Source organism: Dendropsophus ebraccatus, chromosome 13 (genome assembly GCF_027789765.1).
Source record: "Dendropsophus ebraccatus isolate aDenEbr1 chromosome 13, aDenEbr1.pat, whole genome shotgun sequence".
Taxonomy (NCBI): Eukaryota; Metazoa; Chordata; class Amphibia; order Anura; family Hylidae; genus Dendropsophus; species Dendropsophus ebraccatus.
This window is the reverse complement of record NC_091466.1, coordinates 48364518-48902017: the sequence shown is the minus strand read 5'-3', so window position 1 is coordinate 48902017 and position 537500 is coordinate 48364518. Positions and strand designations below refer to the sequence as shown.

The window sequence follows — 537500 nt, the reverse complement described above, 5'->3', positions numbered from 1 at the left end:
CTATTAATGAACTTCTTTGTCCCTTTTATCCTTTTGTGAACAGATAAACGAAATGGCAATACTGTACATTACTGGCTCCTGCTGGATCGGATAGTTCAGCAAATCGTGATCCAAAACGACAAAGGACAAGATCCTGACATCTCTCCTCTGGAAAACTTCAATGTCAAAAATGTTGTTAGAATGTAAGCATGATCAGCATAGCACATCTTTAAAGTCAACTTCATTAGTGAGAAATTACAACGTTTAAAAAGAATATTTCTTATGGAAGGACAAGCTAATAGATATGGCCCAGAATGTATTGGTTGAGTTTATATGCCACATTTGGGATCATTGTTCATACTGTACAGTACACCAACTTAGGCTCCGTTCACATTGCTGTCATGACCTCCATTAGAGCCCATTCACACTACAGAATTTACGCAGAATTTCAAGCGGAGTCCATGCCAAGGACGCTGCTTTAGATTCCGCCAGTCCCATTGATTGAATAGAATGCCTCTTGTGCACTCCACTGTCTGCCCAAAGATATGACATGTCTAGCCTTCCTTTGGTCAGTAGACAGCTTTCTTATGGTATACTTAAAGGGGTATTCCCATAGCTAGAATATGGCATCACTTTATGATCGTTGGGGGTCTGACTTCTTGGACCCCGGAAGCTGCTTTGTTTGCAGCACAGCAGTGCCTGGACTCACAGTGCTACACTGGTTTCCTGCACGGTTGGGTGTTTTTTAGTGCCGTTGAACATGCTGTGCTGCACTGCTGTGGCTCCTCTTTCTCAGCATTGGTGACAGTCCCGGAGATTGGAAATATTCCATTGCTTTATAAGATAGACACATGAGATTGACACATGAGGATGTTTGAAGGGGTTATGCAGGCATATTAATACATGGCACGGAAACTGGAGAGAAAGGAACGGCTGCACATCCCATCTATGGCTGATAGTAATGCCGCTTGGCCTATATTAAAAATCAACACCAGAGTGTCTGTATATGATTTGATCAAGCCATAATAGCCCCGTGTACCAACGTGCAGGTCCTCTGGTCCACACGGGTCCCTACGCTAACTCCACACCGCGTCGGTCAGTAAAACATGGCAGCTTTCTTGCAGATACAGCACCTCAGTTTGGGTATGGGTTTGCTACTCATTACAAAGCTGCTCCATTCACTTCAGTCGAACTAACACACATAACCTGAGGACAGGGCTGGTGCTGTTTTTGCAAAGAAGTAGCTGTGCTTTTTCTTAGTCTGAATATCCCCTTTAAAGGGAGTCGTGATATAATTTAGCTTTTGTGGATTTTTTTTTTACCTTAAGATAATGACAATACGACCATGAAGGTAGACCTTCAATATGTCTATGCAGTTTTGGATTTCTTATTTTCCTGGAAAATTCAGAAGGTTAGAATTTGGCTATGGCTATAGATTGAGGGATGGACAGATGTTTCATCTACTGTTACCCCTATCTTGGCCTTTAGCACAATTTGGGTCACTATGACTTGTTTGGTTACATTGATGTCTTGATATCCACACAGGCTGGTGAATGAGAATGAAGTGAAACAATGGAAGGAACAGGCCGAGAAGATGAGAAAAGGTAAAGGCTCTGTTATGTCTGCTGAATACACAATGACATTACAAATAACAAAATAACACAATGACATCACACATAAAAAAGGTATCTAAGTTGACAAGAGTGTGCATGCTCAAAGTTTAAGTTTTTTTTAATGGTTAAAGGGAATTTGTCACTTTAATAAGCCTAGAGTATCTCCCTGATGTCCTAAGGCGGTTTTTACACCAAACAAGCCCCAGGGAGCACTACGTAGTTCTTTAGAATCGTACTGCGTCACATGATCCGTTATAGAGCTACTAATTGGCATAATGTGATGCAGCTTTTATTGCCATAGAACCAGGAAGTGGATCTCTTCTTCCCAGTTTGATGTTTTTAAGGGGCTTTTACACAAGAAGATTATTGTGTAAAATAAGTTAAACTGTTTGAATTTAAACTTGACAATGAGCAAAAAATTAATGGAAATTTGTTTAGATTTATTCATCACATCTTTTGAGCTGACTTCAAAACTTTTAATTGTTCTTAAGTCTTTTAGTGTAAACACTTATAGTCCAAAGGATATAGATACGGACGCAATTGTGATTACTTACAGTGTATAGATTTGAACGCAGTTACGATTGTTCACAGTATATATACGGACGCATATACAATTACATTAATGACTTTTCATAGCAATTCATCTTCTTGTGCCATAGGCAGTCAGTCAGTAGTCACATGCTGCAATATGGCATCACTACTTGGAGAGACTGTCAAGGGAGAATTGTAGCTTTTTATCATAATATTTATTTGTAAAGTGCCAACAGATTCTGCAGCGCAGCTTTTTCACTAGATAAGGAAATTGAAGAGAGTATTGTCAGACAAACCCTTTTAGAAGTTCTGTGCATTTGACTTTATGTTAGGTCAGTTTCACAAAGCCGCTATGTGACCACATTTAATTACAGCTGCAAAACCCAGGCCGCTGTAGTGAAACCATTTTTTACCATTGAATAAGCCTCCTAATTGGTGTCACTCTTGTCCTCAGCTTGGATGTGATTTTTCAGCTCGGTTCCATTGAAGTGACTGGAGTTGAATTGTAAAACCAAAAACAACCTGAGGACAGGTGTGATGCTGTTTTCGCTCAAAAGAAGCTGTGCTTTTTCTTATCCTGGATAACCTTTTTTTAAATTCACCCAGTTATTCCTTTTAAAACACAACCAACCTTTCATGCCAAACAATCTTTTAAGGAGAAAGCAGCAGATCCCGTGACTTGTATCACTTTATACCATTCCAGAGCACCATGAGCTGCAGCAAAAACTAGAGAAGAAAGAGCGAGAATGTGACGCCAAGACTCAGGAGAAAGAGGAGATGATGGAGACGCTGAACAAAATGAAGGAGAAGCTGGAGAAGGAGTCTAGTGAGTGCAAGCAAGTGAAACAGCAAGTGGTGGAACTCGCAGCACAAATCCAGGAGCTGAACAGCGTAAGGAACCCCTACACTTACATCCCTATCAAGTGTATAGAATCTGTAATCTGAATATGGGCTTAAATAAAAGGGGTTTCACAATGATACAATGCTAATTATTTTATTTTTTTTACCCTCCCACAGCGAGCAGTCTGTGCCTCCATTCCGGGAGGACCGCCTCCTCCACCAGGAGCCCCAGGTGGTCCAGTACCTTTGCCTCCTGGAAATATGATGCCTCCGCCGCCACCACCACCACCTCCATTTGGTGGAATGGCTCCTCCACCACCGCCACCCCCACCCCCAGGAGGTCCACCTGCACCACCAGGTCCTCCACGTTTAGGATTTATGTCTGCAGCTCCCGGTCCTCTTGGCTCAGCCCTGAAAAAGAAAAATATCCCTCAGCCAACCAATCCACTTAAATCCTTCAACTGGAATAAACTTTCAGAGGTAAGTGGCTACTTACTGTACATTACTAAAGTATCAATGGGCCTGTACCAGTTGCTTTTAGAGATCACAGTATATGTTCCTATTGAGAAAAGAACAAACAACCATGTATGATGTGAGTGGCTGGGTGCAGATCTTCAAGGAAACCTGATGCCACTGTTCCCATCAAATGAAAGAGAGACAGAACTCCAGTGGACTTCACTTACTCACCCATGTCAGACACGCAACGTTTCAGCTCCTCTATGGAGCACTTTCATTTGACGTCCGTTAAAGTGCTGCCTCTCCTTCTTGTTCGTTTTTCCGTATTTAGGAAAATAATCGTCTCTTCTATATGTAAAGAGATCCTCACCAAGGATCTCACATTTCATTTCCTTTGGCCAGATGACCCCTAACGTATGCTGCCACTTGTATCTATGCTGGTGCATTTAGTCTTCAGGCAAACTGCTAAAATTACCTGTAAATATAGGCCTATAACGCATCATGGGGACCAGTTTATGAGAAAAAAAAAAAGTTGGTGGTCCCTTGCAAACTTGTATATGGTTGGTGGTCCCTTGTATGTATGTATGTATGTATGTATATATACTTATGCACAACTGTACTTTTTCTTTTCTAGAACAAACTGGAAGGTACTGTCTGGGTTGATATTGATGACACCAAGGTGTTCAAAATATTAGATTTGAAAGACATTGAGCGGACCTTCTCTGCATACCAAAGACCACAGGTAGGCGCTATTACCAGTTTACCGTCTCTGAACATTACTCATTTTAGTACACAAACTTCAACTAGAAGTGCTTTGAGTGACTCCCTGTCATTTCAATTGTTACTGTCATTTAATTTTGAGACATTGGTTGGGGTCTGGGTGTTCAGACATCAATTAAATGCTAGAATGAGCCAGAAGAAGTGATTGGCTGAGCGCTTCTCTCTTCATCCTTCTGCAGGGGAGGGACTCTATAGTAAGTCTATGGAGCCCATCTCCTGCTGCAAGGCGGGGATTGCAGCGTTTGGCAGTGAGCTTCTTTCAGTATGTCCTGTGGAGGTCTGAACCCAAACACTGACCAATCAAGACTGTTGTTACATGTCATATACACCTGTCATGTATTATACCTATAAGATTTTAGCACAGAAAATCTTGCTACCTCTAAACTTTGGGGGGTTCTTGATACTAGTACTATATAAGGTTAGAGACTACATTAAAATAAATGTATTCTTCTACTATCACTTATTGTGCTGAAGATTGTAAATGTATTTACTGCATTAATAGTAAGTTATGGGTGTTATAATATCGGAGGGATAGCTGTAGCCTGCTATTCAATTAATACAGTATATCTTGGTATAATATATACACATTGCAGGGTCATGCCTGCTGCCATATTACTGCTGCTACCAGGCTCATAGTTGGATGAGCAGTAATATGGCATCCATGCTGTATGTCTCTGTAGGATTTCTGACAAATGTGACCCCGCTGGATGCTGTACTGTGGATTTATTCTTCCTTAGACATATTGCTTCTAAGGAAGAATATCTCTGTAATACAGTGTCATCCGGAGACAACCATGGCCCATACTATGGAGCTCTGCCTTTGCATGAGACCCCTTAGGGTTACACTATTAGTACATTGCACCAATTAATCCTCACTGTTTACATGGTGTTCTCTGTCCATCAATAATTCTAATGGTAACTGATGCAGCAGAGTTAGCTTTGCCACGCTCCCACCATGCATGATGTTTAGAAGTGACTGTCTCTGTAGCTTGTAGATTATCTCTTTGCTTTCACAATATATTGACTTCACCAAGTCTGTATTTGTACCCAATGGCTCTTTTGCTGCAAGCATCTACTTAAAGATTATTACGTGTTGCTGATCTGCTTTGGCCACTTTCTATCTCCTATCTCTTAATTTGCTGCCACCGCTGAATTGCACGCAATGATTGCCTTTCTTCCCAATGCTTGGCTTCTGATTTGGCCACAGGATTTCTCCATGAACAACGGCATCAAGCAGGTGAGTCCGCTGCTGCTACCACACCTGGCATGTTATACTACTGACTGCAAGAACGTGGCAGTGGTTGGAAATGAATGAGCGGTGTACTAGGTGGCTGGTTGGCCATACGCATCATTTATTAGGGTCTTCTTACTCTCCACCCAACACAAATGTAGGGGGAGAAAAGGATCGGGTAGCTAGGATTCAAGACTGTCAATCGGAAGGGAGGTGAGCTGCTGCCAGGGGTGTCTAGTAGCGGCTACTACCCCATGCATTCAGATCATGTGCATGCTTAGACAAGTGTGTATAGGGGTATTGGGAGGGATAAGTGTTCAGCCAACAGCTATGTAATGTATATAGCCAGCCTTTACTCTGTATGTGTATGGCCAGCCTTCCTCCGTACCTTCACTGATATGGGTGGTTGTATGTCTGTATTGTCTGCAATGGTTTAAATTAAAATGCACACCCTCATCTGATGATCCACGTCATAGTTCTAGATCAAGACCATGGTGTCCACCAGTTGTCCACTGTCTTATATAATCAGGCAGATTTCAACAACCATCCCCTCATACATTTTAATTTGTTTTCCATTATGGTTCCAGTGAACCATTAGCATCAGATAGCCCCCTTGTTTTGTTCATCAGCCATGGCTCTCATTCAATGCCTGCCTGGAATTTCTTATCTTGTACGTGCAACCAGACATGATGACAGAAATAAGTGGCAGGTCAATGGCAATGTGCAGACATCTTTCTTTTATGTTCTTTATACACAATCCAACATAAATATTGGAGAGAAGAGGCAATTGCAGCAGTCTCGGGGTTTCCTTATGTGCTAAGCGACTTTACTTTGTGCACACAGGCGCTCTCGAGACGAGAGACATTTAGTGTTCTGGTACCGTACACTTTTATTTCTTTTGGTGTAAGCATTTGTATTTTTAACCAAGCTAATAATGTACTTTTAACTTGCACTTTAACCTCCGAGTTTTTTTTTTTATCTTTGTGTGACTCACTCAGTTGTCTGACATAGGGGTGGGCATGGCTTCAGTCAGGTCTGCAACTTATTATTTTGGATGATAATTTATTTCCATAATTCCAACTTATTTTTACATATCAGGGGCTTAACCTAGACAACTTAGAGCCCCAAAGCAGTCAGGCTGAACCCCCTCCCCCCTCCTTGTTGACTGATATAAACCACAGCATAACTACTTTTATTTGATCAAACAGCAGGTGATGGATAGTAGTGTATATAGCAGATTTACTGCTGAGAACACACACAGTCCAGCTAGACAGCACAATACTACGGACTTTGTTTTGCTACAGTGGTTCCCTCGGCTTTAGAGCCCACAGCAGATGATATGGCTAGAATAATGGTCATTTTGGAGAATTAAACCTTAAGTTAGTAGCAAACAGATATGGGCTAAAATATCTGCAAACTATGGAACAAAGGCAAGAGAATGAAGCAGTGGAGAGTCTCCTGTTTATATAACTACTTAGGCCTCATGTACACGACCATGTATATTATGCAAAATTGAAGTATAGGAACCAAAAGTAATTGAAGTATAGGTCAGTTCACATCACCATGAAGTTGATGGAGCCTGGCTCCTATACCTCTGTTGTGTGCACGGTCCATGACTGCATGTGGATGACACTCCTTGGGCCAACAATTCAGTGGTTTTGTAGTCAGCAAAACTACTACGATCATATGCAGGAGGCCTAATAGAGCTGTGCGGACATGCATGGGTGACCCCCCCCCCTACTTCGTTTTGTGGTTGGACACAGATTTGTAAATTACTTCTATTTAAAAATCTCAAGCCAATGCTTCCAATACTTATTAGCTGCTGTATGCCCCCAGGAAGTGGTGTATTCTTTCCAGTGTAAGATAGTGCTGTCTGCTGCCACCTCTGTCCATGTCTGGAACTGTCCATAGCAGGAGCAGATCTCCATAGAAATTCTCTCCTGCTCTGGCCAGTTCCTGGTATGAACACAGGTGGCAGCAAAGAGCACAGTGTAAGACTGGAAGGAATCCACCACTTCCTGCAGGACACACAGCAGCGATAAGTACTGGATAGCTTGAGAATTTTAATTAGAAAGTTTTAGTAAGATTTTGAAACTACTTTTGACCCCCAGTTGATTAAAAAGAAATATCTGTAGTACACCTTTTAGGCTAGGTTCACACTATGTATCTGTGCGGCTGTATTGCGGGCGGTAAATAATCGGCCGGATTTTTCCGGTTCATGCGTACGCTGGAAAGTATAGGATATACGGCTGCACAGTGCACACTATGTATGAGCCTACGGCCCGATCGTAAACGGACCCGTAAAAAATGAACAAGACCATTGTTTGTGGCTGTAACTGTGCAAATTCACGGCCGTGGATTGACAGGCGGTCCGTACGGAGTACTTAAAAAATAGCCGGCAATAATGCCGAATGCTGATGTATCTAATAGTTAATATATTAAATTAATAAAACACATTTTCTTTGTAATAAAGTCCCTTTCGTTGTTCAATAATTTAATTCTAACGAATCCATCATTGTGCAATTAAATATACTGTTAAAATAAATATATATATAAATAAATGTATATTTATATATATATATATTTTTTTATTTTTTGACAGTATATTTAATTGCACAATGATGGATTTGTTAGAATTAAATTATTGAACAACGAAACTGATTTTATTACAACGAAAATGTGTTTTATTAATTAAATATTAATTAGTACAGGAAGCTCCATGAAGCCGTTAATTCATATTCCCGGTAATAGAGCATTCTGTACTAATCATCACTTTACTTTTATGAAAACATCAAATGTTTCTTCTAATTATGTTATCACAATAGCATTATTAGAAGAAACATTTAGAATTATATGTGCGCTCAGCTGATTGGCTGATTGGCTGAGCGCACATATAAAGAGCCGGTCCGCAGTACAGTGACTTCATTGTGCTGCGGACCAGCGAAGAGGACACATCGGGGTGAGTATAGAGCTCTCCCCACCCCCTCCCCAGCACTGCACCCCTCCCAGCAAGGAAGGGGGGGTCACTTAACCCCTTCCTTGCTGGTATGGGTGCAGTCTGACATCAGTCTGGCCCCCAAGGGGTTAAGGGGGATGCAATGCCACCAGGGGTACTGGGAAGAGCCGGGTGCCAGTGGTCCCGGAGCGTCTCTTCCCACCCTGGTGTTACCAGGCTGCTGTCGTTTGGTTTTTAACCCGGCTGGTTATAAAAAATAGGGGGGACCCTATGCGGTTTTTTTAAATTATTTATTTAAAAAAAAACGCATAGGGTCCCCCCTATTTTTATAACCAGCCGGGTTAAAAACCAAGCGACAGCAGCCTGGTAACACCAGGGTAGGAAGAGCCATTGGTTTAGGCCCTCCCCAGCCTAAATCTTACCAGCCTGCTGCTGCCCAGTCCGCGAGCGCCAATTTTGAAGCTCCAGGACCACTGGCACCCGGCTCTTCCCAGTACCCCTGGTGGCATTGGGTACTGGGGTAATAATGGGGGGTTAGTGTTAGCCATTTTATACCGGCTAACACTAGGCCCCGACTTAGTAATGGATTCCGTCTATTAGACGGCTTCCACTACTAAGTCTATAAAGTAAAGAAATAAAGACAACACACAAGTGAAAAAAAAATTTTATTCAAATAAAAACACCCCCACACCCCTCATTGACCATTTTATTAAAAAAAAAACCACCAAAAAACCGCTGGTTATCGTCGTAGTCCATGGAATCCGACGTAATCCACAGGATACCGATATCTGAAAAACAAAAAGGGAGAAACACACAAAAAACACACAAACAGGAAAACAACACCCATCATTGTGAGTGGTGTTGTGCTCCTTACAGTATGCGGCATCTTTACAGATCGCTGCTTACAGTCTGGCCCCCAAGGGGTTAAGGGAGGATGTATTGCATCCCCCTTAACCCCTTGGGGGCCAGACTGATGTCAGACTGCACCCGTCCCAGCAAGTAAGGGGTTAAGTGACCCCCCTTCCTTACTGGGATGGGTGCAGTGCTGCAGAGCTTTATACTAACCCCGATGTTGCCTCTTCGCTGGTCCGCAGCACAATGAAGTGACTGTACTGCGGACCGGCTCTTTATATGTCCGATCAGCCGAGCGCACATATAATTCAAAATGTTTCTTCTAATAATGCTATTGTGATAACATAATTAGAAGAAACATTTGATGTTTTCATTAAAGTAAAGTGATGATTAGTACAGAATGCTCTATTGCCGGCAATATGAATTATTAATGGCTTAATGGAGCTTCCTGTACTAATTAATATTTAATTAATAAAACACATTTTCGTTGTAATAAAATCAGTTTTGTTGTTCAATTATTTAATTTAAACGAACCCATCATTGTGCAATTAAATATACTGTCAAAAAATAAATATATATATAAATATACATTTATTTATATATATATATATTTATTTTAACAGTATATTTAATTGCAAAATGATGGATTTGTTTAAATTTAATTATTGAACAACGAAAGGGACTTAATAAAACACATTTTCGTTGTAATAAACTAAATATATTAACCATGAGAGACATCGGCATTAGTGCAGAGGATCGCAAACCCCGGTAATAGCAATTCATGTAAACTGTTTCCCTGCTTTCCCAGATGCATCCAGAGGTGTTTGCATCACTTTCTAAAGATTTTATTTGTTATTTTTAGTTTAACCAGATTTCCAAGTAAATGACCGTATGTTTTCAGCCGCATGTCTATTTTTTTCCCTCGGCCGTAGTTTCAGCCGCACATTTCCAGCCGCATAAAAAATACAGCCGCACACATACATAGTGTGAACATAGCCTTAAGCTTTTGTCCTGGTGAGTTACATAGTGTTTGAAGGGTGCAAAAGTAATTATACTTGACTGCCATTCCAGTTAAACAGAGGGCACTTGGGACCCCTAATTTTGTGATCAATGGGGGTCCCAGCAGACAGACCCGATTAATAAAAAAAAATGTTTATACATATTTATTAGAGATGAGCGAACCTCGAGCATGCTCGAGTCGATCCGAACCCGAACTTTTGGCATTTGATTAGCGGTGGCTGCTGAAGTTGGATAAAGCCCTAAGGCTATCTGGAAAACATGGATATAGTCATTGGTTGTATCCATGTTTTCCAGACAACCTTAGAGCTTTATCCAACTTTAGCAGCCACCGCTAATCAAATACCGATTGTTCGGGTTCGGATGGACTCGAACCTGAACCCGGTTCGCTCATCTCTAATATTTATATTTTGGGTTAGTGGAGGGGGCATTGGGTCACATAAAATGTGTCCAGTATTTTTGTTTACTACTTACCAATTCTTTTTCCTTTTAGAAAAAGCGTTCTTCTTAAAGGGGTTGATATATAGCCAGCCTGACCATGGTGGTTCATCCTAGCATCGTATTGCCTCTGTCTATCCTGAAATATTAGGCCCATCTATTAAGAAGTTTTTTGAGCAGTCCTCATTCAAACATTAATTTTATAGCACTGGCTAAACTGGAAGAAATCCAACACATTTGTCATTTACATCCACACATTGCAGTTTAGAAAGCTTCCTGATTATCTGACCATTCCTTATGAATTCACCATTTGCTATCCATCACTCTGTTGCAGTTGTAAGCTTTTCCACCATAACATTGGTGTGTATGTATAATTTTGGCTTTGTTGTTTTTTTTATGTATTATATCCTAGTAAATGATCACCATTAACACAATTTATGTTTGTGAAATATTTAGAAAGAGCCGGAAACCAATGAGGGTACGCTTGGTTCAAAGAAGGTTAAAGAGCTTTCCGTGATCGATGGAAGGAGGGCCCAGAACTGTAATATTCTTCTCTCCAGGTACGTGTGCTGTATAGCTAAAAGATATAGAGAACCTGGAAGCCTCATGTATCATTTGTACCCGTACTGAGACCAATATTCAGACAGCGATAACAATGTCCTCAGACGTTCCTGCAGACACACGTTCCAAAAATTTGGCTCTCCTTCAGTTGACCCCTTCAGAATATTAGTTTCTTCATTTGGCAAAGCACCTGTACAATAATTCAGATTTGCCCCAGTGAAACAGATAATCATCATAGGAAGACTATTAATAAGATGAAAATGGAGTTTCTGTATGTAAAAAGCTGTATGAAATTTTTGGAAATCTTCCAAGAAAAATGTTACACATGGATCACTAGCACTGCAATGATTTTTTTTTTTTTTTTTCTGAGCTACGTAGCATTAAAAAACATTCCGGAAATGACTCCTAGAAGCTTGTGGCACTGCATGTTATAATACAGGTAAAAAGCAGCCACAGTTTTGAATACAGCAATGACAAGCGGTGATCAGTAGTGTTGGTGTGGCAGCTGTGGGGGATTGGGGTAAGGAGTGTCACTACTTTTTTTTTTTTTTCTTTTTTTTTTTGCTACCCTCGCCATATTAAAAAAATGTAGAATTTTATATGTGCCCCAGTCATTGGCTATAACAACATTGTGGTAAGGCTCCTTCTGCATCCTGTTGCTGGTCTGCTGTTGGAGAGACCCCAGGCCAGACCCCATTTCTAAACTCTGCCCTCCACAGTCTTTATCTGAAGATGGAAGTCATATCTCTGTTGTCTGCAAAGATTTCTAGAAGACTGTTTGTGGTGGGAGCATACAGACTGAGAAACACTGTAGACTCGTTTCTTTTATTTATTATTTCATGGTGGATTTAATGTTCCTTTTTGGTATTTTAATCAGTTTGCTGGTCTCGTTAATATTATATGTTTTTTCTTATGGGCACAATGCATCCAGTAATGACAACTTGTCATAGTCCATAGAAATGCAAAATGTCTGCCTGGTAATCTTGACTATAACACAGACTATTGGCCAAGCAGATATATGGCAGCAGCTTACTCCCCCTCTTCCCACTGACAACAGATAATTCTGGCAGTAGCTTATCTTTTATGAGGAAATAAGCATTGGGCCTGGCGAAATTCAACATGCACAATCTTTTTCTCTGTTGTCAGGGGAGAGCTAGACCATCCACGTATGTATAAGGATGGTCAGCCAGTTTTACCAAAATTGTCAGGTTCGGCCAACATTTACCTAAGGCTTATAGTTAGCTTTCCAGGATGTGTTGTAGATACATAATGGCCATCACTTTGCAAAGACCTTTCAATTAGCTGAAATTTCAAGACTTGAGAAAGTGTCTATCGATACAAATGGATGAGCCACCCCATATGACCATTCCAGAAGACTAGATTGTCAAATGCACTTCTCTATAATAATACAAAGTTCATACACACAACTTCTTATCTCCGTCTAGGAGTAGATTACAATGAGTCGGGAGACATACTTCTTTAGCTATGTATGCTATTTGGTGTGCAATAAGAGAAAATTTTCAGTGATAACATATTGAAACTCGACGCCACGCTGCACAGAGGACATGCGTATGGTCTTTGGCATCTCATTGTGTTTGCCTAACCAAACAGTATAATTATACAGCCGAAAAGTGGAGCGTGTTATCGAGAAATACTCTGTTGACAAGACACTTTTTATTGTTGCCAACAATAGTCTTATCTGGAACTTGCACAGATTAAAATTGCTCTTAGATACTGTGTTCACATAGATATTCCCAGAAATTCAGGAGGTCCATTACAACATGCAGAAACTGTGCTGGATGGTCCTGATAAATAGTCCAGACTTAATCAATCTAGGGACATGTGTCCTACTTTCACAACAGATTCTTAGTCATAGGTTACGGTATATTAGATGGCACCTTTTGCCTTTTGAGGGGGTTTTTTTCTTGGTTTTAAAGCATAAAGTGACCAAAAGATCTTCTGGATTGGGTGTTGGGAGAATATAAGACCTTTTCCACTGGGCAGCTCCCACGCATCTTCAGATTCAGCATGAAAAGATTTTGTCCATGCGGGGTGGTACTGTTGTGTATGATGCTGAGCGAGTTCATACACAAGCCCTATTCTAAGTCATAGGAGTCGTGTACACAACTCGCTGGGTGTCAGACAGTTGCCTTGGCAATGCAACAGCTCAGCATCTAATGCAACAGGCAGGATCTAAATGTTTAGCTACTTAAGGCTGCCATTTTCTATATGCGTCATTACCTACATACATAGTATTTTGGAAAAAGTCGCAAATCTGCATTTTCTTCCCAGCCACAAAACTGGCACAGAACGCTATATAAGTTCTAGAGATGAGTGAATTTACAGTAAAAACGAAGAGAAGCGTTTCATTATCTCTGAAATCTGCTCATCAGCCGGCTGCCTTTTTAACTGCCGCTCCTCCCCGTGTGCTTGGAAAAGCTGGATCCAGTCCTGGGAAACTGGGAGAAGCGCTTTGTTTCGTTATTACTGTTAATTTGCTTATCTCTAATAAGCCCCCTCTAATGTTCTGTTGCATGGTTAACCTATTTTCTGTTATCACCTATGTAATGCCGGATATATCCAAGCCCAGTCTAAGGCTCAGAAGAGAAGTGGGCATTTTAAGGGATTATAGGGCCGTCAGAGATCTGAAGTGCTGGTATATTGCACAAACTATCTGACATAAATCAAGAACGAGTCTTCTTCTCAGGATAGGCTTGTCATGTTCCATCTTTTAGGCTGTGCATTTTAGCTATATGCTGGGAGGAGTATATACTTGCCACACTGTGCTTGGATGTACGCTACTGTAAGGGCATAGAGAGCAATATGTTGCTGCTAGGCTTCAGTTACAATATATAATTTTTTTATTTTTTTTTTATTAGGTCTTCTGCATAGAGTAGGAGTCAAATAAGCCTTACTATACAGTTTAATGGAGACCAAAGAGTCACACTTTTTGCTTCTGTTGGATAGATCCAGTCTATGGTCACTAATATTGTGGTCGTACCCTTACTCCTCATTTCAGTGCGTGTCTCCCAATCTCACTATGTTGGAAAGGGTAAATCCACCCTATCTCAGATATACTGCCGAACCAAAGCTAAAAATAATCGCCTGGCTTTTATTCCGTGCAGCTCTCCTTATCTAGCTACTTTGTTTATTAAGGAAATAGTGTATAACTTTCTTCCTGGTCACTTGATGTACTGTGGACTGAGAAGAAGTTATAAGAGGAAAAGACTGTGACGCTGCCCGGCTGTCAGCTCTGATGTACGACATGGAAAACCTTTTTCTTTCCTATTTCTACACCACACCCATGAAAAATAAAGCCGGCACAGTGGAGCAAATCTATTGTCATGAAAGCTTTATTGCTCCCAGCGCATCTAACGTGGTTCTGCTTGACGGACATCATCCTGATGGCTCAATGTCAGAAAAGCTGGAATGTAGATGTAATCACGGACACCGAGTACATTCAGTCTTCACGTTGACTTACTTCCCAGGCTCCTTAAAGTGTAGGATCACCTTGCATGAACCTATAATAATATATTGCTTAACTAGCAATTTCCTCACATAGGCTATTGAAATTGTTTCCCTCTACGTTTGGACTCTCTTCTGAACAGCGTGCATGAAGAAGTCCAGTTGCTTAGGCTTCATTCTTGGGGCCTGGTGTTAAAGGGGTTATCCAGCGCTACAAAAACATGGCCACTTTTCCCCCTACTGTTGTCTCCAGTTCAGGTGTGGTTTGCAATTAAGCTCCATATACTTCAATGGAATTGAGTTTGAAACCTCACCCAATCTGGAGACAAGAGAGGGGGAAAAGTGGCCATGTTTTTGTAGCGCTGGATAACCCCTTTAAAGGGGTTATCCAGGGCTACAAAAACATGGCCACTTTTCCCCCTCTTATGTCTCCAGTTTGGGTGGGGTTTTGAAGTAAATGGAGCTTAATTGCAAATGCACCTGAACTGGAGACAAGAGTAGGGGGAAAAGTGGCCATGTTTTTGTAGCACTAGATAACCCCTTTAAGTTTTAGCATTGAGCCAGCACTAATTGCTAGGCAATTTTATATGTCTGCAGAATTGTGAATACAGCTCTGGAATATAATCCGTCTAACCACTGTGTTCAAGACAACCCCAGCTTCTGTTCTCCAGATCGCAGGGGGTCCTCACTGTGGTCTGATACTTATCCCTTACTCTGCTTATGTAGTTTGATAAGGCATGTGATCACCTAGTATACTACTTATTTGGTTTAGTTTCTACCACCCTATATAATAATGAATGCAGATAAAGCTGTCTTCGTTGTATGTTGCGATGGAGATGAGCTGTAAACTACTTTGAAGCAGTCTGGCTTAACACCCTCTTGCCCTGATTTCTGAGACTGCTTGGAATGATGTCACGGCTGCAAGATCCAGACATCAAGTGACCTCTTATCCTCTGGCTTAGCTTAGCCAAACATAACAATACTAAACACAAGATGGCCGCCATGCTGTCATTTTTGTGAGGTGGCTCATCTGTTGTAAATCGAATAAGAGATTTTTGAGTAGGTGTTTTTTTTTTTTTCAAAAGGACAATAGTATGGAATGTAACACTGTTGGCTTAAACACTCTGCTCTGCTGGCTTTACTAAATACAGCCAGACAAATCCATGCAGTAGAGTCTGCACATGCATGCTTTTTTTTTTTTTTCTTCCACAATGGCTGAAAAGGGCTTTTATACGTGAATGATAGCTTTGTATGTGATCATAGCCTAAAATAGTCTTTGCGCATTAATATCACTGTTACGTCTTGGCCACGTCCCGCACAGAAAGCATATACATTCGGGAAATACATCAAATGTAGTCACAATCCTATACCATCCATCCCATTACGTTTACATCGGTACCTCAGCAACACATTGGGGTCGTACATCCGCTTCCCTCATTCATATTTTTGCTGAAGTAAGACCAAAGGACACCCAGAAACGTAGTGTCGGACCAATTTCTGGTTCAGTGAAGTGACAAAGACTTTGATGGCGAATAGTGATTGTCACCTTTCCCAGAAGCTGGCCCGGTGGATTGCATTAGGTTCTCCTTTAACCACTGGTCGTCAGACATACCTACATGCTACAGCGGTCACTACAGGAGGAATGTAGTAGTACACACAAGCCATTTGAATGAATGGCTAACCATAGGCAGGCCGGATCCATCAGGTGAGCACCATTTTTTATAAGTGTCTCTACATGCTTATTCATAAGGTGGTTTCTAAGTGAAGGATGCGATCCCTACCCCCCATACATGGCATAAGAAAGGGGGTTGCCCTTATGAGATAAGTTTTATATTAAATATCAACTGACTCTTAACAACCAGGAGTGGCAAGCTTTTTTTAAAAGAAACACAATGGAGCGTTCAGGACAATGTGAGTCCATCAGCTTTTAGCACCCCCCCTCCTAAGTACACAGACCTTGACGTCCTGAACCTTGAGCTAGCGCTGGTGGAGGAAATTAAACACCTAAGGGATTATTTTATAATCCTCAATTGTTTTTAGTGATTAGGCGATGACCCCTTTGATCTGATGTCTCGCTCTGCCTTCCCCAAAGTCCACAAACACCCCTAAGCTACTAACATTTGCCAAGAACAAAATATTTCTTCATATCTAGTCCCTGCCTATACACAAACCTCTTTGTCCTGGTGTATACTGTGTATAGAGTAGTCTGTATTCTGTAAAAATCTGCCAGTCAGTATGTATTGGTCTATGCCTTGTCTTGGTTGCCTTTTCGCTTATGGCCGTGTTTACATATTTGTGATCACAAATGTTGGTGAAGCAATAAGGGCTTGGGAACTCAAAAAAAGTGGGAACTCCCTCTTTGCTTTTGGGGGTGAGTTCTTATAGAAGTTTGTGTTGAAGGAGATTCTAAGTCACATTCTAACACGCATCTGTGACTATCAGGCTATGTCACCACGACATCTAAAGATTCCAAAGAACGGCCGTTGTTGCTAAACAACGTCCAGAAAAGTTATTTTTGGTCTTTAGTACCTTGTGGGAACATAGCCTCATATAGTTGTTTATTACTAGTGTCAGCTATCTGTTATGGTCAGCTTTTAGCCATATTAAACTTTAAAGCGTAACTGTCATTTCAGGTTCATTTTTCTGAAAACATTAAATATCAACAGTACAAGCAATTTTAAGAAACTCTGTAATAGGTTTTATGTACTAAGAGTTTCCTTCTGGACTGAAAAAAGCAATCTCCCAGCCTCCCCCCTCACATCAGAAGAAGCAGGATTTCTGTCTCCATTATGTGGCTATGGAGAGGGGAGGGGCTGTTAGGAGTGACTGAGCACGGAGCAGTCCTGCACAGCACAACATCCTGCAATCTTCTCTCAGTAAGTTCATAGATAAGCACTGACCTTTCTGACCCCTGAATTTAGCGTTTTAGGTGCCCAGAGAGTCTACAAACAGCTGACCTTCATGTCACCTCTTCATGCTCCCTCATCTCCCTCGGCCCCTCCCCCCTTCATAGGCTTACAATGGAGAGAGCAGAGCCCGTCTTCACTGGCTTCTCTGTAATGAAGACGTGTTTGCCTGATAATGCCCAGATAAGAAGTCAGGGGGGGAGGCTGGGAGATTGCTTCTTGAGTACAGAAGGAGGCTTTTTTGGCTGATGAAACCTATTACAGAGTTTCTTAAAATCGCTTCTACTACTGATTTCTGCAATAAAAAAAAAACATGACAGTTACGCTTTAACCTCTTAAGGACATAGGACGTACCGGTACGTCCTATGTCCTCATTAGCACTTCAAAGCGGGGCCGCGATCCCGGGTGCCGCGTGTAGCCCGGGACCGCCGCTATTAGCGGGCACGGTCCGATCGCCGTGCCCGCTAATTAGCTAATCGGAGGCAGCTGTCAAAGTTGACAGCTGCCTCCGATTACCGGAGGCAACGTTTCCCTGGTGTCTAGTGGGGGAGATCGCTCCTCCGGGACCTTGTCCCGGAGGAGCGATCTCCGTTACTGATGCCGGCCGGGGACGCGTCCAAGATGGCGCCGTCCTCGGCTCGGCACTCGTTTGTTTCCGGCTGCAGCAGCCGAAAGCAAACGAGTGCCGATCTCATGGATCTCTGCAGCATATCTATGCTGCAGAGATCTCAATGAGAGATCCAAGTGTATATACTAGAAGTCCCCCAGGGGGGCTTCTAGTATATGTGTAAAAAAAAAAAAAAACGTGTTGTTAATAGTAAAAATCCCCCTCCCCTAATAAAAGTCTGAATCACCCCCCTTTCCCCAGGTTTTAAATAAAAGTAAACAAATAAATAAATAAATAAACATGTTTGGTATCGCCGCGTGCGTAATCGCCCGAACTATTAATTAATCACATTCCTGATCTCGTACGGTAAACGGCGTCAGCGCAAAAAAAATCCCAAAGTGCAAAATTGCGCATTTTTGGTCGCATCAAATCCAGAAAAAATGTAATAAAAAGCGATCAAAAAGTCGTATATGCGCAATCAAGGTACCGATAGAAAGATCACATCATGGCGCAAAAAATGACACCTCGCACAGCCCCATAGACCAAAGGATAAAAGCGCTATAAGCCTGGGAATGGAGCGATTTTAAGGAATGTATATTGGTTAACAACGGTTTGAATTTTTTACAGGCCATCAGATACAATATAAGTTATACATGTTACATATCGTTTTAATCGTAACGACTTGAGGAACATGCATAACAAGTCAGTTTTACCCCAGGGCGAATGGCGTAAAAACACATTTCCCCCAAATAAAAAAAATGCGTTTTTTTTTTCAATTTCACCACACTTTGAATTTTTTTCTGGTTTCGCAGTGTACTTTATGCAAAAATTCAGCCTGTAATTGCAAAGTACAATTAGTGACGCAAGAAATAAGGGGTCATGTGGGTTTCTAGGTGGAAAAATGCAAGTGCTATGACCTTTTAAACACAAGGAGGAAAAACCGAAAACGTAAAAACGAAAATGGGCCATGTCCTTAAAGGGTTAAAGGGAACCTTTCACTATCTGAGCTGTAGGTAGTATAGTATAAAGTAAAATTTGCTAAGAAGATTGATACAGTGTTATGATTTGTAGGAAAAATATTAGAAAAATGGCCGCCATGGTAGGAACCACTGAGTGATGAGGATAAGCCATCTGTTTTATAAGGCTAGATAAAGTATAACTACACTTTGCAAATATTCTTGCGTGTCCATGGTTACAGACTACACATAAATCCAGTGTAGTCTGATCCTGCAGTCATAGTTCCTATCTGTTCTACTTCTTGCTCTTGTATATAGATAGGCCAAGAAATCGGAAAATGGTTTAGATTCACTAAAATTGTTCAGTTCTTCCACAGTGAGAACTTAAATGAACAGTGTAAATGTGGCATATTTATCAGTGTACCAGGCTGATTGATGATGATTCAGGTATACTTGGAGATTGTCTTGTCTAATGGTGCGTTTACACAGAGAGATTTATCTGACAGATCTTTGAAGCCAAAGCCAGGAACAGACTATAAACCGAGAACAGGTCATAAAGGAATGACTGAGATTCCCTGTCTTTTGAAGTCCATTCCTGACTTTGGCTTCCAAAATTGGTAAATTGATAAATCTGCCTGTGTAAACGCACCATAAATTGGCTTCAAACCAGAATAGACCACCAAAATCTTGGCACATTTAGGTCATATGCTTGTTTTCATGCGCCACACCCCCATTACTGAGGTCATACTGCATCGCTGGTTGTATATAGAACGTGAATTATTTCATGACTGACCAGTTTTATACAGAAGAAGGTTTAGAATTTCTTTAAGGTGTTTCTGTGATCACAATGTTGGGGGCAATTTTAGAAGAAAAAAAACAAACATTGATTTCCCAGTCTTTTTCAGCGTTTTAGCAGTCAGAAATTCTATGTTAATCTTGGAGATTAGGACCAGAAAAACATATCTGGAACATGTGGTAACTTGCTCCACAAAGTGCTCTAAATTCTTCATGTGACAGTATCTCTGCCATGTCGAGGTTCAGTATGGACTTGCAGAAATTCAGAGTTGTCTGTAGACATTGATGATTTACGGTGTGATATTTCATACATATGCTCTATACAATGCATTGTATAGGGGGGTTGTTTAGGTGAAAACAGACAGTTTATCACCTAAAATTATTGGAATTGTTTCTGAAATTAAAGGGGTTATCCAGTGCTACAAAAACTTGGCAACTTTTCCCCCTACTGTTGTCTCCAGTTCAGGTGCGGTTTGCAATTAAGCTCCATTTACTTCAATGGAACTGTGTTTCAAAACCCCACCGAACCTGGAGACAACAGTAGGGGGAAAGTGGCCATGTTTTTGTAGCGCTGGATAACCCCTTTAATGCCTTTTGAGGCAGCATGTGACATCATTGGCAAAGGCCTGCACCCCATCTATACTGTTACTGTTGTGGCTTAACTGGTAAAAAACTACAATTCCCAGCATGCCCTAGCTTGCATTGTTTAATATGTTCTCTATTGTTTGCATTCTTCTAGGCTAAAGTTGTCCAATGAAGAAATCAAACGTGCAATTTTGACAATGGATGAGCAGGAGGATCTACCAAAAGACATGCTGGAACAGGTGAGGGCGATACCCTATCTGACTTGTCACCATTGACCTTTCTTTCAGCAGCATTAAAGTCAACCTCCAGCCACATCTCCCATTAACTAACAGAATTGAATTTTGGAAATTGAAGAGTGACAGATGAGGCGTGGATAATTGTACAATGCAGAGAATGTGCACTGCAAGCAATGACTGCACTGATGTTACTTTTAATTTTACTATGAGTATATAAATACATATACCACTCACATATTCAGTATTGCCATATATACATAAGCATCATCATTCCATTAGTCTCATATTTATCTATAGAATTCTTTATAGTCCCCATACTGCTGCTTTATTATACTAGCAGCCAGGCTTCCCCAAAGAAAGCAACAGCAGCAGTGACATCTACAGGACAGTGTGTGTAATTGCATACCATTAAAACGTATCCTAAACATATCTTCACACAGCAGATTTTATTTTATTTTATTTTTTAACATGCTGATATTCATGGATTTCTCGACACTTTCAACCGCATTTTATTAATTGCGTTCACGAAATCCATTTAGTTCAATTTAACGGGTGTCCTGACATATGTTACTATTGCATATTTCAAATGTGTGCTCAAAAAGATATGCACTAGAGATGAGTGAACCTGGAGCATGCTCAAGTCCATCCGAACCCGAACATTCGGCATTTGATTAGCGGTGGCTGCTGAAGTTGGATAAAGCTCTAAGGTTATGTGGAAAACATGAATATAGTCATTGGCTGTATCCATGTTTTCCAGACAACCTTAGAGCTTTATCCAAGTTCTGCAGCCACCGCTAATCAAATACCGAACGTTCGGGTTCGGATGGACTTGAACCCGAACCCGGTTTGCTCATCTCTAATATGCACCATCGCCTTAAAAAAAGAATCTTCCTGCATTGCATGTGTGTTTCAGCACTTAAGACTACTTGTTGAGTTATAGGGCGCTGTAATTCAATGTCCATTGTATTAGCCCCTATCATTGTATACCCTTTGAAAAAAAAAGGTGCATATATAGTCAGACACATTTTTTTTTTTCTTCTAGAGCTCTAGCTCTTCTAGCTCTGTATATATGGCCCAAAACTAGCCATTCTATTGTGTCATACATAGCCATTCACAGCCTATATCCTTGATACAGTGCTCTCTCCATAGTAATATGGATGTATCCATAGAGACTGCTCCTATGAACAAGCATGCATGAAAGCAAAACCCCCCCAACACTATCTCTTCACATCCCTACTCCCATATAGCAGTGTTCCCCAACCTGTGGCCCTCCAGCATCATAGTCTTCAGTCACAGCATATGGCGACGCTTAGTGGCGGATGTTATTACAGTGCATATAAGCAAGTTTACAGACTGTTATTTCAGGGGTTGTTCTGGTATGTCAACCTGTAGATCCCCTTTAACTTCAGTGACCTTTCTTAAATCTAACAAAATAAATGCAAAATCTACCAATAAAAAAGTTAAAGACTGGCTACAAAACAAACAACTTACTCCAACTTCCCAGACCCATAACGTATTATTAAGTATTACCATTTAAAAGGGAAGAATTCTGGGAAAATTTCCAGGGAAATACAGTTTGTGGAGTAATTTGTCTCCAAAGTCTCAGTGAGAGAGTTCACACTCGCTCCGCGTATATGAGTAAATAGGACTTTGTACATACGTTCCATTAATAAAGCATTATAGATGAGGTCCCAGGGCGAAGTAAATTTAAGGTGATAAAGTTCATACATCTCATATCCAATAGAACCGAAATCAGATCATCAATATGATGCTCCTTATTATAAAAACAGGGTTTTCTGAGGCCAAGGGCGTTCCTTATTAGAGAATTTCATTGCTTCTGACATGTCTGTTGTAGTAAATTATGGTATTTCCCCTGATACAATAATTCTTTAGCATCCTGTCTTAAGCTTGCCATACACATCATAAAGAAATCATATGTGTGGCCTCCACACTCTTCCCAGACAGCAAAGTATTGGGCATATTGGTTTTCAATTGCTTGATCCCTTTGTTCTTGGAGAGATAAGGTGCCGTCAGAGTCAAACAGTAACTTAAAAGGGAATCTGTCAGCACCTAGGCCCTACCAGGATCCTCAATGTTTCTACCTCCTTGCTTCGCTCGTTTCCTGAGATATAGGAGTATTACTATTTGGCCGACATTTTCCTAAATTGTCATTTGGGCAGAAACCTTTTTGGAAAAATAGGGTGTAGATGCAAGGCTCGGTGGTTGTTGCAATGAGGTTCAAAGTAACATCCACCTGAATATGATTCACACTTCCTCAGCCTCCTAATCACATGCCTGGGCCAAGAATGCCTGTATCTTATGGTGGGGGCATAGCAAATCTACAAGATAGATAGAAGCCAGATTTTCTGCACTGAGCACAGGCCTATTTAAAAGAGCAGTCTGGCGAAAATTTTTATTACAGTATTGTATTGCCCCCCAAAAGTTATACGAATCACCAATATACACTTATTACAGGAAATACTTATAAATTGCTTTTTTACTGCCCTTACTACTGCACCAAGGCTTCACTTCCTGGATAAAATGGTGATGTCACAACCCGACTCCCAGAGCTGTGCGGGCTGTGGCTGCTGGAGAGGATGATGGCAGGGGGATGCTCAGTGTGCCTCCAGTGCCCTGTGTCCCTCAGTGTCCTCCTGCCATCATCCTCTCCAGCAGCCACAGCCCGCACAGCTCTGGGAGTCGGGTCGTGACATCACCATTTTATCCAGGAAGTGAAGCCTTGGTGCAGTAGTAAGTGCTGGGAAAAAGGCACTTTATAAGCATTTACCGTAATAAGTCTATATTGGGGATTTGTATAACTTTTGGGGGCATTACAATACTTTTCCGGACTTCTCCTTCAACCCAAGAATGGCTTATTATAGAAATCTAATCCTGTGTTGTTCATTTATGGGAAATACTAATATAAATTGTACATGTCAGGACTCAGGAGTGGTACAGGGAACCTATATCTATTTTTTTTTTTTTTAATCTATTCCAGCTCCTGAAGTTTGTTCCTGAGAAGAGCGACATTGACCTGCTGGAGGAGCACAAACACGAGTTGGATCGGATGGCCAAACCAGACAGGTTCCTCTTCGAGATGAGCAGGTACCTTTCCTATTGTATTATAGACTGTGATTTGCAGGTTGCACGTTGCCCATACAATGAACACCTCTTCCTGCATGTAAATGAAAACTGGAAATCCACCATTCTCATCCATGCTAACTCCTATACAAAACTGGGGTTATATTTTGCAGAATCTAAAGGATTTGTAAGATCATAGCAGATGTACTTTATAGGTGACGACATCACAATAGGCGGTAGAGGAGCCAGGGGTTAGAGGAATTACAGGAATGTTGCCCCGAAAATTAATCTTGCGTCATTCTGCTTTGAAGCCTTCTGACTACATGGGGTTACATTTTCTCGCCATTTTTTGCCCCAATTCCTTTGTAGTAGTCTCACAACGTATACTTCCCATGGTGCCTGAACCCCTTAAAATAATGGAGTGCTGACAGGGCTCTTTTATATGGAATTTTACTATTCTCCTTATCAGTCAGAGTGTGACTACACACTCTGACACAGTCCTATCAGTGCTGACAGCACCGGAGTGTGAACAAGACCCAATGACAAAGGGAAGGGTAACACTCAGATGCCAGTTACTATTTTCTTAACCAGATATGTCAGTATCCTATTAACTACCCAGACTTTTCAGGGACTCTCATTAGCTCCCTATCTACGTAATGTTAGAAAAAGCCAGATTTTGAAGTGGGATGATTTAAGGTCTTTGCCATTAGAATATCCCATTGTTTCAAAAGACAGGTTAACCCTTTAGTGTAGTGACAATGTGATGTTAGTGTACCCACTGCTATTATTGAGCCTGTGAGAGTCCCCTCTAACTCTCCACATTTCAGGGCTGAGTTTTTTGCCAGTAGTACACACAATTACTTCATCCCTTTGTTACTTAACCACAACACTCAGTCCTTAGTGCTTTGCCATGACATTGTGTGTTTTGTGTGTTTTGTCCTGGTCTCTGCTTGTTGGCAGGGGATTTCTGTCCTTAGTAACAGAGGATAGCAGACTGCAAAGAAGGGAGACACCTAGTGACCAAAACTTTGGGGCTGTTTTTTTGTGTTTAAGTGGGAACTATCAGCAGTTTAGACTGCTCTTACTTGCTGATATCATCTTATTGCGCAGGAGATGCTGGGGATGAAGGAATATCTCTTACCTTCATCCTCTGTGCCGTTCCTAGACACTTAGATTACTCCATGGTTCGGTAGGACCATTAGGAGCACTGCTCTGCCCCCATAGCGCCGATCTGGCCCAAACCCAGTCGGCCCGCTTCATTGATTATCATTAGAATCATTAGATTTGTCTAACCTGTTTCCCTTTTAAGGGTAGCTTCACACGTACCGACTCGCAGCGTTAATAACGCTGCGAGTCGGCTAGGTCCTGGCAGATCACTTTCACTACATACACACAGCGGTCTGAACGACCGCTGTGTGTATGTAATTCTGCTGGCCGCTTAACCCCTTCTGTTCCCGCCCGGCTCCCGCAGCCACTGATTGGCCGGGCAAGAGAGCAGTACGCCGGGACCCCGTGCAGCGAGGACGGGTAATGTATACGGAGCCGGGCGGCAACAGAAGGGGTTAAGCGGCCGGCAGAATTACATACACGCAGCGGTCGTTCAGACATTCAGTATGTAGTGAAAGTGATCTGCCAGGACCTAGCCGACTGAATCTGTACGTGTGAAGCTACCCTTAGGAGTCATTTATGGCAAGTTAGGTCATTTGCAAATGTGTTTGGAATCCCATTGGCTATTCAGTATATAGAAGTTGTAAGAAAGAACAGTGACTATTTAAAGTAAACTCTCCAGGCGTGTCCGTCACACCAAAATTGCAGCTATTGTACAGTTTAATACAGTGTGTTCTAGAATAAAATGACTTCACTGGTTGACTGACTGGTCAGCAATGTCACCATCTCCTAGAAAACTGATAGGATTTATAATCCGGCCAAAATGATGTCACCAGAACACACAGATCTTTTCTCAGGAGTTTCTTCCCTCTATGTGGGCATCTTGGCTACTATGAGTTTTGTTTTTTTAGCAAAAAGCACATACACAAGTCTAAAAAGAAATGTAAAGTAATAAAATGTGCGCCAGATGGATGGAATTAAAGGAAAGCTCCACTCCGCTTACTGCCCTCCCCGGTGACTTGCACAGAGGAGATACATATTTATTCTTTGCTTTTCTCAGAACGCTGTTGGGAAAGTGTAAACCTTGTCTTTTCACAGCTGCAAAACATTTTCTTTCCATATAATATAACGTTTTGGAAGCGGCTCATGTTTGTTATATCGTGTCTCATCACTGGAGAATACTGAACTTTCATGATACGTTTTCACAAATCGCAGCTCCCTGGTTTACAAGTGCCAGATTTGTATCGAAGAGAGCGTATAGTCAGCAATGTGTAGTGTTGTCTGCAACTCCATGTTTTATATCGGATAGTAATGTTTACTATTGTTATTAATCTGAAAACTTATAGTCATTTATGGGTTTGGGTTTGGGTTTGTTTGAGTAATTGGAATAGTATACTGTATTACCTCCTTCCTACTCAAATTTTTTTGAAGATCTATCAGAAATAACACCAAATCCATCCATTGGTTGTGTCTATTAATACAGCTCAGCTCATTTGCTGTACATGGATCTGAGCTGTAGTACCATGCACAGCCAGTAGACAGGTGTGGTGCTCTTTCTTAAAGGAAGCAGCCATGCTTTTTTTAATCATGGACAATCCCTTGAAGCCCTGCCCAAACTGTTCCCTCTCTGTATAGCCCCACACACTTTGCAGTCTTTTCCCAGGACAGATGGATTTCCCCTGTGTCGGCCTGTGTGACATTATGTACAGCGGCCACGTGGCTGCATCCTTCAGTGGCTCTAGCTTTGTATGGAGTAATGTGGTCATTAAACGCATCATCACGCTTAACATGCAACTGTATCCTGGTCCAATTTTCTCCCTTAAAATTGAATATTAAAAAAAAGCAGCCGGTTGAAATTTTGAGACCTATTGGCTAACATGGCTGGAATACATATGGCAGCTCATTTTGTTGTAAATCATAGGTTGGGGGAATATTTCAGCCGCAGCTGGTGCTGTCACGTCTTCCGGCACTGTCTGACTTGCCAGATTCTCATGCAGCAAGGGCTTATAATTCGCACAATAATTACAGGGTGCTGGGGTTTGGTTCATGAATGTTACATGTTATTTACAGTGGCTCCTATGGACATGACAGCCAGCACTTTCACTGATTCCTGGTACTAAGATAGATGTAAGGTTTCTACAACTACAACTGTTCTTTACGGAGAAGCTCCGATCCAACAGGCAAAGTCAGGTTATTTACTAGTATGCAAGATAGGAATCTGTCATGTTAAGCATACAGTCCCAATCTGCAGATATCCTATATTATAGAACAGGAGGAGCTGAGCAGATTGATGCATAATTGGGTGGAAGAACATTCAGTACAATTTCAGTTAAACTGTCACTGTCGTTTTTTTTTTGTTTTTTTTTGCAGAAATCAATAGTACAGGCAATTAAGAAACTTTGTAATTACAAAGTTTCTTAAAATCACCTGTTCTATTGATTTCTGCAAAAAAAAATTGAACGACTGTGACACTTTAAATCTGTATATATTTAGTCCAGTGCTTAGTGATTGACAGTATATCTGTATAGTAAAGACTGCCAATCATTGAGAGACCACCTACTGGACTCCTTACTTGTCATAAGCAAGGGTTTCAATCAAAAAATTATGCTGAATCCTTTCCCAAAAAATTATTTATCAATCTGCCCTGCTCTCCACGATACTGGTAGATTAGATTGCATTTTACTTGTGACAGTCTGTATATAGCTGAGAAAATTCAGATCTGTTCTAATCTATCATAAAGGCATCCTATAACTATGAAACAGCGGACAGGAACTGATGAGAAGATTTCCAGCTAACCTCAATTTATGGTTTCTTATACATTGTCATTTATTAGCTTTATAATCTATTCTAATCCCTGGATTGTCCATTCCTCTAGGATTAACCATTACCAGCAGCGGCTGCAGTCTCTGTACTTCAAAAAGAAGTTTGCGGAAAGGGTTGCGGAGGTCAAACCAAAGGTGGAAGGTAGGTTTACTTCCCTTAAAGGGGACCAATCACCTGACTAAGTCTCTTTAGAATATGGGTCTCCAAGCTGCCGCCCTCCAGAGGTGGCAAAACCACAGTTCCCATCATGCACAGACAGAAAAAGCTTTGGATTTGGCTGTCCAGGCATGATGGGAAATGTAGTATTGCAACAGCTGGAGGGCTGCAGTTTGGAGACACATGCCTTAGATTATGGAATGTTTAATAGATAGATTTGATAGCATAGAAGAATTCATGATCTTAAAGTGATACTGTAACCCCTTTATTTTCACTTCATTTCATCAGTTATCAATGTCAACGGGGAGAGTCTTCATGGCAGTTGGGCCCCAACGCCTGGCTGGGGAGAGGGCACAACTGCTATGCAGCCCCGCCTATGTGACACTGTTCACAGATGAAATAAAGCGATTTTAGAGCAGACAAGTGTTATACAGGTGTATATTAAATGTGCAGCATCTAAGTTTGTGGATGGTGCAGAGTAATGGGGGAAGGTTACCCAAGGCTGGGTTTACATCTGTGGTGTTATTTCCATTATTCTGTTATTAGAGCAGAATAACAGAGCGAGTCCTTGCTCGCCATTTTGGACAGAACCTGGCTGTAGGGTGTTTCCTATATCCCATCACACGGATATTTCATTACTTTATGAGCAGTGGGTATCTGACCTCTGGGCCCCCCATTTATTGTGAAAATGAGTGCTACACCTGTCGTGTGCCCCCTTTTGTGTTTTCTTTGCACAGATGATCAGCGGGAGTTTCAGAGGTTGCACTTCCACAAATCATAAGTGGCCATGATATCCTAGTGATATGCACTATACACAATATTAACCGGGAACTGCTCTGGGGTTTTATGGGATTTTTAATGGATGACCTAACCTAAGGGTCCATTTACACAGAAAGATTATTTGACAGATTATCTGCCAAAGATTTGAAGCCAAAGCCAGGAACAGACTATAAACAGAATACGGTTCAGGGAAGAAAAAGAGCGCTGCACCTCACACCTATGGCTGACACTAGTGCCTCTCGGCTGCATAAAAAACATCAGAATTTTGTGACTGAATTGATGAAGCCACACTGCCCCATGTACCGCGTGCAGGTATCTGATACACATGGGTGCCTACACTGTGTCGGTCAGTGGCCACCACCCCCGCAGGCGTGCATGAGCAGGGAAGGGGGCCCATGTGTATCAGATACCTGCACGCAGTACATGGGGCAGTGTGGCTTGATCAATTCAGTCACAAAATTCTGATGATTTTTATGCAGCCGAGAGGCACTAGTGTCAGCCATAGGTGTGAGGTGCAGCGCTCTTTTTCTTCCCTGAACCAGACTATAAACAGAGATCAGGTCATAAAGGAAAGCCTGAGATTTCTCCTCTTTTCAAATCCAGTCCTGGCTTTGTCTTCAGATTTTTGGCAGATAATCTGTCAAATAATCTCTTTGTCTATCCTTAGGGTCCATTTACATACACAATCATTGTATTAGTGCGGGGATATGACCTCTGGGACCCCCATCGAACAGCAAATGCTAGGGGTCATGGCTCAGTCTTTGTCACCCATGTGGGTATGGCACTATGCCCGGATAAACATGCTCCTCTCTTCTATTGATCATTTGAGGTCCTAGAAGGTGAATTCCCATTGAGAATTCATTGTTGACCTACAGAACAAATTCCAAGACAGTTCTTTGAGGTACAATATTAGTCACACATGATCATGATGATCTAAGTTTGGATCTTGTTAGACTTGCATGACAGACTCCTCTGTGTATTCTAGTTGTGTAAACCATACAACATGTGACGGTAAATCCCTTAATCTGTTGTCCTGTGACTTGTACCTGTACAGCCATCCGTGCAGCCTCCAAGCAGGTTTTGCAGAGTAAAAGCTTGAAGCAACTCCTGGAAGTTGTCCTGGCTTTCGGAAATTACATGAACAAAGGACAGAGGGGGAATGCCTATGGGTTTAAGATCTCCAGTTTGAATAAGATTGCTGATACCAAATCCAGCATTGACAAGTAAGTGGTTTATTAATAATGCAAAACTTTCCTTCTGTCTTAAGGCCCCTATACACATCATATGTTAGTGGAACTGGCCAACCATCAGATGTGTATGGGGTCTCCCAAATCTGCCCTGACAGATGAGTGGACTACTCATTAATAGTGATGAGCAAACTGGCCATAGGCTGCATCCATGTTCTTCAGGCAGCCCTAGGCCTGCATCCAACTTCTCCAGTCTCTGAGCATTCAGGTTTGGACTAACTCGAATGTTCAGCAAGTTTGCTCATCACTACTCATTGACCCACACTACTGCCACCTACTGCATACATGGGTTACTGCTTGCGCAGCAGAAAAGTTCGCTTTGTGACCACTTAAGCTGAGGCATTCTAGAATAAACCTTTTATTAGGTTCCTACAGGAGGTTTATGCATTTTCCTTTAGCTGACCTCTCACAGGGGGTGTTGTATATACAATCCAGCGTGAGATTTCCACTAATTTCCCTCAAGAGCTGCGGTTTGTTTTATGCCTGCAAAAAATGGTTCCCATGGGGAGAGTATGATGTAATGTTAGGAAGAGGGATGGTTCTGATGACATTCAGCTGTGCAAATCCTGAAGTGAAAATGATGCATTTATTGGATGGATTCCCATGTCCTGTGAGCGGTGTTTGCATCTGAAGCAGAACTGGACTCCCATCACTGTTCATGTGCATCAGTGTTTGCTGCCGAAGGCTAAATGGGAAATACTCTGTGCGTCTGGTTATCACCCACGTAACGGAGATGTCATTGTCTATCCTAAATGTCAGAACCCCCTCCTCTTTTACCCCTTATGCCTTATAGGGTGCAGGAGAGGGTTTGTATGGATCAGAGGATCTTTTTATGTCCACCATGCTTTCAAGACCTCTGCCTATACAGGCAGAAAGTGACTGATCACACTTTGGATCTTGAGATATAGATATATTTTATTTATTTATTTTTTTACTATACTGCTGTATTCTATTACAGGAATATTACCCTTTTGCACTATCTAATAACTGTGGTCGAGAAGAAGTATCCTAAGATCATCAGTCTCCATGAGGAGCTGCAGAGTATCCCCGAGGCTGCTAAAGTGAAGTAAGTGATAATGTGATGAATGGGCTGAATATATCCAGGGCAGAAAAACGACACATATGCTGAGCAGATTGTGGATAGATCAGATTGTCACACTTCAGCTATGAGGAAACAGAAGTCATGGAAGAAGCTACGATCCTGTGGCAGCTGACATAACCAGGCTGTTTAGTTCCTGAATATCACTGACAGCTAAGTATTTTACAGAGGGTCTATTGGCAATTCCACCCACGGCTTTTTTTGCCTGTCATGACCACATTTTGATTTCCTGTAGCCACAAATAGGGGGAGCTTACGGATGACTAGTTTCAGGTATGTTCACATCACGCATCGGATTTGCTGCAGATTTCAGCTATTTATATTAACTTTGTAATATTTGTCAAAACTAACTAATAAATTGGCCTTCTACTTATATAAAAAAAGGAGCAAGTATGTGTGTGTGTGTGTGTGTATATATATATATATATATATATATATATATATGTGTGTATAAATTATATATAATATATATATATATATATATATATATATATATATATAATGTGTGTGTGTGTGTGTGTGTATAAATTATATATAATATATAAAGCTGATTTATTAGATTTAGGTAATTTTATTGTATTGATCAAATGCACTGCACAATTTGACAAATCTAAGTCCCTGCGGTAAATCATTAAAGAGGTTGTCCTGGAAAAAATTTATTTTCCCCTATCCACAAGATTGGCGAAAGGTACAGGTTAAACCTCCGCGACTTCTCCCCTATCTCCTTATCAGGCCCCGCCGACTCTGTTATGAATAGAGCTGTGGATCAGCGCATGACCCGCGGCCCTATTCCTTTATATGGAGCAACAGAAAGAGCTCTTTACTCGGCTCTTTTTTCTGCGGCTCCATAGGAATGAATAGGGCCGTGGGTCACGTGCCGGACCCACAGCTCCATTCTAACAGAGCTGGCGGGGCCAGATACGGAGATGGGCCTGGTACAGAGGTTGGACTCCCGCAACCTCCTACTTTTCCCCTATCTTGTGGATAGAGGAAAAGTCATTTTATCTCGAGCAACCTCTTTAATGCCAGGCATGGCTTCTCCTGGCTGCTCCTAAGAGACATTGGACCTTTGGCAATCAGTTGATGGTTATGCTAGCCCTTTACAAAGGAAAGGACTTTATAAGACAACTGCTTCCATTTTATCCATCCACTAACTAGCACATCTGCCTTTCTGTGCTTCACCTACTGCAGCATCCATGCTGTTCAGAAACCTAGGAAAGCAAATTATAGTCTTTCATCTCTCTCTCTCTATATATATTATATATATAATATATATATATATATATATATATATATATATATATATATATATATATACACATATACACAGTCCCTCAAAAAATAGAAAATATGTTATGTTAACTAGAAGTAGGAGTCTAAGTATGCCCCCCCTTACAAGTACAAGTCTTACAAGTATTTAAAAATTCCAGGAATGTTCAAAAAAAGGAGTAAAAAAGGGATCTCTGTAATGTCATTGTGAATAGAACCTAATACATCTAATACATGCACATCCTCCATCTCCCTCCAGCTACATAACTTACATTTTTCTTGTTTTCTTTAGTATGACTGAACTGGACAAAGAAATCATCACATTGAGGAATGGCCTGAAAGCTGTGGAAAGTGTAAGTAGCTCCATATGAAAGTCCTCAGTGCATGCAGAGAATGCATGCATGTTCTTTTTGCAGTTCTGAATGGAAAACAAACATTCTTGAAATTGAGCCATGAACCGAAATTTATTAGTTTTGCACAGTTAGGTTAGACTGACACCAGTGGTAGTGGGAGGTGGGAGGTGGGGGGGGGGGGCAGAGACACACACCATAAGGCTGGATCCAGATGAGTGTAATATAGGTACAGTACATTCTTGTGCCTTTATTATAATTAAAAGTCCCGCCCGGCCATATGATCTATGATGTCTGTTCAGATAATTGGGCCAGGACTTCCATCCATAACATGAATCCAGTCTTTGTAAACTGTGTTGCATGTGCCCTGTTACACTGGTCCCCTCACACTATGTATACAGTGTGGTATTTGGGGGTGGATTCTGATGGAAAATACTTTTTGCAGGCATTTGTATGGGCCAGGATTCTGCATGGACATGTTTGTGCAGCAGTTCAGATTTCTAAGTTACCCATTCATATGAATGGGACAGTCACAGGAATCTGCTTCCTGTAAATTTATCCTTAAAGGGAACCAATCAGCCCAAACAGACTGATATGGTTCCCTGAACTGCTGTATACAGCTCCTGCAGCAGCCACGGCACGTACCGGCCACGGCTGCAGCAAGAGCTGTATACCCAAAAAAAGGACATTAATCCCCCAAGCGCGTGACAGGCAGCGGTAGGGAAGTAGTCATCTGGGCGGCTCCTCGCCCATATCTAGTCTCCGCGTTCTGCCTGTCAGTGCGCTCGGAGAGAATGAATGACAGGCAGAGAGATCCTTTACTGGCCACTCTGCCTGTCAATCATCCCTCCGAGCACGCTGACAGGCAGAGAGCGGTGACTAGATACAGGCGGGAAGCCGCCCAGATGCATGTACCGGCCGCAGCTACTGCAGGAGCTGTATACAGCAGTTCAGGGAACCATATCAGCCCGATTGGGCTGATTTGTTCCCTTTAAATTAAAGATGTCAAAACATATTGCAAAAAAAAACAAAAAAACCCTGTTAATATGCGGTACGACAAAGCATTATATTGTAGTTTGTCTAGTTTTAGGTTAGATTCCCTACTGAAAGTATACAGCTAATTTGCCACACTGAATATGACCTGTGTAATATGTTACTGGCTTATGGTATATACATGTCCGTCTGCGACATCTGTGTATGCCATAGGCAGCAAACTTCTTGTGTATCCTACCTTGGTGAGTTTCTTTGATTCATTGCCCTTTTTGTCCCCATTTAGGAGCTGGAATATCAGAAGTCTCAGCCCTCAGTACCAGGCGATAAGTTTGTGTCAGTTGTCAGCCAGTTCATTACAGTGGCGGGCTTCAGCTTCTCTGATGTAGAAGACCTTCTTTCTGAATCCAAGGAGCTGGTGAGTATACAGCGCAAAACCCAGACTGCCAGCAGCATTTTCATTGTGCGCTACAGAAGTTTTTAATTGTCCCTAAACTAAACAAACCTCACCCCAGAGCTGTACGGCCTCTGCATGACTGAGCAGTCATTACACTAAAATGCTTCTTTTGATTTCAATGGGAAAGCCCCCATGTCTCTGGTCATATAATACATATCTGTACTGTGCTGGCATTTTCCCCGTCATCTGATCGCTGTCACTTTTACACAGCCAATTCTAGCGATGTCCTAGATTTAAGGGCCTTTTACACAGGCCAATCAGCCAGGAGCATCTCATTACCATTAGCTGCTCTAACCGAGCATGACCACTTCACGATGTACCCAGCTTACTGCTGTATTCTCTGTGTATGCTGGCACCACAGACTGGCTATTGTTTGACGCCCACCGTTCTGATATTAATGACCCATCTTGTCATTATTTTGTCCAGATAACCACTTTAAAGCAATAATTTGTTTTCAGTAGTGTCAGCCTATTAGGGTATGTTCACACTGAGCAAATTCGTCGGAATTCTGCGTCTCTCCTCCTGCCTCAGTGTCAAGTGGTATCTCTATGGGAGGGCTTGCGCACCTCCACTCAAAGAATTGACGTGTCGATTCTTAGAGCGAAGGAAGCGGAGACACATGAACCCTCCCAAAGAGGAACTGTTTGACACTGAGGCAGGCTGGATTCCACAACGGTAAGTTCTGCCCGATTTGCTCAGTGTGAACATACCCTGACCAAAGCAAGCTTTCTCACTACTGGGATCCATAGTAATCAGTGGTAATCTGTTGAGGGCTCCAGCAACAAGTGTGCGGTTTCACTACAGCACCACCACAGAAGGATTAAAGCATTACATGTAGCCTGTTAGTCAGTGGGCTACCTGTGCGTTTTTGGTCGGGTCAGATCCTCCACACAGGATTGGGACCCATCGGCCCTCCAGCTGTTTCATCCCATCATGCCTTTGGCTTTATCTGTACATACATGATGGGAATTGCAGTCTTGCAACAGCTGGAGGGCCGCAGGTTCCCCATCCCTGCACTAAAAGGAATCCCCTCTATAAACCATAAAATATTAAAGAAAATATTACATTAATATAGCCTGATAACTCTTTATATTTGCGAGACATTTGTTACTCATTACCTACGATACCCACAGCAGATATAAATATTATTTTCCCCATACATCTGTGTTCCATACATTTTGCACCTCTCATTCACCAACATGTAATTAACTATTTAATTACAGAGGGGAGGAATGGCTGTGGCGCTGTGTTTTCTTGAGGAATACTTTGTCTCTTCTAAATGATATGTTATTTTTGTGTAAAGTAAGAAAAACACAAATATGGCCTCCAGACACACATTTGGTTTTAATAAAAGGCCATGTGGCCATAAAAGCATCAGCGCCACTTCAAAGTGCTGGTGAGGGCGAGCTCCCTGACTCCTGCGGTGCGGCCCCTGTTTTATGTAGGAGAAGCGTGCCTCCTGCCTTCACTGTCACTTGTTAGATAAAAGACTCCTTCCCGTAGATGTGCTGTGTGCATGGCCCGTGGCAGCCATGACCAGTGATGCAGATATGTCCCAGAGCCCTGACACCCGCTGCCATCTTCACATTATCACTTCCTTTCTTACAATTTTTTCTAGTTTACCAAATCCGCCAAACATTTTGGAGAGGAAAGCAAGATCCAGCCTGATGAATTCTTCGGGATCTTCGATCAGTTCCTCCAGGCGTTCTCAGAAGCCAAACAGGAAAACGAGAACATGAGGAAGAGGAAGGAAGAGGAGGAGCGTCGAGCACGTATAGAGGCACAGGTTAGGAAATGTCACTTGTCCTTTGCTCAGTGGTTACGTGAATGAAATAAAGAGAATGCTGTATCATATGTTATACCTAACACCACCCAGAACTGTAGACTCATCATTGGAAATTATTGCCGATCAAGTGCTTGCCTCCCAGTGGTCATGCGATCACCGGGACTACTGCCAAAACTGGCTGCCAGGTCATTTATACAGCTTCTTACTTTTACTATTCTGTCGCTAATCGTATCTACTTTCCATAAAGGTCTATGGGAGAGATTTATCAAACATGGTGTAAAGTGAAACTGGCTCAGTTGCCCCTAGCAACCAATCAGATTCCACATTTCATTTTCCAAAGACACTTTGGAAAATGAAAGGTGGAATCTGATTGGTTGCATGGAGCAACTGAGCCAGTTTCACTTAACACCATGTTTGATAAATCTCCCCCATGACTATATGACAGTGGTGTCAGACCTACGGCTCTCCAGCTGTTGCAAAACTAAAATTCCTATTAATCCTGGACAGCTAAAGCTCTAGCTGTCTGTGCATGATGGGAGTTGTAGTTTAACAGCTTAAGGGATGTATGTTTGGGGACACCGACCTCCATGAGTGCATATAACCTAAGCTTGCTAATGGGTTTTGTGTAGATATTACTGTATTATGTCATCATGTACTAACATTTAATGGCCATTTGCAATGAATAACATTATTATGTAACTGGCTGCTTTTTGTACTTCAGTTGTATAAATAGGTGTACACCTAGGTAACTCCCTTCTGTAAATGGGCTGACGCTATCCTCAACTGTGCCATCTTGGCTATGTAAATCAGGACTATCCAGAGAACACCGTAACCAGGTTTATGTGGCTGCGAGAGTCCTTTCATTGACTCTTAAGGCCCTATTACACAAAACTATTATTTAACCGTTACGGCCAATAATTGTCTTGTGTAATAGAAGACAACGATCAGCTGACATGAATGATGTCTGCTGATCCCTGTCTTTCAACACTTTGAAAGACAAACGCCCAAGATAGCAGCTATATGCTGTCGTCGCCCTGTGGAATAGGAGTGGCAGCAGACCGCCACTATCCTATATGGGCTGCCCGGATAATCTAGCAATCACCTGGGCAGCTCTCCGCCCCCCCCCCCCCCCGTACTTACTGTTTGCTGCCGCTACGTGTAGTAGCGCGAGCAGGGAACGAGGAGCAAACAAATGCTGACAGCACTCGTTTGCTCCTCTCCATCACCTCGTGTAATAGGGGCTTTAGAGTGGAGATGAGCAAAACTACATTAAGGTCCATGAAACCCTGAGTGCTTGGCATTAGACTCCCGATGGATGCAGCACTATAGTTGCCTGGAAAATATGGATACAGCCATAGACCCGAACTTACTGTAGTTTCGCTCATCTCTACTCTTCAGGCAAAAAACTATATAGGCTGACAAAATGTAGACCTGATGCTGACATGGTATTGTTTTTCTAGTGGCTAAACTAAAATAGAGGGGCTATATGGTCAGTTCTAGAGATGGGCGAAGCGCTTTGTTACTATCTGCATTCTGCTGATCAGGCTGCAGGCTGAAGTCTGCTTCGCTCTGTGCCGCTCCTCCCCAGGTGCTGGGAAAAGATGGATCCAGTCCTGGGAAACTGGAAGACGTTTCCCAGGACTGGATCCATCTTTTCCCAGCACCTGGGGAGGAGCCGCATGGAGTGGAGCAGACTGCAAAGCCTGCAGCCTGATAGATTCTGTAGATTCCCTCATCTCTAGTCAGTTCATATAAACAACATTTTAAAAAGCCTTTGACATGTCAAAAGTTTTATTTGGTCAGGTCTGGGGGCTGAGACTACTACTGATTACTAAAATGAGTGGGCAGAAGCGCTAGCAAAGCACTTTCCCGCCGGTCTATTTCCACACTGCAGAACACGGTCTCCATAGATTTGCTATCCTGCATCATCCTGCAGCAAGAAGAGAGACTGGGACAGAGACGTCCAGTCATCATGGTTGATTATGAATATCCACCAAAGGGACTTTCCCAGGACTAGCCTATCCAGTTTGATCAGTGACCTGTGGCTAATGTAGATGTGTATGAAGTCTCTCTCCTGCCACAGATATCCAAACCCCAGCAGATCACAGGGCAGCGAGTAGAAGGCAGAGGATCAATGTCTTCCAGAGAAGTAACAGACTTGATATTAAAGCAATTTCTCAGTCTCCTCTTCAGTGTGAGTCAGTCCAAGTGTTTTATTACCATTGAGTGATCGAGATCCTGCGAAGTAAGCGCCACGTACATCTACTCAATCATCGCCTGGATCTGAAGAGGCTCTTTACTCACTACAGCTGCCACAATGGACTGATTTAGCTTTGGTGAAAGCCGTGCCGTGCATTCACCTATTATAACAAATCATATAATATACAGCCCTTACAGGCAGCAGTAAAATCTTTCATTGCTTTTCTGCAGCCAGGCATCTGGTAATAGTAGCCGGCACTGAAGATGAAGGCTTTAGTCTAGAGAAGGATAAAGCTTACCCCCATAAAACAGCTAGAGTGTCTAACTACAACTCATTAGATTCTGGTGGTGATAGTGACTTCTCGTGCCAGGTACTCAGTGACCTCATTCCTGGTTAAAGGTTGTATGTATGCCCATAATCCAATACATAAAAGCCGGTGCTTCTCAATTCCAGTCCTCATGGCCACCAACAGGTCAGGTTTTATGGATTTCCTTAGTTTATCACAGGTGATATAATTATTCTTGTTGCATCAGGTATTCTGCCAGTGTTCTTTGTATGGGATATCCCCAATACATGACCTGTTGGTGGGCCATGAGGACAGGAATTGAGATGCACTGGTACAAGGAACTGGGCATGTTTTGTTTCTATGGGAGATAAGCTGCTGTCCATAATGTTTGGTTTATTGATGGTGTATATACTGATTTTGTTGCATACTCTGGTGTAGTAATTGTGTTTTTCCCAGTCACCCTACTGCTATATAAATGTATATGTCATTACTATGATTGTATGCAATAGATCCTTCTCTCACTAAAGTTATACACGCCCTTTCCATTAAAAGGTGTTGTCTCACCACATATATAGTGGAATTGTGGAAAGTACACAGCCGATTACAGTACATATGGTTGGGATTTTCAAGTTGTCCAGGGGCTTCAGCTCCTGGTCTGGCATCATTCGGTCCCCACTCATCACTGCTTCTTCCTGCTTTTGAGACTAGACATCTCAATCAGGACTGCCTGTTAAGCCAGTCACTGCCTGCAGTGGTGTCCCATCTCAGTGGTTGGCTGAGCGAGCAGGAAGAAGAGGTGAGAAGTGACGGACTGGATGTCACACAGGGGACTGGGGAAGGTCAGTATGACTTTTTTCTTTAAATCCTTTTTATATAAAGCTGGGCTTGTGCAATGTAGTGTATCCTAACTTTGAGACAACTTTTGATATGTCAGAGACCAGCTGTGATCAGGGAGTTTTGGCTGCTGAAAAGAGACAGAAGCCCTAGCCCTGAGCTTTGTGTCCTGAGCTTTTCCAGGAAATCAATGTGGACAGGGTACAGGCTTATAGACATGTTAAAAGTTGTCTCAAAGTTTATGTACACTTTAATGTCCCCAGACAACCCCTTTAAATTGTAGCAGTCCTATGATCAGAACCTGAAACAATATTAACAGCAGAGCCTGTTATTTTTTCAGCTTAAGGAACAGAGAGAACGGGAGCGCAAAGCCAAGAAGGCAAAGGAAAATGGAGAAGAGGAGGGAGAGTTTGATGACTTGGTCTCAGCTCTGAGATCAGGAGAAGTTTTCGATAAGGACATTTCCAAACTCAAGAGGAACCGTAAGCGCATTACCAGCCAGACGACAGACAGCAGCCGAGAGAGACCCGTGACCAAGCTGAATTACTAAATCCCTCCTGTGACCCCACCAGAGAACATTACTGGAGTATACCCATACTGTCAGTGACACTGCCTAGACATTGGAGGGAGAACCGCATCTGTACATATGTACGTAATGTAAAGTTATATGTGTGCATATGTATTGGCGTACAGCATTTGTACACATGCACGCATACATGTATATAGTTTGTAGTTTGGAAGATTCCATGCACATGTTGAATATGTGATTTATTGCAGTATTATGTATATCTGTGTACAGAGCACATGTATACATACCCACTGTGTATAAATAGTCATTTTGTTTTATTCTTAATCATTTTTTTTTGTTCTGTTAAGTGCAAAAGCACAACCCAAATTCTGCCAGATTAAGTGCATTCCTAAACTATAGGTTTATATCTACCGAGGACCTGTCTCAATAGCTCTAAGAATGCTTCAGATTTGTTGTCCTCCTATGTGTTTAATATAACGGACCTGACAGGTCGTCTTCATTATCGGGACTGTATTGCAATTGCACAGACTGCCTGTACACATCGGGAATGGCCGTTTTTGAGTCTTATCTGTTGACCGCCAACATCATTGATGTGTCGAATGACAACACTGTGACTATTGAGACTTCATTCTCAGTGATGATTGGTTGAGGTCCAGTAATGGCGGATCCCCCTAGTGTACAGGCGGCAACTGAAAATTTAAATTCAAGTAATAATAAAAGAAAAACTGCAAATCAAATGTATTTATTGTATAGCGGGGCGTACGTGACAACGCACAGGGTTCAGATATCAAAGCACAGCAAAGCTCTTTAGAATTTATCATATGCTGGATTATTTTAACCGGGGACTTTGCTGGTCTGTGGCAAAAGGTGCAATTACTATTTACACTAGATGTAAGTTTTGAGGTTTAGGGAACTGGCGCTGCCACGTAAGTCACAATCACCTGGTATTGTTATCTAGATACAAGTATATATGTATACACTTTATGTTAGGGTAAACAGCTTCATTACTAATGGACCAATATACAGATTACAGAGTGGTTACATGGAGCCTAGCACTGTCTACAAGGAACTAGTCTCCCTACTACTAAGTCTTGGTTGCTTTTAGGGGTTGTAAAATTGGGGGTACGATAAGGTCAGTGTTCATCAAACACATACTGTAAAGTAGTTTCCAATCTGTTCCTCTCTAATGGTTGCAAAACTACAACCTCCAGCATGCCTCACATGCTGGGACTTGTAGTTTTGCAATAGCTAGACAGTCACAGGTTAAAGATCAATGCTGTGAAGGGTAAAAACTGTCAATTTAATAAACAAAACTGATATGTCTGACACATGTCAGAAGTATTTATTAGTCAGACCCTGACCGATTGCTAGAACAATGCCATTTTAGCTTGCACTTCTCCCGGCTTGTAGCCATCAGTCTGGTGCTGAACACACAGACCCAAAGCAATCAAAACTTTTGACATATCAACATGTCAAGTTTCTTCTTAGCCAGGGGTGTCCAGGGGTGCCTGGACAGCTAAATGCAAAGCTTTGGTTATCCAGGCATGGTAGGAATTGTGCTTTTGTAACAACTGGTTTGACACCAGTGCATTAAGCAGTAATAACACCCCCCCCCCCCCCCCCCCCCCCCCAAAAAAAAAAAAAAAAAGTGGTGCTTTTTTTTTTTTTTTTGAGTTCCCCTTTAAAATTTAGCTTGAACCATCTCTTTACATAATGTGGGATCATACACAGTAGTTCATATTTAACATAGAAAACCATGAGCTTTCTTGTACCCCAGATGTTGGTTCAACAGGAAATTACAATCGAACCAGATCCATGATCGTCTCTGAACATAATCCTCATTCCTGGTTTAGTATTTGATGGCGGGTTTCTTCATAATTACAGACCTGACTGTACCGCACAGCGCTCAGGAACCACCGACCCCACCATGCAGCTGCACTATTACAATCACTTTGCAATATCTTACGACTGTTTTATACTTTATTTATTTTATGAAAATACACCGGTTATGGGATTCTCGCAGTGAACATAGTTGTTTTTTTCCCCTCCTTTTCTTTGCTTATACTGTAGGAATACTCTATATTAAATCTTTATTTTACCTGTGAATACATGATAAGTCAATGTGCGTCCCTGGACGTCATCTTGTGTTTTTATTTAATCTAAATAGGTCAGATTCTGCACCAATTTATCTACTCTGATACACCGTTCCAAATCCCCTGCTTAGATGTAGATAACTGGCTACCTGTATCCACCACTAGAGGAAGTGTAGTAACTTGCAGGCAGCACTCCATATAACAGATTGTGAAAAGCTCCCTCTAGTGGCGGCCCCAGGTAGTTGGATTGTTCTCTGTCTGTTCAGAGGATTTGGGGCTCTTTATTGGGAAACTTTGCAGAATATTGCACCTAACAGTTACATGATAAAAAGGGGGATTTACTTTTAAAGTAGAATTGCATCATCTTGCATGTCAGTTCCTACCAGCACCACTATGTACTGCAATGTATATTATGATTACTGGGTTGATATTCTTGATCACTATAAAAACGCTACCTAAGCTATCGGGGTCATGTTATAGAGCAGAAGGAACTGAGTGTTATAATAAATCTTTTCCCATAAAGGTATCTATCAATTTGTTGATTGAAATCTCTGATGTTTCCATGTTAAAGAGTGCATGACTCTGGACTCCTTAATACAGAATCAGGGAATTTAATCAACAAGTTTTCACACAAAGATAAATATCAATCTGCTCAGTTCTTTCTGCTCTAAGTCATGATGGTGATAGATTAGATAGAATTGTCTTTGTGACAGGTTCCCTTTAAACTAATGTTTTTTAAAGGGGTTGTCCAGGATTAATGGGAAAAAATGCTACTTTCATCCAAAAACAGCACCACGCATGTCCTCAGGTTGTATTTGGTATTACAACCCAGCTCCATTAACCTCTGTCACCTACAATACCACGCACAAACTGAAAACACAAGTAGCGCTGTTTCTGGGGGGGGGGGGGGGAGCAGCTATGATTTTTCTATTACTGCATAACCCTAAAGCAAGTTTCACTCGTAACGGATCCGCAGAGGACTTCATGATGCGGATGCGATCCCTTGACTGTGAGAAAACGATATACTCGCAGCGGGATTGACATCCCCCTTAAACCTCCGCCGGTCGGAGCATACATTACCTGCTCCGCACTCTGGCTTGCTGCAGGGGTTCCCGCCTGCTCAGCCAATCAGTGTGCTGATTGGCTGAGGGGGATGTCCAGACGCAGGGAGCCCCAGAAGCAAAACAGAGCGTTCAGCAAGTAATGTATGCTCCGGCCGGCGGGGATTTAAGGGGGCTGTCACTTACATGTGAGTATGTCGTCCTCTCATTGAAAATCACAGGCAAGGGATCAGCAGCAGATTTCACTTATTTAGTTTGTTTGAACTTTTTTTTGGGGGGGGGGGGGGCACATCCTATGTTATGTTATTAAGCTGTGTGGTGGGAGGAAAAAAAATTTAAGTTGAGATGCTTGCACAGTTAGTACACTGCACACTAGTATAAGCTTTCCTTTTAGATACACAGATCACACTAGTACTTTCCTAGTCAGATAAGCATTACAAACTACGTTAAAGCACATTGACATTTTTATTAAGGGGAACGTGTCATCACTTAAATGCTGCCTGAGCCGTGAGTCACTGCTGTGGTTGCCATTGGCGTCTTCCAGCCCTGCCAGCCTTGATCTCTCCCTATACTCAAAACTGGGAAAATCTGTCCCATTAAAGTGCCAGGGACCACCCTGATGACTGATGCTGGATTGAAGTCATGATAAGTTCCCTTCAAATTCACCCTTTAAAGTGACTGTACCACCAGGCCCAGGCTGAAGCACTGGAGACAAGCCGACCCATCCTTAGTGGGAAGAAACCCCAGCCCCTCCATGACGTGACTCTATTACAATCAATGGAACCCTATCATAGAGGGGCTAGGGTTTCCTCCCACTAAGGGTGGATCGGCCCGCCTCCAGTGCTTCAGCCTGGGCCTGGTGGTACAGTCACTTTAAGTAACGCCTACATTTAGTTAATCTAAATCAGGGTAGAAAATATTAGAAATACATGGTAGTGGTGAACTAGCAAGAAGAATTAGTTATTAAACCAAAGCTATGATATTCTGCCTGGATGATGGCGGTGGCCATGCTAGAGGAATTATAGTTCATAGTTTGGTTTGTAAATAATGTTATTTTCTAGGACTGTGTATGACTGGGAGCGATTTGTTATTTTTCATAGGAGCACCTTCAGTTTTTCTTTTCTTTCAGTCTTCTAATAATCACTTTTAGTTTTTTTTTTATCCTTATAACTGACTCCAGTGCACAGAGCTGTATTTTGCTTTACAGAAACTGAAGCTTAAACCTCCAGAAGGTGAAGCAAAGCTTAGTGATCTGAGGTGAGCGAATCTACAGTAAATCCGAATCCAACGGATCGGCTGTCTATTACTTTAGTCTGGCCAAATTAGTGTCACTTTCAAAATGGAGGACTGCACCCATCTCTCCCAGGCAACCAGAAACATTTAACTAATAATTTTGACGGCCCAAAGTAACTGGTGGCTGATCCATTGAATTCAGATTTGTTCACATCTGATTGTGAACTTGTCCCCCGTACCAGTGGACGGAGCCTTATTACAAAAGTTGTGATTCAGTTGTCCAAAATTGAAAAATTTTATGGCAATTCCCAAATGTCATTGTTATGTTGCTATATAAGCGGAAGTGATCTGATACCCACCAGTGCAGGTTACACCAGATATCCCATCCCACTCACAAAAGGGGTTAATTTGCTTTATAACATTGCAAAAAGCATGACAAGGTAAAGATCAAGGTGTTGCATAAAGGGCAAACTGGGATTGGATCCACAAGGTCCAAGGTTGTTTCCTTAAAGATTCACTTCAGGTTTTGCAGTGTGAACAAGGCCCTGAAGTAGCGCCACTTTTGGTTCTTTCGTGTTAGGGTGGACCTTTTACTATAATCTTTATTTAGCCCACAAATTTTGAGTCCCTTTTACCCTGCTGGTATGTGCCGTATACCCTACTTCCACTGTGCTACGCCATTTCCGTTGTTTAGGTTGTGGACTATGCACTTTACATAGAGCCATGCAGTCAGGACCTGGTGCTTAACCTCTCCCTCTGGGCATCACATGGCCTTACAAAGCCTCATGGGCATTATAGCCTTCTGCGCTGAGCAGGATTCCACAGACTTTTTTTTTTGTGATCTAAACTTGGTGATGTAACGTCCAGGACTGATCCGAGAGAATCAGACCTGATTGTACCAAAACCTAAATTATTAGGTCAAACATTCCCATCTCTTCCTCCATCCTGTTCTTTTCTTAAGTGCCTCTTTATGTTTTTCTACTGCTTTAGAGGTTTTTTTTTTGTTATTTCTTATTTTACTATTTTATACTCGGCCTCATATTAAAAGCCAAATATGTTTCTTTGTCACTCGCGTCTACCCGCTTGGTGCCATTGGGGTTTTTGCTGTATACGGTCACGTCTCAGCCCTGTGTCACCGTCTTGAGTTACGTTTTCATGGTGCCAATGACCAGTGCTGATGTCATAAGTGGCGTTCTGTATGGAGTGCATTTTTTTTTAAAAGACTTTTTTTAAAATCTGTCTCCAAAAAGACCTGAACATTTGTAAATGTGTCCATCTGTTAAAGAAAAACTTTGAAATAGTGAAGTGTAGTTAGTAGGAATGAGAATGTTTAGTAGTAGAATCAAGCGGAAAAATAAACTGTTTTTATGATGTACATTTAACTATGGAAATATGCAATAAAAAAAAACAGTACTTACACCATGTTCTCAGTGTGGATTATTAAAGGAACAGTCATGGAGTGAGCTTCCAGCCACAGATGTTATTTGCATCGGATACCCTCTTATAAATTTATGGAAATCACAAATTACTAATATGCTACTATATCCATTAAACTGCTCTCCAAGCGTCCATGCATGTGCTGTATGCCAAGTAATGTATACACCCTGACCACCATACAGTATGTATCATTGGGGGGTGCTCCCACACGGGTTGGGATATGCTGTGGAAAATCCAGTGTATTACAGTCTGAGCGTTGTGAATGAGATCTATTCACATCCAGTCACACTTAGCGGGTCTGATGCTGTGCAAGGCTATGTTCACACAACGTATGTGTTGTTACAAATTGCAACAAGAGCCGGAGCGTATACGCATAGTATATGCTCTGGTCGGCCGCAGAAAAAACTGACGTCAGTTTTCTTGAATAGCGACCACAGAGAACCTGTCAGTTCACACAATGGAGCGTGCGGCTTCGGCCGCACACTCAATTGTTTGCAGCGGTGAATTTGGATGCGGGCACAAATTCAGCAGAAGTGATGATCATCTGGCTGGTACTGCAGTAACATCGGCCGTTCTGTGATCCGGCCGGGTCGCTACTACTATTATGCTAAAATGTTAACCTAAGCACATTGCCTCCTCAAAAGAAAAATAAATTATAATCTATGACCGTAAAGGCGGTGGGTGCAGCTCACTATAATCTCCGGGGCCGAGGTCACAACTAGGCAGTGACTACCTGATCACTAAATATCAAACAGAGAATAAAAGAAAGAAGCCTAGACCTCAAAGCTAGTGTAGGTATGCAGATGGGTAAAAATTGGTATGTGAAATGAAAATGGATAAGTGAAAATCCACAAAATGACAAGAACAGAATAAAAGCAATTCAGGCAATGGCAACCCTAAGTAACAAACAAAAAAAAAAGGAGAGAGAGAGAGGAGCCTGGATGTCCAGGCAATATACCTAATGTCTACTTGATATTCCAAATAAAAAGCAATTTAATATTGGTAATAAAAGTAAAAATAGTGAAAATCTCAAAGCCTGAATCAATGCGTCAGTGTAAAAACCGAGATATAAATATAATTACTAACAAACACACATATTAGAAAGAACAAAAAAACAAAAAACAATAATACATAGTTTAAAATGTAAAATGTGACATGTAACCATAGGGCCCTTATGGTGTTATGTCTCTTTACCACGGCTGTGACTAGCATAACACCATAAGGGCCCTATGGTTACATGTCACATTTTACATTTTAAACTATGTATTATTGTTTTTTGTTTTTTTGTTCTTTCTAATATGTGTGTTTGTTAGTAATTATATTTATATCTCGGTTTTTACACTGACGCATTGATTCATGCTTTGAGATTTTCACTATTTTTACTTTTATTACCAATATTAAATTGCTTTTTATTTGGAATATCAAGTAGACATTAGGTATATTGCCTGGACATCCAGGCTCCTCTCTCTCTCTCCTTTTTTTTTTTGTTTGTTACTTAGGGTTGCCATTGCCTGAACTGCTTTTATTCTGTTCTTGTCATTTTGTGGATTTTCACTTATCCATTTTCATTTCACATACCAATTTTTACCCATCTGCATACCTACACTAGCTTTGAGGTCTAGGCTTCTTTCTTTTATTCTCTATAATCTATGAGTGTCCATTGTTTTCAGCAAGTGCCCTGCAGTCGTGTAGTGTTCTGCTATGAGAACAGAGGGAGTAAGGGTACTATTACACGGCCGATTATCGCTCCGTGTAATAAATACAACGATCAGCCGATGACAACAATCATCAGCTGATCGTTGATATAGGTTAGAACCTAAATTTGTCGGGTGCCGACCGCGCACCGCTATTACATGTAGCGATGCGACTGACGATATACATTACCTATCCACCCTCCAGGGCTGCTCCTGCGGTCCGCTTCTCCTGCGCGCACTAGCTTAAGAGCGGCCTGTCCCACCCTGTGATTGGCTGAGCGGCCTGTCAGCTGACAGGCCGCTCTTAAGCTAGTGCGCGCGGGACCCAGGGAGAAGCGGACCGCAGGAGCAGCCGTGGAGCGTGGATAGGTAATGTATATAGTTTAAGCAAGGGCTGCAAGGACATCGGTATCGATCTAGCAGATTGGCGCTCGTTTACTGGTAATATCGGCCCCCATCGGCCTGTGTAATACCACCATAAGGATTTGTGGAAGGTTACAAAGGCAAGACTACACTTTTTTTCCTTCTCTCTCCAAAAAAACCATGTACAGTTCCACTAACTGACTATGTACGATATTGCAGCTCAGTCCATTTAGATCAGGGACGTGGGTCCTCTGACCCTCCAGCTGTTGCACAACTACAATTCCCATCATGCTTGGACAGCCAAAGCTTTAAATGCACTGCACCCCATGGAAAAGAATGGTACATATTGCAGCCATATTCCTTAGAGAAGGACAGACACGGGACAGAGTTAGACGTGATGCTGCATAAGACTTTTATTAGCTCTGCTTACAAAATAATATACATCCACTTCTCACAAACAGTTAAAAAGGTCAATAAAAGTTGTTGTTTTTTCCCTTAAATACTGTACAAGAAAAATACTGGCATTTCAGTAACATAAAACTGCCTCCCTCAATGTTTCAATGAAGCCCAGTAGTGAATTTTAAGGCGTCTCTGATCATCATTAGTGGCAGTTGTTAATAGGACAATCCAATCTGTAAGGTTATTTGTGCTTTAACATCGCCCCCAATGCTTAGAGGGTTTACTGACCAATGACCGAGAACTCGAGGCAAATTCTTCAAGTGCAGATGAGGGAACTACAGACAGAAGGATAAAGAAAACTGCAATGAGGATGAAATGTATGAGAGAAAATACATTGTGCAGTTCCAGAAACGGGGGATGTATCATTGCAAGTGTTTTCCTCTATTCCTCTTGTTTATCTATACAACCTCATGCAACTTTATTCTTCTATATCAACCATTCACTGGCATCATCAGGAAGCGTTTCCTTCCTATATGCGTGGCACAAAGCATGGCAGGCACGTGTCATATGAAATGATAGAAACAACCTGATCCTATGTACACACTAATGTTAAAGTTGTATTGTGGCGCTGTATAAAGAACATTTAGAACATAGATTTTAGGCCACTGTTTTAAAGGTGTCTTTTGTTAACTATACAGAGTTCTACAACTTTCTTTTGTACTTTGCTGTCAATTAATGAGAACGCTGAGGCCGCAGGTCTGTACATAACTTGTGCTACTCTCAGCGGAGAAAGAGATACAACTGTATACAGTCTGGACAATGCTCTATAAGTAGCAGCCTCCTCTGTAGTTTGCTACAGTGTATCAGTCTGGAGTCCAGGATGTTTAAAGAAGTCCATCTAAAAATTTTATTTAAGTATTGTATTCCCCCCAAATTTTATACATATCACCAATATACACTTATTACGGGAAATGCTTATAAAGAGCTTTTTTTCCCTGTACTTACTACTGCATCAAGGCTTCACTTCCTGGATAACATGGTAATGTCACTTCCTGGATAACATGGTGATGTCACGACCCGACCCCCAGAGCTGTGCGGGCTGTGGCTGCTGGAGAGGATGATGGCAGAGGGACACTGAGGGAAACAGGGCACTGGAGGGACACTGAGCATCCCCCTGCCATCATCCTCTCCAGCAGCCACAGCCCGCACAGCTCTGGGAGTCGGGTCGTGACATCACCATTTTATCCAGAAAATGAAGCCTTGATGCAGTAGTAAGTGCAGGGAAAAAAGCACTTTATAAGCATTTCCCGTAATAAGTATATATTGGGGATTTGTATAACTTTTGGGGGGGCAGTACAATACTTTAATAAAAATTTTGCCGGACTTCTCCTTTAACTAGAACAGATACAGAAAGTAGGACTGACTCCCATGTCCAGGTACACTGCTGCCTCTGCATCTAAACACATTTACTGACAGCAAGCCAAAATTTAGAACTAGAAACATACACAACGATACGTTCATCTTTTTAAAGGATTATTATATTGATTCTTGTTTCGGAAATATACTGAAAATAATGAAAAAATTGATTGTTGGGGGATTTTTCCAGAATCGCCTATGGCCATCAATGATTGGGGCTGTCCCCTCAAATCTGTGACAATCAGCAGAATGATGGGGGATCACTGCGCTTTCTTTATTATGTTTATACAGGCATAGCTCCTCAAGTGGCTGTGACTGGTACTGCACCTCAGTTTTCCTTCAAAGGAAATGCACAAGCTGCAGTACCAGGCACAGCCACACTTATGTATGGCGCTGTGCCTGTATAAACAATGAAGAGGGCCGCAATCTTCACAGAGGTTTATCCAAAACTATGCAATACAAAACCTCTTTCAGTAAACAGCTTTGGTACAGTTCTCCTTAAACAATACATCAAACCATAAGTAATGGAGGAATGGCTTCCTGGGCCCAGGTACATGAAACAGACAAGAAACAAACATAATCTACCTATGTCGTAGCAGCTGTATAACCTCCAGTCCATACATCATGGACAGTGCTATAACACAATGGGGATCCATCCTCTCAGTAATAAACATGTCACAGTGTTAACAATATGGCTGTATTATCTTCTATTCTCTATAACACAGGGGTTTGTTCCCATAGCTGGCCATAGACATTAAACAGTTAAGCAGGTTTCTAATATACGTCCCCTGGATCCAAACAAGAATGTCTCCATTCATTAACAGCAAGCAGAGTGAAAATGAAATGGAAAATGAATGGAAACATTCTTGTTCTGGGTCACAAGTTTTTATAAATCGTACAAGCACCACTGGGAAAAAAATATGCAAAGTAGCTCACCTTCAAAGGGAAGAGAGCTGGTTCTCTGATGCCACCTACTGGGGAAAGCTTGTAATGGCAACACAACAGGTTCTCATCCTTTGGATGTTAAAGGGGTATTCCACTCAAACATAACTTTTCATATGTTGCTACCTATGGTGAGACTAACAATCCCTTCCATTCTTTTTATCTATTCAGTCTCCTTCCCCCAGTTCTGAGCTGCTTTTTGCTAAAAAAAAAAAAAAACTGTGTGAGCTGTTCTCAGTCTCCTCCCCCCTCCCTTCTGAGACAGATTATGTAAACAAGTCCCTGGCAGGCTTTATCTGCAACATTATAGCTTCTTTGTAATGCTGGGAGGCTTATTCTGAGGTCAAGTTGTTGTGATTAACCCTCCCAGCATTACAAAGAAGCTACAATGTTGCAGATAACGCCTGCCAGAACTTGTTTACATAATCTGTCTCAGAGGGGATGGGGGAGAGACAGAGAGAAACCAAATATATAACAACAAGTATGGAAGGAAATAGAAACACAGAATTCATAGTCTCACCATGGGCAGCAACATATCCTAAATATAAAATTATTTGAGTGGAAAACCCCTCAATTGGGAATTGAAACACCAAGCATTACATTTTTTCTATACAGTACTCTGAAGTATACTCTATACTATAACCTGAAGTTTCCTGTATATACGGGCAGTAGTACTTCAGTCACTCTTCTTGCTTCCAGGGGTAAGGCTTTTACATGGGGTACTATCTGTCAGGATGTGAATCGGACATCCCAGCGTTCATACATCTGACTGCCGATCCAATGTCCATGGCCAGCTACAGAACAAGGGAAATTACTCCTACATTTCCCTTTGGCACTTGGCAGAAGCGATACCACCAGAGACCATAATGTACGAGCCGTGACCCAAGTCTGGTTGTCAATACCTCAATTGGAGACCATGATCATTTATTAAAGGGGGTTATCCTCAATTAGAAAGACGGTCGCTTTCTTCCAAAAACAGTTCCACACCAGTCCTCAGGTCACGTGCAATATTGCAAATTGAAGTGAGCTCCATTCACTTCAATAGAACTGAACTGCAATACCACACACAAACTGAGGACCAGAGTGGCGCTGATTATGGAAGGAAACTGTTATATTTCAGTAAAGCAACAGCCCAGGAGAATGGAGAATGGGCGATATAAGGAACATGACATAAGGAATCTCTTTTTGAATGTCATGTTCTGCCCCTACAGCTTCTGCAATAGGCAAACAGTGTATTGGTATAGCCTAGTGTGTTCCTTTAAGAGAAGGACAAACTGTATCCCTAATCTGTGGCTCTCCAGCTGATGCAAACCAACAACTCTCAGGGCCACAAGATGGGGACCCTTAAAATCTAGATACCCCAAACAGTAATACCAAAACTACCATCACTGTATCCATAGGACACAGGCTTTATATCATTACACTACTCTGCTGGAGCACTTACTGACGAAGGTTTGTAGCCTGGTGCCCTTAAAGGGATATGTACTGGTAGTTACGGCAGGGTACACATATGAAAAGTCGGTGGTTGTACCCAGTACAAAGCATTCTGCTATAAATTTGGCACGTTTTGTAAACCCTTCATGCCTGAGAGTCCAATGTCAGACATCTCTCTGAAGAAAAAGTATTCCATTACTCTCTGGGGAGAACATGGAGAACTGTGGTGATGATCTAGTGATGATGGGGGTTGTAGTTATGCAGCCACAGGTTGGGAAGCATTAGATGCAGGGACACTGCAGGGCAAGGTTTCCAATTTTGCTGAGAGTTCCTACTCTGCGGGACAGAGTGCCTCAGAACAGGAACAGACAAGTCAGATTTTTTTAAGGCCACTTCAGGTCTCTCCCCTCCCCCCCCCCCCTCACCATACAACTTTCTAGTGTGGAATGAAGATTGCTTTCTGTCATCCATATTCTGAAAACTGGATCCCTATAGCACAACCATGACCTCCCATACACTATAATGGCCTCCCATACCCTATAATGGCCTCCCATGCGCTGCGGTTAGGAACCCCTATTCTTGATCCGCAGTTTGCTCCCTACTACAAGGCATTTTTGGCACTTTCCATCAATATGGCAAAAATTCTTAAGCTGGAAACCCCCTTTAATAAATATAAATTAGTCACACTTGGATAATGGCTCGTGCATGACTCCTATGTAATATCTCTTTCCTGATCATAGTCACTAATTCTTAAAGGGAACCGATCATTTTCATGCTGTCTGAACCAGGAGTAATCAGGGTGGTCCCTTGTGTCTTCTCTCCACCCCACCAGCCATGATAGATCTCTGTTTGGCTACAGGGAGGGATCTAAGAAACAAAGCCGGCGCAGGTGGTGGGGGGCCAGGGGGTTTGGGGGGATAGGGGAGATAAATCTTGGTTCAGGCAGCATGAAAGCGATGGCAGAGGTTCCCTTTAAGTCACAAAGAAACTCTGTATAAAAGAATTAACCCCTGCCGCCAACCTCCAGTCACTAGTCCTGGTTCTGTAGACTCTGGTGAGCGGCATTTTGCTCCAATACTGATCTCCCAGCTGGCAGATACGAGTCCATCACCCACCCAGGCGGCGGTGACAACCAACCATTACATCACAGGCTGGTGTCCACAGTCTCAGATTTTATGCCGGCAGGTTCCGACATGGTGTCTGGTTGTCCGTCCCGACAGAACAGCACGGTTGGGTTCTTACAGGCCCACATAGCCAGATCCCCACCATTGGCCGGACTGGAGGAGGAAACCCTACTGCCCTGTCCATGCCGGTTACCGTATCGATCCCGGATAGGGTCAGCCCGCCCCCTGACCTCTCTGTTCTGACCCTGCGTGCACAGATAGGCCGCAATGTTCCTAGTCCTGTAGCCCTCCTCCCGATTCCGGCCCAGCAGCATGGAGATATTGGGGTTGCGGATAGCATAGATCAGCGGGTTGATGGCCCCATTGGCCCACGCCATCCATATGGCCACAGTATCCATGAGCGGAGTGAAGGGGTAGTCCCCGGCGGCGGCCACCAGCCCCATGATGCAATAGGGTCCCCAGCAGCAGATGATGAAGACTATCATGATGAGCACAGTGGTGGCCGTTCTCATCTCGCTGTAGAAGCGCAGCAGGTGGGCGTAGGTGGTCACCGGCCGGACCCGGATCTCCGATAGCCTCACCGCTTTACAGATGTTGTAGTGGCAGAAACACATGAGGCCGAAGGGCAGGAGGTAACAGAGGACGATGAGGGAGATGCTGTAGGCCGCCCCCAGCCGGGAGCCGGCCGAGTGGAACACATACATGCAGTGGTAGTAGCCCCTCTTGTGGACCACCCATTGCTCCTTGGCCAACAGGTACCAAGGGAAGGAGAAGCCCAGGGCCGTCAGCCAGGCGGCCACCAGCAGCTGCACGGCCCGGGTGCGGCCGATCTTCTCCTGCGGCTGCCGCACGATGGCGTAGTAGCGGTCCAGGGAGATGAGGGTCATGGTCAGGGTGGACACGATCCCGAAGCACGAGTTGAAGAAGCCGTTAGCGAAGCAGAAGCGGTCGCCGAAGAGCCAGGCGCCTCCGCGGGAGAAGAGCAGCACGAAGGAGAAGGGCAGGCAGAGCAGGGCGGTCAGGAAGTCGGACAGGGACAGCGACAGGATGAAGGCGTTGGTGACGGTGCGGAGCTGCCGGTGCTTGCTGATCACCAGGATGACGGCGCAGTTACCGAGGCACGACAGCAGGAAGATGGCGAGCAGCAGCAGCGCCTGGCAAGCCACGGCCACCCCGTGCAGCAGCGGGCTCCCCCCGGACACGGCCTCCTCCGGGCTGCTGCGGTTAGTGGCGGGAGCCGCGGTACCGGAGCCGTCTCTTCCTCCGGCGGTTGTTGCGGCTGATGTCCCGCTCCCCGGAGCCGTCAGGTTGCCCAGCAGAGCCAGGGGTAGTAGCAGCTCCATGGGTCGCGGCGGCGGGGCCGGCTGGAGGCATCCCTCCTCCGGGTGAGGCCGCTGCTCCCGGGGATGCTGGCAGCCGGAGTTCTCGACCGGGTCCGCGTTCTGTAGCGCTGGTGACGTCACGCGGGTTACCAGGGAAACAGAATCTCTGCTTTGGTTCTTTTACGCACAGAGGATGGATGGAGGGGAGTTAACCCTGCAGCTGCCGGCACCAGTGCCACGAACCCCCCCCCCCCCCCCATCTAATCCACTGGCCTCAGTATATTAGAGCTGCCAACATCTGCTGGGCGACCTGGGGACCAGCACAATTGGCATCACACAACCAGGCAGAGGCAGCTGGGACTTGTAGTTCCTCAAGTAGCAGGGTGGTTTGTGCACCCAAGCTTTAGGGAGATGTGTGATCCCCAGGGCACAACTGCATAGAGTGACAGCTGATGATCTGGGAGAGTCCCTGATGTTATGGTGGGGTAACTGGGGACTGGAGAACACAACCAGGGAGCAGGGCAGGTCAGTGGGTATCTCTACTGGTAGTATTGCGTCACCCGCATACACAGGGGAACAGATCGTACACTTTCTAGTTCCAGCTTAAAGGGGTTATCCAGCGCTACAAAAACATTGCCACTTTCCCCTCCTCTATTGTCCACAGGTCAGGTGTGGTTTGCAATTAAGCTCCATTTACATCAATGGAAATCCAATCTGGAGATGAGTGGGGGAAAAGTGGCCATTTTTGTAGCGCTGGATAACCCCTTTAAATATATAACAGGTGGTGTGGTTGGTTCAAAATAACAGCTGTTTGATAACAATGGCCGTAAATAATTGTTATATAATGGCCATTATTTTGCATAAGAATACATTGTGGGAAGATAGCCTGATGGTGACCCTGGACATCCTAACGGGCATAGAAGATCCATGTCTCAGACTAGGGTTAGGCTCTGTATTTCCCTTCCGGACCTGGACTTCTGTATGCCCCTGGGTAGGCCTTGACAACTCTCATTGTGACTCTTGCTCTAAAAAAACACAGGTTTTATACATTTTTTGGAAGAAACTTCACCCATTTACCAGGTTACTAAGTAAAAATAAGTGTGTAGTGGAAGTTATATTAACTTAGCCCTGTCCCCATGCAGTAGCAGGATGAAGTATACAGTGTGGAACACAATCAAAATATGAGCCAGTAAACTGCATGTCAAGTCAAAAAGCTATCAAAGAGCTTTTCTGGGCAAAATGGACTGATGAGCTATACACAGGATACATCATCAGTGATCGACAGGGTGCCCATGAGCTCTTCAGCATCTACACTACACTGTGAACAGGCTGGACCTGGTTACTGAAGCTCCCGTTCACTTGAATGGGAGCTGAGCTGCAATTACAGGTCGCCACCGCTATACAGTGAACAAAATGCTTCCGGACCCATTCACTGTGTAGTGTCTGTTTTGCCCACAAAACTCTTTTTATCTTGAACTATTACAGATGGGTCTTTCCTAAAACAACAATAAATAAGTGTACCAGTACACTACACAAAAATATTTTTCACCCCAAAAATCCTGAAAGAAGAAATAAAACGGGACTGGTTAAAGTGACTGTACCAGCAGGCCCGGACTGAAGCACTGGAGGCGGGCCGACCCACCCCCAATGGGAGAAAAACCCCACCCCTCTATGATACAGCTCCATTGATTCTAATGCTACAGAAATATGGCAGCACATGTGAAGACAAAATTACATGATTGCATCAGATAGAGTATCACTGGATAAATGTGACCCCCCCCCATTACCATTTGTTGTAGGTGCCTAACCAGAATCAAATCACCTCTTTGCTAAGTAAGGGCCAATTCACACAGAGCAAAAGCTGCAGAATTTCTGCCTGCCTCAGTCTTACACAGTGGGAGAGATTTATCAAACATTGTGTAAAGTGAAACTGACTCAGTTGCCCCTAGCAACCAATCAGATTCCAATTTTCATTTTCCAAACAGTTTGTGAGGAATGAAAGGTGGAATCTGATTGGTTGCTAGGGGCAACTGAGACAGTTTTATTTTACACCAGTTGGATAAATCTCCCCCAGTGTGTTTATGGGAGGAATAGCACGCTAGCCCTCCCATAGAGAGACTGTGTGAGACTGAGGCAGGTGGAATTCCATCGCTTCTGATCCGTGTGAACTGGTCCTAAAGAGAGAAACCACACACTGATGAATAATATTTATTGTGCATGGTTACAACTCCTAGAGCCCTGCATGGTGCTATTTTTTGCCTATAACTTCTGTTGTTCTTTGGAAAACTAAAGAAGAAAATAGAGAGACAGCAAGTTAGCGTAACCTGCAACTGAGCCCCATCAGATATTTGAACCGGCAAAGACCTGGGCAGTCGTAGCCAAGCACTCCCTTGCCTTGGCTACCTTACAAAAAAAAACCACAACGACTTCGGGTTCATGTATGCAGAGCGCTCCAATCACTGCAGGGTGATGTAATACCTAGGGACAGTGTACAGATGTGATGATGTATACATGCCTATCATGTTTTAAAGTGACTGTACCACCAGGCGCAGACTGACTCACCCTTAGTGGGAGGAAACCCTAGCCCCTCTATGATAGGGTTCCATTGATTCTAATGGAACCCTATCATAGAGGGGCTGGAGTTTCTTCCTACTAAGGGTGGGTCGGCCCGCCTCCAGTGCTTCTGCCTCGGCCTGGTGGTACAGTCACTTTAAGCAATTGCCTAGATTTACTAAAACTGTCACATTTTTAGCCATTTCAAACGCTGGTGTCATACGTTTTTTGCCCCCATAGCGCTAGAATTCTGGTACATTTGTAACAGCAGGGCATTGTTTCAGAGCTATGCAGTTCTCAATATATTTAGATGGTGAGGGGGAAGACATATGCCTAGAGGCTTGTGCCCCTGACACTTTTTTTTTTGGGAAGCAAGGAACACTACTGGTGTTAGGGCTGATATTTCAGGGCAGAATTTTGCCTTAACTTGTGGTGTCTCTGACAAAGAAACGTGCACTTGTCAAGTCTGGAAAATTATACAGCTTAAAGTGACTGTACCACCAGGCCCAGGCTGAAGCACTGGATGAGGGCCGACCCACTCCCAGTGGGAAGAAACTCCAGCCCCTCCATGACGTGACTATTAGAATCAATGGAACCCTATCATAGAGGGGCTGGGGTTTCCTCCCAGTAAGGGTGGGTCGGCCCGCCTCCAGTGCTTCAGCCTGGGCCTGGTGATACAGTCACTTTATGACTTGTGAACGTCTCTATATATGAGGCACAGCTATGGAAAATGCTAATTTTTTTGCTATAATAATCACACAGCTGTATGTACATTTAGAAAACGTTCAGCTGGTTTCACCACCAATAAAACAAAAACAGCAACAGTATGGCATAACACACACACAAAATATCTGTTACATCTCAGAAATAAAAAAAGTTATAGGAACAAACTTCTATATTGTAACCTGCACTTTATACAAGACATATAAAATTTTAATTTACCCATAGCAATACGTTTTCTAGGTAAGCAAATGTAGCAGCAAGATTGCCCCAGAAATTCCCTCCTCGTGTACTGCAGCCATTATGCAGCCACACAGGTGTCTGGAGCATGGACAGTATATAAAGCAGCACTAAAGGTAAAGGAATATAAATGTAAGCACTTACCTAAAACAAGAAGCGAGGTGCTTGGGAGAATATCACTCAGTCCTTGAGATACTGAGGTCTGCTCCATTTTGTTACACAGGTATGTTGGGACTGAGCTGAGTAATGATAGCAGGTGCTGCCAGCCCCCCACCCGCTCAGACCCACCCGTCTGCTCTCAGGAGTAGGAAGTGCAGGAGCTGATCACATTCAATTAAAGGCAAACTACTTTTCACTCAAGGCAGTTTGTTTTGTGGGTTGTTTTTTTTTTTAAATAAAAATGCACCACATTAGGGTATTTTATGTGTGTGGTCTATTGCTGCAGAGTAAGTAATATATAAATGTCTGAAGTGAAATTTATTAATAGGCCTATGGAGCCTGAGGCTTGTTGCTGCATACTACTTTTTAAAGAATTTTTCGCAAAACTTTGTGCAAATTAAAAAATAATTTCTTGCCTGTATCTAAATAACTCACAGCACATTTGTTTTACACCAGGAAATACCCCACAGCTTGTATGAAGTCGGTCTAGGTTCACACTTTGTTTTTTGCTGGCAGTTTAATTTGTACGTTTAAAGCTATGTTCAGACACCGTATTTTAACGGCAAATAGTTATTTCATATCACTTATTATACAAATTTTGGCGGTGTGTGAATATAGCCTAAAGAAAAGCGACAGATGCTGGTGTATGCCACACTGCACAATCCGTTTTCCACTAACATTATAAAAAAAAAAAAAATAACAGATTGAAACAGAATTTTTTTTTTTACTTACATGGAAATGTGGTTGACCATGTTTTTGTGTTAAAAATTAAATTTAAATGTACTGAGGCTGAAACAGTAAAACAGATTGGAAAATGCAAAGTGAACTTAGCCAAGGGACAATTATTGCAAAAAATATGGAAAAGTTGCACATAGTAAGCCAGCTTTACATGATGCCTACAAGCCGTTGTCAGCGTGTTGCAACTTTTTCCCAAAAATTGGTCTATATGGTTCATGAATTTCATCCTCTATGCCAACATTCTAGCTGAATAGGGGTATGTGCACACTATGGAATCTGCACGGATAACTCCCAGAGGATTCCGTGCATGCTACCTCTTTCTACCAAACAGTCGATATCAGTCAATGTGAAGTGTCGGCTCGCCTGCTGTTGTGAAACTACAAGTCCCATTAAGCCCAGACAGCCAAAGCCATGTGATTAGATGTCCAGGCACCATGGGAAATGTAGTTTTGCAACAACTGGAATTCTGGGTCTTTATAGTCCTATATTGTATGTATTAACATGCAATATGACCCCTCCATAATAACCCCTTTAAGGTGATCCTAAAGAGACACTATTATATATATGCCCACATAACATTACAATTTATAAGTATGTGTTCAAAAATAAAGCAGGAGAGGTAGGCTAGGTTATATTTATTATATTTATACACAATAAAAAATGAATTTTATTAAAAGAACTGGAATACAGAGGTTTATTCGGCTGGAAAAAGGATCCAGGGGTTATGCCATAAATGTTCATGATGACAATATCTCTTTCAGAAGTGCAAGTGCAGAATTTTTGTAAAAAGAAAATAATTGAAATGAGATTAGTAGTAATAAAATATACAATATAGATGAATTCAGAGACAACTGATTACAGGAAATGTTAGCAGCACAGACATGCTATTAAAAATTGCTGGTATTCTACATAAAATGCTGTTTACTAAACTTACCATGCAGGTATGTTATTTTACAGGGCATCTACCAAGGTAAAGTCCAGGGGGGGCACATGCCCACTTCTTAGCAGACTTTACTCTTGTAGCGCTCAGTCTAGGTACAGATGACAATTTGCCTATCAAAGTAATAGTGTGGTTTGTTATTTCAACATAAATCCGTCCTTCAGAGGGTCATCGCTCTCCAGAGTAAAGCTTGCTGTGCCGCTGTAGTGAGCCTGACCAGACACCTCCACTATAACCGCTTTGTGGTCACCACACACAGTCTCCTGGAGAAGACAAAGGATATGTTACGGTTATGTTGCCTGTCAGGTGAAGGGGACACAGACATTAAAAGAACACGCTATTTTTTTAGGGAATTTCAGCTTAAGGGTACGTTCACACTTACCGGATCCGCAGCAGATTTCATTTAAATAACTGAACACAGCATCAAATCTGCACCATCAAATCTGCTGCAGATCCTGTAGGTGTGAACGCACCCTAAAAGTAGGGGGATCTGGTGCGAAGGGCTGAAGTGCAGAAGCCAAAAACACATACATGTAAGGCCTAGTCTAAGCCTTTCTGTGCTGCAGCATGCCTCTATCATTTGCATTCCTGCAGCACAAAAAGGGTTAAAGCACAAGGATTACCATTTGTGTCTCCTTCTCCGATGACCTCCAGTCTGGAGTTCCGCACATTTTCTTTTAGGAAAGCTTTACACGTATCATATCGCAGCAGATTTGACTAAATGAATGGACAAAGCATTAAATCCGCACTGTCAAATCGGATCCGCGGCAGATTTGATGCTGTGTTCATTCATTTAGTCAAACCTGCTACAGATCCGCTGCTATACGGTATGTGTGAAGCTACCCTGACTTGCGGGCAGCTGGAGAACAGAGGTCATCAGTGCTTAAGCAGATAAGAGTAATGTTCTGCTGTTAACCCTTTCTATGCTGCAGTATGAGTAATTAAGCATGGTACTCACTGCAGCACAGAAAGGGTTAACGAGGCATCACAATTGTTTCATCTGCTCCTGCACTGACTACTTCCATTTTCAGGCTGTGTGCAAGTTAAAATAAAAAAAAAAATAAAAAAATGTGCGGGACTACAGAGTGGAGGTCAAGATAGTAGGAGTTGAAGACACAAATGTAATGCCTGTGCTTTAACCCTTTCTGTGCTGCCGCATTTAAGGGTTACAGAGCTTAATTACTTATGCTGCAGCACAGAAAGCGCAGGAGAAAAAGTACAGCCAAAGGTGCCTATCTCCTTAGGTCTTTAACTGTAAGAGTTTCTGAGGAGCCCCATAGTTACATACAGTCCACTAGCAGAGTGGGGAGAGCCATTGACTCCCATCCTGCTAGTCACTCTTGTGGCTGCAGGCAGCGTTCTGCCTCTGGTGTCAAGAGGCCGCTGTCTTTCTTTTTTACAATGGGGGAGAAAGGATTACCTACAGGGGAGATAGAAAAAAAAAATAGGTACATTTTTTGGGGGGGACCTTGTCCCAATATGGATTGAACCTTTCAACAGTTTCCATCTTTTATAATCTGTATATAGTTCATCGGTGATAGTATGTTCAAATGTTCTGGGTACAAAAGAACAGTAGGGCACTCAATACTTCTTTTTATTAACCATCTCTAAAACTTGGTGGAGCACCCACTAAACCACATTTCTATTAAATAACTTATAATGAAGCAAGACAAAGGCTGGGTTCACACTACGTTTTTTTTCAAAAAACGGATGCTTGTGTGCATCCGTTTTTCCATTGACTTCCATTGTTTGTGTACGCTAAAAAAATGGATCTGTTTGATTAGGTTTTTTTTATAATGGAAGTCAATGGAAAAACGGATGCACACAGTTGCATCGGTTTTTTTCAACAGTTTTTTTTTGCAAAAAACGGATTGCAAAAACGTAGTGTGAACCCAGCCAAAGATCATGGGGAGACGAGAATCAGCATTTCTAATAGTCTCAATTCTGGGTGAGGTCCAAAAAAAGCTTCAACAGTCTCAGCTGAGAATTAAGGATGGCTGCCACAATATAGTAGACATAGATATGTTCTAGACACATAGCCTGGCTTGATATACAGACTTTTCTTAAAATACCTTAACCGGTTTGCCCGTAAACAAGGAACCTGTGGCCCCACTCTTGAAGGTCCTAGTCTGCTCCAGCTGTATTAAGCCTTTGTGGTACTGTAGAGCGATACGAGCTGTGACTCCAGAACCAGTTGGACTGCGATCAACCTGATAATAATGGAAACATTATCAGTATTATTTCTTTTCAAGGGATTTTCGGGGACAATTTTTAATAATTGAGTCTGGGTGCTGCTTCAGTCGCCTGCTACTACTGTTCCTATCTAGTTCCTGATGCTCCTCCCTTCTTTCTGCGACGTCCCAGGTATGTTAGTGCTATAGCCAGTGATTGGCTGAACAGGCAGATTGTAAACAAACAGAACATGACAGGAAGATTATTTTTCCAGGTCCAGGATCGGCTCCACACACTGTATGTGTGCATCAATCTGCATCAATGGTGCCGGCATGGGATTTCAGCATCCTAAAGGAGTTGTCCAGGCTTAGAAAAACACGGCCACTTTCTTCCGGAAACAGCAGGACTCTTGTCTCCAGCTTGAGTGTAATTTTGCAGCTCAGTTCAATTGAAGTAAATGAAGCTGAACTACAATACCACAACCAACCTGGGAACAGGTGGGGTGCTGTGTTTGCAAGAAAGTAACCATGCTTTTTTCTAACCATGTCTAACCCTTTAAGGAGTTCTCTAGAAGAATGTGAAAAATTTCACAAACATTTACACATATATTTATACATATATTAAAACCAAGAAGAAAAAAAAAACACTGGTTGAAAGAACACCATACCTAAAGCACAATGTTTTTGAAAAAAAATGCTACTAGTCTGAGCTGAGGTTAATAGAATTCAGCATATAGACAGGACATATATACTTATGACTATGGGAGAGTGTTGAGAGCATGCTCTGTGACCTGTGCAGTGAGTGGGAGCCTCCCTAGTAGAGGGAAACTGTGTTGGAGTGTCAGGTGGGGGACTAAAGGACTGGGACCTGTGTTACATACTGTCATCCATATGTACTTGTCTATCTATATGTGATTCTTATCAGCGTACTGTAGCAACTGGCACTGGCACTTTATTATGCACGTTATGCTGGATGAATTATAATATATATTTTATAATATTATGTATATGGATGCACTGGCACTTTAAACAACTTGTCCCAGCAACTTGGTCTCCCACCTCCCCAGGTCTTGTTTTTTTCTGTGATTTATTTAATAAACATTCATTTTGTTAACATATGTTTGATTTTATTCAATTGGGGTTCCCCATATGAGTTTTCGGTGTAGTAAAGAACCATACTAGTCACAGGCAGCTCGCTGCCCAGATAACTAGTTGTCCCCCTCTCCCGTCCTTGTGAGCTGGAATTAAAGGGGTAATGCAGTGTTTTAAAAAATTTTCACTAAATAACACAAATTACAAAGTTATACAACTTTGTAATGTATGTTATGTATGTGAATGGCCCCCTTCCCCGTGTCCCCCCCCACCCAAGCTAGACCCGGAAGTGTGATGCACTATACTCACCTGATTCGTGTCGACCCCCGTCCGCCATCTTGGGACACTCCACTCCAGCCGCCCCCCCCCCCCCCATGCCGCGTCAACAGCTGATCAGGCCGGACTCCCGAAGATAACATTGTCCCAAGATGGAGGACGGGGGTCGACACGAATCAGGTGAGTATAGTGCATCACACTTCCGGGTCTGGTGTGGGTGGGGGGAACACGGGGAAGGGGGCCATTCACTAACATAACATACATTACAAAGTTGTATAACTTTGTAATGTGTGTTATTTAGTAAATAATTTTGAAACGCCGCACTACCCCTTTAACCCCTTAGTGCTGCAGCTAGTTTGGGCCTTAATGACCAGGCTAATTTTTCAAAATCTGACCTGTCTCACTTTATGCTCTTATAGCTCAGTGATGCTTTAACATATGCTAGCGATTCTGAGATTGTTTTTTCGTCACATATGGCACTTTATGTTAGTGGCAAAATTTGGTCACTACTTTGTGTGTTTTTTGTGAAAAACATCAAAATATCATGAAAAATTAAAAAAATTTGCATTTTATGAACGTCGTAGCACATAAATTAGTTACTAAGTCACATTACCAATATGTCTTCTTTATTCTGGCATAATTTGGTAAACATATTTTACTTTTTTAGGGTGTTATGGGGCTTAGAAATTTATCAGCAAATTATCACATTTTCGTGAAAGTTTCCAAAACTGATTTTTTTTAGGGACCAGTTCTTTTTTTAAATGGATTTAGAAGTCTGGTATCCTGAAAACCCCCATAAGTGACCCCATTTTGGAAACTAAACACCTTAAAGAATTAATCTAGGGGTATAATGAGCATTTTAACCCTACAGGGGCTGGAGGAAAGTATTCACAATTAGGCAGTAAAAAAATGGAAAATTAAAATTTTCCAATAATATATACGTTTAGATTGAAGTTTCTCATTTTCAAAAGGAACATGAGAGAAAAAGCACCCCAAAATTTGTAATGCAGGTTCTCTTGAGTACAACGGTACCCCATATGTGGGCGTAAAACAACTGTATGGGCACACAGCAGGGCTCAGAAGGAAGGGAGCGCCAATTAGCTTTTCCAATGCAAATTTTGCTGAAGAAGTTTCTGAGCGCCAGGTGCGTTTGCAGCGCCCCTGTAGTGTCAGCAGAGAGAAAACCCCCCATAAGTCACCCCATTTTGGAAAGTGCACCCCTCAAAGAATTCATCTTGGGGTGTGGTGACCATTTTTACCCCACAGGTATTAGAGGAAAGTATTCAAAATTGGCCAGTAAAAATGAAAAATTCGAATTTTTCCAATAATATGTTGGTTTAGTTTAAAATTTCTCAATTTGACAAGGAACAGGAGAGAAAACGTACCCAAAAATCTGTAACGCAGGTTCACCTGAGTACAACGGTACCCCATATGTGGGCATAAACCACTGTATGGGCACACAGCAGGGCTCAGAAGGGAAGGAGCGCCAATTTACTGGAGCAAAACCGCAGCTAGTAATGGTTATTAGAATAGCGCAGTTACTAAAATAAAATAAAAAAAATGAGATTACAGGTAATGTGGGGTGGTTACGGACAGCCTGGGGTGGTTACGGGCAACGTGGGCTGGTCACGGGCAACCTGCTGTGCTTACAGACAATCTGGGGTGGTTACGGGCAACCTGCAGTGCTTACAGACAATCTGGGGTGGTTACGGGCAACCTGCTGTGCTTACAGACAATCTGGGGTGGTTACGGGCAACCTGCTGTGCTTACAGACAATCTGGGGTGGATACGGGCAACGTGGGCTGGTCACGGGCAACCTGCAGTGCTTACGGACAATCTGGGGTGGTTACGGGAAACGTGGGGTGGTTACGGGCAACCTGCAGTGCTTACAGACAATCTGGGGTGGTTACGGGCAACGTGGGGTGGTTACGGATAAACTGAAGTTCTTATAGGCAATCTGGGGTGGATACCTGTAATCTGGCATGGGCACCGCAATCTGGAGGGGGTCATTGGCAATTTGGGGTGGTCAGAGGCGCTGTGGCGTGGTCAGAGGCAACGTGCGGTGGTTACGTGCAATCTGGGGGGGGGTTACATGTAATCTGGCGTGATTACGGGGAACCTGGGGGGGTTATGTGCAACCTGGAAGGGTTACAGACAATCTGGGATTGTTACTGATAAACTGAAGTGCTTATAGGTAATCTGGGGTGAGTACATGTAATTTGGGGTTGTTACGGGCAATCTGGAGGGGGTCACTGGCAATTTGGGGTGGTTACGGGCAATCTGGGGGGGGGGGTAGGGGTAATTTGGGAGTAAACTGCAATTATTACTATAATAAAAAGTGTGTGTTTTATTTTTTTGTATGTTTGTCACTTTTTGTACTTTATACATTCATTTTCACTGTATTACTATGATTACTGTGATATTTTCTATCACAGTAATCATAGTTCAGTGACAGAGACCAAATTGGTCTCTGTCACTTTAAATTTTCAGAGTTGGCTGGTTGTGGAGCGCATGCGCACTTCATAACCAGCCGGGACGCCGAAGAGGAAGGAGCTCCAGGATCAGGTAACGTATAAGGGGAAGGGGGGGTGACATCACTTTTTATCCCCTGTCACCAATCATTCATGGTGACAGGGGATAACAAGTTCCGGGAGCACATGGTACAAGCGATCAGCGGTATATAGTATATACCGCTGATCGCTTGTTCCGGGACCCCACAGGGGGGGTCCCCGATGACTGCCCCATGCTCTCCGCTACCTCCGGTGGCGGAGAGCATGGGGCTTTCATTCATTTTAACTTTTCCATCGCTGTGAACAGACATTAGTCGGTTCACAGCGATGGCGGCGGCCATCTTGGAAATGATGGCCGCCGGGGGAGGGGGGTTAGTGATCGCCCTACTAGTGGGGGCTGATCTGAGGTCTGGGGGACACTTATTTTATCTCCCCCCGCCGTAGATTCACGGCGGGGGGAGATGAAAGGCGGCGGCACCGGTAATCCCCTTTACCAACTGCCACCGCTATAACGTGAATATCGGCGATCGTCGGTTGGGGGGGGGGGGGGGGCGGGACGGACCCCACACACTGCCCCAATCCCTCAGCTACCTCCGCAACCTTATTCTCTGCCATCGCTGTAAAAAGCTGATGGCAGCAGAATAAGGACCCTTAGTGACCGCCGTAAAAAGCCGTATCGGCGGTCACTAAGGGGTTAAACTCCTTTTTCCCCCCATGTAAAGCTACTGTGTCTGGTAGCCTCGGGGAGCTGCACAGTAGATATATACTGTGCAGCTGGGAACCATGTCAGCACAATCATAGCGATAAGTTCCCTTTAATAACTGATACTACCTGGGAATCTGCAAACACACAGATATTGGCTGTGGCTTCTTCGCTATACGCGTCCTTTCCATCCGTTATTATAGTGCCATATAGGAAAGCCAGGTCCTCGCTGTCCGGATGGCTGATTTTAACCTATAAAACAGTTCATGACTCCGGGTTATTGACAATGGCGGCAGAGAGGAGACTTTGTATTACTGTTATTAGTCGGAAGGGGTAATATTAGTCTTATAAGTCCAGGACACAGAGCAGCCTGGTGCAGTGGACAGGACACAGCAGTAGGGGGAGGTAGTGTACGCTACCTGTGCCTTTACAGCCTCTGATACAGCCGCTGCGGCATCTACAAGTTCTCTCGTCCTTGAAGAGCAAACGTCCAGTCCAAACCGGTCTGCACTAACAAAGGCGTAGAAAGCGCCTCCGTATGCAATATCCACTACTACCTTGCCATAGCCGGGCACGTCAACTGTGACATCTGGATATATAAAACACCAGGAGAGCACATTTACAATAGATGTGGACACGTTCCAGATGGTGCACATCAACAGTTACCAAGTGTTTATAGTGAGAGTAACACAGCTATTCACCAGTGTGGGGTTTGGTGCAGCTACTACAAAGGAGCTATATAGCACTCTGCATGTCATACCTGGACACGGACTATAAGATACAAACAGGTACTATATGGAGCACACTATGGTACTACACAGGACTAATACAGTACATATTACATGTACACAGAGTGATGGTAGGCGCTATAAGATGCAAACAGGTACTATATGGAGCACACTATGGTACTATATAGCATTGATACTGTACAGCTGTAGTGAAGTACAGTAGACGTTATTACCTGAGCACAGGGTGCAGTATAGGATACAGTCAGATATTATGTGGTGCAGTCTCAGGTACAGTACTAGACAGGTATAATATGTTAGGGTATGTGCACACTACAGAATTCATGTGGACAACTTTTAGAGGATTCTGTCGACCCTTGCCCATATCTCCCCACACCTGTGCACTCACGCTTGAAGTTCCACCAGTCCCATAGGCTCCATTCTATGGGCAGGCAGATTCCACCGTCCGCCCAAAGAACTGTCAGGTCAATTCTTTGGGCAGACAGCGGAATCTGCCTGCGCATAGAATGGAGCCTATGGGACGGGCAGAGATGAAGCGGGAGCTCGGGAGTGGGGGCGGCAATCGACAGAATCCGCTGGAAGTTATTCACGTGAATTCTGTAGTGTGCACATACCCGTACAGTGGGTGTCATTACCTCTCCACTGGGTGCAGTCAGGTTGTATATGGTGCACCCTCAGATACTATACAGTGTAGTACAATAGGTGCCATTACCTGTGCAGTCAGGTAGTATATGGTGCACCCTCAGTGTAGTATAGCAGGTGCCATTACCTGTGCACTGGGTGCAGTCAGGTAGTATATGGTGCACCCTCAGAAACTATACAGTGTAGTACAATAGATGCCATTACCTATGCAGTCAGGTAGTATATGGTGCACCCTCAGATACTATACAGTGTAGTACAATAGATGCCATTACCTGTGCAGTCAGGTAGTATATGGTGCACCCTCAGTGTAGTATAGCAGGTGCCATTACCTGTGCACTGGGTGCAGTCAGGTAGTATATGGTGCACCCTCAGAAACTATACAGTGTAGTACAATAGATGCCATTACCTATGCAGTCAGGTAGTATATGGTGCACCCTCAGATACTATACAGGATAATACAATCGGTTATATTACCTGTGCACACGGTAAAACCAGGTAGTATAAGGTGCACCCTCAGGTACTATATCAGTGTAGTACAGTAGGTCCCATTACCTGTGCACTGGGTGCAGTCAGGTAGTGTAAGGTGCACCCTCAGATACTATATCAGTGTAGTACAGTAGGTGCCATTACCTATGCACTGGGTGCAGTCAGGTAGTGTAAGGTGCACCCTCAGATACTATATCAGTGTAGTACAGTAGGTGCCATTACCTATGCACTGGGTGCAGTCAGGTAGTGTAAGGTGCACCCTCAGATACTATATCAGTGTAGTACAGTAGGTCCCATTACCTGTGCACAGGGTGCAGTCAGGTAGTGTAAGGTGCACCCTCAGATACTATATCAGTGTAGTACAGTAGGTCCCATTACCTGTGCACAGGGTGCAGTCAGGTAGTGTAAGGTGCACCCTCAGATACTATATCAGTGTAGTACAGTAGGTGCCATTACCTATGCACTGGGTGCAGTCAGGTAGTGTAAGGTGCACCCTCAGATACTATATCAGTGTAGTACAGTAGGTCCCATTACCTGTGCACAGGGTGCAGTCAGGTAGTGTAAGGTGCACCCTCAGATACTATATCAGTGTAGTACAGTAGGTCCCATTACCTGTGCACAGGGTGCAGTCAGGTAGTGTAAGGTGCACCCTCAGATACTATATCAGTGTAGTACAGTAGGTGCCATTACCTATGCACAGGGTGCAGTCAAGTAGTATATGGTGCATCCTCAGATACTATACAGGGTAATACAATAGGTTATATTACCTGTACACACGGTAAAACCAGGTAGTATAAGGTGCACCCTAAGGTACTATAGCAATGTAGTACAGCAGGTTACAATACCTGTGCACAGGGTGCAGGCAGGTAGTATATGCCCCCCCCCCCAGGTACTATACTGGTACAGTAGTAGTCCTCACCTGTGCACAGGGTGCAGTCAGGTAGTATATGGTCCCCCCCTCAGGTACTATAGGTGCAGTACAGTAGTAGTTCTTACCTGTGCACAGGGTGCAGGCAAGTAGTATATGGTGCAGTACAGTAGTAGTCCTTACCTGTGCACAGGGTGCAGGCAGGTAGTCTATGGACCCCTCCCCCATCAGGTACTATACTGGTACAGTAGTAGTCCTTACCTGTGCACAGGGTGAAGGCAGGCAGTATATGCCTCCCCCTCAGGTACTATAGGTACAGTACAGTAGTAGTCCTTACCTGTGCACAGGGTTCAGGCAGGTACTATAGGTGCAGTACAGTTGTAGTCCTTACCTGTGCACAGGGTGTGGGCAGGTACTATAGGTGCAGTACAGTAGTAGTCCTTACCTGTGCACAGGGTTCAGGCAGGTACTATAGGTGCAGTACAGTAGCAGTCCTTACCTGTGCTCAGGGTGCAGGCAGGTACTATAGGTGCAGTTCAGTAGTAGTCCTTACCTGTGCTCAGGGTGAAGACAGGTACTATAGGTGCAGTACAGTAGTAGTCCTTACCTGTGCTCAGGGTGAAGGCAGGTACTATAGGTGCAGTACAGTAGTAGTCTTTACCTGTGCTCAGGGTGAAGGCAGGTACTATAGGTGCAGTACAGTAGTAGTCCTTACCTGTGCTCAGGGTGAAGGCAGGTACTATAGGTGCAGTACAGTAGTAATCCTTACCTGTGCTCAGGGTGAAGGCAGGTACTATAGGTGCAGTACAGTAGTAGTCCTTACCTGTGCTCAGGGTGAAGGCAGGGACGCTGTGGAATCGCACGTTGCCGCTGCGGCCGCCGCTGTAGGACACATAGGCGCGGACCAGTCCGCAGGGGCAGTGTATAGTGACCGGGGTCTCCGGCCCCTGCGGATCCACCAGCCCATAATCCAGAGCGAAGCGCCCCAGGGCGATGACCCCGTGGCCGCACATGGTGCTGTACCCGGCGTTGTGCATGAAGAGCACCCCGAGCTGCGCCTCCGCCTCCTCGCTGGGCACCAGCAGCGCCCCGTACATGTCCCGGTGCCCGCGGGGTTCCAGCATCACTGCCCGGCGCACCCAGTCCATGTTCTCCCGCACCCAGCGCCTCTTTTCCAGCAGCGTGTTCCCGCTCGGTACCGGGGCCCCGCTCAGCACGATCCGCAGGGGCTCCCCGCCTGTGTGCATATCCACCACGGACAGCACCGGGCCGTCATTGGGGGGTAAGCGAAACTTCAGAGCAGACATGACTAAAGCGCAGCCTCAACTGTGGGCAACACTACACGTCTGCCAACCAGGCGGCCATGTTTGTTGTGGGAAAACCGCTTAACAAAATACCTCGCCAGATACAACCTCCTTACTTCCCGTCATAAAAGCCCTTTATAAGGTAACTCGCGAATTCCGCTTTTTCTATGACAGCGGTTGTGTACAAACATTGCCCACAGTAAAGATGGCGGCCGCGTCTTCTTGCTTCTCAAGATCCCTCGAGCGACGTAAGGAGTGACGTCACGACATCCGCAGAGCCAGACCCGGAAGTGTTGGTTATGTCTGCAGGCTGGAGATCCCTGACCCTGGATCCTGATGGGTAAGTCATTAATATTCCGCTTCTTATAAGGAATACGTCCGTCTGCCTGCACACGGACCCTTAGAGGGCACGGTCAGCCATAGCAGGGTAATGGTCATTGGATCCCTACTCATAGCCATCCCATATCAATCTGCCTGTAATCAGATTATAATCCCTCTCCAATCATATTCACTCCCCGTGTATAACACCCAGAGATGAGAGGTTGCCCATGGCAACCAATAAGATTTGACCTTTTATTAATAACACGCACAGTAAGCTGCAATCTGGTTGCTATGGGCAACTGCTCTGCCCCTTGTATACACTGGCCCTTCACGTCTTAAAGGGGTTTTAGACAAAAAAAAGAAATCCATTCTGAAGACGCTCTAAAAGGGAAAATAAATCAGATTGTAATGTATTTTCCCATTACAACCCTGCACTGGCCCCCATACTGACTGATCACTCCGATGTTTAGATCTTGGAATAATAATGTGCCGTCTGGGATGACATCACATCATGTGATCACTGCGCCCAGTTGTTCCCTTTAATCGTTAAATGTTGTCTTAAGGATAGCACCAGTGATAGGGCATGTGGGCACCTTACTTAGGACCCCCTCTAGGAGGAAAAGCAGTGACCTGCTAGCTGAAATCAGCCATTGCCAGAACTACACATTGTCACCATGGCTCTAAGCTTAAAGGGTTTGTCTTGCCTGTGATATTTTTCAGGACTTTTAATTGATCTCCACAATAACAGTAAATGGAGACAGAACAGATGGTCCTGTACACTGTATAGTCACTGCTGGGTTACTCCAATTCATTTTAATTAGAGCTGAGCTGCAATAACCCAACATGACCACTACACATTGTATGGCGCTGCTCCCTCCCAGATCTACTGGTTATGGGCAGGGGCATGGCACTGGCAAACTGCTGAGATAGTGCCTAGTGTCAAACCCTCATATTCATATATTGATAGCCAATGCTAAAGATGGGTTGCCAATAAAATATTTCCGGAAAACCCCTTTCAAGAGAGGACCTGTAGCCACCCCCCCCCCCAAAGGTCAACATAATGCACCCACAGGCTGTGTTCACACAATGTAAGTTTAGTATTAATTACGGCCGTTGTTGCCAATTACATTGTGCTGCAAGTAGAGGGAATCCTGCCTGAAGCGTATACGCTCCGGCGGTGATTCCATTCGGCTGTACAAAAAACTGACATGTCCGTTTTCTGCGGCCGCTATTCATTGAATAGCGGCCACAGAAAACCTGTCAGCTCACACAATGGAGCGTGCGGCTGCATCTGAATTCAGCAGAAATGAAGATCATCCAGATCAATGATGATCTTCAGTAACACCGGCCGTTCTGTGACCAGGCTGGGTCACAGAACGGCTGGCGTTATACGTAGTGTGAACCTGGCCACAGACTGTATTACAGCCCCCATCATTCCTTCTCTATATGTTTTTTCCAAATTAAAACTTACCAGTTCCTTCTGGGGGCGACATGTTTTTTATTAAAGTGTAAGTCCAGTCCCTAAAGACCCCAATGTCCCTACCCCTAGTGCTACGTCTTGAGGACCTGCACCCATAATAAATAAATGAAGAAGCTTTGCAAATTTGTTCTTGATTTATCCTTGTACTTCTGTTTAGTGTATACAGCTCCAATGCATTTATGTGTCTCCATGGTAACAAAGTACAAAACAGCCTGTTCCCTACTTTAATGCATGGTCAGCAGGTAAGGAAGAAGAGACAACTAGCAGCAAGGACGTAGAGTTTATTTATAGTCCGTAACCATGGAGACACATAGCTCTGCACAGAATCTGTGAACACAACATTGTCTTTATTGGGAAAGATGTGCAGATCCAACACTAGATTCTCAGCAAATTGATATTATTAATATTTCTGATTTTCAGCTGTGGATACAGGAAAAACCTGCATTGGCCTTTACTGTGGAAAACCTGTTATTTTCTCAAATGGGTCAAATGAAACCCTTGGAGAATGTGGGGTGAGTTCTATCTCCTTTACATACTTATGGTACCATTGATGTTATCTGGACATGGATCAGTGCAATAGAAGCATTTAGGAGGTATAAGAGTAAGGCGGAACTGGCGGAATTCCGCCGCAGACGTGTCCATTCTTCAGCGCGGAGAGAGGAGGCGCGCGAGCCTCCCATAGACTGTCATTATGACAGGGAGGTTGGCGGGAGTCTGCCAGTTTTGCTCTGTGTGAATGGAGCCTACGGGCCCTATTCCATGGGACGATTATCGTTCGCATAATCGTTAACGATAAACGATTCAAACGACCAAAATAGTTCACCCATTTACATGGAAAGATAATCGTTTATGATCGTTCTTGCTGTCATCTTGTCGTCGCTATTGCGTTCGTCACTACTGCGAACGACATCTTATTCAATGCGAACGAGCAACGATAAAAATAGGTCCAGGTCTTATTAAACGATCAACGATTTCTCACTCGGTCGTTAGTCGTTAACTGCTAATCAAACAAATGATTATCGCTTAGATTAGAACGATTTAACGATAATTTGAACGATAATCGTCCCATGGAGTAGGGCCCTAAAGCTAGGTTCACACTGCATTTTTGCAATCCATTTTTTTTGCAATAAACGGATGGAAAACAGATGCAGTTGGGTGCATCTGTTTTGATCCGTTTTCCATTGACTTCCATTATAAAAAACGGATCAAAGCGCATCTGCTTTTTATAACATACACAAAAATAAGGTCAAGTACATTTTTGTGTACGTTAAAAAGATGAACGCGTTTTGATCCATTTTTTTAATAAAGGAAGTCAATGGAAAAACGGATCTAAATGGATGCACACAATTGCATCCGTTTTTCCATCCGTTTTCTGCAAAAACACAGTGTGATCCCAGCCTAAGCTGCCTATGCTAGATAATGGCTTTCCAGCCTTAGACTATTTTGGGTATGCCACATTAGGGCCCTTTCTATTAGACAAAGTTTAGAGTTGCCCTCTGGTTGATGTATTATGTGAATGTCCTCTTGACCTTACTAAATGCTGTGTAATACTTATCTTTTTCTATAAATAATAACATATGATCGGCCGACATCTCACCTAAGCTAGGGTTGTCTAAAACACAGTCCTTGGCAATCCTTAACAGGTGCAAATCAGATTTTTAGTGTCAAAGAGGCGTTCCCTTCTCATGTGATGTCACGGTTGCTCCCTACATCACTGACAGGGCACCCTGCCAGCGGTGGCCCATGTGGTTATTCCGTGCATGCACTGTCAGCATGGGTTGCCGCACAGACACATGTGTTCCAATCCATATTAATGGCACATGCATGAAACGCATGGATCACCGCTGACAAGCCCTGTGCTTCAGCAATATAGGGAGCAGTTGTAGCAGCACAGGGTCACAGGGTATGATGGGCACCAGGACACTTAGACCTATCAGGCACTGCACTTCTCTGGACATCAATAAGTTATGTACAGTACTTACAGTAACCTTCCAAATGGCATGCTATGACTGTGATGGTACTTATAAGACCTGTGTCTTATGTCTTTCAGGCATGTCCTCGAGGTCAGCGGGCCGATCCTTTCAGCATTTGCCGCCAGTGTACAGGGTCTCCTCTGCTTTATGACTGGCTGTATTTAGGATTTATGGGCATGCTTCCACTCATACTACACTGGTTCTTTATTGAGTGGTATTCTGGTAAAAAGAGGTAAGAGCTGTTACCTTACTTTTATACTCTGCATATTGAATGCTGTTCTTTAAAGCAGGCATGGGGAACCTTCGGCCCTCCAGCGGTTGCAAAACTACAATTCCCATCATGCCTGGACAGCCAGGCTTGATGGGAATTGTAGTTTTGCAACAGCTGGAGGGCCAAAGGTTCCCCATCTCTGCTTTAAAGGAAAGGATACCTCTCATTTTAAAGTGATACTGTCCCCTGTGATTGCTTGGGTGATGGTCACAGCGGCTGCAGCACAGTGCAGATTTATCTTTATTAGGGAGGACTGGGGCTTCTTTTTGCAGAAAAGGAGGTTTTAATCCTTGATGCCACTAGGACGTAAGTGTCAAGGGGGAGGGGCTTCTCTGCCCCTGAGTCCTTTCTCCCTGCTTATGTCCAGCGTTTGTTTTACTTGGATCTGGTCGCCACCCCACTTATGGAAGGGGGTGCATTACAGCGCCGGAGCGAGGTGGGGAGAGGAGACTCGGAGGCAGAGAAGCCTGGCCTCGGTGACACTGTCATCCCAGTGGCACCAAAAAGAAGCCCCAGACCTTCCTATGTGCAGCAGCTGCTGTCGTGAACGTCACCTCTGCAATCATGGGTGACGGTATCTCTTTAACAAACTTGTAACATGTCATGGATGATCTCTGCACCCCTACCAATCAAAACTAAACATACTCTGTAATATATTCATTGAGTCCCTTAACCCTTTCCTGCTGTAGGCAAAAGTCCTGCAGTATATGTGTTTGTGTATATATATCTATATCTGTTCTAACACTTCCTCTCCTCAGTTCCAGTGCACTTTTCCAGCACATCACGGCCTTGTTAGAATGCACTGCAGCCGCCCTGATAACATTACTCGTCAATGAACCCATTGGATATCTACATATTCGCTCCTGTGGAGTGGAAAAGCTGTCAGATTGGTATACAATGCTGTATAACCCCAGCCCAGACTATGTCAACACTGTGCACTGTACGCAAGAAGCTGTCTATCCTTTGTGAGTATCTCTTCTCTGTGTAATATACATAGTCTGATATAGTGGTAATTTCAGGTTTGACACTTTTTTCTTAACTATGACAATTGTTTTCCCACCAATATTTTATACACTTGACTTTAACCCTTAGAGGACCGGGCCAATTTCAATTTTTGCGTTTTCGTTTTTTCCTCCTTGTGCTTAAAAGGCCATAGCACTTGCATTTTTCCACCTAGAGACCCACATGAGCCCTTATTTTTTGCGTCACTAATTGTACTTTGCAATGACAGGCTGAATTTTTTTCATAGAGTACACTGCGAAACCAGGAAAAAATTCAAAGTGTGGTGAAATTGAAAAAAAAAAAACGCATTTCTTTTATGTTTTTCTTTTGGTTTTACGCCGCTTGCCCTGGGGTAAAACTGACTTGTTATATATGTTCCTCAAGTCATTATGATTACAATGATATGTAACATGTATAACTTTTATTGTATCTGATGGCCTGTAAAAAATTCAAACCATTGTTAACAATATATGTTTCTTAAAATCGCTCCATTCCCAGGCTTATAGCGCTTTTATCCTTTGGTCTATGAGGCTGTGTTAGGTGTTATTTTTGCGCCATGATGTGTTCTTTCTATCGGTACCTTGATTGTGCATATACAACTTTTTGATCGCTTTTTATTACAATTTTTCTGGATTTGATGCGACCAAAAATGCACAATTTTGCAATTTTGCATTTTTTGGCGCTTACGCCATTTACCGTGCGAGATCAGGAATGTGATAAATTAATAGTTTAGGCGATTACGCGCGCGGCGATAGCAAACATGTTTATTTATTGGTATTTATAACATGGGAAAAGGGGGGTCATTCTGACTTTTAATAGGGGAGGGGGCTTTTTACTAATAACAACACTTTTTTTTTTTTTTTTCACTTTTACACTTATACTAGAAGCCCCCTGGGGGACTTCTAGTATAAGCACTCTGATCTCTCATTGAGATCTATCCTGTATACTAATATACAGCTGCAGCCGGAATCAATCGAGTGGTGAGCCAGGATCAGCTCCATTACAGCGCTGAGCCCAGCAGGAGTGGGATGTGTGGATCGCTACTCCGGGACAACGTCCCGGAGGAGCGATCCGCCCTACTATACACCAAATACAGAAATCAATAGTACAGGCGATTTTAAGAAACTTAATAATTGGGTTGATTAGGCAAATATGCCATTATCTGCATTCAAATAGACTTTCCCCAGGCCCCCCCTCTCTCTCCTCCCTCCTCTCTCTCATTCAATGCTCATTATCAGGAAATCTCGACTCTTTTACATCAGTCGAGCCCTGTGTAACCTGAGGGGAGGGGGGAGGAGCGAGGAGCGAGAACAGAGAACAAAGGATTACACAGTGGGACCTGTGTGAAAGCCGGTATTCAGAGGTCAGAGAGGTCAGTGCTGACTGTCAGAGGAGATAGCCAGGTGATGTAGCTGTAAATTAACTCTTTGTTGTCCTGTTTTGGTGCCTCATCTCCTTCAACCCATGAAGACAGGGGGGAGGGGTTCAAACTGCTTTTTCATGATAAAAATGCATTTTCGCCTAATAAACCCAATTACAAAGATTCTTAAAAATCACCTGTACTAAAAAATTTAAACAACAGTGACAGTTTAAGGCTGTTTTGACACTTAGGTATCCAACATGAGCCAATCCTGGTGCCTGAGCTTTGGTTATGTTGCATCTATTATGTATGTCAATGCTTACATGATGTTCTCCACATTCAGGCTCTTGGTTCAAATGATGACGACTGCACCAGGGATGTTAAAGGCCGCCTTCTACATTATATAGCATGTCGTGATTTTCTTGTCACACACTACAGCACCATATTATTTGTCTAATGGATGTATTGCTATCGTCCCCAGGCACACAATCGTCTTCATTTACTATGCATTCTGCTTGGTGTTGATGATGCTTCTCAGACCACTTTTAATAAAGAAGATTGCCTGTGGGTTAGGAAAGTCAGACCGGTTTAAAAGCATCTATGCAGCCCTGTATTTTTTCCCAATCCTGACCGTCATACAGGCTGTAGGAGGTGGATTACTGTGTAAGTGAAAGTTCAATTTGAATAGTCCCTCTGGGACCCCAAACTGTATACTTTGTATGGGTAAAAATTCTGTGTGTGTGTTGATATAAGCATAAAATGGACACCAATGAAACTATAACTGTGTCATACTTCTGGTCATGCCATCTGCAGGTGTCAGGTCATAGACCAGGAGGAATAAGGCAGATAGATATATTGTTCTGGGGGTTATATCTTCTCTCTTTAGAACTTACATAAGAACTTTATGTTATTATACTTCTGGGTTAAGGAGTCCAGTGGGTGGTCCAAAACAGTGATTGACAGACTTGACCTGTCAGTCAGTGGAATCACCCACTGCACTTATGAGTCCAGAATTAGCCAGGATTTTAATCAGTAAAATGTAAGTTGTGCTAACTCTTTCCCCATAAAACAATACATCAGTGAGCTCAGCTCCTGGGTTTCTATAACATGACGCCCCAGATAGGATAGGATCTTCAGTGTAACAGGTTCCCCTGACAGTGCTCCAACCCTGATTATAATACACACCACTATAAGACCAGCAAATGTCTGGGCTAAAGGTCCCCAGGTTGTGTATATGGGCCTCTTCTGAGACTTTACCAACAGATGATGTCAGAAATATAGGGGTCAGGCAGTGATTTTTCCCACTGTTCTTGGAGATCTATGCTGCTACCAGAGCAGTCTGGCCCCTCCCAATAGAGAACATCAGAATATAGTAATGAAAAACAGCACCAGCACAGCAGGGATTACTTTCTAATGAGACACCCTCTTTGCTGGCAGGCAAAGGGTACATACTTGCGGATAGATGGAGTAGGTGGAATTCTATGTGGGGTGCTCAGCTAACAATACATAGTCTTCAACTTCATAACATCTTTAAGTAGAAAAACAGCGGCACTCACCACGTTTGTAGCAATTCTGAAGTTCCTTTATTATTAAAAAATGAAACATCATAACAGCAGGTGAGACGCCAGTGAAAACCAATGTGTGTTGCTGGTAACACACATTGGTTTTCACTGGCGTCTCACCTGCTGTTATGATGTTTCATTTTTAATAATAAAGGAACTTTGGAATTGCTACAAACGTGGTGAGTGCCGCTATTTTTCTACGTAAAAAAGTTATGAAGAGAACATGAATGTTCATGTGTATGGGGAGAACTGGGAAGAAATCCTGGCTAATGTCCACCTTAAGCTAAGCAGTAGGAAGCCGGGAGTCAAATCCTGATATTTATGGCTGGTTCTGAGGATAATCCATCAAAATTGTAGTCCTGGAAAACAGGACTGAAAAATACAAGGTACCTTCTTTTAAAGATGATCTAGGTTTCTTTGTCTCTTGATGCATATTGATCAGATTATATCAAAAAGCAACATTATTACCTGTGACATATGTACTGTCCTTTTCTATCAAGAGGCACATTGTATAATAGCGTCTGTACTGTCAATAATATGAGTGCATTGGATTGCTTCTTGCGGCAGAGAACAGTACAATGCGTTCTTTGTGTGTACGGCCAGATTATGAGTCACAGTTTTAGCTGGCATTGTTCTTGTAGTCTCGCCTCAGACACCTCATGTTTCTTACGTATAAAGAGGGATTCTCTACCATTAATGTGACGTGTTCTTTCTTTTCACTTTTTAAGATTATGCCTTTCCGTACATCATTCTGGTGTTATCGCTAATAACACTGGCTGTGTATATGTCTGCATCAGAGATAGAGGTAAGGAAAGAGTCTCATGTGTCATGTTGTATCGGGCGATGATTACTGTCCACTGCAGATAATAGCAGACATGTGGTGTTATTTTTTGTTGTTGTTCTTGTTTCTAGTTCTCAAGGGTTCATTTTTTGGACAAGAAATTGTATTCAATCAAGTACAGGGCTGTCTGACTTTAGTTGAGATTATTCTATACTTCTGCAAAGTCATTGTGACCATCACTGAGAATACAGCCATATTCTTTATTCACTTCTAGTCCGATATTTATATCTAGGTGAATAAAGTGTATGTAATGACAAAGAACAACTTGATAATCTGTAATCTGTATTGAGATCATTTTGATTCTAGTTTATATTTAGAGGTCATTTTAAAAGAAATATGACTAATATAGGTTCTCTAAAATCCCTTTAATTTGGCATGAATGGGACCTTATAATTCCCCGATTAGACAGTCTGGATCACAAAAGACAAAATCTATTCTTATAACTTTGAATCTAGGTATTTTGTAGTTTTTATACTTATAGCTTTCAGTTTTTATTGCATGTAAAAAATTATTTTGCTTATAATGATTTATTTTTAAAATCATTTTGCTTCTGTATTATATAGACAATAATACATTTATGTAATTTTTCATCCATTTTTTGTCCTCTTTCTTCAGTGTCAGTTTTGGTCCCAATTTTCCCTGTTTGCGCAGTCTCTAGCTGCTTTTACTCCGTTTTTATTTAAGCTAAAATCATATAATTTTATTGGATCATATGCTAATGGCCCATGTTAATCAATCTGGGTGTAACAAAAACTTGTGTAATTTGCTCATAGCAACTAATCATGGCTCTTCTTTTATTTTACCATTGATCGCTATATTTTACACAGATTTATAAATCTGCACCTTGCTGATTTATACCTACCTTGCTGGCACCTACATCCCACTGAGTTCCTGCCAGCTCTGCCGGTTTTTGATGTGCAAATCGCGCCGCTCTATGCACTGGAGTGTACTGCTATCGCCTTCTCTTTGTGACATGGCCAGACTTGATTCTGATGGAGCAGCACCATAAAGTTGAGGGGATATTGGTACACTTGGGGCTCCTGGCCTGCCTCCAGTGTACAGAGCGGCACAATATGCATATCAAAAACTGGTGCAGACTGATCTAGGTGGTACATTCGCTTTAGGAGGACGTTACCAATCCTGATCTGTCTGTTTTAGCAAATACATGCAATGCCCATAAAAACAATTCTAGAACATCTATTATAGCTCTGTGATTTGCTGCCCCTCTGTTATTCTTTCAAAAAAATCTAAGGCTTAATAACCAACTGGTCCTGGTGTCACCAATGGTGTGTCCCTACACTGTCTGACAATGCCATCAATTGGCAACACCCTGTAGACCCAGGACAATCCACACAATCTGCAGAAGTTGACCTACCATGTGGATTGCAGATGATGTTAGTGGAGAGAAGGGTCATCCATGATGAGTTTTCATTGGCATCATCTTACATCTACTCTGTCAATTTCTGAAGATTGTGTGTGGACTTTTTCTTTTACTGTTTGTAGTTAATATTTTTTAAATTGTATCTACTTTGCTGCTGCTGTGAATTTTTCACATGGAAAAATGTATTTCTTTTCATCGTAGACTTTCAAGGATCTCCTGGTAAGGAAGAAACGGCTGGTTGTTCTCTTCAGTCACTGGCTAGTCCATGCCTACGGGATTATTTCCATTTCAAGAATGGATAAACTAGAACGGGACTTGCCGCTCCTTGCCCTGGTTCCGGGGCCTACACTCTTTTACTTGCTTACTGCCAAATTTACAGACCCATCAAGGATACGTCTGGAAGAAGGTAGTGGACATTAACTTGGGCAGAAAACCCAGCTGCATAAACTGACACAGAAAGCCATGAGATGACTGACATATATCAGCATTCCTGGATATGTGCAAAGGCACCAAAGGCAATACAATGGAGACAGCCATTATGTCTGAATATGACCTATGACTTCCCAAGGAGCCAATGACAATGAATTTTACCTGTTGCCTTTATAGGATAGCGAGTTTAGTTTGTCAGTAAGCGTTTACCAGATGTGTAGGTATTTTATGCATTGAAGGGTGACCCTTTTATTGATTTGACTGGCTGCTTTTGACACATGCAAGTAAGCAGAAAACAGTTAAAGCCTTTTCCTTCACTGTGGAGCTTTATTCCTATAGATTAAAAAACTTTCACCTCTCAGATGATATTGCACCCCAATATTACAATCCTAAGGCACCTAAAGTATTGCTAGAGAACAAGGTACTGCTTTGTAGAGCATGCTGGGACTTCACAGTAAGCTAGAAGACTACAGGATTCACGTTTAGTAAAATTTAGAAATTTAATAAAATTCTGCAGAGCTCTGACATAGAAGAGCGAAGCAATGAAAATAACCTCATAATACACAGCCTTCTTCAGGAGTGTGGGCAGAGGCTGTTTCCTCTGTGTCTTCTGAACCTTTGTAAATTGATGCTATTTATTTTTGAGTTCTGTTTGTTTTGTGATTATATATGAAGGTAAGTAAATGGGATTTTATTTGTGTTTCTTTTATACATTAATTTCTGTAATATACAGTTTTGTTTGATGTGCCCGTAACAAATAAAACCTGCTTCAAAGAATCAGTGTGCTTCTTCACATTATTTGGAAAGAATTGTCTTTTTTCCTGAAAACATAAGAAAAAATATTTTTTATGTAAAGCGGTAAAATGGATTTAAAGGGAATGTGTCGCCTACATTTTCTTTTACTGAGTAGAGTCGAGATGAATGTGAAACATCATTGAGCATGCTCTGTGACCTTTAAGGAGGTCATTCCACAGGGAGCTGCTATTGTCTCCTCTGTCTACTGGTGTCACATGACGCTGCAATGCTGTACTGATCACTTTACAGCAGCCTCCTCTTATCACCACAGACACAACAGGAAGCTTAGCTTTGCTTAGTTTTAGCCTCAGTGGTGAGAATAAAAACTGCAAGATCTCAGGATTATTTTATAATATAGACAGAAAAATAAAAAAATACAAAAAATCACCAAAAATTCTTAAAAAAATATGTTTAACATCAAAACATTATTTAACCAAAAAGTCACTTTCTGATGACACATTCCCTTTAATACGACACACTTAAAATCACAGGAAGTCTATTTACCTATTAGTTTAAAAGTGTTAAAATGTAACTAAATGATATAAAGAGATTTCCAAGAGTATAATAAAATGAACTGGAAAAAGGAAATGTCTACAAAAAAGTAATATATAAAACATTACACAGCTGGTAAACCCCCGCTGGTCTACCACCGATGGCGTAGTGGTCCCTACTAGGCTTTATTTTCCTGGAGCGCTGCCATGCTATCATCGATGTGACCGCTCCACCCAATCATTTCAGAATACTATAGTTATAATTATAGTTACCTGCTTTGCTCTCTAAAAGAGAAGAAAGTCCAATATATTTCTCTTGTAGTACATTATTCAGGTATCCAATCTTCTCCTCTCTCTTGCTAATCTTTCTTAAAAGCTCCACAATGGAATCTAGGATCTCTTGGTCTCTCTCCGAAAAATCCTGTAGGGAAAGTATTATAATTGAATCTTCATCTGTATATGTGCTGTATATAACTGCAGAACAGAAAGTAGGTTTAAGAACCAGTTCACACGGAGTAAAAGCGGAATCCTTGTATTGATGTGCAGGTCTGACTCCTGGGACTCCCATTATTGCTAGAAGTCAATAACTGAGCTTATATAAATGTCCTATAAACTTCCTCTTTTATAGGCAATGTAAGCATGTTTGGAATATTTATTCAGTAATGTACTATTAGTTTAATTTCGTGTGTTGTGTAACGGAATGTTAAATACTTACACTACAAACAAAGTTGTCTTGGTCCCAACCTTCATGCAGATGCTCTGAAAAAATAAATTCATACAGGCTTAGGTATGATACATTGATTAAACACATTAATTAAACACGAATGTCCTCAAATTCTGAGTTTCTTTGTTACACAGGAGGTTTCCTGATTTCTAAACAAATGACGAAGAACTTTAGTGTAAAAAAATTAATTAAAGTAAAAAAAATAAAATCACCTTGCAGGGGTGTGTATTGGTATACTCCTCATGGTTCAGCCCATACTAAATTTGTTTTGGCTAAAGGATTATATGCCTGCTATGTAAATGTATTCTCCTGGACTTACCAATGAGAGATGCCTGCTCCTTTTCTAGGTGATTTGCAGCTGCTAGATGCTGTTGTGATTCGCTTATGATGGCACTGATATCTTCTTTATATTGTGCATTTTGCTGTAAAGGGATCATTACAATTACTGACAGAATGCAGCAATGCAAAAATACCAATTCACACGTTCAGTTAAGTTATCCAAGATTGTGAATCCGCAATCACAAATTAACATATTAAATAATTCTCGTATACAGGGCTGTATTAACAGCTGCTGCTGCCCTAGGCACTAAACCTGAAGACGCCCCATCTACACGCACCTATTGGCGATACCAGACCTGACCAATACCACCATACCCCCCACCCCCCTGGAAAAGACACCAGATTTACTGGCAAGTCTGAACGGGAGGAGGGAAAGTAAAAAAAATAAAAACAAAAAAATTTGTTTTTGCTGCCCCCCTGCAAGGTGCTGCCCTAGGCACCAGACCACGGGTCCCTAGTGGTAAATACGGCCCTGCTCATATATCTATACGCTTATGACTGATCACTCCGGACATAGCCCAGAGGGCTATGTCCGGCAACACTGGGGCTGCTGGGCAAACGGATCACTCCCCCTCAGGAACCTGGATGTGGTGTGTGGGCTTATGCACTTTGATCAAAATGTGACTAACTCCTGATGTTAATACAGAGTGATCAGTCATAAGTGTATGGATGTGCACAATATTTATATATACATACAAATTAACTTATTGCCCATTGATTTCTATTGGGCTATTCACACATTTAGTGCTTTCCCTGATCCCCAATCCAGGCCATGAAAAAATAAGACATGGCCTAGTGCGAACTGAAATGGATTAGCCAATAGAAGTAATAATAGTTTTTATATTAAAGCAAGATAAGAATTATTATAATCTGCGAGAAAATAGAAGATAGATAAGAGGTTACCACACACTTATGTAAGTGAGTGTCAGTAGTGGGAGATCCTGGAACTCTCTTTTTATTCATTACTCACCAATTTCAGCCTGCAGTTCTCCATGACGACAAGCTCCAGCCTTCTGTTTGTTTCATAAATTTCTTTGTCGATCAGCTTTAAAGTTGCAAGATCGCTCTGAAGCTTTTCGAAAGCTGATTTTCTAATCGCTTTTAAAGAAGCCTTCTTGGCATCCTGATGAAGTAATTATGAATATAACCTATCAGCTCTCCTCATATACCATAAAACAATCCTGACTTTTCTTGGACCTTAGGGGGAGATTTATCATTGTGCACTTTGATGTGCGCCAGGAAAAAGGGGCAAATTTATGCACAAACCATGCGGTTTTTGCAAAAATCTGCATCTTTTCCCCCAACATAAGCCCCACTTGCCTGATGGACAGGGCTTTATCATGATTTATGCCTGCAAACAGACGTAAATCATGGCAGAAATCTATACATGCAGATTCCTGCATGTGCGTCTTCGTAAATCTGGCAGGGTGCACGGGGTGGGGCTTTGTGTAAGCCGAGCATACTTTTTGTAATTCCTTATGGAAATGTATGTCAGCACTTAAAGGGAACCTGTCACCCCCCCCCCCCATGCCGGGGTGACAGGCTCCCGACCCACCGCTACAGCCCCCTATACTCACCTGATCCGGTCGGGTCACGGGGATATCAGCCGCTGCAGCCCGGCGGGCGCGCTGAGAGATGAGTCCAACGCTCATAGAGAATGACTCTCCGCGCTGGGCTGCAGCGGCTGAGATCTCCGTGACCGACCGGATCCAGAAGCGGGACCCAGCAGAATCAGGTGAGTATAGGGGGCTGTAGCGGGGGGTCGGGAGCCTGTCACCCCGGCATGGGTGGGGGTGACAGGTTCCCTTTAAAAGAATTTTGGTGAAAACCAGAGAGAACAGTACGGGTAAGTATATGGGGGTGCAAATATTCTGTCACTGACCTAAATAGAAATCCATGGTGAATTTAAGTCACAATCAGCTTGGTATATTGTGCACTGGATTCACTGCAGATTCCACCCTTACTACACTAAAAGTGCTAAATTTCATATTAGAAAATTATAACAGTTCCACAGAAGAAGCATAAAGCAGATATCTATGTTTTGTATAATCATATCCACTTGCTTTGTACGGAAATTCACTGTGAATTTTACCCACACAAATCTGCCACGTGTGAATGCACATTCTAAGAATACTCCTGGCAAAACTGATATACTGTTTTACCAAATGCAGCCCGACATTACCTTTATCTTAGAACTGGCTTCAATATCCTTTGCAATTCTGTTAATAGATCCCTCCATAGATTTTTGCTTGCTTTTCATGGCTGTATTATAAAGGAAGGTGTTTTCTATTTATTGCTGAATATGAATAGATGGCTGAATATTTACAGATACGTTTGTTTTTCTAACAGCTCACATATCTCCTTACCACTAGCTTTCTTTTTAATGTCTTCATAGTTAATGTGCTCCTTGTTGTACGTGTCCTCGGCTGCATTCATGATGGGAATGTTCATGGCCAGTTTATCTTGCTCAATTTCTAGACTTGAAATTAAATTCTTCATCTTTTCCTATAACAACAGAACACTTTATTTAAAGCCTATAAATGGACCAGCTTCTGAATGGAGTTTTTTAGGAGTGTGTGTATGTTAAAATTATAGAAACATTCACCAACCAGTTACCAAACTGATGCAAAACTACTACACTGAGCTACAAGTCGCCTGCAGCTCTCAGACAATGCTGAAAGTTGTAGTTTTGCAGGTAATAGGAGCTACAAGTTGGAGATGACTGTACTATAGTTAATTACTCCTTACAATTTAAGTGTCACTGTCATTATAACGTTCAACATGTAAATCAACAGTAAATGTGATATGAAGCAAGTTTGGAACTGGCTGGATCTGAAGGAGGATTTCAGTAAGTTCACTGCATGTAAGCTAAACATCACACATTAACTAGATGGCCTTGCAGGATGAGTAAGGCTGCATTCCCACGTTCCGTGATCCTGACGGATCACGGACGTGGAATGCATGTACCGGAGTTCCCCCGCGCCCGGACAGAATCTGTAATTAGATGCTGGAAGCGGGGGAAACTGTATTCAACTGTATTCAGCACAAGACTAGAAAGCTGCCTTCAGGAGACTGGACCTACTAACACAAAGTATAGCTTTGTGTTACGGCATGATAACTAAAAATAAAAAAATGAATGTAAATTGCAAACTTGCTCGATTTTGAAAGTTATACCGACAGTGACACTGTAAGCTAGAATCTGATCTGCTGCTATTATATTGTTAGTTTTATCCATTTCATCGTACCTCCAGATTTTTTATTTCATCCCTAAGACTTTGTACTTGACTAGAATATTCTCTTCTTGCTTTTGCATGGTCGTCATTTATGCTGCCAATCTTCTTGTCCCATTTCTCAATTTCTCCCTGAAGACGGCTGCCCTAGGAAAAAAAAACATCTATGAATCTTTTTGCTTGACGTCTGTAACTATTTGACTTATATATATGTTGAACCTTCTATATGTAAATCCAACATGTTATACAAGTTATAAAACAATATGAAGATTTTTAAATCTATTAGAATTATCAGGGATTAGCTGATTATGAAAAGTCAGACAAGGATATCAGAATTAAAGTTAAATATGTAATATAAATGCTGTAGTAGTGTACAAAAATTGCCACAAAATCTCCTTTACGGCTATGTTTACATTGGTGTCAGAGGTCCCATTCAGAAAGTTCAAGCAACTAGTAAAAGCAATGTACATTAGGGCTTCGTACCCTAAATCAGGAGATATTACTCTTATTTTATACTGTTATGCCAGCGCTGATATAAAAGCGTTAGAATTTTTAATGCAAATAAGGATAATAAAGCTCATGGGGTGTTCTGCTGGGCTGCAAAAGACCAGCAAAGTTCTGCCCCTATGGCCACAGGTAAATGCCCACTCTGTTTAAATTGATGGGCCAAACATTGTTGAGTGACAGACTGAAATAAGAGTTAAGAACAACAAAAGAAAAAGCAAACCGGCATTTAACTATCTGTATAGTGACTCCAACAAAGCCCAGTAAACTGCGGGAATATTATGGGGTGCTCGTCCAAGAAGATGCAGTAGACGCAGTCAAGTAAATCCAATAAGAACGAAAAGCGGCACTCACTGTTAAAAGTCTTCTTTATTCTTTCAAAAACTTAAAATCCTGCAGGGTATGTAGCAGTCGGTGTGGAAACCAGTCAATCAGAATGGTCAGACTGAGGAACAGCTGTCACATCATTCAGTGATTGATTGGCGTCTACGCCGACTGCTACATACCCTGCAGAATTTTAAGTTTTTGAAAGAATAAAGAAGACTTAACGGTGAGTGCCTCCTTCCGTTCTTTTCTTATTGAAATAAGAGTTATAATAGAAAGAGTTATATCCCTATTGTACACTGCATTTACTTAAGTGATACTGTTACCCCCTTTCTGTATAAGGACTTCTCTACACAGCTGTAGGGCAGAGGCGAGGCCTACTGCGGCGATGTGGGTGGGGCGAAGTGACGCAGCGCCCATGAAGCCTCGCCTAAGTGGCACAATCCACCAACGATAAAAAGCATTTTTTACTGGACCAAGCACAAAGAAATCTGTTATAAAGTAAGGTATGAAAACTGCAGAATTTAGGCTTTATAGCTGTGTAGAGTCCTCATACAGAAAGGGGGGACAGTATCATTTTAAGTTAACCAAAAGCTGGTGGCAGCCTGCTTTAAAATAAACAAGGTTTCATTCTGCAAGAACCACAGGCTGAATAAAACAGGGACATGCTTCCTCATTACAATAACTTATAATTCATACTGGAAAGCTGCAGTGTTTCTGAGGAAAATTATAACTCATGTCACCATGTTGGCCTTAGTTAGTGGTTCTCTGCCTATTTGTGTATAGGTAAAGATCTATCAATGAAGGTTGACCTGGCACAAAGTAGTTGTCAGGCCCCACTTTCAGCTGATGTTACAGCTATGGCTGTTTTGAAATGTTGCACCATCTCAAAGTAAGGCTATGTTTACACAACGTATATTTTCGTAAAACAACGTCCGTTGTACAACGGCTGTGATTATTACGGAAATATATGTTACATAGCCGTCTATGGGATCCGGCCGGAGCGTATACACATACTATACGCTCCGGCAGGGATCCCCCGCGGCGCCACAATGAACTGACATGTTTGCTCCATAATGTGCTGTGGGGAGTTGTGATGCGGGCACGCACAGATGCGCCCACATCAGAACTCTGCGACCCGAAAGATCATCCGGCTGTGGTGATCTTTTCAGAGACCGGCCGTTCCGTGACCCGGGCGGGTCACGGAACAGCCGATCTCTTACGCTATGTGAACATAGCCTAAATCAGTAAGGGAGTATGTCCCTGTTTCATGCTGCAAATGGTTCGAGCAGAATGAAACTGTTGACAGGTTCCCTTTAAGCTGATGTATAAAGCCTTCATTTTGAAGCAGTTCATTGCTGTACATGATGATGGACTATAACTCATAGAAATCCCTGTTTAAGCATATGTAAGCTATTCTGAACATAGGTACAATTACAAATGGGAATTCAATCAGACTATATGACTACACAGCATTTGCCTTACCTCGTTTGTTAGAAAAGCTTTCTTATCTAGTCCATTTTGAATTCTTTTCTTCATTTCACTTATAAACCCTTCCTCTGACAGTTTCCAGAGCTCCATCTCCTTTGTCATGTCATCTTTTTTAATCTGGATACTCATTCTGCGTTAAATAAAGTCCAGAATGAGGCAAATGATTAACATACTGTAAACACCCCTAAATACTGACAATATCCCTAAACTAATTGATATGAATCTGCAAACCTTTTTTGACGTTCTGTTGCCAGATTCTCCTTAAATTCATCCACGTGAGTGGCAAGCTGCTCTGCGGTAATTCTGTAGATACAGAGTGAAGTGTGATGCAGTATATGTTACAATAATGGTTATTTATATATGTATGTCAGTGGCATGTCCCCACATATATCTCCATCAGATGCCTATGGTATATAGGATACAGAGGCACATAGTACAGGTCCTGGAATACTTTATTTATGCCTTCTTATGGAATAAAGCAGTAGACAGCTGGAAACAAAGGTATACCAAAGTATAAAAGTCCAACAGCATTGAGTAAATGGGGAAGTATGGATATGTCTTATGTATTGCAGTCTAATGCAGATGTAATGTGAACATTAATGTACCTCATACTTTCCAAAAGGTTTTCAGTGTCTTGTTCCATTTCTTTCAGCTCCATCTTTAACTTTCCTAAAAGTTCCTGTTTTTCGTCAAGAACAGATCTTGATTTTTCCAGTCTAAAAAACATATAACATATAGATCAATACAGTGTCTTACCTGTAGGTTGTAGTATCATTTGCACACTCTATATGAATTTATTCTTATCTGTGGAGATTTCCCTTTATTTATTAGGGAACCCTTAATAAGTTCTGATACATGAGATTATATATTAGTGGATCCCTTCAAAACGGATGTCTATAGGGGCTTTCAGAGCGTAAACAGATAACCAGCACGCTGCAGATTAATCTATGCATTTATTTTGTCCCCCCAGTGGTGTGTGGCAGCTGGTTATTCTCGCACCCATTCAGTCTTTGGCCTACTTTTTTTTGATCTGTGAAATACTTTCAATATTTAATCAGTGATTTACATAATCCACCTAGTTCCTATGCAAGTTACACTATTAACCCAACAATTTACATTGCCATTTCATAGTACTGAAACGTAATTTGCACATGGACACATTAAGGATCCATGTGATACAGTGTCCATAGCCTGTGATGGGCCCATACTGTGTGGTCTCTATTGTAAATATGATGCAAATACAATCTTACTCCTTAGCCATGTCTTTTTTTATGGCATGCTGTCTGTCTTCCTCCTCGTTGGCTGTCTGGTATCTCTGCTTCAAATCTTTATGCTTCTTTGTCAGAGACTCATGTAAAATTTCAGCACTGATCATTTGCTCATCTATCTAGAAGCAATGAGAGTGGTGATCATAAAACAAACCACCAAATTTTTTATAATAAAAAAAAACACAATACTGCGGTATGCTGTACATGAAAAGTAAATTGTTGTACTTTATATGTCTCTGATGGAGACTATACACAAGTCTGATGGTTACTAATATATCTGCTAACCTTGAGCACAAAATGGTCAGGGGAAGGGGGTGCCTTGCAATTCAAACACTTGTCAGAACAGGAACATGTATTGTTCATAAGAAAATAATTAAAATTATGGAAACTTTTATGCATTGCCTCACATGTGTACGGAGAAAGAAGAATTCTTGGTATTTAAATGTCTTAAACTAACATCTAAATAAACTGATGCAATTTTTTTTTTCCTTTTCAGAGTCAAGGGAAAGTAAGGTTGTTGTACTGCTATTTAATAAGCATCAATAAGATAAAAGCTTCCTATAAGAACATGCTAGAATATTCTGTCTATAAGTAAAAATGTCACTGCAACTCTGCTTTTGCCTTGTGAAATATTAATCAGTGACATTTTATAATGCTACTTTCTTTATCTATTTTTATCTTAAAGCTAGGCCCAAACTGGACTACAGCCAAGGCTTAAGAAATCACTAGGTACCCTCTAAGAGGTTTGTGCAATGAAAGGTCAGTATTTTGCTGCCTCATCTTGCTAAAAGTCCATTGATACTTGTACATGTAAGGGATGTAAGGTATTTTTAATAAAATCCTTTTTTTTTTTAAACAATTTTTTAGAACAAATTATCCCCCAGTACAACAAAAACCCGAGAGGGCATACCCTCTCCACCCATTCCCACCCATACCCTCTCCACCCAAACGTATCCGTTTTTAATTGGTTACTTTAACGGATAGAAAAATGTATTCAACCCTATTTTTGTGTACGTTAAAAAAAACGCATCCGTTTCGATCAGTTTTTTTTAAAATATTGGAAGTCAATGGAAAAACAGATCCAAACGGATGGCACACAATGCACCTGTTTTTTTCCATAAAACGTATATGTTAAACGGATAGGAAAAATGTAGTGTGAACCCAGCCTAAGTATCAAAACTATCCGCATTTTGAGGATGTTATAGTTGAAAGCGACTCCTCCATCCCCATGCCCCATGGGGGTGGAGGAGTCCCATGCCCTTAAACCCAAGAAAGAATCTTGTTGATTATGAAAGTCATGAGCAATTGTGAACTCCTTTCTAGTCTTCTTGGTTTTCTTTTCCTTTCCGTTAATTTGCTAATAAGTTGATATGTATGTAGTGACCTGTAAGACCAGAGTTGCTATGAACAACTTTCCACTATTGGTCCTTTATGAAAGTGCTCTCTGATATGATATTGATTTTATTATTGAGCGGAATGCCCGCTCATACTGTTTGTACATTTTTTTTGTGCACTTCTTTATTCTTAAATAAAAGCGTTGAGGCCCCCTTCACACGTCCGGAAAATCTGTCCGGATTTCCTATCAGGAAATCCGGACGGATTTCCGGACGCATAGAGTTTCATTAGACACGGACACCCTTCCGGATTTTTCCGGGAGGGTGTCCGTTCCAGAAAATAGATGTACATCAAGAAAGTGCCCGGGATTCCGGATTGGCTGAGAGCCCGCAGGCACCCCCGCAGCCACTGGCACCTCTCTTCCCTGCACCAGACCTCAGCACAGGTCTGGACGCCACCCGATCCTCCTCACCCGCACCCACGCCGCCCGACCAGGTGATTTCCCCTGCTGAATACATGATGGGAGTTGTACTCCTGCAGCCTGTGGCTATCCAGGTTGCAGAAGTACAACCCCTATCGTGCCCTGCTGAAGTCATGATGGGAGTTGTACTCCTGCAGCCTGTGGCTATCCAGGTTGCAGAAGTACAACCCCTATCGTGCCCTGCTGAAGTCATGATGGGAGTTGTACTCCTGCAGCCTGTGGCTATCCAGGTTGCAGAAGTACAACCCCTATCGTGCCCTGCTGAAGTCATGATGGGAGTTGTACTCCTGCAGCCTGTGGCTATCCAGGTTGCAGAAGTACAACCCCTATCGTGCCCTGCTGAAGTCATGATGGGAGTTGTATTCCTGCAGCCTGTGGCCATTCAGGTTGCTGAAGTAAAACCACCATCATGCCCTATTGACAGGTCATGAAGGGAGTTGTACTTCTGCAGCCTGTGGCCATCCAGGCTGCAGAAGTACAACTCCCATCATGCCCCTGCTGACAGGTCATGATGGGAGTTGTACTTCTGCAACCTGGATGGCCACAGGCTGCAGAAGTACAACTCCCTTCATGACCTGTCAGCCGGGCATGATGTGAGTTGTACTTCTGCAAGCTGTGACCATTCAGTTTGCAGAAATACTGTACATCTCCCATCATGTCCTATTTTTTCTTCTGATCAGGAAATCCTGAAGGTTTTTCCTGATGGTTTCCTGATGGTAAAAACGGATTACTGTCAGGAAATCCTGATACTTTCCTGATGGCTTTTGAGGTCTCCTGATCAGGATCTCCTGACAGTAAAAACTGACACGGACGTGTGAATGGGGCCTGAGAAAGAAAGTTATGAGCAATTGCCCAGTTTGCCCTCTATAACATTGACCCTGTGTCATAAAACTATAAATGGTATTATATTTGAAGATTTTGGGGAAGAAGAACTGTGTTTTACACGCCAATCATAATGTAAAATGTCTGGTTTCCGCATGCCTCTAAATCAGGCAGTGATGCAACCTGTAAGTCAGGCCTCTAAAATCTACACCAGCGTTGACCTGGCAAAGATTTCAGCTGCAGTTTATGCTACCTGGTGTGGTGTCAGAAAGGTATGTAGATTTATAATTTCGAAATCTCAGGTCTTCCAGTATGTATCAGCTACTGTATGTCCTGCAGGAAGTGATTATTATTTCCAATGTGACACAGTGACAGAAACTGTCTGTCCAGTGCAGGAGAGGTTTTCTATGGGGGATCTGCTACTGCTCTAGACAGTCCCTGTCACAGGCAGAGGTGTCAGACTGGAAAGAATACACCACTTCTTGCAGGACATACAGCACCTAATAAGTATTGGAAGGCTCAGGATTTTTAAATAGAAGTAAATTACAAATGTATATAACTTACTGACACCAGTTAATTTGAAATAATTTTTTTTTGCTGAAGTACCACTTTCAGGTGCCTTCACACCTAGCAACTCGCAGCGTAAATTACGCTGCGAGTCGTCTAGGTCCTGGCAGATCACTTTCACTACATACACGCATCGGTCTGAACGACCGCTGCGTGTATGTAATTCTGCCGGCCGCTTAACCCTTTCAGCTGCCACCCGGCTCCCGCTCCGCTGTATACATTACCTCTCTTCGCTGCACGGGGTCCCGGCGTACTGCTCTCCCGCCCAGCCAATCAGTGTGTTGCCCAGCCGCAGCCACTGATTGGGCGGGCGGGAGAGCAGTACGCCAGGACCCCGTGCAGCGAGGAGAGGTATGTATACAGAGCGGGAGCGGAGCGGGAGGCGGGCGGAAGCTGATGGGGTTAAGGGGCCAGCAGAGATACATACACGCAACAGTCGTTCAGACCGCTGCGTGTATGTAGTGAAAGTGATCTGCCAGGACCTAGACGACTAGGTGTGAAGGCACCCTTAAACAGAGTAAAAAAAATGGAGGCTTACTCAAAAATTTGGCCACTTTTCACAGTCTGTGTCCACAATAATAAAATTCCCCCCATTGTGATGATATTAATGATTATGATGATATTACTACAACAAAATAACTGCAATAATAATAATAATAATACTTTTAACATTTTTTTACCTTTGATATTTCATCCTTCAAAGAGTTGCTTTGATTGTAAAAATTCTCTTTCTCATTTCCCATATGTAGCTCTAGAATGTCTCTAATAAAGAGAAAAAGAGCAGTGTCAAATTTTAGCTTTTTAAAAATGTCCTCCTTAAAGCGGTTGTCCAGGGATCAGAAGACAACCAAAGCCTTTTGCTCCCCCGAGGTGAAATGCAATATCGGAGACACTGGAGCTATTTGACATTGCTTGTAGGTGTAATTTTGTCCGTCCATGATGATTGCAATTTAGCCCCATCCCCCCATGTCTCAGAAGGAATTGCTTCCAAGACGTTGAATCTCAGGAAGTGAGCGCCAGAGAGCACAAGGCTTCAGCCGTATTTTACTCTTCGGACAACCCCTTTAAGAAAGGCAAGTCGAGAGGTTTATGTCCCAAATTCTTTTACATTTGTTAATCTATGATTTTTTTAATACCTAGAAGAATGTTACATACAAAAAAAAGTATTATGGCATTCTAAATTATGAAATGGGCAAATAGTCACCTGAATATACTCTTTATTTTATACTTCGTGCTGCTATATTGTCAGTAATGTTCCCAATAGACAAAAAGACTGAGGATTCCATGAGTATTTACACTATACAGTACATTAGTATTAGTACAAACTCATGTCACTTCTCTCAGTATTATGGTGTCGTACTCAAGTACAATCATTTCCCATCATTTCTGACACACAACTCACATTTTGTTTGAGGTATCCATTGCCTGTTTTTTTTGTATATCCCGTTTATTTGTCAGTCTGCCATGTGAAGCTTGCAAAAGTAAAATTCTGCCCGTTACAGAAGATATGTTCTGGGGGGAAAAAAGAAAAAAAAAACACACACAACTTGTTTTATATTTCCGGTAATTGATCACGTATAGGCTACAGTTACAGTCAGTGGCCAGCAGATTTACCCATGATTTAATGTATATGGCTGGGTTCACACTACGTATATTTCAGTCAGTATTGTGGTCCTCATATTGCAACCAAAACCAGGAGTGGATTAAAAACACAGAAAGGATCTGTTCACACAATGTTGAAATTGAGTGGATGGCCGCCATATAACAGTAAATAACTGCTATTATTTCAATATAACAGCCGTTGTTTTAAAATAACAGCAAATATTTGCCATTAAATGGCGGCCATCCACTCAATTTCAACATTGTGTGAACAGAGCCTTTCTGTGTTTTTAATCCACTCCTGGTTTTGGTTGCAATATGAGGACCACAATACTGACTGAAATATATTGTACGTAGTGTGAACTCAGCCATATATAGCTGTATAAAGCTAAAGACAGAAAGAGATCAGCTCTCATAACTACACAAAGCAGCCTGAAAGCCAATACAATTGCTTCACATTATATTTTCTATTCTACCATTATTTCCGGCCAGGGATCAGGGATTGCTGTTACACAAATCAAATTGATATGGACATTAAAATAAACCCACACTAAATGATATTGTTATGCTTGCACAACTATGTAGTTCTACTTTAGTGTCCCAATGTGGGCACCAAATGCTACATACCATGATTTTGTAGGAGCAACATGCTGGGTCCCATTGATATTTTACACTTAATATGTGGTACCAGCCCAACTTCGTATTTGCCATTGTAGTACATTGTATGTTATTATTATGTTTGTGTCATTATGTACTTTCCACATTTTACCTCTTTCTCCATGCTTATTTTCTCTTCCACGTCAAACAGCACTGACCTCCTCTGACCAAGATATACTTTCTTTTCTGCATTTCTGCCGTCTTGTGCATCGGTTTTTCTTTGAGTTTCTGCAATCTAGACAACCAACAATGGCCATATATAAGTATTCATTCTTTATCCATTTTATTTACTAGGGTTTATTTTTATAGTATTTTGGGCTATGTTCACACCTGTTCTACGGTATTCTGTCAGAATCCAACCAGTTTTGATTGCCAAAGCTGTGCTCCATGCATTACTATTATTAACATCAAAACAAAGAATTTTGAAAACCTCATTATAAGCCAGTTTAATGGTGCGTTTACACAGATTTATCTGACAGATCTTTGAAGCGAAAGCCAGAAACAGACTATAAACAGGGAACAGGTCATAAGGGCCTATTACACGGGTCGTTTAGAGGAGCAAACGAGCGCTCTCATCGCTCTTTTGCTCCTCGTTCCCCGCTCGCTGCTGCCGCTATTCAGCGCGGCTGCAGCAAGCGGGTGAGTGCGGGAGGGGGCAGCGGGGAGCTGCGGGGGGGGGGGGCTGCCCGGGTGATCGCTGATCGTCCGGGCAGCCCATAAGATATAGCAGCGTCTGCTGCCGACACTCCTATTCAACGGAGCGACGGCAGCAGATCGCTGCTATATCAGTCGCTTGTTTTTCAACATGTTGAAAAACAAGCGACTGCAACGATCAGCCAACATCAACGATGTCGGCTGATCGTTGCACTCTATTCCACGAGACGATTATAGTCCGTAGCGGCCAATATCGGCTGAATACGGACGATAATCGTTCCGTGGAATAGGGCCTATAGAGGAAAGACTGAGATCTATCCTCTTTTCAAATCCGTTCCTGGCTTTGGCTTCAAAACTCTGTCATATAAATCTCTCTGTGTAAATGCAGCATTACTCAATGTTCCCCACAATTCTTGTTATAACAAGTCGGAGTAGCTAGGCTGTATTTTATTCATATCTATAAATGCCTGGATGCATGGACAGACAGTAGATGTACAGTCTAATATCAGCTTCAATTGACAAGCTTTAAAAAGTGACAACAAATTCACATTTTATGACTGTGCACCTCAGCCATTAGTTTTTCTGTCTCCTCGATGAACTGCTGCCTTTCTACGGCCATATCCTCTGCTAGGTCTTCGGTTTTGTTCTGATATTCAATGATGGCTTCTTCGGCTTCTTTACGCTTGGTGTGAGTCTCATTTACAAGAATACTCTGATGAGCTTTGCCTGCCATCTGCTGGTTTAGTAGATCAACTGCTTCTTGATGTTTGTCCCATAAAACTTCCCCCTGTTGACTAACCCCAAAAAAATAGATTTTCCATCTCAGCATGTAACATCCTAATAATATTTGGTCAAATAAAGGGAACACAATATTGATGATTTAAGGGGGATCTGATCCTATTTCATCGGCATATAAAGAGGGAATTAAAGGGAGCCTATTACAATGAATATGCAGTCTGCAGACATGTTGGGGGGGGGGGGGGGGGGGGGGGGGGAGTCACCACTGTTGCCTCCATGAGAAGTACACGATGACATCTATTTAAAACTGAATGTTAAAGTAAACTTACATAGTCAGACAAAGGCCAGATTAACTCTAATGACTCAAATATAGCCAACTAGGTCAGGCCAGTAAAGTCAATTATACCTGTGCCCATCCAAGCACATATATATGTCTATCCCATATTGACAAATTGTGACGTATGTGTAATGGAGGGCTGAAATGTAATGTGAACAAGCCCTTATACTGTTTACGGGGAGTTGATCAGATAGAATAATGAAAATATCTGCTTATTCTGGGCCTAAGTGTGCTGTCCTGATGTTATCCCTATATGCAGACATATACAGCTCACTGGACTCAGAAGGCCATTATTCAATTACTAGTGATTCTGAGTATTTGCTTACATAAAAACAATGTCAATATAGTCTGTCTATCTATATTCTATCATAAATCTATATATTATTAACATATCTATCTATCTATCTATCAGCAATCTTTATGTCATTAAGATATCTATCCATCCATTATCCATCCATCCATTATCCATCCATTATCCATCCATTCATCCATCCATTCATCCACCCACTTAGCTCCTCCTGCTCTGTAACATGCTGCCTGGAGACCTCAGGGATCCCACTGAATCTGGACCAAACATAACTTGATAATATTAACTGCTGGGGAATAAAAAGGGGAAATGCTCTTTAAAGAGTCACTGTCGTTAAACTTTTTATTGCAGAAATCAATAGTCCAGGCAATTTTAAGAAACTTTGTAATTGGGTTTATTAGACAAATCTGCCATTATCTGCATGTAAAAAGCCTTTTCCCAGGTCCCCCCCTCCTCTCCATTCTGTCATCCACTCCTCAGAATCAGAAAATCTCGACTGTTTTTTCATCAGTCGGATCTGTCTGGTCTATGAAGAGGGGAGGGGGGAGGGGGAAGGAGCGAGATTAGCGGGCAGCTGAGAGCCGAGAACAAAGGATTGCTCAGCAGGGGAGCTATTCAGAGCCCTAATTAGAGGTCAGAGAGGTCAGTGCTGACTGTCAGAGGAGAGAGCCGATGATGTGAATGTAGATTAACTCTTTGTTGTGCTGTTTTGCTGCTTTTACTTTCTCTCTCCATAGGAAAATCATAAAGACAGGGGGGAGATCTTCAAACTGCTTTTATTATGATAAAAATTCATTTTTCGGCTAATAAACCCAATTACAAAGTTTCTTAAAATCACCAGGACTATTGATTTCTGCAATAAAAACAGTGACACTTTAAGCTTTACATATTGATATTTCTATATAAAATACCAGATAGTAATTACAAAGCATGTTGTCTTTCCCCAGGGGATCTCTTTCACTTCACATGGCTGTACTGTAAGGACACTTCACTCAATCCTTGACTAATGGCAGATGATTGTATTGACTATAATGCTTTATAAATTATTAAGTGTTGAGCAGTAAAATAGCTTCAAGCTAAATTATTATTGTGTAGATGTCTGCTGTGTATTTAGGTGCAACTTGTTCATAGCCAAGTCAGTAAAGGGGGTTGTATACTGGTCATAAATGTACTCATTTTATAGAACACTTGCATTATTGGAGGTTATATGCAAATAATGGTATTTATGGGCATGGTTTTGGCCACATGCATTTCTAGGTATGTGAGAACGCAGCCTAGAATATACAAAGAGTAAAAAGTAGATAAATGTACCTCATATAGTCATTCATCTCTTCCAGTGCTTTTTGTTTTCTTTCAGTGTTCTCCAGTTCCTCGCTGATCTGTTTCAGTTCATTTTCTAAGTGAAGTCTCTCAGACGCAATGGACTCACGAGCGCTTCTAACTGCATCTAGTAATAGTAAACCCATATTCCTGTCACTCATATGGCATTACACCTATAATAACTGGTGGCTGAACAATTGTTCAGCTGACTATGTCTCCATTCCAGTGGAATGCTGGGCACGGCTGAGCGTTTCTGCATTCTCTATGGGGACGGGTCAGACACAGCTGGACTGCTCTGGTTGTGGCTTATCTATCCGAGAACAAAGCGGTCAAGCAGTAACTTTCCATCATGGAATGGAATGGCGCTGGGGATCATGGCAGGTAGGTACAGGTTTCTTCAGCCCACCCACACCACAAATATTTAAATAAAAATCACCAGACAACCCTTTTAAGTCTGGAGTCATTTAAATTGTCACCCAAAAGAGGCATATGACTGAAAATATCTGTAAATATGTGTCATTAGTGCTGTTAGAAATGGGTATCAATGGATGGATTTAGGGTGAGGCCGGACAAGTAGTCGGCTGGCTAAATCATTCACCTATAGGCTGCTATATTTTGGATATGTGCAGCCTTCCACTCATGTGGCTTCACAGTAAAGAGACTCCATGATACTGGTTCCTGATGTATGTAAATCACTTATCAGGTTACGAGTGTTGGTAGCTACCTTCAATCTCTCTAGTGATGACTCTTGGCAGGTGCACAACTGTATATCTCAATTTGCTGTTTTCGATGGTCTCCACTTCCAGAAGCTCCAGAGTCTTCCTTCTTATGTCTTCCTATTTAGTGGAGAGAATAAAATTGCTCCCATATGACACATAGAATTTCTCATACATTTACATTTTATTATCTGATGTTGGGTAGGATACCACGAGCTAACCTTTATCTTCTATGATTGTCCTGTAATCTAGAACATTTGACAATCCTTTGAATCCGATCACATAAATTAATGAATATTCTACTACTGTACATTTGGAGTAATCAATAAATTTTAGCATTTGTTTTTACAGTATGTCAACACTACAGGATCATAGCAAGGAACAGGGGCCATCTCTTAATATTGACAGCCCCAAATAATGATCATTATCTGCGGCCATCAATATTAAGAGATGGGCGCCGTTCCCTGCTATGATCCCATAGTGGGGACATAGCCTATGACTATAACCTGTTTATATACTATATACCTGTCCATTCTTACCAGTTCCTTCACAGCATCTGCCACTGCCGTCAAGTGTTGTGAAATGTCTTCATCAAACCCCGGATCTTTGTCTTTTACCTGTTTCTCTAGATAAAACAAGTAGAATGATGGTGGACTTGCAATGTGAATATCACCACAAAGTGCAGTACAGTATAGCTGACACTCTGTCTGGGGGCACTCTATAGCTGACACTCTGTCTGGGGGCACTCTATAGCTGACACTCTGTACGGGGCACTCTATAGCTGACACTCTGTACGGGGCACTCTATAGCTGACACTCTGTACGGGGCACTCTATAGCTGACACTCTGTACGGGGCACTCTATTGCTGACACTCTGGTACAGGCCACTCCACAGCAGCCACTCTGTACATTGCACTCCACAGCTGCCACTCTGTATATTGCACTCTATAGCTGACACTCTGTATGGGGGCACTCTATAGCTGACACTCTGTATGGGGGCACTCCATAGCTGACACTCTGTACGGGGCACTCCATAGCTGACACTCTGTACATTGCACTCCACAGCTGCCACTCTGTACATTGCACTCTATAGCTGACACTCTGTATGGGGGCACTCTATAGCTGACACTCTGTATGGGGGCACTCTATAGCTGACACTCTGTATGGGGGCACTCTATAGCTGACACTCTGTACATTGCACTCTACAGCTGCCAGTCTGTATGTAGGCACTCTATAGCTGACACTCTGTATGGGGGCACTCCACAGCTGACACTCTGTATGGGGACACTCTATAGCTGACACTCTGTATGGGGGCACTCCACAGCTGACACTCTGTATGGGGGCACTCTATAGCTGACACTCTGTATGGGGGCACTCTATAGCTGACACTCTGTACATTGCACTCTACAGCTGCCAGTCTGTATGTAGGCACTCTATAGCTGACACTCTGTATGGGGGCACTCCACAGCTGACACTCTGTATGGGGACACTCTATAGCTGACACTCTGTATGGGGGCACTCCACAGCTGACACTCTGTATGGGGGCACTCTATAGCTTACACTCTGTATGGGGGCACTCTATAGCTGACACTCTGTATGGGGGCACTCTATAGCTGACACTCTGTATGGGGGCACTCTATAGCTGACACTCTGTATGGGGGCACTCTATAGCTGACACTCTGTATGGGGGCACTCTATAGCTGACACTCTGTATGGGGGCACTCTATAGCTGACACTCTGTATGGGGGCACTCTATAGCTGACACTCTGTATGGGGGCACTCTATAGCTGACACTCTGTATGGGGGCACTCTATAGCTGACACTCTGTATGGGGGCACTCTATAGCTGACACTCTGTATGGGGGCACTCTATAGCTGACACTGTATGGGGGCACTCTATAGCTGACACTCTGTATGGGGGCACTCTATAGCTGACACTCTGTATGGGGGCACTCTATAGCTGACACTCTGTATGGGGGCACTCTATAGCTGACACTCTGTATGGGGGCACTCTATAGCTGACACTCTGTATGGGGGCACTCTATAGCTGACACTCTGTATGGGGGCACTCTATAGCTGACACTGTATGGGGGCACTCTATAGCTGACACTCTGTATGGGGGCACTCTATAGCTGACACGCTGTATGGGGGCACTCTATAGCTGACAGGCTGTATGGGGGCACTCTATAGCTGACACTCTGTATGGGGGCACTCTATAGCTGACACTATGAAGAACTTTGTGGCTGGCACTGTGTATGGCGGCAGTCTATGGCTGTTATTGTGGCAGTCTATGGCTGTTATTGTGGCAGTCTATGGCTGTACTGTGGAGTTCTATGGCTGGGTCTGGTATTTCGGGCAGTCTCTCAGTACACAGCATTAGACATGACTATAGCAGGTGCCGGCAGTATACCTCCTCATGTACAGCCCTCCGCCCCCTTATAGAACCAGGGACCTGCACTCCGCGATCACCTCACCGGGTAAATCAGTGCGCGTCCCTCATCAGGCGGCGGCTGTCTCCCGGCACTTACCCACTTCCATGAAGTGCTCTAATACCGCGGACACCGCCTTGCAGTCCGGGACCGACATCATCCCGTCTCCTCTGGGCGTCCAAAAATCAGGGCCTACTAACTCGCAAGCATACAGGGTTACTATGGGGACCAGACGCTTCAACCAACACACACCCCTATCTTAAGGCAGTGGAACAATCTGGCAGCAATCAACTTATACGGAAGTAGAATGTACCATCGATTTTTAAGGGGGTGATGACTATTTTCCTTTACATTTACATTTGCCTTCACTTCTCCCCAGTGTATGGAGCAGGTACACTCAACATGTACATTGTAGTCTATGATGAGAATACTGGGACTTGTAGTACTTACGCATGTTATTGTGTAGATGCACAGTACTGGGATATGCTGGGACTTGTAGTACTTACGCATGTTATTGTGTATATGTACAGTACTGGGATATGCTGGGACTTGTAGTACTTACGCATGTTATTGTGTATATGTACAGTACTGGGATATGCTGGGACTTGTAGTACTTACACATGTTATTGTGTATATGTACAGTACTGGGATATGCTGGGACTTGTAGTACTTACACATGTTATTGTGTATATGTACAGTACTGGGATATGCTGGGACTTGTAGTACTTACACATGTCATTGTGTATATGTACAGTACTGGGATATGCTGGGACTTATAGTACACATGTCATTATGTATATGTACAGTACTGGGATATGCTGGGACTTGTAGTACACATGTTATTGTGTATATGTACAGTACTGGGATATGCTGGGACTTGTAGTACTTACACATGTCATTGTGTATATGTACAGTACTGGGATATGCTGGGACTTATAGTACACATGTCATTATGTATATGTACAGTACTGGGATATGCTGGGACTTGTAGTACACATGTTATTGTGTATATGTACAGTACTGGGATATGCTGGGACTTGTAGTACACATGTCATTGTGTATATGTACAGTACTGGGATATGCTGGGACTTGTAGTACACGTTATTATGTATATGTACAGTACTGGGATACGCTGGGACTCCTCTGTGCATAATTGTCAACTGTTATGCTGCGTTTACATGGCACGATAATTCGCCCGATCATACGATTAACAATTTCGAAGTAACGATTTTTTTTTTATAACTATCAGCGTTTAGACAGAACGATATCTCGTACTGAAAATTCGTCTTACGATCATCTTGCGATCGCTTAAGCCTATCTCGCACATAGGTAAAATCGGTGAACGACTGTTTACACGGAACGATCTGCGATTTTTTTTGCGAACGATTTAAGAACATGTTCAAAGATCAAAATGAACAATTTCTCGCTCGTCGTTCGATTGTTTGCTGCGATAACACGTACGATTATCGTTAGAAATCGATCGTTATCGTGCAAATTCGCAAGATAATCGTTCCGTGTAAACGCAGCATTAAATGGGTTATTCAGTGTTAAAAAAAACATGGCCACTTTCTTCCACCACTCTTGGCTCCAGTTCGAGTGCAGGTTTTGCAACTCCGTTCCATTGAAGTTACTAGAGCTTTGCAAACTACACCTGAATGGGAGGCAAGAGTGGTGCTGTCTCTGGAAGAAAGTGGCCATAATTTTCTAATGCTGGATAACCCCTTTAAGAATTTGCCAGGACTGTCCTAAATTTGGCAAGAATTTTTTTTGTTCCAGTAAACTTCGCCGTTGGTCAGGGAGGGGTGACATTATTTTTTTCTTACCTTTCAATTCAATATACCCCTCTTGGCCTGCTGCATAATAGGTGAAATTAATCAGCGCTACAGAAAGTCTACAGATTGGTGGGGATATCAATAGCCATACTTCTGCAACTAACTGATCTATGATTAGAATTAGGTTAGAGTGTACTTTACTATGAAAAAGCATTATGGGTGTTCCTTCTTATTAATCACTTTATATAACCAAACTATAATGTCTTATAAAGACTCCTGAACATGGCCGTATTATGGTTCTGTAAACGTTTACGTTTAGGACCTGAAAGGAAATGTGTCAGCAGAAAATGAGTTTTATATGAAATATATATTTTAACAATATTTGTTAATTTTTACTTATTTTAATTATATGCTGAATATTATAATACAATAGCGAATGCTCACAACTCTCTCTGTATACAATGAACCCCCAAAGCATACTCACACGTGTCCCATACACAGAATATCTTCTGGAGCAGTAGCGGATTATAATAGGTCCGTTTCGGGTGGTAGCCCGGGGCCCATGGCCACCCAAAGAAGGCTTATACTTTCAGCCATAGAGAATTGCCATGTTCATTAGCCCTCAGGTCACTTTTACACAAATAGAATAATATAAATAAGCCACAAAATATTTTTTCATTTTTAATATGTTGGTATCTTTATTGCTGGTAGAATTGCATCTTCCACCGTTATACTTGGCCAAATGAACTGTTCTGACTGGGGCGTCATATCTGCATGGTGATCCAGGTTCCAGATACTGCTTAACTATCCTCTGATCAGATCCACTCTCAGGGTCCCAGGAACTCCGCAGAAGTTTTCAGATGTCATCAGAACAACTCTCACATGTGCAATATGTATATCTCAGTCAGTAATAAAAATATTTGTTTTGCACTATTGTCTTTTTTTTGTCAGTATCCCCCAGTATTTTTCCTTTGTGAAAAAGAGGGACATTGAAGCAACAAAGAGGGGCAGGGGATTTGGGTCAAAGAAGGGACTGCGAGGTACGTACAATATGATATAGATACTTAAGATGATACAACTAGATAGATAGATAGGAGATAGATAGATAGATAGATAGATAGATAGATAGATAGATAGATAGATAGATAGATAGAAACAAAATATCACACAGCACGCAGGAAAAAGTTGAAGGGGGTGCCAGCTTTCTCACTGTGATCAATTTTTAGGCCTTTGGCATTTTTGAGTACTCTATGGGAGAGAAACGCCACAGTTTGCAGGAAAAAAAAACACCATATCCTCACCATGCTGTGTTTTGGAAAAAGTGCCACAGAGCCAAAAAAAAAAGCCAGAGAAAAAAACAACAAGTAGGTATGGCATTTCATGAAATCCCAGTGACTCAGAGCTAACATCAGGCCACAGCATTCTAGCCTAAAGAAAATGCCATGGTGTTTTTGCAAAACATTTTTATCCAGTGTAGTGTGAAAACAGCCTTAATGTTGTATCTGCATGGGTGAATAAAACACAAATTATTTGCATGTTAATTGGACTGCTGTGGTCATATTTGTTGGTAGATAGATAGATAGATAGATAGATGGATGGATGTAGGTTTTGTCCTCTGGCATCCCAGTGAAACATGACACATCAAAATCCATATACACAGTATGGGTATACACATAGCAAATGGAAAACACAAATTTTGGCAAGAATCAAATTTTATTCCCATTTGTAATTAAATATTTTGGTTAGGAAACCAGCACATAGATACAGTGAATATGTTATCTGCGCCATTAATTGCTGTCACCATCGAGAACGTCACTGGGTTCTTTCATCTGCTCGGACTGGTATGATGTGTTTTGGCAAAGTTTTACAAGCTCAACAAAAAGAGAACCTTATACATTTAGTGACATTTTATTTATGCATTCAGTGTCAAGTACATAATAAGTGCAAATATTCAGAGTCCATAAGTCCGCTAGGAACTACAGAGAATGGATTACAAATCGTAATAAACCGAACGAGCTGGACCTGTCTACCGTACATGTAAATCTGTTATCCCAATCCCTTACAACAGGAGTACTGCAAGTTGAATTCATACAAAAACGGAGAGAAGTACCGCACACTGATTTCACTTGTGCTGGAAAACACGAAACATTAGTCTACAGTTCTACGTATATATATATATTTATATAATTGAAATAACTCCAACCAGCGGGCCCAGAGACAATGAAGCAAGTCTGTTCTATTGCATCAATGCCCTAAGCATAAAGCCCTAGCCGCACGTCACATTAAGTTATAGAAGCGCTGCCCAGAATAGCAGAAAAACACTAAAAATAATAATAAATAAGAAATGAAAAGAAAATATATTTTACTTAGGCTTCCAACATCATGCACTTTTAAGCAACACAAAAAAGAAACACATCTAGTACACTTTTTGTATCTCTTCACTATACTTTAGTGCTTGACACGGCTGATTGCGAGTATTCTAATAGCATAGAAGCAGGGTTAGGGCTGCTCCTAGATTTTTTATTTTTTTTGGATGTTTCGATACACACAGAGTGTTGGAAAGAGAATGGTGCAATAAATCTGTAAGTAAAGTGTAGAACACAGCTGTTTCCACGTTAGACTCCACAATTTACCAAGAATTGACTGGACTAGATATACTATTTACTCCTTCTGCTTTGCACCAGGAATTTTAGCTTGAATTCTGCAAATAGAAAAATAGTAAAAAAATATTTTTTTTCATCTATTATATCATATCTAAGCTTTGTATGAATTCTATGAAATCTTACTAATGCTGCCCCTTGCATCCCTATACCCATTACCACTGCAATGTCATGATGTCTGCTTGGCAAGAGAAATCACATGACTCAAATAAAACATTTCTATTGCGGCTCCGGGATATCCTGCACAGCCGACGTTACAACCCAGTTGATGGTCTGCCCGCTCAGCCAGTCAGAGACTGGGGTTGGACATGGCTGCAGTCACTGATTGGCTGACCATGCAATCCATCAGCTGGGACGGGCATTTTACCCCGAGATGTGACATCAGAACCCAGGGGGGGGGGGCTAATGTATTGATTGTTTATTACGTTCTCCCCTGCCGGCTGTGAGATTTTTCCAATCGCTAGACTTCTTCTAAAACTTTATAGCACAGGAGTGACTGCTAATCTTGTTATCTCACTACCAAGAAGCTTCTATCTAGAGCATATTTAGGGGTTTACATGCATCTCCTTACTCATAATTTTCGGAACACAAATAAACAAATTTTATATCACATTTGGGTGAAAGGGATTTTTTTTTTAGCTAGCTGTGATATGCATTGCAAGGGTCAGGAAGCCAGCTAAAATCAGGAAAACCTAGTTAGTCTGCCATGCAGTTGATGCGGTACTATGATTACTCTATGAAGTCTTTAGTGAATCCCTTGGGGGGGGGGGGGGGGTAAACCACCTCCAGAACTCCCTATTCAGAGTATATGTATGCTTGTCCTCAAGTGGGTGGATTCATCGGGAGAGATGGCTGGCAGCAGATCCTCAAGACAAATGCTGCGTTTACACGGAACGATTATCGCTCGAATTTTCGCAATAACGATTGCATTTAAGCGATATTCGTTCCGTGTAAACACAGCAAGCGATGAGCGAAAAATCGTTCATTTTGATCTTTCAACATGTTCTCAAATCATCGTTCGTCAATCGCTAAAAATTCGCAGATCGCTTCGTGCAAACAGTCTTTCAAAGATTCACCCTATGTAAAAGATGGGCTTAAGCGATCTTAAAAACGATCGCAATAACGATTTTTCTTACGAATCTTCTAATGATTTTTCTCCATCTAAATGCTGATCGTTATAAAAACCAAATCGTTGCTTCAAAATCGTTAATCGTTTGATTGGGCGAATTATCGTTCCGTGTAAACCCAGCATAAGGGTCCATTTACACAGAAAGGTTATCTGACAGATTAACTGCCAAAGATTTGAAGCCAAAGCCAGGAATGGATTTAAAAAGAGGAAAAATCTCAGACTTCCCTTTATGACCAGATCTCTGTTTATAGTCTGTTCCTGGCTTTGGCTTCAAATCTTTGGCAGATAATCTGTCAGATAATCTTTCTGTGTAAATGGACCCTTACGCCTGGTGGAATCTGTCTGTAGTGCTCCGGGGGTTATGCTCTTCTTGTTTTGATCCTCTTGAGGAGATGGATCTAAAGTTTTTGTCTTGGAAGCTTACATTTCAATAAGCTATCACATCTGCTAAGAGGGTGGGAGAGATTCTAACAGCCTTTGAGCCCTACACCAAGCTCCTGTAGGACATAGTGCTTCTGAGATTCCTGCCTACCTGTACTCCTAAGTTCTCTACCTTTAGGAGTTTAAGCCAGTCCTCCCTCTTCAGGCAGTCTATGCTGAATTCTGTCTTGCAGGAAGACCCTCCTAATAGGACTACTTATTGCAAACTCCCAACTTCTGATGGTTAGGACGTAAGGGAAGAGTTAATTTATTTGTTAATCTCTTTTCATATTGGACCAGGATCTTCTTTAAAGGGGAGAAGTTTATTAGACTAAATAGCTTGATTATTATTTATTTATTTATTCATTCAATCATTCATTCATGCTGCTGCTGTTAGAGCTAAAGGAAAGCAGAATAGCAATATAAATCAGTGCTTAACCTTAATGGGCAAACTCATGGGGAAAAGAAAAAGAGAATATAGGAATCATTCCCTATCAACTTACTTTGCCACAATTGTGTTCATGTTTGTCCTCACCAGTCCCAGATACTGGTCAATTTGTGCCTAGGGGAGGGAAAATTCCAGTTATTACTTAGTTATAGATACAACTAGAAGCTATGAACTCAAAACAGTCCTTACCTGATACTTGTCATATACAGCTGGGAGAGAGAACATTGACACCACAGCTAAACAACAAAAAGAAGATATAAATTTATAATAAAGGAGCATGGAAATAATATTAACCTCTTAACTACAAGAATTATATAGCCCTAAGTGACTAGACATGTTTTGCAACAAAATTTCCCCTTAAAGTTTTGTTTGGTACTTGAACATTGTTCGGTATCTGAACAAATTCAGGAAAGAGAACTGAGGTGCTCAGACACCAAGGCTCTCAGGAGCGGAGATTCCCTTCATAATTATTATAAAAAAGGCATGTCCTTTCTCTCCTGGCAACTTGAGGATGTCAGTGTGCAGGAGCTCGTGTCACCCCCAATACACTGGTATCTGCCAAAGCATCCCCCAAGTGCACCCCCTAATACACTTTAAACTACCAGCAGTCCAGGAGGAGAAGAAGAGCAGCTCCGGAGCTCCTGCACTGTGACGTCCTCCATCTCTAGGCGGCCTATGTGTCTCCTATGCAGCTGAGCGCGCTGGCTGAGAGGGAGAATGTCACAGCGCACTCCAAGGCTGCTTTTCTTCTTCTCCTGGAGTGCTGGTAGTATAAAGTGTATTGGGGGGGTGCACTTGGGGCATGTGAATGCATTGGGGGTGACCTGAGCGCCTGAACAGTAGCATCCTCCCTCCCTAGATGGCCAGAGTGTCTCCTATGCAGCTGAGTGTGCTAGCCTAGAAATGACCATCGGGGAGACCCTCTCTGGCTTCCACTCACCAGTTTAGAGCGGGGATTCCCATCCTTATGACTGAAATCCACGCTCCTTTATAGTAAGAAGTGGTGCACTATCCACCGCTACTTACTGCTAGTCTTTACAATCTATGGGGTTAGCGCTCTACACCTGACCCATACAGTGTAAAAACAGATTAAACACATTTACATTGTTCCCTATGGGAACACACAGTTCGGTTCTGGATCAGCCTTCCAGAACCGATTAAGTTCAAGAATAAAGATATTACTGTATTTTGAGGCGCCGCCTTTGGGATCCACACCTCAATCTCAAGATCAAATATCCTTTCACCCCTATTCCACCTGGTAAAGCATTCGCTGGCCAATGCATCCAGGCACAGGATAAATGTGGTGATGGTGGTTATACATATGTTTGGCTCCATTCAAGTTTATGGAAAGTAAAGAAACATCCAAGCAATCAATACATATCTAAGGGTGGGATTATTCATTTAATAACTTCACTTTTATTAGGGTCTGACCATATCTGGTGGTTCTATGACGGACCTGTTTTAGTGCATTGAAATGGACTATTACTATTGACTGGTTTCTTGCATTTTTACTAAGTAGTAGGCTAGGTTTACACTAACGACAGTCGTCATTGCACAAATAACGTCTGTATCTTCTGTAGTAACTTGCACAATGACCGTTATTATGAAAGACGGACATTATTTTTACCTACTATGAACCCAGTCGTAAAATGTAGCATACTGCACTATCCTGTCTTCAACCTGTTTAAACAGAGGCTAAGCGAAGACAAATGATGTCATCTGCAATGTGAACGAGATCTAATGGAACTAAAAAGATGGTACTACTTAATGGTTTTCTATGGGAACAGACTATAATAGAAGAAACAAGTAAGAACAGTGCCTTATTTAATGTTTTCGCTATATGATACTATATGTTATTATTATGCATACATTTACTGACTTCAGAGACAGATGGTAGAAAACAAAATAGTATAAAGTGTTATTTTTCTTACCCATGATGAGGAGCGTAAGTCCATTGAACAGAGCTCCGACGTACGTCAGCAGCCACATAAGTACAGCAAACTGGGGGTGAAAAAGCAAGGATATTAGCAGAATGAATCCATGGTGCACAATGTGACCTCAGAACCTAAGACTACTAGGGTATGACACAAGGATTTGGGGATTTCCTGTTGCGTCCCCATTGCCTAGAGCAGTGTTTCTCAACCTTTTCAGGCCAAGTACCCCCATGCGACAAGATGCTCCAGCCGAGTACCCCCAACGATGCCATCCATTAATAACATTGCCCAGGGTAGATTTACATGTACGTTTCACAGCAAAATCCACTGCGATACTCTGTACTGTTATGGCCTATGGCTCTGCATTCTCACAGAGGATTTTCAATCTGCTGCGAGAATGTAGCCGCTGCCTATTTACCTAATTAGCTGCCGGCCCTTAACAGATCATACTTACCTCCCTGTACTCCCACCTGCTTCTCTGGCTCCCAGCTCACTGACAGCCCACTCATCCAATCAGTGGCTACGGTGGGACTGTGCACTGATTGGCTGAGCAGGCCGTCAGTAAACCGGGTGCCAGAGAAGCAGGTGGGATATATCCCACAGAGATGGATATGTCCCCCTGGAGCCAGATACCTCCCCCCATGTAGTCAAGAGGCCTTCTTCTATGTAGCCAGATATTTTCCCTATGTAGCCAGATACCCCTTATATGTAGCAAGATATCCCCCCATGTAGCCAGATACCTCCTCCCCATGTAGTCAGATACCTCCCCCATGTAGCCAAATACTTCCTCCCATGTAGTCAGATACCTCCCTATGTAGCCAGATACCTCTGCAATGTAGTCAGATACCTCCCCCATGTAGCCAGATACCTCCCCCATGTAGCCAGATACCTCCCCCATGTAGCCAGATACCTCTCCCCCATGTAGCCAGATACCTCTCCCCAATGTAGCCAGATACCTCTCCCCCATGTAGCCAGATATCTCTCCCCCATGTAGCCAGATATCTCCCCCCATGTAGTCAGATACCTCCCCATGTAGTCAGATATCTCCCCATGTAGTCAGACACCTCCCCCATGTAGCCAGATACCTCCCCCATGTAGTCAGATATCTCCCCATGTAGTCAGATACCTCCCCCTATGTAGTCAGATACCTCCCCTATGTAGCCAGATACCTACCCCCTTGCAGCCAGACATCTCCCCATGTAGTTAAGATACCTCCTTCTATAGCCAGATACCTCCCCATGTAGCCATATATCACTTTTCCTTTTCCTCTCCATCTGGCCCAGACCACCATGATGATTTCTTGCAGCTACAATTTACCTCTTGCCAGAGAACCTGCCAAACATCTTAGGCATCACAGTTTTCCTTTAACTTCCCTCCCTTTTTCCTACCTATAGGCTCCCATACAGTAATAATTCCGCTGTTTGGTGTAATGCGCTGTAAAGTGAGTAGGTGTGTGGGTTATCCCTGTATTTAGGATCCCTCATTAAAAATAATATCCCCTTCCATGACCCTCCATATAGTAATAATGCCTCCTGCCCTGCCCCCATAGTAATGCCCACCATTCTACACCCTCCCCCTCCTGCCCCAACAAACAAAAAAAATTCATACTCACGTTATCCGCCCATGGGGGGGAGGGGTCTTCCTCTCTTCTCCAGCCTCTGAGCCACAAGGAGATTAAGGGGAGAGTAAGGTCTGAGGGGGAAAAGAAGGAAAGAGGAGGATAGAGGAGGTGAAGGGGGAGTGGAAGAGAGAGAAGGTGAAGGGGGGAGAGGAAGAGAGAGGAGGTGAAATGGGAGAGGAAGAGAGAGGAGGCGAAGAAGGGAGAGGAAGAGAGAGGAGGTGAAGAAGGGAGAGGAAGAGAGAGGAGGTGAAGGGGAGAGAGGAAGAGAGACGAGGTGAATGGGGGAGAGGAAGACAGGGGAGAGAGGAGGTGATGGGGAAGAGGAAGACAGGGGAGAGAGGAGGTGATGGGGGAGAGGAAGACGGGGGAGAGAGGAGGTGATGGGGGAGAGGAAGACAGGGGAGAGAGGAGGTGAAGAAGGGAGAGGAAGAGAGAGGAGGTGAAGGGGGGAGAGGAAGACAGGGGAGAGAGGAGGACAGAGGAGGAGAGCGGTGATGGGGGTGAGAGAAGGTGATGGGTGATGAGGGGTGAGAGGAGGTGGTGGGGGTAGGGAGGAGGTGGAGGGGGTACAGAGGAGATGATGGGGGTACAGAGGAGATGATGGGGGTACAGAGGAGATGATGGGGGTAGGGAGGTGATGATGGGGGTAGAGAGGTGATGATGGGGGTACAGAGGTAATAATGGGGGTAGAGAGGAAGTGGAGGGGGGGCAGAGGTGATGATGGGGGTACAGAGGAGGTGGAGGGGGGCTAAGAGGTGATGATGGGGGTACAGAGGAGGTGGAGGGGGGAGAGAGGTGATGATGGGGGTACAGAGGTTAAGATGGGGTAGAGAGGTGATTATGGGGGTACAGAGGTGATGATGGGGGTAGAGAGGTGATGATGGGGGTAGAGAGGTGATGATGGGGGTAGAGAGGAGGTGGAGGGGGTAGAGAGGTGATGATGGGGTAGAGAGGTGATGATGGGGGTAGAGAGGAGGTGGAGGGGGAGAGAGGTGATTATGGGGGTACAGAGGTGATGATGGGGGTTCATAGGTGATGATGGGGGTAGAGAGGTGATGATGGGGGTAGAGAGAAGGTGGAGGGGGGAGAGAGGTGATGATGAGGGTAGAAAGGAGGTGGAGGGGGAGAGAGGTGATTATGGAGGGAAAAGAGGTGGAGGGGGGAGAGGTGATTATGGGGGTAGAGAGGTGATGATGGGGGTAGAGAGGAGGTGGAGGGGGGAGAGAGGTGATGATGGGGGTAGAGAGGAGGTGGAGGGGGGAGAGAGGTGATGATGGGGGTAGAGAGGTGATGATGGGGGTAGAGAGGAGGTGGAGGGGGGAGAGAGGTGATTATGGAGGGAAAAGAGGTGGAGGGGGGAGAGAGGTGATGATGGGGGTACAGAGGAGGTGGAGGGGGGAGAGAGGTGATGATGGGGTAGAGAGGAGGTGGAGGGGGGAGAGAGGTGATGATGTAGTGGTGCGCTGGGGGCTTCTGCTGCAGTGGATTGTGGACCGGGAGATGGGGCACCCCACTTCCACAGGCAGCAGCGTCAACCGTAGGACGAGGGGGGCCCCATCTTCCGGTCTACAAACCACTGATTGACCGGAGAGAAGCAGCGTCAGCCGTAGGGGAGACCGGGGAGAAGCGGCGGCAGGTGGACATGGGGGGCGCCCCATATCCTGGTCCACAATCTACTTCAGGAGCCGCGGGCGGGGTAGCACCACTACCCCCTCGCAACTCACTGTCTCTGTGGCCCTGCTGGTCCGGCCGCCTGCGGGGACATCAGCCTGCCACTGCCGCATCTCCTCTCCTCTCCGCCGGGTCACCTCAGGCAGCCTGTTCGGGATTCGTCCCCAGGCTGCCGCATATCCTCCTGGGGCCCCCGGCTGGACGCTGCAACCCGATCCGGGAGCCGCGGGGGAAGAGCGTGAGGCTGCCGGATCGGGTTGCAGCGTCCAGCCGGGGGCTCCAGCAGGATATGCGGCAGCCTGGGGACGAATCCCGAACAGGCTGCCTGAGGTGACCCGGTGAAGAGGAGATGCGGCGGCGGCGGCAGGCTGATGTCCCCGCAGGCGGCCGGACCAGCAGGGCCTCAGAGACAGTGAGTTGAGAGGCTGCTGGTTTGTATCCTCGGACTTCATCCTTCCCCCAGCAGCCTCACCATGTCCTGTACAGAAAGCTGGTAAGGCTGCTGGGGGAAGGATGTGAGAGCAGCGGCGGGGATAGGTGCCGGGACACTGCTGGGTGATAGCAGTGTCCCGGCACCCAAAATATTTTTTTCCCCCACCTCCCGGCGTACCCCCTCAGCCTGCGGCGCGTACCCCCTGGGGTACGCGTACCGCAGGTTGAGAAACACTGGCCTAGAGTGTTCCTTTCAGTATTACCCCTATTCTCTCTCTTCCAATGTCCTTGACTACAGGATGAATAATGCACCCGATACTGGATCCACACCCATCCACAAGGGTTAGCATAGTTTAGTAATGCTTAGAGTGATGTGTGTTACATGGTTACGTGGTTTCAGTCCAGCTATAAACATCATGCGGGAGATTTATCAAACATGGTGTAAAGTGAAACTGGCTCAGTTGCCCCTAGCAACCAATCAGATTCCTCCTTTCATTTTCCAAAGAGTCTGTGAGGAATTAAAAGTGGAATCTGATTGGTTGCTAGGGGCAACTGAGCCAGTTTCACTTTACACCATGTTTGATAAATCACCCCCCATATCTGTAAAGACGAGGATCAGATCATAAGCATTGCATATGAGTCTCCTGTTCTCCTAGAGTAACAAAAGACTGGAATGGGAGCAATTCTTTCTGTGGTCTGGTCCTAGGAAATATAATATGGAGCTCTTAATGCCATGTAGGTCTCTGAAGCTTATTCATATACAATAGAATTGAATAAGTTGCATAACAAGGCACAGCCGCTACCACATGTACAAAGCTGTGTCTGGTAAAAACTCAAGAGGGCGAAGCCCTTGTCAGCGCCACTTGGCACCTTTAGGCTATGTTCACACAACGTGAACACCCGGCCGTTCCATGACCCAGGCCGAGTCATGGAACGGCCGGTCTCAGCCCGGATCATCCCGACCGGTACTTAAGTACCAGCCGGGTGATCTTTCCGGCCGCGGAGCTCTGATGCATCAGAGCTTCCCATAGCCCACAGTGAAGCAAGCGGCCGGAGCCGCTTGCTTCACTGTGTGAACTGACAGGTCTTTCTGCAGCCGGAATTCAGTGACATGTCAGTTTTTTCCAGCGCCGCATGGGATCTCGGCCAGACGATGTGTGTACGCTCCGGCCGGGATCCTATTGAAAATAAGGCTATGTTCCACCCCTCAAAACTACGGCTGTAGTTCTGCAGCAAAAACTACGGCCGTAGTTTTACGTAGTGTGAACATAGCCTTAAAGTGGTTTCAAAGTTTTTTGTTTTGTTTTTTTTTTATTAAAATTCTGGAAAACCATGTTAAGGAGCCACCTCCTAATCTTTGATGTATAATTACCACTAGTGTTTCTCAGCTTACAATGCCCCATAGTACTTGATACAGAAAGAAACGAGGGAGCAGAAGTCATTTATATTTTATATTATTTTATAACACTTGGTCAGCTCCATCATCTAACCACAGAAGTCATTGTCAGGTCCTGGGTCATGCCATCAAGGTAATAATAATAAGTTACATTGCTGATACCTTCAATGAATCCACAAGGTCCTGTACTAGGAAGAGTCTCCTGAGCTCTCTGACTATGCTGTTTGTGTACACTTGAAGGCAGTCTGTGTACTTCTGGATCTGTTCTTGAGAGAGGGAGATCTCAATGTCCAAGTAGTTTCTGCAAAATACCAAAAAACATATTTTTTAACTTTAGGCAGAAGCCATAACTCTTGATATTACAAAGGGTTAAAAAGGGTTGGTGCATTATTTTGCATTCAGATGCATATTTACTGCTGACCGGCTTTCTGCTCCATGCTGTCGTCATAGTGGTGCACGCACATGCCAACCTGCCAGTTTGCGCATACACCGCTGATCACTCAGGCCGCGCTCCCCTGACATTAGCGAGCGAACATGCGCCATAGGAGTGGCACACGTGTGTTGAGCATCCCAACAGAGGGTAATAGCTTCAGTCCCTCAGCGTGCGTGCGTCACTCCTTCAGCCTGTGGCGCATGCACGATTGCCAATGCTAGGAGCATGCGGCACAAGAGATCAGCCGCACATGTACGAACTGTCAAGTCGCTGCACACGCATGACAGCATGGTGCAGTAGGCCGGCCAGCAGAAAATATGTATCAAAAAGAGGGAGTAGAAAGTAGTGGTAAGGCGGTGGTAAGTGCAAAAGTGTGGCACCAAGTCACTACTGTTTTTTTGGCTCTTGAATACAGTGCGATTGCATAGAATGTACTGCACAGATGCATTTACTACAAGTACCATGCTAACAAGGGGCAAGCCACCTACACTACACTGTCAGCACCTCAGGTGCGGTCCGGATGCTGACAGATTCCTTTTAAAGCCTTCAGTCTTTTTTTTAAGGGATAGGTATCCAGGCACGAGGTACAAATCATATATATAACAAATCTAAATTGCTCATGCTCAGGTATGTGTCTTACTTTCCTCCTCGACGCCAGTCCTGCAATGTTAGTAGGTGCAATCTTCAGTGGGGTCCACACAGCGTCATCCGGCCCGCCCGCTCCATCTATTATCAATAAAGGGGGCGGCCGGATGTACAGTGGGGGCTGGGCAGTTCTGGCTTCTCTTAATGCGGTTGACCTTACCATGAAGTACATGTATTAGGTTCTGCAGGTTGGTACGACACTACTTACTTGAATGGATGTCCTTCATCGGTTTTCTGTACAGCTTGTAAGACTGACTTGTAGATTCTGAAGCTGATTGTGGCTGAGAGGGCAGCAAGTGCTAGGTAGGCGATGACACTGACCACGCTGAATTGAGTCAATGAAAAAAGCATCAAAAGGACACTTCCAAAGACAATCGCTGTCTGCTTCACATCTCGCCAGTATAATAAGTCTATAGCTGTAGAAAAAAAAAAATCATAAAATCAGATTGCTGGTAGAAATTACTCAGATTACAATTTAGGAGACAAGAAGAAGTAAATTATTATTGATGCATCATGCTATAATAATAGTCAGACAACTCATACATAGACACGTTTCACATGTAGTTAGTCATCCACTTTCTGGATACGGTGTCTACATGATCTAGCTATTGAAACCCAGCCAGGTCTCTCACTCACTGCCTGAGACACAGGTTATTATTCACAGGTCTTCTGATCTTCTGATCTCTATAATCCACAGTTTCTGATCCACTTCCATCCAGCCTTGGCTAATACTGACCCTGCCTCAGGCCTCCTGGCTCCTTTTCTTCTGGACTTGTTTCTGCCTTCCTCATTGAAAACTTTGCCTGACTATTTAAAGGGGTTATCCAGCACTAAGACAGTACCACTCTTGTCTCCAGTTTTGGTTGGGCTTTGTAACTTAGTGGCCTATTCCACGGAGCGATAATCGGCCGATTCGGAGCAATAATCGGCCCGATTTGGCCGATTATTGCTCCGTGGAATAGAGAGAACGATCAGCCGGCTGATCATTCATTTAGGTTCAGACCTAAAATCTTCGCCCTGCTCGGCCCATGGAATAGGACCCTAAGTCCATTGAAGTGAATGGAGCTTAATTGCAAACCACACTGGAACAGGAGACAAGAGTCGTGTTGTCTCTGAAAGAAAGTGGCCATGTTTTTGTAGTGCTGGATAACCCCTTTAAGACTTGCTGTCATCATGACCATTGGACCCTACCCTACGCCTACATTTAGAAGCAGCTGAATATGTCATATTATAAATTACAGTACAGTATAGCAATCAGCATGTGAAATATAATGTATGGTAAGTGCATAAGAATGAAAAGGCAGCAGCAGTATGTAGATACAGGATGGAGCTACAGATCCCCATAATGCAGCAGCGTAGTACAACAGGCTAGAATAGAGAAGCATGGCTGCTGTCAGAGGTCTGTGTGGTCACATGACAGCAATGGGGAAGGGGTGTGTGTTCAGCAGGAAGTGAGAATCACAGAGCTGTGCAGGAGAAAACAAAGAAACTTTTCTATACAGCAGTGTGAATGGCGGAGTGTAAGTGCAGGTACTTTATAGCAGCTGCAGTGTGTATAGCTGAGTGTGAGTGCAGGCACATTATAGCAGAGTGTATAGCTGAGTGTAAGTGCAGGCACATTATAGCAGAAATGGAGAGGATGAGAAACACAGGGAATGACTGTGACTGCAGAGAGGATGAAGGGTTAAGCAGGGCATATGTGGGCACATAAATGAAGCACTCTCTGTCTGGGGGAGAGAGGGGTTACAGCTAAGAGATTACCTCCACAGTCCTGTCCCCTGATGCAAGCCCCAGCCTGAAGTGGATCTGCTATGATTTAGAAGGTGAGGGAGACTTCCTGGGTCAGTGCTGTAGACCCCGCTATGCAGACCATGCCCCTTCCCCACTCCCCGTCCCACCCAGTACAGGGAGCTCTTAAACCAAAGCAATGCTCTTAAACCAAGTTACAATTCTAAAAAACTGTGGTCTCTTCTTACAAAGCGCTCTCAATCCAAGTTATTCTTTAACCAAGGTACCACTGTATTTTAAAAAATGAAATCAATTTAAAGTAGAGGTGCCAAGCTTCTGACCCAAAGACATTATTGTAAAAGCTCAAGTGAATAAACTTCATTCAAGTTTCACTGCCACCACCAGTGCTGCATCAATTTTTTTATTTAAGAAATTATGAACCTCTACGCATTACACTAATTCATACCACTGCGTCTCATGATTCAAATTAATATGGTGCCCTATAAAAAGGCCAATTTGTTATACACAGTGAATACTATGGTTTCATATAGCCCAAATGAAATCACGGACAGTAACATCTAAATCCAAGCCTCTTCCCTGTCCTTCCATCTTCTACATTTTTTCCGTCCATTGTAATTTTCTCCCTCTACTGTAGATTTCAGAATCAGACTGTAAGATCCCTATTAGGCCCTCCATTAGGGAACACCGCTAGGATCATCTGCCCCTTAAAGTATGCAATTTGAGCCAATCACAAACCATTCACCTTTGAACCTTATTATTGAGGCTAACACCATTCATTGCACCCTTTCCTCATACAGTCCTGAAAGTACCCTACATGTTCACATTATATTTGCTCTAATAGGATTGCCCTAGTTAGCTTCACAGAACTACTGCCTGAATTCTAATGTGGACGTGTTCTATCTAGACCAGTGGTCTCCAAATTGTGCCTGTTAGGGCATGCTGGGAGTTGTAGTTTTGCAACCAGTCTACATAAGTAAATGCAACGAATTTTTTGCTACTATTTGCGTGATGACTGTTATGTATTATGCTACTGTGTTATCTACTGCTCCACTATTTATGTTTTATAAAATGTATTTTTTACCCAATCAGTTCTGTCATCTAGAGGAAACCTTGTATAGGAAGAAATATGCAGAATAAATGGTGTCATTTTTATGTTGCCCAGCCTTAAAGGGGTAGTGCGGCGCTCAGCAATTATTCACAGAATAACACACATTACAAAGTTATATAACTTTGTAATGTATGTTATGTCTGTGAATCGCCTCCCGAACATTGCATCGACAGAAGACGGGGGTCGACGCGCGGCAGGTATGTATATCGCACCACACTTTCGGGTACACGTGTGGGGGTGGTGGGACACGGGAAGGGGGCGATTCACAGACATAACATACATTACAAAGTTGCATAACTTTGTAATGTGTGTTATTCTGTGACTAATTGCTGAGCGCCGCACTACCCCTTTAAGAATTTCACCATTTAATTAAAGGGATTCTAATCGGCGGGTAAGCTGATCCTTGGCTGCTGTTAGATTGTAAAAGGGCAGGGGACAAAAAGACTGCAGGTACCTTTGTTATGTCAGTGCGCTGCAGCGTTATTGAGTAATCTTAAAGTGTAACTGTCATTTACAGTAAGTGTCATTTTTCATAAATCATTAAGTATCAACAGTACAGTCATGGCCAAAAGTTTTGAGAATAACACAAATCTTATATTTTCACATGATCTGCTGCCCTCTGTTTTTTATGTGTTTGTCAGATGTTTTTTATCACATACAGAAATATAATTGCAATCATATTATGAGTAACAAAAGCTTATATTGACAGTTAGAATGAGTTAATGCAGCAAGTCAATATTTGTAGTGTTGACCCTTCTTCTTCAGGACCTCTGCAATTCTCCCTGGCATGCTCTCAATCAACTTCTGGACCAAATCCTGACTGATAGCAGTCCATTCTTGCACAACCAATGCTTGCATTTTGTCAGAATTTGTTGGGTTTTGTTTGTCCACCCATCTCTTGATGATTGCCTGATAATGAACAGATAAGTCAGGGGGGAGGCTGTAAAACAGCTTTTCGAGTACAGAAAGAAAATAAACTTGCGGCACTCACCATCTTCATACAAATGCTTTTATTCCACAAAGGTGTGAGGTGTGGATAGAGCCTTAGCTCAAATTACAGCTATACTTTATCTGTTATTAATATGTAAATGAGGGCATTCAATGCACTGGGGGCATTACCTTACCCCTCAGTGCCCATCTGCCAATTCCTGCAGAACTAATTCCAGATTCCTGCCTACTAGTGAGTATTCAGCCCACACTTATTTATTAGTAGGTGTCCTTCCTGATATTTAACAGAGTTATCTAATTTAGAAGACATATACCCTTTGGAATAATTCTGACTTTATGAAATCTTAGTGTATAGTAGCTACATGATGCCTGCCATTGTGTCATTTTGTACCATCCCACCTCTACCAATAACAAGAATGGAGATCAATTTTGGGACCACCACTTATTCACTTTTTATGGGATTTCTGAATATAACCTAGTACACCGATCAGCTCTGTTCAAAGATCCTGTAGAGAATGAATGGAGCAGGGGCCACGCAAGTGCCTTACCGATCCACACGGGGGCAATTGTCCTCTGTTCTCATGATCTCATCACCAATTAGTAAGCCCTATCTTATTCATAGGGGATAACTTTAAATATTTAGATAACCCCTTTTGAATAATTTGTTCTCTTTAATCTCATAACAAGGACTCTATGGGCAAAGGGAGCACCTACAATAAGACGTCTCTTAACTTACTTAGCTTAGACATGGTCGGTAGTAATGTTAGAAGCCAAATTGATACACCTTCCATTAGGAAATAATTGACTTATAATTACATACACTAAAAGACCAGGGATCAATAAAGAAAGAGAGGCGTACGCTATATATGTTAATACCGGGCATTTGCATATCCTTTTTGCAATTTGCCGTATGCATTACTAGCAAAAAGAAACAGGGAAAAAGTGTCTGAGTAGATGATTTGGTCAATGCAAATCTGCATATTGCCAGTAAATGGCTTTTATTGAATCGGAAATGAAAAATTATTCCGGCACGTACAAGTCTTATGTTCCGTACACGTGACAGCTTTTTTTTTATGTTTAAAAGGCAATTTCCATTTTTCAAAGGCACGTCAGTATTCCTGCAGGGAGAAAAATGTATTTTTTCTATGTAGGCGTTGTGTTCCACAGACCATTTTCCTACTTACAGTAATAATCATGCGGAGATCATACACATTGTACTGTATTTACTGATTTTATACAGTGATCTGAAATTTATATTAACCAATATTATCATAGGATAAAATGAGATTAGCAAACGCTTTAGCTTTCCTAAGTATAAATATAACATGAATAAATTATCATATAAAAAATATAGTAATAATATAAAAGTATCAGTTATGAAAGAGCCGCTATCACAGAGATCTCTAACCTGTATCTCTCCATCTGTTACAAAACTACAACTCCCAGCATGCCCTGACAGCAACAAGCTGAGAGTGGAGAACCACAGATTGGGGATTATTGCCTCTTCTCTTGCAAGAAGGGGGGTTATAGGTCACAATTAAAGACAATCAAATCTATTCATTCCAAATTGTCCCAAGATGGTGCCCAATACTATTGTCCCAACAGAGTCGTACATTTCTTGCCTTGTCCATCTTGTTTTATACTGTACTTCCGCTGCTGGAAACCTGCTATAGTTCACCAAGGACAGGGAAGCCCCTACGTGCCTAAAAGAATCTAAAACTCATACTTAGAGGGAATCTGTCATTAGGTTTATACTGCCCTAAATGAGGGCAGTATATACTAGTGATATAAATTACTTACATCATTTTGTTCAGCCGTTCTTCTAATATGCAGGAGAATAGGATTCTTGCCACGCCCCTTACCCACCCTCCAGCTGCTGATTGACAGGTGACTGCCTATATAGAGCATGGATAGATAGATAGATATATGGCATGGATGGATAGATAACTGCCAATCAGCAGCTGCTGGGCAGAGATTTATGTTTCTCATGAATATCCAGGACTACTGAGCTCATGCACATAATGGAGAGGACTGCTTATTGTCCATGTTATTTAGGAGGATATATCCAAATAAGTTACACAGAACAGAGTAAGTGATACATCATTCTGTTTAGCTTCTCTCTTACTAGTTTATGCTAGCTATCCTGAGATAGTACAGCAGAAACCTACTGACAGAGGCTCTTTAAAGTTGTGTGAGTCATGTAAGACTGTAAGTCATGTAAGAGTTTTTGTGCAACAGGCGCCAGAATTCTGTATTAGTAAATCTAGGCCCTTGTGTCTTTTAAAGGAAAACAAGACAGGACAGCAAATATAGGATGACCTTTTCCCCTCTCATGGTAATGAAACACAGGAGGGAAAATGATGCCAGGTAAAAAATAAATCTAGAGAATTTGTGCAGGTCCCATCTTTTGTCTCCCCAACCCTAATCCTGAGAGCCGCTGGTTGGGGCAGTACCAATGACCCTCAATCAGCACTCATATATGAAATAGCAAGCTAATGTTATAGGTTATAGTGCAGACTGAGTTTCTATTTCTAGTCCTAAAATTGGGACATGTTTCTATTTATGCTTTTTTATGTTTAATGACCTCAGGAATACTCGTTATCCTCATAACGTGAATATTTTATCACGTTTCTAAGTTTGTCTTTATATTTTATCTTTATATTACTTTTAAAAAATATTCAATAAAAATTATTGAACAAAAATTATAGTGCAGATAACGTGGATAAGTAGTAAGTAGTCCCATACAGGCCATGGTATTTGAGAGCCCATAAATATCCTAGGACATATAGATACCAGCTCTATAAATGTAAATGAGTAATGCCCCTGCCCGAAAAAAAATGATATGATTACATTCAGGGCTATATCTACATCTTATACTGCCCTAAATATGTCCCATTAAGGTGTTTCTACAGGCATTGAATTTTCTCTTTTGGATTTTTCACAAATACAAACCCAAAAAAATGCATGCATTATATGCAGATTTTGTTGCAATTCACCATGGACCTCAATTCTAGGCACAGAAATTAGGGAAACCAATAAAAAATGCACAACTTAATGAGCATGCTGCAACTGCAAATCTGCCCCCTTCAACACTGCTGACCTGAGCACAGACCATTGGGTGACCAGTGGCAAATACAGCCCTGACTACAGTTATGTTCCTACAAGGTGAGTGTCTTTCCTTTATACCCCAAAACTGGGGATCATCAATTTCATCCACAAACTTGACTACTGTCCAAGTTAAAGAGGATGTACCATCAGGTACACTCTCTTTAAAATTACCCATGAATCGGACTGCACCGGCATGGGGAAGCGGTCCTTTCTTTGGACCGTGGCCCAGTTTCAGCATACGGCACCGCTCTATTCCTGGTTACCGGGCCCAGGGTGAAGCACTGGAGGCGGGCTATCCCACCCCCAGTGGGAGGAAACCCCCCGCCCCTTCATGACGCGGCTCCATTAGAATCAACGGAGCCGTGCCATGGAGGGGCGGGGGTTTCCTCCCACTGGCTATGGGCCGGTTCGCCTCCAGTCCGCGGCACCCTCATACTTATCAGCTGCTGTATGTCCTACAGGAAGTGGTGGATTACTTTCAGTCTGACATAGTGCTCTGGGCTCCCAACTTTGTACTTAACAGAGCAGTAGCAAATTGCCATAAAAACCTGTACTGCTCTGGACAGTTCCTGTCACAGACAAAGATGTCAGAAGAGAGCACTGTGTCAGACTGGAAGGAATACACCAGTTCCTGCAGGACAAACAGCAGCTGAAAAGTACTAGAAGATTTGAGATTTTTTACATAAAATAAATTTGTAAATCTGTATAAAATCAGTTCATTCAGAAACAGCTTTTTTTTTCACCGGAATACCCCTATAAATGTTTTCCATTTTTCAAAAAAGAATGATCTCTCATGAACAAGCAGCAAAGCTGGCCCCTGACTTTTGTCGTGATGCATTTGTAAACGATGATCTATATTTCTTGTAGTAAAAGGTAACCTCCAGGTAAGTATTTATATAATAGAAACAAATAAACTACAAGATTGTAAAGGGAGGGTGTGATTATAGCCGGGGAACCCTTTGTATTCACTTCTTGTTACCCACCCATGGCAGACAGGTGGCTGGCATCCTTTGTGTTAACCAGTTTGCCTTTGGCTAATAAAAAAGTTACTTCTTTTGCATGTACACACCCAGAGAATCAACATCTCCTGTTTCGTACAATATATTTAAAGTTTTCCCGGGAAAAATACATAAACGTAAAATAAGTCAAAATAAAAAAGCCTGCATACTTACCTTCCCCACTCCCCTCCTGCTGCTGCCACAGTCAAGCCTTTCAGTCCCTGCTGCAGTCATCTTCTTCCTCTTTCTGCATACATTTTATGCCCACCAATACCCCGGGAAGTTCTTGCCACAACAAAACAATGTTGGAAGGAGGAAAAAGATGACCGCAATGGAGACTGTAATGCCCCTATTCCACGAGTCGTTTGAAGGAGCAAACGAGCGCTATTAGCGCTCATTTGCTCCTTGTTCCCCGCTCGCTGCCGCCGCTATTCAACGCGGCGTCAGCGAGCGGGTGAGTGCAGGAGGGGCGGCGGGGAGCTGCTGGGGGGGGCTGCCCGGGGGATCGCTGATCGTCCGGGCAGCCCATAGGATACAGCAGCGTCTGCTGCCGATGCTCCTATTCAACGGAGCGACGGCAGCAGATCGCTGCTATATCAGTCGCTTGTTTTTCAACATGTTGAAAAACAAGCGACTGCAACGATCAGCCGACATGAACGATGTTGGCTGATCGTTGCACTCTATTCCACGGGACGAATATCGTTCGTAGCGGTCGATATCGGCCGAATACGAACGATATTGCTCCTCTAAACGACCCGTGGAATAGGGCCTTAAGGGTCCTATTCCACGGGCCGAGGAGGGCCCGATCAACGATGTAAACGAGCGGCGATCTGCTAGATCGCCGCTCGTTTACTGGGCCTATTCCACGGCCCGATGATCTTTGAGCGAGGGCTGCAGGGACATAGTTACCGATGTCCTTGCAGCCCTTGCAGCATCATACATTACCTGTCCAGGCTTCTTCTCCGCGCTGTCTTCATCCCCGGGTCCCGCGCGCTCTATCTTCAAAATGGCCAGTCAGCTGACAGGTCACACTCAGCCAATCACAGGCCGCGGCGGTCCCGGCCTGTGATTGGCTGAGCGCTCCGTCAGCTGACTGGCCTTTTTGAAGATAGAGCGTGCGGGACCCGGGGATGAAGACAGCGCGGAGAAGAAGCCTGGACAGGTAATGTATGCTGCTGCTGCTTGTCAGATCGTCGGTCTCCAGCCGCGCACCGATATTCAACCGTAGCGATGCGCGGTGGGGGAACGATGATTTTAGGTCTGGCCCTAAATGAACGATCAGCCGATGACACGATCATCGGCTGATCGTTCTCTCTATTTCACCGAACGATAATCGGCCGAATCGGGCCGATCTGGCCGATTATCGTTACTGTGGAATAGGGCCCTAAGACTTAGCAACAGCAAGGGATCAGTGTAGGTGAGTATGTTGTCTTTATTATGAGTACACAGAGAGGCATATAACCTAAGTTTATTTTTGCCCAGAAATCCCCTTTATTGATTATAATAAACTGTGCATGGATCAAACATGGTGTCGCATAGAGTCACTATCAATTCCTAAGAAGCTGTAATGAGGTGGACATGAGCATGCTTTACCATCCCCATGCAAAAAGCCTAAAGTTTATGGATGAATTCAAAAGAGGTAGATTTGTTACAGAAAATTCTGGAACTGTCCTTTTCTTGTATTCAGAGAAATAGAACAGTTTTCATTTGCATAAATTTCTTCAACAAATCTGTCACATGTGAACTCACCCTAAACAGTAGATGAAGGTTGGATTCTGTTGTCAGTGACAGGGGGATCCATGAGGAACTTTGCTGCTCTCAACATTTCCGAGACAACAGCAAAGTTCCATGGTGCAGAAGGAAACAAACATTTCCATGGTAATCTCTTGTCTACTCAAGCAGATGGCTTTCTTTTTAAAGACTCGGTGGTTTCCTAATGTTGCTAAGCTTATACTCATTAGTTCTCTAGCATGTATATTGGAAGGTCTTTGGGGAGATAATAATAGGCACAATCAACATGTGAGGTACATATATCAAGTTGGATATGCTCCCCCATCTTATAAACTTATGGCTAGTTGCTGAAGTATGTCTTCACTTTATGACCTCTAGGCCCCATTATCCAGAGAATAGTGTAGTGCTCTCCCCCATTTACTGTGTGTCCTTGCACTGTGGTGTCCTGGTCACAAGAGATGTAGAGTATTGCAGCCAGTTCTATTCACTTGATATGGACCACATTGTAAAAAAAAAAAGTCAATAAAGGAGACCAGCACTGTGTCCCTTTAATTCTCAGAAATAGTTGGATCACCACCAATCATAAAGGGATGGCATATCTTACCAATAAAAAGATGAGATCCCCTTAAAGGGGCTGTGGAAAGGAGCATACACGTTATACTTTTGTCATCAGTACTCGTGGAAGGTTTGGCCATCAGTATAAGGTGTATGGGGTTCTCCAAACCAAAATAGGGGTTGGGTGTGATGAAAAAAATGACTGGCGATCCCATTGTTCTGGGAGAGATAAGCCGGAGCCAGTATTTTCTGACTGCGGCATAACACCCCCCCCCCCTCCCCATAGAGAACACAGAACAGCACGGTTGTGTGGGGAAGCATGGGGGCCGGATGATAGAGATAACTGACAGCTGAACAATGTATTAAGGATGTTTAGCTTTTACATGGGCTAATTATCAGCAAAAAGTGTTGCTAGAAACGCTCCTTCGGATGATAATCAGTCAGTGTAAGGCTATGTTCAGACGACTTTATGTTTTTTTTTAGAAAAGAACAGACCCGGATTGGCAGCAAATCTAGGGGTGGGTTAAACCTTTTTTTTGTTTCCTTTTTTCAGTTCTAGTCTGAAGTAAATTCTTTAAAATGCCAGAAAATTCTGCAGCTAATGATAAGACTCTTATGCCCCTATTCCACGAGTCGTTTGAAGGACCAAACGAGCGCTATTAGCGCTCGTTTGCTCCTCGTTCCCCGCTCGCTGCCGCCGCTATTCAACGCGGCGTCAGCGAGCGGGTGAGTGCGGGAGGGGCGGCGGGGAGCTGCTGGGGGGGCTGCCCGGGGGATCGCTGATCGTCCGGGCAGCATATAGGATACAGCAGCGTCTGCTGCCGATGCTCCTATTCAACGGAGCGACGGCAGCAGATCGCTGCTATATCAGTCGCTTGTTTTTCAACATGTTGAAAAACAAGCGACTGCAACGATCAGCCGACATGAACGATGTCGGCTGATCGTTGCACTCTATTCCACGGGACGAATATCGTTCGTAGCGGTCGATATCAGCCAAATACGAACGATATTGCTCCTCTAAACGACCCGTGGAATAGGGCCTTTAAACTAGCATTAAAATATAGCTGTATGGAAGTGACCTTAGGAAAGTTACCCTGTACCAACAGATAGAAGAAGGGATAAGGTGGCCAGCACATAGCCAGACTGTACATATTGCTACAGTATAAGCAGGTGTGCTACATAGGGCAAACATTTGCAAGTTTGTATTAGATTTCCATTCCCCTAAATGTAGCCCACATTAGATTACTCAGCTTGCAGGCAGTAATGTCAGGTGGTGAGATTTTCAGGCGGTGACAGCACACGACCTTGCTTGTGTATCGGGGAAGTGATATCACATGGTATGACCTAGCTCATTTGTTGCAATGGCTATATAATCAGATCTCACCTTTAAGGGTGTGTTCACACATTCGAGTTTTTAATTGCAATTGTTGAATACAAAGCCAGGAATGGAAATCTTGTTTTTTTAGCTTTACACGTCCTCCAATTCTGATCTGTTCCTACCTTTGATTTTAATAATTGTAATAAGAAACCTGAAGGTGAAAACAGCAGACCTCCAATATAGGATTCTGGGAATAGTTACATGATAACAACACATAAATGGTTCATATCATCTGTTATAGTAAGTCTGGAGAACATGTGTGCAAGTGACTACTAGTGTCAGCCCTGCCCATCCTTGGCGGCGGTGCCCTAGTAACTGCATAGGGTTATCCCAAGACCAAAAGTTATCGCCTATTCACAGGTAGGTGAATATATGTAAGAAGTGGCATGAAGCATTGGCCATTGCCATGTCAGGTAAGATTACTCTGAATTGCCACCAACTATGGAAGGTTATGCTGCTATTGAACAGAGTTTGGTATAAAATTGAACTTTTTTTTTCTGTGACAGATAGGAGGAAATTCATCAAGCAAAAATATAAAGTCCCGTCCCCATGCCTTGCGTCGGATTTACTAAGAGGAGCATGCTTCTTGGTAGATTCGGGTACCGGGGGGCTGCCACACAGCAGTCACAGACATCTATACCAGCAGGCGCAAATCATGATAAATCAGGCGCAGGTGGAGGCCATGCCTTCCCCCCACCTTGTCTGCCTATCAGGTGAGCAGGGCAATTGTCCGGAGAAAAATAATTTTGCGCAAACCACCTGATTTGTGCAGAAATTTGCACCTTTTCCCTGACATACGTGCCACGCGCACCTTTAGTTGGTTCCCCCCAATATGTATAAATCTTATCTCTCCCCTGCCAATACCTTCACTAGTTACCTGATGCCCAGCAAATTTACTTTAGACTTTTAACAATGACCTAAAGGAGTTATCCAGCATTAGAAAAACATGACCACTTTCTTCCATAGACAAAACTAGAGGGGTCTCTATTAGGTCCCCATACACCTTAGACTATAATTGGCCGAACCAGCCACTTGTGATAGATTCGGTCATCAGTATAGCGTGTATGAGGCCGTCTAGAAGCACCACCAACATCATCTGGAAAAACATGGCTGACCCCTTTGTTCAGAAAGAAATAAGCCACAGCTAGAGTGCTCTTGCTGTGTCTTACTCTTCCCCTCCCCATAGAGAACACAGGTATGCTCGGCCATACCAAACTTTCCTGTGAAAGGGAAAGAAAAGATAACTGACGCGTCCGTGTCATCAGCTGCTTAGGCGCGATTGGCTGAGCACAGTTATGCTCAGCCAATCGCGGCTAAGCAGCCGATGACACGGCAGAGGGGGGCCGGCATCAGGGACGGCTGCAGCGATTCGGCCGGCCTCCCAAAGATTACGTTGTTGACAGAAGATCGGGGACGGGGGACGACGCGCTTCAGGTATGTATGGTACACTACACTTCCGGGTTCACCTGCCTGGGTGGGGGAACACGGGGAAGGGGGCGATTCGCATACATAACATACATTACAAAGTTGTATAACTTTGTAATGTGTGTTATTTTGTGAATAATTTCTTAGAGCCGCACTACCCCTTTAACCTGTTCCCTCCATACATCTCTGACCTGATCTCCTGATACCACCCCTCATGCAATTTCCTATCCTCACAGGACCCCTGTCTGAGTTTTCCCTTTGGGCACTTCCCACACAACTGTCTCCAAGATTTCTCCTGAGCTTGCCCCATAAAACTCACTACCCTGACACACCCGGCTCTCTTCCACCATCACAACTTGATGCAATTTGAAAACCCTCCTCTTTAGATTAGGCTACTACCTACAATAACACTGTACTGTGACCATGCCCCCCTTACCTACTGTCTCCTTCCGATACATGGTATTTTGTAAGCCCTTGTGGGCAGGGTCGTCCCCCCCTACGTGACAGTCTGTCATTTTATTTATGTCGTCTGTATTTGATTTTAATATTTGTATGTTATCCTCTTATCTTGTGTGAATAATAATAATAATAATAATAATAATAATAATAATAATATGCCTTTATGCTGGACGATTTTCCATCAATAATATACTGTATTGTAAGGACATTGGTAGAGGATGGCACAAAACCGAAAGCCAAGAACAGCTTATAATGTTATATTATTACCTATTATCCCTATAGGACAGCGGTAAGGAACCTTGGCTCTCCAGCTGTTGCAAAACTACAACTCCCATCATATCTGGACATCATAAAAAAAGATTGGGGGGGGAGGGGCACAGGACATATTCCACAAATATTATATACTAGCTTTTGGTGCATTTTATACTATATTTACTGTCTTTGACTTTTTACACACATTTAGCAGGCATTTGCTCTATTTTTCCAAGCTTGTCAATTTATGTTTTCTGGCCTTTGGTATGGTTTATAATAATTCTAGGTGACTTATTGTTAAATATCTGTGCAATAAGTGGAGTATAAATTACACAGCAATTTGAGCAAAATGTGCAAATTCATCCTACATCCTACAACAATATGATAAATTTTGTGCCAATTGAACTGGCATAAAGAAGAAACTCGAAAAAAAGGGGGGTAAACAAGTCACAACTGATAGATTGCCCTTGTTCTGATGTGCATGATCATAATTGTGAAAATAACTATACATCTACGAGACATTCACAATTATTCATATGGTAAAATGTTGTATATTATACTATAGAATTGCATTTAATCTGATTTCTTAGTGGCTGATCATTTATTACCGCCATTGATAAAGCTGTGTAAGAAGTCACATGGACTCTATCAAGGCCCCAATAGCGGGACTAGGTGTGGAGCTCTAGTACGTTCTAGAAAAGCTGGGGCTGAGCCTTAATAAAATCAGTAGATATGCAAATGGTATTGCTAAATATAATCACTATAGAGGGTTAGTATTAATATATTTAATAAATATATACACACACACACACACACACATACTACATTGTACTGCCCCTACACAGCTGTCAGGGCCTTCCAGGAAGCATTTTGCCTCGGGTTAGGCCTCTGCAGCAAGTAAAGGGTAAATCTGCTTTATCACTACAGGACGGGGATGGGAATGAGTTCGGTAACCATGGTTACCAATGACTTGTAACCTCCATTCCACGCAGAAAAACACTCTTTACAATGATTTATATAAAATATTTCCTATTAATTTGCATATATTTCCTTTTTCCAATACATACATACACATTGCATGAATTTTTCACTACCTATTTTACCAGTAAAATGTTATTCTTCTATTCACGTACACAGGGTTAATGCCCAATACTTGGTAGTGAATTAAACATTCAATGCCAGGCTGCCAGCAGAGCTGGGCACCGATTCTCCAGCACAACAAAGGAGGCAAGCAAGACGTGATAGTAAAAAAAAAAAAAAAAATATGGCTGAACGGCAGACAGAGACGGGGGAAGCTTCTAAAGCCACACCCAGGTCTAATATTTAGCATAATTTCTATTATATCCTCATAGAAAATATAACTAGAATCTAATATTACGTAGAATCTTATACATACAATATCATGGCAAGAAATTATTTGTCTCCGTATTGTCTTATAGGAACAGAATTACAATGTCACCCAATGTTATCCTCATATTTACCATCAGCCCATCTATAGTCAAGACTAAAACCGGTTTTCTTTGTGTAGCTGGCAGACACGGATATTACAATGGGCGTGTTCCCCCCTGGAAGGGAGTCCCTTTAATAAAAGCCCAGGCCATTGTTTCTACAAATAAATACGTTGGTAACATGAGACCCCATGCATGCATCCATACAATGAATGAATCAGGACAGACAGATACAGGACACATGATCTAAATCTATTCCGCCTCCATACAATAATAAAATGCACCGCATTCCTAAAACCATTGACATGATGCAAAATCTAAGCATGGATAAGGTAACGGGGGGGAAAAGGAAAGAGATGAAGGCGACAAAATGGATGTGTATGTGGCTCAGACATGAGGCTGTGCCTGTCATTGTTTGTGCCATGCACGACTGATGATTCTGTCATCATTACCCTGGCATTTCCAGTTGCTCCAAAAGCATTCCATCCTGGTGGAGTCGGCGCTGGCCTGCATTGCTGTGGGGCTCGGAGGGATCACTAGGGCGTTCTTCAGAGGCACAGTATTGTCGCTACAGCATTCCAAAGCATGAATAGGTGAGGGTATCAGAGTTGCTTACATGCACTAGCTACAGACTGATGCTCTAAGCAGAATGGAGAGAAGGGGGAGGGCAGACTGTAGACGCTGCAGTCTTCACTGCAGCAAATCAGCATGGTGATGTGATTGCCTTGGGGATGTATCATTAGAAAAGGGATGCACAGTTGCCTTTGAACTGAAAAGCATTTGCTTGGAAGCTTTACAGCATCAAAATCCTTCCTGGGCAGAGGTTTTACATCACGGATGGGACAATATATACATTCTATCCAGTTCTACAAATGATCCAGACATGTTGTGCAGCTGTAAGAGCCCAGCGTCTGATGTAACATCTCTTTGTTTGCCCCCATCTGTTATCTTATAGCACTGAATCTAAACATTCTAAAAAGTGAAACATTTCCACTACCATTAGATTTGCATTGTTAGGCTGGGTTCACACTACGTTTTTGCAATCCGTTTTGCAATTCCATTATAAAAAAAAAAAAGCGGATTAAAACGGATCTGTTTTTTTAAAATACACAAAAACATAGTCGACCCTATTTTTGTGTTCGTTAAAAAAAACAGATCCGTTTTGATCCTTTTTTTTTACAATGGAAGTCAATAGAAAAATGGATCAAAACGAATGCACACAAATGCACCAGTTTTTTTTCATCCTTTTTTTTTTTTTTTTGCAAAAAACGGATTGCAAAAACGTAGTGTGAACCCAGCCTTACTAAAAGGAATTAGGTCATTTTATCTCATGTTATCATTGAAGGAATATATTGTGTATTTTTTAATATTCATTTGATTACACACAATCATGTACATTTTAATGTATTGTCAATCAGATATGTCATAAAAATCTGTGGGGGTCCGGCAGCAAAGACCCCCTTGGGTTCTAAAAAGGAGATGATCTGGAGATCCTAAATCCAAATAGGAATAATGCAACATGCTGGTTCAGCTTCTGATCTGGAGACTGAGAGGAGCTCAGCACCAGACCCATGTCTGTACAGACCTGGTCTGTAGAAGCGCCCATGCACATGAAACAGCTGTTACCTGATCTGGTAGGTGTCTGGCGTCCACGCTAAGCCCGATGTATCCAGTACTTTTTAATGCACGTATAAAGATGGAATAAAGAAAGAAGATCACGCTATATGGTGAGTGCCCTCATCTTTTCTCTCTTCTTGGATGTTTGAAATCGATGTATACCTTCAGTAGTGAGCACCAACCAGTGATCTATCCTCCTACCCCTATTCACCCGTGGGATCCCATATCGTGAGCAGAGGCAGAGCAGTGCCGGTGACTGTTTCTTTTGAAGTTCCCTCTTTGCTGATGACACTCAGATCTGCCTCTCTGGTCTGGATGTCAACTCTCTGCTATCAAGGTTTTCAGAGTGTCTATCGGCCATATCTTTCTTCTTCTCCTCTCACTTTCTAAAACACAGCATGGACAAAACAGAACTCATCATCTTTCCCCCATCTCGCTCCACCCCTCTATCTAATCTCTCAATCCCAATCAATGGCTGCACTCTGTCCCCCATTCCCCAAGTCTGCCTTGGGGTCACCTTTGACTCTACCCTGTCTTTTAGGGTATGTTCACACTACGTAAAAGTACAACCGGTGTTGCCGATGGCAACAACGGCTGTACTTTTGGTGCTGTGGAACAATGCCTTACCTTCAATGGGATCCCGGCCGGAGCATGCACGCTCCCGCCGGGATCCCGTACAGGGCTGCAAATAACTGACATGTCAGTTTTTTGCGGCCACAATTCAATGAATTACGGCCGTAGGAAACCCTGTCAGTTCACACTATGGCTGCTCGCTCCATAGTGTGCAGGGGGAAGCTCTGATGCGGGCGTGCGCTGATGCGCCCGCATCAGAGCTCTGCAGCCGGACAGATCATCCGGGCAGAGACCAGCCATGATGATCCGGGCAGAGACCGGCCGTTCCGTGACCCGGCTGGGGTCACGGAACGGCCGAATGTTCAAGCTGTGTGAACATAGCCTTAAACCGCACAGACCCTAACCACCTGCTGACCCCTTAACCTGAAAACCATTTCCCGAATCTGCTCTCTGGACTTCCATCTAACACTGTTGCTCCCCTCCAGTCTATTCTTAACTCTGCTGCCTGACTAATCAACCTTCACCCTTACTCTGCCTCTACCATCTGCCAATCCTTTCACTGGCTCCCCATTGCCAACAAATTAATTTTAAATTGTTGACCATGACATACAAGGCCATCCACAACTGGATCACTCCCTATATCTCTAACCTAATATCCCACCAGCATTTGCACAACCTTCGATCCTCCAACAACCTCCGTTTGTATTCTCTACTTGTTCGTACCTCCCACAGCCGCCTCGAAGATTTTGCCTGAGCCTCCCCCATACTCTGGAACACTCTATCCTGACCATCATTAAGACCTTCAAAAGTAACCTGGAAACCCCCATTTTTACCCCCTCCCGCCGCTGCACTGTAAATTAACGTCGCTGCAGCCTATGTCTGATGCTGCAGTGATGTTAATTTATGATCCAGGATGACGCAGGTGCCTGTGTCATCCGCGGCGGGTCCCAGCTATCAGTGATAGCCGGGTACCCGCCGCAACTCTTAGCACCGAAGCTGCGCTCTGGTGCTGAGGGTTAACCCTAACCCTATAGATACTGCGGTCAGCACGACCACAGCATCTATAGGGCTCCAGACAGAGAATTCTCCCTCTACAGAAGGAGAATTATCTGTCTGCTGATCATCGGGGCTCTGCGAACTGATGGCAGAGCCCTGATGGTAGCCATGGAAACCGGAAGCCTCAGGCTTCCGGTTTCCTGGATTTGGAGGCCGAGGGGGGGAGGGAAGGCTGGGCGCGCGCCCATGAGCTCTGCCCCCTCTCTCCCCTGCCGCTGTTACAAGATAGTAACAGCGGCAGGGGACAGAGGAGAGGGGGCAGACATAGGCACATCAGCTTATGGGATCAATCATTATGATCCCATAAGCGGATGTCCTAAAACAACCTGAGCATTGATGCATCAATGACCCCAGGTCGACAAAGGGTTAAACTGGGCCACAATAATTCTGCATCACACTGTGACTGGCTGTCCTTTACCTTCTGTCTCCCTCCCCTCACCTTGTACATTGTAAGCCCTCATGGGCAGGGTCCTCTATCCCTATGTACCAGTCTGACATTTACCTTATTCGTGTAAATTGTTTCGATTTTGTAATGTTCTTGTTTGGCACCCCTTATTGCTCGTATAGCCCTTTGGAATTAAAAGCAAATTTACAAATAATAATATTAACAGCCACCTGTACCCAGCTCTGTTTGTGTATGTGGGAGCCACAGCTCTAGCAAACAGCTGACCCATGAGGGTGCCACCTCACCAATCTGATATTGATGACCTATCCTGTGGATTTTCCAGAAATTAAAAAATCCTGGCAAACGTCTGTAATACAACAGGGCCCTAGAGATACAGAGGACAAACCTATCCGCAGTTGACTTAAAATAAGATGTAGAATGATAACAACAAATATTTTCTACACAGATGGAGCGAGGTCCCTAAAAATTATTTCCTCTAGAGTACCTAAGGGATTCCAATCCAACCCACACTGACAGCCCATACAGCTCCTCTCCATTAAAATGAATGGAAGTTACAGACGCCTACCAATACAAGCAATACTTATTTTATGTAAAATCTGGGGAAAATAACCCCTTGGGATTATCACCGCAGAAAAATCTGCGACAAATCTGAGGCATGTGACTACACACTTAGAGCATTGCTTGGCTTAACCCTTTATAAGCACTTTGCAGATTCCCCTTTCTCATGAGACACTCTTTACAATTAATGTAGACACTTTTACATTCTGTTGGGAGTGGAAGCAAAGCATCCATGAAATCTGCTAATCATCCTCTAAAAACTATGAGGAACTGCAATGGGTATAGTGTTAAATATGAATGGACGCTGACCGCCAACAATGCTGTCATGCAGAGTCTGCTGTGCTGTAGCTTAATCTGTCCTGTCTGCTGTGCTGTGGCTGTGGCTTTGTTCTGTCTCTTCAGTTCAGCTCACCTGTCTTTGTCTGCCGGTCCTGTGATATTCTCCTCTCTGCTTTGTTGTTCTGTTTCTATAAGGACCTGAGGGCACCCAAGAGCTTATGATCAGCCAAGAGGGCGATAAAGGTGAAATTTAATCTGAGTATTGAAATAGCACCATGGACCAGAGGGCAGACAGTAATGCATGTGTCCAGTTATTTACTGTATGCCATAACCCATTGCTAATGCTTATCTGCTATTTATTTCCTTCAACTTAGATCTCTAATGGACCCGAGCAATGATCAGTGAATACAGCTTGGCCAATTGTCTAATGGGAATCTGAGTAGTCTGAAACCCGACTCGTTTTATCACAGGTTCAGTATACAGCTCTGCATCTCCCCCATGCTTTACACTGCAGCTTTGCTCCCTAAAATTTAGCGATATATAATTGCAAGCAAAAAAACTGGCCACACACATAATATAGCTATCTGCGGGGTTTGGGGGGGCCCTTTAGGGTCTGGTCCTGTGACAATGGGGTTGCAGGGCCATTCCGTGGCCCCCCTTCTCTGCTTGCGCACGTCTTGCGGGGATTGTGGTCGCTGACCGGCACAGTGATGTTTTTTTAGTTAGGGACTCATGTGTATCAGAAGACCTGCACGTGGTACATGAGGCAATATGGTTTGGCCAAATTATATACTAACTTCTGATGTTGGTTTTAAATGTAGCTGAATAAGCTTTCGTGTCAGTCATGGGTGCGATGTGCAGCCATTTCTGTCTTTTTGGCTTGTCCATATAATATAGCTATCTCTCCCGACTTCCCCATACACAGTACTGCTCGGCCAAGCACGTCTTTGTTGTAAATGTGGAGATGGGAGAACGTTTTTGGCAGCAGCTTTTTTATCACAGAACAAAAGGACCGAAAAGGTAAAATTTAAAGGGGTTATCCAGAGCTACAAAAACATGGCCACTTTTACCCTACTCTTGTCTCCAGTTCAGGTGTGGTTTGCAATTAAGCTCCATTTACTTCAATGGAACTGAGTTTCAAACCCGACCCAAACTGGAGACAAGAGAGGGGGAAAAGTGGCCATGTTTTTGTAGCAATGGATAACCCCTTTAACAAGCCCGATCCTTTATCATCTGTTGGGGATAGTCAGAAGGCCACCATACCTATTCCATGGTTTATGGCTCCTGCTGATATTAGAGAGTTTGGCTGCTGTATCTAATGTGTATGGCTAGCTAAATACAAGTGACAAAAAAGGATAATTTAGTTTTTTGTTATTTAGTGACTCAAATGAGGCTACGTAATGAGGCTACATAAGGGACATAATGGAGGTTTATAACTAGTATATAACTAGGATATGCCATCACTGTGTGAGGGTGACCATGAATGGGCCACAGTGCTGGCTGAGAGCTGCTGAGTTTTTTTCCCACATAGTGGCCCTCCTGGCCACCCAGCTTGATATACAGCCTATGATACAGCATAGGCCTAATACAGCCTATGAGACAGCATAGGCCTAATACAGCCTATAATACAGTATAGGCCTAATACAGCCTATAATACAGTATAGGCCTAATACAACCTATGATACAGCATGGGCCTAATACAGCCTATGATACAGCATGGGCTTAATACAGCCTATGATACAGTATAGGCCTAATACAGCCTATGATACAGCATAGGCCTAATACAGCCTATAGGCCTAATACAGCCTATGATACAGCATAGGCCTAATACAGCCTATGATACAGCATGGGCATAATACAGCCTGTGATACAGCATGGGCATAATACAGCCTATGATACAGCATGGGCATAATACAACCTATGATACAGCATAGGCCTAATACAACCTATGATACAGCATGGGCCTAATACAACCTATGATACAGCATGGGCCTAATACAGCCTATGATACAGCATGGGCCTAATACAGTCTATGATACAGTATAGGCCTAATACAGCCTATGATACAGCATGGGCCTAATACAACCTATGATACAGCATGGGCCTAATACAGCTTATGATATCACCCATAGAAAAGTGGTGCTGTTTAATGGAAAAAAAAAAAGACCCTTCTTTTTTTTAATCTCAAAACCCCCAATGTCTAATGCAGCGCTATCAAGCTGTCATTAATGTTACTAGTAACTGAGCATAACACTTGAGCCTTGAGGTAATCCGAGTGTTAGGATTGTACTAGGAATGCTTAATGTGACTAAATAGCAGAAATCGCCCTAAATCCATGTCACTCATACAATGACAGAATTGCTCCTTCTGGTAAAAACTCTTTTATATATTAAACGGTTTATATAAGATTAGAAAAACGTGGCTGCCTTCTACCATAAACAGCATCACACCCGTCCACGGCTTGTTTCTCGTATTACATATCAGCCTTCAGCTGTCGGGACACGATAGGAGTCGTAGTTCTGCAACAGAGCCAGAGAATGGGGCACACTGCTTTGTTATGCAGTTGTATGTACTTGGTAATAAGTGTAATATGTTTATCATTCAGTAACACAGAGCTAGATCCTGACATTGTCCTAGAATGCCTCATGTCTGACCTTATAGAAGAGATCAATCATAACTCCCTTCTGCATGAGGGAATTTACCAGTGCGGATGCCTTTACTAGAGAAAATGGCACACGAAAAGATGAGTCCATAGAGTGGCTGCTGGAATACATCCTGCTAGAAGAGTACAAACCAACCATGTAGAAGGCAATACATTGTTACAGCTTGAGGCTATGTTCACACAACGTAAGAGACAGGCCTCTAAAAGTCGGTCTCTAAAAGACAGAGACAGTCGGTCTCTAAAAAGATCATCCAGGCCGGTACTGCAGTACCGGCCAGATGATCTTTTGCGGAGCAGAGTTCTGATGCAGGCGCATCAGTGTGCGCCCGCATCAGAACCCTCTATTGCACACTATGGAGAGAGCAGCTGGAGCTGCTCGCTCCATAGTGTGCACTGACAGGGTTTTCTGCGGCCACTATTCACTGAATAGCGGCCGCAGAAAACTGACATGTCAGTTGTTTGCGGCGCAGCTAGGGATCCCAGCCGGAGCGTATACTATGTGTATAAGCATGGGCCGGGATCCCTTAGACGGCAAGGAAACGTATATTTTCTTAAAAATCACGGCCGTTGTACATGTTTTCCCAGACTCCCTAGGGCTGCATCCAACTTCTTCAGCCACTGGTATTCAAATGCCAAAGAATTTGAACCGAGCATGCTAGAGTTGCACTTATCTCTAATCAGTATATTGTAAGGTAGTCTGTAAGGCAGGTGGTACACATGGAAGGAACGATCCCAAAGTAGTAGAATAAAAGAATCCCGGCACTCACCAAATGAAGAAATGTTTATTTATTCAGTGTAAATACAAGCAAGTACATGGAGGACGTGTTTCGGCTAACAAAGCCTTCATCAGCTCCATCTCTAATCAGTATTCCTTTTTTTTTTACTGTATAGGAAGTCGCAGTTACACTTTCTTATATTGAGAGATACCATAAAAGACATGCAGTTTGTTTGTTTGTTTGTTTTTTTAATAGGAGAGTTAACAGATGATGCATGCCAGTGTATGCCTATATAGTCGCATACACTGGAGAATACACTGATAGGCTGTGTTCACACTACGTATAACACTGGCCGTTCTGTGACCCAGCTGGGTCACAGAAAGGCCGGTGTTAATGAAGATCATCCCGGCCGATACTGCAGTACTGATAATTTTTGGTGAATTTGGATGCGGGCGCATCCACGTGCGCCGCATCCCAATTCACCGCTTCACACAATGCAGCACACGGCTTGGGCCTGTGCAACCACAGAAAACTGACATGTCAGTTTTTTGTGTGGCTGGATGGAATCCCGGCCGGAGCGTATACTATGGGGGACATTTATGGGGGACAGCTCCAGCACTACGGAGATTTATGTAGAGGCGGACTGCCTGGAGCACATGTTGCGAATTGCAGACCTGCAATAATAGAAGACATGTGCATTGGACCATAACAAATAATGGGTTACAAACTACTCCATATCTGCAGATCCGCAAATACTGAGAACTTAGGGTACGTTTACACAGGAAGATTTATCTGACAGATTTTTGAAGCCAAAGCCAGGAACAGACTATAAACAGGGAACAGGTCATAAAGGAAAGCCTGAGATTTCTCCTCTTTTCAAATCCATTCCTGGCTTTGGCTTCAAATCTTTGGCAGATAATCTGTCAGATAATCTTTCTGTGTAAATGGACCCTTACACAGACGTGTGAATAAGGCCTTATTTTGTGTGGTGGGCACTTTGGTATTGGCAATTCTATTTATTTAAAGCGACTCTGTAACCACAATCTGACCCCCCAAACCAGGGGCGTAGCTAAAGGCTGATGGGCCCTGGTGCAAAATGTTAGCTTGGGGCCCCCCATCTCACCCGATCAGGCAAAGTCCTATCTAACGTTATATCCAATTACTCTAATGTGCCACCATGTTCTAATGCCCTGTCACTGCCTCCACCTCATGTACTGCACTACTGCCCCCTATAATTAATGGACTGTACTGTGTCATTGTCTAATCATTGTATTCCAATCTTTGACTCTCCAGCTGAAAAACTACAACTCTCATCATAAACTGCCAGTTGGATATGATGGGGGTTGTAGTGCTGCAACCTGAAGAGCCAAATGCTGCAAAACTCCCATAATAAACTATCAGCAGGGCACAATGAAGTTTGAACTTCTGCAACCTGGAGAAGTCACCTGATATCACCTGCAGTCCTTTGTAACACCACAGATAACACAGTGATATCTGAGTACAGATAATGTAGTAGTCACCCGCAGTCCTATGTAACACCACAGATAACAGTGATATCTCTGAGTACAAATAATGCAGTAGATGTCACCTGCAGTCCTATGTAACACCACAGATAACACAGTGATATCTCTGAGTACAGATAATGCAGTAGATGTCACCTGCAGTCCTATGTAACACCACAGATAACACAGTGATATCTCTGAGTACAGATAATGCAGATGTCACCTGCAGTCCTATGTAACAGCACAGATAACAGTGATATCTCTGAGTACAGATAATGTAGTAGTCACCTGCAGTCCTATGTAACAGCACAGATAACACAGTAATATCTCTGAGTACAGATAATGTAGTAGTCACCTGCAGTCCTATGTAACACCACAGACAACACAGTGATATCTCTGAGTACAGATAATGTAGTAGTCACCTGCAGTCCTATGTAACAGAACAGATAACACAGTGATATCTCTGAGTACAGATAATGTAGATATAGACCCCCTGTGTAGCCCCCCCCATAGTATAGACCCCCTGTGTAGCCCCCCCACAGTATAGACCCCCTGTGTAGATCCCCCACAGTACAGACCCCCTGTGTAGCCCTCTCATAGTATAGACCCCCTGTGTAGCCCCCCTCCCATAGTATAGACCCCTTGTGCAGCCCCCCTCATAGTATAGACCCCTTGTGCAGCCCCCCCAGTATAGACCCCTTGTGCAGCCCCCCCCAGTATAGACCCCTTTTGCAGCCCCCCCAGTATAGACCCCTTGTGCAGCCCCCCCAGTATAGACCCCTCGTGCAGCCCCCCCAGTATAGACCCCTTGTGCAGCCCCCCCCCAGTATAGACCCCTTGTGCAGCCCCCTCCAGTATAGACCCCTTGTGCAGCCCCACCCAGTATAGACCCCTTGTGCAGCCCCCCCCAGTATAGACCCCTTGTGCAGCCCCCCACATCGCAACATTTATGTAAAAAATGAAGAAAAAAAAAATGAAAAAAAAAATAAATAAACTCACCTCACCTGGATCCTTGATCTCCCTCAGGCCTGGCAGCTTCTCTTCAATTCAGTGAGCTTCCGGGATGCCGGCCCCGGCCGGAAGCTCACTGATGCAGGACCGCGGCGCCCGGATTTCTCCTCTCTACTGCATGGCGGCTGACATGTGACGTGATGACGTCACATGTCAGCTGCTGAGGAGGAGGAGAAGTCCAGGCCCCGCGGTCCTGCATCAGTGAGCTTCTGGCCGGGGCCGGCATCCCGGAAGCTCACTGAACTGAAAGAGGTCCGGCGGCCGCGGCTATTTAACTGCACGGGGGGGGACCGGGCCGGGAGGCATATCCCCTGCCGCGCCCCCCCCCCCGGATTGGGGGAGTACAGGAGGAAGTGGCAAGGGGGGCCGTGCGGGCCCCCCTAGCGTAGGGGCCCGGTCGCCATGGCGACCCCTGCGACCCCTATAGCTACGCCACTGCCCCAAACCACTTGTATCTTCGGATAGCTGCTTTTAATCCAAGATCTATCCTGGGGTCCGTTTGGCAGGTGATGCAGTTATTGTCCTAAAAAAACAACTTTGAAACTTGCAGCCCCATGCCCTACGGCCGGGGCTTAGAGTACCTGTGCCCTAAGTTTGCACCACCCCTCCGTCCCTCCTCCCCACCCTCTTCATCATTAGGAATGCCACTGGAACATTTTCTCCTGTCTGAACACTGCACAGGTGCATTAACGATCCAGCTCATGTGCCGTGCTGACACAGGTAATGAATAGGAGACAGTCTGCCTGGAGTATTCCTAATGATGAGGAGGGCGGGGAGGAGGGACAGAGAGGTTGTGCCAGCCTAATGCATACACAATCTAAGCCCCGGCCGTTGGGCACGGGATGCCAGTTTAAAAGTTGTTTTTAGGACAATAACTGCATCACCTGCAGAATGGACAGATCAAGGATTAAAAGCAGTTATGCGAAGGTACAAGCGGTTTGGGGGGGTCAGATTGTGGGTACAAAGTCACTTTAAGGGGCTTTGCCTACAAAACATACTCATCCCCTATCTGCAGGATCCTAGCCAAGGAGTATGGTCAGAATGTAGGGGCTGCAGCAATATTGATAAAGAGGCATTGGATATGAAAGGAGAAGTCCGGGGTTTTCTAAAACCTGGCATCCTGCAGGGGGATGGGGGAAATTAATCACAATTGGTTGAAACAAAAGTGTAAAAGCTTGGAAAGAGGGCACTCACCATTAAAACGAAAATCTTTATTCCATATTCTTTAAAACATCCATGCAGCAAGGAAAGAGCAAGAGAATATGGAATACAGATTTTTGTTTTAACGGTGAGTGCTCTTATTCCAAGCTTTTACACTTTTCGTTCATGCATCTATCCTGATTTCTGGAGATTGACCACTGCCAGATAAAAATATTTTTTAATCCCAGTTATTACTATGGCTCCAATGTTCATGTTCAGGTAGTGCCAACCACTGTGTTTTGTTTTTTTCCCTTTTTTTTCCTTTTTGCATTCATTCCATTCAACTCTGTGGACTGTGGGCTCACTTATCTTCATCTGACCCATAGAGTTGCAATGAACGTCAGTGTGCGTGTCCGACCACCAATTTGTATTGACATTACACCCAGGGTTAGGTTTAGCAGGAAGTGCTGCAGTGATAGGGGGTCTTAAAGGGACTGTACCACCAGGCCCAAGCTGAAGCACTGGAGGCCGGCCAACCCACCCTTAGTGGGAGGAAACCCTAGCCCCTCTATGATAGGGTCCCATTGATTCTAATGGAGTCACGTCAAGGAGAGGCTGGGGTTTCTTCCAACTGGGGGTGGGTCGTCCCGCCTCCAGTGCTTCAGCCTGGGCCTGGTGGTACAGTCACTTTAAAAAGCAGTGATATCAACATCTAGAATGACAGTGCCATTCATATAAAGAAAAAAAATAGTGGACATGAAACCTTAGGGCCCTATTGCACTGGCAGAATATCTGACAGATTTTTTGGAGCCAAAGCCAGGAATGGACTATAAACAGAGTACAGGTCATAAAAGAAATACTGAGAATTCTCCTCTTTTCAAATCCATTCATGCTTTGGCTTAAAAAAAATCAGATATTCTGCCAGTGCAATAGGGCCCTTAGGCTCCATGGAATGCCCCCCCCCCCACCCCCCCCCCCCCCAAAAAAAAAAATTCTTTCTAGAAACCACAGTTCCTGGGATGAGAACTAATGACCTAAGCATCCATAGTGAGTATATGATTATATGAGTATATCAGTTCTCCAACATCCCTGAAAGCAACATAATAACACAAAGTTAGTGAAATTGATATACCCCTTTACCTAGAGAACACATGGTTTTCTGTAAGCCACTTTGCTGTCTTTAGCCAGGACTATTAATATAAATTGCAGCCTATTTCGGAACAATGTATTGCACTATGAACGGTTATGTCAGACTTTCTGCAGGGTCAATTTCCAGTTTAACAAGTAGATTGGAAAAGCCTCTGAGTCAGACCCCTATGGGAAGGAATGACGGCACATTGCCAGTCAGATATAACCCGATGATACGATGTGTATGAGGACAGAGATGAGTCTGGGTGGTGACTGCTCAGTTACATCACCTCTTAATGTCTTCTGCAGCCAAACTGGCTGTTTTATGCAGTTTTTTCTAACATCTATAGAGGTTTATAAGAATTGCATAAATAGTATAGCATAGCATAACATACAAACTATGTTGTTTTTGTAACTCCTAAGTTATTGAAAGCTTAGCTTGCAGTCCTATGGTGTTTACACAGCTCCCCTCTATGGCAGCTCATTCAGCTTCCCAGCTATTCCTCTTCTCCTAACCTTTTCTGCAGTTGAGTCCTCTTCTTTTTGGAGGGGATTTTGGGTTGGATGATGAGCGAACCTCAAGCACGCTCAGGTTTGTCCCAACCCTAAAGTGACCTTTTTTTCAGCGTTAGTTGGACTTTAAGAAAGAAGGACCCAGGGTTGGTTAAGATTTATTAGGCTATTATTGCATTCTGTATAAATAGCAGACTGGACAGAAATGATACATATAATGGTTACTACCCGATAGAAGTGGAGTTCTAATTACTGGGATTTAAGCCCCAATGGATGAAACTGCTAAAACATATTCATGTCCTATCCTCCTCATTTAAGGGAAAAATGTATTATTGAGAAGGCAAAACTTCAAAAGGCTGAATGTCACATTGAATCTACTTGAGAGAGATGGCAATTTTTTTTTCCCGAAGACTCCAGACATAAAAGAAAGCCTGCAATTAAACTGATATAGTTAGACTATGTTTTCCAAAGAGGAGCTATGCCGTTTTGAAAGCTAGTGCTAGAAATGCCTATAGAAATTAAAGAGGCTGTGTAAGAGTATAACAAAAAAAAAAAAGATTCTGCATAAAATGGTACAAAATAAAAAACACTTCTTCATTTTAACATAAAAAGGGAGGGTGCATGTATAAGATTCTGATGTGTTTTGAACCTCTAGAGTTCATGCTCAATGATACATTTGTATATATATCTTCTGTGTGTGTATTTACATGGTGACTGTCATTTCAACAAACTTTGTAACAATTAATGATACAATCAAAAATGTGTTTTCTAAATGCTTCTTTCGTCTCTTAGGCCCCCTTCCCACTGAGCAAAACTAGCGGAACATGTTCATTCTTCAGCGCGGACAGAGCAGGAGCGTGCGCCTCCCATAGACTCCCATTATGAGCGGGAGGCTAACGGCATTCCACTAGTTTTGCTCAGTGGGAACAGGGCCTTATGAAGCTCCTGTTCTGATTTCCTCTCTCCTAAACTTATCATTTAGCCCATCTTGAGAGAGGAGACTTGCTATCACTGAAGGATCAGGTTACAGCTGCTCACAGAACTCTTTGGAGGAAAGAGGGGTCGGGAAGAAGGTGGAAAGTGGCTGGAGAGAGCCAGAAGAATATAGAGAGACTGCAGATAGACTACAGAAACATATAGCAAGCGCATACAGTTGTGCACAAAAGTTTACATACCCTGGCAGAATTTTTGGTTTCTTGTCCTATTTTTTTTCCAGAAAATATGAAGGATAATACAAAAACTTTTTTCCACTCATGGTTAGTGATTGGGTGGAGCCATTTATTGCCAAACACTGTGTTTTCTCTTTTTAAATCATTATGACAACCAAAAACATCTAAAGGTTACATACCCTGGTGATTTTGGCCTGATAACATGCACAGAAGCTGACACAAATGGGTTTCAATGGCTACTAAAGGTGACATCCTTTCCTGTGACCTGGTGCTTGTTATCTATGTGCATATAAAAGCTGAGTGAGTTTCTGGGATCAAGACAGACTCTTGCATCTTTCATCCAGCCACTGATGTTTCTGGATTGTGAGTCATGGAGAAAACAATAGAATTGTCAACAGATCTAGGGGAAAAGGTAGCTGAACTGTATAAAACAGGAAAGGGGTGCGAAAAGATATATAAGGAATTCATAATGCCAGTCAGCAGTAATAACATCAGCTGAAATAGAGGGCTCTCTGAGAACTAGCGGTGTGGCTGTTTCAGGATGCAAAATAAGGAGGTTCTTGAAGAAAAAGAGGCTGCATGGTTGAGTTACCAGAAGAAAGCCATTACTGTGCAAATGCCGCAAAGTATCTTGCCTACAATATGCCAAACAGCACAGAGACAAGTCTCAAAACTTGTGGGACAAGGTCATTTGGAGTGAAGAAACCAAAATCGAACTTTTTGGCCACAACCATAAATGTTACATTTAGAGAGGTGTCAAAAAGGCCTATGATGAAAGAAACACCATTCCTACTGTAAAGCATGTGGGTGGACTGCTGATCCTTTAGGGATTTGTGAGCTACAAAGGCACAGGAAACTTGGTCAAAGTTGAAGGAAAGATAAATGCAGCACATTATTAGCAAATACTGGAGGCAAATTTGCACTCAGCAGCCTGGAAGCTGCGCATGGGACGTACTTGGATGTTCCAACATGACAACGATCCAAAACACAAGGCCAAGTTGACCAGTCATTGGCTACAGCAGAACAAAGTGAAGGTTCTGGAGTGGCCATCTCAGTCTCCTGACCTCAACATCATTGAGCCACTCTGGGGAGATCTCAAGCACGCAGTTCATGCAAGACAGCCCAGGAACTTACAGGAACCGGAGGCTTTTTTGCCAAGAAGAATGGGCAATTTTGCATCTGAGAAAATAAAGAGCCTCAACCACAACTACCACAAAAGACTTCAAGCTGTCATTATTGTTAGAGGGGCAATACATCATATTAAGAACTGGGGTATGTAAACTTTTGATCAGGGTAATTTGAATGTTTTTGGTTGTCATTATGATTTAAATATAGAAAACGTAGTAGTTTGACAATTCATGGCTTCACCCAACCACTAACCATGAGTGAAAAAAAAAAGTTGTATGTAAACTTTTGAGCACAACTCTCTCTCACCCAGTGTTGGATTAATAGCATGCACTGCTCAGTACTTCTCTATAATGCCCTCTATGCTGCTGTAGAGATATAAATGGACAAGATTCTCTCTTCTTTGTGCAGTGCATGTAGTCATATCTGCTGATCAAAATTTATGGCATTTTTTTTTTTTTTTTTTTGTTTTAACAAAGATGTAGAGGTGTAATTACTGTATGAAAATATATGGGCCGGTACAGATTGTGTTAGAGCCTTATTAAGATATGTGGTAATTGTGAGCCGGGGATCAGGGTGGGGACCCCTTAAATGTTATGTTAGGTCTTAGAGGGGAGGTGGGAGGGATTAAATTTGTTAGAGGGGAGGAGGAGTGGGGTGGGAGTGACCTGGTCGGGCGGTGGGGGCGGGTTGGAGTACCATCTTGGTGTGTTGATTTGGGATATCCCCGAGGTGACTTTTTTATGTGGAGCTACTGTTGGTTATAATCTATATGGATATAGTTTATGGGAAATATTGGGGAGGATGCTGGAGGCGTCTGTTCATTATATATGGGCAGGGGCCGGAGGTATACCCTATGTCCCCATAGGAATGGAATATGAGATAAGGAAATCCTAATGTGAAATGGAATGTTTGTCTGCTAGTGGCGTCATAATGGGGAGTAATAGTGGGGTTTCTAGCCTCATCATATATGAGCTTGTGACCCATAGTGAAACCCAAGATTTAATTGGATGTATTATGATGGGGAGACTGTCCTCATGGGTAACTCCTTGGTGTGGGGCTGCACCAGACGGGCGTTTTGCTCCCTTTTGTTAATAGAGGATTCTTTAGTTAAAGCGTTATATTCTCTTTCTCTCTCTTTGTTGCGTTATGCCTCGGGGACTCTCAGACGCATGCCGGGGGGTGCTTTGGCTATGCCCACCTAGTTCCTTCCGAGTCGTGTCCCCCTGTTTCTCAACCCGACCCCATAGTGGTTACCTCCGTATGATAATAAATATTTCCCTCATAGGTGATAAAGGGTTTTTTTTTTTTTGTTTTGTTTTTTTTCTCTTTCCCTCCCCCCCCCCCCCTTTCCTCTTTGGTAGGTAAATTTGTGGTTGGTTGGTAGAGTCCTGAATCAAGATAGAGTGACGTTCTATTCTATGGGGGTTCCCCACCTTGGTCCCAGGCAGAAAAATTATAAATTGTAAGTAATGTAGAACAACTTTTCTCATTCTTTATGTTTGATCTATGAGAAGTTTGAGGCTACATCTTTAGAAATTGAGGGGATAGTCATCTTCTATATCTTTGTGTGGGTTTTATTTTGTTGAGGGGGGGTTGCTTTGTTTTCTTTATTGTTATATGTAGGTTTGTAACAAAAGTTTCGTAAATAAAGATTATAAAAGAAAAAAAATTTATGGCATATGTTTTCGATGTCCTATAATTGTTTGTTTTATGAATTTTTAAACTAGATCAGAGGGATATGGAGGTAAAGTATATCATATAGAGGCTTTTTATAATTCTGACCCTCAAAACAATGGAATGCATAAGGGAGATACAGAAGAAAGGATGCAGAAAAACTATGACGTATCAAAAGATACAATGAACAGAGATAGCAGAAGACTCCACAGAAGAATACTATTGTGCTCCTAGTAAATCATTAATACCTATTTCCTTGAAGCCCTAGCTTCTGAATTCCCAGCTCTTGTCCCACTATGAATTATTACAATGCACTAAGCATCTGCACTTCTGTATAGCGGTCCTGTGTCTTGTCTTATTGATCTAAGGCCTGCGTCACTCTGAGACTAGAGTCGCATTGCCTGCAAACAAAAGCAGACCCCTTCTACTATTATCTCTTGTATACTGGTTACATGCAGGTTCAAAGTTTCCATTCTAAATGATTCTGTACACATGTTTCTGTAAAATGACATTACCTCCATTTGAATGGAAACATGGCCAGAGTCTTCTGTACATCTGCTATGCTTCATTAACTAGAAATCTTATTAGTTCAGGATGCAAAGCAACGGTGTTCAGTATTGATCCACATCTCTCAGACCAAAGTGTTACTACCTCTGTTTCTGAGGGAACTCCCTTCTCTAAGCATCATAAGCCTGTCGGGTAGTAAATGAATGATTTCAGTATGTTGAGAGGTGGGCTTATGGCCACTTACCAACCCCAATAGCCATGGTGCATATTTTCTTTGCACTTACAGAGGTTTTATCATCAGAAAATGACATATTGTTTAAAATTTAATTTTTATGTTAAATGGGCACTGTCATTAACAATAAAATAACGTTATCTCTGCAGGGGAGGTGATATACTACAGCTTTGCAATTTACGTAATTTATTTTACTGCCTGTTTTTTATATAAAATGCAATGCTATAAATCCGGACACTAGGTATCTCACTTACTGGAAAACTGCAGTTCAGGCATCTTATAAACAAACGCAATAATGACCTTATTAACAACTTTTCTTAGTTTTATCCTTTTATTAACGACTTTTCATAGATTAAAATGTTTAAAGGAAAATTAAATGCTTCTTGTTCGCTAAACAAGCGCATAAGTGAATTATCTGAATGTGCAAAAGGACCCTAACTGCTCTACTGCCCACTACTGGCAGGACGTAACAGACAGGAGGGTAAGCATAGTAATAACAAAGAAGTGGGGCTTCTTGCTGCAGATTACCCTTTTCTGTCTAATTTTACCCCCCCCCCCTCTCAAAACAGTCACAACCTTCCTATACCCCACCACCTGTACCCCTCCTCCTTTAAAAGAGTATTGTTTTTAGGGGTTTTGGGCCCACCTACTGTGCTTATAGCACCTAAAAGGCCACCCGAGACCTGTTAAAATTTGTCTCCCAGCGCCATCTTTACTCTGGCCCGTTCCCAGCCTACTCTAGAGCAGGACTGAAACATCACACACACCAGGCCCCAGACATCCTACTCCCACTCTGTCCCCAAGAAACTCTCTCTCCAATGGTGCATGGGTCTGATATCGCCTGCAGATTGAGCAGTCACCCTAGGGAGTCCGGGAAAACATGAACATAGCCATAGACGGTATCCATGTTTTCGTTGCAGCCCTAGGGTTAATTACATTAAAAGAAAAAAATTAGAAAAAAAACGCATCCCCAAACAGTAGCTGTTTGACTGTGTCCAACAGTGTATGAACAAACAAAAAAACTGAATATATATTAAAATGATGCTAGATTTTTTTTTTATTCAGTATGTTGGATATACAGGTCAGGGTTATAATCTTATTGAAAAATAACAGTTTCAGTCCTGAAACAGAATGCTCAAAGCTGAATTCCCAAAATGGATTACAGAATTCAGCGGCGTCACTAGAATACAAAGACTGTTGGCTTCCCGTGGATTATCTGTAAGAAGCTCTCACAGCTGTATGCTGCTGCCTTGTGGCCAAGACTTGAATCTGTTCCCACTGTCTGGGATATTAAAATGCACTTCACACACATTATTAGTATATTCAGTATGCATACAATACAAAGAGCATTTTCTTAGCAAAAAACTGTGTATTGCAATTATACAGGACTGTATAAAGTACAATGTACAGGGTCCAATCATAATCACAGATGTTGTGTGTACATGTAGTAGCCTAATGGAGTGTCTGAGAATATGAATATATATATATAGCATTAGTGTTTGGCTGGGGGACACAACAAAGGAACAAGGAAGAGGCAGTGATGGATGGGGACCCGGAGAACTGGTAATTTGTCCATGATTTCTGAGGCTATGTTCACACTTGGTAAGACATCGGCCATTCCGTGACCCGGCCGGTCTCAGAAAAGATCATCCCGGCCCTTTAGCGCCGCAGAGTTCTGATGCAGGCGCATCAGAACTCCCCACTGCACACAATAGAGCGTGCGGCCGGAGCCTCACGCTCCATTGTGTGAACTGACAAGGTTTTCTGCAGCCGCTATTCAGTTTCTCACGGCGCCAATAGGGATTCCCTCAGCCTGCAGCACTACGTAAGTACCGCAGAAATCACGGCCGTTGTAACAATGGCCGTGATTTCTGAGGAACTTACGTAGTGTTAACATAGCCTGAGATGTGATTGTTTCTGCTGTATGTGCAAGGATTTCTGCAAGCCCCATTCAGATGAATGGGAAGAGATCTGCTGCAGGTAAATTCACCCATAGTGCTTTAGGGCAGCGTCCACAAGCCATAAAGAGGCTATAGACCTTTTTATGGCTCAAAACTGCTGACAGCCCTATACAGAGGTCAAGGAGGTAAAATGGAACAATATGTTCTGTTTTTGTATACAGAGAGCTCTGTGGGTCTAACATGAAAAGCCCACCTCCTGGACATTTGCTGTAGGGGCTCTTGGGACAGAGGAGGAGATGTACAGTGATCCCTCAACTTACAATGGCTTCAAGTTACAATATTTTCAACGTACAATGTTCCTTTCTGGATCATCCTAACTTGAGACCAGACTCAACATACAATGCTACAGTCAGGATCTGCGTAAAACATGTAAATAACTAGATGTTCGACCAATAAAAGTGGCCATTTTACTGGTAAAATTCCAGTATTACTGAAGGAACCTGTCACCCGGCATTCCGGCACAGAGCCCGCCAGACCCTCCGGATACTAACTCTTTCCTGCAAGTCCCGCTCCTGGACTCGGCCCCGGGACGGAGATCTCACCATTGGAAGCCGTGCACACGCTCTGCAGAGATGAGTCCCACGCCCATAGAGAATGACGGCTCCAGTCATTCTTTATGGGCATCTCTGGTAATTAGCATACAGAGCGCACTCGGCTTCGGGCGCCAATATTTCCTTCCGGGGACCAGGTCCAAAGTGGGACTTGCAGGGAAAGTATCCGGGACTCCATCGGGGGGTCGGGCGGGCTCTGCGCCAGAATGATGGGTAACAGGTTCCCTTTAAGGGACCACTGTGGTAAGATCTCAGGTCAGGGAAAAACAGCAGAGGGGAAATAGTGCTGCTCCTCATGTACACAAGACAACTTAACCTGAAAAGTTACTTGGAGGTGCTGATATACCTTACAGGTTAACTGCAGGCTTTACAGCTCAAAGGTTCTTTTTTACATACCTGAATTCAGTTTATTGACCGATGTACAGTGGTAATAAGAGGCCTATGGCCTGCTATGTAGGGTGCAGCTTGTGCTTAGTTGGCTACTGCATTATATATAAAATTAGAAAAACTTTCTGGCCAATAAAATGTTCACTATTACAGATAAATGTTTGACTGACGGGATGCCAACACCCTGATCCTGGGCAGTACTGAGCGGCAATGCATACACTGTGCATTGGCACTAACTTCACATTCCCAGGTTAGAAAGCACAATACTTGGCAGATTTTGAGCCCTTAAGAACTTTGCGTCCTGGTGGTTTGGTCCAGAAGAAGTTACGGAAGAAAAATATTTCAGCTCATGGCTAGCATGGATTGTATAGAGTGGCACATGGACAGTGAAAAATGCACCACATTCATTTCAATCCTTCTGTTTTTTAAATTTGGTTACTCTAACTTTAGTTGACTTTCCATAATTGTATTCCTTCCTAAATTGTTAGGATTATAAATGTCACCTTAGACTTGTGTGGTGTATGAAAGCCCCTGAAGGAGACTAAAGATATTTCCACAGTACCTTAAGGCACTATTACATGGAGCAATTATTGTTTAAAATTTCCCTATAATGATCAAAATTAATGATTATCTGCCTGTGCCTTGGAATCCTTTGAAAGTGCTGTCTTCTCCTTTGTTATGGATTTATGACCTTCCGAGGCCCGGTTTGGTGAGACATGCACCCACCTACAACACCCTGTAATAACACCGATCAAACAACGAAGGAAAAATCATTAATTGTTGTCTTTCAACATGGCAAAAAATTATTGTTGGTTGTTCGCCTATTGTTCATCTAATAAGTCATCCGCAAATAAAACATGCTGTGTGTCCTGAGGAACGATTAACGACCGCAATAGTTTATAACAGCAATCGGTGAATGTAATAACCTCACAATCATTCGCTACTAATTCGCTACTTATCACTAGCAATCGATTGTTATAGCGAATGTCTGAGGAGTGACTATGTCTACAACATCCTACCATCTCACTAAACTCCTTTCTAAACTCACTAAACATCACCCCTTGGCCACAAAGTGAAAAAGAAAGTCCAATATTAAATCATCAAACAATACTAATAAATGGCATATTGCAAAAGAAGGCAATGCTGGAAACAGTAAGCTTATTAGACACATCTCTATTGTATAAGAATACATAGTACATGGGGGGGAGTCTCTATATCAGTTGGGGTCCTATTGCATAGCTGACTACGGCCCAATCATTTTAGTAAACGAGCGCCGATCTGCTAGAACGGCGCTCGTTTACTGGACCTATTACACGGCCTGATAATTGGGCAGTAAGGGCTGCATGAACATCGTTAGCCCTTACCAAAACACCTGATACCCTACCTCTCCCCACTCCCGGTCTTCTCTCCTGTGCTCCGGAGCTTCCCGGTCCTGGCATCTGCAGCGTCTGAGCAGCCTGCCTTCTGCAGGAGAAGTAAGGAGGGACTATATTATCATCTGCCAGAGAGGGAAGGAGAATTCTGTCCTGAGCTTCCTGCCAGATGCACAATGAGAGATGCATGGAGGCTACAAACTCTGTTATTGAGTTTAAAACAGCTCTATAAGTCCTTTAAAGGGGTGATCTCATCTCATGTCTAATCAGGAGGACACCCTAAATAGATGCAGGTCCCACCTCTGGGGCCCAAATTAATCTCTGGAATGAATTCCCATGACCCCCATCTTGCCTGGGTATAGTGTCCAGAGGTAGCTAGGATGACGAGAAGAACCAAGCAAGCTGTTATGTGTGGTTTCCATAATTCCCATAGACCTGACAGCTGTTTCTGTAACTCCCAAGGGGAGATAATCAAAACTATGTAATTCTGAGAGACTGTAAACTAGACTAGACAGTTTAAGAATGCTCCAGATTTAACAGTGACTGTTAAAAATCTGGTCCCTCTTTAGACTCTCCAGTTTAGGTTTGCACCATCTGTTAATTGGCTTTAATTCCACAAAAGTACAAGTGGGGCATTTTATGGTGCATATAAGCCAAGTGCCCTTATAAACCAAAGTCACACCCACTCTCCGGTAAGTCAAGTGCCCTTAAAGGTACAGACATTTCTAAAAAGTGTTTTTGCTGCAACTTGCAGCAGATTTTTGGCACAGACAGTTTTGATTTTCTAGTGTATCTCGCTGTATAGGATATGGCATACCCATAGGATATCTAAGATGGGGTATTCCACAAAAAATTGGTCCACTCTTAGCTTCTCATATTGGTCATAGCAAGTAATTATATGTTCTTTGCCCTCTTAGCACTTTTTCAGCCGACTCACCCCCTCTGGAGGCAAAAAATGAGCTAAATGAGTCCATTCCGTCTGGCTTCTTCCTTCTGACACCCTCTGTTCTCCTTGTCTTCAATGGGCTGGGCTAGCAATTATAACCCTGCCTGCTGAAGAGAGGGAGGACACGTGACTCACTGACATCACCTTTAGTTGGCTGTGCCTCCAGTAAGCTGAGCTCCCTCTCCTTCCCCTTTTATTCCTCATGCATCTTATTCCCCGTGCGCCTCTTCCCCTGTGCACCTCCTCCCCCAAGGCCCCTCATTCTAGATCTGGCCCCTGTTAATCATATTCATCAGCCCAGTACAAGGCCGATGTGGGCTAACCTTATACACCAGTGCAGGCTCTGCAGTACATAGGGTGACAAGGCCGTTTACGTGATCCTATCTGCCTGTTGCTAGGCAGCCACCCAAACTGGATTAGGTGCTTCCTGGCGAGCCCTGTGCCTGCACAGTATTCATTAGGGAGTCTGCTGGACTCGTTAATGAATACTTCCAAAGAGAAAATCCATTTTTACCAGAGTTTCCCCTTAAGGGCTTGCTCCACTGTGCTGGAAGGATATAATGCAGAAGCTTATATACAAGGAGCTGTTCACCACAGACCCAGATAAATCTAAGATGGCATTCATTAACCACTGCCGTGCCAGCTCCCCTGTGTATGGATGTGTATCCTCCTTTCGCCCTTATGTGACACACTGCTGTATTATGCCATGATCTAATGTTCGGCTAGCACATACATATTTTGTTCAAAAACACTAAGACAAGAGAGAAGGATTATTTTTAGCATCCGAGATCCAGGGCAAAGCAAAATTATTGATTTAGAGCAGGAGGAGGCTGTCTCCATGGAAACAGAGGCATTTATCCGGCCGCAGGGAGAATTCCTACTAAGACGACTTTCTTATTAACACTTGCCGAGCTCTACTAAAGCAATAGGCCTGTCATTTTCTATATGGATATAGATAGCAGCGCCATAGGACACCATCAGACTGAAACAATCTCCAAGGTAAAGCTGCGGATCTGTATCTAAAAGGTTGTAACTAAAAGGTTCATAAAGACGGTTCTGATAACCAATAACCATTGCCGTGTCACATATGGAGGGCAAATCTACTTTCCATAACCCCTGGGCAGTGCAGTTGGCAATCACAGGTCATACCCCCCACCCCTAGGTCCTGATCACCAATCAATACATAACACAATCCTTATGGCTCTCTCCATACTACTCTTTATTTAGACAATGTACGCTTAGTGGGCTTGATTAAGGGAGTAGTTGAGGGAGGCAATGTGCATGTGCCCGGAGTGCTGCCTGCCAGGTTGGCGTCAGAAAGTCACCTGGCATTGATCAGGGTATTTAGATACAGGGTAAGGGTATGTTCACTCAAGAGGATCTGCTGGTGGTGTTAAATGGGTTATCCAGCGCTACAAAAACATGGCCACTTTTTTCCAGAGACAGCCCTACTCTTGTCTCCAGCTTGGACGGGTTTTGCTGCTCAGTTCTATTGAAGTGAATGGAGCCTAATTGCAAACCCCTGAACTGGAGACAAAAGTCGTGTTGTCTCTGAAAGAAAGTGGCCATGTTTTTGTAGCACTGGATAACCCCTTTAAATATATCAATTTCTATTCGCAGCAGATCCACAGCTCAAATGCACGAATGTTATGGCACACGTGAATGTACCCTAGCGTAATAAATCAAACCTTTGGCAGAAAGCCAAGCTATGACTTTGGGCTGACACCTTACCCCTGATCTGGGGTGCACTTGCTCACAGCCCTTCTGAAACCCAGCAACCCAGCTACTTGCCCTAGTTGCACATCTAAAGAATGCCCATCTACGTCCAGCTGACCCCAAGGTAGCTGTTTCCATCATAAGCTACCTTTATGGATTACCAAGTGCTATCAAAATGGCACCTGCTGCACCGACAAAGACCCCAACCCCTATGTTAACCCAATAATATACTTGCCTTGGTCCATAAACCACCAACAGTGAATGGGTGAAGAGACCACAAGCCACCACAAGTGAACGCTGGATAGTATGCATATAATGGGGGCGATTTATCAAGACTGGGGTACTCATACACAAGGCTTATATAAGGCCCCACCCCATGCACCCCACCGGATTTGCTAAGAGGCGCATGCCTGTTAGTAAATTTGCCAGGACCTGCACCTGAGACACTAGGTAGGTGCAGAAATCTACACCAGTTCTAGAGCAGGTGAAGATTTCTGACATTGTTTACGCAAGACATAAATCATGATTAATCAGCCATGGGAGTAGGCCACGGCTCCTCACTTCCTTGCCCCCTTATCAGGCGAGTGGGGTATACACTGTGGAAAAGGTGCTGATTTTTGGGAAAAAATTCTCTGCCTTTCCCATGGTGTACTCCACAATTTATAAATCTCCCCCAATGTGTTGTTTGGCTAATAGCACTTAAAGAGGGTGTACCATCATGGTGTACCACCACCCGTGTACGGCCCCGTTCTATCCACGGGTACCGGGCCAGGGCTGAAGCACAAGAGGCAGGCTGGCCCACCCTCAGTGGGAGGAATTCCCCGCCCCTCTATGATGCAGCTCCATTGATTCTAATGGAGCCGCGTCATAGAAGGGAGGAAATTCCCTCCCACCGCCTCCTGTGCTTCAGCCCCGGGCCGTTACCCGTGGATAGAACGGCGCCGTACACGGGAACCGGTCCGCGGTTCAAAAACCGGTCCGCGGCACTGGCTTTCCTGTGACGGAGCCATTCTATCCGTGGGTCATATTAAAGAGGATGTACCTGATGGTACATCCTCTTTAATAAAATATACAGTGGACTCATAGTAACAAGATTTCTGTAGTTGTTCACTATCATGCTTAATACCCTCATCTTCATCCTGTGGCTCCCCAGCTGTAGCAAAACCATGTCTGCATGCTGGGAGTTGTAGTCTTGCAACACTGGAAAGCCACAAGTTGCAGACCACTCATAGAGAGTATCTTTAGCCGTAACCTATTACAGTATATAAAATATTTCTTGCCTATAGCTTTATAATAGCCATTAGCACAAGAAACTATTTATATGTCTCATTGATAAAACTCGTATCAAACAACACAACAAACGTGATAAAGTGTGAGAGCTGATGTGACAAACAGCTGTCGGCCATGTTTAGTCTGGCGTACTGTATATGTGTCACTAACACGCAGGCTACATGACACCTCATAGATTATACTGGAGATCATAAACAGCTTTTATTTTATGATCATTCATTGCATGGATCAGTGGTGCCCACCAGTGTAGACATATGTGACACGTTACAGCATTCACTTTTACCACTGCTGTTCACAATATAGAACTGCTTATTGGTGCAATGGAAAATCACTCCAGTTTGTGCATTTTATACACAGGGCCAAATAAAAAGAAAAACCTTTAATGATACAGACAGTGTTTGTTTTTAACTCCTTGCTTTCTAATGGCCATCTTTTACTTTTCTTTCGACAGGGAAGCTTGTTTTTTGTGGGACCAATTGTACTTTCTAGTAGCACAATTTATCTTCCTTAATTTGAACCCAAAAAGTAAACAATCGAGTGAAATTAAGATAAATGAGCAATTTTGCAACTTTTTGTTACATGTACAATGATTCAAGATTTTCAATATTTTATTATTTGTAAATGGAAAAAACAATATAGGGCATTTTATATACCTCCCCCGGGACTTTACTATGCAATGGCTTGATTGCCTATACAGCACTAATAATGTATTACAGTGTACTTTTCTATAACTGATCTCACTTTACAACCCGAGCTTCTGATGTGCTAAGGGCTGTAACTCTTCCTCACTCCCCTCCTATCCCTATCCCTGCTTAAAGGGGAAAACATTTTCTTTCAAATCAACTGGTGCCAGAAAGTGTCAGAGATGTGTAATGTTCTTCTATTTAAAAATGTCCAGTCTTCCAGTACTTATCAGCTGCTGTTTATCCTACAGGAAGTGGTATATTCTTTCCTGTCTGAAGAGCAGGGGAGGTTTTCTATGGGGATTTGCTACTGCTCTAGACATTTCCTGTCACAGATAGAGGTGGCAGCAGAGAGCACTGTGTCAGACTAGAAATAATTATTTCCGCAGGACATACAGCAGCTAATTAGTACTGAAAAACTAGAGATTTTTAAACAGAAGTAAAATACAATTCTCTGGCACTTTCTGACACCAGTTGATTTGAAAGAAAAAAAATTTCACTGGAGTACCCCTTTAATTGTCAGCTGGATAATCAAGCAGGGTCAAGGATTAGAACAAGGAGGTGTTACATCTTGCTGGAGTTGCTTTGACTCTTTGTCGAAGCCCTGCCGGGGACTGACTGCAGAGCTCACCGCCGCCCCAGCCTCCTGCCAACTTCCCTGATGTCACCCGAGCTGCTGGGGGTGCAGGGCATGTGAGTGCATCACTGGCGCCAATGTCAGCGGCGGCGGCAGGGATGTGCACGTGATGGGGATAACCCTGGTACTACTCCCCCATCATCTGCTTATACTATTAGCAAATGATGGGAGTAGTGCAGTGTATATGTGGCGGCGGTGGCGGCAGCTGCAGGGGCTGTTTGGTGATTGGGATGGCTCTGGTACTACTCCTCCATCATCTGCTCATGCTATATAAAAGTCAATGGTACTCATTGGTTTATATATATATAGTACGCCCCCTGCTGGACATTCCATAGAAATTACAACTGATTTGTGACGTCACGGTTTTTTAGAGAATTTGAAGATTCCATGATCTACTAAATTAAGGGAAATAGTAGCACAATATGTGCATTTGCCATAATTAATGTACATTAGGAATTTGTCAAACTTTCCATAGGTACTAACATATTAAAAAATAAGTTTTGGCTGGAGTTGTCCTAAGGGGTTAAGGAATAAAAGCTGCACTATGAAGTATTATGGACACCTGCTTTTATTTTCCCCATTCTGATTTTTATACAAGTCTGAATCAGTAATATGAAACTTACATGCCAAGCTATGGAAAGAGAATAGCTTGTAGCACTATGCTATTGGAGTAAAACAGCCCATTCAGCTTACCAACCACCTTCAGCTTCTGAGAGCAGGCCAAACAGAGCTCGGGTCCCTGGTTCTTTAGAAATTATGTATAGGTGCTAGAGGTAAGACCCACATCTATCAGATATTTGTTGCATATGATGTGGATAGGCCAAGTATGTTGAGATGTGAATACCGCTTAATCACAGCACATCAGTAAGGTTTTCAAGCAAATATACTGGTATTCTTAAAGGGAAACTCTGGTGAAACATTGTTTCTTTCAAATCAGCTGGTGGCAGAAAGTTATTTAGATTTGTAATTTACTTTTATTTAAAAATTTCAAGTATTCCAGTATTTATCAGCTGCTGTATGCCCTAAAGGAAGTGGTGTTTTCTTTTCAGTATTACAAAGTGCTCTCTGCTGGAACCTCTGTCCATGACAGGAACTTATCTCCCATCTACATAACTATATCTTAACATTAGGTAATTAAGTTAAGAAACTTTAAATTATCTTTTTAGCTCTGGCTCCCTGCTAGGCCCACTGATGTGTCTGATGTGTTGACATCTGGTTGTCTAGGTTCCCGACCACTGTTATCAGCAGTGGCCTGGCCGAGCTGATGGCTCACTTCCTGGTGAAGCAAGCAAACTGTGCTTACACAAACTGTGCTACCTTCTCCGCAGTAATCCATTACATTGACAGCTCCCAGCTCAGAGTTGGGGCAGCTAAGCATAGAATAGTCCAGAGCAGGAAATGTTTTCTATGGGGATTTGCTGCTTCTCCGGACAGTTCCGGTCAGGGCCACAGGTGGCAGCAGAGAGCACTGTGTCAGACTGGAAAGAATACATTTCCGGCAGGACATACAGCAGCTGATAAGTATTGGAAGACTGGAGATTTTTAAATAGAAGTAAATTACAAATCTATATACTGTAACTTTCTGACAACAGTTGATTTAAAAGAAAAAAAAACGAAAGGAAGCATGGAAATGGGTAGATCTCCTACACAAGGAACTGAAGGTCCCCATACACTTTCAATTACAACAATGACCCTTCTTAAACTGTCACCCCTGCTACTTCACTATTAAATTTGTGCCTCCTTTAGACAGGGCAGTTTTCTAGATTATGCTGTGACGACCCCAGTCCCCTGATTGGTTCACTTCTGCTTCCTAACCCTAAGGGTCTTTTACCCTTAGTAAGTTTCCTCCTACAATCCTAAACCATACTAGTAAGTTAAAGGAATCATCCAGCAAAAATCTTTTTCTTTCAAATCAACTGGTTTCAGAAAGTTATATAGATTAGTAATTTACTTATTTTTTAAAATTTCCAGTCCAGTACTTATCAGCTGCTGTATGTTCTGCAGGAAGTGGTGTATTCTTTCCAGTCTGATTCAGTGTTCTCTGTTGCCACCTCTGTCCATGTCAGGAACTGTCCAAAGCAGCAGCAAATCCCCGTAGACAACCTTTCCTGTTCTCCGTGCTGGAAAGAATATACCACTTCCTGCAGGTCATACAGCAGCTGGTAAGTATGGGACAACTTGAGATTTTTAAAAAGAAATAAATTACAAGTCTATAAGATTTTCGCTGGATAACCCCTTTAATGTGGAATTTCGATTATAAGCTCCTTTGGGGAGTGAGGCCAATCTCTCTACAGCGCTGTAGTCAGGGCCGTATTAACAGCTGCTGCTGCCCTAGGCTAAACCTGAAGACGCCCCATCTTGGGAAGCGTGGGGGAAAGTGGTTTGGGCCACATGCATTTGTCTACATGTAGAAACATTGTCTGAATCACATTTTTCATGGTTTTTAACTGCTTACAACATAAACTAATTTCTGCATTGAATCAATGATTAGAGCAGTCTGCATATTGTGTGAAGGAATTCTCACCACAGCATTGGTAGATTGGGAGGTAATAGCTCCAGGAATCACATTTACCACTGCCACACCAGACCTGACCAATACCACGATACTGTGACTGGATAACACTGCCACACCAGACCTGACCAATACCGCCATACTGTGACTGGATAACACTGCCATACCAGACCTGACCAATACCGCCAAACTTCTCACCCACCCCTCAAAAATACACCAGATTTACTGGCAAGTCTGAATGGGAGGTGGGAGACAAAAAAAAATTAAAACAAAACTAAGGTTGTTTCCTTCCCCCTGCTCCCTGGTGCTGCCCCCTGCAAGGTGCTGCCCTAGGCAGGGTCGGCTCCAGGTTTTTGCAGGCCCCTCATCCACCCACTATGCACAATACCTTCAGACACCACTAGCATACACCCACATTAGTGACACACACGCTTACCGCTTACTGACACATTACTGACTGACTGACACACACATTACTGACTGACTGACATTACTGACTGACACACAGCACTTACAGCTCAGTCTTCTCCATCTTCCTCTCTGTTGGCTGCTCTGTAAGGTTGAGGATCTGCGGGTCATGTGATCAGTTCCTTTACCCTTTCTCTCTCCCTGTGCAGGCCCTGCTTCTTTCTTCTGTGTTTTCTGATGTTCAACACTCACCCTGCACTATAGTTAGGAGAGCTTTGGGCCCCTAGAGGTGCTGTGGGCCCCAGCACTTGCCCAGGTAAGCCTTGTTCTGACGCGGGCCCTGGCCCTAGGCACTGGACCACAGGTGCCTAGTGGTACATACGGCCCTGGCTGTAGTATATGTTAGCACTATATATATGTAAATAAAGGAATAATGATCAGCTTGATTGAGATTTTTGGTGCAGTATCATTCATTTTATATATTGTAAGGCACAGAAGTAAAGGATATCTGTCCAGCGTTTCTAGATTGTTTCTTTTAGAGCTATAGGAAGAAAGTGGGCAATATAGATATAGCTCAAGTTTCCATCTTTCCATCCTTCATATATACTGCATTAAAATAACGCACGCAACTGTAAAACATTTTGCAAACCGTGTTTACTCTGCAGGTTCAATTCAGTATTTGTAGATCATGATCTGTGTTTATTCCTCCATCACTCACTGTACAGTCAGATATAGTTAAATAAAATGACAGCTGCATTATCACTGTTTACCACTAGAGGGTGATAGTAATTTAGATTTATCACACCATACCACTACAAGCATTGCACTGAGTAAGAAAAGTAATACTGCATAATAGGCCTTACAAATTACCTTCTCAAAGATGGAATAAGCAAAAAGACTATTACAGTGGATATTTCCCCTGTGTCTCTTCATGCTGCCTATTATTAAAAATCCCCACATAGATGATGTGCAAGTTATAAAGAAACCTGCCTCTCTACACAGTGAATTCACAGTAACTGTGAAAAGTAATTAAAGGGGTTTTCTGGCAGCTTGCAAATCTTAACAAAAGGTTGGGCCACTATAATAACAGTACTCAAGCACCTTAATCACTCCGCTTTTTTCCACCAGAGGTGCTACGATGGTGTCCCAACATTTTGTAGGTGATGCTAAAGCCAATTACTGGTCCCAGCTTCAAATGCAGTATATAGATGGAGATGAGGTCAATGACTGGGTGAGGTCATATGCATAATGTATGGGATGCCAATGCGGAGACCCTGACCGACTAAAACTGTTGACATGTCACACAGACATGAATTCCTTTCTTATATTTAATTCAGCAGCTGCAATCTGGCATGAGCTTGCATTGCACATGTCACAATATAACCCTAGACATGTCTATGTCTATCTAGATTGCAGCAACCTTTAGGCCAGTGTTTCCCAAACTGTGGATCTCCAACGACTGCAAACAGTGGCATAGCCATAGCAGCCACTAGGTCTGCAGATGTGACTGGGACCATAAATCAGGGGGGCACAGAGGCCTCCCACAGTGAATGTACATTTGCTTTAAGTGTTACACATGAATAGAACGGCACCAGTGCAGGGAAGCTGATGCCACAACCCGGTTTCTGTGCACAGTGCCGGTCTATTACTGAGCACTAGCCTGGGCTGAAGCACTGGAGGCCGTCAAGCCTCCTCCAGTGGGAGGAAACCCCCGCCCAGTGTCGGACTGGGGTTCCTGGGGCCCACCACAGGAAATGATCCTTGGGGCCCACCAAAGAACAATCGGTAAAAAGTGACATACTGACCCGGCCCTATCCTGGATTCATCTGGATCTGCGACAACTCCCTTGTCCCCCACTAAGAGCAGGCTATAGAGATAGCACTCCAATGACTGACTGTGCATACTGGTAGTTTGTGCCCATATGATGCAGCTGCACCCCATATAATCATTTTATTACCCCCTTCATCCTCCTGCCGCCCATCATAATACTACTACCCCCTTTATCCTCCTACCGCCCATCATCACACTTCTACCTCCTTCATCCTCCTGCCCTCCATCATCCTATTACTACCCCTATATCCTCCTGCCCTCCATCATCATACTACTACCCCTTCATCCTCCTGCCCCTTCATCATCCTACTACTACCCCTTCATCCTCCTGCCCTCATCATCATACTACTACCCCTTCATCCTCCTGCCCTCCATCATCATACTACTACCCCTTCATCCTCCTGCCCTCCATCATCATACTACTACCCCTTCATCCTCCTGCCCCTCCATCATCATACTACTACCCCTTCATCCTCCTGCCCCTCCATCATCATACTACTACCTCCTTCATCCTCCTGTCCCTCCACCATCATACTACCCTTTCATCCTCCTGCCCTTAATCATCATACTACTACCTCCTTCATCCTCCTACCCTCTATCATTATACTACTACCCCCTTCATTCTCCTACCCTTTATCATCATATTACTACCCCTTCATCCTCCTGCCATACATCATCATACTACTACCTCCTTCATCCTCCTGCCCCTCCATTATCATACTACTACCTCCTTCATCCTCCTGCACCTCCAAGATCATACTACTACCCCTTGATCATAATACTACCACCCCCTTTATCATCATACTACTACCCCTTCCATCCTCCTGCCCCTCCCTCATACTACCCCTCCATCATCCTTCGATCCCATCATACTACTACCCCCTTCATCCTCCTGCCCCTCCATCATAATACTACCCCTCCATCCTCCTCCTACCCCATCATACTACTACCCCCTTAATCCTCCTGCCCTGCCATCATCATACTACTCCCCCTTCATCCTCCTGCCCCTCCATCATCATACTACTACCTCCTTCATCTTCCTGCACCTCCAAGATCATACTACTACCCCTTCATCATAATACTACCACCCCCTTTATCATCATACTACTACCCCCTTCATCCTCCTGCCCCTCCATCATAATACTACCCCTCCATCATCCTCCTACCCCATCATACTACCCCTCTCATCCTTTTGCCCCTCATCACCATACTACAGCCTCCTTCATCATTCTCCTGCCCCTTCATCTCTATTTAAAAAAAAAAAAAACAGCTATACTTACCTCACCTGTATGGTTCATTTAGTCTCCCAGCGATTCCTCTCCCTGTTCTGCATGAGAGAGATCAGTTACTCAGACAGGGGGCGGGGCTTCCTGCCTCGGGGGCCGGAGCTTCCTGGGTGATACCGGGGACATGGTTTTGCCCGGTCTTGAGTCCAGGTATCCTGCCAGGGCTGCTGGAGACCTGACAGCTGCTGCAACGTCAGATACTGGGGCCCAGTGAGGACAGGCAGCCTCACTCTATGGCTGTCTGGGGGCCCCAGCTGTGGACTGTCAGTGGGAGTGGGGGAGGGGCCCACCGGAGGATCAGTCTGACACTGCCCCCGCCCCTCTATGACGCGGCTCCATAAGAATCAATGTTTGGTGTTTGATAATACACCAGCGCCATGCATGGGAAACGGGAAGCGGTTCAAAAAATGACCACAGCACCGGCTTCCCTGCGCCGCTGCCGTTCTATTCATGTGCAACACTTAAAGCAAATGTACCTTTGCTTTAAGGTTGGCTTGCAATCCCTGACCTGATAAAACTCATCTCTAGTACTTAGCAGTATATAAATCTTGGTGCAGCATCACTGACAGGTGCAGAGGTGTCACACAGGTTACATGTCAGGGGAGTAAAGTTCTAAAACAAGAGGCTGCACTGACAGGAGCAGAGAAAGACTGTGTTACCCTCACCTTCCCATTTACCCAGACACTATGTGGCTACTACCTATGGCATGGTTCTCCAAACTGCGGCCCTCCAGCTGTTGCAATACTACATTTCCCATCATGTCTGGACAGCCAAATCCAAAGCTTTGGCTGTTCGGGCATGATGGGAATCGTGGTTTTGCAACAGCTGGAGGGCCGTAGTTTGGAGACCCACGACCTATGGTATCTGCCCGTGCTTTTCAAAAACAAGGGTTTAAAATAAATAATTTTTAATTCCTTTATATAAAGATTGGTCTTACTAATGAAAGCCAGGACCAGATTAGCATTACAGCTGTTGGACCCACAGCTCCAGGCCCTGCCCTTGGGTGGAGGGAATTTAGTATTTTAATATAAAAAAAAGAGTACAGGCTGCCGCAGGGGAAAGCACAGGTACATAAGTCTGCTGGGCCTATATGGTTTTATGGCACTGCAGGGGTTGCGTCACATATATATTTCGATATTTAGATACCATAGGGGAGATTTATCAAACATGGTGTAAAGTGAAACTGGCTCAGTCGCCCCTAGCAACCAGATTCCACCTTTCATTCCTCGCAGACTCTTTAGAAAATGAAAGGTGGAATCTGATTGGTTGCTAGGGGCAACTGAACCAACTTTACTTTACACCATGTTTGATAGATCTCCCCTAACTTAAAGATACTAAAAATAGGGTGGCTAAGGGCCCTATTACACCAGCAGATTATCTGACAGATTTTTTTAAGCCAAAGCCAGGAACAGACTATAAACAGAGAAAAGGTAATAAAGGAAACATTGAGATTTCTCCTTTTTTCAAATCCATTCCTGGCTTTCGCTTAAAAAAATCTGTCAGATAATCTGTTGGTGTAATAGGGCCCTAAGCTGGAGCCCCACTGGTTGGGGAGCAGTGCTTTAAACCAACACCCTTTCATTTTACTGATTACATACAAACTTTACAGGCTTTGAGTTGAAAGAGCCAAAACGGGAGTGCCCCTATATTTGGATGGGTATAGTTTATGCACATATAATAATGCCCTCGGCTGATTTATAGCGCTAAGAATGTTTGCCTGGGAATCCTTTCTTCAGTCTGGCTCTAGTTTTGTGTAAACACCCAAAGTCAGGATTGCTCTTCACTCCAGAGGACGTCTGTCTGGAATGGAACGTGTGGAGTGTCAGCCTAGATCCCAAACCAGGACAGTTTGTTGCAGTTGTATTATGGTATTCTAGTCCTTTGACACTATTTTCATTTTATCTATGATGCAAATACAAACGTTTGCTATTTTTACATGGCCTTGGCTATTTTACTACATATATTGGTGTGCAATTTATATTGTCTTTAGACAGGCCCGCTTCTGCCATGAGGCGGAATGAGCCTTCCGCCTCAGGCGGCAGATTTTGCGGTCCGGCAGGGGGCGGCATTATGTCCCCCCTGCTGTCATTTTTGTTAAGTATCACTTAACAAAAATGACAGCGGCCGCTCACCTGTCCCGTCGCCCGCGCTCTCCACATCCCGTCAGGTCCTGCGATGTCACCCTGCAGCTGTCACGGACCTCCAGGCTGTGATAAGTGCCCGGGGTCGTGGGGGACGCGCTGGGGTGATCGGGTCGCGTGGGCCATCACTCGGGGCGGCCGCCTGAGGTTTGCCTCAGGCGGGCGAAACCCCAGAATCGGCCCTGTCTTTAGATACCTATTTGGTCTCACAGTACTGATACTTATTGTATGTCTTGGAGGTGGTAGAACTGGTCCTGACCAGGGGACTGGGGGCAGCCATTCTATACATGTCTTTTCTTTTTCTTACTCAGTTATTCTTATATGTGACATGTAGGCTAGCACTCCTACACAAAAAGGGCATGTTCACACTGAGCAAATCAGGCGGAATTCCGCGGCAGAACTTTCCACCGCAAAATTCCGCCTGTCTCAGTGTGTCATTGACCCTCTATGGGAGAGCGCATGCTTTGTGCTGCCGCAGCTCTCTGCCCACAAAAGTAACATGTCACTTCTTTGAGCGGAGAGGGGAGGAAGTGGACGCACATGCGCCCTCCCATTCACTCACTGCAGGACACTGAGCACGGCAGGATTCTGCGGCGGTTTCGCCGTATTTGCTCAGTGTGAACATACCCTAAAATTGTGTTGCCTGCCTAGTTGTTTGTTATATACAACTTGAAAATGCAGTAACAATAATAATAATTAAAATAATAATAATATTAATAGTAAAGCTCCCTTTTTTTACAGCACTGTACATGTGATAAGCGACATACAGAATATAATATAAAATCAAGAAAAATAAACAACATGAATAAAGTAAATGACAAACTGATACATAGAGAAAGGGGACCCTGCCTGCGAGGGCTTACAATCTACAAGACACTGACAAACTAATTTATGTAGGTAAAGGGTGAACTGTTCTGTTGTTATTTATCTAATTTTTAAGAGTAGAATAATTATTTCCTGCCTATATTTCCTGTTTTAAGACTCTGTCAACTTTGGACAATCCCTTTACGTAAAAAGATATCCCACCCTAAGCTTATCCCGGGGTATCCTGTTCCTATGACCCTCAACAATCAGCCTGGGTAACCCGACATCAAGGGGGACATTTATCAAACTAATTGCGCCTGTTTTTAGTCTAATATATCTAGTTTGCTCTCAAAATAAATCTAATACGAATTTATAAAGCTTTTTTATGCTGCGTTTACACGGAACGATAATTCGCCTGATCGTACGATTAACAATTTCGAAGTAACGTTTTTTTTTTAATAGTGATCAGCGTTTAGACGGAACGATATATCGTATGGAAAAATTGTTTTGCGATCGCTTAAGCCTATCTCGCACATAAGTAAAATCGGTGAATGACTGTTTACACGGAATGATCTGCAAATTTTTTGCGAATGACGATTTAAGAACATGTTCAAAGATCAAAATGAACGATTTCTCGCTCGTCGTTCGATCGTTCGCTGCGTTTACACGTACGATTATCGTTCAAAGTCGATCGTTATCGTGCAAATTCGCACAATAATCGTTCCGCAGCATTGGACAAGACTTTCCAAATTAGATGCGACTTTTTGAATTAGATTTTTTGTTGTTAATTAGATCGAAAGTGCTCCAGAATTCTTTTTTAGCTAAATTAAATAACTGCGCAATCGCTAGGTCTGCTCCGAATCAGGTGAATTTATTAGACTAATTATTTTGAAGACACATTTACTATGCTATTAGACAATTTACATAAATTTGACTAAACACATTAGATTGGAAATTATGCCAAAACATCTTTGACAAAATCGTGTTTTTAGATTTGTTAGTAAATATCCCCCTGTGTTCTAATTTATTTTTTTTTTTTGGTCCATCCTTAAATTTTCGAAATTTCTGCCATAATGGTAACAATGTGTACGTACACCTTATGTATCCGATAACATTGCTATCCAGCTTGTATTTTAGAACCACAGAAGTGACTTCAGCGTTCTGTTAAATCACTGCCTGCTTTTTCCAGCTTGTGTTTACAATGAACCCACTCATTGCACCCTAATTTACAGATCATAATGCCAAGGCAGTCCCCTGCAGCCTACTCGAGAGCATGGTGAAATCTGTTCAGCGTCTCGCCTGCTTCCACATGATACCAAAACAATTTACATTTATGCAAGTGTAATTAGATGCTTGTGATTTTCCAAGCAGCTCACGCTGAGCCTAGGACAAACACAGCCAATTGCTTGAAATTACACAAATGTAAGAAAATCTATCTTGTCTAACAGTGTTGGTACTGTATGATTTGCCTATGTTAATGAGTCTGAACGCCATTCACTGTGAAAACACACTAATCGGTGGATGAGTCACAGTGGACTATAAAAGCCCCCGAATCCTAGCAAGGACGATGCTACACTTCCAGTATCCTCAGGTAGAGCAGCCAGATGTCTGATCTGAAGTAAGAAGAAGCAGCAGCCGCACAGGCTTAAGTGTACAGGGCCATCACACAGTGGTCAAAACAGTTTGCCGTTTCCAAATGTAAAGTAATACAGGGGACCGAAACTGCAGGACTAAAGGCCCTATTACACAAAGCGATTATTGACTGTATTTGGTCGATTATCGTCCATTAGGGTATGTTCTCACTGAGTAAATCAGGCGGAATTCCGTGGTGGAAAGTCACATGTCACTTCTTAGAGTGGAGAGCACCAGCAGCGGAGGAGCACGCGCTCTCCCATAGAGAAGCTATAGCTCACTAAGACAGGTGGAATTACGCCTTATTTACTCAGTAAACATACTCTTATGGCCAATAATCACTTAGTGTAATAAAAGGCAACGATCAGCCAACATTCACAATGACGGCTGATCATTGACTAGGATAGCAACAATCTGCTACCGTTGCACCGTGTAGGAGAGGTGGCAGCAGAACTCTGCTATCTCCTATGGCATACCCGGAGCCCCTCTTGCAGCTCCCCGCACTTACCCGCTCACTGACGGCATGTGTAATAGTGCCGCCAGTGAGAGGGGAACGAGGAGCAAACCAGTGCTGACCTAACTGGTCAGAGTTAGCTTGCTCCCACTGATCGGCCTGTCTAATAGGGCCTTAAGCATCCTATTTCACAGCCAGATGCTTCCTGTAACATGATGGCTATAGAGTAGATAGCATTGTCTTGGTGACAGGTTCCCTTTAAGACCAGATCTTCAGTGAGTGTCAGGACCTGGATTCCCTTGTAACTGGAGCTAATATGTCAGCCCTAGGGGAAATCAACAATAAAAAAATGTAAAATGCCACAAAAAAGTCTTTACCTTATGAATGCACAACAAAAAAAACAAGCAAAAAAGAGTCCCAAACTACAGCTTTTGGTCCTGCCCGCTATATATAGAATATCCCCCCTACTGTATATGCAAATGTCTGGTCATACAGTGGAGAAATGAGTCCAGTCTACAAGTGGTTAATCAGCGTAACTGGGGCATTTATTTATGTAATTAAATTGTAACAATAGTGATCCAATAATGATAGCTGGATGCAAAAGGCACTGCATTGTCTTATAATGTGTACTCAGACTCAGCTGTATGGCTTCTCATGCACATATCCATATTCACTGCTGCTGGCATAGACAGATCATTGAATCTGTGGGAACTTTGCAATGACCTTTGGTGGGGTTATAGTAAAGTGAACATTGCTGGTAGCAATACACAACCAATAGCTGTGGAGCGATTGTTTGCTGTCCGCTCTCCTTCTTGCTCTCTCCCAACAATCGACCTGGCCAATCTTTCATGTGTTCTCAATGGAGAGAGGAGTGCCACACCTGTCCACGGGTTGTATGTGGTATTATAATTTAGCTCTATTCACTTCAATGTAACTGAGCTGCAAAACTACACCCAAACTGAGGAAAAGGGTGGCGCTGTTTCTTGAGGAAAGTGGTCATAATTTTCTAAGCTTGGATAACCCCTTCAAACTAAAATTAAGTAATTCAGTTGCCAAACTATAATAAATTTCCCTTTTTTTAAGAAACAAAGATTGTTCTTTAAATTTGAAAAAAAAAAAAATAATAATTATAGGGGGTTCATTGCTAAGGAAGGACAAGAAGGGACCTGGCCCAGGTTTTGGATGGCATGAGTGGCACAAACCAGCTACTCTGCCCTAGCTAGTTTAGCGGGTGTTTTGGAGGTGACAGAGTTCCTTTGAAGGAGAAGTCGGGTGAAAATTTTTATTTAAGTGTTGTATTGCCCCCCAAAAGTTATACAAATTACCAATATACACTTATTACGGGAAATGCACATAAAGTGATTTTTTTCCCTGCACTTCCTGCACAAATCACCAATATACACTGAAAATGCTTATAAGGTGCTTTTCCCCCTACACTTACTACTGCATCAAGGCTTCACTTCCTGGGTAAAATGGTGATGTCACTTCCTGGATAAAATGGTGATGTCAAGACCCGACTCCCAGAGCTGTGCGGGCTGTGGCTGCTGGAGAGGATGATGGCAGGGGGATGCTCAGTGTCCCTCAGTGTCCCCCTGCCATCATCCTCTCCAGCAGCCACAGCCCGCACAGCTCTGGGAGCCGGGGCGTGACATCACCATTTTATCCAGGAAGTGAAGCCTTGATGCAGTAGTAAGTGCAGGGAAAAAGCACCTTATAAGCATTTTCAGTGTATATTGGTGATTTGTATAACTTTTAGGGGGCAATACAATACTTATTATAATTGTTACGAACCGGACAGCAGGACAAGACAAGTCAGTGAGCCCTAAGATCAGCCCCGCCCACTGTCCTCTACCTACTTGCCACAATCCGCCCTAAGATGGCGGCGAGCAACTGGGCGGCAGTCCCTGCACTGGCTAGGTGGGACACAAAGACAAGACAGACAGACAAAACACAATAAAGAATAGTCGACAGTCCGGGTCACAACAATCAGGCAGCACAGTACAAAATCACAATCCTATAATCAGAGTCAACAAACAAGCGATATGGTCAGGGGCAGGCAGCTAGCAAGGATAGTCAGAACACAAAGCAGTAGTCAGGAGATGCAAAGAAACAGAATCCACAAGCAGGCAGAGACTAAGTCAATAACCAGCAATGATATCCAAGACTGAGGTAGTTATATAGGAGGCCAGGATTCTGATCCAGAACATAATTGGACCATCCCCCTGATCTCCAAGCACAGACAGCTGAGAACAACACAGATCCACTGGCAGGATGACCTGTCAGTCACAGCAGAACCAAAACACAGATTAACCCTGACATGGCCAGACAGAATTCAGCAGGTGAAGTCGGGTGTGTCTCCCAACCCAGGTGAGCAATAAACCAGAGTTCACACACAGCAAAACAAAACACAGAAACAGGATACAAGAAAATCAGTGCCTTCTTGGCCGAACAGCATGAGCCGAGGGGCGCATAATGCTCTGCAGAGATACCATCCTGACAATAATATAATATAATAAAAATTTTCGACGGACTTCTCCTTTAAGTATTATTTGGTTTTGGGCGTGCTTACCTGGTTGGGTTGTGCAGAGGGCACAACACAGGAAAAAAACACAATCAGAGGATTCATATACAGGGCTAGGACAGTAGCCAAGCATAAATAGGACGTCAGTGCCAATGTCTAAAAAAAACACTTTTTCATACCATTAAGCCTCAAAACTAGTGTAACTGAATGGCTAAATCTCTCCCATAGGGCACTGCTGTTCCTCAACTTGCAGAGCCCTTCCATCATGAGATTAAAGCAACCCTTCCATAAATTCAATTAAACTAAATAGGACAACATTAATATACAATGAATGAATTAAACATAATGAATTGTAGCATCCCTGGCACAACAAGTGCACTAACCAAGAATAGCTTCATGTACTTGTATATTTTATATACTCGCTGGCATTTTTACTTGACAACTTTTGCCAAAGGTGTTTTCTCTTCCACGGCACATGAAATGCGATCTGGGTTTGAGCTGGTGAATGTGCGCTCTAGAATAATGATATGCGGCACGTCCAATTCTTTATTGCTTTATCTTCAAGCCATATTCCCACGTCTTTCATGATTTATAGCAGAGACATTAGACAGGCACAAGGACTGGGAACACAAGTGATTGGAGGTATATTACAATAGCAGATGTCACTCCTTAAAGTAAGGGGGTGGATGGTTCTATATTTGGGAGATGTAATTTGGGTGGACATGAAGGAGATTGAGGGCTAATGATTTTCAACCCAACAATGTTATCAATTTGGCACAAAAAAAAAATTAATTAACTTGGAAACTTCAGTGCCTTACTGCTGACTTATAGCCATCCCCTATACCACAGCACATTTTCTCTATTCTTCTAAATTCTATACATAATATTAAAGCTTTAAGTGTCGCACTTGAATAGAACGGTGCTGGTGCGGGGAAGTTGGTGCCGAGGTCCTTTTATTGAACCATGGCCCAGTTCCCGTGCACGTCGCTGGTCTATTACCGAGCACCACTGTAGGCGGACCGCACCCCCCAGTAGGAGGAAGCACCTGCCCCTCTGTAACGCGGCTCCATTAGAATCAGTGATATTGCATTTGGTACAAGCTCAATACCAGATAATTCTCCGAATTCAGCCAAGAACCAGGCAAGTCTAGAGATACTGTATAGGATTTGACAAATAATAAAAGCCTTCTATCTTTGTTTTAAAGCAAACATACTACTTTCCTACATAATTTTTTTCCAATGACCTTGTCGGCGCCAGCACATCGATACCGGTGGTACCGTTTATTTTTCAAATCGCCGTTCAGTTCCTGTAATCTGCAGCATGCCAATAGGGCCGCTCGGGGTCCAGGGGGCAAGAAGAGATGAAAAGTGGGTGAAGGTAAAAAAACCACAAGGCTCTATAACAGACAGCCCAATTCAATGTGCCATTGGGCCTCCTGTCTTCAGTGTCACATGCTGGATGTTAACATATCGGGCAATGTGGACAACAGTGGACATATCCAATAGGCCTCTGGTGGACACACTATGGTGAAAGGTAGGAATAGTCCCATAAATGGATATTTAGGCTGCTAAAGCTGTAAATACCAACAAGGGAAAACATACATTTGTGATTCTAATGAAGTACTAAATACTAGAGCAGCAAATGGTATGTCAAGCAAAGCAAGAAATCTCCGCTTTTATAGCCAGCGGAACCTGCACAGTTAGATATAAATATCTCCGGAGCTATTTATAAAACTTTCTTTTCAGAACTAAAGGAAATGTATGACACAGGAAAGCACGCATTGCAGCAAAACATATTAATGGCTGTGACACGGAACACAGCGGAACCATAATAATGTAGACTTTGGGTCAGCATAAAGTGAGGCCAGGAGATTTATTAGCCAATTAGCAATTCTCAAGCCAAATCCGGCTTACATGTATAGTGAGAGAACAGGAAATCAACACTTATTCCAAAAATTGGTAATTGCTCTTCTATAGCCATAGGCACACAGGTAGGAGGAAGTTCGGATAGTATTCTTTTAGAACTGAATACACATATTTTAAGTTTCTTGTTTGGTGCACTGGCAGCAGAATTGTACTGATCCAGTGTTAAAATGGAGTATTAGGGTAGAAATACATCGGATCTGCAGTGGACTTCACGCTGCAAATTCACTGCGAAATCCGCTGCGGATCCCTTACCTGTGATTTTCAATAAGAATACTTACTCACAGAGGCATTGACATGCCGCAGCGAGTATGTAAGTGGCAGACCCCTTTGCCGGCCGGAGCATACATTACCTGGACCGTGATTCAAAGGGCTCCTGGTATCTGGACGTCTGGCTCAGCGGCGGAGCAGCGTACTGATTGGCTGAGCGGGATATCCAGCGTGAAATCCGGTGCGGATCCGGTGCGTGCATTTCTACCCGTAGGGTGCGTTCACACATACAGGGTCCGCAGCAGATTTGATGGTGCAAATTTGATGCTGTGTTCAGTTATTTAGATCAAATCTGCTGCGGATCCACACCATCAAATCCACTGCTATACGGTATGTGTGAAGCTACCTTCAGGCTATGTTCACATGTACCGACTCGCAGCGGAAATCTTGCTGGGAGTTTTGCAGCGAGATCCGCTATGAGTCAAGGTCCTGGCAGGCCCCTGTCAATACATACTCGCAGCGGTCTGAAAGACTGCTGCAAGTATGTATTGCAGCCGCCTCCTTAACCCCTTCGGCTCCTGCGCTGTCTCTGTATACATTACCTCTCTCCTTGCTGCACGGGGTCCTGGCGTCCTGCTCTGCCGCCCAGCCAATCAGTGTGTTGCCCAGCCGCAGCCACTGATTGGCTGGGTGGGAGAGCAGGATGCCGGGACCCCGTGCAGCAAGGAGAGAGGTAATGTATACACAGACAGCGGGGGAGCCGAGAGGTAGCCTAAGTGGTTAAAGGGGCGGCTGCAAGACATACTCGCAGCGTTCTGACAGGGGCCTGCCAGGACCTTGACTCTTAGTGGATGTCGCTGCAAGTCGGTACGTGTGAACGTACCCTTAGGAGTATTATGACCAAAATCACCATCATGATTAATTGAACATGTCACCTCAACTACGATTACTGAACAATAATACCACGCCCCTTTATAAGCAAAACTCCCTTTTACAAGCCGCACCTATTTGAGCGTGTCAAACAGAAGTTTTGTTTCAGTAATGTTTTTCTTGATTAATAGTACTAAAACTGGGGCTCGTCTTCTAATAATAGACTCCATATATCCCTCAATTAGGGATGGTCTGAACCGAGTTCGGTTCAGGTTCGTACGAACCCGAACCCTCGGTAAGCATTCCTGCCGTCTGCCCGCTCCGTGCCACGGAGCGGGCAGACAGCGGGGATCCGATGCCGAGGGTTCGGGTTCGTACGAACCTGAACCGAACTCGGTTCGGACCATCCCTAATTGAGGGATATATGGAGTCTATTATTAGAAGACGCGCCCCAGTTTTAGTACAATTAATCAAGAAAAACATTACTGAAACAAAACTTCTTCTGTTTGACACGCCTCGGCGGGTTCGGACCATCCCTACCCTCAATAATAGGGCTAGGTGATATGGCCAAAAAAATAAAATCTCTATTTTCTGATAAATCTCTCCCTATCTGTACCTATCCCTATTCCTCCCTGCAGTCACCCGCCCCCCCCTTTTTGGCTAGGAATGCTGCCAATGCCTTTATATACTAGGGCAGTGCAATTTCTGCCACAGTGTACATGGAGCAGACTGCCACAGTATATACAGACTCTGTATATACTGTGACAGTGCAGTGTCTGTATATAATGTGGTAGTCTTCTCCATGTACACTGTGCCTGCCCTGGTGCTGTGTATAGACCTGGTCTACTCTTGTTTTAGTGGAACTACAGTGTATATAGGGCATGCACATAGTGTATATATATATACAAGGACCCAGGCAGCACATGGACACATTGATCTGGGAACCCACACACTCACCCACTTGACACAAATGCCCAGACTCAGCTCTTCCTTATGTCCGATGCCTGCGAAAGGGGAATCCTGTGTCTGGTGCCCGGCCCTTTTCTCCTCTTCCCACAGGACGTCCCCACCACCACAGCTGGCCAGCCCTACAGTGACGTACAGGTGTTGCCGAGCAGGCCAGCTGTGGTGTCCTCCGTGGCAGGTAAAGAGGCAGGAGCAGTGTCTATTTAAACTTTAACATTTACAGTATCAGCAGTTGGTGGCGGCAGACAATAGTGGATGATCGGCAATGGCCTGGAGAAAGGCCCCCAGAATTTGGGGAGAATGACAGCGGTGTGCCCCCATAGTGGGAAGAAGTAGGAGTGCTGGCAGGTAATTCAATGCAGTAGCACCTGTCAGATCAGCGGGTGGTTGGGGCTTCTGCAAGTTTCCAATTTACATTCATTGTTTTGTTTTTTTAGTTATCATGGAAAACACAGCACTTCTCTGTACTGCCCGGAATTCCTGTGTTTAGTCTGTTTTTTTTTTCAACCGGCAAAAGTCAGAAAATCTGCCTTCAGGAGACTGGACCTGGATTTCTGGTAAGTACAGCTTTGTTTTACAGCATCAACAACAACAACAAAATAATGAATGTATATTGCAAACTTGCTTTATATCATCTACTGTTGATTTAGATTCTGAAAGTTGTAATGACAGGTACACTGTAATGATTTAAATCTGAACACCTTCTATGTCAGTGCTACTATACCTTCTATGTTAGTGCTTCTCAACTTCTCAGACTGACCAAGGGGAAGCCTGAGCCTTACCATCTGTAGTGGAAGTCCATTTAAAAGCTGAAAATAATGCTAGGGCTACCTTTCATAAGTCTCCTAAGCTCTATACACAGATAAAGCAAGTACACAATAACTTAATCATGTTGCTAAAATGGAGATGGTTGCAAACAGCGAAAGGACTGTGCAGATCATAGTAACTTTGTGAAAACTGCCTCCCCAGCTGTGCCTCACCAACAACTGGGGGCGCCTGTTCTATGTAAGGCTGCCATTAAAAATGCAACACATCACACACAACACCTTTATACAGTTAAAAAAATAAATAAATTTGGTTTTCAGATGCAGAGATCAAGCAATAAAAAGTAGCTGCATTCATAAGTTCCAAACTAGGCTAAATCTTTAAAGGGTTAAAGCTCCTTTACCCCAATTGCAGTGTCTTAAGGTACTTTTATATGAGTCTGTTTACAGCAAGAATACGAGTGCTTATCAGCAAGATTGTCACCTGTTTTCAGTGCCCTTACACTACACAACTAATCAAGTGGCGGGGCCGCACAAACAAGCCCTGTATCATTCGTGTGGCCAATTAAAAACACTGCTATCTGCCTCACATCCTCCATTTACATAGGGGGATGTGCAGCCAGTAAACAGTTATTTATAGGACTGCTCGAAAGATGCGATCATCTGAAGAGAGGCATTTTCCTGCTCTTCGACTGATCACTGACACTTTTACATGGGCCGATTATCAGCCAAATGAGCGTTTCTAGCAATGCTCAATGCCGATAATCAGTCCGTGTAAAAGGGCCCTTGTGATGACTAACTTCTGTCTGGATACCATGAATTAACTTGTCTAATGGATTACATTGTCTTCACAATGCTACACATGTGTATAACCTGAAGTATTATGATGTTATGAAGTGTACATGTGTACATATGCATGAGATTTGGGTCACATGAACACTAATGGATCAAGCCACCTACACCCATTTATTTCTGTAGATACCGTTATGTCAGAAAACCTCTCCTGCTTTGGAAAGTTCCTATGGAGATTTGCTGCTGCTCTGGACAGTTCCTGACATGGACAGAGGTGGCAGCAGAGAGCACTGTGTCAGACTGGAGGGAATACAGCACTCCCTGCAAAACATACAGCAGCTGATAACTACTGTATGAAGTAAATTACAAATTTGTAAAAACTTTTCCATAAAACCTCTTAATATAGCAATTCAACTTAATGTATGGATTTAAAGCTGTGGAGAAACTACATTTCCCAGCATGCCCTGGCAGCCTGGGTCCACTGTCACATCCTATCCTACAGTATGTGTAATGAGGTATTCTCATTAGTCTAAAAGCTATATTCCCAAACATTAACTTATTAAAAGAACAATATGATAGATAGCTGCCTCCATTTCCTGCTGTTATTCTTTTCAAACAATTCTGTAGATGGATCAATAACTCTGCCTGGTTGTTGTAGATACGATCAAGTAATCACTTAAAGGAATTATGCCATGAATCATTTTCAGAGCAAGTTGTAAAGTAATTTACAGTTTTGTGGCATAAAAATACATTTTCCATTATCTTTTGCTTCCATGTTCGCTCCTTGCTTCTGCTAATCTGTGCTGCTGGGAACAGGTACAGGACAGAATCGGTCTCCTTTCCTCTGAGCAAGTTGAGCAACTGAGCATGTGTGTCCTCCATTAGGAGGACATGCAAATTGCTATAAATGTGAACCCCAGATGGCTAAGTAAAATTATAGCTTTTCAACTGGATCAGTTTTATTGAGTTTAAATACAAAATAATTTGGTGCTTTCTTAAAATATTTCTTTGTGGGATAATCCCTTTAAGTGCAGCTGTTTGTCCTTAGTTAACCTTTAGCAATGCATAGTATTATAATGTCCAACCATTAACATACAGGCTTCAATCACTTAAAGTGTACCTGTTGTTATAACTTTTGAAATCTAAACCAAAAGTAGATGTCATATAAAGCAAGTTTGCAATTTACATTCATTCATTTTTTTTTTGTTATCATGAAAAACACGGCACTTCCTGTTTTCTGACTTTGTTTTTTTTATCTCAAAAAGTCAGAAAACAGGAAGTCCTGTGTATCCCAGGCAATCTGAGCGCTCACAGAGAGAAGGTAGTCATGTGATTGATGGACACACTGAGCTGTGACTCTCTGTACTGGCCGGAATTCCTGGGTTTAGTCTGTTTTTTTCAACCAGCCAGAAAAGTCAGAAAATCTGCCTTCAGGAGACTGGACCTGGATTTCTGGTAAGTACAGCTTTGTTTTACAGCATGATAACAACAAAATAAATAATGAATGTATATGGCAAATGTGCTTTCTATCACATCTTCTGTTGATTTAGATTCTGAAACTTATAACGACAGTAACACTTTATGCCCGTTTTAGCTTGAAGGAAAATAAAAGCAAAATGCTGCTAACATTGGTTTAATCAGGCAATTTCCATGTAATGCAATACCTCTTAACCCTATTAAGAGGCAATGAAGACTTTAAATCGAACTCCCATTCCTACCTCAAAGAGGCTTGGTGTTAGAGGAGGTGATGTTTTTATAATTCTTGTCTAGTGGTCTATTCTGGACCATGCAGTATGGGCCTTATTACATCAACATATTATCTGACAGATTTTTACAGGAATGGATTTGAAAAGAGAAGAAATCTCAGTCTTTCCTTTATGATCTGTTCTCTGTTTATAGTCTGTTCCTGGCTTTGGCTCCAAAAAAATCTGTCAGATAATCTGTTGGTATAATAAGGCCCTAAGTCTAATATGTCATCCTGACAATGCAAGTTACAGCTCTTGCTGATACTGTGTGTCAGGGAACCATAGCTGAGGAACACTATAGGTCCCACAACAGTACTATATGACATATACCTGTTTACCTAAATACAAGCTTTACCTAAATACTAGAAAATCTACTGTAGAAAAATAACTGGGGTTACCTTTCTTCTTACTTAGCAATGTCACTGGACTTGTGGTCCCCGTGCTTGGTTTTGCAGAGACTCTACTTTGGTAAACTGTCGGTTCTGTCGCCTTTCTCTGATGCAGTCCCTCATCCTTTTTGATCATTAACAAATCTGATCTTCCTTCAGCGTAAGAGCTTTTCATATAGGCAGCTGATTCTGCCAGGTTCTCCATATTTAGTTTCCTTTCAGTGGAGCTATAAGATTCGAAGTCCGAGGCATCAAAACTTTCGGTTCTCGAACTGTTTTCTTCTTCGATAATGTCCATCATTGGTTTCATCATCGGAGAATCTTGGTCTCTCTTTGGACTCTCTTCAGAAGCCGAGGAACCATCACATGACTCGATAATAAGCTCACTGTCCAGTTCGGCTTCGCGTTCCTCCCGGAGTATGCTGTATTGTATGGATGGGGAGGCAGGTGATGGTGGTGGACCACCAATGTGACTGAATGTCATGTAAGCAGACTGCATGGCCTCTTCTCCTGCCAGCTGGTCTTCAGAAACAAGCTCTATTTCAGAGTCACCAGATTCAGTGCTCGAAGCTTCGTTATCGAGCGAGGACGGGACAGCTGGTAGCACAGGCATGCCTTTATAATCTGTTTTTTCTGAGTAAACACTGCGAGGTTTCTGCTCTTCAGCTGCTTCATAAGGAAAGCCTTTTGTTGTCTCTTTTGCTTTCATGGCGCTGATCAGTTCATCTTCAGATATTCGGAATTTACTCTGTTTCTCTGAGCCAGATGGTTCTGTATATCCATCTGGATGGAAATAATAACAGAAAAAAAACATGGTAAGGAGAACAATTCCTCTGAGACTTTTATTACAAAGCATGAAATACTTTAATTCCATTAGATGGTTATAAAACTATGCAAATGAGACTTCCTTCCTTTACGATCCAAAAATGATAACTACAATACATAGTCAAGACTCCAATGAGTGTCATAAAATGACCCATATGTATTCATGTTGGTGGCCATGTTAACAGTCTCTTTCATGGTCTAAATGCATCTGTATGCTCATTGTGTCAGCAAATAATGGTATGACAATCAGCCTCCTATCTAATGTGAAGGGATCCTCCTTACACTATCCAGTAGATGTTGTCGGCTAAGGGGGGATCAGACATATTTAATTTTAATTTTAATTTAATTTGTTCTTTCTGGAGATGATTATCATGCACTTTTCCCGACATACCATGTGCTAGAAAGGGTAGAGGTCTACACACAAACTAGGGGAGACTAGGGTAAGTATATATCTCAACACCTTTTGGACCACTCTATCCATCGTTTTTGGAAGGTACGCCCACAGGAAGACATATGAGATATGACAAAATGTCTACAGGATGGGTGAGATTGAACCTTATCTTTATGTTTCTGCATTTGATATGAGTCTTCTATTCTAATGTGGGAGACCTCCTTTGCCACTGTGTGAGGTTCTGTGGTTTGGTACGTGGCACGTGGCACAAAGATAGAGCAGAAAGAAGTGGAGGAGGGGAAGTCATTATGTTAGGGATAGTTTTAAATAGCCAGTCAACCAAAATACTTATTGCATGCAGAGATCTGTTATTAGGATAGGTGTTATCTATAGGCCTCCAGGGCAAACTGAGGACTATGATAACATGTTAATGGATAACATTTTCAAAATGTCAGTAAAGGGGGGCATTGTTGTTATGGATGACTTCAATATGCCAGATGTTGATTGGAATATCCCTTGTGCACTTACATGTAAAAGCAAGAAAATAATCCAGGCTCAGACTGGACCACAGGGGAGCAGGGGAATCCCTCGGTGGGCCCTACCCCTTGGTGGGCTCCTCAGCAGGAGATGGGCCTCCCTGTTTAGCAGCTCCAGGATGACATATAATCCCTTAGCACTGCTGCACACACCTGTCATCCAGTCCCTCACTGCCTCTATATAGTAACCTGGGCTTTAATCTTATTATATAGAGGCAGGGAGTGACCAGGATGACAGGCTCACTCGCACCGCTCTGACACTACAGTGCTGCTGAGTTTCAAAGAGTTTCCCTGCTTGATCCATCATGCTGGGCAGGGAAACAGTCCATTACAGGGCTTCCCTGTCCATACTGCCCTTAATTTAATGGGATGTGTGAATAAGCTCTTAAAATTATGGAAATACCTTGAAAAAAGAAGATAATGGATAACCTAACATTCATTAATTTGATGGATGGAAAGCAGCATTCATCATACTTCGGGCCGATCATGTCAGGTAATCTCATTGATTTCTTTGTCACAAAAGTGCTGGATAAATTTGGTGCCGTCGATATCACCTATCTGGACTTCAGCAAAGCCTTTTATACAGTTCCCCATAAACTGCTGGTAGAGAAATTACTGAGAATTGAATGTAATCCCTGGACAGTTCAGTGGATTTGTGGTTGCCAGAATGATAGATATCACAGGGTTGTTGGTAATGGTGTATCTTCTAAGCAGACTGGTTACAAGTGGTGGCTGCAAGGGTCTGTTCTGGGTCCTGTTCTTGTACACAATTGTGCAATAGGGTTGATATCCCTGGAGGTGTCAGTAATATGGAAAATCATGGAAAAATCAAACTGCAGTACAACATTTCCAAATGTAAAATAATACACTAAGGGAGTATCATTTTGGCAGTTCTGTATGAATATTATCCTTTGCTTGTTCTACTGAAAGGCTGCATTCACAACGAGCAAAAGTGGCGGACAGCCTCCCTGTCATAATGACAGTCTATGGGAGGCTTGCGCGCCTTCTCTGTCCATGCTGAAGAATGAACATGTTCATGCACTTGGAGTTAGGGGGCAATGAATAGGGATTTTCCATTGACTTATGAATTATGACCAAGGCATGGTTGTATGGTTGCTCTGGTAGGCCCCGTTCCCACTGAGCAAAACTAGCGGAATTCCGCGGCAGAATTGTCCGCCGCGGAATGCCGTTAGCCTCCCGCTCATAATGGGAGTCTATGGGAGGTGCGCGCTCCTGCTCTGTCCGCACTGAAGAATGAACATGTGGGAACGGGGCCTAAGACTATGTTCACACTACGTAAAACTACGGCCGTTGTTGCCGATGGCAACAACGGCCGTAGTTTTTGTGCAGCGGAACACAGCCTATTAAGCTATGGGATCCCGGCCGGAGCGTACACACATCGTATGCGCTCCGGCCGGGATCCTGCACGGGGCTACAAAAAACTGACATGTCAGTTTTCTGCGTCCGGAATTCAGTGAATTACGGCCACAGAAAGCCCTGTCAGTTCACACAGGCCGGAGCCGCTCACTTCACTGTGTGCTATGGTAAGCTCTGATGCGGGCGCGCGCTGATGCGCCCGCATTAGGGATCTGTGGCCGGAAAGATCACCAGGCCGGTACTTAAGTACCGGCCGAGATGATCCGGCCAGAGACCGGCCGTTCCGTGACCCGGCCGGGGTCACGGAACGGCCGGTCTCATACATTGTGTGAACATAGCCTAAGGCTAGATTCACACGTATCCGAAGCAGATTTCGCGCTACGAGTTTGCAGCGTAATCCGCTGTGGATACTTCTCTGGTCACATTGTCACCCCGCTGCGAGAATGTAAGTCCCGGCCAATCAGTGCATGGCACCGCCGCAGTCACTGATTGGCTGCGCAGGACCTCTAGTAGCCTCAGATGCGGCCGGATCGTGGAACAGGTAATTTGTATCATCTTGGTGGCAGGGGGCTAATGGGGCAGGGACTTACATACTCGCAGCAGGGTGACAGGAGAGGTATCTGCACCAGATTTTGCTGCGAACTTGCAGCGTGAAATCCGCTGCGAATACGTCCAGTGTGACTCTAGCTTAAGGGTGCGTTCACACTACAGAATCCGGGCGGAAAACCTGCCGTGGATTCCCCCGCTCGCATCTCCTCCCGTTACATAGACTTTGTTCTATGCACAGGCAGATTCTGCCGTTCGCCAAAAGAATTGACTTGACATGTCAATTCTTTGGGTGGACGACAAAATTCACCTGACCATAGAATGGAGTCTATGGCATAGGTGGAGATGCGAGTGGGGGAATCCACGTCGGGTTATCTGCCCGGATTCTGTAGTGTGAACGCACCCTTAGAGCTTAGATCATATCATTATATACAGTAATAGCACAGTATGCAGTAAGTTCCTTAATGCCCTTTAGTGTCAGTTGCAGGCTACAGAATGTTACCTTTCCAGTCTATGGGTATGCAGGCTGTCTCTCTATGTCGTTCCCCATTCACATTAATATAATAAAGTTAATAAGATCTGACAAGCTGATGAAGGGTTCCTTTAAAGGGAGACATGAAAACCATTATAATGCGCATGGTTCTATTCCTTGGAATTAACATTATTGGTTGGCTTTACAGCACATCAATGTATTTTTGCATATGTTATTATCAATTCTCTTTTATTTGGCAGCGGGTGTCCTATGCTATATGTGACAGCTTCATTAGCTGCTGGTGATTATATTGATCTATGTCCTCGCCTATATTAGTTTATCGTAATTGCATTACTGAACAATTGGATTGCTGTTATTATCATTTTACACACGTATGCTGTTGTCAGCATTGACAGAGGACTGCTGTGTTGACAGCATCATTGCTGCAATATGCAGTCGGTTCTTCCATAAATTATTCAATAAGAACCATTTACAAATTGCAAAATCTGCAGACCAAAAAAAAAAAAAAAAGAAGCTTATTTATATGCTGTAGTGTGTTTATTCCAGTCTATGATTTTATGGAAAGATCCAATTAACAATAATCTGCACCAAAGTTTTATTGGCTATTGCTCTCGAAAATGTTAACTGATTATAGACCATCCAAAAAATTGTAAGTTTCAGATTTTTTTCTACAATGTTTTTTTTTTATTTTTTATAAACCAACTTAAAGGACGCCCATACACCTTCAATAGCTGTTGGCAGCACATTCATTCAACCAACAATTCTCTCCCAACATCCCCTTACATACGTGGACCTTTATATATTTTTAAGGAGAGAGCGGGTAAAAACTGCTGCAAAGGTGCCTGTACATCTTCAATACCTGTTGGCCAAATGATCATTTGGATGACAATTGTCTGTCCCATCTTTCCCATACACATGAATGTTCAGCTCTGGTGAATGTATTTCCTATAGGGAGGAATAAACCACCACCGGATTGCTCTTGCGCCGGCTTATCTCTCTGAGAACAAAGTGGTTGGGAATGGAAATCCATCACACCTAACTCCTGTGTTTACCGACATCATCTGTTGGTGGAGAGTCTGGAGGCTACCATGCACCTTATATACCAGCGTTGAGTTCGTCTGACTTCATTATAAAATTTATGGGGGTCTTTACACAGCAGCTTATCTCTCTGAGAACAAAAGGGCCTGAGTTAAAATCCAGCATGCACAATCTATACCCCAACATCATATGTCAAAGGAGAGTGGAGAGGCCCCTATACACTTTAGACAGACTGCTGGTCTAAAGTAGTGTTATCAATAAAGTGGGTGGCTTTTTTTGTTTTTGTTTTGCATTATTCCTTAGGGGGGAAAAAACATACCCAGTACATCTGTGGAACTCACATTTTCAAAAATCCCAACCACTACAATGTACTGCAGTGTTTTCCAAGGACACACGAGAACAGCCGCTGCATAATATTTTTTTGTGTGGGCCATATCTTATAGCTCCTATAATAGTTAATTGAAGGGAACTTGGCTAGGTTTGATAATATTGATCTGTGTGCACTGTGAACATATTCCAGAAGTTTCTCTGCCGCACCTGTGCCTGCTTTACGTTATATTTTTGGAATTTTGTGGACACATCTATAGATATATAATAAATATATGATATTATACTGCGATGGGCGGCTTATAAATTGGATTTTAGGGAACTGAAATCAATGAATGGATTTATACTGCATGTAGCTAAAATAAGACAGATAAAGTTCCATAAAGCATTGAAAGTGTTGTATAATACAGCGAACAAAGTAAAAGTATTTAAGGTTATTGTCTTACCCGTTTCTATAGATGGTGGCGTAAGGGACTCTGGACTGTCATCCTCCGGCTCAGACACCATAACAGTTGGAACAATGTCAGAATTTGGCTTTAGAGCTATATCAGACAGTTCCTGACTGGTTTCCATGAAGTCATTATCAATAGAGGATTCAGTAAGAGTGATTTTTACTGGAGATGTTTTAGTATTCCTGGTTCCTGTGTCACTATACAATCCCATACTATGACCAGGATCCTCCATATAAGGTGCAAACGACAGATCTTCACCTACTTTGTCACTAAATTGGTCTTTTTGTAAAGTTTTTGTGGCATCCCCATGTATACGCTTGTCATCAGAAAAATCATATCCCATAGGGCTGGTCTTTTTTTCATCAATCTCTGGAGAATGCTTTGGGTTGCTGTCTGGAGACCTGCTGATGTCAATATACTTGTAAGCTTCTAATTTATCATCCTCCATGGGATCAGACAATGTTCTGATCACATCTTTGCTTTCGGCTGGTGTCATTTCGATTCCCGAATCTGAACTAAACAAACCTCGGGACTGAAATACAGGCATATCTTGAGGAGACTGGGAGCCAAAGCTGAGTTCCTCCTCGTCTAAGCTAGTGCCACCATCTCCTTTTTTAAGAATCCCGGTGAAGTAGTTGGAGTCTGACAGAGACGTGTAACGCTCATCTGATGTCAGAGATGTGTAAAATGCTCCTTCATCCTCCACAGGTAATTTCTTGTTGCTTCTATAATCTGAAACAATAAAATTAAAAGTGAAATAACAGAGTAAACATACTTTACAGGTAAATGTGTCATCAGAAAATGAATTGTTTTATATATTTATATATATATTATATATATTCAGTGGTACCTTGGTTTAAGAGTAACTTGGATTAAAAGAAAAGAAGTTTTAAAAGAAAAGCTCACAGTTTTTTTTTTAAATTGCGACTTTGTTTAAAGTGACTGTACCACCAGGCCCAGGCTGAAGCACTGGAGGCGGCCGACCCACCCTTAGTGGGAGGAAAACCTAGCCCCTCTATGATAGGGTTCCATTGATTCTAATGGAGTCACGTCACGGTGGGTCGGCCCACCTCCAGTGCTTCAGCCTGGGCCTGGTGGTACAGTCACTTTAAGAGCATTGCTTTGGTTTAAGAGCTCCCTGTACTGGGTGGGAGGAAGAGTGGGGGGGGGAGTATGGCCTGCATAGCAGGGTCTGCAGCACCAGGAAGTCTCCCTTACCTTCCAAATCATAGCAGATCCTATTCAGGCTGGGGCTGCATCAGGGGACAGGACTGTGGAGGTAATCTCTCCATAGCTGTAACCTCTCTCCCCAGACAGAGTGCTGCATTTATGTGCCCACATCTGCCCTGCTCACTCCTTCATGCTCCCTGCAGTCTCTGTCAGCCCTTGTGTTTCCCATAATCTCCTTTACTGCTATATTGTACCTGCACTTACACTCAGTTATACACACTGCTGTATAGAAAAGTTTCTGTCTCTGTCTTCCTGATAGCTCTGTGATTCTCACTTCCTGAACACACCCCTTCTCCACTGCTGTCATGTGACCACACAGACCTCTGACAGCAGCCCTGTTTCTCTATTCTAGCCTGTTGTACTACACTGCTGCTTTATAGGGATATGCAGCTCCGTCGTGTATCTACAAACTGCTGCTGTTTTTTAAAGGTTGTACATTATACACCACATACTGATTGCTATACTGTACAGTAACTTATAATATCACATAATCAGCTGTTTCTAAATGTTTGTTTCATTTGTTTTACGTGTCATTCAGAATAAAAAACATATTTTTGGGTTGTGGAACCAATTGTCTGCATTTACATTATTTGTTATGGGAACATTTTTTTGGGTTTAAAGGGGTTATCCAGCGCTACAAAAACATGGCCACTTTCCCTCTACTGTTGTCTCCAGTTTGGGTGGGGTTTTGAAACTCAGTTCCATTGAAGTAAATGGAACTTAATTGCAAACCACACCTGAACTGGAGACAACAGTAGGGGGAAAAGTGGCCATGCTTTTGTAGCGCTGGATAACCCCTTTAAGAGTGATTTGGATTACAATCATGGTCCCGGAATGAATTATGTTAGTAATTAGAGATGAGTGAACCGGGTTCAGGTTCGAGTCCATCCGAACCCGAACGTTCGGTATTTGATTAGCTGGGGCTGCTGAAGTTGGATAAAGCTCTAAGGTTGTCTGGAAAACACGGATACAGCCAATGACTATATCCATGTTTTCCACATAGCCTTAGGGCTTTATCCAACTTCAGCAGCCACCGCTAATCAAATGCCGAAAGTTCGGGTTCGGATGAACACGAGCATGCTCCAGGTTCGCTCATCTCTATTAGTAATCCAAGGTGTGTGTATATGTATATATATATATATATATATATATATATATATATCAGTTTATTACTGTGACATCAAGTGGTTTTAGCACTCAAACATGCTGACTTGGACATCACAGCTAGAATGTGATAACTAACAATTTACAATATGATACCAGGATTGTTATTTTCAAACACAGCAATTCCTTCTCGAGATACAAACCAATCTGCCTGCGTGTCCGAAAGCGGAAATTGCAGCAATATTTCCTAATAATTACCTCTGCAATAAAAGCCAATGTGATTTGCAATAAACTCCAATGCAGGAAAATATATATTAATATACATTATTATGTTTACAGCCACGTATTACATATCAACATGTTCTCTAGATGAAATGTAGCCCCCTTCCCACTGCTAAACTCTAATAAAATAAGATGTAAGCTTATGGTGGTCTAGCTTTGCAGACTGCAGTAATAAAGGAATCGGAGGTTGGCCTACTGATTCTTCCAAAATGTGATCTGAGAAAATCTTATCTGACTTGCTGGTAAATAGAATAGGAAGGTGACCAAAGAGAAAAGTGATATTGTGAGCCAATGAACCAAAGTGCCAAGCACAAAGTGGACGCCGGGTTGATCATGCAGTAACATACCATTACATTCCAGAAGAGTGGGGAGACGCTCCTATACTGTCTATATTGCCATTGGCTCGCTACCCGCATTATCCTACACAGACTTCATGGGTCTTTTCATTCCTTTTACTGGCCCCTCTGTAGTTGTTCCACCATACTGTATACATCCCCCCTCTGCAGTGAGGCCCCCCATACTGTGAACATCCACCCTCTGGAGGTAATCCCCATACTGTATACACGCCCCTCTGTAGTTGTTCCCTTATGCTGTACACATCCCCCATCTGCTAGTAGCTCCCCGTATATTACACCCCTCTTCCCTCTGTAGTTTGTGAGTACTACTACACCTATCATTTGTAATCATCCTAAGTGATTTGTAGTTTACTCATCCTAGAAGCTCCATGCTCTTGTCTGCTGCAGCCGGTATTGCACCTATCTGTTGCATTGTGGGGAGTAGTATTAATGCTTGTGTGATAGCTGGAGGGTCTGTCTATTATATCCTGCTGTACCATTAAGACCTGGGGGTCTTTCAGTATGGGGGCCATTATTAGCATCCCAGCAAGTTAGCTGCTATAGGTAAAGTCTTGTTCTGCGGATTAGCTACCTTCTATTATTGTTGCATTGTTATTACCTTGTTTTTTGTATTTGTACCAGTTTTATATGACACATTTATAATATAGTTTCCTGTTAATAATGCTACAGTTTCACAAAGTATCAAGTATTGGGACAGCGGCACAATTTTCAGCATTTACCCTCTGTACTCCACCACAGTGGATCTAAAACTAAGCCATAATTATGTGATTGAAGTATAGGCTTTCAGCTTTAATTCAAGGGGTTTAATCAAAAATGCAGCATTAACCATTTACAGCCATTTTTACATTGTCCCTCTATTTTCACAGACTCAAAAGTGATTGCTTCATGCCACGTGGAAGGGAACGTGTCCCCTTAAAAGGTTGCATGGCGCAAGATAGTTACATAGTTAACTAGATTTGCATTGGAAATACATAGTGCTTGAAAAGAGCACCCTTTTAACAGTGACTTCCCTTTAAGAGAAACTTTAACCCTTGATTCCCTCCCTTTAAGAGCAACTTTGGTACAGTCCCTTTAAGAGCAGCTTTGGTACAGTCCCTTAAGGAGCGACTTCGGTGCCAAAGCTTTGAGCAGCTTAAGTATTGTCCTTTTAAAAGAGACTTAGGTACCATCCTTCGAAGACCAGCTTAAGTACCGTCCCTTTAAGAGCGACTTGGGTACTTTCCCTTTAAAAGCGACTTGGGTAGCGCCCCTTTAAGAGCAACTTTGGTACCGTCTCTTTAAGAGCGACTTCGGTACTGTCCCTTTAAGAGCGTCTTGGGTACCCTCCCTTTAAGAGCGTCTTGGGTACCCTCCCTTTAAGAGCGACTTGGGTACTGTCCCTTTAAGAGCGACTTGGGTACCGTCCCTTTAACAGTGGCTTGGGTACCATCCATGTAAAGGGCAGTTTGGGTACCGCCTCTTTAAGAGCGACTTGGGTGCAGTCCCTTTAAGAGCGACTTGGGTACCGTCCCTTCAAGAGCTACTGATGGACTCTGCTAATTATAATGGTAAAGATTACCATGACAATCTTACTCATGTCAGTGAGACAAAATTATTAAGGACCTTTCATCTTCTACATCTTCTATTGGCCAATAGTGGACATGTGACGTGTGGATGTTGTGAGGCATTGACTGACAAGACCTTAGAATTTCTATTGGCTGCTATATTCCACCTATTTGCGTATGTGCTGTGATTGGCTGTTAGTGTTTCCAGTGTGGCCATTATTTCCAATGGGCTATTATTTTCTATGGTAAATTAGGGGTCTTTAACCCCTTTCCGCACGAGGACGTAACTGTACGTCCTCGCACGGCTGGGGGAGTTCAGAGCGGGGCCATGCGGCGACCCCACTTTGAACCGCCGTGGTCCCGGGTGCAGCATGTAGCCCGGGACTGCGGCTATTAGCGGGCACGGTCCAATCGCCGTGCCCGCTAATTAAGTCTTCAGATGCAGCTGTCAAAGTTGACAGCTGCATCTGAATACTTACTGCAGCCTTATCCCTGATGTCTAGTGGGGAGATCGCCTCCCCCCCCCCTGGAGGAGCGATCTCCGCGTCTGGTGCCGGCCGGGGTCTGTGCCGTAATGGCGCTGATCGCGGTTAGGGGGGCTTTTTCTTAATAATAACTTTTTTTTTTTTTTTTTTTACACATATACTAGAATCCCCCCTGGGGGACTTCTACTTTATGCACACTGATCTCATTGATCTATGCTGTATATCCTATACAGCATAGATCTTTATGAGAGATCAGTGTGCATAAAGTAGAAGTCCCCCAGGGGGATTCTAGTATATGTGTAAAAAAAAAAAAAAAAAAAAAGTTATTATTAAGAAAAAGCCCCCTCCCCTAATAAAGGTTTGAATCACCTCCTTTAAAAATAAATAAATAAACATGTTTGGTATCACCGCGTGCGTAATCGCCCGAACTATTAATTAATCAAATTCCTGATCTCGCATGGTAAACGGCGTAAGCGCAATAAAATATCAAAGTGCAAAATTGCGCATTTTTGGTCGCATCAAATCCAGAAAAATTGTAATCAAAAATTTGCATATGTGCAATCAAGGTACGGATAGAAAGAACACATCATGGCGCAAAAAATTACACCTCAAACAGCCCCATAGACCAAAGGATAAAAGCGTTATAAGCCTGGGAATGGAGCGATTTTAAGGAACATATATTTATTAACAATGGTTTGAATTTTTTACAAGCCATCAAATAAAATAAAAGTTATACAAGTTAAATATAGTTTTAATTGTACCGACTTGAGGAAAATATATAACATGTCAGTTTTCCATAGGACACACGGCGTACAAACGAATCCCCCCCAAAGAAAAAGAATTGCTTTTTTATTCAATTTCACCGCGCATATAATTTTTTTCTAGTTTCGCAGCATATTTTATGCAAAAATCCAGCTTGTCATTGCAAAGTACAATTAGTGATGCAAAAAATAAGGGCTCATGTGGGTCTGTAGGTGTAAAAATGCAACTGCTATGGCCTTTTAAGCACAAGCAGGGAAAAAAGAAAACGCAAAAACGAAAATTAGCCCGGTCTAGAAAGGGTTAAACGTAAATTTCTTAAAAATAACAAATCCAATCGAAACCAAAAATAGATAGCACACCTGTCACCGCCAAGGGCTACGAAACCCAGTTTGAACGAAGTCTGTGTGCAAAGCGGTTCGGGTTGTATTAATCGCAGAAGAATGGCTGGAAGAAGAAGAAGCGGAAGAAGAAGAAGAATACGGATTACAATATAGTGCTTTTTCAAGCACTATAATAAGGTTGAAAAAAGAGTCAATCATGTTCAACCTACAGAACCCCACAGTGCTGAAGGCAAAAACGCTTATAAGGAAGATGCCAATTGCCCCATCACAGGGAGAAAAATTCCTTCCCAACTCCAATGGCAATCAGAATAAATCCCTGGATCAGCGTCCTATCACATTTTTTTTAAGAAAAGCATCCAGGCCTCCCTTGAACCTATTTAATGAATCAGCCATGACAACCTCATGTGGCAGAGACTTTCACAGTCTCACTGCTCGTACAGTAAAGAATCCGCATCTGTGCTGGTGGTGAAACCTTCTTTCCTCTAGGTGTAGAGGATACCCCCTTGTCCTGGTTTCAGACCTAGGAGTAAAAAGATTACTACAAAGATCTCTGTACTGTCCATTCATATATTTGTACATTGTAATCAGATCATACCTAAGACGTCTTTTTTCTAAGCAAAATAGCCACACGCTTGATAACCTGTCTTGGTACTGTAACCCACCCATTCCCTTAATGACCTTTGTTGCCCTACTTTGCACCCGCTCCAGTTCAGCTGTGTCCTTCTTATATACCGGTGCCCAAAACTGTACACAGTATTCCATGTGTGGTCTGACTAGTGATTTATCCAAATCCAAAATCCAAAGCACTCCAAATTATCAGTCAGACATGGCGGAGATAGGGTTTTGGTACGGGAATATATGGCTGCCAGTGGAACTGGGTCAATGGTGTTTGTTGATGATGTAGCTGTGGACAGAAATAGCAAGATGGATTCTTAAGTGTAAAGAGCGAGACTTTCTGCTCAGATTCAGTCAAACGCTGGAAAAATGATGGAATGGCGCTTCACAGTATAGATGGGTAATGACCCAAAACATGCCACAAAAGCAACCCCAGAGCGTCTCATGGAAATGAAATAGAATATTCTTCCACTGCCGAGTGAGTCGTCTCATTTTAACCTGATTGAGCTTTTTTTCATTACTTGCTGAATAGAAGAAAGCAGGAAGATCTACGAATAAACAACAACCATAGGCAGCTGCTGTAAAGGCTAGCAAGCATCCCAAGGGAGAAAAGTCAGTATTTGGTGATGGCCATGCACTCCATTTAAGCAAAACATTGACTGCAAAGTATTTGTAGCCATGTATTAAAAATTGCCTGCATTATCTATTATGATGCTAGATTCTTCAATTACTATTGAGCTTGGAAGGAGCTCGGGAAAGCCACTGAATCTTCTTACTAACTCTCTCACACCAGTTTATTTGTAAGTAATTTCCTTTCTGAAGTACCTCTTTAAAGCGACTCTGTACCCACAATCTTTCCCCCCAAACTGGTTTTACCGTCAGCTGCTTTTAATCTAAGATCTGTCCTATGGTCCATTCGGCAGGTGATGCAGTTATTGTCCTAAAAAACAACTTTTAAACTTGCAGCCCTGTGTCATACTGGCATGGCCTAGAGTATCTGTGCCCTAGGCCTGCACTGCCTCTCCATCCTTATGCTGTCTTATGCTGCTGTCAGACTCCTTGCTCCTATCAGAGGCTGGGGCGGGAGCTCTGGTAGCATTTAAGCTGGTGCCGGAGGGCAGGGGAGCAGAGGCAGGCTGGTACCCCCCCCCCCCCCCCAAATGCAGGTCCGGGGCGGGGGTATTGATTGCCGGAGTCCGGGGTGAGCTTCCCCCCTCTCAATGCAGGTCCGGGGTCCGCAGGTCGCCGGGGTCCGGGGTGAGCTTCCGGCTCACACAGCCTGACGGAGGCCGAAAGCTCACAGCTGCAGCCCCGCGGTTCTGGACTTCTTCCCTGCTCGGCGATGACGTCACATCACGTGACCACCGCCGAGCAGGGAAGAAGTCCGTGACCGCGGGACTGCAGCTGTGAGCTTCCGGCCTCCGTCAGGCTGTGTGAGCCGAAGCTCACCCCGGACCTGCATTGAGAGGGGGGAAGCTCGCCCCGGACCCCAGCTATCAATACCCCCCCGGTGCGGACTAGGCACCAGTGGGCCGGTGCCTATGGCGGCGAAGGGGGTTAAAAAAAAAAAAAAGTAAAAAAAAAAATGTGTTCCCAGCGGGTGCCGCCCCCCGCAGGGCGCCGCCCTAGGCACCGGACCACGGGTGCCTAGTGGCAAATACAGCCCTGCTTATGGGTGAGCTAGGCATCCACATATTTTACCTGTAAGGGGTGCAGGCTTGTAGGTGAAAATAATCAGGGGTGATTTCCCATAAAAACTCTTTACTGGGCAGATGATACAAGAAGAAATACAGGAACAATCTGTCTAATAGTATTTAGAATAGTGATCAGCTTATATGAGAAATAGTCTTTGGTTTAAGAAGTTATTCAAGGGTCGATTATTATATACTGCTCTGGTAGAAATTTGCTACTGCTCTGGACAGTTCCTGTCATGGACAGAAGTGGCAGCACAGCAATGGCTGTGCACTGTGTTAGCCTGGAAAGAACACAGCACTTCCTGCTGGACATACAGCAGCTGATAAGTACTGGAAGACTTTTAAATAGAAGTAATTAAACAAATCTATATAACTTTTAGACACCAGTTGGTTTGAGAAGAAAAAGTTTTTGCCAGAGTACCTCTTTAAATTAAATAAAAAAGTCAATTAGCTTGATAGTGGAAACTTAAACTAGACAGTGTTAAAATGCACCATATTAAGGTCACACCACGTTTTTATTCTTTTTCCTCCACGACCTCCATACCTTTCCATATAGTTATGATGGAGGCTACTTTATACCATCTGTTCTACATAGAGTGAAAATTCATACTGCAATACTTCCCATTCTTGCTTGTTTTAAATCACCCCCCTTTTCCTATTTTATGAATGAAAATAAATAAATAAACATATTTGGTATAGCCGCTTGCGTATTCTCCTGAACTCTTAAACTATCACATTCCTGATCATTCACAGTAAACAGCGTAAGTGCAAAAAAATGCGAGGGCACGGGTATGGGTAAGTGTACTTTCGTTAATATGTTCTTCCCTGCCTGAGATTTGTCAATTTAATGGGACTTCTTCTTTCAAGATACGTATGTGGCACCCTATACTGTTTGCATAGAGTGACTGACAAGTTACCAGCAGTGAGCCAGCATTGCTGGTCACATACACAGCGCTGTGCAAAGTCGCTATAATAATGTAAAAGGTTTGGTTATATCTGGTATAAGCAGGGTGGGCCCCTACAATTAAATTCCCTAATGGGCTCAAGGTACCCCAATCTGACGCTGCTTACTTCTCCAGGCTCACCAGTGTCCTCCTGGCTTTTCCCCACTCACCGTAGCTGCTGCTAACACTTCTCTGCAGTGACAGGCTACTTAGCCAATCACTGACCTGAGGGGACAGCACCGTGGGCAGTGATTGGCTAAGCAGTCTTTGGCATCAGTAGCTTCAGTGGTGGCTGTGGTGAGCCTGGACAGGTAAGTATACATAGTTACTATTTTCTTTACACCGTCATCAGCTGATGGCAACGCATCACTATTACATGTAGCGTTTGGTCGGCAGGCTATGATGTTTGATATTGTTCTAAGACAAAATGATCAGCCAATGATCGGTTCCTCGGCTGATCACTGTCCTTATTACACGGAGCAATAATCTGCCTGATTCAGCAGATAATCACTTGGTGTAATAGGGCCTGTAGCCAGTTTTATAAACGTGCCAAACTTATCAAACAGCCCTCACCACTGTAATAAATGGTGTTTTCAGACAATAAAAAAAGACATTAAAGTCATACTATAGGAAAACTATACAGTAAAACTCAAGTAGCATGAAGGACCATAAGGAAACTGCAACGTGGCACTATATGGCAGTATAGTTGGTCATAAAAATTGTATTCAATAGTTCTTAACTATTACAAGGGTGGGATTTACCAATGTATTACACAACAATATCAAATGATACTGACAGACAAGTGTAGGATGTAGGACGGCAATATCACAAGAGCCTGAGTGTGTGTCCTACTGCAACATTGAGCACTGACTTCTGTAAAAAGGCTCCCATAGCTATTTGTTACAGCCATATATTCTTAGCAGATGGTGTGACTATAATGAGGCGACTGGAGGCAGAAGATTTACTGTTGGCAAAATAATGGAAATGCTAAATACCGGGATACAGAACATCTTAGTGGTGTGCTGGTCTGATAATGGAGTTACTAATGCTTCACAATTATACTGTCTGCACTCCGTAAACCTGACCTTATATTTAAGGAAGCTATACTTACACCAGCTCCATAATATAGACCTATTATGTGAGAGCCGATAAGGAGAAATCAGATACTCTCTCCGAGAACCTCTCTGGCATAGTAAGCAGAATACACGGCAGTCACAATCTCTTTCCTCTTTTCATGAACAGTAAGGTATTAGGTTCTTGTTGATGGCACTTACCTATTTATATCTTTAAAAGTGAGCAGTGGGAGGGTCCAACAACCTCTGGGACCCCTACCAATCTTGAGAATAAAGGGACTGCAGTGCTGGTTTAAAGGGGTAGTTCAGCAAAAAAAAAAAAAAAAAAAAAAGAGGTTTCTTTCAAATAAACTGTTGTCAGTAAGTTATAGATTTGTAATTTATTTTATTAAAAAATCTCAAGTCTTCCAATACTTATCAGCTTCTGTATGTCCTGCAGGTAGTAGTGTATTCTTTCCAGTCTGGCACAGTGCTCTCTGCTGCCGCCTCTGTCAATGTCAGGAACTGTCCAGAGCAGTAGCAAATCCCCATAGAAAACCTCTCCCGCTTTCCAGACTGGAAAGAATACACCACTTCCTGCAGGACATACATCAGCTGATAAATACTGGAAGATTAGATATTTTTTAATAGAAGTAAATTACAAATCTCTGGCACTTTCTGGCACCAGTTGATTTGAAAGATTTTTTTTTTGCTGAACTACCAATTTAATGCCTAAGTGTTCCCTGCACAGTATCATCACTAATGCCAACTGCAGTGCAGAGAACTGCTGCACAGCCCCTTCACTTGAATGTGGCCACATTGCAGTTCCTCACACAGTGGGTGTACATCTACATGAGGCAAAAAATCATTTTGCCCATGGTTATTTTCTTATAGACATAAAGCCAGATAACCTAGATCAGTCATGTCAAACTCTGGCCTGCTGGCCAAATCTGTCCCACGGTGCCATTATTTTTGGCCCACCAGGCAATTCACAGATTGAATTGCATCTGGCCCACCGACATTGCATTATATTATAATATTGGTGGTCCGGACAGCCGCTGGGACCGCCCATATTATAATCTTGTAGGCCACGGTCAGTTTTTAGCCTGCGGCCCACGAGTATGTGACTGGTTTTCCGACACCGGCAGCACAGTGATGTCATCACACACGTCCTGCACTGGGCGCCTCCTGCAACCTCTGGGCAGCAGAAAAGGGTGAGTCCAAGCTAATGGGGTAAGTATGGGGGGCTATATCCAGGAGTAGGGTGGGTGTCCACGGGTGACAGGTTCCCTTTAACAACTGTTCTAGGGGCTGGCTACTATATAAGAGACTATAGGGGAGGGCTGGCTACTATATAAGAGACTATAGGGGAGGGCTGGCTACTATATAAGAGACTATAGGGAAGGGCTGGCTACTATATAAAAGACTACAGGGGAGGGATGGCTACTATTTAAGAGACTATGGGGGTGGGCTGGCTACTATATAAGAGCCTATGGGGGAGGGCTGGCTACTATATAAGAGCCTATGGGGGGGGGCTGGCTACTATATGACACTATGGGGAGGGCTGGCTAATATATAAGAGACTATGGAGGAGGGCTGGATACTAAATGAGACTATTAGGGAGGGCTGGCTACTATATGAGACTATTGGGGAGGGCTGGTTACTATATGAGACTATTGGGGAGGGCTGGCTACTATATGAGACTATTGGGGAGGGCTGGCTACTATATGAGACTATTGGGGAGGGCTGGTTACTATATGAGACTATTGGGGACAGCTGGCTACTATATGAGACTATGGGGAGGGCTGGCTGCTATATAAGAGACTATGGGGGAGGGCTGGCTACTATATGAGACTATGGGGAGAGCTGGCTACTATATGAGACTATTTGGGAGGGCTGGCTGCTATATAAGAGACTATGGGGGAGGGCTGGCTACTATATGAGACTATTGGGCAGGGCTGGCTACTATATGAGACTATTGAGGATGGCTGGCTACTATATAAGAGCCTATGGGGGAGGGTTGGCTACTATATGACACTATGGGGGAGGGCTGGCTAATATATAAGAGACTATGGAGGAGGGCTGGCTACTATATGACACTATGGGGAGGGCTGGTTACTATATGAGACTATGGGGGAGGACTTACTATATGAGACTATTGGGGAGGGCTGGCTACTATATGAGACTATGGGGGAGGACTGGCTACTATATGATACTATTGGGGAGTGTTGGCTACTATATGGGACACTTGGGGGCTGGCTACTATTTGGACACTATAGGGAGGGCTGGCTAATATGTGGGGCAGTTTTGGTTGGGTTAGTTACTCCATGGGGCAATTTTGGGGTTTTTGGCTATTATATGGGTTGTGGTTTAATCATATGATAGCAATTTATTATGGCATTTATCATAGTGCACAGTGCTGGGAGATGCACCCCGCTGACAGTACCAGGAACACCGCATGCTGCCCGCGACTTTGTCCAATTTTTTAATTTTGGCCTATTGTGTATTTGAGTTTGACAGCCCTGACCTAGATAAAACCATTGGTGAAATCTGCATCAGGTATGATGGGTGTTCTTGGTGGTTATTATTGCCTGTTGGCACGTTTCTTGTACTTGGAGTGATTCTTGCTTTTACTAATTCTTAATTTGATGCCAGATCTTTGTAAATGCACTTTACTCTATAACTTGATCCTGTTCCATAGCTAATGATTACATGTATACAATGGTCAGTGGATGGATAGTAATCCCATGTATGTGTCTTTAATGAACCTAGGTCATCCATTATTTGGTGGCTCTTTTGTTAGTCATGTGACTTGTGATTTGTTTTTCTGTATTCCTTTCCATTATATTGGTAATTCACAGTCGGTTTTTTTATGGCTCCATTACAGCCCTGTAGGAACGTACCCTAATAGAAATGATTACAATGCTATGTTACCCTGCAGTATATTATTGCTTACACCAATGCCACTCATCATCACGGATTGGCAGGCGGGGGGAATAGGCCCTAAACATATTCATCTGATGACAACCACATTATGATTTACTGCTCTGGGGATGCCAGATAAAAGAGATAAATCTGCAATAGATATTAAATGACTGCATTCCGGACTGCATGTGCTGTATTATGTATGATTGACATGTTATAGACTGATTAATGAAATCATCCTCCATCACTGACATGGCCTTCATCCACTTTCAGAAAAGTCCCCATTTCTTTGCCTCTTAAGTTGTCTATCAGCGTCCTGCACAGTACATTGTGTTGGTGCCCACCCCACAAATAACCATTTGACATGTGTAAATTGGTTATGCAATTAAAACTTACTTGTCCCCTATGTACAGTATAGGGGACAAGTAAGACATTTCGGTGGGACCAACCTCCATGCCCTCACCCCCGTGCACGATCTCCAGATTGGCCCCCAGTTCTTTTGTTTTGAATACATCCATGTGTCGCCACGTGACCCATGGCTCTATTCACTCTCTATAGAGCCGCCAGATAGAGCCGAGTGCAGCACACCAGGTGCACGGAGGTCGGACCCCGGTATTTTTTAATTTGAGAACCCCTTTAATTTTAGGTGCCTTACAGGATAGCATATGCAAAATATTAATGTACAGTGACCGAAATAACAATAATATACAGTGGTACTACAATTATACAATGTAAAAAAAATGTAACACTTACTTAGAACCATATAACGTCAGGTAAATAGCAGTAAAAGGCCTTCCTGACTGGAAATACATTGACTGGGCAACTGGGACATTTCCAATTAGGATTGGGAATTGGGATCTTAATGGAATTGGACCTGAAAGGAAAATCGGGGGATTCACTCCTCTCTATTTACAAGTCTTTGGTGGTGGGCAATCTGGGGTGCCCCATTTAGCAAGATTAGATAATGCAACATGACCGCTTTGCATCTTACATCTTATGTGTCGGATTTTAGCAAATCAAAATTCCAAATTATGCATAGCAAAATCATATTACTGTCTGCAGTAGAGGTATAGTGTGTGTATGGAGGGGGGCAATATCTGACACCCAGCCAGTGATCTGATGAGCTGCCAATATGTCTAAATTGAAAAGCAAATACTGCGCTCCTTAACACTTTAACATTTAAAGTGAAGGTATCGCCTTGATTTATTTTTTACTTATTAGAATCAGATACTGATATTTTTTTTTCTAATATGTTTCTATTTTATGATTGGAATTTTTATATTTTATTTTATTTTTATTATGGGGCAGCAAACTGCTTTTAACAGCATTTAGAGATATGCTTTACAGCAAGCCCCATTGACACAGACAATAAACTGGACCTGTACGTATAGGAAACGTTGTTAGGCATACCCCATGGTCTTTAAAGAGGTCATGAGGAGGGAGAGGCTGAGCTGTGAGCTTCAGCTACTGTCTCCTCTATCTATTTGTGTCACTTTTCCTGTAATGCTGTATAGATCACTTACCAGCGGTCTCCTCCTTATCATCACAGACAGAACAGGAAGTCTCAGCTTAGTTTTAGGCTTAGTGGTGAAAATGGTAACTGCACACTGTATAATTACTTCAAAATACAGATAAAATGAAAAAAAAAAAATCAATAAAAATTCTTAATAAATATGCTCAACATAAAAACCTGATAAACAATAGGCCATTCTGATTACATATTCCCATTAACATATATGTTGTTCTGTTTTATACTCTTGATTAAGGTTAAAATGTATACATTAAATGGATGATAAAAGCAGATACTGCTTACATTGTATAAAAAAAAGCATAGCAACATTTTTTTTTTTTTTTTGCTGTATACATTACAGTAGACTACGCAAAATTAAACATAATGGAATGGAAATACAAAACGCAGTGTGATCCTATCCTAAGTAGAACTTGCTGTCAGATGACTAACCCATAAGGAACATGTATTGTGCTGGATTTGGTAACACAGGTTACAGCAAGTAATCAGTTTGGCTTTGCTAGTAATAATTGTGCCGCGTACTGTGTCAATCACGCTGAGCTTTCTGGACGTCGGCTAGGTTATCTGGAAAAGATAAATCTTGTGCAACTCTCTATCCTGACCTGCTGTGAGGAATAATTCATAAGTCAGATGAGCTTTCAGAGTCCCACACTTCACATCTCCACTGTCCAAAAATATTCTGCACACATCTATGCTTAAGGAACACCTCCGACCTCTTCTGATAAAAAAAATAACCCTACAAGGCGTCACCTGTCAAGAACAACAACATTGGTATGAGGATGGAAGATGAAGTAACACGGCCATTGAGGCTAAACATTAACGCTACTTTATAAATGAAACTAAAAAATGTTACTTAGGGGTTATCTAGCAAAAATCGTTTTCTTTTAAATCAACTGTTTCAGAAAGTTATACAGATTTGTAATTTACTTCTATTAAAAAAACCTCAAGTCTTCCCATACTTATTAGCTGCTGTATGTCCTGCAGTGGTGTATTCTTTCCAGTCTGACACAGTGCTCTCTGCTGCCAACTCTGTCCATGTCAGGAACTGTCCAGAGCAGTAGCAAATCCCCATAGAAAACATTTCCAGCTCTGCACAGTTCCTGTCTCGGAAAGAGATGTCAGCAGAGAGCACTGTGTCAGACTGGAAAGAATACACCACTTCCTGCAGGACATACAGCAGCTGATAGGTTCTGGAAGAATTGAGATTTTTAAATAGAAGTAAATTACAAATCTATATAACTTTCTGAAACCATATGTTTGAAAGACATACCTTCCAACCGTCCCGGATCCAGCGGGACAGTCCCGATTTCGGGGCAATGTCCCGCTGTCCCGGAACGGGCCCCAAGTGTCCCGCTTCCCAATACGTACCTGGCCCTTTAATTGCGGGTGCTCCTGATGAGCGCTCGCAGCTGCAGGGCTGTGCACAGCTCGCTCTAGTGGCCGGAAGCTGCATTCTGCCTCCGGTCACAAGAGGCCTCTCTCATCCCATGCGTTCTGGCGCGGAGCGGGAGAGTGATGTCACCAGCAGAGCCGAGAGGAAGGAGAAGCAGGAGGGCTGAAGCACAGAACAGAAGAGAGTGAGTATGTGCTTATTCTTTTTTTAAATCATGGTGGGGGGAGGCTAGCTGACAGGGAAGGTGTTTATAATGAAAGTGCTCTCTGCAAAGATGCGGGTGGGGCCAGTATCGGGGGTGTAACTGGGGGCATTACCTACTGTCCTATATCAGGCCCGGGGGGGGGGGGGGAGGGGGGTGTCTGCATATTTTGATTTAATTAACTAGGACCGCTGTCAGACTGGGGGGGGGGGGCTGCTGCCACTGCCACAAACTGTGACACTGAAGGCCATCTATCTATCTCTAGGAGATCGATAGATAGATAGATAGATAGATAGATAGATAGATAGATAAATAGATAGATAGGAGATAGATAGATAGATAGACAGACAGATAGAATATAGATAGATAGAAGATAGATTGACAGATAACAAATGTTAGCAGCACAAGCCATGATTTTGGTGCCAGCAAATTAATTCTTGACCATTTTGAAGCGTGAAAATGGCGATCAACTCGCCGAAACATCATGTTTATGACTGATTTAGGGGCGTGTCTTGGGGTTTAGGGGCGTGTCTTGGGTGGGGTTAGGGGCGTGTCCATGTCCCTCTTTCCTCTCAGCCAAAGTTGGGAGGTATGGAAAGAATATGTTTTTGCTGGATAACCCCTTTAACCCCTAGACAACCATGGGCGTACCTGTACCGCGGCTATTAGCGGGCACGGTCCAATCGCCGTGCCCGCTAATTAAGTATTCAGATGCAGCTGTCAAAGTTGACGCGCCGATACAAAACATGTTTATTTATTTATTTACTTATTTATTTTTATAGCAAGAGAAAAGGGGGGTGATTCTGACTTTTATTAGGGGAGGGGGCTTTTTATTAATAATAACACTTTTTTTTTTTTTACACTTATACTAGAAGCCCCCAAAATATAAATTTATCCTATTCCTGATCTCACACGGTAAACGGCGTTAGCGGAAAAAAAATCCCAAAGTGCAAAATTGGTCGCATCAAATCAAGAAAAATTGTAATATAAAGCGATCAAAAAGTCACATATGCACAATCAAGGTACCAATAGAAAGAACACATCATGGCGCAAAAATATAACACCTCGCACAGCCCTATAGACCAAAGGATAAAAGTACTATAAGCCTGGGAATAGAGCGATTTTAAGGAAAATATATTTGTTAACAATGGTTTGGATTTTTTAAAAGTCAGATAAAAGAAAAGTTATACATGTTACATATCATTGTAATCGTTACGACTTGAGCAACATATAAAACAAGTCAGTTTTACCCCAGGGCGAACGGCATAAAAACGAAAACCCCCTAAATAAAAAAAAATGTTTTTTTTTTTATTTCACCACACACTTTTCTGGTTTCGCAGTGTACTTTATAAAAAAAATCAGCCTGTCATTGCAAAGTACAATTAGTGTCGCGAAAAATAAGGGCTCATGTGTGTTTCTAGGTGAAAAAATGCAAGTGCTATGGCCTTTTAAACACAAGGAGGAAAAAACGAAAAAGCAAAAATTGAAATTGGCCCGCTCCTCTAAGGGTTAACATATAGAACCGACTAGAGTCATATACACATCTAGCAGAGGCTAGTTGAGCAAACTAGCCTCTGCTAGGGAATGTAGGTTCTTCTTGAAGTACAAGAAGTAGTCAGTGTGAACTCATTTGGAGCAGGACCTACTATGATCAATTCATACGGAATTGATTGAGAGCAGCAGCTACTCATTGACAACAGCAGAGACCGGCCATGTTTGCTGTTGTGTGCCAGACACACCACCAGGTGAACACCTGCATGCAGACACTTTGCACCTTCCTCCATTTTTTCACAGCTATGTAACGCTCTCTAATAGCTGAACACATGACACTTGCTATTTGCTGTAACTGTTGCAATGGAGGACATAGCTTGATGACAATGAAGCGTCATGTAGAATCTGGAAAAGTAACTTCTTGCACAGGCTTATCCTAGTATAAGCAATACATCAGAGATTCTATCTGTTGGACAAACACCATTTAGTAAGACAAACTTGTAAAAAGATAATCACTTAATGTGTCTTCTTGTTTGCAGAGTTAAACAATCCTCCAAAACAAAAAAGAGAGAGACCCTTTGTGTAATATATAAATCATACTAGACTAAATTCTTATATAGTAATCCATACCTTTATTGTCTAAAATCATGTATAACAATGAAATCGCAGTAAAAATTCAGAGAACCACACATGGAGGACAACAACACAGGAAAAACAGACTAGGGTAACCTCATGGTACAGGCTGCACAATGCTGTAAACTACTAAGTATGGTCAAAACATCGCACTGATGGCCACAAATTAATATATTTTGTCTTTCTAAATAGAAAAGATCGTAAGTCGATGTAAAGTATTTAACCAGCCATCTACGGTAAAGTGACTAGTGCTGTATAAATAAATAAATAAAGCAAAGTGCAGAGCATACCCATAACACAGTTTTACTGCTTGTCCTGGATGCCGCCAAGCCCCGACTTACGTTTCGTCTCCTCCCCCTGATGAAGGAGACGAAACGTACGTCGGGGCTTGGCGGCATCCAGGACAAGCAGTAAAACTGTGTTATGGGTATGCTCTGCACTTTGCTTTATTTATTTATTTATACAGCACTAGTCACTTTACCGTAGATGGCTGGTTAAATACTTTACATCGACTTACGATCTTTTCTATTTAGAAAGACAAAATATATTAATTTGTGGCCATCAGTGCGATGTTTTGACCATACTTAGTAGTTTACAGCATTGTGCAGCCTGTAACATGAGGTTACCCTAGTCTGTTTTTCCTGTGTTGTTGTCCTCCATGTGTGGTTCTCTGAATTTTTACTGCGATTTCATTGTTATACATGATTTTAGACAATAAAGGTATGGATTACTATATAAGAATTTAGTCTAGTATGATTTATATATTACACAAAGGGTCTCTCTCTTTTTTGTTTTGGAGGATTGTTTATACCTTGTTGAGACTGTGTTGGTCATAGGCATTGTAGGAGCTCTACATTGAGCAAATCATTGATATAGAAAGTGTGTCTCCATTTTGGATGTATATTGTTTGCAGAGTTGAAGTGAATCTGTCAGATGTAATTCACGTTCCAAACTGCTGACACTTTTAGATAGGTGTTAGGGCCAAGAGACACATGGTATCTTCCATATATCGGTTCATGCTTTCAGAACCCCCCAAAAATGCTTTTATTGTCCAGTGCATAGTGTCAGAAAGGCTTTCCCAAGCTCCTGATCTGCTGCATGCTGGAACACCTCCAAACTACCCCTTGTAACGACTGGAGTTGTAATGGCGTAAGCCGCATCGGGGAGCGGAGTCTAAGGGGTCGTTGGTCTTTACCAGTGCCCACCACAAGGCAGGATGGACTTGCTGCGGCAGGTGACCCCCAGGTACTCCTGGCTTGGCTTGTTAAAGGGGCAGCTGGAGACAAGTAGACAGGACAGCAGGAACGCACAAAGCAGGAAGCTCTGGCAGGACCCACAGGCAGGAACCATGCTGCAGGAGAGCTGGGATCACAATGCTCAGGGTTAGCAATGCAGAAGCTTCAACAAGGGGGGTCAGGACAGGTGCAACATTTATAGGGGAGTGCTTCAGGTGCAACAGCCAATTAAGGGCATACTGCCCCTTTTAATCTGTGAAAGCCACCACAGGGCATGCGCTGGCCATGGAGAGACAGAGCAGGAATGTGGAGCAGTGAGAAGCCCCAGGGGGGTGAAGGGGAGGTGACCCTGTCGCCATGCACCCTACAGGATTTACTAAGAGGCCACCTGTGCCAGCATGACGGCAAGTGCAGAAATCTAAACCTGCTCCGCTTTGCAGTTGCAAACCATGATAAATCTGCCTGCCCATCAGGGTTTCTATGGTTCTATCGTGAGTTCTATATTGAAATCTTTGTCTTATATTTAGAGGTGATAATCTAATAGCATTGACTAATGGATTGATGCCTCTATAGTAATCCGTAACCCTTTAGTTACTGGATTTGTGGTTGTGCCAGCTAGAGATGAGTGAATTGTTCATTTAAACGAAGTGAAGTACTTCATTTGATCAGCGCTCCACTTATCAAGCCACTGGACTTTAATAGCTGCTCTGCTTCCTGCCGCTCCACCCCAGGTGACGGAAAAACCTGGATCCAATCCTAGGAAACTTGTCAGAGTTTCCCAGGACTGGATCCAGCTTTTCCCTAGCACCTGGGGTGGAGCGGCAGGGAGCAGAGCAGCGATAAAGTCCAGTGGCTTGATAAGTGGAGCGCTGATCAAATGAAGTACTTCACTTCGTTTAAATGAGCGATTCACTCTCTCTAGTGCCAACCCATGAAAGTGCGACAGAAACAACTCTATATGCCTCTATATAAAATAAAAGGTATACAGGGGTACAGTAGGACCCCAAGGCTAAAAGTGCCGTATTGCAGAACCGTATCATTATGTACAAAGGGCTAGAGCACAATGCTTTAAAAGAGATTCTCCCACATTAATTTCATTCTTATCTGCAGACATTTAGAAAATTGATATATAGTTTTGTAGAAAAAGTTCCACTATAAAACTTTTTACAGAAAAATCTCTGCTTATTCTGGGCTAAGTAGTCATGTGGGTGGTCCTGTTCAGTGGTTGACAGTTTTCTGTGTATACCTGTGCCTATAGAGCTACCTGTCAATCACTGAGTAGGACCGCCCACTTGACTACTTAGCCCAGAATGAGCAGAGATTTCTATGAATAAATGACAAGTTATCCTGTAACCTTTCCTACGAAACTATATCCCTCTGTTTAGTTCCTCCTGTTCTATAACATGCTGCCTCCAGAGTGGACTGTATTTCCTACATGACAGAATCCTTTTTGCTTATTGTCTGCTAGCCATACATAGTTACATATAAAACAGTCAATAGTTTAATATAATAACTTTGATCATACATACAGTATGTAATTCTGAATAAACCCCGATCTTGAGGATACGTATAGAGTGCTAATACTGTGATGTCATGTAATGCGACATAAAGTCCAATGCAAACAACATGACGCCAACTTGTGAATCCCCTAGAGGTTTCCAGGTACATGGAGTCATGCGGAACATGTAACAATGCAGAATTCCTCTTGCAATGTTGCTGCCCTTGACGTCTTTTGATAGTGATAACCATTAATCTTGCTGTCATTCTGCTCATCTGTGCTGCAAAGAAGTCTTCACCCACAGACAAGGGATTAATTTATATCCTAGCTGTTATTCCCTGACTCTTCCCTACAAACTCATTAATCTGTAATATGTATCATAGCCTACAAGTAGAAGTAGGTCAGGCAGATCTGTAGGAGGCTTCCTCTTTGTATAAATATTGTACTGCATCGCTAGCGGCTTTTAGAAACTCCATAGTCACGGGGTGCAGCTCTAGCCTGAGCAAGAATTGGTCTATTCCCATTTAATGACTGTGACTGCTAATGGCTGCCGCTTTGGCCTAAAATGTTACAGATCACTTTCATCATACTAGACTGCAGCAGAGCATCAGCATAGAGATTCCAGTATATAATATTATCCATGCCACCTCCAGGGGTGATAGAATTCCTGTATTTGAAAAGGTCATTGTGATCACAGCCATATTGACCATACATGACATTACAGTAATTGAAGAGATCTGATATACATATATACTCTCCATGCTATAGGTTGGAGACTGGCTCCAAGATAGTAACATACAATGTTAAAACAATAAATTCATTAAAGGGGTATTGCGGGAAAAAGTAGGAGATCGTTTAGGGGTCTGACCCCTAAACCCCATGGCGATCTCCGTATTGGACCTAGCTGGCTCTGTTATGAATAGAGCACGTGACCCGCTGCTCTATTTATTCCTATAGAGTATTGGAGAGAGCCGAGTTCAGTGCTCTTCCAGTGTACTCTTCTCTTTCCGATGCCTCATAGGAATGAGTAGAGACGCAGGTCACGTGCCAACCTGGGGCTCTAATCATAACAGAGCTGGCAGGGTCCAATAGGGAGATCGACGGGGGTTCAGGGGTCAGACACCCCCCGATCTCATACTTTCCCCTCATACATAGAGGAAAAGTACATTTTTCCCGGTATACCCCTCTAACCAACTCGTAACATGGTGGAGCGGTGCCGTCTGTCACACTCTCTTGGGCTTGCTTGGAAATATCCAGCTCAGAACTTTCACCTACTAGAACCTGAGCGTGTAAGACCACCTAGTATGCAGGCCCCCATGTTACACACAGGCCCCATGTTACACACTTATAAAGAACCATACTCAGGGCTTCAACCTAGCTTCGATGGACAAGCTCAGGCCAAATAATTTTCACAGGTCATTTGAATGATAGATCTATGTGATCCCACGCATGCACCACCCATTGAGCCCTTTGGAACCAAAACTGTTGTCTGCTCCTCTCTCCCTCTTCCATCACATCACAGATGCCCACAGCAGACACACATGTCCTACATTGGACCTTCTCCATAGCTGACTAGATCCATTTTGGCTTTCTACCTAATCATTGGGCTTGGCATCTCCATTAACTATTTTCACTGCCAGTTATTGTGGCAGGCTACGAGGCCACTGAGTACTGCATCCTGCCAATGCCAGTCATTGACTAAAAATATCAAGAAGGTGGAGAGTTATTGGAACTGAATGAAGCTTTAAATGTGTGAATGTAGTGATAATATATGTCAGTGCTTACAATATTAGAGCCATGGTATAAGCCTATTGGGAAGGACTGTACAACTGAAAGAAGGCTCTAGTGCCCTGTTGGGATAGAAGCCTGGATACAAGATGAGATATAGTTGGGCATGAAGGCCTACAGGTGCCATATGGCATCCTGCATCACTTTGCCCACAGATAATGAAGCTGAGGCTGTAGATCTTGCACACTGGTAGGTTGTTGAAGAGACAATACATGTGGCTGTACGATATTCTGTACATATCACTGAGTTGTAAGTGTCCCCCGAATCCCCACTTGGGGTGAACGTCGATCACAGTGGTGTCAAACTCAAATACACAATGGCCCAAAAATTTATAAATTGGACAAAGTCGCGGGCCAACCTTAATAATTATTGAAGCGCGAGTTCAGCGGTTCTAGCACTGTCAGTGGTGTGCGTCTCCTAGTGCTGTGCACTATTATAAATTACATGATAAATTCCTATTATATGAATAAATCCAAACCCATGTAATAGCCAACTCCCCGATAGTGCCCCATGTTGTAGCCAACCCAACCAAAATTGCCCCACATATTAGACAGCCCTTCCAATAGTGCCCAAATAGTAGCCAGCCCCCCCCCCCAAGTGTCCCATATGGTAGCCAGCCCTCCCCAATAGTATCATATAGTAGCCAGCCCTCCCCTGTAGTCTCATATAGTAGCAAGCCTTCCCCAATAGTCTCATATAGTAGCCAGCCCTCCCCTGTAGTCTCATATAGTAGCCAGCCTTCCCCAATAGTCTCATATAGTAGCCAGCCGTTACCCATAGTCTCATAGTAACCAGCCCTCCCCACTATTCTAATATAGTAGCCAATTCTCGCCATATTCTCTTATAAAGTAGCCAGCCTTCCCCCATAGTCTTTTATATAGTAGCCAGCCCTCCCCTGTAGTCTCATATAGTAGCCATTCCTCACCCGTAGTCTCTTATATAGTAGCCAGCCCTCCCCTGTAGTCTCATATAGTGGCCATTCCTCACCCGTAGTCTCTTATATAGTAGCCAGCCCTCCCCTGTAGTCTCATATAGTAGCCAACCCTCTCCAATAAACTTATATAGTAGCCAGCCCTCCCCAATAGTCTTTTTTATAGTAGCAAGCCCACCCTGTAGTCTCATATAGTAGCCAGCCTTCCCAATAGTGCCCATATAGTAGGCAGCTCCCTAAGTGTTCCATATAGTAGCCAGCCCTCCCCAATAGTGTCTTATATAGTAGCCAGCCCCCCCCTCCGTAGTCTCATATAGTAGCCAGCCCTCCCCAATAGTCTCTTTTATAGTAGCCATCCCCCCCCACATAGTCTCTTATATAGTAGTCAGCCCTCCCCCATAGTCTCTTATATAGTAGCCAGCCCCCCCACATAGTCTCTTATATAGTAGCCAGCCCTCCCCCATAGTCTCTCATATAGTAGGCAGCCCTCCCCCATAGTCTCTCATATAGTAGCCAGCCCTCCCCCGTAGTCTTGTATATAGTAGCCAGCCCTTCCCCATAGTCTCTTATATAGTAGCCATTGGGAGCAGATGTAATTCAAACTCTGAATTACCTGGCGGGCCAAAAATAATGGCACCACAGGCCAGATTTGGCCCGCGGGCCATAGTTTGACATGACTGGTCCATCATATGTAAAGGCTCCATAGATCATCACACCAGCAGGGGGCAGTGTGTAGTCTTCAGCAAAGACAGAAGCACTCACCACGAGGCCTCCATGCTAAAAGCTGACTGTTGTCAGATCTCAACTAGAATCTGGATTTGTTGCTAAAGATGGTGTGGTTCCACTTTGTAGAAGTCCAGGTTTTTAGCTAATAAGACCACTGCAAACAAAGGCATGATGGCTGACAATGGCAGGCATCAAATATCCTTCTGCTAAGCGCCTCAAAATTGTCCACAACGAGACAGGGATGTGTAATAAAGGGGCCATCTGGATGCTGGACAAGTAAACTGGGGGAGCTGCTTGTGCTTGTTGGGTCAAAATATCCCCTGTACTGGTGGCCTGTGTGGGCTGTCCAGAGCCTGTTTGCTTTGTGCAAGCTCATGTGACCATGGCTCTCAACACCTCATAGCAGCTTGTTCAGAAAGGCCCTGATTTTGGGCAATTCATCAAAATGACCATTCGGCTTCTTTCAGTCCAATTATGCGCCCCTCTCAAAGTCTGTCAGCTGGGCAAAATATATTTTATTACATAATAGAGACATGTGTAGCTGTCAATGATCTCTCATCAAAAGATACACTACCAAAAAGTAGCTTCTGAGAGCCTTTTTGGAGAGCAGTGGGGGGGTCTAATCACACCACCCCTGTAATCATTTACATAGCTGACATGCACATAGTATACCATGCATATATACACTGAATTACAGTCATAAAGTAATACATGTAATCATTATTCCTGTAGGGACGACTTATGAGTTTAACTCCCTATCCGCTAGAAATTAAACCTACATACTAAAGCATTGTTTTCTTTTCTACTCTCTTTTGACATTTGTAAAGTCCCTTATGAGAGTAACAAATGTTTGCTGCTATTTTCTGATTGAAGCATATGTATTTTCTCTGCACAGTAATGGGGCATCCATATACTTGCTATACAGCAGGTATCCAGGCATGAGCTCATTGACTTCTATTGTTGTGGTCATGCTCTATGATACAAAGTAGCAAATGGTAAATTATAATAATCATCCTGCATTTTCACTGGGCATGAGCTGACATTACACGGCTCAATTATTATACTTCAATGCCATGGAAAACAATGAATGGATAAGCAGCTGGATCCTGGTGCTGCCCACAAAATGACAGCCTTCATTGTGTACTGTTCATAAAGCAGAATACACTGGACATGCGTATATGTCCGAATATGTATACTGTACCTGCAGTTTGTTTTTTAAAGCATTACTGGCATTTATAAGAATTTTCTGAATCCAGACTAGAGCCGCTCTGCCTAAAAAATTATCTTCCATTCCCTTCAATGGAATAACTCTGCATGGTTTTCATTGCAGACTAATCAGTGCGGGAAAAAAGGTGACACGTTACATTTCTGCATTAATTCTCCTGTTTATATCAATAGGAGCTTTACGCCGGTGAAAATATGTTTTTTTCAAATAAACTGGTTTCAGAAAGTTATAAAGATTTGTAATTTACTTTTATTTAAAAATCTCAAGTCTTCCCATACTTATCAGCTGTTGTATGTCCTGCAGGAAGTGGTGTTTTCTTTTCAGTTTGACATCTCTGTCCATGACAGGAACTGTCCAGAGCAGGAAAGGTTTTCTATGGGGATTTGCTACTGCTCTGGATAGTTCCTGTATTGAACAGGGGTGGCAGCAGAGAGCACTGTGTAAGACTGAAAAGAAAACACCATTTCCTACAGTCCATGCAGCAGCTGATAAGTACTGGTAGACATGAGATTTTTAAATAGAAGTAAAATACAAACCTGTATAATTTTATTTTTTATTTTTTTTAAACCCGTTGATTTGAAAGAAAAAGATTTTCACTGTAGTACCCCTTTAAATGTGTAGCATGGACGTCGAGGTAGCATTTTCAGAACTCCTTTGTGAAACTACGATTGTCCTCAGATTTTTGATACACGTCACCATGAATTGTGATGTGATCTATCTATCCATCCATTTATCTATATAAATGTATATATATATATATATATATATATATATATATATATATATATTCATTCTCTTAGGAGCTATTAAGAACCGATGAACTCTTTCTGAGTTGCGGCCAAAACTGCCTTTATGAAGCTTAAAATGGATTGCATTACGTGGAAAATCAATTGGTTGGAGATGGCTGGAAATCAAGTTCACGGTAATGCTACAGATTTTAAGAGCCTTTCTATAATTGCTTGTGAGGAATATGCAGGAGTAGCAAACTGTAAATTATAATTATAAAGATCATCTTCCATTTTCACTGGACACAAGCTGACATTACACGGCTCAATTACCATACTTCAATGGTGTAGATGACAATGAATGGATAAGCAGCTGGATCCTGCCCACAAAATGACAGCCTTCAATATACTGTTCATTAAAAGATGACATGAGACAATCTGCCCTAAATGTATGCTGTGAACATAGTTCCCAAAGCCATTTTAAGAAACACACTAAGGCTCGATTTACAAATAAAAGCTAAATACAGCCGTAATCTTGAGTGAAAAAAAACAGACAAAAAAAAAAAAAGCAGCCATATTTAGCAAAAGTAGGTGGTAAATAAACGTGTTCATTAATCAGACACTGTAATTACGGCCTTTAAGGTGGTTTCACAGGTAACGGAATCCGCTTCAATTCCCCTCCTGTCACTTTTAATAGTATTGCATACTTGCAGTGGAATTGTCATCCCGCTGCGTGTATGTATGTGTGTGACCTGGTGCATACATTACTGGACCGGTGCTCCGGCTTGCTTCAGGGGCTCCCGGCGTCTGGACGTCCTGCTCAGCCAATCAGTGCCTGTATGCAGCAGGCCGCAAGGGATCCGCTGCAAGTATGTAATCCTATTGACAGTGACAGTTAAGGGATTCTCAGCGGATTTCGCTGTGAACTTGCAGCGTGAAATCCACTGCGGATCCGTTACGTGTGAAGGCTCATATTCTATACAGTGTGTGCACTACTGGGCGATTTCCCATTGACTTCAATTAAGTGCATTATTATATAGCATTTTTACCATATTTTGCTTTTATTTTACAGTGTGTGAACATAGCCTAAAAGGGAGTTTAGATATGGATGATATTTGCAAGTCAATTTTGCACTGAATTACGCCCGCCGATTTACAAGCCAGTGTAAAATCCGTAAATCTATGACATAACAGACATGCCATAGGCTTGAAAATCTGCAACGTATCTTAAATTCTGCAACAGAGAAATCCAATGTGTACTGTATTTTTTGTGCAAAGTTTCTATTAAGCAATCAACTATAAATTCTCCACATCTGAAGGAGACCCTATGTAGTCTGATGTCTTCAAGCAGCCCAACCTGCAGACAGCATGTTATAAAGCAGAAGAAGCTGATCAGAGCCATATATCATTTTGTAGGAAAAGTTCCAGGATAACTTGTCATTTATTCATATAAATCTCTGCTCTGGGCAAAGTAGTCAAGTGGGCGGTCCTACTTAGAGACTGATGTGTATGAGTTCACGTTTAGGCCATGTTCACACATGGTAAAACAGGCCGTTGCTTGTCTGTGATGTTCGTTAAGCTGATTGGCCACAGTTGAATTGGAATGCGGGCACATTCGGGTGTGCCCGCACTTCAATTAGCCATAGTACGTAATGTAAAGTACAGCAGGGAGCCGCACTTTACATTGTGTGCACAGCCTATTTTGGGCGGCTGCTGTTCACTGAATAGAAGCTGCACAAAACAGACATGTCAGTTTTTTGTGCGACCGCATAGAACATCGGCTGTAGTGTATACAGAGTGTATACACCACGGCCAGGGTTCTATATACTTTAATGTCATCAAGCAATGTTAGTTAACAATGGTCACTGTTGCAAAGCTGCAGCAAAGGCCGGAGAAAAAAACAAAACTGTGACAAACACATTTCTATACTTAAAAAAAATCACCGGAGTTGTCCTTTAAAGGGGAACTCTGGTTAAGGAAAACTTGTTTTCTATTGAAAGTACATTAAAAGTTATATAGATGTGCCTATACAATGTATTACCATATCTGTGCGGTTCTGCCACACTGGTAGCTGTTTGAAATCAAGGAAGTGAAGAAATATGGCCTCCATGTCAGTTCACATTGTCTACTGCTCCCACTGCTCTTCCACCTTAGGAGACAAATATTCCATGCCTCTGTCTCACATTGTGTGTGTTTGCTGAGATCAGGCTGATGATGCATACAGGGGACAGGGCGAGATATCAAAGGAGGGATGGCTGGATCACCATCTCTGACCGGCCAGAAGCAGCTGCTGCACTGATTTCACTGGTGCAAAAGTCTGCAGTGAAATTAGGGCTGTGTTCACATGTTGAAGTGTCATTGCAGTACTGGAGTGTATTCACAAAAATTATGCAGTAACACAAGTAAATGATGCTAAACAGCAGAGAGAATCAGAGCCTTATTGTGGGGCTTAACTTCAAAGATAAAAGATGCTTGATAGAGATGAGCGAACCTGGAGCATGCTCGAGTCCATCCAAACCCGAACTTTCGGCATCTGATTAGCGGTGGCTGCTGAAGTTGGATAAAGCCCTAAGGCTATGTGGAAAACATGGATATAGTCATTGGCTGTATCCATGTTTTCCAGACAACCTTAGAGCTTTATCCAACTTCAGCAGCCACCGCTAATCAAATGCCGAACGATCGGGTTCGGATGGACTCGAGCATGCTCGAGGTTCGCTCATCTCTAATGCTTGTCATAATATATGCGTGGAAATGAAAAGAAAAAAACAATTCTAAAAGTTCTTTACTTTATTCCAGCGTTACAGGTAAAGAATACGGCGGGCTGTGCGGGTGGGACAACAATGAAATGATAAAGTGCTGCAAATAATTCAGTAACACAATGAAACTGCAATGTGTGAACACAGCCTATATGTTCTGCAATAGATTTGGGCGGGGAATGTGCAGGGTGGGGGACTGTGATGGAACAGCTGAGAGAAAGCATTGCATTCTGGAACCAGTACTGCATTCTAGGAACTGATCAACCAGGAAGTACAGAAACACAAAACAGAATAGATAGGTAAGTAATGCTATATGCTTCTGCAGAAGTTTAATTTTTTTAACCTCTACCTGGAGTTCCCCTTTAAGCTCTAAGCTGACATATTCCCTTTAAAGAAGTCATCTCATTAATGGCCAAGTGATAAGCTGACCGGTCCAGCTTCAGTAACCCCTGTAACATAATCAGTTGTTATCAAGGAGAAAGTTTCAGTACAGTCCAACTTGAATGGTGCACCTGACACCCAGTATTAGCATCAGGGTCACCAGTAACCACAGGCAATCATGTCCTGAATTCATAAAAGCAATAGCTAGTTATTCAGTGGAAGATGAAAACAAAGAATGGGGACTCACAAACCCCCAAAATTGGGCTGCTTTGACCTTGGTATCAGAATAAGTAACTTATTATGGAGAAAGGCCTATTACCTGCATGAGCTGCATATAAATACTTAAAACTTCGGTGACTTTGAAGCCGCAAAATGTCAGAATGAACGGCCTCTGGAGAAAGCATTCGAGCCTTTGTCTAAACTGAATCATTACTTAAGCCCCAGATGTGTTAGACTTAGAATGGGACTAAATAAATATCAAACTAGCCTAAAAGAACTTAGTAATAAGTCTTGAGGGAAATCTTTGCACAGAAGGCAAACACAGTCTAAATGCCTTGGCTGAGAAAATAACTGGAATCAATGCTTTTGTAAAATGAAACATTTCTTCAGTAACTTACAATGTAACCAGGGCAACATATAAAAACTTAATACCCCGTTTCTTAGCTAGACTGAGTATTCTGGGAACCCAGGCTGAGAATATTTATGTCTCTATGCCAACCTGAAGAACTTTGCATGTTGGAGCAGTGTTCTCTAACTTATTTCCAGCAGTTTTCTCAGTGGTCATGGTTTGACCTTAACCTGTTAAAAGCCCCTTTAATTTTGTCAGCAGAGCCGGATAAGGACTTGTTTTCAGCAGGACTAACTTTACTTTTTACCAGCATTGTTAATTTTACCACAGAACATAAAGAGAAACAAAAAAGACTATTTTGGGGGTAATTGCCTATAAAGTTGGCATTTTAAAGGGGTAGTGCGGCGCTAAGAAATTATTCACAAAATAATACACATTACAAAGTTATACAACTTTTTAATGTATGTTATGTATGTGAATGGCCCCCTTCCCCCTGTTCCCCGCCCCCCGCCCGTGGACCCGGAAGTGTAGTGCATTATGCATACCTGATACGTGTCGACCCCCGTCCGCCATCTTCTGACACGTCATCAGCTGCTCAGCCGCGATTGGCTGAGCACAGTAATGCTCAGCCAATCGCGGCTGAGCACAGTTATGACGCGGCAGAGGGGGGCCGGAATGAGGGATGGCAGGAGCGGGTCGGCCGGCCTCCCGAAGATTACATCACTGTCAGAAGACGGCGGACAGGGGTCGACACGTATCAGGTATGTATAATGCACTACACTTCCGGGTCCACGGGCGGGGGGCGGGGAACAGGGGGAAGGGGGCCATTCACATACATAACATACATTACAAAGTTGTATAACTTTGTAATGTGTGTTATTTTGTGAATAATTTCTTAGCGCCGCACTACCCCTTTAATAGTACAGCCTCCTTCATGCTGCTATTGTAACAGATTGGCTCCCTATTGTACATAGTTTCAGAGGTCTGACAGAATGGACACCTGTCAAAAATGTCCTTTTCCCTATGTTGCAATTGCTGCTGAATATGGCATATACAGATGTGCCCAAAATTTACATAACCCGGCAGAATTTTTGCTTTCTTGTCCTTTTCAGAGAATATGAATGATAAAACAAAATTTTTTTTCCTACTCCTGGTTAGTGGTCGGGTGAAGCCATTTATTGTCAGACTACTGTGTTTTCTCTTTTTAAATCATGATGACAACCAAAAACATCCTGACCCTGATCAAAAGTTTACATACCCCAGTTATTAAAGCGTAACTGTTATTTCAGGGTCATTTTTTTGAAAACATTAAATATCAACAGTTCAAGCGATTTTAAGAAACTTTGTAATAGGTTTTATAAACCAAAAGAGTTTCCTTCTGTACTGAAAAAGCAATCTCCCAGCCTCCCCCCTGACTTCAGAAGCAGCAGGATTTCTGTCTCCATTATGTGGCTATGGAGAGGGGAGGGGCTGTTAGGAGTGACTGAGCACGGAGCAGTCCTGCACAGCACAACACCCTGCAATCTTCTCTCAATAAGTTCATAGATAAGCACTGACCTTTCTAACCCCAGAATCCTGCGTTTTAGGTGCCCAGAGAGTCTACAAACAGCTGACCTTCATGTCACCACTTCCTGCTCGCTCATCTCCCTCGGCCCCTCCCCTCTCCATAAGGATAGAATGGAGAGAGCAGAGGCCGTCTTCACTGGCTTCTCTGTAATGAAGACGTGTTTGCCTGATAATGCACAGATAAGAAGTCAGGGGGGGAGGCTGGGAGATTGCTTCTTGAGTACAGAAGGAGGCTTTTTTGGCTGATAAAACCTATTACAGAGTTTCTTAAAATCGCTTATACTACTAATTTCTGCAATAAAAAAAAATATGACAGTTACGCTTTAATACCATGTATTGCCCCCTTTAACATCAATGAAAGCTTGAAGTCTTTTGTTGTAGTTGCGGATGAGGCTCTTTATTTTCTACGTTTTTATGGCTGTTTGGCATATTGTAGGCAAGATTTTTTTTTGCAATTGTGCAGTAATGGCTGGCGACTCAACCATGCAGCCCATTTTTCATTTTAGTGCCTCCTTATTGTACTTCTTGAAACAGCCACACCGCTTCTTTTCAGGAAGTCCGGTATTTCAGCTGGGTTTTTCTTGGCATCCCGAACAATTTTCCTGGTAATTGTGGCCGAAACATTTGTTTGCCTACCTGAGCTTAGTTTGGTTTGTACAGAGGCCCAGATTTTCCATTTGTTAATCACAGTTTGAACACTGCTGACTGGCATTATCTTTTTGTACCCCTTTCCTGTTTTATACAGTTCGACTACCTTTTCCTGTAGATCCATTGACAATTCTTTTGCTTTCCCCATGACTCACAATCCAGAAACACCAGCGGCTGGATGAAAGATGCAAGAGTCTGTCTTAATACCAGAAACTCAGGGGGCCAGATGAAGTGCGTGTCAGCGCACGGCCATAGCCTGCATTTCTCCTCCTCACGATCAAAGGACTGGAATAAAATGATCTTAAAGCAATTGGTGAGTGCTACATTTCTTTCCTATGAATTTTGGGCTATGCGGATGAACTGTCACATGTGTAGAGCACCACCAAGCTGTGCTGTTTGGCTGCAACATTAACGCTAAGCTCCATGAGTGAGCAGCTAAGGACATTCTCTGTGATAGTGCCGAGATAGCGCTTTCTATTGCTTATGCCTTGTATGACTATAGCATTTGGATATTCTTTGGTGGTAACATGTATTACTTTTCATTTCAAAGGAGCATTTTATATTTAATGTGACAGCTTTGATGCTTGGTAACGCTGTAATTTAGTTTGGTTTTAGGAACTGAGAATTAACATTCGTGTCCGTTCATTCCTCAGGTTTTCCCTTGTCTATGACCTATGTTTGCTTTAAGATGATGGAGGAACAGTGCTATGGCTTATGATAATAAGCCGTCAAATAACTTTCTTCTAACTCGCTTAGTTATCTATTCCCCTTGTATGTCTATGGTAGTGAACAATACTGTAACACATGCACCCTCAGGCTATGTTCACACACTGTCTAAATTTTGGCCATTTTTGTTGGAAAGCCATCATTTAACGTCAAATAACAGCTGTTATTTTATAATAAAGGCCATTATTATATGAATAACGGCCATCCAATAAAAATGGCTGTCATTTTGACGGTCTGTGAACATAGCCGCAAAGTGCTTCTAAATAGCCTAAAAGGTTCAGGGCTGTAATTTACACACAGTGCACACAGCCTTTCATGAACACTGACCTTTCCTATAGAAGGGCTCTAAACTAAGGGTCTGCATAGAAACAGAGTAAATTATGTATGTGTTGGCACTAAATTGGAGCTAAGTAGAATTTGCAATACATTATATTGTGAAACTAACAACCAACAGCTACATTTTAGTTCACACCTGCATTGAAGGTTCCACTCGATGCAAGTTCTGTCAAAAATACCCGAAAAGAAAAGAATGGTGCAGAATGCTATGCTACACTCATTGCCACATATAGCACCTGTATCCTTCACGGCCATCTGTATCTCATCCGTCCAATGCCCCATTCATTTCTATGTATTTTTATTGTGCTCCGTTTGCATGTATGTCATCAGTAGAGATGAGTGAACCTGTCGAGGTTCGAGTTCGTATGAACCTGAACTCTCGGCGTCTGATTCCCGCTGTCTGCAGGCTCCGTGAAGAGGGTGGATACAGCCGGAGAACAGCCTGGAAAACTGGGATACAGCCATATCCATAGGCTGTATCCCAATTTTCCAGGCGATCCTCCGGCTGTATACACTTTCTTCATGGAGCCTGCAGACAGCGGGAATCAGAGGCCAAGAGTTCAGGTTCATACGAACCCGAACCTCGGCAGGTTCGCTCATCTCTAGTCGTCAGTGTTCCGTTTATTTGAACAGAAAAAAAATCCTGCATGCACTTTTTTTTGTCTGTTCAAAAATACGGAACACAAACAAAAAGTGCACTTCTGTTTAGATCCATCCTCATTGGGAAAAAAGTTAAAAAAAAACAGAAGGTTTACATCTGTTTGCAAGCTAACAGTTTCCATCAGTTTTTTTCACTGAGCATGTGCAGAAGGAGTAAGAAACAAACAAAAAAAACTGATCTGCAAACGGATACTGACTGATGCAAACCCATGTACAAGTCAGTTTTTTTTAAAGCCAAAATGTAAACGGGCCAATGAAACAATGAATATTTTGCAATCAGTTTGCTCATCAGTTTATTCTTATCCGTTCAATTAACAGAGACGGATCCATTAGCAAATAAGAAAAACGCTAGTGTGAACCCAGCCTTAAGCCCATAAAGACACAATGAAATCAATTATCTTTCCATAAACTGAGAACTAGGTGACATTTAAAGTCTGACGGACATATCAGTCGCTTCATTAACTCTTTTAAATAGAACCAATTTCTTCTTGAAAAGGGATTAAAAGTAGTTGTCAAAAGAGATCTGTTTTGCCACTTGAATACAATACGCTCTGTACAATAACACAGTTGTCTTGGTATTTCGCCTTGATAAGAGAACAGACTTTGAAGATTAAAAAAATATATACTTTGTGAATCACATCATAAGAAACATAATAGCTTTTGCCGTCTAAGTGATACAGATAAAAATATGCAACAGTAGAGCGTAAATATATTGAACTCTGTCAAATGTCACCTAAGATTGTAAACTGCAAATGACTTATGTTCTTCATTTACCGCAGAGTGTGGAGGAAACAACCTTGGCTCAGTGACATAATACCAGTAAACTTGATACAAAACACTCTTAAAGGGAACACAACCCTTTGCCTGGCAGAAGTGTGGACCTAGCCTTACCTTACTTTGGTTATGTGAAACAAGTGATTGTGTCAAGTGGCACATGATAGTATGGGCAATAGAGTTATTAATATATTTTGCACTGACATACTTACCAACCTAAATCTCCAAAATTGTATTGAACATTTAAGCCCAGCTCTGGAAAACCCAGAAAACATTCACTTTAGGTATAATTTGCATAAGTGCAGCCCCTTTTGTATTCTGGTGTCACAGCCGCGGCGGCGTCCCGCGTTCCGGGCCGCCGCCGCGACCGCTTCCTGCCCCATGCAGCAGCCGGTGTCCATAGTCGGGGACCCGGCGCTGCTATCACCTCGGCCCCGGGGGGCGCCTCACCTCTCCCCGCCCCTGTCTCCCGCTGGGCCGGCCGGCGCGCGCGCCCCCGCCCCCTCGGGCGCGCGCGCGCCGGCTGTCTCAGATTTAAAGGGGCAGTGCGCTCTTAATTGGTAGTTGCACCTAATCACTCCCCTATAAATCCCAGCATGCCCTGTACCCTGGGTTGGAGCCTCTACATGCTTCCCATAGCGTTTGGCCCAGCTCCCTGTTGTTCCTGTGTCCTGTCCGTTACCTGGTCCCAAGTCCCTGTTCCTGAGTCCTGTCCGTTACCTGGTCCCTAGTCCCTGTTCCTGGTTCCTGTTCCCCTGTCACTCCACCTGTTCCCGTGTCCAGCCTGTCACGTGCTCTCTCATCTGCAGACTATTGCCTGTGCCATCTCCTGCCACGCCTCGCCTGCCGACACCAGCAACCAAGCCAGGGGTAGCGACCTGGGGGTCGCCTGCCGCAGCAAGTCCATCCCGCCTTGCGGCGGGCTCTGGTGAAAACCAGCGGCCCCTTAGACTCCGCTCCCTGGTGAGGTTTGTGCCATCGCTGGTGCCGGTCCAGTGGATCCACTACTCCGGGCGCTACATCTGGTTTGCAGGACTGTCCCACCAAAATGGGTCCTGTTGGCAAGTATGCTCTAGGCCTCAGAAGCATAAAGTGTCTGTCTTAAAATATTAGTGGCTCTGAGTTCCTGACCCTTTGCTGTGTGGTTCACCACAGAAGTTGTGACTGATATATTTGAGTTTAAAATGGCCCCTGATCTTATTCAGTGTTATTCAGTGTATGGGAGACAACATGTATATACTTGGGTGTTATCAGTGTAAACATGGTACAGACACCCAACCCTACTGATACTATGCCCAACTGGGATTGTGAGAAAAGAGGAAACATACGGCTCAGTTTACACGGAGCAAAACTGTCGGAATTCCGTGTTTGCTCCGTGTGAACGGAGCCTTTGGAGGGACCAACCTTGGGGAACTGTAAATGACATAGAAAATACATGCTGCGGAGTGAACCGAAGATCTGTATTTGTATTAATAGGGTTGCCTAATTAGGAAAATATATTTAGTTAGAATGACTGCCCAATGATCAGCTGATCACAGGGTTCAGTTGTATTTTGCAGGAATCTCGGCAGGAAGCATTCAGTTTCCCTGCAGTGCCACCACAGGAAAACTGAAGAATTACAGTTCTCATTTATCTTTTAGTGTAATGCATGGACATGTCTGGTCCTCCAGCAGCTTTTCATTCTAAATAATAGAATGCCCTAAATGTGGGACTCTCTATTATTATCATCATTGCTTAATAAGGAATTATTTTAATGGAATTTATAAATCAGACATACCCTTCAAGGACAGCTCTACAGTAATAGATGTGCACAAAGGAGAAAAGGCCAAACCTTATGCCTGCTTTAAGAAGGTGATAGGGCAGATTTACAATTGCAAATGGGCCAGATTTCTTTTGTAAAGCCAGTAAAAACTGTCTTAGATGACATGCATCAGGTTTTATATGTGTTTTACACATTTTTGCACCTCGTCCAGCAAAGGGGCATGTGGTTTTGTTAAAAAGGGTTGTAGCTTTGCTGGGAAGAGGCGTTGCATAAATGTACCAAAAACATGTCAAAAGATTAGTCCACAATAAAGTAAGCCAACTAAATGTTTGCCTAACCTTAGACTAAACAGGGCAAACTTAAACTAGACAGTCCGATGCATCAGCTTTATCAAACAGCCTGGGCTCCCGCGACTGTAAAGTTACTGTTATTCAACCTGATGTGGTCTGAAACAGAGAATCAGAGAAGGTTTTGCAGGATTTGTCATTAGAAGCAGACAAGGTCAGAAAGAGAAATGAAGAGGGTCACAGCCTTTAGATAAAACAGACTGTGCTAAGACACTCTGAATATTAAAACTAAAAAATCCCCAATTGGCATACAACCCCTCGCAATAGTTTTGTAACCCCCACACTTAGAGGATATCACCAGTTTATAAACTTTATAGCAATGATACAAATTACAGACATGACACAAAATAACATTTTCTCAATAGCTGAGGATATTGGCTTCATGAAACATCCCTCAACTTAAGGAAAGGAACCTTTTTTAATTAACACGTTTTTGCAAAAACATATGAAAACACCAGCTAAATAATCCCAGTTAGTTCCTCTAGTTTTATGGATTATCTGAGGCCGAGACCTCACTAATGATAAACAATATTCTCCATCTACTTCTACAAAGAGCATTGACAGACCAGCTATTTAACTAAGATGTGGATTGTTTGCTGGCCATGCCATTGTGTTGGTGTCTATCCCGAAGAAAAGCTTTCCATTGTTTCAACCACTATATCTCTTGTTGGGGCTATGTTTTCGCTCAAACCAAGTCTACAATTCGGTAAGGTCTGTACGTACTTCCTCTTTCAACTTGAATTTTTAGTTTATTGTCACAGTCTGAATCCATACATTTTTCCAGGGGTTGAAGGCTTTGACCCTAGTACCAAAGTCTCATAATAAGAGATGAGCAAATCTTGAGCACACTTGGGATCGTCCGAACCCAAGCATGTGGCATTTTATTACCAGGGGATAAAGAGGTTGGATGTAGCCCTAAGGAGGCATTCACACATTCTGTGATTACGGTCTGTGCACGGAACATGTGCTACAGACCGGACTCATGGACCTCCTGGCATAATGTACCATTATGATGCCAGGAGCTCCAAAACAGTTTAAATCTTTGCTCTACTCCACTCTCCAGCTGCACGGCTGCATCAGTACAGTAGCTCCCAGCATGTATCAGTACAATAAAGCAAGATTTAAACAGTTTTGGAGCTCCTGGCATCATAGTGAATCACCAGGAGCTTTGGACTCATAGCACATTGTCCATATTTACGAACCAGGCATGGAATGTGTGAATTCACACTTCCCATGCTTGGTCAGTAAATATGAACAATGTGCTATGGAGCAGAGTTTGGTACTCGGGTCAAAGCCTTCAACCTCTGAAAAAACTGATGGAATCAAACTTTGACAATAAACTAAAAATTCTAGTTAAAAAGGAAAGTATGTACAGACCTTTCCAAGTTGTGGACTTGGCCTGAGCGAAAACATAGCCCCAACAAGAGATTTGTATCCATGACTCCCTAAGGTTGCATTCTGCAGTAATCAAAAGCCATGGGCTCTGGTTCACTCATTTTTACTCATAATACTATGATTTCCCTGATGCTGTAGAAGTATAGGGCCTAAGAGACAATGCATATTATTGGTAGAAACCACCAATTTTTGCTGCTATACAAAAGATCTTTCATACAGTTTTGTGTGTCTGCAGTCAGTTTTACAAACCACCATAAGGCTATGTTCACACTACGTAAAATAACGGCCGTTGTCCGCGCCGCAAAACTACGGCCGTTGTTTTGAGGTTCCCTATAATGACTGCAATGCAATGTAACTACGACCGTTGAATTCACACTACGTATCAGATAACGGCCGCGAACGTAAAACTTATATCTGCCGAATTAAACTTGATTTTGATGTAAAAAAATTTCTGAGTGGTTTCTCGGGCTAGCCGCAGTATTTAAAGTAAATGACCTGTTTCAACCCGTTTATAATCATGCTAGGAATGAAAATTAAACAATGGCCGTAGTTTTACGGCTAGCCCGTACGATAGTAATTCTACGGCCGTTGTTTTGGCCTCAAAATAACGGCAGTTGAAAATAACGGCCGTTATTTTACGCAGTGTGAACATAGCCTAATAGATGTCCATGGTCACCTTAGTGACCAACAGTACACAGCCATCCCAGTGTGATTTTATTATTTGTACCTCTATTTAGAGGCTTCAATAACAAACAAACACTTTACCACCATAGAGGATCATGGGAAACAGAGTGTCGCAGGATGATGATGTGGCAATTTACGGATTACTTTAATGCACTGAAGTACAATAACATCACAAGGGTCACATTCTCCATTCATCTTTCCTTTGATTTATAATGGCATCCTTCCATGAGCTTGCATTGGAAATAAAAGTCACTTATCCCCTAGATAATACATTTTGACAGTAATGGCTGCTTCAATGTGGAGCAAGCCAACCATTTCATGTGACACAATACATTACGGAAATTAAATATCTCTGGCCTAAAGAGAACTTTATATAGTAGGATCACAAAAAAGATGAATTGGAAGAAACCAGCGTTCAAATGGACAGTAAAAAGAAAACAAAATACTAAAAGCAATCTAAAAGTTGTGGGACTGCCCTAAACAGTTCCCAAAGAACAAGCAGTTCCCTAACATGCCTTCATTATTGGAATACACTATTTAAAAGAGGATGTTATATCAATAATACATGAGTGAAGCCACAAAAACCCTTGTGTGTATTCTACAACCCGACAAGACTGATTGACCAATGATTATTCTACGTGGTCCAGCCACTGCCAAACCTAGTAGAATTAGGGCCAGTTTGGCTGTCTATGGGAGGCTCGCGCGGCTCCTCTCTCTGCGTGGAAGAATTGACATGCCAATTCCTTCGAGCAGAGAGGCGTGGAGAGAGGAGGCGCCCGAGCCTCCCACAGACAGCCACTATGACAGAGGGTGGTGGGATTCTGCGGCGGAGAATTCCGCCAGTTTTACTTCGTGTGAATGGAGCATCTAAGGGAATGTATACTGGTAAAGGGAGTGCTCAACAAATGTAAAAATAACAAATTATTGCCAATCTTAATAAATAGAAGGCACACCTGCAAGAGAATATAAGATGGCCTGCAGTGCAGTGCCATAGATGTAGACGTTTCACTGATCACTAAATATATCAGTAAAACAAAAATATATTGTTGTGGTCCCCATAGGACAGGAGACACTGAGGAAGAAAGTCATTTTCTTACCTTCATCCTCAGCGCTGTTTTCATTAAATTGCCCATTTATCAATATGTATATGGAGCAGTTTGGTGCATTGGGTGCGGGACTCCAGTTCAGGTGCAGTTTGCAATTAAGCTCCATTTACTTAAATGGAACTGAGTTTCAAAACCCCACCCAAACTGGAGACAACAGTAGGGGGAAAGTGGCCATGTTTTTGTAGCGCTGGATAACCCCTTTAAATGTTAAGTTAAAGTTTGCTACATCTGTACAAGGCCACCACAACAAACCTCTTGTCCCTTTAGGTACCATGGCCTACGTATAAGGATTAGAAAAATTATGATTCGTCTTCGTCCCTTTACAAGCCATGGCTCACACAGCTGCTATCACTAGTATTGCTACTGGTGCAAAACTGTGCAGGATTCCCCTCCCCAGAGAACTGCATTTTTAGCAACTAAAGGGAGTGATGTATTGACCGAAAGGTATTGGAAAGCATAGGGAAACAAACACCGGACTTTTCTATCCGGGAGGGCATTTCATAATAGGCCCATTTCCATTTTTGCTATGGGGTCCGTTTCGTTTTCTTTTTACACTATGCTAATTGTAAATATAGGTATAGTTTGGGCGGCTTACATTAGAAACTAAGGAGGAGTCAGTCTATTCAAGCACATAAGTATCCCAATGGAAGCGTTCCTGGCAATGTAATACATACAATTATAATCCATCTGTAATAATGTACCCTGAAAATATATGCTTTATGGATTATTAAAGACTCATTTAGTACCCAACCATCAATATCAAAAACATTTGAAATGATCACTACCTGTGCATTGTTTACACAGTTCTTTTCATCGCAATCCACTTACTACTCATAAAACATCATTTTCCGACAAAGAATCAGCATTTTACAGTTATTACAATTACATAATGTGAGTCATAGTATATACTGTATTCCAGATCAGTTTCTATAGAGATCCTGAAATTACTTTGACTGTATCACATGCTTTGTACCCTGCAACAGAATTGATAATGTACCTCGCACGTTCTCTCAATGTTTTATAAATATGGTTAATATTTATGCAGTGATTTGATTAAGGCTACGTGCACATGTAGCAAAAGTGGTGGAATTCCACGGCGGAGAATGCCGCGAGCCTCCCAGTCTATAGGAGACTTGCGCGCCTCCTTTCTCTGTGCTGAAGAATGAAAATGTTCATTCTTCAGCGCAGAGAGAGGGGGCACACCAGCCTTCCATAGACTGCCAACATTCCGGCGCGGAGAATTCCGCCACTTTTGCTCTGTGTTCACGTAGCCTAAAACTGTTAGCAAATATGAGCGAAAAAAAAGATCAAAATGCATAGATTAGGTTTGTTAAGAAGCTACAGCAGGTATAGGGAACCTTGGCTCTCCAGCTGTTGCAAAGCTAAAGCTTTGGCTGTCCAAGCATGATAGGAGTTGAAGTTTTGCAACAGCTGGAGAGCCAAGGTTCCCTACCCCTGGGCTACAGATGCCTCCTGTCTTTTGTCTGACTGAGACTACCATGTGATGCTGAGCAAACAGGAAAACTATTGACCACAGGGCATCCATATCATACTCAGAATAGGGCCCAAATAAACAACTCAGAAAAGGGCCCTCAAAATACTATTGTGCACATAGTAGTAATACATAGTGTATTACATGGTGCCTAGTCCCTGTTGGCCCTGTTGCTGTCCATGCCTATGGCTGTTTCCCTATATTCCCAGACTCCCTAGGGCTGCATCCAACCTCTTCAGCCACTGGTATTCAAATGCACAACAATCTGACTAGAGCATGCTCAAATTGCCCTCATCTCTGCCGGGACAACTCAACTACTGGCACTCGACTTTTAGATCCACAGTCGGATTGTGTTTTTATCCTTTATGCAGGAAAGTATTTATGTCTATTATGTTACAGGCAGTGACAAACTATTTCTGTCATATGTCTTGTGTTTATATAAAGCTTTCTCCCTAGAGCAGATCTTGAGGGATGTGACTTGCAGCGAGCTGAAGAAAGGTTCTTTCAGGCAACCTTTATGTTGGATGAGATCTGTGCATTGAAGTCTGAACACTTGTCTCATCCTGGGAGGGGGGAAATAGGTCTCTGCCGCATTTAAGTAGAGTAAATCCCCAATGCAGCGGGTCCCATTGATGTGGAGATTGGTTAGCTCCCCTCTTCCCACTAATTCTCCTTTCAGATCATTCAAGATGCTTCCTATGTTTGAAGGAACAGACAGAGAAAGAGGGCATCCTGAAGGTGAAGGAGAGATGCTGTAATCTTAACTAACACTGTAGTTGTAATATTTTTCCTATAGGCACAAGTTGGGAGGAGTAGAACATGGCAAATATGACAAGAGAAACAAGCCAATTTAGTGAAAATGGTCATGGATAGGAAAAATGGATCCAGCCAAAACGTTATACTCATACATCTGAATGGGGTTATGCACTGATTCTTACAAACCTCAATCAGATGTATTACACAGATGCAGAAATATCTGCCACAAATCAGCCAACATGTGATTCACCTTAATGCTATGGTTACATGATGTTAACCCTTTAAAACCATAAAACAGCTGTAACTCGGTTGTTCAGAAGGTTACAAAATCACACGTGTTTGTGTGATAATTTTGTGTAATAATGTGTTACATTAAAGTCTATGGTAAAGTGACACATTGTAATTCCAACAACAAACAAACATATGTAAACATAGTGTAAGGGTACATTCACACTTACCATGGTTTCTGCAGAAATCTGTGGCAAACATGTTAGGTGTGAATGTACCCTAAAGGGGTTATTCAGTCTTTTAAAATACTGTAGATGGCTAGTCCTGAGAACTTTAGATTGGTGTGTCCACCTCCTGCATCCCTGCCAATCAATGGGGCCGCATACTTAAACGTTGTTCTATTCATTTGATTGGGATAATGTTGTAGCACCTTACAACACGGCTACTAAATAGTGATGATGGTAGGTATAAGCACTGGTAAACATTGAAGAGGTGCTCGCATAGGCTGATAAGTGCCGGACCCCCGCTGATCTAATATTAGGGAGAGGCTATCTATTTTAAAAGCCTGCATAACACCTTTAAGACTCTGTTTCGAAATACAGTGGTACCTTGGTTTAAGAGTAACTTGGTTTAAGAGCGTTTTGGTTTAAGAGCTCACAGTTTTTAAAAATTGTGACTTGGTTTAAGAGCATTGCTTTGGTTTAAGAGCTCCCTGTACTGGGTGGGAGGGGGAGGGACATGGTCTGCATAGCAGGGCCTACAGCACTGTACTCTGACCCAGGGAGTCCCCCTCAGCTTCCAAATCATAGCAGATCCACTTCAGGCTGGGGCTTACATCAGAGGACAGGACTGTGGGGGGTAATCTCTTCATAGCTGTAACCCCCCTCTCCCCATACAGAGAGTGCTGCTATACAGTGCCCACATCTGCCCTACTCATTCCTTCATGCTCCCTGCAGTCTCTGTCCGCCCTTGTGTTTCCCATCCTCTCCATTACTGTACAGTAACTTATAATATCACATATTCTGCTGTTTCTGAATGTTTGTTTCATCTGTTCTACATGTTATTCAGAATAATAAATTATTTTTGGAGGTGTGGAACCAATTGTCTGCATATCAGTGATTTCTTATGGGAAAATTTGCTTTGGTTTAAGAGTGGATTTGGATTACAAGCGCGGTCCCAGAACGAATTATGCTTGTAATCCAAGGCACCGCTGTATATATATGTTCAGAGGATAGATTTCCTCATCCCATCACTTAGTTTCATGCATCCTTTATAAACCTGTGTGCGTGCCACTCCATTATACATATTTTACATTTCTATTCTAAGCACATATTCAGAAGCCACCAGATGAAATTGCTAATGGCAAATGTGCCAAAGTAACTTCTGTCTAGCTGGATTTATTTATGTTAGGTCCCATGACAGCAGAGAACCGTATCAAGGACAGTTATCCAATTACTACGTTCTCCTGAGTCATTTAGAAATCAGCTATGACATGGCAGCATGATACATGAAATCTGCAAAAAAATGTCAGGACAAGAGCTACGGCCAAGAAGTCACTTTTCCATGGTTGTAAAAGAGGACCTGTCCCCACCTGAAAATTTTTTTGCACGATTTTCTCCATTCCCCCACTGTTGATCCTGTTATATTTGGTGCCTAAGGATGCTAGTTGTTGAAAAAAACTGAACATGGGTTCTAGCTGTCCAGTGTGAACTAGGCATGAACTTTTTCTGTACTAACACTGGTAAATGAGAAAGCACAGCATCAGAATGAGCAGCAAAACCCAGGTATACATGTAAGATAACCTATGATCTTGTGGTGCTTTTTGACCCATAGCTGGCAGCATCAGTTGGTTCCCTTGTATGAAGACAGAATAGTGAGATCATATAGTACGGAAGAGATGTCACAGGACCTCACTATTCAAACTGTCCTTATTGGATAGTGTCACACTACTAGAGATCGGTTTCAGCCAAGGTCAGCAGTGATGCCCTAGGTGGATGCCTTCCCTGCCTACCCCTTATCCTGGCCCCAGGGCCGTATTTACCACTAGGCACCCGTGGTCCGGTGCCTAGGGCAGCACGTTGCACGGGTCCTCAACACCAGGGAGCAGGGGAAAGGAGACAACTTTTTATTTTTACCTTTTTTAGTCTCCCACCTCCCTTTCAGACTTGCCAGTAAATCAGGTGTCTATTTGAAGGGGGGAGGGGGGGCTATGGTGGTATTGTTCAGGTCTGGTATGGTGGTATTTTTAAGACCTGGTATGGCGGTGTTATCCAGTCACAGTATGGTGGTATTGTTCAGGTCTGGTATGGTGGTGTTATCCAGTCACAGTATAGTGGTATTGGTCAGGTCTGGTGTGGTGTGGCGATGTTATCCAGTCATAGTATCATGGTATTGGTCAGGTCTGGTATGGCGGTGTTATCCAGTCACAGTATCGTGGTATTGGTCAGGTCTGGTGTGGCGGTGTTAAATGTGATTCCTGGAGCTATTACCTACCAATCTACCAATCCTGTGGTGAGAATTCCTTCAGACAATATGCAGACTGCTCTAATCATTGATTTAATGAAGAAATTTGTTTATGTATTAAGCAGTTAAAAACCATGAAAAACGCGATTTAGGTTTAGTGCCTAGGTCTTCAGGTTTAGTGCCTAGGGCAGCAGCAGCTGTTAATACGGCCCTGCCACTAGGGTTGTCATATGCAATGCCCCTTCAGATCATCACACTAGCTAAGACTCATCACAAAGCCTCCATACTTAAAACCTACCATCTTGGGATTCCAAACAGAACCTGGATTTGTCACTAAAAAAGATACAGTTTTGGACCACGTTCACACAGCTCCGGCCGTACTTTACATTGTCTGCTATGGGGAAATCGGAATGTGGGCACACCCCAATCCACCCGCATTCCAATTAAAAGAAATGAAGTTCATCCAGCCAGTACTGCAGTATCAGCCGAGGTGAACTTCACTGACAGTGGCTGTTTAGTGACACGTCTGTGTCACAGAATGGCCGCTGTCATACCTTGTGTGAACCTGGCCTCAGTCTGTTCACATTTTTGGACAATCAATCAGTAGTCTACCATACACATTAGATAGTCTTCCCATTCAGTCCAGTGGCGGATTATAATGCGGGCGGTTTGGGCGGCTGCCCAGGGCCCGAGGCTCCGGGAGGGGGCCCATGCCACGCCACCTACATTATAATCCGCCACTGCACTCTCTTGTGACTGCAAGCATTGTTTTGTTTGCGGTCACAAGAGTCCGGCTGTCCCCGGCTGACCATCTATGAGGGGGCCAGCGTGGGACCATCTATAAGGGGGGGGGGAGAGGGGGACCATCTATAAGAGGGGGACCATCTATAAGGGGGGAAGAGGGGGGCCATCTATAAGTGGGGGAAGAAGGGGCCAGCTATAGAGAGGGCCAGCTGACATCCTCTGTGCTGCTGTGACCTCCCCTATAGATCAGCACCCTCCTCTCCTAACATCCTCTGTGCTGCTGAGACCCTGCGACTTCCCCTATAAGATCAGCACCCTCCTCTTCTGACATCCTCTGTGCTGCTGGGACCCTGCGACTTCCCCTATAAGATCAGCACCCTCCTCTCCTGATATCCTCTGTGCTGCTGTGACCCTGTGACCTCCCCTATAAGATCAGCGCCTTCCTCTCCTGACATCCTCTGTGCTGCTCGGACCTCTCCTTTAGATCAGCACCCTCCCCTCCTGACATCCTCTGTGCTGCTGGGACCTCTCCTATAGGATTAGCACCCTCCTCTCCCGAGATCCTCTGTGCTGCAGTAGCGGATTATAATGTGGGCAGTTTGGGCGGATTGACTGGGGGGGGGGGGCAGGTTGGGTGGACAGCCCGAGGCCCAGGGTACATTTAATCCGCCACTGATTCAGTCCCACCAAAATCAGAACATTTGGCTCACATATCTAATGCATATGGCTAACTTAACACAATCCCTCCTTCTCTTTCCTAACATTATCCATTACGGAAAGTCAGGAGGCCCCCATAAACATTAACAAGTTGTCCAATCCCGTTGAATTTTGAGGACTTTTCCCTAATGTGTATGAGGGCCTTTAGGTCAGCAGGTTGTCTTCTGCAGGGGCTTACAGACTGTTATGTATCATTTGATTCCCCCATGGCCAGTCTGAGCCACATTATATTGTTCCACTTGCTAATAAAGCTTATTTTGTCAAGTGCCAGTTTACTCAATCCTATAGCTGACAGCAATGAATTACGAGGGACAAACACACCAGAAGAAATTTCCTCTATGTGACTGCAGAGACATTTACTCTTTAGTAAGGGTTGCTAGGACGGATGTAACCAAAAGACTCATTAATCACAGTAAGTTCTGATCAGTCCAGAAATGGAAAAATCAACAATCGCACTCTGGCCAGCAAAGAGGTTTGTGTTTACGGACTCAGAACAATCAATCTTGATGGTTACTTTCAGTCCTATGTCTTTCATTGAATCGAATGCTTTCACAATCTCAGTAGAAAATCTCATAGTCACGTTGTGCTATTAAAAATTACTTTTTACATTTAAGGCTATGTTCACACTGCGTAAAATAATGGCCGTTATTTTCAAAGGCCGTTATTTTGAGGCCAAAACAACGGCCGTAGAATTACTATCGTATGGGCTAGTCGTGAAACTACGGCGGTTGTTTAATTTTAATTCCTAGCATGATTATAAACGGGATGAAACAGGTCATTTAATTTAAATACTGCGCCCAGCCCGAGAAACCACTCAGAATTTTTTTTACATCAAAATCAAGTTTAATTCGGCAGATATAAGTTTTACATTCGCAGCCGCATTGAAATTCACGGCCGTTGTTGCAGTATCACCGGACGGAAATAAATGATATGTTCATTTTTCACGGGGCCGTATAAACAACGGCCGTTATCTGATACGTAGTGTGAATTCAACGGCCGTAGTTACATTGCATTGCAGTCATTATAGGGAACCTCAAAACAACAGCCGTAGTTTTGCGGCGCGGACAACGGCCGTTATTTTACGTAGTGTGAACATAGCCTAAACCTGTCATGTCAGGATCAAGTACGTTTATCTTTCTGATTAGTTTCTTATAAATGAATAGTACATGTAAATATCAGCCAGACTGTAGTTCCCTGTTTTTATCTTCCGCATTCTCTCTGTTTAGAAACCCCCCAAATCACCAAACATTGGTATAAGGTAAGAGTTAGAGAAGAGGGGGATGCAGCTGCATAAATAGCACAAGAGGGAGGACAATGCACAAGCAGGATTGACTCACCCACTCAGTTAACATGGAGGTTAAAACACTAGAGCATAGATGGGGAACCTTCGGCCGAAGGCTGTCCAGGCATGATGGGAGTTGTAGTTTTGCAACAGCTGGAGGGCTGAAGGTTCCCCATCCCTGCACTAGAGACAGGGAGAGACATTCTTATTTCTATTGCAACTAATAATTGTAAGGCTGAGTTTACATTCGTCCAGCAATGTTTCCCTCCAGCGCAGTTGCAAATCGCCAAAGGGAAATGGATCTTTGAACTGATTCCATTGATTTCAATGGGACAGTTCAAAGCATATGATGATTCAATTATCCGTACATCGGCACGCATCTTGCAGCATCCTGCATCCAGATATAGGTTTCCAGATCAAAAATGCAATCTTCAATAAACAGAAACAAATCCTGTATCCAGCATGCTATGACAATATGTCCTTAAAGAAAGAAAACATTTCATGGATGGACTAAAAATATTCTTGCTGACTGTGACTCACAAAGCTTGATGCTGACAGCAAGTGGCACATGGGGAATGCATTTGATACCATTAAGGAGTTAAGTCGCATTGTGATTGATGAGAGACATACAGTACTGTATTACACAGGTCAGGTAAGATTTCCTCTAATAGCAATCAGGCAGCACTGGGTCTAAAAGAAAAAAAAAAAAACTTCACTGGTATAGGCTTCTTCCCAGTCAAGAAGTCCACTGGGAATGCGGCAGTGAATGGAAAAAAAAAGTGAAGACAATACGAAGCACGCGCTGTTCGCTAGGAGAAGCAGAAAATCATTTATGCATAAAAACAATACAGTATTTCCTGAGATGGAAAAACATTGTAGATATTAAAGAGAAACACACAGCCTGGATTCTGCAGTTACTAAAATTAGGTATAAAAATAGTGGTGCCATGGGGCATCTACTAGGAGTCACCACAACTGTACGAGGACCTTTGGAATAATAGGGTGTAGTATTATGGGGAGATGGCTGGAATCCTTAGGATTCAGGCTGGAGAAAGGATGTTAGTTGTGGAAGGGGGCCCATAATAACCTTTCCATTATACCATGGGTATACTCAGTCTGGCACATTTGTCATTCATAATTTGTGGTGGATAATAACACCCTTGATCTATTACTCAAGGTCATATATACTGTCTCCATACACATCCAATATTAGCAATGTAGGGGGTAACTGGGGTATAACAGTACTAAGGGTAAGGGAAAAACTTTTACCTTAAAGAGGATGTACCACCTGGTACATCCTCTTTAACCTGAACCCACGGATCGATCGGCGCCGGCACGGGGTGCCGCGGTCCGTGCACGGCGCCGTTCGATCCAGCGGTACCGGCCGGTGCTGAAGCACTGGAGGTCGGCCGGACCGCCCCCAGTGGGAGGGAATTCCCTTCCCTGTATGACGCGGCTTGCTTAGAATGAATGGAGCCGCGTCATACAGAGGAGGGAATTTCCTCCCACTGGGGGCGGGCCGGCCGACCTCCAGTGCTTCAGCACCGGATGGTACCGCTGGATCGAACGGCGCCGTGCACGGAAACCGGGCAGCGGTCCGAAAAACGGAGCGCGGCACCGGCGCCGATCGATCCATGGGTTCAGGTTAAAGAGGATGTACCGGGTGGTACATCCTCTTTAAGGGTACAAACACACACACCGTATACGCAGCAGATACGCAGCAGATCTGCAGCAGATTTGATGCTGTGTTCAGTTATTTAGATCTAATCTGCTGCGTATTTGCTGCGTATTTGCTGCGTATCGCAGCAGTAAATACGCTGAGTATACGGTGTGTGTGTTTATACCCTTAGGGTACAAACACACACACCGTATACGCAGCAGATATGCAGCAGATCTGCAGCAGACTTGATGGTACAGATTTGATGCTGTGTTCAGTTATTTAGATCTAATCTGCTGCGTATCTGCTGCATATCTGCTGCGTATCGCAGCAGTAAACACGCTGCGTATATGGTGTGTGTGTTTGTACCCTTAGGGTACAAACACACACCGTATATGCAGCAGATACGCAGCAGATCTGCAGCAGACTTGGTGGTTCAAATCTGATGCTGTGTTCAGTTATTTAGATCTAATCTGCTGCGTATCTGCTGCGTATCGCAGCAGTAAATAAGCTGTGTATACAGTGTGTGTTTGTACCCTTAGGCCGCGTTTACACAACGTAAAAACAGATTTCTGCAACGGCCGTTGTTTATTCACAGCGGCCAGCTGCATTTTTTTATATGGAACACCGGCCGCACTGGATATACACTCTGTATACAGTGCAACCAATGTTCTCTCTGGCCGTACACTGAACGTGGCCTTAAAATGTACCTGTCATTAGAAAAAAAAAATGTTAACATGTCACAAAAATATGTCAAAAGATTTGATCGGTCAGGGTCTAAGTTTTCAGACCGCAACCAATCAGGAGAATCAGCAGGTAGAAGTCTGCGCTGCCATGCCCTCTTCCCCTGCTCTGTGTCCGCCTGACCTATAGACTTACATTATGCGACTGTCCAGGTCACATAACACAAAGCCAGGAAAGAACGTTCTGACGTGTCAAATTTTCTTTCTAATGACTGATACACTTTAATATAGAACCCTTCTATACCTACCCAGCTGCTCATAAAAGGCTCATAACACACATTTATTGATGAAGATACCAGAAATGTTGTACACAGGACAATGATGCCTCAATCCTCTTCTAAGTAGGCACCCTGGCACCTCATACAGTGTCTCTTCCACTGGGAAATGTCAGAATGTTCTTGGCCATCTTTGAAGAGCTTGCGCCACACTTTTATACAAGCTGTGCATCGTCACCAAAGGCCTTCTAAAAACCAAAAGGTTTCCATGGAAGGGTGTTCAGGCTTAACGCAAAACTTTGTGCTCTTCTCGCTCGGTCATTTTAAATGCAACTTTTACACAGTACACAGGTTCCTATATGGCACCCCATTACCTAGAGCAGGGAAGACATCATTGGCCATCCATGCACAGTCCACTCTCTTTGGATTACAAGCTACATCGATGTTGGACAAATCGCTCTTGTTATATTAATAATGGTTTGATACTTATTGGACAGACCTCATATGTTTGTAATATGACTGCTAGGGTCCATTTACACAGAAAGATTACCTGACAGATTATCTGCCAAAGATTTGAAGCCAAGGCCAGAAACAGACGATAAACAGAGATCAAGTCATAAAGGAAAGCCTGAGAATTCTCCTCTTTTCAAATCCATTGCGGGCTTTGGTTTCAAATCTTTGGCAGATAATATGTTAGATAATCCTTCTGTGTAAATGGACCCTTAGTTTGTCTGATAAGTCTATAAAGAAATTGTGTGCAAAATAATTATCAAACTGAAATGTCTGGGGAAATAAAAAATATTCAATGGAAGCAGGGGATGGGGACATAATAAAGAACCTATACTTACTGTTCCCTTTGCCACCGCATAGTATACACTCCGGCCGGGATCCCTAGCGGCAGCACGAAGAACTGACATGTCAGTTTTGTGCAGGCGCTATTCATTGAATAGCGGCCGCACAAGCCTGACAAGTCACATGGCCGTACGCTCCATTGTCGGCTATGGTGAATTGGGATGTGGGCGAATATGGATGTGCCCACATCTCAATTCACCACAAAGGAAAATCATCTGCAGTACCGGCCAGGATGATCTTCACAAACACCAACCGTTCTGTGACCCAGCCGGGTCACAGAATGGCCGGTGTTTTATTCTGTGTGAACACAGCCGAAAAGTGTAATTACCCTTCAGTGCCACAACAGGAGGGTTGTTCATACGTTTGCAAGCTACTGTACAACTGGTGCTGACTACATGGGATTTGTTTGTGGCCTGTAACCAGGACAAACATGAAACATCTAATATATGACACTTTTAGAGCTCTGACCCCTAATATTAATACACAAGGAGAGATCACTCCAACACATAAGAAATGCCAGTATGACAGCTCACATGGCTGCCCGTTGAGCCAGCAACGCAATCTCCTTCCCTTAGGGTTTCTACTCATTTGATTGGTGGACACAATCAAGGCGAAGAAAGCTAGAAAATATGTCAAGAAAGGCAATTTTAATGCATTAATGTTTAAAGGTTAATGTATTTTTAGTCTATTATTCCCAGAAGTATCCATTGATGATATCTAATTTGTCACACAGAAAAAAAAACCTTCAAAAGTCCAGTGGTAATATAATGCGCGTCAGCAATAGACACTTGGAATTTTTTTTGCCCGCACTATGAATTCTGAAAAAATACAATCACATAAGTGCCTTTCACCAATATGCCTTCTACCATTTAATGGAAAACATACAGGTCGTATTTCAAGGAAGCTTGTAAAATGGAATGCAGTTTTGATGCTTATTGCTTATACAGTCACAGCTCATCGACGTTATAACATCTGATCAATCTTACACTGTTACATTAACCATTGTGCTCCCTAGCAAAGGGAATATTTACGCACTGAGCAGTTCATAGCATGGCTGCTTGGCAGCCCCTAGACCAGAGATGGGGAACCTTTGGCCCTCCAGCTATTGCAAAACTACAATTCCCATTATGCCTGGACAGTCTTTGGCTGTCCAGGCATGATGGGAATTGCAGTTTTGCAACAGCTGGAGGGCCAGAGGTTCCCCATCCCTGCCCTAGACTGTAATGATCTATAAAAACTTAGGCCAAGAGAATATCATCAATTCTCAAAGGAGCCATGTGCTTAAAGGACAATTAAAAAAGATTTGATTATTTATTTAAATTCAACATAAATGTATAAATGCTGTTTTAGCAAATCTTCTTTATATACAGGATTATATTATTTTTGAGGATGACTACTGTGAAATTGCCAGGTGTGGGGCTTGAATTTCAAGCACTTACATGTAATAATACATGCAGCTCAGCACCATTCCCAGAATCAAAGAATTAGATGCAATTATAGGTAAAATAAAGGAGATGACTGCTACCGACATCAAAAAAGGAAATTAACATGGAGAACATTAAAGGGTGACTACCGCTTGCAATATTTTGTATTGTAATTTGATCAAAGTAACATAAAGGGGTTGTCTATTTTACATTTCATTTACCCTATTAGGGTACATTGACACGTACCGAGTTTGCAACAGATTTCATGCTGTGAGTTACTCAGTTAATTGTGCTGCAAACTCAGTGCATGTGAACGTACGCTTAACATAAGGGAGGTCACATCCCTTGGCCAGGTTAGGGATTTGCTTTGAAGATCATGCTTTGCTCTGGAGTACTTGTCCTGCGTTACATAGGCAACGGATGGTCACCGTGTAACACTTCATTCCCCCTGTTGTGGCACTGCAGGGAAATTACACATTTACTGCCAGGTATCCATAGAGATAATAAATGATCATTGGGGGCCAGGAACTTATGGCAAAGTATGAACTTTCCCATTTAAGAATAAATAAGTGCAAGGGCCCACAGATGATTTTATAGACACTGTAAGCAATAAGATTTATTCTTAAAAGTTAAGGCTATCTCCACACACAGTAAAAAAAAAAAAAAAAACACGGTTGTAATTTTGAGTGATAATAAATAGCTGCATTTTGCCTCATAAATGATGAAGATGGTCTTGAGACGCTGGGCGGGAGATCTCTTTGACAATGATGTTAGACTCTTTAAAGGTCTGATGTCTCTTCTAAGCCGATACATATGCCAGGAAGGGGGGTCGGTTGGTCTCACTCTCTCCTGTTGTATCCTCCACCACAACCTCCAACATCTGGTATGTACGTTGTAGCCTAAATACTAAGACTTAAACGAACTAATGTTTTGACACTAAGTAAGATATTTATTGTACTACATAGGGCAAGTTTTTTTCTAGTTTTTCCTAGTTTTTTTTATTAGCTTTGTTAAGGAGGACGTTGATATTGGTTAGATCTTCTTATTTCATCTAGGGGATATCCTTGATGTTGTGTTCGCAATAATTTCTTCCAACTGTCTACAAGAGCAGCTTTCGGACACTATGATCACGACGCAGTCACAAACAAAGTCAAGCCTACATGGATCTAGATGAAGGATTTTGTAATTATTGTTGTCTAACCTTGTACAAAAACGACATATATATGTTCTTATTCTAAATGTCAAGTTTTTACCAGCTATAAAAAAACAATGCCTTCTCTTTTTCGTTAAGCTGCAATAAAAAATTTTTTGAAAAAAATGATGAAGATGAACCCCTGTGTAGTTCCATATAAATCTGTAGATGGCCCCCTATAGTAGATGGCCCCCTATGCTGCTGCCCCCTATAGTAGCTGGCCCCCTGTGCAGCTGCCGCCTATAGTAGATGCCCCCCCATGCTGCTGCCCTCTATTGTAGCTGGCCCCATGTGCAGCTGCTGCCTATAGTAGATGGCCCCCTGTGCAGCTGCCACGGGAGGTAGCTGAGGGGTCGGGACAGTGTGTGGGGTCCGTCCCTGCCGACCCCAGTACCGTCAATCGCTGTTAGTAACGTTATAACGGCGGCCGCTGGTACCGGGCATTACCGGTGCTGCTGCATGCTTTCATCTCCCCTTACCGTGAATCCACGGTTAGGGGAGATGAAAAAGTGTCTACCCCCACCCCCCAGATTAACCCCCTAGTAGGCAATCACTAACCCTCCCCGGGCAGCCATCACATCCAAGATGGCCGCCCCCATCACTGTGAGCAGACTATGTCTGTTCACAGTGATGGAAATAAAAAACAATCAAAGCCCCATTCTCTCCGTCACCGAATGTAGCGGAGAGCATGGGGCAGTGATCAGGGACACTATCACACGTTGCCTCTAACCACCCCAGATTGTCTGTAACCACCCCATGTTGCTCATAACCACACCAGATTGTCTGTAAGCACCACACATTGCCCGTAACCACAGCAGGTTACCTGTAGCCACACCAGGTTGTGCATAATCATGCCAAATTGCACGTAACCCCCCCCAGATTGCACGTAACCACCGCACATTGCCTCCAACCACCCCATGTTGCCAGTAACCACCCCAGATTGTCTGTAAGCACCGCACATTGCCCATAACCACAGCAGGTTGCCTGTAACCCCCCCCAGGTTGTCCGTAATCATACCAGATTACACGTAACCCCCCCAGATTGCCTGTAACCACCGCAGGTTGTCTGTAACCACGTCCAGATTACCTGTAATCTAATTTTTTTTAATTTTATTTTAGTAACTGCACTATTCTAATAACTGTTACTAGCTGCAGGTTTTACTCCAGCAAATTGGTGCTCCTTCCCTTCTGAGCCCTGCTGTGTGCCCACACAGTGGTTTGTGCCCACATATGGGGTAACTTATGGCAGGGGGATCACTCTGCTGGCACTACAGGGGCGCTGCAAGGACTGGTCCCTAAAAAAAAATCAGTTTTGGAAACTTTCACGAAAATGTGATAATTTGCTGATAAATTTCTAAGCCCCTAAAAAAGTAAAATATGTTAACCAAATTATGTCAGAATAAAGAGGACATATTGGTAATGTGACTTAGTAACCAATTTATGTGCTATGACTTCCTTTTTGCAGAAGCAGAGAATTTCAATGTTCATAAAATGCTTTTTTTTTCTTTTTTATTATGATATTTTGATGTTTTTCACAAAAAAAACACACAAAATAGTGACCAAATTTTGCCACTAACATAAAGTGCCATATGTTACAAAAAAAACAATCTCAGAATCGCTAGCATACGTTAAAGCATCACTGAGCTATAAAGCGCATAAAGTGAGACAGGTCAGATTTTGAAACATGAGCCTGGTCATTAAGGCGCAAACTAGCTGCAGCACTAAGGGGTTAATTAAATTATCCCGTTCCTACTTTTAGTGGATTACAGATGAACTACGGACACATCTTTTGCAGATCGTAGACAACAATTGCGGACATAAAATACAGTCCTGAAAACTACTGAACATGTCAATGTAGCCTAAAGGAAGCTGATTCTATGTTAAAGTTTCAATAACCTGGGCACTGTCTCTGTGACAACCTGAGTGTCATCTCTACACTTCACAGGCCACAGACCCCAATCCTCAATGGGGAAAGGAGGTAAAAGAGTATCTGTTATTTTAGGTGACTTTTCAGGATAAGCTGTTGTGTTTGGACATACAGAGTGGCATTATCTGTAGCTTCCTGTACGTGGTATTTTCACCAGATTTCTGCTCTTCATGCTCATCTCTAATATAAAGCTGTCCCCGAGCTAGAGGGTAGAGACTAGATGTTATGATGTCTCCCTTACACTGTAGAAGACAAAATCCTGCTGATCGTTTATTTACTCTTAGATGCAGCAGCATAGAAGACATTATAGAACAGTAGTGAACAGTCAAATCAAGTGCTGGGGCGGAATCTAATACTGTTAACTCTTTACAGTTTTGAACTTCTCTCTGTATGCTCTTTTAGCTCACTCCCTTCCTATGTCACCCCCAACCCCTGCCCTCTTTACCGACTTGTATGGGCAGAATATAATATGATCTCTCACTGATCTGCTAGTCCATCTTGCAAATAGAGAGTTGATAGTTGATACCAGAGGAAAGAAGCACATTTCTCTAATAAGATATATTACAAAGTTTTTTCATATTCGCTTGTACTACTAATTTATGAGGTTTATTAAAACAATGGTAACCATTTAAGGTAAACATTATAGATCATTGTACGCAATTTAGAAAGTGCACACCACGGGAGTAATTGAAGAAAAATAAATCTAGTTATTTTGTGAACCTACCAAGCTAAGTAATGCTATCAAGTCACCTCTTATACCTATACAACCGCACCTAGATCATTAAGAATTCTGAAGTCTATATGTGTTTCCCACACTCCTGAAGGATTATGCGCGCATGTCATGTGCAAGACGTACTGTCTATAAAAGATGATAAACCACTACATCTGTAGACAGATAATGGGGCTGCAACGGGAATATAGAGCCATATACAATTAACAGTGCATGTAAATTTAGGTTATCTATCAAGCTTTAAATGACCAATTAGCACTAGAAGAATAAAACTCATCATCATTACAGCAAACAGGAAATAGTGCAGAGCACACCGACTTGGCAACTTACCTTAATGCTAAGGAATACTATTATCCCTGCTGTAATAAGGGGAACTTCCCAGACTTAATAGTGTGTTTACAGATGAATTCATTTGCATTAACTGAACTCACAGAACTCTCCATGAATGTAGGAAAATAAAGGATAATAAAAGATAAAACGTAAGGCACAAAGAAACTATTTAATCTGCATGCACCAACAGGATGAAGAGGAGAGACACAGTGAATACGGCTACAGGAGAACTAGTGCAAACAAAACTGGAGCAGTTGGACGAAGCCGGCAGTGAAATTATAGCTTTTCTTTTCCTAAAGCAGATTATACAGAACAAATCTAGAACACCGTTTGTAGCTATGGGCAAGTGCTCCAGTTTTCTTTTGCACAAGGCCAGTTCAGTTGATGTAAAGGATCAGGGCAAAGCAGGGCAAGGCTTGTGTCGACTGAGCAAAGTAGTAGGGAACTCTTATCCCTAAACTGTGTAGAGTGGTGCCTTGGATTAGGATCTTGTAACTGTGCTTGTAATACAAATCCACTCTTAAACCAAAGCAAATTTGCCCATAAGACATTCTTGAAATGTAGACAATTGGTTCCACGGCCCAAAAATAATGATTTGTTTTATTCTGAACAACAGGTAAAACAAATGAAACAAACATTTAGAAGCAACTGAATATGTGATATTATAAGTTACTAGAACAGGCTAGAATAGAGAAGCAGGGCTGCTGTCAGAGATCTGCGTAAGTGCAGGCACATTATAGCAGCAGTGTGTATAGCTGAGTGTAAGTGCAGGCACATTATAGCAACAGTGTGTATAGCTGAGTGTGAGTGCAGGCACATTATAACAGAAATGGAGAGGATGAGAAACACAAGAGCTAACAGAGACTGCAGGGAGCATGGAGAAATGAGCAGGACATATGGGGGCATATACATGCAGTACTCTCTATCCGGGGAGAGAGGGGTTACAGCTATGAAGAGATTGCCTCCACAGTCCTGTCCCCTGATGTAAACCCCAGATTAAGGTGGATCTGCTATGATTTGGAAGGTGAGGGAGACTTGCTGGGTCAGAGAACAGGGCTGTAGACCACGCTATGCAGACCATGCCCCTCCCCCACTCCCCCTCCCACCCAGTACAGGGAGCTCTTAAAGGAGTCCAGCGAAAGTTTTTATTAAAGTATTGTAGTGCCCCCCAAAAGTTACACAAATCACCAATATACACTTATTGTGGGAAATGCACATAAAGTGCTTTTTTTCCCTGCACCTACTACTGCATCAAGGCCTCACTTTCTGGATAACATGGTGATGTGATGTCACGACCCAACTCCCAGAGCTGTGCGGGCTGTGGCTGCTGGAGAGGATGATGGCAGAGGGATGCTCAGTGTCCCTCCAGTGCCCTGTGTCCCTCAGTGTCCCCCTACCATCATCCTCTCCAGCGGCCACAGCCCGCACAGCTCTGGGAGTCGGGTCGTGACATCCCCATGTTATCCAGGAAGTGAAGCCTTGATGCAGTAGTAGGTGCAGGGAAAAAAGCACTTTATGTGCATTTCCCGTAATAAGTATATATTGGTGATTTGCATAACTTTTGGGGGGCAATACAATGCTTTAATAAAAATTTTCGCTGGACTTCTCCTTTAAACCAAAGCAATGCAAAGAGTCACTGGCACTACCACCACTGAGGCCCCCTTCACACCTCAGGAAAATCTGTCTGGATTTCTTATTAGGAAAACCAAAAAGATTTCCTGACTGATGGGGTAATATTGGGCATCTGGAATCTGTAATTCTGGATGTTTTGTTTGGCAGCCCAGGCAGGCACCTGGGCAAGTGGCACTGGGCAGAAGCGGACACAGACTGCAGAGGGCCTCTGTTCAAAAATTGTGCAAAAGTCTGCAGTGAAATTAGGGCTATGTTTACTCATGTTGGAGTGTCATTGCAGTACTGCAGCATATTCACAAAAATGATGCAGTAACACAAGTAAATGATGCTGAACGGCAGAGAGGATCAAAGCTGGCAATGCCAATCCCACCTGGACAACAAACAAGGCATAAACAGTATATCCCATGTAAGATAATATGGGATAAAGTCCTTATTGTGGGGCTCAACTTCAAAGATAAAAGATGCTTGATCATAAAATGTGCGTGGAGATGAAAAGAAAAAAAAATCTAAAAGTTATTTACTTTATTCCAATATCAGCATTACAGGTAGAGAATACAGCATGCTGTGTGGTGTTACAGGTAGAGAATACAGTGTGCTGTGTGGTGTTACAGGTAGAGAATACAGTGTGCTGTGTGGTGTTACAGGTAGAGTATACAGTGTGCTGTGTGGTGTTACAGGTAGAGAATACAGTGTGCTGTGTGGTGTTACAGGTAGAGAATACAGTGTGCTGTGTGGTGTTACAGGTAGAGAATACAGCGTGATGTGTGGTGTTACAGGTAGAGAATACAGCATGCTGTGTGGTGTTACAGGTAGATAATACAGCGTGCTGTGTGGTGTTACAGGTAGATAATACAGCGTGCTGTGTGGTTTTACAGGTAGAGAATACACCGTGCTGTGTGGTGTTACAGGTAGAGAATACAGTGTGCTGTGTGCTGTTACAGGTAGAGAATACAGTGTGCTGTTACAGGTAGAGAATACAGTGTGCTGTGTGGTGTTACAGGTAGGGAATACAGTGTGCTGTGTGGTGTTACAGGTAGAGAATACAGCGTGCTGTGTGGTGTTACAGGTAGTAACTGTGTGCTGTGTGGTGTTACAGGTAGAGAATACAGCGTGCTGTGTGGTGTTACAGGTAGAGAATACAGCGTGCTGTGTGGTGTTACAGGTAGAGAATACAGCGTGCTGTGTGGTGTTACAGGTAGAGAATACAGCGCTGTGTGGTGTTACAGGTAGAGAATACAGTGTGCTGTGTGGTGTTACAGGTAGAGAATACAGCGTGATGTGTGGTGTTATAGGTAGAGAATACAGTGTGCTGTGTGGTGTTACAGGTAGAGAATACAGTGTGCTGTGTGGTGTTACAGATAGAGAATAATGATGATGAGGGAAGGGAGGAGGGACAGAGTTTGCGCCAGCCTAATGCATACACAATCTAAGCCCTGGCCAATGGGCACGGGGCTGCATGTTTAAAAGTTGTTTTTTTTTTTAGGACAATAGCTGCATCACCTGCTGAACGGACCCCAGGACAGATCTTGGATTAAAAGCAGCTATCTAAAGGTACAAGCGGTTTGGGGGGGGTCAGATTGTGGATACAGAGGCGCTTTAGGAGGTTTTGTGGCGGCTCAGTGTGTGGAAGCAACCCTAAAACTCCAAGAGATATAATAAAAATAGAATATTAACATATTATTACCACATACTATATAGGGGCAAGGAGGAAGTATTACTTACTGCTCCCTATGCCCCAAATTGCTGCATCACAGGCCCCAGGAACTTATTTTTCCCCAAGTTCCAATGTGCTCATGACTCAAGGGGGTGGGGGGTGGCGGAGAATGCCCAAACCAGCTGATGGACTGCCCTATCAGCCAATCAGTGACTGCAGCAGTGTGTCCCACACTAGTTACTGATTGGCTGAGGGGGCAAACCATTAGTTGAGTCATGACCATGACGTCACTGTAGCCGGGGATCCCGGTGCCCAGCGGGGGTCCCGGAGCGGCAAGGCAGCGGGAGAGGTAAGTAGGGCTTGTTTATTATGTACCGCCCTGCCCCTGCCTGCTATAAATTTTTAAATATCGTCGGACTTCTCCTATAATGCATTACTTAATGCCCCTAATTGTAAAGGGCCTTTCTCACAGGCTGATTATCAGCAACGAGTGGTCTTGGGAATGATCATTCAGCTCATTGTCAGACCCCGTAAAAGTGCCAGCAATCAGCTGATGAGCGTCTGTTTTCCCGGATCTTTTGACCAATGGTAAAATCTATCATTATCAACTGCACATCCCTCTGTGTAAACAGGACATGTGTGGCCAATACCATTGAATGTTAATGAACTTAATGAACGATACAGCAATCGTTTGTACGGCCTGGCCATGCACTTATTGGTTTTTGGCCTGCACACGGCCGCACAATTGGCCTTGTAAAAGGGTCCCTACTTTAGTAATATGAGCCCTTTATAGTGAATATCTATCACTTTTCTGGCTCCTTCAGTTTCTTCTTATCAGAGACTTATTTGCAGCAAACACAGATAACCAATTCATAAGCTGCAAGAAAGGCATTGTAAGGGTTAACCCTTCAGCAATAAATAAATACAAGTTACTGATACAGAGAAACAAGAGAATCCAGAGAATGGAGCTGCCCCCCCCCCCACACATATCCTGGCCCTTACATTACATGCCGCTGTCCCACAGTGACCCCCCCTATCCTCTCCCCTCTGGCTCAGCTTTAATGAGATAAAAGATAGTAGGACTTAAAGGGGTTGTGCGGCGGTAAAGAATTATTCACAGAATAACACACATTGCAAAGTTATACAACTTTGTAATGTATGTTATGTCTGTGAATTGCCCCCTTCCCCGTGTCCCACCACCCCCACCCGTGTACCTGGAAGTGTGGTGCGCTATACATACCTGTCACGTGCCGACTCGTCTCCGATCTTCAGTCAGTGATGTCGTCTGTGCTCAGCCAATCGCGGCTGAGCATCTGATGACGCTGAAGAGGGCGGCCGGCACTCAGGACGGTCGGAGGGATTCGGCCCGGCCGTCCGAAGACGAGCGGGGAACGAGGAGCAAACAAGCGCTGAGAGCGCTCGTTTGCTCCTCTAGAAGGCCCGTGAAATAGGGGCTTTAGGGTACTGCTTAGGGATCTACTAGATCGGTGCTTGTTTACTGGGCCTATTACATGGCCCAATAATAGTTTAACAAGGGCTGCATGGACATCGATACCGATGTCCTTGCAGCCCTGGCTTAAACAGTATACATTACCTATCCATGCTCCAGGGCTCCTCTTGCGGTCTGCTTCTTCCCAGGTCCTGTGTCATCGGCTGATCATTGTGTCTTTTACACAGAGCGATAATCAGGCCGGTTATCATTCCAAGTAATAGGGCCCTCAGGATTCTTTTAGACTAAACGATTTTTAATTTTCACCGATTGACGATAAACGATCGCAAATGACCACTTTTGGAAACGACCTAAAGTCGTTCACCATAATACACATAGCGATAGCAGTTAGTTATCACTGTAACTATGATCGTTACAATCGTTTACTCCTTCTGATCCCAGCAAAAGAACATTTAGCGAACGATTAACAATAATGAACATCTGGAAGTTCCTGTTGCCCTGCACTCTCCTAATCCTTGCAGCCACAGACTCTAGCTCGGGGTCCACAACTCTAGCTCGGGGCCCACTAGTCTAGGGGCCCTATTCCACGGGCCGAGCAACGATGCAAACGAGCGCCAATCTGCTAGATCGGCGCTCGTTTACTGGGCCTATTCCACGGGCCTGATGATCGGGAAACAAGGGCTGCAGGGACATCGTTACCGATGTCCTTGCAGCCCTTGTTTCATACATTACCTGTCTGGGACGCAGGTCTTCTTCTCCCGGTCCCACGCAGCAGCATCGGCTTCGGAGCGGAGCTGTCTGAAGTGACAGACCGCTCCGCCAATCACTGCCCGCGTTTCCGGCCAGTGATTGGCTCAGCGGTCTGTAAGTTCAGACAGCCCCGCTCCGAAGCCGATTCCGCCGCACGGGACCGGGAGAAGGCGACCTGCAGCCCGGACAGGTAATGTATGGTTCTGCTAAAATCGTCGGTCGCCACCGCGCACCGCTATTCAATAGCAATGCGCTGGTGGCGAACATCGATTTAAGGTCTGAACCTAAATGAACGATCAGCCGATGACACGATCATCGGCGGATCGTTCTCTCTATTCCACAGAGCGAAAATCGGCCAAATCGGGCCAATTATTGCTCCTCTGGAATAGGGCCCTAAGTCTGAGCCTGGTGGGTCCCTGCGCAGCTGAACCGGCTGCATAAGTGATATGTCCATCACTGCTGCTGGGTGCTGACGCTTGCTCTTTAACTGTATGCTCTCTTAATAAGAAGCGCATACAGTTAAAAGAGGTGCTTTTACTGACCAGGCCGGGAGCCACTGGCTCCTGACTTTGTCAACCACTCAAGAGGCCATTACCTCCCTAGCGTTGCATGATCATGCAGAGCCAAGGAGAACCCGACCAGCAGCACCGTTATAGCCTGAAAGTGAGTATGATTTTTTTTATTTTTTTGATTGGCTTACTTTGCAGTGTGCATTCTATAAGGCATCTATGAAAGGCATTCTAAACTGCATTTATGGCAAGCAATTTAAAGGACATCTGTTTCTGACACACTTATGTAGACATATGTGGCGATATACTGTTATGGGGGAATCTGCAACTAGTACCCACTGTGTTGGAGCATCTGTGGTTGTGAAATGTTCTTGTTGGGACTTGTGGTCATAATGGGGCATCTGAGACAGGCGTTCATGAAGCATTAAAGGGAGCCTTGCTCCCGTAAACCATAGGTCCAAACGTAAATTACTGATCTGTCTTGCACTCTCCAGTTTGAGGGTAATATATCACAGAGTGCAGGGCTGTTGTAAACCGATTTAGGCATCTTGCTAAATTAGACAGTAAGGCAATGCAGCAGAAGAGGAGGCCGTCTGGCACTAGTCTAATGTACATTGCTGAGAGTGCTCTCCTGAATTAATCTATCCTAATAATTTGGGTTCTGTGAATAGCAGTTATGTAATAAAAGAATGTCACATTTATGGACCAAATGAATAGCTACAGTATTTGAGAAAATCAGCCAAAAAGGTTGGTCTGAAGTATCAGCAGATAACATTGGCAGTGTCCATGAAGCAGAAGAGAGAAATTCAGACTTTTTAACTGGATGGCCTATCCTCAGGAGTTGGGGAATGCTGATGGTTGGACCCTCATCAAGCAGCTGCAACTTCTTCAATGTTCAGTGCTCATACTTGCAAATGTACTATAAGTAACATATGTGCAATATATTGCTGTTCACTTATATGGCAGTACCGTGCTTTGTTGCTATTAATAGTCTTGCAATTTCAATCGCTACAAAGAGCTGATTGGTGCACCAGAGGTGCCAGGAATCAGATCCAAGTTAATTTAATATTGGTGGTCTGTCCTGGGGGTAGGCCATAAATTCCAATCCAAGTCCAAATAAACTCTTTAATTTAGAGAATTAAAACCAGAATTTCCCAATGAAAATGAAAGACATGGGGTTTGGGGCCTAAAATGACAAACAAAATCACATAAAATCATTCAAAAGATGTACTGCAGTAGGATAAAGACTCATGGCCTTATTCACATTTCCGTAGTTCTGTCCACAACTACAGACAGGACATAGGATCAATACATTTCAATGGCCCTGTTCACACGTCGGTGAACGTGAACCAAATGCTTTGTATATGTGGCACATTCCATAAGGCCAATGTCTACATTGGGTTCACATGCACCAGTCTGGTAGCATATATATGATAATATGCCATATAGCAGTTCATCTGACATTGTAGTGAAGGCAACTTTGAAAGTTTTTCCACATTGGGCAGCATACAGACTTGTGATTTCTAGGGCATGCTCGATCCCTGCAGTTTTGTTTATTTTTACTTGTCCTACCTCAGCAGTTTCATAGAATTTTTATAAAAAGTAGCAAAAAAAAGACTCCACTGCTAATTGCAGCTACATGATTGCAAAACTGCTCTTCCTGCTAGTCTAACAGATGGAAATGTGATAAAACAGACAACTATTATTGAGCTTTTTTAATGCTCTGGCAGTACCTGATGGTCTCTGCTTGGTCTTGATGCAGCAATGACATCACACACATCAATGTGACCAGTGCAGCCAACCACTGCCCTCAGCAAGCCTGTGCCAGGGATTGGCTGCAGTGGTCTCATGGATATGTGTGATGTCAGCAAAGTGCAGCAAAGCAAAGAAAGACCAACAGGGACCATAGGAGCATTGAGACTGGAGCAGCAGGAGATTTAAAGGGGCCGTCTCAAGAAGACAACTCTTGCCTGTGTGCCCTATGAGGGCATATTGGAAATCATAGTGGGGGGTCCACCAAAATAAGTCTGCATTAGCACCTTTAAGGTGCCTTGCTACAACTTTCTCTAGCAAAATCAACTGCTGCTCAATAAGACCATCCCACTGGGCCAGCCTTCACTGCAGAAGGGCAGCTTCAGTATTTATCAAAGGGGAAAGGTAAGAAAAGCAGTAGCTGTTTTGGTGCACTGAGGGTTAAAGAACAATGTAAACCTAACGTCCCCCATTAAGCTTACGATGCAGTAACCTACTAATAGAGTGTTGTCCTGTTCATACAACCTTTTAAAGTAACCTTGTCATCACTTTCATTTTGCTTGAGCCACTAGTCAGTGGGTGGTCCCTGGCAAGTTTTCTCTACTCCACCAACCTTGACTGATAGATCTCTCCCTGTTTGGGTATAGGTAGAGGTTAATCAATCAAGGCCGGGGGGGGGGGGGGGGGGTTAGGGGTGCAGGGTGAGGCCACTCCGATGACTTGTGGTTCAGACAACATGAGAATAATGAGAGGATCCCTTATAAAGGAGATGAGCTGATCCTGGTGGAATCCACTTCTGGATCTCTTGGTGATCAGATTTTATTACTGGTGGAAGCAGCCAGCAAGTTCTAATTTCATTTGCAGGAAATAAGGCACAAGTAGGCCAGTAATGTAATGCTGCGCATTGTGGTCTCTTCCCACTCCAACTAACAGAGGAGGGTCCTGGTTAAATCACACTTTTCTACTATATGGATACGGGTTATATAAAATTAATTTAATAATACACTCCTCCAATTCTTTAAAAAAAAAGAGTAGAGCAAGTCTGTATTGATTAAACACAACCTGCCCACACAGTAACCCCTCACCACTTTCATTTCCACGAGTTGCTTGAGATGAGGATATCACCATTGCTGCTTCTACCTTCATAATATATTATAACTGCAGAGTGAACTTTTGACGCTTTCTCTAAATTCCTTCTGCAAGCCAAATATCCCTGTATATAGCACTGGGACCTCATTCTAATCAATTGTATTTTTCCTACACACTATTATCTAAATGCTCCTTGTAACTAAATTACTAAAATTATCTGTGTTACGGGAGTGACAGCTCAAAGACAATGACTGTGACAGCTTGACAGGTGCTGCTCCGTTAACTGATGTACTCGCTGAAATTTTTGGCAGTGAAAACTCCAAACTAAACAGTCGATTTAAAGGTAGACTAAATCTAAATTTCTTGGCTCTGTTCACATCTGCATTAAGAAGTCCGGCGAAACTTTTTATTAAAGTATTGTATCGCCTCCTAAAAATATACAAATCACCAATATACACTTATAACGGGAAATGCTCATAAAGTGCTTTTTTACCTGCACTTACTACTGCATCAAGGCTTCACTTCCTGGATAACTTGGTGATGTCACTTCCTGAATAAAATGGTGATGTTACGACCCGCCTCCCAGAGCTGTGTGGGCTGTGGCTGCTGGAGAGGATGATGGCAGGGGGACACGGAGGGACACAGGGCACTGGAGGGACACTGAGCATCCCTCTGCCATCATCCTCTCCAGCAGCCACAGCCCGCACAGCTCTGGGAGTCGGGTCGTGACATCACCAATTTATCCAGGAAGTGAAGCCTTGATGCTTATAAAGTGCCCTTTTTTCCCTGCACTTACTACTGCATTTCCCATAATAAGTGTATATTGGTAATTTGTATAACTTTTGGGGGGCAATACACCGGAATTCTCCTTTAATATCCTCCATCCTCCGCCTTGCTACTATTTGGAACAAGAAGAATACAGTCAGCATTGCTATTCATACCACCAGAAGTACCAGAACAGAGTCCTTAAAGACTCAAGAAAGTTCTTCAGTCTTAGCTTAGATCCTTTTTACCAAACAAATCAGTCATAGCATCATGGCTTCCATTATAAACAGAGATCATGACGTCAGCATCAACATGGCCTATGGTACCTACACTTGTTTGAAATTTTAATACCCCCTGTTATCGGCCATTCCAGGCAGAAAAGAATCTGACTGTGTCATTAGAACTGCTGACAATAGTCCCAGGAAAATATTTGCCCTCCCCAGTAAATTATTTTACGTCACATATCTCAAGTTTTAAGAACGTCATGACATTGCAATAAATACAGCAGTATTGCTACACACTTTCATTTGCATCTCCATGTTGCATTCTACATTACCACCACTCCACATCCTAAGCAGAAGAAATGCATCTTCTTACATAGAGAGGGGTAAAAGCATTCATTTTGAGATCAAGAAGTGCTTCAATAAACAATTGTTTTGGATGCCTCTAATGTAACAACAACAATGATAACTTCTTCATCATAGGAACCACTTCTTATGAACATTTACTGCATGTAGAATGGAAGGTAACACTGTACATGCACCCCGTCTGCTCCTAACCTAACAATTTATACACTTGGAAAACTCTTGTGGCAATAATATCAAGCGTTACACTTGGTAAAATCGCAGCTGCAGCATTGGCCACAATATGCTGGCACATAGTCTGGCATCATATGAAATGCTGTTACCAGCTACTTTTCAAGCTGAACTATCGTAGATCTTCAAGGAAGCGAGGGGGGAGATATATAGACGACTTCACATTCCTTAACTACTGAGTAGCAGAATGGTATCAGGTATTAGGAGAACAATAATGTTGTCTGTCTGCAAGTCTTGTTTTATATCGCATACAATTGGATAAGGTGATAAAGTGTGACTATAATGGATGGACGGAAGGAGGGGGGCACATCATTTCTTAATAAAACATTGTGGCAAGTGTTTAATAAAGAAGGATACATTGTCGGTACGTGTTTACAAATACAACAGTGAAGAGAACTATTGTAGCAACAATCTGCCAGACAAGGCATATACAATGCTGGAGGAGGCAGAGGGGGTCTGCTGTGGTACCCTGCTTACCTGTAGATGTGGTCCCCATGGCAACAGGGGGATGCTCTGCCTGCTGAGCTTTGCTGGTACCCCCTTTCTGGTCCAAAGAGCCCCAGGCGCTGTTTCCTGCAGAATCTCCCTCCTCCTTAGGAAACATCTGAGCAGCCACATCACCTTCCAGCCATCTGCTGACATTCCCAGGATTAGCAGCCATGGTGGACTGGATCTGTTGCAGTTATCTCTATGGGAAGCTGCTGGGAACAGGGGGAGAGGGAGGGAGGGGATGGGTCAGTGCTGCAGTGTCTCCTGGAAGATGCCACAAACACTGGAGCGTTACGCAGGTGCAAATGGCTTGTGTAGTTTCCACTAGTTCCACCTCAACATCACTGCCTGGCCTGACCAATCACAGGCTGGGGATTAGCATAGAATCTCTACCGCCCATCAACCCTTTCATTGCCGAGGCTCTGAGTATGAGATGTCTGCATGCACTTTGCTCATGATTTCTCAATGGTTCAGGCATCAAAGGGTTGACAGCTGGGTGTCTGCAGCATGTATACATGTAAAATATTCTTTCATGATCTAGGAAATGGTCTGTGTCGTTTGTCTTCCCAGTCATGATGACACAGGTATGTGCCTCGAATGCCAACATTGTAGCCACAAACAATCTGATAACATTGTGTTGCTGTGATCGCTGCAAAATTACTGAGCGTTCCATCAAAGACATGATAGACCCTAATAACACAAGTTACTTAACACATATAGGATAGTTTGCGTAACATCTACTATTCATTGATCAGGGGCTTGTAATGCACCAAGCAAATTATCATTTGTGACGCAAATCAAATTACGACTGGTCAATAAAGTGTTAAAAAACTAGGTCCCATTTATTTTACGTTTAATGTCTTGAAATTCAATAAAAATGATCTGATTAAAAAAATATATACAGTGGTGACTTGGATTACGAGCATTATTCGTTCCGGGGCTGTGCTTGTAATCCAAATCCACTCTTAAACCAAAGCAATTTTTTCCATAAAAAATCATTGAAATGCAGACAATTGGTTCCACACCCCAAAAATAATGATTTTTTATTCTGAACAATTTGTAAACTTGTAAAACAAATGAAACAAACATTTAGAAACAGCTGTGTATGTGATATTATAAGTTACTGTACAGTATAGCAATCGGCATGTATAATGTATACTATGTGCATAAACGTGAAAAAACAGCAGCAGTAAAGTAGCGTAATACAACAGAGGTCTGTGTGGTCACAGCAATGGGGAAGGGGGTGTGTTCGGCATGGACCAATCAGGAAGTGAGAATTGCAGAGCTGTGCAGGAGGGCAGTAACAGAAACTTTTGTATACAGCAGTGTGAGGGCAGGCACATAAAATAGCAGGAATGGAGAGGGTAGGAAACACATAGACTGACAGAGACTGCTGTGATTTAGAAGGTGAAGGAGACTTCCTGACCCAGAGAATAGTGCTGGTGACAATGTTATACTGACCATGCCCCTCCCCCACTTCCCCTCCCACTTAGTACAGGGAGCTGTTAAACCAAAGCAATGCTTCTTAACCAAGTTAAAATTTAGAAAAACTGTGAGCTCTTAAGAGCAAAACACTCTTAATCCAAGTTACTAAGGTACCACTGTATATATTTCAGGTGAATTTACTTCCACAGGAAAATGTGCAGCATTACTACATGTGGATTTGCCATAGCAAAACCAGTACAGCATCCCCTTTATTCTCAGGAGCAGCACATGCGTTAGACCTATGGATCTCAGAGATGGCACATCCTAGTACTGGGAATACTACAATACAATTTACTGAGCAATTCTGTTAAAAATGTCTCCAAAAAGGTTTTAGCGATTTGTTGTATATGACTCCTGTAAATGTTGGTGTTGCATAAACAGTGTAGCACTACCAAATACTGAAGTAGTGTATAGTGACTATATTCTTTTTATCTCCATCATGGGCATGAAAGGGGTTATCCAAGGCTAGGATAACATAGCTGCCTCCTTTCAGAAACAGCATGACACGTGCCCTCTGTGTGGCAATTTACTTCCATTGAAGTGCATAGAGCCGGGGTCTAATACCACACACAACCACACAGTGTGGCGTTGTTTATTGTCTTATGTAAGTAAGCTGCTATGGGTTTTTTTTAACCCTGGATAATGCCCATGGAAACACTAATTTTTTAAAAAAATCCTACACTTACCATTACACCTATTTCTCAAGTGGCATCATTACCTATTAGGTAATGGACCCAGAAATAGCGTAAAGGGGTAGACAATTGTTATTAAAACAACAGATTTTAAAAAGTTATACAGGTTTTAAAAAGTCTTGTATTTAAAAAAAACAAAACAAAAAAAAAACGTCAGTATCCCAGTACTTATCAGCTGCTGTATGCTCTGCAGGAAGTAGTGCATTCTGTCCACAGCAGTAGATGTTTTCTAAGGAGAATTACTCCTGCTATGGACAGTTTCTGACATGACAGTCAGATGTGGCAGCAGAGAGCACTGTGTTATACTGGATAGAATACACCACTTCCTGCAGGACATATAGCCGCTGATATGTACTGGAAGACCTGAGATTTTTTAAAGCAATTGTACCAACAGGTACATTGTTAATAGACCAGCACCAGCGTGGGGATGCCAATGCCATGGTCCTTTTTTTTTTTGAACCGCAGCCCAGTGGATGTGGATGGCTGCCATTTAATAGCACGTAATTACTATTTTAAAACAACAATATTTGCCATTACATGACGGCCATCCATCAATTTCAACAGTGTGAGAACATAGCCTTTCTGTGTTCTCAATCCACTCCTGGTTTTGGTTGCAAAATACTGACCAAAATACTGAGCAGAAATACTGTGTGTGAACATAGCCTTAAAAATTATACAATAATGAGAAAAAAAATATATATCTATTTATTTCCATCAGATGATTCGAACCAGAGAATGAACTGCTGGCAGGTCTGTAGACAGGTGAGTTACCCCTAGACCACAGCTCCAACACATTAGGGAGAAGAGATTCAATTAGGCTGGGTTTTTGTGTTTTTGTGTCCGTCAAAAAAAACTGATCCGTTTTGATCCGTTTTTTTTTACAATGGAAGTCAATGGAAAAACGGATCAAAATGGATGCACACTAATGCATCCGTTTTTCATCCATTTTTTGCCAAAAAAACGGATTGCAAAAACGGATTGCAAAAACGCAGTGTGAACCCAGCCTTATGCCTGAGTGTCTCTTTCAGAGATAACCTGCCTACAGAGGACTGATATGCAATCTGACAGCTGAGCAAGCAGGAGGCCGGGCCGCATTGATTATTCATGAAGAGGGAGGAGGATGCATGCCAGTGTTTGTGGCACGAACAACTGCTCTGTGACTCTTTAGTACAGTAGTAGACATAAGATTGTACATAATCCCCTGCACGGAAAATTACCAAAAAGGCACCATGCTCACTGGGGACTGCCAGCTACAGCACACTGTCAGCACCTCAGGTAGGGCCCAGGAGCTGAGAGATTCTCTTTAAAGGAGAATTCCTGGCTGGGGTGATTTTTGGCAGAATACCGGGGAGGGAGAGGATGAAAGAAGTAGCATGATCCCCTGCTTCAGTGCGGATGCTGGTATCCTGCACCTCCAGTCCCCTGGTTCCTGGCCGCTTCCTGATAAGAAAGTGGACCTGGGACAAGCCCGTCAATGGTCCCGCCTCAGCCGATGACATGCCAAACCCACTTAGCTAGTCAGTGGCTGTAGGGGAGTCCTGTCTGGGCTGCTGACTGGCTGAGTGAGCCTGACACATGACATCCTAGGTCCCCACTCAGACCCAGAAGCGGCTCAGGACCGGCGGATGTGAGCTCTGGGATAACGGCATCAGCACTGGAGCAGGGGAGCTGAGCTCGTGTTACTTCTTTCATGCTTCCCCTCTCTGGCACTCTGCCAACATCCCCCCAGCTCAGAATGAAGGCCTTGTTCACACACAGAAAAATAGAAACAAACTACAACAGTAAAATAGTTTAAAAAAAAACTAAACAAAGCCATATTATAAATCTAATAATGTGCTACATTAAAGGGATTTTCCAATTAAAAACTACTTGCCCCCTATCCACAGGATAGGGGACAAATAAGAGATTGCGAGGGGTCCGACCTCTGTGCTGACGGCTTCTTTGTTTTGAATAGAGGTGTGGGTCGGCACATATTAGTTCTCAATGGAGCCGTCAGAAAGAGCCAAGTGCTGTATTCGTCTCTCTCCAGCGGCTCCTTAGGAATCAATAGATCTGATGGATCTAGACATCATCCCCCAACCCCCCAGGTCTCTTACTTAGGGAACAAGTAGGTTTTAATCAGAAATCACATTTAGGCCAGTCACACGGAGCGGAATCGCAGCAGATTTTTCATTCCGCTTTGAGTATGTAAACCCTGTCGCTGACCGGTAAATACATTACCCATGCGCGCTCTGGCCTACCCTGGCTCCCTGGTGTCCCGCTCAGCCAATCAGTGCACAGTGAGCAGAATCTACGGGAGTCAGAAGCAAGAGTAACAGAAACAAACTGAGTGCAGCGGAACTCACAGCGTGAAATCTGTTATGATTCCGGTACGTGTGAAACTTACCTTAATAGAGCACAGAGATAATACAATTTTACCCTCCCAGCATAAGGCTGGTGGCGGGAAATGGCTGCACTACTACAGCTTACTGGCTGACCATTCCTATAATCTGCTGTTAGTCCCCGCTGCAGTGACTGTTTACACAGCGCTGACTGAGGGAACCGGAATTCACTTTCCCTGTGTTAGGCTTATTATCATAGCTGTTCATGTAAGTCTGTGGACAGCAAAGGGGGTGGCTGAACAGAGAGAGAAGCAGACCCAATCAGGGAGAGGCTCAAGCATAAGTGTTGTATTTCAGCCCAGGGTTTGATTTAGGGTACTATTACACGGAATGATAATCGGCCGATTATCGTTCCATGTAATAAATACAATAATCAGTCGATGACAACGATCATCGGCTGATCGCTGATATAGGTTTGAACCTATAATTGTCCGGCACTGACCGCGCATCGCTATGTGTAATAGCGGTGCGCGGCCCGCCACTGGCGATATACATTACCTATCCAGGCTGCAGGGCTCCTCATGCGGTCTTCTCCCCGGGTCCCGCGCGCTTCAGCTTCAGAGTGGCCTGTCTGAGCTGACAGGCTGCTCAGCCAATCACTGGCCAGGACCGGCCGCTCTGAAACTGGAGCGTGCGGGACCTGGGGAGAAGACCGCAAGAGGAGCCCTGCAGCATGGACAGATAATGTATAAAGTAAAAGCAAGAGCTGCAAGGACATCGGTAACAATGTCTCTGCAGCCCTTGTTAAACGATAATCATGCCGTGTAATAGGCCCAGTAAACAGGAGCCGATCTAGCGGATCAGCTCTCGTTTAGGGTATATTCACACGAACGGGCTCTCGCTGCGAGCCCGGCAGGTCCTGGCAGTTCCCATACACTACATACTTGCTGCGGTCTAAACGAGCGCAGCGAGTATGTAATTCTGCCGCCCTTAACCCCTTCTGCTCCCTCCCGGCTCCCCCGCTGTAAGCATACATTACCTCTCTCCTCGCTGCACGGGTCCGGCGTCCTGCTCTCCCGTCCGGCCAATCAGTGTGTTGCACAGCCGCAGCCACTGATTGGCCGGACGGGAGAGCAGGACGCCGGACCCGTGCAGCAAGGACAGGTAATGTATGCTTACAGCGGGGGAGCCGGGAGGGAGCAGAAGGGGTTAAGGGCGGCAGAATTACATACTCGCTGCAGTCGTTTAGACCGCAGCAAGTATGTAGTGTATGGGAACTGCCAGGACCTGCCGGGCTCGCAGCGAGAATCTCGCTGCGAGCCCGTTCGTGTGAATATACCCTTACAGTTATTATCGGGCCCCATCGGCCCGTGTAATAACACCCTTACAGTTTACTCTGCTCACTACTACTCTCTAATGTCCTTCATGCTGCCATTTAGGATGTGCTATATAGACATAGGGGAATAGGAGACATTGTAAAGGCAATGAACCACCCAGAGGCCTAACTTTAAACCGATGGGCCTTAGGGCAAAATCTGCCACTTGGCCAATCAACTATAATGCTTCATTTATTGCTCTGCCCTCCTCATATGGGGAAGACAGAATTTTTGGGCCTTCTCAGGCTCCTGGGCCCAGGTGCCCATGCACCCTCTGCACCGCCTATAGCTACATACCTGGATCCACACACTAGATAAGGGACAACTGAAAATTAGAGATGAATTTTGAGGAAGGGAAATCTTATGAAAAAATGTAATATAATATAAAAATTATATATCGACCGGAAATAGTGTTACATATCATCTACACACAAAATATCTTATCTGTTACCTAAAAATGCAGGGTTCACCAAATGTTATTTTTTCAGTTTTGTTGTGTTCCAATCTACCCTACTTTGCCTGTGAAAATTACAGTACTTGCCTATCTCATATAAAAAGACAAACGTGCGTATACACAGGTCTCTCCAGATTTCATCATTAGACCAGTCAGCAGCTATGTCGGACATGATCATATCATCAGAATACATGGCATTGAACGAGTGACTCACCGAATGACTCATTCTGAAAATATACCTGTGAGATTTTGCACTAGCTGGATTTTATTAGGATGGTGGAAACCTCTAAACCCAATGTCTATAAAGAACAAAATAGCATATAAAAGTCACTTCACACTGAATTCAGTAAAAGTAAGAGTTCTTCAACTCTCTTCATGTTCTTGACCTTTATTAAAGAAACTATTTTTATGTACTCTAAACACAATGAAATAATTTTTATGGGAGAATATAAAAGTATTTCCTTTTATAATACAAAAATGACCTAAAAATAAATCAGTCACACCCCACCTGCACCCTACAAAACGTTGCATTCTTTGTATCGTATTATGTGAATACACTTGAATTTTATCACATTCTGAATGCTGTTAGACCCTTTTCTCTTCAAGTTCTGTATGGGTGCATTTAGGACAGCAGGCTTACCAACGTGCACCTACACTCTACTGTGGCTACATCGGACTGAGTTCCTTGGTGCTGTTGGACTTTTGTTTTTTCGTTATGTCAAAGAGACATGACCAGGAGAATGAGACATTTCTCTATGTCAAAGTTTTTTCTCTAATTACAGCTACACTTTAAATGGACACTTTCAACAGGTTAGAAGCAGCTAACCTGCTAATATGTCCCTTTATTGCACCAGGTGCTGAGGATGATGGAAAATGTCTTACCTTCGTCCTCGGTGCTGTTTTTGTGGTATAAGCTGTTTATTTCCTATGCTGATGAGGCGTTGTGATGCACTGGGAGCAGGACTACTGCCCCCAATGCACAGATCTGCCCTGGCCAACCCACCCTCTTCTGCTGATATTCATTAGCATAGGAGGGCTGGCCGATATGGATTGGTGCACTGAGGATGATAGTCCCACCCTCCGTGCACCAAAATGCCTCATTAGTATAGGAATTAAAAAGGGCCAATATCATGAAATCTTAAAAAAAAATCCTCAGCACCCCATTCACTATAGGATCATATCAGCAGATAGATGCTTCTAACCTGCTGATAGTTTCCCTTTAAGGTTTTGACTTGGCCTCTAAATTTCACAACTCAATCTAATTGATCATCTGTAGGATTTTCTGGACAAACAACTATGATTCATGTAGGCTGCACCTTACATCTTACACAATACAAGGCAGGTGGTTTTAAAGCGACTCTGTACCCACAATCTGCCTCCCCAAAACGCTTGTACCTTCGGATAGCTGCTTTTAATCCAAGATCTGTCCTGAGGTCTGTTCGGCAGGTGATATAGTTATTGTCCTAAAAAACTTTTACTTTTACAACTTGCAGCCCTGTGTCAAATTGGCTCGGCCTATAGTGTCTATGCATTAGACTTGCACCCTTCTCCGTCCCTCCCCCCCATTAGAAATGCCCCAGGCAGGATTTTTCCTATTCATAACCTGTCTGAACACTGCACAGGTGCTGGATCGTTAAGGCCCATGTGCAGTCTTCTGACAAGCCATGAATAGAAAAAAACCTGCCCAGCAGCATTCCTGATGGTGAAGAGGGTGGGGAGGAGGGACAGAGAGGTGGTGCAAGCCAAGGACATGGGTACTTTTGGCCATGCCAATTTGACACAAGGCTGCAAGTTTAAAAGTTGTTTTTTAGGGCAATAACTGCATCACCTGCCGAAGAGACCCCAGGACAGATCTTGGATTAAAAGCAGCTATCGGAAGGTACAAGCGGTTAGGAGGGAGCAGATTATGGGTACAGAGTCTCTTTAATGTTATAGCTGAGCAGTACATATCTACACTGAACAACACAGAAGATTACTCCCTTGGTAAGAATGCCCAGTAATAGTATTAGGTGTCATAATCTCATTTGTAAGAAACAAATGATCCTCATGTTCGGCAACAGAAAAATATACAAGGCAACAAAATGAAAAAAAATATTGTTCACTGATACTTTATAGTTTATACATTTTTTTTTGCAGCCGGTGAGTGTTCTGTAGACTAAAGGACCTTTTACACTATTGTGCAAAAAATCGCTAAATCGTTCAAATTTAAAGAGCATGTACTATCAGGTACATCCTCTTTAATCTGAAGCACAGGTGGGAATTCCCTCCCCTCTATGACGCGGCTCCATTAGAATCAATGGAGCCGTGTCATAGAGGGGCAGGGGATTCCACGGGAACCAGGTCGCGGTTCAAAAAACAGACTGCGGCACCAGCTTCCCCGTGGCAGCGCCGTTCTATCCATGGGTCAGAATAAAGAGGATGTACCTGATGGTACATCCTCTTAAAGTGATAATCTTTTAGTGTAAACACAGCAACGATCAATCCAAAATTTGTTCATATGTCGTTGATCGCATCTTTGGAGCTGAGCTCAAAATCATTGTTAATCGTTCTCCAGTCTCATCGTTCACAGTGTATATATATGAATGCGTCATTCACAGTATACATACGAACGCTATTACGATCATTCACAGTATACATACATATTACAATAATTCACAATAAACATACAAATGCAAATGCGATCATATTTACGATCATAATAATGACTTTTCGTAGTTATTTATATTCTCATCTAAACACCTATCACTTAAAAGAAAAAATCATCGCTTGTCATTCACTAAACGGATCACTTAAGCGACTTATCTATATGTGTAAAAAGTCCCTAAAGAAATTTCTAGGATATGACAGCAGGATGAGGGCTTGCATCCTGTGGGATTGTTTATATGTTTTATATTACCCCATTTGAGTATAAATGATGTATTGAAAGATGTATTTTTGTAAGGAAAAAGAGAATAGAAAAAACAGCAATTTGTGCAATTTCTTTCTTTTTTTTTTAAGTTCGATTTTATGGTGTTTACCATTCTTATAGTTTGGGTCAGTACATTATGGTGATATAAAATTTATATTTTTTTGCTTTTAAGTCTTTTGCTCTATAAGGCCATGTTCCCACGTAGTAAGACACCGGCTGTTCCGTGATCTTCTCTGACACTGGCCATTCTGTGGCCCGGCCGGTGTCGGAGAAGATTATCCCGGCCGATACTGCATAACTTTCCGCTGAATTCGGATGCGGGCACATCAGTGTTCCCCACATCCGAATTCCCCACTGCACACAATGGAGCGTGCGGCAGGAGCCGCACACTCCATTGTGTGCCTTGACAGCTGTGGTTGCTGGAGAGGATGATGGCAGGGGGACACTGAAGGACACAGGGCACTGGAGGGACACTGAGCATCCCTCTGCCATCATCCTCTCCAGCAGCCACAGCCCACACAGCTCTGGGAGTCGGGTCGTGACATCACCATTTTATCCAGGAAGTGAAGCATTGTTGCAGTACTAAGTGAAGCGTTTCCCGTAATAAGTGTACATTGGTAATTTGTATAACTTTTGGGAGGCAATCCAATACTTATCCAATAGAGTTATCCTTCAACACTGTGCAGTCTGACAGTATTGGTTTGTAGGGATAAATCCTACTGACAAGGAGAATGGTAAAACTCAGTTGTCAATTACGCTAGGGCTACACATAGACTCATTCAGTCTGTTTGTGGAATATAAAGATTTACTAAAACAAGCCTGTCAGTCAATCATTGTATAAATCCAGTGATACTGTCTCCTGATCACTACATAGTTCCAGGTTGGGATATCTATAGCCTCACAACACAAATAAAGTCAGACCTCAGTCTGTTCCCTGATTTCAGACCATAGAACAGACAAGAGAAATATTCAGATCCCATGCCAGACTTACAGTACTGTGCTTCTCCAAAAACAAGACGTATCCCCAAAAAAAAACCTAGTTTCATTTTCAGACTTTCTGGTTTAGGCTTAAATATAAGCCCTACTCTAAAAATAAACCCTAGTTAAAGTCAGCTAACCGATCCCTGACACTGGGTGGCTAAGCATCAGCCAATCAGTGCCAGATTTGTTATGCTCCATCCCCACCTTCTCAGCACAAGCTGCAGGGGAGGCAGGAGTGGTAAGAAGATGCACAGTAGGGGACTGTGACAGCATGCGGCCATGTTCTTTACCCCCTATCTCCTCTGGGTTGCATTGTGCTGTGCTTGTCTACCTTTTTCTCAGCTTCTGGCAGCTTCTCTTGTTCTGAACTGCCCTACTAGAAGATTGGGCTCCCTCTAGTGGTAGCCATGCGCCTGTCCACCTGTATTCCTAAGCTCAGCTCACAGGCTCTGGAGTCTTCTGGCATGTTCTCCCACTGCCACTCCCACTTCCTTGTGACGTTCTAGCAATTTGGATCTCAATCCATTCCTTGTTCCAGCTTAGCTTCAGTCTGAACTACGTCCTAAAGCCATGTTCACACACTGTATTTTGTCATAAAACAATGACAGTTGTTGGAGGCTGCAACAACTGCCGTTGTTTACGAACATTGCTTAATTTAACAGCAGTAAATGGGTCAACGGCCATAGCGTATACACACTGTATGCACTACGGCCGTTGTTCACTGCGGCCGAAGAAAACAACTGACATGTCTACGGCCAGTAAACAGTGGCTGTAGAAAATAGTCTGTTCTCACAGTGTAAAGTACAGCTCCCGGAAGTACTTTACACTGTGGTCAATGGTCAATTGGAGTGCGGGCACACCCAAATGTGCCCACATCCCAATTAAAATAAAATGATGTTCATCCGACCGATACTGCAAGGGTGCCTACACTACAGTGTCAACAGAATCAGCAGTTGGCTTTGTTCCCTGTGTAGTGGTGGCACCAGTGGACTGAAGTCTTGGCTCCAGGATCACTGGAAAGAAAGGGTTACACCAAGCACTGAGTTGCTACTGAGCTGTTGGCAAGCTATAGGGAGGGAGTTGGGGATATTACACTGCTGTACTGTAAACATTCAGCAGTAGATACCATGGTATTTACACAAGAGACAACTACTCTGAGCTTTATGGGTGGTTACAGATAAGAGGGATGTCTTGATTTACCTTTGAGGAACAGTGTGGCACATACACACCCTAGGCATTTTCAGCCTCGCTCTCTCTCCTGCACAGTTGACATGGTAAACTCCGCCCTTCTTCCTAGGAAGAAGTAGAGAACAGATTGAAGAAAATATGGCTGCCGGATTAGATTACACAGGGTGTTCTTGTGGTTTGTTACTATGGATGCATATAGGCCTTCACCTGAATGGGACAACACTGCAGTTCTTTGCATCAGTTACTATTAATATGGTGATCCAAAGTTAGGCATACAGTATGTGAACATTGAAGAGGATGCTCCACTTGCCAGAACGCTGTGGCCCCTTCAAATAGCTTATGGGGGTGCCAGGAGCAGAAACCCTGATAAAATATTGTCACTTTTAACCCCTTTAAGCATCACTGATAAGAGAAATCTGATAAGAGAATAACTGTGCACTCCTAGAAGAGGATATTAACGTGTCCCTGTGGGTTAGGGACAGGGAACCTCAGGTCCTCCAGCTGTTGCATAACTACATTTTCTATAATGCCTGGCAGCCAAGCCTTTTTCCTTGCCGAGGGGTGCGAGGTTTAAATAAATAAATAAATAGCCTTAAATTCACACTTAGTTTTCCCCACATCATTAAAATGGGCACTGTCATTATAACTTTCAATATCTAAATCAACAGGGCATGAGATATAAAATAGGTATGCTATTTACACCCAACAAAGCTATACTTGCCAGAAATCCAGGTCCAGTCTCCTGAAGGCAGCTTTTTAGTCTTGTGCTGGCTGAAAAAAACAGACTAAACACAGAAAGTACCGGACAGTACAGAGTGTAACAGCGCAATGCATCCATCAATCACATGACTGCCTTCCCTGTCAGTGTGAAGATGACTTCCTTGGGCTTCCGGTGTTTAGTCTCTTTTTTTCAACCGGTACAAGACTTAAAAGCTACCTTCAGGAGACTGGACCTAGATAAAAGTAAGTATAGCTTCGTTTTAGGCCCCTTCACACACCTGTTTTAGTTTTTACTGTTAGGAAGCCTTCAGGAATCCATCAGGATTTCCTGACAGTAATCAGTATTTTTATGGCAGCCCCGTGCCCTACGGGAGTGGCCTAGATTGTGTATGCATTAGGCTGGCACAACCTCTCTGTCCCTCCTCCCCGCCCTCCTCATCATTAGGAATGCTCCAGGTAGATTACCTACTATTCGTCAGCTGTGTCAGCACGGCACATGGGCAGGATCGTTAAGACACCTGTGCAAATGTTCAGCATGGAGAAAATGTTCCAGTGGCATTCCTAATGATGAAGAGGGTGGGGAGGAGGGACGGAGGGGTGGTGCAAGGTCCACGCTCAATAGGACCCTATGGGTCAGGAAACCTATCTGAATTTCCTGATAAGAAATTTCGATAGATTTTCCTGACATGTGAAGGGGCCTTAGCATTGCAGATAACTAAATAAAAAATAATTAATATGATTTGCAAACATCTTTTATTTTACATTCCCTGTTAGACTGACATTGACATTTTAAAGGGGTTGTCCAGCAAAAATATTTTTCTTTCAAATCAACTGATATCAGAAAGTTATATAGATTTGTTATTTACTTCTATTAAAAAATTTCAAGTCTTCCCATACTTATTAGCTACTAAATGTCATGCAGGAAATGTTTTATTTTTAGTCTGACACAGTGCTCTCTGCTGCCACCTCTGTCCCAGACAGGAACTCTGTCTCGATTGTCTAAGAATCCCCTCTCCTCCTCTGAACACTTCCTGTCTCAGCCAGAGATGTCAGTAGAGAGCCCTGTGTCAGATTGAAAATAAAACATTTCCTGCATGACATATAGTAGCTAATAAGTATGGAAAGACTTGAGATTTTTTAATAGAATTAAATTACAAATCTATATAACTTTCTTACACCAATTGCTTTGAAAGAAAAAGATTTTCGCTGGACAACCCCTTTAAGCCAAACTATGTGTCAAAAAAATATGTGCCAAGTTCATTGTTTGCAATAGGACTATGCACCACTGTTCATTCACACTATGAGTTGTGGGACATATTTCCTTACACATGCACTTCAACTATTGGTGTATTCGGCCTTATGCTAGGTTTACACGGAGCGATAATTCGCCCAATCGATCGTTTAACGATTTTGAAGATCGATTGTTTTTAAGATCGCTTAAGCCCATCTTTTACATAGGGTAAATCGGTGAAAGACTGTTTACACGGAATGATCTGCAAATTTTCAGCGAACGACGTTTTAAGAACATGTTGAAAGATCAAAATGACCGATTCCTCGATCGTCGTTTGATCGGTTGCTGTGTTTACACGGTACAATTATCGCTCAAATGCGATTGTTTATGCGAAAATTTGAACGATAATCGTTCAGTGTAAACGCAGCATTATGCACACGATCAGTATTTTTTTCAAATCCGTAGATTCCTCACGTTATCCACCCGTACAATTTGCTAAAAATGACACATTGGGCATATGTAGTGCATCCGTATTTCTGTAACCCCTTTTTTTTTTCAACATAACTCATGTTTGTTTTTTTTACGGAAATACGGATGCCAAACAGGTTAAAGGCTATGTTCACACTACGTAAAAGTACGGCCATTGTTGCCATCAGCAACAATGGCCGTACTTTATGCAGTGTGGAACATTGCCTCTTGTTCTATGGGATCCCTGCCGAAGCGTATAGAGATTGTATATGCTCCGGTCGGAATACCATGGTGGGCTGCAAAGAACTGACATGGCAGTTTTCTGCGGCCGCAATTCAGAAAATTGCGGACGTAGGAAACCCTGTCAGTTCACACAATGAAGCAAGCGGCTCCGGCCGCTTGCTTCATTGTGTGCTGTGGGAGGTTCTGATGCGGGCGCACGCTGATGCGCCAGCATCAGAACCCTGTGGCCGGAAAGATCACCTGGCCAGTACTTAAATGGCCGAGTCACGGAACGGCCGGTCTAATACGACGTGTGAACATAGCCACAATCTGCAAAAAATAGAGGTTCCCATTGATTTCTATGAGTATCCCTAAAAAAAATATAGGTCCGTACTAGGATATGCCCTTTTTTCAGCATTGGTTTGCGTCCTTGTAATCTACTGATTGTGTGAATTGCCCAAAAGAAAACAATGTGCACTAATAGTTATAAGCAGCCCCCTCAACTGCTAAAAAAATTCCCACAAAAATAATAAGGCTCTTGGTTACCATTTGCAAACAGTGTAAACCACCTCACCACGATAATGTGACCTCATATCGGGGCAGACCCTACGCTGTACTACGGCCTCTCTATGGCATATAATACGCCTATGCTCTGGGCATGCAAGATCCATCTTATACCTGCAAAAGTAGTTACACCACCTGGATGGGATGGGTGGAGAGCCACTCCCCCCATCTGGAACACAGAAAAAAAATACAAATTTGGTCATCTCAGATGCCTTGTGGATGCTGAATAGTCCCATCCTATTGCATAACATCAATATAGGATGTGTCCACCCACATGCAGCATCTGGCACCATGCCCCTTGCCTTCTATAATGTCCTTGTGATGTTGCTGGGCTTTTAGGCAACATTACCGCTAACCGCATGGGAGCGGGGTTTTGGCCGCAATGTAGGGACTGCAATGTGGAAATGCATCTAATGGTGCTTTTAGACGGAGCGATAATTCACCTGATCGCACGATTAACGATTTTGAATAAACAATGTGTTTTTTATAATGATCAGCGTTTAGACGGAACAATACATCGTATGGAAAAATCGTTTTGCGATCGTTTTGTGATCACTTAAGCCTATCTCACACATAGGTTAAATCGGTGAACGACTGTTTAGACGGAATGATCTGCAAATTTTTTGCTAACGACGAACGACAATTTAAGAACATGTTGAAAGATCAAAATGAACGATTTCTCGCTCATCGATTGATCGTTCGCAGCGTTTACACGTACGATTATTGTTCGAATCCGATCGTTATCGCGCAAATTCGAACGATAATCGTTCTGTCTAAAAGCACCATTAGAACACAGCCATATACTGCAGCAGCCAATCACATAGACATGCTCGCACAGCTTTGCTTCTAGGCATAAAACTGTTGCTACTTTTTAATGTTTTTAAGCCTTTTTTTTACATTGTGACTTTTTTCAATGTTTTTTAGACCGTTTTTTCCCCCCAGACGATTTACCAGACATTCGTCATCCATTGTTTTTGCAAACTGTCCAAAAAGTGATTTTTTTTTTTAATTCAATAGAACTCAATATTTAAGACAAACGGCCTAAAATTGTGCATGTACGTAGAAAACCGAAGACAGGCATGTAACACACACCGGACAAACATACACAGCCTTATGTACACTCAGCAGTCATGTGAGAGAAACACCACACACGCACACACCCGTAACTACTGCGGCTCTGACTGGACTGTCAGCTACGTTTATAGAACGAGACGCCCTGTGATTGGCTAATCGCTGACACCAGAGAAGAAATCGCCGCATTCCATTGGCTGTTCTGAGGAGCGAACTGTGTTGCTATGGCAACGGTGTCCTGGGTAACGAATACAACCCGGCCTGAGAGTGTAGGCCCATGCAGTTTTTGTAGAAGATATCATGGACCGGAGAGATTACCGCGAATTACCGGGATGTGTATGAGACCTGGGCGTGTGGTAGAGGAACCTGGAGCCGCACAGGATAGAGCTCAGCTGTTCAGGTAGTCTACGTGTGGTTTGTGGGACTACAGATCCCAGCATTGTCCCACAGATAGTAGGAAAGCACGCTTAGACCTGTACTCTTACCTTACCTTAGACTTATTGCATGTATACTGAATAGAAGTCATGTTGAGGAACTACTGTGGTTACAGCTTTTATATAGTCTCACCTGATGTTTATGCCCTACTGCTATGCATTATCTCTACGGCTCTGTTCACACCTGGAGTGTTTTATGCATTAAGATACTTTTGAATAGAAAAGCATGGAAAAGCTTACCATACTTATTTCACATATGATATTGATGTTTTATATGCAAAAAAGAAATGCCTCTTTTGATAATGATTTTTTTTTTACTGCTGATAAAGGCTTCAAAACACCTAAAAAAAACCTCCAGAAAGAAAAATGCTCCCTCAGGCTCTGTTCACACAGAGTAAAACTGGCGGAATTCAGCGGCGGAATCCCGACAGCTTCCGTGTTATACTGGCAATCTATGGGGGGGGAGAATTCTGCCAGTTTTACTCCGTGTGAACGGAGCCTATTTTACAAAGCGATTTTTTGAGGATTAACGATAAACAATTTCAAAAGACCGCTATGGCGAACGACCTAAAATTGTTCACCCAATTACACGGAACGATGATCATTACTGCGGACGACGTCTTATCACACCGAACGATGCAAAAACAATTTGCAAATGATCAATGATAAAAACAGATCAAAATTCTATCAAGCGAACAACGATTTCGCTTTGGTTGTTTGAAGGAGACCTGTCACCCCCCGTGCCGGGGTGACAGGCTCCCGACCCCCCGTTAGAGCCCCCTATACTCACGTGATCCCACCGGGTCCCGCTTCCTGAGCCGGTTGGGTCATGGAGATATCAGCGCCCGAAGCCCGGCGCGCGCGCTGACAGCAGAGTCAGACGCCCATAGAGAATGAATGGGGAGTCCGATGCTCCGTCATTCTCTATGGGCATCGGACTCATCTCTCAGCACGTGCGCCAGGCTTCGGGTGCTGATATCTCCATGACCCGACCGGCTCAGGAAGCGGGACCCGGCGGGATCACGTGAGTATAGGGGGATCTAATAGGGGGTCGGGAGCCTCTAACGGGGGGTGACAGGTCCTCTTTAATCATTGTCTGCTATAATGGTGCGTTTACACAGGCAGATTTATCTGACAGATTTTTGAAGCCAAAACCAGGAACAGACTATAAACAGGGAACGGGTCATAAAGAAAAGAGATTTCTCCTCTTTTCAAATCCATTCCTGGCTTTGGCTTCCAAAATCTGTCCGATAAATCTGCCTGTGTAAACCCACCATTACACAAAACAATTATTGCTCAATTACGAACAATCTAATGATTTCTTTGAACGATAATCGTCCCGTGGAATAGGGCCCTAAGCGTTTACATAGCGTGTATTGAGCAGGGCTGTGGAGTCTGTAAGCCGCAGCTCCGACTTCGACTCCACAGCCCTGGTATTGAGGCTAAAAAGATGCTTGTCAATGTGATATGAGCCATACATTTTCAGCTTTGTTGTAGTGTTTTCATGCACTTTTTGTGTTTTGGAGGGTTTTCTGGGCGTTTTGTAATATCTTTTACAGTATTTTATGGTCATAAAAAAAGTGTTGTTTTTGTTTTGACATTTTTTGTCACATTTTAGGCTACTTTCACATCCACATTTTGGGGCCCCAGCACAGATTCTGTTTGGCAACAGTGATCGGAGCCAAACAGTCCCTTAGAAACCCCCCTGACTTTAGTGGGGTCCGTCAGGCTTTCAATGTAGTGTCCGTTTACAGTATTTTTTTTGTCAGCTCACTTGGGTGAATTCCGCAGCAGTGCGTCCAGCACAGATGTAAACCTAGCCTTGCAGTACTGCTTGCAATACTAATATGTTTTTATTGTCAAAAATGGCCATAAATAAGTAGCATGCACTTTTACTTTTTAAGGCCCTAAAAACAACTGTATGTGAGTTGTTAAAAAATGCAAAAAGTGCAATTCTGTCTAATTGTAGGCTCTCAAGAAGCTGTACTGTATATACATAGATTTAAAGTGTCACTGTTGTTATGACTTTCAAAACCTAAATCAACAGTAGATGTGATATAAAGCAAGTTTGCTATATATATTTGTTTTTTTGTTTGTTTGTTTTTTTGTTATCATGGAGAAAACGGCACTTCCTGTTTTCTTACTTTTTTTTTTTCCCAAAGAGTCTAAACCCAGGAAGTCCTGTGTATCCCAGGCTATCTGAGCGCTCACAGAGAGAAGGCTGTCATTTCCTGGATAAAATGGTGATGTCACGCCCCAACTCCCAGAGCTGTGCTATGGCTGCTGGAGAGGATGATGGCAGAGGGACACAGGGCAATGGAGGGACGCTGAGCATCCCTCTGCCATCATCCTCTCCAGCAGCCACAGCCCACACAGCTCTGAGAGTCGCGTCGTGACATCACCATTTTATCCAGGAAGTGAGGCCTTGATGCAGTAGTAAGTGCAGGGAAAGAAGCACTTTATGTGCATTTCCCTGTAATAAGTGTATATTGGTAATTTGTATAACTTTTGGGGGGGGGGGGGCAACACAATACTTTAATAAAAATTTACGCCAGACTTTTTCTTTAAAAGGGGAACTATCAGCAGTTTAGTAGTGCCAGCTCAAAGCGGACCCAGAGAATATCCACTCTATTTCTTATCCCTATTTTTAATCATATATTTTATTAAAATTAATTTTATGTTTTATGTAGTGTATTTTATTCTGTCCATATAATAATAATAATTTATAATAATAATAAATTATATATAATAAGTATATATTTACCTATCGCTGATACGAAGTGACAATACTCAATAAATCTATGTATATACAGTACCCGGTCTAGCTTCTTGAGAGCCTACTATTAGACATATTTCCACTGTAGTTGTTAGAGTGCAAAACTATTAGTGCACTCAAAGTCTAAGAAGGGTGTACATATTTATCACACAAACACACATATAGATATAGATATCGCATTTTTCCAATCAAATTTATTATCTTTACATCTCTGTAATTGGATGTAGCGTACATACTATTCATATTACTATAGAGATCTGTTGTGTGCCGCTGTGAGCTATGTTGGTTCCCTTTAAAGGGAACCTGTCACCCCCCGTGCCAGGGTGACAGGCTCCCGACCCCCCGTTAGAGCCCCCTATACTCACCTAATCCCGCCGGGTCCCGCTTCTGGATCCGGTCGGGTGATGAAGATCTCAGCCGCTGCAGCCCGGCGCGCGCGCTGAGAGATGAGTCCAACACCCATAGAGAATGACAGGAGAGTCCATCGCTCCGTCTTTCTCTATGAGCGGGGGTGACAGGTTCCCTTTAAGAAAAAACGTTGGCACTCCATTAAACAATAGGCCACATAGATTCATGGAGCACCCATGTTTTTTCTTGGCCTATTTATTCTAGAAATGAATGGGGGTTCTAGCATTTAGCATTTCTTTAGGCAATGTTCACATGTTTAGGATTTATGTAAATGAGGTATAAAACTCACATTTTCGGGATCATGTTTAAGTGAATTTAATGTTTTATGCCTGAGGGTCCATTCACACTAACAGAAAAACAGACGGAATTCCATGTTGGAGTCCCAGCCGCGGACTCCGCTCGGAATGCAGCCTGCCCCAGTGTGTCAATGGGATGCCTCGCACGCCTCCGCTCTCAGCTCAAAGAATTGACATATCAATTCCGCCTGTTTTACTCACTGCGAACATACCCTTATTCATATGCAGGTTTGAAATCCACTCAGAAATCTGAAATAGATACCTCCCAACTTTGAGTGCAAAGAGGGACATAGACACGCCCCAACCAAACAAAAAAACACGCCCCTAAGCACACTTAAGCCACACCCAAGCACTTCTCCCACAATCACAGGGTAGCGCAACACTGATTTTCTTATGCCACCGCTGCTACTGAATAAAATCCACTGTAAAAGGATCAGTATCACCTCATACAGTCATATGAAGGTAGAGACCGCCCTACACAGCTCTGTAAACCATATACTCTACAGTGAAGTTATATCCAGTGACTCACAAGGGACGTCTTCTCTCATCAGAGTTGTTCCCTTTTCATCTTCTTCATCTTCCCTGGGCCATTATGAGAACTTCTCCGAGCCACGAATCCACAGAATCTGCCAGACAGACATATTAGGCTCCTTGCTCTGGCACCATCCTCATCTCTCTACATACTGCACATCTGTATCGGCCCCTTTACACCCTCATTCAGTGGGTAGGCTAACACTATGTGACCCCCCTTATAGTATACAGTATGCCCCTCTCTGTGTAGCCTCCTTATAGATTGCCCCCTTATACATGTCCCCTTATACATATCCCCCTTATAGATTGCTCCCTTATACATGTCACCCTTATAGATGCCCCCTAATACATATCCCCCTTATAAATTGCTCCCTTATATATGTCCCCCTATAGATTGCCCCCTAATACATATCCCCCTTATAGATTCCTCTTTGTACATGTCCCCCTTATAGATGCTCTCTTGTACATGTCCCCCTTATAAATTGCCCCGTATACATGTCCCCCTTATAAATTGCCCCGTATACATGTCCCCCTTATAAATTGCCCCGTATACATGTCCCCCTTATAAATTGCTCCTTGTACATGTCCCCCTTAAAGATTGCCCCTTGTACATGTCCCCCTTATAGATTGCCCCTTGTACATGTCCCCCTTAGAGATTGCCCCCCTTTATGCCCCTTGAACATGTCCCCCTTATAGATGCCCCTTGTACCTGTCACCCTTATAGATTGCCCCCTTATAGATGTCTCCCTTACAGATGCCCCCTTGTACATGTCCCCCTTATAGATTGCCCCCCTTATAGAAGGCCCCCTAATACATGTTCCCCTTATAGATGCCCCCTTGTACATGTCTCCCTTATAGATGGCCCCCTAATACATTTTCCCCAGACAAAAAAAAACACAACTCACCTAACACCTCGCTCCCCCGCTGCGGCTGTCTTCTTCACTCAGCCTTTCGGCCTGGCCTCCGGCTGATACGCGCTCTCTGGGTATGTCCCGGGGATTCACCAGCAGAGCATGCACCAGTGACCTCTCAGTGTGCGCCGGGGCTGGTACTTACGGTACAAGGAGCTCTTAGCTCTTGTGAGAGCTCCCTCTACCTGAAGTACAGTCCAGTGGCGCACACTTAGAGGTTACTGGTGCGCGCTCTGCTGGTAAATCCCCGGGACATACCCAGAGAGCGCGTATCAGCCGGGGGGCCAGGCCAACACTGCCCCCAGCCCCACAGGCATACTGAAATCTAAGGACAAGTATGCCTATGGGGCGGGAGGCAGTGTGGTGGGGAGCGGGACACATGGGGTCCGTCCCGGGACTGTGGGACATTACCCCCAAATCGGGACTGTCCCGCCGGATCCGGGACGGTTGGGAGGTCTGGATAAATCCACTATGTGCTAATATGGTTCCCAGCTGCACAGTAAAGATCTGTGCGGCGGTAGCTTTACATCGCAAAAAAGTTATTGTATTCTGGGCTGCGAGGCGCAGGGATTTTTCAGTCATCCCAAAGACGTCCGTTATTTGCTAATCATGATCATTATAGACGTCATAAGCAAATACCAGACGTCTTTTTGGTGACCAAAAAAACCATAGCCTCAGAGCTATAGGGATTTACAGGGATTTCCCTGTAAATTTTTTTGCAGTCTTTTCTCATATTATCATTGTGGTTTTTGAACGCGTAAAGGCGCATTATGCCATACACATTTTACGATTCTGTTTTTGGCAGTAATGTCCACTTTGTGGTCATTCTGACCAGGACTGCTCTATTTAAGTCAAACTGATGTTCACTGAGTCTGATGAGAAGCATTGTGTGGTTATTTTTAGTGCGGTCATATAGCCACCTGGTGTCCAACTGTCTGTACTGCGGCCTTACTGTGTTCAGGGATCTTACATACAATCCTTCCCTTACAGGATGTACAGGCCACAGATACAGACACATTGAATCATAATTTCTACTTGTAAAGATGCTTTGTTATCAGCGGGGAAGCTGATTATTTTGTGCATATCCAGTGCAATATATTATTTTTGGTATAAGGTGTGCCTTAAAGGGCGAGTGCTTCTAGCAGCCACATGCATACGTCCAAAGCTGCTTATTGGCAACATCCCCCCAAAAAACTCCAATGTTAGCAAATGTGTGTTGTCTCCTCTCTATGCACAGTATAAGTTATGTCAGATGGAATATGCCCAGTACAGGCATGCAGTGATGCACATTGCATGCAGTGTGAACGCCTGTCACATTACAGCATGCCCGCACTATGAGCGCTCTGTGCAGGGCCGACAGAGGAAATCTGCTTTACTGTGACAAGAGCTGGCTCTGAAAGAAGCCCGAAACCAATAGCTCATAGCTTGTAAAATGTCATTACTAAAGCAGCTGCTAATATCACATGAGCCTCTAAACTGGAGACATAAAGCAGAGATGGAATTGTGATCATGGGGAAAAAATATATTTTCTGGATTCTTTTTTAAGCAATCCTATTGCAGTCAGTTTTCTTAAGGGTGAACTTGCTGATGATAGTTTCAGGCTATGTTCCCATTATGAGAACATAGCCGGGAAAAGCAGCCTCATCATTGACGGCCGATAATAACCATCATAATCATTGTTAGCAGCCGTCAAAATGACGGCCACTGTTCCCTGCTATGTTCATGTAGTTGGAGTTTTTGAGGGATAAAGCACCAATTTATGGGCCATTTTACATCCTGAAAAATGGCCCAAAATACTGTGTAGTACTGTGTCTCATAGTTACACGACTTTAGCATCAGTGAATTCCCTTTACAATAAATGATTTCTGCTTCATTTAAGGACATAGCATTGGGATGCAGTTGAAACACTTACGGTGTGAAGATGGTCTCTATTGATGACTTGAATTCAGAAGAAATAATTAAAGAACTGGTAAGTATTTCCCGCGTGAGGTTTAATGCCCCTATTCCACAAGTCGTTTGGAGGAGCAAACGAGCGCTATTAGCGCTCGTTTGCTCCTCGTTCCCCGCTCGCTGCCGCCGCTATTCAACGCGGCGTCAGCGAGCGGGTGAGTGCGGGAGGGGCGGCGGGGAGCTGCTGGGGGGGCTGCCCGGGGGATCGCTGATCGTCCGGGCAGCCCATAGGATATAGCAGCATCTGCTGCCGACGGTCCTATTCAACGGAGCGACGGCAGCAGATCGCTGCTATATCAGTCGCTTGTTTTTCAACATGTTGAAAAACAAGCGACTGCAACGATCAGCCGACATGAACGATGTCGGCTGATCGTTGCACTCTATTCCACGGGACGAATATCGTTCGTAGCGGCCGTTATCGGCCGAATACGAACGATATTGCTCCTCTAAACGACCCGTGGAATAGGGCCTTAAGAAGCACTTACAGTATATTGCTAACTAGTGATGAGCGAACATCTCAACTCCCAGAGTATGGAGAAATTGGATGCAACCCTAGGGCTGCCAGGAAAACATGAATACAGCTTATGTATCCATGTTTTCCAGGACACCCTAGGATGCCATCTAGCTTCTTCTGACACTGGGAGTTGAATGACAAGGGTTTGGGTTCAGTTCAGATACTTTTCTGAAGTTCGCTCAACACTAGTGCTAACGCACTGGTATTTTTCTAGCACTGTAATTAGTTTATCCCTAGATCAACTGCATCCAAACAGTTTGAACCAGTTCGATATGGACCCCTGAGTCATGTGAGTCTGACATCCCAACCTGACTATCAGTCTAGAAAACTGTGTAGACAGGGCTTATTGTGAACTACAACTATACTTAGTGTGCTGCCAAATATATATCTTCTTTGAAAGGACCAGGAGAGCAGTGATATAGTAGGTTGGTCCCTACACTAATTAGTTGCACAACTCACACTGCTTATACTATCTGTATATGCTCTGCGCAGATTGTCTAGTGTGTCAGCGTTAAACATAACCTTTATTTTATTAGCTCCAAAATACCACCAAAGAATGATAACATTTTGAAGAGAATAAAACAATATGATCTATACAGTTAGTATTTTTAAGGAGTAGTTATCCCAGACACCTTATATTCTTGGACCATTGGGACACACACTACTCCCATACACCTGTGTTGTGATGCTCCTAGTGTGTACAAGACACCATCAGAAAGGTAATGCCCAAAATAAAGTGATGCAAACGAGCAATATGGCCCAACCACAAAACATATTACTGTGGTTCCCAGATACAAATCATATGCCAGCAGTTACCCTCACTGCTGTGCATATAAAGTCTCAGTCTATATCCTAATAACTATATACTAATATCTCTATAAGCTGCACTAAGAAAAAATGCAAACAAAGATAACACTGTCGGCTGCCGGTTAAATCCATCAGTGAAATCCTAGGTGCATTGCTCCCTGGGAAATACGAATATGCAAAAAAGAGCCCGTGTAGCCTCATTTAAGAGCCTGAAAACACAGGACTAGCCAGATATCCCTCCGGGAAGGGCCCTGCCAAGGGGGATCTCCTGTAGGTAAACCACCATATTAAGTGGCCCTCTAAGTCAATGTGATGACAAGGGGAAAAGTGTTTCAAGATTCTTAAATGAGGCTCCATGGGCCCTTTTTCGCATATTTGTATTTCCCAGGGAGCAATGCACCTAGGATTTCACTGCATTGAACGCTTTAACTAGCAGCTAACAGTGTTATCTCTGGCTGGTCTCCCTGGAATCAGCGATCTGTTTCTCTTATGGCTCTACTAGGCATTGCTGACACCTAGCCAGAATCCTGCTCCACACTGATGAGGGACAACACCCCGAAACAGCTGTCTGTGGATGGATACCTGGCCTTGGTTTTTCCCTTGTCATTACTTTCTCTTATAGGGCCACTTAATATGGTGGTTTCCCTACAGGAACCATCCCTTGGCTGAGCCCCTCCCGGAGTGATATCTGGCTAGTCCTGTGTTTTGAAAAACTGTCTCTTGTGGTATCAGTACCAAAAATATACAACAGACAAATGACACGTAAAAAATATGAGCAAATATTGTGCACACTTTGATTTACTGTTATAGCTGTTACATGTTGGAAATTGATAATAATATTTAATACGATGCGCTCATTGTTTACTTGCGTTAGTAATGATGTCAGAGTGCAATGTTATTGTCCTCTGAAGTTTAGTTAATTGGTAAAAGTGTTGGAAATGGCAATAGGTCCCGGCTTTTTCATCAACGTTTCCTAATTGTCACTTCTTCTCAGGCGCTTCTTGTCCAGCTCATTTGATAAAAGGTCACATAGCTCAATATGGACTCTGTATCATCTTCTTGGTAAACACTGTTGTTTTCCAAAGATTACATGAAGGAGAGTGAACAGTGAGGAATATTAAACAATAAGTTGATACCATTGTTCGGCCAGCAGCCCCCCGAATAGGCATGTTCAGACTGGCAGGATATATACAAGCTATAACAATACAGTAGGGGTAGATGAGCAGCAACTTATCTCTCCTGGAAACGATAGGATCGGACAGCAAGAACTGCAAACTGTCTAACCTGTCTCTCCCTACAGCAAACATGGGAGGGTTTAGTAGAGCCCAATGGGGAGGTTTACTAGGCAGAAAGTGCCAGATTCTGGCTTCATTTACATGAATAAACTGGAATATGTGCTGTGTGCCAGTTACATCACATGTTATATACACTTTTTACACCTCGCTAGACCGTTGTGAGTGAAAACGTGGTAAATGTCTAGAAAGATTAGGCCTGGCAGGGTGTTGCAGCCACTATGTGGACCCTAAATGGGGCCACATTACAGCCTTCTGAAATGGGCCTTGAGTGAGATTTTTGGGACCAGGATGTTGCATATGAGTAAGCTATGTAATGGTTTAGACAAAGTGAATGCAAATCCACAATCAGTCTTTCAATGTATATAGTGAATGTGCCTGTTAATAATAGTTTTTTCTTTTGCAGTGCATGTGCAATGGTGTAAATTATGACAAGATTAGACTAGATGGACCAGCAACAAAAACCCTTGAAATGTTCTTTTTTGGCTACCCCAAAATGGTGGGACTGTCTTATTTTCCAAATCTTACTAACTTGACCTTAGTCGGACAGAGTATAGAAAGTATCTGTGATCTGGAGTCTTGTCCACTGCTTGAAGAACTGTGGATTACAGAGGGCCGGTTAACAGTAAGTATGTCTCTATTAGCAGGGCCGGACTGGGACTGAAATTCTGGCATGGGAGGGCACAGAGGCACGCTTGCCGTCTGGTTTATGTTAAAGATATTTAAAGGGGTACACTGGCACTGGCAATTTTTGATATTGTGCTGCCATTATATGAAACATAAAACACATTTTATCCTCACCTCTCACACTACCACTATGTCCTCCTGCGGCATCTCTGGGTCTTTCGCTGACCGCTGCAGTGACACTCAGCCAATCACTAGCTGGGACAGGACAGCGGCTTGGCCAGTGATTGGCTGTTGCTGCTGAGATGAGTTTGCCTTGGAAGTGGCGGTGGCAGAGTCAGTGAGAGACCCAGAGATGTGGCAGGAGGACATGGGGGAGCGTGGAGAGGTAAGGATAAGATGTGTACTATGTTTTATATAACAGGAGCACAATATCAAACATTTTTTAGTGCATGTGCCACTGACATACCCGCTATAAATCACATGTGCCACTGACATACCCACCACATACCACATGTGCCTTCAACATACCCATTACATAACGCATGCGCCACTGACATACCCTCTACATACCACATGTGTTTCTAACATACCCACTACATACCACATGTCCGGCCCTGTCCATTAGTCATATTTGGGGGATGAGAAGTAGGTTAGTTGTTGGACAAAGACTTAGGCAGTGATAAATGCAGCTTGTAGTTAGTCCCTCTACTTAACTCAGTGCTGGATTTACAGCTTATAGCTCAGTACTGCTCTATAATGTCCTCTATACGGCTGAGTGTGTTCTAAGGACATATAGCAGGATCTCCACTTTTTGTATTTGCAGTTTATAGAAGTCTTTATAGTAGCTAGTCTCTATTAACTCTAGAGTCAAGCTCAAGGGAGGGAAGGGAAAACCCGTGAAAAAGATAGGTCATATAATGCCCAGATATTCGTCACTTACGTACAGTGCCCAGATATTCCTCATTTACATACATGACAGCAGGCAGACGGATCATATCTAACAAACCTCATTGACATGTTACTAATTTTGTCCACTGCCAGTGTAGCAGGCATGAAATCTGTAGTGTTTCTATGGCAAAATCTGTTTGTAGCACTGCGGATGTGAGTGAACCTAGCCAAAAAAAAGCCAATTCAGATTTTTGTAGGGTTGCCATGACCAGTGATTGGCCAGCTGTCACAGGAGGAACCCCAGGGAGAGTAGTCAGGTAAGAAGAATAAAAAAATTTAAACTGGCTCAGCTGCCCCTAGGAACGAATCAGATCCCACCTTTCATTTTCCAAAGAGTCTGTGAGGAATAAAAAGTGGAATGTGGAATGTTTGATAAATCTCCCCCACAGTGTGAATTTGTGAGTATGTGAATAGGCCTTTTTGTTGGCTCCGTTCACCCAAATCTGCAGTGCTACATCCAGATTACCCCTTTAACACCTAGTGAGGATAGTCACTTGCATGGAAGATAACACAAAATTTACATGTCGTCAAAGTACTGTCATAGTACCAGAAAACAATATAATTTGGTGTTTTGAGATGTCCAGATAAGTGTATGATGCATCATGTTTTTCTTAATTTATTCTATAGAGAATTGAAGGACTTCAAGACTGTCATCATTTGAAAAAAATGTTCCTTTATCATAACAGCATTACTACCATTGAGGGTTTGGAAAACCTAAAGAAATTGGAAGTGTTGTGGCTAAATGATAATGAAATTGAAGTGATAGAGGTTAGTGCATAAGGCTACTTGACAAGGTATGTAAAGCAGTATATCCATCTGCCCACTTCATGGCTTATAGCATATCCTATGGATAAATTGTAGGTGTTCCAGGTTGGTATACCCCACAGTTTTTTTCATGACATCTCATGTATGCCTTACTGGTTTAGAATTTCAGCAATGAGTTTAGCTATAGCTTTTGGTGACTGATAGGTAATAATAAATGAATAAATTAATATGTTACCAGACAAAGCACCAAATTTTAGCAAATCTTTAAAATACTCTAACAAATAGATATGGGTGGGTGTGGTTGTCGAAACAAGAAATCTTTGAGTACACCATGCAGATAATGTTGACTGAGCCCTCTAAGGGCCCTATTCCATGGAACGATTATCCTTCGGATAATCGTTAACAGTAACGGTCTCAAACGACCGCTGTTGCAAACGACCTGAAATTGTCAACCCAATTACATGGAACGATGATCGTCACTTATGATCGTTCTTGCGGTTGTCTTTTCGCTTTACCGTTCGTCGCTACAGCGAACGACGTCTTATTCCATGTGAACGATTTGCGAACGAGCAACGATAAAAATACGTCCAGGTCTCATTAAGAGATTAACGATTGGCCTTTAATCGTTAGCTGCTATTCAACTGAACGATTATCGTTTAGTTACGAACGATTTAACGATAATCTGAACAAATAGGGCCCTAAGGCCGATCGTCAGGCAAATGAGCGTTCATCTGCTGGTTTGATCTTTTGTGCAGCTAATTCAATGCATCATTGTTAGCCACACAAAACCCTGTGTAAACGTGATGTTCAGCTGACAATGATGCATTGAATGGGTAGCACGAATGATGCATCACTCATGTAGCCTGGCCAGACCATTAATTGTGCCTTGTCAAAGCTCAGCAGAGAAGCGCCAATCACAGTTGGGCCCTTAGCAAAAAGGGCCCTTAGCCTTTGAGTCTTAGCCAGGTTACTTTAGACACGAATGGCCAAGAAGGTATTACAAGTCATTTTCATGGCACAAGTGGAAATATCTTGGCTCTCATGTTCAGTGGAAAGTATTTTAGTTTTATTCTCAGCGGAAGATTACAATAAGCAGAAAGACACGCTTCAGTTTAAGCCTTCCTAAAGGAAGTTGAGGATAGCTTATGCTGAATTGTGTCCTTCTGTTTACTTTAATCTGCCATTGGGATGGAATAGAACTGAACTACTTTTCATTTGAATGTGAGGATCTTCTGCTTCGTATTACTGGGCCTCTCCTCTTAAAGGAGAACTCTGGCCAAAATGTAAAAATCCAAAGGGAACATAATAAAGAAATTATATATACCTGTCTCTGTGCCACTGCAGCGCCGCCACCACAGCAAACTGCCAGCCTCTGGTCTTCTGTTTTCCTCCAGTTCCTGTGTCATCACGACCCGCTACCTGCATGCAGAAACAATGCACTCAGCCAAACTGTGACTGCAGCTGTCTCAGTCAGTGATTGGCTGAGCGGGCATTTCTCAGTTGTGATGTCACCGCAGTGGGAGATCCAGGAGGCTGAAGGGCTGGGGGGCTGTGATTGCTGCTGCTGTGCTGCGGAGGCACAGGGACGGGTAAGTATGATTTCTGTATTATGTTCCCACCCTGCCTTGCCAGCACTGGAATTTTACATTTTGGACAGAGTTCTTTAATGTACACCATAGCCTGGATAAAAGTGGAGACATCTCTTCTTCACATATTTGCATGGCACAAGCAGCAACAGGATTAAATGGTTGGTCAGAAACAATTTGGTGTGAGCAGAAGCACTTATACTGACAGACACCCTGTCACTATGCGCCTCTCCACAGTCGCAGCTGACACCAGAAGATCTGGTTATCGACAACATCTCACGCCACATATCCGATTCTAATTTATAAGGCTCATACATGCAAATCGTGCGGCGTGGATGGTTGCTTTGGCAACCCGATCTTCCGGCATCAGCCAAACAATGAAGCGGTGCCTATTGGAGAGGTACCATTTAAGGTCATATCCAGTGATGAGCTTAACTTGAGGCATCCAGTCTGAAGAAGTTGGATGCAGCCCTTGGAGTCTGGGGAAACATGGATACAGCCTATGGCCTACTGACTCCTTAGGGCTGCATCCAATTTCATCAGCCACCGGTATTCAAATGCTGAACAATTGGGCTTGATCATGCTCGAGTTGCGCTCATCTCTAATCCTATCCAACACTAAATGAAAATGTAAATCTAAATAAACTGGGGAAAATCATTCCTATGAATCCTTTTGCATATCATTATATAATATGAGCACTGAATACATCTTCCATTGATTACTTAACTAATACTATTATGATTCAGCAAGTGGAATTAAAATTTTCATCTGCTGTTCTTTTCTTTTTTTTTTTTTTTTTCCTTCAAGGGATTGGATACACTGCAGAATCTTAAAGAGCTTAATCTGGCTGGGAACTCGATACACTTAATAGGTATGTAAATATAAACTGAGAAAATACAGAGTTCCGTGGCCCTCTCAATTACCTTTCCAGCTGTAATCATACAATCCTGTCAATCTTACCGATAGCAGGAGAGTAATACGATAAAGCTTTGGATTATTAGGTGCTTCTCTGCATACAGTCACAGAATCAGTGTTCCGGGCTGTGGGGCAAAATAATATTAGATACTTTTCTGTAACAGATGGAAGAACAGTAGTGCCCATAAAGGGGAATAGACCCCATATCAGTAATAAAAAAAAAAACAGGCTTCTGCTGGGGTGGGGTTCTTTCACACTACCCATTTATCATAAATATATAAGTAGATTCTTCACATTCTTGTTTGCTCCCTGGACCCATAACAGCACCTTCTTTGCCTCAATACTGTGTACATCTTTGGGTGCAAGGCATAAGAAGTTGATATATTAGTGTCAAAGTTTTTATTGAGGAAGATTTAATGCATACAATAAACAGGATGAAGGCAAAATCGCCCCACGCAGGGGGGATAAAGTACATTGGATACCTCCTCCAGGTTTGGAAGAAGAAAACATAAGATCAAGGAAGAGGAAACATAAAACAAACAAACAAACAAACAAACAAACAAACAGATATACAGTATTAGCATACAAGGTCGTTCAAGTGCCTGCAGGATTTAAACATGAAGGGTAATAGAGTCCCTTGGGGGGGGGGGGAGTGGAGGGTTCAGCTCATGCATAGGTACGGAGGAATCCATCGCTAGGAAGCTAGACGGAGCATTGAAAGTAGGGTGGTTGCGTAGTCTAGCCATGGTTGCCAGACTGCGGTGTATCGTTCGAGTGTGTCAGTACGGGTGGCTTCAATTTTTTAAGAAGTTGATATTTTAATCATCAATTTAGGTACCCAGATTTGTAGGGAACCTCCATGGGCATGTTAGAGAAATGTATGTACAGTTCTTTAGAGGGATAGTCTGAAAAATTTATTATTAATACATTACTTTAGATTACTTTGTTATCTAACTTAAAATAAATGTATAGTTTTTCATTTACATATGTACTTCCATTGACTGGCAGCAGTGAGAAGCAATACGGCCCCCTCTGCTGCCACCAATGTTTGTGTCTGGAACTGCAGGGCAATCTGAGGTTGCAGCTGAGGTGCCTGTGTTGCCCCTTACTGCTGCCAGTCAATAAAAGAATATATATATATATATATATATATATATATATATATATATATATACCCCTTTAATTTGTCCCTCTTCTGAAATATTTATCTCTACCATAACATTGAATAAGTAAGCTGTGTCTTATTTTATTATTACTATATCAGTTGTGCTCCTACAAGTATTTTAAGAAAAGCAGTGGGGGATTGCCTTATATGCACCTTTTAAACGTAGGCCAACTTCATAGGGTTTTTTGGACCCATGTCAAAAGGACAAAATCTAATATATTTACCCTTTAAATTCTGTGCTGTTCCAGCATCATTGTCACCATAGTTCCCATACATTTCTTGTATATTTTGTGTCTATAGGACAGTGATATTGATATATAGTAATGGCTGTATATTCTTACATGTACTTACTTTTTTTTATCCCAGGCAGCTGCTTAGATCCAAATGTTCCACTGGAGCGACTAAATCTCTCTGGTAATAAAATATCTTCTTTTAAGGTAAGTGTGAACATTTCTATGTGCTACAGCGCCTCCCATCTCTGTATATGACAAGAGCAATACAGGAAACCAAGAGTACTATGCCAACCTCTGCATTTTGTCATGGCTACAAGACAAACTCAAATAAATAGAATTTATAGTTCAAATGGAGTAGTTTTTGTGTTTGATCTTTTGCTCTCCTAGTTCTTTGTGAGTGACATCTGTATGTGTAGGGTTTTTCATTTATTTATTTATTTATTTATTTTACTTTTTATTAAACTTATCACAAATAACAAAACACTTTAAAAATTACATCAGGCTTTTCCTCATACTTGTTCCCATTTACCACAAAAACTTAACACCTAAGGTAAACGATAAGGCTTCAGCTCTTATTTAAATTCTCATCCAAGAAGCACACCCCCTCCCGTTCCCCAACTTTCCATATTGACCCTTTACTAGAGGGCAGACCTGGACCTGCTGGTATATCGCTCTCCGTAATCTTAGAAAATCTCAAACTATCCCATATCCCCCTCCCCCTTTTACTTTTACACTCTCCCACAATCCCAGGGGAGCCTATCCAAGGCAGGGGGGAAAAGCAGGCGCACGCAGGTCCCATCATACCCATTCCAACTTATAGACGAAACCCCTTTCCTTTTTACACCCTTTACATATTGTCCAGACCCAATGGGGCTCCCTCCCCTACTTGGCTCCCCCTTCTCAGGAGGATACCCTCGGGAACATTACCCCACCAGGTCTTTTGACCACTATAGGAGTCACTCAGGTCACCCCTAAGGACGCAATAACCATATACTGTATAATGGTCCCTCATCCCAATATGGCAGCCCCTGGTCATCCAATTCACTCATTACCATATATGAGTATCATATATATATATATATTTATTTTTCAAAGGGTTTTTCATTTATACTTTAATGATAAATAATGTTCTGGGCTGACATAAGCTCTGCATCCCTTTTTACTCTTACTGCAGCACTTAAAAAAGATTGAAACGCGTCACTGTGAGTTTTAATGCAATGACATACGTCATCAGTAGCTAAAGTTACTCTGATGCTCCTGCTGTATTACACATTTCAGCATTCATTACTTTCTCACACACATCTATATGGACATCTAAAAAAAAAAAAAGAAAAAACATAACCACTTTTTCTTTAAAAAAAACCTAAAAATATTTGTCATATGTCATATCACACTTACTGTGGGCAGACCGGGACGCCGGTGACCCTGGAGGAGACACTGATCCTGCATGGATGAGAGGTGCACCTCTATAACAACTAGCAGTTGTAAAGCCAGAGAGACTGAGCACACACATTGTACTATAGACAGATCGCCAGGAGGGCAGCGTTATTTGTCTGGTTGTAGAAACATACATATACCCCAATTAAGGGGGAACATTGCATCTATCATTATAAGCAAACTGAATTTTGCTGCATCAGCAGTGCTGCACAAGCACAGTGGGTAAGGAGTATAACCCTCATCTGTCCACTATCACTGATTGCTGCAAGCTATTGAGAGAATGATGGGAGTACCTCTCTAGATCTGAATTTAAAGACCAGATTACCATTTCATGAAGCTTATATGAACTCTGTGTGCTTAAAGTATCATGTTTTAAAGCGACTTTGTACCCACAATTTGTCCCTCCCAAACCACTTGTACCTTCGGATAACTGCTTTTAATCCAAGATCTTTCCTGGGGTTCGTTCGGCAGGTGATGCAGTTATTGTCCTAAAAAACAACTTTTAAACTGGCAGCCCTGAGTCAAACTGGCGTGGCCTAGAGTACCCATGTCATAGCATTGCAACACCCCTCTGTCCCTTCTCCCCACCCTCTTCATCATTAGGAATGCCCCTAGAACATTTTCTCCTATCTGCACATTGCACAGGTGCCTAAGCAATCCAGCCCATGTGCTGTGCTGACACAGGTGAGGGATATGGGACAATCTGCCTGGAGCATTCCTAATGATGAGGAGGGCGGGGAGGAGGGACAGAGAGGTTGTGCCAGCCTAATGCATACACAGTCTAGGCCATGGTCGTTTGGCACAGGGCTGCCAGTTTAAAAGTTGTTTTTTAGGACAATAACTGCATTACCGAACGGACCCCAGGACAGATCTAGGATTAAAAGCAGCTATCTGAAGATACAAGCAGTTTTGGGGGGTCAGATTGTGGGACTTTGACATTGTTATTTGACCACTTTGTATTTTATTTCTCAATCATTTGTTTTGATTTTATTGCACCACGAAGGCCCTGTGGCTTATGTATTTTATATGTTTATGATTAAACACTCTATTAGCACTCTATGCTTAGTGCACAGATACATTTTCTTTTATTCTATATTTATTTGTTTATGCTTGGGTATTGGCATTTTTCTGTTAAACTCAGCATTGGGATTTATTTAAAGGGGTTATCCAGCGCTACAAAAACATGGCTACTTCCTTCAAGAGACAACACGACTCTTGTCTCCAGTTCAGGTGCGGTTTGCAATTAGGCTCCATTCACCTCAATGGAACTAAGTGGCAAACCCCACCCAAACTGGAGACAAGAATTGTGCTCTCTCTCGAAAAAAGTGGCCATGTTTTTGTAGCGCTGGATAACCCCTTTAAGTGAGCTGCACCTACCCCCCAGCTGTATATATCATTTTGGCCTTTATACATTTGACAAACCCGTAAAAAAAAAATCACCCGTCAAAAAATGGTGGCTCAAAGAAGTATAATAAGAATATGCCAGGTATGTACTATAAAAATACAGTCATTAAAGGAGAGTGACCTGTTCAACAAGACCACAGCAGAGGATGATATAAGTAGGATAGATAGAAATATATGCTAATACTGTTTGTTGCCATTACAGTGGCACAATTTAGACTGGGCCAAAGCCAAGACACATAACCAAAGTTAAATGCATATACAGTATAGGGTTCTCTCACTCACTAATGCCAAGACCAATGGACACACATGGTAGGTAAGGTTTGTCTGTTTGCTGATGACACAAAAGTGTGCAATAGGGTTGATGTTCCTGAAGCATTATTAGATATGTGGTCCAAACAATGGAAAGTGCAGTTCAATGTTTCGTTATGTAAAATAATGCATAGTTCTGTGCTGGCAAAGACTTCAAAAGAGAAGGATTTAGGCCTTATTCTCACGCTCCGTAATGCACAGAGGTTACGGAACATGAAGCTAAGCTGTGGACGTACAGCCCTCCTGGTGTCATGAATCAATATGATGTCAGGGGAACTGAACGTGTTTAAATCTTCTAGTGACTTTACTGATACAGCCGTGCATGAGACTGAGGGATATGAGCGCAGATCAGTTTTGCTGAAATTAATCTGATACACTCATTTCTACGTGTTCCTTTACACAGACAGATTTATCTGACAGATTTTTAAAGCCGAAAACAGGACTGGATTTAAAAAGAGGAGAAATCTCAGTCTTTCCTTTATGACCTGTTCTTTGTTTATAGTCTGTTCCTGGCTTTGGCTTCAAAAATCTTTCAGATTAATCTCTCTGTGTAAAGGCTCCCTTACTGTAATCAATAGTCTGTAAAGAATCACAACAAGCAGAGATCTTGCACGTTAGTCAATATCTAAAGTATTTGGGGAAATTGGAACTTAATTTTCTGAAACCAGGATACCCCTTTAAAGTGGAATGTGTAATCCGTTGTTTAATTACCGATGCCTGAATTTACCATATGGTTAGTAGTCTGAATCACCAAGGGAGTGTTAAAATGTAAAGGCTGCTATAAGCTCAGTGACTAAGAGGCTGTATAACATTAGATCAGTTAATGTGAACACAGTTAAAAGTCAATCAAGCAATAAATCCCAATTGAATTGTTGCAGATAGGTAGTAAACACCGTATTTTAACAGAAGAAAGGGTCTTTGGTGGCAAATTTAAAGGATGCTACAGGACACAGAAATGATGCAGGCCGCTTTCATCCCCCTGATAACCATTGATTTAGTTTTATTTATTGTTTTTATTCCTAATTTTTATTATATTTTATATGATTGCTTTGTCCAGAATGTCATTAACATTCTCTTTTTTTGTTAGGAGATCACAAATTTATCAAGACTTCCAAACTTAAAGGATTTAGGTCTTAAAGATCCACAGTATAGTCCCAACCTGGTCTGCCTTTTCTGTAATTATGCTACACATGTGTTATATCATATACCGCAGCTACAGAGACTTGATACATACGATGTATCCCATAAACAAATCAAGGATTTGGCCGAAGTAAGTGATTTTTAGAAAGGATTAGCAAATTTGATACCTCTTTTTTATACTGTTCCAGTGTGGGAGTTGGAGAGGCTATCTCAAGATTACAAGTTATCCTACAGGATAGGGTATAAATAGCTGATCGGTAGGAGATTTACATACTAATCATAAGAATGAAAATCATTTGTCAAGCAGCATGCATGCTCTACCATCGCTCCATTCATTCCCGATGCAGCTGTCTATTAAAAGTCATTTGGACATTGGCTAAACATATGTGCTGCAGCTCCAATGGCTTCTTGTAATCACTCTGGGTCCTAGTGGTTGGATCCCCTTGAATAACTTTTCATCTTGGGACAAACCCTTTAATGCCCCTAATGTCAAATCCAAGTTGCTTCCATGTACAGCCTTTACTGTTGCTGCTAAAATGAAATGTGCCTTTATGATACTCCTTTTAGTAATTTATTTTTCTTAACTACCTACAGCGTATCAAATAGTGGACTGAAGAAGCATACACCCTAAGTAGGGTTTACACTATGAATGACAGCGACCGTTCTGTGACACGGCTATGTCACAGAACGGTCGCTGTCAGTGAAGTTCATCCTGGCTGGTACTGCAGTACAGGCCGGATGAACTTCTTTTTACTTGAGATGCGGGCACATTCGGGTGTGCCAGCGTTCCAGTTCACCAAAGCCGACAATGTAAAGTGCTGCCGGAGCCGCACTTTACATTGTCTGCTCTGTCAGTCTTGTGCGGACGTCATTCAATGAATGGTGGTTGCACAAAACTAACATGTTTGTTTCTTTGTGCGGCCGGAAGAAATCCCGAACGGAGTGTACATAGTGGGGGGGGGGGGGGATTTATGAAAACCGGAGTACTTGTTGTCTTATATTAGGCCCCGCCCCTTTCCACTGGCAGGATTTACTAAGAGGCGCAGGTTGAACGGGATCATGCGATCATAGTATGTCCTATTTCCTGCCCTCTGTTTGACACTTTTGGGAATGTATTGTGAGGGTAATTGTGCGCTTTTATTGTATTGTGCTTGTGTCCTTATTTTGATGTTTTTTTCTTTTTTTAATTGATAAGACCGCTAATGCATTTTGTAGTCTACAGTGATGAAAAAACTTATGTATTATAATATGCGTATGAAGACAGTCCGCAGACAGCTGAGGGAAGAATTAAAAATACTGGAAGATCTAAAGAAGAAATTGAAACAGACACCACAGGACAGAATTAGAAAACTGATTTTCCATGTAAAAAGTGTAAGTGTTATAACGCCATTAAAGGGGTTAATACAGAAGAGTTCCTATGTGTACCTGAATGCTCACAGTTAATGACAACATAGGTTATAATTACAGATGTAGCTCTGCTAAAATGATTGATGGTGTGTCACTCTAGTGTGTCAATGAAAGTACAGATGCAAGGACTCCCTGCTTCTATACACTGAGCAGTGAAGCATAGAATACATGTAGTATTGCACTGTTCATCTCTGGGCAGCCATACACATTTGTTGGGCCAGGTGCAGAGTGAGCTGCGATGCATACAGCATTGCCATTCATCTTCAGGCCAGAGTGCCTGCCTGGACCAGTGAATTTAGTGACCAGGAATGCACACAGCACAGTGCATTACTCCCCATTGTCTAGTCCAACAAATGAAGTGAGTAGCGATGCTTGTATGCATCGCCACACATGAACATTGTCTATATAGCACCTTCCTAGCATGCTGCAGTGCCTAGACGTCACGCTGAAGTGCTCATGGTGGCAGCTTTATAATTATGTTTATTTTTAATATTATGCCCATCTCTGTACAGTACTTTTGGATTAAAGGTGGCCATACACCTTCTATAACTGATGATCGAACGACCCTTCAGCTGCCAGTTATCTCTCCTGTCCTCCCCATACACAGGTACGTTTACATGGCCAAGTGATCCTGTGCAGCTGGAGGAGTTGGATGCCACTCTAGAGAGTCCTGGAAAACATGGATACAGGTTATGGCTGTATCCATGTTTTCCCGGTAGCTGTAAGGCAACATCCGACTTCCCCAACCAACTGGAGTCAATTGCAGACGTTAAGGCTTGGAGAGTAAAGGGTTTTGCCAGTCCGCTTTACACAAGCCCTAACCCTCCTCATACAGAACACAGGATCACTTGGCCATACTGAACAATCAGCCTAGGAGCAGGAAATCATCGGCTGATCACACCTTTTGAGCAGACCAATAAATCATTGTTTACCAGCTGCACATTTCCCTGTGTAAATATCAATGTATTAATATGGCCCCACGAACAATACAGGGATCATTTGTGCGACCCTGCTGCTCAATTAGTTGTACTATGTAAAGGCACTGCATACAAGCATCAATCTTGCTGATCGGAACTCATATACTTCATTTGTTATGAGAAAGATAAGCCGCAGTGAGAGCTTTCTGGCTGTGGCTGATCTTTCCCATAACAAAAAGGTCTGGTGGTGATTTTCCATTACACCTGATCTCTATCGAATCCTAAATCTACCATCTGTCGGTGGTCCGTCAGTAGGGCACCATAAACCTTATACCAACAGCTGAACGCACCGGTTTGATTTTGATTTGTTCTATCAGAGCTTACTCGTTGTCTTCACACACCATACAGCTCTGCTATTGAAACAGGGCTTCACCATTTCCCTTGCACTGCTGCCCAGCATGTGAAACACAATTCTTTCTGAGACAGCAATGGGGAGATGTGTCTTCACAGGAAATTTGTAATGGAAGATTTTACTGGTATAACATAGCTTAGCAAAATGACCGATATATACATTGCATCTAATGTGTTCATGCTAGACACTCCGGGTCTGGCACCCCCATCGCTTACTGGGGGCAGATCATGACACTAAATTGTTTAATAAGTTTGGTGTAATGTTGGAAACTGTTTCTGTTTATATGTTGTAGAGTTGTAACAGATGTACGCAAAGAAGACAACCAATCATTTATGTTGGATCCGTAGTTTATTCTTATTCACGTTTATATCTATGTATATTCATTGTATAGGACATTGGCAAAAGTTGTATTATGTTTTTCTCAGTTTTTTCTTAGAATGGGAACCTGTTTTTTCCCATTTCTAGTGTTTATTGTATTTCTTTTAACTATGCAAAAATTCTATAAAAAAACATTTTTGAATGTGTGCATGTAAATTCTTTTCTTATTCTTTATAGCTAGAAGAGGCTCTATCAGGCGGCACCCAACAAATATTAAATTTGTACCAGAACAGTATTCCCAAGTCTTATGATCATATGGAACAGCAAAGAGCTATTGAGGAAGGGAAATCATGGGAAAAGGGAGAAAACAATCAAAGTGACTCAGTCCTGAAAGAGCAGATATGGCAAAAGTTGTGTAAACTAAAGGAAAGACAACAGTTCTGGATGCAAAGGATGGAGGAGTATGTTGTGTGTAAAGTAGATGCTCTCATGTAATGAATAACTGGATTGCTATACAGAACTGAAAATATCTTTTTCTATACTGAAAAGTCCATAATAATTTTCAGTACCTAGGATTGCTGGCTGTGAATATACATATATATTGTGTTTGTACACTGATATTGTCTAATGGGCCAGCATATAGATTCACACTTCACTTTTTGGTTGACTTGTGCACATTCTGGTATATATTGTACCTACTAACACTTATCTATTATATAGGAAAAAAAGTAAATCTCCTCACGTCTATCATTCTTCTATCCTCTTAATGTATTAGGATAGACACTTTTTACGAGAAAGACGTTGTGAGGACGGAACAAAGCTTTGATCTTTTGGCCCAGTTCTTACAGACAGAGCTTGAAACCGTAGGGAATGTTCGCTTTGAAGAAGGCACTCCATCAGATTCGTGGTAAGCCCAGTTCATGACAGCTTCTATTAGAAGTACTGAGGATAGGGACTGCAATATTTCCATGTGTTGTGTCTGACGGAATGAGGAGTTGTGGACCTGAGCGTTGCATATGTCTCTCTAGTACCACCTGTAGGTAGCTACACTGTAAATCAATGGCTGACCTGTAAACAATGGGGAAACATGGCTAGGGTTGTCAGCTAGATCAGAAGCTCCCAAACACCTTGGTTCGTACAGAGCAGGGCACTAGTTGATTCTCTGCAAGGAGAACCCGTCCCTTACAATAGTCAGCATCAGATGTGCTTGTGTTCTGTTGGCCGACTATTGGGGCACATCCCTGTTATCATGTCCAAATCTGGGCAAACAAGAGTTTCATCTGTCCTTACAAATTATGTATTAGATAAAGGGGTTTTTAGGGTATATATAAATATTTCATTGGTGGTGTGATATACAGTTGTGCATGAATGTTGAATGTGTAGATACACCGCAACCACTGTGCAACCCAAACAATACAATTGTTACCTCCAAACCAGCACTTGGCACCAACATTTAATGTTTTGCAAAATAAGGGTGCCTTTACACAGAGAGTTTTATCTGACAGGTTTTTGAAGCCAAAGCCAGGAGCAGACTATAAACAGAGAACAGGTCATAAAGGAAAGGCTGAGATTTTTTCTTTTTTGAAATCCATTCCTGGGTTTGGCTTCAAAAATCTGTCAGATAAATCTCTCTGTATAAAGTCACCCTTAGTGTCCGATCTGTGGCTCAGCCTCTGAGCATTACCCACCGTTATCCATGTATACTGGATATGGGGCATAAGATTGCTCGTGATGAGACAATCATTGTAAGCAATAGATGCAATTTTTAAAAAAAATCTCATCTGCTTAGCTACTGCAGTGTTTTAATGGATTTCTACATCAAATTCACCACCTGTTACAATCCCCCTTAGACTTCCTCAGGGGAAATGCCTGGCATGCTGCTGTCTCCCCCCAGCAAACAGCTTATTGCTGGGAGCGGACCTAAGGTGATCAGGTGAGTGTATTGGTGGCCCTTAGCAACAAACCACAGCTCTTCTGTAAAGTATTGCTGTTATTTACAAAGAGATATGTCACTAAAACAACAAAGTAAAAAAAACTTTTGGGTGCGGTACCGACCTACAATATGAATGTAACTGTTCGCTCTCCTAATTTTTATTTTTTGTGTCAATCAAAGAGATATGTCAGAAACGTTGATTAGTCGGAGTCTGAGGGCTGAGACAGCAATTGGAAGAAGTGTTCAGCTAAGTGCTTTTCTCTCTGTCCTCCTGGAGAGAGATAAGAAGAGAAGCACTTAGCTGAGCACTTCTCCCTGCTCGTTCTAGTGATCAGTGGGGGTCTCAGCACCCAATCAAAACATTTTAATGACTTTTGGCTCAGTGAGGGATACATAACCCCCCATCCCTACCCCTCTTTTTTTCTTCCCTCCTATTCCATCCCTTTCCTTTTCTGACCACATACAAGTTGGGGCCTGTCCTTATCAATGTTGCTGAGTGTTTTTCTCTAGATTGACCTTTTTTTTTTCTCTGACCTCTTCTATATGTTTCAAAAGTTGTACCGTCATGTACCTTATTGTTTTTGCCCTCACAGGTGCATCTTGTACTATTAATATAAAAAAGTTTAATAAATTCAGAATAAAAAGATTTAAAAAAAACGTGAAAGCCACACTTGAATTTGATTGGTTGCTAAACAGCTGTTATGCAAGGAGTCCAGTGGGAGGAATTTATTAAGATCTCCACCTGTCTCAGATTGGTCAAAAGTCACAAAAATGTGTCCCTATTACATGCGGTGGCAGTGAGCAGGTGAAAGCGGGGGGGGGGGGGGGGGGGGGGGGGTTGGGCGCAACCCATAGCTTGTAGCAGCGGTCTGCTGCCGCCGCTCCTATTCCATGGGCAGATGGCAGCAGATTGTTGCTGTATGAGTCGTTTGTCTTTCAAAAATGGTGAAAGACAAACAACTGCAACGATCAGCCGGCATCATTCAGGTCGGCTTATCGTTGCCTTCTATTACAAGGAATGATTATCGGCCAAAAAAATTGTTCCGTGTAATAGGGCCTGTTGTTTGCAAAAAATCTGTTGGTGGACCTGTACGGTGATGCTAATCAAGCACCATGACTGCCCGACTTTATGCCCCACAATTTAGGCCTTCTAGCAGGTGTAAATTGTAGTGAAAATTCATGCCAGCTCTGAGCAGTCGTAGATCTGTGAGGCTTCTACACAGGCAGCACCTAGATTCTATCAAGAGGCAATCTTACTCTAGGGGCAGTTTACTTAAGACTTATGTGTGTGAAACGCAGATCATAGTAAATTGCCCCCAATATGTTTTGTACAGTGTGGCTTTGTGTTAATCGCTATGGCTATGTCTTTATGGACAATTTTATTGAAATCATAATATGTGATTACATATATACAAAGGCATCATATTTTCCCATTTCCATTTACACGCACTTAATGTTGCCGCTTTCAGCTATTGTTTCAGCTTTTGTTTCCGCTTCAATATCCTCAGTCTCTTAAAATCTCAATTTATTCTCTAATTTATGCAGGTTCAAGTCCTGTTATGATCTGATGTTATCACGCTTCTGTGCATCAAACTTTAAAACATTCGGGATCACCAGAGTGAAAATAAACCGAATAGTCAGAGTGCACAATCGAATCCTACGATTCAGATTTGAGGAAAGACTTCAGGATTACCTTGACAATGAAGACGGCACCGCAGCAGCGTAGGTTTCATGCTCTCTTGTCATCACACATTGTAGAGACAGGGTTCGAATGTGTCTCGCAGTTCCTGATTTACATGAATTATTGTGTTCTTTCCATTTATATTTTAATATACGATGTGTGTGTGTGTATATATATATATATATATATATATATATATATATACACTGTATATATATAATTTTTGTGCTGGTAAAATTAGCATAAAAGGGATATTCCAATATCCAATATGGTTAAACTTGTAGAGCATGTCAAGATAAATATTTTTGCAATGTATTTATCAAGTTTTTAGTCCTACAAGTTTATGCTACATTCACACAACATAAATTTTCTATTGCTCTCGGCCATTGTTGCCGATTTGCAACAACGGCCATGATTAATAAAAAATTTACATTGTGCTGCAGTCTATAGAATCACGGCTGGAGTGTATACACATAGGGGGGACATGTATCAAAAGGCAAAAATGCCTTTTTTAAGCGCAGATGGGGCTGTTTGGCGGAAAAATATTCACAAAGGGTATTTTTGCGAATATTTTATGCGCAACAGACCCATCTGCACCACTTTCGCCAGTGGGCCTCTGCGTGCGCTGCATCAATCATTTTTCTGGTGGAAAAATTACACTGAAACCTCAGAGCTGGCGTAGGTTTTAAAATCTTCGCACAGACAGGCTCCGTGCGATCAGGATTTATGTAGAGGCAGTGCGCCTCTACATGAATCCCCTGAGCTGCGGAGCTGCAGGGACATTTGTAAGCCCGGCGTAAAAAACGTCGGACTTCATAAATGTCCCCCATAGTATACGCTCCAGCCGGGATCCCTAGTGGCCGCAACAACAACTGACGTGTCAGTTTTGTAGCGGCCACACAACCCTGACAGTGCACACATTGGGGGAGATTTATCAAAGGGTGTAAAATTTAGACTGGTGCAAACTGGCCACAGCAACCACAGCTCCTCTTTCCTTTCACCAGAGCTGGAAGCTGAGCTGTGATTGGTTGCTGTGTCCAGTTTGTACCAGTCTAAATTTTACACCCTACAGTACCGGCCGGAATAAACTTCACTGACACTGGCCGTTCTGTGACACGGCCAGGTCACAGAACAGCTTGTGTCATACGTTGTGTGAACGTGGCCTTACAGTGTAAGGCCAGGTTCAGACTATGTAAGTGTGCGGCTGTATTTGCGGCTATAATTGTGCGGCGGTATTTTTGGTGGTTCATGCGTACGCTGGAAAGTATACGATATACGGCTGCACAGTGCACACTATGTATGAATCTACGGCCCTATCGTAAACGGACCCGTAAAAAATGAACAAGACCATTGTTTGCGGCTGGAAATGCGGCCGTGGATTGACAGGCGGTCCGTACGGAGTACTTCAAAAATAGCCGGCAATGATGCCGAATGCCGATGCCTCTAATAGTTAATATATTAAATTAATAAAACACATTTTCTTTGTAATAAAGTCCCTTTCATTGTTCAATAATTTAATTCTACCGAATCCATCATTTTGTAATTAAATATACTGTTAAAATAAATAGATATATAAATAAATGTATATTTATATATATATTTATTTTTTAACAGTATATTTAATTGCACAATGATGGATTCGTTTAAATTAAATTATTGACCAACGAAACTGAATTTATTTAAACGGAAATGTGTTTTATTCATTAAATATTAATTAGTACAGGAAGCTCCATAAGCCGTTAATTCATATTGCCGGCAAAAGAGCTTTCTGTACTAATCATCACTTTACTTTAATGAAAACATCAAATGTTTCTTCTAATTATGTTATCACAATAGCATTATTAGAAGAAACATTTAGAATTATATGTGCGCTCAGCTGATTGGCTGATCGGCTGAGCACACATATAATTAGCGGGTCCGCAGCACAGTGACTTTATTGTGCTGCGGACCAGCGAAGAGGACACATCGGGGTGAGTATAGAGCTCTCCCCACCCCCTCCCCAGCACTGCACCCCTCCCAGCAAGGAAGGGGGGTCACTTAACCCCTTCCTTGCTGGGATGGGTGCAGTCTGACATCAGTCTGGCCCCCAAGGGGTTAAGGGGGATGCAATACATCCTCCCTTAACCCCTTGGGGGCCAGACTGTAAGCAGTGATCTGTAAAGATGCTGCATACTGTAAGGAGCACAACACCGCTCACAATGATGGGTGTTGTGCTCCTGTTTGTGTGTTTCTCCCTTTTTGTTTTTCAGATATCGGTATCCTGGGGATTCCGTCGGATTCCGTCGATGACCAGCGGTTTTTTGTTGTTTTTTTTTTTTTATAAAATGGTCAATGAGGGGTGTGGGGGTGTTTTTATTTGAATAAAAAAATTTTTAAACTTGTGTCTTGTCTTTATTTCTTTACTTTATAGACTTAGTAGTGGAAGCCGTCTAATAGACGGAATCCATTACTAAGTTGGGGTCTAGTGTTAGCCGGTATAAAATGGCTAACCCCCCATTATTACCCCAGTACCCAATGCCACCAGGGGTACTGGGAAGAGCCGGGTGCCAGTGGTCCCGGAGCGTCAAAATTGGCGCTCCTGGACCAGGTGGCAGCAGGCTGGTAAGATTTAGGCTGGGGAGGGCCTAAACCAATGGCTCTTCCCACCCTGGTGTTACCAGGCTGCTGTCGTTTAGTTTTTAACCCGGCTGGTTATAAAAATAGGGGGGACCCTATGCGTTTTTTTTAAAATAAATAAATAATTAAAAAAAAAACGCATAGGGTCCCCCCTATTTTTATAACCAGCCGGGTTAAAAACCAAACGACAGCAGCCTGGTAACACCAGGGTGGGAAGAGCCATTGGTTTAGGCCCTCCCCAGCCTAAATCTTACCAGCCTGCTGCCGCCCGGTCCAGGAGCGCCTATTTTGACGCTCCGGGACCACTGGCACCCGGCTCTTCCCAGTACCCCTGGTGGCATTGGGTACTGGGGTAATAATAGGGGGTTAGTGTTAGCCATTTTATACCGGCTAACACTAGGCCCCAACTTAGTAATGGATTCCGTCTATTAGACGGCTTCCACTACTAAGTCTATAAAGTAAAGAAATAAAGACAAGACACAAGTTAAAAAAATTTTTTATTCAAATAAAAACGCTGGTCATCGACGTAGTCCACGGAATCCGACGTAATCCCCAGGATACCGATATCTGAAAAACAAAAAGGGAGAAACACACAAAAAAACACACAAACAGGAGCACAACACCCATCATTGTGAACGGTGTTGTGCTCCTTACAGCATGCAGCATCTTTACAGATCGCTGCTTACAGTCTGGCCCCCAAGGGGTTAAGGGAGGATGTATTGCATCCCCCTTAACCCCTTGGGGGCCAGACTGATGTCAGACTGCACCCATCCCAGCAAGAAAGGGGTTAAGTGACCCCCCTTCCTTGCTGGGAGGGGTGCAGTGCTGGGGAGGGGGTGGGGAGAGCTCTATACTCACCCTGATGTTGTCTCTTCGCTGGTCCGCAGCACAATGAAGTCACTGTGCTGCGGACCCGCTAATTATATGTGCGCTCAGCCGATCAGCCAATCAGCTGAGCGCACATATAATTCTAAATGTTTCTTCTAATAATGCTATTGTGATAACATAATTAGAAGAAACATTTGATGTTTTCATTAAAGTAAAGTGATGATTAGTACAGAATGCTCTTTTGCCGGCAATATGAATTAACGGCTTATGGAGCTTCTTGTACTAATTAATATTTAATTAATAAAACACATTTTCGTTGAAATAAATTCAGTTTCGTTATTCAATAATTTAATTCTAACGAATCCATCATTGTGCAATTAAATATACTGTCAAAAAATAATTATATATATAAATATACATTTATTTATATATCTATTTATTTTAACAGTATATTTAATTGCAAAATGATGGATTAGTTTAAATTTAATTATTGAACAACGAAAGGGACTTTATTACAACGAAAATGTGTTTTATTATTTTAATATATTAACCATGAGAGACATCGGCATTAGTGCAGAGGATCGCAAACCCCGGTAATAGCAATTCATGTAAACTGTGTTCCCTGCTTTCCCAGATGCATCCAGAGGTGTTTGCATCACTTTCTTAAGATTTTATTTGTTATTTTTAGTTGAACCAGAAGTAAATGACCCTATGTTTTGAGCCGCATGTCTATTTTTTCCCACGGCCGTAGTTTCATCCGCACATTTACAGCCGCATAAAAAATACAGCCGCACAGTTACATAGTGTGAACCTAGCCTAACTCTCATTTCAGGTGACTTCAGGATGCACTTTCCTGTGTATGTATATGAGAAGCAGTACTATATTTGCCCATTCTATCAGTAATATATGCCATTTTCTCCCTGTCAGCAAAATCGTAAGAAGAAAGATGAGGGCACTCACCGCTTTTAGTGATCTTCTTGTTTATTTCATTTCTTTACTTTACGTGCAATCTTACAGGGCAAACTGAGCTTAGCGTGGACGCCAGACACCCACCGAGTCGGGTAACAGCTGTTTCACGCGCATGCGCGCTTCTACAGGTCTGTAGAAGCGCGCATGCGCGTGAAACAACTGTTATCCGACTCGGTGGGTGTCTGGCGTCCACGCTAAGCCCAGTTTGCCCTGTAAGATTGCACGTAAAGTAAAGAAATGAAATAAACAAGAAGATCACTAAAAGCGGTGAGTGCCCTCATCTTTCTTCTTACGATTTTGCTGAATGTGAGATGTCTATATTCGTAGTGAGCACCAACCAGTGATCAGCGTTTAGTCTCTGTCTGTCTGTGGGACCCATTGGTGTGGAAGCCTAGGCTCGGCAGTGACGGAAACTACGATTCTACTTAGAGCCATTTTCTCCCTGGTTACCATCCTGCAGACTCCACTCTTCTGCGTTCTCCATGCTTAACTGCAGTGTTGATGCAGACTAGCCTCTGTGCTGTCTCCTATGCACTATATAATCACTGAAGATAGGATCCTGCAATCCTACCTCACTTAAGCAAACCTTCAGAAGTTCCAAGACCAGCAGTGAGCAGTCTAACATGTAAATCCAGCATTTTCTGTGGCAATCCCCCCATAGACTGTAATTAGCAGTGCAAACCTGTTTACACTCTGCTGTAGATGGACTTCCCTTGAACAGATAAGAATTAGGGGGGGATAGCTTTTGTAAGTACAGAAGGAAGCCCTTTTGCCTTAGGGCTTATTCCTATATCCTGTATTCCATGGAAGCTATGGACAGGGAAGCCCTGCAATGGACTCTTTTCCAGCTCGGCATCATGTATTAGTTTGATGCCGGGAGAGGGGAAAAAGTTTGAATCTTTGCTGTACTGTAATCACACAGCCATGCAGCTGCTTCATTACCGTGCCAGAGATTCAAACACTCTCTTGCCAGATTCAACATGCTCTTGGCATCATATTGGTACATGATGCCGAGCAGGGAAAGAGTCCACTGCAGTCTCTAGCTTCTGGGGAATACGGGACATAGGAATAAGCCCTTAAATCTATTGCAGACTTTTTTATATTCACTTGTACTGTTGATTTCTGCAAAGTTGTTTAAAATGACAGTTACACTTTAAGGCCATGTTCACACACAGCGATCAATTGCATTGCAGTGTATGGAACAGTGGCTGTAGTGTAAACACTACGACTGGGGGTCTTTGCCGCCGCACAAAATAATTGACAGGTTTATTCTGTGCAGCCACTATTCAGTGAAAAGCGACACATGCATATTGCTGTGTTCAGATGATTTAGAGAATAAAGAATAAATGTCAGTTTTACCGTGAATTGCATTACGTAAACATGGAACCCCTCCCCCAAAATATGCAGAATTTTTGACCCAAATTCACCCCATAAACGATATTTTGGGGGTTCCTTCATTCATTTTATGGCAGATTAAAAGATGTCATTACAAAGTACTCCAGAAAAAAACAAGCCCTCACATGGTCCTGTATGTGGAAAAATAAAAGAGTTATGGGTCTTACAAGGTGAGGAGGAAAAAAACGAAAACGCAAAAGTGACAATTGGCCCGGTCCTTAAAGGGGTTGTCCGGCGATAAAAAATTATTCACAGAATAACACACATTACAAAGTTATACAACTTTGTAATGTATGTTATGTCTGTGAATGGCCCCCTTCCTTGTGTCCCACCACCCCCACCCGTGTACCCAGAAGTGTGGTGCGCTATACATTACCTGTCACGTGCCGACCACGGTCTCCGATCGTCAGCAGTGACGTCTTCTTCGGGAGTCCGGCGGATCTTCCCGAGTGCCGGCCGCCCTCTGCAGCGTCATCCGAAGCTCAGCCCCGATTGGCTGAGCATAACTGTGCTCAGCCAATCGCGGCTGAGCAGCTGATGACGTGGCCGCGTCATCAGCCGCTCAGCCGCGATTGGCTGAGCACAGTTATGCTCAGCCAATCGCGGCTGAGCTTCGGATGACGCTGCAGAGGGTGGCCGGCACTCGGGAAGATCCGCCAAGCTCCCGAAGAAGACGTCACTGCTAACGATCGGAGACCGTGAACGACACGAGATGTGGTGAGTATAATGCACCACACTTCCGGGTCTAGCGTGGGTGGGGGGAAACACGGGGAAGGGGGCCATTCACAGACATAACATACATTACAAAGTTGTATAACTTTGTAATGTGTGTTATTCTGTGAATAATTTTTTATCGCCGGACAACCCCTTTAAGGCCATTTCAGGCTCTGTCCTTCTGTCCTTAAGGGGTTAAAAGCAGCAAGCAGCTTACTATTGTCTGTGTAGACTGTATGCAAGGGCCCGACCAAATACATTTTATAGCTAACACCTACTAATAATTTGTTATTGGAGAAACACAAAGGGGTTCTATATGATTTGCTGCTCTTGTATAGGGGCCCTTCATCCTGTGTCTGCACTTCCTATGGAAAATACTGTTTAGCACACAGCTAGATACACTACCAACCCTCTCTTCTCTTGCACAGCAGTCGTTCCTCTTTACTCAGCATACCCCTACAGGTAGATGTACCGAAGCTGCTGACAAACACATCGTAATGATGGGTGGATGAGATTTGGATAAGTCATTGTGAATTATAATGAATACACTATACAATATGCTCTCATTGCCACTCACTACATTTGCTGGTCCATGCAGTCGTCTGCCCAGCCCAGCGAGTGTACTGTACTGTAGCATGCTGAAGGCCGTAGATTGCATAGAGGGCTATGGCTAATTACATTGCAGGCACCCCCAAAGGTTCCCGCAATGTAAATAAAAATAAAATGCCATATCGGCCTGATGAACATGTAAAAAAAACGGCCATTATTTTAAAGAGTCACTGTCGTATTTTTTTTTTTTGCAGAAATCAATAGTCCAGGCGATTTTAAGAAACTTTGTAATTGGGTTTATTAGCCAAATCTGCCATTATCTGCATGTAAAAAGCCTTTTCCCAGGTCCCCCCCTCCTTCCTCTTTTTCATCCACTCTGAAAAATCTGAAAATTGTGACTTGTTGCAGGAGACGTCCCCTGTCTGCTCTAGGGAGAGGGGAGGGGGGAGGAGGAAGGAGGGAGTTAGCCGGCAGCAGAAAGCAGATAACAGAGGATTACAGGCACGGAGCTGGGTGACAGCTGTAATCCGAGCTCAGACAGGTCACTGGTGACTGTCACAGGAGATATCCCGTGAGGGATTTGTAGATTAACTCTTTGTTGTCCTGTTTTGGTCTTTTCTTTAGCTCTCTCCATAGGAGAACAATGAAGACAGGGGGGAGAGCTTCAAACTGCTTTTTTATGATAAAAATGCATTTTTCGGATAATAAACCCAATTACAAAGTTTCTTAAAATCGCCTGGACTATTGATTTCTGCAAAAAAAAAAATTCACGACAGTGACACTTTAACATGGTGGGAACATAACCTAAACGTGTATATACCCTTTATTAGCATGTCTGTTTTACCAGATTCCTTTTCTTGCAGTAATTACAAGAAGATGCTAGAATACCTTTTTTATACCTTGGACCCCATCATGTTAGAAGAAAAGAACAGTCTCCTCCAAATTCTTGAAGATGGGTTTAAGGTGACAAAAAGTTCCCAGGTTAATACTATGCTTTGTACTATAATTTAGTGGTTTCATTTTTACTTTTGTCTAAAGTCATGACAGATTGATAGGGCAGACTAGTGATGAACTGGACCAATTCTTCTCTTCTGAAAAGGGGAACAGTAAAGCACTGTTGTTTATTCCTACCTTTTCAGGAGCAATGATGGAGGAACAATACTATGGGAGAAATTTATCTAATACATTTCTCTCTCCTCGTGCTCTGGATTTACTAAAGCTCTTAGTAAATCTGGGCAGCCTAGGATGGGCAGGAGTAAGGGGCCTATTCCACGGGAGCCGTGGAATAGGCCCAGTAAACGAGCGCCGATCTAGCAGATCGGCGCTCATTTACATAGTTGATCGGGCCCCCATTGGCCCGTGAAATAGGACCCTAAGTCATGATAAATTAGGCACAGGAGAAGACCACGTCTCCACCCTCCCTTTTGGTGAACGGGCTGCGCCTGGTGGATACTTATTTTCAAGTATTCACTGGGCTCAAGGATAAAAAATCTGCCCTTATGTTTTACTAAATAGACACAACAGGAGATATGAACTCCTCTCTCGTTCCTCTTGTTTTCTCGTCTGTGGGCAGCCTCAGACGTTTGCAATGCCCTTACACAGCACACACACCGATAAATTGTACAGCCTGCTGTAAAGATGCAGTTAGTAAGGATCAGGCTTTTTCCCTGTCCTCAACTGATCGCTGTCACTTTTACCCAGGCCGATTATTGCCTGCAGATACATTTCTTGCAATGAGCCTGGCTAATAATCAGCCAGTGTAAAAGGCCCTCTAGTTATTTAACCAACTGTTTGAGTTCTTGTATATGCTTGTATCTAACATGCCGCTATCTCATGATTGTACCATTATCTCTCTACTCACAAAACCCCTTACATTACATTCAGGAGATCCACTCTGTTGTATATTTATTTTAATCATAAGGAGGATCGTAGCTTAGCACCAATTAGAGAAGATTTTCTTAGGATTTATTTCCTCATTCTCTGATGCAAAGATTCAGGACTCTATTGGATATTAAAAGATTTACAGGACATTGGATTTTCTGAATGTGAAAGGTCTCAGTTGAGTGTTCACAGTGGGAGCTGTCACTGAACCTTCCTTCCTGTCAATTCTTCTTAAGAGCTGTCTACTGGGTCCTGCAGAGCTTATACTTTTTATTCATTGTTGCCATATATAATATTTTTTTTTTTGGTGTAAGGTATGTAGTGAAATACAAAATGCACTACATAATAAGGGTTTGTGAGCATGGTGGGTTTCCTGTGAAACAGGTATTAAAGAATGAATAATTTATACACGTCGTATTTGTTACCCTGAGTTAAAAACCTTGCACTAACTTTTGTCTGCAATCTTTATTCCATCAATTGTTCTCAGACCCCGTTAGGGTAAAACCGGAGAAGAGCGCAACTCGAGCATCCTTGAGTCCCATTTTTTTATATTTGAGTACCAGTGGCTGAAGAAGTTGGATGAAGCCTAAGGGAGTCTGGAAAAAGATGTATACAGCCTATGGCTCAATTTGCGCTCATCCGTAGTAAAACACACACAGTCTGTTGCAACATACAGCCAGAAACTCATGCACTGAATGGCTGACTTATCCTAGCCGCTATGCAAACTAAATATTTATGAAAACACACAATCCACTTTCCTAGGCCGGGCTCCCTCAGCAGTCTGTTCAGAGATGAGTCATAGGAGGTGGTCCTACTGCGTGTGATAGCCGGAGGTGGTCCTACTGCGTGTCATGGGAGGAGATACTGCTATGCTGTGGCATTGCTGGAAGACGGTCCTGCTGTGTTGCCGTGTTGCTAGGAAGAGATCCTGGTGTGTTAATCCGTTGCTCGGAGGCAGCCATTATGTGTTACCCAGTTCCTTAGAGGTGGTACTGCAGTTTGATGGGGAGATCCGAGAGCTCCCAGTCACAGATAGATGAATGGGATGTTGAAGACTGGAGCATCGAGGAGTTCCAGTCACTGAAGGACAAACTGCAGCTCAGGGATGAGGCCATACGACTCCATGATGGCGGCGTCATGACTGCAGTGCTGTTTCTCCTGAAGAGGACTCTATCTTCAGACATTCAGACATGGTGTTAAGGAACAGACCAGTTGCCTTGAGATATTTTATTCATCTCCTAAAGGAGACATCAGGCTGGCATCAGCTGATGAAGCTTCTCAGGATCCTGGAGTGGTAGGAGGAATTGGTGCTGTGTACATACCGGGAGCACCTGGACATCCCGGGGGCAGAGACTTTCTAAAGAGTAAATGCCTCAGTCTTCCCTTCTTCTCAGAAGATGCTGCCCATATGCAGGATCACTACTCCCTGCTTCAGCATCAGATCACCATCAAGGTGAATGACAAGCAACTGGAGGGCTCGGGGTAAACCTTCAAGAAGCTGTACTTCCTGGCGGCATGGGCCGAGCTGCACTTCTGGAGGGATGTGGACGCTATGTGCATCACAAAGAACTGTCAGGGATTCACCAAGGAGAAAGCTCCTGTAGGCTTTCACAGGGTGGTGGAGATCCTACATAAGAACAGGGCCCCTGCACAGATGCTACAGAATTACCTGAGGCTAGTGGAGGACACTGACACCCGGATCTCTCTGGTGACGAAGTACAAGTGTCACGATGTGGTGATCAATATGTACAGAGACCTGAAGAACCGCCAGCTGCTGATGGTCTATCGATGTAAGGTGGATCGGTGGTCCCAATAGGAGGAGAACATAGACAATCAGCAACATGCTGATTTCATGGAAGATGACAGAGAGAAGAGAAGCGAGTCATGGCAAATACAGAGCAACTCATACAGCTAATAATAAAGAGATCAACCCCCACCCCCAAAAATAAATAAAAGTGTGGTGTGGTGTGTGTGTGTTAGCTGTTTAAATCTTAAAGCGACTCTGTACCCACAATCTGCCTCCCCAAACTGCTTGTACCGTCAGATAGCTGCTTTTAATCCAAGATCTGTCCTGGGGTCCGTTTGGCAGGTGATGCAGTTACTGTCCTAAAAAACAACTTTTAAACTTTCAGCCCTGTGTCAAATTGGTGTGGCCTAAAGTGTCTGTGCCCTATGCTTGCACCGCCTCTGTCCCTCCTCCCCATCCTCTTCACCATTAGGAATGCCCCTGGGCATTCTCTTATTCCTCACTTGTCAGAACACTGCCCATGTGCCTTAATGATCCGGCACATGTGCAGTGTTCAGACAGATGATGAATAGGAGAAAAACTGCCTGGAGCATTCCTAATGATGAAGAGGGCGGGGAGGAGGGACAGAGAGGGTGTGCAAGCCTAGGGCACGGGTATTCTAGGCCACGCCAATTTGACACAGGGCTGTAAGTTTAAAAGTTGTTTTTTTTTACAATAACTGCACCACCTGCCGAACAGACCCCAGGACAGATCTTGGATTAAAAGCAGCTATCCAAAGGTACAAGCGGTTTGGGGGGGGGGGTCAGATTGTGGGTACAGATTCGCTTTAAAGATTAAGCACGTGCATGCTTAACCCCAGCAGGAGAGCAGAAAATGCAGTATGGGGAAGCAGAGACCATATACTTATCTCTGTCCTGAGCTTTAGCAAAGTTAAGCAAACCCACTCGGTTTAAGTTGGATGTATCCATGTTATCCTAGGACTTCCTAGGGCTGCACTGTATCTGTTTTCCAAGACTCCCTAGGGCTGCACCCAATTTTTTTTGCCACAGGTATTCAAATGCAGAGAATCTGAACCGGTGGATGCTCGAGCTTCACTCAACTCTAGTAGTAGGACTTTTCCATTTATATTGTTTAAAAAGCTTAGGGCCCTATTCCACCGGACGATTATCGCTCGCATAATCGTTAACGATAACGATCTCAAACAACCGCTATTGTGAAAGACCTTAAAACGTTCACTAATTTCCATGGAATGATAATCGTTACTTATGATCGTATTTGCGATCGTTTCTTCTTCGCTATTTCTTCGCTATTGCGTTCATATCTACTGCGAACAACCGAAGGATGTCTTATTCAATGCAAACGATTTGCGAACATTTTGCGAACGAGCAACGATAAAAATAGGTCCAGGTCTTATAAAGTGATCAACGATTTCTCGTTCGGTCGTTAATCGTTAACTACATTTCAACCTAACGATTATCGTTTAGATTCAAACGATTTAACGATAATCTGAACGATAATCGTCTGGTGGAATAGGGCCCTTACTTTAGCACTTTCTCTTTGATGCCTTACTGGTTTGCTTTTAACTTTATTCGATATATAATGCATTTACTAAAATGTTTGTATAAAGTTGTGGAAAATTTTAGAAAATGTAGTAAATGTTTCAGTTAAAAAAATAAAAAGCTTAATTATGCATTCAGGAAACAAATGAATAGTAAAAAAAAAAATCTATATATCAGGCAAGGCTATGTTCACAAATCGTATTTTGGTCAGTATTTGTAGCCAAAATCAGGAGTGGAATCAACAGGGAAAATTCATAACGGAAAGATTTCCATGGTTTCTGTGTTTTCAACCCACTCCTGGTTTTGGTTGAAAAAATATTGATCAAAATACTCAGTGAAATACTGTATGACATAGCCCAAAGGTGTCCATAGTCTTTTATTGTGTTGCCCTTTTTGTAGCATTTTTCACATTACAAATAAAATGGCATGATTTGAAATTTGAAAACTGTCAGAAAAATACATATTTCAATAAAAAGCCACATAAAAAACTTCCAGAAAATACAAAAACACTGATGCATTTATTTTTAAAGCCAAAATAAATGACAATGTACAGTAAAGGCGCCCTAAGTCCAGCAGCAGACGGGCACGACCTAACTGGAGTCTGTTCTATCTTAATGAATGTAAATAGTGGGAAAGCTGCAGAATGGTGACATCCTCTGTGTATTGCCATAATAGCTATAATACGGTTCATTAACAATTGTTTTCATCCTTACCATGTCATGATGTGTTTTCCACAGTTGTGTGATCAGGAACAAGAAGAAGCTGTTCGCCTCGCTAACAGTTTGGGATTTTATGAGACTTCTAATTTGGAGCAAGAAACAAACCAGGAGACAAATCATTATGATCCAGAGGTCTTTAAACACGGTATACTAATTACAGGAAGACATAAGTGATACACTGAATGATAGATGACGTAGTGAATCCAGAGCGGAGACTGGCATAGTTAATGTAGTGAATGAATCACATTCCATGTAATCACTTAGGGAGTAATCGTGGGACGCGTTGAGGTTTACACAAATACTTGGTTCATTGAACAGGTTAATATCGACAGAATAATACTTTCAGCGCTTCCTCGAAACAAAGTATGTGCTGTCATTTCTAATCTACCCTGTACACTGTCATCAGTATTAGAAAGATAAATGTACTCATTTATTACTTTGAAGCCACTATACAACATTTAGATGGGCATGGCGTTTTTGTTGCAAAAACGGAAGTTTATGATATGCCTTACACACATGGGGGATGGATTTACGAAGACTGGCGTACGCCTCTTAGTGAATTTGGCCGGCCGGGCACCTGAGTTGGAGCCCGGCGTACTAAATCTACAGGAGTAGATTTGCGTCATGATTTACGCCTGCAACTTCTCCCTGGCGTACGCCTCTTGCGGACCTTTCATAGATGTCCCCCATGGTGTTTTTTGTCATGGTGCTTTTCTATCCTCTCTCGCGTTTTTGAGGCAAAACACAGCACGCTGAGGGTGTGGCTTTTTTTTTTTTTTTTTTTGCAAGCTTTTATCCCATAGACGTTAATAGGAAAATTGCTGTGTGTATGTTTTTTTTTTTTTTCCTGCCATTTTTGTATCCTTTTAATCCTGCAACTATGTCATGTGATGGCAGAGGAAAAAGACGTTCAGCCATCATGGTGTGCACAAAAATGCCAGAAAACACGTATTTAAAAAATGCCATGCGCCACATTGGCATTTTTTCTGGAGGCCAGAAAAATGCAACAAAAAACAGGGATGAGGGCCCAGCAGATCCTGGAAGTCTTGGAATAAGTTGTGGGATCCATGGATGAGGGTTGTTTTTTCAGCATATCCCACATATGATCAGTCAGATTGATATCTGGGGTATGGAGGCCAAGTGAACACTGTTATGCTCCTCAGTTTTTGCAATGCAGTTGGGGCATTAGTCTGCTGAAATACCCCACTGACATTATTGGATACTGCCACCATGAAGGTACTTAGTCGGTTCAATGCTTAGGTAGGTGGGACATGTTAAAGTAACTTCATTGCCCAGACCAGGACCCAGGACCCAGAGGTTCACAGCTGAGCATGGCCCAGATCATCTTATTACCTCAACCAGCTTGTCTTCTTCACATAATTCATCCTGGTCATCTCTTCCCAAGGCATGTGGCGCACATGCACCTGACCATCCACAGAATGGAAAACAAAGCATGGTTCATTAGATCAGGCCACCTTCCTCCATTCTTCCATGGTTTTGTTTTGATGCTCCTGTTTTAGTTGTTGGCATCCTCAGCAGGGCACTTTACTTTGTCTGCAGCCACACAGCCTCATACACAACAAGCTATCATGTGCTGACATCTTTCTGTCATAGCCAGCAGTAAAAGTGCTAGCTATGTTGTGACTTTGAAGTCATAGCAAACTCTCAAAAAATTTTTTAAAGGGGTTATTCAGGATTAGAAAAACGTGACTGCCTTCTTTAAGAAAGAGCCCCATTCTTGTCCTCAGTTTGGGTATGGTTTTGCAGCAGAGGTTAAGTACTGCACACAATCTGAAGACAGGTGTGGCACTGTTTTTGGAACAAAGCTAATACCTTTTTGTAATCCTGAATAACCCCAATAAAGTTATATTACAATGTTATATAATTTTTGTTATAGAAATGTAAAAAAAATTATTGATTTTTATTCAGTGGAATACCCTTTATCTACTGTCTCATTTTTTTTAAATAAATCAACAGGGGTTTTGCAATATATCCCCTTTTTGTTTTGTTTTTTTAAAGCGACTCTGTACCCACAATCTGACCCCCCCGAACTGCTTGTACCTTCGGATAGCTGCTTTTAATCCAAGATCTGTCCTGTGGTCCGTTTGGCAGATGATGCAGCTATTGTCATAAAAATTGACTTTTAAAATTGCAGCCCCGTGCCCTAAAGGCGTATCGGTGCTCTAACTTTGCACAACCTCTCTGTCCCTCCTCACTACCCTTTTCATCATTAGGAATGCCACTGGAACATTTACTCCTGTTTGAACATTGCACAGGTGTCTTAATGATCCAGCCCATGTGCTGTGGTAACACAGGTGGTGAATAGGAGGCAATCTGCCTGGAGCATTCCTAATGATGAGGGCGGGGAGGAGGGATGGAGGGGTGGTGCAAAGTTTGGGCACAGATACGCCCGTAGGGAGCTGCAATTTTAAAAGTAATTTTTTATGACAATAACTGCATCACCTGCCAAACGGACCGCAGGACAGATCTTGGATTAAAAGCAGCTACCCGAAGGTACAAGCAGTTCGGAGGGTCAGATTGTGGGTACAGAGTCACTTTAAGTTTTCATCAACATTATACATATGGTCAAACTCTGGTCCATGCTCCATCCATGCTGATATTTGGGCTTTTCTCTGTTCAAAAAAAGAGACCAAACACAGGAAGTCCCCGCCCTTTGTGCACTTACACAAGGAAAGACACCCGTTCATCATGCAGGTTGTATATCAGCTGAGAGCTATTCCTGTGTTTGGTCGCTTTTCTTGGACAGAGAAAACACCAAATGTGATCATGGATGGAGCATGGACCACAGTTTGTCAGGAAAGGAGACACCTAGGGGCCATATGTATAATGTTCATTTAAACATAAAAAATGGGAAAAAAAATTCAAGGAGCTGATCTCTCATCATAGAGAGTGAGGACTGGCTGCTGTTAGCTGCTGGATCATCACCAGTAATGACCAGTGATCTTCTAATAGGCAGACTGTATGGGAAGATTGCAGATTACACTGATCAATGCTATGCAGTGACATAGCATAGACCAGTGTTAGCAATCTAATGATTGCTTGTAATAGTCCCCTAGGGGGACTTAAAAAGTGTAAAAAAAAAAAAGTAAATTAAAATAAGTAAAATGACATGGCTTAATAAAAGTTAAAAATCATCCCATTTTACAAATAAAACATGTAAAGATAAATAAACATATTACATATCTTAGTGACGCAATTGTCCAAACTATTAAGATATAACAATACCACTTTCGCACATAAATGAAAAGAGTAAAAAAGCACTGGGATTGGAGATTTTTTGGCACGTTATCTATTAAACTATATAATACCTACAATGGGACCCTTATATACTTATTTGTCCATAAGCACAACTCCAAAGTTTATACCTAACAAAAACAACAATGCTGGACAATAATTCCAAATATAACAAAAGTATCTCTTTATTAATTACATACCAAGAATAAGAACAGTTTTATCTAAAATTGCAGGAAGCAAGTACATACATTGGAGGGATGACGGGCAGACAAAAAATTAATTACATATACAATAATGCATACGTATCCATATGTGTATACATGGCTACATACATATGTGGTGGGAAAACAACACAGGAAATGAAATGAAATGAGAACAGAAAAGAGAACTGCGGGCTACAAGAAATAACACAGTACTACTCAATGGTAAAAAGGTCCGCACTTGTGCCCCAGTCAGTGACTACACATGACCAATACTAGACTCCTCACCGCCTGAGCTCAAAATAGAGCTACTGCCCAACACCACCACTCACCCAACGCTGCGTTTCGCCAACAAGCTTTATGAAGCTTGATAAAGCTTGTTGGCGAAAGGCAGCGTTGGGTGAGTGGTGGTGTTGGGCAGTAGCTCTATTTTGAGCTCAGGCGGTGAGGAGTCTAGTATTGGTCATGTGTAGTCACTGACTGGGGCACAAGTGCGGACCTTTTTACCATTGAGTAGTACTGTGTTATTTCTTGTAGCCCGCAGTTCTCTTTTCTGTTCTCATTTCATTTCATTTCCTGTGTTGTTTTCCCACCACATATGTATGTAGCCATGTATACACATATGGATACGTATGCATTATTGTATATGTAATTAATTTTTTGTCTGCCCGTCATCCCTCCAATGTATGTACTTGCTTCCTGCAATTTTAGATAAAACTGTTCTTATTCTTGGTATGTAATTAATAAAGAGATACTTTTGTTATATTTGGAATTATTGTCCAGCATTGTTGTTTTTGTTAGGTATAAACTATTAAAATATATTTACCAAAAAGCGCTAATGGCTCTCATAGGAGGAGGAGGAAACGAAAATGCAAAAATGAAAACATAAAAAAACCTGAGAAAAATAATTCAATGATTTCATAAGTGCTTTGAGGAGAAAAAATTGCCAGTGTATGAATGTAAAACCACTTACAGTCATACCTCTGTTATCGAACTTAATCTGTTCTGAAAGGCTGTTCCAGATCCGAGCAGTTTGAGAACTGAGCAGAGATTTTCCATAGGAAATTATGGAAATACAGTTAATTGGCTTTTACACTCCATAAGTCATGTGCAAAGAGTTAAGTAGTGTTGCAATAACATCAGTGCTTACCTCCTTTGGGCATACACTAAGGGCTCTTTCACATGTTCAGTGTTTTTCTGGGCCGCAAAATCTCACGCTCATCTGTATTTGCATCCGTAAATGCAGCCTTTTCCGTATCCATATCCATAAAATGTGAACAGTACTAGTTTGCTTAGATTTGATTCATGTTTTAACGGATGTCAGGGATGTGTTGTCCGTAAAAAACACGGATCCCATAGACTTTTATTTGCAACCTGTACCGTAGTCACAATCTGCACTAGAACATGTCCTTTTTTTACGGAACAGATTTCGGATCAAAATGAAATGGACTGTGTGAATAGCCCAATATAAATAAATGTGCGCTAAGTTGAGCTGTGATTATGGAGCCGCAATAACGGACAACTTTACAGGACGTGTGAGTAAGGCCTTAGTAGCAGCGCTTTGCACACTGCTCCTTACTGCAAGAATACCTACCAACAGCTACAAACAGGGTTTCCCAGTGTAGGGCAGAAAACAAAAACTCAGTTTGCCAGCCAGGCAGGGGTTAAGTTGAAATGTTGTGCACAGAATCAAATCTTAACCCCCCTAGGTGGAGCAGAACCCCCAAATGATGGGTGTTGTGCAGCTCTTTGGAAAGGATTCACTTACATTTTCTGGCTCCTGTCTGTGTATTCATGTGCACAGCAACTTCTAGTGATCATCACTAGAGGCTGCTGTGAGTAAATCCTTTCCAAAGAACAGCACAACACCCATCATTTTGGTGTTCTGCTCCTCCTAGGGGGTGAAGAGGTGATTCTGTTCATAGCATCACAACTTAACCCCTGCTTGGCTGGCCAACTGAGCTCAGCAGCAGCAGTATAGACAGGGCTCCCTCCCGAGCAGACGTTTTCTGCTCCTCTCCAGGAAACCCCACTTAGAAGAGTGGGGAATCCCTTCCTATTGAAGGCATTCACTGCTCTAAACAGGCTGAACAATAGTTTAGCCGACAGTTATCTCTCCCAGTTTTGTTCAGATATCGAGCAAAGTTCAAGTACCAAACAAAACTTTAGGGAAAATTTTGGTTCAAGAACCAAATTGTTTAAACACCAAGGTGTTCAAGAACGGAGGTACCACTGTATTTTGTATAGGTGTGTTACCCTGCCAGCAGTACACTATATTAATGCATATATTTTTCTTTGGGTTTCTTTATAAAACTTTGCCTATTTATTTACTTCTGTTGCCTTAGGTAAACTTATCATCTGTAAAGTGTTTCTTGGCCATAGTGTTCAAGCACAAGAATTTCTGCCTATTAATCCAGCTAATTTTCCTGATGCTAATTCTGTCTTCAGACCCCTGAAACTGAACAGCAGCACTCCGTGTTCTTCAGATGACGGTACGTTTATTCTGCATTCATTATAGAAAATACATTAAAACACTTAACAAATGCTGGAGTGATGACGGCAAACTTCCTCGTACAAGTGCCTCGCAGACTAATGTATGTTGCAGAATGACATAGACCTGCAATGCTAAGTATTGCATTTATTAGTCATGTGATAGTGGCTCACAGTATTTTCTGTGGAGGGCAGATATTACTGTGAGCAGGCAGCATCCTTCCTTGAGCAGCATGTTTGTAGATATACAACCTATCCAACCACTTTTGTTTTTCCAGTTTGGAGATGATTGGGTAATGAGGGAGGATGTGTGCAACATTTTGACATTTGTCAAGCAGAAAAATTAAATATACCCCTGGCTTTGCTATACATGCAAAAGGTTCAGGTCCTTTTAAAGAACTTTTAACATGTCATAGAGACATGTCAAAAGATTTGATCGGTCCGGGTCTGAGTGTTCACACCCGTACCTATTGGGAGAAAGAGTGGAAGAGGACGCACTGCAGCGTGTCCGCTCCCCGCTCTATGTAAGAAAAAAACAGTCAGGCTCCATAGACTTACACTATGAGCTTGACCCCTTTTTCAGAGCAGGAGTGGCGGTCTTCTTCTGGCTTTTTCTCCTGAACACTCTGAACACTCAGACCTGAAGCCATCGGGTCTATGACATGTCAACAGTTTTTTTTTTAATAACAGTAACACTTTAAGCTAGATCTTTGCAGTTTTAATTAAAAAGCAACCTGTTGCATTCAACATTGTGTCTGTCCTGGCGTGTTATAAAGCAGGAGGTGCTGAGCAGATTGAAATATAGTTTTATGGGAAAGTATTTAGTTTACCTTGTATTTTATTAAATCCCTGCTAAGTGGGCCCTAAAGGAGAAGTCTGTCAATTTCTAAATTTCGGCAGCCGGCAGGGGGAAAATTGATTACAAGTAGGAACTTACCTCTCCCTGTGGTCATGGTGAGCGGTGGGACCAGCTCGGGACCCAGCCAGAAGGCATTTCCCCCCCCGAGTTGTGATTATGTCACGACCCGGGGAAAAAGCTATCACTGAATGGCTGAGCTGCCAGTCCATCAGCCAGATCGTGACATGTCAGCGCCAGAAATCCCAAAGCCCGGTGGAGGTCTCGAGGTTGGTCCAGCCACTCACCGTGGGCAAGGGGAGAGGTAAGTTCATACTCCTGATCAAATTCCCCCCTGCTGGCTGCCGCATTTTAGAAATTGCCGGACTTCTCCTTTACGAGTCCAGTAGGACAGAGACATATGAGAGCTATTTTTTGGGGGAACCATTTGCACTTTTTGGTGGCACACTTCATTTTACCGTACAATGCAAAACAATTCTAAGGGCTTTGGAGGATGTTCTGCTCCAAATTAGAAAAAAAACAGACAAGTGCTTCAGATGTTAGGTCAACCCTTTAAAAAAAAAAAACTTTAGTGCAAAAAGACATGGAAAAAGTTGTGGTGCTGTAGCAGTAATGTTATTTTACTGTATATGCATAAAACATGTTAACATGTGATCAGCTGCTATTTCCCAACAGCATGGCCTCCTTACTCACCTGATCTCATCCTGTGGAACCTCTAGTTATAGGGTTTCTTAAAGGAACAAGTCTACTGTGACAGACCTGCATCATTGTCAGATCTGAAGGACAACATGTTGTAGTGATAAAAACTGACAGCCTTTAGTGGTGGCAGAAGTGTTTGTTTGTTTTTGTTTTTTTGAATGGAGAGCATTGTTAAAAATCCATAATGGCTCCAAACAATAAAATGTTGTCATAGCTTTGCCCTTCTCATATATACCATTTTTGAAGCATAGGATGGGGGTAATTCTGTAAACAGGTTTTAAAATTGTTGCGGGAGCAGCTTAGGGCTCTGTCCCCACCTCGTGAACATAGGGAGGAAAGGCGGCCGTCTCGTCTTAATCACGGCCGCGAATACAGTAATAATCATGATTAGTATTTGCAGCCATGATTATAACGACACGGTCGCCTTTCCCCGCCATGTTCCTGAAGTGGGAACATAGCCTAGATTCAATATTTGGCAACACGTTTCTTTGCTTGATGCCATTTTCTACTCCACTAGGTTTTATCACTACCTATGAGTCCCAATAAGTGCAAAACTGCTTTTATAGTAAATAAATAACATTTAATTATTTCAAGTCAAGTATTTCAGAACTAATCAACTTAAGCCTAACCTAACTCAACATATATAACAGTAATTTTGTCAAAAGAAATGAATGCACACCCACTCAGGCACTCACCTCTTGGTTTCAGTCTTCTTTATTAAAACATGTTGTACAGAGCAGAGTGACAGCCTATTTTGCATTCTTACACTCGCTTCCTTATAATACTGTGTATGGAAATGAGAAACAGGCTGTCACCCTGCTCTGTACAACATGTTTTAATAAAGAAGACTGAAGTGGTGCATTCATTCTATATGAGAATATTCCTGCGGACTAGTCTATTTTCTAATGCTTAGCACTACTGTGGCTTAGATTTTAGAGGCTGGAACCATGATGGGATTAGACTCCACGCACCTTTAGTAGTAGTAGTGCCGGGCGTTCCTTATATCTTTGCGTGTGGATGTATAACAGTAACTATTGTTTTTTATAAACACTTTTAAATCTGTGTGACGTTCTCAGCTTGCTTTTTTACATTTTTCAGAAATTTGTTCTTCCAAAGAACATGATTGTTGTGACTGCAGCCTCCGCCGCTGTGAGTGGTTTATGTTCGACACTGACCTGGTTCTGCCAGAATATGTTGTGGAGTATGAATATGTTACACAGGTACAACATACTTCTCTGAAGTCACTGTCATTGGGAAATAAGTTGTAAAGGGGTTCTCCAGGATTAGAAAGCGCAGCTACTTTCTTGCAAAAACAGAACCACACCTGTACTCAGGTTATGTGTGGTATTACAATTCAGCTCTATTCACTTCAAGTGAACTGAACTGCAAAATACACACACAAACTGAGGACAGAAGAGGTGGGGTTTCTGGAAGAAAGCAGACATGTTTTTATAATCCTTGACAACCCCTTTAATTTCAACATGCTTCATATATAATATATATTACCAAATATATATTAAATAAAAAAATTTTTTTTAGTTTTGGTTTACTATTGCACTTTTTACAAATCATTTGCCATATACTATAGGGTCGATGTAGCTGTGTGTTCTTTCAGCAAAATCTGCTGCTCTCGTCTTCACTTAAAGGCTGCAAAACCAAACAGCCCAAGAGTGGTGCTGTTTTTGGAAGATAAAAAAATAAATTTTTTCTTGCTCTACTTTCAGACCTAATTTATTTGTTGACACTAGAGATGAGCAAATTTACATTACAAAGGAAGTAAAGCTTCTCCCAGTTTCCCAGGACTGGATCCAGCTTTTCCAGATACCTGGGGAGGAGCGTCACAGAGATAAAAGGGAGCCGGTGTATAAGCCGACTGCCAAGCAAGCGAAATGATTCGCTTCGTTTGTGATGTAAATGTCCAGTCTTTTTGTATCATTTATTAATACTTTTCCATCTTGATAGGGAATGTCCAACATGACTTGTAGTCTTTCCAGTGCTACAGCTGAAGAATTCTTAGATGAAATAAAACTGGATGAAGATATTATTTCCATGGAACCAGTTATTAAACCCAGGCCAAAAATAATTGCTCTGGATGAAGGGACTATTCTTTCCATTGCAAAAGCCAATCTGTCTAGCCAAATAACAGTAAGTATTGCGAAGCTCAGCTGCCTGGGTATTAAAGGTGGTATTCCATATGGAGCATAGAAGAGCCTCTTTGGTTTGTTTTATGAACGTATTTGTTTAACTAGAAGACTTTTGACCCTGGAGTTTCCTGACATGACTATTAACTTTAATAGTATAAATAATATATATTAGTTGCTATATTTCGTCCTTTTCTTGATTGTATCTCTTTTTGGGTAGGACTCATTCAGAATGAAGTCAGTTGGCTTGTCAGGAACACAATGGGCTATTTATCAGCAACCTTTTGACAGATTGCTAAAGTATACTCCTACACATGGCCACAAATGTGATGTTTTAAAGGGGACCACAGTAGAAACGTTTGCTTGTTCGCAGGCTGATCTTTGGCCCTCTTACATGGGCTGTAATGAGTAAAGATGAGTGCAACATGAGCATGCTCAAGTCCGAACATTTGGCATTTGAATATATCGGTGGCTGGATGCAGCTCTAAGGAGTCCAGGAAAACATGGATACAGTCATAAGCTGTTTCCATGTTTTCCAGGCAGCTTTAGGGCTGCATCCAACTTCTTCAACCAACATTATTCATACGAGTTGTACTTATCTCTAGTAATGAACTTTCCAACTCTCATTACCGATAATCAGTCCATGTAAAAGGGCCATTATTCTCTTCCCTGCATTGAAGACAAATGCATTCTGTACTCATATTGCATTCACACACAGATTTGTTGACAGAATTGAACTGAAATCTGTTCCATATATTTAAATGGGGTAGTTTCTGGAGCATGTACATGGATTTCTAGAAGCTTCCTTCATATGAATGGGACAGTTGCAGACATTTCTGAAAAAATGCATTAGCTGCTGTGTGCAAACTCCCGATTACGAGAAAAGCCATTAAATTCTTTATATGAATGTGGCTTACTGATAGTGAATAACCATTTATGAAACTATTATTGTGAAATGCATATAAAATAAATTATGAAGCACTTTGAAGATAATCCGGATTTGTTTTGTCTACTATTAGTGTTGAGTGGACTTGCTGAATGGTTTGGGCCCAGCAACATTCTCTGAACTCGAACGCTCAGGATTCGACTCCCAGCGACTATAGAAGTTGGGACTCCTTAGGGCATCCTGGAAAGCATGGATACAATTATAAGCTGGGTTCACACTACGTATATTTCAGTCAGTATATTTCAGTCAGTATTGCAACCAAAACCAGGAGTGGATTAAAAACACAGAAAGGATCTGTTCACACAATGGTGAAATTGAGTTCATGGCCGCCATATAACAGTAAATAACTGCCATTATTTTAATATAACAGCCGTTGTTCTAAAATAACAGCAAATATTTGCCATTAAATGGCGGCCATCCACTCAATTTCAACATTGTGTGAACAGAGCCTTTCTGTGTTTTTAATCCACTCCTGGTTTTGGTTGCAATACTGACTGAAATATACTGACTGAAAAATACATATACTGACTGAAATATACGTAGTGTGAACACAGCCATAGACTGTATGCATGTATTTCTTGCAGCCCTTGGCGCGGCATCCAACTTCCCTAGCCGCCAAGACTCAAATGCCGAGCGTTCGGGTCCGAAGAGCGTTGCTGAACCTCAATAGTTCAGCTATTCCACTGAACACTACCTACAACCCCTGTACATTCGCATGTGTTTTGCATACTGTTGCATGCTATACACATAAAACAGATTTTTTTTATTATTTTTTTTTTTTTTTTGCTTGTAAGATGTACACAAGCAGTAAAAATAGTTCAATATGCCCTTTCAAGTGTTACTGTCATTTAAATTAAAGGCGTTTTTAGAATAAAACTTGTGAATAGGGGACAAGTAAGAGATCGCTTGAGGTCGGTGCTTGATCCTCCCCCGGGCGATCTCCAGATTCAACACTTTTTTTTTGTCTGGTGAAAATCCAGTGAAATGATGGACACCAGCAGGAAACTGACCTCATTAAAGTCAATGGAAACTGTCGGGGGCTCCATTGGTTTGCATTTGGCCGGCTCCTTCTGCTTCTGATAACGGAGCCTCCAGTGCAGATGCCCATGAATTGTATATTATCTGGCTAAGTAATATTACTTATTGCAGCCTTATTTTTTACAGATCCTGAACTTACATGGCAACCATTTAAGTAAACTAAAGGAAATTTCCAAACTTCATGGACTTCAGAAGCTTGTAATAAGTTTTAATGAGGTCACCAGTTTAGAAGATCTGTCATGTCTGGTAAGATTTGATATATATGTAATAATATGACAGCATGCTCAAATACTTACCGTATATTACTTACACATTACACTCATATATACATAAACACATTACACATGTGAATACATACATACGTATTACTTGCACATATATAAACAACATGTTATACACATGCATAAACATTACACCTATCTTGTTATACTAGTTATATATACTTGCCTCTTCCGCTGAGCTGTCATATCTCAGCAGTGGATTAACAAGACAGAGCCTCTCACCACACAACTCTTTCTTTTTTCCTCCTTTGTCGGTCCTGACAGAGTTGCTGCCCAAATCAAGTTACAACAACTGGGAAGAAGCCCTGGCTGCTGTAACTTGAAGGAACAAAGCAGGAGTGGGAGAAAGAAAGGATCGTCAGAAACCCAAGTCCTGCCTCCCCCTTCACCTCTCTGACTAACTGTGATGAGAACACCCTAACTACTCTCTTTGCTGGCTATGGCCATCTCTGGCAGTAGTTGTTATTGTATTCTACTCTAATTCTTTCTGTTACCTATCATTGCAGCCCAATTTGGAATACCTGGATGCCAGCCATAACCGTGTGATAAGTTTGGAAGGTTTTAAAGGCATGGGGAAACTGAAGCACTTAGACTTGAGCTGGAACCAGTTAACAAAAACAGTGGATGAGATGAATTTTTTGCGCAAACATGCAGCCCACCTTTTTACACTGAATGTTGCCCATAACCCATGGCATAAGGTTAGTCAGCACTACTCTGCAAATACCATAATTTACTGTTTGTTCATAAACATTTACCTTTTCACTATAGAACATACTGGAATGGTGGTATACTGTATAGCAAAGCTTAGTCTGCAGTGCTTTCCTATATAGTCAATGTGGGCCCTGGCTATATTATATTTATGTGTAGTTTTTACTCCAGGGATGGGGAACCTTCGGCCGAAGGTTTCTCATCCCTGCTTTAATGGCACACAAAGGGTTAAAGAATACTGATAAGGTATGTGACAGGCCTATTTCTATAGGTAAGAGCTGGCTAAACGTTATGGAGACTAATGGGTTATCCTAAAACTCTTAGTACATAATGTCGATTGATACATGGAGTAGGAAGTGTGCAAACATTACGGTATTGCCCGTAATAGGTTTATTATAGTGAATATGTTATTTGTAATTATGCCTCCTTATGGCATTACTCTAACAATGCTCCATTACAGTTGATGCTGTAATGTTTCTACCATGTCACAGCAATCACAGAAGATTATAATTGCCATAGATTTATGTCCTGGCTGGGATTGAAAAGCTGTCACTAGATGGATTTGCTAAAACCCAACACCGTTCCTATTTCATTGTTATACCTGTGCAGCAAGAAACCTTATTGGTAATCGAACAAAAGGGGAATTACTCGGTTTCACCTCTACTCCAGTTGTCACATAAATTTTAGAGTATTCTGAAGTCTAATGGCCCAAGCAACACTAGATTTTCTGTGGGTTTTTATTTTTATTACGAGCTCTTCTACCATCTGTATTGTACAAAATCCAAGATTGAACATCGGAAAAAGAAAATCTTTCTTTCTTCTGACTTTAATAAGGATGTCATCATTTAGCTGAGACTAACAATTGCAGTAACCCCTTTCATGGGTTTTGAATGAAACATCTTGAATACATGACCTAGTTTCATAAAGCCCCTGAGAGGCAACACAATGTGATGTTGCTTCTGTTCTTATGTGTAATAAACATTCTCATTATGTTCACTTAACTGTAAGACCATCATAAAGTACAATAAAAAGTTACATATGATAGAAGCCATTAGCTGACATGCTTGTCCTTTCCTAGCCTGCTTTATTGCGGATGGCAGCGATTGGGAGATTGAAGTCGCTGACTCATTTAGATGGAGTGCTAGTCACACAAGAAGAGGTTTCCGAATCATCGAAATTCTCTGCAGGAGCCCGGATTACACAGGTTACACTTTTTGTTTTTATCTTATGGGGTTAAACTTTATTCTGCTTAAAGGGGTAATCTAGAGACTCAAACAAAATGCTAATACACTGCTTTAATAAAGTTCAATTAATATAACTTTATTAATATAAATGTATAGTGTTTTAGCTACCATTCAACTTTCGTTGAGCTGCAGCAGTAAGGGTCAACGCTGGCCCCTTTGCTACCAACAACCCTTGCTCCTGAAGGAACCTGTTCATTCTTTGGACAGACAGCGGAATTCACCCAACCATAGAATGGAGTCTATGGCATGGGTGGAAATGCACGCGAGCTGCGGAATCCGCCGTGGGTGATCCGCGCGAATTCTGTAGTGTGCACATACCCTACGGATCACTTCTGCCTATTTTATGCTCATGACCTCAAATGAACATATGGGAGATATTACTGCTTGGGAGGCATTGTGGATGACACTGTGGCTTGCAGTTGTTGCACTATGTGGACTCTCTGAGGGTGCATTTTGGCAAACCTTTGGTAAGCCTGCTATTGCTGGCACTGCATGGCAAGCCAACTGTGGCACTATAGGCAACAATAGGGTGAAAGTGCTGGGCACTTAGGGATGGAAATGCCGAGAACATAAGAGAATTGTTGTCGCTCAGTAAAAAGTTTGGCAATCACTATCATCCTCAGGAAAGGTTCAGTTTACTTTTATTCCCTAATAGCTATGTAATGGTGTCTGCAGCAAACATAGCTGGCAAATGTCCTTTTAATTATCACCTGAAAACGTAGGATCTAATCCAGGATTAGAAAAAGCAAAAACACCACCACCCCTGTCCCCAGGTTGTGTTTGGTCTTACAATTTAGCTCCATTCCCTTCAATTGAACTGAGCTACAAAACCACAACCAAACTGAGGACAAGATAGGTGCTGTTTCTGAAAGAAAGGGGACATATTTTCCTAAGGCCTTGTGCCCTTGCCCTTGTGTGCAGTCAGGGATTATTTGGCTTTGGGAAATTTCTTATATAATGCTGCCTTTTTTGAGAACATAATAAACTTGTTATGCTTACCTCTCTGCGCTCCTCCAGCGTCCTGTTGCAGCCTCTCCAGTGTCCCCCACTGCCTGCAGCCTGGCTACTTCCAAGACAAACTTGTCTCGAGAGTGACAGCCTACTCAGCCAGTCACTGGTCATGGCTCTGTCCTGTCTCAGAGACAAGTTCGGCTCAGAATTGGCAGCTGCAATCAGCAGGGAAGGTTGGGGAGGCCGCAACAGGACACCGGGGAGGAGTGCAGAGAGGTAAGCATTATAGGTTTTATCCTCCACTTTATCTTAATGCATTCTCCCTATAGATAATTAAGATTGAGATCATAAAGCAGTGTTGTTATGTGAGTGGAATCACATATCCACACCGAAGTGTAGAGCAGAAAAAACTTGCACACAGAAGTTTACTTTTGTTTTCTATTAATATTCCATTGTGTATGTAGGAGTATATTCATTTACTATGTTTTACAGGCATTGCTACAGATCACCGCAAGAACAGATAGCGTTAGACCACGTTGTCTTAGTCTACTACCTTCTGCTCAGATCATCTCTCAAATTAGCAAGAGCTGCCTGGATCCATATGCTGAATTTAATGACAGCTGGTATCATATGGTGAGAAAAACATGAACATACAGGCATTATATTGCACGTGCTTCTAAATCTTAGAAGCAAAAGAAATATTTACTTACAATATTGATATGAGGGCTTTCAATATTGCACTATAAACTTATATCTGTGTTAAAGGGTCCTAGCCTTTAAAAGTTAGTGTTAGTGGGTTGCTGGGGGGGGGGGGGGGGGGGTCACAGGGGAGAGACTTCAATGGATCATACATTGTTAGCATATTTTAAAGAAATACACTACTTTGAACAATCCCTATTTGTTAGACGGGTTCTCATAAGTATAAGATGATGACAAATGTGATGGGACCTCAGCCTCTGGCTGTAATTCTGAATCAGTAAATTCTGAGACAGTAAACTGTCAGTAAATTTTTAATTTCCCTGCTGCAAATATTAAGCATTACACAATGCCAATTCACATCGGTTGGTTAGCTGTGTAATGCAAAATTAGACAGGGTCCTCCAGTGGGAGAGATTCCTCATAGCTGCTCTTTGTACTAGCCAACATACAAGGATCCTGAGCTGCATGTATCCACTATAAGGCTATGTTGACACTACGGAAGTACCGTAGTAATCATGGCCGTTGTTGCCGATTCGTAACAACGGCTGTGATTTCTACGGTACTTATGTTGTGCTGCACCTGAGGGAATCCCGGCCGGAGTGTATACACATGGCATACACTCCAGCTGTGATCCCTAGCGGCGCCGCAAAAAACTGACATGTCAGTTTTCTGCAGCCACTATTTATTGAATAGCAGCCGCAGAAAACCTGTCAGTGCACACGTGCTCTGGCCGCTTGCTCCATTGTGAGAAGCAGGGAATTTGGATGCGGGCGTACACTGAACGGAACAGCCGGTGTCTTATGCCATGTGAACATGGCCTAAGGGTGCTTTCACATGTACAGGATCCGCAGCAGATCTGCAGCAGATTTGATGGTGCAGTAACACATATATAAAGTCTGTAGAACTCCACCATACAAGACACTACCAGTACTGCTCTAATGTATGAGTATAAGGTTACGAACTTCGGGTTCTAGTAGCAAGCTAAATACCAATAAAGAAACAACTGAACCTCTAACATATTACAACATATAGATTTTATTGTAAAAATTACAATACAATGACAAAATAATAGATAAATACACAATGAACCATGGCTGACAAAATGTTAAAAACGACAAACATACAGTGAGGGGGCTGCTGCAGATGGACACAAGTAAATAAATAAATAAATAGATGGTAGACTAAAGTGCTAGATACAGTACAAGGAGAGCTATGAGTAGATGATTTTGTAGTAAACAAGCCAAAAAAGTGCTATAAAAAATTCATAGATCTCAACTGGTGTAAAACTACTAGAGTGTCATACCATGAATGATGGAAGTCAAAGTGTCCACCGGCGGCCCCCACCCCAACGCACGTTTCGGCGTAGCCTTTTTCAAGGGGTCAGATTTGATGCTGCGTTCAGTTATTTAGTTTAAATCTGCTGCGAATCCACAGCATAAAATCTGCTGTGATACATTGTGTGTGAAGCTACCCTTAAGGGATCTGACGAGTTATTTTTACTTTTCCTCCATCCACATTATTAGGGGTTAGTATGATATTGCGGGGGGTCCAAACTCCGGGCCCTCTGGGGATCTTTAGAATGGTGCTCTGACTCCTGTTTTTTTGAATGGAGCTGCATGCCAGGGCGTGACCTGCCATTCCATTCGTTCTCTATGGAGCCGCCAGATATATCCGAGTGCTGAATGAATAGAGCTGCGGGTCACATGCCAACCCGTGGCTCCGTTAAAAACTGGTTATGGAGAATTTACTGTTTAACTACTAAATAACACACCTTTGGCTATGTTCCCACATAGTATTTCCATCAGTCTGTTGGTCAGTATTTTCTCAAACAAAAACAGGAGTAGAACTGAGAGGGCAAAATTATAATGGAAAGATGTGCACAACTTCTGTGTTTTAACCCAGTCCTGGTTTTGGTTGAAATAATACTGAAAGACTGATGGAAAGACTGACAGAAATAGTTTTTCATTGCATTTTACTTAAACATAGGCAACAGAACATATTTTTTTTGCATTTAAATATCATGGAAACATGAAATGACATAATCTGTAGTCTCAAAACGCAGCTCCCCAAGGTAAAAGTTTCACCAAGCTGTAATATGACTGATCATGTGAAATCACGTAATGTTCCCACAATGAAAGGTTAAGAGCCTGCTTGTCAGGTTTCATTTAATCCATTGGTACCAAAATGGCTGGGAGTAAGATGTATCTTATGTGATATCCATAGTGTTCAGCTCTGCAAATATTAAGAAGGGCACCTTTATAACCATTCCCAAAGCAACCAGGATTTGTTACTTCTTAAGCCAATAGTGCAACTCTAAAATATGTTCAATATGAAGGAAAATGTGTTGTTGTTGTTGTTGTTGTTGTTTTTACAGATTACAGCAGTAAATTTAGATGGACAAAATCTCTCCCGAATCACAAATTTAGAGAAGCTGGACAACCTTCGTTGGGCATCTTTCAGTAACAATGATCTGTCCAGGATTGAAGGTCTAGAAAATTGTGTGAAGATAGAAGAGCTATGTCTTGATGGAAACTGCATCACAAAACTGGAAGGTGTTAACAGCTGGTGCTATACAGTTATAGGCTATCTTCCCACTACAGGATCATAGCTGATAAAGGCGGCTGCCACGTAACATTCACTATTATGAGACAGCTGCCTTTTCCTGCTATGATCATAGCCATTTTCTGTATGATAACTCCTATGTAGTTTTTTTACCAATATGGTGTAATGGGGCTCTATGATAATAACCTATGACTTTAAAACTTAAAAATTTAAGACCTTGGCACTGACATTTTTCTTTTATTTGCTTTCTATATGCAAATGTAGCTTTCTAAACAGGTTTCAGTAAAAATGTATTATTTTGTTGCTGTAGAGACTGTATAATTCCTTCACATAGCTGGCTGTACTGCTGTATCTGACATAGATCTGACAGCACACTTCTCCCAGCTGTGTGGACAGCATTACTATGTGAGTTACAGCATTACTATAGCTCATTATCATCGTAAGCTATTTCACAAATTTTGTATAAGGTACCCATACACTGCCAGCCGAAATCTCCTCCCATCTCTTTGTACGCATGAAGATTTTGCTCATCAAAGTGGCTTGGCATCTACCAGTGGCTTCTTTCTCTTAGGACACAGAATAAAGCAGTTGAAACTTCTAGTGGGGGAAAGTCTGGAGGGTAGCTAGTTTCATCACTTCCTACATATCCAGGGTCCAAAGTGAGAATAATCTGATAATAAGTTTTCTTTCTCAGGAAGGGGGCATTTAAAGTGTGAGCGCAAGTTATCACCTATGGCTACTCCCCTGAAGACACATATTTTACAGAAGAGCATCACAGCTGCTGTATGTGGAAATATCATCTATCATATCTATCTTATAGAATCCTTAAGCCCCTTTTACACTGGGTGATGCAGAAGAGCAAACAAGCGCTGTCAGTGCTCACTTGCCCCTCGTTCTCCGCTCGCTGCTGGTGCTATTACACACACTGGCAGCGAGCGGCCTGAGTGATCGTTAGATCGTCCGGGCAGCCAATAGAAGATAGCGGCGGAGTGAAAGCAGTATATTGTTGCTATCTTAATCGTTTGTCTTTCAACATGTTGAAAGACAACGACAGACACCGATCGTTCATGTCAGTTGATCGTTGTCTTATATTACATGAGACGGTTATCGTCCGAAAATGGCCGATAATTATTTTGTGTAGTAGGGCCTTAATTGTTTGACTTGCAATCCAAATAGTGCCATTTGTGTAATTAGTATTTTCCTTTTGTACTATATGCATTATTCAGGTCTCTCAAAGCTTGTGAAGCTCCGTCACCTCAGCATTAACAACAACCAGCTTACACGTTTCGACAGAGAAGTTATCGATAATCTGCCCCATCTTCACTTTCTCTCTGCGGAGAACAATTACATCAGCTCGCTGGCAGGGCTGCAAAAGGCCCATTCCTTGATAGAACTGTACCTAAGCAATAACCAAATATGTAACAACCAAGAAATCTACCACCTTAAGGTAAAACAGTACTGATCTGCTTGTGATTAGTATAAAGTTCAGCTATTACTTATCTTTATAGTGTCTTTAAATAGACCAAAATGGTTTAGTGTATGTGCATGCTACATATGTAAAGTACACTAGAGAAGTTGCAAGGATGGCCATGGATTTTTTTTTTTCATGGTTTTTCATGTTCCATGGAATGTCCATATTACATGCAGAATGTGACATGTAACCTAAAATTGGACAGATCAGCTGACAACGGAGTGACGGCAGCTGCTGTAAGCTTTACATGTTGATGTACATTATCTATTGTTATATCAACCATATCTTACATGCGTCATGTTTTCCCATTAGAGCTTAAACAACCTTGTGATTTTGGACTTGTACAGTAATCCAATATCCCTGAAACATGACAACTATCGATTGTTTGTTATTTTCCATCTGACACCTCTGAAAGCTCTGGATGGATCTGCCGTGGTAAGCATTTTAGACATATTTATTATGTTAAACACCCCCTAGTATATGGTCTATCCTATAAACAGATAGTACGGCAGTCTCACCGCTGATACCTGTGCAAGGTGTTTCTGTTATGAATGCACTAATATAATTTATTGCAATGGGTGTGGCATAGATCTCTTATATCCCCCCCAATAACCTGAATGTTCACTTGGAAGGAGGAGTAAGCAGCTGCCAGGATTCTTTTTTGGCAGCGTATGTCCCCATTGTTGGCATTTATTGTTATTTTTAACATTTAAAAGGACCCAGTGGAGTGTGAAAATGCAAAAGACATGTTTGGCGGTCGTCTTAGTTCTGACATGGTTGCTGAAAAATTTGGACATCAAAATTTTACTGAACTGAAGGAGTTAAATTGGAGATCTTCCTCAATAAGGTACCAGACTGTGTTATAGCATACATTGCACAGTGGTAAACACTGGTTACATATGATATGCAGCATCAATTGGAAATTCATTTTGACTGATGTAGCACTGGGTAGAACTGGTTCTCGGGGAGGAGATCCAGCTGTGTTGGATGTCTTACAGGCAATGCTCCATGGAGAAAAGACATGTACAGTATATTAGCTCTCCATCAGAAAGCAAAAACTCTCTAGTACCAGCTCTAGATAACCATAAACTTAAAGTGACTCTGTACCCACAATCTGACCCCCCCCCCAGACCACTTGTACCTGCTTATAGCTGCTTTTAATCCAAGATCTGTCCTGCGGTCCGTTTGGTAGGTGATGCAGTTATTGTCCTAAAAACAACTTTTAAACTTAAAACTGCGTGCCCTACGGGAGTATCTGTGCCCTAATCTTGCACCACCCCTCCATCCCTCCTCCCCACCCTCTTCATCATAAGGAATGCCACTGGAACATTCTCTCCATGCTGAACATTGCACAGCTCCTTAAGGATCCAGCCCATGTGCCGGGCTAAACAGGTGGGGAATAGTAGGCAATCATCTGCCTGAAGCATTCCTAATGATGAGGAGGGCGGGGAGGAGGGACAGAGAGGGTGTGCCAGCCTAATGCATACACAATCTAGGCCACTCCCGTAGGCCACTGGGCTGCCAGTTTAAAAGTAAATTTTTAGCACAATAACTGCATCACCTGCCAAACGGACCGCAGGACAGATCTTGGATTAAAAGCAGCTATCCGAAGGTACAAGTGGTTTGGGGGGGTCAGATTATGGGTACAAAGTCGCTTTAATATAATATGATACAACTTGTTACTGTTTTGTACGCTGAAACACCACTCATAAAGTCAACAACATACATAGTAAGTATGGTAAAAGTTAGAGTTTTCTATTTTAAGTATTAAAGGGGTTATTCAGGGCTTGAAAAAACAGTTACTTTCTTGTTAAAACATCACACTTGTCCTCAGTTTTTTGTGTGGTATTACATATTAGTTCTATTCATTTCAATGAAACTGCAAAACTCACACCCAAACTGAGGACAGGAGAGGCGCTGTTTCTGGAAGAAAGTGGTCATGTTTCTTTAAGAGTACTATTACACAAAGTGATCATTGGTCACAGTGATCACAGATAATCTTTCCGTGTAATAGGTCATGTTTTAAATCAATGATCAGCCCACATGCACATGACACTGCACCTTCCTATATTACAGTCTAGGTGCTAAATGTGAGTGTGACTATTCTGATGACATATAAGTCTGCAGTCAATTTGAAATGTTCAACAGCTCCAAACACAAGTGTGAATAGAAGTGTCCAATCCCAACCGGGATCATGTAGCACCCAGCAATGAAGTAGTCCGGCAGCATCCAATAGTCAAGATAAAGTAAAATTCATTCAAGCAACATACACAGTGGCAATGTTTTGACCCCTGTGGGTCTTTCTCAAGCCTAACTTAACCACTGTGTATCTACTGTGTATTTACTTTTTCTTGACTACTGGATGCTGCTGGACTACTTCATTGCTGGGTGTTACATGGTCCCGGTTGGGATTGGACACTTCCAGGTGTGCGTCTCATATCTACTATTAAGGCTTCTATTCACACTCTTGTGTTTGAAGCTGTTGAACATTTCAAATTTACGTATATGACGTATATGTCGTCAAAATAGTCACACTCACCTTTAGCACCTACTCTGTTATATAGGAAGGTGGGGGTAGATACTGCTAGAGTTCTTCTTTACATTATAGAACACCCAAAAATCCAGAGTTTATACCTATCTATGGGCCTATCCATGGAACTTTAGCACATCAGCAGCTAGGCTTCCATACCCATAGATGCCTTTTCCAGCTACAATGATAGAAAAAACCATGTATGAATAATTCACAATCTGTATGAATAAGCTTTCATGAATATTTCATATTTAGAAAAAATATATTTCCAAACCTGTGGGATTATAATACAGATCATAGCAATCCAATAGAGTCCTGCACATCATAGCTATGGATGTCTCCAGTGGAGCTGGAGCCAAGTAATAATGAACACTAATTATTATTTAATGTTTCTTTATTAGTATTGTTTGTTATTCCTTGTGTTATTCCTAAGTGTGCACACACCAATATAAATATCTGAATTTCTAAAAGGGGAGGTCTCATGGACTCTCCATATAAGCACGAATTGAGACACATACTGTATGAGTGGCTCCTGCTCTTGATCTCTTGAGGACCCGGCTTATTCTTCTGTAATGATCATTCAAATAATTATCAATGTAATGCCTGATTGTAACAGGCCCACCAGTTCAGGAGCTGCCCTTACAGAGTGGCTTTGCATATTGGCTCATAGCTATGACATCCATATTCTAGAATATGCTTCCATTTAAAATGAAGTTGTCTTTATGTAAACTTTTAAAATGCATTTTTATCATGAAAAAGCAGTTTGAAGCTCTCCCCCCTGTCTTCATGGTTCTCTTATGGAGAGGGGAGGGGTTGAGGGAGGTTAAGCACCAAAACAGGACAACAAAGAGTTAATTTACAGCTACATCACCGGGCTATCTCCTCTGAAGTCAGCTCTGACCTCTGAATACCACTTTATACTCTGAGGTCCCGCTGTATAATCCTTTGTTCTCTGCTCTCTGCTGGCGACTAATCTCCCTCCTCCCCCCTCCCCTCTCCATAGGTTACACAGGGCTCAACTGATGTAAAAGAGTCGAGATTTCCTGATAATGAGCAGTGGATGAGAGAGAGGAGGGAGTGAGGCGGGACCTGGGGAAAGTCTTTTTGAATGCAGATAATGGCATATTTGCCTAATAAACCCAATTATAAAGTTTCTTAAAATCGCCTGTACTATTGATTTCTGCAAAAAAAAATAAAAAATACGACAGTGACACCTTAAGGGGGAATTTCTATCTTATAAAGTGATAGAGTATCACTACCCTATGTCATCACTTGGATTCAAATGCAGAGTGTCCAGCAAGTTCGTTCCTCACTACTCATAATTGATGGGGGTCCCAAAGGTCAGGCCCCTACCAATCCTATTCCAGCTATACCCATCACTTTATGAAATGGGAACACTGCTAACATTATGTACTCATTTCCCTGTCAATTGCTCTTTGTTTAGCTTGAACTGAGGAGAGAAGGATAGACTCCATTAGACTTATTCAGCTGATGTAGAAGCAATGTTCAGAGGATTTCCAGGATTAGAAAAACATAGTTGCTCTATTTCGGAAAAACAGTGCCACTCTTGCTCTCAGGTTGTGTGTGACATTACAGCTTGGCTCCATTCACTTCATTGATGCTGAGCTGGAATGCTCTAGCCTCACAATGCTTTGTTGTGGCACCCCAAAGGGTGATTATGAATAGGGCCTCATGCTTGTCTCGTCTTCTTGTAGATCGGTTGACCTAGTTCCAGCTGATCATTTTAGGAACGTTCACACTGTGAATTTAGAGAATAACAATCTGACTTCATTCAGTGGCTTAATCTTCCTGTCACATGTGAAGGTGAGTGCAATTACTCTATTCATTACAATCCCTTTGTAAGATGACACATCAATAGTTCACATTATTTCCGTTTGCACATTGCTGAAAATATAGTTGGCTTTTCTAAAATACAACTGATTGAAATCCTTTTCAGTCTGACGTAAACCTTCTAATGTACTTTATGCATCGATTTGTGATGTCTGGTACAATAGGGAGGTGGGGAAGGGGGTTGAAAGGGCCACAAAGCTGATGCCTTGGATACGTCCCACACGACCATATTCCATGCACAAGCCCTCTTAGTTAAAACTCCGCCCACAACATGTTAAAGGGGTTGTCCAGCGAAAATCTTTTTCTTTCAAATCAACTGGTGTCAGAAAGTTATATAGATTTGTAATTTACTTTGATTTAAAAATCTTAAGTCTTTCCATACTTATTAGCTTCTATATATCCTGCAGTAAATGTTGTTTTCTTTTCAGTCTGACACAGTGCTCTCTGCTGCCATCTCTGGACAAGACAGGAACAGCAGCAAATCCCCATAGAAAACCTCTCCTGCTCTGGACAGTTCCTGTCTCAGACAGAGGTGGCAGCAGAGAGCACTGTGTCAGGCTGAAATTAAAACAACACTTCCAGCAAGATATATAGGAGCTGATAAATATGGGAAGACTTGAGATTTTTAAATAGAAATAAATTACAAATTTATATAACTTTCTGACACCAGTTGATTTGAAAGAAAAAGATTTTCGCTGGATAACCCCTTAAACTCTTAGCTCTGTGTCATGTGATCAAGGTGGCAGCAGGGAGGGAGGCAGGACACATCTCTCATCACTTAGGGTGCTGTTACACAGGCCAGTGGCAGCCCAAACAATACTGTAAACAAGCGCCGACCTATTACACAGCCTGATAATGGTTTAGCTAGGGCTGCGTGGACAGCGATGTCTGTGCAGCCTTTGCCTAAACAGTTTTTACATTACCTATCCACATTACTGGTCTCCTCCTGCGCTCTGCTTCCTCCCCATTCCTGTGAGCTGCAGCTTCAGAGCGCAACAAAGACAGTGTGTGTGTGAACGTGGCCTTATAGCTATCAATAGGTCAGACAGTGGTTCTGGTGCAAATGAGTGTGACCTGGTCATGCAGGTCAGAACAAGACAGGCAGCATTGGGGTCCTAAGGTCTAACCAAGTGTAACACCTACATAGAGTTTGTGTGTTCTGCCATGTTTGTATGGGTTTCCTGAAAAAACACTGACTGATATGAAATTTTGTTTGTGAAACCTATTGGAGTCAGGGACTGTTGTGAGTAATGATAATATATGTACAGCACCGCAGAATATGTTGGTGCTATATAAATGATTAAAGTGACACTCCAGCCATAGTTAGTTTTACAAGGGCCATTTGCATGGTGAGGTTAAACAGCTGCCCTGCTCCCCCACTTAGTGGGTGGCTCCATTTTCCTGTTAATCCCCCAATTCCGGCACGCTTTATTGTGACCAAATACTTTATACTGGAGTTTGATTGTACTATACCTCTATAAAGGCCGTATTCCACGGAACGATTATCGTTCATAAACTCGCTCCGTTAACGATCACTAAACGATTTATTTTAACGAACAATAACACATACACGTGGGAAGGTGAACGATATATGTAGTGTAACGATTATTTTGCGGTCGTTACATGTTCGTTTAAAACGTTCGCCAGGGTGATCATGACCATACGACACACCTACTTTTTTTAAACCTTTTTACAAACGACTGAAAGATTTCTAATTTTATGAACCGATTAGCAAATTATCTTTCAAAGACCAACATTTTTTTTTGACATGCTGAAAATCTATTTTGAATGACTCACCAACGATTTTGCTGTTGTCGTTCGCTTGTTTACACCAATTCCACGGGACGATTATTGTTAACAAGCTGTCGTTGGAGCGAGTTTACGAACGATAATTGTTCCGTGGAATAGGGCCTTTAGGGTCCCAACCGCCCTCGCCTAGTTATTAGGTCATCTATCAGGTGCTTCTGTTTAGTAAATCAGCCCTGTCAACCAGTTCTGTGACATATTCTGGTAGGATTATGGTAGGGTAAAATTTATACTTCACATTTTTGATATCCCAGGGGACAGTGAAAGTACATAAGCAAAGAACAGTAGGGTTGTAGGAGTGCATTAGATGAAGCTATAAATTATGAATGATAGATCTGCATAATTCAAGTGTTACACACTTACATGTAACCCAAAAGACACTGTGAATTAGAGAAACAGCTAGAACTCTTAGGGCCTCATTATAAATATAGCAATAGGCTCTCATCCTTGTTTGATTAACATAGCCACTAATACTGAGCAACAATGGAAGCATGAGGACTAATAACCTGTATCACACCATCTGCACACATAGTACAGCGGAGGATAGTCAGCAATTGTTACAGCTGTACTCAGTTTGCTTAGGTAGATAATAATGCAGATTGTCTCACACATTGCTGAGAAAAACAACAACAACTTGACATGTCATAGAATGTAAAAAGCTTTGATTGATCATGGCCTGAGTGTTCAGACTCACACCAATGGAGTAAGCCAGGTGAAGTGATTCACCCTTTGCTCAGTGTGATCTCCATATTGATGCAGGTAACAGTTGGGGAATAAAGTTTTGAGCTTCTCCACTCCAGGCAGGGGCCTTTTTTTTAATATTTGCCCGGGCATAGGTAATTTTAAAATAAAGTGCACTTACCTCCCTGGCTTCCGCGGTGCTACTGCTGTTTGGCCACTGTGAGGTCCTGAGGTTGCGGCCAGTAGGATACCAGCAGCACTGCGGGAGCCAGTAAGGTAAGTGTACTTTATTATTTTTAAACAACCTATCTCCAGGTAATTTTTTTAAAAAGTCTTCCGCTCAGAGTGCCCCATTGATGAACTTTTTGAATGATCAAAACTTTTGACTTGTTTCTAAAATATGTATTTGACGTGACAGTCCCCATAAAAAGATAAAGGGGCATATGTATCATTCTTTTTGTGCCATTGTATTTTGGTGTATTTTGTGTTTTTGCACAGGGCGTATGATTTTGTGCATCATTTATGAAGCAGTTTGCACTATTTTGAGCATTTTACACCGGCTGCGCCATTTTTGAAAATTTTTGCTCGGACAGTGCTTGTTTTAAGTTAGCTACTTCTTTAGCCAGACTTCTTATTTGGTGCAAAAATATTTCGAATCAGTACTCCAGTCAGATCCGGGCATAGTTTGCTGGCCATTTTTATAGCCCAAAAAAGTGCAGAATTGCACAAAATTTATCAAGGCCCATGCTCCTAATGATTATTTTTTGTGTATGGACCTGAGATTTGTGCACAGCATGTGAAAAGTGTGCAAGCACAAAAATTGTTGCGCGGATGATCTATTTACCCCCAATTTGTCTATTCACTTCATGACTGTAAATATTTGCATACTTACTGCAAACCATGTCTCGCTCCGCCACTCTCCGCCAAAAGAATTGGCATGTCAATTTTTTGAGTGGAGACGCTCGTGACATCACATTGAGACGGGATTCCTCTTAGAATTTCCGCCTGTTTTGCTCAGTCTGAATGGTCCCTTATTCCTCCTTGAAATGGATAATTTTATTGGCACCTCGGTCAACTCTACCCTCTGTCCAATCCAATCACTGTCCAATGTCCAATCACTACTGACAATGTTAGGCAGTGTGGGTATACTCCCCATTGACAATTGGATTGGTAACTCCTAGTTGTCAGTTTATTCATACAGTTCCAGGAGGAGTAACAGAGGACCAGCACAATACACTTCTGCTCCAGCATTGTTATTTCATGGGGTACACAAGTATCTGTCCGGAGGGATGCCAGGTTCTCCTTATTGCAGCTGTAAGCTCACTTTCTACACAAGCTGCAGCTAACAGGGTATTCCCAGCTCAGTGATCATATAGCTTTGTCCTTGAAATATGAACTATATAAATTTAGCAGTGACCTGAGAGTGACGTGTGGGCACATGGCATCTATATCAGCTGTATAAAGGAGTTAGCTACAGAGGAAAGTTCTTTGTGTGTCCTAATAATAGCATATCTCTGGAAGGATCTTTCAGCTACAAGACTGACGGCGCTATAAATAAGTAATATTAATATAGAATCCGTATATCCTTTCAGCCTGACTCTCTAGTTAAGTGCTCTATGAATAATACAAGGCAGTGCATTCAGTCTTGTCTAATGTATGTATTTACAGTAATGTGAGGGATGTGGATGGATTCGCTGGTCTTCCATTAGAGGTAATCAAGCATATATTTATATTTCATACTGACACCGTCCCTGTAAAAACAGGACTGCATGTAGATTACATTACTAGATTCAGCTGGGAAAGTCACATTTTTCTGGTAATCTATACAAATGACTTGGGGGTTAATGAATTTGCACTTAATATGTTTGCAGGGGTCTAGATATTTGCTGTAGTATCACTTATATTTATGGTGCTTGTTCTAGGGTCGGAGCACTCCTTTGCTATCAATTTTTCAAGTCTTGTTTATATGTCTGTGAAACGTGTACATGGAAATTCCTAAAGTTAGGTAGATGAATACTAACCCCTTCTCACAAACGGATGCACTATTACATCCCAATTGCAGTCACCTAAACGCAGTAGGTCGTATTAGCTCATCAGAAGCTGTACCCACACAGTGACCATGGAAGCCGAGAACATACAGATACCCCTGATCACAATGGTTTATCCTCAACAGTAATCTTTAAAGATGAGCCAATCTCGAGCATGATCCGAACCTGAGCGTGCAACATTGGGTGCGAACCTGAGCGTGCAACATTTCATTACCGGTGGCTGAAGAAGTTGGATGCAGCCCTAAGGCTGCTTGGAAAACATGGGTACAGCAATAGGCTTCCAACCTCTTTAGCCACCAGTAATCAAATGCTGCATGCTCTGGTTTGGATTAACCCAATTGTACCCGAGGTTTGCTCATCTCTAGTAATAATGCATCTGAGGAGTTCGGCATAGGTAGATGGCTTTCTCTATTGGCCCATTGGCACCCTGCAACATGACAGCATGGTGCTGATGTGCTACCATGGCAGCTTCGGGCCTAACAAAGTCTGCTTCTGGTTTTGTAATACACTACATATATTGTATGGCTGGCTGAATCCTGACTGATTGCCGGGGGTTCTGAACCTGGACCTGCAGAAACGTCTGATGGGAGATTATAGTAAACTATGTCCTCTAGCTGTGGCTTATGCGCACACCTCTTAGTAAATCTGGCAGGCCCTGTGCCTGTCGCAGGGCTTGTGTAGTAATCTACACCCGCTCCAGAGCTGGTGTAGATTTCTACCATGGTTTACACCTGTTTCCAGACTAAACCATGATAAAGTAGGTGCTGGAGGAGCACACGTTTCCTCTCCGCCTTGCCGTGCACCCCCCTGCCGGCCCAGCAGCCAAGTGTGGCTTATGGCTGATGTAAAAGGCAAGAATCTTTTATGGAGGGCGTATGCTAAGGGCGCACAATAATAAATGTGCCCCTTTGTGTAAATCCAGAATATGCTAGAAAGAGAAAAGACACTGTACAGCGCACATAGCATAATAATATAATGCGGCAGGAAAAATTTTCTTTTTGAAACAATTGCTGTAGATGCCGCTCACCTTGGATGCTCGTGCTACAAGCCAGACACAGCCAGTTACTGTAGTAGAGCAGTTGTAGCCGCCTGTACACTGTCTTTTTATGTATGTTGCATTGAGCTGATGAAGAAGGCTATCCTCAAAATGCATCATCCATTGAATAAAAGCATTTTTACACCTACTACTCCCATCTTCCTTGATGCAGTAACTTCTACTTGCCAATCAGTGCCTATCCCTCCCGGATTCTCTGCACAATTGGGCCTCCTAAGTGCCAAGTTTCCCTAAATCCCTAATTCAGTACATTAAACACTGAACAAACATATTCTCTTTCAATAGATCTTGTATCTGAACTACAACCACATTGAGTCCATCCTACCAAGACAGAAGCCCCAGAATCACCTGACTAACCGACAGATACTACATCAGAAAGTGAACTCCAGTGGATATGGCCAGCAAGGCAAGAATAACAGGTAAAGGGCTGCAAGTATTCTACTGAGTAGAAAAAACGTGGTTTGCTATATAAAGGTTTATTACTAGAGATGAGCGAACCGGGTTCGAGTTTGAGTTGATCCGAACCCGAACGTTCGGTATTTGATTAGCTGTGGCTGCTGAAGTTGGATAAAGCTCTAAGCTTGTCTGGAAAACATGGATACAGCCAATGACTATATCCATGATTTCCACATAGCCTTAGGGCTTAATTCGTGTTCGGATCGACTCAAGCATGCTCGAGGTTCGCTCATCTCTATTTATTACCTTTAAGGTTATGCCCAAGCTGCAGTACCGTTTCAGATAAACCATTTACAACATGATGATGTTTGGAAAAATTCAAAGTTAGAACCCAGCCCAAAGTGTAGCCAAAGAATTCAGCATGCTTGGCATCACATGTAACCCCTGGAGAAAGCAAAGTTCATATTCTCAACTTGGTTTACATTTTCTCAATTACAGAGATCCATTATTTGGGGAGTCTCTGTCTCCGATAATGCAGAGCTTAGAGGCGCTTCACTTGGGTTACAATGGCATCAATAATTTACAGCAGTTGCAGCTCAGCAGACTGAGGAACTTGAAATCGCTGTTTTTGCAAGGTAAGTATAAAAAAAATATTTCTGGTTTTAAATTAATTGGTCATCAATTTCTAATCAGTGGAGACACGTCCGTGAAGCAACACAAGCTTTTATAATGTTCTGCAAAGTCATGGAAAACTGACATTCTCCTTATTGATTTGCAGTGCACACGAGATAATTTGCAATCTCACAGCCTTGCACATTCATTATATCATGATGTACAAGTGCATATACCACCAAGAGCATACAAACCATACAATGTGGATGCTATGGAACCCATGGGGGGGGAGCCTTGGTTGTTCCATGTTTTAAACTATTAGGTAGTTGAGAATTGCCCCAAGGGACACGAAATGGGTGGCAGGGCAAAACAGACCGCAAACTCTTCTGCATTGGTTGGTAAGAGCTGGTGTTGTCTCTCTTTATAGGAAATGAGATCAGCCAAGTGGAGGGACTGGAGGGTTTACAGTGTCTTCAAGAGCTTGTGCTGGACCATAACCGTATTAAAATGATCACAGAGACTTCATTTGCAAAGCAGAGTTCCCTCGTCTCCCTCCGTATAGAAGAAAACAGGCTCCGTGAGCTTAACAATCTACATCCACTAGTTAAATTGAAGAAACTATTCATCGGGTTTAATAAAATCCAGGTAAAATGTGGGGTTTTATTTAAAGCAGGGGTGTACAACCTGCATGTTGCCACTTGTTAGTTCTAACAGTAGCCATATACTTTTCATGTAGAGAAAAGAGTGTTGTTAATAGACTATAGATATCAGTGGAAATTTTGAAAGAAACATGTAAGCTATGTGGTTGGTATTGTTGTAGAAACACTGCCTGAAACTGTTGCATGTGATAGGCGAGACTACTATCGCATCATGTTTCTAGGATTTTAGGAGCATGATTACAAATATTTAGGACATGTGTTATTAAGGCAGACCCATCAGCAGCTAAACAATGGCAAAAATAGGCCGATGATGAGAAGCCCTATCTACCCATGGGCTTATTTTACCCCCTGTTGAGCTGCTGCCAGGTCTTCTTTAAAGGGGTTATCCAGCGCTACAAAAACATGGCCCCTTTTCCCCCCTCTCTTATCTCCAGTTCCGGTGTGGTTTGCAATTAAGCTCCATTTACTTCAATGGAACTGAGTTTGAAACCCCACCCAATCTAGAGACAAGAGGGGGAAAAGTGGCCATGTTTTTATAGCGCTGGGTAACCCCTTTAAGTCAATGTTCACACAATGTAAGTGAATTATTATTCACAGCTGTTGTTGCCGATTTGCAACACGGCCGTGATTAATCCTTTACCTACATTGTGCTGCAAGCAAAGGGAATCTCATCCGAAGTGTATACACATAGTATAGCGTCGCTGCAAAAAACTGACATGTCAGTGCAAACAATGGAGCGGCATGCTCCATTGAGTGCAGTGGTGAATTCAGCAGTAGTGAGGATCATCCGGCCAATACTGCAGTACCGGCTGGGATGATCTTCTCTGACACCAGCCCGTGTCTTACGCCATGTGAACATGGCCTAAGACTGTTCACATCTGCATCCTGTCTTACATTCATAATGGAAGCCATGACGCTCTTCTCCGTCTAACAAGTAACAGTGGTGCCCAAAGTTCCATCAAGGCTCCACTGTGGTGCCCAACATTCTTCATGCATCACAGCTTCCGACGCAAATGTGAACAAAACAGGTAATCATTAGAGAAGAGCAAACCGGCCGAGGCTGTATCCCAGTTTTCAAGGCGGTCCTCAGGCTGTATCCACCCTCTCCACGAAGCGGGCAGACAGCGAGAATCAGAAGCCCAAACATTGTCCGGTTCGCTCATCTCTAGTTATCATCAGTATTTTGCTGCAACAAAGATGTAAAGGAAAATCTTTATATTATCATATAGGAAATTTCAGAAGTGGAAAAACTGGAGGCAATCCCTACACTACAAGAGCTTTCTGTTGCTGGAAATCCAGTGAGTATCACCTACTGCTAGACACCAATATAATCTGTAGTAATATTTTCTGTTGTGCTGGATTGAATTGGCATCCACCATGTTTTTGGTCTGATGAATAAGGTGTCTGACAAAAAAAACTTCTGAATGACCCAATATGAAATCATACACATACAGTGCTACTGAGAGGTGTACAGAACCATGATAGGGGCATATGTACCTGAGGTCTTTATTTGCTTACACTGCTTTTTGGTAAAGTGTGTGTACTGGTGACTGCTTTTCTGTAGACTAAACTAAACACACTAAATACAAAATACAAAAACAGCTGATTTTTAAACCTATGGTCATTTTTTGTTTCCATTTTATAGTGTGTGAACCCAAGTCCCTATTACACTAAGCGATTATCGGCTGTATTTGGCCGATTATCAACCAATACACCCCCCGCACTTACTCCCTCACTGTTGGTGTATGTAATAGTGCCGAAAGCAGGGAACGAGGAGCAAGCGACCTGACAGGTCGGCGCTTGCTTGCTCCTGCTGATCACCCTGTGTAATAGGGGCTTTAGGCTATGTTCACACATAGTATTTCTGTCAGCCTTTTGTGCTGGGGTTTTTCAACCAACATCAGGCAAAATTATAATGGGAAGATTTTCTCACATTCTGTGTTTTTAATCCACTCCTGGTTTTGGTTAAAGAATGCTGACCAAAATACTGAGCAAAAATACTGTGTGTGAACAAAGCCATACTGTGTAAATGTGTGGAAGAACACTGCCTACAAAAAAGTCTTACCTCCTCTTCCTTATAACTATATTAATACTCCTTATTTATATAAAGCTAATGGATGTAGATAGGTAGGTTAATATAGATAGATTGAATGCCTCTAATGCTGGTTCTTCACATATGGGCTATGTTTACACTAAGTTAAAAAAAAAAAAAAGGAAAAGGCGTCTGCTTTTTCTTTTTGAAATTACGTCCGTTATTGCATTTTTTTTTTTTACATCAATGATATTCGATGAAGTCAATGGAATGATGGCCGCCCAATGCACACAGTGTATTAAATAACTTTTTTTTTCCGCGAATGTCAAAATAATGATCATGAAATTATTTTTGGACGTCTTTTGCAAACAACGGGCGTTATTTTTTAGTTCACACACAGTATTTTTTTTTTCACTGTCCTTTCATCAGCTTTCTATTTAATTAAATGGAATTGAAGACACACCCAAAGGGAAATACCTTTGTATATATAAAAATAAACAGGAGGACATCACATTCTCTATGTTGGATTTGGATGGAATCTGACAGACAAACCTCTGTGACAGATCAAACATACAGAGGTACAATGACGCCTCATATAGAGTACAGTTCAGAGGTTTTTCAGAGCCATCATATGGTTGTGTGCCTGAGCCATGATATAAAAATAGGGATGAGTTTATTATAGCAATTCCCTTTTACATCTCATACACTACTACCTAATGAACAATGTATTAAAGCTGTAAACCGTGCATTAAAATACATCTCCACCGCTATACAGGATCCTATTGTATCATCTCCTTTTCTAGATTTCCCGTAAGATGTTCCACCGCCAGCTGATAGTACTCTGGCTACAAAACCTGCAGATATTAGATGGTATTGCCGTGACCTCTGAGGAGAGAGCAAGGGCAGAGATGCATTTCCTGGAACAGCAAGTAAAATCTCACTTTCTTTACCTGCATTCATTTTATATTGCCCATTAGGCATTGAATAAAAATGGTGAATAGTTTCTGCTTTGCATTTATATTAACCAGACAACGGTTTAACATAAGAGCAATTTGCTCAGAGTGTATTCACAAATATGGACAGTGCTGGGCATCTTAGGATGCAAGTGTTTAGCTCATGATACTTCATGTCCTTATAAATATTACTTTCATGATCTGATAAAGCAAGTTATTATGAAATTGTGTAAGAATATGAGAGATTAAAGGGAGCCAGTCACCACCAGATAGTCTATGCAGCCATTAATATAGTTTAATAGGGTTGGTAGCACTCTTTGCAAACATATAAGTAATCAGTATCCACGCTTCACAAATCCCTAAAAATTGATGGCGCACCTTGGGCATTAGGGGGCTGAGGAGGAAGGTATGTCTCCATTCCTGTACATTAAAGTGACTCTGTACCCACAATCCGACCCCCTCAAACCACTTGAACCTTCGGATAGCTGCTTTTAATTTAAGATCTGTCCTGGGGTCCGTTCGGCAGGTGATGCAGTTATTGTCCTAAAAAACTACTTTTAAGCTTGAAGCCCGTGCCAAACGGGAGTATCTGTGCCCTAACTTTGCACCACCCCTCCGTCCCTCCTCCCCACCCTCTTCATCATTAGGAATGCCACTGGAACATTTTCTTAATGCTGAACATTGCACAGGTGCTTAACGATCCAGCCCATGTTCAGTATTCACACAGCTGACAAATAGGAGACAGTCTGCCTGGAGCATTCCTAATGATGAAGAGGGCGGGGAGGAGTGAGGTGGTGCAAAGTTAGGGCACAGATACTCCCATTTGGCATGGGCTGCATGTTTAAAAGTTGTTTTTTAGGACAATAACTGCATCACCTGCCGAACAGCGCGCAGGACAGACCTTTGATTAAAAGCAGCTATCCGAAGGTACAAGTGGTTTAGGAGGTCAGATTGTTGGTACAGAGTTGCTTTAAGTAGTTGAATCCACTGCCGGGAGCATCTAACCTGCTGATAATAGTCCAGGCGATTTTAAGAAACTTTGTAATTGGGTTCATTAGGCAAATATGCCATTATCTGCATTTAAAAAGACTTTTCCCAGGCCCCCCCCCCCTTCTCTTTTCCATTCACTGCAAAATATCAGGAAATTGTGACTTGTTGCATCAGACACAACCCTTTCTGTTCTATAGAGAGGGGAGGGGGAGGAGGTAGGAGGGACATGAGTCAGCATCAAGAGTGGAGAACAAAGGATTACAGGTAGGGATGGTCCGAACCTGCCGAGGTTCGGGTTCGTACGAATCCGAACTCTCGGCAATGATTCCTGCTGTCTGCCCGCTCCAAATTTCAAGCCTTCCTGTATTTATCAGCTTCTGTATGTCCTGCAGAAAATAGAGTTTTGTTTCCACTCTGAAACGGTGCTCTCTGCTGCCACCTTTGCCCGTGACAGGAATTGTCCAGAGCAGTATCAAATCCATAGAAAACCTCTCCTGCTCTGGACAGTTCCTGTCAGGGACAGAGATGGCGGCAAAGAGCACCTGTGAGACTGAAAAGAATACACCACTTCCTGCAGGACAGGAAGGCTTGAGATTTTTAAACATAAGAAATTTACAAATCTGTGTAAATACCAATGGCAATGTACTCACTGCTGGCAGGAAAAATTCTCTGTAATCACGTCCCTCTGGGAGTGTTGGTGCTCAGGCCTCTCTTTGGGGCAGCAGGCTCTTACAGTAAGAATCACGCCCAGAGAGGCATAATTACAGAAGATTTTTCCCGCCAGTGACTACTTTGCTGCTGAGGACCGCCCTGATGCCTAGTTTAATATAATTTGCATACAGCACAGGGATTTACAAAGTAACAGTGCTTTAAAAGGTTATGCGTTGCAAAATCCACCAAATTTTATAATCCTCAATATCCCAGTAAAATGTAAGCAAATCTAATGGTTGCATTGTGATCTCTCTTTCTAACGTGTTAGGCATTGTCTGGACAGAACAATGGTATAGAAGTGGGGCATCCAGGGTCCACACTGATCTTAAGCAAGGCGCCGCCATTACGCGTCACCACTGTCTGCCTACCAGGAGGTAACCACCACATCCCCGCTCCTGATCTGTACTTGAATATTGCACAAGAAGACACCTTTTCAAGTGAATCAAACAAATGTAAGTAAATTGCAATCCATTCCATATGTGTTGATTTTTATTTTTTTTTAATCGCATTCATATGCTTGTATAGTGCACATATGTTAATGGATGTTAAACACAGAAAATCATAATCATGCCACTAATTTAGCCTTTTATTCCCGCTGCACACTCAGGGCCCTTGGCTGGCTTGCGCGGAGCTGGGTGGCTCTTAAGTGCTAATTTCTGCACAAATTATTTTCTGCCAAGAGTTGTTGACATAATTGAGCCGCCCTAAACAGAGCTTTTTCTTTTAAGCACTACATATTAAAATCACAGAGACTAATTTCTAAACGTATGCTTAATGCTTGGAAAGAAAAATGTCAATCAGCGGCAATTAAATAAGGACAAAGATGTCAGCCCCGAGCAATTAAGCCGAACATCCTCGCTGCGGATTAATGAAAATGTGTTTTTATAGGTGCTTCATAAAAACAGACATGGAGTGCTCTATATAGACACAATGGCAGCCAGCGTGTTTCACATACACACAGCCGGGGTGCTGAATAAACACAGGCTTTCAGAACAGCAGGTACTAGAAGAATAGTGGCTCTGGGATTGTCTGCGTCATGCACACAGCTAGCAGGGTTCTGAGTGCTGCTTATAGTCAATGTCTTATGTGACCTATGTCACATTCTTCAGATCTAACATCCATACAATAACATAAAGTCTATTGTTTTGTTTAGTTTTTTTGCGAAAAAAACAGCCTAATTTATTGAAGAATTTGACCTTATTGAATATGGAGATATTCATATATCCTCTAAAACCACAGATACAGACAATGTTTTCACACCAGTTTTGTCGTGTCCATTTGCCATATACATCAGGACATCTCCCAAAGTATATGGTCCACATGTGTATAGACCCCCACCACCCAGTGGAGGTTAAAACGGTTTAATGGATGGTCAATATATCTGATGAAAAAAATACAGTATATGGTTTTTTTTAAACATAGGAGTCTGTATATGATAGATGCTACTTGGTGGCATCTAACATAGCTACAACAGTGTGAAAAAAAACTTTAATATTAGATATTCTCTTTTAGTGTCAAACATATCAACTATTGAAATGCAAAAGAATGCAACATACAGCAATTTGGCCTAAACATGGCCGGTGAGATATTCTCTTTATTTACGTGGATATATAGAGATAGAGGGAAGTTTCAGCCTGTCATCTATCTAAGGCAGTGTTCTTCAACCATGGCTCACCAAGTTGTTGCAAAGCTTTAACACCTAGCATGCCCTTAGAGCGGAAGGCAGGGTCCTATTTATTGATAAACGATCCTAAACAAGATTGTTTACCGTTAACCTGAAATCGTTCAACATATCACACAAAACGACAGTCGTTGGTTACAATCGTTACCACGATCGTTTACTCCATCTGATCCCAGCAAAAGAATGAAGAATGTGCAATTACACTGAATGATTAGTGAACGAATGTGGAATTACAGCGAACAATTAGCGAATGATTAACAATGATTGTAGGGTCAGATCTAAATCAACGATCGACGACACACAAATGGTTTTTCCTTAGTTGCCTGCAGTTACACAGGACAATTAACGATTTTCTGTAGGATAATCACCCCGTGTAATAGGGCCCCAAGTTTAGCAACAGCTGACTGTACTGTACTCTGCGTCATTAAATACTTAATGTCTGCTAATAAGACTACAGGTTATCTGACCATTAGTTCTCCTTCGCTAAAATGAGTAAAAAAAAAACACAAAAAGCCTCACACCTCTATTATTTGTTGGCCTCTTTTACGCACTGCTTAAGGTATAGCAGTGCTAGGGCCCAGGAAGCGATAGGCCCCACCTCTTTGACACTACTCATGGTCTGAATAAAGTCTTTTTTTTATGAAAAGAAAAACACATGTAACAAAAGTTTGGAATGCCTTTGATATGTTGTAGAGACATATCAAAGGTCTGGTCAGTCAGGGTCTAACCCCAGAACAGGGAAAAAGTGTGTGCTAACCTAACCGAGATGGTCACTATGGACTGAAGTAACATCGAGCTACAGCATTTGGGGGAAAAGCACAGTAAAGGCCCATCAAAAATATTTGCAATGGTTGTGTTTCAAACTGCCCTAAATGAATGTAAACTTTCAGATTTACAGAAACTTCCAGACCACTGCGGCCTGGATCTAGACCAGTTGTATAATGGTGCCCTGTTGAAACGTACATCAGAACACAGTCCGTCTGTTCCCTGTTTCCCGCTTTTCTCGTATTGTTGAGCGTTAGGAAATTACAGGCAGCTGCTTATTTAAAAATTGATTACAGTCTAAATAGACATTTTTATATTTCAGACAAGAAAACCAAGCACCATGGAGGTGTGATGAATAACCCACGCAGCATGAATGCAGAAATTGCTTTCAGGCAGTTCAAAGGAGGAACAAGTATTTCTTCCACGTACTTACAACAAGGCAACCAAAATCGAGCAGCGCACTTACAAGCAAGCAATCTGGAGCACGAAGGAAGGTGCGTGCAGCTAATGAATGGCCACTGCTGGGACAGCCGCCATGACAAGCATATGCAGCTTTATTTTATCCGCAGCCAACACACAGGGAAGTAACTGTGCAGTGAGATCAATCAATAGCCAAGAACACAAGACCTGTCCATCAGCAGAAATAGTAAAATCACAGACCATCCTGCCTGTTTAGGGTAGGGCTCCATTGTGACATTTGATGCAATTTTGCAGGTAACCAAATGCCTATGTTGAGCCCTAGCCTAAAAAAGGGACCCATACACATTATATAAAAAAAAAAAAAAGAGAGCCATACCAGTTGATTTAGCTAGACCAGACAACAGCCTAATGTGTATGGTGACCTCCTGATTGTCCCTTAACAGATGATGTTGAAGGAGTAAGGAATCAGGCATAAGATTATGGCAGCAGCTTACCCCACATCTGTCCAATCAGGTCACATAGCTGATCTGTGTATTTGTGTCCATTGGGAGATAGGGTATGTGCACACTACTGCACCCAGGCGAGTCACCCGCTGCAGATTCTGCAGCTTGCCCCTGCTCATGCCAGCATGCATCTCCAGCTGTGCCACAGACTCCATTCTATGCACCGGCGGATTACACCGTCCACCCAAACAATGAACTGGTTCATTCTTCGAGTGGATGGCAGAATCTGCCTCTGTATAGAATGGAGTCTATGGCACAGGCAGGCAGAGAGCAAGCGGGGGCAAGCTGCGGAATCCACGGCGGGTGATCCGCCTGGATTCCTAAGTTTGCACATACAGACACAGCCATTGCATGTGTATAGCTACTATTATTACCACAAGTTATGTGTTATGTTAGCATATGGCCACACCCTGTCACACCATCATTGATCAGTGATGTCTCATATTCTAGTCAAGTGTTGATTTTGGTGCACAAAGAATACAAAATATCACTAGTCACATGATGTTTCATCTTTGTTGCAAAGCTCTCCTTGAACAAAATGTCACATATCATGGACTTTAACGTTGTATTGGGGTCAGAGATGGAGTATAAGGAGAGCAATGGTATCTACAGTAAGACAGAAAATACAGAATTATGGGAAATGTAGCAGTGGGAGAGCGCTCCCAACTAAACTGATGTTAGTTACATAAAATAAATGTGGAGATAATATACATGTTTTATTTAGGAATTTTATAATAACCTGTTTAAATATTAAAGGCTGGTGGCCAAGGGTGGCCATTACATATAAGCCGTATACAGTATATGTCCTGTTGAGTTCAATAGCTTTTATCGGGTTAGAATGCAATATGATTTGAAGATTGTAGTGACAGCTGCTAGGAAAAAAACATGTTATTCTAAGAAAAGAAGATGATCAGCTCGACCACAACATCCACTTATATAAGGGAATTATATAAATGGCAACTGCAGGGGTTCCTGCTCAACATGAATTTCTCTACAGACACACATAATGGCACAGCGTCTTTAAAAAAAAGAATAACTGAGCAGGCCTTTCTTCCTTTACTCAACCATTTTACCCATCTTATTGCCATTTAGTCACTGACTATGGGTTATTACTGGACGTTCACTGTGGAAATGGCAGCTTATTTTGGTAAAAGAGTTGTAATAATAGGCTAGATTTAGTCCACATTGATAATCTGAACCTCCAGCCCACCATCAGGCCATGTTCATGTGAGGTTTTTTCTCTCTGTTTTCTTTTCTCAAAATTACGTCCGTCATTTGGGTGCCCGTCATTACAGTGACAGCTGTTGGTACATTATTCTAACTCAGGCCCCTTTGGGTGAGTCTGTTGAATTTAGTAGTAAAGACAGTAAAAGGATGATGAAATGGTCATAATAGACATTACAGTGGTGCCTTGGATTAAGAGCATAATTTGTTCCGGGGCCGTGCTTATAATCCAAATCCACTCTTAAACCAAAGCAAATTTTCCCATAAGAAATCATAGAAATGCAGACAATTGGTTCCACACACCCCAAAAATAATGATTTATTATTCTGAATAACATGTAAAACTAATGAAACAAAGATTTAGAAACAGCTGAATGTTATTATACTATAAGTTACTGTACAGTAATGGAGAGGATGGGAAACACAAGGCTGCCAGAGACTGCAGGGAGCATGAAGGAATGAGCGGGACCGATGTGGGCACTGTATAGCAGCACTCTCTGTCTAGGGAGAGAGGGGTTACAGCTATGAAGAGATTACCTCCACAGTCCTGTCCTCTGATGTAAGCCCCAGCCTGAAGTGGATCTGCTATGATTTGGAAGGTGAGGGAGACTTCCTGGGTCAGAGTACAGTGCTGTAGATCACGCTATACAGACCATGCCCCTCCCCCACTCCCACCCAGTACGGGGAGCTCTTAAACCAAAGCAATGCTCTTAAACCAAGTCACAATTTTGAAAAACTGTGAGCTCTTAAGCCAAAACACTCTTAAACCAAGTTACTCTTAAACCAAGGTACCACTGTATTTAAAAAAAAAAAAAAAAATTTTAAAAGTGGAGGCCTTTTTTTTTTTAATACACAGTGTGAACATAGCCTTAGACTGGTTTTACTAGGTCAGAACCTGAACCCCCTGTGATGCTACCTATCGTAATTTGTTTTTAAGAAATCTACCTGTTTTGCAATATACTCATTCAATTTAACGTTATACATATGGACAAATTGTGGTCCATGCTGCTATTTTTTTCTTTGTCTTATTTTTATTGTTTTCTCTGTTCAAAAAAGAGACCAAAGAAGATGGAGGAGACCGCACTTCCAAAAAAAGGAATCCACTTTTAATCACACCAGGTCAACGTTTCAGCTCAATGTGTAGCCTTTCTCAAGCAGTAATACAATACACTCCAAATGCTTGGTATATATACATGTGTCCAAGATTACAATTCATCAATCAATCAAATCGAAAAAAAAAAAGATGTAAACATTGCAAAAATTGCGTGATCGGTCATGTAGTGCTAGTAAAATAGTGCATAACAAATAGTGAACATGATAGGAGACCATTATCCCATGGTCATCATAAGTGATAAGTACATACAGAGTTCATAAACCAAATAAAAAACATGATTGAGTGTTGTGAAAACATGTGAAACCAATTATAAATAGGTAATACATACACTACGCGAATGCAGGGAATCCACATTAAGATGACACGTCCGGGTACACCCGCGTCGCCCGCTAGTGACGTCACCGAGGGTGCATATTGTCCTGTATCACGGAGGTCCAAGTCACATGACCTATGAGTGTCGCGTGATCCAGGGCATATGCGCCGAGCGAATCTCCAGCTGTCAGTGGCGCAAGCATGCCCAGAACTGTCCAGGGAAAAGACGAAGCCATGTTGTTTAGGGGGAAAAAAAAGAGCCCTTATAACAATGTAGCGTATGGGCAAAAATATTGTATACATAGAGATACTGGTGGCCGTACATCTGCTGTATGGCCACCAGTATCTCTATGCATACTATATTTTTGCCCATACGCTACATTGTTTTTTCTTTGGTTTATGAACTCTTTATGTACTTATCACTTATGATGACCATGGGATTATGGTCTCCTATCATGTTCACTATTTGTTATGCACTGTTATACTAGGACTATATGACCAATCAAGCAATTTTTGCAATGTTTACATTGTTTACAATGTTTTTGATTTGATTGATTGATGAATTGTAATCTTGGACACATGTATATATACCAAGCATTTGGAGTGTATTGTATCACTGCTTGAGAAAGGCTACACATTGAGCCGAAACGTTGCACTGGTGTGATTAAAAGTGGATTTTCTTTGATACTTCATACGAACCTTGTTCCGGTTTGGTGAGACGTGCACCCATACCTCCTTATTTCTGGTGCTGCTGAAGATTTATATTTTTGCAAAAAAAAGAGACCAAACACATTAAGTCGCAGACCTTTGCAAGCTCACACAAAGAATTATTGTTAGATAGATAGATAGATAGATAGATAGATAGATAGATAATTATATTATAAGCTATACAGGTTACCAGGAGACAATGCTCTTTCTTATGCAACAATGCAAGGTTACAGAGGTTTTGGTGCTGACAGGAGAGTTGACCATTCAATGTGAGCATCTTGTGAGCAGGATTCTCTGCTACAAAATGTGAAGGGAGACTCTTAGTGGGCACTGCATCCATTCATTCAGAGCAAGTCTTGGGATCAATGGGGGTCTAAGCAGTTGGAACCCCACTGATCAGCTAGCCTTTGGAGTTTGGACCACACCTTTATGGTTTATAATATTTGCTCTGGTAATGTACACTTTAATGCCAAGCAGCATTGGCATTTTGTATTTTGCAGATTACAGTTTTGCATTACAGTATCTGCATTTTTATTTTGCAGATTACATGGGAACGGGACAGTTCGCCAGAACCGGATGTGAGACAGTGAGCAGTTTTTGGTGAGACGGTTGCTCCTGATCTACCTCAATAACATAATGTCATGCATTTGATATACATACAGCCATTGCTCTTTATTGTATAGTTGTGTATATGTCAAATCCTTTACCTTGTATGTAATATTATTTATTTACATGTTACAGCAACATTCCTATATTAAATTGAAGCCGGTTATGTACCTCTAACAGCCTAATGTCTAGATTATATGGGCAGATTGCTCTCTGCTGTATATACAGTAGGATGCGATATTCATATTGTAAATGCTATTAAATGATTACTTTTAACATATGACTGCTACAGAGTATATTTTTTAAAACTCATCTGATTTGTAAGCTTTTTTATGTATTCAGCCACTTCTACACTACTACTACAATAATCATTTAAAGGGAACGTGTCTTGTGGAATATGCAGTCCAGCCTGCAGGCATCCGGTTATAGAGCTGGGGTAGCCGGGAAGAATCATATATAGATTTGTGGAAAGTTCCAAGATAACTTGTCATTTATTTATGTAAACCTTTGCTTATTCTGGGCAAGGTAGTCAAGTGGGCGGTCCTACTCAGTGACTGACATCTATGTGTGCATGAGTGTACATATAGAAAATTGTAGGGCCACCCATTTGACAATGAGCAGAGGTTTACATGAATAAATGACAAGTTACCCTGTATAATATGCTGCTTTCAGATTGGACTGCATTGTCAGCATACCAAGTTCCTTTTAAAATACAAATGTAGGCTAAAGGCTTAAAGCGTAACTGTCATTTCAGGGTCATTTTTCTGTAAACATTAAATATCAACAGTACAAGCGATTTTAAGAAACTCTGTAATAGGTTTTATGTACTAAAAGAGTTTCCTTCTGAAGTGAAAAAGCAATCTCCCAGCCTCCCCCCTCACATCAGAAGAAGCAGGATTTCTGTCTCCATTATGTGGCTATGGAGAGGGGAGGGGCTGTTAGGAGTGACTGAGCACGGAGCAGTCCTGCACCGCACAACACCCTGCAATCTTCTCTCAGTAAGTTCATAGATAAGCACTGACCTTTCTGACACCTGAATTTAGCGTTTTAGGTGTCCAGAGAGTCTACAAACAGCTGACCTTCATGTCACCTCTTCTTGCTCCCTCATCTCCCTCAGCTCCTCCCCCCTTCATAGGCTTACAATGGAGAGAGCAGAGCCCGTCTTCACTGGCTTCTCTGTAATGAAGACGTGTTTGCCTGATAATGCACAGATAAGAAGTCGGGGGGGGGGGGGGGGAGGCTGGGAGATTGCTTCTTGAGTACAGAAGGAGGCTTTTTTGGCTGATGAAACCTATTACAGAGTTTCTTAAAATCGCTTATACTACTGATTTCTGCAATAAAAAAAAACATGACAGTTACGCTTTAAATTAAAGGGGTATTCTCATCACCTAAGCTTTTATTAGATGATAAAGAATGCAACAGTGAGAGCTTTGCATTAGTAAAATTGCTTAGTTTTGCTTTTTGGTCCCTTTCTCTTTCCTTATAGTTGACAGCTTGTTGCCTAGGTTCACGACCACCACACTCCCCTGTGGGTGATGGCAGGGCTGTGACATCAATTGGCTGGTCTGGACTTTGGGAGCAGTAATTCTACATTTCTCTCAGCATCTGTGTCTCCCTCTGAGATCTCACAAGTCTCCAGGGTTTGGATTAGATATGTGTAATCCCAGTGAGAAAAACAGCGATGCATGCTGATTCAGCTTACATCTGAGAATGTGGCAGCTGAGAATACCCCTTTAAGCGGACATACAGTACCAGTCAAATATATAGAACACCTTTTCAGCCATGCTATTTAGTGTTTGGTATTGTTTATTTAGTAAACAAAAAAGTAAAAAATAAAAAAAAGATTGTTTTTTATATTTTAGACTCTTTAAAGTAGTCCTCTTGGCATTCTCACATATAACTTCATGAGGTAGTCACCTGAAGTGGTTCTCCCACAGTCTTGAGGCCGGGCATTTTTCAGAAAGAAAAAAGCACCACCAAAAAGACAAATTTGGTGCATGGCTTTTTTGGGGTCAAAAATACTGCCGACAGTTCTGCAATAGAAATCTTGAAATCACATGAAAGAATCACATGACTGGTACTCCTATCAGAAACGGCAAAAAAGCAGGAAAAACAACTGGCAGTTTGGGGGGCATATTTAGGCTTTAAAAAAGTCTAATGTGTGTCTAAGGGAAGCCTGAAAGAGTTCTTTGAGGTTCTGATCACTTATCGTCTGCCTTTCCTTCACTTGGTGGTCCAACTCATCCTAAACCATATCAATTGGGTTTACGCTGGGTCATTGTGGGGTCTTGTCAGCAAAAAGTAGCAGTAAACAAGCACACACAATGCCATCTGGGACGTTTATAGAGTATCCACAGGTCTAATAGACCAGTGTCCTACCTCTTGGAACTGCACCGCTCAAGATCTAGGGCCCCTGTGCCCTTCACGTGAATCCAGACCAAAATCTTATACATGCAGCAGAGGTGCGGCTGCACCAAGTTACAAGGAGAACCTGCAGCCCCCAACTATAGAGCTATGACTGTACATCGCTTGCTTCCATATAGGTTGTATGGAGCTGCGATACACTTGTGTATGTGAGCCCATATGATGACCATAGGAGTCACTAACCTAAAAAAACAATCATAAGAAACTAATGAAGAATTTTTGCGAATATTTATTGATGACTTTTTGTGTATTTCTAAACAGGCAAAATGTTTTTACAGGGATGATGCCAAGTTACATATATACCCGATAGTAACACATATATGTGTATATAGTACTATCACAACCCCTATAGAGCAGGTCAGACTTGCTGTGTGTACTCTGTTACGCTCCTCGCGCTGATGGAAGCTTTGCTCGTAGTCCATTATTACACTCATTTGGAGAGGCTCGGACCGGGCTCTTAGCTAGTTGTTTCCCTTGAACATGTTATTTGACAGTAGTGGTTTCCTTGACAGCTAGTCATTTTAAAGAAATGCTCTTCCTTTCTAACCAATATAAAGAATAGTGGGTGTTGTGCAAACAGACTCAAGTGAAGAGACAAAATCATACAGATCTGACACGTCCTCTATCATCAATCTATTTGCTGACAACTTATCTGCCTATACTTACTTCCTTCAGCCATGTAGAATGGTTGTGTGCTCTGAAGACCCGTGTCTATTGCAGCTCTCAGCCATACGTATTATTATTATAATATCACAAAAAGATGAGACAGATAATATCAGATGGTAACTGGTTTCTTTAGGAAAGGTAATGGATATGAAAGTGTTATGTGTCCTAAAGGCTCCTTTATACAGGGTTCTTAAACTTTTTATAAGAGGAATAATTTCTTTTTAAACATTACAGTGATCTCGCAAGATACAATATTAATTGGCAACCAATCAGATTCCACCTTTTATTTTCCAAAAAGACTGTGAGGAATGAAAGGTGGAATCTGATTGGTTGTTAGGGGCAACTGAGCCAGTTTCACTTTACACCATGTTTGATAAATCTTCCCCTCTGTGTACTAGAGGATCTATTACTAAAATGCAAATGTTTCATTTACAGAAATCACATTACAATGATGTAATCTTCATATTCACATCTACGTTATTGGGTCTGTTTGGAGTTTCCATTGCAGATTTCATTACAGCAAAAAATAGCAAAATGTAGCAATATAGCATTATTTTGACATGACAGACACCATAATAGAAGTCAACAAACGCCATTATAAGTTAAAGTGATACTGTCGGGTAACATCAGTAGGCATGGACACCAGAATAAGTAGGTTCACTGGAACTTTAATGGAGTCAGTTAGGTACCGTTGGTGTTTGTTGTGACTCTCTGCATCTATGACAGCACAGATGTGAACAGAGCCTTAGTGTCCTTTTACAGAGAGATTTGTTGTATTACTCTCCTGTTAAACTGTATTTAAATGGTTGTAGGGCAAGTGCCGAGTGCCCTACGTGGAGAAAATGCTGATTTATTCCATATATTGTGGGCTTGCCCAAATGACTTTTGAACAGCGATCAAGGAATTTAGTAAAAATATCCTTGAGGTGGACCCAAGGAGAAGCACACTACCAATGTTGCTGGGGGGCTTCCCTAATAATGGTGGGGAAGGGTCCCCCCGAAACAAATTGTTCACACTAGGGAAGGTTTTGGTGGCCAGAAGATGGTTCAGGGAGAGGTGGCCCTACCTTACAGAATGGATCTCCTTTGTGAACAAGGTTAAGGCGTATGAAGACTGTATAGCTAAGCAAAAATCTATAAAGGCTGTAAGAACACACAATAAAATTTGGTGTAATGGAAGCAATAACATTCTTATTTATTTATCTTTTTCTTTCTCTCTGTCGCCCAGGGGAGGGGGGAATATAAGTGTCTTATTGTCTATATGTACACTATATTTGTAATATTTCTTTTTGATAAATAAAAGGTTAAATATAAAAAAAGAGATTTGTTGGCCACAGGCGGCCGCAAACGAGCACCAATCAGTGAGATGGGGGCTCGTTTGCAGTACATGGCACAACTAATAGAGGGGCCAGGATGCACGAACGCTCCATGCATTGTTTGTGCAGCCATGTAAACTGACAGCATAGATATATGTTTCCAGATCACACAGCAGTGCATTATTACCCAGTGTTCTGCTGGTTGTGATCCAGCGGCTTTGTCTTCATGACACTCCCGCCTCCTCCAGCTGTAAAACATCCTGGAGGATGGGGCGGTCTGAAGAAACAACAACTGGACAGGAGAGCCAGAGGAGAGCATGGCGGATCACAGCAGCAGTGCACTAAGTAAGTATGTACTGCTGTGTGATCTGGAAAAATATGCATATCAGTGTTGTCAGTTTGGCTTTATCGTTATCAACCTCAGTCAGATTTTTCTGACATATGTCCTAGTACACTAAAACAATGAGGAATTCCTCATTCCTTCTTTCATACAACTTTGGTGAACAGCCCGTGGCCTATAGTAAGGTCAATCCGCCCCTGGTTCAAGAATATGTTCAAAGCCTCCATTAGGTTTTCCATTACTTTTGATAGTAACAATAGCAAAGCATACAGCAAAACTCCGAAATGGGACCAATAAAAGTGGTAGGATCCATTGATGACTGAATCTGTAAGACAACATATATACATACACAGCATCAGGGATTCCACCAGAGAACCTGATCTGAGATATATATTTGTAATATAAAGAAAACTGATACCAGCTAGAGCCCTTAATAAAGGCAATAGCCAAAACATGCATCGGACGGGACCACATCTGGATCCTAGGCCAATTGTTTGCTGTAGGTATCTATTCATGTGTGTTCCGTTTATCTGTACACTTGTTATAGGTAACTTTATTGTACATTATGCCACTTAAACAGCAAGCAGACACTATTAGATGACTTTGGTATTCTACATCTGTTACCTCATTTTAGTTATATATACTGTTTTTAGGCAATGTTGTTTACCAATGCAACAATGGGGGGACAAGGGGATTCTGACCTATAAAACCTATGTGAGTGCACATTTATCTTTAAAAGTACTGAGTATGGCAAGGATTTATTTTTATTTCTAATGAAACATGTTTTAATACATTGCACTCATTTTGCTCACAACTTTAATTTTTTGGTGCAGACTTTAGTTCTAATGATGTCCACCAGATGGCTCTGGTGCCCTTCATATATCTGCTCAGATTAACTATTCCTCTGGTAAGTGGTGTGTATTAAATTCAGCCAATGATTGCTGTGTATGTTCCAACAGCTGTCCTTTTATTCTATAGTACATATACAATATGTGCACACTGCTAAAAATATCAAATATAGACCAAAATACTGTTCGTGCTTTATGGGATTTACGTATTTGTTTTATACAGTAACAGTCAGATTTAACCAATAATCACTAAACCTATACAGTATGACCAAAGTGGAACTATTTCCTATTTATTTGTTATGAAAATACATCAGTGGGGGGAATCATTAAATAAAACAGGGGGGGTAGGAATTAAACATGCCTGGGATAAACAACAATCTTCTATGTACTCATCTCACTCACTTACAAAGGGCATTTAAGATCAGTAAAATCCCCCCTAAAGCAGTGATGGGGAACCTTAAGCCCACCAGCTGTTGTAAAATTACAATTCCCATCATGCCTTGCTGTCCAAAAAATTAGAACAAAACAACTAATTTCTTCTGGAAACCAAACTACTTTTGTCTGTGGGTAGTAAATGCTATTAAAACACGTACAGGTGTGGCGCAGATTTTTTTATTTTTTTTTGGGGGGGTGGACAGTCATGCTTTTTTAATCCTGTAAAACCACTTTAAAACACAAATCTTTGGGGGGGGGTTCCCCATTAATATTGGAAGGAAAGGGATTATTCTATAGCAGGCATGTCCAAACTTTTTTCGAAGAGTGCCAAATTTGATGAAGTGAACATGTGCGAGGGCCGACCATTTTACATGCTACATGCTACATGCTATATGCTTATAACACAGGCAGATAATAGCAAGCTGGATACCTGGGGGGCCGTAAAAGTTCGGAACGCGGGCCGCAAATGGCCCTCCGGCCGGACTTTGGACATGCCTGTTCTATAGGCTATTTTGTTATGATTTCAAGATGTTGTATGTCCTCACAAATGATACAAGTCTTCTTGCTTCTCTAGAAGACATTTGATGCCTCTGTGCGTCCACAATTGACAGAATTGGTCTTCTGAATAAGAAATCTCTGAAAGCGCAGAAAGTTTGCAGTCTAGCCTTAAACTGTCCAACTTTAGGGATGGGTTCAAACGGTGGAAAAAAAAAACTGCTGTAAAACACGTAGAAAAAGCTGCAGTTTTTTTTCTGCTTGGGATAGCTACTTTTTTTCAGAGTTTTAGGCTACGCTTCCCCACAGAAAAGAATTGGAAGAATAACTAACATGGTGGACACAGGATAGTGGAGACATAAGTTTATTTGAGTTCAGAAGAATAAATTTCATTCAAATACATTCATTTTTTGTTCAAAGAAATGTTTTTGATACAAAGGCATAAGGCTAAGGGAGGGTCAGGGAGGATAACCTATTATGCCCTGCCTATCATAGAAAGGAAACCGCTGGGTCAGGTGTCCTTTTGCCAGACAGGACATATCCCCTACACTGGGACACCGTGTATAGTCAAGTGTATAGGGACACCATGTATAGTCAAGATGAGGTAGGAGAAAAAAGTTTAACATAAGGTAAGTATGGAAAGAAGATACAGTAGTCCCATCTGGTATGGTAATTGTTTGTCAAATAATAGTCATTCAGGACTGTGGTTATTGCAGGCACTCTGTGTTTCATCAAAGTGTCTTTGGACTGTTGATTCCATTTCTGACGTGTTTTCCCATGTATTGTGCATGGGTTCGTCAGGGAACTATGTGGAGGTAATACATGAGCTGTCCTCACTCAGGTTCATCAATAAGCAGTGTGTTGGGTTTTGAAGAGTTGCGTGCTGAGTAATAGCAACAACCAGGATGAAGTAAGTACCTCACTTTCAGAGTCTTGTTTCTTTGTGATGTGTACAGCTATGTATACTAAGGTAAGATATCAGATGCCGTGCTGAACATCTAGTGGACCAAGGGTTAGTAAGGATTAAGGGACAAAATTGCAGTATTAGCGTGTGGATGTAAATATAATGCACTCACAGGGGTGTTATTAGCAGCAGTGAATTTTTGTTAGGCCGCGATGTAAGTAGCCCCCTGTGGTCTGGTTAGGCCTTCTGTTTATGTAGCCAGACTCAAGGGGACCATTTAGACATCTTTAAACTGTCTGTAGACCTCAATTACTGAACTATACGTTTCCACAGTAAAAAGTAAGGATGTGTTCCCACAACGGTTTTTCCTGCCCGTTTTTTTTTCCCCCTAAATGACGCAGTTTGGCCACCCATCAGCCCATTGACAGCTGGTGGTACATTATTCTAGTTTAGGTGAACTGATTGGCCTTTGGGTGTGTCTTGAAAAGTCCATTGAATTTAATAGTAAGGACAATGAAAAAAGACAAACTGTGTGTGAGTAACTAAAAAGTAACATCCGTTGTTCGCAAAAGACATCCACAAATAATTGTCATGATCATTATTTTGACATCTGTGCTAACAATGTCCGTTATTTAATACACTGTGTGCATTAGGCGTCCGTCATTCCATTGACTTCATTGCATTCCATTGAGGTCAATTAAAATGCCGTGAAAAAGGACATCACTTTAAAAAGAAAAAGCAGATGCCTTTTCTCTTTCCTTTTACTTAGTGTGAAAATACCCTAAAGCTATGTTCCCACGCAGTATTTTTGCTCAGTATTTTGCAACCAAAACCAGGAGTGGATTAAAAACACAGAAAGGCTATGTTCACACACTGTTGAAATTGAGTGGATGGCCGTCATTTAATAGCAAATAATTACTGTTTTAAAACAACAGCTGAAATACTGGCCGTTATTTTCCATTAAATGTTGGCCATCCAATTTCAACAGTGTGTTAACATAGCATTTCTGTGTTTTTAATCCACTCCTGGTTTTGGTTGCAAAATACTGAGCAATAATACTGTGTGGGAACCTAGCCTAAGGCCACATTCACACAATGTATTTTTTAATTAAACACAGGCTATTGTTTAATCACAGCAACCAATCGCACATTAACCCCTATGGAATCCTAGCTGGAGTGTACACACTGTATAAACTTCGGCTGGGATTCCATGCGGCCGCACAGAAAACTCACGTCTATTTTGTGCGGCCGCTATTCATTGATCAGCGGCCGCAGGAAATAGACATTGCAGACAATGTAAAGTACAGCTCTGGATGTACTTTACATTATCTACTGTGGCTAACACCCTAATGTGCCCTTTTTCTAATTAAAAAGAAGTGATGTTAACCCGGGTTGAACATTTCACACAACGGACGCTGATTTGCCATGTGTGAACATGGCCTAAAGCTGTAAAATGAGTAAACCAATATGGTAGTTTTCTCTTATCTAATAATGTGCTACATTACGGTCGGTGAAAAACATTCATCTTCATTTGACTGTTGTATTTTGCTTTTTTTTAACTGTGTGTGAACTTAGCCTAAAAGAACACATTATTAGGGCCCCTCCCGCACTCACCCGCTCGCTACTGCCGCATTGAATAGCTGAGAGCGCTTGTTTGCTCTCCTAGACGGCCCGCGCCCACTCATTTAATTACAGCAGCACACTGAGCACAGCGGGATTCCGTGGCGGAGAGGTCCGACGCAGAATTACGCCATGTTTACTCAGTGTGCTGCTGTAAGTGAATGAGTGGGCGCGCTCATTCACTTACAGCAGCACAGTGAACATGGCTGGATTTTGCGGCGGAGAGGTCTGCCGCGGAATTACGCCGTGTTTACTCATTGTGAACTGGCCCTTAGTTTTAAAAAATGCCTGCTTTTTATACTTGTACAAAAACATACTTTTACAATGTGTGAACCCGTTTTTATACGATGGCTATGATTAACCGTCAGATAACGGCAGTTTTTTTTTAAATAACGCCCATTATTTCACCTAAAAAGACATTGTGGGAACATGGCCTAAGACTGCTTTAGTAAAGGCCCTATTCCACGGGCCGTCTAGGAGAGCAAACAAGCGCTCTCAGCTATTCAACGCGGCAGCAGCGAGCGGGTGAGTGCGGGAGGGGCGGCGAGGAGGCTGCCCGGGTGATCGCTGATCGTCCGGGCAGCCCATAGGATACAGCAGCGTCTGCTGTCGATGCTCCTATTCAACGGAGCGACGGCAGCAGATCGCTGCTATATCAGTCACTTGTTTTTCAACATGTTGAAAAACAAGCGACTGCAACGATCAGCCGACATGAACGATATCGGCCGAATACGGATGATAAACGTTCCGTGGAATAGGGCCTTAAGTCTCCCTTAGTGTGTGCAGGCAGCAGTGGAGCAGCTTTACATCATCGAGGACACAGACTGTATGATACCACTTGTTTCTTTTTATATCTCTGTAATGGTAACCCATGTAAGCATTGAACTGGTGCAGCTGGTATACTGTATATACTGTAGGCTCCACTAATAGAACATTGTTGTGCTTCGCCCACTCATTATTTTGCTTTATGTATTTCATATTTATAGTGTGAATGTATTTAAATACATTGTGCATGTAAAAAATATAGCAATTAAGCAAAAGTCCTAATAAATATCTCCCCCCCCCCCCAATAAAAAATCCACATGAGGGTCTTCAAGTGAACAATATGCTATTTACAGTCTCTAAAGTCAGCGGAGGAGTAATTGTAATGAACTTGATTTTCCCCTGTGGCACAGTCAGTACTCTATGTTCAGATCACTCCCATAGCCAAAAGGAGGATTTCACTTAGCAAAATATTAACAGAATTGCTATTTAAGGAATTATAATGAAAAGTATGGAGGAGGAAGAGGAGGTTGGCGGATTATCCAGGGGTATTACGATTTTAGTAAATAATTAAAAGTTATATAGTTTTATAATATACTTTCTATATCAGTTTCTCACAGTTTTTAATATTTCTGTGTTCTGTCATTCAGCAGGAACCATGAAATTTATTATACAAAGAATAACCTTGTTTGGTGAAACCAGAATGCCCCATTTAGGCTACATTCTCAATGGGTTCTTCAGTTAATGGCCATTGTTAAATGCAAAGTCGCTGTAGAGCTACGACCAGAATAAATGATCATGAAGAATAATGATGGCTGCTGTGAGTAGCCATAAATACGTATACTGGCTATGTTCACACAACGTCAAAAATACTGAAAAATAAACATCAGTTTTTGCCGTGATTTACCTGTTTACAATGGCAATGCATTGAAGTCAATGAGAAGACGAACGTCCAATGCACACAGTGTATTGAATAACGGACATTTGTGCTACGGACGTCAAAATTATGAACATAATAATAATATTTATTTGTATAGTGCCAACAGATTCCGCAGCGCTTATTTAAATATAGAAATACAATAAAAATTATTTATTAAAATATACAATGAATAAATTAAAATGTTAAAAGTACAGAATTAGAGACCTGCTCTCGAGAACGTACAGACTAGGATGACTGGGGGTGATGAGAGGCAACAAGTGCTTTAGTTGTCAATGTTCCAGTCATTGTACATAGAATCTCAAAGTGCCTATAGGGGATTGGGCGAGATGGTCACACGCTATTTTCTGAGCTAAGGTAGCAAGTACAAAGTAGATGGCACCAAAGGGGATATAGAGAGGGAGACAAGATTAGGAAATGGTATAAGCGCACCTGAAGAGATGAGTCTTCAGGGCAACATGATCATTATTTTCGGACGTCTTTTGCAAACAGCGGACATTTTTATTAGTAGTTCACACAAAGTTTTGTCACCGTTCTTTCTCTGTCTTTACTATTAAATTCAATGGACTTTTCAATCAAGACACACCCAAAGTCCAGTAATCCCAAACTAATGTACCAGTCATTGCACTAAGGGGAGGCCAGGCTGCTAAATAATGTCCGTTATTTCAGACTCAAAATAACGGACGTAATTTTAAACTGAGCTGAAAAAACGTTGTGTGAACATAGCCTTTGGCTAAAAATCCTGACATGTCAGTTTTGTGCGGCCACTATTCATTGAATAGTGGCCGCACAAGACTGACAGAGCACACAATATGATGTGCGGCTCCAGCTATGGGGATTTGAAATGCAGGCACACTGGAACGTGCCCACATTCCAAATCTAAAGAAACTAGGTTCATCCGGTCGGTACTACAGTACCGCCCTGGATGAACTTCACTGACACCGGCCGCTCTGTCCAAATATAAGGGACTCAAATTTGTTAATTCTGTAGTGCTGTACAGAAGTTCTCACCCCTGTCTCCTTTGGGGCTCACAATATAAAGTATATCTGTGGAGTGTTAAAGGAAACAGAAGAATCTGACACAAAACTGAGACAACATAAAAACTCTATTGGGTTATGCTCACACAATGTCCAAAAGAGGAAAAAGGTCTGCTTTTAAAAAAAAAAAAAAAGATGTCACTTATTGTATAATTTTAAGTGACTTCAATGAATTGTATTGAAGTCTATGCAATAATGGACGTCTTTTTCACACAGTGCATTGAATAACGTCCACCTCAAAAGATGTCCGTCATTCAATACATTGTCATTCATTTATGTCTGTTATTCTATATACTTCAATGCAATTTATGGTGTCTTTTTGAAACCGAAAAGCAGACGCCTTTTTCCTTTTTTTGAATGTTGTGTGAACATAGCCATGGTCAGATTTGAACCAAATACTAGCATTAAGCAAACCTGTCAAAATGTTTGGATTTGGCAAAATTATACGAACCTGAAAGCTTGGCGTTTGATTCCCTGCGGTTGCAGAAACTGGATGCCACCTTAGGGCTGCCAGAAAAACAGATACAGCCTGTGGCCCTAACACATTTAAGCTCCAAGTCACCTTTGCCACTAAATGTTTTTTATAATAGCCACTTTGTCTCATGTGCCAGATAGATAGAAACCCTGAATAGACAAAGATTAAATAGGCATATAAGGAAGAATCACTATTGTATCATACAAGCCTATGGCTATGTTCACACAATGTTTTTTTCAGCTTTGTTTAAAATGAGGTCCGTTATTTTGAGTCTAAAATAATGGACGTTATTTAGCAGCCTGGCCTCCCATTAGTGCAATGACTGGTGTTTGTACATTATTCTAGTTGGGGTTACTAATTGGACTTTGGATGTGGCTTAATTGAAAAGTCTATTTAAATTAACAGTAAAAACGAGGAAAGAACGGTGAAAAAAGAAAACCTGTGTGTGAACTACTAATAAAAAAACGTCCGCTGTTTGCAAAAGACATCCAAAAATAATGATCATGTTTATTTTTTGACGCCCGCGGTAAAAGCGTCCGTTATTCAATACACTGTGTGCATTGGACGTCCATCTTCCCATTGACTTTAAAGCATTGTCATTGCAGTCAGTTTAATTGCGGTAAAAACAGATTTTTTTTAAAAATAGCGAAATCGGCCGCCTTTTCTTTATTATATAGAGTTATATTATTATAGAGATATTATTATTATATATAGATCATCTCCTGTAGTCATCTACAGCTCTAATGCAGTCAGTTCCCAGCATCCTGGGATTGTAACGCATTCATTCTCCGCAGGATCAGAAACCAAATACTATTTTTGTCACATTATTTTTTCTTTTTAGTTTTTAGTTTATTTTAAAAAGGCTTTCTAGAATGATAGTCTTTTTTAAAATCTAAACACCCTTTTTATTGCCCCGACAAGCTGTTTCATATTTTTAACATAAGCAAATGTCAGCAGAATTATTCTCACAAAGAAGATTATGCTGAAATGAGGGACTATAAAAAAAAAAAAACTACCTTTCATATTATGTTAGATTTGCATATAGCTTTCTACTCAGACGTGTGGTAGTTAAATGAATCATCTTAAATCTTTCCTGGGGTCATTGCAGACTGAACTGCGGATAAAGAAACACACAACATATAAGAGGCTGCCAGACACTACTAGGTCTTTCCTATTGTAATAATGTTACATTATGATGTAACAATAGATTTTATGCTATTTTTTTTTTTTCACAAACACACATACACACAAGTTAAGTTTTTATGTGTGTGTGTTTTTTATGTGTGTGTGTTTTATGTGCATAAATTGTGTGTGTGTGTGTGTAAAAAGCCATAAAGCTATATAAGAATAAATTAAGAAAAAAAAAGAGAGAAAGAAAAACATATAAATGACATATATTATTAGGTGTATATATATATATAGTAAATTCTGATAGCATACAGAAATCTGTAGCACTGTGTAATTACAATATTGTATATGCCCCCTTATGACAATTGTTAATTTGTAGAAGATTTTTCCATTGACAGCCCAGAATCATTCAGTATGAAATAAAAAAAAAAATAAGAAGGGGGGAAAAAAAAATCCTTAATGCACATTGATATTTGTAGAAATGCGTTAGAGCATTGAAAAGAGAAATAGGCAACAAATAAACACGTATCTATTGCATGGGTAAGTTTTCAATTCCTTTTCCCATCAATTTGACTGAAGAAGAAAAAAAAAACAATATTTGCAAACACTGGTAGACTAATTTGTTATGGTCTTTCATTTTAGGAAGTGTTTTTCAAAAGAGTTCAATCACGCTTAATGGCGCATCTTTAGTTAAGGAAAAAGAATAGCGAGAAGTCAATTTAAGCTTCCCGACGAACAAGTGTGTACAAAGAGAATTGGCGTAAATGGGCCTGGAAAACACAGTGCACAAGTAAAATGCAGCAAGCCGAGCACTCAGGGAAGCCGGATACAATAGATGGAGTCAAATACTGCAGAGCTTTTTAAACTATATACAATCCGAACAATAGGCTTAGCCCAGACATCTATGTATAACTAGCTGAGAATGGGGAAAAGCAAGCTGGGAATCTGTAACACTGTTAAAGAACATTAGAATAGTGAGATTTGTAGCTAAAGACATTGAATTGCTGCAGGTCAGGGAGATGAAAGTTAAAATGTGAATTTCATTCTATTTTATTTTACAGTAGAACAATTATCTCCCGTTAAACTTGTTAAACAAAAAACACATTAGAGTAAATCTTTTAATTGTCTCTGGATCCTGTAGCACTTGGATAAAGAGAAAAGCTATTATGTTAGTGGGCGACTGTCTGTAATGCACGGATACAATGTCAAATATCATATCTTAATACTTTTCCTATATATTCATTTCATATTCAGTATGTAGAGATATCAAGAAACTGCCTGATCTAACTAGCCCCCTTCATGTTATTCTTAACACATGTGAGTAAAGTGCATGTGTGTGTGCGCAGTGTATGTATACAGAGTATGTGTGCATGTGTGTGTGTGCGCACTGTATGTATACAGAGTATGTGTGCATGTGTATGTATTGTATGTGTGTGGTTGTACATTGTGTATGTGTGTATATATATTTTTTTTTATACACACACACATACAAGGTACAACCACACACATTCAATACATACACATACTGTATATACATACACTGTACTCACAAATACCGATTTACTGTTTACATATACACACTTTTCACACACACACACACAAACATATATATATAGTGGTGCCTTGGATTATGAGCATAATTTGTTCCGGGAATGTGCTTGTAATCCAATTCACTCTTTAACCAAAGCAAATTTTCCCATAGGAAATCTTAGAAATGCAGACAATTGGTTCCACATCCCAAAAATAATGATTTTTTTTTTTCCTGAATAACATGTAAAATTAATGAAACAAAGATTTAGAAACAGGTGAATGTGTCATATTATTATATTATAAGTTACTGTACAGTAATGAAGAGGATGGGAAACACAAGGGCTGCCAAAGACTGCAGGGAGCATGAAGGAATAAGCAGGGCAGATGTGGGCACAGTATATAGCAGCACTCTCTGTCCAGGGAGAGAGGGGTTACAGCTATGGAGAGATTACCTCCACAGTCCTGTCCCCTGATGTAAGCCCCAGCCTGAAGTGTATCTGCTATGATTTGGAAGGTGAGGGAGACTTCCTGGGTCAGAGTACAGGGCTGTAGACCCCGCTGTGCAGACCATGTCCCTCCTCCACTCCCCCACCCACCCAGTACAGGGAGCTCTTAAACCAAAGCAATGCTCTTAAACCAAGTCACAATTTTGAAAAAACTGTGAGCTCTTAAACCCAAAACGCTCTATATACAGTGTGAGTGTTTACAGTATGTGTGGTTGTACATTGTATGTGTGTGTATATATATATATATATATATATATATATATATATATATGATAGTAGCAGCACTCCTTGTACTTCGATTTCTACAGATGCCAGCAAGCTCGAACTTGACCACTGTTCCACGTAGATAAGTAATGGATAGCTCGCAGCACTCCAGTTAAAGTGTTAAACAAGTGTCTTTATTCCATGTCAAAACGTTAAATAAAAAATTCAGCACAGCGTAAATCACAATGCGACATTTCAGCGACTTATTCGCCATTTTCACGCTTAAAAATGGTGAATGAGTTGCCGAAACGTTGCGTTGTGATTTATGCTGTGCTGAATTTTTGATTTCATGTTTTGACATGGAATAAAGACACTTGTTTAACACTTTAACTGGAGTGCTGCGAGCTATCCATTATGCATAAAGTGTGTACATGTAAACTGTATATGATCGTGTGTGTGTGTGTGTGTGTGCAGTGTATGTATATACAATATGAAGACACGGTATGTGTGTTCATGTTGTGTGCAATTAGTATATAGAGTGTGTGTGGGGGGGATTTATTAGTACCACCGTATCTATATTCCGGAGCATAATTCAATAATTCTGGTGCATCTGAGGTTGCCAAGAGAGTTAGAGTAGATTTCAACCATGATTTATGCCTGTTGGTTCCGGGAAAAGACATAAAATTATTTGTATTTCATAAATAAAATCTACCTATACATGTACATCCCCTATGGGACTGTAATATATGAATATACCAAGTCTACATTTAGATGGGGTTGTTTTGTGGGCTGGTTTATGGTGGAAGGGACATGACAACTGCTTTCTGTAGATTTCTGGCTCAGACCTGAAGTTGTCAGACTCCTCTCCTCAGCTGTTGTCCAAATCTACTACACCTCAGTTAAAAAACTGTAATGCACGTTTTATTCTCAACCTTTAGTACACGCAAAACCTGTATCATACATCTTTCTTGAAATTAAAGTGATGTCTTCCATTTTTATTATAACATCTTCTTCCTTCAGTTGATTGGAAAAAAACCCCTTGCTCCTCAATCAGCTGACTGCACTTGTATTTGCAGCCCCCATTAAAGAACGGCAAGGTAAAGCGATGCATTCATTGTCAATCAGCAGAACTCTGTGGAGACGTATTGTTTCCCACAGACAGAATTTAAGCGCTTTCAGTCCGCCAATATAGAAGAGGCTCTCAATTAGAGCTAATCAGGTTGGAGGGCATTCGAGAAGGGGATGTCAGAAGGAGGACAAACCCTTAAAGAAGGTGGTCTGTTGTTTTCCAATGTTTTTGTCTAGATAATTTGAATTCCTGTAAGAGAGTAGGTCATCTCGCCCAATGGCGACCTCTGATTTCTGAATTATAGCACCATGTTGCCACCACCACAAGATGTTCTGTCCTCTCTTGCTCATTTCTCCCAGCACTAAATCCTGAACAATGGGTAAACCAAAAGGTAGAGATTCTGAAGTGTTTCCCATTCCTAATTTACAACCTGTGAATTTATGTTGGCAGAAAGGGTCTGCTTCTTCTCCACTCCACTCTTGTTCAGGAACTGCAGCTCATAACCGTCCCTCCCCCAATCTGATACAACATCAAAAATCCAAAGAGAACCTACAAGATTACTTTACCAGAATGGGCCTTAGCTCTTTGCCAGCTTAGTTGGGACAAATTATCAGCTGTGTTTTAGATACTTATTTGACAATCTTTTCGACAAACTTTTGATACAATTTAGAGACAAACTCAGTGTGCAAAAAATTCCAGACATATTAGACTTTCCATTATTGGCCAAATGCCTAAAATCTGTATGAAAAGCTCATCCCAAGTTAAGACTATGTTCACACACCATTTTTTGTATTTTCGCCTCAAAAAAACATGTGCCTGAAAGTGTATTTAGATTTTTTTTTCAAAATGCTCCAGTATTTCCAAAAACAGATTTTAATAAAGCTAATAATGCAGTGAGATGTAGCTTTATAGTTGCAGTGCCATCAAGGTTGTCCCTGGGTTGGTAACAGCAACAGAATCCTCCACTCCACAACTGGGTCCAACAGGCGCAGGTCCAGGTACAACCCAGTTGAGTCATTCTGTTGCTGTTACTATCCCATTATGGTTGCCTGGGTGTGGCTGCGGTTCATATACCTGCTGTGGTCGAGTGTTGTGCCTTGTATTTGCACAACACCATCAGGTGAGAATCTCCATTTTCTGCAGTATCTCCATTTTTTCCTGATACCCTTCTGCCTGATTTCTACACTATGGAGCGCTGTTCATATTTATATTGTCCCTTGGCTGGGTCAGCATCGGACCAAGGGACCTGCATAAATGATAAGGTCCACCTATTATTGTGTGTGTCCCTCTTATACCACCAAAGCAAAACATGGACTCCATTTCCAAGAAGGTATTTAGAATTTGTACTATTCTGTAGGATCAAAACAGATGCCTTCATACTCCACATACTTACATAAATGAGCCTTGGGTGCCCATGGTCCTGTCTCAGGTTCTCGATTTGTCATTCTTGGATGACTTTTGGTAGGTAGTAACCACTGCAGATAAGTTCATTTCACAAGATCTGCCATTTTGGATATGCTTTAACTTAGTCATCCCAACCATCACAATTTGGCCCTTGTCAAAGTTGCTCAGATCCTTACTCTTGCCTATTCATTTTTACTGTTTCTATCTTATCAACTTCAAGAGCTTCAGGTGCTTACTTGCTGCCTAATATATCCCGCATCTAGACAGGTGCCATTGTCACATAATAATGTTACTGACTTAACCTGTACTACTTAAGTAAAAAATGTTGCATATTCATCCCCAAATCTGCACCAAAATCTATTTTGCAAAGTTGTATACAAGGCACCACTGTGCCGCTAGCCAGCGCAGATCAGCGAGATCAGCACTTGTGTACAGAGCCATTACAAGGATAAATTGCTGGCCAGGCTGCATGAACAATCACTGGACCGTTCGTGCAGCCTATTATCTTCATCATAGTCGCCAAAGTCTCACATTCTTGGTTACACATGAAGACGTGCAGACGAATAGTGATGATTTAAATGCCCGCACAAAGAGTGATCACTAATCGCTGGCCCTTTTACAAAAGCTAATTATTGGCAATGAATATTCCTGCCTGACGATAATCAGCCTGTGTAAAATGACCCTTAGGTAGCATTCACATGGTCCATAATTACAGATGATGTGCAATGGAGCAGAATTTGGAGTTCCCGGCATCATCATTCATCATGGTGTCGGGAGCTTCAAAACGGTTTAAATCTTCGTGCTACTGTACTGACATGCAGTTCACAGGAAAGTGTGAACGCCCCCCCCTAAGTTTTCCTTCCTACCCACTAGAGTCTTATTGTAGCAGTCAGAGTTAGAGCTTTACCGTCTGTAACCTTCATTTACCCCAACACAATGGCATAAATGTGAATAACGACTTTCCGTAGTCAAGTTGCTCAGGAAAACCTATAATCCTGCCTACTGCTGTTTTTTCTTATTCTTTGGTTGATTTTCCTTTCACTTGATCTGCTGAGCCTGTCTAAGCACAGGTGGTCTGTTCATGGAGTTTTCCATGATTTTGGCTATGAATTAAGACTTTTGAGATCTTGATGAAATAACTTTTATATATGCCTACAATACATGATAATGTCATTTTAACGTTATTTGCAGCAATGTGACAGCTTTGTGTACAGAGCTTGTCATTACTCAAAAATACACATTCTAACAATATGTACTGTAGTAAGAATATTGTGATGGTTTTAAAGGGATTATCCAGCGCTACAAAAACATGGACACTTTCCCCCAGAGACAGCACCACTCTTGTCTCCAGTTTGGATGCTGGTTTTGCAATTTAGGTCCATTGAAGTGAATGGAGCTTAACTGCAAACCGCACCTGAACTGGAGACAAGAGTGGTGCTGCCTCTGGAAGAAAGTGGCCATGTTTGTGTAACGTTAGATAACCCCTTTAACTACTTTTTCTCAGTCTATGGCTATGTTCACAAGACATTTTTTTCTGGGTTTTTTTTTTAGTACCATCATTACAATTATGGTTTTTGGTACATTATTATAGTTCAGGCCCTTTTGGGTGTGCTTCTTTTTTGAAGGTGCATTGAATTTATTAGTAAAGACAGTGAAAGGACGGTGGGGGGAAAATTTGTGTAAACAACTAAAAATAATGTCCGTTGTTTGCATAAAAGTCTGATAATAATTGTCATGAACATTAATTTGATGTCCACTCAAACAACGTCCATTATTTAATACACTGTGTGTATTGGGGGGAGGTCATTCCATTGACTTGGGGTTCTTTTCCCTTGTCAGTACGGAGCAGGGCTGGTTGGCAGAGAGTCTGGGCCATAATCCAAAATCTTTCATTGCTGGAGTTGTCTGGCTTTCAAAGGTTAGTTTTCTTCTAAAAAATAAATATTAGTATTCTGTATGCCAGACTGAACGTGGAGAAAGTATCTTGCATTGGAGGACCTGACATTGCTTGAACAGCCCATTGGTTTTAATAGGGACAGTGTAATGCTGCAGAGAAATATACCATTTGCTGACAGATTACAGCTGATCTCAGTGGGGTCCAGGGTTATACTTTATCTGATACTTTACCTATCTTAATGCATGCACACTGCCTATTCATTTACTGGAATAATTGAGGTAGCCAAGAGCTGTACTCTTTTTCTGTCAGTCCTATGGGCAGTGAATGGAGCAGCATTGCAAACACTTGACTGATGCTCCATTCACATGCACACTAGGGGGGGGAATTTATCAAAGGAAAAAGTTGTATTTCTTGGCGTAAAATGGGCAGATGCGAATAAATTCATTCGCAAATGTCCGTTTTGCGAATAAATATTTGCATCTGGTAATTTTACGCCGGCTTCATCAGGGGGGGGGGGGGGAGGGGGGAATGGGGGGCGCAGTCTCTGAGTACGCTTCATTTATAATTTTTCTTGTCGAAAAATGATAAGGAAACCTCTCTAGCTGGCTCTAAGCTGGCGTAGGTTTTATGGCGCACACACTGGTGCACTCGGGATTTATGTAGAGGCAGTGCGGGGACATTTTTAAGCCTGGTGCAGAAAACACCGGACTTAAAGGGGAACTCCGGATAAGAAAAACTTGTTTTCTATTAAAAGTACAATAAAAGTTATATAGATGTGTCTTTACAATGTATTACCATATCTGTGCGGTTCTGCCACACTGGTAGCTGATAGAAACCCAGGAAGTGAAAAAAATGGCCCCTGTGCCAATTCACATTGTCTCCTGCTCCTGCTGCTATCCCCCTTAGGAGACAAATCTCCCATGCCTCTGTCTCACATTATGTGTGTTTGCTGATGATGCAGACAGGGGGCAGGCCGTGATCTCACAGGAGGCTTGGCTGGAAAACCCAATCCCCTGAGTGATTCACTATCTCTGACCGTCCAGAAGCAGCTGCTGCACCGATTTCACTGATTGTGATGGGTGGGGGACTGTGTTGATCAGCTGAGGGAAAGCCTTACATTCTGGGAACTACTCAACCAGGAAGGACAGAAACACAATACAGAACAAACCCCCCCAAACAAATTGATTTTTGGTAGTTTCAAAATTGGGATAGACAGGTAAGTAATGCTTTATGCTTCTGCAGAAGTTTCATTTTTTTAACCTCTACCTGGAATTCCCCTTTAATAAATGTCCCCTTATATCTCCCACATGACCCTCAGGGAGCATATGTCTATCATACATGGGATAAATCCTTTAACAGACATAACTTTACCCTTAATAGCATTTTTCCCCGTGTTGATCAGAATGTGGACACATCCCTATTATAACTGTCAGTCTGTGTTAATCATATTTTCCAGGTAAACTGACGTTTTAAATTCCACCAAACGTACCTACCACCCACTGCTTTAGATGCTCAGGATCCTGGATCTGGATTGTCCTCATCTTGAGCTGATTACACTAACAGTTATTGTCAGGTTTCCTGCTGGTAGTGGCGGCATCCTAAAAGAGACAGATTGTAATCATGTTGTTTCCCACAGTGCCTGGCTATAATACACCAACCATAGAGATACTTTCATCATTCCTAACCTCTATCCAGTTGTTGTCTTGTGGGCTGTCCAAAGATTCATCTTCCAGAGACCCTAAATAGGAGTAGGTTTTAATGTGTAATATTAATCTTCAACCGTGGAACATTAAGACTCTACATGGAAATACATTTCTCAGAGCCCACATAAATTACTGTTACTGTCATCCATAAAGCGAATGTACCATCAGGTATATCGCTTTAAGTGTTTTATATGAATAGACTGGCGCCAGTGCTGGGATGCCAGTGCCGCTGTTCTTTTTTTTGAACCATGGTCCAGTTCCTGTGCGTGATGCCGGTTCATGTCCGGGCACCAGCCTGGTTTGAAGCACTGGAGGCTGCCTGGCCCCCAGTGGGACGATCACCCTTCCCCTCTGGGGGCCAGCCAGCAAATCTCCATTGCTTCATGCTGGGCCGGTGCCCGGCAATAGACTGGCGCTGTGCAAAGGAACCAGGCCATGGTTCAAAAAAACGACCAGTCTATTCATATAAAAAAATTAAAGGAGACCTGTCATACTGACTGCCAGGGTGAAGCCTATACGACACCGCCCCCCCCCCCCCAGTGGAACCCCTATACTTACCCCTTCCTCGAAGTCCCGAACCTTGTCCCACCGAGATCAGCTCTGGGAAAATGATGGTGGAGGGAGTGAGAAAGGTAAAATGAATGTACCATTAGGTACATAGCTTTAAAGGGAACCTGTCACCCCGGGTGCCGGGGTGAAGCCCACCCGACCCCCGGGTGGAGCCCCTTATACTTCCCCCTTCCTCGAAGTCCAGCTCCTGGACCCCGGCCCCGGGGTCCAGGACCGGAACTTCAAGGAAGGGGGAAGTATAAGGGGCTCCACCGGGGGGATCGGCAGGCTTTACCCCGGCACCCGGGGTGACAGGTTCCCTTTAAAGCTATGTACCTAATGGTACACTCATTTTAAAGGGATGTAATTACCTTTCTCACTCCCTCCACCATCATTTTCCCAGAGCTGATCTTGTTGCACAGTGCTTTTTGGGTTTTTTTGAGTCCGTGCGTGTACTGCCAGCACAGTCAACCAGCACCTGAGGCGGGACACTTATATTCAGTGTACTCTTCAGTGGGACTCTTAAGGCCTTATTAGACAAAGCGATTATCTGCTAAATCAGGCAGATATCTCCCCGTGTAATAGAGACACCGATCAGACGCCAAGTAAGAAAACATTCACTCATCATTCACTCATTTTAGTCTTTTCACATGGCAAAAAATCATTGGCCGATGCCCACACATCTCTCCGTGTAATAGAAAACGCGCAGCCGACAGCTGATTAAAGCAAGAGCTGCGCGAACATTGTCTGCGCATCCCTGTCCGCGCAATTATCGTGCCATGTAATAGGCTCTGTGAGTGAGACCGATCTAACAGATCAGCACTCACTAACTCCACGGATAAGGTTGTCTAATACAGCTTCTACAGGCTTGGTATGTAAATTATACCTATGTAGATATTGGGTGGGTGCTCAGCGGCTAAGTAGGCACAGCTGGCAGGAAACTTCTTTGGTAACCACGCCTCTTCTTAGCATATGAGCCAGTAGTACTGACTGCTTAGCGGCTGAGGACAGCCCTGATGCCTACATAGGTATAATTTACATATGGAGTGGGACAATAACAAAGTACATTTTCAGGCCATATAAATAATGTTAATAACAGTTACTTATATGGTTGAAAACAGTACTGGGAGCTATATTACACTGCATTCCTAGATGCAGGCACAATTTTCTAATGATTGGTTCCCTTTAAATCAGTGTAGCGTCTGTAATGACAGCACATGTCTGGTCCTGCACTGCAAGACATGCTCTTTGTAGCCACCCCTCTTCTGACTTAGATAGGGTCCCAAATGGGACATCCCTTCTTTTAATGGGTTAAAGTTATTACCTAATAAAATCATTTACAATATAGAAAAAACATATATTCTTAGCGTTACCCTATAAAATCACTCATGTGGTGACATAAATGTATATGTTTGTCCTGTTTCTCCTTATACAACCTGTCATAATCAGGAAAAGAAGAAACTCATCATTTCCAATCCTGAATCTAGTTTTCGGACCCGTGCCCAGTATTTTCTTTTCTTAGCAATTGAAACAACATGATAATGGAGCTTGAAAACAAAATTACCATTTTTTATATGCCAATCTCAGGACTCATCAGCATAGACAATCAATCCTTTCACTTCAGCCATAATAGGAAGATTTCAAGCAATATCTTCTGATTGGAGTTGGACTTTTAAAATGACTTAGCTGGGGGCCTTGCTTCAAATGTAACAAGCCTGAAATCTGAAGAGCAATTTCCATGCAGACTGACAACACAACGAGCCACTTGCCCCAGTTCTCCTAATTGTCTTTGATTGCTGTTTGTGCTGCCCGGATACTCCACCATCTTCAAAATCACCTTCAAGGACTCTGGGACTTTTTGACTGCTCAGTTTTTAATCAAGAACTTTTAAGCAGCAAATAATTTGGCTATTACAGCAGTAGGGGCTTCTACCAGCAGCGGCTTCTTGTATATCTAATTGACCTTAAAGAGCATTCCAGTAAAACTGTACAAGGAACGTCACCCCCGTTTACTGCACTTTGGTTTTAAGGCATTTTAATCATTATGTTCCTCAAGAAACTGGTATTTAAAAGAGCCCAAGAGATGTTAAAGGGAACATGTCATCAGAAAATGACCAATTGCTTAAAGGGGAAGTATGGGCAAAATAAAAAACTGGCTGCGGGAACATAAAAAGCTTTACTTACCCATCCCTGTGCCAGGCCACAGGTTCACTGACCACCACCGGACTTGTAGGTTTTGTATTAGCCCATGAAAGCCAGTGTCAATGTAGGTACCATCTCTCTGAGGTCACCTTAACACGGTAAGATGGTACATTGTATTTGATCAAATGGTTTGCTAAGGCCACATTCACATGTTTGTAGTTCTGTCCGCAATTTTAAACAGAACATAGGACCAATGTTTTTCTTGTGTTCTCCAAAATGCTGTTGTTTTCCCCAAATGCTATAGCCAACTGTTATATAGATTTATGTACATTATATTATGTACATATAATGTCGAAATGACAGCCGTTAATGTTACACTGAAAGTCGGCAGCAAATAATGATCATGATGTTTTTTTGGCGTTAAATGATGACCATCCAAAAAAATGCCTGTCATTTCGACATTGTGTCAACATAGCCTTGTAGTGAAATATGATTTGTTTTTAGTTTTTTTGTTGATTTTTTAAATTTTTATTTAATTTTGGGGGGTGGGGGGAGTCCACAGCAATTTTTTTTAATGGGAACCTGCCCTACTTTAATAGACCGCCTGATACTTACCCTTTACCCTTGGGTTCGGTCCTGTTCTCCTGGGTGACAGGTTCCCTTTAACTGTAGCATGCTGCTATTTTTGCTGCTAGTGAAAAATAACATCTGGAAGTCACACCTGAAAGAATTGTATGAAGGAGGCAGAAAAAAATAATAAAATGGTATGATCTTTGCACTGTGAGAAGGAAGAATCAATGGCTTGAGCAGTCCTGGGAATGCTGATCTCTGGCAACAAGTTGGAATTCTGCCAGGTTCGACAGACTATAAATTATCTGCAGGGGGTCTTCAGAGATTGTGTTCTATATTATTATTATTTTTTAACGCTAAGAACCTTATTGAGAACTGGTTTGGTCAACTTTTGCAGACTTCTTCTCAGACCAAAGCTACACAGCACTGATCAGCGGGAGTGTGGGGTGTCTATGCCCCACTGGTGAGATATTGATGGCATATCCTAAGACCGTGTCATCAAGAATTTTTTTTTAGAAAAGCCCCTTTAAAGTGTACCTCTAAGTTTTCAAAAAAATCCCAATTTGAACCGCAGCTATTACCTGCCACCCCTGTTTTTATTCTGTCTTTCCCAGCACTACCTCTGCTGTACAGAATGGAGCGGGGTCATCTTGCACTCTATGCCAGTATAACGTTCCCTGATGCAACTACCATCTCATCCTACAATACATTGCAGGAATACATTTTTAAATGTGCATGCTGAAGAGGACCAGGAAAAAAAGAAGGAAAACAGATGTACAGATTTTACATAACAATATCCAGCAGCTACATATGGTGTAGTAGTGCTTAGCAAATGAACACAGTAAGTAAATATTATTATTTTAGCTAAAATTAATTTATATAAAATATTACAGAGGCATTGATTTCAGAAAAGCCAGTTTAGATGAAAGAGACATTCAGAAATCTGCCACTTGTGAACAATACACCAATAATAATAGAAATATCTTATGCTGCGTTTACACGGAACGATTATCGTGCAAATTTGCACGATAACGATCGAATTTGAATGATAATCGTACGTGTAAACTTAACGAACGATGAACGAGAAATCGTTCATTTTGATCTTTGAACATGTTCTTAAATCGTCGTTCGCAAAAAAATCGCAGATCGTTCCGTGTAAACAGTCGTTCACCTATTTTACCGATGTGCAAGATAGGATTAAGAAATCGCAAAACGATTGCAAAACGAATTTTCCGTACGATATATCGTTCCGTCTAAACACTGATCGTTATAAAAGAAAAATCGTTACTTCGAAGTCGTTAATCGTACGATTGGGCGAATTATCATTCCGTGTAAACGTAGCATTACTCATTCCAATTAGACTCTAGATTCTACACTACCAGCAGATGTCAGTAAGACTATACTGCATGGACAAGTTGATTAATGCAAAAGATACGTTGTATTTAAATGAATGGAATCCCGTCCGGAGTGTATACACATATTATACGCTCCAGCCAGGATCCCTAGCGGCCGCAGCGAAAACTGACATGTAAGTTCTGTGCGGCCACTATTCATTGAACAGCAGCTGAACAAGCCTGACAGGTCACATAATGAAGAGTGCGACTCCGGCCACACTGTACATTGTCGATTATGGTTAATTGGGATGCGGGCACACATGGATGCACCCGCATCCCAATTCAGCACAAATAAAGATCATCAGTACTGCAGTGACACCGGCTGTTCTGTGGTTCGCCTGGGTCACAGAACGGACAGTGTTTCATGTAGTGTAAACCCGGCCCTACACAGTATTTATACACACACACACACACACATATATATATATATATATATATGTTACATGATATGGGGGAACAAAGGGGGACTAACTACAACACAGAGGGGCCTAACACTATATGAGGTCATATAGGGGGGCACTATTATTATTATTATAAAATCAACTGTACGAAGACCAATATCACCTCATTCAGGGACTATATAGCAGTAGATACCTGGGCTCTGTGCACCATACATGAGGGGATGTGCACACTGAGTTATTTTGACGGAAATTCCGTTGCAGAATTCTCAGCCTGCACCCGCTCGGGCACTGCAGCGTGTGCGTCTCCACCCGTGTGTTAGACTCCATTCTATGCACGGGCGGATTCCGCCCTCCGTCCAAAGAATGAACTTGATCATTGTTTGGACAAATGAAAGAATCTGCCCGTGCATAGAGTCTATGACACGGGCGGAGACGTGTGCCAGTCTCCAGTCGCATTTGCAGATTTTTTTTTTTTTTCTCCATCCATCCTGGGCCACCATGACTCATTGGTGTAGAATCTGCCAGACAGACACTTTAGGCTCCTAACTCATATGTATCCCCACTGTTAGCCCCATGTAGACACCCCCTGTAAATTAACCTCTCCACCCATGTAGGCATCCCCCCTTTAAAGTGGTTATCCAGCGCTACAAAAACATGGCCACTTTTCCCCCTACTGTTGTCTCCAGTTCAGGTGTGGTTTGCAATTAAGCTCCATTTACTTCAATGGAACTGAGTTTCAAAACCCCACCCAAACTGGAGACAACAGTAGGGGGAAAGTGGCCATGTTTTTGTAGTGCTGGATAACCCCTTTAAGTTAACCCCCTCCCCCTATGCAGACATTCCTCTGTAAGTTAAACCTCTCCTCATGTAGGCACCGCCCCTGTTAGCTCCTACCCCATGTAGCCACCCCCACCCCCACCGGTAAGTTAACCTCTCCATGCTGGCATCCCTCTTTACGTTAACCCCCACCCACATGTAGACATCCCTCTGTAAGTTAACCCTCTCCCACATGTAGGCATCCCCCTTTACTTTAACCCAAACCCCCTCCCTTCCATGAAGTCATGCCCCTGTTTGAAAAAAACAATACTCATCTAGCTGCAGCAAACATTTGGCGTTTCCTTCCTTTCCCTGCTCTGAGCACACGAGAGACGTCACTCATGCATTCGTACCCCGGCGGCCACCAGAATCATTGGTGGGGTGGGAAGCCAATGTCTATTCAATTTGTCAATCAGAGCCTGGAATTTAACTGCAAGCACTCCTCGGGAGCGCTCACTGTTAAAAGGCTTGTTCCGGGACCATTTGGAGGGTATTTGCAGCACCCAGGAGGCCTGTTCTTTGCACAGGGGCTTTCCGCATTCTGTGTCTGCCCATGGTGATTACTGGGTCAAGAATCACATGGAGTTATAGAGCCGGCTCCGGTCTCCCCCAGAGAGATGGAGGAGGCCCAAACGGTCGTCATGCTACAGAGATGGTGCCAACAGGGACAGGCCCTCTGGGCATACTTCCACCAGGCAGAGGCCCTAGCCATCAATAAGATAGATTAAGCTATCCTATATGGCAATAAGGTGAGATGGGCTCACCACAGTGACTAGGCCCCGTTGGCCACAAGTTCATGCTTGCTGCAACTGTTCAAGTTCCTGTGCCCAGCTATGCTGAGGAGTGTTAGAAGAGAGACTGACGCATCATAGTACCAGTCAAGCTGCATAAGGACAGATGCATCCAGTGTTTCACATTTTATTGTGGATGATTTCATTATTGCACAAAGCCAAAGTTTTACTTGTCCACTTATATGTTTGCTAATATAACCCTTGCTGTGCCTTAACTTTTCGTCCAGCCTTTTTCTCCAGGTGTTACACTGTGGACAGCTTTTTCCAAGTAGGGGAGTATGTGGTGTCCCACAACGGGTGTTGCTAGTCTGTACACCCCTCGCAAAAGCAAGATCAGACGTATATTGGTCAAAAAATGTTAACATGACTATGTGATCTGTCATCTTAGGAGGCTAACAACGGCCATTTTTGTCGGGTAAAACAACGGCCATTGTTTCCTAACATCGATCTTTTCCAATTTTTTCCAGCCATTGTGTTCCCAAACTGCTATTGTTTTTAGTTGTTCACACGCAGTACTCCTGTCCTTTGCATTAAATCAATAGAATTTTATTGCAGGACACACCCAAACGGGACAGCAGCCACTACTGAGCAAAAATAATGTTCCTATGGCTGATATTGCAATGTTAGCCGTAGGAACATGCTAAACAATGGCCGTTGTTTGAAGTGCCAAATAACATGTTGGTCATACAGTGTGTGAACATAGCCTAGGAGTGAATTGGACCAGTAAAAGGATTACTAAGAACACAGATGTGTATGGATCTACAAGCATTAGTGACATATCTCAGTGTGATATCTATTATATAAAAATGTTAACATTTTAAGTCCATACAACCTACCTGAACTTGAATTTACCATGATATGTATATACTATAGGTATGGAGAAGCATTTAGTAATGCTAATAGTAACACAGCTCTGCTACATTTCAGATGCCTGCTCAAATGGATCATTTACATTATCAGATGTTATTTCCAGAAAGGAAATATCTCATATTAATCTGTAAGGAACTAAACAGCATTGAAGTCTAACTATTTAAATAGCATACAGAGACCCGGAGCTCTGGTAGCCTTTGACTCCAGACCTCTTGTCAAAAACATCTTTTCTCAATAATTCTGAAGACCTTCTACTTAGGTGGAACGTAAAGTACTTTAATGGTAGCAAAAAAAAAAACAGATTGCATACTTATAATATTACTTTTACCCATGAAATCTGAACAGGTTTCCATTATAAGAGATTCATAGATACACTAATGCAAGGTATTGCACTTAACATTCCATTACTGAGGGTCCTTGTGCCCCTATGTACTAAGCCCTACCTATGAGAACAAGGTTGATCTCAATGAACATTACGGGTTGAGGACTAAAGATGCCAGCAAGACTATTAATATTTGAGAATATATTTAATACAATGGTCTCAAGAAGAATTATATAACTATGAAGCAGGTTAAACTAGGAATAAAGGAGAGAAATAATGAAGGCAGGCTGATGCAGCTTTACACCCTTCTATTTGTCATACCACGCTCGATTCAAGGACGCCGCTTTGCCCTAACACATAGCTCCTCTTTGTCTCCTGCACCTTCCCTTTATTCTTTCATGAATGATCTTTCTTTTTTTATGATGGCATGCCGATGTGCAAAATATTCACTTATTAACAATGCCTGTAAAAAAAAAGTGTTACATCTTACTGCTTGAAATGTTAGCCTATTAAGTGACATGACATGGTATAGGTTCGGAAGGTGACAAAAAGACAGTGGGTATTGTTTAGCAGTCTGAATTCTTCCGTGTCTAAGTGAGTGGCATTGTTTTGAGGTTTTAATCTTTGTGCATTTTTCATGGGCGATTTGGAAGGCGTCCTTACTGTGCGCCTTGAGTGGTTACTATTTTGACATCGAGTCCTTGTTTGTTCTGTATGAATTGGAAATTGGAAGCCACATTTTCTGTGTCATATCATGTCAGTCGGCTCCTTTCCACTTTGGGGTTTTTTTGTTTGGTGGTACTGGAAATAAATGGGGAATGGAACCAAACCAGAGTCCCTTAAAGGGCTATTGCATGTGTTAGGCTTTAGTGTGCAGAGCAGGGACCATTAAAGGGGTTATCCAGCGCTACAAAAACATGGCCACTTTCCCCCTACTGTTGTCTCCAGTTTGGGTGGGGTTTTGAAACTCAGTTCCATTGAAGTAAATGGAGCTTAATTGCAAACCACACCTGAACTGGAGACAACAGTAGGGGGAAAAGTGGCCATGGTTTTGTAGCGCTGGATAACCCCTTTAAAGGGTTTTCCCATAAAAATAACACCTATCCACTATCCACATCACCTATCCACTGGAGAAGTAATGAGTGCTTAAACTGTTGGGGTTGAATGCAGCCGGGAGCCACGTCACAGAGGGGAGGGCAGAATGTCACACTGGAGGCTGATGGGCCCGCCTCCAGTGTTTCGGGTGGGGCCAGTGCCCAGGAACACACTGGCGCTATGCACAGGAACTGGACCGCAGTTCAAAAAAAGCACCATGGCACCGGCATCCGTGCACCGGCGCCAGTCTTTTGATGCAAAAATCTTAAACATGAACGTTCACCTTGGCCGAGTGTTCATGTGTTCCATATGGGGTCAGGGGACATACTCCATTTGCATGGCTCATTTCTAAGAGAAAAAGGATTGGGCAGTTGAAATCCAACATGCCCGATTCTTCTCTCCCCTTACATCTTTTGTTGTCGAGTAAGGTCTCCTTTTCATAATGTATGTGGGGGCCTTTATTCTACAAAAATATAGCAACATATTTTAGTGTAATCTAAGGTTTGATCCATCTATAGTTATGTGTTTTGCTACATACATCAAGGGAGAAACAAAGACATGAATGGAGTCCTGTTTAGGGTACGTTCACACATACCGGATCCACAGCGGATTTCTCACTGAGAATTCGTAGCGAGATCCACTGCGGATCCAGTACTGTGAAGCTGAATGGCTCCCATACATGCAGCGGATCCACTGTGTGTATGGGACCCGGCCCCGTTAAGCCCTGCGCCGCCGGCCGAAAGCCCGCCGCAGCCCCAAGAATACATTACCTGCTCGGCGCTGCGACTGTATGAAGCTCCTGGCTCCCCTCACTCCTCTTCAGCCAATCAGTGCTGCAGGGGCTGCAGGTGGGCTTTCGGCCGGCGGCGCAGGGGTTAAAGGGGCCGGGTCCCATACACACAGTGGATCCGCTGCGTGTATAGGACGCATTCAGCTTCACAGTACTGGATCCGCTGAAATCCGCTGCGGATCCGGTACGTGTGAACATACCCTTAGAGGGGTTTTCCTGATGGGGTTGTCCTATTGGGTCAAATGTACATCATGGGGAAGGACCCTTATGAAAGGGGTAGCCAGCTGATTCTACAATACCATAGACGTTTTCAGAAAGGTTTGCTATATTAGATTATTTTCCACAAAGACCCCCTTACTAAAGCCTACACTACAGATACATATCATGTTTATACTTCTGTGATCAATGGAGTTGCATAGGATTAGAAAAACATGACTGCCTTCCTATAGAAACAGTGCCATACCTGTCCATAGGTTGTGTCAAGTAATGTAGGCACATTGAAGAGATGCAGTACCACATTGTGGGCAGGAGTGGCAGGATTTTTTTGCAGGGGTAACAGCCATGTTTTTCTCCTCCTCTACAACCCCTTTATAGTTGTGTCTCAGGGAATCACAGTGCAAACTAGTTTCTCTCCCCTTCTTCCGTTGTTCTACTTGATGCTGAATTCTATAAAGAAGAATTAATAGGAAAATAAAAAATCATGAACTCATTGGCAGTCTATGACATCTGTAATGAACCTGGCAGCCAGTCACTGACATGCCTCATATTAGTGAAGTGATGTCTGGTAGACACACAAATACATGTACTTAATTCACCTATATTGGCTAGACATCCATGATAAACTGATGTTAAAAAGGTCTTTAACGTGAAAGGGGTTTATCCAGCGAAAATATATATATTTTTTTTTTCTAAGTTATATAGATTTGTAATTTGTAGTTATATAGATTTAAAAATCTCAAGTCTTCCCGCACTTATCAGCTGCTGTATGTCCTGCAGAAAGTGTTTTATATTCTCAGTCTAACACAGTGCTCTTTGCTGACATCTCTGTCCGAGACAGGAACTGTCCAGAGCAGTACAGGTTTACGTGGGGATTTGCTACAGCTCTGGACAGTTCTTGTCTCGGACAGAGGTGGCAGCAGAAAGCACTGTGTCAGACTGAATAGAAAAGAAAATTTCCAGCAGGACATGCAGCAGGCGATAAGTATGGGAAGACTTTAGATTTTTAAATAGAAGTAAATTAAAAATCTAAAGAAAAGAAGGATGGTACGAGATCTACTGCAATTGGCACTTGCCGAGGTTAACCTCGTGCCCTTATACCGAAGGGTCAGAAATGGATATAGAAGTAGAACAAAGTTGTGCGGTGAGGTCCTCAGGTATTGGCCAATGTTAGATAATGATATTGTAAACACTAGAATAGAATTATAAGTGGCGGAATAATAACATAATTTACCAGTATCACAGTGTTAAAATCATTTAGTGGTAAGAGATCGGTAGTTAATAATACACACAATTATAGAATATAAACACAATTAAAAAACATCGTTAAAATATACACGGGATATATGCAATATAGCAAAAAATGAAAAAAATTCATAAAAATGAATAAATACAAATGAAATGAAAAATAGAAAATAGAAAAACAAAAAGTTGAAAGAATCCAATGTGCAAATTAGATAAGTCTCAGTTCATGGGTCATGATATATCTAATACTTTCATCCAAATGATCACTTAAAGAGTCAATTGCAGTGCTTGATTAGCAGCAATAGATATTCTGTGTAACTCTTTTATAGAGAGATTAGTTGTGTTATAGTGATGCCGTAATTGGATAATTCATCCTTTGTCGGCTTATGCGTATATTACTTGGTTATACCGGTTCGGGTGGAATATACAGATTTCGCAGATAGTCAGTACAGACGATTGGTTAATTTGCTGTATTAGTGCTCCTTGTTAAATGTTGTAGTTATCTGAAAAGATACGCTGTGATGCGTACTACGGCATGCACTGTGGAGTGAGGAGTGTTACAGTATTGTAAAGCCGCTGGCTCTGTTAGCTCCTGATATTTGTCGGCCACGTTGGGTCCGTAATAATAAGGTTGTTAGAGTGCGGTGACAAATAATAATACAGTGTCATAGACACATCTCACCCGTCCTGTGCAGCCGTTCAGTCTTGGACTGTGGAGGTTTTAGCGCGAGGCTCATCCCGGCGGCAGTGGTCCTTGTGCTGGCTGTATAGCGCTGGGAGCGCAGGTCGGCGCTCAATAAGTAGATCAATTGTCTTGCGCTTGCGCTGATGGGACTGTTGCCCGCGGGACCTTGTGTCAGGTTTGGCGCCAAAAATTCAAACTGGTGCTATTTCTTGTATAGATGATTTAAGTGAATCAGATGGATGATCATAGGAGTGGAAAACAATGTAGATAAAAAATAGTCTTTGTATAAAAGGTATAAGGTAGCTGGACGCGTTTCAAAGCTTTCATTGGCTTTTTCCTCAGCTATCTAACATTGGCCAATACCTAAGGACCTCACCGCACAACTTTGTTCTACTTTTAAATTACAAATCTATATAACTTTCTGACACCAGTTGATTTGATTGAAAAAGATTATCGCTGGACAACCCCTTTAAGTATAATACTAGTGGTTGTTACCCTTTACATTACAAAACAGAACGTCTATAGTGTATATATCTAGTAAACAGAAGTATTGTCCTCTGTCATATATGTACACCGAGCTGCGATTCACATTCTATATTTCTGACACTGTTAGATAGTTGTTCGGCCCAGGAGACATACATTACCCTTCATATATCCAGCTGTGCTTCCGTGACATAGAAATATTCTTTTATTCTCTGTCCCCATGTGTCAAAGAGGCGGTCTCAAGCTACTTAAGTGCCAAGGACTGGAACACCTCCTTGACCCCTCCCTTCCTTAGCCCTGCTTGATTGACAGTCAGCTGGAAGCGAAGCCCTGTTTCTAAATCTTATTCATGCTCTGCATACATATTGTTTGCAGTTGAGAGACTTGGATACAAGGCTTAGCTAATGGTGCGTTTACAAGGAACGAATATTGTTCAAATTTTTGCAATAACGATCGCATTTGAACGATAATCGGCTCGTGTAAACACAGCGAACGATCAAGCGACGAGAAAGAAATTGTTCATTGTGATGTTTGAACATGTTCTCAAATCGTTGTTGGTCGTTCGCTAAAAATTCGCAGATCGCTTCATGTAAACAGTCTTTTAACCCCCAATTTTCCAAAGCCAAGTTTTTGCGCTTTTGCTTTTTCCATTTTATGTTTAAAAGTCCATAGCGCTTGCATTTTTTCACCTAGAGACTTATATGAGCACTTATTTTTTGCGAAAACAATTGTACTTTGCAATGACAGGCATTATTTTTCCATAAAATATGCTGCGAAACCGGAAAAAAATCATTTGTGCTGTCAAATTTAAAAAAAAAAACGAATTTGTTTTGATTTCGGGGTGTTTTGCATTTACGCAGTTCGCCCTACGGTAAAACTGACTTGTTGTGCATGTTCCTCAAGTTGTTACGATTACAACAATATATAACATGTATAACTTTTATATTATGTGATGGCTTTTAAAAAATTCAAATCATTGTTAACAAATATATGTTCCTTAAAATCGCTCCATTCCCAGGCTTATAGCGCTTTTATCCTTTGGTCTATGGGGCTGTGTGAGGTGTCATTTTTTGAGCCATGATGTGATCTTTCTATCGAAATCTTGATTGCACATATACGACTTTTTGATCACTTTTTATTGCATCTTTTCTGGATTTGATGCGACCAAAAATGCGCAATTTTGCACTTTGGAATTTTTTTGCGCTGACGCCGTTTACCGTGCGAGATCAGTAATGTGATCATTTAATATTTCGGTCGATTACGTGAGCAGTGATACCAAATATGTTTATTTATTTGTTTATTTATTAATTTATATTTATAAAATGGGAAAAGGGGGGGTGATTTGGACTTTTATTAGGGGAGGGGATTTTTTATTAATAAAAACACTTTTTTACTTTTTTTTTTACATAAACTAGAAGCCCCCCTGGGGGACTTGTATATCCACAGCAATGATCTCTCATAGAGATCAATGCTGTGTATATACACAGCAAAGATCGATTAGATCGGTCATAGATTGCTTTGGCCTGCTGCTGGCCATAGCAATCTATTGCCGAGCCGGGATCAGCGTCATTGCGACAGAAGACCAGATCTCCCCCCCCCGCGATCCGACCCACTAGACACCAGGGATGTGAAGTGTAAAGCACTTCAATGCAGCTGTCAGGTTTGACAGCTGCATTGAAGTGCTTAATTAGCGGGCGCAGCAACGGGACCCGCGTCGGCTAATAGAGGCACTGCCCGGCTGCAGATTGCAGCCGGGAGCGGTGCCGTTCAGAGCGGGACCCCGCTCTGAACACCCCCCGCGGCACCATGACGTACCAGGTACGTCATGGGTCGCTAAGGGGTTAAAGATTCACTCTGTGTGTGAAATGGGCTTAAGCAATCTTCCCAATAACGATTTTTCTAACGATTTATCTCTTCGTCTAAACACTGATAGTTATAAAAACCAAATCATTGCTTCAAAATATTGAAATGATCGATTGGGCGAATTATCGCTTCGTGTAAACGCACCACTAGCAATAAAAATGGAATAAGCAGCTTGTTAGGTGCAGGCACAGGTATCAGTGGTGCTTGAGGTAGTGGCTTAGATAAGAAGGTAACAGGAGAAGAAGTGTAGCTTGACTTTAGAGAAGGGTAGGGGCTGTCTTGGGGACCTTGCCTAATTAGAACTGTACTCTGCCGGGATAGTGTGACTTAACGCCCTACAACACGCCCGTTACGGGTGATAATCGTCTGGTGTAATAGAACACAATGATCAGCCGACATGAACGATGCCGGCTGATCATTGTCTTTTAACATGTTGAAAGACAAACGACTAGGATAGCAAGGATCTCCTGCCGTCGCTCCTTGAAATAGCAGACCGCTACTACCCTCTATGGGCTGCCCGGACGATCTAGCGATCAGACCCCAAAAATTGCATGTGACATGCCCATATATCTTATGGAACAATCAAAGAATAGATCATTGGGTCATAAAGAGACAATAACTGCTCCTTTTTTCTATAATGGCTAAACACTATAGTAAAGCCCAAGTTGTATTTCTGCTACTGATATCCACATTTCTTTGTATGATGTTCAGTTATAGTTAAAAATATTTGTAACTAATAATAATAATAATAAATAATGCACGAAGGCTGAAACTGGTAAGGTCTGGCGTATGGCGTGTATTGTGCATTTTTGTCTCTGGCACTTTTTACCATTTGATTTGAAATGTTAAAACCTCACAAATTAACTGGTGTTTGAAAGTTATACAGGTTTGTAATTTACTTGTATTGAAAAATCTCAAGTCTTCCAGTACTTATCAGCTGCTGTATGTACTGCCGAAAATGCTCTCTGCTGCCATCTCTGTCTGTGACAGGAACTGTCTAAAGCAGGGAAGATTTTCTCTGGGGAATTGCTACCGCTCTTGACAGTTCTTGTTGCAGACAGTGGTGGCAGCAGAGAGCACCAACTCAGATAGAAAAGAATACACCACTTCCTGCAAAACATACAGCAGCTGATAAGTACTGGAAAATTTGAGATTTTAAAAATAGAAGTAAATTACACCTCTATATAACTTTCCGATATCAGTTCATTTGAAAAACAATTTTTTTTGCCAGAATTCCCCTTTAAGTCAAGAAAAAGCAAAGGAGATCTATAAAGGAAAGGATGCATAGAATCTAGTGTGTGCTGCTTGTAAAAAAATAAACCCTAAGGGGGACATGTATCATCCGGCGTACGGATGATTTTCGGCGGAAAGTGCCGATTTGCGTATTATTTTATTCGAGTACGCCGGGGGGGCGGGGAAAGGGTGTGAAGGGGGCGGAACGGAGGGCGCGGACTCAGAGTCCGCGCGATTCACCATCCGTTCCGCCAAAAGATACGCCGAAAACCTACTCCAGTCCTCAGCTGGCGTAGGTTTTCGGCCTAGCGCACGGGATTTATGTAGAGGCAGTCCGCCTCTACATAAATCCCCGTAGCGCTGGAGATGCCGGGACATTTTTAAGTCCGGCGTAAAAAACGCCGGACTTAATAAATGTCCCCCTAAGTGAACAAAGAAACAAATAGAAATGTAGGAAAAAAAATATTTCTCTATCCCTGTTGGTTTTTAGCTGCCTTCTGGCCACAGGATTATCTGCAAAGAGAAAAAACACATAGAAAAAACTATAGGAAAAAAGCTACAGTAAAATGTTATGTATGATATGAGCCTAAACTTTTTTGAATTATTTGCTTGGACACTCTTCCCCCCCCCCCCCCCCCCATGTCTGTATTGCTGTTACATTAGTACATTTCACTCATATAATAGTTTGTAGTTACTATGGTATCACGGTAGGTTTCAGGCAGACATTTCTGAGCTTACCAATGCAGGATTTGCCCTTTTAACCGTGAATAAAACAGCTTTCATAGTCAATGCTACAATCATATCCAGTCGGAGTAATGTATCACTGCTTCATATGGCCTAAATGGAATTGAATATGAGAATACGTCGCATTCACTAAGATATAAAAGAAGAGGACAAAGCTCTCATACAAGACATATAATCATTTCTTTCAGGTTGTTTTGTTCATATATACCTAATGGCGTGCTGTTATTAGGACATAAAAAAGACTAAAAATTTACATGGTTAATAAAAACAACTCTATTTGAATGTTTATAATGTTTAATGTCTCATTGTAAGTCAACTAAGTAGATATCACTGTGTTCAAATGTATATGTTTAATGATCTCAGGATTCTCAGTTCTACAATTTTCAGTTATTAAGTAAACTTCCCTGTCAGTAATACATAACCTGTAAAAGTTCAATCTCGGCACTCACCATAAATGCTTCATAATTGTATTGCAGAAAATGTCATATTCATCACAGGCACAACAGGACGTTTCGGTGTTAGCCTTTTTTAGCTGTTTTGGAAGCTAATGCAGAAACGTCCTGTTGTACCTGTGATGAATATGAAGTCTTCTGCAATAAAATTATGAAGCATTTATGGTGAGTGCCGAGATTTTTTCCTACTACGTGCACCACCCATAAAAATAGTAGTGCAGTCTAAAGACTTTTTTTCTAGTAATACACAGCCAGCAGGACTGGATGGAGGGAGAAAAGTAAATCACTCTCTGCAGGTAAATCACTCTCAGTGGTGCAGCCAGGCCGCACAAATGATCTCTAGATCATTTGTGCAGTCTATTAACTACTGTTTTGTTTTTTGTTTAAAAGAAACCCACAAAACAGAAATGAATGCCTAATTCTTAACATGTTAAAAATATAAGGGTATAACCAAATAAAAAAAATTTTTTTTCTCATTTAAGGTAAATTGTTTACAGTATATACGTTTGATGTATGCAAAGGGGAATTAGGCCGAAACGCTCTATGGTTGGGAAATACTGCTGTATAGTCAGAAACTAAATATTCTGTCAGCCACGTCTGTGTAAGGTTCTCGCTGATCTCTCCATCATGGCTGGGGGGTCTGATTCATGTTATTGAGGTGGTCAGATAGTGGAACATATAACTTTACTATAGTTATACATCATGTATTTGTTCATCCTTCTCACAGGCCCTACAGCTCCTCTCCTCCTGCGTCCCATGACAAAACATCCTGGCCTGAGCTCTGAAAATCCAGCAACTCCTCCTCTTAGCTGAGCTGTTAGGGGTATGTGTGGTGGGGACTGAGTCCAGGCATAGGGCCCCCTTATGAGTCATGGACACCTGGGCACCCCCTACCATGCCCAATGGGAAAGACGGCTCTGAGACAATAGCTCATCTCCATGTCAAACACAGCACCACATTTAACTGTACAGCACCTGGCGGCATTTGTCTGGGTGCTGGTGCTGGCTCAGGCTGGCTATCAGCGCATCTTGTATTCCGGCTAGTTTCCAGATGTGCACCTGGAGCTGTACATAATTTTGGACGCTCTCGTAGGCTTCTATGGGGTCATCAAAAATAGGACAGGATCTATAGTTTCCTGACCTCTTTTCGCTTCATGGTCCCGTGTACCTCACTTGTGAAAAAGTATGAAACCCCCTACTATCCAAAGTCTCCAATATCTATAGCAGGGATGGGGAACCTTCGGCCCTCCAGCTGTTGCAAAACTACAATTTCCATCATGCCTGGGCAGCCGAAGCTTGAGCATGATGGGAATTGTAGTTTTGCAACAGCTGGAGGGCCTAAGGTTCCCCATGCCTGATCTATAGGGTGGAAGAACTAGTAGCGGATTCCAGACAGCAAATGGATAAAGACAACACTTCTTAATTTCACTGGTCAGATTTTCATAACTCGGATGAGTTTAAGAAACTTTACAAACTTAAGGGGTTATCCAGCGCTACAAAAAGATGGCCACTTGCTTCACTCTTGTCTCCCGGTCAGGTTTGGTTTGCAATTAAGCTCCATTCACTTCAATAGAACTAAGAGGCAAACCCCACCCAAAGTAAAGACAAGAGCAGTGCTGTCTCTGGAAGAAAGTGGCCATGTTTTTGTAGCGCTGGATAACCCCTTTAAGTGATAGGACTTGTTACCCTTCCTCTCCCTTAGCTCTGAAGGTTAGCACTTCTTTGGGTACCTATCTCTGGGTGGACTCGATTGGTTGTGACTATTTGTGATCTCTAAGTAAGCGTTGTTTTTTAGTAAGTTTAACTCACATGTCCGCAAGATATGGTTTGGATTACACAATGAAAGAGACAGCACAATAAATTGTCACATACTTATATTTTCCAAGCTGACCACTTCACCATCATTGTGTAGAAATACCATCTATAGCTTCTTATATAAGATTTTGTATTCTTCTTCATTAAAGTCAGGGCCATGGCGATCTCAGCATTTCAGTGACTTCTGTTTTGCCAGATAAGTGTGGCACCATTCCTAGTCATTATGTCCTGATCTACAAAGACACAGACAGATACCACATCAGTTTGATTTTGAACAAGTTTGTCCTTGGTGCCTATTACATTCAATGGTCTGTACCCTATGGTTGCCTCAATGACTGCAGTGCAGATATTGTGCACAACATGAATTAATGCACTGAAAAGGATCTGGTTTTCTGTCTGAAAGACAGAAGATATTGTACCAGAGAGAGATGATGATCATACCATATGGCAATGGCATTGCAGAAAATCACAGATGAGATGGAAAACACAATACATGGGACAAAGGGTTTTAAGTATAGATAAAGGCCAAGGTGACAGAGCTCTGGGGACAGAAGAATGGGGACTATGAGATACTTAAACCATATACATGCACATTTTCTGAGAAGACATAAAACATATGTTAAATATGCAGCTGATATAGGGGGCAATAATGGGGGGACTTTCAGGTATACTAGACCTGAACTGATTGTCCTTGTACCTCAGTCTTCTTTATAGCAGACAAGAGAGACAATACAATTACTAAACTACTTGAGATTCCTTTTTTTTCTCAATTTTTTTTTTCATGCAACATTTCAAGGCAGAGCCAATAATGGATGTCTTCTCTTTCTCCATTTATGAGCAGCTCCTGGCTTCGGCTGTTTAAAAAAAAAAAAGAAAAAAGCCCCATCTGACCCATCCCCACACACACACTGCCCTGCCTGACCCATCCCCACACACACACTGCCCTGCCTGACCCATCCCCCCACACACACTGCCCTGCCTGACCCATCCCCACACACACACACTGCCCTGCCTGACCCATCCCCACACACACACACTGCCCTGCCTGACCCATCCCCACACACACACACTGCCCTGCCTGACCCATCCCCACACACACACACTGCCCTGCCTGACCCATCCCCACACACACACACTGCCCTGCCTGACCCATCCCCACACACACACACTGCCCTGCCTGACCCATCCCCACACACACACTGCCCTGCCTGACCCATCCCCACACACACACTGCCCTGCCTGACCCATCCCCACACACACACTGCCCTGCCTGACCCATCCCCACACACACACTGCCCTGCCTGACCCATCCCCACACACACTACCCCGCCTGCCCCATCCCCACACACACACACACTACCCCGCCTGCCCCATCCCCACACACACACACACTACCCCGCCTGACCCATCCATACACACACACTACCCCACCTGACCCATCCATACACACACACACACACACTACCCCACCTGACCTAAACCTACACACACACACACACTACCCCGCCTGACCCATCCCCCCACACACACACACACACTACCCCGCCTGACCCATCCATACACACACACACTACCCCGCCTGACCCATCCATACACACACACACTACCCCGCCTGACCTAAACCTACACACACACACACACACACACTACCCCGCCTGACCCATCCCCACACACACTGCCTCGCCTGACCCATCCCCACACTGCCCTGCCTGACCCATCCCCAGACACACTACTCCGTCTGACCCATCCATACACACACACACACTACCCCACCTGACCCATCCATACACACACACTACCCCGCCTGACCCATCCATAGACACACACACACACTACCCCGCCTGACCCATCCCCACACACATTGCCCCACCTGACCCATCCATACACACACTGCCCCGTCTGACCCATCCACACACACACACACACTACCCCGCCTGACGCATCCCGACACACACTACCCCGCCTGACCCATCCATCCCCACACACACTATCCCGCCTGACCCATCCCCACACACACTACCCCGTCTGACCCATCCTCACACACACTACCCAGCCTGACCCATCCCCACACACTACCCCGCCTGACCCATCCTCACACACACTACCCCACCTGACGCATCCCGACACACACTATCCCGCCTGACCCATCCATACACACACTACCCCGCCTGACCCATCCCCACACACACTACCCCGCCTGACCCATCCTCACACGCACTACCCCGCCTGACCTATACCTACACACACACACTACCCCGCCTGACCCATCCCCACACACACTACCCCGCCTGACCCATCCCCACACACACTACCCCGCCTGACTCATCCACACACACACACTACCTCGCCTGACCCATCCATACACACACACACTACCCTGCCTGACCCATCCATACAAACACACACACACTACCCAGCCTGAAGCATCACCACACACAATACCCCGCCTGACCCATCTATACACACATACTACCCCGCCTGACCCATCCATATACACACACACTACCCCGCCTGACCCATCCTCACACACACTACCCCGCTTGACCCATCCTCACACACACTACCCCGCCTGACCAATCCACACACACACTACCCCGCCTCACCCATCCCCACACACACTACTCCGCCTGACCAATCCCCACACACACTACCCCGCCTCACCCATCCCCACACACACTACCCCGCCTGACTCATCCACACACACACTACCCCGCCTGACCCATCCATACACACACACTACCCTGCCTGACCCATCCATACAAACACACACACACACTACCCAGGCTGAAGCATCCCCACACACACAATACCCCGCCTGACCCATCTATACACACATACTACCCCGCCTGACCCATCCATATACACACACACTACCCCGCCTGACCCATCCTCACACACACTACCCCGCAATAATGGGCTGTGTAGTGCGGTGTAAGGGCAGGCTCTGTAGTGTGGTGTATAGGCAGGCTGTGTAGTGTGGTGTATGGGCAGGCTGTGTAGTGTGGTGTATGGGCAGGCTGTGTAGTGTGGTGTATGGGCAGGCTGTGTAGTGTGGTGTATGGGCAGGCTGTGTAGTGTGGTGTAGAGGCAGGCTGTGTAGTGTGGTGTATGGGCAGGCTGTGTAGTGTGGTGTAGAGGCAGGCTGTTAGTGTGGTGTATGGGCAGGCTGTTTAGTGTGGAGTAGTACATTGTATGGGCAGGCTGTGTAGTGTGGTGTATAGGCAGGATGTGTAGTGTAGTGTATATGCAGGCTGTGTAGTGTGGTGTATGGGCAGGCTGTTTAGTGTGGAGTAGTACATTGTATGGGCAGGCTGTGTAGTGTAGTGTATATGCAGGCTGTATTGTGTATGGGCAGGCTGTGTACTGTATTGTATGTAGTGTATATGCAGGCTGTGTATTGTGTATGGGCAGGCTGTGTACTGTATTGTATGTAGTGTATATGCAGGCTGTGTATTGTGTATGGGCAGGCTGTGTAGTGTATATGCAGGCTGTGTGGTGTATTGTATGGGCAGGCTTTGTGGTGTATTGTATGTAGTGTATATGCAGGCTGTGTATTGTGTATGGGCAGGCTGTGTGGTGTATTGTATGTAGTGTATATGCAGGCTGTGTAGTGTATGGGCAGGCTGTGTACTGTATTGTATGCAGTGTATATGCAGGCTGTGTCGTGTATTGTATGTAGTGTATATGCAGGCTGTGTATTGTGTATGAGCAGGCTGTGTATTGTGTATGAGCAGGCTGTGTCTTGTGTATGGGCAGGCTGTGTAGTGTAGTGTATAGGCAGGCTGTGTGGTGTATTGTATGTAGTGTATGGGCAGGCTGTGTAGTGTATAGGCAGGCTGTGTAGTGTAGTGTATAGGCAGGCTGTGTGGTATATGGGCAGGATGTGTATTGTGTATGGGCAGGCTGTGTGCTGTATTGCATGTAGTGTGTATGCAGGCTGTGTGGTGTATTGTATGTAGTGTATGGGCAGGCTGTGTATTGTGTATGGGCAGGCTGTGTGGTGTATGTAGTGTGTATGCAGGCTGTGTGGTGTATTGTATGTAGTGTATATGCAGGCTGTGTATTGTGTATGGGCAGGCCGTGTGCTGTATTGTATGTAATGTATATGCAGGCTGTGTAGTGTAGTGTATGGGCAGGCTGTGTAGTGTAGTGTATATGCAGGCTGTGTAGTGTAGTGTATTGGCGGGCTGTGTATTGTGTATATGCAGGCTGTGTATTGTGTATAGGCAGGCTGTGTATTGTGTATGGGCAGGCCGTGTGCTGTATTGTATGTAGTGTATATGCAGGCGGTGTATTGTGTATATGCAGGCCGTGTGCTGTATTGTATGTAGTGTATATGCAGGCTGTGTAGTGTAGTGTATGGGCAGGCTGTGTAGTGTAGTGTATATACAGGCTGTGTAGTGTAGTGTATTGGCGGGCTGTGTATTGTGTATATGCAGGCTGTGTATTGTGTATATGCAGGCTGTGTGCTGTATTGTATGTAGTGTATATGCAGGCTGTGTGGTGTATTGTATGTGGTGTATAGGCAGGCTGTGTAGTGTAGTGTATATGCAGGCTGTGTAGTATAGTGTATGGGCAGGCCGTGTGCTGTATTGTATGTAGTGTATATGCAGGCTGTGTAGTATATGGGCAGGCTGTGTATTGTGTATGGGGAGGCTGTGTGCTGTATTGTATGTAGTGTATAGGCAGGCTGTGTATTGTGTATGGGGAGGCTGTGTGCTGTATTTTATGTAGTGTATAGGCAGGCTGTGTGGTGTATTGTATGTAGTGTATAGGCAGGCTGTGTATTGTGTATGGGCAGGCCGTGTATTGTGTATGGGCAGGCCGTGTGCTGTATTGTATGTAGTGTATAGGCAGGCTGTGTATTGTGTATATGCAGGCTGTGTATTGTGTATGGGGAGGCTGTGTGCTGTATTGTATGTAGTGTATAGGCAGGCTGTGTGGTGTATTGTATGTAGTGTATAGGCAGGCTGTGTATTGTGCATGGGCAGGCCGTGTATTGTGTATGGGCAGGCCGTGTGCTGTATTGTATGTAGTGTATAGGCAGGCTGTGTATTGTGTATATGCAGGCTGTGTATTGTGTATGGGGAGGCTGTGTGCTGTATTGTATGTAGTGTATAGGCAGGCTGTGTGCTGTATTGTATGTAGTGTATATGCAGGCTGTGTAGTATATGGGCAGGCTGTGTATTGTGTATGGGGAGGCTGTGTGCTGTATTGTATGTAGTGTATATGCAGGCTGTGTATTGTGTATGGGGAGGCTGTGTGCTGTATTTTATGTAGTGTATAGGCAGGCTGTGTGGTGTATTGTATGTAGTGTATAGGCAGGCTGTGTATTGTGTATGGGCAGGCCGTGTATTGTGTATGGGCAGGCAGTGTGCTGTATTGTATGTAGTGTATAGGCAGGCTGTGTATTGTGTATATGCAGGCTGTGTATTGTGTATGGGGAGGCTGTGTGCTGTATTGTATGTAGTGTATAGGCAGGCTGTGTATTGTGTATGGGGAGGCTGTGTGCTGTATTTTATGTAGTGTATAGGCAGGCTGTGTGGTGTATTGTATGTAGTGTATATGCAGGCTGTGTATTGTGTATGGGCAGGCCGTGTATTATGTATGGGGAGGCTGTGTGCTGTATTGTATGTAGTGTATATGCAGGCTGTGTATTGTGTATGGGGAGGCTGTGTGCTGTATTGTATGTAGTGTATATGCAGGCTGTGTATTGTGTATGGGGAGGCTGTGTGCTGTATTGTATGTAGTGTATAGGCAGGCTGTGTATTGTGTATATGCAGGCCGTGTGCTGTATTGTATGTAGTGTATATGCAGGCTGTGTAGTATATGGGCAGGCTGTGTATGTAGTGTATAGGCAGGCTGTGTATTGTGTATGGGCAGGCCGTGTATTGTGTATGGGGAGGCTGTGTGGTGTATTGTATGTAGTGTATATGCAGGCTGTGTATTGTGTATGGGCAGGCCGTGTATTGTGTATGGGGAGGCTGTGTGCTGTATTGTATGTAGTGTATAGGCAGGCTGTGTATTGTGTATATGCAGGCCGTGTGCTGTATTGTATGTAGTGTATATGCAGGCTGTGTGGTGTATTGTATGTAGTGTATAGGCAGGCTGTGTATTGTGTATATGCAGGCCGTGTGCTGTATTGTATGTAGTGTATAGGCAGGCTGTGTATTGTGTATGGGCAGGCCGTGTATTGTGTATGGGGAGGCTGTGTGGTGTATTGTATGTAGTGTATATGCAGGCTGTGTATTGTGTATGGGCAGGCCGTGTATTGTGTATGGGGAGGCTGTGTGCTGTATTGTATGTAGTGTATAGGCAGGCTGTGTATTGTGTATGGGGAGGCTGTGTGGTGTATTTTATGTAGTGTATAGGCAGGCTGTGTATTGTGTATATGCAGGCTGTGTATTGTGTATGGGGAGGCTGTGTGCTGTATTGTATGTAGTGTATAGGCAGGCTGTGTATTGTGTATATGCAGGCCGTGTGCTGTATTGTATGTAGTGTATATGCAGGCTGTGTAGTATATGGGCAGGCTGTGTATGTAGTGTATAGGCAGGCTGTGTATTGTGTATGGGCAGGCCGTGTATTGTGTATGGGGAGGCTGTGTGGTGTATTGTATGTAGTGTATATGCAGGCTGTGTATTGTGTATGGGGAGGCTGTGTGCTGTATTTTATGTAGTGTATAGGCAGGCTGTGTGGTGTATTGTATGTAGTGTATATGCAGGCTGTGTATTGTGTATGGGGAGGCTGTGTGCTGTATTGTATGTAGTGTATAGGCAGGCTGTGTATTGTGTATGGGGAGGCTGTGTGCTGTATTTTATGTAGTGTATAGGCAGGCTGTGTGGTGTATTGTATGTAGTGTATATGCAGGCTGTGTATTGTGTATGGGCAGGCCGTGTATTGTGTATGGGGAGGCTGTGTGCTGTATTGTATGTAGTGTATATGCAGGCTGTGTATGTAGTGTATAGGCAGGCTGTGTATTGTGTATGGGCAGGCCGTGTATTGTGTATGGGGAGGCTGTGTGGTGTATTGTATGTAGTGTATATGCAGGCTGTGTATTGTGTATGGGCAGGCCGTGTATTGTGTATGGGGAGGCTGTGTGCTGTATTGTATGTAGTGTATAGGCAGGCTGTGTGGTGTAGTGTATGTAGTGTATAGGCAGGCTGTGTATTGTGTATATGCAGGCCGTGTGCTGTATTGTATGTAGTGTATATGCAGGCTGTGTGGTGTATTGTATGTAGTGTATAGGCAGGCTGTGTATTGTGTATATGCAGGCCGTGTGCTGTATTGTATGTAGTGTATAGGCAGGCTGTGTATTGTATATGGGCAGGCCGTGTATTGTGTATGGGGAGGCTGTGTGGTGTATTGTATGTAGTGTATATGCAGGCTGTGTATTGTGTATGGGCAGGCCGTGTATTGTGTATAGGGAGGCTGTGTGCTGTATTGTATGTAGTGTATAGGCAGGCTGTGTGGTGTATTGTATGTAGTGTATAGGCAGGCTGTGTATTGTGTATATGCAGGCCGTGTGCTGTATTGTATGTAGTGTATATGAAGGCTGTGTGCTGTATTGTATGTAGTGTATAGGCAGGCTGTGTATTGTGTATGGGGAGGCCGTGTGCTGTATTGTATGTAGTGTATATGCAGGCTGTGTATTGTGTATATGCAGGCCGTGTGCTGTATTGTATGTAGTGTATAGGCAGGCTGTGTGGTGTATTGTATGTAGTGTATAGGCAGGCTGTGTGGTGTATTGTATGTAGTGTATAGGCAGGCTGTGTATTGTGTATATGCAGGCCGTGTGCTGTATTGTATGTAGTGTATAGGCAGGCTGTGTGGTGTATTGTATGTAGTGTATAGGCAGGCTGTGTGCTGTATTGTATGTAGTGTATAGGCAGGCTGTGTGCTGTATTGTATGTAGTGTGTATGCAGGCCGTGTGCTGTATTGTATGTAGTGTATATGCAGGCTGTGTATTGTGTATATGCAGGCCGTGTGCTGTATTGTATGTAGTGTATATGCAGGCTGTGTATTGTGTATATGCAGGCCGTGTGCTGTATTGTATGTAGTGTATAGGCAGGCTGTGTATTGTGTATATGCAGGCTGTGTATTGTGTATATGCAGGCCGTGTGCTGTATTGTATGTAGTGTATATGCAGGCTGTGTATAGTGTATAGGCAGGCTGTGTATTGTGTATATGCAGGCCGTGTGCTGTATTGTATGTAGTGTATATGCAGGCTGTGTATTGTGTATATGCAGGCCGTGTGCTGTATTGTATGTAGTGTATATGCAGGCTGTGTGGTGTATTGTATGTAGTGTATAGGCAGGCTGTGTATTGTGTATATGCAGGCCGTGTGCTGTATTGTATGTAGTGTATATGCAGGATGTGTAGTGTATAGGCAGGCTGTGTATTGTGTATATGCAGGCCGTGTGCTGTATTGTATGTAGTGTATAGGCAGGCTGTGTGGTGTATTGTATGTAGTGTATAGGCAGGCTGTGTGCTGTATTGTATGTAGTGTGTATGCAGGCCGTGTGCTGTATTGTATGTAGTGTGTATGCAGGCTGTGTGGTGTAGTGTATGTAGTGTATATGCAGGCTGTGTATTGTGTATATGCAGGCCGTGTGCTGTATTGTATGTAGTGTATATGCAGGCTGTGTATTGTGTATATGCAGGCCGTGTGCTGTATTGTATGTAGTGTATAGGCAGGCTGTGTATTGTGTATATGCAGGCTGTGTATTGTGTATATGCAGGCCGTGTGCTGTATTGTATGTAGTGTATAGGCAGGCTGTGTATTGTGTATATGCAGGCTGTGTGCTGTATTGTATATAGTGTATATGCAGGCTGTGTATAGTGTATAGGCAGGCTGTGTATTGTGTATATGCAGGCCGTGTGCTGTATTGTATGTAGTGTATATGCAGGCTGTGTGGTGTATTGTATGTAGTGTATATGCAGGCTGTGTGGTGTATTGTATGTAGTGTATATGCAGGCTGTGTGGTGTATTGTATGTAGTGTATAGGCAGGCTGTGTATTGTGTATGGGGAGGCTGTGTGCTGTATTGTATGTAGTGTATATGCAGGCTGTGTATTGTGTATATGCAGGCTGTGTGCTGTATTATATGTAGTGTATAGACAGGCTGTGTAGTATATGGGCAGGCTGTGTATGTAGTGCAGGGCTGTATGTGCACAGAGCAGTGCGGGCTCCCGTCACACTGCGCGGCCCTGCACCTCTGCGGGGGGATCGGGAGGAGGAGGAGGTGAAGAGCAAATGGAGGCTGAGTCCAGAGCACCGGCGCCGGGAGCCGCCTGAGGAGCGCCGCGGCCCGCTAGCCGAGGGGGGGCGGGTGAGTGCTGCGGGCCGGTGGGATCTGTGGGAAGGCCGGGGAGCAGCGGAGAGGCCGGGAGCACCTGTGCCGGCGGAGGGAAGCACCGGGGGCCGGGTACCATGATATCAGGCCGCCATCACTAGCCTAGCTTAACCCCATCGCCGCCAGAGGAATGTGCGGTATATCATGCGGTAATCTGCCTCTTGTTACTAAATAAACAGCCGCTGGCAATGACCGCGCTGTGTGTACATTTACTGAGGGGCGTCCATTAAACGCTAGTCTGTTGTGATATGACGTCACGTCTTAGCCCTGTGACGTACGTATGAGCGCTCCATGTAGGAAGCTAGAGCAGACCAGTTACCCGTATCAACCAATCAGATGACTTCTTATCCTTTATTAACAGTTCCTGAGAAATGATTGCTGAACTCTGATTGGTTGCTATGGGCAAATGTGCCACATAGCAACCTATCACAGGCTGCCTTTCATTTTACCAGAGCAGGTTAAGAAATGAAAGCTGAGCTCTGATTGGTTGCTAGGGATGATGGAGATGGCTTACTGTTTTACAGATAAATGAGGATGGTTAGCTTTTTGTTCTGTCAGGTTGTCGTATGCACATCACAACATGGCTGTATATAACATTATAGCCTGATGCTATTGGCACATCCAGCATGTATGTGATATCCACTGGGCAGGCCATAGGTCCCACATCTATCACCCAGAGCAGGGATGGGGAACCTTTGGCCCTCCAGCTGTTGCACAACTACAATTCCCATCATGCTTGGGCCGATGGTTCTCTATCCCTGACCTAGAGGGCTGCCTGGGCATGCTGGGAGTTGTAGTTTTGCAAAAGGTTGGGAAGCGCTGGTCTATAAGAATTATGTAAACTGTAAAACAGCCCATTGAACTTGTTTTTATAACCAGGCAGGAGAGGACTGGGCAGCCCTCTATCTACAGATACCTGTGGGACCCACACTTATAGCCTGTCCTGTGGATATGCCGGACATTTTGGAGATGGGAATAACCGTCCAAAAGAAATGCTATGGAGGCAAACCCGTAGCGAATTGTGCAAATATCATAGTGAATTTGAAGCAGAATGTGGTTAAAAAAAAAAAAAAATCTATTTAGAGGTATTTTAAGCAAAATCTGCAACAATAAAATCCATTGAAGATTTGAAGTCTGTAGGGCCGGTCCACAGCCTTTCACCATGTACCTGTCCATGCAGATTTTCTTTGCAGTGTGTGTACAACCTCATCCACATGGCTGCTGTAGTAATAAGCTATGTTCACACACAGTATTGCAGCAGATTTCATGCTGCGGGTTCTGAAGCGAAATCCGCTGCGATACTCTTTCTTGGTATCTCCTATGGCTTTACATACAGTGGATTTTTCAATCTGCTGCAAGTATGTAAAGCTGTAGAAAATGACAAGAAAGAGGAGTATCACTGCAGAACTTGCAGCATGAAATCCACTGCAATACTGTATGTGTGAAACTGGCCTAATACTGCATATATTCTGCATGCAAATCCAACATGCACCTCATGTGAACATACCCTTGAAGTAACATCTGCCTGCGGTAAAATGGTATGTGTGAATCCAGCCTTAAAGGGGGGTTATCCCTTGTTCTCAGGATAACTAGATGATAAATGGGGGTCCAACTGCTTGAACCCCCACCATGTAAACTGAGATCACTTGTTCTTTGTGTGAATGAAGCTGCAGCACACATGCTTGGTCATGGCTCTATTTAGGTCAGGGCTGATCAGTGATTCCTAGGTGGGTGGCCAGGGACCACCATGTTGCAATGCCTGCTGTGCTGCCTGGTCGCAGAATTTCAGTGGGACGCACAAGCAGCTACAACTGCAACCTGAAAGATCATCCTGGCCACAACCTGACCCAATAGAGTTGCTTAATAGTGGTTCTTGGCTGCATGACTGTGAATAACTGTGTAGCTTTACTTATATTTTTTTATAGGACTTCACGGCATAGCCATCTATAGTGTCTTTCAATGCCTATAAGTCTCATAGACAGTAAATGTTGAATTCATTGTGTGAATTAAGTCATAGCCAAGCTTGCACGCTACTCCATTTATTTGAAGGGTTAATTGACCTCCATTCTCGAAATCATTGAGGGACCCCCACCTAACAGCTAACCCCTAACCTAACCCCTATCATGTGGATTGAAAAAGCCACTCTGTGACATAAGACCCCCCTTTTTCCCACAGGGCAGGTCCCAGAGATTGGATTTGCACCTATTAATCTTATATGACTTATATTTAAAATTTCTCATAAAAGTTGGAATACCCCTTTAACATCCTAAATATGGTGTATGAATTCAGGTTTAAAAAATAGAAAAATTTTGAGACATAAAAGTAGAAAAAAAAACTGGTGTGACCCTAAAGACAGAGTGGCCCGGTCCTTCAGGGTTAACAGTGTCCGTATGTTTATAGAGAGCGGTCACCTGAATGGGCTGGTGTGTGCTGTCACCGTTTGGGGGTTGCTAGGTGTTCAGTTTACAATTACTAAGGGAACACAATGCCAGACAAATGTTTCTTTTACTTGACAATTTGCCCGTGTGAAGAAAAAGGAAAAGTTTCTGGTTAAAAAGCTTTTATTACAATTACCAAACAATCGGGCAGACACCTATAATGTGAGGCGATGGGAGGGTAAGAGTTTCTGATTCTTTATTCATTGGGATTTTGCTTTTCTGTTGTTTCTGATTGTTGCTTATTTCATAGAAACAACCTACTGAATTGTGATCTTTCCTCTAATAACAGGAAATCCAAGGCTTGTGATGCAAACGAGAGAAGCAAATCCATTTGTTTGGCAGGTACAGTAAATAGTGAGCCGATTCATGTTTATAAGTCTGAGACATTCCCTTGAGACCTGACGCTCCCCTGGCTGGGGAGTCCTTACCTGCTGCAGCTGCCTGTATATTGGTATGGCTGCTTGCTACTAGTCGGAGCAATAAAAATAATAAATAAATATAAATATATATATATATATATATATATATATATATATATAGCTACTTAGACATAGAGGTATTACGAATAAGGAGGAAGGGGTAGCACAAGGTGGGTGCCCAGGTTTGGCATTAATGTTTATTGAGGCTAGCTACTAGGTATGTCTATGAATTGTAGAGCTTTATACTACCGAGCTGTAGATACTCTTTGTGCCACCATATGGTATTATATAGAGACGGTATTCTCACTTAAAGGGATTCTGTCAGCAACTGGGCTGGCCCAAAGGAATGACAGTGTAGTGTAGATGTGTGTCCCCTATTGTGTCTGTTACCTTTCTTGAAGCCATAGGTGCTGTAAATTTTCCACAATCTTGCCTGATACATTTGAAATAATTGTCAAAGAGGAGTAGCGGGGAGGCGCATGTGCGGTTGCTGGCGAGGGCCGCATGCCCACTTGGCAGTTTGCGCCTGCTCCCTGCGCGCTCCTTTAGCCAGAACAGCGCAGGCGTGCTGAGCATACGAACTGACTTGGCTTCAGGCCCTCAGCGCGCCTCTGCAATACAGTGCATGCGCGACTCCAGCAATAGAAGCGCGGAGACTGGACACAGGCGCAAACTGGCAAGTGGGCCAGCAATGGCGCATGCGTGCCTGAAGATGACGTCACTAGGAGGAGACCGGGCCGAAATCAATATGCACAGCAAACAAGGAGAAGGAAGTAGTGGTGAGGCGTGCCAAAGTGCAGCACAAACGCCTCACCACTACTCCTTTTTGACACTTATTTCAAATGTATTGGGCAAGATTGTCTACAGCACTAATGGCTTCAAGAAAGGTAACAGACACAATAAGGGGCACACATCTACACTACACTGTCAGCACCTCAGGACCAGCCCAGGTGGTGACAGATTCCCTTTAATACCAGTGATCCCCTTAAAAAATACCTCTGCAATATGACGACAACAACGGCATAGCTCTTTTCTTTAGAATTTCATATGAAAGATGTCTCAGTGCTTCATTGTGGTAGTAAGATATAACCCCATAAACTGCAATAGGTGTCCTAATATGGCTCCCTATGTAGGGAGTTATAATACACCTGTGTTAAAGGATGATTCTCACCCTAGAAATGTATGGTATACCTGCTCTTCAGGAGGGAAGTACCCAGACCTGCGTCCCACTTAGCGAGTCAGCCCCTGGATGCTACATTCAGGTAGAGAATGTGCTCAGCTTAGTCCATTGGCACTACTTTTAGGACCCCCTTAGCCTATCTCCACATTTGCGTCACTTGAGTTTCCATTCTCGGCCTCAGTCACAGAATCCATTTAAATAACAGGGCTGCATGCAGTATTTTTTTGCCCCGTTTATTGGGCACAAACAGAAAATCCGATGGACCCTCTAAAGTCAGTGAGGTCTGACAGGCTCTGTCTGTGTCCATTGTTCACAAACAGAATGGAATCTGCCAGGCCTTAGACACTGATGTGAACTTAGCCATAGATATAAATGCCTAGATGTGCCAGGTGTATGGCCAGATGGACTGGTTGCCCTCATCCTACACATAAGTGGGACTCTCAGAGTTAGAACCCGTATCTATCAGATATTTATGGCATATTCTGTGGCTATGCCGTCAGTGTCGAAGGTGGGTATACCCCTATAATTGTGTATAACAGTATGATAAGTGTACTATATATTATATATATATTGTTTTCTTTTAGATATCACCATTTCATTGCATGGAAAATGAAACCAAACCCAAAGCTGTGAGTAAGAAGAATGGGTCCTGATGTTCCTTTACTAAATGATTACAAGCAGGAATTCTTCTGGAAACGTTTTCCACAAACGGTTCTTGGCGGTCCACGATTCAAGTTGGGTTACAGCGCACCTCCTTACATATACATCAATCAGGTGATCTTGTTTCTGACACCATGGGTCCTGGGCGCTGTAGGCACTGTTCTTTACGAAGTCCATATCTTGGAAGACTATTATGCCGCCATCATCTCTGCAGGACTGATGCTCATTGCCTCCTTTGTCATTCAGCTTTTAAATCAGTATGCCCGCAGGAAGACATCCACCATAGAAAGGCTACAGAATCAAAACACCCTCACAGATGAAGACGACTTTGACTTTTCAGGATGCCTCGGCTCAGAGACTGTGAAATTCATAATAGCGGGCAAGAAGTTCATAGCCAACTTAATATTCCATTCCATCCTTGCTGGGGTGCTGTGTGGTCTGGGGGCATGGTATCTGATGCCATATCGGATAGACTTGTTGTATGGCAACACAGGAGGGACAGTTATGATCTTTATATTTGGTTGGGTAACAGTATGCATAGCAGAATATTCACTGATCATCAGTTCGGTTACAGAGACAGCGACTTTTCATGCACAAGATACTTATGAAATCACCCCACTTCTGAGACCTGTCTATATATTTGCTTTCATTGCTGTTGATCTTGCAAACAGGTAAATTGAACCACACTGAAAAGTGACGTGTCATTTGTTTTTTTTCTGCATGCATTTTTAAATGTTCCCCCTTGAACTCAATAAGACTTGTTTTTTTAGGTAAAACCATGCAGGTTATGTGGTAGGTAGGTCAGTGCATACTAACAGCAGGTGTGGTTTTTGTTCTAAAGACTCTGCAGTGTTACCTCGATTAATAACCTATTATTTTACTTTACTGGGATGAAAGGCAGCGATAGATGGGAGGATACTGAAAACAGAAGACAGTAAAGCAGGGCATAGCTATTTGGATACAATCTAGCTATAAGGTCTGGTTCACCCGAGTGTATTACACGATCATTATGAATGCAAGTCCCGGCTTGATTTTGTGGGATCAAAAGTGTGGTCTGGTCGGAACTATGTTTAGCTTGTGTTCTGGTGTTCATGCAGGTCATGGAGCAAGTACCATTAGACAACTTTTAAAAATTAGAAAACCCCTTTTAGTTTGGCCTATTCATGTCTATTGGTACATCGTGGTATATGTTGGAACACATTTTGGTTTTCTGGCATATTTACACAGCATAAAGACTTTCCTGATATGAAGACAGTGGGTTTATAGTACCAGTGTGTTTGTCGAAAATTCTCACACCCCAGGATGGTGACTCTTGTAATATTTATTTTTCATCTTTTTTCAGGTTTATCACTACTATACCAGCTTTACTTTTGGCCAACAAAATCTTACATATCATCTTTCTATTTCTGCCCTTTCTTTGGGCTCTTGGCATTCTCCCACCTCTTGACGCTCTTGTTCTTTGGGGAATGGAGCAGATACTGGAATTTATATTGGGAGGATCACCGATGTCCAGTAATTTAAGGTATTGTTTATTGTGCCTTCTGGCTTTTATGTTGGTAATATTCACAAACTAAAACTTGCTCATTTTTATTTGATTTGCAACAATTCACTATGCTGGATATATCATGGTGATCCTTTTTTGCTTTTGGTAGCCATATAATTTTCCATAGATGTCAATAACCAGACATGGGGGAAAAAAAGATATTTCTGTCAGTCGTGCTGTATGCTATGCAGTGTCAGGCTGGGTTCACACTACGTATATTTCAGTCAGTATTGTGGTCCTCATATTGCAACCAAAACCAGGAGTGGATTGAAAACACAGAAAGGCTCTGTTCACACAATGTTGAAATTGAGTGGATGGCCGCCATATAACAGTAAATAACGGCCATTATTTCAATATAACAGCCGTTGTTTTAAAATAACAGCAAATATTTGCCATTAAATGGCGGCCATCCACTCAATTTCACCATTGTGTGAACAGATCCTTTCTGTGTTTTCAATCCACTCCTGGTTTTGGTTGCAATATGAGGACCACAATACTGACTGAAATATACGTAGTGTGAACCCAGCCTCAAAATAGCTTTGGGCCATTGCTTAGCAACAGTCACTCCTGTAGGTGGTTGGTATGGTGTGGCATCCATGTTATGTGCCATCACCATAGCAGTCAGTTACCGCCGGCCACATGGATATTTTGGTTATAGGGAAGATGGTCAGATGAAATGGTCAGTATGCTCACTACAAAGAAAAGGAAAAAAAAATGGCCGGCACATACTATATCACTATTGACACTAAGCAGGTGCACGTTGCTACGGCTGAAATACAGACACAAAAAAGTGGTGCAGAAGCACGCTGCAAATGCTAATATAGATATTTAGAATTGCAAAACCGCTATAGAAAAAATAGAAAAAAATAATGGTTCTTGGCATACCATTTGATCAAATAGTGTGTACCATCGGCAACCTCAGAGGGTTATTATTCTTTTCTCTATAGCAGTTTTGCAATTCTAAATATCCATATTAACCACATCTTAGCATTAATTTCAGTGCGCTGTTGCACTTTTTTAACTTTGTCAATTAATCGAGCAGTGATCAAGCGATCATTTGTGCATCTATTGAAACTCCGTTATCAATAGCAATGAATTTACTGGCCACACAAAAGATGCAATCAGCTAAAGAACGCTGGCCCTTTTACACAGACTATTTTTCGGGAATGAACATGCTGTAAAGGCTATCCAGCGAAAATCTTTTTCTTTCAGATCAACTGGTTTCAGATCGTTATATAGATTTTTAATGTACTTCTATTTATAAATCTCAAGTCTTCCCATGCTTATCAGCTGCTGTATGTCCTGCAGAAAATGTTGTTTTCTTTTTAGTCTGACACAGTGCTCTCTGCTGCCATCTCTGTCCGAGACAGGAACTGTCCAGAGCAGCAGCAAATTTTTATAGAAAACCTCAAACAGAGATGGCAGCAGAGAGCACTGTGTCAGACTAAAAAAAAACAAAAACATTTTCTGCAGGACATACAGCAGCTGATAAGCATGGGAAGACTTGAGATTTTTAAATAGTAGTAAATTACAAATCTATATAACTTTCTGAAACCAGTTGATATGAAAGAAAACGATTTTTGCTGGATAACCCCTTTAAAGGAGAACTCTGGTGAAAATTTTTATTAGAGTATTGTATTGCCGCCCAAAAGTTATACAAATCACCAATATACACTTATTACAGGAAATGCTTATAAAGTGCTTTTTTCCCTGCACTTACTACTGCATCAAGGCTTCACTTCCTGGATAACATGGTGATGTCACGACCCGACTCCCAGAGCTGTGCGGGCTGTGGCTGCTGGAGAGGATGATGGCAGGGGGACACTGAGGGACACTGGGCACTGGAGGGACACTGAGCATCCGTCTGCCATCATCCTCTTCAGCAGCCACAGCCCGCACAGCTCTGGGAGTCGGGTCGTGACATCACCATGTCATCCAGGAAGTGAAGCCATGATGCAGTAGTAAGTGCAGGGAAAAAAAGCACTTTTTAAGCATTTCCCGTAAAAAGTGTATATTGGTAATTTGTGTAACTTTTAGGGGGCAATACAATACTTTAATAAAAAATTTCGCTGGACTTCTCCTTTAAGTGTAGTTGTGGGGTCCATGCATCTTACATCACTCTTGCTGCCATGTTTTGGATTTTTTGTTTCCTGCATTCCCTGTTTGCGTTCTCCTGTGTAAGATTTCTTTTTGTATCTTACAGGTTGCTGGTCACATTTGTAATATCACTTGGGGTAACCATATCAGCGTATTTCATTCCAGACTCCATCGGTCTGGTTCTCTTCATAGCTGGACTTGGCTTTATTCTCAGTCTTAATTTAGCAGAAATTGGAATTGTTCTCAAATACCACATAAAGAAACAGAGGAAACCCACCTATAACTGTATCACCTTTTGGAAGATGACTTGGAAGGAACCCATGATGTACTGTGTCATTCTTCTACTGGTTCTGCTGGAGTCCAGCCTTTTACATCACTACTGTTATTCCACCTTTTCCTTACAAAGTCCTCAGGCCATTGTCGGATATTGTCTCATTGTACTTTTAGCTTTTTTATGGATTCTCAAAGAAATTCAAGGTGCTTATATCTTGGGGATTGTAAGAAATCCCTTTTTCCAGAACGATATCCGGATGTTGAATGTCTTCATGAAGAAACAAAGCCGATTACAAAAAGCAGCTCTTGTAAGGAGAATTCTGCTCATGCTGGGTAAGAAGTAGAAAATCAAAATGTTACATTATAAGATCAGGAATACAAAAAAATCCCATCGGTGGCATTGCTTTATATATATTTTATTTCTTTATTTCAGTTTCTCCTTTTGCAATGGTAGCTTACCTCTCTCTGGACACATCACTGCATACCCGGAACTCTGTGTCAGTCTGCATTGGATTCACAAGGGCCTACAGGATGGTAATGAATAATTGTGATGAAACCCTGTTCACTGGTGTATGATGAGAGCTGCTGATAGTACCCGGTCCTGGTGCCACCTGTCTGTATCATAGATTCATTATGCAGTAGAACCTTATACCTACTGATCTGTAGTGCTTTAAGGGGTTATCCAGTGAAAAACTTTTTTTTTTTTAAATCATATGATTCCAGAAAGTTATATAGATCTGTGATTAAATTTTATTTAAAAATCTGAAGTCTTCCCATACCTATCAGTCTTGCAGGAAATGTTGTTTCCTTTTCAGTCTGACACAGTGCTCTCTGCTGACGTCTGTGTCCAAGACAGAAACTGTCCAGAGCAGGAGAGATTTTCTGTGGGGTTTTGCTACTGCCCTGGACAGTTCCTTTCTTGGACAGAGGTGGCAGCAGAGAGCATTGTGTCAGACTGAAAAGAAAACACCACCTCCTTCAGGACATACAGCTGCTGATAAGTACTGAAAGACTTTAGACTTTGAAATGAAAAATCTACATAACTTTTTGAAACTAGTTGATTTGAAAGAAAAATATTTTCGCTGGATTACCCCTTTAACACATCATTGATTCTAGGTATCGGAACTATTCGCCGTGCCATATTTTTCCTTTAGAAAAACACACAAAATATGCATAAATAAGTGACATATCAATTGTTTGTGCATATTTGAAATCTGTGCTAAAGAAATTATGCACCACAGTTCACAATGTGAATTTTCATTGAAAACCATAGGACATGTATTGATCTTTAATGGAATAGATAGTGTTACCTTACTGTATATGTCTATGGGTGATTTGTCAGGGCGATTGATGCAAGTTCGGAATGTTTTAGGTGCAGAAACATATATAATTTGTCATTGTCTGATGCATTGGCTTATTTTCTGCTTTTCTTCAGATCTGGCAGAACACGGAGAATGCCATGCTTGAGATGGTCGTTGTCTCTATTGTACAGCTTTTCATGTTTAACACACAATTGTGGTGGAATGTTGGGCTGGATACTGGCATACGGCTAATTCTGGTAAGTGGATTGTCACTTATAGTATTTTTGTGTACTAGAGTGGCATTTCAATCTCCTGTTTGACTTTACATAGGGCATAGAAAGATGCTAGTAGCATAGCGGGTGGCCCCATGCTTGGGTCCTACACTAACTAGGACTTGCATTCAGAAATGAAAGAGGTTATCTAGCATTAGAAAAACATGGCCACTTTCTTCAAGAGACAACACGACTATTGTATCCAGGTCAGGGGTGGTTTGCAACTAAGCTCCATTCACTTAAATGGAACTGTGTTGCAAAACTCTAACCAAACTAGAGACAAGAGTGGTGCTGTTTCTGGAAGGTCATGTTTTTCTAACGCTGGACAACCCCTTTAAGTACAACCTTTTGTTTAAAGGCAACCTGTCAGGTTGCCAGGGCCTTATACACCAGACTGTTGACATGACACCTCAGGAGACCAGCATTATCCTCACTTTCTACAATACCTTAGAGACCTGAAAGGCAACTTTATTTGCCGCTTCTTTGAGAACAAAGTCACAGAGTCCAGAAACAGTCATAGTCATCCCCAGTTCATAACACCTCGTATATTAGCTGTTCCTAAAAATTTTTATGACATGTGGGAACAGGCACATGTACATTACCACCACATACAGTACAGACTCTTATCTTGGTAATACAGACTTATATGCATAATTCATTTCAAAACATAAATCACAGAATATGAAGAAAGACGCAACGTTAGATTATTACTGAAATGTTGCAAAATTTGTTAAACCTGTTCTGTATTATGCATCCTGTCACACAAAATGCTTTTTTTCCCTGCACTTACTACTGCATCAAGGCTTCACTTCCTGGATAACATGCTGATGTCACGACCCGACTGCCAGAGCTGTGCGGGCTGTGGCTGCTGGAGAGGATGATGGCAGAGGGATGCTCAGTGTCCCTCCAGTGCCCTGTGTCCCTCAGTGTCCCCCTGCCATCATCCTCTCCAGCAGCCACAGCCCGCACAGCTCTGGGAGTCGGGTGGTGACATCACCATGTTATCCAGGAAGTGAAGCCTTGATGCAGTAGTAAGTGCAGGGAAAAAAGCACTTTATAAGCATTTCCTGTAATAAGTCTATATTGGTAATTTGTATAACTTTTGCGGGGCAAAAAAAATGCTTTAATAAAAAAATGTCACTGGACTTCTCCTTTACGTCAATGGCACATTTGTAGTGAGATGTCAAACGTCCTCACAATACAAGAGCTCTATAATTGCTAAACTTTATAGAGCGAAAAAGAGAGTAAACCCCTGAAAAAATGTTCCTCTTCTGTCACCCACTACAATTGGCTCATCTTTACTATAGAAAACACAAGTCCTTTGTCTCCATAACAGAACTCTGGTTGGGAAACACTGCTTTACTTTTTTTCGAGAAAAACCTAGAACTTGCAGGACATCACTGGGCGATGTTCATTGATACTTCCTGTTCTCATTGTTATCCTGCATTGTAGATGTGTAATTTTACCTCTTGCCCTCAGGTTGCTATAATACGTGACCGGCTATGTCAGCTAGTCTCTAAGCTGCAGTTTGCTTTAACTGTTCTGCTGACATCCTGGACGGAGAAGAAACAAAGGAGGAAATCTACAAGCAGTCTGATTACAGTGAACATCATCTTCTTCCCCTTGGTGCTGACCTTCATTATCCTCTCCGCTCTGCTCTCCTCATCTTTACTGGCACTTTTCACTTTGCCCGTCTTCCTGGTTGGATTCCCACGACCTATCCGCAGTTGGCCAGGAGCTGTAGGTGCTGCAGCTTGTGTCTGTGCTGACACAGTCTATTACCAGCAAATGGTTCCAGGTTTTGCTGCTGCACTGCAGTCTGCGTTTGCTTCAGGTAGTCTCGGTGGGTATGATCTTGTGTGCCAAACATTGGAATTTACTTGTTCTAGTTCTTGAATATTCTTAGAAGTCACTGAATTCTGTTGATCTATAAGTTTTGGGTAAAACAATATTTAGGCTTATGCTTTCTCCACCCACCCTCAATGATTGACACTTCTCTTCTCCATGCAAGCTCATACAGGGGTGACTGTCAGTCAATGAGTGAATCCTTCCATGAAAGGATTTCGATCAATAAGCTATATTTAATCTTTGTACAGAAAATATATATTAGTCTGTCAATCTTCCCCTGCTACATAGCATGCTTGGGCAGTACATGACCGCTTTTGGTTTAAAGGCCTACAGCGGAATAGGATATGTGGAATAGGATATGTATTTGCTCTTGGCGGGTTAATTGGGTGTGACAACTTAGAGGTAGAATGTAGACTGTTTAACATCACAATGGCGTTGATTACATTCGCAAACAATCATGGTTACAGGCTACGCTCTCATCTTCAACCTATCATTTTGCATATACATCTCCTATACAGACTTGCATGTCTGCATGGTAACAGACTGCAGAACAAACCACAAAGAACAGAGTGGGTGAACTAGAGTTTATGCTGATGTTTTCATTTTAGATGTTTTGGGGCAGTCAAAAATTGTTATGAAGGTGGACCTTCCCTTTTAAAGCAGTAGTGCTCTGTTGCAGAGCTTTAATTCCCATCAAGCGTGGAAACGCTGGAATTGTAGTTTTGTAGCAGTATTTGATGCTAAGCTAAGTCCTTAGCTTAGGGCAGTCTACGGTAGCTGTAGGTTGTCCGCAATGCGCAGACCTACTCTGTACAGAATAGTGATCTTTGCTATAATTGCGGGTCCGTATTATTTTTGCGACATGGATCACGACCACACAACGCATACGGAATGTGTCAGCGGTGCCATTTAAATAAGTGGCCCCGGACCCACAATTATGGGCAGCACTACGGAACATGTGAATGTGGTCTTAAGACCTGCAGAAACCATTGGATAACTGTTAGGGAATAAAAGGAAACTGTACCCTTCCTGGAGCTAATGGTGGTTGTCAAATTTGCCCTTTAGTTTTTTAGCCAACTTTCGAGGAGAGGGGATGATCTACTCAAGTGCCACAGCCAGATGGACCTCTTCTTTTGCCTTCATCTCCCAGCCCTTCTTTGTTTGACATACAGAACCATGTACATCCATCTAAGAGGAGCTGGAAAGTGAGGGCAAGTGTGGAGTCCTACCAGGCTGTGGCACTTCGTGCAAATCGGTCCGTCTCCTTGGCACTGGCTGAGAAATAAATAGGCAAAGTTTTGCAACCATCAGCTCCAGAAAAACTACAGTATGCTGTTATACCCTAATAGCTATCCAACAGTGCCTGCTGCTCTTTTCATCAAATACTGCCGACAGCTTCCCTCCAGGTTAAGTATTGGCCTTTTTATACACATTTTCTTGCACACATACAAAATACATGGTGCTACAAGGCTAGGATACTTGTTGCCAGAGCCTTTATTATTTAGTATAAAAGACATTACCATATAAATTTACAAAAATCACTGCCCGTCTGCACAGTTTTTTAAATTCTATTTCCACCGTAGTTTCCAAGTTACCCCGTCTCCAGAAGTAAGAACGTTCAGTGGAATTTATTGCTTAACTTACGTCAGTTTTGCGGTTTTGGAAAATTTTTAGGTCACCTGACATTGTAATTTGTGACTTTTCAGTCCTCTTGCCATGCCAAAAATGGGAGGGTGGAAATGGAAGCCAACAGAAGACTCAGACCAGAAACTGGCATTAAAAGTAACATAAATGGTGAAATGCCACACATAAATGTTCTCCCCCGCTTTCTCTATAGTGTTACCTGTTGGTGGCCACTCTGTATTTCATTATAGAGCCCTAAAACATGACTAGGAATATCAGCCAGACCTGAGACACCCATCTGTAGACAGCTGTTTTGGGATTCCTGCTCTTTATCAGTACTGAAAAGGATACTGGTTGGCTGGGTTGTGAGGCCTTTGCTGCAATTCTGGGGGATACTGGTTTTGTTTGTGGAAATTCAACTGGAGTTTTACTATCAGTGCTAGCTATGAAGAAAGTTTTGCAGATTAACTCTTCTCCAAAAGTAAGAAAGCTGGCTCTCGTGCTACCTGTGGGTATGCCTAAATGGTTGAACGCTGACTTAAGGGTCTTTTACAGGATCTGATCGGCCAGGAGCGTGGCTAGAAACACTTCTGCGGTCGATGCGCTCCTGTACAAGGGACAGCTATCAGCCAAGGATGGCAAAAATACTCAATCCTTGGCTGATCGTGTCTTTAGAGCAGGCTTCAAAATTTAGTGTTTTCGGCTGCACTTCTTTTTATATATATCTGGTATATAGGTTAATGTGTGGCCGATTATGATAAAGGCAAAGTGACAGCACAGATATGTATATATCCATGTTGTCAGTTTCCAGATCACAAGCAGTGCATACTTACCATCCTTGCTGCTTGTGAACCAGCATCGGGCTGCCGCCTTCCTTTAGAATGATTGACAGCCTAAGGAAACACGGCCTGAAGATACAGTCAGCGGCCAGAGGACTAGAGAGCCGGATCACTAGCAGCTTGGATGGTAAGTGTACACTGCTGCTTGTGATCTGATCTTGTGATGTATATATATCTGTGCTGTCAGTTTCCATGGCGATACAAGGATTGTTTGTGCATTCTGGCTGCTCAATTTGTGGTGCTGTGTAAAGGCACTGCAAGCAAGCGCTGATCGGCACTTGTTTGCAGCCGCTCATGGCTGACAAATCCTTAAAGAGGTTGTCCAGCAAAAATCTAGATTTGTAATTTACTTCTATTAAAAAATCTTAGTCTTTCAGTACTTATCAGCTACTATATGTCATGCAGGAAATGTTGTTTTATTTTAAGTCTGACACAGTGCTCTCTACTGACATCTCTGGCCAAGACAGGAACTCTATGAATCTCCATAGAAAACCTCCCCTGCTCTGGACAGTTCTTGTCTCGGCCAGAGATGTCAGCAGAGAGCACTGTGTCAGACTGAAAAGAAAACAACATTTCCTGCAGGACATACAGCAGCTAATAAGTACGGGAAGATTTTTGCTGGACAACCCCTTTAACATTGCTTGTAAAGCAGGGTTCACACTACCACGATACGGATGTATTTCTGCGTCCGTATTACAGCCACAAGTCCCAGCATGATCATGGATGTGAATACCTGAACTGAGAGCTAAGTCAGGCTAGAAATGGGGGGTATAATATGGACACAAAAATGCATCCAGTACTATGGTACTATAGTAGTGAACTGGCCTAAGTCTTCTTACACCAGATGGATGTCTATAAGTACCATCTGAAGTGACAACAGTGGCGGCGGGCTGGTCCATTTCCTAAACTGACAACATTGGGGATTGGGGACCCAACTGGAGGACGTCCCTAAATTATTTTCATCTGCCCCATGAGGAAATTGCATGAGTTCCTCATGATTGTTATCCCTTCTTCCCAGACTCCGCCTAATAACACAGCAAAGTGGGCAGGAGGGTGCATAACTCGGGAGCTGTAATAGCAGTTATTAGTCAGCGACTAGGCAGAGTTAGATATTAAATACTTGAATAGACTTTTTAACAACTTGGCAGAAGTGGACAACACACTGACATGTCATTATATGACTTTATGTTGAAATCCTCTTTTAAGTAGGATTGTATTTACACATTTTAAGCTAGTTGCAAAAAAAAAAAAAAATGGACTCCGGCCTACACCCTGGTGTTTGATGAAAGAGAGTGACTTTTATATTCTTTGTTTTCTAAGTGGTTTACTGGCGTTTCCATGGAGCGTTGCCACAGCACATGAGGAAAGTATGACAATCAGGCAGAAACACTACTCTCGTGTTCCCAGTCATGTTCTCAATGCGAGGAATGGCAGCCATACAGATTATATTACACACGGCACTCTTGTCACACAACAAGCAGTGTTACATTTGGGCAAATGAAGGTGGATGTGTAACCCTTCAAGTCGGGACCAGATTTGCTTCCACACATCATGTTGTAGAAAATAGTCCAGTTCTCTTAAAGTGTCACTGTCATATTTTCTTTTTTGACAGAAATCACTAGTACAGACGATTTTAAGAAACTTTGTAATTGGGTTTATTAGGAAAATATGCCATTATCTGCATTCAAAAAGATTTTCCCCAGGAGCCCCCCTCCCCCCTCTCTCTCCTCCCTCCTCTCTCTCATTCATTGCTCATTATCAGGAAATCTTGACTCTTTTGTATCAGTCGAGCCCTGTGTAACCTATGGAGAGGGGAGGAGAATAGTCGCCAGCAGAGAACAAAGGATTACACAGTGGGACCTGTGTGAAAGCCCGTATTCAGAGGTCAGTGCTGACTTCAGAGGAGATAGCCCGGTGATGTAGCTGTAAATTAACTCTTTGTTGTCCAGTTTTGGTGCCTCATCTCCCTCACCCCCCCCCCTCTCCATAAGAGAACCATGAAGACAGGGGGGAGAGCTTCAAACTGCTTTTTTATGATAAAAATGCATTTTTTGGCTAATAAACCCAATTACGAAGTTCCTTAAAATCGCCTGTACTATTGGTTTTTGAAAAAAAAAAATATATATATATTGAACGACAGTGACACTTTAAACTAGGGTTATTGCCTTTATAGTACACCTGCACATTACTTGCAATATCCATAAAGTCTCAGTGAGATTGATCAAATTCTGCTTCTTGGAATTCTACTGTCATTAAAAAAAACATTTGACATGTCAGAGACATGTCAAAAGTTTTGAGCGTTCAGACCCTGACCGATAGTGAGAATGAGCTGGGAGAAGTTTCCGCTCAGCATGGTCTGCTCCCCATTCTGTGTCAGTGGGAAAAGACTGCCTCAGACTTCTCTACTCACTCTACTACAAGGGAAACCCCTTTAAGGCTGAGTTCACATCTGTGTCTTAGGCTCTTTTTGGATCTCCGTTGCAGGCTCTGTACAGCAGCAGTAAGCTATTCAAATCAGACTATACGTATACACTAAAATCATGGACTATGTTTCCATGTATTCTCTGATCACTCATGTTAGCCAGATGGCACAATATTTTCTTTTGCCATTTGGCTAACAGGAGAGAAATCCATTCCTGCAACTGTGAGAAATGTTGATAGTCCGTGGCTTGGGCAGTTTAAGTATAGAGCATTATATATAGTACCCATTGTTATAAGTTTATAATTAATAGAATTTGTTTTTTGTTTTGTTTTTAATTTAGGTCTTGTTAACCCGGGATCACATTTCCTTTGCCGCTTTCAAGACCGACTCATATGGCTGCTGATTCTTGAAAGAGGGTACAGCTATTGCTGCGTTAACATAAAGGTAAAACATTTTGTGTGTTTAAAGTGTATATGCAAATTAAAAATTCCATAGGATATGTCATCTATATTGGATAGGTGGGAGTCCTCCCATCTAAGACTCTGTTGCTTGGAGAGAGGAGAGAAAAATCGGGTACGAAGATCCAGCGCTGCCACTGTATGCAGACAATTGCACCAACGTGTAGGAGAACAGATTGCACTTTATTCAGAAAAGCATCTAAGACTCTGGCGCTCTGGTCTAGTAGAAGTCAGCCACTAGTGTCCACTAAAAGCCCCTATACACATTAGAGAAACGTTGGGCAAACCTGCTGACAATCTATTGTGTATGAGTAATACTAACTTCTCTTACAGTTGTTTGTGGGTGCTCATGAGCGTGGATGCAAGTGATCCAGATGGAGCATGTCAGGCGCTAGGGTGTGGAAGATACCAGTAGATTCAGATGTGTAGAAAGCTTCTTTATTTTGTCTCAGAGAACGATGCATTTTGGGGTGATTGTACCACTTTTTCAAATATTAGAGACATCATGACAAAACAAACAATCAATGACATTAACCCCTTCAGGACTGGACTGATTTTGGCCTTCAGGACCAAAGCCCCTTTTTTAAAATCCAACCTCACTTTATGCGGTTATAGCTATGTGATGCTATAACTTTTCTTTCTGATTCTAAGATTTTTTTTTTACATATTGTACTTTAGGTTAGTGGTAAATTTTGGCTGATATGCCAAAAAAAATTTTGTGAAAAATGCAATTTTTTCATGAAAAAAATGACAAATTAGCATTTTTAGCAGGTTTAATTATGTAATAAATTTATTACGCACACGGCGATACTAAATATGTGTATATTTTTTATTTAAATTTTGATTCAACATTTATTATTGTGTTGGGGGATATGGGGATTGTATGTGATTTTTAATTTATTATTAATATATATATTTTTTTTTTTTACACTTTATTTCATTTTCCCACCATGGGGACTTTACTGTACAATTGCCTGATTACAGGCATATTGCATTGCAGTGCTGATTTGTACTGCAATACAATATTCCTGTAATAGGCAAAGCTGATCAGAATCAGCCTTAGGGCCCTATTCCACCGGACGATTATTGTTTGCATAATCATTAACGATTAACGATCTCAAACGACCGCTATTGCGAAAGACCTGAAAACGTTCACTCATTTCCATGGAACGATAATCGTTACTTATGATCGTAATTGCGATCGTTTTTTCTTCGCTATTTATTCGCTATTGCGTTCGTATCTATTGCGAACGACCGAACGATGTCTTATTCAATGTGAACGATTTGCGAACGTTTTGCGAACGAGAAACGATAAAAATAGGTCCAGGTCTTATAAAGTGATCAACGATTTCTCGTTTGGTCGTTAATCGTTAACTGCATTTCAACCAAACGATTATCGTTTAGATTCAAACGATTTAACGATAATCTGAACGATAATCGTCCGGTGGAATAGGGCCCTTAGGGTCCATTTACACAGAGATTATCTGTCAGATTATCTGCCAAAGATTTAAAGCTAAAGCCAGAAACAGACTATAAACAGGGAACAGGTCATAAAGGAAAGCCTGAGATTTCTCCTCTTTTGAAATCCATTCCTGGCTTTGGCTTCAGATCTTTGGCAAATAATCTGTCAGATAATCTTTCTGTGTAAATGGACCCTTAGGCTGAGCCTGATCAGCTTTCATAGCTGTGACACCAGGAGGCTTTGGGGAAGCGCCCTGACGTCACAGCTCCATCGGGGCTGTGCGATCTCACCGCAAAGCCCCGATGGGGGATGAAGGGAGGATTCTCCCTTCTTGCAGCATTATAGGTGCTGTGATCACACTGATCGCAGCACCTATAGGGTTAACTGCCGAGATCCGGCCCGGATCTCGGCAGTTGCGGCGGGTGCCCAGCTATCACTGACAGTCGGGCCCCCCTGCGGATAACACGGGTCTAGCTCCTGCGCCCATGTCATCCCTGTGACGTGTGCAGATTTGGACGTTCCAGCACGTCTATTTGCGGGAAGGGGTTAAAAAAGAAGGCCAAGCACCCAAAACGCATTGATCTCTGAGACCAAATAAAGAAGCTTTGTACACTTCTGAATCTACTGGTGTCTTCCACACCCTAGAGCCTGACATTCTCCATCTAGATCACTTGCATTAACATTCCTGATCCTGACCCAGCATCTACACCCGGCATCCTGTGGCTAAAGCCCCTATTCCACGGGTCGTTTAAAGGAGCAATATCGTTCGTATTCGGCCGATATCGGGCGCTACGAACGATATTCGTCCCGTGGAAAAGCGACTGATATAGCAGCGATCTGCTGCCGTCGCTCCGTTGAATAGGAGCATCGGCAGCAGACGCTGCTATATCCTATGGGCTGCCCGGACGATCAGCGATCCCCCGGGCAGCCCCCCCGCAGCTCCCCGCCGCCCCCTCCCGCACTCACCCGCTCGCTGCAGCCGCGTTGAATAGCGGCGTCAGTGAGCGGGGAACGAGGAGCAAACAAGCGCTAATAGCGCTCGTTTGCTCCTCCAAACGACTCGTGGAATAGGGGCATAAGGACGCCTCTCCAGTTGACATCAATAGGTCTTCAGTGCTCATTTTCCTGTTGATCAACATGATCAACTGCAGATGAAAGAATATGTTCTAGAACCATCTCTATAGTTCTGGTAAATGTTAATGACAATGCCTTAAATTCAGCGTGTTCACACTACTTTACAAAAAAGTGCTAAAAGCTGCCCTGAATGTAATGGCAAATAAAACTACCAATCCCCTTACGCCTTGTTAAAGAGGACTGTCACTTACAATTGACATACGTGATTGGCTGACAATTTTCTGTCTGTGCCCATATTAACATGTGACTATGATTAGTATTGTTTGCAGAATTTCTCTTGTGCAATAGTTCATTTCAGTCTAAAACGCCATTCATGTATACAAATCGAAACTACATCTGCTTTAGATTGCCCACACCCCGTTTGATTAGAGGTCTTAAAAGAATTTTATTTGCACCTAGACATCCATAGCCTAACATCTATTTCCATGGCTTATATCTACGCTGCATGAAAATGACCACTGACCCCCAACCGGTTGCAAAACCACAACTCACAGCATTCCCTAAAAGCCTTTGGCTGGGAATTGAAGTTTTGCAACAGTGAGACACAGACCCATATTGCGCAACTAATGTGTGACTTCAGTGTTTGGCACACAGGTAACTACAATTTGCCATTTGGCTTGAATACTGCTGGTTTTGAACAGAGGTGTTGCCAACGTTATTTTCTGTGTGCGCTTTTGACACCAATATTTGGCCTTATTAGATCCAAAATTATTTGCTTATCTCTGTCAAGGAGTGCTTAAAAACAATGGAGTTTTCCAGACTGCTAAGACCCTAAGTATCCTGCTACCTAGCAGGGAAAATGTTTTTTGTTTTTTTTTTACAGGTAAGAACAAAGTGATCAGCCAGTGAATGACCAATTACTTGTGTGTTCGCTGATCACTGGCCCTATTACGGTACTATAAGGGTCCATTTACACAGAAAGATTATCTGCCAAAGATTTGAAGCCAAAGCCAGGAATGTATTTGAAAAGAGGAGCAATATCAGGCTTTCCTTTATGACCTGATCTCTGCTTATTGTCTGTTTCTGGCTTTGGCTTCAAATCTTTGGCAGATAATCTTTCTGTGTAAATGGACCGTTAGATGAAGCGATTTTTAACAATTGGCGATTAACAATAAACCATTGCTAACAAGATTGTTTATCGTTAACCTGAGACTTTTCACCATATTACACAGAACGCTAGTCGTTAACTCCATCTGATCCTAGCAAAAGAATTACACTGAACGATTAGTGAACGAATGTGGAATTACAGCGAACGATTAACAATGACTTTAGGGTCAGATCTAAATTAACGACACACAAACGATTTTCCGATTTTTGCCTGCAATTACACGATACGATTATCGTTTAAATTCGAACAATATAACGATTTTCTGCACGATAATTGTCCTGTGTAATAGGGCCCTTACACAAGGTAATATTTGCACGAAAATCATAGTAATAATCATCTAATAGGGCCCTAAGTGTCCAGCACTGCTGAATATTGATTGTTGATTGTTGACATGTCGATTAGGATAGGCTATCAGTAGTAGGTCAGTGAGGGTCTGACTCTTGTCATCTTTATCAGTCAGTTGTTTGAAGCAGCTGCAGCACTGCCTCATGATGAATAATGCTTATAGTTAAATCCAGACCCAAATTACCAAGTTTTTAAAATTTATTTACGTGTTTTAAAGTATTTCTCATATGGTCAGATATTCCAGGAATATTGCTAGAAAAGTGCCAACCTGCTTCTATTCAATAGCTCCACCTCAGTATGTGTCAAGGTGAGCTTGAACACCTTTCTCTCTTTTCTGCTGGGTATGAGGAGTGACCCCTGGTGTGAGGAGACAGATGCTTTAAGGCTGCAATGTCCTCTCTTCTTGGCAGAGGAGGAGACTGCAATCCCACTTGCTTACCGAAACCACCAAGACAAAATTGATGAAAAAAAGAGAGAAGTAAGGCTAAGCATGCATGTCCACCTTGGCACATTTACTATGGTGGACATAGTGTAACTATTAAAAACAAACAGTAGGTGGCTCTATACTAACATTCTATGCATTAACTATACTTTGTTTTTGGGTTTCTGGTGAGATGAGCATTTTATAGAAATTGTACATACAAAAATGTTCTAAATATTACTATGAATAATATGCTTTGTGGGGCAACCCCTTTAAGTCCTTTTAATTTACCAGGTATGGCATTTTCATGTCCGGTATTTCATTTTACTACAGCTTTGTTCCATTCAAGTGAATGGTACTGAGCTGTAGTACCAGGCACATCTACTATTAGGGTAAATTCACACGGGCGGATCCGCTGGGAGTCTCACGCACGAAATCCGCAGCTAATCCGCAATACACGTATTAATAATAATAAGAAAAATACATGTATGGCGGATTAGCTGCGGATTTCATGCGTGAGACTCCCGGCGGATCCGCCCGTGTGAATTTACCCTTAAAGGTACAAAGCTGTGAATGGTATTGAAAAGAATGTGGCACTCACTGATCAGTGGGGGTCCTGGGAGTGGGTTCCCCACATAGGTGATATTGCGGCCTATCCTAAGGATAAGAGATGAATAATCCTGTTATTTTCTAGTTAGATTTAACAATTAGACTCCATTTTTTGCCATAGGGACTGGAGCTACAGGAGACCTCCTGTCACACAGCTGAAGCTCGGAGAGTAGATGAAGTATTTGAAATGGCATTTGAACAAGCAGAAAATTCTGGTCGACTGGTCCTAAATAACCATTTTGGGAACGTCTTAACACCGTGCACTGTCGTCCCAGTCAGAGTGTATTCTGACGCTAGGAACGTCTTGTCCGGTATAATAGACTCTCATGACAACTTGAAGCAATTCAAAGAGGATTTCATTAAAGTGCTTCTGTGGGTGCTGATACAGACGTGCTACAAGAAGTCAAGAGCACAGGAAAACATTGATGCAGAACAAAAGGAACTGGACGTGACGGCCCTGCCTGAGAAACACCAAGGATCTGTAGATGCACGTCCAGCAGAATATAATGAATCATCAAAGGACATAGAAAGTTACAATGATGACCTGGCCGACGAGTGGTCGGATGATGACATATTTGAAATTCTTCCACATCCAAAGAAAACTGTAGTCAAACCTTCTGTGGCTGCGTCTGCTGATGGCTTCTCCATCCCGGGCAGCGTGCAGACAGTGCATGTCGACTCCTATGTAGAGCAAGATGTAGCAGTGGATAAACTTTACTCAGTGGTGGGTTTTGGTCTTCCCGCCACTGACAAAGGAAACACAACTCACGTCGAACATTTCAAAATGGTGGAATTTAATTCCTCTTACTCTAAGTTTCTTACATTACCTCAGGACTGGATTTTGGGTTCCCTAATGGGTATGAAAGTGAGCGAGATAAAACAAATGTTCCCAACAGACTGGTATGAATTTGTTTTGTCTCAGTTAGATTTTCACCACGTCAGTGGAAAGCCCTCCGTTTTACTTGAAGAAGGAATAAGAGACAGATCGCTAAGAGACCAATATATTAAAGGCCTGACTTCTATTTATTTTGCTTTCTTTGGTATGGAGAACTCTTCCCCCAGTTCGGCATGGCTGTTTAGAGCCTATTTGGGTGGTATACCCTGGTCGGTATCATTAGACTGGCTAACTGGAAATCCAGAACTGTTTCAGCTTGCACTCAAGGCATTTAGGTAAGGAATACATGTACAATGTTACCTGTATGGTGCTATATAAAATTAAATGGCATTTCATACTATTGGAAGCTAATACATGGAAACTTAATACAACTGAAACATAAAAATTAATAGGATGTCTCATCGGATAGCCAGGTGATACATTTCTTTCTCTGCACTACTGAAAGATTTTCCATGAAAGACACTTAAAGGACAACTCCCACGAAAACATTTTTTAGCTTATTTAACACACATTACAAAGTTATATAACTTTGTAATGTGGTTAAATACCCGGTCTGGCCCCCTTCCCCCACTTTCGGACCCCCAACCCCCCCGCCCGGAAGTTAAAGAATGTATAGATTACCTATTACGATCGTCACGGTCCTCTTCTCTCGGGCGGCATCTGGTGACGACGACGTCAGAGTCGGGGGGGCGGTCCGGGTCTTCTTCCTCCTCGGCGTCTTCATAGAGAGTGAATGGGACGGAAAAGGCTGCTGGTGCACATGCGCACCAGCAGCCTTTTCATTGGCTGGAGCGCATCACATGGCTTCCAGCTTGCTCAGCCCTGATTGGCTGAGGTTGCTGGAAGCCATGTGATGCGCTCCAGCCAATGAAAAGGCTGCCGGTGCGCAAGCGCACTGGCAGCCTTTTCCATCCCCAGGACCCGGAAGTCAGAGACATCGCTGGACGGCGGTGACGGTGAGGCGGACGGCGGGCGAATGGAGTGGCGATCGTCACCGGAGGGATGGTGAGTAATGGTGTCTGTGTTTTTTTTTGGGGGGGGTCCCGCGGGAGTTGTCCTTTAAGGCCCTATTCCACAGAACGATTATTGGCCGTATTCGGCAGATATCTGCCGTTACGGCCGATAATCATGGTTTCTTTCTCTCCTTGTCCTGTCCTAAGGTTGTTTGTAGTATTACAGCTCAGCTCTATTCACTTCAATGGAACTGAACTGGAATACCACACACAAACTGAGGACAGGTGTGGTGCTGTTTCTGGAAGAAAGCAGATACGTTATTTAAATCCTGGATAGCCCCTTTAATATAGTAATAAAGTCTTAAGTGTGACTGTCTGTAAATTAACAGTGCCGATAAGAAATAAAGAGTGGATTAGCATGTGTTCTTACACAGTGACCATAAATGTTGGCAGAACATCTGTGCATGTCTAGCAGTGCATACTGTTTCCATCTCAGCATATGGGTCTATATAATGCCATAGACAATGTTTTCATTGGTGATTTACAACATAAGAAAGGAATAATGTATTTCCTTTAAAGAGGTTTTCCAGGCAAAACATACTGATGTGTATTCTGGTTAAAAACTTGAGATGCCACAGTTGCCGCTGACCATGGCATCTAAAGGGTTAAGCTGCTGGTATTGCAGTTAAAGGGTTACTGTTGTTCAAAGGAGAAGTCTGACATTTTCTTAAAGCCGGCAGCCTGCAGGGGGAGGGGGGAAATTGATTTCAAGTAACAACTTACTGTACCTCTCCCCTTGCCTGCAGTGAGCGGCGGTAGCAGCCGCTGGATCCCCACCGGGCTCTGGGGTGTCCACAGTACAACCCAGCTCTTGTAAGTGCCAAGCCCCTTAGCCAATCACTGGCCACGGCGCTGTCCCGTCTGAGCGGCCCGTCATCTCACAGGCCGACTCTGAAGTTCCAGCAGCAGCTGCAGGGAACGGGCAGAGGCTTGGAGAACACTGGGTAGCGCGGTCAGTTATGTAAAGGTTTATTACTTTTTCATACAGTCATCAGCCGTCAGCCATGCATCGCTATTACATGTAGCAATGCATGGTCAGCGATCAATAATTTTTAGCTGGTTAAAAGACAATGATCAGCCGATGAGCGTTTCTTCGGCTCCTCTTCATCTTCATTACACAGAGCGATAATCTGCCGAATCGGCCTGATTGGGCAATTATGGCTCTGTGTAATAAGGGCCTTAAGACAAAAGCTAAATCTTTACTTCTATAGCAGCATTTTCCTCTAATACTAAATAGATTGCAAGTAAGTAAAAATGATCTGTGTTGTCAGCAGTTTTCTAAGTTTTTCTTCTTTCTGGAACTTCCAAGTGCGGATAAAGCCGCCAATATAGCTCCTAGGTGTGCAGGCAGGTGTGTCACATGACATTTTTTGAAGGAAGGCTCGCTAATATCAGTCGAGTTGACTGATACATTTTTTATAGAGCTTATTTATGCAACTTTTCCATTCCTTATAACTGCATATGCTTATAAGCTGTCACCTTTGCTCAGTCTTTGACTTTTATCTTGCAGGTATACCTTTAAGCTTATGGTAGATAAAGCGAGTCTGGGACCCGTCGAAGATTTCAAAGAACTGCTAAATTATCTGGAGGAGTATGATAACGATTGGTACATTGGTCTGGTGTCAGACTCGGAGTGGCAGCAGGCAGTTCTGCAGGAGAAACCATATCTTTTCTCTCTGGGTCATGATCCAAACATGGTAAGATATTCTAGAAGCATCAGAATTTATATCCGTACAACCTGTAGTACAGGTACTGCTAGTACTAGTGAAATTAGTCAGCTAGAGAGGTTGCATTGACTGGGATATGTCACCAATAAGTGATTAGTGCCCCCCCCCTCGACAGCTAGTGGCGAAGATGCTGTGCAGAGGTACTCTAAGGCTGGGTTCACACTGCGTTTTTGCAATCTGTTTTTGCAGTCCGTTTTTTGAAAAAAAACGGATGAAAAACGGATTGCAAAAACGGATGCATTTGTGTGCATCCGTTTTGATCCGTTTTTCTATTGACTTCCATTATAAAAAAAAAAGCGGATCAAAACGGATCCGTTTTTTTTGACGGACACAAAAACATTGCTGACACTATTTTTTTTGACAGGCTCCCGACCCCCCGCTACAGCCCCCTATACTGACCTGATCCCGCCGGGTCCGGTCGGGTCACGGAGATCTCAGCCTCTGCAGCCCGGCGCGCACGCTGAGAGATGAGTCCAACGCTCATAGACAATGACTGGTGAGTCCAGCGCTCCGTCATTCTCTATGAGCGTTGGACTCATCTCTCAGCGCGCGCGCCGGGCTGCAGAGGCTGAGATCTCCGTGACCCGACCGGATCCAGAAGCGGGATCAGGTCAGTATAGGGGGCTGTAGCGGGGGGTCGGGAGCCTGTCACCCCGGCGCGGGGGGTGACAGGTTCCCTTTAAACGTATGCTAAAAACGCAGTGTGAACCCAGCCTAAGTAAAAAGGGGTTATGATACCAGATGCCCCAGAGTTCCTGGCCTCTGAACCATATTGCCCAATCACTGTTTCACCCACTTACAAATTGCATTTTGATTTTTACGAGGCTCACAGTGTTACTTTTATTGCCCTAGATAAGCTATGGGGACATTACACATCCAGGACAGCTGCTTCTCATCACCCGCCAAGAGAGATAGTTGATACATTTAGAAAATAAGTAACTACAAGATTGTTAAACACTTTATTGTGGTTGTAGCGCTCCAGTCTTCAGTCTTGTAGCTAAAGCTTTCATGCACGTGGCAGCATGTCAGATACATTATTGAACAAATCCCAATAGACGCATTCACTGTAATGACGTCTGTATGGGCTTTGCTAGTTATGACAAGGAAAGTGCTGCAGACTATGGTATTAGTACCTTGAAAAAATATATGTTTTTAAAGATTACAATCAGCATTTTCAGACCAGTCTAATCTATTAAATCAATGTTCCCCATTCACCATTTATCCAGTGTTAGAAAATACGGCCACTTTCTTCCAGAGACAGCACCACTCTTGTCTCCAGTTTGGGTGTGGTTTCCAATTAAGCTCCATTCACTTCAATGAAACTGAGCAGCAAAACCCTGCCCAAGCTTGAGACAAGAGTGGTGCTGTCTCTGGAAGAAAGTGGCCATGTTTTTGTAGCGCTGGATAACCCCTTTAACTGCAAACCACACCTGAACTGGAGACAAGAGTGACGCTGTCTCTGGAAGAAAGTTGCCATGATTTTGTAACGATGGATAACCCCTTTATGGCTGCATTTAGAAATTTTACTACAATTGAATTCATTTACATCAGTGTTTCCTAACCAATGGCTCTCTAGCTGTGGCAGAACTACAAGTGCCAGCATGCTGAAAGTTGTAGTTTTGCCACAGCTGAAGATGCATAGATACTAGAGGTGAGCAAAGTTACCGAAAGTTAGGGTTTGCATGAACCAGAAAGATCAGCATTTCAATCCTGGTGCCTAGAGAAGGTAGATTGAGCCCAAGGACAGCCTGGAAAACATGGGTACAGTCTATGAGCCAAGTTCACTCATCTCTAATAGATACATTAGCATAATACAGATGCATTTTTACCTCAATCTCAATCCCTGACCTGACATGACCGCAGGTCTGATGACCCACACTGACAGCTGATTTTCATCCATATTATGCCATTGTGAACCCTTACATGTAATTTCCTAGAAAATGCCAGCAGTACATGGTGTTATCAGGCTGGTCACAGGCCCACAATTACTGATCTCCTCCTACTTCATTGGCTTCACTACAACACCTGCTGCGTCAGAGTCTCCTTGCCAGGATTTCATGTAAATCCGGTTCTTCTTTACAACTTGTCAGAGATTATTGGTTAATAATGTATTTTGCATGCAGGGCGTGTACACTGGCAGAGTGCTCACCTTACAAGAACAGCTGGTGCAGATCGGAAAACTAAATGCAGAAGCTGTTCGAGGGCAGTGGGCAAATCTATCCTGGGAATTGTTGTACGCCACCAATGACGATGAAGAACGCTACAGCATACAAGCCCACCCCGTGCTACTACGTAACCTAACTGTGCAGGCAGCAGACCCACCTCTTGGATACCCTATTTATTCCTCTGTACCTCTCCATGTGCCTTTGTATTAACCATGTGTACCGTGTTTCTGCATGTTCAGTGGAAAACACTAGTTTATGACCTAGTAACACAATCCTAGATGCTGCTGCTGGACTTTTTTTTAAACCCAAGCTGCACGTACTGATGTCGTTCCCTCCACATTACCTCTATATCATTGCATCACTATGTTTTACATGTCCAATAGTAAACTTGACAGACGACTTGAAGTAGTAGGTCATTGCTTCCTTTTGTAAATACGTGTACACTTTACAAAAATGTCTGACCAAAATGTGTATAATGTATAATATTTCTTTTATAAATTGTTCATTTTGATTGTAGTAAATCAGAGTTTCTTTACATGGCAGAGTGCTGGTTTGTTCTGTCATTGCACCAATGATGAAGTCCCATGCTGAATAGACCAAAGGTTTGTGTATGAAACCTGTAAGAGGTGTCTAACCCTTTATCATCTGTGTTCTTCTTTAAACCATTAGAAGTACCAATGTTTGTCCCATATGTCATATTCTGAGATGGTGATCTCTCCTTAATACCTACCAGCAATACTTTTATAGTCTCAGGGCCCTATTACAGGGAACGATAATATGCCAACAGGAAACATGGCTTGCAAACTACTTAAAGGGGAACTATCAGCAAAGGGGAATCTAACCTGCTGATAGCCCCTTATAGCACATTAGGTGCTGAGGAGGAAGGAATGGCCCTTACCTGGGCGCCGTTAGTCGGCGTCATCTTCAGCCGGGAGCCACTGCCCTGTCCCCACAGCATCATCCAGCCCGTCCGCTCCATTGATAATACCGCACAGCTGCCAGCCTCTAGCAGCTCTTGCTGCTGGAACGTCACATACCACACTAATGGATTGCCTACTCACCCAATCAGTAAGGGGGTGGGACAGCACTGCGGTCACGGATTGCCCGCTCAGCCAGTCCATGACATTTCACTAGCAGGATCCGGGGCCATATTATGGAAAGAAAATTACATCCAGAGCCTGTCCAAGAGAGGCACTAGGGGGACACAAGGACTGGTAAGTATACTTTCCCTTACCCCCTAAGCAGCAGCACATAATGGGGAAGATTCTATCTTCCTGCAATGATAGGACAGATGGTAACAAGCAATAAAGAGTTAATTGCCCCGCCTATAAGGCCCTATGCTGACCCAGCCTCCTTGTGCTTTTTTCTGTCCTTCTGTGGGACAGGTGGTAGGAGGAGAGTGGGGAGCAGGCCTATGTGTGTTTCTCTGCTCTCCTTCCAATAATTCTTCTTTTCCACATGGTCGTGTGGAGAGGGAGATTTTTTTGTATATGTATTTTGTTTTCTATCCTGCTCTGTTGTGTACAGAGCAAAGATTTTATTTTTCTTATGAAAGCAGCCGCCATCTCAGTGATCGCTCAGCTTCTATGCTCTGGCCAGTAAGTATTATGGCGCCATCCGCTGCCGGGCTGCACGTGGCTGCTAACCATGGCGCTGCTCAGACAAGACGCTGCTCACCTGGTGTCTGTCCTCACTCTTCAGAGAGGTAAGTCATACTGGCTTTTTTTGTGAGGAATTATATGGTGCCAGTGCAGGCTCTCTGCCTGGAAGCATGACCTGTATTGCAGGGGGCCTGTGTGCAGGCAAATGGATATAAATTTCATGAGATCTATAATAGTTTATAATTTATTTTTATTTTTTTGCCTGTGCAAGCTCTGTGAGACAGTTCCGCTATGTGATCATGCGGTATGGGTACTGCTATGTAATAATACAGTAAAAACTATGGATCTACTATATGTGTATGCTGCCTTAGATAAGAGCTGTTTGTGCACCTGGTTGCTGATTTCTTTCTAGTTGCTGGTTGTGTATTGATTGCACCTGGTATCTTTCTTACACTGGCACTACTTTTTCTTGTTGCATTGATGCTATGAAACTGCATTGTGTGTACACAACCCTAGATTTGCTAGGTGTGTATTGCTGACACCTGATGCGTGATTCATTACACCTGAGTGTGATTCCTGGCTCTAGTACTGCGATTAAAGGATGCACGGAAGCTGTGAGACTGCAGTGTGTGAACACAAGCCCAGAGTTGCTAGGTGAATATTGATTCCTTGCTCCAGTTCTGCTGTGGAAGGATGCATTGTGTGAACACAAGCCTAGAGTTGCTGTTATTGCACCTGATGTCTGATTCCTTGCTCTAGCACTGCTGTGGAAAGATGCATTGTGTAAACACAAGCCTAAAGTTGCTATTTTTTTTTTTATTACACCTGATGTTTCATTCAGTACTGCTATTGAATGAGGCAGTAAAGTTATGAAACTTTGTTGTGTGAACACAACCCTAGGATTGCTAGTGGTGTATTGATTGCACCTTACATGTCATCTATAGCTCTGCTTTTTGTTTGATGCAGTGAAGTTTTGAGACTGCATTGTATAAACACAACCCTAAAGTTCCGGGTTGTGTATTGAGTGCATCTGGGGTCTTTTCTAGCACGGTTACTGATATTTAATGTTGCATTGCAGCTATGAAACAGCATTGTGTGTACACACGCCTAGAGTTGCTACATGTATAGTACTGCTGTTTTTAAATTAGTAAAACGAGTGATTGTTAATTGTCAAAAACTTACAGTACTATATTTTCACCTACCCGGAACCATTCCTGGGTCAGGATTCCTAGAACTCCCCAATTGGTGTCCCTTCACCCAATGATGATTGTCAGGTCTCATGACGTCTGCAAGCAACGAATTAAATAGGAAGGTTGGCATATGTATCCCCTTTGCAGCAGATGCTGTCAGTATGGGATCAAAGAGTAAACGGCCTACATTGGGTTATGGTTTATACCCACAGATACAAGGGCCTCAACATTTTCTTCAGTCAGTGGCAGACCAATCTCTCCCTCAAAGGGGGCGGAGGCAACCACCCATCTATCTAAAAAAAGGGTGAGACAGGCGAAGAAGACTTTGTTCCTAACAGAAGTGGCTGTCATCCAACATGTGAGAGATGAGTGTGGTAAGTGAGCTCCAGTCCACTTCAGCACATCAATCTATGGGGAAGCTATCGGAGTAAGATCGAGAACACATCTACAGTGGTGCATATCGATCTTCAGAGCTGCATGTGATCAGTAGCATAACTGTTAAAAGCAGAAGCTGTTTTGCATGGACCAAGAGATCTATCCAGCAACAAGGGAAGTCACAATACCTTAATGTAAAAGGCTAAAGCCATTATATTACCCTGACAGAAGAATGGTCTCTGGACCAGGAGATGTTCTACTGAATCGCCAGATATTACAGCGACCCATTGGTCCCATGGCCATTTCGGGTAAAACCAGGATGCGTGGTTTTAACTCCTAAAAACTACTGTGGACAACAATCAGTAGAAGTCTTGTAAAAAGACAATACAGGATCAAGTCTCATTAATCCTGATAGCCACAGATTGGCCCAAGAGGTCATTGTGGTAATTGTTGTCCTCTCCTGATGAATATGTCCAAAAGGACATTTTGGAGACTTCCCCAGATTCCTCACCTACTGCCCCATGAGGACGGATTGTCTGGCAAATCACCAGATATTATGGCGACCCTTACGTGGACCTAATGGCCATTTCGGATAACGCCAGAATACGTGGTTTTTACTCCCTAAAACTGCTAGGGACGACAACCCGTAGTAATCTTGTAAGGACAAGACAGAATCATGCCTCATTACTCCTAATAGCTCAAGAAGGCATGGTTGTTCTCTCCTGATGCATGTGTCCAAAAGGACATTTTGGAGACTTCCCCAGAATCCTCAATTACTGTCACAGAAGGGCAGATTGTGTCTGGGTCTGGACCACCTATGATTGACGGCCTGAAGATTGACAGGCCTGATTAGCTGAGGCTTTTTAGAATTGGTGGTAAACATGATTCTGCTATTAAGAGCAGAACAAACAAAGAGAACGTCCCTGAGGGTGAAGGAGGTTTTCTATCCTGGTGTGAAGAATTGGACTTCTCCCATATCACTGTCTATCAAGGCGATCCTTCGATTTCTCCAGGATGGGTTTGAGAATGGGCTGAAGCTGTGACCGTCAAAGTACATGTCTCTGCTCTTCCAGACAGCTGACTGTCCCATAAATCCCTAATACAGAGATTTATTAAACCTACGCAAAAGGATTAAAGCAACTGTAATGGATCCAACTCCCAGGTGGGATCCGGGACTCGTCCTTCATCACCTTGCACGGCTCCGTTTTGAGTTATCTTTATTTGAATTCAAATACCTGACCCTCAAGGTATGCTTCCTAGTAGCTGTTACATCTGCTAAACGCAGGAGTATGTTCAGACATTAGGAGCCACTGAACCATATCTTGTTATCCTTCAGGACTTTGTCTTTTACCCTTAAGGTTCCTTCCTTATCCAACATTACTCAGCAGATTTAGTTACCTGTTTTTGCCTAAATTCCTCCAATGAGGAAGCATTACAACCGCACTCTCTGGTTGTGGGCGGAGCCTTGGGCCGACACTCTCTGGTTGTGGGCGGAGCCTTGAGAGTTTAGTGAGAACCAGAGAAGTCAGAAGATTTTTATCTGTATCTTTTTCAGGAAGGAACAATGATTGAAAGTCCTTAAAAGCCACTTTATCCAGATGGATACGGCAGACTCTGTGTGTTACCAAGAGGTGAGAGTCCAAGTACCTGAATCCATTAAGGCCCTTACCACAAGGGCAATGTCTACATCCTGGGTGGAGGAGATGTACATGCCCATTGATCAGATATACAGAACTGCATTGTGGTCTTCTTATACTTTTGGACATTAGAACCTCTGGGCAACCAATATTGGTAAACCGGTTCTCATGGCTGCTGTATGATTCTCCCACCCCTTATGTGATCTTGCTATATCCCCATTATGTGCTGCTGCTTAGGACTTAAGGGAAAGTGGAATTTTATACTCACCGTAAATTCTCTTTCCTGTAGTCCGAAGCAGCAGCACAAACTAACCCTCCCTATAAAAGTTTATGCATCATACCTTGAGTGTTTTGGGTTATGTTTCCTAGATCGTTAGAAGTACACAAGGAGGCTGGGTCAGCATAGGGCCTTATAGGCGGGGCAATTAACTCTTTATTGCTTGTTACCATCTGTCCTATCATTGCAGGAAGATAGAATCTTCCCCATTATGTGCTGCTGCTTCGGACTACAGGAAAGAGAATTTACGGTGAGTATAAAATTCCACTTTATTCTGTTCACACACCTCCCGCCTTTTTTTTTTTTTTTTTTATTTCATGGGAGTTTCTCTTTAATGGTAGATGGGAAGGCAGCAGATAAATGCTAGATCTTCATCTGCAAATGCTTTGTTTTAGTATTCTCCTTAGCAAACAGCCTGCCATGACTTCTATAGCAATTCAAGTTCAGTTTATTGAAACCCTTGGGGTATGTTATTGGTTTGGATGGTGCGGATATAAAAGGAAATGTTAAATGCACTCAGACTATGGCCCTCTGAATGATTATGTAATGCACATGTTGTAACAGTTCCCGAATACTGATATTCACAATAAATACAGAAGTAGAGGAAGCAATGATGCTCACACTGCAGTGACACTGCTAGAGAGAATGACCAATGACTATCTACATTTAATAACACATTTTATTTATATAGCACAAACATACTCAGTAGCACTTTACATTTCAAAAGAAGAAATTAGAAAGAAATTACGGAATTAAAAATTAACATGAAAAATGAGGGCCCTGCGCTTAAACAGCTTACAAAATATGCACAAAATCAAGATTTTTTTTAAAATACTGAACTAATATCCAATACTAAACATGTGACTTATTGTTATTCTTGTCAACAGTGTACAAGAAGCTTTGCAGTCATAAAAAAGCAGCATGGTCTGTGGTCAACTGGGAAGAAGTAACCTGTAGATAATGAAGAATCACAGCTTGACTCACAGTTCAGTGTTTGTGTTACTCACAGGGGTACTCTGGAGAAAAAAAATGAAATGAACTGGTATCAGAATGTTATACAGATTTGTAAATTACTTCTATTTAAAAATAGAAGGTGGCAGCAAAGAGCACTGTGTTAGACTGGAAAGAATACACCACTTCCTGCAGGACATACAGCAGCTGATAAGTACTGGAAGACTTACGTTTTTATATAGAAATAATTTACACATCTGTATAACTTTCTGACACCAGCTGAATTAAAACCACTTTCTTCAGGAACCTGTCATCCCCGTACCTGGGGCAGACCCCCCATACTTACCCCCTCATGCCGGTCCCACCGCGAAGAAATCACCGTTCTGCACAGCCAATATGCAAATTAGAATAGATGAGTCCAATGTCCATAGAAATTTATTGCTCTTCCAATTTGCATATTGGGCTCCAGACAGCAAGTAAATACAATACAGCACTAAAATTTCAACTGTAGAAAATTACTTCAATAGGCTTTACAGTCTTTACAATTTTTATTTCCTTAGCAGTCATAGTGCAGGGGCAGAGAAGGACCTGGTCACCTTGGAACATGATCATGATGATAATAATTGTATCATTATAGATTAAAGAACAAAAACAAAAAAACTATGTATATATTCATTGCAAAAAATGCTAGTTTGCAGATGAAGATGTCGCACAATGTATGGTAGTCTTGACGGGCTGTTATATTCTTCTTCATGAGCACAGTGCAGTTCTGCTTCTCATGTTGATGAATGCAAAGAAATTTCCATTAAGAGGTTTTCTTTAAAAATGCAAAAGAGGCATCAGCATCCTGCAACAGAAAGTGTATGATACATAAGTGTAAGTCATCTAAGTAGTCGCCTATTACTGCAGCTAGATAAAGACACTTGACTAAAGTGCACATATTGGTTGTGTTACATTCTATTGGAATATATTAATGTACCGCTGGATCTGCATTATTACTTACAGTATACAGGTTTTTGTAATGATCTAGCTACATATGGGGGAGATTTATCAAACATGGTGTAACGTGAAACTGGCTCAGTTGCCCCTAGCAACCAATCAGATTCCACCTTTCATTTTCCAGAGAGTCTGTGAGGAATGAACGGTGGAATCTGATTGGTTGCTAGGGGCAACTGAGCCAGTTTCACTTTACACCATGTTTGATAGATCTCGCCCATAGTGTGCTAAAGCTTCACTGCTTTTCCCTCAGTAGAAAGGTGTAGGGCCAAAGGATATACAAGGATAGGGCGTTACTGGAGCAAAATCATCTTGTGCACGAGGCTCTATCTGCTTCTAGGTTCCCTCTGATGTCCAGGATGTGTATCTCTACTCGTCCCTATCACAAATATGAGAAACAATAAATTAGGAAGGTTTTATATAAGTGTGTTACATGCCTCTATATATGGGGCCTAGTGGTTTAGAAAAACATAGCTGCTTTCATCCAAAAACCACCACACTTGTCCTCAGATTGTGTAAGGTATTATAACTGGTCTCTATTCACATAAATGGAACTGAGTTGCAGTACCATAAAGAAACTGAGGACAAGAGTGGTGCTATTTCTGGAAGAAAACAGCTATTTTGTTTCTTATTCCTGGTTAACCCCTTTAAAATCTGATGATCCAAACCTACAGCTGTTAGCTCAGGTCATCTGACCCACTGTCTGATGGGGCTGGGGCTCAATGTATATGTAACACGCTTGTGTGAAACATGCCCAAAGATGATAATGAACTAGTTAGATGGAAATACAGAGTTATTTGCTGGTATTTGATTAGTGAAACCTTTCCACACCACACTCCAGGATATTGCTGTTTTTTGTTAATTTTTTTTTTTTTTTACCATTTTTTTAAATTTTCTTAAGTTTTATTCTAAGCATCGCTAAGGTGGTATTTCCACCATCCTGAATGGCTTTTAAGGGGTTTTCCAGACAAAATGTACTGATCGGTAGAGTGGCGTCACTCAGCACCTGTGCCAATCAGCTATTTGGCACCCATACTACACAGTGAATGGGGTTTGTGAATGGGGTAGCAGCCTACAACTGCAGCTCTGCTCCAATTCACTTGAATGGGAGCTGAGCTGCAGTTACACATCGCCACTAGACATGAGCAAACCTTGAGCAGGCTCGAGTTCATCCGAACCCGAACTTTCGGCATTTGATTAGCAGTGGCTGCTGAAGTTGGATAAAGCCCTAAGGCTATGTGGAAAACATGGATATAGTCATTGGCTGTATCCATGTTTTCCAGACAACCTTAGAGCTTTATCCAAGTTCAGCAGCCCCAGCTAATCAAATGCCGAACGTTCGAGTTTGGATGGACTCGAACCCGGTTCGCTCATCTCTAATCGCCACCAATACACAATGAATGGAGACTAACTGCATTCACTGTGTAGTGTAAGTGCTGTCTGGCGCAAGTGCACCCCACCGATCAGTTACTATCCTGTAGAAAACTCATCAGTACATTTTGGCCGGAAAACCCCTTTAAGCAGCCATTTATAGCAACCTGTATTCTTTCTAGTTAGACACCTCAGGGAATCTTATGCACTTTATTACTGTCATTGTCATACAAAGATAAATATAGATAATGAAATGGATAATAAATACGTAATGTGTGAAAAGTGCCATGGGCAGAATCAAGGGTCACATGGCACACAGAGTGACCTTTATTTTCTTGCCATGTGCTGTTCTATAGTCATGAACCACTAAGAAGAACTGACTGAAACGTGTATTCTTCGCTTGCCACCTGCTTATCAGCTGTGATGCTTGAGGGGACTATAACCTGTCATTTTCCAATACATACTTTTTTTGTTCCAACATGTACAAGACTGGAATACTTTACTGGTCTACATTAGATCATTGAGTGGTACGTGCAATTTTAGAATATCATCATGGCCATATTATCCTTATGCTGTACAATATATGGTCCAAGATAAATAAATAAATTAAAAAAAAAAAAAATTATATCATTCAATGTGATGTACAGTCTAATAACTCTATTACCAACCATCTCAATTGCAGTGAAGCTTTTTACATATTCATTTTATAGGTGCCACCATCAGATATGATATATTACAACTTGATACACATTTGTACTATTGATTTAATCAAAGATTGTTAAAACGCTAGTTACCATTTACATTTCACCATGTATATTTAGTGCCATATATTTTCGCAACCTAAAATGTGAGCCATATATATTTTACTTGCAGTACTTACTATTCCACTTTTAAAGTTCTGTATTCTCTTCTGACCAATCTTCTGTGTTATCCACCCTCCCCATGTGGGAGCATACTGCCAGAGGTAATAGATTATTAGGAATGGCTGATCTGCAATCCAGGCTTCTTTCACGTCATTTGCAGCTGAAACCAAAATAAGACGAGCACAGCGATCTGTTGCCATTTTGTAACTTTGGTCAGCTTCGTTTCCAATAGTCTGACACATAAGGGAAAAAAGTGGTTTTAAAAAGATAACCTGAATATGAAAATAACATTTTACATTGTACTATAGAACAATAACACAACTCCACACCAAGGCCCAAACATCTAGTTGTGTATCATACAGCAGCTAAAACCTGCAGAAACGCAACTGGGCACAAATCTGGTAAATCAGCTCAATCAATTGTGCCAGCCAGGCCTCGAATGATCACAGGATTGTTCATACAACCAGGAATGCGGAATCAGCCAGCCCATAAAATGGTGTCTATGGAGCCAGTGGAAAGGCGCGCGGCCATGTGCACATACAGCCGACGGAATTTATCCGCAAGAATTCCTCAGTGTCAACCCACCCTAAGAATGGAATTGTGGTGGTATGCATAACAGGGGAGCCTACTATCTCCAAAAGGTGCCTGAAGTAAAAGACACTCAGGGTGCGTTCACACCTACAGGAACTGCAGCTGATTTTCTGCTGCAGATCCGCAGCAGATTTCATTTAAATAACTGAACACAACATTAAATCTGCACCATCAAATCTGCTGCAGATCCTGTAGGTGGGAACGCACCCTCAAAGTACATCTGATCTCCTGTGGCCTATGGGGAAGAGTAAAGATAAGCGAACCTTAAAGGGAACCTGTCACCAAGACAATGCCATCCTGTTATAGAGCAGGAAGAACTGAGCAGATTGATATATATCTTTGTGGGAAAAGATTCAGTATAACTTGTAACGTATTGATTGAAATCCCTGATCATTCTGTGTTAAGTCCAATGGGGGGAGTCACTCCATGGACTGGACCCCTTAAGCATGGAAACATCAGAGATTTCAATCAATAATTAGGTATACTGAAACTTTTCCCATAAACGTATATATATTAATCCACTCAGTTCCTTCTGCTCTATAACAGGATGCCAATAGCTTAGGTAGCATTTTCATGGTGATGGGTTCCGAACTCTCAACATTTGATTACCGCTGACTGAAGAAGTTGGATGCAGCCCTGGAAAACATGCATGTGCTCGAAGTTTGCTCATCTTTAGTAAAGTAATGTCTCTAACTAAGAATCTGAATCAGCACTCATGTACAAGCACCACAGGCACCAGGTAACCACTTGATATAGATGCAATGTAATTTTACCTTTTTTAAGTTTTCCGCACAGGCATTCTCCACAATCTTTGACTGTACAGGTCCTGGACATATATTGATGACTGAAATCCCTGGATAACTTCCCAGCTCAATTCTCAGGCTGTTAAAAAATCCCTGCAAAATGAAAAAGCATGAGACTAAAAACTGTTAATAATTAAAAACTTACCAATAAATGTTGTGCCTTATAGTGTATATCTATATTGTAGGAATATGAGTATCTACCAATGTACTGCATTAACTTGTTGGCCAATTTCTAGTTTTAGTTAATCTTGCATGCTTGCTTGTGACCCTGCCAGTTCAGAGCTCAGTGGGTGTCAGATAAAATACACACCTGAAGTGCATGTTTACTGGCAGCATATCCCGATGACAGGGGAACTCCGATCAGGCCTGTGACGCTGCTTATGGTGATGATCTTTCCTTTCTTCTTCTCAATCATGTGGGGTAAGACGTGTTTTGTTATGGAAATGGTCCCTATATAATTAAGGTCTATCAATCCCCGATATACATCCAGGTCTGTATCCACAAAGAGAGAGCGCTGCGACCGCCCGCCATTATTCACCAGAATGTCAATCTGAGGAGAGTGAAAATGAAAAACAAATTTATTGACTCATATCTTGACAAAAGGGGCATGTGTATAACTAGATAAAGAAATGTTTATGTGTACAAGATGGGGTAGCCCCTTTACTTGTCATTTATACCTTTAACAGTTTTCCTTAAGTTGCATTTCTAATTTTCAATCCTGGAGCTGGTGAGTGGAGAATAAAGTCTCCCATACACTGCAGATACACAGAAGATGAGATCCTGCTCCCCTATATATCCATGGTAAACCTTTAGAAGCAGCATAAGGACATTATAGAGAAATAACAACTGGGGGAGATTTATTAAAAATTTACACTTTTTTTGGAGTGGAAAAGTTGCAAAATTTTGAGTAACCGCATAGCTGCGCAAAATTTAGCGACTTTTCCCCGACATAGACTGATCATGCCTACTTCAGCTTTCGCTGAAAGTAGGCATGATTAATCATGTGCGACTATCTAAAATAGTCGCACATGTGTCGCAAACTCACTCCACACTAGAGGTGGTGTATTTCACCACCTATAATATGGAGCTGGTATGCTCCGTGGGTCGGGTGCAGTGAACCTGGTCCACAGAGTGTAAGGGGTTAAGTAGTGATGCAGCATCACTACTAACCTTCTGTGGCTGTACAGTACGGAGGGGTGCATAGCGTACCCTTTCTTACAGTACAGGAGCAGGGAATCCCCCCATTAAGCCATGATTCCCTGCCTACAGGGTTTCCCACCCAAAAGCAGAAAGCAGTCTGCTTCTGGGCGGGAAATTTAAAATCCTGGCAGAGAAGTTACAGTCTGGCTTAAGCCCCTGGGAACCAGACTGTTGTGGCACTGCACCTGCACCAGCAAGGAAGGGGGTTAAGTGCCCCCTTCCTTGCTGGGGCAGATGCAGTGCGATCTCCATGGGGGGGGGGGGGGGGTTACCTGCTGCTGCTTCCTTCATTGTTGCTAGCTGTCCCGAGATGTCCCGATAAGCCCCGCCCCCTATACGAGTGTCCGATGCGGGGGCGGGGCTTACCGGGACATCCCGGGACAGCTAGCAACAATGGAGGAAGCAGCAGCAGGTAACACCCACCATCACCCTCCCCCCCCCGCCCAGAGCGCACTGCATCTGCCTCAGCAAGGAAGGGGGTTAGCCTTACAGGATGCTAGGAAAGCTGAGTGACCTCCAGCATGGGAGTTACAGTCTGGCTCCCAGGGACTTAACCCCTTACTTGTTGTTTGTTTTTGCTTGTGTTTTTCTTTTCCAGACCCTGGCACGCAGAGGATTACACTTGCACTTTAATGTACAATAAAATGGTCAACGAGCGGTGTGGGGGGTGTTTTTATTTGAAAAAAAAATTTCTAGGTGTGTTGTGTTTTCTTTCATTACTTTATAGACTTAGTAGCGGAAGCTGTCTTATAGACGGAATCCATTACTAAGTCGGGGCTTAGTGTTAGCCGGTATAAAATGGCTAACACTAACCCCCCCATTATTACCCCAGTACCCAATGCCACCAGGGGTACTGGGAAGAGCCGGGTGCCAGTAGTTCCGGAGCGTCAAAATTGGCGCTCCTGGACTGGGCGGCAGCAGGCTGGTAATATTAAGGCTGGGGAGGGCCTAAACCAATGGCTCTTCCCACCCTGGTGTTACCAGGCTGCTGTTGCTTGGTTATTAACCTGGCTGGTTATGGAAAGGGGGGGGGGATCCTATGTGTTTTTTTTTTTTTAATTATTATTTAAAAAAACAAAAAAAAAAACGTATGGGCTCCCCCCCCCCCCTTTTCATAACCAGCCGGGTTAAAAACATAGCAACAGCAGCCTAGTAACACCAGGGTGGGAAGAGCCATTTATTTTGGCCCTCCCCAGCCTTTTTTCCACCTAGGAACCCACATAAGCCCTTTTTTTTTTTTTTTTTTGCGTCACTAATTGAAGTTTGCAATGACAGGCTGAATTTTTGCATAAAGTACACTGCGAAACCAGAAAAAAATTCAATGTGTGGTGAAATTGAACAAAAGAAATAATTTTTTTTATTTAGGGGGTTTTTGTTTCTACGCCATTCGCCCTGGGGTAAAACTGACTTGTTATATATGTTCCTCAAGTCGTTATGAGTACAACGATATGTAACATGTATAACTTATATTGTATCTGATGGCCTGTAAAAAATTCAAACCATTGTTAAAAAATATATGTTCCTTAAAATCGCTCTATTCCCAGGCTTATAGCGCTTTTATCCTTTGGTCTATGGGGCTGTGTCAGGTGTCATTTTTTGTGCCATGATGTTTACTTTCTATCGGTACCTTGATTGCGCATATACGACTTTTTGATCTATTACATTTTTTCTGGATTTGATGCGACCAAAAATGCGCAATTTTGCACTTTGGGATTTTTTTGCGCTGTCGCCGTTTACCGTACGAGATCAGGAATGTGATTAATTAATAGTTCGGGCGATTACGCACGTGGCAATAGCAAACATGTTTATTTATTTACTTTTATTTAACATGGGAAAAGGAGTGATTCAGACTTTATTAGGGGAGGGGGCTTTTTACTAATAACACTTTTTTTTTTTTTACACATATACTAGAAGCCCCCCTGGGGGACTTCTAGTATATACACTTTGATCTCTCATTGAGATCTTTGCTGTATACTTATACAGCAGAGATCAATGAGATCGGCACTCGTATGCTGCAGCCGAAAGCATCAGAGTGCCGAGCCGGGATCAGCGCCATTTTGGCGGAGACCCCAGCCGGAGCAGGATGTGTGGATCGATCCACCCCCACTAGACACCAGGGACGGCTGCATACAGTGATCGGATGCAGCTGTCAACTTTGACAGCTGCCTCCGATTACTTAATTAGCGGGCACAGCGATCGGACCGTGCCCACTAATAGCCGCAACCGGGACCGTGGAGGTTCAGAGCGGGGTCCCCCCGTGCCGGGGAGACAGGCTCCCGACCCCCCGTTACAGCCCCTTATACTCACCTAATCCCGCCAGGTCCTGCTTCTGGATCCAGTCGGGTCACAGAGATATGAGCGCCCGAAGCCCGGCGCGCGCGCTCACAGGAGACTCCGATGCCCATAGAGAATGACGGAGCATCGGACTCCCCATTCATTCTCTATGAGCGTCGGACTCTCTTGTGAGCGCGTGCCGGGCTTCGGGCGCTCATATCTCCGTGACCCGACCGGATCAGGAAGCGGGACCCGGCGGGATCAGGTGAATATAGGGGGCTGTAACGGGGGGTCGGGAGCCTGTCACCCCGGCACGGGGGGGGTGACAGGTCTCTTTAAAAGATATTGGGAAGAAATATTTGGGGAAATTAAGGATAGATTAGGGGTGGATTTGAAGATGTGTCCAGAAATCGCACTTTTTGGTGAAATGGGAGGGATACAGGTTACTAGGGTCCAAAAAAGTATAGTGAGTAGAGTACTGTTTGCAGCTAGACTTTGTATATTAAAGAAATGGATCTCCCTGAGTATACCTTCATTGGAGGTAAGTGTTTAAAATTGATGGATTTTGTAAAAGCCCTACAAATAAATAAGATAGATGAATATGAAAGCAAATGGTCAAAATGTTAGAAATGGAAGAGGGGGAGGTTACCCAGGCAAAAGGGGGGGGGGGGTAGGGGGTCTTTTTTTTTTCTTTAGGGGGGAGGGGGGTAATAAATGGGGAAAAAAATTAGGGGATAAGTTTTGAAGCATAAGGGAAATTGAGGTTTATGGTAGGGGTGGAAAAAGGAAAAATGTAAGGGGGGGTAGACCTGGTTAAGCTGGTAGTAGGGTAGGTTGAGATTTTGGAGTGTGTAAAGGGGTTGGGACACCTTCCCCCTCTGCATAAGAAAGGTTTAGGAGGGATGGGGGATTGTTGGGGGCGGGGGTGGGGAGTAGAGGTCGACAGATCGAGGTTGTGAATGAGAGGAGCAAAGAGGGTCTGACACTAAAAGAAGCCCCAAAGAGGGATTAAGAAGTTATATATATATTAAAATAATAATAATAAAATAAAAATAAATAAATAATAAATGGCAATGAGAGAAAGGGATGGCCAGGGGGCTGCCATATGGGGATGGGTGACCTTTATATAAGGTTATTGCGTACCTGGGGGCGGTCTAGGTGTCATCTGTAACGGTCAAAAGACCTGAAGGGGGCAATATCCCTGAGGGTGTCCTCCTGAGAAGGTGGAGCCAGGTAGGGGAGGAAGCCCCATCGGGTCTGGATGATAATTAAAGAGTGTAAAGTTGAATGGGGTTCTGTTGGTGAGTGGAAGTGAAGAGAGTAAGGTGGAATCTGTACGCGTCTGCTGCCCTCCCTGCCTCAGATAGGACTCCTAGGGGTAGTTAAAGTGAGTAAACAATAGGAGGGTGAGGGAGTTATGGGTTAGTTTGGAATGTAGTAGTAGCAGAAGGCGGAGTGGGTTGGCGTCCTGAGGAATTGAGAGTGGATAGAGGATGGGGTAAGGAGAGGGGGGGGGGATAATTAGGTATACCAATTAGGACATTGGAGAGTGATGAGCCATGCTGATCCAGGTCTGCCCTTCTTCAAGTGGTAATTGTGGACAATTTCGGGAAGGGGATAGGGTATGTTTTGTTTATGTTTTATTTTTTGGGGGTTTGTCTTTGTATTTTTGGTTGTGGGCCTAATAGTGCTAAAGCCCTATTTTAGCACTATAAGGGATGTATAGGGGGGGGGTAGATGACAATATGTATGAGAAATAACCCCAATGTAAATGTTAATGTGTTTTGTTATAAATGGCAACCTTAATAAAGAATTAAAAAAAGAAAAAAAAAAAAAAGGATGCATGACGTACCGGTACGTCATGCGTCCTTAAGAGGTTAAAGTGTCACTGTTGTTTAATTTTTTTTCAGAAATCAATAGTACAGGCTATTTTAAGAAACTTTGTAATTGGGTTTATTAGCCGAAAAATGCATTTTTATAATGAAAAAACAGTTTGAAGCTCCACCCCCGTCTTCATGGCTTGCTTATGGAGAGGGGAGGAGAGAGATGAGGCACCAAAACAGGACAACAAAGAGTTAATCTACAGTTAATCACCCGGCTATCTCCTCTGACATTCAGAACTGACCTCTCAGGCCTCTGAATACCCACCCACCCCACCTCCTGTTGTGTATTCCTTTGTTCTCTGATTTCCTGATATTTTGCAGTGAATGGAAAAGAGGGGGGGCTGGGAAAAGGCTTTTCGAATGCAGATAATGACATATTTGCCTAATAAACCCAATTAGAAAGTTTCTTTAAATCGCCTGGACTATTGATTTCTGCAAAAAAAGAAAAGAAAAAAAAAATACGACAGTGACTCTTTAAAGTAAAATGAGTTTCAATGGGCGTGAAGGAAAGCAGTCTGATAAGTGGAGAAAATGGCATTTTTCTCTGATAAGAGATATTACTAAGTTTCTTATATTCACTTGTAATACTGATTTATGCAGTTTGGTTAAAAAAAAAAAAATGCAGTGGCCATTTAAATTTTTACTTTATGCTTTTTACATACATTATAATGTGCACTTACTCTTCCAAAATGTTTCATGACCTTGTCTGTTGCCGCCTCGTGTGTACTCGTATCAGTCAGGTCGAGAGGAACAACTAATAGATCATTTTCTTCCAAACTGCTGATTTCTGATAATAAAAATAAAACCATCTAATAATAATCACTCTGAGACAAAAACGTAATTATATCATGCTATGGAGCCAATTAAGCAGTGAATCCGAGGGTCAATGTCACTTCCCCTCTGTATGCTCCCCTCAAACTATAGGCTGCTATAAACAGCATCTGTATTCTGAAAAGGGCAGCTGTGGGGCATTTATTTTCTGCCTGCAATGCAAGTGTATGGAACCCATAGTGCTCATATGGACAAGACCGCCCCGGCTAGTAATTGGCTGAGCAGCCTGTCACTACAGAGACTGGTTTTGAAGTTGTATCAGCGGCTGTGGGGAGCGTGGAGAAACCAGGAAGACAGCGGGGAGTGTGGAGAGGTAATGTATACAGTTTATTATTTACTATATTCAGCAAAGGCTGCACGGACATCACTAACAAACATATACATACATGCATACATACACATATATATATATTTTAAGGATGGTCCGAACCGAGTTCGGTTCGGGTTTGTATGAACCCGAACTCTCGGTAATGATTCCTGCTGTCTGCCCGCTCCGTGGAGAGGGTGGATACAGCGGGAGGACCGCCTGGAAAACTGGGATACAGCCATAGCCATAGGCTGTATGGCTGTTCATACGAACCCGAACCTCGGCAGTTTTTCGGACCATCCCTAATGTATATATATGTGTGTGTATATATATATATATATATATATATATATATATATATATATATATATATATATATATATATATATATATATATACACATATATACACATATATATATATATATATATATATATATATATATATATATATATATATATATATATATATACATAATGATAATGATAATCATGCCGTGTAATATGCTCAGTAAACAGATATGTAGTATTTTCAGCCAGAACCAGGAATTCTTGTGTTGGTTTCCCTACTGGTTTTGGCTACAAATATTTTGTGTGACCCCCAATCTAAGCTTAAAGAGAACCAATCACCTAAAATTTACTATCCCTATTATCAAAGATTCTCTCTCCCTAAGGGCCCTATTCCACTGGACGATTATCGTTCAGATTATCGTTAAATCGTTCGAATCTAAACGATAATCGTTCGGTTGAAATGCAGTTAACGATTAACGACCGAACGAGAAATCGTTGATCGCTTTATAAGACCTGGACCTATTTTTATCGTTGCTCGTTCGCAAATCGTTCGCGTTGAATAAGACATCGTTCGGTCGTTCGCAATAGATACGAATGCAATAGCGAATAAATAGCGAAGAAAAAACGATCGCAATTACGATCATAAGTAACGATTATCGTTCAATGGAAATGAGTGAACGTTTTCAGGTCTTTCGCAATAGTGGTCGTTTGCGATCGTTAATCGTTAATGATATGCAAACGATAATCGTCCAGTGGAATAGGGCCCTAAGTCTATCTATGAAGATAGAGACTGCCTTTGCAGTCTGTATCTTATTCTTTACCTAATTCCTCTTCCTCTGTGCAGTAATGCTGGGCGCCGCCATCTTGATGACGTCACGCTGGAACGCACGTGACGTCATCAAGATGGCGGCGGCCGGCATTAATGCACCGGAACAAAGGAGCAGGTAAAGTATAAGATACAGATTGCAAATGCAGTCTGTATCTTTATGAAGTCTATTTATGAAGATACAGACTACATTTGCAGTCTGTATCTTTACCCCAGACTTTACCTGCTCCTTTGTTCCGGTGCAGTAATGCCGGCCGCCGCCATCTTGATGACGTCACGTGCGTTCCAGCAGTGCGTTCCAGAGTGACGTCATCAAGATGGCGGCGCCCGGCATTACTGCACCGGAACAAAGGATCAGCTAAAGTATAAGATACAGACTGCAAATGCAGTCTGTATCTTCATAAATAGACTTCGGAAAGATACAGACTGCCTTTACAGTCTGTATCTTATACTTTACCTGATCCTCTGGTCCGCTACAGCAAGGCCGGCGCCGCCATCTTGATTACGCTACTTGCGTTCCACCGCTGGAACGCAAGTGACGTATTCAAGATGGCGGCGCGCGGCCTTCCTGCACCGAACAAGAGGATCAGGTAAAGTATAAGATACAGACTGCAAAGGCCCTTTGAGTAAGGCCTTTGCAGTCTGTATCTTATACTTTACCTGATCCTCTGGTCCGCTACAGCAAGGCCAGCGCCGCCATCTTGATTTAGTCTTTTGCGTTCCAGCGGTGGAACGCAAGTGATGTCATCAAGATGGCGGTGCCCGCCTTGCAGCTTTGTATGACGGGAGCTTCCCGTCTCGCGCCGGCTCTTTTGAAAAGAGCCGGCGCGAGATAGGAAAGTAAAAAGTAAATATTTTAAAAACACAGCCAAAAAAGTAATCAATTATATTTACAAATATTAATAAAATAAGTAAATACATCTAATTAGGGAAAAACATTTTTTTGATTTTCATCGATGATTGGTTCTCTTTAAAGACTGTGCATTTACATAAGACAAGAAATCCATACCAAGACACCTCTTCTTTACTCTCAATAGTTCTTCTTCTCTCCTGGAGGACAGGACTAAAGGGGCACCTAATTTTGCAAGCTGGTAACATAATTCTTCCCCAATACCGCTGGATGCACCGGTGACCCAGACGACGCTACCACGGAGCTTACTCTCTGCAAATAAAAAAACATTGTCATATTATTCCTATTCAAGTACTGCATAATACCGCACACCTCTAGGGATAGCCATAAACGTTTTTCAGCAAGATTTTCCCATATTAACCAGTGAGCTACATTGAGTTGCATGTAACTTTGTGCACCCCAACTGATCAAAAATAGATACATGTATTCCGTGACTGTGCTACTGTGGAACTACAAGAAGATGAGATCCTGCTCCCCTATATATCCATAGTAAACACTTAGAAGCCGCTTGAAGGACATTATAGAGAAATAGGAAACAGTGTATGCTGTAAATCCAGCACAGGGTGACAGAAAGTGTCACTGTTGCATTTATTTTTTTTGCAGAAATCAATAGTCCAGGCAATTTTAAGAAACTTTGTAATTGGCTTTTATTAGGCAAATATGCCATTATCTGCATTTAAAAAGACTTTCCCCAGGTCACTCCCCCCCCTCATCTCTCTCATTTACTGCTCATTATCAGGAAATCACATCTTGTTGCATCAGACATGCCCCTGTCTGTTCTATAGAGAGGGGAGGGGGAAGGAGGGAGATTGTTCTCTGTTCTCTGCTACAGACTAAAGGATTACACAGCAGGAGCTGTGTGAAAGCCATATTCAGAGGTCAGAGAGGTCAGTGCTGATTTCAGAGGAGATAGCCTGGTGATGTAGCTGTAAATTAACTCTTTGTTGTCCTGTTTTGGTGGATCACCTTCCTCCGCCCCTCCCCATAGAGAAAAATGAAGACGGGGGGAGAGCTTCAAACTGCTTTCTCATGATAAAAATGCATTTTTCGGCTAATAAACCCAAATAAAAGTTTCTTAAAATCACCTGTACTATTGATTTCTGAAAAAGAAATTTAAACGACAGAGACACTTTAACACTTGCTAGAGCATTCAGCAACTTCTCTGTTTCTCCCTTCCTCAGTCTCTACAGCTTATTCCCCCTTCGTGTACCATAGACTTTAATAGCCAGCATGTAAACTGGTCTCTCGGGCTATCAATAGTCCAGACTGGCTCTGAAGCTGTATCGGCGGCTGCGGGGAGCCGGGAAGAAGCCAAGAAGACATTGGGGAGTGTGGAGAGGTAATGTTTACAGTTTATTAGTAACTATATACAGCAAGGGCTGCATGGACATCACTAATATATATTATAAATGAGCCGTGTAATAAGCTGAGTTGATTGTAACATTGCGCACTCCAACTGTTCAAAAAAGATATATGTATTCTGTTACTGTACTGCTGTGGAACTATCAGTCCCAGCACGACACAGCACGATTCTGTAAGTCTTATCCCCTACAGCAGCACAATCACAGTTTGCATTCTAGGTGATCTCCATCCTGTGATTCTCCAGCTGATGCAGAACTACAACTCCCAGCATGCACCAGCTGAGGGGTCACAGGGAACAGAGCTCTATGTAATGGGGTTTCTGCTTGTCTCCTTAGGGCAGCACACTGATAGTATAGGATTCTGATAATAAGAATACTATATAATACACCGGCTTATCATCAGCTATGTAATAATTACCTGGTGAACTGCCAAAGCGTTCAGCCCACAACAAAGTCAAATCTCCATCGGCTTTAATAAGCCTGACGAGCTGTATGACAAAGTATAGGAGGCAGCCGAGCACCAGGAACAAGAGGCAGCCCAGCACTTCCATGTCTGCACTGTGCAATTAGTTCCAGGGACTGAGGAGCGGCTGCTGTCAATCATTGTCCAGCGTGACAGCTGACGTCACGCTGAGTCCGCCCTCCACGTCTACGAGGGGGCGTGGTCACCGTGCGCTCCCTCTCACTTCTACGTCACGTAGATGGAGGCAATGGTAACAACAACCTTCAGGAAGCCCCTCCCATATCTAACATGGCGGCGGCTCTCCATGTTACGTCCGGGAGGGGCTTAGGAGGGTAGTTGTTGCATAACTGCAGTGTCTTTGCCAAGGTGGAGGCCTGAGCGAGCTGCTGCAGTGTAAATAGCAGGCAGTGCCGAATGAGGGTGTGCTGCACGGTGCACAGAATAGTGACCTGTACATATGTCCTCTATACTGTATACACACCCATCAGCCATAACAATAAAACCACAGTCCCCATAGAGAATAAATGGGGCTGCGATGCGTTGACACTAAAGAGCGCGTTCGAGTCTGATCATTTGCCATTTTAATACCAGTGGTTTAGGGTCCGTTTACACACACAGATTATCTTGACAGATTTTTGCAGCCAAAACCAGAAATGGATTTGAAAAAAAAAAAAAAAATCTCAGTCTTTCCTTTATGACCTGTTCCCTGTTTATTGTCCATTCCTGGCTCTGGCTGCAAAAATCTGTCAGATAATCTGTGTGTGTAAACGAACCCTTAGGGTCCATTTACACAGAAAGATTATCTGACATTATCTGCCAAAGATTTGAAGCCAAAGCCAGGAATGGATTTGAAAAGATGAGAAATCTCAGGCTATCCTTTATGACCTGATCCCTGTTCATAGTCTATTCCTGGCTTTGGCTTCAAATCTTTGGCAGATAATCAATCTTTCTGTGTAAAAGGGCCCTTAGGAAGTTAGATGCAGCACTTGGGAAATATGGCCTTATCCATGTTTTCCCGGATTCCTTAGGGCTTCATCCAACCTCTTTAGCCACCAATAATCAAATGCTGAACAATCAGACGAGCATGCTGGAGTTGCATCCATCTCTTGTTACCAGTATTTCATTCTGGCCTTATTCACACATCCTTAGTTATATTCGCAGTTGTGGACAGAACATGGGGACAATGTTTTTCAATGGCCTGGTTCACACATCTGGACGTGTGTATGGGGCTGCGATCCGTGCCGCGAAATAAGCACATATTGTAGTGCTCTGTGAAACGTGGAGCACTACTGATGCATATTTGTAGTGCAGTTCGTGGTCGCAGGCTGCACTACAGACGTGTCAATGTAGCCTCAGGTCCCAGTTTCAGGAGATCGACGGCGCTCCCATCAGATACTTAAAGGGGATAATTTATAATGGTGGGACAAGCCCTTTAAAGGTGAACCAGCCATCAAATATATAACTGTTAGGGTAGCTTCACACGTACCGGATTTGCAGCGGATTTCGCTGCAAACTCGCTGTGAAATCCTGGTACTGTCACTTTAATGGGGTTACATACCCCCAGTGGAACTTTCATTATGCTGAGAGTATGTAACCCGGCCCCTTTAACCCCATGCTGCCCGCAGCATACATTACCTGCTCTGCGCCCCAGCTGCATGTGAGGCTCCCGAATCCCATTGGTCCCAGATCAGTGACTGCGGCGGGGGCCATGCACTGATTGGCTGAGTGGGACCGACAGGAGCCGGGAGCCTCACATGCAGCCGTGATGCTGAGCGGTAATGTATGCTGTGGGCAGCATGGGGCTAAAGGGGCCGGGTTACATACTCGCAGCATAATGAAAGTTCCGCTGGGGGTATGTAACCCCATTGAAGTGACAGTACCAGGATTTGCAGCGGATTTTGCTGCAAATTTGCAGCTTGAAATCCACTGCGTATCCGGTACGTGTGAAGCTACCCTTAAAGGGAACCAATCAGCACAATTGTGCTGATATGGTTACCATCTGCACAGTATAGATCTTATGTGCAGCCTTCTGAGGCTACCAGCCCCGTCTGCAACTTTAGGCTATGTGCACACTGAGCAATTCTCGAGGAATTGTAGCTGAAAGTTTTCAGGCAGAATTCAAGCAGAATTTAAGCCCCCCATTGACTTCTATAGGATTCCTCTAGCAGATCTACAGCAGAAAATTCTGCTTGGAAATTCTGCAGTGTGAACAACAGAGCAGAAAACCCATTGAACACAATGGGACTTTGCTCTGTACATATTTTACGGGAGGAATTTCAAGCTGAATTTTAAGCTGAATTTCAAGCTGAATTCCTCACCTTTTCCTCAGTGTGCACATACCCTTACATGGGGAAAAAGGAGTTTTAATCCGGTGTGCAAGACCAGGAGAGAGTTGGCAACTAGTCATCTGGGCAGGGAGCCACCTGTGGCTAGTCACAGCTCTCTGCCTGTCACAGTGCAGTGCGGGGCCTTGTGCGTCTGATTAAAACAGCTATTGTTAATAAACCTCATTACACACTTTCCAAACATATATGTATTCCCTCTAAGGGTCCTTTTACACAGAAAGATTATCTGACAGATTATGTCAAAGATTTGAAGCCAAAGCCAGGTGAGGATTTGAAAAGAGGAGAAATCTCAGTCTTTCCTTTATGACCTAATCTCTGATAGTCTGTTTCTGGCTTTGGCTTCAAATCTTTGGCAGATAATCTTTTTGTGCAAATAGACCCTTAGCGTTACCCATATCCCTTAAAAAAAACATAATTCGATAAATTCTGCACCGGAAGCTAATGAGCATCGGGCGGTCCATCTGCTCCAAATAGTCACGGCTCCTAGCCCTGTACTGCCTCTCTGGGCGTGATTCCCAGGGCAGTAGCTCACTTGTGTTGCAGAGGGGCTGGCCTCTACACATGTACTCCCTCTGATGCCGCTAATTCCCACTGTACTGTGCATGTCCTTCTGCGTACAGCATTCGGAGCTGGTACAAACAGGGGCGTAGCTAATGTCTCCTGGGCCCTGGTGCAAGAGGTCAACTTGGGCCCCCCCCTTTCACGACCAAGTGATGCTACTGGTAGGTGTATGTGTGTATATAGATAGATAGATAGATATGTACCGCAGGACAGATATTACCAAGAACACCAGTATATAGGAAGAAAAAATATTATCACCATATATATTACCGCCATACTGTTACTGACCAAATCCTGTATACTGAAATCAATATTGCCAATAATACCAGTATACAAGGGGGAAATATTACCGCCACACCACAACCACTACCATTACCACCACATTGTTAATGACCAAATCAAGTGTACTAAGACCAATAAAACACAGTACCAGATAACAAGTAACAAATATTACCACCACATACTGACTAACACCGCCACATACCGACTAATACCACCACATACTGACTAATACCACCACTGCTACTGATTAAGATCCACTGTACACAGATCACTATCACCTCATACAGTCATATAGAGGTAGACGCAGCTCCACAAGGTTGTATACACCATATAAATTGCATTGTAGTTATATCAGGTGACTCACAGGGGACGTCTTCTCTGATCAGAGTTCTTCCCTTTTCATTCTCTTCTTCTCCATCTGCCCTGGGCTATTATTAGAACTTCTCCAAGCCACGGATCCACAGAATCTGCCAGACAGACATATTAGGCTCCTCACACTGACACCATCCTCATCTCTCTACACACTGCACATCTGTATTGGCCCCTTTACACCTTTCATTTAGTGGGTAGCCCTGACACTGTGACCCCCCCCTTATAGTATGTATAGCTGGCCCCCACTGCATGTTGCCCCCCCCTTATAGATTGCCCCTTCTCCCCCCACCCCTTATAGATGGCCCCCTCTTCTCCACCCTCCCTTATAGATGGGCCCCTCTCCCCCCTCCCCTTATAGATTCCCCCCTCTTCCCCCATCCCTTATAGATGCCCCCCTCTTCCCCCATCCCTTATAGATGCCCCCCTCTTCCCCCATCCCTTATAGATGCCCCCCTCTTCCCCCATCCCTTATAGATGCCCACCTCTTCCCCCATCCCTTATAGATGCCCTCCCTCTCTTATAGATGGCCCCCTCTCTCCCCCCATTATAGATGGCCCCCTCTCCCCCCATCCCTTATAGGTGGCCCCCTCTTCCCCCATCCCTTATAGGTGCCCCCCTCTCCCCCATCCCTTATAGGTGGCCCCCTCTTCCCCCATCCCTTATAGGTGGCCCCCTCTCCCCCATCCCTTATAGATGCCCCCCTCTCCCCCCATCCCTTATAGATGGTCCCCTCTTCCCCCATCCCTTATAGATGCCCCCCTCTTCCCCCATCCCCTATAGATAGCCCCCTCCTCCCTCATCCCTTATAGGTGGCCCCCTCTTCCCCCATCCCTTATAGATGGCCCCCCTTGCCCCATCCCTTATAGATGCCCCCCTCTTCCGCGCGCGCATCAGTGAACTCCCTATGCGCCGGGGCTGGGACTTCCGGCACAGGAAGCGTCTCTGATGTGCGCTTCCTGTGCCGGAAATCAGGGCCCCAGGCAGCACAGGGAGTTCACTGATGCGCGGTCACAAGAGTGATTAACGGGGGAGCAGTGCAGTGGCAAGGGGGGGCCCCTCGCGGCGACCGCTGCGACCCTGGTAGCTACGCCACTGGGTACAAACATATAGGTTTGCCCCTCTTGAGGGGTGATTACTGCCCAGTACAGCCTTGGAGCAGAAGGATGCCTAGTTGGAGCGTATAAGCATGTTTTTTTTAGCAATAGCTGTTAGGTTATCAGCGATTTTTTTGGTGATTGGTCCCCTTTAAAGGGGTTATCCAGCGCTACAAAAACATGGCCACTCTTCCCCCTACTGTTGTCTCCAGTTCAGGTGTGGTTTGCAATTAAGCTCCATTTACTTCAATGGAACTGAGTTTCAAAACCCCACCCAAACTGGAGACAACAGTAGGGGGAAAGTGGCCATATTTTGTAGCGCTGGATAACCCCTTTAATCTTATCATCTATCCACAGAATAGACGGTAACTAGCTAATCCTTGGGGGCCAAGTGCTGAAATCTCTACCAATTACAAGAATAGCAATCCCTTGTCCACTGAGTTACTAGTATGACATGAGCCATGCCTAGTCACTGCTCTATTCAATATATCTTCTCAACTTTAGAAAGTGTTTTCTACTATGTATGAATTTCCCATGGACAGGGAATGGAGCAGCGGCTGAGCATGTGCACTACTACTCTATTCACTTGGAGGTCAAGGAACCTCCATTCACACATTTATTGGGGGACCCAGGTGTTGGACCTCCATTAATCCACTAGATATCTCCTATCCTGGGAGGTGATAAATTTTAATCTTGGCATAACCACCTTGATGTTTTTCCAGTGGGGAGGGAAAGACGCTGTTAGACTCCTCTGGCAGTGGCTCATCCTTAGAGGAAAAAAAATGATTGGGCGTTAGAATTCAATATGCCCAATCCTCCTTTCTCCCAACATTATCCGGCAGAGTTAGGTGGTCTAGGCAGGTTCAGTCTTGAAGTGCAGGAGTGTCTCTTTGGGACTGACTAGGGGGAGGCGCTACAAAAACATGGCCGCTTTCTTTCAGAGACAGACCCCCTCTTGTCTCCAGCTTGGGCAGGGTTTTGCTGCTCAGTTCCATTGAAGTGAATTGAGCTTAAAGGGGTTATCCAGCGCTACAAAAACATGGCCACTTTCCCCCTACTCTCCTGTTTGGGTGGGGTTTTGAAACTCAGTTCCATTGAAGTAAATGGAGCTTAATTGCAAACTGCACCTGAACTGGAGACAACAGTAGGGGGAAAAGTGGTCATGTTTTTGTAGCGCTGGATAACCCCTTTAAAGGTTGAAGGAAGGCTGACAGTAGCAGCAGAGAGGTGTGGTGGGTGGATGGGGTCAGTAACCCTTATATTCACGGTGTGCACAGTGCTGTACTTCTGTATACTGGTTATGCACTATGCTGCAACCCTGTATACTGTATATTGATTGCATGTACACTATATGCCAAAGAATACAGGTATAGCACAGTGCAAACCCAGTATATTGAGGTGCCATAGCTAGGATGCCATCTTAACTGGTATTCGCATGAAGAAGGGTACTGTCAGTAATTGTTTTTCACTGGTCTGGCAATAATATTGCCAGGGGACACACATACTTCCATAATTCCATGTGACAAATCACACTCCTTTTTAGATCCTATTGAGCTAACCTATATTTTTGGGTTGAAAAGGCTGCAACGGTAGTGGCAGAGTATATTATCATTCATATATATACATCATGTTCAAGAGCTAAAACATCAGCCTCTATTACTGTATACACAAAGGGGGAGATTTATCAAAGGGTGTAAAGTATATACTTACCAGCTGAGCTGTGATTGGTTGCTGTGGGCAGCTTGCACCAGCCTAAATTTTACACCCTTTGATAAATTTCCCCCAAAGTATTCAGAGATGTCCAACCATCTTTCTGCATCGTGGAGTATAAAACAACTTGCCCTGTTCTGGATAAGGGTATGGCTCCACCTTTCACCTACAGTGCACAAGTGTACAAGCACAAGCAGAATTAACAAGTAAACACATTGCACCAGAGAACTTTATAAGGTACACATCAATCAAGTTGTAGTTCATTGATAATGTGTGTGTATATACTGATTGATGATGTGATTTTGCACAGTTAAGGTTCAACTGGTTCATTCTTTGGACAAACGGCGGAATCCGCTCATACATAGAATGGAGTCTATGGCACGGGCGGAGATGTGTGCATCCATGAGTGGGGACGAGCTTCTCCGCGCAGATTCCTCAGTCTGTACATACCCTTTCTGCTTAATGTCCCTCAGCATTTAAGAAGCACTGAGTGTGTAGGTGCGCCTCTTAGTGAATCCTGCTGGGGAAAAGAGGGTGGGGCCTAATATAAGACCAGCGTACTTGTACGCCGGTCTTCGTAAATCCCCCCACCAATGTTCCTTTGACCAGACTCAACATACCTGTACAATGCTACAGACAGTCCAGATCTGCGGAACATAAAAAAAACCCCTAGCTGATCAACCAATGAAAGTGGCCATTTTACTGGTAAAATCCCAGTATTAGTGAAGTGCATGCACTAGTTGGCTGTATTTCCTCTATACAGTACAATGTGATACTACATGTCTTGTACTGCTGTGTGTATCTAGTATCTCCTCTATACAACACAGTGTGATACTACATGTCCTGTACTGCTGTGTGTATCTAGTATCTCATCTCTACAGTATAGTGTGATACTACATGTCCTATACTGCTGTGTGTGTCTGGTATCTCCTCTCTACAGTATAGTGTGATACTACATGTCCTGTACTGCTGTGTGTTTAGTATCTCCTCTCTACAGTATAATGTGATAATACATGTCCTGTACTGCTGTGTGTGTCTAGTATCTCCTCTCTACAGTACAGTGTGATGCTACATGTCCTGTACTGCTGTGTGTGTCTAGTATCTCCTCTCTACAGTACAGTGTGATGCTACATGTCCTGTACTGCTGTGTGTGTCTAGTATCTCCTCTCTACAGTATAGTGTGATACTACATGTCCTGTACTGCTGTGTGTGTTTAGTATCTCCTCTCTACAGTATAATGTGATAATAAGACATGGAGAGAAAGGAACGGCTGCACATCCCATCTATGGCTGATACTAATGCCGCTAGGCCTATTTTAAAATTTAACACCAGGGGGTCTATATATAATTTGATCAAACCATAATAGCCCCGTGTACCACGTGCAGGTCCCCTGGTTCACACGGGTCCCTACGCTAACTCCACACCGTGTCGGTCGGTGACCGCCAACCCTGCAAAGCGTGCACATGCAGGGAAGGGAGGACATGGAATGGCCCTGCAACCCCAATATCACAGGACCAAACCCAAAACGCCCCATCGGAACCCGGCCAGCACCACCGGCAGGGAAGGCTGCCCCCAAACAACACAAGTATGAATCAGGTATTACACTCACCATTGCTGATCACACAGAATGGGGAAGTGGAGAAGACATAAGGTGCTGACATGTGAGCACAGGCATATTCTGCTGATTCTGGCCATGTTGGTCTAATAAAGGAGTGCGAGCTGTTCAGAAAAAGAGAGAACTGTAAAACACGACATGGAGAGAAAGGAACGGCAGCACATCCCATCTATGGCTGATACTAATGCCGCTAGGCCTATTTTAATATTCAACACCAGGGTGTCTGTATATAATTTGATCAAACCATAATACCCCCGTGTACCACGTGCAATGTGATAATACATGTCCTGTACTGCTGTGTGTGTCTAGTATCTCCTCTCTACAGTACAGTCTGATAATACATGTCATTTACTGCTGTGTGTATAGTATCTTCTCTCTACAGTATAGTATCCTTTGGGCACCAGTTGAGGGCGGCTTCATTTTATTTTTCATGGACCCTGTTTGATCTGTACAGGACCCTGAAAATGCTCCAGTCCTCTACATAGAGGACAGCTGCTGCACCTGGATTGCTGTATAACGCTGGTGAACTTTTAGAGACAGTTCACACTAAGCAAATTCAGCAGAATCCCGCCTGCCTCAGTGTCAGAGCACGCCTCCGCTCTCCACTCAACAAAAAATTGACATGTTGATGTTGCGCGAGCCCTCCCATAGACACACCGAATGTGCTCAGTGTGAATTGACCCTTATGCTTAAGGCCAGCATTTCTCAAACTTTTTCTACTAGAGCCTCACCCAACAGAGTATAGTGATGCCTGAGCCTCACTTTCTGAGGTGGAAGTCCAGGCAAAAATAAAAACTATTGCTCAATCTACCCTTCATTTGTCTCCTAAACTTTGTAACTCTGTATAACATTAAAATAAGTACAAAATGAGTCAATAAAGTTGCTAAACCAAAGATTTTTGCAGCCAGAGTGTAACGCCTGGAGTAGTGGATCCACTGGACCGGCACCAGCGATGGCACAAACCTCACCAGGGAGCGGAGTCTAAGGGGCCGCTGGTTTTCACCAGAGCCCGCCGCAAGGCGGGATGGACTTGCTGCGGCAGGCGACCCCCAGGTCGCTACCCCTGGCTTGGTTGCTGGTGTCGGCAGGCGAGGCGTGGCAGGAGATGGCACAGGCAATAGTCTGCAGATGAGAGAGCACCTGACAGGCTGGACACGGGAACAGGTGGAGTGACAGGGGAACAGGAACCAGGAACCGGGACTTGGGACCAAGGTAACGGACAGGACTCAGGAACAGGGACTTGGGACCAGGTAACGGACAGGACACAGGAACAACAGGGAGCTGGGCCAAACGCTATGGGAAGCATGTAGAGGCTCCAACACAGGGGACAGGGCATGCTGGGATTTATAGGGGAGTGATTAGGTGCAACTACCAATTAGGAGCGCACTGCCCCTTTAAATCTGAGACAGCCGGCGCGCGCGCGCCCTAGGAGGCGGGGACGCGCGCGCCGGCCGGCACAGCGGGAGACAGGAGCGTGGAGAGGTGAGGCGCCCGCCGGGGCCGAGGTGATAGCAGCGCCGGGTCCCCGACTATGGACACCGACTGCTGCATGGGGTAGGAAGCGGTCGCGGCGGCGGCCCGGAACGCGGGACGCCGCCGCGGCTGTGACACAGAGAAAGAACAGTGCAACTTATAGTCACTTTTGTGAAAACTGCCTCCCCAGCTGTGCCTCACCAACAACTAGGGGGCGCCTCACTGGTGAGGCCCGCATCACAGTTTGAGAAGTACTTTAGGCACACTGGGGAAGGTTTATCAAACTGGTGTAAAGTAGAATTGTTTTAGTTGCCCCTAGCAACCAATCAGATTCCACCTTTCATTCTTACAGATTCTTTGAAAAACAAAAGGTGAAATCTGATTGGTTGCTAGGGGCAACTAAGACAATTCTGCTTTACACCAGTTTGATAAATCTCAAACATATCATAACATTCTGTACTATCCACAGAATACTTTTTTAAAGTCTAAATTGTGGGTTCTGACGCCTGAGAGCCCCACTGTTGTAGGGTTGTGCAGCACTAACTAAAACAATAAAAACATTTGTAAATTTGCTAAAATGTGCTGGTGACACCAATACCGCCGTCCGGTCTGCACCCGTGTCTCTTTTCAAAATTCCCGCACTTTCTGTTTCGCCGACGTGACGTGCGCTGCTGATTTTCCATGGTACAGTGCGCGTCACACATCATAGTCCTGGCCTTCTCTACGCTCCGACCTCATCTATATTCCACCCACCTAATTTTCTATGCCATCCTTCTCCTTATTCTAAACACTTCCCCCACCCCTGCATTACCTACTCCCCAAGCTAGTGACACTCCAGAGTCTGCGCATTTATCCTGTTATTGTGTACTTTATATTGAGGATTCCACAGTGACAGGGTGAATGTTGCTGGTCACGTACAGTATAGCTTGCTCGGTCAATAGAAGCCGAGCAAGCGACATCATATAGTGGGGCTGAGCTAGGGGCAGAACTAAAGGTGGGCCAAGGGCAGGCTGAAGAGGGGGCAGACAGCCTGGGCAGCCCTGAAAACGTCACGCGATGACGTGTTGACACATAATAGCTGCCTGGCCTATGTGTCGATGCGCTGAATTCAATTACAGCACTTCTGGCATAGGGCGGGAAAGGGAGTGGAAGATGACCAGACAGGTAATAGCGCCTCATGACAAAGTTATATAACTTTGTCACGTGGTGCTAGATTCATATAAAACTTATTGCCACACTACCCCTTTAAGACAGAACACTTTCATATGGCTTTTTACACCGACAGTGGCTGTGCATGCTCAGCCACTTTTCCACAGGGACCCCTTCTTTCAGAATGAGTGGGGGTGAAAGAGATATACCAAGGGACAAAGGGCACACAAACAGAGAGACACAATACACTCATCGGCCACTTTATTAGGTACACCATGCTAGTAACGGGTTGGACCCCCTTTTGCCTTCAGAACTGCCTCAATTCTTCGTGGCATAGATACAACAAGGTGCTGGGAGCTTCCTCAGAGATTTTGGTCCATATTGACATGATGGCATCACACAGTTGCCGCAGATTTGTCGGCTGCACATCCATGATGCGAATCTCCCGTTCCACCACATCCAGGGCCGTCTTACCCATTGGGCATGGTAGGCGGCTGCCCGGGGGCCCTTGCGTCCTAGGGGGCCCCTGCCCGCTGTCACAGCGGGCAGGGGCCCCCTAGGACGCAAGGGTCCCCCCGCAGCCGCCTCCCATGCCCAATGGGTAAGACGGCCCTGCGAGCGCCCCCCCCCTTCCCCTTCTCTTGCGACCGCAAGCACTTTCTTGCTTGCAGTCGCAAGAGGAAATCCGTCCCCGGCTGATGCGTCGCTCCCCGGGGGATTCTCAGGGAGCGCACGCATCAGGAACCTCGCTGTACCGGAAGTCCCGGCCTGGGCGCACACTGAGCTTCCAGATGTGTGCGCTCCCTGAGAATCCCCCAGGGAGCGACGCATCAGCCGGGGGCAGAAGAGGAGAGGAAGCAGCGACGGGGGAGCGCTGGTAGGTGAGTTGGGTGTTTGTTTTTTTATCTGCTGTACAGGGGGGAGCCATCTATAGGGGGGGATACAGGGGGGAGCCATCTATAGGGGGGATACAGGGAGAGCCATCTATAGGGGGGGATACAGGGGGGAGCCATCTATAGGGGGGATACAGGGGGGAGCCATCTATAGGGGGGATACAGGGGGGAGCCATCTATACGAGGGGGGGGGATACAGGGGGAGCCATCTATAGGGGGGATACAGGGGGGAGCCATCTATACAAGAGAGGGGGGATACAGGGGGTAGCCATCTATAGGGGGGGATACAGGGAGGAGCCATCTATACGAGGGGGGGATACAGGGGGGAGCCATGAATAGGGGGGAAACAGGGGGGAGCCATCTATATGAGGGGGGGGGATATGGGGGGATACAGGGGGAGCCATCTATAGGCGGGATACAGGGGGGAGCCATCTATACGAGGGGGGGGATACAGGGGGGAGCCATCTATAGGGGGGGATACAGGGGGGAGCCATCTATACGAGGGGGGGGGATACAGGAGGGAGCCATCTATAAGGGGGAATACGGGGGAGCCATCTATAGGGGGGATACAGGGGGGAGCCATCTATAAGGGGGGAATACGGGGGAGCCATCTATACGGGGGGATACAGGGGGAGCCATCTATACGGGGGGGGGGGGATACAGGGGGGAGCCATCTATAAGGGGGTAATACAGAGGGAGCCATCTATAAGGGGGTAATACAGGGGGGAGCCATCTATACGGGGGGGGGGATACAAGAGGGAGCCATCTATAAGGGGGTAATACAGGGGGGAGCCATCTATAAGGGGGTAATACAGGGGGAGCCATCTATAAGGCGGTAATACAGGGGGAGCCATCTATAAGGGGGTAATACAGGGGGAGCTATCTATAAGGGGCCAATACAGATGCGCAGTGTGTAGAGAGATGAGGATGGTGACAGAGTGTGGAGCCTAATATGTCTGTCTGGCAGATTCTGTGGATTCGTGGCTCGGAGAAGTTCTCATAACAGCACAGGGCAAATGGAAAAGAAGATGAAAAGGGAAGAACTCTGATCAGAGAAGACGTCCCATGTGAGTCACTTGATGTAGCTGCACTGTAATGTATATGGTGTACAGAACCTGTGTAGAGCTGGGTACCTCTATATGACTGGATGAGGTGATAGTTATCTGTGTACAGTGGATTAGTCAGTAGCAGCTGTGGTGTTAGTCAGTATGCGGTGGTAATATTTCTTGCTTGTTATCTGGCATATATATAGAGAAGGGCAAAACAATATGTCTCATATAGACAGAGGGGCAACAACATGACTATTATATTATATATGAACCATGTTGTTTCCCTGTATTCTGTATACATGGAAACAACATGGTTCTCATATATAATATAATATAATAGTCATGTTGTTGCCCCTCTGTATATATGAGACATGTTGTTTTTCCCTTCTCTAAATATAAGCCATGTTGTTTCCCTGTATATTGTATTATACAGTATACATACAGGGAGACAACATGGTTCTCATATATAATAGTCATGTTGTTGCCCCTCTGTATATATGAGACATGTTGCACTAGTGTGACAATAAACCCTGCAGATTGCTGTTGGAAGTGCTGTCTCCATTGTGTTTTTTGAATACTTTGAAGCCAACCTGGTCTGGTTTGGTGAGGCATGCACGCACGGTTATTTTTTGATTTTGCGCTGCTGAGAGACTGTGTTGTGAATTAAAGTTTATGTTAACAATAATTAGTATTTTTTATTGTACGTAATTGTACTGGCTAGGGGCAGAGTTGCAAACAGTTGCAAAGGTTTGATGGCGGCGGCCGCGGGGGGTGGGGCCCAATTCGCACCTCTGCCCAGGGGCCCATAATGCTGTTAAGACGGCCCTGACCACATCCCAAAGATGCTCTATTGGATTGAGATCTGGTGACTGTGGAGGCCATTTGAGTACAGTGAACTCATTGTCATGTTCAAGAAACCAGTCTGAGATGATTCTAGCTTTATGACATGGCGCATTATCCTGCTGAAAGTAGCCATCAGATGTTGGGTACATTGTGGTCATAAAGGGATGGACATGGTCAGCAACAATACTCAGGTAGGCTGTGGCGTTGCAACAATGCTCAATTGGTACCAAGGGGCCCAAAGAGTGCCAAGAAAATATTCCCCACACCATGACACCACCACCACCAGCCTGAACCGTTGATACAAGGCAGGATGGATCCATGCTTTCATGTTGTTGACGCCAAATTCTGACCCTACCATCCGAATGTCGCAGCAGAAATCGAGACTCATCAGACCAGGCAACGTTTTTCCAATCTTCTACTGTCCAATTTCGATGAGCTTGTGCAAATTGTAGCCTCAGTTTCCTGTTCTTAGCTGAAAGGAGTGGCACCCGGTGTGGTCTTCTGCTGCTGTAGCCCATCTGCCTCAAAGTTGGACGTACTGTGCGTTCAGAGATGCTCTTCTGCCTACCTTGGTTGTAACGGTTGGCTATTTGAGTCACTGTTGCCTTTCTATCAGCTCGAACCAGTCTGCCCATTCTCCTCTGACCTCTGGCATCAACAAGGCATTTCCGCCCACAGAACTGCCGCTCACTGGATGTTTTTTCTTTTTCGGACCATTCTCTGTAAACCCTAGAGATGGTTGTGCGTGAAAATCCCAGTAGATCAGCAGTTTCTGAAATACTCAGACCAGCCCTTCTGGCACCAACAACCATGCCACGTTCAAAGGCACTCAAATCACCTTTCTTCCCCATACTGATGCTCGGTTTGAACTGCAGGAGATTGTCTTGACCATGTCTACATGCCTAAATGCACTGAGTTGCCGCCATGTGATTGGCTGATTAGAAATTAAGTGGTAACGTGCAGTTAGACAGGTGTACCTAATAAAGTGGCCGGTGAGTGTATATCATAGGCCGAATTCCCTATATGAGAAGGGGACCCATCTACGAAGGGCAAAAGACTCTGTAGGAGCAGGGGGCTCAATCTAACATGGGCTGGGGCACTGTATGGAAAGTGGTGCAATCTAACACAGGGCCAAGGCCTGTGCGGGGGGGAGGCAAAAATAATGTATAAACAGATATTTCTTCCTAAATGCACCCCCACATTAAGCTGAGAAGAAGGAATCAGTAGTGGTTCATATGCTAGGATCCCGCTGGTCACTAGAATGAGGGATTTAGCGAGTGCCGAGCTCCTAAATCTCTGAGAAATTGCAGCTCCACGTTCATTCAGCACTATACACGACTTCCTGAAATATATACATAAGTAAATGCTTTCTATATCGCAGCCATACTGTATCACATGGTAGATGAGGTTAACCATTGCAAACATGTATGCATTTCTTTTCCAGAGATTAGACATTTTTGTGCTTTATTGGGTATAATCTGGCAGCAGATGAATATAATCTTTTAATCCAATTTATGTAATCACCACTACAGCAGGCTGTGATCCTGCTACAAAGGTGCTTTCAGGACTGTGTCACACGCTTCGCTTGGTTTACTAAAGCATAGGTAAAAGCAGGACGTCTGCTAGGAATAAAATCATTACTAAGCAAGTGTACCTGTCAGTAAAAAAAATTGTGACGTGTACTAGAGGCATGGCAAAATTTTTATTGGTTTGGGCCTGAGTGTTCAGACACAAACCGATCAGTGGTTAGCAATGAGCTGCTGCGCAGTCCCCTCCCGCTTCATGTCTGAGACCTGGATGGTCCCATAGTCTTACACTATCTATATATATACCTGCAACAACATCCTCAGACTTCTCCTGGCTATACTTGAGAAAAAAAACCATGTAAGGCTGCATTCACATGAAACATGAACGTGGAAGGCCTGTAACCGGGGGAACTGAATAATTATGTGCCTGTAATGACACAGCCGAAACTTCTCCAAGTTTCTCAGGACTGGATCCAGCTTTTTCAGGCACCTGGACAGAAGCAGCACAGAGCTCATGTAAATTTGCTCATTCCCTAGTTGTGTCTGTGTTCCATGGACGAATAAAGGATTTTCAATGTTGATCAAAATTTCCACCTAATGGACACTGTTACATATGGATTCATAGATATTTTGGTTAGCTGACACAAGAACCCAGTCCGTCCAGGTCACGTGACACAAAGCCGGAAGAGAATGCACTTAGTGCAGACCTTTTCTCAGCTCATTCTTGTGATCGGTGGACCCTAACCCTAGGTCAAAGGTTTTTTTATTGACAGGTATGCCTAAAGGAGAAGTCCAGCAAAAATTTTTATGAAAGTATTGTATTTCCCCCCAAAAGTCATACAAATCCTCAATATACACTTATTATGGGAAATGCTTATAATGCTTATTTTTCCCCTGCACTTACTACTGCATCAAGGCTTCACTTCCTGAATAAAATGGTGATGTCACGACCAGACTCCCAGAACTGTGCTGGCTGTGGCTGCTGGTGAGGATGATGGCAGAGGGACACTGAGGGAAACAGGGCACTGGAGGGACACTGAGCATCCCTCTGCCATCATCCTCTCCAGCAGCCACGGCCCGCACAGTTTTGGGAGTCGGGCGTGACATCACCATTTTATCCAGGAAGTGACATCACCATTTTATCCAGGAAGTGAAGCCTTGATGCAGTAGTAAGTGCAGGGAAAAAGCACTTTATAAGCATTTCCCGTAATAAGTGTATATTGGTGATTTGTGTAACTTTTTAGGGGCAATATATTACTTTAATAAAAATTTTCTACTCCTATAACAACAATTCCTATTGCCCATTTTACTGATTCCAATTAGTGCAGATAGTATTGGACTAGTGGATAGTATTGGACTAGTAGTGATTATATAATATTGTTTATTTATATAACGCCTATATATAACACCACACTTTACAATAGACAAAATTATATAATGCCTATTAATATGAAGGTTATGGCTACACAGTGACTCCAGTAATGTGTAATACACTTATTACCAAATGGTCATCAATATGGCCTCTGAAAAATAGCCAAGGAGAGTTGTAGCGGCAGCAGGTGTTGCAATATGCCACCCCCTTGGGCCGGAGTTAAACATGCAGTTTCTGTGGCAGTATTTGATGCAGCCTTGAATTAAACACAGGAGAGGATATTATATATTGTCATTATGTTGTAGGCATCTGCCTTACATATAATACTGTATTACAGCATATTATAATCTGGATTAGCAAGCTTGGTAGGAAAGGTAGATGGACGTGCTGAAGCTTCAGACAATGCCAGCGTGCATGTATGTGTGTGTTTGAACATGTTGATATGGTGACTCACTCACTTATAAATAGACGAGAGACATGATGAAATCTGTGAGTGGTTATAAGCTCTGAGGCAGGAAAAGACAGGAGCATTTCTGAATGTATGTTTCAGTATTATGGAAGGAGAATGATATTTAATATCGAAGAGGAAGCTGCAAAGTTGCAGAATATTCAAGGGGAAATTGCATCCCTTAGCTCAATGTATATGATTTTTAAAATTGAGTTTCTAATGAAAAATATTTATCAGGGAATCTATCAATTTAGTTTAATTTGTTAACCCACAAACAAGGCCTGCTCCCTGGCCTGTAGGTGACAACCTTGGGGGTTCCATGCTTAATGCTCACACTGAACAGAAGTCATGAAAAGTTATCAGGTTCCAGCTGACAGGCAGAGAAATATGGCAGCTGTTATCCAACCCTGGATTGTTATTTTTTTGTATTCATTTGATCACCTTTTGCTTACTTTTGCAGGTGTGGGGGTGTGGAGGACCAGCAGAACAACTTTTTGTTTTGCTATGGGTTTTCTTTTTGTTTCCAAGGCTAAACAATGATTAGTACTTCCTGCCTGTAATACTTGAAACTAGTTATGTGACTGCTAAAATATTTAACTGACTAAAGTTTATTCCTATTGCACTCCAATAAAAGTAATGATTGGTTTCTGCTGTGGTTCAAGTTTATGCAATAATGGTGTCAGGAATAGGATTGGTGAACACAAGACAGGTGGGGCCCTGTGCTGGCGCCCGCCCCTTGTTGTCCCTGCCTACTTACCATGACTGCCCTAAATGGCAGCGGATAACTGGGTGACAGTCTCTAACCTGCACAGGTGTTACAAAAAACGCAGACAAGACAGACAAAACACAATACCTGACTGGTGGTGCCGGCCGCCAGTCAGTGAATGAAAATACATTACACCTGGGCCGATCAACCGGGGGCGGTGAAGCCCCGGCAACAACAAAGGCGATGCTGCTGTGTCCTTAGCAACTGGCCAGACCGGTCGCCAGGGACGCCGTCGGTTAGTTCCTTGCATCTGGCCATAAACTTGCCAACCATTCGCTCCCGCGGCTGGATCCTGACAAATGGTATCATTTATATACCTGTGTATATACTTAGGGATCCTTATGAAATCTTGGAAGGGGCCTCGGTTCTCCACAGATATCTTCCCCGGCAAATATATTAAAGACTAACATGAAAATCTTCTAGTTATTTTTGTCTCTCCTCTGTCCCCTGGGCTTTGTCTTCCTTTTCATTTGTCTCCCAGGGATCTGTATTATATTTGCAGCTACTATCATTCATTGTAATCACCTTTACCTCTGGTAACAACACCAGCTGGTCACTAGGCAGCAGTCGCCATTCCTGTGTCCTAGCTGTGGCTCCTGGTACTCAGATGGCCCAAAAAGTATAGTAGCTGAATAGTATGGCATACAGGTAGCTTCAAAAAAAACCCACACAAAGCATGTATCGATACTGATAGCGCAAGAATAGCAACTTATCAATAGACAAAAGGAACTGGAGATGATGGAATGGGTGATGGCACAAACTGATGATAATGATGGCAGTCAGGAATGAGGAAGATGATGAGCAGGAACAGGAACAAAGAACTGACCCTAGCTAGCTGTCCCTAATCTTTCATTAGATATTTTGTACACTAAAGGCCCCAATACACCTTATACTTTTGTCTGCTGTTGATATGAGGTTTATGAGGCTTTCCCAACCACCGACATATATTGTCAGGGGAGATGGGGGTTGGGTGTGATGGAAAATCACTGCCCAATCCCTTTGTTCTGGGAGAGATAAGTCGCAGCCAGAGGGGTTAACCCACCTCATAGAGAACACAGGATCGTTCGGCCATGCTGAACATTCCTGTGTATTGGGACGACAGGGAGAACACAGGAGAGATAAATGACAGCCAAACGTCAGTTATTGAAGATGTATGGCCACCTTAACACCAGACACCACTGAACCTTACTGTCCCTGCTAATATTCCCATGGAAAACCTGGAATCACTTTTCCTAGCACAAATAGGCAGACATTAGGACCCAGAAATAAAGGAAGGGAACGCAAGCAGAAACTAAATCACAAGGATTAAACAAACAAGCAACTGAGAATCACAACAGGAACTTCAAAGTACAAAAAAGCAAGGACTTGACAGGGAAAAATCAAGAACTGATGGAGTAACTGGGAAAATACTAGATGAAGACATGGCACTGGAAGCCAAGAAAACATAAAAAAACAAAAAGACACACTGCTTACTATATAATCTCTGTCTCTCCTGACTCCACAAACACATACATGGATAAGGGCCTATTACACAAAGCGATTATTGGCTGTATTCGCTGTATTTACTTACACCGTACCTTTCTGTCATCCTAGTTATTATGAAGTAGCATGTGGTTTCATCAGCAGGGTGTAAGTCTTCACCATAGGTCTAGTGATTTGTTTTGTTTTGACCGTATCTACGTGTGACTCAGGCTGGAATGGCTTTTGCACACAAGAATTAAATTTTTTATCAAATTCACAAATTCTATAATATTTTCTTTAAAGCGAATGTACCATTAGTACAGGCATGTCCAAAGTCCGGCCGGAGGGCCATTTGCGTCCCGCGTTCCGAACTTTTACGGCCCCCCAGGTATCCAGCTTGCTATTATCTGCCTGTGTTATAAAGCATATAGCATGTAGCATGTAAAATGGTCGGCCCTCGCACATGTTCACTTCATCAAATTTGGCACTCTTCGAAAAAAGTTTGGACATGCCTGCATTAGTACAATCGCTTTCAGCTGTGCACACAGATAGAACGGCGTTGGGGTCCTTTTTTTGAACCACGGCCCAGTTCCCACATACGGTGCCGTTCTATTCCCGGGTACCGTGATCACTCCCAGAATGCCAACGGATTCCCCTCTCAGTGTGACCCAGTGGTATAGCAAAAGAAACTATTTGGAGTTAAATTTGGACTGATCACTTCCCACTGGTTCTTATGAGATGATTCAGAAATAAACAGTTAGACATTACAGATAATATGCCTTGGTGTAATTGGTGTAAAATGGTAACAACAAACATGATATGAAAATTTAAAGTGGAAATGCACAAGCAGGGCAGTTTCTAGGTCATTTTGGCAACAGGGCGAATTTTGATAACCTCCCCCTCAGTTCAGCCCTGGAGAAGGAAGTGTGTGTGTGGGTGGGGGGGGTTACTCGGGTTACTAGGAAGAAGCATTGTGAGTATTATGGCATAGAAGTGGTGTTGCACCCTACCAAATAATGTTCTACTAAATACAAAAATGTACTAGATGTCACCTGCAGTCCTATGTAACACCACAGATAACACAGTGACATCTCTGAGTATAGTATAGAGAGTATAGAGACAGTATATGGGGAAAGGGGCACAGTATATGAGCACAGGGGCACAGTATATAGATACAGGGGTACAGTATATGGGGACAGGATCATAGTATAGGGGACATGCTGCTTTACCCCCATAGTAACAAAAAAAACAATATGCTCACCTAATCCTGGCAGCGGTCTTCCTCTCTTCTCTTCCCTCCTCTCCTCTCCAGCGTGTCAGCTGCCGCACGAACCCTCCAGCAGGCGATATGATGTCATCACTGCGCCTGCTGGAGGATCTGTCTGAGAGATATGCGAGGAAGATCCGTGCAGGGGGAGAGGGGGCTGGCGCCATCAGCCCAGAGGAGATCACTGGGGTCTGTAGGGGAGGGGAGGCGGCGCCGATTACGTGGTCAGGGCAGGAGCTGGGCGGTGTTGGCGCCCCCTTAGCTGTCGGCGCCCCGTGCGGTGGTCCTGCCCGCCCAGTCCTAGAAACGGCTCTGTGCACAAGGCATGAAATACAACTGGGGGAGAAGTATGAACTGGGGGTTAAGGGTCAACTACATTTGTCCTCCCTTTTGTAAAAAGGAAGAAATATTAATGATAATATTGCATAGTATTGCTTCTTGTAGATGCAGGTGATGTGCCTCCAGCGACATAGCAGGAATGCAGAGTTACAGATTCTAAATGTAGGATTTAATGCAGGGTCTAGCCTTTAAGAATCTTCTGAATTTCTTAAGAATGTATCCTCCTTTAAAAGAATTCACTAATGCACTATAAATAGTAATTTTGCAGCCACACAGTACAATGCTAGAAAGATAAGTTAGAGGGATTTATTTTTTTTTTCCAAAAACTGGGCTCCTTTAAGTCAGAAGGGCTGAGCTGCAGTACCAAAGGCAACCCATGGACAAGAGGAGAGAATTCCTTCAAATTCCTGCAGTTGCCATTCTACTCTGTCAGGTGGGAAAAAGTTGTCATGTAGGATTTCATGTACCTGCCTACTGGTAGACATGACGAAAGCTCCTGTCAGAATACACAACTGTGTGCTGCTGAGTCTGCAGTGTTACTGGTATTACATTGGATTGGCCAAACATTTCCCTAGTATCATAAAATGGGGTCATATTGGGCTTTAAATTGTATGTAAGATATAATAATATTCTGTAACTGCGTTACTTGTACTGATCCGGAGTTATTGCCTGTATCACAGTCCATAGCTGCATTCACAATTCTCTAAATTACTATTGGAAATAGTGAATACGTTTGTCAACAGACACACCCGTAATAGCTCAGCTTAGATCCTATAACGGTTCAGCTTTTCCTACATCTGATTACTAAACAGTGCACAAAGACAGCCCTTCCCAAAATCAAAAAACGCCTGGGAAAGTTACTTGTCATGAGTCAGCAATAAAGGCTGGGAGAGGTCAGCTCTGGAGCCTGGAGATTGTTAATGCAGCTCTACGTTTTAATGTAGTTTGGAACCAAGACTATAATGACATTAACTTTCATTTACCTCTTTAGTATATCTGTTTCAGCATTCATTGTTATATTATTTTTCATGAAGTCCAGGCCAGACCAAGGTGTAATCACCCACACTGACAGCACCATAGATCATAGGATGCTGTCATTTTGGGTCAGTCAATCTGTGGTGGGGCCAGGACTTGTATATACATAATGAATGCTTATGCATATTGTATCTGCTGTATATCTTAACGGTAACATAATATTGTATGGTTTACATATTGTGATTTTACAATCCACAAAATAATACATTTTAGACACTTATGACATGTCCCAGACCCTGACCAACAAAAACGTTTAAAGTTGGGAACAGCTGCTGGGAAGGTAAAAAACATTAACAGAGGGAGGAGCGAGAAGGAAATCAGGCCATATAATTCAAAACAAGAGTGCAGGGAAAATTAGGGAAACGTTGTGTAGGAGCTGCAGGTTCCCTATAGAAACATAGGAGATTATCAGCAGAAAAACACCACTGGGTCCATCTAGTCTGCCCTTTTTGTATTTTCTTTATTATTATCTTAGGATAGATATATGTTTATCCCAGGCAGGTTTAAAGTGTACCTGTTGTTATAACTTTTAAAATCTAAGTCAACAGTAGATGTGATATAAAGCAAGTTTCCCATTTACATTCATAATTCTTTTTAGTTGTCATGAAAAACACAGCACTTCCTGTGTATCCCAGGACATCTGAGCGCTCACAGAGAGAAGGCAGTCATGTGACGTACATATTGAGTCGTGACACTTCAGTTTTTTCTAAAAACACTTCCCTCCTGAACCTTATTTAGTCCTTAATCATATTTAAATCAAATCCTACAGTCAGAAAAGACACTATACGAGCTTAATAATGCTCGCTATTGTTTATTTAGAGAATAAGACAGAACAGTAGTGATTTAAAGGTCAAGTGCCATAGTAGGTGTCACGAGACCACCATGGAGTCCATTGTGGCCACTATGTATGCTAACATCTATATGGCGGCCCTCAAGCATGAGTTCGTATACACCTACACATATTGGCTCTTGGTAAAAAGCTGGCTACATTACATAGATGATATTTTTTTGATCTGATGTTGTACTGTCGACGACTTGCTTGCATTTCAAATGACATTGAGCCAAAAACATCTTTCACCCTTACCCAGTCCAACACAGAGATACAGTTCCTCGATAACCATATCTATAACACAGGGGGTACTCCACAATCTGCATAGTATTTAACCCAGATGATATACTTTATTTCATAAATTTATATATTTCATTAAATTATTAGTATACACCGAATAAAAACTCAAAGCATATTCTTTTTTTGCAGATCCTTCCTTATACCTGCGGCTGCACGTAAGTCCTATATCTGTGGTTCCAGTTTACGTCATACAGTGGTTACATGATCACTGTGAGAAATGTTTATTGTAGGATGTGGCTATGTGACGTGGTCATGTAACCACTGAATACTGTACACAGCAGGGAGCTTTCCATGTGAGGCATACAGACTTTCGGAGCATGGATGGGTGGGAGGAGCAGCGGGGCTGTAACACCAGGATCCCTGCATGATATAATAAATACATAAACTACAATACATAACACATAAAGCACACACACGCACACATATTTATTATTTGATTATTTTTTGCTTAGGTCATGCTTTTCTCCAAATGTTTCTCAAATTAATCTGGTTTATCAGGCTAAATTTTCCATAAGATTCCCCAGCCATTATTCTTATTATAGGCGTACATGAATCAGCTGTGTTTATTTTACATGACAAAACCTTCCTTGACGTTCGTCGAGAAGCCATACTAGTTTCACTGTCAATAAACACTGCTGCTTGGCAACGCTGGGGCACGCTGGCAGATTTTTAGCTCCAGGGCAAATGTTTATTACTGGCCTAGATATCTGGTTCACTAGCCCTTATGTTTGCGGTTGTTAATACTCACGCATTTTGCACAATTTCTTCAGATCGCTGTAATTACCCTGATATTTATATAAAAGTATGAATCTCACTAGATGATAGTGCTGAGGATGGGGTAGGGTGGTTAAACCATTTTTCTTATCTAACTACAGATTATTATATTATGACATTCTGAGGTCAGTTCAGAACAGACCACCATCTGCACAAGGTTTGTACAGCTAGCAGGGGTTCGCTCTAGCTTGCCCTGCAGTCTGAAACTATTCTGGCTTCCCATTGATATGCTTCATGGCTGTTTGTATGCCTAGTAGCAACATTTAGATTGTAAACTCCATAAAGCAGTCATTGGGACATAACAAAAAAACTATGGGGCCTCACTCCATCACAAGCACTTTCAGTGTCAAATCAAAGTGTTAAAGTGTGCTTGGTTGAAATCACAAGATAGAGATATGTATAACGTATATTCACACCGTCTGGTAGAATATGTGTGGGGTAACTTAGGGGGTACTCAGAAGGTGGTAGCTAATCTTTATAAAGGACTGATGTCACTTACAGTGGAAAAAACAAAGCCAAAGAATAAAAGGTATTGGGAGGGCTATTTGGGGGAAATTTCAGAAGAAGTATGGGAGACTATTCTCAGTAATATTATGAAAATTTCATTAAATGCTAACCACAGAATAATTCAGTTGAAGTTGGTATATGGATTATACTAGACACCAAAATTATTAAATAAAATGCAGAGACGAGATGGGGACAAGAAGTGTTGCTTGAGATGCGGAACAGAGGATGCTGATCTATTTCATATAATGTGGTATTTTATGTTGACGCTAGACATTTGGCGGGGAGTAGTTGAGGAAAAAGATTAAAGGTGGACATTCCTTTGGGATCACATTTTGGGGTATATGGAGGGGATCCCTCGGAATGAGAATGTAATATTAGTTGCTAGATTGTTACATTTAGCGAGAGTAGAGATTGTCAGGAATTGGTTGGCTACGTCCCCGCCACAGGTCCCGCGCTGGGAAAGATTAACGGTTAAAATTGGTAATTATGAAATTCTTTACTATAAGGGAAGGAAGATGTGGCAAAAGCTGGTCAGAGGCTGACGTACCTGGCTACAGTGGGAGTAGGGTACCCGTCATATAAACTGTACATTTTTAGTTTTCCCCTACCTTTTCCTTCTCTCCGCTTTCCCCCTCCCCTTTTTTTTCTCTCTCCATATCGGGCTGGGGTGGGGGGTGTTGGTGGATGGGTGGGGGGAGGTATATATTAATCTAATTGTATAATTTCTAATAATGGGCTGCGTCCCTGGTAATTTTATGTAATGGATTTTGGGCCGGAAAATAATAAAATTTTTAAATAAAAAAAAAAGTGTTAAAGTGTAACTGTCATTTTTTTTTTTTTTGTCCATTATATCCTATGGAGGGGGAGGGGCCGAGGGAGATGAGTGAGCAGGAAGAGGTGACATGAAGGTCAGGAGACTGTCTGGGCACATAAAACACTGGATTCAGAGGTCAGAAAGGTCAGTGCTTATCTAGGAACTTGGTGAGAGAAGATTGAAGGGTGTTGTGCTGTGCAGGACTCCTCTGTGCTCACTCTCTACTCTCAGCCCCTCCCCTCTCCATAGAGCGTAATGGACACAGAAACCCTGCCTCTTCTGAAGTGAGGGGGAAGCTAGGAAAACAGTTTTGTCCGTGGAGAAGGAAACTCTTTTGCTAAATAAAACCTATTACAGAGTTTCTTAAAGGGGTTATCCAGCGCTACAAAAACATGGCCACTTTTCCCCCTACTGTTGTCTCCAGTTCAGGTGCGGTTTGCAATTAAGCTCCATTTACTTCAATGGAACTGAGTTTCAAAAACCTACCCAAACTGGAGACCACAGTAGAGGGAAAGTGGCCATGTTTTTTTAGCGCTGGATAACCACTTTAAAATCGCTTGTACTATAGCACAGAACAACGGTAGCGTGCACAGGTAATGTATTAAAGGGGTTATCCAGCACTACAAAAACATGCCCACTTTCTTCCAGAGACACTCTTGTCTCCAGCTTGGGTGGGGTTTTGCTGCTCAGTTCCATTGAAGTGAATGGAGCTTAATTGCAAACTGCACCTAAACTGGAGACAAGAGTTGTGTTGTCTCTAAAAGAAAGTGGCCATGTTTTTGGAGCACTGGATAACCCCTTTAACTGTTTGGGCACGGGCTGCATGGACATCGCTAACTATGTCCTTGCAGCCTTTGCTAAACTATTATAGGGCTGTGTAATAGGCTCAGTAAACTGTTTACAATATTGATTGGGTCGCATGTAAAAATATTGATCGGTTAGTGTAAGAGTACCCATAGGCTAGTTGGCCCCAATGTCTTTCCGGCTGCTGATTGGCTGCTTCCCTGCAGTGTTAGCAGGACGAGAACTGTACTCTGTTCCCAGCACCATAGTGGAGAAGCGTTCCTCGCCGTGAGATTGAGGTCAGGTAGGCTCCTGGCAGCAGCACAGTGTCTAAAGAACATCTCCATACAGTTGCAACCTACAGCTATTTTATGTGTGGCCACCTTTAGTAACAATAATATACATTCACTACTAAGTGTCTATTCACATGCACAGTGTTTTTAGCTGCATGTATTTGATGCTGCATGTTTTTTTATGTTACTTCTGCTTGTTTTTAGGCTTTACAAAAGTCAAAGGGGCCCATTTATCAAAATTACACCCCTAGCATAAACCACAGAAAAGGTACAGATTTGTATTTCTTCCGTGGCATATGCCAGCCATAACCCCAGCTCACCTAATGGGCAGGCAGGAGGCGTGGCAAGGCAGAGAGGAGGCGTGGCCTCCTACTATATGGAAGTTATCATGGTTTATGTCTGTAAACAGGTGTACACCATGTAGAAATGCTGAGATTTCTGCCCAGGTATTGGTACAGGTCCCACCAGCTTTATTGGACATATGCGCCTTTTAGTAAATAGAGCCAGGTGAATGGGGGTGGGGCTTTATTTAAGACTGGTGGACGAATTTGCTAGTTTTGATAAATGTCCCCCAATAAATGCAGCTAAAACACTGTTTGTGAGAATGGACCCTAAATTTAATACTGATGGTGTATACTTAGGATAGGCCATCAACATCAGATCACTGGAAGTCTAAAGACACTTTTTAATGGGCCGATTAATTTAAGTTTTATTGAGTGTTCCTTGGAATGATGATCGGCCCGTGTAAAAGGGCCAGTGATCAGCCAACATGCGAACAAACACTTGCTCTTCGGCTGATTGAATCGTTTGTACCCTGACCGTTCAAAACTTTTGCCTTTAAAGTTCCAAGAATGAGAAAAGTTTTAGAAATCATATGATTGTTGGATGAAAACGTACAACATCACTATATGCTGCATGGTTTTACTGGATCAAGCATAGTTCTCTCATTGACATGAATTAGAGCTGGGCTATAGTAATCCTGTATTACTAGTACACAATGTACAGAGCTGTCTGCTTCCAGCTCCATTCACTGTGTATGCGGGCACTGCAACCAGCTTATTAGTGGGGGTGCCGATCTCACCAATCAGATATCGATGGCCATCAAGGAAAACTTTAATAAACAATATCCCTGAGTCACCCAGTGTATACGTTTCCTTAGAGTATTCATGTTGAAAGCATCTTAGCTTATGAATAATCCCATTCAGACAGCAGTCTTTCCATATTACTCACGCCACTGATGTTGTTGCACGTGCTCTTCTTATCTTTTTGCCAAACATTTTATATATATTTTTTTTTACTATAGCTCCCCTTGATTTCCCCAACAAAGTCAATGGCAGCCAATCAATACATTAAGGCTATGTTCACACTACGTAAATCTACGGCCGTAGTTCTCGCCGCAGAACTACAGCCGTAGATTTGCGGGGTGGAACATAGCATTGTTTGCTATGAGATCCCGGCCGGAGCGTACACACATCGTATACACTCTGGCCGGTTCCCATGCGGCGCCGCAAACAACTGACAGGTCTATTATTTGCGGACGGAATTCAATGAATTCCGTCCGCAGAAGGACCTGGCAGTTCACACAGTGAAGCGAGCGGCTCCGGACGCTTGTTTTACTGTGGGCTATGGGAAGCTCTAATGCGGGCGCGTGCTGATGCGGGGCTTACCGCGCATGCCCCGCCGCCCACATTATAATCTGCCACTGCACGGCTGATGCGTGACTGCCGGGGGTGTCCCGTCCTATCCCTGGCAGCGCGCGCATCAGAGAGCTCCCCGTGCTGGGACACCCCCAGCATCCGCGCATCAGCCGGGGACAGACCAGGAGGCGTGAGGCTCGACGAGGGAACAGACGGTAGGTGAGTTGTTTTGTGTTTTTTGTGTGTTATCTGCACTCAGCGCGTACAGAGCAGGAGCGCGCGCCTCCCATAGACTCCCATTATGAGCGGGAGGCTAACGGCATTCCGCGGCGGACAATTCCGTCGCGGAATTCCGCTACCTTTCCTCAGTGGAAACGGGGCCTTAGGTCTGCATCTACTGGTAATTAAATGCTGCACACTCCGATTCGGACAAACCCTTTAAAGGGGTTGTCCGGTGATAAAAAATTATTCACAGAATAACACACATTACAAAGTTATACAACTTTGTAATGTATGTTATGTCTGTGAATGGCCCCCTTCCCCGTGTTTCCCCCCACCCACGCTAGACCCGGAAGTGTGGTGAATTATACTCACCGCATCTCGTGTCGTCCACGGTCTCCGATCGTCAGCAGTGACGTCTTCTTCGGGAGGCCGGCGGATCTTCCCGAGTGCCAGCCACCCTCTGCAGCGTCATCCGAAGCTCAGCCGCGATTGGCTGAGCATAACTGTGCTCAGCCAATCGCGGCTGAGCGGCTGATGACGCGGCCACGTCATCAGCTGCTCAGCCGCGATTGGCTGAGCACAGTTATGCTCAGCCAATCGCGGCTGAGCTTCGGATGACGCTGCAGAGGGCGGCCGGCACTCGGGAAGATCCGCTGGCCTCCCGAAGAAGATGTCACTGCTGAGGATCGGAGACCGTGGTCGGCACGTGACAGGTATGTATAGCGCACCACACTTCCGGGTACACGGGTGGGGGTGGTGGGACACGGGGAAGGGGGCCATTCACAGACATAACATACATTACAAAGTTGTATAACTTTGTAATGTGTGTTATTCTGTGAATAATTTTTTATCGCCGGACAACCCCTTTAAGGTTCATTCTGTAGCAGTAGTCTATAGACTTAGTGTGCAGTATTATTACATTATGTATAGCAATGTTGGTATATTTCAGCACTGCGACACTGTATGGTAGTGACTGTGGCGCTCCAGCTGTCTCTCAACTACAACGCCCAGCATGATGTCAGGGCATGCTGGGAGCTGTAGTTTTACAGAAGATCACCGCTGCAGGCATATCCCGCCCAATCGATCGTTTAACTATTTTGAAGCAATGATATGGTTTTTATAACGATCAGCGTTTAGATTAATAAATCATTAGGAAAATCGTTATTGCGATCGTTTTTAAGATTGCTTGAGCCTACATAACACATAGGGTGAATCTTTGAAAGACTGTTTACACAAAGCGATCGGCGAATTTTTAGCGAACAACCAACTACAATTTGAGAACATGTTGAAAGATCACAATGAACGATTTCCCGCTCGTCGCTTGATCGTTTGTTGTGTTTACACGGTACAATTATAGCTCAAATGCGATTGCTATTGCTAAATTTGAACGATAATTGTTCCGTGTAAACGCACCATAACGCTGCGTTTACACGGAACAAATATTGTTCGAATTTACGCAATAACGATTGCATTTGAGCGATAATTGTACCGTGTAAACACAACAAACGATCAAGCGACGAGCGGGAAATCGTTCATTGTGATCTTTTAACATGTTCTCAAATCGTCGTTGGTTGTTCGCTAAAAATTCTCTTTGTGTAAAGTCTTTCAAAGATTCACCCTATGTGAACAATAAGCTTAAGCGATCTTAAAAACGATCACAATAACGATTTTACTTACGAATTTTCTAACGATTAATTCGACTAAACGCTGATCGTTTTAAAAACCAAATCGTTGCTTCAAAATCGTTAAACGATCGATTGGGCGAATTATCGCTTTGTGTAAACGCAGCATTTAGGGCCCTATTCCACGGAACGATTATCGTTCATAAACTCGCTCCAACGACCGCTCGTTAACGATCACTAAACAAAATTTTTTAGCGAACAACAACATAACACATGTGGGAACGTAAACGATATATGTAGTGTAACGATTATTTTGCGGTCGTTACATGGTCGTTTAAAATGTTCGCCGGGGTGATCATGACCATACGACACACCTACTTTTTTTTAAACCTTTTTACGAACGACTGAAAGATTTCTAATTTTACGAACCGATGAGCGAATTATCTTTCAAAGACCAACGATTTTTTTTCGTCATGCTGACAAACTATTTTGAACGACAATATAACGATTTCGCCTTTGTCAATTGCTCGTTTACACCAATTCCACGAAGCGATTATCCTTAACGAGCGGTCATTGGAGCGAGTTTATGAACGATAATCGTTCCGTGGAATAGGGCCATTATGCTGGGTTTACACGGAACGATAATTCGCCCAATCAAACGATTAACGATTTTGAAGCAACGATTTGGTTTTTATAACGATCAGTGTTTAAACAGAGAAAAATCGTTAGAAGATTCGTAAGAAAAATCGTTAATCTTTCACATAGAAGTTTACACGAAGCGATCTGCGAATATTTAGCGAATGACGATTTGAGAACATGTTCAAAGATCAAAATGAACGATTTTTCGCTCATCGCTTGATCGTTTGCTGTGTTTACACAGAACGATTATCGCTCAAATGCAATCGTTATAGCGAAAATTCGGACGATAATCGTTCCGTGGAAACCCAGCATGACATAGCAGGTCATACATTCACATTGGCCTGTTGTGAAACTCCCAGCACCTCACTACAACCACCACACGTTCCAGGCACGTTACACTGGCTGTCAATCACTAGGATGACGTCATTAGCCTCAGGCCGCTTCATACATCCGGGCACCGCAGCGAGGAATGGGCGGGAAAAAAAAAAAAAAAGCGTGAAGGCGATGACGTAGCCGGGCGCGCTCGCGGCACACACAAGCTCGCCCCCGCCGCGCGTGCAGGACGGAGCCAGTGACAGAGAAGGGGGGTGTTACGAGCTCAGTCCTAGGCTGACTCTCCCCGGCCGCCCGGCTCTCTCCCCCTCCAGTGACATCTCATTCATACACCCTCCCCCCCCTCCTCGTTCGCCGCCGTGTGACCGCCACACCGGACTCCGTGTCCCCCGTGGGGGTTGGGGGGAAGGGGAATGACGAGACCGTCTGTTCGGGGCCGAAAGACGCTGCAGTTCGTCAGCACCAGCACCGCCTGAGAGGCGGCCGCCTCTCCTCCGCAGTCTCCAGCGCTTCTCCTTCTTCTCCTCCTCAGGTGAGTCTTATTTCCGACTGCGCCATAGCGGCTTGCGGGGGAGGCAGAGGCCGCGGCGTTTGCTCGCTCTTCCCCGGCGCTGAGCTGGGCCGGAGCCTGCAGCAGTGGGCGGACAGCGCTGGAAAATCCCACTGCGCCACCAGCGCGGCCTGGAGAGTGCGGGAGCGGTAATCCGGCCTGGGCCGCACCGGGCTCGGGAGATCTCAGGCGCAACCAACCCCCGCCCCCTATTCCCCGCCACTACTACTACCCCCACCCGCCTCCCCCTGCAGTGTGCTCAGCCATGAAATGCCCCCACTATTACCTAGATTTCAGATTCCTCCCTAGCAATGGTCTCCAAGCTACAAAACTACATCTCCCAGCATGCCCGGCTGCCTCCAGCCACTGTCCTGTATTGACCTACAAATCCAGGCCTATGGATTACAGTCTGTTGACAGACAGGGCATGCTGGGAATTGTAGTCTTGGCACAGATTAGAGACCGCTGTCCTATATTGACCTACAAATCTCTTTGCTACTGACTACTGATAGAGTCCCTGGGCAGTGACGGGCGAATGTGACAGCTTTAGGGTGGCAGGGCATGCTGGGAATTGTAGTTTGGGTAGAAATAGGAGCTCACATGTTCGTTTTCATCTCTCTAGAGTGTGGGGCTCGCTCACTATTTGCCTGGTGTGTTCACCCATGACTGTGTGTATGGAATAAAGTAGATTGTACGTTTTTATGATGAGTTCTGCACTTTTTTTTTAACCTTGGGTGAAGAATACTACATACACCTAGATGTATTATTAGTCCTGAGCTCCACTGTATGTAAAGACACCTGGTATATTGCATAGACCACGGATGGGGAACCTTCGGCCCTCTAGCTGTTGCAAAACTACAATCCCCATCATGCCTGGACAGCCGAAGCTTTAGCTTCGGCTGTCCAGGCATGGTGGGGATTGTAGTTTTACAACAGCTGGAGGGCCGAAGGTTCCCCATCCCTGGCCTAGACAGACACTATCTGAGTTTGTTGGTAGTGCCAAAGTATTTGACTTCTATGTACTCACAAATCCATTTGCAGACTACTGGCCGGCAATATTGAGTCAATTGATTAGGTCCCAGGACACTAGAGAAAACATTTAATAGACTTTGGCTGTCAGGACGTGTGTTGGATATTGTAATTTTGCAGGTTAGAGTCTATTGACAGGGTCTCTGGTCTGTCCTGCAGTCAGGACATACTGGAAATTGTAGTTTTGCAACAGTCAGGAGACGTATTGACTTACAAATTAGTAATCTATTGCTCCACATATCCCTTTGCAGGCTATAGGCCTAATAAGGTCCATTGACAGTATAGGGTAAATTTGGATGCTTTAACTTGTCAGTGTTTGCTGGGAATTGTAGTGTTGCAACATTTGGGGAGCTACAGGTTGGAGATTGCTGTCCTAATACTGATCTGCAAAACTCTGCAGTTAAAGTGACTGAACCACCAGACCCAGGCTGAAGCACTGGAGGGCGGCCGTCCCACCCTTAGTGGGAAGAAACCCCAGCCCCTTCATGACTTGACTCCGTTAGAATCAATGGAACCCTATCATAGAGGGGCTGGGGTTTCCTCCCACTAAGGGTGGGTTGGCCCGCCTCCTGTGCTTCAGCCTGGGCCTGGTGGTACAGTCACTTTAAAGTCCAGTGACAGACTATAAGCTGGGTCCTGATCAGTAAAAAAGACAAATTTTTGCAGGCAAGGCATCCTGGGAATTGTAGTTGTCCCACAGGTTTCAGATTATTCTCTGTTATGGATCTAAAGATCTGTTTGCAGGTTACAGAGTAAAGTCTTGAGAATATTTAAACAGTTTCAGTAAAGATTATGTAATGCCGGGAGGTCTGGTATTTCATGGCGCTCCGCAACGTCTGTAGATTACGGAGTGTGGGAATAAGGCCTAAATGTTTGCAAGTTGGGCCTCAATCACACAATTTTTTATTTTTTTTTGGGTGGGTTCATACTGAGGAATTCTCGCGGATAATTTCTGGAATTCCACAGTATGGCCGCACGCCTTTCCGCCGGTTCCATAGACACCATTCTGTGGGCAGGCGTATTCCGCTATCCGCTGAAAGAAGTGACATGTCACTACTTTCGGTGATAGCGGAATACGCCGGCTCATAGAATAGTGTCTATGGAGCCGGCGGAAAGGCTTGCAGACATACTGCGCAATTCCACGGACATTATCCGCAAAAATTCATCAGTATGAACCCACCCTTACACACAGAAAAAGGATTCCTTATTTTCCATGGGTCATCCACATTTCCATAATGTATCCAATTCTTTCTGCAAAGAAGTAAGACTCACATTATTTTTGTCTTTCTTTGCGCCGCAAAGGCTTTTATAGCAGTCAATGGGCCCATTATGCACACTAAGGAATCTGTGTGTAGAACCTCAAGCGGGTTCCACTGGTCCCGGAATTGACATGAAGATTCTTTGGGCGGACGGCGTAATCTGCCTGAGCATAAAATGGATCCTACAGCACCAGTGGAACTTCAAGCGGAGGGCACGCTGAAGAATCTGCTTGAAGTTCTACGTGAGGATTTTGTAGCGTGCACATACCCTTAGACGGACAACATATGGATGCACCATCCGTGTGCTGTCCGTGTTTACTGATGCATTGTCTGGCAACCCCTAAGTGGGCTCCTCCCAGTGGCCATTTGTTATCCTTCTATAAAGGGACGCATCACGGATAGTTTCTCCAAGACGAAATTGATCCTGATTTGAGGTCCTAGAAGAAAAAATGATTGTGGATGAGGCCTTCGTGTCATGCAGCCTCTGAGCCCCCCCCCCCTCCTTGCACTAGATATTAGAATAAACAGTATAAAGAGGAACACAGCCTCTGCTCTGTATATAACACTTAAAGCCCTGCAGTTCCCGACGAACGTTGGTGGCAGCAGAGGGGCTGTGTCGCCCTTTATTGCTGTTGCTAACTGGAAGTGTGTGTATGTGCGTATATATATTTATTTTGCAATGTATTTAACATAAACTTTTAAAGTGACCGTAACACCAGGCCCAGGCAGAAGCACTGGAGGCGGGCCGACCAACCCTTAATGGGCGGAACCCCCCGCCCCTCTATGATAGGGTTCCATTGAGTCTAATGAAGTCACCTCATGGAGAGGCTGGGATTTCTTCCCACTAAGGGTGGGTCGGCCCGCCTCCAGTGCCGCCTCCAGTGCTTCAGCCTGGGCCTGGTGGTACAGTCACTTTAATTTCCACAGTACCCCTTTAAACAATTGAACTTTATGCAGTGAGTTCCGAATTCTGATCCATGCATATAATTTGTAAAATATTTTACGAATGCCACGTAAATATTTTCACGGATGCCACAGACAGGGAAGCCCTGTAGTGGATTTTTTCCCCACATGGTATGATGTATCATTATCTTGCCGGGAACAGGGAAACTTTTTGAATTTCCGTGGCGCTGTAATGACAGAGCCGCCTGGCCCACCAACTGGAGTCATCCATTCGGCCAGTTCAGCGCTCTGGGGGCTAGGCAGTGGTCAGAAACTCAGTTGAGGTTAAAGGTAAGTGACCTTGCTGATAGTTCCCCTTTAAATGTTTACTTTCAACATACAAAAAACTGGTCAACCATGCTAAAATTTGTTTGAAAAATCTGATCCCTTTTTTTTTTTTTATCAGTCTTTATAATTTAATAAAAAAAATTGTTTTTAATTTTTATTTTTTAAACAAACAACAAAAACGCAGTGTGACCCTAGCCTAAGGGGTCATGCACACGTCCATAGAATCCTGTCTGTACTTGTACGGTGTTCTGAAGACTGGACCTGGGAGCTCCCAGCATCATGATTAATTACAGTTTATAGGTTTGCGCTAGTGTACTGACACAGCCGCGCATCTATACGGATGAAATTCTACTGATGTGTGAATGACCCCCAAGTCTCAAGCCTTAGTATTTTGCAACATAAAAACACAAACCAGTGGGGACCAAACATGACATAGAGCAGCGCAGATTGATATAGCGATCCCACTCAATGAGTCTTATACTTTTTTTTTTTTTTTTTTTGTGTAAGCATGTACGCTCACTGCCACTTTATTAGGTACACCATGCTAGTAACGGGTTGGACCCCCTTTTGCCTTCAGAACTACCTCAATTCTTCGTGGCATAGATACAACAAGGTGCTGGAAGCATTCCTCAGAGATTTTGGTCCATATTGACATGATGGTATCACACAGTTGCCGCAGATTTGTCGGCTGCACATCCATGATGCCAATCTCCTGTTCCACCACATCCCAAAGATGCTCTATTGGATTGAGATCTGGTGACTGTGGAGGCCATTTGAGTACAGTGAACTCATTGTCATGTTCAAGAAACCAGTCTGAGATGATTCTAGCTTTATGACATGGCGCATTATCCTGCTGAAAGTAGCCATCAGATGTTGGGTACATTGTGGTCATAAAGGGATGGACATGGTCAGCAACAATACTCAGGTAGGCTGTGGCGTTGCAACGATGCTCAATTGGTACCAAGGGGCCCAAAGAGTGCCAAGAAAATATTCCCCACACCATGACACCACCACCACCAGCCTGAACCGTTGATACACGGCAGGATGGATCCATGCTTTCATGTTACTGACGCCAAATTCTGACGCTACCATCCGAATGTCGCAGCAGAAATCGAGACTCATCAGACCAGGCAACGTTTTTCCAATCTTCTACTGTCCAATTTCGATGAGCTTGTGCAAATTGTAGCCTCAGTTTCCTGTTCTTAGCTGAAAGGAGTGGCACCCGGTGTGGTCTTCTGCTGCTGTAGCCCATTTGCCCCAAAGTTGGACGTACTGTGCGTTCAGAGATGCTCTTCTGCCTACCTTGGTTGTAACGGTTGGCTATTTGAGTCACTGTTGCCTTTCTATCAGCTCGAACCAGTCTGCCCATTCTCCTCTGACCTCTGGCATCAACAAGGCATTTCCGCCCACAGAACTGCCGCTCACTGGATGTTTTTTCTTTTTCGGACCATTCTCTGTAAACCCTAGAGATGGTTGTGCGTAAAAAAAACCCAGTAGATCAGCAGTTTCTGAAATACTCAGACCAGCCCTTCTGGCACCAACAACCATGCCACGTTCAAAGGCACTCAGATCACCTTTCTTCCCCATACTGATGCTCGGTTTGAACTGCAGGAGATTGTCTTGACCATGTCTACATGCCTAAATGTGCCGCCATGTGATTGGCTGATCAGAAATTAAGTGGTAACGTGCAGTTGGACAGGTGTACCTAATAAAGTGGCTGGTGAGTGTATGTGTAATTGTTAGCGCGCCCACTGGACCCCTAGAAGCAGAATAAGCAGAGGTTTCCATGAATAAATGACTTGTATACTTAAACTTCTCTAACAAAACTATATATTAGTCTGCTTAATTCCCCTTGCTCCATAACATGCTGCTGGCAGAAAATACTTCATTATTTACATGATGGGTTTCCCTTAGCCCCAATATTACATTAACTACCACTTTAAATACGTCCCCAGCTCGTAAATAAAAAGTTCACACCTGTCCAGCCACACATGCACCAAGTTCAGTTATACTGCGTAACCTGTCATGCAGAATGTATATTAAATACTCCCAAACCTAGCTGCTGTTAACCAAGTTCACCTGAGTACTTTGCGCCGCCGTCTTCTAACTTCTAGCTGCAGCTAGCTCCAACTCCTGAATTTTATCAGGACCAACTCCGACTCCTGATCCTTCATAAATGGCCGGTCATATACCAGGGGAGTTATTTATCATACAGGCTCAGCAGTTTCTCCCTAATATCCTACATGATCCTGGGGCGACTTCTGAGGGAATAAGGAAAAATATAAAGCAGCTTCTCCTGTGTGTCCAGTGGATGCAGCCAGTCTCCAGCCTCCATGTCCTTAACAACTCAGAACTAGACTAGATGGAGCAGGTGGTCTTTTCTGCTGACATCTTCTATGTTTCTAACTAAATATTTACCACATACAAAGAAACTGCTAACACTGCCTGATACCAGTAATATAGATCTCAGCCATAGTGATATAGAGGGGGTCACACATAGTGATATAGAGCGATCATTGGGTGTGGGGGCACGCCATAGCACACACAGCCTGCTGCAGCCATGGCACACACTCACACAGCCTGCTGCAGCCATGACACACACACACACACACACACACACACACACACACACACACACACAGCTGCAGCCATAGAACACTGAAGAAAAACACCACATTGAGGACTGAGGTTACTTCTGCGCTACTTATGTCTTCTCCTCTATATTACTCAGGATATCTCCATATTTCACTGCTGCTCATAAACAATCATCCAGCATCCAGCACGAGAACAGCACAGATCTCCCCCCACACAATGGACTCTTCCAGCTCAGATGAAAACTGCCAAATAGAGACCAACAACTTTTCCCTGACCCCCCCCCCCCCCCCCTTATCTAATAGGGCCAGTGTCCTATTAGAGAATGTTGCTCATGATATATATAGATGAGCAAAACTTACTGTCTGGCAAACTACATTTCCCATCATGCAGTGCTTCTCCCCTATTGGTCCATTCACATACCACCCCCTTAGCTTTCTTTGCTGCCCACTGCTTTCATTTCTGGGTTGCATGTTGTACACAGAACTGCAAAAAGCAACTTGTATTAGTCCGTGTACTTGCTGCAGATTTGACCATATTCAGATCAATGCAACTGATTATGCAGATTTTTCCTGCAGCAAAAACTGGTACTTGTGAACCAAGCCGACCGTGCAGATCACAATGTCTACCCATGCTGCCATATAAGACAAAACAGAGTGAGCATTGGATGGGACTGTGCCGAGTCTGGTGAACCTGGTGCCCACCACATGACCTGCTCCCCTCTGCCCATCACTGGCCAGCATCTGAATCCAGTGCCAATACCCGAGGTGCTATCCTAGTGATATAGTAACTCATATGTAGTTCTCCATCCAGCACTGTTACCACAGGCTACCATTTTTCTGCTCCTACCCTTGGTCTGTGAGCTCTGGGGCTGCAGTCTGTCAGGGACTGGGTGGAAGGAGCCTTAAATGAGCTGGCGCCTCTCTGCTCTGTCGGGGGGTCACGTGTCGTCCTCCTAGAAGCGCTAACCCAGCCCATTGATCCATGTCTCAGAAGGTGGGGGCCAGGAGGAAGGAGCGAGACAGAACACCAGAAGAGGTGAATCGGCAGAAAAAACACCAAAAATATGCGGAACACATAATTACTTGCTTTGACCAAAATGTAAAAAACATTTTGGGTGGAATACCCCTTCAAGACCCTTTTACATGGACCGATTACAGCTAACAAGCATTGCTATAAATGCTCATTCACCTGCTAATTGGCCCATGTTAACCCTTTAAGGACAGGGCCAATTTTCGTTTTTGCGTTTTAGTTTTTTCCTCCTTGTGTTTAAAAGGCCATAGCACTTGCATTTTTACACCAAGAAACCCACATGAGCCCTTATTTTTTGAGTCACTAATTGTACTTTGCAATGACAGGCTGAATTTTTGCATAAAGTACACTGCAAAACCAGGAAAAAATTCAAAGTGTGGTGAAATTTAATTAAAAAAAACTGCATTTCTTTTATTTGGGGGGGGGGGGGGTATTTGTTTGTACGCCATTCGCCCTGGGGTAAAACTGACTTGTTGTGCATGTTCTGATGGCCTGTAAAAAATTCAAACCATTGTTAACAAATATATGTTCCTTAAAATCGCTCCATTCCCAGGCTTATAACGCTTTTATCCTTTGGTCTATGGGGCTGTGTGAGGTGTCATTTTTTAGCGCCATGATGTTTACTTTCTATCCGTACCTTGATTGCGCATATACGACTTTCAGCTGACAAGAAGTTAAAAAAAAAAAAAAGCGCAGTTTTGCGTTGGTGTGGCACATTGGTTGTCTTTAAATCACAGTAAAAATGTGTTTACCGCTATAATGGTTCATTTACAAACTACTGCACCGCTGTCTTATGTAAACTTTGTGCATGCAAAGATTTAAAGGGGTTTTTCTAGGCAAATGTCAAACTTACACGTGTACTTACTGCCTCCTCCTGGGTTAACATAATAAAAGTTGTCCTACACGATTACATACCCTAATAATGTTGGCCGAAGTCTTTGCTTGTCATCCATGCATGCGTTTATTACCTTAGTATGGAGGACCTCCCAATGTGCAGCACCTTTTTAAGGTGAAAGAAATTGAGGATTGTGTAAAAAAAAATAAAATTAATTTTCTGATTTCAAGTCAAAAGGCCCTATTCCACGGAACGATTATCGTTCATAAACTTGCTCCAATGACCGCTCATTAACGATCACTAAACAATTTTTTTTTTTTTCCTTTTAGCGAACAATAACACATAAAACACGTGGGAACGTGAACAATATATGTAGTGTAACTATTTTGCAGTTGTTACATGGTCATTTAAAACGTTCGCCAGGGTGATCATGACCATACGACACACCTACTTTTTTTTTAACCTTTTTACAAATGACTGAAAGATTTCTAATTTTACAAACTGATTAGCGAATTATCTTTCAAAGACCAACAATTTTTTTCGACATGCTGAAAAACTATTTTGAACGACTCACCAACGATTTTGCAGTTCGCTCGTTTACAGCTATTCCACGGAATATTTACTATATAACACACATTACAAAGTTATACAACTTTGTAGCGCCCCCCCCCCTTCCCGGGAGTGTGGTGCAGCCGCGATAGCCTGAGCATAACTGTGCTCAGCCAATCGCGACTGAGCAGCTGATGACGTGGCAGAGGGGGGCAGCATGAGGGATGGCTGGAGCCGTCCGGCTGGCCTCCCAAAGGGGACGTCGTCCGACCCAAGGTGGCGGCCGGGGTAGACGGTAATCTGGTGAGTATATTGCACCACACTTCCGGGGGAGGGGGGACACTGGGAAGGGGGCCATTCACTTACATAACACACAATACAAAGTTGTATGTGTTTAGTGAATAATTTTTAAACGCTGCACTACCCATTTAAGGCATCTGTGCAATGTTCAGACAGGAGAAAATGTTCCAATGGCATTCCTAATGATGAAGAGGAGGAGGGACGGAGGGGTCGTGCAAAGTTAGGGCACAGATGCTCTAAGCCACGGCCGTAGGGCACGGGGCTGCAAGTTTAAAAGTTGTTTTTTAGGACAATAACTGCATCACCTGCCGAACAGATCTTGGATTAAAAGCAGCTAGCCTAAGGTACAAGTGGTTTAGGGGGGTGGGAGATAGTGGGTACAGAGTCTCTTTAAGCAGATTCCGCTGAGTGGCCTCCACTTGAAGTTCTGGCCATCCCATAGACTCAATGATATTTTCCGACAGATTTCGCCGTCTTACCAGAGAATTGACATGTCAGTGGGGTGGAACTTCAAGCGTAGGCCGCCCAGCACAATCTTCTTCGGCTCTCCACGCAGTGTGAACGTACCCATACCCAGGAATGGATTTAAAGAGGAGGAATCCCAGTCTTTCCTTTATGATCTGTTCTGTTTAGTCTGTTCCTGGTTTTGGCTTCAAAAATCTGTCTCACAAATAAAAATAGATCTCTGTTCGAGACAGGAACTTTCCAGAGCAGCAGCAAATACCTATAGAAAACCTCTACTACTCTGGACAATTCCTGTCTCAGACAGAAGTGTGCAAAAAAGGGGTCCATGGAGCCTCAGTTGCAAGTTTCAAAACATGGGAGTAGCTAGATATTTCCCCTGGGATTGCTGTGTTTTATTTTCTTGGACAGAGAGGTCAGCAGAGAGCACTGTCAGACTGAAAATAAAACATTTTCCTGCAGGACATACAGTAGCTGATAAGTATGGGAAAACTTGAGATTTTTGAAACCAGTTTATTTTTGTCGGCGTACCCCATTTATAGTTAGTAATCCATAGCGCAGTTGCACAGGATAGGGGCCATTGAAATGCATAGGTCCTAATGCAGATGTGTGAATGAGGCCTTAGCCTCAGTAATTTCATTATAGACCGTTTGATATGGACAAATCATGTTAAAGAAAAGGGCGTTTCTCAATGAAATAGCTTTGGCTGACGAGATGCAATTGTTTTTAGTTAAAGTACAGTATCTCCTGTAGGAATCTTCAATATATTTTGAGAAAATAAAAAAAAAAAAAAAAAAAAAAATAAAAAATATATATATATATATATATATATATATATATATAGTCTGTCTCCGGACAGAGACTGCAGGGAGCATGCGGGAATGAGCAGATGTGGGCACATAAATGCAGCACTCTCTGTTCAGGGAGAGAGGGGTTACTGCTATGAAGAGATTACCACCACAGTCCTGTCCCCTGATGATGTAAGCCCCGGCCTGAAGTACGGATGTCACAATACCAAAATTTAAATTTCGATACCGATACCAGCTTTCTTATTTCGATACTCGATACTAAATTGATACTAAATAAAAGTTTGAAAAAAAAAAACATGTAAAAATACAAATATACTGTAATTTCCTTCCCGCCCAGACTGCGAATATGATGCCCCTATGTACAACATTTTTATTTATCTGACTTTTTGATCACTTTAGATACATTTTATAGTTCTGACAATTATGCATGCAATGGTTGCAAAATACATGTATGTTCCTTTTTTTTTTTTTTTTTTTATACTTATTTTGAAATAAAAGGGAAAAGGGAGATTTTTGGAATTATTATTATTATTATTATTATTATTATTATTATTATTATTATTATTATTATTATTTATTATTATTATTTATTATTTATTATTATTATTTATTATTATTATTATTTATTATTATTATTATTATTATTATTATTATTATTATTATTATTATTATTATTATTATTATTATTATTATTATTATTATTATTATTATTATTATTATTATTATTATTATTATTATTATTATTATTATTATTATTATTATTATTATTATTATTATTATTATTATTATTATTATTATTATTATTATTATTATTATTATTATTATTATTATTATTATTATTATTATTATTATTATTATTATTATTATTATTATTATTATTATTATTATTATTATTATTATTATTATTATTATTATTATTATTATTATTATTATTATTATTATTATTATTATTATTATTATTATTATTATTATTATTATTATTATTATTATTATTATTATTATTATTATTATTATTATTATTATTATTATTATTATTATTATTATTATTATTATTATTATTATTATTATTATTATTATTATTATTATTATTATTATTATTATTATTATTATTATTATTATTATTATTATTATTATTATTATTATTATTATTATTATTATTATTATTATTATTATTATTATTATTATTATTATTATTATTATTATTATTATTATTATTATTATTATTATTATCCCCTCTACCTCGCAGCATACCTCCCTATGCACTACAATTCCCAGCATACCTTCTTGTGCATAGGGAGGTATGCTGGGAGTTGTAGTGCACTAGGAGGTATGCTGGCATGTTGTGTCAGGAGGCTGCTGCACAACTGCAACTCCCAGCATACCTCTTTGTGCACTACAACTCCCCACAAGAAGGTATGCTGGGGGTTGCAGTTGTGCATTAGCAACCTCCTGACACAACAACTCCCAGCATACCTTCATATGCACTAAAACCCCCACATACCTCCTTGTGTACTGCAACTCCCCACAAGAAGGTATGCTTGGAGTTGTAGTGGACACTGAGGTATGCTGGAACTTGTAGTGCACAAGGAGGCTGCTACTGCAACACCCAGCATACCTTCTTGTGGGGAGTTTTAGTGCACAAGGAGATATGGTGGGAGTTTCAGTTGTGCAGCAGCAACCTCCTGGCACAACAACTCCCAGCAGCATACCACCTTGTGCACTACAACTCCCAGCATACTTGTGCTTAAAGAGGTATGCTGTGGGTTGTACTAGTGCACAACGAGGTATGCTGCTGGGAGTTGTAGTGCAGCAGCAACCTCCTGACACAACTCCCAGCGTACCTCCTTGTGCACAACTCCCCACAAAAAGATATGCTGGGAGTTGTTCCACTGTGCCGGCGGGCCCTTGGGGGACGGCGACAGGATTGTGGAGGGACCCCACTGCAGCGGCAGGTCCTGGTGGGAGAGCTAAAGGGTGCAGGGAACCCCGCTGTATTAGTGGGTCCTGGAGTGTGCGGGGGACCCCCGCTGCACCGGCGGCTCCTGGAAGGTAGAGAACTGGAGGGTGCGTGGGACGCCACTGCACCAGCCGTTCCCGGGGTGGGGAGACTGATAATGGGTAAATGACTGCCGCCCGCGGGATCGCGGGCCGCAGTCATTAGCAGTGGGGGCCACTCCATATGCAGCAGACCTCTGCTGCATATGGAGCGGCTTGGGAGGGATTAAATGCCGCTGTCAGTTGTGACAGCGGCATGTACAAATAGCCGACACTAGCGATCGCGCCGTCGGGAGCTGAGAGCGCGCGGGCGGAGGAGGGGACACCAGAGAACATAGCGGGCGCTCAGTTAGTCGCCGGCCGTGTTCTCTGAACTACACTTCATGTTAAGTTGCGCTATTACGCAACTTAACATAAAGTTTCGATACCAGGAAATCCTGGTACTGAACCGTTTTTCTGCCCGAAATATCGATAGTAGTATCGATATTTCGGTGCATCGTGCATCACTAGCCTGAAGTGGATCTGCTATGATTTGGAAGGTGAGGGAGACTTCCTGGGTCAGAGTACAGAGGTGTAGACCACTCTATGCAGACCATCCCCCTCCTACCCAGTACAGGGAGCTCTTAAACAAAGTCACAATTTTGGAAAACTGTGAGCTCTTAAATCAAGTTACTCTTAAACCAAGATACCACTGTGTGTATGTATGTATATATTATAATATTTTTTTTTTGTGTGTGATGGTGGGGGCTTGTTGAAAAGTAGGCTACGCCTCTGATTTTGTTTGCCTTTGCAATTTAATTGCAGTCTGTTGTAAAACCAACTAATAATTCTGACACCCAACTAAATTACCAGGTGTCTAAACTACATTGTGTTCCTTTACGTTAGCCACTTTATCATAATGTCTCTTTATGTTGCCAGATTTTGTCTGTTAACTTGTTAGGTCATGTTAACATATATTTAGTATATGCTGGGTCCTCCATTGGTCCTGGCCCATGCTTTAGGGGCACCAGACGCAACTGATCAGTTTGTCACATCCAGAGTTCCTAATAAGGACCGCTCTGAATCGCTGATCATGTGTACACAGGAAACGTCAATTATTATATTAATAAATAAGAGGGATTGGCCCATGAACAACATCTATCACCTAGCCACAGGTGAGGTAATTAATGTATGATCATTGGAGGTCTGACCACTGGTATTTTCACTGATCAATGATACTGAGCATCCCAGTTTGAGTGGAATGGTAGTCATGCGCAAAGTACAGTGCTTGGCCATATCAATGGAAGGAGTGGAAATGTGCATACATGGCTGTGGCTACACTTATTATGGGATGCTCAGGACCTAAACCTCTTTAATAACTGTTATCTTTCTGATGCTCCCAGAACACATGAACGTTCAATGCGCTCTCTGGGGGTTGGAAGGGAGACTGGTCTGGTGGCGGCTTTATCTCTCCAAGAACAAAGGGGTTGGGCAGTTGAAATCCATTACCCCCAATCCTCATCTCCATCACTTGTCTGTATAGACTTGAGAGGCCCCAATACGCACGCTGTGTAATAGCAGCAGTTGTACCTCCAGTCAGTATTTGTAGTTGTATTTTTCCTCCTTTTTAACGTATTATGGGTTACACACACTGTATTGCAGCGGATTTTATGCTGCGGATCCGCAACAGCTCCACAGTAGATCTAAATAACTGAATACAGCATCAGATCTGCTGCGGATCCTGTACGTGTGAATGCACCCTTACTGAGTAAAATGTTATTAGTAATTGTATTTATTACAGTTCATTAAAGGGATTTTACACTCAAACATTACTTTTCATATGTTGCTGCCCATGATGAGGGGGTAGGAGGGGGAGACATAGAAAAGCTCACACAGTGTTTTGTGTCTTCAGCAGAAAGCAGCAGCTCAGAACTGGGGTAAGGAAACAGAATAGATTAAAAGTATGGAATTTTGTCTCACCATGGGCAGCATTAGATGAAAAGTTATGTTTGAGCGGAATACCCCTTTAAGGGTGCGTTCACACGCACAGGATCTAAAGCAGATTTGATGGCGCAGATTTGAATCCACAGCAGACTTGGTGGCCAAGATTTGATTTGCTTTGAATATGCAACTTCAAATCTGCGCCATCAAATCGCTGCGGATCTTGTACATGTGAACGCACCCTATGGGTGCTTTCACACGTACATTATTTCAGCAGATCGGCAGCAGACAAGATGCTGTGTTCAGTTATTTAGTTACATTGATATCTGCGCCATCAAATCTGCTGTGGATCCTGTAAATGTGAACGCGCCCTTAGGGTAGCTTCACACATACCGTATAGCAGCGGACTTGATGTTGCGGATCCACAGCAAATTTGATCTAAATAACTCAACATAGCATCAAATCTGCTACGTATCCTGTATGTGTGAATGCACCCTAGGGGTAGCTTCACACGTACCGTATCGCTGCGTTTTTATCGCTGTGTGTTTGGTGCGATTTTTACATGCGAGTTTTGATTTTCACATGATTTTCATGTGAAAATCAAAACTCACATGTAAAAATCGCACCAAAAACGCAGTGTTAAATACGCAGCGATACGGTACGTGTGAAGCTACCCTAAAAGAGTTTCTGTGCAGCTAAATCACTGCACCAACCATCTGGCCCATTCTGCTGGTTGCTCTTAGCTATTTAAAAGAAGCATCCGGCTTCTTAGCTCCCATCTCTAGCACCAGATTTCTGCTGTAAAATCACATTACATTCTGCTGTGCTTCCTGCTTTCTCTTTTGCTTATAGAGTGCAACATAGGAAAGATTATTGTGTATGCATCTTGTTTAACTGATTTAACTTGTGTGGCATGCATGCACTTCAATCATGGTTCTTTTAATGCTAATATAATTTCTTACTCCTGTCTACTTTTCCCATGATGCTTTTGGGTTTACAGAGGTCAGGGAAGTGCCTTATCACCGCATTTGCTCTGGATTGTGGGTTTTCTTAGTGGAAAATCTGCAGCATTTCCACCACATGTGGCTATACACCTTCAATAACTGTAGGCAGGAATGTTCTCACTCTTCCTTCCCATACACATGCGGCAGGTTTGGTTGGCATAAGTGTAAAGTGTATGGGCACCTTAAAGGGAACCAATCACATAAAAAATAAAGCTTTGGAAATGTTCTGGTACATCACCCAGCACGCTTCCCAAACATACCAGTGTACCCTGCGTGCCCTGCTTGATTAACCTGCAATCTTACTTTTAAAGTCCTGTGCTGTACACTAATTGCGGCCAAGTAGTCATCTGGGCATATGTTGTCACATTCCTGGGCTGCTTTCGGCGCTGTAATCACCCCTCTATGGGCTTGATTGAAAGCGCTCCCGTCCCGTGACGTCACCCGGTGGCGGCATTGCATGACCGCGCACAGACGTCTACACAATGCCGGGCATGTGCAGTGCAATGAGAGAAAAGAGGCTGCTGTACCACGCCAGGCAGGGGCAGTACAACAGCGTCTCTTCCCACTGTACTACGCATGCGTGTGCCGCTGTGCAATGCCACCCCGGATGAGGTCACAGGACAGGAGCCCTTTTAGTCACGTCCAGATGGTTTTCCCTGACAACTGAAGGAGTTAAACATACTTCTGTGCAGTCTCATGTTGATGTTCTATTAGGCTATGAGAAGATCACAGATAATACTGATCAATGTTATGCAATGACATAGCATTGAACAATATGTGCAATCTAATGGTTGCATGTAATAGTCACCTAGGGGGAGTTTAAAGGGGTTGTCCGGCGATAAAAAATTATTCACAGAATAACACACATTACAAAGTTATACAACTTTGTAATGTATGTTATGTCTGTGAATGGCCCCCTTCCCCGTGACCCACTACCCCCACCCGTGTACCCGGAAGTGTGGTGCGCTATACATTACCTGTCACGTGCCGACCACGGTCTCCGATCCTCAGCAGTGACGTCTTGTTCGGGAGGCCGGCGGATCTTCCTGAGTGCTGGCCGCCCTCTGCAGTGTCATCCGAAGCTCAGCCGCGATTGACTGAGCATAACTGTGCTCAGCCAATTGCGGCTGATGACGCGGCCACGTCATCAGCTGCTCAGCCGCGATTGGCTGAGCACAGTTATGCTCAGCCAATCGCGGCTGAGCTTCGGATGACGCTGCAGAGGGCGGCCGGCACTCGGGAAGATCCGCCGGCCTCCCGAAGAAGACGTCACTGCTGAGGATCGGAGACCGTGGACGACACGAGATGCGGTGAGTATAATGCACCACACTTCCGGGTCTAGCGTGGGTGGGGGGAAACACGGGGAAGGGGGCCATTCACAGACATAACATACATTACAAAGTTGTATAACTTTGTAATGTGTGTTATTCTGTGAATAATTTTTTATCGCCGGACAACCCCTTTAAATCACCCACCTTTCCCATTTTAAAAATAAAACACACCAAAAAATTAAATATTATAGCATGTGTAATTGTCTGATCTAGTATCATATAACAATATTATTCCCGCACGGTGAACACCGTAAATGAAAAGGAAAAAAACACAAGGATTTCTGGTCGAGTTTTTTTTTTTTTTTTAAATAAATGATCAAGCGTTCCCGTCTACACAAATATATGGTACTAATTAAAACTTGGAATTGTGGCGCAAAGAATGACACCCCAACCAGCCATGTAGGGGGAAAAATATAAGAACTATCGCTCTTAGAAGGTGAGGAGGGAAAAAAAAAACCCCTGCAAAAATGAAAAAATGGCCTGGTCATTTAGGCTAAAGTAGGTTAGGGGTTAGGCAAGGAGTTATCCACACGTTCCATGCACGGTCTGGTATTATAGGTCATGTGCTACAGAATGGACTTTAGAACTCCCAACATCATCATTCATGATGGTGTAGGGAGCTACTGTAACACAAAAATACAAATATAATGCCCCCTGACTGTTAACATTGTAAGAAATATGACATGTTATCTATATTCGTTATGCCCATACTACTGCAATGATACAACTTATGAACCTTTTTAGTTTTCATAAAAAAACCCACTTTTGACCTTTTTTTTTTTTTTGTATGCTTTTTAGCATGTGAGATCAGAAAGTCTGTAATTGAAAGGGTTGAACGATTGCCAACAGCAGGATCGCTGCTGGTGGCAGCCATTAACAGCGGCGGTCTGCTACATATAATAGCCGATCCTCACTGTGTAGGGAGCGGCTCAGGAAGGGTTAAATGTAGCTGTCAATTTTGGTGGCTTCTCTACAGGAGCCACCCCGGAGGGATATCTGGTTAGTCCTGTGTTTTGAGACTCTTAAATGAGGCTCCACAGTGTATGTATATTTGTATATGTGTGTATATATATATATATATATATATATATATATATATATATATATATATATATATATATATATATATATATATATATATATATATATATATATAATATAATTTTGCATGTTTGTATTTCCCAGGGTGCAATGCACCTAGGATTTTACTGGATTGAGCGCTTTAACCGGCAGCCGACTGTTTTTTCTTTTGCTTGTCTCCCTAAAATTGGTGTCTTGTTTTCCATATGGCTCTGCTAGGCATTGCTCCCACCTGGCCACTATCCTGCTCAACACTGATGACGGGTAACACCCCAAAACAGCTGTTTTCCCTTGTCACTACATTGACTTATAGGGCCACTTAAAGAAACAGTTCACAAAAATTTTTTATTGGCCCCCTGCTAGGCGCGTATACTCGCAGCAGGTGATCGGTGTCCCTGGCGCGGCTCTCGCAGCTGCTGTGACTCCTTTTCTGTCTCCTGTGATTGAACGCCGGAAGTCATGCACTTCCATACTTCCAGAGTCACAGCAGCGGCTGACGTGAGCATGCCGGATTTGAATGGCGCCACGGGGCACCTGCGGTGAGTATACGCGCCATTGTCTAGCTGGGGGGGGCAATAAAAGTTTATTGTGAATTGCTGCTTTAATATGGTGGTTTTGGTTTTACTATAGGTACCTCCCATTGGCCGGGCCCTTTCCGGAGGGATATCTGGCTAGTCCTGTGCTTTGAGACTCTTAAATGACGCTCCACAGGTTCTTTTTTGCAGGTCTGGCAGTGGCATCTACACAATTAAATAGCTGGCATGAGCAATTGTGCCGACTATTTGAAGTTATTGCTGCTCAGCTTGCGGTCCGCCATGCTTTTTGCAGTGTACTCTATGTTGTGTTGTGCTGCAAGTATCCATATTGATATTTCAGTGCATCACTAATCAGTGAAGTAGTGAGAATATTCAGACTGGTTCAGAACTTAATATCCGTGCACAGACCGTATCTGCGAAACTTGTCAATGCTCTGTTAAGTGTTCATTTTCCATGAAGCACCGCCCCTGGGAAATTAGGTCGATGTCCAAACTTTTTGAAATCTGAGTTTTTCATATTTACAAATGAGCAGCGAGTGCCTAGCTCCCATTGACAATAAATGGGGTGGCAGTGAGCATGTGCGACTGCTGGTCCATGCAGGCAGGAGACACTGGTAAGGAGTTGTTGTTTTTTTTTTGCTAATTAAGTTAATTACAAATGTTTGAAATTGCATGGTTATCACATGGAGGGTTATTTAAAGCATCAAGTGACCATTTAAATGATGAATCTTTGTACATTAATTTGTGATAAAACTTTATTATATCCGTTGTTGGTACTGTTACTTTCATGAATAACAGCTACAATTAATGAACTTTCTCATTTTTTTTTTTTACAGATTTAGGTAAAATTTGAAAGACTATGGGGGCGTTTTTGGACAAGCCAAAGATGGAAAAGCATAATGCCGAAGGGCATGGAAATGGATTGCGTTATGGGCTAAGTAGCATGCAAGGTTGGAGGGTTGAAATGGAAGATGCACATACAGCTGTCATTGGATTGCCAAATGGACTTGACGGATGGTCTTTCTTTGCTGTCTATGATGGTCACGCTGGTTCCCAGGTTGCCAAATACTGCTGTGAGCATTTGCTTGATCACATTACAAGCAACCAAGACTTCAAAGGGACTGATGGACAGCTCTCTGTGGAAAGTGTAAAAAGTGGAATCAGAACAGGTTTTCTTCAAATTGATGAACACATGAGAGTTATTTCTGAGAAGAAACATGGTGCTGATAGAAGTGGGTCAACAGCTGTGGGTGTTATGATCTCGCCACATCACATTTATTTTATCAACTGTGGAGACTCCAGAGGCTTACTTTGTAGAAGCAAGAAAGTTCATTTCTTTACGCAGGATCACAAACCAAGTAATCCCCTTGAAAAGGAGCGTATACAGAATGCTGGTGGCTCTGTAATGATTCAACGTGTAAATGGGTCTCTTGCCGTTTCAAGGGCTCTAGGTGACTTTGACTACAAATGTGTCCACGGAAAAGGCCCTACAGAGCAGCTTGTTTCACCAGAGCCCGAAGTTTATGAAATTGAGCGATCTGAAGAAGATGACCAGTTCATAATTCTTGCATGTGATGGCATATGGGATGTCATGGGAAATGAAGAGTTATGTGATTTCGTAAGATCCAGACTTGAAGTTACTGATGACCTTGAAAAAGTATGCAATGAAATAGTTGACACCTGCTTGTACAAGGTATTGTATAGCTCTTTCATGTTGCCAGACACAGTTCCAGGTTACATTTGTTGATGTGACGAGATATCTATAGGTGTTTATTGAAAATCATAGTTGCCTCATTCATGCGTGTATAATTCAAAGGAGGCATAAACGTCACTGGTCCTTCTGATTTTATTGCTGTCATTAATCAGTTGAATGACCATATATATATATATATATATATATATATATATATATATATATATATATATATATATATATATATATATATATATATATATATATATATAAATATGTATAAAATATATTTTTATTTATTTTAGAGATGAGTGAACCGGGTTCGAGTCCATCCGAACCCGAACGTTCGGCATTTGATTAGCGGTGGCTGCTGAACTTGGATAAAGCTCTAAGGTTGTCTGGAAAACATTAATACAGCCAATGACTATATCCATGTTTTACATATAGCCTTAGGGCTTTATCCAACTTCAGCAGCCACTGCTAATCAAATGCCGAAAGTTCGGGTTCAGATGGACTCTAGCATGCTCGAGGTTCGCTCATCTCTAATATATATTATATAAATATTTACACAAAAAGTTGGACATGAGGATTTCTTCAACTGACCTGGTGTAATTTATTCAGACACCAACCTTTACCCACTATTAACATAGCAACCAGTACCAAACACTACTTATTTCTAAATGAAGTGATTGACAGTGCAGGCTTCCATAAACCTTACCTAGGACACTAAAATCGGAGTTACATACAAGTTACTATTTGGTTGCCTTGTGGGACTTAAGATTTAAAACAAAATCTTGAAAAAAAGGAATTCTCCTTCTTTTGACTCAGATCTGGATAATGGTAAAAGACAAATGGTAAACAAAGTGTACTACATTCAGCATGTGCTAACCCATCCTAGTGGTCTGGAAATACCTTCCCATCCTCTAGTAACTGCAGCAGCTATCTGCAGGGCGACCTCTGCTGGCAGAAAAAGCAGCTACACACAAGCAGCCTATTTGCTGTGCCACCCAACTTCCTGCTTTTGCATTGGTCTCTGCTAACAGATTGAGACAGCAGCTGTGAGCTTTTTCTGCATGTCACAAGTAGAATGTGGATGCTTTTGCCAGAAGGAATGAAGTCCGTAAAAGCATTGGTCTGTTTAGTTATGAGGGCATCATCTATCTGCATTGCACATACAGGGCTTGTAGGAAAACCCTGTTAATGTAATGCAATAGCTTCAAACCACGTCATAAAAATATACTTTGATGCATCCTTGGACTTCTATTGTGTATTTTTATTTCAAGTACCTATTGATGGCGTAACATCACTCGGAGCACAGAAAACCATAGTTGGCTTTGTTTTTTAAACCACCAAAAACATGTGTGTATATTAACACGGCAGAAGGATAGAAGTTTGCTCGGGTAACATTTTGAAAGCTAAGAATAATGTAACCGATCAATGAAAGAAATACTAATTGTGTATAAGCCGCATGCACAAAAATGTGACTTTTATGGACAGTTTAGATATTTCAAGATAGTATAAAATATTTACTTTAACATAGTGTCTGTAGAAGGTATAATTGTGAGGCAAAACTATTGAACTTGGAAAGTTATCCTCTGCACTGGACTCTGATCCCTCCTGAGAACAGACAAAAATTATCCCGCGAATAAATGGTACCCAGTGCGTGTGTGTGGCCAGAGCTTCCAAACAATTCTATAAGATACTCAACTCAATTGATTGGCAGTGTTCATTTAGCCTGTTGGACCTCCATCTTTGTGTTCCCTTTCCTGTTCATAGGGGATAACTTTTTGAGTTGAAGAATCCTGTGTAACCCCCTAACGACAAATGACGTATATTTACGTCATCACGCCGCTAGGGGGGTTCAGAGGGGGGCCGCTCCTGCTAATTAAGACTGTTAAATGCAGCTGCATTTAAAAGTTCTCCATTTGCCTTTCCCTAGGGTCTAGTGGCTGAATACCCTACCCCCCCCCCATCCCCCGAGATGTGATTGCAGAGGGGGATCCCTTTTTGCCACTCGGCGTTGGAATGACGCTAATCCTGACTCGTTATTCTATTGATCTGGTCTGCTGCAGACCAGACCAATTGAGCACCGATCTCATTGATCAGTTCTGTATAATGCATACTGCACTGATCTCTGAGAGATCAGTGTAGTTATACTAGAAGGCCCCCAGGGTGACTTCTAATTGTATAAGTTAAAAACTTTTTTTTTTTTAATTAATAAACCCCCTCCCCTAATAACTTTGAATCACCCCCCCACCCCTTTCCCATTTTATAAACAAAAATAAACATATTTGGTATCCACGTGCGTGCACTTTTTTCTGGTTTGCAACATATTTTATGCAAAAAATTAAGTCTGCCATTGCAAAGTAAAATTAGTGGCACAAAAAATAAGTGCTCTTGTGGTTCTGTAGGGAAGAAAGTACAAGTGCTATAGCTATGGCACGAGGAGGAAAAAACAAAAATGTCTCTTTAAGGGGCTGAAATGGCATGTCGAGTGAGCATCCAGCAGCGTAGATGAAATGGAATACAGCTTCACAAACCTCGTATGAGGCTATGTTCACACACAGCATTTATTTAGAGTTAGTGATGTTTTGACATAAATTTTTTTTTTTTTTGCAGCACGTACCATATCGCTGCGTTTTTATTGCTGCGTTTTTGGTGCGATTTTTATGTGAAAATTTTAATGTGAAAATCAAAACTCGCATGTAAAAATCGCACCAAACACGCAGCGTTAAATACGCAGCGATACGGTACGTGTGAAGCTACCCTTAGGGTGCCTTCACACATACCGTATCGCTGCGTTTTTATCTCTGCGTTTTTGGTGCGATTTTTACATGCGAGTTTTGATTTTCACATGAAAATCATGTGAAAATCAAAACGCGCATGTAAAAAATGCAGCAATAAAAACCCAGCGTTAAAAACGCAGCGATACGGTACGTGTGAAGCTACCCTTAAACTGGAAATAACTACATGGTAGAATGTGTAAACTTAGATAATGAGGGGAAATTCTTAATAAATTAGCTTGTCATCTAAATTGACAATGCAGCATATTAGTAGGTCACAGTTCATGTAAGGTAATGACAGATTTTAGTTTATTAAAATTAACCTATAAGTGCATCAGAGTTGGTGCAATGAATGATTTTAGGATGAATGCTGTTGTAAAATATTCTAATATCCGCTTTTACAAAGTTTTTTTTTTTTTTTTTTTTTTGTCTTGTAATGAGGTCTTGACTGTTCACTTTCCCTTCCAGGGAAGCCGAGACAACATGAGCGTCATACTGATCTGTTTTCCAAGTGCTCCAAAAGTCTCACCCGAGGCAGTGAAAAGAGAAGCAGAATTGGACAAGTACCTGGAAAGCAGAGTAGAAGGTGGATCATTTAACCAAAATAAGTAACATAATGAATAGTTTTTTTTTTTTTTGTTAAACATGCCTTCAAGTGCCATAAAAATGTGGCGGTCACAGTTCACGGTCAGTCTGTGTATGATGTGAGCTTTGTCCACTGACACAATTCTTACATTTTTAAAAAAAAAATAATTGACCATTTCTTAGAAAGACACAAGATAAACTAAATACATGTCAGGGATGTTCCATATCCAAAGATGCTTAGTTTGTATATTGAAAGAATTTCGGTGACATACATACAAATCAGTAGTGTTTGTGGAAGATGTTCTAGTATATAATTCTTTGCTAATAATTTTTTTTTTTTTTTTAATCGACTCCCAATTGGTATTGATTATTGGAATGCTACAACGATCTAGCATTGTTATTCAGAGCACTGCAGCATGTTGTATTGTGAGTTTTTATAATTACAGTGAACAGTTCCTACTTCATGAATGAACAACTAGGTGTAGTTTACCAGGCCAAGGGCCATATTAGATGCCCCAAGCCCATCAGTGAGTGGTGTTCTCTGATCTGCACTAATTTTCAATTGTTTGTGTCTGTTAGAGCAACACTGTGAGAGTGGGAATAATAGTGACAGAGGCGCTCATTGATGTGTTCTGTGATAGAAAATATTTACCATTTTACTGTGCCATTAATAAGTTATCTAGGAGCATGTCAGTTAATGAATATATAGCTATGCAGTATTTTTTTCAGGAAACAGCACTGGATAGACACTGTTGCAGAAACTCACAGCCCTGCACACTACACATTAATAGAAGAGCCAAGCTAGGAGTAATAGTGGACATGCAACTGGCTTGGTAATACTACAAGCTGTTTTGATGGTAGTGTTTTCCTTTGGGCACTCTCATTTACTTTAATGAGAAGCTGCACAAACAGCACTGTTCCTTGATGATCAGAAAATTGGGTAACTTTTTTTTGGCTCTTTTCATCTTCCCAGCCACTTAAAGGGGTTATCCAGCGCTACAAAAACATGGCCACTTTTCCCCCTACTGTTGTCTCCAGTTTAGGTGTGGTTTTCAATGATGCTCCATCTACTTCAATGGAAATGAGTTTCAAAACCCCACCAAAACTGGAGACAAGAGAGGGGAAAAAGTGGCCATGTTTTTGTAGCGTTGGATAACACCTTTAAGGCTCTGTCAAACTGACTTGAGGGTATTGAGAAACAGAAGGAAATACCCTTTAAGGCAGCCATGCATCAGTGATTCTGGATGTTGGACTGATCAGTGACCTGCAGTTTGCAGGTGATTTGTCTTCATTTTAAGTTATCCGTCATCACGAGGACACAATGAGACATCTCTGACTGGCTGCAGAAAGTGAATTGACAAGGTGACAGTACCTGTGATGAAAGTTTATTGAATCCTGTCTAGTGTTTCACATATCAATAAAATATAGCACATACCCTCAATCAGAAATATGTAACACATCCAATCAGTTTCTAACAGACTGTAGAAGACAACTTTACAGTAAAGTTATAGTCTATTAGCCCATGATTAAAGGGGTAGTGCGGCGGTAAAAAATTATTCACAGTCTAACACACATTACAAAGTTATACAACTTTGTAATGTATGTTATGTCTGTGAATGGCCCCCTTCCCCGTGTCCCACCACCCCCACCTGTGTACCCGGAAGTGTGGTGCGCTATACTCACCTGTCACGTGCGTGGGGGTGGGGGGACACGGGGAACGGGGCGATTCACAGACATAACATACATTACAAAGTTGTATAACTTTGTAATGTGTGTTATTCTGTGAATAATTTCTGAGCGCCGCACTACCCCTTTAAAGGCACACAAAGGTAGGATTTTATCTTTGCTTACAAACATATATATGAACTAACAAAATCCAAATGTTCGCTTCGAATTTTGAGTAATTGCAGCAGGTCCCCCATGTGAGGCCTTTATCTATTAATATCCGAGAGTGAAGGGATGCTACAATAAGCATCTTGATCAAGAGTTATGGGTATGCGTTCCATGAACATCTCACTGATTTTCAGTTGAAAATGGGTAATGCTAAATTTTCTCTGTGATGGCACTACAGCGACACAAAACACTACCTGACAGATTCCCTCCGTTACACATTACAACAGATCCTTGTGTGTTTGTGTGTGGGGGGCTAACCATGAGACTCCCCTACAAGGGGACCTCTCTAAGGCTTTGGTGGTGGGTGCTTAACTATTAAACTTGTTTAGGAATTTATTTTCTGTTTGATTGTGACCTTGCCACGACAAAGGACATAAGGTCACAATATAATTAGTTTAGTGAACTGACAATCACGCGTTTTTTATGTCGAGGATACATTTTTAATAGCAGTCAGTTGAATAAAGGTATTCCTTCCATACTTTTGTATGCTTGGCCCAGCTAATGTCTCTGGGTCTTAGGTTTTTATATCCCTATGGAACATTCTTCTTATATTTAAGAGCACTACAGCTACAAAAAAAAAATAAAAAAAATATTTGTTCATAATACTACAGTAGGTATATAATAAGTTTGGCTTTGCATTTGGAATTTTGGGGCAAGGTGCATTTTAGTGAGGCTGCTCCGTTCCATGGGTTTGTTCATAAGGCTAGGTTTACATGTATGGGCTTCCATGTTCTGCTGGCACTTCTGTAGTGCCCCTAGATTTTCTTTGTTGATTACATTTTGTAAGATTTTTTTTTTTTTTTAACTTTGAACTCATTCACACATTCCGTAGGCTGTTCGTATGCCTACGAAAGTGCATATGCAGGGTGTCAGTAGAGCAGTGTTCTGCGCTGCAATTGTGGATCTGTACTAGGACCTGCTCTTCTTTTTTTTTTTTTTTTTTTTAATCCAACACAGATTGCGGCCACATACACGTACAGAACATGTGAACAGGGCGATTTTAAATGAGTGGGTTTGTATTGCTGCCTATAATTGCCAATTACATGCACACCACAGATTGTGTGAATGCAGCCTTACTGTTGAGTTCTCAGATGTCCTTTAGGCTGAGGATCCTTCCTGACGTATAAATGCTGAGGCTTCTGTTCATGTCATTCCTTAAAACTACACCTTATTCCTTGCATCTTTAAACATCCAGCCATGACCAGTTTTAGGGCAGTAAATCTGACCGCATCCTTAGTAAAATTATTTTATTTAGAGAGAGGGTTGTGAGTAATGTGGCATTGCTGCTTTGTGGTCTTCAAGACTTTTTTGCCTTGTCCACACATCCATGTGTAAGCCCCTAATATATGGTCCGTGATTGTGAGCGGCCTGCGGATGTGCTGCCTTGCAATCACAGACGGTGCGCTTGTGAAGGGGATTAAATGGGTATTCCACTCAAACATAACTTTTGATATGTTGCTGCCCATGGTGAGACTAACAATTCATTCCATACTTATTATCTATTCAGTCTCCTTCTCCCAGTTCTCAGCTGCTGCTTTCTACTGAAAACACAAAAATCAGTGTGAGCTTTTCTCTCTGTCTCCCCCTCCTCCACACACAGATTTTAGTGTTTTCAACTGAAAACAGCAGCTGAGAACTGGGGGAAGGAGACTGAATAGATAATAACCAGTATGGAAGGAATTAGTCTCACCATAAGCAGCAACATATCAAAAGTTATGTTTGAGCGGAATACCCCTTTAAGTCTATGGAGCTTAGAATTTTTTTGCAGTCCGGGCAAATGCATGAACTGTGGCATTCACAAATGTATTCATTGGCCCAAGGACTTTGTCCTATACAGTCTATACTTGCAAATCTGCAACTAAGCGTGTGTGGTTGAGGCCTTAAACAGACCGTCATCTTTTGTAACTTTGTTGATTTGTATTCCTACATTCCTCAGTATAAGTTTTTAAACATTTTGTCCTTTTCATTTAAAGAGGTTAGCCACCCTTTTAATAATTGAATATACTAATGTTGCATTTACACAGACAGATTTATCTGACAGATCTTTAAAGCCAAAGCCAGGAACAGACTATAAGCAGGGATCAGGTCATAAAGGAAAGACTGAGATTTCTCCTCTTTTCAAATCGATTTCTGGCTTTGGCTTCCAAAATCTGTCAGATAAATCTGTGTAAACGCACCCTAAGGCAGTTAGTGCCTTCATTGCATGCCTGTTGTCTATACGTTTGCAGGTTCATCTCCTGCATGTTCCCCATCCTAATATCCTGGCTACTCCGTCCACACATGGTGTCCTCTGGAGGAGCATGTGATACTACACATCATTCTGCCTTCTCTCTGGATGTGTACCTGACTTTGGTATTTCCCTGGTCATATAATCAGACTTGTAATTGAGTTGAAGACTGACTGAAGGGGCCACTTAATATGGTGGTTTTGGTGGTCTCTGTACAGAAACCATCCCTTTGGCTAGGTCCTTCTCTGGAGCAATACCTGGCTAGCCTCGTGTTTTGTGACTCGTAACAGACTCAGCGTCTCTCTTTGCATATTAATACTGTGGACTTGACATGCTCCCCCACAAGGAGCCATGTATGGATAGAGAAGCCATCAAGTCATGGCAGCGTACTTTGACAGCAGGCCCGCAATGTAGGCATACTGTATGAGTGTCTTTTATTCAGAATTGTAGCCTGACAAGTACTGAAAGGTGGCCAACCCCTTTAAAGAGACCATCATTACATGCTATTGCAAGGAAGTAAGGAGGGTCGCCTCACAATTACTCAGAATGGTTTAGAGCTTAAGATCAAATAATGAAGTCACTTTATAAAAGTTTTTCTTACTAAATGTACGTATAAAAGCTTATGCAGTTAGTACAGTAGTCAATTTAGGCTCCTAAACATGATCAATAAAAGATATATGCTGGATATATGCATAGCCTGTACAGTCAGCTTCTGTGCATTTACTCCAGGTCTTCAACTTTTGAGTGAGGTTTGCAGCAGCCGCAGCATGTATTGTGCACTTGCAACTTTCTATTAAAATAGATTTTAAAAAATGCAAAGAGAATATATATATATATATATATATATATATATATATATATATATATATATATATATATATATATATATATATATATATATATATATAATTATTGTGTGTGTGTGTGTATATATATAAACACACACACACACACACACACACAGCCATTAAAGGAGAAGTATGGCCAAATAGATTACACTGCAAGGTTAGGTTGTTTTGGGGGGTGGGGGACATAATCAAGAACCTATACTTACCAGGCCCTGTGCCCTCACAGCACCCAATCACCAGGCTCCCGTATCATTTATCATTTTCTTGGTACTCCACGACTCGGCAGGAAAGGGTGTCCCGCCCCAGTTACTGGCTGAGCGGGACATCCGTCAGCCAGGTCGTGGCGCAGCAGGGTGGAGGTGTGTGTCCCGGCATATTTCCAGGAGCACGACACAGCAGAGAGAGGGCACTGGGACCATTAAGTATTGGTTCTTTATCTTCCCCCTTACCCCGCTTGCCTGTTACGAATATTTTCTCTTGCCCCGGACTCCCCTTTTAAATGTTGAATAATAGTGCCACAGGTTTTAAATGGCTAGTATATTACAGGTGAGTTGGTCCTTGGAGAATTTTAGGGGTTAGAAAAGTACTGTATGTTTTTTCGGTGTTTAAAGGGTAACTACAAAGTTTTGCGGGCGGCAGGATACACTGAAAAAAAACCTGCTGCACCGCTTCTGCCACAATCCCGATGCTGTGCTGGAAAACAAATCCAACAAAAAAACCCTGCCAAATCGAGAGAAAAGAAATTTATAGCCACGATTATATGACCAAAATTGATACTCCTTTATTAATTCATAAATCCCTAAATCATCCCATAAAAACAACATATAGGGTGCCTTCACACCTACCGGATCTGCAGCGGATCTCACTTCTGCGGATTCGCATCGAGATCAGCTGCGGATCCAGTATCATTCACCCTTATGATAGCACATACTCGCAGCGGGAGTAACATCCCCGTCGCATCATCCCCGCCGCCTGCATCCTCCTTCCCCGCATCCTGCAGCCCGCCGCCGAGAGCCTCACTGTAGCTGTGCCGCTGAGCAGGTAATGTATGCTCTTGGCAGCGGGATGCGGGCGGGGGGATGCCGGCGGCGGGGATGATGGGTCGGGGATGGAGGATGCCGGCGGCAGGGCTGATGGGACGGGGATGCGGATGTCAGGGCTGTGGGCACCAGGGAGTTAAAGCACATACTGCGGGATGTCAATCCCGCTGTATGTGCTATCATAGGGGTGAATGATACTGGATCTGCAGCTGATCTCTCTGCGAATCCGCAAAAAGTGAGATCTGCTGCGGATCCGGTAGGTGTGAAGGCACCCATACACTAAGGACACTTAAAAACAAGGTGCAGGGGACCATACCACAATACAAACAAAATCACATGTCATTAATTACACTGGGGGAACAGTACATACTCAGATAAATAAATAGGATTCCGAAATCAGTAAGGTGCCATGTGCATAAAAATAAATCAAAGGTGCTGAGTGCAATGGTAAAAATCAAGGGCTGAATTTCCCAATGAAAAAGTTATTTATAGCAAACTCAGACCAGACTATTATCAGGAATCCTCTTCCCCCATGAGAACCAACCCCTGCACCTCGCCGTCCAATGCGTTTCGTTGACATTTATCAAGGAGTGGTAAAAACCTGTACCTGGTGCATGCCTGCATCAGGAGCTCGGCCGGAGCAGTGCGGCAGGTTTCTTTACAGCGTATCCTGCTGTCCGTGAAACTTTATAGTTACCCTTTACAGCTATGTTTCTTTGATGTACTAAAGACTGCAATGGCAGTTTTTTGTGATCTTTAGTATGTTGTGGGAACAAAGCCACTAGATGGGTGTTGGACAACATCACTTATCAGCTTTTTAAGGGCACATTCACAAGTGGAATGTGTCACTACTGCTTTTCATGGCCTGTGCCTTTGCAAGCTCATGTACACAATGAAGCTGCAGTTGCTGCACTCAAGTAGTCCATTCAACAGCAAATATGGGTTAGCTAGACTTGTATCCTTGCCAATGTTATATTCTAATGCTGCGTTTACACAGAGATTTATCGAACAGATTTTTTCAAGCCAAAGCCAGGAACGGATTTGAGAAGGAGAAATCTTAGTCTTTCCTTTATGACCTGTTCCCTGTTTATAGTCTGGGTCTGGCTTTGGATTCAAAGATCGGTCAGATAATTCTGTGTAAATGCACCATAGGGATAGACTATCAGTAAAGCTCAGGTAACAACTTTCAACTTTTAGCCGTGACGCAGTTATGTTATGGCAGTTTTTTTGTCTTTTGCTACTTTTAGGAAAGGGCACAAAGTTCTGGGCTTAATTCACTGAAAATTATCATTCTAAAATGTGGTTGTGGTGCTTCGAGATTTCTATATCTGTTTTATCTCTGAAGCTTAGTGAGCGGATTCCCCACAGATCAGATGAATGATCAGTAGTACGGTTTACTTCCCAACTCCCAGCCGTCTCTTACCAGCGGCCCTATAGACTTGTAATGGAGCCACCTGAACAGAGGTCGCTGCAAGATGTGCTAGGCTGCTTCTCCTGGTTCCTGATTAATGGGGGTCTCCAAGATTGGTCAGGATCTGCTGACATGTCCCTGTAATGTGTCAAAGAAGGGTTTCTTTTCTTTTTTTTTTTTTTTTTGTATTATGAGGCACGGTGTGTATTTTAGTATGAGTGTGGCTTATTCTTTTAACCTTTCCAGCTAGCTCATCTATTTCTAGCACACAAAGCACTTTTTTACCCTGATGTGTGGGCTGTGCCAGCCCACTAGTTATGATCTTAATATGGAATACGAGCATGTGGTTCTAATATAGTCTCTGCACACTCTGTTGTTCAGACAGATTACCATTTGTGCCCTGTAATGTTGCAATGTTTTGCATCCAGTATTGTTATAGGGTATAGAGTCTTACCTGTCTTACCTTACTTGTGTTTTTTGCACATTTTGATATTCTGAGATTAAACATAGTTTGTGTTCACAGTTAGAAAGTGAATGTTAAGCTCTTAGCAACAGCTATGGAAAAAAATCTACTAATAAGTAAAATGACTATGCAGTAAAAGAGAAGGACAATAAAGCCAAAAAGTAAACAAATGTGGTGTGCCCCTAAGGCTGTGTTCACTTTTTTCCCATACATATTCCACACAAAAATCCATGTGACATGCACCCAGCAGTCTGCATTAATGTTTAGATTGAGCAGATTTCCCTTCCATGTTGCAGAATTAAAGGGACAGGTCACCTTTTTGTGATGGAAAATTATCTTTCAAATCTATGATTTTTGTTTTTTAGGTGGAAACTTTAGGTTTTTGGGATGAATAATGACTGTGTGGGTTACTTATTTTAATTTCCTCCTTTTTTTACTTTTTTTTTTTTTTTTTAAAGTTTTGTCACCTGTATGATGCAGTATGTATCTATAGCGCACTAATTTTATTAATGTACATGTTTAGTGGAGACTGTTTATATGTAATCCTCTTCCAGGATGATGATGTCTAGAGATCATTATTTTTATTTTTGTATATTTGATTTCAAGCAATAGAAACTTGTAGATTTCAATTAGATGTTAAATTTACACAATAAAATAATTTGGCAAAACAAATCTGATATCTTTGCCTTTTATTCAGAACCAAAATTATTGTGTAAAATGTGTTTTTTATTTTTTATGAGAATTTGTGTGTGATTGGTTTGAGAAAATGACAGCATTTACTATAACCTGGTGTATGTGTAAAACCGCATATGTCTCCAGACAAGGAGGATTTATAAGTTTTCAAAGTTTGTTGGTTTTCAGTATAACACAGAAGGCATCTTATTCTGTTGCAAGATACTACGTTCCTTTTTGCATGATTGTAATGGTTAGCTTTACTTTGCACTGGTTACATTTGAATAGCACTTACAAAACGAGTACTTCTAATTCCTAGAGATCATAAAGAAGCAGGGTGAAGAAGGTGTACCAGACTTAGTCCATGTGATGCGTACATTAGCCACTGAGAACATCCCTAACCTCCCGCCTGGAGGTGAATTGGCAAGCAAGTGAGTTAACCTGAGCATTTTGTGATCTGTTAAATTTATGTGTAGGAATAACCATGCCACATTTTTTAAAATAAGTTTAAATGACCTACTCTTTACTTACATCTGCTGATGCTTATAGAGGAGTGGTCTCTACTATAGGCATGAAAGTGTGGCTCATGCCCTTGAGGTCACGTGAGATCAATCGATATTAGAGGTAAATGGGGCTGAATCCAAATTGAATGAGTTGATATTGAAGTGTCACACTCGCCCAGAAACGTCTGGTATGACACAATGAGGTCTCACAGAAATATATCCAAGCTAGATACAGTGCAAGCAGTCCTCTGAGCTTCATACCTGTCTCTTGCAGGGTAGTAAGGGCACTTTGACATAAATAACAAAGGGGATCAATGCTTGATTTGTGTTTGTGCCCATTTACTTTAGATCCACATACCTCTAGTTGACTTATAAAGCCACATTTCCCATTCCCAGAAGAAATGTACAGCCATTAAGTGGTGATTGCCAGATGCTTCAGCTTTCAAAACCCATGATGATGAGCAGAATACCAGCAGGTCATTCTCTTGTGATTGGGCTTTTGTGCATGGAGACATCTAAGCTAGTTAAGAATTCAATGTAAACTTTTTATGATGTTGTCGTCATGTATAAAAACATTAATAAGCACTATTGTGCTGATATGGTTCTCTGCAGCAGTGTATAGAGCTACTGTGCAGCTTGCGTTATGCATCGGCTGCAGCAGTAGCTTTGCTGAGGAGAAAAAGAAGTTTAATAAAGCTGGGAGAGGGGCAGCAGCTAGTCATCTGGGCGAGGAGCTGCCCGGGACCAGTTAGCTGCACAGTAGCTCTGTGCACTGCTGCAGGGAACCATAGCTGCACAGTCATGCTGATTTGTTCCCTTTAAGTAAGGAGTTTCCTAGAGTGAAGTAATTTAAACTTATTTTTATAAATTGTGGCATATACATGTGTGTAGCATGATCAGTTTTGTGTGTTGTATTGTGCAAAGTGCATTTCCCCTTTCCTTTTCAGCTTCTTTTTGTTTTTTATATATTTTTTTTTTGTTTTTCGGCCGCCAATATTTTGCATTGTCCCTTGTTTGTTTTGTTACACCTTCACCTCAACTCAACCCTTTCCTTCACAACAACTGCATAGATTATGAATCCATGGATGCAAATTTCTCTTGCCACCTTGATGTCTTCCTTCCGTGAGTTTGGGCAAAAAAGTGTATGAAATGTCTCTCTTAAAAAATGTATAGGTTTCCCCCAAATTTTACCACTATGGTGGTGTATGTCATGAGTCATAGATCATACTTCATATACACGATTTAAAGGGGAGTTTGGACCACATGATGTGGTATCCCCACCCTATGCATTTGCCATCACTTCATTTCCCCTGCACTGTGATGCACCCCGCTATTCAGGAGATTGCAGTCAGCCCAAAGGGGGATATCTGTCAGGGAAGTTTTTAAAAACCATAACAAGCACATTCCTGTTTAGCTTCCTCACCAGCACTGGTATTGTACCATTGTGTCCCAGTTGTGTAGCCACTTCCAGGTTTTGGGGCTTGTAGCTTTGCAGGTGCAGTGGTGACCCACCTTAGCCACTGCGTAGGGGGCTGGTGTTGGTGGCAGGAAAGTGAGTGCAGGTCCTTATTTTTAAACATGCCTCCACAGGATGTATTTAACACTCCCCTGTCTGGACAACCCCTTTTTTAAATGGAGACAATGAGCTCATGAAGCTACTAGTGCTGCATCATTTTCATTTTCCAGATCAGTGTTGGTCTGAGAGTTCACTTTGTGTTTATAAAGTGATGGACCATTTTACTAAAAGGTATACAGTGTTAGTGACAAGCCCTTTGAAGCTATAAACAACATTTTGCCTGAACAGTTCTTGTATGTCCCCAAATAAATGGAGTATTCGGGGCAAAATAGACTGAGCATTTTACAGGAAATTTCACCAGTCACTGATCGGCTCCCACACTATACGGTCAACAGGGCTGGAAATGGTGGTCTCCGTTCACTGTGTAGCATCCAGGCCTGGTTACTGGTTCAAGTAAGCGGCAGCTGAGCTACAGTTATAGGTCACCACCGCTACACAGTGAACAGAACCACCTGCTTTCTACCCCATTCTTTGTGTAGTTCAGGCATTGAACAGATGATCAGCAGGGATACCAGGTATAGGCACTTCACCAATCAGTGACTGGCTTAGCGTCCATTTACACGGAAAGATTATCTACCAAAGATTTTAAGCCAAAGCCAGGTATGTATTTGGAAAGAGGATAAAATCTCAGGCTTTTCCTTTGAGCTGACCTGTTTATAGTCTGTTTTTGGCTTTGGCTTCAAATCTTTGGCGATAAACTGTCAGATAATCTTTCTGTGTGAATGGACCCTTATCCTTTGCATAGCTCATTAGTCTGTTTTTGCAGAGGGAATCTGAAAGCTAAAATTCATGTTCCAAACTGCTGACACTGTTCGCTGTCAATTGAGGGTAAGACATGGTATCTTTTATATATCTGTCTGTGATTACAGAATAAAGAAAAATATGGTTAGAGTCAAAGAGGCTTTCACAAGCTCCTTGAAGTGCAGCAAGCTGTAACACCTTACACTCCTGCACCTGAACCTGCTTGGGATTCCGCTTCCAGCTGTCAAACAAGCAAGGAGGGAGAAGAGACATTGCAGGTATTCAGGAGCTTGGAAAAGCCTCTTTGACTCCTACCAGATAATAAGTGTTTCTCTACATCCTGGAAGCACAGACAGATATATGAAATGTACTGTGTGTGTCCTTGTCCAAACAAGTATCTAAGGCTAGGTTCACACTGCGTTTTCAGCATCCGTTTAACGCATCCGTTTTTTGCAAAAAACGCATGAAAAACGGATTGCAAAAAACGGATTCATTTGTGTGCATCCGTTTTTCCATTGACTTCCATTATAAAAAAAAAAACGGATCCGTTTTTTTTGACGGACCAAAACGGACAAAAAACGTTGCTGACCCTATTTTTCTGGACGTTAAAAAAAAACGGATCCGTTAAACGGATGCTGAAAACGCAGTGTGAACCTAGCCTAACCATGTCAGCAGCTTGAAAGTTTTGGAGTTGGGAGTCAAGTATTCCGTGCACTGAATAAAGGCTGCTGTTCTGACTACAGGTCACGTCTGTTTAGATGTGTTAAATGGCCCAAAAAGCAAAACTTTTGCTTTTCATCAAATCGGCTGCGCCAACAGTAGTAATATTCAAGGGCATTCACCAGCATGCCCTACAGGTATTAGTTAAATATGATTCTTTAATAATTTACATCCAATGTTATGTACTGAGTCTCCCATTTTTATTCGTTCTAATACTGTTGTGATAATTTTTACAATTTGATTTAGGCGGAGTGTAATTGAAGCAGTGTACAACAAACTGAACCCATATAGAAATGATGACACTGTAAGTATGTTACCAAAGCTTTTAAAATCTTACCAAAATTTGTTGACCATACCAAAACAACAATACAATATTTGTTCTAGATATTTATTTTTTTTATTACAAAAAAGCATAACTAACACCATCTTGCTCAGTCCATTGGTCCCATATTCAATAAAGGGAGCTTCACTTTTTACTTGATCACCCAACAAACAAACATTTGTTGGCTTATTTATTTTATTTTTTTTTCCTCCTTTTTGGTGTGGCCATATAAATTATAATGTGCTGCTCATACCCATGTCTAAACAGTAGATGTGCGCTAAATACGCTTTTATAGGGCTACCTGTATGTTCCAGCAGTTGGGCACACATTTAATCACACCTTGTAAAGACTTGGCAAATGAGCGCCAACTAGCGAGATTAATGCTGTTTCCAGTCTCCCTTGTCAAAGGGTCCTAAGTTCTGCACAGAAATAGTTTTTTTTGTGTAACTAAATGTAGTTCTTAACCTCATGTAGAGTGATGGTGGTGGTAACTTCTGGTTTTGTCACAAACTCTGGCCATGAATGTTCTGATGAGCTTATAAAGCTTTAGACCTTAAAGTGACTCTGTACTCACAATTAGTCCCCCCCCCCCAAAAAAAAAAAAAAAAAAACAGCTTGGACCTTTGGATAGCTGCTTTTAGGGTGCTATTCCACGGGCCGAGGAGGGCCCGATCAACGATGTAAACGAGCGGCGATCTGCTAGATCGGGCCTATTCCACGGCCCGATGATCGTTGAGCGAGGGCTGCAAGGACATCGTTACCGATGTCCTTGCAGCATCATACATTACCTGGCTGCAGGGCTTGTCCTCCGCTCCGTCTCCTCCCCGGGTCCCCCGCTTTATCTTCTGAATGGCCGGTCAGCTGACAGGCCACACTCAGCCAATCACAGGCCGCGCCGGTCCCGGCCTGGGATTGGCTGAGCGCTCCGTCAGCTGACCGGCCATTCAGAAGATAGAACGCGCGGGACCCGGAGATGAAGGTCTGGCCCTAAATGAACGATCAGCCGATGACCCGATCATCGGCTGATCGTTCTCTCTATTTCACCGAACGATAATCGGCCAAATGGGGCCGATTATCGTTACTGTGGAATAGGGCCCTTACCCCAAGATTTGTCCCGGGGACTGTTCAGCAGGTGATGCAGTTATTTTCCTAACAAACAACTTTTAAACTGGCAGCCCTGTGCCAAACGGCCGTGGCCTAGAGAATCTGTGCCCTAACTTTACGCCAGAAGTTTAAAAGTTGTTTTTTAGGACAATAACTGCATCATTTGCCGAACAGACACCAGGACAGATCTTGGATTAAAAGCAGCTAGCCGAAGGTACAAGTGGTTTTGGGGGGGGGGGGGGGGGGGGGGGTCAGATTGTGGGTACAGGGTCGCTTTAAATCAAATCTGTGCCCAATGTTTATGGGACCATTGCAGCCAATCGCTGGTTCTAGCGATCATATGCACTTCCTCCTGCATATGATCAATGAGGCCAGTGACTGGCTGCAGCTGTCCTGTACAGGAAGTAGGGTTGGAATTCCATCTGCAACAAGAGAGGAAAGAATGTTTGGTTTTTTTTGTACACACTACCCGCTCATTTTCTGCTTGTGTACAGATATTCCCAAAGCCCGAAGCAGACTGCAGGCCCAGTGTTCCATCTGCACTAGCCAACTTCCCTATCTGTATTGTGTTATTAAAGTGGGTATCTTACGCTAATAGCTGTAAGCTATTTGAAGCGGATTTTAAGGTCTACAACAGTTTGTACTTGCTAAACTGTTTGTAGGAATAGTTAATAAGGCAGCATTAAGTTTTCTTTGTTTAGACAGTAAACCTTAAATTGGCAAAATAATGTGCACCAATGGAAAAAAGTTAAATACTAAAGGGGAACTTTTTTTTTTTCTTTTCAAATTTGTATAAGGATTTGCTACTGCTCTGGACAATTCCTGTCATTCACAGAGGTGGCAGCACTGTGTCTGTGGAAATTATACACCGCTTCCTGCAGGACATACAGCAGCTGATAACTACAGGAAGGTTTGAGACTTAGTGTGCCTTCACACGTACCATATCGCTGCTCATTTCTCACACAAAACTCGCATGAAAGTATTTGCGTATTTTGTGGTGTTGAACTCGCCTGTGAAAATCGTATGAAAATCAAAACGCACGTAAAAATCGCACCAAACACGCAGTGAGAATACACATACATTGGCTTGATAGCAATCAGTATGACTGTGGATTTATGTGCGATAAATACACAGCGATACGGTACGTGTGAAGGCACCCTAAATAGTAGTAGTTACAAATTTGTATAACTTTCTCACACCGGTTGTTTTGAAAACATTGTTTTTTCACTGAAGTACCTTTTTAAGCTTTATTCATTCGTAACACATAAGAGGGCAGGTATGTGACGTACTCAAAGACTCATTTAATTTAGATGGTGGACTCAGTCTTTAAATTGTCTAAATGAAATCTTTGCTTGAAAATGTTTGCTTAATAAAAAGTTTCTAAAAGTGTTTTTTTTTTTTTTTTTTTCTCTTTCTCGCCTTAAGGATTCTGTGTCAACTGATGACATGTGGTAAATGTATCCGTTTAGCAATGGAGTTTACATCCATCCTCAATGAACATACAGCCCAACCTCAGTGATCCTTCTTAGCGTCCATCCTCAACCTTTTTTTTTTGTTGTTGTTTTTTTTTTGTTTTTTTTCTTCATTTCAAGAAGGGAATATGATGTGGGTGAGCTTGGTGAAAAAAAAAAAAAACCTCCCATCAGTACCAATGGCCCCCTCAAATATTGTACTGTTTTCCTAACACCCTTTCTCTACACATATATTTTTTTTGTAAAATTCAATTTTCTGTTAATGTACTTTCAGACAATACATGTTGTAAATCAGACTCCAGCAAATTCTGTTGTATGATTTTTTTTTTCTTCTCTTTTTGTAAAGTGCAATTGTCCTTGTACAAAATTGTCATATTTAATTACGGACTGCAAATTTCTCTAAAGGTTACAGGAGGTCTAGCTTGTTATGTGATGCAACCAGTTATCTAACCCTATACGTTAATGTGGTGGTTTTAGATTGGGCAGAACGCAGCAACATAACCAGCTGGGGGGTCCCTATTACATTGTTTATAGACTTGTAACTTTAGTGTACAGTATTTTTCAGGATGAAGAAGAGCCTTCAATTCTGACAGCTTTGATTTTTGGCTTGGACATATTTGATTACAGAAATGTTCCTTTTTGATATTAAAATGTGACTGAAAATGCAGTCTTTATGAACAAAAAAATGTACCCACAATTTAAACATTCAGATCCATTAACAGGTAATCAGTTGTGTGTGTCGATTGTGTTTTTTTTTTGTTTTTTTTTTCCCTTTTTATTATACTACACTGGCTGGGTCTGTTGCTGCTACAGAGAGTTTTGAATTCCATTTTATCAATAAAGCTTGATTTGACAAACACAATCATTAAAGAGTAATTTCTCGTCTGCCTTTTTGAAGATTGTGACAAAAAATGATTTAATACATATTGAAACTAAAATGTATTGGTGGATAGCATGCCATCCCTGCCTCCCGTTTCCTTTCATTACATTAACTACATTTTGCAACTTTACTGTATGTGAAAAGGTATTGTATTTCAAGCAACAATGTGTATTGTCCTGAGCTCTGTCTGTGGTAAAATGAAGTCCTGATCTAACTATTCACTTAACCCAGTTCACTTGATAGGGAAAGCTAGCGACTAAACAGTATTTGTGATTTGAAATACGCAGCATGTCGATGTTTAATGACTGGTTTTGTACCACCCAAATATGACATGGTATAGTACCTTTTGTAAGCCAAGTAAACTTTGTCTTTATAAACAAAGCTGCAGATTTATGCACCACCTTGTTTTATTTCTTTCAACTTTCTAGTTTAACCTGTTTTTATGCTTAATTTTAGGCTTCTAAATGCTTGGCCTCTTACTACTTCCATTACAGTGCAGAGGATGAAAAGCCTTTCCTAGATTGTGAGAGTCCTAGAGAACCTGTGTGGTGAATAGTGCAATAACACTCAAGATGGTTATACAGTGTCCCTGTTATAAAAAGAAATAAAAAAACGTAATGTGTGACAGAGACCTGTCGTCAAAGGTTTTGATCGTTTGGGATCTGCATATTCAGACGACTCTAGATAATATAACCAGGGGAAGTATACAGTTGAGGGCTTCACTCCCTGGCTACGCTACACTACACAAGCGCCATTAGATGTCTACACACCTACTCTGTGCAGGCAGTTGGGGAGGGAAGTGCTCAGCTTCCCTTTTCTCCCAGCTTTATCTAGAGGTTGGTAGAGATTTGATCACTCACATCTGATCAATGTATAAAGAGGACTCTTTGTCTCTGCATTGATGTCAAGGGGAGAAAAAGGTCCGGTGTGTTTATTATAACATGCCTGATTTTTATATATATATATATATATATATATATATATATATATATATATATATATATATATATATATATATATATGAATATGAAAACACTTGGTTGTTTATGATTTTCCCATATTTTTTTCTCCCCTCTGCCCTTCTAGAATACATGTATGTTCGGCTGAGTGTGCATTGGGGAAGATAGCTATTTGTTGAATGCTTATAGCTATTTGGCTGACCACTAACAAAACTGATTTTTCTAAAGCTGACCAAAAACCTTTTTAAAGAATTTTTAGTTTGCTTTTAGACCATGTAGTAACTGATGGTGTAATAAGGTGCTTTGATATCCGTAAAGGCTAAAGTGCTTCAAGTCGTTGACCACTCGGGTTGCACCAGCTCATAGCAGATCCTCTTTATAGATATTGGGCTGGCTTTATTTTTTCCTTTATTGCAACATATGGACATTGCAGGCATAGACATGTAAAGACGGGTAACTGTCTTACTACTTAACCACAGCCGCTATTTTAATTTTGCAGATGAAACAAGTTTCTATTGGTCACATGGTTAAAACCATCAGACACAGGGTTTCCCTACAGACACAGGGTTTCCCTACAGAGTTGACGTCTCACTTGTGGCTTTAAATGCTCCTTTGTTTTTATTTGAACTTTTGTTTTTTGTAACAAAATTTTTCTGTATTAACATCCTTAATCCATCACTGAGGTGCTGAAATTTGTCTGTTTTTTCCATTTTGTTTCCTTTTGCAAGCATGAATGAAGAACACAGGCATTTGTATTGTATTAAAACAAATTTAGGTTTTTTTTCACCAGTTATTTTATTTAACTTCAAATAAAGACTGCAAAATGTTCCATTGTTGTACAGTGAAAAATGTAATCATGTTTTACGTTTAGTGACTTATGTGCATGTGATCACGAGGATAACGTATCTGAATAATGTTTGCGTTCACTAGTAAATTATTTTTTCCTAGATGTATGAAGCGGTGCCATTTTTTTCCTACTACAAATATATCTGTCCATTAAGTTTCCTCATCAGAAGGCACAAAATCACACAAGTCAGACCATAATAGATGGGATAAACTTAAGTGATATGAGAAGTGCAGTAAAATACCAGTGTATGAAACACATTGTGATCTCTACCTCGAATATACTGTATGTTGAGATTTGGCCTTTCAGTGCAAGTGAAATTGGGCATTTTTTGGTATGCTAAACTGTTTACTGTTGAATTAGAATATTGCTTTAGTTTAGAATTTAGTTTTGGGCATAACATTAAGGGTATGTTCACACTACAGAATCCCGGAGGATCACCCGCCATGAATTCTGCAGCTCGCCCCTGCTCTTGTCTCTGCTGGTCCCATAGGCCTCATTCTATGGTTTGGCAGATTCTGCCTTCCGCCCAACAAATGAATCCCCTCATTCTTCAGGCGGACGGCGGAATTTGCCAAACCATAGAATGAGGCCTATGGGACCAGTGGAGATACGAGCAGGGGCGAGTTGCGGATGACCAGCCGGGATTCTGTAGTTTGGACATACCCTCAGGGAATAAAGTGCCTTGATATATTTACTAACTTTCATTATAAAAAAGTTACATTTATCTTGGCCCCCTCTAGTGACTGCCAATATACCCTTTTTAAGGGTGGGGCTTCACACTTCCGTAATATACTGTCTGTAAACTATCACAGGCTGACCTGTTCAACTCTTACGATACTCCCTGCATCATAATTCATTATGATGCAGTGATCTCTGGGACGGTTAAAGCTTTATGCTACTGTACTGACACTTTTGTCAGGGCTTTACACCTGCACTTATGCTTTCCATGCTGCAGTTTGGGTGGGATGCATTTTAAGCCATCTAATAATTAGGCCCCCAGTTATGGCTGGGATCAGAGAAGCTCCCTCTTTAAACCATTTTCCATGTGGTAAAACAGACGTGTAATCTCTATTTCTCAAGTCAGTAGGCTTATAATGATACCCCATTAATATAACTTTTTTTTTTTTACTATTAAAATCCCCCCCCCTCCCCAAAAAAAAAAAAAAAAAAAAATTAATGTGCTTAAGCTGCTCTACTTTGGCTCATAACGTTTTTTTTTTTTATCTTTCAGTCTGTAGGACTGTGTGACTTTTTGATTACTTATTTCCTGGGATGTGACAAAAATAATTAATCGATTTTGCACATTGCTCTCTTGCTTTTATGTGGTTTATAGTGGGAGATCAGGAATGTGATATTTCAGTGGTTAAGGTAATTCTGCACAAGACAAATATGATTTTCTTTTTAGTTATTTAGTTTTTATTGTAAAGGGAGGTGAGGCATACTTTTACAATGGGATGGGTTTAATAGCTGCTGATAACAGCTGGGAGACACCATGTATAGAGCGGGCTCGAATCATGAGTAAGGATAGACTGGATGTTTTCACAATCCTATGGGTACAGGCATCAAAAGACTTGTTTGTGTGTTATGAAACAGTCAAGTCCATGTTTAACTTGCCTTGTGCCAGGAACTTGCCTTTCAGTTTTTATACTAAAAAGAAAGGGATACTATGATCACATGACTGTTGTACCAAAAACTCTTCAAAGTAAAACATTTGCTTGTAGCATTCTGTTTCCACTCAAAAAATGCACTTAAAAGGCACATTGCAGCAAAGTGAACAAAAAAAAAAAAATCCAGAATGGCAGAATTTTGTTTTTCCAGTTTTCTTAAATATTTTTAAATACATTATATGGTGAAATGTCAATATGTCTTATATCAAGGGCAAATATAGTTTTGGTTCTCAGAAGACAAGGATGAAAAAACGAGAATGCAAACGCTGCATTTGGCTGTGTCCCTTATGGGTCATCTGGACAACACCTTTCCATGTTTGTGTTCTGAACAGAGGAACTGTGCCAGTCACATCTAGTGGTGACTTATCTCCCCAAGAACAAAAAGGATTAAGCGTGTTGGAATCCAACATCTCAGACCACTCTACCCCTGACCATGAGAAGACGCCATACACATTAGATCAGTGGTCGGGAACCTCTGCCCCTCCAGCTGTTGCTTAACTATATTTACCATCATGCCTGGGCGAAGCAAGCTTGTCCGTTCATTTATAGAGTAAATTTATTGGGAGTTGTTTAGGGTTACAGAAAAAAATGTAAAGCAAAAGAAAACCTAATTCTTAAAACTAGGTCATGAAGGGGAACTATTTTTTAATAGTTTTGCGACCAAGTCAGGAGTGGGTGTAAAAAAAAAAATAGATGTAGGCTTACACCTGCTAGCCAGGAATGGAGTGAATGAAAAATAGCTGTTCCCCATGGAGGGGACTTTAAGAGGCTCACTAACCGCAGTGTGGACACTAAAATCAACTTGTCACTCTGAAGGGTTTATCCTTTTACCAACAGATCTGAACATAAATAAGGAAAGAATATATGAATTACTGCAATGAATTACTACTTAACAACTTTTCTGACGTGCTGCTGCAGCTTTTCTCTCTGAAGGAGGGTCAGCGTGACTGTTTGCCTGAGTTGGAAACAAGGCTGTGGAGTCAGTAAGCTGCAGCTCCGACTCCTGAATTTTATCAGGATCGACTCCAACTCCGACTCCTGAATTTTATCAGGACTGACTCCGACTCAGACTCCTGCTCCTTCATAAATGGCCAGTCATATACCAGGGGAGTTATTTATCACCCTAATGTCCTATATGATCCTGGGACAACTTCTGAGAGAATAAGGAAACATATAAAGCAGCTTCTCCTGTGTGTGCAGTGGATGTAGCTAGTCTCCAGCCTCCATGTCCTGAACAACTCAGAACTAGACTAGATGGAGCAGGTGGTCTTTTCCTGCTGACAGTCTTCTATGTTTCTAACTAAATATTCACCATACTTAAAGAAATACTGCTAACAATGCCAGATACCTTTTAATATAGAGGTCAGCCATAGTGATATACAAAGAGTCACACATAGTGATATAGAGAGGGGTCACACAGTGATATAGAAGGTCACTGTGGGGGCACGCAATAGCACACACACACCCACACAGCCTGCTGCAGCCATAGCGCACACACACAACCTGCTGCAGCCCTAGCGTACACACACACAGGCTGCTGCAGCCATAGCACACACACACAGCCTGCTGCGGCCCTAGCGTACAAACACACAAACACAGCCTGCTGCGGCCATAGCGCACATACACACAGCCTGCTGCAGCCATAGTGTGCACACACACAGCTTTCTGCAGCCATAGCACACATACACTGAAGAAAAACTCACAATCTTCTCCCAGAGAGAAAACACCACACTGAGGACAGAGGTTACTGCTACACTACGTATGTCTTCTCCTCCTATATTACACAGGATATCTCCATATTACACTGCTGCTCATATACAGTCATCCAGCATCCAGGAAGAGAACAGCACAGATTGCCCCCCTCACACAATGGTCTCTTCCAGCTCAGAAACAAACTGACAAATAGTTACCGACAAACTTTCCATGACCCCCCCTTATGTAATAGGGCCATTGTCTTATTACTGATATTTTCCCCGACCACCCTTATGTAATAGGGCCAGTGTCCTATTACTGATATATTCCCCGACCACCCTTATGTAATTCATATCAAAATTCAATTCTACTTTTTTTTTAAAGCTTAACCCCTTAAGGACCGGACCTGAAATGGCCTTAAGGACCAGAGCAAATTTTATGAATATGACCTGTGTCACTTTATTCATTAATAACTTCAGAATGCTTTTACCTATCCGGCTGATTCTGAGATTGTTTTCTCGTAACATATTGTACTTCACATTTCTAGTAAATGGGAGTTGATACTTAAAACAAATCTTTATGAAAAAAAACAAAATAACGTGAAAAATTGTGAAAAAATGCATTTTTCCAACTTTAAAACTTTTCTGCTTATACAGAAAATGGTTATACCACATAAATTATATATTAAATAGCATTAGCAACATGTCTATTTATGTTGGCGGCATTTTTTAAACGATCTTTCATTTTTTTTAGACAATCGGAAGCTTAAAACAATAGCAGCAAATTTCCAAATTTTCAGTAAAATTTCAAAATCAGATATTTTTAGGGACCTGTTCAGGTTTAAAGTGTATTTGAGGGGACTGTGTGTTAAAAAGCCCCAGAAAGCACCCCATTTCAGAAACTGCACCCCCCACACTCTGCAAAAGCATATCCAGAAAGTGTTTTAACCCTTTACGGGAGTCACAGAAATAAAAGCTAAGTGTGTAAGAAATTTGGAAATTTTAATTTTCTGTGCAGAGATTTTATTGTAATCCAATATTTTTCATAATTATAAACCTATTACCAGATAAATGCACCCCAATATTGATTGCCCTGTTTCTGCAGTTTATAGAAATACCCCATATGTGGCCCTATTGCATTGTTTGACGCAACCACAAGCCTCAGATATAAGGGAGCGCCTAGTGAATTTCAATGGCTCCGTTATATTAGGTAATTTCTGACTGTACCACTTCTGGTTGGCAGAGGCTCTGGGGTGCCAAAACCTAAAAAACACCCCTAAAGGGACACCATTTAGAAAACTACACCCCTCAAGGAATGTAACAAGGGGTGCGGTGAGCATTTGGACCCCACAGGTACTTCACAGATTTTCCGAACAATATGGCGTGAAAAAGGACAAAAGTATTTTTTACACTAAAACGTTGTTCTAGCCTTCAATTTTTCATTTTCACAAAGGGATAAAAGGAAAAAAAAACACAAACCATGTAGTGCAGTTTCTGCCGAGTACGGAAATACCCCACATGTGGACATAAAGTGCCAAGCGGGCGCAGGACGAGCCTCCAAAGGGAAGGAGGGCCAATTGGCCTTTGGAAGCTGGATTTCACTGCATTTACAGAGCCCTCGTGCTGCCAAGACACTGGAAACCCCCCACAAGTGACCCCATTCTGGAAACTACACCCCTCAAGGAATCTAACAAGGGGTGCAGTGAGCATATGGACCCCACTGGTGACGGGCACAAATGTGGAAAAATGTGACGAGAAAGTGAAAATTTCATTTTTTCACTTTCACGGCACAAATGTGCCCGTCATCAAGGGGTCCATATCCTCATTGCACCCCTTGTTAGGTTCCTTGAGGGGTGCAGTTTCCAGAATGGGGTCACTTGTGGGGGGTTTCCAGTGTTTTGGCAGCACGAGGGCTCTGTAAATGCGACATGGCGTTCATCATCCATTCTAGCCAAATCCAACCTCCAAAATCCAAATGGCGCTCCTTCCCTTCGGAGGCTTGCCCTGCGCCCACATGGCGCTTTATGTCCACATGTGGGGTATTTACGGACTCGGGGGAAATTGCTCTACACATTGTGTGTTTATTTTCTCTTTTAACCCCTTGAAAAAATGATAAATTCAAGGCTAGACCAACATTATAGTGTAAAAAATGTAATATTTCATTTTCACGCCACATTGTTCCACATTTGTGCCCGTCACCAGTGGGGTCCATATGCTCACTACACCCCTTGTTACATTCCTTGAGGGGTGTAGTTTCCATAATGGGGTCACTTGTGGGGGGTTTCAACTGTCTTGGCAACACAGGGGCCTTTTAAATGCAACATGGCCCCTCGAAATCTAATCCAGCCTAAAAAAAAACAAATGGCGCTCCTTCCCTTTGGAGGCTTACCCTGCACCCGCATGGAGCTTTATGTCCACATGTGGGGTATTTCCGTACTCAGGGGAAATTGCTCTACACATTTTGTGTTTTTTTTTTATCTTTTAGCCCCTTGTGAAAATGAAAAAAAAAGACAAGATCAATGATTTAGAGTAAAATTTTTAAAAAAATTACACTTAAAGTTGGTCTAGCCTTGATTTTTTTCCATTTCCACAAGGGGTTAAAAAAGAAAATAAACGCAAAGCGTGTAGGGTAATTTCCCCTGAGTACGAAAATACCCCACATGTGGACATAATGTGCCATATGGGCACAGGGCAAGCCACCAAAGGGACAGAGCGCCATTTAAAGGCTGGAATGGAGGATGGAGGCCATGTCGCAATTACAAAGCTCCTGTGCTGCCAGAACAGTAGAAACCCCCGACAAGTGACCCCATTATGGAAACTACACCCCACAAGGAATCTAACAAGGGGTATAGTGAGCATATGGACCCCACTGGTGACGGGCAGAATTGTGGAACAATGTGACGTGAAAATGAAAAATTTAATTTTTTACACTAAAACATTGATGTAACTTTGAATTTTTCATGTTTACAAGGGGTTAAAAGAAAAAATAAACCACTAAAAATGTAGAGCAATTTCCCCCGATTACAGGAGTACCCCATATGTGGAAACAAAGTGCAAAGTCTGTGCACGGAAAGCCTTCAAAGGCAAGGAGCGCAATTTGGATTTTGGAAGCTGGATTTGGCCAGAATGGAGGTCGAAGGGTTCGCAGAGCCCCCGTGCTGCCAAAACATTGTAAACCCCCCACAAGTGACCCCAACAAACTCAGGAATCTGTGGTTCGTAGGGGTTGGGGTTGGGCTTGACATCCCGCTGCATGTAAGTAAGTTAACCCCCCCGCTGGCCAGAGTATACATCACCTCCTCCCTGCTACGGCTTGCTTCAGGGCTCACGGTGTCTGCTCATTCCGCGCAGCCAATCAGTGTGCTGCCCCGCCGCAACCACAGATTGGCTGAGCAGGACATCCTGCCGAGAACCTCCGAAGCAAGCTGGAGCGGGGAACAGATGATGTATGCTCCGGGCAGCGGGGGGTGAACTTACACGCAGCAGGATGTCAAGCCCACTGCGTGTATGTATTCTCATAGGGATGAACTGACACTGGATCCGCAGCGGATTTCGCTGCGGATCCGGAGTGTGTGAAGGCACCCTTAGAGGGGTGTGTAAGTGTTATGCTTCTACACGTGAAAGTGTGTGTGTGTTTTATGTACTGTTTTTAAATTTTTCTTTTCTTTTTTTTTTTACTTTACATATTTTTTACTTGGCAGGCACAGCGGGAGAAGGGGGGGGACGCAGAAAAAAGAAAGAAATTTACACTAAAGAAAAAAAAACAGCAAAGGGCAGAGGGTGGCAGAAGAGAAGAGAGGGTTGCAGGAGAGGGGCGGCAGGACGGAGGAGAAAGGGTAAGAGGAGAGGGTGGTAGCAGAGAAGGGGAGAGGGGCGGCAGGACGGAGGGGAGAGGAAAAGGTAGCGGCAGGACAGAGGGTGGCAGGGGCGGGGAGAGGGTGGCAGTGGAGGACAGTGTGGCAGTGAAGGGGAGAGGGTAAGAGGAAAGGGTGGCAGGACAGGGGAGAGGTTGGCAGGACAGAGGGGAGAGGAAAGGGTAGCGGCAGGACAGAGGATGGCAGGGGAGGGGAGAGGGTAAGACGAGAGGGTGGCAGCAGAGAGGGGAGAGGGTGGCAGCAGGGAGGGTGGCAGGAGGGTGGGTGGCAGCAGGGAGGGTGGGTTGGTAGGTGGGTGGGTGCCAGCAAGGAGGGAGGGATGGTGGGTGCCGGGAGGGATGGTGGGTGCCAGCAGGGAGGGAGGGAGGGATGGTGGGTGCCAGCAGGGAGGGAGGGTGGGATGGTGGGTGCCAGCAGGGAGGGAGGGTGGGATGGTGGGTGCCAGCAGGGAGGGAGGGTGGGATGGTGGATGCCAGCAGGGTGGGGGGGTGGAATTGTGGGTGGCAGCAGGGAGGGGGGGTGGGAGCGTGGGTGCCAGCAGGGAGGGATGGTGGGAGCGTGGGTGCCAGCAGGGAGGGAGCGTGGGTGGGATGGTGGGTGCCAGCAGGGAGGGAGGGTGGGATGGTGGGTGGCAGCAGGGAGGGAGGGTGGGTGCCAGCAGGGAGGGAGGGTGCGTGGGTGCCAGCAGGGAGGGAGGGTGGGAGCGTGGGTGCCAGCAGGGAGGGAGGGTGGGATGGTGGGTGCCAGTAGGGATGGTGGGTGCCAGCAGGGAGGGTGGGATGGTGGGTGCCAGCAGGGCACAGGGAGAGAGGGAGGGAGGGTGGGATGGTGGGTGCCAGCAGGGATGGTGGGTGCCAGCAGGGAGGGTGGGATGGTGGGTGCCAGCAGGGAGGGAGGGTGCGTGGGTGCCAGCAGGGAGGGAGGGTGGGAGCGTGGGTGCCAGCAGGGAGGGAGGGTGCGTGGGTGCCAGCAGGGAGGGAGGGTGGGAGCGTGGGTGCCAGCAGGGAGGGATGGTGGGTGCCAGCAGGGATGGTGGGTGCCAGCAGGGAGGGTTGGATGGTGGGTGCCAGCAGGGAGGGAGGGTGGGATGGTGGGTGCCAGCAGGGTGGGAGGGTGGATGCCAGCAGGGCACAGGGAGAGAGGGATGGATCGGCGGCGTGAGGGAGAAGGAGGAAGCATGGAGCGGCTGACGGGGAGGAGGAGGAAGCGGGGGCAGCATGGAGCGGCGGCGGGGAAGAGGAGGAAGCGGGGGCAGCATGGAGCGGTGGCGGGGAAGAGGAGGAAGCGGGGGCAGCATGGAGCGGCGGCGGGGAAGAGGAGGAAGCGGGGGCAGCATGGAGCGGCGGCGGGGAAGAAGAGGAGGTACCGGGGAGGAGCGGGAGAGAGCACAGGGAGATCAGAGGCTGCTGATCTCCCTGTTATTGGCGGCAGCACGAGGGGGCCAGAGGAGGAGGAGGCAGTACGGGGGAGGAGGCACCCGGCGCCCGGCACACACCAGGTATGCACCGGGCGCCGGGCTCACTGCACAGTACTCCCATCATCTCCTCAGCTCGCCGATTCCGGTGAGCAAAGAAGGAGATGATGGGAGAAGTAGTAACGATCGCCCATGAATGGCCGGCCGGTGGTTACCCGCCAATCACGGGCGATCAGGGGGCCGGATCCACGGGCAGGTGACGCCCGGGCACAGCAGTGATTGTTGCTGTCTCGGACAGCACCAATCACCGCTGAATTCCGGGGTCCGGTCCCGGAAACAAAGTACATTGCTATGATTGGCCGATGAGAAGTCATCGGCCAATTACAGCTATCGGCGTCCTACGTGACACAGGAAGATGGCTGCTGATAGAATCAGCAGCCATCTTCACCGGAGCGACGCGCGATTTTGCGCGGCGCCCGTTTAACCCTTTAAGGACATGGCCCATTTTCGTTTTTACGTTTTCGTTTTTTCCTCCTTGTGTTTAAAAGGTCATAGCACTTGCATTTTTCCACCTAGAAACCCACATGACCCCTTATTTCTTGCGTCACTAATTGTACTTTGCAATTACAGGCTGAATTTTTGCATAAAGTACACTGCGAAACCAGAAAAAAATTCAAAGTGTGGTGAAATTGAAAAAAAAAAAACGCATTTCTTTTATTTGGGGGAAATGTGTTTTTACGCCATTCGCCCTGGGGTAAAACTGACTTGTTATGCATGTTCCTCAAGTCGTTACGATTAAAACGATATGTAACATGTATAACTTATATTGTATCTGATGGCCTGTAAAAAATTCAAACCGTTGTTAACCAATATACATTCCTTAAAATCGCTCCATTCCCAGGCTTATAACGCTTTTATCCTTTGGTCTATGGGGCTGTGCGAGGTGTCATTTTTTGCGCCATGATGTGATCTTTCTATCGGTACCTTGATTGCGCATATACGACTTTTTGATTGCTTTTTATTACATTTTTTCTGGATTTGATGCGACCAAAAATGCGCAATTTTGCACTTTGGGATTTTTTTGCGCTGACGCCGTTTACCGTACGAGATCAGGAATGTGATTAATTAATAGTTCGGGCGATTACGCACGCGGCGATGCCAAACATGTTTATTTATTTATTTATTTGTTTACTTTTATTTAAAACCTGGGGAAAGGGGGGTGATTCAGACTTTTATTAGGGGAGGGGGATTTTTACTATTAACAACACGTTTTTTTTTTTTTTTACACATATACTAGAAGCCCCCCTGGGGGACTTCTAGTATATACACTTTGATCTCTCATAGAGATCTCTGCAGCATAGATATGCTGCAGAGATCCATGAGATCGGCACTCGTTTGCTTTCGGCTGCTGCAGCCGGAAACAAACGAGTGCCGAGCCGAGGACGGCGCCATCTTGGACGCGTCCCCGGCCGGCATCAGTAACGGAGATCGCTCCTCCGGGACAAGGTCCCGGAGGAGCGATCTCCCCCACTAGACACCAGGGAAACGTTGCCTCCGGTAATCGGAGGCAGCTGTCAACTTTGACAGCTGCCTCCGATTAGCTAATTAGCGGGCACGGCGATCGGACCGTGCCCGCTAATAGCGGCGGTCCCGGGCTTCACGCGGCACCCGGGATCGCGGCACTTCAAAGCGGGGCCGCCGCGCGGCCCCGCTTTGAAGTGCTAATGAGGACATAGGACGTACCGGTACGTCCTATGTCCTTAAGAGGTTAAAGGGCCGGTACGTCATGGGTCCTTAAGTGACAGTGATCCATGACGTGCCGGTACGTCATGGGTCCTTAAGAGGTTAAAGCGTAACTGTCATGTTTTTTTTTTATTGCAGAAATCAGTAGTATAAGCGATTTTAAGAAACTCTGTAATAGGTTTTATCAGCCAAAAAAGCCTCCTTCTGTACTCAAGAAGCAATCTCCCAGCCTCCCCCCCTGACTTCTTATCTGTGCATTATCAGGCAAACACGTCTTCATTACAGAGAAGCCAGTGAAGACGGGTCTGCTCTCTCCATTCTATCCTTATGGAGGGGGGAGTGGCCGAGGGAGATGAGGGAGCAGGAAGGAGTGACATGAAGGTCAGCTGTTTGTAGACTCTCTGGGCACCTAAACCTCTATGGAAAGAAAATGGAAGCATATGGTGCTTTCGTCATAGGCTTCTATTATAATAGATTGCTTGTATTAGCGGTTTAAAGCAGAGATGGGCTAAGCGCATCTGCCCTTTTCTAGCGATCGGCACTTGGACCCCCATCAATACAGACTTATGATATTTCACTATGACATGTCAGACATTTGTTTACATGATAGTTAAACTTTTAACAAAATCCTGAAATCTTGCAGATTTTATTCTGACCACTAAGCCTAAACCTAAATAGAAATTTTTCTGCTCTGCTTGTGATATCAAGGAGGAAGCTGCTAGAAAATAACCTGTACAGGATTACAGCGATAGGTGACACCAGGAGATAAGACAGCAGCTTAGCCTTCCCTTCCTTGTGGAATAACATTTGCACAAATTTAGTTTAGTATTTTAGTCTGCACCTTTTAATTGTGTTTGTGTATATTGCTGTTAATGATTTTTCTACCTGCTGTTAAAACATTTTAGGTAAGATGGCTGCCCTCACAATAATGTACTTAAAAAAAGAAAAAAGAAGCATTGAAAAAAGGGACTGGCTTTTCATGAGTTAAATAAAATCTAGGCTTCACATTCAACGTAAGTGCTGTATTACTTGATTTGCTTAAAAATATCTGATAGAATTCACATTTTGGGTTTTATAGTAAAGGTTCTACCATTTAGGATACATTAGACCAACAGGAAATGTAGGAAATCACATGGTCCGTGCCCTAAGTAGAAGGAAATGATGAGATAGAAAAGGAAATCAGTGAATGAGTTAAATATTCTGCAGGGAAAACATGGTCTCCATGATCTACTAGTCTTGCCAATGTGCTTTGATGTTTATATAAAAGGCTAAAGACATGAGACAATTAGCAGTGCAAGTCCCAGGCATGTACTTATCTTTATTGTTCATCGCCTCTTCCTGATAAAATATAAAAAATAAAAAAAAATCCATGTAAATAAGTTAACCTGCCAATCTTATTACTGAATAGTTTAAAACTTTTTTTTTTTTCATCTAGTCATGACGCACATGTTTCCTTTAGGGTACGTTCACACGTACCGGATCCGCATCAGATTTCTTGCTGCAGATCCCTGCCCAGTAAACTCTATGGGCAGAAAAACTTGCAGCAGAAAGCACATCCCGCTGTGAGTCCGCAGCCCGCCCTGTTAACCCCCTGGCCGCCGGAGCCTATACTTCACCTGGTCCCTGCTCCGGCTTGCTTCGGGGGTTTTCGGCACCTCCCGCTCATCCAATCAGTGCGCTGCCCCGCCGCAGTGCATTGATTGGCTGAGCGGGACGTGAAGACTTTGGGAGCCCCGAAGCAAGCCGGAGCTGGGACCAGGTATACGCTCCGGCGGCCGGGGGGTTAACGGGGCGGGCTGCTGACAAACTCGCAGAGGGATGTGCATCCTGCAATGAGTTTGTCTGCCCATTGAGTTTTCTGGGCAGGGATTTGGAGCGGGTTTCGCTGCGAATTCGCAGCGAGAAATCCACTGCGGATCCTGTACGTGTAAGCGTATCCTTATTCTGTTTTAGACTCAAATGTAAATGCAGCTTTAATTCCCTGATGTTTCTTTATTGACATCATAATTTATAGCATTAAAGGGGTTGTCCGGCGATAAAAAATTATTCACAGAATAACACACATTACAAAGTTATACAACTTTGTAATGTATGTTATGTCTGTGAATGGCCCCCTTCCCCGTGTCCCACCACCCCCACCCGTGTACCCGGAAGTGTGGTGCGCTATACATTACCTGTCGCGTGCCGACCACGGTCTCCGATCGTCAGCAGTGACGTCTTCTTCGGGAGGCCACGGATCTTCCCGAGTGCCAGCCGCCCTCTGCAGCGTCATCCGAAGCTCAGCCGCGATTGGCTGAGCATAACTGTGCTCAGCCAATCGCGGCTGAGCAGCTGATGACGTGGCCGCGCCATCAGCCGCTCAGCCGCGATTGGCTGAGCACAGTTATGCTCAGCCAATCGCGGCTGAGCTTCGGATGACGCTGCAGAGGGTGGCCGGCACTCGGGAAGATCCGCCAAGCTCCCGAAGAAGACGTCACTGCTGACGATCGGAGACCGTGGACGACACGATATGCGGTGAGTATAATGCACCACACTTCCAGGTCTAGCGTGGGTGGGGGGAAACACGGGGAAGGGGGCCATTCACAGACATAACATACATTACAAAGTTGTATAACTTTGTAATGTGTGTTATTCTGTGAATAATTTTTTATCGCCGGACAACCCCTTTAAAGGAGAAGAGTGCAGCAAGGGGCTGGGGGAACATAAAGCACAATCTTAAAGGAGTACTTAGGTGGCCCCCCCCCCCCCAAAAAAAAAACAAAAAAAAAACACACAGAGTATATACTTACCACCCTCTGTTGACAATGGCCGTTTGAATTTCCCGCCCCGCTGCTTCCGTCGCTGTCCTCACTTCCAAATGCAGTGAATGGGAGAGAAAAGTGTGTGCATATGCACCGGCAGCCTTTTCATTGGCTGGAGTGCATCACATGGCTTCAAGCAAGCTCAACCAATCAGGGCTGAGCAAGCTGGAAGCCATGTGATGTGCCCCAGCCAATGAAAAGGCTGCTGGTGGAGACCAGGACTGCCCCCTGCTGTGACATCGACCCAAGATGGCGCCCGGGAGAAGAGGACAGGGTTGACAGTGATTTGGTATGTATGCTTTATTTAACTTCTGGTG

General features: G+C 42.9%; 10 protein-coding genes, 1 long non-coding RNA gene and 1 pseudogene across 26 annotated transcripts in view; 6 read left to right on the top strand and 6 right to left on the bottom strand.

Annotated features, from left to right (window-relative positions):
• DAAM1 (dishevelled associated activator of morphogenesis 1) overlaps positions 1-41417 on the top strand; it is a 161620-nt gene extending 120203 nt beyond the window's left edge. For 2 of the 3 annotated variants that reach the window (XM_069951138.1, XM_069951139.1), the window contains 16 exons: positions 44-182; positions 1525-1583; positions 2827-3014; positions 3141-3443; positions 4054-4161; positions 5406-5435; positions 11149-11252; positions 20722-20806; positions 23802-23908; positions 27867-27955; positions 29805-29973; positions 30956-31063; positions 32657-32717; positions 33991-34122; positions 35780-35947; positions 39608-41417. In XM_069951138.1, the coding sequence (XP_069807239.1) occupies positions 44-182; positions 1525-1583; positions 2827-3014; positions 3141-3443; positions 4054-4161; positions 5406-5435; positions 11149-11252; positions 20722-20806; positions 23802-23908; positions 27867-27955; positions 29805-29973; positions 30956-31063; positions 32657-32717; positions 33991-34122; positions 35780-35947; positions 39608-39817 (2060 nt within the window). In that variant the 3' untranslated portion in view covers positions 39818-41417. The remainder of the gene's footprint in view (positions 1-43; positions 183-1524; positions 1584-2826; positions 3015-3140; positions 3444-4053; positions 4162-5405; positions 5436-11148; positions 11253-20721; positions 20807-23801; positions 23909-27866; positions 27956-29804; positions 29974-30955; positions 31064-32656; positions 32718-33990; positions 34123-35779; positions 35948-39607) is intronic. The other variant, XM_069951141.1, reaches the window with a different exon arrangement.
• A 6752-nt stretch (positions 41418-48169) lies between these two features.
• Positions 48170-54445, bottom strand: GPR135 (G protein-coupled receptor 135). The gene is made up of 2 exons (XM_069949780.1): positions 53223-54445; positions 48170-48411 (listed from the first exon to the last, which is right to left on the bottom strand). Exons 1-2 carry the CDS (start codon positions 54333-54335, stop codon positions 48292-48294), a joined length of 1233 nt encoding a protein of 410 aa, XP_069805881.1. The 5' UTR covers positions 54336-54445; the 3' UTR covers positions 48170-48291.
• Positions 54446-59350: 4905 nt separating this feature from the next.
• L3HYPDH (trans-L-3-hydroxyproline dehydratase) lies at positions 59351-70651 on the bottom strand. The gene is made up of 5 exons (XM_069951420.1): positions 69981-70651; positions 66835-67004; positions 66545-66667; positions 61737-61874; positions 59351-59927 (listed from the first exon to the last, which is right to left on the bottom strand). The coding sequence occupies exons 1-5, from the start codon at positions 70462-70464 to the stop codon at positions 59802-59804; spliced, it is 1041 nt and encodes a 346-aa protein (XP_069807521.1). The 5' UTR covers positions 70465-70651; the 3' UTR covers positions 59351-59801.
• JKAMP (JNK1/MAPK8 associated membrane protein) lies at positions 70410-81858 on the top strand. The gene is made up of 7 exons (XM_069951421.1): positions 70410-70801; positions 72683-72774; positions 74313-74467; positions 75265-75471; positions 77350-77531; positions 79159-79235; positions 80854-81858. The coding sequence occupies exons 1-7, from the start codon at positions 70798-70800 to the stop codon at positions 81070-81072; spliced, it is 936 nt and encodes a 311-aa protein (XP_069807522.1). The 5' UTR covers positions 70410-70797; the 3' UTR covers positions 81073-81858.
• CCDC175 (coiled-coil domain containing 175) lies at positions 81578-102459 on the bottom strand. Its single transcript, XM_069951419.1, has 20 exons — positions 102307-102459; positions 100320-100405; positions 99789-99900; positions 99056-99191; positions 96928-97156; positions 95821-95943; positions 94855-94964; positions 94133-94214; positions 90230-90366; positions 89585-89695; positions 89211-89282; positions 88974-89109; positions 86676-86807; positions 85797-85935; positions 85613-85692; positions 84401-84553; positions 83411-83513; positions 83083-83126; positions 82641-82788; positions 81578-81902 (listed from the first exon to the last, which is right to left on the bottom strand). The coding sequence occupies exons 1-20, from the start codon at positions 102365-102367 to the stop codon at positions 81877-81879; spliced, it is 2220 nt and encodes a 739-aa protein (XP_069807520.1). The 5' UTR covers positions 102368-102459; the 3' UTR covers positions 81578-81876.
• Positions 102460-105868: 3409 nt separating this feature from the next.
• On the bottom strand, positions 105869-270437 carry RTN1 (reticulon 1). 5 transcript variants are annotated; one of them, XM_069949472.1, is made up of 11 exons: positions 270415-270437; positions 266062-266154; positions 254634-254854; positions 186568-187305; positions 180598-181371; positions 116977-117184; positions 115853-115991; positions 110568-110637; positions 108826-108872; positions 108692-108750; positions 105869-106680 (listed from the first exon to the last, which is right to left on the bottom strand). In XM_069949472.1, exons 3-11 carry the CDS (start codon positions 254815-254817, stop codon positions 106641-106643), a joined length of 2259 nt encoding a protein of 752 aa, XP_069805573.1. In that variant the 5' UTR covers positions 254818-254854; positions 266062-266154; positions 270415-270437; the 3' UTR covers positions 105869-106640. The 5 variants fall into 5 exon arrangements, with proteins under 5 accessions (XP_069805573.1, XP_069805572.1, XP_069805577.1 ...); XM_069949471.1 differs by lacking the exon at positions 270415-270437 and adding an exon at positions 270347-270376; XM_069949476.1 differs by lacking the exons at positions 180598-181371; positions 186568-187305; positions 254634-254854; positions 266062-266154; positions 270415-270437 and adding an exon at positions 155008-155082.
• A 122-nt stretch (positions 270438-270559) lies between these two features.
• On the top strand, positions 270560-353893 carry LRRC9 (leucine rich repeat containing 9). 3 transcript variants are annotated; one of them, XM_069950393.1, is made up of 33 exons: positions 270560-270725; positions 277561-277650; positions 280651-280869; positions 282447-282587; positions 284978-285041; positions 286617-286687; positions 290721-290903; positions 291989-292144; positions 294065-294288; positions 294603-294734; positions 297306-297482; positions 305376-305493; positions 310437-310563; positions 316219-316365; positions 319017-319138; positions 319881-320063; positions 322170-322289; positions 322831-323022; positions 324111-324236; positions 325720-325860; positions 328300-328477; positions 329714-329934; positions 330271-330393; positions 330675-330805; positions 334204-334312; positions 340214-340347; positions 340823-340959; positions 341364-341581; positions 342825-342893; positions 344431-344556; positions 346550-346733; positions 349050-349221; positions 353550-353893. In XM_069950393.1, exons 2-33 carry the CDS (start codon positions 277603-277605, stop codon positions 353587-353589), a joined length of 4533 nt encoding a protein of 1510 aa, XP_069806494.1. In that variant the 5' UTR covers positions 270560-270725; positions 277561-277602; the 3' UTR covers positions 353590-353893. The 3 variants fall into 3 exon arrangements, with proteins under 3 accessions (XP_069806494.1, XP_069806495.1, XP_069806493.1); XM_069950394.1 differs by having other exon boundaries at positions 291989-292148; positions 294069-294288; positions 305376-305475; XM_069950392.1 differs by having other exon boundaries at positions 291989-292148; positions 294069-294288.
• On the top strand, positions 307396-308342 carry LOC138771324 (spermatogenesis-defective protein 39 homolog pseudogene; annotated as a pseudogene).
• A 29311-nt stretch (positions 353894-383204) lies between the features above and the next one.
• On the bottom strand, positions 383205-403461 carry LOC138770866 (uncharacterized). 4 transcript variants are annotated; one of them, XR_011359519.1, is made up of 5 exons: positions 403417-403461; positions 393843-394018; positions 391514-391612; positions 385514-385716; positions 383205-383628 (listed from the first exon to the last, which is right to left on the bottom strand). It is a non-coding gene; the product is annotated as an uncharacterized lncRNA (long non-coding RNA). The 4 variants fall into 4 exon arrangements; XR_011359517.1 differs by having other exon boundaries at positions 403346-403417; XR_011359518.1 differs by lacking the exon at positions 403417-403461 and adding an exon at positions 403179-403398.
• PCNX4 (pecanex 4) lies at positions 402997-431925 on the top strand. 4 transcript variants are annotated; one of them, XM_069950134.1, is made up of 12 exons: positions 402997-403114; positions 405866-405918; positions 407760-408506; positions 409178-409357; positions 411582-412081; positions 412182-412282; positions 413184-413306; positions 414801-415164; positions 420394-420497; positions 425712-426760; positions 429009-429195; positions 431349-431925. In XM_069950134.1, exons 3-12 carry the CDS (start codon positions 407818-407820, stop codon positions 431598-431600), a joined length of 3549 nt encoding a protein of 1182 aa, XP_069806235.1. In that variant the 5' UTR covers positions 402997-403114; positions 405866-405918; positions 407760-407817; the 3' UTR covers positions 431601-431925. The 4 variants fall into 4 exon arrangements, with proteins under 4 accessions (XP_069806235.1, XP_069806236.1, XP_069806237.1 ...); XM_069950135.1 differs by lacking the exon at positions 402997-403114 and adding an exon at positions 403131-403287; XM_069950136.1 differs by lacking the exon at positions 402997-403114 and adding an exon at positions 403611-403675.
• A 6044-nt stretch (positions 431926-437969) lies between these two features.
• DHRS7 (dehydrogenase/reductase 7) lies at positions 437970-452525 on the bottom strand. Its single transcript, XM_069950053.1, has 7 exons — positions 452346-452525; positions 450666-450818; positions 448083-448189; positions 442356-442595; positions 442016-442138; positions 440669-440884; positions 437970-438268 (listed from the first exon to the last, which is right to left on the bottom strand). Exons 1-7 carry the CDS (start codon positions 452476-452478, stop codon positions 438227-438229), a joined length of 1014 nt encoding a protein of 337 aa, XP_069806154.1. The 5' UTR covers positions 452479-452525; the 3' UTR covers positions 437970-438226.
• Positions 452526-482945: 30420 nt separating this feature from the next.
• PPM1A (protein phosphatase, Mg2+/Mn2+ dependent 1A) lies at positions 482946-522818 on the top strand. Of its 2 annotated transcripts, none has more exons than XM_069950838.1 (6): positions 482946-483275; positions 502091-502947; positions 506199-506316; positions 515189-515300; positions 518656-518713; positions 522644-522818. In XM_069950838.1, the coding sequence occupies exons 2-6, from the start codon at positions 502114-502116 to the stop codon at positions 522737-522739; spliced, it is 1218 nt and encodes a 405-aa protein (XP_069806939.1). In that variant the 5' UTR covers positions 482946-483275; positions 502091-502113; the 3' UTR covers positions 522740-522818. The 2 variants fall into 2 exon arrangements, with proteins under 2 accessions (XP_069806939.1, XP_069806940.1); XM_069950839.1 differs by lacking the exon at positions 522644-522818 and adding an exon at positions 521261-522568 and having other exon boundaries at positions 482948-483275.
• Positions 522819-537500: the final 14682 nt, after the last annotated feature.

Bases quoted from the DNA above. Each gene is read 5' to 3' on its own strand.
- LRRC9 (XM_069950393.1), top strand. From the start codon at position 277,603: ATGGTCTCTATTGATGACTTGAATTCAGAAGAAATAATTAAAGAACTG. The intron at 285,042-286,616 runs GTATGTAAATAT...TTTTTATCCCAG, and splicing joins GAACTCGATACACTTAATAG to GCAGCTGCTTAGATCCAAAT. The intron at 340,960-341,363 runs GTAAGTATAAAA...CTCTCTTTATAG, and splicing joins GAAATCGCTGTTTTTGCAAG to GAAATGAGATCAGCCAAGTG.
- L3HYPDH (XM_069951420.1), bottom strand. From the start codon at position 70,464: ATGTCTGCTCTGAAGTTTCGCTTACCCCCCAATGACGGCCCGGTGCTG. The intron at 61,875-66,544 runs GTAGTATCAGTT...CATTATTATCAG, and splicing joins GTGTGTTTGCAGATTCCCAG to GTTGATCGCAGTCCAACTGG. The intron at 59,928-61,736 runs GTATTTTAAGAA...TGTCTTCTCCAG, and splicing joins TTACGGGCAAACCGGTTAAG to GAGACTGTGTGTGGTGACCA.
- RTN1 (XM_069949472.1), bottom strand. From the start codon at position 254,817: ATGGCTGCTAATCCTGGGAATGTCAGCAGATGGCTGGAAGGTGATGTG. The intron at 108,873-110,567 runs GTAAGAAAAATA...TTTGTTGTTTAG, and splicing joins ACTTACGCTCCTCATCATGG to CTGTGGTGTCAATGTTCTCT. The intron at 106,681-108,691 runs GTAAGTTGATAG...TTCTATTTGCAG, and splicing joins ATGAACACAATTGTGGCAAA to AATTCAAGCTAAAATTCCTG.
- PPM1A (XM_069950838.1), top strand. From the start codon at position 502,114: ATGGGGGCGTTTTTGGACAAGCCAAAGATGGAAAAGCATAATGCCGAA. The intron at 502,948-506,198 runs GTATTGTATAGC...TTTCCCTTCCAG, and splicing joins TTGACACCTGCTTGTACAAG to GGAAGCCGAGACAACATGAG. The intron at 518,714-522,643 runs GTAAGTATGTTA...GCTTAATTTTAG, and splicing joins CATATAGAAATGATGACACT to GCTTCTAAATGCTTGGCCTC.
- PCNX4 (XM_069950134.1), top strand. From the start codon at position 407,818: ATGGGTCCTGATGTTCCTTTACTAAATGATTACAAGCAGGAATTCTTC. The intron at 420,498-425,711 runs GTAAAACATTTT...TTTTTGCCATAG, and splicing joins ATTGCTGCGTTAACATAAAG to GGACTGGAGCTACAGGAGAC. The intron at 429,196-431,348 runs GTAAGATATTCT...TTTTGCATGCAG, and splicing joins TGGGTCATGATCCAAACATG to GGCGTGTACACTGGCAGAGT.
- GPR135 (XM_069949780.1), bottom strand. From the start codon at position 54,335: ATGGAGCTGCTACTACCCCTGGCTCTGCTGGGCAACCTGACGGCTCCG. The intron at 48,412-53,222 runs GTCAGGGGGCGG...TTCTGTCTGTAG, and splicing joins CGCAGGGTCAGAACAGAGAG to TTCCCTCATCTGCACTTGAA.
- DHRS7 (XM_069950053.1), bottom strand. From the start codon at position 452,478: ATGGAAGTGCTGGGCTGCCTCTTGTTCCTGGTGCTCGGCTGCCTCCTA. The intron at 442,596-448,082 runs GTAAGTGCACAT...CACTCTCCTCAG, and splicing joins TCATGAAACATTTTGGAAGA to ATTGACATTCTGGTGAATAA. The intron at 440,885-442,015 runs GTAAAATTACAT...CTTATGTGTCAG, and splicing joins GTGCGGAAAACTTAAAAAAG to ACTATTGGAAACGAAGCTGA.
- CCDC175 (XM_069951419.1), bottom strand. From the start codon at position 102,367: ATGATGTCGGTCCCGGACTGCAAGGCGGTGTCCGCGGTATTAGAGCAC. The intron at 97,157-99,055 runs GTACATTTATCT...TTTTGGGGTTAG, and splicing joins GAGATGAATGACTATATGAG to TCAACAGGGGGAAGTTTTAT. The intron at 83,514-84,400 runs GTGAGTAATGAA...ATCCCTTTACAG, and splicing joins AGAACTGCAGGCTGAAATTG to CAAAATGCACAATATAAAGA.
- JKAMP (XM_069951421.1), top strand. The intron at 75,472-77,349 runs GTGAGTATCTCT...TATCGTCCCCAG, and splicing joins CAAGAAGCTGTCTATCCTTT to GCACACAATCGTCTTCATTT. The intron at 79,236-80,853 runs GTAAGGAAAGAG...TTTTCATCGTAG, and splicing joins TGTCTGCATCAGAGATAGAG to ACTTTCAAGGATCTCCTGGT.